Raw genomic sequence first — 576,716 nt, 5'->3', positions numbered from 1 at the left:
TAAAATGATCCATTTTAATGACATGTTACAGTGCAATTATTATTATTTTGTTATTATTATTATTGTATAAGCCTACATTAAACCCTGGGTCTGAACAAACTTCAGATCATTCTATCCCTTCAGTGTTAAATTTTGTTATTTTTTTTTCCCTTACAGTTTTAAATTTCCTATCCTTATTTGCATATTAACACCCAAATATTGTTTTTTTCTTACAATTTTTATAGAACTAGATTATATACAGGATTTAGACAGCCTAGTGTTCCAGATCCTGTGCATTGTACCTTTCTAAGTGATTTACAAAATGATGAGCAGTTCTCATCAAATGTATGTGATATTTTAGAGCTTAATTTTGTGATACAGCTTCAAAAACTTAAGCATGGTAAATGATACCTGATTACCTAGTCTTCATTCTGACAGAAAGCTTAAAAAATAAAAAAAATTTAAAAAAAGTACTAAATCTCTACAGTTTGCTCTTATCATAAAGAATACTATTCAATCTCCTTATTTTGACCATCATAGCAATCAATGAGCACCAGATGAAGCCCTTCTCCAAAAAGACCTAGATCAGAGCAGAATTATGCTAAACACAAGGCGGGGGGAATGACAAGGCTTGGAAAAAACGAGAAGCCAAGAAAGTACAAAAAGGTGTTGAAAACACAGATAACAACCAAATGATAGAGCAGAGCAAAAGGTGGTCATCATTCGTCATTTCTGTTTAAAAAGTGACATTTTAAAAGGTGTTGGCATGTCTAGAACAGAGTTTAGAGAGAGAAGAAGAGACACAGCCTGAAGCAATTTGGTGGGCAAGGCTCACTGGAACAGGGGCACTCTGCAAACAGCAGGATTGCATGTGAGTCTCCCGTGTCTAGGTTAGATTAATTCCCATACTCCATACCCAGCCTTTCTGATTGCAGCTGCAGTGGAAAGGGGACATTTTCAGCAGACTGAAAAGAGAGGGTGGGTGTCTGATTCTAGGTATTCCCACCCCACTGTAGTGGGTAGCCAACTGTAGTTTGTGGTATTTCACAAGCTACATTTATTCATTCTTCCATGGATTTTGTGAAGAAAAAAATGAAAAGTTCTTCACTTCTGGTTTTTTTTTTGTTTCTGTTTTTTCTGTTTTTTCTTCACTTCTGTTTTTCTTCTAAACAAATGATTTTGTTCAACCAGCCTTAATAAATAACACCAACAGGAGCAAAAGGTGTGTTAGAAAGAATGAAGCCTGAAACAGGTGACCATTCAGCACAGTTAACTGTGTATCAATTTTTTAAATCTTTTTCTAAACTTCTCCTGGGTCAGGTGAATTAGCTCTTAACAGGCACCACTAGTTTAATGAGGTAAAGCTTCACTAGCATTGTAAAAATGTGAATAAAATGCAGTTTAAACAATTAATCATTGACAAAGAGAATGAAAGAATGCACCATTTATACAGGGTTCATTCAGTAATTTATCATTAAATATCTAGACTGTCCCCTTCCATTTGAATATACTACCATACTGGCAAAGCAGCAGGCAGGAGTCATTAGATCTTAATGCAGTTTTCTAAAGGGAAGCATTTATTTCACTCAAAGCATTTGTTACTACATTTACCATAAGAGGTTTCTGTCTAGTATGTATTTTGAACTAAGCAGCTTTGCAACATCTTATTAATTCAAGCCACATTTTATCTGAGAACCCACTGCATTAGAGAACATGTTTTTTTAAGCCAGTAGAAGTGAAATAAAGATCCATCCAAGGGACTTTACAGAGATTTAGAATGATTAGAGGGACAACTTAAATTCAAATACATTGGGAAAATAGCTCTGTGGCCTGCAGATTAATCTTAAGGAAGAAGACTCTCTTCATGTTTTACATCATCACAAATGCAGACCCATTGCACTAGAACAAGCTTAAAATCTATACAAAATATGGTGTAGGTCAGTATGCCAAATAAATTTTGCATATAAGGGCAGTTATTTTACTGTTTGCATCCCTCAAGACAAAAACAAACCAAATAATCAACCAATAAACAACAAAAAAAATCAGTTCCTCTGGTTCATAACTTTAGTCATGACCATATGCAGAGCAGTTTAGAAAAAGGATCTAAGGCTCTAGCTCAGAATGATGGGACTTGTGATAATAACAGAAGCTTATTTCAGCCTGTTTTGGGATTTCCCCCTAGTGACACAAAATGCCCCAAGAATAAAGTAAAAAGTATTAGACCTTTATTGCTGTTACATCCACTGTGTTAGAAGGGAGAAATCACCTGAATCTCTCTCATTTCCAGGTTAACAGTATAGGGAAGTTTAAGAAATATTTTAATAGAATTAGATTACTGTGCAATGATGTTTTGATATCTGGGAAAGGTGATGTTTACTAGACTGTCTCAGAGCAGTGTTTTCTGAGGCTGTTAATAACTGTTTTCACAACAGCATGTACTACAGCACATAGATGTTGTCTCCTCCAAATGGCCAATGCTGTACAATAAGTACAAGGCAACAAAGGAAGATCTACAAGCAGAGAAGTAGGAGGCACTGTTCTGCTTGCTAGGTATCACACCAAACACAAGGTTAGAGGATCCCTTCAAGGCAAACAAACTCCATTTAGGTCCCAGGACTCATCCAATACAAATTAAAGACGGTGAAATGGCCTCACATGCTGTCATTGTATCTGACTTATGAATTGCAAAACCTTTTTCTTATCTAACAAACAGAATACTGCTTTTACATGTGATAGAGCTTCAAACATTAATGCACTGCAATCATCAGTCATCACCATCAATCAATATTTAATTGGTAGACAAGAATTGGTTAATACTTTTGTAGTTGAGTGATTTGTTCATTCACAAGTATCCTTGCAATCAAATCTGAGTCATGTTTTGTAATGGCAAGTATGATACTTCTTTTCTGACGGATGTTGGGTATTTTGCATAGAAATAGATTTTATAGTCTGAGAGGGAAGAAAACCCCATCCAACGGTTGCATTGAAAATCACCGATGAAACCACGAATTGGTGCTGTCATACATCCACAAGGTTCAGAGGAACAGCTGGAGTTTTAGAAGAAAGCTAACCTATGTTCATTAAGAAATTCAGTGAGAAGTTAAAGAAAAGTAGATTGAGACTTCTACTCCATCTTTCTTTACTGCTCTGAGTACACTGGTTATTGTATTGCTTTGCTTCTAGTAGTGCAGGGGGTAAGCCATAGATGGCTTGTACACATTGAAAAGTTCTTTTCCTTCTTGGCAGGAGCCAGGACAACAACAAGAGTAGGAGAAAAACAATATTCCTATTTTTTATGTTTTCTACTCTTTACCTGGGGAAAGGCACAACTGCAAGAAAATCTCCATTTGACTCTGCAGTCTTACCTTAAAGGTGTTTGGTATAGAGTTGGGCAACTTTTTTGACAAAGAAAAAACACCCCTGGTGTGTACAGAAACAGAGTTTGTAACAGTCAAACACCAGTATCCCCACAAGAACTAAGAACTAAAAATCGTAAGAGTCTAGCTTACATCAAATTTAGCTGCTGAGGTCTGACGGTCACTGCTTACTTTTCCAGCAAGGAGCATCACAAGATCCTGTCATAGTGGGCCAGCTCCTGCAGATACCAGGTGAAGGTGAGAACTCTAGCTGGAGGCTGGAGTGAAAAAAAGCGCAATAGCAGCTATTATAAATAAAATAGAGAAAGGATTTGGAACTTGCTGACTTTGAGTCTGTCTTCAGGACTGTTATCCTGCATCAAAGATAACAGGATGTGATATTTGCTGCTTTAGGCTGTTGCCAAAGGACAAGAAGTGCTGATTTAGCTCTCTGCATGAGGAATGCAATTTTCAGGCTGGCCCCCAATTGAGACCATAATCTTCGCGACTTTGGCATAGCGACCACTTCCTCAGTCAGTGGGGAGAATGCAGGAGTGAAATGTATGTATAGCAATACCTCCAATCACATTAAATTCTACTTTGCTAGGAAAACTGCTGTCTGTATTTCATGCAACTCTCGCTGTTCCCCAAACGCAGTTAGTGCCAAATTTGTACTAAAGTACTAAAGCTCTTTTTAACCTTGTAAATTTCCTTAGATAAGAAGACGTAAAGATGAAGAAGCAGAATTGACGTTAGAACTTGAAGTCAAATCTGTTTTCTGGGAGAGTGGTTTGGGCCCAGGCTACAGATAGTCTTCTAAGAGAAGCAAAAGGGAAGGATTGCATTAAATAGTTCTTTGTAGGACACCAAGGAGCTGGAGGTTCCCTCCTGCTCCACAGTTGGTAGGAGTTTCTGCAACAGGAGTCTTATCTTGCACCCCATGCAAGCATATCTTAGCTCACCATCTGGGGGTCAAGAAAGGACCAAAAATCTGTCAGCGTTGTGCAGGAAAGGGGTGTGAAAGAGTTTTAGTTTCTGAAAGACATCAACAAGATGTAACTGGAATGCATAAACAGCATATTTATTGAAACCTAAAGATTATGTACAGAATCTATTTTTCTATTCTTATAAGAGTAATATATTCCATATATATCATACATACTAATCCATCTATTTTTCTTCTTAACTATGAGATTAGATGTTTAACTTTATACAACTGTCATAAAATGCTAAGGAATTTATGTCCTGCATTTTGCATTTTCTGGCCAAGTAGAAGAGATATCGGAACAAAAGGTAACTTTTTAATGGTTTTTTTATGTTATCTGTCCATCTATCTGACTGCCTATCTATTACTATTTGTGCAACGATTGTTGAACAATAAGTTTTACCTGCAGCTGTGAATGCATCTTCTCCACATAATTATCTAGAGATTTGGTATAACTTTTGAGAATAACCTAAACTTGCTCATTATTATTTATTACTATTATTTCATACCTTAGTCGTGTTCATCTTCGAAGTTTGCCAAGTTAAAGGGCATCCTCATTTGAGAACAATAACAGAAGATCCTGAATATCAGATAATACAAATTGATTTTTGTTTATCTCTAAAAATGACAATAAAATCTACTATAATAAATGGCATAGGTAGACTTGATATTTTAAACTTCCGGTAGTGAATGATTTTAATCAGCAGCAAGATAACTTCAGACTGCTTCACAGTAATTAAAATGCTGTTATAAGGATAGAGAAGATGAAAACTACTTATTTTCAAAATAATCCTACAGCAACACAAGGAGGAGGTTACAGCAGATTTCTAAAGGAAAGAATTTATGTAAAACTGTAGTTTATAAATGATACTTTCTCAAATAATGGCTGAGTATATACTCAGGATTCTGAGTATATATTAAGGATTCTTCTTTATACCTGGATAAATAAGTTAGGAGAGAGCCAGCAGTTCTAGGAAGAGTGGTGATATGCTTCTTATTACTGGGCTTGCTGCAAGAGGGATTTTGACATGGGCTGGTGTACACAAGCAACTTGTCCATCTGCACTGTCTGGCTCTTATACGGTGTACTGCGTCAAGGAGTGCAGGGCAGGAGCATTGTAGACCCTGAAGGGGAGTTGTCCCAGAAAACGTGCCAGGAAGGATGAAGATCACAATATCCTGGAGAAAAGAAGTCCCCTGTGACCTAAGGGGTGTGTCTGAGTCTCTAGGAAAGTGAGAAGACAGTGAAGAAAGCATGGACCATAACGATGTACTGGTCTTGGCTAGCATTACCTTGCTTTGTCTTGTTACAGGTAACTAATAAAAAATTGCAACAAACCAAATATTTAGACTATATATTACTTATGTGTCTCCCCTGCTCTCCATGAGAAGATTCACTCCTGATTCCATATTAATCTGATGAAAGCATGATATATCACAAAGAACTTGAAAACCTCTCCAGAAATGGTTCATATCCCACTACTCTCAGTATAACAGGAAGTGTTCCTACTTTCTTTGTTTTTTCAGTTTTTCACTAGAGACAAGAAGCAGCCCCCTAACGAGCTGTGGAAGGGAGGAGGAGAGATTTCTGGATCAAAATGCCATCTCGTTACAAGGGCAGGGTTTTAATGTTTGAAGAAAGAAATGATGAGAGCAATGGTGCTCCATTTATGATAAAATTTACTTCACTTTAATTTCATGTGCTGAGATTAAAATGCAAGGTGAGCCAAATACTTAGTGCATTTATTTTCAGTTTGTCAGGCTGAATCCTGTTAGTATGGAGTTATTAAAAGTGACTGAGATGGAAATTCACAACAGAGAATGGGCAGTCCTTCTGAGGAAAGAGAATATGATTTGTCATGAAAGAAGTGCTGAGATCAGTTCACAGCTTTCATAACAAAGTTGTCTCTATGTGAATCGGCAAGAGGCACAGGATCTGCTCAAGGTGGAGTGACTTCTTAGGGCCAAACAGGATATCAACATCTTAGTTCTTTTAACAGTCTGAGGTCTTGAAGAACTAGGATTATGTCATTGTACGGGTTACTCATCTGTCCATCCACTTACCCTCAACAGTTTGAAACTATTAGCTAATTCCATTCAAATTTCATAAAAGTGGAATTATCATAATAAATTATTTCAAGCTTTATAAATACACACTGTACTTACACGAACCAAATTAAACTTTTTTAATACAGAAGGTCTACATCAAAATAAAACAGAAGTGTCAAACTCAGAACTAGCCACTGGAGAATAGACGGTGTTTGAAAGCCCCAGGAATTCAAGCTTCCTCAGTTTTGCCACTCAGACTGCTTGCTTGTCTTTTTCATCTCGGTTACTGTTACAGTTACTGTGCTGAGTGCTAGACTTTTTGTTGTTTTTGTCTCTGACTTAATCATCAGACGCTTATTTTCTGAAATATTTCTCTAGCATGAACACCATTCCTAGTTCCTTGCATCTGTCCTCATATTTCTCATACCTCCATATATAAAATATGCATCCTTTCCCAACATCAAAATTAAAAAATGTATCCCAACTATCAAAGGTCGCCTTTCATACTCACATAAAACAGTTTTCATGGATTCTGCAGCTTGTCATTTACTTCTGATTCCACTTTGTATTTTGACTGAATCAGGTAAAAAGTTTTCAGTGTATAAGTATGTTAAAAGTCAGTATTAAAAAATAAAAAATAAAAAAATAAAAAAAGTTTGAAAAATTATCAGTGGTACTTAGTTAAAAATAAACTAAGAAATATACTATTACTTAAGCTCTCAGTTGGACAAAACATCTGCAATTGTACTTGCTTTAAATCTGACTGTAAATCTTATAAAAGTCCATGGGACATGAACACATGTTCATGTACTTTGATTGCATTTGACTTAAATAAGCACACGCTTGAACTATGAAACACATACCTAGCTATGGTTTTAAGCCAATCATTAGCTATCTGGGGAAACTGGATATTTGTAAGCATCTAAGTTTGTAATAACATCATTCTGAATGTTTACTCAAACTGGCATCAATTTATTTGTGGGCTTTGTATGAGGCAGATAAGCCACTTAGATCCACCAAACTACAGGTGGAGATCTCATCACCAGAGGTCTATTTCATTTCCAGCTAAGTGCTAGACTGTGCTGCCATTCTCATGATTCATAAAACTTTGCTTTTCCTACTTGGGCAGAACAAGCACACACAGAGAATTTTCTGAAAGGAAAATGTAGCTCTTGAAGAGCATATTTTCTGATGTGCTAATATGGTATCCACTGCAACAGGCTAAGGCATGAGTCAGAGCTGTTGTAGCATATTGCACTATACACAGGGCAAATGTTTCCTGCCCTAGAGCACCCACAATCCCAGAAGAAGATCAGGCACTGGCTAATCTTCTTTGTCCCACCAGCAGCATAGAGTATTTTTCATACTGTGAAACAAACTGGAGAGGGAGCTAGGAAAAAAATAAATAAGCCTATCATTCCAGAGCAGGAGGCTCTGGGAAAGTGCACCTCTGTCAGTCCCAGCAAGAGATGTGTATCACCTAGAAGATTAATATTTCCTGCAGCCAATCATATTGTCTGACTGTTATATTTGGACAGCTCAAGAGCCAAATGTTAACCATCTCTGCAATGCAGAATATAAGGGACACTACAGTTGCTGGTTTTGTCCAGAGAGAGGTCCATGTTCTCCAGTATCCTGCATCTAACAATGTCCAAAATGGATGCTTAGGGAGGAATATAAAATGAGACAGACAGATGGTAGTACTTCACAAACATGTTCATCTATTTTCATTGACTTGTGCTTTGGGGATTTCTTGGGTGTCTACACTGTGGGGTAAGATTCACCTCATCTCTCTGAAGATGTACCCACCCAAGGTTTTCTTTGCAGTCTGTAGTTTCCCTGATCTATTTTAGACATGTACTTCAGAATGGATGAACTGAGCCCTAATTGGCCTGTTTCTCTCCATCAATAGTGAAGGGTATGCGGATGATTTACTCAGATGTCATCTAATAACATACCACCATCCATTGTACTTAGTACTTCTATGGGTATAAGGTTATGTCTTTCTCAATACAGACAATACTATGGTTTCCACAACTCTGTGGCAAAGAATTTCACAGTTTAATGAAAGACTATAATAAGTAAATTAATTTATCTTGTTTATCAGTTACCTCAGGCAGAGGAACACAGGAGGAAAATAAGATAATATTAACATGATAATGATTTCAGCATAATAATAATCAGTTCATCAAGGGTTGTAGTCATCCTAGAAAAAAAAAAAAAAAAAAAACATTCTTGAACAAGTCAATACCCATATCAACTGAAGAGCCATAAGAGAGGTGAAACTGAAAGATAAATGTTAAATGGATGTCAATATCAATGCTAATATCACTAATTATATCATATGATTTTTTTTTCATTCCCATCTCAGCAGCAAGATTGCTTCATAAGGTTTGTCCTTAAATAGAAAATAATAATTTAAAAATAATTTTGTTAGTTTCCTTCAATGGCTTTCTTGTTTCTTGTTCCTAGCTATTTGTTTGGGGCACAAAAATAAATATTTTCTAATATCTTTACAGACACATTATACATATATATACACAGTGGACAAACTTTAAAAAAAAAAAAAAAAAAGAGTAGCAGGGAAATAGGAAAAATACTTTCGGTATGCTTCCAGGTCATCTTTATTACTGCGGGTAACCTGGTTGACTGGCTATAAAAGAAGAAAAAGAAATGAGAGGAGTTTAATTATTGTGAATGAGTATGGGCAGCTTGTACTGTGGTGAGGGATTTGTTTAAAAGTTAGCATGTAAGGAGCTGAAATCAAGATTTAGAAGAATTAAAACCTTTGTGATTTTTTTGGGTTTTTGTTGTTGTTGTTGCTGTTGTTGAGGTCTTCCCACCTCTGGTTAGAAAAGGGTACTGTTGTTGTGCTGTTTTATTTATTTTCACATATCCTATTCCATATGATTTATTTAGTTCCAATGTAGTAGTTGTCATATTGACCTCTACCATTTCCCAGTTGATTCAAACATGGCTGCTGTTTTTTGTGTTCATAATGATATAAATTTGGTTGTGACACGGCAATTTGACAAAATAAATAAATAAATAAAATAATTTAGAATTCAACAAAGATTTGTTTTGTTCTATTTTGCACTGAAAACATTAATCAGTTTTCAGTATAGCTACATAGTTTTACCCATTTGGGTCATAATAAACTAATTTTTTTACTAGATAAACAAAATGGTAGAGTGATAATAACACCCTTGCTTTGCAACACACCACCAAACCGGTCATATACGTTAAACACTACTTGCAAAAAGCCTATTTTCCTTGGCTGTCAGAGTAGCTTTCACATCTCTTGTTTTAATGTGTATTTTTAACTAGCTTCCCAGCTTTCTGACATATCACAAGTGTTCACCCACTTCATCATGGCACTTCATCCAGCACTAGACTCAGCAGAGATAAATAACAATTATTTGGGAACAATAGGAATTTTTTGTATGGTTTGTGTATTGGTTTACTCTTTAATGTCTCTGTATCTGATAGTAAGCTCCTGGATCTGTTGCTAGTAAACCTGTAAGGAAATGCCTGCAAGCAAAGCTGTGGTTGGAGGTGGTTGGTGTGACTCTGGATTACTGATTTCTGATTTTCTGTCTTAAATATAGGAAACCTCACCTTAAATCTGACTTTTGTTCCCAACATTTCAATGAGTTTTTTCCAAGCCCTCATTACTCAACAACAACAAAGCTTCTCATTTTCAGACTAAGAAAACAGTTAATTAACACCCTTTTTTATTTTGGCTACATTCTCTGTTACTTTAAGTCTTCATATTTCCTTCTGGGAGAATTCTGATTGTTTTTGCTTTTGTTCTCTTTGCTGTGACATAATGCCTTCTAATCAAGGGAAGACTGTCCTTATAAATACACAGAAAGCATTTCTGTGATCACAAAACATATCTGAAAATCACTGAATATACTGGACAGATGCTCCTGCAGTGGTGATGCACTGATAAACTGTGATGGGTCCCATTACTGACTAAAAGTGCAGACTCAGGTTGCAATTAAGACACAGATTTAACTGTGCATGTCTCGATTCCTTGATTCAGTTGCTGACTAGACATAGATATTTACTGGCATCAGAGATGCCCTAAGGAGATGGGAGGTTGCCATTACAAATCTCTCCAGTGTGACAGCTGATGAAATAGAGGATGGCATCTCACATGGGACCAGGCAGTTCCAAGGTTCTAGTCAGTACAGAGCCTAGAGAGCTATCCATTAGAGCAGATAAAAGCACATATACATATTAGGATGAGCTAATGCTTTCTAAGCTCTACGGTTTGATCCCGATATACAATTTACAGCCAGATGACTAATCTTAAGCTTAGTCCTATTTTCTTAAGAGCTCATCTATGCTTGAATTTCAAAGAATCATAGAATGGTTTGGGTTGGAAGGGATCATCCAGTTCCAACCCCCCTGCCATGGAAGGGACACCTCCCACCAGACCAAAGCCCTATCCAACCTTGCCTTGAACACCTCCAGGGATGGGGCATCCACAGCTTCTCTGGGCAACCTGTGCCAGTGCCTCACCACCCTCACAGGAAAGAATTACCTCCTTATATCTAATCTGACCTTACCCTCTTTTAGTTTAAAGCCATCGCTCTGTTTCCTATCACTACTCTCCCTGACAAAGAGTCCCTCCCCAGCTTTCCTGTAGGCCCCCTTTAGGTACTAGAAGGCCTCCATAAGATCTTCCTGGAGCCTTCTCTTCTCCAGGTTGAACAACCCAACTCCCTCAGCCTGTCTTCATAGGAGAGGTATTGCAGTCCTCTGATCATCCTCGTGGCCCTTCTCTGAGCTCATTCGAGTATGTCCATGTCCTTCTTGTTCTGGGGGCCCCAGAGCCAAATGCAGCACTCCAGGTGGGGTCTCATGAGAGCAGAGCAGAGGGGAGAATCCCCTCCCTCACCCTGCTGGCCATGGTGCTTTTGGTACAGCCCGGGATCCAGCTGGCTATCTGGTCTGCAGTTGCACATTGCCAGCTCGTGTGAGCTTCTCATCCACCAACACCCCCAGGTCCTTCTCCTCAGGGCTGCTCCCAATCCATTCTCTACCCCAGCTTGTATTTGTTCTTGGGATTGTTCCAACCCAGATGCAGCACTTTGCAATTGGCCTTGTTGAACCTCATGAGGTTCACACAGGCCCATCTCTCAAGCCTGCCGAGGTCCCTCTGAATGGCATTCCTCCCCTCCAGATTGTCGACTGTACCACACAGCTTGGTGTCACCAGCAAACTTGCTGAGGGTGCATTTGATGTCACTGTCCATGTCACTGTCAAAGATATTAAACTGTGCTGGTCTCAATACTGACTCCTGAAGAGCACCACTCATTACTGATATCCACCTGGATATTGAGCCATTGAGCGCAACTATTTGAGTGCAACCATCCAGACAGTTCCATACCCACTGATTGGTCCATCCAGTAAATCCATGTCTCTTCAATTTATAGACAAGAATGACACTAATTACGGATCAGTTTTCTGATCATAAGCTTAATTACACTGTCTTTTCAAGAGAGTACTTTCCCTGTTTGCAGGGCTTACCAAGGCAACAGTGGTATAAGTAAGCATCCTAACGGAAGAAAACAAGCCAGGAAGTTTCACCTTTTCTATGGTATATTAACTCCAACCCAAGAATCCACGCACTTGTTTTCCTCTGCAGGTCCCAATTTCTGAACTTCTGGCATAGCATGAAAGGAAATAGATCAAGTGATTCTGGAACCAAATAGGTTTAAATCATGCTTGTTGCCATGTGAGATGCAGAGCAATAGCTGGGCAAGTAGGAGGAATACATCTGGGAAATACAGGGTAGGGGTGGAAAAGGATTCACTAACAAGAGCTGGGGCAAGAAGGGTATCAACATACCATGGATAAATTGGGCATGTCATTTCAAAGATAACACTGTTTCAGCCTTTTTCCTATTCCATTTTCAGTAGCAACTTCAAGTTAAAATTAACCACCATCATCTGAGTTGCATAACTCAAGGTAAAACTCTAGAAAAGAAATAGCACTTTTACGTTTTCACATGGCTTCACTGGCGTGGTTAAGTTTATAAAGGTTTTAGCTAAACAACATTAAGAATATAGATTTATTTTGTTTGTTTCCTTAGTGGTTAAAGACTGAAAACTTCGTGCTTGTCTCCAAGTTATTGTAATGAACCAATATTGCTCCTTTATTTGGGGTACTACTGAGTGCTTCCTCATATTCTGCTACTCCCTCCTGCTCTGTGAAATGTTCTCTAACCAGCAGGAGCATCTCTGTTCACACATGACCTTCCTGAACTGATAAATGTAATATCCAGAACTCATTTAGGTTTTGGTTAGTGCATATAGTCATGTGACTCTGTAATAAACCCCAAGATGCTGCATATTTATTTCTATTTTTCATGGTTTATTATCCTGACATTTCAAATTGCTCTGCTTAAATGTTGATAAGTGTTGTATGATAGAGAAATCAAACTTTTATGCAAGAAATTGTTTCAATTAAATGTCAAAATAGGCATAAAAATAATTTTAAAGCTGTATATGCTTCTTTCTAAATACTCTGTGCAAGGGCTGACTTAAGAAGGAAAACCTTGCTCCGCATTCCCTCTTTATGTTTGAACCTTAGTTTCTAACACTGGTCTTCAATTCAGTTTTAAGCATTTACTGTTTATTGAATGTGATTCCTAACACCCACAAATTATATTACCTCTCTGTCCAGTGTCAAAATCTATTTAAATACATGTTAAAGTGTGTAAAATCAAGTCTTGCAGTGCCATCTGTAAACATACACTCTTTACCTTTTCTTTTTATAACTCCATTCTTTTTCCCTCACATTCACTGAGTTGTGCCTGCATATTAACTGCCTGCCCCCCAGTAGAGCTATCCTGAATACTTATTACCTGTGATCCTTTTCAACTCTGCCTTTGTTTTAAACTGTGTATTTGAACTGTTCATATAATGATTATTGCTATTACTATAAGCCTTCTTTGAACATATTTTTCTTTCCTATCAAGATCCTTTGATCTTCCTTCTTTTTTTACATCTTTTTTTTCCAGAGCTTTCCTCCTTGGGCTAAAGGCATCTTCCCTTACAAGCAGTACTCTTTTGGATGATTTTTCCCCCGCAACTCATTCCTAGGATTTTCCTCCCTTTCAAGCTTCTTTGTTCCTATTCCCCACTAATCCCCTGATCCCCTGCTTGCACTCAACACCACATATTCTTCAGTCCCTCGCTGTTTTACCATATCGCCTTCAGTAGACTGATAATGCAATTTTAAGTGAAACTAAGAGACTTTAATATTGCTCTGATCCTTCTTAGATTTAGGCTTGTGGATAGAGCTAGGAGCAGGATGGGAAGGGGAGGGAAGGGAGGGAACATAAAGGAAAGAAGGATGAGAGGGGGAACAGATGAGAAGAGACAGATATGCCAACTTGATAGCACTTTACAGTCTGTTTATTTCCCAAAGAGTGTTCGCTCAGCTGGGTAGCAGAGCAATGTGAGCCACCAGATGTGCATCTGTAACACTGGTGTCAGCAAGAGCTGCTCATGCAGGTTTTGGCCAGCACACAATGTGGAACGTCATTGCCTTTCTCTGCAGCCAGGATGCACCCCAGCACTTTAACAATGCAAGGACTTGGAAGACAGAGAAGGATAAGTAAAGAAATGGTAGAACTATCTTTTTATGAGGACAAGAGCATTGAGGAAAGCCCCATCAAAGTCCGTGTAAAAGTGACAGAAAGATTGTTGACTAGCTTGTTTAAGGGAAATCATGGATTTATTGATGAGTGAAGACAGGTCCATACCACAAAGAGCCGAGCTCTGCTTTCAGAGAGACCTTAACCAGAAAGCTCAGGTCTGCATGGCCCTAATTCTGCAGTGCCCTTACTGCACTCACAGCACTAAAGAAAAAAAAAATAAAAAGGCCTTTCTAGTCTTGGTTTTATCCTGAATGGAGTATCCCCTTAGGTAACCCTTAGTCATGTTCTAAAACAAGTATCGGAATGATTTGCAGATAGTACTTCTGTGTTTCTAGGTCTATGGGCATGTTCAAAAATCCATAAGATAAAAATTAGGTTTGTTGTTGTATAAAGTGTTATTCTGTACTGGTGGGAAAATCAGTCTTCCTGAAGATAAAATGCCTCATAAGAAAGGAAGGGTATGTCTCTCTTTCATTTATGCTAGTGAGCAACACAGATGAGAATATAGCCCAGAAAGTGGTTTAACCTAGTGCAAGCACTACGAAGATAAGGTATTGCATTTATTTAGCAAAATTCAGACAGGAAAATTATTCACCTGTTATCCTTTTCAAAAATTTGGCCTGCTGTGTTATGTGTGACATAATTAACAAAACATTACAGTGTGTTTCAATGGAGTCAGCTATGTGTGATTTTCTCCAAAGTGTGATTAAAGAAATGATTGGAGGGCAAATGGAACAGCTTTTACTGAGACAGCTAACAATGAGACACATTGGATTCTTATTATCTGCTATTAACTTCGGCTTTCAGGTAGGAGAAAAATACATTTTAGAAATCTTTCATTGTCCTATTTGAATAACTCCCAAAACATGCCAGTTACTGAGAAAGTTGACTATTTGTTTTATTTTACGTAATATTTTCACCAAAAAAAAAAAAAATGGAACTCATGGAAAGCTACTCTAAAATATTTGTTTAAAAGGTCATCTGAGAAGAAACCTATGTGCATTGCATAAAGGAGCAGAGACATTAGCAATCCATGGAGACAGAACTAATGCTCCAAATTAGGACTTGAAACCTGGGTTCTCTTTTTGACTTTAGAGTGGGACATTTGTAAAACTTTTGGTGAGACTCATACAGCTTTCAAAATCACTTACAGGTAAGTAACTGAATACTTAGTAGTTTGGGGCTTTTGTCTCCCTTTTTCCATCTTCCATTTGAATGAAGTGTGAGTATATCACTCTATGCAGACTGCTGGTGCCCCAACTAATATTGCCCAGTGTAGAATAGGTACCCTGGGACAGGGATCCAGCCCAGCCTTCCCTATGGCAGTGTCTGCATTTTATTTTAAGATGACCAGCAAATAATTAGAATTTCTAAGTGGCATGTGAGGTTATCTTTTCTTTCTTGAATAAGAATTTAACCTTGTTAGGATAGCTTGTCAGGAGATGCTGCCTATCAAAGAGGCAATCCCTAACTTCTGCCAAGTTCAGACCTTTGAGGGGGGAACTTCTGTCACCCTGGTCTTTCACAAGGACTTAGAACTGCCAGCTCCCATTTGGTCATCAAATACCAGAGATTTCCTGTTCCTGCTCTAGATACTATCATAACACAAATAACAATAAATGCACCATGCAAACTGTGGTGTGATCCCTCCCTGGAGTGCTAAAAGCTTTTTGCTTCTCTCCATTATACTTGAAGGTGAGGTTGCCCAAAGTACTCTTCTAGACAATTGACTCTCTATTGCACTCTTCTTTTGTGAGGACACTTACTTATTCCTTTCTGCTTTCAAATTTCAGCTTTCTATTTTTCCTTCCATTTACTGTCTGTACAGTACTTTCTGCTTAACTGAAAGCTTTTGTAGCTATCTGAGTAAAATTCTGTATCGATGATACGCCTAGAGGGTTAAGATCATTTTCCTTAGGGAAGAACTGAATATTATTTCCTACCACAAGAGCACTTGAAATTGCCGTAGGGAAATTAAAACAATTTAATATATGGCACTGCAAAATGTGTCATGTGAGGACAGACAAGAGCCACATGAAAGATCCACTTGCCTCTATCTAACATCTCAGCCCTTCTATTGAAAATGGACTTGATTCCCTCATTTTCCTGACCTGTTAAAGAGCCTAGCCTAGTTCAGAACACTATATGCAGGATTAGGCCAAATATTTAGTTTTGGTCTCTGCTTCTGCTGAGCTTCTTCTTAGAAGATTTTCAGCCACTGCTTGGTTTTCCACTATAGATTTAAGTATAATAAATTGTGCAAAGATTCTCCAAAGAAATCAGGAGTATTTTAATAAAGTATTGCTGTGAAAATGAGACGGGTATACGTGTGTTTACTTCTGTAGAGTGGTGTCAGCTTTCATTTGCTGAGTCCAACATCTACTGGTGATCCCTAAGAACTTTCTTAGAAAGAAAGATGTGCAGCAGGTCACGTGCAACCTCTGGGTGATAATAAGGAAGGAAGACTACTGGTGCATGAGTTTATGGGGAAGACAGGTGTTTTGGTTCACAGCAGCTAATTTCACCACTTCTAATTTTGGGCCAAGTTCACACCAATGTGCATCTTAGATTTTAATTTGATTCACATTATCCTCAGTATTTGCCCATAGTTGGAGGTCCCTAAGGAAAAAAGAAGAAAAAAAAAAAGTAGGAAAAATGAAGCTTAAAAAACAACAATAACAACAAAACAATGCCTCCATACAGGTCAAACTCATTACTCAGATCCTGGGTTAGAAATCACATTTTCTGCATAGATGGTTCACTATGACTTATCCTGCCATTTTGAAGCCTACCAAACATTTTTAAAACTGCCTAGTTTTTGTTGAAATAGCCAGCAGTGGTAAAACCACTGGGCTTTGATTCCTTCTTGCAGGGAAGGCTCAGGTCACAGTTGCTACCTTTGATGTTTCCTGTACTACTAATGACTACCATGGAGCTCCTCTCTGTGGGAGCTATGACACAGAGAGCCATTTCACTACTGCTGTGAGACACATTTAGTTGAGTTCCTTGAGTATATATATCACTGAAAGAGTAGGCTCAGCTAAAGCAAGACACGCAATTTTATCCGGATTTCAGAAAACATCTTCTTCTGAACTGCATTAAAAATACATCTGAAAAACAAACAAACAAACAACAACAACAACAAAACAGGTTTAAAGAAGGAAAGCCAGAGGAACCATTAATGTGGCAGCTTGTTACCAAAAGAGCTAGTAAGTGCTGCAGAACTATTCTTAAAGGAATAGTTTAGACTTAAACATAAATTAAAACAAAGGAAGACGTATTTCCACATATTACTGCATCTGATCCAGATTCACTTTCTAAAGAATTTGTTGTCAAAACATTTCTGAAATGTTTCTTTTTTATGTTGGTAATCTCAATAGTTATCAATTTTTTGCAATCTCCCATTGTTGAGAAAAGTTTACAAAAGTACTGTGAAAAACAGCCAGTGACTCCAGGCAACATTTTCTTATGAGTGACACAACCTTCACTATCACTTAAACTCTTTTGCAATATCAAAATGGCACCAGAAGCGCTAAGTAGTCACAAATAAGCAAGAACAAGACATTTTTTCACAATCTCTTGGAACTGGATTTAGGTGCCCAACTGCAGGCACATGTGAAAACTTTGACCACCACTTGTTCACAGCAGTTATTATAGACCTATCATCTCTTTTGGATACTGTAGACCATGTGGTTCTGCTGACACATCTTGAGAATGTTCTTGCAATAGATAGATACACTCTTAAATCATTATTTTCTTTTCATTCCATATGGTCTAGGTGCCCTTGACATAATTTAAAAATACAGTGCAGCAGCACAGTTTAAGATAAACCACTACCAATAAGCCAAGCAATTTAAAATCTCATATCCCCTTCACCTTCGAACAAATCCCCCCAACTTGCAATTCTTGTCAACCTTCCTAGAGGAAAAAAATATATATATGAACTGAGCAATGTATGAACTGAGCAATGTGCCTTAAAAATAATTTGAATTTATACTGCCATTCAATAGCAAAATAGTTGGTTGAGCTATTTGATCTATAACATCACTGTACCATAGAAAACAAGTTGCATTGACCACAATCTTTCAACTGTAAACAATGAATTAAAGATATGATTTTGGATAAATATATGGTGATGCCTGTTGTTGTCTGTTCCATCTGCTTCCTTGTTAGCCCTTTAATATTTTTAATAATTTCTCTGCAGTCAACCTGTATTTAGCACCTCTTATCTCCCAGAATCATCCCAATATGAGCGTCTCCAAAAGACTACCTTTTTTTTTTTTCGTCTACATTAATTGTGTCCTTATCAAAAGTCACTGGAGCAGTTAAAAGTCCGTTTACACATCAGGCTCAAAGCAAGCCCTTCATGGAGAGTTACACTCTGCAGTATCCTTCCAAAAACAGCGTTACATCACTGTTTCAAATGATCCAGCCATAGCAGTCAATGTTTGCACTTTTCACTTAATTCTCCTAGGAATAAACATTGAAGTAGTGGGCTTTCCATCACTTTCAGTTTTTATAAAGTTTCAACAGACTGGGCAACATTTTGCCCCTTGTCTCACCCCTGAAACTACATCCCTGCCACAGGTTCGCAGCAGCCAAACTGAGCACAGCATCTGGCAGAAAGCCCAGACTTTGACCCAGCAGGTTTACGGCGTATGGAGATGATATTAACACACATCATGAGCCAAATCTGCACTCTGTCTGCTTAATAAAAATGCTGCCACCTCCATCGTTACATTTGACCTTTATATTAACAGTAAAACAGGCCAAAACATTCACAAAGAACAATTTAGCCTGCAAAATTTACTATTTATTAGTTACAAATAATTTGCAATTTGTAACCTTTTTTTGACTACCATCTAATATTTGAGTAATTGGAACTGAACAGTAACAGGTGGATGGGCAGCATTTCAGTACATATTTATAGCAGTTTTTAAGTTTACCATGTGCTTTTAGATTTATTTGAAAAAAAAATAATTTGTTCACAGAGTGAAAATTTCATTTTAAATTAATTCAACATATATTAAAGTATAGACATAATAGTAAACAACTGTTTTTCAGTGTCATGACTAGCCCAAATTTTTTCCAGAGAAAATTTTGTGAACTGATCTTTTTTCTTCACTGACAGACTAAAATATAATAAAACAAAATAAAATAAAAATCAACTATGACATTCCATTTAGATTGAAAGAAAACATTTTGCTTGAGACTTCTTAGCTTTTTCTGTCATTAAGTCCAAGCATTTTAATAGCAAATGTCAAGATATTTTGGGATATGGAATGATTTCAGGCAATATGAAAGATGGAAAATATCACTCACTCAATGCATGTGGTCACCATGCAGTGGCAGAATGGTCACAATTCACTTTCTTGTCCGTGTTCAGCTAATTCTAATTACCCAGAAGTAAAATAACATGTTGAACTGAAACAAACAAGTCCAGTACATTGAATTGCTCCCTTGCTTTCAATATATTACCCTCCCAAGCCCCTTACCACTTTTCCTTCAGCCAGGTTATGGTTTTTGCCCAGCAGTTGAACATAACAGCACTAGTACTGGGCTGAATTAACATCAATTAGCATTTAAATTGCATGTTTAAATGAGTGCATTAATAGTTGCATGCAATTTATATCTCTCTCTCCTCCACTTTCAGCTTTATCTAGTGCTAAAGATTTGTCAGACAGACGGTATCAATCTGCCTAATCTCAGACTTAGGATGACTACTCGCCTGCATACATTTAGCTGGCACACACTGATTAAAGGAAAATTTTTATAGGTTGGCTTTAGATTTACAATGCAGTTTGACATACATTTTATCAAGTGCATCTGATTTTACAGCTACCTTTCAAGGGCCAAATATTACCTGATTTACAACCACTTCCTAGTGCCTTCAGACGTGTTGCACTTCACGCTAGGCTGGAGCAAATTTGGCCCCGTGTTTCACTATCTATCTGTATGGACTGCAATAAATTATGGTCTGTGCCATGACATCCTCTGAGGTGAAGCTCTGAATATCAAACCATGGTTCTTGAAGGGTAGTAAGAGTAAAGCAAAAGTGAAAAATGTCTGTCACTAATTGCTGGTGCCGTGACTGAGTTCATTCTAATTCACATCCCAAAATTTTTACTGAGGGAGATTCTGGAGGTTTAACATATGCAGATTTGATATTCCCTGAAATGAATTTGTAATATGACTGTATTATATGAAATAGATAGCCCCATTCATGACATTTATTATTATCATCATCATCGTTGTTGTTGTTGTTGTTATTCACAGAATCACAGAATCATCTAGGTTGGAAGAGACCTCCAAGATCACCGAGTCCAACCTCTGACCTAACACTAACAAGTCCTCCACTAAACCATAGCACTAAGCGCTACATCTAAACGTATTTTAAAGACATCCAGGGATGGTGACTCAACCACCTCCCTGGGCAGCCTATTCCAATGCCTAACAACCCTTTCAGTAAAGAAGTTCTTCCTAATATCCAACCTAAACCTCCCCTGGCATAACTTTAGCCCATTCCCCCTCGTCCTGTCACCAGGCATGTGGGAGAATAGATCAACCCCCACCTCGCTACAGCCTCCTTTAAGGTACCTGTGGAGTGCGATAAGGTCGCCCCGAGCCTTCTCTTTTCCAGGCTGAACAACCCCAGCTCCCTCAGCCGCTCCTCGTAAGACTTGTTCTCCAGACCCCTCATCAGCCTCATTGCCCTTCTCTGGACTCACTGGAGCACCTCGATGTCTTTCTTGTAGCGAGGGGCCCAAAACTGAACACAGTACTCGAGGTGCGGCCTCACCAGGGCCAAGTTATTATTACTATTTATTGTACGGAAACAAGGCAACTGTACAACCTCAGTCTAATGAGGGAAAAAAGGTCCTGAACGTTACATAAAAATTATTTTAATAGCTTTTTCTGTCTGTTTTGCCAGTTCTAGTTTCAAAGAGAGATCAGTCTCACCACAAAGACAGTGTGTTTGGAAGCCCATCTCAAGACCCACCCTCAGTATTCATGTGGCCCATACTCCCATGCATTGCTTAAGTAGCATGCTAAGCCCACTGTCCATGTGTTCAAGATGCCCATGGACAGATGAGAAGGTGTCTGTGGGATTGCTGCAAGGCAGTTTTGGGAACAGAAAGCTACATAGACATAAACAGGGCTACTTCCAAATTATGCCACTAATAGCAGACAGAAGGGTCAATTGCATAGAGACACAGATTCAACTCTGGGCCATGCTGACACTAAAAATGACACCTGTACAAATAACATATGAGAATAAAATTTCAAAAGCAACTTTAAATATCCACATAGAAATATAAAACACCAGAGACAGTAAAAGCCGTTTCAGGCAGCTTTGACAGGAATCATCTAAATTACGATTAGCTGAGAAGCAACACTCATTAAAACAAAATTGCAATAGGCAGAGACTTGTGGTTGAAGTGCAGCTGCAGTTGTAATTTTGTGATAATTTCATTTTATTCTGATATCTGGCCTCAAAGATGTAACGCAATTCTTTATATGTTCCGTGTCCATGCGCTGTCCTGAGATTTATTATTTATACACTAGATGAAAGTTCCTAAGCTTTTTCTTGAACAGCATACTACTATGGCAAACCGACTCATCAAGGTTAACCATTCCTCTTGCCTACTACTTTCAAAAATTACATCCTCAAGAGGAATTGCACAACTAAGTCAGATAGTGTGGGCAAATTTAATTAACTAAATGTCAGAGTCCACAGTTGTTACAGATGACATAACGAGAAAAAGAGATAGGGCATAACCTTGAGGTACTTGTTATTGCTGCCAAATGCTTTAAAGGATTGTTTACATGGATATGAAGCTTTCAGTCTGTAGCACAATTAATATATTTGTGTACCATTACAAGTCCCTCAAAACAGAGTTTTGTTGTGATGTTTCTTATACTCATTGAAGAAAACCTGGTGTGCAAGGAAATAAATATATAGGGTTCTGCCAGCTCAGCTCTGGCATCTGTGTTATCATCCAACAGCAGAGATCTGGACCCAGTGTTGCTCTTTAATTGCAACCACGGCAGGGAAGCCCAAGCTTTGCCCACCTCAGGTTCACAATGGCAAACTGCCAGTGACCTTGGGCAGCTACATGTTTGCATCAAATGGTGAATCTGCAGTTATCTTACTGCCTTACGGTAAGCAAAGCATCTAGGAGCACAGCACTGGGTAACTAGGACCTTCCTGCCACAGCTGAGAGGAGTTGCACAACAGGTCCTGGGTGTTGCCCTTCAGCTCCTATTTTTTCTATCACAGCAATATATTATCTTTCCAAAAAACAACAATGTGCTCTAAATGCTAAACAAGTCTGTCATTTCCTGTATACTATATTTTCCATGTATACTGGTTTTGGGGTAGAGAATACAGGTTTAGTCCAGATTTTTAACATAAATTTACAACAAATATTATAAATAAATATAAAATATAAATTTATATAATTAAATATATATATATTACAATCAGACCCAACAGACTGATTAAAAACGTGCTACCAGCTGAGCTGTAATATCCTACTGATCTTCTGGGCCAATGAAAGCCCAAGGCTTGAACATCAAGGCTGGCCCCTTGGTTTTCATTGTGATTTACTAATCTTAGGCTTTCCTAAATTCAGTGACAGGCGCCCATCCAAGTCCCCCCTGGGAGCCTTTGGTGCCCCTCCACTGCCATTCCACGGAAAGGGATAGCATAAGTCACCCACTTTCCCTCAGCAATGCACACCCAGGGGATGTAAAGCCCACACAGGACCACCCTAGAAAAGAGTAAGGACCTACTGTCCACATGAGACCATAAAATGGTATTTAGTTGGGGGAATAAATAAATAAATAAATTGGCATCATGAAGAGCAGTTTAAAAGAAACATTTATAAATTTCCTAATAAACATGTCACAGAGCACCTATGGTTATTTAAAACTAGCCAGGGAGTGGTAGAAGGAAGTAGCAGTAGGATTAAAGAGTTAATTAAGTTGCAGAAGCAGAATGGGAAATAAATGAGGAGTGATGGAGAGAAATAAACCTTAAGCAGGACTTCTGAAAAGATCTGCGATAAACTAACCTGCTTACCATAAGCCCAAAAATTATATGAAGGGAGGAAGGGTGGAACTGAACATAACAGCTTGTAGAACTAATTCCACCCTGGTAGAATTCTTTTTAATACTTATAAATGACACAAACACATCAATTCTCTAGTTTGAACTATCATAAATAAATAGAAAAACATCCTTCAGACTTAATTTTTCAATCTGCAACATAATTTTTTTAAGGGAATGCTGATAGCAGAAAATAATGATTGGTGGCAACAAGATAAAAATAATGAAGGTTTAGCACACAATACTCTCTATCTGATGTTTCAGTAAGATGCAGTGAGGTGGGTTTTTATTTTTCATAATTTACTAAGAACATAAAGCTGTCTCTAAGGATTTATGGGGTATATAGTTGTTATTCCTAAGCAGAAACAATCTTCAGAATTTTCCAGGAAGCCTCACAATGAGAGAAATTTTCCTATAATGTAAACACTGTTGGGAAATTGCCCTTTCTAGACATCCTTTCTTAGGATCTGGTCTGACAGCATTGAGCTAAAATAAAACCGTAAGAAACAAATATGCACAAAGAGCATTTGCTGTTTGATTCACGTTCCCTACAGAGTATTAATGGCAACACAGATGTGGATATACTGCACATGAACACTATGTAAAAGAAGAGATGAACATTATTACAATTCAGAAATTAGGAAATAACGTTTGACATGCAAGTGACACTGATTTACACCAGCTAAGGGTCTCTCTTTGCTGATGCTTTTGACACATATCTTGAAATACACACCTGTTATGCAATCTTTTATAATGATTGCTATGTACACATAAGGTGCTAAAAGTACTGAGTTTTCATTTTTTGACTCTTGGGTTGTCTGAAAAACTTTTGCTTAAGGGCCATGTGGGCTATATATTAATGAAGGGGAATCAAGGAGAGAGGTTTGCTGCAGAGCTTGCTCTCCACTAATAGGTCCTGCTTCTGCTCCCTCCTCTTCCCAGCAGCCTCAGCTGTTTCCCTGGTCTCTACTATTCCCTTCCCCTCTATTTCCTAAAGCTAGTTACCTGAAAAAAAAAAAAATGATCTATTTATTTTTTGTTCATTTCTGCATCTAGAATTAACCCTTCAGGGAACAAAAAGTCTGATGGAGATTCCTGCATGCACTCCAAATCAATTGTGCCACCTACTCCTTTAGATCAGCTTCAAATCAAATTGCAAGAGGCAAGCAATTGCTCACTCTTAAGTGCTTATGTGGTTCTGTACGTGTTTAGATCTTGTGAGACTGCTAAAGCCGTCACTTCAGGACTGCTCATAAGAGCTATGTCAAATTATTTTGTAACATTTTTATTTCTTGTATATCTATTATTTACCACTTCAGTGATTTAAACACAGCAGAAATTTCGGTGGTTTTGCTGCTGAACTAAGCAAGATTGGCTGGAGAAGGAGGGAGAAGGAACATTGTGAGCAAGCAGTGCCATAATACTAGTTAAATGAGGCTGCTTGGTGTGTGCCATTTCAATTATTTTTTTCCTATTGACCTGTTTTCCATAACTACATTTTTTTTAATTTTTTTTTTTAGTGCTTGCCTGTCCTGTAACGCTTTCCAAGGACAAGTAATGCTTTTACTAGCATGAAAACTTGAGCCATTTTCTGGTTTCCATTTTTTTGAAAGGAAAGATCAAGAGATCTATAGATGTGCAAGTCAGAGATGGAGTTAGACAATGGAGTTGTCTCAGCCCCTGCCCCATATAAGACTAGCCCAGTTCATTTTTAGGAATTTCAAGAGACAGATCTTCCCTGCTTCAATTCCGCTATACTGTTATCCTATGTACGGAACAGATGTTGCCTAGAAAATATGGTCAGACTGTTAACCTTTTATTGAAAATATCCACCTTTCCATTACAACTGTACATAGCTTCAGGGTAGTGTTAGAGCAATCATTGACTATTACACATAGATACTACTTTGTTAGAAGTGGTACATGTGCTGTTAAAGTACATAATTGGTGCCCTGCAATGTCTTTGCCTTGCACAGGGGTATATTCCTGGATATGCTCTAATAAGGCATTTCAGGATGCATTCATGCCATCTAACTTCAGATGGCCTATTCACTGTATGGCAAAAGGTAGGCATATAACTCAGGTTCTTCCGATTGCTCTCTGGAAAAGCCTACTTTGTTTTCATTAACTAGTTAGGGTGTTTAGGGTCCTCAGTTTGGTACTTCAATTAGATGCCTGAAGTTCAAAGATGTGAATACCCTACTTTGTAACTTTACTGTCTTAGATCTCCCCGGGCTGTGCTATCTATCATACTACCTGACAAATTTAGGCTTACAAGATGGTAATTATCAGTCTCTCTTCCTTCCTTTTCAGACTTGCTCACCTAAATTTTACTTTTATAGAGAAGATCTGGTTTATTTCTTGTGAACTGAGCCTATAGTAATTGTTTCTATTTTCACTCAGCCTGATGTTTGTACAATTTTCATAATAACTTTTCTTCATTCCCAACCTGAAACCAACACAGTTATGAACAATGAGATTCAAGAAAAGTCAAAAAGACAAATATTTCTTCACCTGCCAAAATATCATTAGTTTGACTCGGAAAGAATGTTATATATCATAAAATGTTTTTTTTTTCTTGTTTTTTTTTTTTTTTCTCTAGATCATGTAGTTGTCATAAGTAGGCAATATTCTATGCTTAAGTACACTTATCGCCTCTGTTACTTTTCCTTCAGTATTAAATATTTTTATTACATTGGCTAACTAAAAACTTATGATTTGTTACAGATCTTCCAGAGCTGCTGACAGAGCTAATTGCTAAATTGCCACTGATCTGCACTCTGGGTAACTTTATTATCCGTCTTCATGTCACCTCCAATCCTTTTGCACAGAAGCTTTATAAGGCGTTAACATTCATTGAATTTGACCAAACAAATTGACCATCCTGTTACATGTGAGAACAAGATTTAGTAATTTGACTGTCTCTTTTACCTGAGAAATTTCAAGCCAGCACATCAGTTTTCAAAGGTCACTCACTTGCTCTATTTCATTTCACTTTCCTTTCCCCAATCTGTTTGCTTTTCACTAAGTCATTCTTGTTGCTTTTTGGTCCATTCTAGGGTGACAGAGCTCATTACTTCTGCAGGACTCAGGAGAAGAATAAACTGTGCGTGACTGATGTCATGTAGTGAGCCAGAATCACTGATGAAACTTACCTGCATTCGCACGTGGAAAAGGGGATCTGGACAAAACAGTCTGCACAAAACAAAGCTTTCCTGAAGGCTACCTACATTATTTGCTGTTGCAATAACACTTGGGATGCAGACACAGATAGAAACCTGACAGAACAAAAGATGGGGGTCTAAACAACTAACCCAAGCCTCTCTCCATCATATTTGAAAAGTCCTGGCAGTCAGGTGAACTGCCTGGTGACTGGAAAAAGGGAAACAACACTCCCATTTTTAAAAAGGGTAGAAAGGAGGACCCAGGGAACTACAGACTGCTGAGCCTCACCTCTGTGCCTGGAAAATCAAGGAACAAGTCCTCCCGGAAGCAATGTCGAGGCAAATGCAAGACCAGGAGGTGATCCAAGACAGCCAACATGGCTTCACCAAGGGCAAATTGTGCCTGACCAATCTGGTGGCCTTCTATGATGGAGTGGCTGCATCAATTGACAAAGGAAGACCAACCAATGTCATCTACCTGGACTTCTGTAAGGCCTTTGACACGGTCCCACATGACATCATGATATCTAAATTAGAAAGATACAGATTTGAATGGTGGACCATCTGGTGGATAAGGAATTGTCTCAGTGGCTGCGTCCAGAGAGTGGTGGTCAATGGATCTATGTCCAGGTGGAGATCAGTGACAAGTGGTGTCCCTCAGGGGTCTGTCCTGGAACCAGCACTGTTTAATATCTTTATCAATGACAGTCAGCGGGATGAAGTACACCCTCAGCAAGTTTCATATGACACCAAACTGAGTGGTGTGTTTGATACAACAGAAGAAAGGGATGCCATCCAAAGGGGCCTGGACAAGCTTGAGAAGCGGGCTCACATGAACCTAAGGAGGTTCAATAAGTCCAAGTGCAAGTTGCTGCGCCTGGGTCGGGAAAATCCCAGGCATGAGTACAGACTGGGTGAAGAACTCATTGTGAGCAGCTCTGCAGAGAAGGAGTTGGGGGTTCTGGTGGACGAGAGGCTCAACATGAGCCAATAGTGTGTGCTTGCAGCCCAGAAGGCCAACTGCATCCTGGGCTTCATCAAAAGAGGTGTGATCAGCAGGTTTGAGGGAGGTGATTGTCTCCCTCTGCTCTGCCCTCATGAGGCCTCACTTGCAGTCCTGCATCCAGGTTTGGGCCCCCAGCACAAGAAGGATGTGAACCTGTTAGAGCCAGTCCAGAGGAGGGCTACAAAGATGATCAGAGGGCTGGAGCACCTCTCCTATAAAGAAAGGCTGAGAAATCTGATGTTCAGCCTGGAGAAGAGAAGGCTCCAGGGAGACCTCATTTTAGCTTTTCAGTATTTAAAGGGGACTTGTAAAAAAGATGGAGAGTGACTTTTTGCTCTGGCTGATAATGACTGGACAAGGGGGGATGGTTTTATACTAAAAGAGTGTAGATTTAGATTAGATGTTAGGAGGAAATTCTTCACTCAGAGGGAGGTGAGGCACTGGCACAGATTGCCCAGAGAAGCTGTGGATGCCCCATCCTTGGAGGTGTTCAAGGCCATTTGGACAAGTCTCTGGGCAACCTACTCTAGTGGGTGGCATCACTGCCCATGGCAGGGATGTTGGGACTAAATAGTCTTTAATGTCCCTTCCAACACAAGCCATTCTATGATGATTCAATGAATTATCTAGCTCCAGCTGAGAGAATAATATGAGAAATAATAAAGCAGCATATCTTAAAACAGTATATATTTTTTTAAGAGTAAGATACACAGTGGCTTCTCTTTTCAGTAAATTTACATTTGTTTGGCTTCTTCCCCCACCTTCTGTTTGTTTGTTGTTTTTTTTTTTCCTAAGCTCTTCAACTGATATTAAGTTTGTTATGTCAGCATGTTAGTCAATCCTATTGCAGCTTTTATCAAGCTGGCAGACTCTAGCTCTGTGTTTTGTTTGTCTGTTTGTTTGTTTGTTTGTTTTATGACGTGGTTGCTCTGACAGATTGCTCCCACATGACACTGGAAAATACAATGACTCAGAGGAGCAGATGGGAGAATACACTTTCAACCTACTGATTTGATGGATGAAGAAATCTCACAGAAACCTATTGCAGTGAGAGTTATAATGCTGTTTTCTAAACATTGTCTTCCATCACACCTGTACTGAAACACTGTGCAAATTTTTGAAATACTAATTTCAGCATTCCTTTCTCTTTTTCTGTCTCATACATGCACATATAGAAAGCTTCTTGATCAGACCAGTAGTTCTTACAGTCCATTACCCTGTGTTCTTCTGATAGGAGCCACTGTCAGATGTTTCAGAAGACATGCACAAAACAGTCAGAAAATAATGGGTCTTTAAAGCCAACAGAGCAAGTTTATTGCAGACCTCACTGTAAAAAAGTAGGTTTATGTCTTGAAGTATGTGGTATTGCAACTACTTCAAAAGTTTATTTAAGTTTACCATTCTTGTCATTATAGTTCTTGGTCATTAACTTATTAGTAAGTTATTTTTAAGAGTCCTTCTAAAACCTGAAGTGTCAGTAGTAGTGTGTAGAAATTAGATCAATAGACTAATAGCTCCTTCTGTGGGAAAAAAAAAAAAAAAAAAGTTTTCAGGCAACCACTTTGAGTTTGCCAGTTTCTGATATCATTGTTGGCTTTTCTGTCCTTGGATTACTAGCTTGGATGAAAACAAACTCACAGTTTAACTCCTCTAAACTTCTTTTTATCATTATATACTTTTATTATGAAGTTTCTTATTTCCTTACCTCTAAATTAAATGTTCCCATTTTTGTCACTCTGTCTACATTGTTTCTTCTGCCGTTTCAACATTCCTTGCCAAAGATTGTTCAGCCTTTAGCCACAAATCATACTCGTATGCTCTGGTCATGATTATACATATATACATAACATTCATGACATATGTATAGTGTCCATCCTCATATAAGAACTATTTTCATAGATTTTTTTTTAGAAAAGAATGTGGCTGCATATGTAGATACAGATAAGAGACAGGGAATAAAGGCAAGTGAACTTCTGCAGTGATCAGAGAAAAAATGAGAAATAGAGATGTTTTCAGATTTCTTATAGCCTGCAAGAAGCCAAGGTAGCTCTTTACAGGTTACAATTATGTTATTACCTATGCATTATTACCAGTCTCCAAAGACCATAACTGGTTTGCATTTCCTAAGTTCCATATCAATTCAATTTTGATCTTAAATATGAAGGTAATTCTCAAAAATTAAAAGGCCCTACTGGGAATCCTTCATCCAGGTCTGGGGCCCCCAGCACAAGAAGGATGTGGATCAATTAGAGCGGGTCCTGAGGAGGGCCACAAGGATGATCAGAGGGCTGGAGCACCTCTCCTATGAAGAAAGGCTGAGAGAGCTGGGGCTGTTCAGCCTGGAGAAGAGAAGTCTCCAGGGAGACCTCATTGTAGCTTTTCAGTACTTAAAGGGGGCTTATAAAATAGATGGAGAGCGACTCTTTGCTCAACCAGATAATGACTGGACAAGGGGGAATGGTTTTGAACTAAATGAGGAGAGATTTAGATTAGATGTTAGGAGGAAATTCTTTACTCAGAGGGTGGTGAGACACTGGCACAGGTTGCCCAGAGAAGCTATAGATGCCCCATCCCTGGAGATGTTCAAGACCAGGTTAGATGAGGTCCTGGGCAACCTGATCTAGTGGGTGGCATCCCTGTCCATGGCAGGGGCGTTGAAACTAGATGATCTTTGAGGTCTCTTCCAACAAGCTATTCTATGATTCTGTGATTCTATGATTGATTCTATGATTTCCAGACATTTGCACAAAGCACTGCATTGTACCTTCAAAATAGAATGATGGTGACCACTCCAAAACATATAGACTTCTCTAATTTTAACCTGAAAATATGGTTTGGATTTGTTTGTTTGTATTGTTTTGTTTTGTTTTACTTCTCCTCCCCCCGTCTTTAATGTCTATCATGGCAAATGCTAGGGGAAAGAAAAAAAAAAAAAAGAAAAAAAAGAGAGAGAGAGAGAGAAAGAGAGAGATAAAAAGCAGGTTTCCCATTACAGGACTTATGGCTTTGGGACTGCAAGGTGCACCAGGAGATAAGAATTCAGAATTTAAAAAGAGCATGATAAGACTCTCTAAGACCATTTCACTCTCTGAAACTACCTGTTCTAGGAGGCCTTTTCTGGGTCTGTATTTCATTTATCAGAGAGCTGTGGTCAGTGAGACAGCAGCAATTGGCTAGTGCAGCTGGACTGGAACCAGCAAATAATACATCTGTGAAGAACTGGTCACCAGTCAGTCAAACTCTGGTGAAAAAACTGTTATAAGTACTCCTAAAACATGTCAGCTGTGAGAGGAAGGACAGAAACAGAGTTTTTTAAATAGCAATGTTTTTTCAGATTTATAAATATGTTGTGAAAGTTTGTCTGTACACAAAATTACACATATGTTAAGTGCAAAGTAGTGTTACTATGATGTACCATTTTGTAAAATGTTTAAATATGGATCAGAATATGAATGTAAAAACCTTGCACAGTCTAGTCTGTTTCCCACACATATGCCAGAACAAATAATGATGTGATTTGAGAGGCATAATGACAATACCGTGCCTATAACGCATTTGCCCAAAGGTGCATTTGTACATATGTTTTCTGTTCATTTTTGTTCTCTATTGCACATTTCTCTCAACTTAATTATTCCACTGATTGTAATTAAGTTCCCTCTAAGCCTGTGAGTGTGGAGTGCATTTTCAAAATAAAGATGAGCAAGCTGACTTGTTTCTAAAGCTTTCCTAAACTCTCACAGCTCTGTAAAATGCCTAACAGGCACTTTATTAGAGAACATAAATGCACTTTATTTTAGAGACTTTATATGCCTACTCATTTTGAAAAGTGAGTTAAAATCTACTGAATTTCAAACTATGGAAATCAAACCTGTGATATATATATATATTAATCCTTTATCCTTATTATTTGTATTACAATAGCACCTATTATGATGTGGGCAGCCCTACAAAGATGAGTATCACTTTATGGTAGATGCTGAACAAACACACGCTAAAGAACAGGCCCTGACCATAAACAAGGCTTATCCAAGTTCCTTGGATGGGGTAAAGAGAAGATCAGAAAACATGACAGTAACTACATAGTAACAGAACTAAGTGTATAACTACGTATATTTTTTGCATAAAACTGTAGTCTCAGTTTGCCACCTGTCTAACCATCTCAACATTGCAACCTATTTTCATAACTTAAAGAAATTCTTTGGATATTCAAATGCTTATATTATATAGCATTGATCTGCCTCAGCTGCAATGTCGCACCCCAAGGTTGGCTTTTTTTTTTTCCTCTCTCTCTCCCTCTCGCACTTCCCCAAAACCACATGCTGTCCCATAAAAACACATGGTGGTGCAGTAGCTTTGTAATATAAACAATAAGTGGTACTAGAATAAGTCATATGCCTATGCTTCTGAGGCGAAGGTGCTGTGAGAAACTTGCAAGCAGTCTATTTAAATCAGGCTTAATTAAAGACTGATGAGATTGCTTAATACCTCAGCATTACCATGTCTACCAACAGTGCACTAATATTATATGACTGTACTGTGTTTTAAACAGGATAATTTGAAATCTGTAAGTATCTAAAGATTTCTAGTGACTGTCTGATGCCAGATTTGAAAAAAAAACAAGCTGAACAATATTAATTAGGAATAGCTAGCAAAATCTCGCATATACTATAGGGTATAGGTTTATATCCAGGATATTGTCATATTAAACATAGCATACTAAGTATCAGATTGAAAAAAGATGAGCCCACTTCCTTACATTAAGCCCTATTATATCTTCTTAATACACCCAAAATAGAATAGTTACTTTAAAAACATTTTTTCAAATACCTGATATGTGAAAACACTTAACAGATACTCATTGAAACTAGTAAACACATTTTGACAATACAGTGTAGAATATTTTGACTATAACATACCAGATAAGATTGGTATGACTATGTCTGACCTAGTCACTCCAAGCTCCCTATGTAATGGGAAATATAGATTTTTTGATGGAAATGTAGACATCATGGTCACTGAAGTTTGATAACTTCAGTGCTTAATTTCATAAAAACAAATGTCTATAATACATCAGATGAATTGCAGTTTCAGTGCCCATATTTTCCTCTCTTGACTATAAAGGGGGGTAGATCAACTGTAATACCCACAGGGTAGATGCCTAAATTAAGATAGTTCCCATCTTTTATGTCATTTGTCTTGATCTTTCCCGGCCAGTCAAGAAGATTACTATAAAGACTTAACACTGCACTTAGCAGATGGAGTAGTGAATGCTTAAAGAGGGAGTTGAAGTAAAACAGTAAGAAACAGAGACATAATCTTTCGCATTTTACTTATCTGCAGAAGTGTATGGAAGAATCAGAACATGCATTTCTGATATGCCACTGCATATCTCAGGTAAACCACATAAATTATTAGCTGCTTGTGGACCCCTTTATTGCTCTCAACTGTTTCTAGTTTTGTCTTGTCTGAGTGGAGGATGACACAATTCAGTACCACAGTCCCTTTCACTACTTGCCTTACACATTGAAGTTAAAGTTTGCTCCTGAAGTGGTGAAATCTTTGCTGACTCTTGAGCTTTAATATTCCCATAAAAATATTCAACAGTTTCTCTTCCTACCATAACCAGCACGAGTAAAGTTTCACTGTTATCTGAAATGTCACCTTGCACAAGTGGGGCCCTGTAGGAGGAATTCTAAAAGTAGCAGAAGGTACCATGGACCTGTCGTGGGGAAGACATTTTGTCAAGATGGACCAATAACCAAATTGCCAACACTAAATGTTTATTATTTCTGTGGTTGCACAGAGAGTGAAACCAAATTTCTGATTGCTGATTTAGCACAGAAGAATCTCTGTTTTAGTATAAACATATTTAGTATTTTGCAGAACATATAGTAAGTAATGTAACAGCTTATATGAGCTGATATTGATATATTGGGTCCACCATGTCTTACAGGTTTTAGTGCATTGGAAGAACTAGAAGACTTATTCATAACAATTGTATGTCACTGCACTTCAATGAACTAGTGAATAGCTATAGGGAATAAGGTGCTTAAGAGGTGCTTCTCTATACAGTATTGTGTTTTGGATTTGCAGCTGAAGGAGTGTTGATGACACACCAATGTTTGGGCAATTGCTGAGCAGTGCTTTCACAGTGCCAACACTTTTCCCCACTCTACCCCCCAGTGAGGAGGCCAGAAGGGGGAAAGGAGCTGACAGGGGCACAGCTGGGACAGCTGACCAGAACTGGACAGAGGAATGTAATATAATGTCATGCTTAGCAATAAAAAACAAAGTAGAGGAAAAAGAAAGAGGGTACTTTGCCTTCCAAGGTGGCCATTGCTTGGAGATTGGCTGGACATCTATATGCTCGTAGGAGGGGTTGAAGAACTTCCTTTGTGATGCCTGCATTTTTCTTTCCTTCACCTATTGAACTGTCCTTATTTTGACCCATGAGTTTTCTTGCTTTTTTTCTTCCTGTTCTCTCCCACAGCTTCTTGCACTTGCTGTAGCATGTGACCATGTTTTCTAATTTTTATTTTGACAATTACTCCAAGAGTCTGAAGTGTCCCACCTTGGTAACTATCACATGATATCCTGGTAGCCAGGAACAATTAAAATCTGTTTTGGGACATTCACAGAAGTAGGGCTGGATACTGCTCTAAATGGCCTCAGTGGTGAAATTCCCATTTGTTTTAGTTCTCAGTGGGTTTCATTTACAAAATAAAAGAGAATATCATTCTGAACTCTGAGACTGAACAGAACCTGAAGTGAATAACAAAATGGTACGTTAGCAAATCTGTGTATTTATACAAACTCTACTTGCAATCATTTTATAGTTTTACCTAGATAACCAATGAAAATATATAATATGATTCAACTGCAAACAAGATCCCTCCAGGCTTTTTACCAGAAACGATCACCTGACAGTGTTACAGTTACTCTGTCGGATCTATCAGTTTAACAGTTTTTAATCTATTCAGTGTGGGCTACACCGATTTTGTAGAGTACTCATTTTGCCCAATACTAATTTTCATCATGTTTAATTAAATCAAATGCTTTACAACATCATTATTTTTTAATGTTAATACAGCTACTTTCATAAACTGTACATATAATCTCATCAAAAGCAACATCAAATTTACTCAAAAAGACCTAATTTCATTAAAACAAGCTTCCCTAGTGTTAAATATATTAGCCTCCTTCAATTCTTTATTGATCATATCAATAAAAGCTCTTCTATGATTTTTCCAATGATAAATTAATTCTGACCATTTTAACATGTCCCAGGTAATCCCATTTTCTATATTTTTTTAAATTATTGCTGGGTAATTATTTGTGCCCTGGAATATTCTGTCTTCTAATACTTGTCACAAGTCAATGTTAAGACTTAGAACTCCACTGAGTTTTAAAATTAAATTCACATGCAAGTGGTCTGGTCCTGAGAATATAATCTTTAAATATGATAGTTGTGGCTTGATATTATTCTTAGGTATTAGCAGAATTAAAAAATGAAAGATTTCATTACTACCATTTTCAGATATAAACATGAGATAGATATGTCTGTTAAATATAAGACATATACAGACTATCAGAGTATTTCTGAGTTTTTCCAGTAGGTATGACACCCTGCTTCCTCAAAAAAAAAAGACTTTCAGACTTTCTTCTATTGTGACACATAACTTAACACATATTTTATCCATAATTTTAACATCCTGGACAACCATATAAGAGGTTTCATGATGTCCTAATATATTTCAAAATTACTTCTCACTGTATTTGTGAAGAAACCGGCGGGAAGGGTGCAAGGACAGGAAGTCCTCAGATATTTAAATGTGAAGGCCTTGAGGCCAGCTGATGACATCTATTAGTATGAGCCCTGTGCATGCCATTGCCTCAGCTTCTTCATCAGATCAGACCCTTAGCCATTTGAAACATCATAAGGTTTTCATGTTGACCTTTTCTTATTCTCATCCATCTATTCCTACCTACAGATTTATTTCCATTGTCTTCACAGATTCTTGTTTTTAAAAATAATTCAATTATTTCTTTCACCTTTTTTCTTAAGCTTGATTATTTTTAGCCAAAGATAGCAGTTATGATTGCTGAATTGTGTTCTGAGGCAAACATTCATTATCTACTACTTCTGTATGCAATGCTCAGTTAACATTCACAAGTGCTTTTTAATATTTTTTTTTCTTTTCCAATTTTGCTTATTCTTTTCCATTGGTAAAACTTATGATTCTACAGAACAAAATATGGGTACTGCTGGCCAGAACTGATATTCTGTAAAATAGAATAGAATGTTCTATAACATAGAACATATATATATAAGCCAGATCTCCAGATCTTGATTGTTCATATCTACTTCCTTATTTTAGTACAGGATCCTCTTCATAAATCTACTACAGAACTATAAAATTACTCTGAGTTGGTTTCAATATTTTGTGTATCAAAAACTTATTGATTTTATTGCTTAGAAATTCTAATTGCTTTTAACAGCAAAATGAAACCTACAATAAAATTGTTCTGGATCAAATTCTGCTCTGCAATGATCAAGTAGCCTTTTCCTCACAGGTGTGATAGATAAATTATTTAAAATGTGTTTATTAATTATAAATATTAATTTATTCGCTAAAGCTAATTTTAATCAATATGCCCCTCTGTGATTTATCAGTCTGAGCACTACTCCATAAGATTACTGTATCCTGTCCTTTTAAATTTTCAGTAGCTCAGATGTAGATAATATCTTTAATGTAGAGTTCTTCTGCTCACATTATCATTCTTTTCCAAGGTGTCACCAGAAATGCTAACATTCAAGCCATGTGAAACATCCTTCCACATTTCAATAATACACATATGACTGAATATAATTTCATAAATGAGTACTTCTAATTCCTCTTGTTTATTACTAGGGCATCTAACTAGCAGTAGACCACTGAAGAATATCTTCTTTATCCATCTTCAGACACCTAGGTTCTTTCTATCAACTTATTTTATAGACCTACAAGAAGAAATTTGTGTATTATTTCACAGTTCTTTGAATGTCACTGCAAGCTCACTTAAAATTACTTTCTACTTGATAGGAATTGTACTACATTAAATCCTTCAATATTGCCATATATTTAAAAAAAAAAAAAAAAAAAAAAAAAAAAAAAAAGAATTGAAAGCCACCAAATTAACTCATTTAACTCATAACAAAAGATGGTCATAATATTAATAATTTAGAAGTCTATAGCGCATTACAGTTATAGCAATCAAATTGTCAGTCTGAAATAGCTATAACATTATTTTCAACATTCATGAACAATGATGTAGATGTTGGTTCCCTAATTATTAATTCTGAAGAAAGACTAACCCCTCTCGGGAATTTGAGATATTTCTTTCAGCTACAAACCAAGAGAGAAAATTATAGCAACAACAGTTGTTGCAACAACAGTTATTACAATACAGAATTTAAACACTTAAATACTCTAGCAAGAAGTTATCAAATCAAAATTTAAGTGATCACATTACTGTGACAAATCTGCTACATCAGTACACGTATTCCAGTTAATCACTTTTTCATCCTTTTCAACTGCATTGCTACGTTAAAAATAAATAAATAAATAAAATAAATATATAATTAAAAAAAAAAAAAAGGGCTTTGAAGGTTTTCCATGGTAGATCTTCGTATGATTGAAACTCTGAACAGGTCCAAGTACAGTTAATCTGTCTGAACAAAGGTCAATGGATTATTTAAAGTAATAGCTTTGATAGTATGCGTTCAAGTTGTGTACCTCCTCCTGAACTATAGGAATAAATTCTACAGTCTGACAGTGTCTTATTTTTAGAATTATTTTGTTTGTTTCAATCTTGTTACCTGTCAGTTTTCCCTGTTTATGTACTGAGGCACATGGAAAATATTGACCTAAATGCTAAAATATATATATGTGGTGAATATATAGGGTAAGCCTCCCTTCCTTTACTTGAACCCTTGTTGTCTGTTAAATGTCATCATAAAAGGCATCCTAAAGTGTTTGTCAATGATGTATATTTCATAACAAAATAAAATTAAGAAGGAATTTAAAAGAACGTACCCCATCCACCTGTATGATCAAATAAAATAAAAAGGAGATTCACCTGTACAACACTATGATCTGAAAATTAAATTCAAAATATTCAATTTGCTTCAAAAATCAATTATCTCTGACAGTGTCTAGATGATTATTACTAAGTACAGTTTTCTGAAAAGCAGAATGCTATGGCCTGCACTTTGCATCAAATTTCCAGAATATATTTGACTTATACTCACCCAGGTTGCAGCATAGCCAGAGAAGTTCATGTCTGTCTACATCTACTTGCACACACCTTTAGAGATGATAAGACAAATGGAACTCTCAGAGGCTATAAAGACTAAGAAACTGTAAATAGACAACAGCCCTGCTGTGGGAACACAGTCTTTGGCATTTATCCTATATATCATCCTAAATAAACATTTAACTATGTTAACCAGGTATGAATGAACTCCAGTATGTCAAATTCAAAGGCTCTTTACAAAGGGAGCCTTACAAAAGAAGAAGGAAGTTTGAGAGGAGAACCAGAAAAGAAAGAGCAGAGGTTCCTACTCCCTCTCCCTTTTTCCTTTTACTGTTCACTCTTTAGTTCATGTCATTATTAATAATGAAGTTAAAAGCTATCCATGACCATATGCAGACATATTTATTTTCATCCTCCACGATATTAAACCTCCACAAACATTCATATATCCCTGAAGATGGATTTTCCTGTCATACAGATATTTTTATATGTGTGTAACCCAGCCGACTTCAGGGAAGTTATGACACCTTTATATATGTATAAATGAGATATAAATCAGGGCCATATTTTCCTAAAATGATGTGCAATACTCTATGTTTTTGAATGGGAGACTAAAAAAATCAGAGCAAACATTTTTCTTTTTAAAGTAAGCTGAGTCATATGCCTCTTAGATGCTAAAGCATATTTACATGGGTAAATGTACATTCAGGTAACACACTGTACCAGTCAGAGTGTATCTGTAATAAATACAATCTTGTATTGAATTCTTTCTAATATATATGCACAGGTCCTTTTAGTCATACTGGAAGAATTCTTGTTTTCTTTGTTTTTGGTTTTGGGGGTTTTTTTTGTTTGTTTGTTAGTTTATTGCATAACTTTGCAAAAGTAGGGTTATGTTTCTCTTATATCAGATGTGGGTTAAGATGAACATGAAACACACAGTTTTACAGGGAAAAAAAAAACTATCGATATTCAATAGTTATAATTTCAAATTATTGACTCTAATGAGCTGGTTAATATCCAGGTCTGGGAGCAGAGCAGGTTACATAAAAGTTTTCTTTTCTGTGCTTCTTTCTTAAATGCAGATGACAAATAAATAAATAAATAAATAAATAAAATGAAAATAAACTTCAGCTTTCTGGAGAAGTTTTGTGGTTTAACAGATTTGGAGAAAAGAAGTGGGGGCTTCACTGTTAGCACAGCTGCGATCCTCCCCTGTGAAAATGGGCAAGTCAACTGCCTGCATATTTTTCCAACTAAAAACCTTCACTGCCTTATCTGTATAGATTTTAAATTTTACATAGTAGGTCCTGTCCTTTGCTGGCCTGTCACTGACCTCAGCTCAACTGATGTAGTAGCAGTAGTAACTGTAATAGCAACAGCAATCTTGTTACTCAGATATAATTCCCGTGATGCAATCTACTTCAGCGCCGTCAACAAACATCATTTGTCCAAATAAATGAATCTTCAGGTTTGAAGCATTTGTCATTATTCATACACTCTGCCATTATTTTGTTATGCGGGAGATTCAGAATGAGCGAATGAGCCGTGTTGCTGGCTTTTATATGATTGTCTTTTATTACAGCAACAGTGACTGATAGAATTATTCCCTTATCTACAAAAACACAAGCAGACTTATGTAATTTTAATATCTACAGATAAATCCAGGCACATAGTTTAACAGAAGAGTTTGAACTTCTCATGCAGTTCTAGTTAAGCAGAGGTTTGGTACATCTCTTCATTGTCAATAACAACCATAATATTTAAGTACAAGCATTTACAGACAGGAAGCATTTACAGACATAAAGTATTCCATAAGATTTCCTAAGTTTTCTTTTTGATTTCTCATCTTTTCTTTGTTAGTGGTAGGCTAGTCTACAAATACATGTAAGGAAGGTGCAAAGATGACAGAGGCAGGCCAGTTTTTCAGTGGTGCCCAGTGATAGGACAGAGGCAATGGCCACAAACTGGAACACAAAAGGTTGCATCTGAACATCAGAAAACACTTCTTTACTGTGTGGGTGATGGAGTACTGGCACAGGTTGCCCAGAGAGGTTGTGGTTCTCCTTCCTTGGAGATCTTCAAAAGCCACCTGGACATGATTCTGGGAAACCTGCTCTGGGTGGCCCTGCTTGAGCAGTGGATTGGACCAGATGTACCCAGAGGTCCCTTCAAACCTCAGACATTCTGTGACTCTGTAAATTTGTCTTTCTTTGACTCCTTCCTCTTGACATCCCATTACTTCCCATTGTATACAGTTTTCTAGCTGCTTACATCATCTCTGCACTAGCTCCATTTATCCTTACTCACAGCTCCAGATAACACAAAGCACTTAGCAAAATTTATAGAATTGTAGCTTATGTACTAAGGAAACAAATATTAAATGAAGTATGCTTTAAATGATTCTAGGGAAGGTTAATTGGATTAGGAAAAAAAAAAGTCAAAATTCACATTAGAAACTTGGAACACATGGAAAAGAGTATTTTAGTATTAGTAGTAGTAGTTTTGGATGCAATGCTCAAGAATTCTATAAGTCATATAATATAACCTGTTTATCTACATGGCACCCTGGATATTCCCAATGTCCTCAGAGAGTTTTTCCATCTGCAGTCTTCAGACTTTCCCTGTACTTCAGAAAAAATTTTGCAGTATGACATCTAACTATGCACTATTGGACAGAATTTTTAAAAGGGTATTTTATCATATTTTTCCCATTTTTCAAAGCATAACTAAATATTTCTGGTATTATCTTAATAATTCATAACATATACTGTTTTTGTTTTGAACACTGATGTTGTCTTAAGCCTTTGTTGTGTTATCTGTATGCAAATACATACACAGATGTATAGTTAAGTCCACTAAATTTTTTTTTTCCCCTAAGAACCCCATCAACTAAAAGCATTAGTTTCCACTTTGTATACCAAAGGGTGTGAGCTATTTTATCTCATTATAGATATCCACTGGGTAAATATCCAGTAGATAACCAGTAGCTGTCTAGAACAAACCTTGCTGTTTACTTCCCTCTGAAATCAATGGAGAGAGATAGATACATTCACAATATTTAATTTTTTAAGGAATTTGTACCATTATCAGTGCCTATTATCAGTGTGACAGATAACTTTGGTGGAATATGCTCATATATGTCCTACCAACTGAAGTTTTTTCTTCTCCACCCTTTCACAGATGTATAAAGAGCTCTTTTTGTATTAAACTGAGTAATTAATATTTCATAATAAATTAGTATTTTCTTTCAGAGATCACTTCTTGGTGAATCTATACCTCTCCTTTCTTGATTTTTCTAGACAACAAGTCCTTTAATCTAGGTATAGTTGTTAAACATCAGTGCTTTCAATAATTTCACACATTTTGATAACCCACAAAGAATTCCATACATTTTGATAACCAAATATGCTTTCAAGTCTTCTTTATTGCTATAACTCCATATATTCATAAATCATACATAGCTGTATATTAGTCAAAATTCAAATAAATAAATAGATAGATGGATAGATAATTACATTGTCAAATCATAAGTAATATATTTTTCAATTCACTACCTTTCACACAATAGTGATCATTTTACAGAGTTTTATATCTTAAAATCATCTGTTACTTGAAATTGTCCAGAAGAGGGCAACAAAGCTGGTAAAAGGGCTGGAAGGTATGTCCTATGATCAGAGGTTGAGGACACTTGTATTTTCTAGTCTAGAAACAAGAAGGCTAAGAGGTGACCTCATTGCTGTCTACAACTTTCTGAGGAGAGGAAGCAGAGAGATGCCAGTCTCTTCTCCCTGGTAACCAATGATAGGACCTGAGGGAATGGCACAAGGTGCATTAGGAAAATTTTTCTTTACCTCAAGGATGATCAAATGCTGGAACAGGTTTCCTAGCGAGGCGGTTTATGCCCCAAGCCTGTCTGTTTTCAAGAGGCACTTGGATAATGCCTTTCAAAACATGCTTTAACTTTTGGTTATCCCTGAAGTGGTCAGACTATTGGACTGGAATATCTTTGAAGGTCTCTTTCAGCTGAACTATTCTATTCTATAAGATCATTAGCTAGCATATTCTTCAAGTATTCTTTAGCCTTTTCCTCAATGACTTTTATCTAGTCCTTTGCCAAAAAAAAAAAAAAAAAAAAAAAAAAAAAAAAAAAAAAAAAAGAGGCAGGCAGCATTTTTAAAACTAGAGAAAAGGAAAATATTCCTTCAAAGTCATTGTGTCTTACTAGAGATATGTTGCATCATAAAGTAGATCTATGTTCTAAATTAAGGGAAAGTAATTTCTGACATAAAAAGTCACTGTTTAAAGACACATTTTTGTGTGACACAGTAAGTTATTTGAAGTTGAGAGAAATAACTTTCATTAGTCGTAGCAGCTTTAACTATTGTTCAGCGTTGACTTTGTCACTGAAAGATGTTTATTAAAAAAAAAATATAAAATAAAATAAATAAGTGTGAAGAGTACTTTGCATAATAGCTGCACCCACTAATGCAACTTCTGCTGTGACGGAGAGCATCTAGCCACTCTGCGCTCATAGGCTGTCAAAATGCACAGTAATGGCCTAGGTTTTCTCTCTTCATTTAGTAATTGACAACAATTACAATCTGCATTGTTGGGAACTTGAGGTGTTTTATTAAAGCTGAGTAAATCAATGCTCCCATTATCTTGGCATTCAACATCAAGACACTTCTATTTTAAAACAAAAAGTAGAAAAAGATTATACAACATTTTGGAACTAGAAAAAATATAAATTAAACTAAATTAAACTAACTCTCATTCTGTCTGTAGACAAGGAAGGTATCAGAAGGAATCTGAAAAGCAAGGAGAAGTTTAAAAAATACTGAAAGAAAACATGAGATTCAGTGATATTCACACTTGCTCTCACATTTTATTATTTGGTCTTCCTATTATAGTGACACATTGGTAAATTGCACTCTTGGATGTTTCAGAGCATTGTGTCTATCAGCAGATACTGTCTTATGCAGAAAGGACAAAGCAGAGATACTTCTCTGTTGGCCCTGATGCAGATAGGAAAACGTTTTTTTTTTCTTTTTTTCTTTTTTTTTAAAAAAAGGCATGCTAATATCTGATATCATAACAAATATAATCTGCACATCCACTAGCATCTTGTAATATAAATGTTGGCTTCTGTTAGCAAGAAAAAGAAAGTGCTCAAATAAAAGGAAAAGAGTGGGGGACGGGGATCAGTGAAAATCAACTTCTCAGTTTTCTGACTGCTGTCGCTAATATTTATTCTTCTTCTAGGGGTAGAATCTAGGAATGCTAATAAGAATTAGATCCTAATAAGGACAAGTCACTGTCTAAATACTGAAATACAGCCCTGAGGTAAAGTCCTCATGTTATAAGTAGGAGAGAACAAAAAGGAGGGAGTCAGACAAATAACACAAGAAATAATGATATAAAAATGACCCCTGTGATATGCAATGAAGACTTCTTCTAGGTCATAATTGATGGCAATTGTGTTCTTACTGTGATCTAATTAAAGCAAGTGGAATTTTAGTCAGGAATGATTTTATCATCATGATTTATCCCTACATGTCCACTGTCCACTGTACAGTCAGGAAGCATACCTTTGCTATCAAAAGGTTCCTATAATCTAGACCTTACAGACAACCCTCCCCCCTACCGTGGGGAAAAAAAAAAAAAAAAAAAAAAAAAAAAAAAAAGACTCAAACTGCTAATTTTAAAAACAGTCATTCTAAAAACCTTCAAAGAATCTGGAGAAGTTCATAGAAGATAGACCATCTTTCGGGGCTGAAATGACGTAAATATAACTTGTGGGAGGGTTGCTCCAGAAATGCAAAAAAAGCTCTATACATATCCAGTTTTTACATATTCTTTCCTGCACAAAGTCAGTGCTGGTACACACACAGCAAACCACTGCTGGAGAAAGGATACTGACATTCAGTCTGACCTAAACTAGCTGTTCTCATCTTGTCATGTGATGTTCTTTAGTAGAAAATGTGAATTATAATGCCTTCTCCAAAGAGCTCAGTGTTAAGGGACAGATACATTTTCTAAAAGTGTATAAGTACACTTCAGTAGGTTCAAATATAAATGTATAGATCTGTTCACTTCCAGGGTATAATGTGCACAAAAAATGATTCACCAGTATATTAATGGATCTTTCATCTGAATTAATCCTCACAGCTAGCCTGTCTGATTCTTAGATTTTGTGGCTCACATGAAAGCTTGAAACAGAAAATGTCTCATGAAGAGTTCTTGTTCAGAAAACATTTCCACCAAAATAGTTTGAATGTTGTTCTACACAGATTAAGCACAAACAACTGTATTAAACTTATTCAAAATAAACTGTGAATACAAATGGTTTAGTAAGATCCTATATTCCTTATTTTAGTAACAAAATATAAGGGGAAAATTGCAATGAAATTCTGGACCTTGATTATGTGCAGTCAGTAGAAGTCTTAGTTTCACCCTTTGAAGTCATAGGGAATATGACTTTGAAAGAGAATAACCTAAGAAAGCATTCACAGAAATATGACTAAGAAGGATCTTCTCAAACATATTCTGAATGTGTGATGAAAGAGACACAACCGAAAAATGAAGTCACAGAAGACAAAGGAGAACATAATTTTAGACTAAGATCACAGTCAACTTTGTTGAACATAATTGATTTTTAAGGAACATGAGATCGGAATAACAAAACTTTAAAAAGGTCTTCATTGCACAGAATGAAGCAGATCAAAACAGACTAACTCCTGAGAGAAATTCAAGACAGCTAGTTGAACTACTTTCAGTAGTATAAAGTAAAAAGTGTGGATGAGACATCATCAGTTGCAGTGCACTGTATAAACCATATAAACCAGTTCACTAAACTTAGCTATTTCAAAATTAATTACCAAGTCTAAGTTCAGCAGGCCAGTTCCAATGATGCCAAAAGATAAAAACTTTCAATCTTAGTTCAGTTTTATTATGAATTATTTGCCTTTTAGTTATCACCAATCCAATGAGCATTTTAATTATCCATATAGTAAAAAAGTTTGAATCAAATCATTGCTATATATCAGTTCACATAAAAGGCATTTCTTAATATGCACATTTACATCATAAAGTGACAGCACTCCAGCTGCAAGCTTTCATTAGCTCCATGGTGTATTGCAGACATACTGCTTGTCAGGTCAGTATCCAGCTGCTTAGCAGTCACACCTTGAGCAATCCAGCACTCCATACTCCATTCACATACTGGAGGTAAAACAGTTTTCAGGTAAATGCAGTGCTGTTTCAGTAAATACTTAAAGCAAAGACATCAGAATGTATTACAGTATACGGTAAAAGAAAGAAGAAAAAAAAAAAAAAGAAAAAAAAAAGATTTCACTATTCCTTCAGAGAATGGTAAAGATAAAACAATAAATCAAGTCAAAAGAATTCAAAATACAAAATATGAGATTTTGAATCTGTACAGGTCATCACACGACTGTGAAGTCAATACATAGGAAAGGAAACTGTGAAACACAAGTGTCAAAATCACAGAAGGGGTAGACACAAAGAAAAGACTGCTGGAAAATTGGAACCATGACAGAAGGGAAGAGATGGGTCAAAGACAGCATGTACAAATAAAAAGAAAGAAAAAGAAAGAAGATAAAAGACAGTCTGATACAGATTAGGAAGACTTGATCCTGATATTCAATGTCTGTATATGATTGTATGTCTAAAAATTATTTTGAAGACCAATGAAAATACATACTTTTATGTTTGCTTCCAGGGCATTAAATTTAGCAGATAATTTACTAGAGGTTTGGAGAAGGACTATATTTGTTCTTTGATCTTTTTGTCATAACATAAGTATGTTATGTCATAACTATTAATATAGTTTTTCCTTTAAGTGGATCTCATATGGAAGTAATTTTAGTGGTGATACCTGTGCAGTTTGAGTACTTAAGTCAAAATAAATCTTGTTCTAGCAAACAGATGAGTTAATTGTTTTTGCAGTATTGACAACTGACAAGGTCTCTTCTCAAGGATTTTCTTCTCTGAATTACAGAGAATCAATATAGTCTATTGGAAAATTTTCAGTGTAGAAAACAACTTTTCAGCAAAAGCTGAAGGATGGCAGTGGGTCTAACAATGTCAAGCAAAATAAATAAATAAATAAATAAAAATAGAGTGTATCATAAAGCTACCTGCTTTGTTCGTTCTTTGCACACCAAGTTACAACATTTCTAATTTCCAATATTACTAATATAAGAGAAGAACATTCTCTTGAAACACTTTACTACATTTTGATCAGCTCTACTGCAGCTAAAACAGCATTGGTGGGAGCAGCTGTGTCTGTCAAAGCTTATTTTAAACAAGGGACAAAGAAGTAATTGTTTGTTTTGGTCTGCTCACCTGGGTCTTTTGAACTGGAAAAGACTGAGGAAATTTTACAAGAAAGAAAGAAAAACTAGTATGTCTAATGCATGAAAAAAAAAAAAAGAGGAAATTTGTTATTGAGCTGCTAGCCTTTTCTCCTCAATATGGTAGAGAAAAGAGAACTCAGGCTTGTTACGGAAGGGTAGTAAAATGGTAAGATGGAGAAAAAGACTGCCCTTTTATGCAAAAAGATAGTTTTTTCAAATCTTTTGACATCAGAAATAGTTTGCAAATTAGCTGCTCTCATTGTGTGTTTATATCATGATTTATTCTTTCAATGGAGTAGGATAACAGCTTCTACCTGGAAAGAACTAGGCATATTTGCTTCAAAATATTAATGAAGGTGAGTGCTTTTTTTTTCAGAAATTTATGTTTCTATAATCATTTGGCAGGGTCTTAAGATGACTAATTTCTGAAAGTTATCAGAGATAAAAAGTGAAAAAATGCACGTTATTTGAGAATCTAGGCAATAATTTTCTGAAGGGGCAATTTTAAATTATTGGTTTAATGGAACCTAAACAATCCAAAGGAATGCTATTATTCTAGCAAAAAATCACACAGGAAAATGCAAACTATTTAAAATAACTGAGGCTGAATCATTAAATTTGAAGGATTTCATTTAAACCCTTATTTATTTATTTTTTCCTTTCTGTCTTAGAAAAGAACTATAATAAAAGTATAAATCAAACCACTTCTATTTTATTAAAATAATTCTCTTATACTGACCCAGGATGAATTATCAGGTTTGGGTTTTTGTTTGTTTGTTTGTTTGTTTTTTCATGAGAAACTTCAAATATATTTTCTTTCTATAATGTAATGGTAAAAAATATCAAAATGAAGTAGTTAGACATGGGATGCAAGTTCAGTTACAGTTAGTTCTATTGCTTACCTTTTTCTTCTCTACCTAGCCATATCCTTGATTAGCCCCAAATGACAAGTATTTTCTAACTGCACCTTACTAGACTATCCTTATGATATTCCTGCTCTGGATGAAAGAATAATATTTTCTGGAAGCAGGTTATCAAGGTTCTCTTTTACAGTCCATGAACTACAATTTCTTTTTTTCTGCCATGAGAGAGAAATATTTAGAGTTTACTTCACTTCTCTGAGAAAACAGTAACGGCAAGTAGTCCTTTCTGAATAAAATACTGATATCCAGGTGTGATATCCACCATTTGATACTGATATCCACCATTTCCTTTGTGGAAATTTGATTTCAGTCAGGATCCAGCCCCAAAGCACTTCCTGTGAAATGTCTGGTTCCATTAAATGAAATAGGAAATGAGTGATGTTCCCTCATACATTTGAATTGGTGAGTGTCTGCATAAAGACTTAAAAGCAGAAAATAAATTTCTTGTTTTGGTCACCGTTTGTCCCTAAAGGTATTCATGACATGGATGCATCCAAAATTCCTTGAGGCCTAATGGTGGTAGATGGATGAAAGTTCGTGGCAGTTACCCTCTGGCACATTTGCAATGCATCATTGTTTTAGCAAACCTGTGTTGGTTCTATTTCGTAGATAATGTTCTGAATAACCTGGATACCATAGTTGCAGTAAATAATGTAACGTGATGCCCCCATTGTTTTGTATGTGTTGGGTTTGTTTGGGCACATGTTCTTAACTGAACTATTGTGCAGCTATCTGTTGTTTGGTTGATTAACCGTGCTTATTATGCAAATGAGAAGCAAGGTTGAGAGAAGTCTAGAAAAACAGAACACAGCAATATACAAAATACCATTGAAAAAAAAACAACAACAACATAATAGCAAAGTGAGGCTTCAGAATCTGCCAATGTCAAACCAAGAGGCTGATTGTAAATGGGAGCTTAAGTACCAGGACCTGGGGGTCCTGGGAGTCCCAAAGTTGAACATGATCCAGCAACGTGCCCTTGCTGCAAAGAAAGCTAAAGCTATCCTGGGCAGCATCTCCTCCTTTGACCTGAAAATTCCTTCTGCACCAATCATTTCACTTCTGAGCATGTCCTAGCCTGGAGTTCTCACAAAATACAATTATGGGGAGAAGAAGTAGAACATAACTTCTGTATAATTTCCCTTGTGCCTTATGTTACAAGTGAGAAGCTTGGGTTTCCACTCTGTATGCATTTTATGATAAAAACACTTTGGTCAAACTGTAAAAAATGGCATTTAAAGTTCAAACTAGGGTATCCCTAGCCAAGGATGTTGAAATTACATCTCACCCCATTTCTTTAGCCATGTATTCCTTCAACAGAGGGCTGAAGATCAATAATCTAAGTAAATCACTGAACCCAAGTCTCTGTCTTTTAACTAGTCTCTAAGCACTAAACCAATGTACAAACTGTGAGCACTGCCAGCTTTTTTCAAAACTAGTCCCTTGCTCAGTATTTCCTACTGACTCCCTTCTTGGTTGATATATATATCAACAGAAACAAAATATCCATACATATTTCAAAGTGTTCTTTAATAACTTCTAGGAATTTTCATAAGAAGAAGTTATTTAAAAAAATGTTAAAAATACCCCTAACAAAGTTTTTCTGATTCTAATGTTTATTTTAATTATAGGACCTTCCAATCATTTGCAAGTGTAAGTTAATTCTGATGAATATTGTTTTTATTTTAATATAGGTGTATTGCTAAAAAGGGGCATGGAAACATTAGGGTTAATTTCCTAACATTTTGTTTTAAGGTAAATTTTAATATAGTGTCAGCACAACGATTCAACCAGTCATAAATATGAGCAATGCTGAATTTCTACAACCATGAGTCAGCAACTGAGTGGAGGCAGAACTGAGAACTTCTTTGTCCAAGACCCATGCTTTAATCATGGAAGCAGATTCTTTCCAGAATGATCTGAAGAAAGAAAAAAGTCTCAGAAACTACTTGAACAGGACAAAAGTATTTAGGCAGATATTTATATTATAATTTACCATACATTTGATTATAAACACAATTTACTTAGTGATGGAAAATGAATCATTTCAAGGCTGCTGGAGGGAACCTCAAAACTCAAAAATTAGGAAAAGAATCAGTGAGAAGAAAGGCATACCAAAATCTTTCTAGTGAAAAATATAATATTTGATCACAAAGCAGCATTTTGCAAATCACCACAGATTAAAATTGTTTGCCTTCAAAGGAAATGTCAGGAAAAATAGCATTAAAATATCATCTTGTAACTTCAATTTTTATTTTTAAAATCTGAGCATTTTTATTTCATTTTTCATCTTTTAGTCATGGAATATGTAAAATAAATCACTCATCAATTTCCTCCCTATTCTTTTTCTATACTCTCTTCTACAGTAACTTCTCAACATTCTTCTACATTTTCTATAATTTGCCAAAATGAAAGGGGTAAAAATGAGCACAAAAAAAAGCTCTACGCGTAAGAGATTCTATTAGATCTACTGATGACAAGGGGGGGAATAAAAGCACTTTTGAAAGTGATCAAAATTAAGATTTTTATTGAAATCATGAAAATGTATTAGAAAATTATAAAAGAAAAAAAAATTAATCATTTTCAAAAAGAAATACTTTCCTTCCCTGCTTTTTCAGCCAGCTGTTAATTATTCTTTGCAGCCTGGAAGTCACATATTTTTATGTGTTTAAGTGTCAAATGGTACAGATAAATCACTAGGTGCCTCTTTGCATTTCTAATACTATAAATAGCTTTGGAAATCCAGCCATGTGTCTTAAGGACCTTCTCAATTTTGAACATTCAGAACAAATCAGTTTTGACATACGTTTGAAGAATGGGCAAATGTTAGGGCTTGTTCCTATTTCATGAGTTAGTTTGGCCATGATGAGTTGGAAGGAACTCATTCATTCCCATGACAATGCAATGAATTCTGAAAAACTTTGCTTCTGTCATTGCAAATGAAGCAATTTTTTTTTGTGGAATATACCAGTTGAAGGAAAATATCAGGTAACAGACAAACCTAAGGTCCTTGAAGTTAATAATTAATTTCAAGGGGATTTGCAAGTAATTCATAAACTCAAAATAGGTCAATAGAAATTTGAGAGCACTCAAATACAATAAAATGCAGAGGAACTCAAGGTAGGAATTCTTAATGAAATAAGAATTAGAAAAGTTCTCTTTTGGGGCATTCTACTAGGTGTCATAATGGGTACTTAATGCCAGTCTCGAATACCTAGTGAGGAAATACCCAACTTCTCTGCACCTCGTACTGCACAAGGGATGTGAAAATATTCCAGGAAGACTATGCCACTGTCAGTAGGGAGAGGACTGTGCATCCCTTTGGGAGGTGACATGTCTGGATCTGTCAGCAGGGAGCAAGGATCTTCTCAAGGAAAACAGGAATTGGAATTTTGGTAGGAGGGTCAGCCTCCTCTTCTGGCAGCACCAGAGTGCTTCGCTCAGGACTGTATGCCAGGAATAGGAATTAATGCAACACTAATCAAACCCAAAACAAAGCTGTTTTCAGAAGAGCACAGGCCATTCCTTACGCTACTCCTTTTCATTTTAACTAGTTACTATAAACCTTCAAACCATTAGAAAGCTAATGAATCAAGTTCTCTGTTGTGACCTTACTCTTCTCCCACAGAAAGATATATAAATAAAAGAAACAGAAAGAAAGAACAATAAAAAGACATAAATTCTAAATTGTCAATAATTACATGAAACAAATATGTCCAAAACTTAATGTGAAGATTATTAAATCTACTGGTTGTCACTACCATATAAGATATCAATTCACAGGAATAAACTTCATTTCCATGGTATAAATTTGTGGATTTACTAGCATATTTTTTTCTTATTCTAAAAGAAGTAGAAATAATTGTATTAATTATAATAGAAGTCATCAAATATTTTTTCTTCCATTAAGATAACAGCATATTAACAGAAAAGGAAAACATGTAGAATTGTGTTTATATTGGAAATCTTTTGCCTAGCCCAATCATGAAATGAGCTTAATTTATTGTACTGAAAGGGATCTTGAGATGGAAGCCAGCCCATTGCCTGCTTTGGTTGTTCCCTCAGTAAGTGAGTCACTATGGCTTCATCAGTGTCCTAAGAGCTAAACTGTGGTGTAATCAAAACAGTTATCATTTCTCTCCAATCATTTGTTCTATCTGAATACATATATTTCAGTTGCTATTGCTTGATTTCTTTTTACTGCTTCAAGCATATGTGCAGTAATTACATTCAAGTTAGCCTCTCCAAAGTGAGCAGTCTATTTTTTTTTTTGATCTCTTTGTCTTTAATGGTCATGCTTAAAAGAAAACTTCTGCAATTTTCAATCCAAATTCATTGCTTTGAGTTGTCCTGTGAATATCTGGAAACAGCACCATCAAATATAAATTGCAGGTTGCTGTTGCCATTTTTTTGTTGTTCTATTTTGGATCTTAATTGAATCATCCATCTATTTTCAACTGTCATTAGTACTATTTATATGTTTTCTAGTCAGCTCAAGTCAAATAAATTACAATCTGAATAATTCCTGCTATCAAAATCACACTCTGCTTTTAACTTAGTGTTGAAAATGAAGAAAAAGTGGACAAACTTATTGATTTTACTTTGGGGTTTGGGTGTGAGACATAGGTGAGTTCTCTGCTGTTCAAATCAGAAGTGAGATAATCTAGTTGCCCTCTTGTATCTTCTACAGTATACCTTCAACTGTATACCTGTTCATTCACAAAATGCACAGATGTGATTGGGAAAAAATTATCCTTAACCACATGGGTAAGTTCCTTCTCCATCTATATAGCCAGTGGATCAATATGATGGGGAGGCTACTTAATATTAAAATACATTTTCTGTTTAAAATAACACAGGGAAAATCCACTTGCCGGTACTGTCAACTTAACTGTACTGTCATCATAGCCTTGGAGCTCTGCAAGAATATTTTTTTAAACTGTGTAAGGATTTTTTTATTTTATTTTATTTTTTAACATCGTAGGTGGAGATATATATATATTTATATAACAAACAGCTTTGAGGCTGCTGTGACTCAATTTCTAGATAACCATGCTGTCGTGATGGCCTTTCCAGCCCCAGGTCTCTCCTGCTGTCAAAGGTTGCTACACCTTTTGGAAGGCAGACAAAGGATTTTTTTTTTTTCCTGTAGCTCATCTGCCTCAGCTCATTTTCTAGTGTATTAGATTCTACTAGTGAAGAAAATGGATTTGTCCTGCTGCCACAGACTGTGATCTCCAGTCAGTGCAGAGTCACAAATTTTCTTTGCTTCCCCTGTTTTGGGGGGTGTTGCTTTCAGCACAGCAGCAGTCACCTGTGAAACAACAACAGTAGATGCGTTCTCCAAAACTGAGTTCTTTAATTTTTGAACAACTCTAACAAGTAACAGTCCCTTATGCCTGAAGTCTGAGAGTAAAACTGCCTCTGAGGAACCACAGCACAAAACCATAGACAAGCTCCAATTGATGGAAGCTTTGCTTACCAGTGTGTTGAGGTGGCATACCTCTGCAAGTACACTGTGATGCTGAATTGCAGTTTATTTCAATCTCAAATGAAAAGGTTCTAGATGGACCCTAGAAGCCATGGCCAAAAGTAATAACATTCCTTAGCAATGACAGAGGACAATCAAAATTTATTTTCAGTAGGAAACAAGTGGCAATAAATTCTATATATGCTGTGTGTGCAGCATGTTTATTTCTAATTTTTTAAAAAATCTATTTTAACAATGTGTATATCCCACCATAACCCAGAGAAACCAAAAGCACTGGAGATGTTAGGCATGGAGACATGGAGCAAAGGTGTGTAAGACATGCAGGAACTCCAGATTCTATGATTCATCAGAGAGACCCAGAGTCCTTTTATTTTAACTTTTAACCATGACCTCTGACACTGGCATTGACTCCAGAGGTAAAGGATATGAACCACAAAGATTGTATGTAACACTTGCTCAGAAGAAAGGAAAAAGACATGTAAATTAGTGATTTATAAAACTCATATCTTTCTATCAATGGTTCATAGGTATTGCCAGAAACAGCAATTCAGCTAACAGCCACTCAACCAGCAGTTTTTTGGGATCTTTCCCGCGAAATTTAGAAGTGTAACCCCCAAATATATACCCCAAAATGGATTCTCTTGTTTAACTCATTAATGACCACACACATCAGCCTTGTGACGGCTAACACCAGCACTAGAAACAGAGTGCTCAGATACACCATTATCATGAGTCCCCTGCAGCACCTTGTAGTGACACTGCAGCATGGCATTACTATAGGAGAGTGGGGGAACCGAGCTGGAAGGTGGACGAAGTCTTTATAACTGTAGGTAGAACAAGCACCTTTTGTCACACTGTCCCATTTTTATCACTGCTGTTTCGTTGCCTTTAACAACTTTTCCTATAAAGAACATGCATGTACTTATATGCTATGGCAAGTAGAGTAAATCAGCATTGTACCATCCAACTGTTAGGAGCTGGTTTTGTTATAGAAATGAAACAAGTCTTAACAAATAGCAATATCTGTTTGGGAGCAATGATATGGCTAAATACTTGTAAATGTGAGCTTGGAAAGCTTTCTGGAAAAGAATTTTAAACAGTTATGCCAGTATAGCTTCTACCATGAGAAACTGCTTCATGCATTTTTTATATATGGCTCAAATTGTGGACTTTTGACATGATGGTAAGGATTGTAGTATTTCTTTAAGCCATAGGTATGAAGAAAGAGTCAACACATTTCACAATGATTTTGTGAAGTTGATATTTAGTTTTAATTCAATTTGAAGCAAAAAATCTGCCAAAATTTATAATGAAAAAGAAAATCTGGCAGACCACAAATCTTGGCTGTCCCAGACCTTCAGGTTCAGGGAAAGCAACGCTTCTTCTGAACACCAAGCATGGAAATATGGAAGTGACTATGCCCATGATTTCTGACACAACATTGTTGTGGTTTAGCCCGGCTGGCAGCCAAACACCACACAGCCATTCGCTCACCCTCCCCCCTCCCTTTCCGGGATGGGGGAGAGAAACGGGAAAGTGAAGCCTGTGAGTTGAGATAAAGACAGTTTATTAAGACAGGAAAAATAATAATAATAATAATAATAATAATAATAATAATAATAGTATTAATAGTAATAATGTGTACGAAATAAGTGATGCACAATGCAATTGCTCACCACCCGTTGACCAATGCCCAGCCTATCCCCGAGCAGCCGGCCCCCCCTCCACCCCGGCTAGCCACCCCTATATATTGTTCAGCATGACGTCAGATGGTATGGAATACCCCTTTGGCCAGTTTGGGTCAGCTGTCCTGGGTCTGTCCCCTCCCAGCTCCTGCTGCATCCCTAGCCTGCTCGCTAGCAGGACAGAGCGAGAAGCTGAAAAGTCCTTGGCTGGGTGTAAGCACTGCTCTACAACAATTAAAACATCAGCGTGTTATCAGCGCTCTTCTCATCCTAATCCAAAACATAGCACCCTGCCAGCTACTAGGAGGAAAATTAACTCTGTCCTAACTGAAACCAGGACAGATATCCTCCCCTTATTCCATACCATTTATGCCATGCTCAAGTTACACTCTTTCCAATACCTTCTAATTAATCACCATTTTCATCTATGATATATAGCAACCATGGTAGTGATGACATACAGTGTTATATGATAATTAACATACTACAATTCAACTCATGGGCTATTCTCACCCAGTATTAGGTCCCCTTGAGGTACACACCGGACCTCCCCATTCTTTTGCATTATCCACCAAGTGCATCCAGGTCCCTGAGCAAAAGCAATCCCACGAATGGGTTTGCCTTTTCCTGAGGCAGGAGTAGCCCAGACTGTCTTACCCAACATGTTTCTTACGTGCACTACAGGAACTTTATCCCCTTCTACAGTGCGTAACAGGTTTGATTGGGCAGGTCCAGCTCGGTTGGCAGATCCTCTAGTATTGACTAACCAGGTGGCCTTTGCCAAATGTGTATCCCAATTTTTGAATGTCCCAGCACCCATTGCTTTCAGTGTAGTCTTTAACAGTCCATTGTATCGTTCAACTTTCCCGGAGGCTGGTGCACGATAGGGGATGTGATACACCCACTCAATACCATGTTCTTTGGCCCAAGTGTCTATAAGGTTGTTTCGGAAATGAGTCCCATTGTCTGACTCAATTCTTTCTGGGATGCCATGTCGCCATAGGACTTGCTTTTCAAGGCTCAGGATAGTGTTCCAGGTGGTGGTATGGGGCACAGGATATGTTTCCAGCCATCCGGTGGTTGCTTCCACCATTGTGAGTACGTGGCGCTTGCCGTTGCGGGTTTGGGGGAGTGTGATGTAATCAATCTGCCAGGCCTCTCCATATTTGTATTTCAGCCATCGTCCTCCATACCAAAGAGGCTTTGACCGTTTGGCTTGTTTAACTGCAGCACATGTTTCACAATCATGAATAAATAACCTGTGCTATAGTGTCCATGGTCAGGTCCACCCCTCGGTCACGAGCCCATCTGTATGTTGCATCGCTACCTTGATGGCCTGAGGTGTCATGGGCCCATCAGGCTATAAATAATTCACCTTTATGTTGCCAGTCCAGGTCCACCTGAGCCACTTCAATCTTAGCAGCCTGATCCACCTGCTGGTTGTTTTGATGTTCTTCAGTAGCCCGATTCTTGGGCACATGAACATCTACATGGCGTACCTTTACAACCAGGTTCTCTACCTGGGCAGCAATATCTTGCCACAATGCAGCAGCCCAGATGGGTTTGCCCCTGCGTTCCCAGTTGTTCTGCTTCCATTGCTGTAACCACCCCCACAGGGCATTTGGTACCATCCATGAATCAGTATAGAGATAGAGAACTGGCCACTTTTCTCGTTCAGCAATATCTAAGGCCAGCTGAATGGCTTTCACTTCTGCAAACTGACCCGATTCACCTTCTCCCTCAGCAGCTTCTGCAACTCGTCGTGTAGGACTCCATACAGCAGCTTTCCATCTCCGATGCTTTCCCACAATACGACAGGACCCATCAGTGAACAGGGCATATTTCTTCTCATTTTCTGGTAGCTTGTTGTACAGTGGGGCTTCTTCAGCACGGACCACCTCCTCCTCTGATGATATCCCAAAGTACTTGCCTTCTGGCCAGTCCATAATCACTTCCAAGATTCCTGGGCGACTGGGGTTTCCTATTCGAGCCCACTGAGTAATCAGTGCAACCCACTTGCTCCATGTAGCATCAGTTACATGATGTGTAGAGGAGACCCTTCCTTTGAACATCCAACCCAGTACCGGCAGTCGGGGTGCCAGGAGGAGCTGCGCTTCAGTACCAACCACTTCCGAAGCAGATCAAACTCGTTCATATGCTGCCAATATCTCCTTTTCGGTTGGAGTATAGCGGGTCTCAGATCCTCTGTATCCCCGACTCCAAAACCCCAGGGGTCGACCTCGAGTTTCCCCAGGTTCTTTCTGCCAGAGGCTCCAGGTGGGGCCATTCTCCCCGGCTGCGGTGTAGAGCACATTCTTTACATCTGGTCCTGTTCGGACTGGCCCAAGGGCTACTGCATGAACTATTTCCTGCTTAATTTGTTCAAAGGCTTGTCGTTGCTCAGGGCCCCATTCAAAAGCATTCTTCTTACGGGTTACTTGGTAGAGCGGGTTTACAATCAGACTGTAATTTGGAATATGCATTCTCCAAAACCCCACGACACCTAGGAAAGTTTGTGTTTCCTTTTTGCTAGTTGGTGGAGACATAGCTGTTATTTTGTTGATCACATCCATTGGGATTTGACGACGTCCATCTTGCCATTTTATTCCTAAAAACTGGATCTCTCGTGCAGGTCCTTTAACTTTATTTTGTTTTATGGCAAAACCGGCCTTCAGAAGGATTTGGACTATTTTCTTCCCTTTCTCGAAAACTTCCTCTGCAGTGTCACCCCACACAATGATGTCATCGATGTACTGCAGGTGTTCAGGAGCCTCCCCCTGCTCCAGCGCAGACTGGATCAGTCCATGGCAAATGGTAGGGCTATGTTTCCACCCCTGGGGCAGCCAATTCCAAGTATATTGGACTCCCCTCCAAGTGAAAGCAAACTGTGGCCTGCACTCTGCTGCTAGAGGGATAGAGAAAAATGCATTAGCAATATCAATTGTGGCATACCACTTGGCTGCCTTTGATTCCAGTTCATACTGGAGTTCCAGCATGTCTGGCACTGCAGTACTCAGTGGTGGCGTGACTTCGTTCAGGCCACGATAGTCCACTGTTAGTCTCCACTCACCATTAGACTTTCGCACTGGCCATATGGGACCATTAAAAGGTGAATGGGTCTTGCTGATCACTCCTTGGCTCTCCAGTTGACGAATTAGCTTATGGATGGGAATCAGGGAGTCTCGGTTGGTGCGATATTGCCGCCGGTGCACAGTCGTGGTAGCGATTGGCACTTGCTGTTCTTCAACCCTCAGCAACCCCACAACAGAAGGGTCCTCTGAGAGACCGGGCAAGGTAGACAACTGTTTAATGTCCTCTGTCTCTAAGGCAGCTATGCCAAAAGCCCAGCGGAACCCTTTTGGGTCCTTGAAATATCCTCTTCTAAGATAGTCTATGCCAAGGATGCACGGAGCATCCGGGCCAGTCACAATACGGTGCTTTTGCCACTCATTTCCGGTTAGACTCACTTCAGCTTCCAATACAGTTAACTGCTGGGATCCCCCTGTCACGCCATAAATACAGATGGGCTCTGGCCCTTTACAGCTTGATGGCATTAGAGTACATTGTGCACCGGTGTCTACTAAGGCCTTATACTTCTGTGCGTCAGACGTGCCAGGCCATCAAATCCACACAGTCCAATAAACTCAATTGTCCCTTTCCTCCCCCTGGCTGGAGGCAGGGCCCCTCTAGTCCTGGTCAGAATCTTCGTTTCTGTGTTTAAAGGACTGCCTGCTGGAAGTTGGAGCAGCAAACTTTTCAGAGAACCCCTTTCTCCCGATTGTTTTCTTTTGCAATTCACGTACCCGTGCCTCTAGGGTCTCAGTAGATTTTCCATCCCATTTTCTCATGTCCTCTCCATGGTCACGTAGGTAAAACCACAGGGTGGCGCGGGGTGTGTACCCACCATATTGTCTTCTTTGCACGGATGAATGTTTACCCCTAATAGCCGAGACACTGGTTTGTACAGGTGGGGAAGAAAATAAACTCTCTTTAAGTTGGTGGACCTCTTCAAAAAGTTTCTCCAAAGTATTCTCTTTTAGTTGGTGGCCACTGGTTCGTTCAGGTGGGGGGGAAGATAAATTCTCTTTAAGTTGGTGGACCTCTTCAAAAAGTTTCTCCAAAGTATTCTCTTTTAGTTGGTGGCCACTGGTTTGTTCAGGTGGGGGGGAAGATAAATTTTCTTTAAGTTGGTGGAACTCTTCAGAGATTTTCTCCACAGCCGAGACGCAGGCCTGTAGGGAAGAGGAGAGATTTCCTTCGTACTCCCGGAGTTGTTTAGCCATTTCACCCACTGTGGGGTCTTCACCGTCTTTCCAGGTTATTATTGTCAATGAGCTGGCCCATGATGATGGTGCACTCCGTACAAACTTCCGCCACATGGGTCGAGTACACTGGACTTCATCTGGATCTGTGGATATTTGTGCGTTGTCTAGGTCCTTATAAATTACTTCCCGTACGGCTAATTCCCTCAGGTACTGAATTCCCTTCTCCATGGTGGTCCACTTGACTGGTAGACATACAAGTTCTTCCTTGAAGGGATACCTTTCCTTCACAGCTAACAGGAGACGCCTCCAGAGGCTGTGAGATCGTGCTCCATCTCCAATTGCTTTGTCAATGCTTGCATCTCTAGCAAGGGATCCCAACCGCCTGGCTTCCCTGCCCTCTAATTCCACACAATTGGCTCCAGTGTCCCAGCCAGGTGACAAGCTGTTCACCTATACAGCGACCAAAATCTTTTCGCACATCTCGTAGCTCACGCTGGTATAGGGTTCGGGTAGTTACTGTTGATTTTTCGACATCCTCATCCTCATCTTCATCCTCCTGCACATTTGATGGCCCAGTCCCGTCTTCTCCACACCCAGACTTAGCAGAAGACTGTCTGCGTTCTAAACGACCTGAGTTTCTATACCATTTTTTCACCTTTTCTACAGGGGCAACTTGCACTGCTACAGCTCGCTTCTCTGACCCAGCTACAGGGTCTGCCACAGGGGTTGGAATACCCTCTGCAGGGACAACTTGCACTGCTACAGTTCGTTTCTCTGACCCAGCCACAGGAATGGGAGCGGCTGCAGGGGCTGGAGCAGCTGCAGGGGCTGGAACGGCTGCGGGAGCTGGAGCTGGAACAGCTGCGGGAGCTGGAACGGCTGCGGGAGCTGGAACTGGAACGGCTGCGGGAGCTGGAGCTGGAACGGCTGCGGGAGCCTGGACTGGAACGGCCGCAGGGTCTGTCACTAGGTTGATAGTAGCATCAATTGCAGCTCGATAGGCACAAGCCAGACCCCAGCACGCCACAGTGATTTGTGTCACTTTGGAACTTCCAGAGTCATGACACCTTTTTTCAAGCATTCTACCAGTTTTTTAGGATTTTGCAGTTGTTCAGGGGTGAATGTCCAAAACACTGGAGGTGCCCACTGCTCTAGAAACAGAATCACAGAATCGTCTAGGTTGGAAGAGACCTCCAAGATCATCTAGTCCAACCTCTGCCCTAACACTAACAAGTCCTCCACTAAACCATAGCACTAAGGGCTACATCTAAACGTCTTTTAAAGACCTCCAGGGATGGCGACTCAACCACCTCCCTGGGCAGCCCATTCCAATGCCTAACAACCCTTTCAGTAAAGAAGTTCTTCCTAATATCCAACCTAAACCTCCCCTGGCGCAACTTTAGCCCATTCCCCCTCATCCTGTCACCAGGCACATGGGAGAATAGACCAACCCCCACCTCTCTACAGCCTCCTTTAAGGTACCTATAGAGAGCGATGAGGTCTCCCCTGAGCCTCTTCTTCTCCAGGCTGAACAACCCCAGCTCCCTCAGCCGCTCCTTGTAAGACTTGTTCTCCAGACCCCTCACCAGCTTTGTTGCCCTTCTCTGGACTCTCTCGAGCACCTCCATGTCCTTCTTGTAGCGAGGGGCCCAAAACTGAACACAGTACTCGAGGTGCAGCCTCACCAGAGCCGAGTACAGGGGGACAATCACCTCCTTAGACCTGCTGGCCACACTGCTGCTTATGCAAGACAGGATGCTGTTGGCCTTCTTGGCCACCTGAGCACACTGCTGGCTCATATTCAGCCGACTATCAACCAGCACTCCCAGGTCCTTCTCGGCCAGGCAGCTTTCCAGCCACTCATCTCCCAGCCTGTAGCGCTGCTTGGGGTTGTTGCGCCCCAGGTGCAGGACCCGGCACTTGGCCTTGTTGAACTTCATGCAGTTGACCTCAGCCCATCGGTCCAGCCTATCCAGATCTTCCTGCAGAGCCTTCTTTCCCTCGAGCAGATCGACACACGCACCTAACTTGGTGTCATCTGCAAACTTACTGAGGGTGCACTCGATCCCCTCGTCCAGGTCATCGATGAAGATATTAAAGAGGACCGGCCCCAGTACTGAGCCCTGGGGGACTCCACTAGTGACCGGCCTCCAACTGGATTTGGCTCCATTCACCATGACTCTTTGGGCCCGGCCATCCAGCCAGTTTTTAACCCAACAAAGCGTACGCCAGTCCAAGCCAAGAGCAGCCAGTTTCTTGAGGAGAATGTTGTGGGAAACAGTGTCAAAAGCCTTACTGAACAAGGTAGACCACATCCACAGCCTTCCCCTCATCCACCAAGCGCGTCACTTGGTCATAGAAGGAGATCAGGTTCGTCAAGCAGGACCTACCTTTCATAAACCCATGCTGACTGGGCCTGATCGCCTGGTTGCCCTGCAAGTGCCGCGTGATGACACTCAAGATAATCTGCTCCATGAGCTTCCCTGGCACCGAGGTCAAACTAACAGGCCTATAGTTCCCTGGGTCTACCCTCCGGCCCTTCTTGTAGATGGGCGTCACGTTTGCTAGCCGCCAGTCAACTGGAACCTCCCCTGATAGCCAGGACTGCCGATAAATAATGGAAAGCGGCTTGGCCAGCTCCTCCGCCAGTTCGCTCAGTACCCTCGGGTGGATCCCATCCGGCCCCATCGACTTGCGTACATCCAAGTGTCGTAGCAGGTCACCAACCATTTCTTCATGGATAGCGAGGGCCACATCCTGCTCCCCATCCCCTTCCACCAGCTCAGGGTACCAGCTATCCAGAGAACAACCGGTCTTGCCACTAAAGACTGAGGCAAAGAAAGCATTGAGCACCTCAGCCTTTTCCTCATCTTTTGTAACTAAGTTTCCCCCCGCATCCAGTAAAGGATGGAGATTCTCCTTAGTCCTCCTTTTTGTGTTGATGTATTTGTAAAAACGTTTTTTGTTATCTTTAACGGCAGTAGCCAGATTGAGCTCCAGATGAGTTTTGGCCTTTCTAATTTTGTCCCTGCACAGCCTCGCAACATCCTTATAGTCCTCCTGAGTAGCCCGCCCTCTTTTCCAAAGATTATAAACCCTCCTTTTTCTCCTAAGCTCGAGTCACAACTCTCTGCTCAGCCAGGCCGGTCTAGTTCCGCGTCGGCTCGTCTTTGGGCATGTGGGGACAGACCGCTCCTGAGCCGTTAAGATTTCCTTCTTGAGGAGCGCCCAGCCTTCCTGGACTCCTTTGCCCTTCAGAACCTCCTCCCAAGGGACTCTGCCAACCAGTGACCTGAACAGCTTAAAGTCAGCCCTCCGGAAGTCCAAGACAGCGGTTTTACTGGTCCCCTTCCTGACTTCGCCAAGAATAGAGAACTGAACCATTTCATGGTCACTCTGCCCAAGACAGCTCCCAACCACCACATCTCCCACCAGACCGTCACTGTTCGTGAACAGAAGGTCTAGCGGGGCACCTCCCCTGGTAGGCTCTCTAACCAGCTGCATCAGGAAGCTATCTTCCACGCTCTCCAGAAACCTCCTAGACTGCTTTCTCTGGGCTGTGTTGTGCTTCCAGGATATGTCTGGGAAGTTGAAGTCCCCCACAAGAACAAGCGCTGACGATTTCGCGGCTTCTGCCAGCTGCCTGTAGAACTCCTCATCCGTCTCCTCGTCCTGGTTCGGCGGTCTATAACAGACCCCCACCAGGATGCTTGCCTTGTTGGCCTTCCCTCTGATCCTAACGCATAGGGACTCAACCTTATCATTCCCAGCCTCAAGTTCCTCAACATCTAAACACACTCTAATATAGAGAGCCACACCACCACCCCTTCTGTGCTGCCTGTCCCTTCTGAAGAGCCTATAGCCAGACATTGCAGCACTCCAGTCATGAGAGTGGTCCCACCACGTTTCCGTGATGGCAACCAAGTCATAGCCTTCCCGCTGCACGATGGCTTCCAGCTCGTCCTGTTTGTTGCCCATGCTGCGTGCATTAGTGTAGATGCACTTCAGCTGGGCCATTGCCATCTTCCCCGGCTTTGCCATTGTTCCCCCTGGCACAGCTCCAACAGGCCTTCTTTCAGCCCCATCCCCCTTCTTTCCTAGTTTAAAGCCCTCTCAACAAGCCCTGCTAGCTCCTGGGCTAGGATCCGTTTTCCCCTTAGAGATAGGGACCCGTCTGCGGTCACCAGGCCGGGTGCCGAGTAAAGCGCCCCATGGTCAAAAAACCCAAAATTTCTGTGTTGGCACCAGCCTCTGAGCCATGTGTTAATCAGGTGGGCTTTCCGTGTCCTCTCGGTACCCCTCCCTGCTACTGCAGGGATAGATGAAAACACCACCTGTATTCCTGCTCCAGCCACTAACCGTCCCAGTCCCCTAAAGTCCCGTTTGATAGCCTTCAGGCTTCTCTCATCAATATCATCACTGCCAGCCTGGACTATCAAAAGAGGGTAGTAGTCAGAGGGGCGGACCAGGTTGGGAAGCTTCCTGGCAACATCCCTGACCCTGGCCCCAGGGAGGCAGCAGACTTCCCTATGGGTAGGGTCAGGTCGACAAATAGGGCCCTCCGTTCCCCTGAGAAGGGAGTCGCCTACTACGATCACCCTTCTGTCTTTCTTGGTGGAGGCAGTCTTGAGGCGTGGGGTCGGCTTCCTCGCCCTAGGCATCCTCCTGGGTAGACTTTCTACCTCGTCCTCACCCACCGGCCTCTCAAGCTCCAGGGCCTCAAATCTGTTATGTAAGGGGACCTGGGAAGGTGGGGCCAGTAGGGGGGGGCGTTGCCTGAAAGGTCGAGCAGGGACCTGTCTCCATCCCTCCTGAACTTCTAGGTCCCCTCCCTCTGCCCGACAGTGACAGGGCAGGGGGTCCATCCCCATTTGGGGTGTCTCACCCCGGTACCTCTCCTTCAGGCCCTGCAGGGAGTCACTCCACCAGTCTATCTCCCGCTCACACTCCCTAATAGCCCTCAACCTCTCCACCTCCTCTTTGAGTTCTGCCACCAGGCGGACCAGGTCGTCCACATGCTCGCACCTCACGCACACGGCGCCTCTGCCTCCCTCAGATGGCAGCAACAGGCTCAGACACTCCCTGCACCCAGAGACCTGAACTGCCGCATTGTTGAGCAGGCGGTCAGTCTGGGTGGACAGACTTTCTAGAGAGAGTGCTCTGCCTGGTGTAGACCATTGCAGCCTAGTTAGCAGTCGACAGCCATTAAAGGTGTTGTTCTTATGGGCGGGGGGAAACTCTGCCCTCTCCGCCCTTCCTGCCCGCCCTGCCTGCGCGAACTGCCGCACAAACTGCCGCGCCCACCCTTCTGATGCGCCACGCCCTGTTTGCCCGCCCTGGTCGCTCGCGCTCCCTAGGGGCTGCTTTTGAACGGCCGGGGAGGGGGCGCTGCTGGCTCCGCCTACGCCTCATCAGCCTCCCTCGCGGGGGCTGCCGGGTCCTGGCGGCTCCCTCGAGCGGCCTCGATGTCGGCAAAAAAGCCCTGCCTGTCCCGATCCCCCGCTCCGCTGCAGAACGCGTCTGCCCCGGAGCCGATCGCCTCGGCAAGTGGCCCATATCCTCCCAACCTGCCCATATCCTCCCACACTCCCTGCCACTCGCAACTATCCCGCCTCAAGACAGATCTCCAGATGAGATTCCTAAGTAGTTGTTTAACCTTAAACAAAACCTGAAGCACATTCAGGAGACATAACAACAAGAACATGATGGTCTGAGTATCCCAAGGATATTCAACATCTTGGAGAGCTACCGTAACTAGCTCGGGGGATAAGAGGGTGGTGAAGGAGGAAGGGAGAGTGAACAGGTAGGAAAAATATCTTCCCCTGTCTCCTCCACAGATTTACTCCCTGATGAAAAAAGGCAATAGGTGTAATTGCTAATAGTTTCTGAGATAGGGTTTCCAAAGTATAGAGTCGACGACAGTGCTGAGTACAAATACCAGGTTAGAGTCATGACCAGAAATCTCATCATTTCATAAGCCATCGTTATACCACACAGTACCATAACAATCTTAAACCAGGGCCCGGAAAGGATAAACAGCACGACAGGGAGCACATACAGAAAGTAACGTGCTATAAAACTCAATTTGGGAAACAGGCACAGCAGACTTGAGATTAAGGCAATCAACATTGTGACTAGCAACTATTAAGCAGGTCGAATACTTATACCAATTTTAGTTTAACACACTCTGGTCAAATCTATCGATATCTCAACCCTTCAGGCCCCACGTTGGGCGCCAAATGGACTGTTGTGGTTTAGCCCGGCTGGCAGCCAAACACCACACAGCCATTCGCTCACCCTCCCCCCTCCCTTTCCGGGATGGGGGAGAGAAACGGGAAAGTGAAGCCTGTGAGTTGAGATAAAGACAGTTTATTAAGACAGGGAAAATAATAACAATAATAATAATAATAATAATAATAATAATAATAATAATAGTATTAATAGTAATAATGTGTACAAAATAAGTGATGCACAATGCAATTGCTCACCACCCGTTGACCAATGCCCAGCCTATCCCCAAGCAGCCGGCCCCCCCTCCACCCCGGCTAGCCACCCCTATATATTGTTCAGCATGACGTCAGATGGTATGGAATACCCCTTTGGCCAGTTTGGGTCAGCTGTTCTGGGTCTGTCCCCTCCCAGCTCCTGCTGCATCCCTAGCCTGCTCGCTAGCAGGACAGAGCGAGAAGCTGAAAAGTCCTTGGCTGGGTGTAAGCACTGCTCTACAACAATTAAAACATCAGCATGTTATCAGCGCTCTTCTCATCCTAATCCAAAACATAGCACCCTGCCAGCTACTAGGAGGAAAATTAACTCTGTCCTAACTGAAACCAGGACAAACATGCCCTGGCATTTTTTGTCCGGAACTGCAGAGGACATGATCCTGATGACTTGAAAGCCATATCCTTGCTGTCCAACAGGAAGATTGCTAAGAATGAGTTATACGATTTTGCAAAAAAGAAACATTCTAAATGAATATCCATAACAGAAGTAGAGTTCAGCCAGAATGCTGACTATTGATGGGCAGAGCTTCAAATATATCAGAACATTGACATGTAATGTTTCATATGTCATGAATTAACATTCTTCAATGAAGACATTATGTCAGTGAATTCCTCAATTGCTCTATTTCCAAGTCATTGATGGATTTGAAAAAAAAATATATAATAATAAAGGAAAAAAAAAGAAATAAAAAAAAAGAAATAAAGAGAGTTTAGGAGCACTTATTGATTTCAAAGCAGATCTGCAGCAGAAGTAAAAACCTTCCAAAGTCATGTTGCTGGTTGGAAGGTAATGATTCATACTGCTGCTGTTATAGCCACTGAAAAAGGAACCTATCTGGATATGAAACAGAAATAAAACCCATCAAGAGATACAGGCTGTACCAGTGATCTATTCAACTAGACTGAAGTTAAAAAGTTAGCAACATGGGAAATGAAAATCTGAGATTGTTAGATCTGTAGACTGATTTTGAAATCAAAGCATTTTTGGCTTAAAGAAAAAAAAAAGGGGGGGCGGGGGGGGGGGGGAAAGAGTGAGACATTCTAGCTGAACATTCAGATCCATCTGCATTTATCCAGATGGAACCTTAGCACCTTTTGAGGTCCATTAATTGTTACCCTAGCTGCTAAAGTTTCCCTGTGTCATCCAGTAGAGATTTTTAACCTTTAAAAGTATAGGATAATGAGTGCTTATATGACACAAAGGAACTACAGTGCACACAAAAAATAATGATTCTGTCAGTTACAAAAAAGGTATTTAGTACCATAGAGTGATTTTTCCAGTGTTGCAGTCGACTGCCTTCAATGTCTTGTCTCCAAGGCTGAGTGAATCACCTTTTAAATATATATAAAGATCTCCTGTGAAATCACTTTGTCAGTAGCTCAGCTGCACAAGGTAGAGATAATCTACATCAAAAATTCCTGACAGGGACTGTGCTTCCTTAGCAGATCTTTGAAACCTTCCTACTCAGTGACCTCAGGTTTCAATGAGTCACCATAAAAAAAAAAAAAAGTCAAGCTGCTGTATGTAGGTAATGAATGCACAGATTCATAGTGCCACTATTACAGCTATGAAAAAAAAAAAAAATCAACACTTTCTGCAAAGGAAAATCTGTGAAGTTTTTTGGGAAAAAAAAAAAAAAAAGAAAAAAGGTAACAATCTTACTGATTTCATAGTGTACATCTATACTGTCGGAAGGGTTCAGTGCCTCTTTCACTCCATGATACATATCTCCAAGTCATTTGCACTGCATATATGTTGCAAACCAAGTTATATCTTTAGCAAAAAGAGTCAGAATATAGGTTTGCTGAGGAGGTTGCACCATACAAGCAGTATAAATATGGCCAGTCTACTTCATAAAGCTCTAGACTTGAGACTAGAACTTGCTTGTTTGGAGCAACAAAGACATAGCAAATGTATTCATCCCAGAATGCAGTATTAAGGTGATTTTTTTTTCTAAATTCTAATCAATTTTTATGGAACCCTTCTGTCAGGTCATATGTATAATGGCTCCTTCTACCAAGGCCTCTTATGCAGCTTTGCCAAGACATGGGCAACCTGCTCTAGGTGACCTTGCTTGAGCAAGAGGGTTGGACCAGATGACTTCCAGAAGTCAATACTTCTGGGATTCTGTCACACGGTGAGACCTGCTAGAGGAAGGGGGAAAATGAGGTAGACCACTACTGCCTTCCTTTTTTCTTTTTCCAGTACAAAACATGATCAACTTAGACCATATTCTAAGTGTAGTCTTAGGTGCCAAAACACATCTAGCATATAATGCTTATAAGAATATACAAAATCAGCTTGCTATAGCTGTTCTTTGTAAAAATCACCAGAACCAATAGAAAATTATGTTATAAATGAAGTCTTCACTCCATTGTTTTTCATAGGCTTATATAAGGAGAAAAAATGGCAGAAGTATTTCTGAAAATTCACCCAGTGGGCAAATTCGGGACTGAATAAGGAAGATATGGACGAGTTCTCCATTTGACTAAACTCATTTGAGCCCATATTCATCTCACACGATATTATCTATCAAAAGGCTCTAAATCAGGAGCATGGTGTCCCTCCATTTTCTCTGTAGCCAGTTTAGAAAAATTGACAGCTCTAGGGAGTGATTCATCCCCAAAATTGCATTTAACTGACCAGTTCGGGGGACCGGTGTCAGAATTCAGTAGCTGTGTACAAAGGACACGGCCCATGAAGCAGCAACTTGGCAGCCTGAAGGTGGTGTCTCTAACTCACAAGTGTTTTAGTCTGCTTCTTATCCTCAGACCAGGGATGAGGACACACGTCTACATGGCTCCCTCATGCTACTTCTGAGCAGATGCCCTCTTCCAGGCCTAGCTGTGCTGAAAGCCATTGCTGTTCCCCTTGTTTATCAGTGACTCCTGCAAATACACATCTCTCAGTGAGCTGTGCAAATTCACTCCAGAAGCAGGTGAAACAAAGCCAATGTTCCTTGTGTACCACTTGTTTTGTCTAATTAATACTCCACATGGCCTCCCAAGCAGGGAACAAGAATTATATTATGAAAGAGGTGTGGTTTTGTTTGTTTGTTTTTTTGTTTGTTTTAAATGCTTCATGAAACTTTGGAAATTACCCCATCTTTTAATATAAATATATGTATTTTAAAACAGTGTACATTTTAATAGGTACATACACACATATATAAATACATATCAGCAATCACACCTTGAAAATGAATGAATACATAACATTTCCAATTAATTACAGGTCCATCTGGTCTCTGTGGGTTGTTAGCAGGGTAGTTAGTTTTATAGTTGCAAACTCAGGAGCTCAAATTTAAATCCAGCTTGTAATCTGTGAATTGCACTCCAGTCTGCAGTCATTAACTGCTCTCAGCCTGAGGGCCATACTCTACCTCCAGGACTATTTTTGAAGCATAACACTCCAGTCTTGGGGTGCAAAGTTTTTATACATTTTATTTTCTCTGACGTGTGTAGGATTTATTATCTTTTCACATCTGTTTAATAGAAAAACATGTACAACACATGAGGACATAGTTTATGTATTACAATATTTTATGACAGAATTTGTATTCAGTCAGCTGAAGTGAAGGATATGAAGAAGTTTATATTCTAAAGTACTAAATATGTATAGGGCATATATGGCACACATCATTATCAGAAGAACTAGTCAAGTAGGATATAAACTGTTTTTTCCATCTATAATTTTGACAGCCCAGGAATTTTTACTTAAAATGGATACTAACTATATGGATAACTTAAGACTTTTCCTAATAAAATGGACTGTGAATGTTTTGATATATGTTACCTTCTAACATAGTAGGACATGACTTGACAATAGTTGACAATCTTTCTGGTAAAATTCAGCGAAAACTGTTGTATGTTCCATCAGAAGACAAGGAAACTACTTTCTGTTATCTATGCTCCCTTAGCAATTGGTCTTCTGTGCAGTCTGGATGACATGGGCTCTAAAACATGAAAATTGTTTCAGAATAATTTCTAAAAGAGGCTTTACTGCTATTCCAAACATTACAAAACACAAGCATACACAAACAAACTAATCAATTTGCACGAAAGCATTCCTTTAAGATTCACTACTTCCTGGGAGTTTTAGGAGCTGTGAAGATGCTTGAGGGAAGAGGGATCCCTGGGAAGCTCCAGGGCAGGACACCTGGGCTGAAGCAAAAGAAAATACTCATTCTTTCTTTTCATTTATTCAATTTCTGATTTTTGTCCTTCCTCTTATTATGACAAACCCATTTACTCCACTGATTTCTATCATTACTTCTAATACTGTAGGCTTTTGCTGTTTTGCTGATATGCAGAAAACTCAGCAGGGAACAACCCATACTTCCCTCCTGCTGGTTTGTAAATCAACAGATCAGAGTGTGACCTAACTGCCTTTTAACAAAAAGTTGAAGTTATTTCAATGCTGTTCTGTACCATTCTCAAGGGTTCTGGATAGCAAAGACAAACGGTGAACTGTCTAAACCATAATTTCTTTGCTAACTGCATAGACTCATGTTCTTCATCCCCCTGACAGACACCACTATGCCAGATTATCATGTCTGTTGAAGAACATCGATATGCGTGAATATGGCGGCTTAATTTCCAGGAAAACAGTCCTAGGAAAGTGAGAGTAATAGGCTACAGCTTGTTTGTTTGTTTATCTCTTGTGCAATGTAAACAATTCTGCTTGCTTTATTCTAGCCAGATAATTTCTTTCTTTCCTTTTTTTTTTTTTTCTACCACTGTTTTATTGTTTGGTTGTTTGTTTCATTTGACCTATTGGTTGAGCCCTGTGTATTTCTCACCTGCACTGGATTTTCTTTTCCTAGAAGCATTATAAACACATTTTACAGTCTTTTATTTGCATAATTGTTTGGAATTAAATCTATTCCATGTAATTCCACTTCCAAAACTTAAAAGAAAGACTATGTCAAGTGCTCAGTCACCAGAGATTCTCTTCAAAGTCAGAGAGGAGTGAGAAAGACAGACAAAGAAGATCCTCATGGACTGATCTTACATGATTCTCTGCAGGCAATCCTCTTCCTCCACTGACTACAGAGGAAAACCCTTGGCAGAGATAAGGCATGTGGACTCCACATATAGATGCTCTGATTATGTGTCTAAAATTGGATGAAATAACCAAAGTCTGAATCACTACTAAACACTAAACTGCATTCATTTACCTTCATGTGTTCATGATTCCCTTTGGCACTGATTATTACTTTGTTTCCCTCATCACATTGTCTTGTACATCTGTGAATTTAAATATATACATTTTCCATATGATTTCAGATTTGCAGTTCATGTATCTCAATTAGTGGCACAGTTCATTTTTCATAGAAAGAGTTCCTCTGGACTGAAAATGATACCATTATCATCCTTGTCTGAGCCATACTTCCTCAGTTGACATTGCAAACTGGAACATTCTGACATAATTCACCAAAGTATTTTTTGCAGTTTTCCATCTGTGAACCACCATTGTGCTTTTAATTGTGAACTGCTCCACATGTCTTTATGCCTTAGGTATCCATCCTTGCAGCATTTCAGATCTTTCATCAAATCCAACATGTGCAAACACTCACCGGGGCTCAAGGCTTTAGAGGATGATTTTCTTGGACTGAAAAAAAATACTTTGTCACTGGAGAGTTCTAAATTTTTAGTAGTCTTTTTCAGAGTGTTTTACCCTAGATGCTCTCATTTAGCCAGATGTTAAGAACTGACTTAACTCCAGAACTGAAAGATAGATTTGTGCAACTTAAAATTGTACAAATTCCTCCACAAATTCCGGCAAACCTTTGTTCTGAGTCTGTCTAAAAATCTTCCACGTTTCATTTTTATGTGAAGTATGAAGTACTTCTTGAATTTTGTACTGCACTTTCACAGTTAGCCTCCTCTTCTTGAGCTATTGAAAACCATTAAAACATCAAGTAGTTCAAAACCACCTACCGTCAAAAATAAGGCTGCCTTCTGTCTACCCTTTTTCTGGTGCCCATTGATTGTAGTTCCTTTTAAACTTCCTTCAGTTGTCCTCCACATTTCCCAAGGGTTTAACTCTGCTGGGGCCTTGAACTACTCCTTTCTTCTGTGCAGGGTGAAGCTCAGTTGATTTTATTCCTAATCCAGAGTTTCACTCAGCAGCTGCACAAAGAACAGGGAAATGGCAGACATTGGCGGACTTGGTGAAGGCATTCTTGAAGCACAGAAATACTGAAGTCATTCTTCCTTCACAATGTGTCACCTGCTTCCAATTATCCCAGGCAAAACCATCCTGAATGAGGAGTTTCCCATAAAGTGAGTGGTAGCAAGGGAGAAGACATAGAGAAGATGAGATGAGAATGTCCATGGAGAAACCAGAACTGTTTGTGGTCTACCAAGAAGTGTAAGACATTGGCAAGAGAATCAGAAGTAGCAGCTAATGGGCCTCAATAACTAGCACAGTCTATTTCCTTCTTGCAATCTTCCTCTTCATGCCTTCCTGGCTGCCTGTGCAATGAACAGCCATTGTGGCAGAAGAAAACAATTGCATCTCAAGGGAAACAACAATCTGAGCTGAAGCTGTTACTCTATTGAGGTTTGTTTGGCCATCCTATGAGACCAGCAGCAGAAGAAACAGGCGTATCTCAGAAAGAAGAAATTGTAACACTTTTAGCAAAAGCACTCAAAAATCTTTGATGTTTTTCTCAGCTTCACCTATTCAATCTTCTGAGTTTAGAAATGGCTCCATTATTTGTAGAAAAACAATTCCACTCAACTGAAACATTTTCTGTTGTTGACATTTGGTTTTGTAGAATATTGGTGTAGAATCAAAACATTTTGAATTTTTTCGGTGAGAAGAAAAGCAAGTCATAAAGAATTGGAAACACAGTCAATGGTCTAGCTAACTAGGTCACTTAGAATATACATGAACCCTTCTCACAACTGTTTCTGCTTTTATAATCAATTAAAAATTCACTGCATTAGAAAGGTGGAGATGGGCTGTCTATGGGCTGATGATAAAGAGCTTTGCCTAGGCTGCAAGGCATGTATAGTGAAGTCCCTTTCCCTAATTAGTTTAGGCAGAGACTTGACCTGTCCAAAAGGCCCAAGTGAATCTAAGTGAATCATGTAGATACCAGCATATGGTTGTCGTATAATGAAGGTCTTCCTTTTTTGTTTTCCCAAATATCCTTTCCTGATGAAAAAAAAAAAATAAATAAATAAAAAAGGTATGCATCCTAGAAGATGCTACATTTTGAAAACACTTTTTTTTTTTTTTCCCCATAAAGTTTTAATGGCAGAAGTCTTTATTCAAAATTTTCTAAATTGTTATGGAAAAAGCTGGATTCTGTGTAAAGTTAACAGGTGAAAATGGATGTTTCATAAGAGGAAAATGGATATTTCATGAGAGAAACTTTTTTGCAATAAGTTTATTCTCTTCAAATATAAGAAAATTATTTACTTTTAACAACAGTAGCAACAACAGAACAAAGATATTCTAGTAAAATTGATTTCTATTTTTTTTGAATTGAGATTCTTGTCATGAAAAGAATGTTTAATTTTTCTTTCAGAAATATTTTATTTTCTTAATGAGTTTTAAGTCTAATATTTTATTTAGCATGTATCTAGTACAATTCTTCATTCAGGATTAAAAGGTTATTAGTTTTCCTCAGTGACAGGAGCAGTGTTTTTTCACCCCTACATTATCTTAGTTCCGTGCTGTTGTGATAGGATGGAAATAACTCTTTTTATACAATGGTTAAAATGGCGTTACACAGGGGTAATCAACTTTCCGTCTATGTAGAAAACTTGGTTTGCATACAAGACAGTTTTTAAAAGGCCTCACAAAAGAAGGTTAGATTTGCTTGCAAGGAATTCGTACATGAAATCACCACCAAGGATCTAGTGCTCTTTGTTACAACACAGGACTGAGTTCCTATGCAAACAACTGACACTTTGGATTCCAGGATATCAGGATACCCTGCTGTTGTTTTGATGGGAAAGAAGAAGTGATGAAACAAACTGGGCATTTCGGCTCTGCTCTACCTCAACTTAAAACACAGGATGCTGTGAGTGTTGTTCTGTTGTACACTGATCAATGTGATTGTAGCTTTGAAGCTGGCTGTACATCATGCAGCAAAGATATCTTTGATTAATCCCCTCCTGGTTAGTTTAAGTGATAGAAAGCCCCCTGAGGACTCAGGCTTGCTCTCCTTCTTTGCAGAGATCAGAGACAAATAGTTTCTTCCTGTGTTATTCTTGTCTTGTGTAAAGAGGATTTGTACAAGGAAGTCCCTGGTGTAAACAGTATTGAAAAATTGTTCTAAAGGATTAAAGCTTCTCTAATGATCTGACCCAGGGAGTGTGTCTTCTAGCAGCCCACACTGATGTACTGAGGTTTTGGCTTCAAGTAAGGCAATGCACTAGACATAAAATTTTGAAGGGATGTGAAAAACAAAAGCAGAATATATGAGAATATTTATGAGAATAAATATGAGTGACAGTTCTTTCTGCTCAATGGGAGGTAATTTTGCCCAATAAATTATGCACACAAGAACACACTAGTGTAAGATCTACTTTTCCCTTTTTTTTTTTTTTGAGTGAGAGTGAGTGAGAATAAAAGGCAGTACTTGGAAAGCAGAATTAGGATGAAATGTTGGAGCCCCACTGAATTCTCAGACTGTTCCTGTACTGTTCCTTTAAGCCTGAAAGGAACAGGCTTTTTTCCTACATCAGAATGTTGTCCAATGTCACTTCTAATTCAATAAACAGAAATGCTCGTACTACTGTCAAAAAAAAAAATCTCTACAGCTCACTGACCTTTCAACAGCTTTATCCAATATGAATTTGTCTTCTTTTCAGACACTGCCAAAAAGTCTAACTTTTGCACCTTAAGTGAAACTTCAGTGAGGAGTTCATGCTTACAGCATCTTTCAAATTCATTGCCTGTCTCTCACCAAATGTGCATTTATTAGGCTTTCTGTTAGCTGAGAGCCTAAGGAAAAGGTAGAACAATTCCATTTAATGGGCAGGATGTCTGTACTAGAATTCTGCTTATTTATTTTTGGCAATGTAGAAGCCAATGGAGCCATTGAACTCTAAGGTCGCATTTGCTTAGAGCAAAATCTCTGTCAAGATTTCTTTCTGCATATAGTTCTTTTCTTGCAGCAGGAAAACTGCACAGGAAAGAGAGAAGCAGACTGAACACCAAAAGATCACTTGAAAGAATTCTTGTTCTTCCACAGAAGAATTCAGAAAGGAAACATAAAAGCAGAAGTAGAACAGTTGATGCTTTTCTGTATAAATTGTGACTCTGTTTGGAAAAAAATACTTTTTGCATGCATATATACACTGAGAACAAATTAAAATGGCCTGGATGAATTCAATTCTTTTTTTCTTTTTTTCTTTTTCAGAGCTTCCCACATCTTTACTGAGTAATTTGGATGTTATTTATTAGTGCTTATTTGTTGTGTGAATGGGAAGATACTTCTTACTTTCTGTGAAGTGACACAGAAAAAAATCTGTATGTGAAATATTGATAATGATATGGATCAAAAGTGATGTAGTTTTTTTTAATTTACCACCCAACATACGCTATAGAAGTCAGTGGAGGAACAGATAACATCAGTTATCATACTGGACTACCTGTTCGGTTTGGATTAGTCTGAGAGTTACAGCAAGAAATAGAGACTTGGGTACACATCTGCCCCAAATCCTGGGAGCATGGCTGATGGGTCACAGACCACCTGGCATCAGCCCCTTCTCATCTCCACAACACTGGACCTGTGCTACCTGGCCCCCTCCAACTTCCCTCTGCTCTTGCTTTGTTTCATCTCTTTGCTGGCCTCAGCCCAACTTCATTGCTCAGGTCCACCAGCTCTCACCTGGACATCCAACTTGAACCCATGTCTGTAAACTGATGAACTCTTAAAGCTGGCACTGACAGAAGTAATTCCACCTTTCTGCCCAGCCCACTTAGTTTATTCCAGTTTAATCTCTTGTCAGATAGCCTGAATCTGCCACAAAGCAGACTGCCCATGGATCCCTTGAGAGTCTCTAGCACTCTCACTCCTTGCCAGAAGTTGTGTACTGCTGCCTCACCAGTGTCCTTCCCACGGACCATCTGTTATTTCCAGACTCTTTTCCCCACCCATTCCCATCTCCTGTTGCCCCTGCTGACCATGTTGTCTCCATTTGCTTCCTCTGCCCTGCTTTCACTCTTGGCTATGTACAGAAGTAAAGGACTTGCTGCTGGCCTGCAGCTGATGGGATTTCACACCAGTGTCTGCTGGGTTCCCACCCAGACATGAGCAGCAAGGTTAGCTCACCACACTGAATCAGATGTGACTGCAGCAGAGTTACATTATTTTATATTTCCAAACTTCCCATTATTTTACATGAAATAAGAACAATGCCAACACAGTCCCATTTCATCAGGGCACTTAGCATATATTAATCATCTATATTTATTCAGCAAAGTACTCAGCAGATGTTTTACTTTAATTCTCACAGAGCTCAGCATATAAGAGAATACTTAAATGCTTACCATAATAGAATTAGGATGAAGCATCTGGGCCTGAGAAGAAAACCAGTCTCCTGTGCAAAAAGTAAAAGAAATATGAAGGGATAAAAATAACAAATTCATTCTTCTTTTACACAACACCTCGTCACAGCTGAATACCAGAAGAAGAAGAAAAAAAATAATACTTTTGGTGTACTTTTGTAAATTTAGTGCATTCTGTAAATTTGTTTTATTAGATACATTTCTTGGTCAGCTGAAATGGTCCCTATAAAGATTTCAGTTACCTTTCCCCATTTGTGCTTTCCTTTTTTTTTTTTTTTTTCCATATTTAATATATGATCAAGGAAGAAAAAAACAAGAATGCAGAAGCACTCAGGAAAACAATCACAGATTCTCCAGTTACTGCTGAAATAGCTCCCTGAAGATGAGGCATTATGCTTCCTTTCCATTTTTACTTGGCAATCCTCAAAAGCACGTCAGATGTGTGACCTCCCTTGTCCTATCCTTGTCCTCGAACATTAATTAGTTTATGCTTTGTGACTGACTCCTGCTGACTAGTATCTCTGAAGTTAATCATGTCACTTGGGACATATGTATAAGCTTAGGTTCTATGTAATAGCACTAATTATAAAATGAGATGTAAGGTTATTTGGCTACAGAAGTGTATTGGTTCACGAGGGTACAGAAAACTGAGGTAAGTCTTCAGACGTTTCTTGTGAGAAGGAAAAGTATAGTATGAACTGGCCTCGTGCTGCTCACCTGTTCATTAACACCTTCATCTATCTTTCTTCACTCTTCCTTTCCCTCATCTATGGCACTGTCCCATGGCAATGGCATTTTACCATCTCAGTAGGGCAGCGAGGAATAGGGTTTTAGTGTAAACTTCTGCACAAAAACTTAGTGTCAAAAAGAAGGAATGCAGGATGCCCTGTTACTTGAGATTATTTTTACAGGAAGAGAGAATTATATATCCCTTTTCTGCATTTATCTTTTTGTAGTGTTGTTGCCTCTCTGTGGGGGTGCTCTGTATCCTACTCCTCTAAAAAAAAAAAAAAAAAAAAAAAAAAAAAAAAAAAAAGTCATGAAGACAAATATTTGTATTTTTCTGTAGAACAGAAAAACTTGTCATTTAATACATACAAAGTTTCATAGTATCCATTGGTTTCCATTGTTCTGATCCTAAAAGGTAGTGCAAGGTGAACTTTTGGCTAAAAGCTACAGTTTTGGCCAATGAAACCAATGGGAGTTGCACTGATGCAATGCAAGTTAGCACTGATCATTCCAGCAATAAAGCATGCTGTTTGTTCCTGCTATGTGGCTCTGAAGTGATCTTCAGACAGGACAGTGATACAGATACAGGAGAACTAAGAAGCAGTTTGAAAATTTACGTGCAGCACTCATTTCATCCTTCTCATTTTGTATTTATACCAGGAATCTGAGAAACAAGATCACTATAAAGCAGAAGTATTCACCACTAGTTCAAAAAAAAAGAGATGGCAGAAAATTTTACCAAGTGCCTAGTAGATTTTAAATTAGAACACATGATCTTTCTGGTTAAGAAAAGAAGAAGGGCTAACTAATTTAGAAGTTGAAATTATGTCTAAAATTAAACTATGATTATCTTATATTTTGGATTGGATCGGATCGGATCGGATCGGATCGGATAGGATAGGATATCTGTATTTTGTAAGTTGTATGATATGCCACTAGAAGCACAAAAGTGCCAGAAAATATGCTTTGTCCATGAAAATGATTGCCAAGGACGATAAAAGTACATGCTGAAAACAGAATAATCCTGTCTCTCGTAGCACACCTGGTGTGGAACTTGTGGTTAACAGAACAGCTGTTTCAATAGCTAACATTCTCAGCACATGACAGCATAAAGACTGATGCCAATGTCAGTCATTTCTCCTGATGCTAAATCATTTCTCCTGAGGCTAGATCTTAAGCACACAAGTGATAAAACCAAACTGTCTTCATCTGCAAAATGCTGGTGGCTCAATCCAAGCCTGGCAGAGACCTGCTTGCAGTCCTGCAACCAGTGGCAGGCTGCAAGACTGAAATGTTCTCCAAAGTTTCAGTCACCTAAAGGGAGAAATGACAAGATTTCATCAGCATGGTCTCATTTCCCACATTTTAGAGACAGTTAAGCAGTTTAAATCGAGGACAGTACTGATCATGTAATTATACCTAAATATTTTTTCTGAATATATTCAGCGAAGATGTGATTTTAGTCTAGGAGACTGGTTGGCTTAGCACTTCCTCTTGCAAGGCTGTTTGAATTCAGAGCAGACTGAATTTCTTGGAAACTGTTGCGCTTCAATATGCTGTTATTTGTCAAAGTAAAATACGTCATTACAGTGTGGTCTGAAGCTACCGCCATAATCAGTTGTGTATGCACTTTTTGGCAGTGTTACAGAGGAGAGAAACTCTCTCCCATCCCTCCTGTGCTAAAAAGGTCATGCAGACTATGTTCCTCAAGGAAGGGAAGTCCTTTGAGAAACCCATCACTGCCACTATTCTGCCGTATGAATTTGATAGACAGATAGAAGATCCATCATATGACGGGAGCCGATCTGTTAGCTGCCATTAAAGAGATTATTTGGTTTTCTATTTTTAAAGTAACTTCCTTTAAATTAGCAATTTTGTCACTTTCTCTATAGAATCAAGCAAAATGATGATTTTGAGTTAACAGCTGAACTGTTACTATCCGAGGACATTTTTCTTTGAATGATTTAAAAGTATTATATACTCCATTCCAAGACCTAGATAAGTAGATAGCAAAATAAATTGTTCTAGTAGTAGTTGTAATATTTCATGCATCTGTTCCTAAATTTGATTTATAATGTTGTTGTTTTTGTTTGTTTGTTTTAGAAAATTGTTATTTTCTGGATTTGGCTTTCTCATTGCTTTGCTTTGCTTGTTTATTTTTATTTTTATTTCTGTGGTGGTTTTACCCAGCTGGGCAGCTGAACTCCATCACAGCTGCTTTGTCACTCTCTCTCATCAAAGGAAAGGGGGGTGAAAATAAGATGGAAAGGGCTCAAGGGTTGAGATAAGGACAGGGAGAACACCCCCGTTACTGTCACAGGCAAAACAGACTCAGCATAGGGAGATTACAGAAATTTATTACTTGTTACCAACAAGCTAGAGAAGTGGGAAAAAAAAAAAAAAAAAAACACTAAAAACACCTTCCCCCCATCCACCTTCTTCCACCTCCTCGCCCTGAGTGGCACGAGGGAAGAGGGAATGGAGTCTGCCATCAGTCCTTGAGGTTGTGTGTCTGTCGCTCCCTCATGGTCCCTCTCTGCCCCTGCTCCACGTGGGGTCCCTCCCATGGGATGCCATCCTTCCTGAACTGAGCCTGCAGGGGCTGCCCACAGGCAGCAGCTCTTCAAGCACTGCTCCCACAAGGCTCCATACCACGGGGTCCATCCATCCCCCAGGAGCAAACTGCTCCAGCACGGGTCCCCCACGGGCGGCAGCTCCCCCCAGGCCCCCTGCTCCTGCGTGGGCTCCTCTCCACGGGCTGCAGCTCCAGCCCGGGGCTCTCCATGGGCCGCAGCCTCCTCCAGGCCACATCCACCTGCTCCACCGGGGGCTCCTCCACGGGCTGCAGCGTGGAGATCTGCTCCGTGTGGGACCCATGGGCTGCAGGGGGACAGCCTGCTCCACCAGGGGCCTCTCCACAGGCCGCAGGGGAACTTGTGCTGCGTGCCTGGAGCACCTCCTGCCCTCCTGCTGCACTCACCTTGGCGGCTGCAGGGCTGCTTCTCACTCCTCTCTCCCAGCTGCCATTGTGCAGCAGTTTGTCTGTTTGTTTGTTTGTTTTGTTTTCCTTTTTCTTAAATCTGGTCTCCCAGAGGCACAAGCAACACTGCTTATTGGATCGGCTCTGGCCAGCAGCAGGTCCCTTTGGAGCCGTCTGAAACTGGCCCTTATCTAACATGGGGCAGCTGGTGGATTCTTCTCACAGAGGACTCTCCTGCAGCCCTTCACTACCAAAAGCTTGCCACGTAAACCCAATACAATTTTGCTGTCAGTGGTGAAAGCCTATGCCTCCCACTTCTATTCTCTTTAGAGTGTATAATATCTAACATGCAGGCATCTGTAGAAACCATCTGTTTGAAGGGAAATGGATGATGGTCAGAGATGGACAATACACTCCTTACTACAAAGGTATATTTCTTTAACTGCAAAACGCTAGCTCTAAAAAGGTATGGAACAATAAAGGACTGCCTGGAACAATCAAGGATGATCTGGAACAGTAAGTAATGTACTTTAGATTTAAGAAATTAAGCCAATAGAATACCTTGCTGAAATCCTGAAATTTCCTGAGGAAAACAACAAAAAAAATCTGTCTCCTTCCCCCTGCCCTCCACCTTAATCTTAATCATCTGGACAAGTAAACAATGTATCAGAAGAGATCTGTTTCATACAGCCATTTCTACATGAAGTATAATACCATGAGAATTGGTACAATAGTGAGCTCAAAGCTCCATGTAGTCCTTTACACTACATTTAGGGTCTATGTTGTTTCTACCATAAATAGCCAAGAATTCAGTTCCCTGGGTGCTTTTATATAGAAACAGATAGTCCTGGATCTTTCTAAAAGCACCTAAAACTAACTAACTAACTAACTAACTAGCTAAATAAATAAATAAATAAATAAAAAGGTTTAGAAGAAGTATCCTCTGGGTTTGTGGCTCTATGGTGGAATTATTGTTTTGTTGTTTTCCTTGGCTATTTTACATTTTAAAGTCCTATCTAGTAATCCATGCTAACTTCTATATCTTCCTGTTGTGTTATGTAGTCAATAAAACCCATACAAAGGGAATGTGAAGAATAACCTTGAAGTCTTGCATTCCACAGGGAAGGCAGCAAGGAATGAGGCCCAGAGCAATGGCTGTTGTGTTAGTGAGAATAGCCTCATGAAACATAAAAATCAAACCTGTTCATATATCTTGTTTGATTTGGTCTTTGTTAATGCCAGTTGTGTATTCCTGGATATTTAATAATCACTCATTCAATTCAAGAGTGATAGCTGAAATTCTTATCCTAAGACATAGTCCTTGAACTAGATCTGCCAACAACCTTGTTTTTGTTTTTTTTTTCCAGCCCCATGCAACGATGTTTAGTCAGTTAGATCAGGTATACTGGTAATAAGGATACATAAAGTGTTGCACAGGGTTGCAGAGTGCATATATAGATAAACAGGTCAGGTCTGCCTGGGCTTGTTAGACCACCTGCAACAGTGTTAGAGGCTCTACTTGTTCCTCCCCAGGACAGCTGACTCAGGAAAAAAAGTGTAACATGGCTAGCCCTGCCCAAGCATTGGAAGTTGAGGCTTTTAATTCCTACTTTGTCATTCTTCTTCTGTTTTCTATTAAAATGATATTCTGTTAAAAGTGTACAGGGACTGCAAAACAATTGCATTATTCCCACTGTGGGTAATAACATATAGAAATGGTGCAAGGTCAAAACAAACTTTTAGCTAATTTTAAATAATTTTTTTAATGATCATTTGAAACTGAACAGGAACATAAGGTTTATGGTTGTGAACCCACCAACAGTTAAAGGAAATAAACATCAGATAGCTGAAATTATTTGACAAAATAAGTAGGAAACAAGTAGGAAATGCTTGGATTTTTTGTTTGTTCCAGCAGCACTATCCTGACATCATCTTGCTACCTGTATCAAAAGCTGTCACATCCTCACTTGACCTGGCCAAACCCATGTGCATACAACAGAATGAAGATGAGCTGTCGTAAATAACACCATACTTGATTGTCATACTTGATCCTTATGCTTGATTCTCAGAATCAATGTTCATGCTCCCAAGTTATGTCAGCTTCCTTCTATATGACAGAATACATGTTTCTAGTAATCGGTATGGTATTAGAAGGAGCACTGCACTTAAACCTAAGAGCTACACAAACTGCAGGAATATAAAAGACGAGTCATACTGGTGGAGCCTTCATACTGCAGTCCAGACAGGTTTTGCATATAGGTGTAAAATTTCAATGACTGAATCTATGTACATATCTATTAACATCATTGGTATCTATGGTAATATAAAACTTCCTAAGCCTACTCTGATAAAGCTCTCTGAAGGAATGGACTCAATTTTCTTATGAATCCACAAACTTGTTTTTCACATAGTTCGTGGGATGTTGTTACATCCTTCACACAAATACTCTGAGCAGTGTATTTATTTCTACCCCTGCTTTTTTTTCTCTCTTTTCTCCACACTTGATCCTCTAAAACCCAACCTCAGTAACCTTCACCAAAACACGTGTGGGAAGAAAAAGTTAATGGGGGGAGGAAGAGGGGGGGGGTGGTCTGTAATGTCTTGGAAATGGAAGGCAGTCAGTCAAACATAGGGTTTTGATGTGAGATTTATCATATTCATCTTTAGCTCAGTGAAGGCTAAACTTCTCCATTACCTGTGACGAGAATCGGCAATAGAGAACCATCCATAACAAATACCTCTGAAGCTTTCTGCTTCTCTCTATTGGCTATTGAGGAAGCCTGTTGACAGCCTTGGCCCAGGAACCTAACTTTCTGACGTCTAAAGTTTGGAGAAATTAATTCTATCCATGGTCATCATAATAAATATCACAATAATCGTTATTTATTACAATAAGTCCTTCAGCACAGGGAAGCTCATAGTGGATCAGTTTTTCCACATTTGGTTAATAGTTGTTCAGTGTTGTATCTAGACATATCTAAAGCACTAAGTAGTCTCTACAAGCACAAACCAATGTAAAACTATAAATGTATCTCCTTTTTAAAAGAAACTGTAGTATTTCAAATTCCTTATGCTTTACACAAGATAACTTACTCATCCCTTTGAAAATCAAATTGCTTCTGCAAGAGCGTTATACTGATTCTAATAGAAATATGCAAGGAAAATAAAAAATGGCAGTAACTAAAAGGGTTAAAGAGAAAATGAGACTTAAAAAATTCCTAGAGAGGACTAGAAACTAATAACAACTAATAACATGAATTCTCTATTTGCAAGCAAGCCTTACCTACAAACATATTTCATAGAACATTCATAATATTGTGATAGCAAAGTAATTCCCACCTTAACTTGGGAGAGTAATACTCCCTAGGGGCATTAGGGATGTGTTTTCCTGCATGTTTTCTGGGTTCTGATTCTGAATGAAAAATTACATTTATCCTTCCTTTCAGAATAAGGAAGGCAGGAAGAGTTTGACTCTTCTTGGATAAATACTTGCTCTTGATTAAAAATTTTTTTTTTTTTTTTTAAATAAAATGCGTTCTAGGTCAAGAAACTTGAAGAATAACAATGTTGGCTACTCTAAATATTTGTTTTAGACCCATGAAATCCTTTAGAATAATTATTGTATAGAAGCCTATGGATTTGCCATAGAACTGTTTAGTTACCAGCAACAACCTTTTTACAGCTCCCCCTGCATTTATTGCTATGTCAGGAAGGCAGACATCAGGAAAGACAATATGAATTATATTGCTAACAGCCTATTCTCTTAAGAAAACACTGATTCTTTGGAGGCCGTATCTTATTTCCCCCACAAATTGGTCCTGAATCAACAATGTATTTTAGCAAACTCCTAGTTTTAAGCACTGAATACGCCCCAGGATATATGCATCCCCAGACTGAGTCCTGAGATGAATGTCCTGTCATGACTGTATTGATGTACACAGTCTGACTATGTCCTCTAGTTTCCTTAAAAGACAGGGAGCCACAACATACAAACTCTGTAATTTAGATGATCAGAGGACCAGCACAGGGGAACATATTGACCGTACCTGTCACACGAGACACCCCGTTTGGGCTGGAAGGCTACAAATGGCATTGTAGTTAGACATACACTAGAAGAACTTGCAAATTTGTAGCCACTTGATCCTGTCCCCCACAAAAAGCATCAACTTCTGAGGGATTATACTTATGAACAAGCTGATGACACTCATGTTTTTTACATATAATATTGCTTAAACTAAATCAAAGAGATTCTAAAGCATTTATTCTGTTTCCTACTGACTGTAGAATAATCTGTCCATGTGTTATGACAGCACAAAAAATCTTTAAAAAGACAAGCACCTTGAGACAAATGCTGCTACTAAGCCTTCATATCCATTTACATTCTTTTTTTTTTAAATAATGTAACAAGGAAATAATAGGAACCATCATTTTAGCAAGGTGACCTTCAGAAAGGATATTTCAAAAAAGAAACTGCAATTTTTTACACATAACACATAATCTGTACAGACCACAGCTATGTAGCTCTGAACAGACTGCATTTAGTGCTTTTAGAGTGTTGGTGAAAAGAGTGGGTTTGTTAATTGCATAATTGTAGCCTTATATAATGGTATTTGTGATAGGTGAATTTATAATTTACTATTACAGCGCGTTGCAACAAATTACTATCCACTTATCAGTCTATGAACAGCCCTGTATCCATTACACTGAAACTCACTTAAAGGTAGAATAATCACACTAATAGAATAAATCTACTGGTCACAGGGTAGTCCTTCTATTGAAAAGAACATGTGAGGGCTCAGCAAGGACAGAAAGACCTTGAAAGGGGCACCTGCTCAATATTAGGCTACAAGATGAAGGTTCTAGGCTTCTACTGAAAGTCAAATTTAGCATAACCTTCATAAATAAGGGGAAAAACAAACAGACAAACAAACAAAAAATGATAACCTGGGGTTATAACACCCCAGCTTAGTCCTTTGCATTGCTGATCATTGGGGTAACTCCTTGCAGTTTCACCATCCATCTGAATTGTAAATATAGTGAATAGTCAATTGTTGATAAGGATACAGGGCACAATGTCTTTATACCAAGCCAATATATAAACCACTCTCTAGCGAATGCCTGAGAGGAATACACTGAACTTAATTAGCTTTTATATGGCTATGTTCAAAATGGAAGTTTTTAGAACCCTTCATCTAGATTATCTTTATTGGTGGCAAATTGTTATCAACACTTAACTCTCCTTCTAAAAAAGCTCAAAATGCAAACAATGCAGGAAGACTACTTAAGCAGAATACTAGGATGCAGTAGCCAAAATTTATTATCAAAAAGAGTAATAACCAGTATATAGCCATATTGGATTATTAATGGCTGCACCTCAAATTAGATTGCAGCTGTAGTGGAATTTTTCGACCAAAGAACTACTCACCATGTCACCCCAGAAAACATAGTGTCACGCCATAGATTGGGCCACCACTCTGTGCCAGTGGCACAGTGGTATGGGCACACAACCGTGTTGGTATCGTGTAACGGAGGGATATATATACACTTCAAAGATTTTTTGTGGTTAGGTTAGGAGAGACGAGTTCAGTACTTTACCCCAGTTGATAAAGACACAACTTTGCCTCAGTCTGGCCTCTCCTTATAGGCTCACAGCATTATGCAGACACCATGTGGGACTAAAGGTGAAGGTCTGTATCTGAGATAGTTGTCTTTTTCTGACATAGTGAATTGGCAGAAGTAAGTACTGCTAGGGTGCAATTCATCTTATCCAAAAATAAATGTCTAAATTAGGTCACACTTACAACACCCCAAAAGTGCCTATTTATCTTCATTGACAATAAAGACAGCATAAAGTTACATCTAGAATATACATTACAGGCATATTTATTGAAATTAACTGGAACTTCATGGGGAGAAAGATTTCCAAACAGTGCTGGTGTTTCATGTCCTGCTCTCTTGGGCTACATCTGCCTTTTTTTTTTTTTTTTCCAGTCAAGACAGCAAAGAAATAGAACTCCACAGCCCAAGCGCTGTGAAACAGCTCACAGCTGTACTGTTGAAGTTTTAGGGGTCTAAGGAGCACAGATGGATCAGGAAAGCATCAACTTTCTATCTAGGATCTAGCTCTCAGTCCAGCCCAGACTATTCTTTGGTCTGTGTATGGGATTTAATACTGTGATGACTACTTGGTTTGCATCAGAGCAGAGCCCAGATAAGAACAACCATCTATGCAGGGTAGTGTATCTGTCTGTCTGTCTGTCTATCTATCTATCTATATGCATATGTATATTGATTAATATGTGAATTAATTGCACATTGATTCCATTGTATTATATTAATACATACATCATATATATATTAGAAAACAAGGCTTTGATCATACCTCAGTGAATATTAACAGCAAATGTTAAGCAGTCTAAACAATAACACTGACACTATCCAAAGGTGCCCTAAGCAAGATAAGTACTTGTCACTTACCAGTGGTGCTGCCTACTGACGTGACTTTTGCTTGCTGCAAGAGGTAAAATCTTATGTATCTAGCTGTGTAGAGATAGGGGTTTACTGATCGGTACATGTCTTTCTGTTTTATGAACATGTATTGCCCGAGATTGTGTGTGACAATCAGTTTTTCCTTATATATATATATGTGAGACAAGTACCATCTATTGATTTTGATTACACGGGTAGGGTTTTATGAACATCCTTTCTTAGCAACAGCAGTAAGATAGAGACCATATCTCCTATAAATGTGTACACATTAACTGAAACATTTCTTAATTTACTTTAGATTGTACTACTGTTCTAATGTGTATAAGCAGCACCAGATAAATATATCCCTAGTCATATAAAACATCATATTCTGATATCTATAAGATCATGAATTTAAAACATGCCTGTTGTCCTCATGGTGCATCAAAACGTCTTCACAGAACACATAAGTTCTTCAGCATAACTTGAATAGATCAGAAACTACACTTAGTCACACAAAGTTATTTGCACAACTAATTTCTGTTATTATGTAAAATTGCCAAAGCAGTTCAAAGTTCAGGTATATCTAGGTAGGAAAAAAATACTAATGAAAGGCAATACACTTTCAAAGTGCAGAAGACACAAAACATCGATCAAGAAAAGTGTGACTGAATGAGAGTTGTGCTAGCTGAAAGCCCTCTGTCAGAGTGCCTAACAGCAATTCATACAGGCAAATAAAATTCCTGTATATACATGAAAATGTCAAATGCAAATATAAATGTGAAGAAATTATTCAAACAGTGTAATGTGACCACAAGCAAAACAGTTCTGTATTTGGTCACTGTACTTTAAAAGTAAAATAACATAAATGAGGACTGAGAACAAAACAAACAGAACAAACACAGAGAATCAAAAATTCCTTTGACAACTCAAAAAAAGTTAGATAAATTACTAGATAGGCTCTTAAGAGAGGAAAAACTGCACTGACAGTACAGTTAAAAAAAAAATGCCTGCAAGAAATTAGAGTGTCTGCAGTCATGCCACCAAGAAATACAAGATCTACAGAACTAAGCTCTTTCCACAGCTGTCTCTTACTCCAGCTCCCGCACACAGAATTCTTCTTTTTAGCAAAGAAAAATATCCGGAGATTCAAGAAAAAATCAAAGTTTTTGTCCATATTATTTAAAGTTGGGTTCATCTACAGAAGCTAAGCCTTTCCAATTTGCACGACCAGCAGCTCCAAAGAGAACACTAAACAGTATTTGAGTGCCCCAGGGTAGCATGTTCACAGTATGTGTCCATAGCAGATGCGCTAATCATGAGACCTGCACCTTGGGTTGACAACAAAGTACTCTAAATACTCCACCAATATATCCCTAAAGTGGGATATACCTGTACCAAAAGAACAAAGTGCATCTGTGACAGGTAGGCAATGCTTGGATGTGTGTCAAGGTCCCTCAAGAAGCCAAGGCAGGAGTCTAAGTGAAGAGTTTGCTCATGAACTGAGATCAAATGACTTTTTATAGTGGTATTTAATATATATATTGTGTTTGAAAATGAGTTATTTTGTGGTCTTTCTCTCATTTTAGTCCTATGTCAGATGCATTTATTCTTTCTAAACCATCACATATCTGAACTAGGGGATGAGACATTAAATGGTAAGTGCTGCCTGCAAGCTATTACCAAGGAAAGTTAGGATTTACAATGTAGAAGTTACTTCGGTGGTGATGATAGGTTGATAACAGAAGACAATTTCAAGTTTTTTCTTTCAGTTCAAGGACTGAAAGATTAGGTAATTGCCTTTGGATAACTGGTATTTGGATAATTTTGTAATTGCCTTGAAACTATAGAGTTTCTGAAGGCCCAAAGACTAGAAAGAACTAGAAATAAAAATAAAAATAAATAAAATTAAAATTAAAAATAAAAATAAAAAGCTGTATTAAACACTGCTAACAGTTATTTCTTCAGTGTCAAGCATTGCAGTGTTTTCCTACATTAAGAATTGTTTGAAAAAAGTTACGCGCCCATCCCTCATTTAAAGGCAAGTTTCAGAAGCTCATCTCACTGTGACATTATTGTATGGTCAAATGAAATTTTTAAACATTCTCTGGAAAGCATAAATAGCCATTAATGATCAAGTATTCTAGAAAATTCATTCATTCACCTATATCCCAAGTGCATTTCTTTAATAGATGTAAAGAGAAGGCTGCATGCTAGTGTAGACCAGAATGTAGCTTGCCTTTGCTACTACTATGGCTGGCTTGTCTGAATTATTCTAGACAGGCAGATATCTCCAAAAGACTTCAGATAACCCAACTGAAAATAGGAATGTAAGATTTGGGTGCTAAATTACTCTTACGGGCTAACTGGTAAAAACTAAGTAAACACTAAACAGTGTTTGTGAAATAATAAAATGAACATCTGTGCAAGTAGCTTAGAAAAGTGTTTTTGTGCATTCCTTAGACTGCAATCCATACAGACATAACTGAACCAACTTTAGAAGAGCTAATGTGGGACCCAGAGGGATTGTAGAAGAGGCAATATTATACCTAAACCTTCACATCGTACTGAAATCTGTAGTGTGTGCTGACACTCACCTTGCAGATCAGAAATCCAGCCAAATGAAGAGCAACTATTTTAATGTATTCCTTAAACTTGGGGTTATAATGCAAGACCTCCCAGAACAGTTAAACAAATAAACTCAAAAATGAGGACACATTTCCTCTGGGTTTACCCGGCATTTAGTTATGTAGATCAGGAGGAAAAAATATAAGTGGAAGTGATGCAAGGAACATATTGTTTCTTTCAGATAAGAAATGTTTTATGAATTCCTATGAAGTGCAGGGAAATGCGTAATGAAAAATTATGCCATCAATAATGCAAAATGGAAGGGGAGAACTGGAACAAGTTAGGCCTGCAGCATTTTATTTATGTAAAAGAGCTCTTCTATAACCTTGTCCTGATAAACAAGGAAAAAAATGTTTAAAATATTTTTTTTAATAAATCTTCATGGTTTCACTCTACTGGTGAAATAAGATAGCCTGTAATTAGTAAAAGATACTGAGTATACCATTGTGTCTTTAAAAGCAGCATATATGAAAAGTTTACTTTGACAGTGTTTAAATCCAGGATCCAGAAAGGAAAAAAAAAAAAAAAAATATATATATATATAGTTTATTCCATTATAATGTTTTGTATCAGTAAAAACACAGTGGGAGACACCCTTACTTATTTCTGGAAGTAACACTGCACTGGTGACATAATTATTTTTGTGCTTAAAGGCACACTCGTCAGAAGTACAATTGTCTTAATAACATGTATGAACCTGCTTGTAAAAACTGGGCTTGGTAAATGTGCAGGAAAAAAGAAAGGGCTAGAGTAAAAATACTACACAGTCAAATTTTCCAGAAAGAATGTATTCGGTTGTAGTTATTAGGAAATTCACTTGCCCTGACAGTGTATGCCACATTCACCTATCAGACAGAAGGAAGTCCCCGTATGGTAAAGCTTTGTTCCCAGAGTGGGATCAGTTGAAAGGAAGGACATAACCTAATTCAATGTCATCAGCACAAAAAGGATGAGCACAGCTTTGACAGCTTTCATTAGCAGAGGATCAAATTAGAGGGAATCCCAATTATCTGCTGTGGCTCTATTTGTGCAATGGCAAGCTAGAATAAAATTTATACGAAGAAACAGAGGTAGCAGTGTTCAGAGGAGACAAGGGCTTTTACAAGGTAAAAAAAAAAAAAAAAAAAGTGCTGATCTTTACCATTTTTAGGACTCACCAGATTTAAGAAGTCTGTATGCTAAAGGACACAATGGAGTTATTCATAATATAGTAAAATTAATGGTAAGTGTAGGATCTGGCAGCAAAGTCTGGATCTTTCTTGACTTTCCTTGAATTTAAGAGTCAAAAGAATGTCAACACTACAGATCTCTGTAGTTATTTATATATTGCACTTTGAAAGTTACTTTCTGTCAGAAGGAGTAAGGAATGAGGCAGCCTGTGCTCTCGGCAGACCTCCAGAGATCAGTGGAAATGGCTGGAAGCTGTAGAAGTGTGTAAAATGCTTTTTTTTGTGTGTGTGCCTGTTTTTTTGCTTCCTGTATAACATGGGACTGATCTCTGTGTGCTTAGGAAGATGTTTTGTATACTTCAGCATCGCTAGGCAGAGGTCGGGGGCTCTGTCTAACGCTGCTAATGAGCTCTCTGCATTGAAGCCCCTTGTGGGGGATGAAAGCCATTTTTAAGTTCAGTGGAGCACCATTCTCTGAATGTAGACTCTGTAGAAATAAATAGACCAGATTTAAGGTATTGCCTAAAAAAAAAGAGATAGATGAATGGGAAAGTGCCTCTGTATTAACTGAATTGCTATGAGGTTAGATAAAGGAAGAAAACAGTATTGCTTGGAGCTGCTATGGTGTTATTAAAAATGGTCAGTCTGGGTGCAATCTCCAGCTAAGTGCCTGAGGACAAAAAACTGTATCACGGTTCTGATGCTAGTGTTTAATGTGAAATTATATCTTTGCCTGGAAAAGAGCTCTTTGTCTGAGAGCAGGGAGCTTTTGTTTATGATGTTTATTAGGGCTTACCGGGAAAGGTGGCTAATGTAGGGTGATAAGAGCATTACTAATTTTCTTTGACAAATGGCTCTCAGATATTTTCCATTGTGAATTGTACATTAAACTGCAATTTCTTTCATGAATTTCCTTTTCTTACAGCTATGTGATACTGATTCCACACCTGTCATATGGCAATTCTAATGCTTACACACAATGAAGCAGTATAAAGAGTGCTAAGAAAACAAGATTATAATAAATAAACATCAGGCTAAATATTTTTGCAGTCATGCTTCTTCAAACAAGCCATAACAATACGCAGCCCAGAGTAATTCAAAAACACATACCTAATCCAGATACGCTAAAAGAAATTATTGACTTCTACTATAATTTTTGGTTTGCCTTGATTCTAATTTCCATCAGTATTACAGATACTACTTTCAGCTAAGCTCTGAAAAAAAGCTGAAAGATCTGCTTTTTTGCAAAAGAATGAGTTGAGGTCATTATAGTCTTCTGTCCTGTTACTACTGTCAGCAATTTGCTGAGTAGTCTGAAGGAGGGACAAGCAAATATTGAGAGGAGACTTTGGCTGGAGAAATTATTCCCTGTCATTCTCATCAAGAATATCAGAAAGTGTTTAGTTTAAAATAACTATAGTAAAAGAACGATTTCATGAGCACTTTTTGCTGAGATAATTAGTTTAACAGGAAACCTCTAAAACCTGAAAAACCCTCCAGTTCTCAGCAATTAAAATGAAAACATTTCAGCTGAACACTGCTAAATCCTGGAACTCTTATAAACAAATGAGAATGAAAAGCCTTGGGGTAAAAGAGTGACAATTCTTTTCAATTTTCATCAGAAAAAATAAATGTTGAAATCATTTTTTTTTTCCACTGGGATGGATGAAAAGTGTGTGAACTTGGTCTGAGGGATGGGGGAATTTTCACAATGATCCCTTTCATCCAGTCAGCCTCTTGCCAGTTTATACAATCTTGAGATCATATAACCTAATATGAAGTTCAATGTCTTTAGCACATCTTCCTGAAGACCAACAGCTTTCCCAGGAAACTCCCATTTTTTTCTGTTGTTTACATAACCTTGAGCAGGGAGGCCAGGTATAATGCAGTAGCACCATGTACCCTTAAGCACCCAGTCCTTATCACCAGACGATGCTCTCCATGACTAGGTTTTGAGCAATGGTACAAGTTCCTGGAGATAAAGAAAGGTCTTTATCTTCATGTTCAGCGCTGCAGGATATTTTAAGACAAGCAAATCCATTCAGCTCCTTATAAACCTGAATTAGGTAAGTAATGCTTAGTAGTAACCACTGTAACTTTGTCCTATAGCAGGAAGTATATTGTACGACAAAAAAGAGTAGTCATTGAGACAGAAAATGTGCAGTGGACTCTGTATTCATTCCTGACTAAGCATTTGTAATCTCTCACTGTCTGTGAGTCTGCTTTATTTTCCAGTGAACTAAGGCATTTTTGTACAATTTGAGTGGATTTTTCACTTAAGGATTCAGTACCTTTTAGCAATCAATAGAGTTGCCCATATACTCTTGAGTGCTTAATTCCTGCATAGTTTTCATGCTCCCCATAACTTCTTTGATTTTTCAGCACTTCCTTTCAGTATTTTTTTTCATTTCTACTGCAAGAGAGAAGATGATTGTTTGCAGCTGGAACAGAATGTTTCAGTAGATGTCCATTCTGCTTTTCTAATATAAATGTGAAGGTTATCTTCACTCATGACAGCTCATAATATTGCTCTCCTGTTTTTAGTTACCTAAATATGTTAACTGTATTGGGAGTACCAAAATATTGAGTGCAGAACAGCGAAGAATCATCCAATAAACAATTTTTAGGAATTTCCAAAGTTGGAGAGATTTGAATAAGCAGATGGTGGACAGCTCCACACATTATTATAGTCACCCTACCAGTCACTGATCCCACTGTATAAATAATTATAATGTAAAGCTGAAGGAGGGATGAGTGGAAACCAGGTTGCAAAGGAAGAGCCAAAATGCAAAGAAAACAAAATTGGGAACATAAGATGATAAATAGAAAAGGAAGAAAAAAATAATATTTACTGGAAAGGAGTTAAAGGAAGGTCAGATTAACTTGGGGATTTATGAACGCTAATATGAAAGAAGAAAAGATCATACACACATAGAGAAAAAAGAGGGTTATTAAAGTGCTTATGTACAAATGGAAAGAGCTTAGCAGCAAAGATAAGAGACCTGACAGCATACACACATTTGGAACTTGTGGTATTGTGGGAATAGTCCGACTGGGCTAGAAAACAAGAAGAATGAGGAGATTACTGTGAAAGGAGATTTGAGTTTTGAGGAGACAGGGAGGGAGGAAAAGAAAGGGGGATGTATGCAGACTGGTGAAATGGGAGAGTTTAACAGTATTGCAAAGGATATTTCAGGTATGATATAGAGGTGTTCGAAAGAAGACTGTTATTGTGGGCTTTTTTTCCACTATTCCTGAGCTCAGCAGACGAATGAACTTCAAAATCAGTGTGCAAATTGCACACAATCATAGAATCATAGAATGGTTTGGGTTGGAAGGGACCTTAAAGCCCATCCAGTTCCAACCCCCCTGGCAGGGACACCTCCCACCAGACCAGGTTGCTGCAAGCCCCATCCAGCCTGGCCTTGAGCACCTCCAGGGATGGGGCATCCACAGATTCTCTGGGCAACCTCTGCCAGGGCCTCACCACCCTCTGAGTGAAGAATTTCTTCCATATATGTAATCTAAGCCTATTGCCTTTTAGTTTAAAGCTATTACTCCTTGTCCTACCACTATACTCCCTGATAAAGAGTCCCTCCCCAAAAAAGTGAGGTATAAACTTGGAAAGAGTAGTAGATGTACAACTTAACTCTGTACATAAAATAAGGAGATGCCACAAGACAATTTATGCATTTCTACTTGTTCTGAGAAGTATTATATGCAGAGTGATGGGCACAGTCAGATGTACGTCTGCAAGTGTTTTACTCCTTAAGGGTCTGAAATTGACATAATGCCTCAATTGCCATAGACCTCCATAGGAATGGAGGGCACTTAACACTTCAAAGGTCCTTCATTTGAAAATCAGTCAGTCACGTGGAAAAAAAAAAACTTTTATATATATATATATATACAAAAGTGTGCACAGACAGGCAGCACAAGATTCCTTAACTTCAGGGAGAGGAGTCACTGTAAGAAAAGAAAGTTAAACTTCTTTGGAGAGTTTTGAGAGTTATACACGAGGAAAAACAAGGATGTACTACTCAGAAGGAAAAAAATAAGCTTTCTTCAACTTGATTTACTTTATGAAATATGAATACGCATTGCAGACATCTTTTAAAAAGGGCATGATGGAGAAAATGAGGGAGAAGAGCAGGAACAGAATTCAGGTGCTGCTGGCTAATCAAACACAGCACTGTGGGGCTCCTTTGCATGCCACCCTACTCTTTCACATGCAAGAGTCATGCTTTGGAAGGATAATGTCATCTCTTGTCAAGCTTCATGGGGTAAGCAGCACATCACTTGTTCAAGCTCTTAAAATCAAGATTATATTGCTCCGATATGCAGCCTGAAGGAGATAACACTTTTTCACATGGCTATTGCACAGTTGATTTTTTATTTATGAGCTGCTATAGATCTGGGAAGGAGAACCTACAGAAAAGAGACAATGCCCTGACTTTAAATGTAAATATCTGCTGCAAATTAGTTTACAAACTATACTATCTGACTTTAAATGTAAATATCTGCTGCAAATTAGTTTACAAACTATACTATGATGGCTGCTACTATAGAATTTTGACCACAATTGCACCAAAGCCCAGCTAGCCTTGTGTCATGCTTCTGACAGCAGCTTGTTAGGGAAAGCAGAAAGAACTGGCAAGCGTGCAATGGATTTCCTGTAAGAAGACTTCGCAGTTCTAGAAAAGACCAGCTCACAAAGCCTTAATGAAAGCGTTGGATTTTTGTTTAAAGTTTTTTGTTTGTTTGTTTGTTTGTTTTTTCTTTCTTGAATTTGTCTCACTATTTCTTGAATCCAATTTTGCTTTTGGTGTTAAACATGTCCTATGGCAATGATTCCATGGTTTGATTATATGCTGTGAGAAAGTACTTTGTTTGCTTTAAACTTGCCACCTGATCATTTCATTTGGAGGCCCTGTAAATCTTACACTATAAGAAACAATGAATAAATGTTTCCTGTTCACCTACCATATGAATAATTTATGATTTTATAGATCTCTGTCTTAATCATCTTTTTTTTTCTTATAAAAAGAGCTCTAATCTATCAACAGAAGCTATTTCTTAGTTTTGATCTCACTAGTTGTCTTTTTTTTCTACTTTTTATAGTTTCCTACATGTTTTTAGTGATAAGAGACACCAGAACTGTACTCAGATGCTCAAAGAGTGGGCAAACTATTGAGCTGCAGTGTTGCATAACAGTGTTTTCTGCTTCATGTGGTGTTTATTTCTTAACGATTCCTAACATTTCATTTGCTCTTTTGACTGTTGTTTATTTTCATAAAACTGTCAGCTATAACTCTGACATCGTTTTTTTTTCCTGAGTGGCAATCTGTAGTACAGAGACTACTTGTGTTTATTTATGCTCTTTTCTCCCAAATGTACTACTTCGCACTAATGAACACAGAATTTCATCTGCCATTTTGTTACATTTTATGTATTTACTCAGTAACACAAATTCCTTTCAACCAATCTGTTCTCATGAAAACATATTTTGATAACTTAAAAATATATATGTATTATGATTTCTGAATCTGTTTATGCCCTCTATACCTTCTATATGCTGTGAGTGAGATAATGTTTGAGAAGAATGTAGGAAAAAATATTGAGAGAAAAATATATATGCATAGGTTTGTTTCTCTTCATGGAAAATCTTTTTGTACTTTCCAATTTGGTATAAAGATAGTCTGTCAGTCTCCCTAGTGACCATAATGCTAGAACTATTGAAAAGGACAGATTCCTTTAGTGGAATTAGAGTGGTCCTATTAGGACCACTCAATGTGATGTCTAACACATGTTGTTTTTTTTGTTTTGTTTTGTTTTGTTTTTTGGGGGGGGGCGGTGATGGAATTTGATCTATGCTCCAAGTATGAGAGACCATATATATATATGTGTGTGTGTGTGTATATATATATATATATATTCTTAAGATTTTGGATGGCCTAATTTTGCAACAGATGTTATGTCATTAGCTTGAAGTCCTCTGAAACACAGATTTAATAGTCATATCATATATCTGTCACAAAATTACCCTAATGCTTATCAGCATAAGGAAATTCCTAGATAAAATAACATTTTGCATTTTGAGCAAAATTCGTCTTCTATTTTGAAATTTGTAACTCGTGCTAAAAACTACATGATCTGGTTTAAAGCACTGTTGAAATGGATTAACCTAGTCCACCCAAAGGCATTCTCAGAGTGGGCTAAAACTGTAGAATTCCTCTTGCTTATTTTTGGAGATTTGCATTAGAAATTCTTACAAGCATATCACCCTCAAATGCTACAGTCATTAAAGATATACACATCTTTAAGGCGTGAATTATCTGACCCACTTTAGGAAAGAATGAATCTCACTTACCTTCCTTTAACTATATAGACCGGAATTTCAGTGACCATACGGGAATCTGGGGTGACTGGCTCTGCTGGAGCCCATCCCAGATTGAAAAGGAGCTAATACAGCAGCTGTTCTAGTCTGCAAGGCATGCTAAAGTGTATTCAAAAAGATCATGTTTTCGAATCAAATTAAATAAAAGACTGAAGAAAAAAGGTGATCATCACTGATGTAAGAGGTAAAGATGACAAAAAGCACTCTAAGAATAACACTCCTTTCTTTTTGCATATAACACTCCTTTCTTTTTGCATTCAGGCAGAAATCTGAAATACTGGTGATTATGGGCTGTTTCTTAATAGTTTTAATGTGCTTGTCTTCCTGCTCAGCAGGAAACACATTAGTGAAAAAATACCAGACATGGTCTTACTGGAGAATTAGTCAAATTAATTTATACAAAGATCCAGTAATTGCAAAGGAGTAACAGTATCAAAACCACTATTGGAATAAAATTCTCTTTGCTGGGTTAGGTAGATTAAAAGAGTGATCTTTGTTTCTGCTTCATAGATTCTAAATTTGATTTTGCCTTACAATTTTGTGTTTGCTTGGATTATATGTTAGCCTTCAAACTTAAAGAAAAGCTAGGTAGCAAACAGTCTACAAACCTGTTGATATCACTAAAATTTGGCATAATATTTTAGACTCAAGTCTATATTAATAAGAAAATAGTAGCTTTCCTTATTCCTTTCATTGATTTCCACTTTTCCAAAATATATACTCTGCCTTAGTACACAGACTTTAGTAAGTAGTATGGTCGGTTCATCTGAAATAAGATCCGAACAGAATACTCATATCTAACAAAAAATGATCTCTGAAATTAAAACAATTTTTCATAGTTGTACCATGTCAGCTTTCATTCTGTCTGTTTCTACTTGCACTTCCGGTTTGGAAGGAAAATGGAAAGAATTCAGGACGATATGCTTTCCCTTTCTGACATTTTAGTTCCCCCCCCCCCCCCTTTTTTTTTTCACTTCCATTGACTTCCTTCACACCAAACAAAGCTCGTAAGCACGAGGATCCATTTCCATCCTGCCTTTGCAGATCAGAGATATAAGTAAAGATCTCATACAGTTCTAAGAAATATCCAATTGAACTACAATTTTATTACAGAAACAGGTCATTATTCTCTGTCTGCAGAGTGCTTTTGAATGTCAGTGAGTAGTTGTGCACCTGCACTGGAAAAAACTTTTTTAAGTGAAGGAAAAGTCAATAACCTTAGCCAATAATATCTGCCAGAGAGGTCTTCTGGCATCTAGAAATTTTCTATAAAAATGTTCTCTCTGCAGCAATGGAATATCTTAAACTGGTACTTTCTTTAATTTAGAGTTACAGTGACTTTAAAATTTTTTAAATATTTTAAGAATTAATTCAGACATTCATGTTAACACTTTTTAATTTTCATTAAAACAAAGCTTCCACTCTCATTTCTAGATCAAGAAATATATATATATTATTGGAAAGATCTTTTATAAATTTATTTCAAAATTATAAATTTCTTTTAAAACTTCAGGAAGAAGAAGACATCAGTGGATAGCTGAGAAAAAAATAGATATTCAAAACGCTAAAGAGAACAGGCTGTTAAAATTCACATACATTAAACAAACATAACATAGTGAATGAGAACAAATAAATTAAAGCTAAATAATAAGCTTCATGGTTACATATAAAATGAATCACCAGAGTTAGGGGAGCTATTAAATGCTGTTATTGATGGGAGATGATGTAGTAATCTTGAAATGTAGTATGAATTTTTCTTTTTGCTATTTAAGAGAACTTGAAGGAAACCCTCTAGAAAATGAAATCTATTATTCTAGAGAAAATAACATTTTCACTTTCACTAGTGAAAATGGAAAACAGATCATACTTATCCAGGACAACAGCAACTGATAGAAGAATAAATCTCAAATTCTGAACTTCTGACATCTAGAAAGATAACAAGGAAGTGTTTCAATTTTTTTGTTTGCAAATTTAGGGGAAATCAAGAAGCAATAAAAGTTAGAGGTGGCTGGTGGTACTCTTAAAGGTGATGATAGACAGGGAACCAGACACTTGGCTAAAATTTCACAGTGCAAGATACTTTTACAGAGAAAACATTGCTGCCAGTATCTAAATCCTTTTGGAACTATCAAATAATGTGTAAGGTCCAGGCAGCACTTAGAAATGTGAAACTGGGTAATAATTGCCATGAATTCATGGAAAATAGATCACAGACAGCCAAGATTTTCAGATTATTAAGCAGTTTGACCCCTGGAAGGAGTGTTTGAGATATTTTGTCAAAATAAATTTTAAACATCAGAAAATATATCTAGGGAACTGTATCTGTCCTCTTGCTTAGCAGTATAACCCACAAGAAGCATAATCTGGCTGTTCCCTGAGGCCTGTGTCTCTTTTCTCAGCTGATTCTTGGTGCAGAACTTGTTGACTCAAAATGATTGTATGGCATAGAATTGCCTCCTGATTTATTTCTTGGTTATGTGCCACTACTCTGATGGAAGTATTTTTACTGGGAGCCTTTCAGTTTATGCATTTGATAGCTGGAGTAGATATGGAGAATTTTCTGTTTAGGTGGTTTGGGTTTTAGTCTGGTTTCTGGAGGAATCAAAGAGTATATGATTATGCTGACAATTTGTCTGCTCTTTTCTCACATATCTTTAATAAAACAATTATGATTAATTACAACAAAAAACACAGAGCAACTAAGATCTTAAAATCTGCCTGAAGACAAAGGAGAGAAGAAAGAGAGACCTTCAACACTTGAAAGCCTGCAGTGAAAATTTACCTCTTGTTAGATACCAGAGAATGAATGTGAAAAAGCAAGTCAGACAAAGTTTCATAAATCTTTTCATGTAACCACTCATATATACTCCAATTATTTTATTGAGTATATTGACTATATTTTATATTAAAAAATATGAAGTGTATGTGGATCTTTTGTATCAAAAGTAGAAATAAATATATATATATTTATGTATCATGAGTGTTTTTTTATGTTATAACAAAATACCTGGTTTCTGCTTGGAACATTTTAGCAGAAAATAAAGTGATGCAAATCCAGTCACAATGAAGGGAAAATGACACCGTATCTCCCACTTTATTGGGAAATAAATTATGGTCAAATGTGCATACAGCAAACAAACCTTCTGCCCATTCTAAATAGAGCAATACATACAGTATTTTTAATCTCCAAAAGCTGAAAATAATATGCTAGGAAAAAAAAATGAGCAATGAGAATTCCACAAATTCCTCCACAGTAAATTTGCTGGTTGTTTTAATTGTTTTCTTTTGCATATGCTGCTGATTAGTTGCCAAAAAGCAAAGTGACAGATTAAATTTCTCTGGAATTGCAAAAATCTTTTCTAACTCTTTGGATATGCTTCAGAGTCTCTTGTCAGATTAAAAACCTTATGTTCTTAAAGCATGAAAACCATGAAATAAAACTGAGTGATTCTGTCACCCTGAGGACTTACTACAGTCAGTAACAGCAGTCTTGATCTGACAGAAACTCAGACAAGCAAGGCCACTGAAATATTCCCAGATGTTAATTTTTAGTCATTAATAAAAAAAAGGTTTAAATTTTTAATTTTCCTTTTTTAAGTATTACACAGCAAAGCTGATCCAGATATATTAAGTCTGTTGAGTTCTAATATATATTTTGAGCAGTGAGACAGGCTACTCAAACCAGCACAACAAGACTTTCCCATAACAAAGAACATCCAGTCACATCCCCCAGTGCTTTGGGAAACATGCAGGACTAGTACATCAGTGAGTATGGTTATCACTGTGACTCAGAAGATCTGAACCTATTTAACTACAGCACCATCCTCTAAAGAAAAGAGATTTGGGTGGATTAAGATGTGAAAACAGAACTGAACTTTTATGAGAATGACTTCTTAATTGCAATTTTCCACTGCAGGTGTGTTCACAATATACCTGCAGGATTGTGAATCTGGTGGTAAGGGGCATAGAAATTAGAGCGTGACTTACTTACTTCTTTGTTAGTTATTGGAAATGAAAACTGAAGAGTGGTGAACCCTTCAGGTACCATCACATGGTCTCTGTATGATTTTGTTCCACTGAAATCTTCAGTGAAAGAATTTGAAAAATTGAAATGGTTTATGTATTTGTGTTTCTTCTTCTCTGCAGCTGAATATAGCAACGAGAATTATAATCTGCAGTTCAGTAGAGGTCAATGAAGTTGTTCCACTTACTTCATGGGGGATGGAGCACCTTTTACTGAATGAAGATCTAACCTTATGTTTAAACTGAAAAGAAATAGAGAATTCGAAGGCAATTGGGTCTGACACAAGCTCTGCAACTGCAGAGCATCTGTGCATCATGTATGCTTTATTATTCTATGAAGCTGACCCCACCAAGTGCTTCAGCATTAAGCAAGGCTTACATGCTTGCTTAGCTTTAAGCTTGCTTTGCCCTTTAGCGTTTTACAAAATTTGGACCAGTGTCAATCCAAGGATCAATCGCAGGATCGATCCCTTTTTCTATTGAAAATGCAAAATTCATGTTAAGAACAAAATCAAACAGGTCATGGCAGCTGACAGAAAGGCAAAACCACAAGCTGTATAAAAATGACTGGCAGGATATTTCTGATGTTGTCACATCACCAAAAGCCTTATAAAGCTTTCAGGCTTTCACAGTGAGCAGCACCATCTGACGCCAGCTAGATCTCCGGGACTGCTCTTCCCCTTTTTTAGTGTAATTCAGAGGCAAGTTAGGCATTGTTCAAAAGACACCAGTTTGCTCTTTTATTAATTGCCTTTTTCCAGACAACTTCAATTCACAGAAGACAAGGGCCTCTTTCTTAACAATGTTGCATATTTTATCCTCTCAAATTGTTTAGCAAATCCCTTATTCTGTCATAAGTTTTTCATTTCCCCCCTGACATTTCACCCACTATATTATGGGCATCATCTGAGGATTTAAATCCAAAAGCTGTTACTGTGTCTCCAAAGCCTCAAATCAAAATTGAAGGATGTAGTTCAGCTGTTCTTCTATAGATACGCAGCAATTTTAAAGAAATAAGGGTCAAAGCAGAATCCCAAAGAGCATTGCAATAACCTGCACTCACTATATTTAACTAGAAACATGAAAGCTACTTAGTTTCAAGGAAGCATTTAAGTATTACAAATGATGAATTTACAAATTCATGAATTATTGATGAAATAGAAACCTCTCTGGAATTTGAGTAACTTTTATTTGAACATAATTCCCCATATTTGTGTACAGGAATCTTAACAGCGTTTTTCAATTTCAGTTTGGGATTTTGGATACAGCAAGAGTCTCGTTTTGTAAGCGTCTGGTGAATTTGCATTGCAAGTATGTTTGCTCAAGGGGTTGAGAGTTTATTGTCACCACTGTCAAAAATCTTCCAGCTCACAACCACATCCACTTTCCCTCTATTCATCCTGCTCTGCTCAAGGAGGTGGCATTTGGTGTACAGATGTGTCCCAGGGGTGTGTTGGCATGTGGATCAAGCAGGTGGGACAAGCACTATTTGGCAAGAACTATGAGGCTTCCATGAAGCCTAGATTAATACAAAGGACCCACAGGAAGTTTGTAGTTCCCAGAAACTAGTCATGTTCAGGACCAACACCTACTGATTGTGCTGGTCCCCAGTCATCCTTCCTTGCTGGGTATCTGTGAAAGATCTATTTTGGGAAAACATTTGAATCCTTCTCCTAACGGGCAAAGTGACTAGTGAAAGAAAACTTGTACAAGTAACTGTTTGTAAACCCTTGTTTGGACAAAAGAAAATGGAGCCATGATGGGAAAATAATTAATAGTAATCAAACATTATGCAAGCAGGAAAACCTTTCACTTTCTTCACTCATTTGAGAATTGTTTCTGAAAATGACAGACACCTATGACCTACACATTAGCTTCATTACTGTTACTATCAAAAGAAGCCAATCAGGACAACTCACACACAAACACAATATTGAGCCTTGCCTCATCCTCAACATGACAATTACTCTCCCAGTGACCTCAGATTTCATTCTCATAAAATATAATTTGTGGTTAAGTCAAAACTGTCTAGAGAAATCAGAAAAGTTGGAGATTGTTACCCTTATGGTATGTAAAGTAGTCATTGTTGCAACTACTTGAACTCAGAAGAACTACTCCAGTCTGATTTTCTACCCTCCCTCTTCATTCCAGATCATGTAGTAATGCTTGTTTTTCCAAATTTCATTTGGAGCTTTAGCCTTTAAAGTGCAAGTCTTCATTGTCCAGTAACAGTTCATACATCAGATAGATAGACCAGAGCTTCTCGGTTGTACTGTCAGGCCAAAGACAGACTGCTCTGCTAATCAGGAAGAACTTGACTGCCCAAAGTCACAAGGACATCTAAGACTACAGATGAGTTGTGCACACCACAGGATGAAACCATCACATTCCCACTAGCAGAGACATTTTTACAAAAGAGGTACTTTGTTAGGTTGTAAATCCTAACTGTAACATGACTACCCAGCACAAAAATAAGGCTGCTTGCAACCTGCCTGCTCTGCAATCCTTTCCACCCTTCATAACAAAGCTCTCCTGAACTGGCAGCAATGGAGAACATCCTTTGCATCCAGAGAAAATCTGTACGGATACAACCACACTGACTTGTAACATAAAGACAAAAGAGAAGAAGCTGGTTTTTATTTTGTTTTTTTTTTTTTTGTTTATTTGTTTGTTTTGTGGAGGGTTTCACATTATAGTTTTATCTTGAGACTTAGTAGGACTTTCAGTGAATGCTTATTGTAAAATATGAACAACTTCTATATTAAATCTGAAAGAACTCCCTCCCTTGGGTCTTTTCATCCTCACTGGTGAATGGCCTGGTAAAATTTCCCAATTTTTTCTTGCATTACATGTTTCAGCTAGCATGTCATGTATTTCTGTCCCAGTGGGGTAGCCTGGGAATTTGATGGCTTCCTAGGACATGAAGGAAGACCAAAATTTTCACCATTCCTTTTGCAGTCCCTCAGACCACCTTTGCCAGCCACTGAGAGGAAAAATGATACTGTCCTTTGGTGAATGGATAGATAAATAGAGTAATAAGGAATATGAAATAAAGAGAATAATGGGGAAACACCCATCGGAAGTCCTCTCAGAGCGTAACAGCAGAACTAGTTTCCTTCACACAGCAAAATAAAGGAAAAAGGAGATAAGAGAGGAAGTCCTTGTAAGGACAAAAGCAAAACATTAATTTAAAGTCTCGTATCTGTGGTACAAGAACTAGAACAGATGTTTGCCATTTGTATGCCATGGCTACCCAACCATCTACAGACCATGGTGACCTCAAGACTGGCTCAAACCACTTGCAGAACCATGCCAGCCATTCTGTAATGACTGCAAGATGCAGAGCATACATAGGACAGCAGTGGCAGGCACAGTTACCAGCAGAAAACATTGCTTAAAAAACAAATCCCTTCAAATTTTTGGATTTCTTTTTACTGTTTTGAACAGCATAAGAACTAAATCGTAGGGAATAATGACCTATTTTCAAGTAGGTATGAATTAGTGGAGGAAGGAAACAGGTAAAAACTGATTAGGTGAGGGTGTCTTTGGCAGCGTCTGATATAATTAGCAGGTCCAGTATCCTATGAAGCAGTGCAGAGATGCAACTTCCCAGGCCTTCCCTGTCCACAAATGCCAAGTCAGTAACACTGTCAGGGTGGGGGAGTGCAAGTAAGAGGCATGTCATGTCTGAAGGTTTCTCAGAAGAGAATAACGTTTAAAGTCTGAGGTAGATCAGTAAGATAACCTTCAGCAACAGGATTTTTGAAATTTAAGATGTGTATATCACTAGGGGTATACAAGATTTCTGAAAGCAGCATACAGACAAATATAATGCTGTTTTTATAGTCTACATGTTAGACATTTATAGTTTATATACCCACATTTGTGCAAAACTTAGCAAAAATCAAAATCAGATATTGTTATGATTGCTGCCATACAACATGACTCTCTATAGTGTGATGGTCCATGAAAAATCTGTTTGTCATTATTAATCTTGCAGTTTTCATCCTAAAGAAAGAAAGGAAAGCCTAAGAATTTAGCAACAGTCAACAACTCCTCCACTTTTTCTGGGACCTCTCAATTACAAATCAAAAACTCTGAGAAAAAAAAAAAATATATATATATATATTATATATATATATATATACATGATTAGCTACATACTATTTATTTAGAAAGCCTTCTGAACATTCCCACTCTTGAAAGCAAAAGAAAAAAAGTTCTAAGCCATTAACATTATATTCACAGAATTACTATGCATGACTTTTCCAAAGCATTTTCAATAGATATTTTATTTGTAACATTAAAAAAATAAAAAATAAATAAATAGAAAAAGCTCCTCACATAGTAGTATGGCATATCCAAGCCCCTGAATAGATTTATTTGATTTTCTTTGTCTTTTTCAAGGTGGCATAGTGACTTGCTGGTTAAAGGCATTCTGCCATTTTACAGCAAAATAAAACTTAACAGGTCAGCTGTTGTCCAAGGTGGTTTTAGGCAGTAACCTTTTGATTGATATACAAAGAAACAGAATTACCGTAAAAAAATAAAAGTAAAAATGTTGGAGGGAGGAACATATTAACGAGTCAATTACACTGTCGGAGACAAAGATGGAAAAACTGCAAACTGTGGCAATGTATTTTAAGGTTACCTCATCCATGTAAAGGCATTTTATAGAATATAATGTAGATCTTTCTGTAGCTTGAATATTAAATTTGACAGTAGTTTTCCATTAACTGCATATGATTCAATGGAGAAGCATAACTTCTTTGTTTCCATACAGTAGTTTTACAAACTACTAGTTTAAGACCAAGCCAAGCTACAGAGCAGACCATAGGCACACTGGTCCTAGTTTAAGCTCATGACAGCTAACCTTTTTTTCCTTTTTTTTTTTTTTCTTTTCAGATAATGCATAGTTCAGGAATTAGCATGGGTTAGAAACCATTTCCCAGGGGAGTTTAGATGTTGCTACCTTGTTTTGGGGGTAGAGAGGATTTAATCAGTTTAATACAAAGTATACCATGGAGTGAATTGACACTGAGGTCAGAAAATGCAGAAAATATTGTATAATAGAACTACCCATTTGTAAATGTATGTAGATAATCAGAATAACTTTTACAGTGTGTTAGGGGTTAAGTCAGTGTTGTGCATAATAATTTTGCTTGAGATTACTTCCCAAGCATAAATGTTTTGGCTGGTGGCTCCATTCATTCTTTGGTTGAACACTGTATAATTTATCCTTTTGTCCTTCACCTATTTGCAAGATTATTCCCATGCCATGTTTCTAGAGAGAAACAAAATTACACTGCGCCACTCAGTCTAGAATGACAAATTTCCAGGCATTCAACTTTACAACCCTTCTTATTAAATGAAAATTTTTCGCTGAGAAACTACTATTTATTCCATAATGTTTGCTTAATTTCTGTTTTTATCGTATGAAGAGTAATTCTATAGCTCTGTTTATGATATCAAATGCTCTGATTTTTCATAATTAAGAGCTTTGTTTGTCAAATTGTTGATGTTTGCACATCACAGCAATGGAGAGAACAGTGCTGTGTGTATGCATGGAAGACAGAGAACGCAACTGCAGGCTGTTGATGTTTGCACAAGCTGTAGCTCTCACAGCAGAATCTGGGGTTATATACTGGGACATCACTGTATAACTAATACTCATTCCAAACTTTCTTTTCCTCTTGCATTAGGGAAACCTTTCATTTGAATAATGACCTCACAACTATAAATGCATCTCCTGCTTGATTTAACACTATGGTTTTGTTAATCTGGCACCTAGTATTATCCAATTAGCATGTGAAGCAGGAGTATTTTCATTCTGGGACCTGGATGAAAAGTTTGGCCCATTAAGCTAAAATGACCTTTCCACAAAAAGAAACAAATAAGAGAAGAAAATGTTTTCAATGTATTACATGTGTACAATCAGGAGTAGTACCTTCTACAATTCTTAGTTCTTTAAAAAAAAAGTAAAGCATAGCTGGTGCCTTTCTGCTCTCTGCTCTTAGAGGGAGAAGATGATCACACTGAAACTTTTGTTTTTGCTTGTTCAAGCAGCTCCTGAATTAACTTCATTCACCTACTGCCTTCCTACTGCAAATCTCTTGTTTGAACTATAATAAAGCTGTGCACTTTCATTGGGATTTCATAAATTTATGTGTCAGCCAGGGAAACTGATATAGTTTTAATTCCGAACGTTCACACTGATGATGCTGTGATAAGAACCCTGAAGAGGTAATTAATAGCATGATGTGGTTTTATGACTTCTGGTATGCATTTGAATAGGGTGCATTCACAAAACACATTGAAATGTTATTGTTTACAGACACTCTCCTCTCTTGCTACATACAGAAGTCTATATATAAAGATAGGTTGGTTGAAGTCAATGAACAGCACAGGACCTACCTGTCAATTTTCCTGAGATATGGAAAAAGTCTGCCTAAAACTTTGTGTATTTAATTAATGGAAATTAATGTTCCCTCAAGCCCTTTCAGAAGAGACGTGCTGAAAAGTACAGTTGGTGACAGTCTCCCACGCACATGTAGCTGTCTTCAGAACTGTCCATAACAGAATTCTGACTTTTTGTAAAAGTTTCAAAGAATGTCTCAGTTCTAGATTCTGCTCTGGCAACCATCCTTTCACTAAATTAATCAGCTTTGATCACTTCCTTTATTCTCTGACATCTCTTCGTGATTCTTGTCAGTGCTTATTGTGAAGACTGAATTCTGAAATCCAAAGTCAATGCTGAACAATCTCATCTACCCCATATTTTTCAAACTAATATATATATATATATATATATATATATATATAATCCTGCATATTCTTTCATATGGTTTTGAAATGTATTCACACACAGAGCTTTCATTTCTTATAGGAGATACCTCAGTGGTCTAACAGACCTTAGTATTAAGCAATTTCTTAATGGCCAAAAATTTCCTTAATTTCTGTTTTTTGTAGTTAAGACACAGTGAACAAGCATTAAACAATCATTCACTGGAGCATTAGAATTCTGAATATGTGCTTTGTCTGATGACAACTTAACATGGAATAAATTGAATTTGCTCTCATAAAAATAACTATAATAAGAATATAGTAGAATGAGTTAAGCCTATGCTTCCTATGTTTTTTCTAAAGTGGTCATGTGAGTGAAATGTCCTTCTTCTTTTGTGTTGTGTTTAATTTCTTACACTGTAAAATTTACATGTTTCAGAGTACTGATGAATACTGCTATTCAATTTTACACCTGAGGACTGAGAGGTCTGCAGCAGGGAAAGACATTACCTGTCCTTGAGAAGACAGATAAAGAGTTTTTGCTGAAGAGGAAATCAAAACTGTCTTTACAGAATCAAAATTAATATATAAATATAGAAGTATTTCTATTTATAAATTCATTAAATATGATTATGTGAAATCATGGGTAGTACCTTGTTAGTGATTTTCATGGCAATGGTTATCTCTGTCCATATGGTTATACATGGAAAATTGTGGAAGACATTCTGACAGTAGTATCAATTTGAGTAATTGGATGGAATATATGGTGGAAATATTGTCACGGCTGCTCAGGTCCCAGTCTTCAAAGAGAAGCTGGTGTATCCCTGATTGACTATGCCAAATGTTCATCCACATGAGTTCATTTGAGATACAATCATTCTATTCAAGTTTTAACTGATATACTGTAGCATTAAAGTAAATAATTTAATAGCAAAGTTCTAAAGAGAAGGTTGTACGGGAAAATTACAACATAGAGCAAATTATATTTTTTCAAAAATAAATGTCATGTAGTTTTAGATCAGTGTAGGTCTCCAATTTTGAAGTAACAACTAGCATACACAGCATTTTAACTTTTCTTAAAAAACGTGTTTGAAATTCAGTTAACCGGAACTTTATATTTCCAGCATCGACTTTTTAAAAATCATCAATAAATATTAGAGGTTGCTAGACTTTCTGTATAGATTCCTCAGTTTTACAAAATACTGCAAACCTCTTTTTTGAATTGTGTGCAATGTTAAAACCTGTGCACTTGCACTGAGATTTCATATATTTATGTGTCAGCCAGGGTAACTGATATACTTTAAATTCCAAACACTCATGCTAATGATGCTGTGATAGGAACACTGAAGAGTTAATTAATAGCATGTTGTGGTCTTATGAATTCTGATATGCATTTAAATAGACTGAAATGCACTCTTAATGTTACAATAGGGAATTGCATTTTTTTTTACCAATAAGACGTCAACACCAGTAGCCAATCTGTAGATTATGCTGACCTTTGTGGTCAAATTGAGTCAAAGTCACCTGCATTTTCATGATCAATATATGTCCCAATTCATCAAAAAAATTCAATTCCACTTCCTGAAACTTCCTGATATTTCCTGAAAGCATATGTACATTGTCATATTTTTAAATTAAATGTACCTCAGCTAGAGTAAGACCATAGCACTAAAGATGGCAATGGAGATCTGATTCATTCTCATGTTCTTCTATTTTCTCTTTTATTATCAGTATAAGCTTCAATTATTCTTCAATAATTGAAATAATTCAATAATTGAAATTCTAGGTTTGGGTTGTTATCTTGAGCTTTGGAGAGGATGATAGGTAGCCTAATAACTACTTTTTTGGCATTTTGGTGAATGTTTAATATTTCTTAAGATCTTGCAAGCAAAACACTGTAGATACAGTAAATATTTTTTTATTATGCTAAACTACTACAGAAGTTTTATTTCTTGGAGACGTCATTCTGAACTGAAAGTGTGAGTAGGTGGTACAGCAGATATGTTTAATTTGCATTAAAGATTTTCTGGTACAATTATTCTGCTATTGTGTTCATACCGTCATTTTTTGATAAAATACATTTTCATAGATAAATCTCAAAAAGTACCCTTCTTTCATTCCTTTTTCCTCATTTAACATTCTCCATTCTGTGTTAAACCTTGTGAGATAGTAGGATAATTTATATACTATAAATGTGAATCAGTTCTATAATGATAATATTAATATATATTTATTTTGCACAATTTTGCAACTATGTAATACATATTGATGTATTTAAAAAGTAAGTAAAGCAGTCCTGGAAAAGACTTTGACTTTTTCTTCTTCACTGGAGCTTCTATCTCTTTGTCTTCAGTTTCTGTAATCAGCTGTTAGAACAATACTTTAAAGAGCTGTTTTTTATCTTTGATGATCCATAAAGCATCACACTTCAGCAAATTATTGTTTAATAAGCTTGTCACAAGGACCTAAGTGCCAGGAAGTTTCATTAGTCATTATATAACGAATTGATATTCACTGGTGCAGAAATCACAGTTCAAAATTTTACCTTCATATACCAGAATTTAAGGTTGATGGTTTTGAAAAATATGATGCAGTGCTGTTCTGCTTTAAGTAGGAAATTTAATTTTTATATGAAACTTTTCATTAAATTTCTTTTTTGATAAAACAATACTTTACTTCACTCTTTTTTTTTTTTTCATTCTTTGTTACACAATTGAGTACTTGACTGAAACCTGAGTTATCTGAGCTACTTCTGAAGTGGTTGGCACAGTTGTCCTAATTTGTACATCATGAATGATCAGCAACATTAATGGAGACTGGTTTGTTCTGTCTCAGGGGAGGATTTTGCTTAGTAAATGCTGCTCCTCTGGGTGTATTACATGAAAGGCTGGCTTTCACATTCCCATGTAAAGTGAAACCCAATAAATACAGCAATGAAAGACATGCTTCACCTTCTGAAACTAGCTTATTATGAAAAATATAAATAAATATTTGTCCAAGAAATATGTGTGTATGCTACACTGATGGCACTTACTGCCTGATTGAATTGGCTTTATTTTATTTTTTACTATAAATACATAACATTTAATTTTTGTGCCTCTTCATTTTCACCATTCATATTGGTGTTTCATAGAAACCTGCCTTAAAATTAAACCTCAATTTTAGTACTTTTAATCATTTGGCATCTGTGTGGTACTTTCCAAAATAACTTCTTTCCTACTGGCCTGGAGTGGTCCTGCCATGAGCATGCAGCATCAGCATGGTGAGGAGCTGGGAATTCTGAATTGATAGCCTCAGGTTAGACTGAAACCGCAATTTATTCCTTCATTATTATACATAGATTAAGGCAGGTTTCTAACAGAAATCAAGTCTAGGAAGAAACATCAATACAAATCCTAACTTGTCCTTGGTGCCTCCAAACTCCCCGAGGATTTAGAAGTTGTGCCAGAAGGAGATTGTGTGGTGATTTTGTTGTTTGTTTTTGTTGTTGTTGGATTTTTTTGTTTGTTTTTTTCCTGTAAAAGTCTGAGAACACAAGTTATTTATCAGTGCAAGTCAGCGTAAATCGTCCTTTGATCTTGCTGGATCCCCTTCCCACCCTTTGAAAGAAGTCCATCCTATTGAACAGCCATGTGGAAAACAAGTCATTAATGGAAGGCATGGGAACAGGTACATCTCTTCTTAAGAGAAGGGAAAAAGGTGATGGAGAAAAAAAAAATAAATGCAGGTGGGAGAAGGGAAGAGGAAGCACAAGAGAAAGCAGCCCCCAGTTCTATCATGAGCACTCGCCAAGGCTTTCCTCTCAAGCCCAGCCACTTCTCCTTTCCCCCTTCAAGGAGGGGAGCAGCTTTCATCTTTCTTCTTCCTTTTCCACCTGTTGGAGCTTGCTTGTCCCAAGAATATGAAGGAGTTCAATTCAGAGTGTTGCCAGTTAGATGCTGTATTATAGATCACTTTTATCTCCATTTAGCTGTACCTCATTAGAGGAACATGTTTTGTTTAAGTAGAGGTGAGGTTATTCATAAGTAATTCAGTGCCACTGAGAGAAAAATCAATTGTAGGAACATTAAATTTTCATTAAACATGTTAAATGTAACCTGACAGTCAAATGGTCTCCAGTCGTATGGGCTTTACTGCAATATTACTTTAAGTAACAGATGAAAGAAGGGTTAGGTGGTGAAGAATACTTTGCATGGCTTACAGGAAAGGATTAAAGTGGAGTATTTGTCCATTAGCATTCACTCAGCAGGTATCTTCAGTTACTTGTGGGGCCATCTGCACTTCTGTATATACTGTGAGTTCAGAGTGAGTAGTACATGCAAGATGAGAGCAGATTGGAGCTGTCTGGGCTAAGAAAAATCAGACTTTCATGTTTCTGTAGGATATGACACATTTTAAAGCTCCTGTAGGCCTGAGAAAATCATACACCACAACGCCTTGCACTCCATTCTTTCTAACCTGATTTTTCCACCTTTCTTTTAATCATTTTGACATGATTTCCATGTCTTCCTGTCCCATAACATTGCTTCCATCCCACTCAACACAAAAAGTTCTAGATGTTGTCTTCCCCAGCTTTATTCTTATCTTTGCTCACCCAGCCACCTAGTTCATGGTCCATACTGCCTTCACAGCAGTTACGCAGTCCTCAGTCCCCTGAGAGTGCCGACATCATCCCCAATTAGTTGTACCCTGACCCTGCTCCTACAAGTCAGCAGTACCTCAGCTTGCCCACCTCCCAGCTGGTTCCTCCCTCCAATGCAGGTGCCTCTTCCTCCTCCCTCCTGCTGCTGCTCCTGACTCACATTAGTACCCGTGCCTTGGGCGACTGCTCCTCTACTCCAGGAGGAACTGCTCCTGTTCTTTTCTAAGGCTTTTATTTCTCCCACAGAGCAAGCTGCAGGTAATTTCTTTCTGTAGGAAGTTATGCTGCTGCCATGAGCTGTACATCCCTTGGCTGTAGCATGGCGTGGTAGAGCCTCTCCCCAGCCTGTGGCACCGGGTAGTGTGGAAGGCTGTGACTGTCTTCCAAATAGAGCTTTTCCAACAGAGCACCACCATCATTAAGCTTGTACTGACTGTGGTTTATGACATGCCCAGAATCTGCCAGCTGTCCTTCCCAAGTTTATCATGTACCAGTGGCATGGCATTATCCTCTTAATTTGAGTGTTAGGTTTCATTCAGTCAGCTATTGCCTGTGATCTTTCATTTCTATTTATCTATCAGAACTAACTGGCTGCTTTTCAGAATGGGATGTATGTATGTGACACATCTTTCCTCGGTTCTTCTGATAAGTCAGTGTGTAGCAGTCAATCAGGCACAAGTATGAGAAGAATCTGAGCTTTATTTTACAGTTGCTGCCAGTCTCTTTTGTTCTGATACATCTGCTTAAGCATGGAAAATGATGTTGTAGAAGTACAGGAAATCTGATTTGATATATTACTGCTTTTCCTGCCTTCGCAGATAACTGCAGTCATGCAGCTATATCATATGAGAGTAGTGTTATTTACCTGTTCTTGCTTTAGAAAGACATCAGCAACTGCTTTTCAGAACACGTTCATGCTGCAGTTTGCTCTTGAGTTCTGCAGGAGAGAAAAGAAATGCACATGTCCTGTCATTTTTACTCTCTTCTGCCTAGATAGTTTCTGGTAAAAATATTTGATTTTGATCTTGATTCACCAAAATTAAACAGAAAATGCAAGTGTATTACAAAAGACACCCATTGGCTTGTATAGAATGGAGCAGTGGTAAATGCACCTCTTTGCACCAGAAGTCTGTCTTTTTAATGCTACTACTCTCTCTTTAAAATAAAGATAGCAAAACAGGTTAGATTCACATGCAGACTATCTTGAGTGATAACTTGAAAATTTAAAAAGGTTCATTTCAAATACAACAACAGTGTTGTATAAAAGATGCCGGGCAGTTTCTATGTATTATCCAATGTTTCACCTTTAAAAAAGCTGGAAGCAGCTTTAAAAAAAAAAAAAAAAAAAAAATCTCTTCTACTCACAGAAAGCTTTTATGGAACCGAAATCTTTTATTTGCATGTATAAATCAGGCTTTGAGATAAACCGTCAGTTGACATCAAGTCAAGTGGCATAAAGAATTCAAACCAGACTGTTGTCCTTATAACATCATTTACATGTATCTATCCAACTGCTCCTTTTTGAGAAATTCAATGGCAAATGCTGTATATTTTCCCATGTGTTCCTAAGTATCAAGTGTTTCCAGTGAGCAGCAAACCCTTGAGTTTCACAGGATCAGTAAGAGCTAACAGGCAGCTGAACCCCAAGTGTCACATATGGCACTCTTTGCGCCCTGATTGCCTGGTGAAGCAGTCTGAGGAAGACTGACAACTCATATCTTTTGCCCGCTAAACGCTTTCAAATGACCAACTGAATGACACTATTAATACACTGTTCCTACAAATAATTGCTTTTACACACTGAAAATAAGGATGTTATGCATATACTATCTTGAACAGGTTTTTCAATTTAAGAATGTGCTACTTTTGCTCCTTCCAGCCTGTTTTAATGCTGACCTCCCCAGAGAGTTTCTAAATAGTTATATGATTGTCGGTTTGGGAAAGCAGCAGAATTTCTGGCACCCCAGAGGCAATGAAGATGTCACAGCAGGTTCAATCATTACTGCTTCAAAAAATGTTACAAACTTTTGATGGATGACATTTCAGAGACTGAAGTTATGTCACTTACTTAATTTGCTTTTAAGGACAAAAGAAGGTGGGATTGTTTTTTTGTCCTTGTTTATTGTTACTTAACAAATAAGCTTCTTGACACATTCCAGTATATTTATCATTGCATTGTTTAAGTGATGAAGAGGTAAAAGAGAATCCCTTACAGGCTAATAGGAGTTTCTTTCTGTTTTGTATCCAGAAAAATGAATTAGTATATGCAGTCCTCAGCAGAGAAGAGCATCTCACAGGAGAGGAGAGGACTATCCAGCAGTGCTCTTCAGTGGCCTCCAATCAGCAGAGAATTTGTGAGGGGATCACTTTATATGCCACAGTTTAGATTCATAAATTAGTTTTACATAAGCTAAAACTACTTGTTTCTCTGTGAATGGAGGATAAGAACAGAAAGAAAGGTACATTGCATCCATCTTCTATAAGCATCATAGCACTGTTACTAGTCATCTTCCAAATATTTACTTTTTCATTGTGCTTGACAAATTCCTAGGTCACTGATTTTTTCAAAATTCTTATCTGAGAAATTCTTTTTTTTTTTTTTTTTTTTTTTTTTAATTTCTATGGATAGTGAGTGAAAGCTGAATGAAAGTTAACAGGATCTGGTCTACTGTGAACAACTTGCTATTCAACATTCAAAGAAATGTTTAAACTTTGTGTTGGAATGATAGAGGTCATTTTGATAATGAGAATGTTGGTATTTTTATGTTAATCCTGGACAGACACGAAAGTGTTTAAGCAGTTTGCCACATCAGTTGAAATATCTGCATTAGAGTCAAATGAGGTAAACAACAGAACAGCTGAATATAGGACATGACTTCAGAATATACATAATATGTTGGAGTAAATATGTTCTTTGTATGACAGAAAATTAAAAGACAATATGTTACTTTTGGTTTATTTATAAATTGAGTATATCTCAATCTATGAAATCACACATGACCGTACCTAGATCTTTTGAACTAAGGCTGCTGACAATAGCTCTTACTTAATTACAATTGGAATGTGATCTAATTCTTCTTGCTAAATGCTGAACCATTTCAATCGTTAAAGTGAGAAATACTTTCAAAGGAATATCTAGGATATAATCTGTATTATTACCTTAAGTTAGTATTTACTACATAATGCTTATGACACACTCACAAATCCTTGGAAATGCACAGCGATAGGAGCATGAGGTCAATCCTTCATGTTACAGAACGCTCTTATAGCAAGTAAGTTATTACCACCAGCCTCATATTTATACAGTGAAGCTGAGGATGCTCAGCAGCTTGTGAGCTGTGAAGCTGTTTGTAGGATACTGCTCCGAACTTAAACTGTGCAGGCACAATGGAGCCCCATGTGAACATTATCATTGTCAGCTCATGCTAGCAGAGGATTTGGATTTAGTCTATGACTTTGTATTTCCCTTCCTTATGGATTTGTATTGCATTCTTACCATATGTTTCAGCCAAATTCATTGCAAACACTTAGCTTTAATTATTTATACTAAATTGTTATCAATTCCTATGGAAAAAGAATAAACTAATCTTCAGAGAGGTGATTTGTATTTGAATGTTCAAAAGCTCTTACAATAGCCATTTTAAAAAGCTGATATCCAAAGCTAAAAAATTTAATGCAGAGGCTAAAGTTAAGACTTGCTCTAATATGGGAAGTGGTATGCATGCCCTGTCCTGTCCTTATTCTATTCTTATTATTAACTTATTCTATTTAGTTAGGAATAAATTTAGCATTTCAAATCTCACACTAGCACCACTTTGTATTTTGTAATACAGGTTTATAGTATTTTATATATATGATTGCTGTTATTCCAAACAAGGAAGGTGGAGGGCTGGGATCTGGACCCTAAGGGCTTTCTAATCCTTGGCATTCACTGCCCGAGAAACTGCCTTAACCACTTTATCTGATCTGTCCTAATGAAACCATGGTGCTGTGGGAAATTCGGGAAGGGTCCTTAGGATGAAGAGAAATCTGTAACCCAGCAGATCATATAGTGTTGAGGGAGTTCTGAGCTCAATTTTCTGCTTCTGGCACTATTTACATATTTTAAGTTCACACACTTGGTAAAAACCTCAGTGCACGAAGGAGATTGTGTACCTTAGTCTTTGGAGGCCTGCATATCTCCAGTCCTGCAGTGGAGACTATCTAGTAGGTCAATATTTGTGTCTTCTAGCTGTCTTTTCAAGAACAGTTATGAGGAGGTCTGACTTGACTAGTGTGTGCCAGACTGAGCCTGAAAGCATGCAATCCCCTTTACACTTACTTTCTGTGTCCCTTTTAGGGACATTGTTTAGCAGGTAATGTTGGTGGTAGGGGGACGGTTGGACTAGATGATCTTGGAGCTCTTTTCCAACCTTAATGATTCTATGACTCTAATGAAGTATTGAGGTACCCATTGTTTCTTGAGCTAGAATTTGTAGATCCCAAATAAAAGATTCAGGTGTTGAGATCAAGAGGGAAGACACCTACTGAATGCCATCTGATCAGCCTTTTTATGTCACACTGCTCCTGAATCTTTTGGACATTTCAGAGATTAGTGTTTAGTTTTGGTGTTTAGTGACTGGTGTTTAGTTTTTTTCTATGTGTCAGTTCCTGCTTAGTAGCTCAGACCAAAGCCAAAACTGATAATCGAGAAAAGAATATTTCTGAGAACTGAAATATTGTTAAAATAATCTTTTTTAACTCTATTAGAAGATTAAAAAGTTTTTGCTGGCAATTCCTCAGCTCACCTTGGTTCTCCATTCTTTTTCTTTGCCCTGAAGAGAGCACTTGTGTCATTACAGACTGGCTTCAATACACAAAATCTTTCTAATAAATTTCAGTCTTGTTTCAGATATTGCCACTGTGCTGAAACTGCTCTTGTGAGAGTTTGTAATGAGGATCTGTTGCTTCAAGCTAACTGAGAAGTTCCTTCTTTCATTGTCTTGATTTATCAGCAGCCTTTGATACTGTTGACCATGGGGTCCTATTATATTGCCTTCAGCACCTCCTGGGTTTTTCAGGCTCCATGCTGGCCTGTTTCACATCTTATTTAATGGAGCACTGTCTCTACAGTTATATACTACAGTTCTCTCGTCATACTGATGCCTAAAGCTGTATTGTGCAATTGGATTTTGATGGTGCAATTTGCCATGACAACACTGCAGTATAGTAAAATTCTCACTTTTGTTTGTTAATTTTTTATATATAACATACACACCGGGTGTACAGAGGTGATAATCATCTGAGAAATTATGCAGCTGTTTGTTTATGGATCTGTATGATAATGTGGTCTCTAACAATACTTGGCACTTGCACGTAACTGACAGGTTCTAAGACCATATGGTGTTAAATTTGCAGGTTTTGTGTTAAGAAAAAGCTATTTCAGAACAATTGAAAAAGGTGAATTATATCTCTAAATGTATTCTTTCCTTTTCATTAGTATGTGTTAAAAGAAAGATGTTCTTCCTGGTAACAAGCAGTGTCTGTTACAGTGTCTGTTCTGGGCATCAGAAAGGTAAAAATGGAAAAATCCCAGGGTAAAAGACACAGACACAGACACAGACACAGATTTCTAGGTTGGAAGAGACCTCAAGATCATCGAGTCCAACCTCCGACCTAACACTAAGCACTCCACTAAACCATATCGCTAAGCTCTACATCTAAACGTCTTTTAAAGACCTCCAGGGATGGTGACTCCACCACCTCCCTGGGCAGCCCGTTCCAATGCTTAATAACCCTTTCGGTAAAGAAGTACTTCCTAACATCCAACCTAAAACTCCCCTGTCGCAACTTTCGCCCATTCCCCCTCGTCCTGTCACCAGGCACGTGGGAGAACAGACCAATCCCCACCTCACTACAGCCTCCTTTAAGGTAACTGTAGAGAGCGATAAGGTCTCCCCTGAGCCTCCTCTTCTCCAGGCTGAACAAGCCCAGCTCCCTCAGCCGCTCCTCGTAAGACTTGTTCTCCAGACCCCTCACCAGCTTGGTCGCCCTTCTCTGGACTCGCTCGAGCACGTCCATGTCCTTCCTGTAGCGAGGGGCCCAAAACTGAACACAGTACTCGAGGTGCGGCCTCACCAGAGCCGAGTACAGGGGCACAATCACTTCCCTAGACCTGCTGGCCACACTGCTTCTTATACAGGCCAGGATGCTGTTGGCCTTCTTGGCCACCTGAGCACACTGCTGGCTCATATTCAGCCGACTATCAACCAATACTCCTAGGTCCTTCTCGGCCAGGCAGCTTTCCAACCACTCATCTCCCAGCCTGTAACTCTGCTTGGGGTTGTTGCGCCCCAGGTGCAGGACCCGGCACTTGGCCTTGTTGAACTTCATACAGTTGATCTCAGCCCATCGCTCCAGCCTATCCAGATCCTCCTGCAGAGCCTTCCTGCCCTCGAGCAGATCGACACACGCACTTAGCTTGGTGTCATCTGCAAACTTACTGAGGGTGCACTGGACGCCCTCATCCAGATCATCGATAAAGATATTAAAGAGGACCGGCCCCAGTACCGAGCCCTGGGGGACACCACTTGTGACCAGCCTCCAACCAGATTTGACTCCATTCACCACAACTCTCTGGGCCCAGCTATCCAGCCAGTTTCTAACCCAGCGAAGCGTACGCCAGTCCAAGCCCCGCGCAGCCAGTTTCTTGAGGAGAATGTTGTGGGGAACGGTGTCAAAAGCCTTACTGAGGTCAAGGTAAACCACATCCACAGCCCTTCCCTCATCCACCAAGCGCGTCACTTTGTCATAGAAGGAGATCAGGTTCGTCAAGCAGGACCTGCCTTTCGTAAACCCATGCTGACTGGGCCTGATCGCCTGCTTGCCCTGCAAGTGCCGCGTGATGACCCTCAAGATAATCTGCTCCATGAGCTTTCCTGGCACTGAGGTCAAACTGACAGGCCTATAGTTCCCCGGGTCTGCCCTCCGGCCCTTCTTATAGATGGGTGTCACATTGGCTAGCCGCCAGTCAACTGGGACCTCCCCCGATAGCCAGGACTGCCGATAAATGATGGAAAGCGGCTCGGCCAGCTCCTCTGCCAGTTCTTTCAGTACCCTCGGGTGCATCTTATGCATGAGAAAAGGTTGTTCTCCATCTCTGCTTCTTATATCCACAAGTCAGAGACACTTTCTTTTTATTCTGGATGTTCTGCTGTTCATCCATCTCAGGACATCGTGTGCCATACAGATGTGCCTGTCCAGATTTTACAGATGTAGGGTCGGCATCCATCCAAACCTGACTGAAACTGGTCACCTGTATGTGTGTGTGTATGGGACCTCCTTTAAAGTTATGGATCAGGTTTGATGTATTTTGCTGGGAAATTGCCTGAGCATTACTACCAAGAGAGAATTTTGACAGCTTTTATTATTTTACATCTCATAAGTTTCTGACGTATGCATTCCTATCTAGTAATTCTAGAGCTAAATAGAGGTGGGGATGTGAATCTGAGGTTTATATCTACTGATTCAGAATGAAGTTAGTCCTCACCAGCTTAACTAGTACTTAAAGTAGAAATGAAATTTAACAGCTTTGTGTGTTTTTTGTTTTGGTTTGGTTTGGTTTGGTTTTTGATCTGAACAAGGCCAATTAAAGGATTTCTGATGAAAAATCTATGGTCCATTTCTCACTTGCAACTTAAGTCTTTTGATACACAGAATGCTCTGTGGTTGTATTGAATTTACGTGGCAAGGTTTTGGTAGCAGGGGAGCTGCAGGTGCTGCTCTGTGAGCAGAGCCCAGCAGCTGCCCCATGTCAGATCAGAGCCAGCCCCAGCTGGCTCCAAAAGGGACCCTCCGCTGACCAGAGCTGAGCCATGAGCAAGGCTGGTTGGGCCTCTGGGAGAGCAGAGTTAAGAACAGGGGAAAAAAACTGCTGTGCTACAGCAGCTGGGAGAGAGGGGTGAGAATCAACCCTGCAGCCCCCAAGGTCAGTGCAGCAGGAGGGCAGGAGGTGCTCCAGGCACGCAGCACAAGTTCCCCTGCGGCCTGTGGAGAGGCCCCTGGTGGAGCAGGCTGTCCCCCTGCAGCCCATGGGTCCCACATGGAGCAGATCTCCATGCTGCAGCCTGTGGAGGAGCCCCCAGTGGAGCAGGTGGATGTGGCCTGGAGGAGGCTGTGGCCCATGGAGAGCCCTCCGCAGGAGCAGGCCCCGGGGCCGGAGCTGCAGCCCGTGGAGAGGAGCCCATGCAGGAGCAGGGGGTCTGGGGGGAGCTGCCGCCCGTGGGGGACCCGTGCTGGTGCAGTTTGCTCCTGGGGGATGGACCCTGTGGTACGGAGCCTTGTGGGAGCAGTTCTTGAAGGACGGCATCCCGTGGGAGGGACCCCATGTGAAGCAGGGGCAGAGTGACCATGAAGGAGTGACAAGGACAAAGTGTCAGGGATTTACCACAGCCCCCATTCGCTGTTCCCTTGCACTGCTTGGGGGGAGGAGGGAGAAGAGGTTAGATGGGAGAGGAAAGGTATTTTTAGTTTGCTTTTATTTTCTCACTGTTCTAGTCTGTTAGTGACAGGCAATAAATTATATTAATCTTCCTATGCTGAGCCCGTTTTGCCCGTGATGATAATTGTTGAGTGATCTCCCTGTCCTTATCTCAACCCTTGAGCCCTTTCCATCTTATTTTCTCCCCCTTTTCCTTTGATGAGAGTGACAGAGTGGCTGTAATGGAGTTCAGCTGCCCAGATGTGTAAAACACTACACTAGTATAACAGAAGTTAAGAACTAATTATATGACTTCTTGCCTTGATTTTTTTTTCCTTGTTTGCTTGTTTGTTGGTTGATTTGCTGTCTTCATTTTCCTTTTCAGTTTATCATTTCTCTTGACAACCATGAAAATGCAATGATGCAAGTAAGAGAAATGGTGAGGTTGCCAGTCCTCCCTTTTGCAGTCACATCCACAAGACCTCCAGAGTGCTTTGACTCGCTGGCCCACAGTTGTTCTTACAATCAGCATTGTGGTAAGAACTGCAGTGTTGCATCGATTTATGCAATGTCCAGGTTCATGCAGATGATGTCTTGGGACTAAAATGCCACTTCCCTACTTCATGCTGAATATCTGGGATAGTTCTCACTTTGTTCCTCTTTATCTGTGTTCATGACCATGGAATATAAGTGGTATCCTCCCCATGCTTGATATAGAAGTTTCTCCAGCGCGTGAAGATTAGCCTTCATTTATAATGCCAGCTTCAGACCTTCTTTGTACACTCTACCTTCTTTTTTTCATGTAAACTCTGCTCTCTAACCTAATAGGGTATTATGTCCAGTACACAAGGAGTCTGTTTGTAATGGTAAGATAAAATTTTCTCTGGCATTTTTTCTGATGGATTCCTGCAACTTTTCTTTTGTAGTTTAAAACCCAATGTTTGTGATTGTGGATGGCTGCTTTCTAAGTACCAATGACTATGCACTGCTAAATAAAAAGTGTCATGGTATAAGCTTGAGCTCTGGAGCCCAGATCACTTACTGCTTGTGCTGGCACTTCTGAGTCAGAGATTGTTGGCCTTCACCTCTTCTTGGCAGTCAGGAGGATAGCATGCAGACAACACCAAGGGCTAGCCATTGCAGCATGCAGACCCTTCCAGAGAATAGTTATCACTTATGTTCCATTCCTTTTAGACAAAGCTAGTGAATCTGCATCTTACAGGAAGAAAAGCCTGAGACAAGAGCTGGTAGCTATTAACAGAGGAAACCTTAGATAGTTTGGGGTTAAAAATGTGAAATTTGCTGGTACAGAGACATGTATGTCTCTGTATAAATATGTAAATAAATAAATAACAGATTAGAGAGTCATTCACAAAAGTACATCACAGCGTGGAGAAAGGATTGTTGTAGCAATGTATCTCTATAGCAGTGGCCACTTGGTTTGGTTTTCTTTGAGATGACATTAAAAGCAAAAAAGGTGTAGAATAAATGACTTAGCAGCTTTCCCTGTAATGATTCCTGCATTACTGCAGGCAGAGCTTCCACCCCGGAGCAAAGCAAGTGGGGCCTCATCTTCAGCTGGGCTAACAGAGCAACTGCCATGTTAGCTCACTGCAGATTAGATGAGATATCTGATTTTCTAGAATCCTTCTGATTGCAGCCTGACCTTCAGCAAACTAGGACATTATCTGCACATTTTTATTCCATATTAGAGATAGGTTTACAGGATGAAATTCAGTGAGATTTGTTAAGGTATTTAGCTCCAGTGTTTTGGTTCAGCCTCATTTCTGCTGTATTATACTTTGCACTTTCCAGTAGGTGAAGAACAATTTGAAAATGTGGGAAGAAACCCCCTTTTGAAACCATTCGCTATCATCTTTGCATGGCCCTCACTTCCAAATGTAGCAAAGTAAAGCAATGTGGAATCCATTCATTAAATGACACATTAAGCAGCCAGTGCCTTTTTTCTATATTGCCTGCAATAAAATATATTCAAAGCACTTCATATTTCATTAAAATTATCAGTGAAATGATTTTCATCTAATGTTATTTCTGCTTTTAATAAAAAGGCCCTGCAAAATGAATAACTGAACATTTTTCCTTCCTTTCTTTCTTTTTTTACAATTATGATATTGAAAATATCCCACAAGTGAGGGAATGACTCATAAATCGAGTTATGAAGGTCATATTCTATGAAGAGCGGATATTTTCCATATATCTTTAAAGGCTTAATCAGTCCTGCTGGGTATAAGTTATTTTACTTCATGGTGAATTTTAAAACTATGCTCTGAGCTTGATATAAGACTGTTTACAGTAGTCCATATCGACTTCGAATCACGTTTTAAATACCTACATTTATTTGATTGGTGTTCTTTTTGTAGGTACTATGGCCATGTTAAACATGTAATAAAAGGTTTTGCATAAACTGTCAAGTTTAAAGTAGTTTTGACAGCTTTTTTTCAGAAATCAGAGCTGTAACAATTAGATTATTTCACTGTGATGTTGTTCATTGTTTGCTGATTACAGAAAGACTTTGAAACCGGAAAAAAAATTACATTGGAAATGGTCATTTAGAAAAAAAAAAAAAAAAGACATTAATTTTGTTTCTTTTGATCTTAAGCTCATTATAAACCTAGATAAATGTAAGCTTTGCTGCAGGTATCTCAGATAGGTGCCAGATAACCTGGAAAACAGGAAAGCAGGAATGCAGCTCACCCAGAAGTTACAGAGAGTAAATCCATGGGGTATGTGGAAATAATCTGTATTTGTAGAAATAAAGATAATCCATAGAACTGTGTTTAAAATAATTATACATTTATAAAAATAATGGTTTCAATCTGAACAGTTAAAAGATGTTTATAAGGTGACAAAAGTGGTATACTAGAAGTTCTTTAGCTTTGATAAGGTAGTTGGTCAGGATTCACTATTAATTTTGAATGTTAATATAGTAGGAACAAGTCATATCATGGAAAGAAGTTATGAGAAACTGTTTGCCCTGAAGCAGAGCAATGGGGATTAATATAAAGTACGTAGGTTTTATCATATAATAATATGCTATTTTTTAACAGCTTTAATATGAGCTGTAATTATAAGTATCCCATTTGCAGAATTAGGAAAGAATACTGAGATAAAGTGAGAAAAAATATTTAATTTGGGTCAAGAAATTAAAAAAGAAGAAGCAGTGAACAGGCAATTATTTTCTGGCATTATGATTTGGAAAGTCGCATACTCCAATTCAGCATCCTGTGAAGACATAGAGACAACAAAGTAAAAAAAATGAAGTAGCACAGAGCAATTCATGCACTGGAGGAAATCAGATAATCAGATAAATTATTTTGGTGGCTTTTAATGACCAGAAACTAAATGTTATGTCTTGGATGGTCTTTCTGAGCTAAAAGATGATTCTGTCTGTGTTAGGATTTAGAGTAGAACAGCATTTCAGGGACTCTCAGAATGTTGAGCCCTACACTTTAGCTACCTAGTTTGTTCTGTTTGAACGTTGTTTATCAGATTTTTTACAGACCACCTTAATTCCTTTCTCTTAGATCAGCCTGCTTAGCTTCTGCACCTCACATGCTGCAGGTGTCCCCTTAGAGATACCAAGGCTCTGGCCTCATCAGTACCCTGCCGAGACCTTTATCAGTTGCAGACAGAGAGTTTTCTGATTGGATTAAAGATTGATTATACACTAATCACACCATCTAGACAGGCAGACAGGCAGCTTGTGGTCAATGGGATCTTGTAATCAGCACTGGGATAATAAGATGCATGCAGCTGGGATTGTTGAACAGCAGGTTTCGACGCACAACCTCCGTACTCTGAAAAAGACAATTTACATCTTAGACATCTTTGAGAAGAAATGGATAGTCAATTTGCCAGCGGGAACATTAGTTGAAAGTATTTCCCAAAGCATTAAGACTGCTATTCTAATGGTGGTAAGTGCCTTCATTTCCAAACGCTATCTGCAAAGGTCTTTAGAAAAGGTCCACAAAAATAGCCACAGCCTACTGACTGCACATTTGTAAAAGCCTTGGAGATATTCAAAATTTGCCAGTTTCCAACTATATCAGCCTACAACTACAGCAAATTCTTTCTTACCTTGTATCAAATCAATCTTCACTTTTGAAAACAACAAATCACCTTGAGGTGAATTTGTTCCTGAAGTTTCAGCTGGTTGAGGAATGTAGTCTTTATATAAAGTGTACAGGTAAAATAAACAGAACCATACGTTAACAACAATATGTTGTTGAACAATATGTTGTCTCTGCAGTTGATTTAAGTACACTTATGTTCATAGGCCTCCAATCAAGAAATCCACACACACACAAACATACCCAGCCAGAAAATATAGTTCTGTAGCTAAGAAAGTGTGTTAGCAGCTTACTGTTTGTGTATGTTTCTGTGGGGAACAATGATGGATGCGCAGCCTTTAGTTGTTACAACAATAAAATTAGAAATCTAAATGGGCTTTGATGTTACTGATAGCTGCTTTTTACTTTATTCTGTTTTGGAGGATGAAGACTTCCTTACTTTTTGAGAGGCAGGGAAGGAAGGAAACACCTCGTTTTCTCCCTGCTCCTGTCTTGATTTCTCACAGAACAGCTATTCAACACGTGTGAGAATTAGGTGCCACTTTTGGAGAACACTGCTTGGCTCATATATTGTTTTGCAAATACTCTGGTAAAAAATACATAGGGAAAACCTTCTTTTTTCTTAGTTTGCTTTTCAAATGCTAGAAAAAATGTAGCTTCTTGTAGGATTCTGGCATCTCTAATCAATGTATAGTCTCAAGCACATAAGGGTTTTTAAGATTTTCAGTCAAGTAAACAGTTACAGCAGACGTGCAGCTGGATGACATTTCTAGAGATTATTTTTTCTTTCAATTACTGTGTGTTAAACAGATTACATGCTTCAGATTACATATATTTGAAACCACCAACTAGAACTGTTAGGACTTTTCTCTGTTTTAAAGCTAAACACAACAGTGTGTAGAGCAAGCTATAACAATCTCTGGAACATTTTTTGTTATGTCTATGCTCAGAATTATCATCTGATTTTTGAAGAAATTACACAAGAATAATTTTGGATAGGAATCTGTGCACCAACACCAAATAGCACTGCAGTACAGTGGGGTAAGAAATGTGTGAGAACATTCACCCTTTCAGTTTGGAACAATAAAATATATTTCAGCATTGCTTTTAACTTGTAAACATGTGCAGATAATGATTATCTTCTGCTTTCAGTTTGCAAGCTATAATTACAATACCTGCAGAAAGGCAACAGTGAATAGAATCCTAATCACGGAGGGTGGCAGCTACTTAGAAGAAATTTAAGCAATATTTATTTCATTTTTAAAATTGAGATTTTTTTAAAAACTTAAATTAAAGGTAAAATTCAAAGTTAATGTATACTCTATTTTCAGTTTCTTAGTATGGAATAGAAAGCTTTTTTAATTTTGCCATAAAACTTTAACATTTTCAGACAATTTCAAAAATGCATTTAATTTTCTTGATTTTGTTCTTTCTAGCCTGTAAATCATGAAGATTTTACTAAAGTAGAAAAACAAACAAAAAAGAAAAATTGCTGGCTTAGGTAATTCTTCTGAGTAAAACCTGTAGACCTCAGGCTCTGACAACGGGTTTTGTCACAGTCAGGTTTTATTTACCTCAGGAAGATTGTATACAGTTCTACCATAAGTGTTGTTTCATTTAAAGACTCAGAATTGAACATTTTTGAGGTAATAATGGGCTAATTACCCAAGGTTTGGAAATCTTAAAAAAAAAAAAAAAAAAAAAACAGCCTAAACTTTTAATACATATGTGTGAACAGGCTACAAATTTTCCATCTTCTCTACATTTTAAGCATCAATGCAATAGCATGTTTTAAATCACTGGGAGGGAACAATGTCCCTGTGAAACACAGAATTATTTTTGTTCAGCTGCTTGCAAGGAATGGACGAGGGCTCTGTAAGGGACAACCTAACTTCTGTTGGGAGCAAAGACAGAGACACGTGAATGATATCTCCACCTCCCAGATGGTCTCCCATGTATACCTGTGAGGAGCATCCCCTCAACCAAGGCCATGGAGGTAGACAAAAGGAAATAAAATGAGGCAAGACCAGAGTGCCAAGAAATTTCCTGAAGGGTGTAGCAGCAAAAAAAAATGGGAATTCAGCACATGGTCCTCCTTGGAAAATGATGGCATAATGGGAATAATGAGAATTGAGAATTATCAGTGACATTCAATTTGTGCTGAACTACCAGTGACATTAAATCTATGTTGAAGTACCTAATGGTTACACCCAGTTACTACACAGAAGGGAATGCATCTAATAAGGACATCTGGAAAGACAAAAGCCTGTAATTTAATTTATTACTTTTATTTTTGCTTTTGGAAAGAAAGAGTTTCTTGGCAGTGGTTTTGATTCTTGAAGTAATCTCCAAAAAGAAAGGAGGTATGGGTTCTAAAAATGAAATTGTAAGATTTTATTTTTCATTTGGTACCTTGAAAAGTCTGCATAGGTTTTTACATGTTCTGATTACCCTGTTTTACCACCCTCTGTCTGCTTTGAATGATCTTTTCCCTTTTTATATATTTCCAGTCTCTTAAAACCAAAACCCAGTCTTGAAACGAACTCAAAAATACCAATTCTCCCCGTGATTCAAATACCATAAGTATAACTATTACAGAGTTTATTAAATATAAGTGAAAATCAAACATGCTGTCCACCTCAGCTTCTACCTGAAGGCCACAAATACAGATCTCCTTCCAAACTTTTCTAAATGGGGACAGCTTCACTTTAAATTGTAGGGATAATAGGGAAATCAGGCTTGAGTCCTAGAGCCCCACTCTAATTACATACATGCTCTGACACACCAGTCCCAGCAAGTTTCTTATTTCTGTGCTGAGCAGTAGTGTTTGTGATTGGAACACAATTTTCTTTCTTTAAATAGAAAGCATACTTAAATTATGTGTATAACTGAAGAATCTGAAGGTGGAAATGATTCAGTCAGTGCAACAGGTTTAGAAACAACTGAGGCAGAGGAAAAGAAAAAAAAAACACGTTTGGATAGCTGTCATAGGTCAATGTAGTTTTCAGTAAGTCAAACTGAAGAGGGAAAACTGTGAGACTTTCTGTTAAAATACAAGGTGCTTGTGTTTTCTTTTTTTAGCTTCATTTTATTAAAATTTCCATAAGGAAAAGATTCCAGGGATGCAAACATACATGCCCATGTTTGTCCATGTTTGCTCACATTGCACGTACCAATATTAAGTTCTAATACATCCCATTGGGCAATTTCAAAATGTATAATGAAAGTATATATAGAACATTTCCATTAAAATCTCATCTCCTGGAACAGAAAAATCTCTGATGGAAATCTATGAAATTCCTTTGCAGAGGCAAGGTACTGATTTAAAACATGAACTGTCTATTTACCCTCATTTAGTTACAGTGCACCATGAAGTAATTCATATTTAGCACTTTAACTCAAGCTAAGGGGAAAAGGGAAAGTTGAAAGTCAGCATAAGATACGAATATATGTGATAAAATTCTGTAGCAATGATCATTGCCTCCTAATAGAGTAGTTGAAGGTTAAGGTAAAGGTTGTCAAAAAAAGAAAAGTTCCCCATCATTTAATGTTCTGCTGATGAAATGACAAAGTAATAATTTCACTCGGGGTTGTGAAATTGGTACAAAGTTGGAGTATGACATGATATGGAAGAAGTTGTTGAAGAGAATAAAATACCTGAGACTTTTAGCTCAGTGGATGTGGGACTGAAGTAGGCTATAAGCATGAACCCAGCAAGGAATAAAAGATGAAGCTAACAACCCTATATGCCAACAAATACTGAGAAATCATGTGAAATGCTTGAACTGAGCTCAGACAGGACAAGTGAATGAGTTTAACCGAATGTAAGTGTGAGAGGACTGGGTATGGAAAGGCAGTATTTACAAAAGGAAAATATGTAAGTTTCCAGGGTGAAGTAAATTTTGCTTCTACGGTGATAACCTGCAAAGCAAAGTCGTATTATCTGCAGATTTGAATTTGAAGTGGACCAAGTAAATAAAACTGTGAGAGCAATTCTGTTAAAAATGTAGGCTGTACTCTGTGCTTAGGTTAATATCTCTATATAGCAGAGTATGCTTAGTAATATTAAAGCTCCTAAGTAAATACATGGGTAAATAATTTATAGTTCCATTTGCTTCTTTTATATCTTAACACAGTTTCCCTCAGCAATTCATCAATGGACATAGCTTGTTTAATCAAAGAAGCTTGTACATCTTGTGAGGAGTTTATGAACACTTCTGTTCCTCAGGGGAAAAAATGGCAAGTTACTGGGCTGTTGTACATCTTGTTTCAGACAGCAAATGTTGCTTAATTCCTCCCCACAGGCTTTGCACCAGAAGAGAGTTTGCTCTGAGGGAGACTAAGCCCAGCTGGGACAGGTTTCTTCTCTCACGCCCTCACTGCTGGAGAGAACTCTCATTGGAAACATTGCTTGTGGTAGCCAGTATAGAAGACAATTAACAAGATGTTTTTTAAAAAACAAAATCAAAGCATATTCTAAAGCAGAGAAATTGTAATGCCATAGAGATTGTTTGCTTTGTAGAGCTGCTGGGGTTGTTGCAGCCAAGAGGATCTAGGATATGAATTTGATGTTTTTATGGGTTTGGATGTTTGTTTGTTTGTTTTAAGCTGAAAAATCTATTTACATCCCTAAGTCCTCAAAGTAAACCTTTCTTCCTGAATTGTTTTGCAGAACACTAGACATTCGGTGCTATAGCATAGTATGGGGATTACAGAAGTCAAATAAATTTCTTTTCAGTCCCCAAACATAAATTACATTAACTTTCTGTGCATCCATTTTACTCCTCTTTTTTATTAAATATAGTGCTGTGATTCATTTAGCAATCCCAGATGTTGTGTAAGGAAAGCATATGAGGTACTAGCTCTCTAGTGAGGGCGGTCTCAGTGGTGCTGAGCTGCTAGAATATGAAAGATTTTGCTTGGTTACAACACCAGACTGAACAGGTACTTGTTGGATAAAGTCCATTCCAACTCTAGATAAATGATTGTGAGGAAAAGGTAATTTATAGTTTAAAGATAAAAAGGAAACACAAATGCAAACAAGAGACTGTGTTTACTTCAGAAATGTTCAATACTATCACTTCCAATATTGTCATATTGTATCTGGAAATGGGAATAGGAGTTAAGCTAGATAATGAGGTTTTGTTTAAAAAGTGGGGTAGTTTCCTAATGCAGTCTGATGTGATTACAACAGGAGACTCGATAATGGCCACCAATAAAGATGTGGGATGACTAAACGCAAGAGAAAAATTTCATTATAGAGACCCAGAACATGACATATATAGTGCTCGTGCTTATTGGTTTTGGACCATTATGCTCATACAGAAAATACAGCAGAGAAATTAATCTAGGCTTTTCCTTTTTTCTATTCTTTTTCTTTTTTTTTTATTTTTTAAAGCAGTTATGACACTTAATTATGCACTGTTTTCTCTCTTCACCACCGTCATAAACATTGCTACTTGTCCTGCAGGATGACATGGTTGTGCGTTGCTAAGCAATTTCTTGACATTTGTGGAAGGAAGCTAAATAAATATATAGGTTGCATGGAAGAACATGCATATGTAATCATGCAACCAATGACAATCCTTCTTAACAAAAATATCTTGAGACCATTGTTCTACACTTCAGTGCAGCAGTCATCTTCGGCTAATTTGGAGTCCCATTCTCCAGTTACTTATGTTTACTAGTGTGTTTTCGTACATAGGAAGCCCACTGAATTCAGAAAGGTATCTCTGAGTAAATGTTAAAGCACTGGGATCTTGCAGAACTATATCTGCTTCTGTGGAAAATTATACTTCAGTGCATGGAATCTAAAACCAAGACTTTCTGCAGAAGTGTCTGCTTGTGGACAAACGCCGAGGATGCTATTCATGTCTGTTGCTGTCTAACAGCTCAGATGGTGATATTCCTCTGTAATGCACAACAAGTTTTTGCCTGTTCAGTCTGTGTTAAATTAAGGTGAGAGTTCAGTCCTCATCAGTTTCTGATGCACAAATCCTTTCCCTTCATGTGTCTTTTGAGTGCTCAGCAGCTAGGATGAGATGAAAACCTGACTCTTCTTCTGTGCGCAGGGCACATATAGGAGAGCCACAAGGCTCAAAGTAAGTAGCTGTATAAATTCCTGGGTCTCCTACTGGAATTCACCTTTCTGTTTCCATTAAGATATGGGCAACAGCCCAGCAGTAAATACTGCTGCACACATGACCTTAATCTAATCAAATGCTTGGAGAAGTAAGTGGCTTTCTGTGGACTTTGACTCAGGATAGTGCTTTTATTGCATATGAGCCATCCTGGGCTCTGGAACTGGTTTTGCTTTAAAGTCTTAATATAGCCTCTCAGCTAGCTCCTTCATCTCTGAGACAGGTTTGTAATGCTGAGGTATTAACTTGTAGAAAAGATGCAGTGACTGCTCTTCTGTCAGCCTGTTCCTTCAATGAAAGCTTTGCCTGTTGAAATGTAACTGGATATACCATGAGCTCATAAGTTATATCACATCACGGGATCTGGACCTGATGTCAGATGCTTTGTAGTTCCTCCTCTGTATTGAACCACTGCTGATACATTCTTTATATATCAGAAAACATACACTTTTGGAAATCGAAATACCTGACATGATAATCCTCTCTCTAAATAGTGAGATGGCTACAGAATTCTTAAAACCACTCATTAAGAAGTCTTTAGAGTTGTGCAACCTTGAAAAAGACAGAAAACTCATAAGAGGGGAAAAATAACAAAGAAAATTATTCCCTAACTTAAAATATTTTTTGACCCAGTGGTATTCATTCATCCTTTTCAACTGGGTGAATTTCTTATCTAGTGGAAAATTCCATGGCCTGTGGGAACAAGAATGATTTCTACTCAAAATCTGGACATCTGTATGTCAGAACAAACACAAACCAGTCTGTAATCTTGAAGACTGGCAAGGTCAGTTAAATGCATTTAACTTGATTCCAGCTGTCTCAGAGTTTGATGAACTGTCCCCTAATAAGAATGGATTTTGTAAACAACCAAATGCATAGGGTGCATAACATTATCTTGAAAAGCAAGACAATCTGCACCAACTCTGTATTAGACAAACTTTAATGTGTTTCTTTAAAATGAGAATCTGGCCTTTATCTTTCCTGCCATATTTGTCCCTATTTATGGGAGAATGTGTTGGAAAGACACATACATATACAAGTCTGTAAGCAACAGAGAAATTGAATTGGATTGGTTGCATTAACAAAAAATAGTAAAAAAAAAAAAACTGTGCAAAGTTATCATTATCAATTGAATATATGAATAGACATGTAACAAGATAGGGTTTATTAAAGAAAAAAAACAATTTTTGTAATACAGCTATCTAAATTTTGTTTCTGTGTGATGACTAGAAGTGAAGAATATATAATAATCATCAATAAAGATCCAGAAAAGTTGAAATGTAATGGTGGGTTTTCAATGTAGGAGCACACTGTGCGACACCTGTAATCCTTACTGGTTTTGGACCATTGTGCAAACACATCAAACAGTAAAAATTTGATTTCCTATGGATCTGTGACTTATGGTCACAAATATACTGTGCCATGTAATAAAGGGCTCATATTACTGCCTGTCTCTTGTAAGCCCATTAATAAGGTCTTTGATCTGTAGTGGTCACCTTTTTCCATAAAGTATGTACATATACAATATCTTTAAAATTTCTGCCTATTAGCTTTGGCTGAAATTGGCCAAAGAATCCCAGAAGCTGTAAAGGTGACTGTTAGAGGAGTAAATATGTACATAATTCTCAGGAAACTGTATGGAAGAAATAGACTGCCCAAAATAGACTGGGTCATACAAGAATGAGATGAAGCTTGTGCCAGTGTCAATTACTACATAAATTTGCTGATATGATTCACACTGACACATTTTATATTTGTACTGGTGATTTTCACTGACATTTAACTCAAATGTGTAGCTCCGTAGAGGCTTGTGTGTGAAGAATAGCAAAATCCTGATTATTTTTTAAATACTGGGTGATAAGTCTGAACTACTTATTTTACTGTAAAGGATTTGGCATAATCAAATTGTATGTGATAAATCTATCTCCCAGACAAAATCCATCACTGGGCCAAATTCCTCTTTACTTTGAACACATAGTTTTATTTATGACTATAATTTGATCAATGATTTGAATAGGAGGCTTTATACTTCTGTTATGCCAAAAAATAGAACACGATTTTCAGTGTGACGCATGTGAGGAACTAACATCAAATTCTGTCATTTACTACACAAATACAACTCTGCTCACTGAAATGGGTAAGTGTAAATTTAGTGTGCAGTTTCATTTTACATCTGGTGTACTGCTGCCAAAAGGGCTGCTCTACTCTCTGCTAGGCATGCAGTCTTGCTTTGCATTCAGTAATTAGAAGACTGCAGGGTAGGACTGAAACATATTCTAGTTTTTTGGTCATGGATTACTTTGTCACATAAGCCAATCAACCTGTCCTACATAGTACTAAATGTTGCTTTCTGGCTGTCTGTCAATACTCCTTAATACTTAGATGAAAGCAACATGCAATTATCAGACAGAAATTAAGAAGTAATTCTTTCTGCTCCTGTTTTGGAAAGATAAAGAAAAGGGGATGATTGAATAGGACACCCATCTTTTTAAACTGTCCAAACCTAAGAAAATTACCTGCCAGAACTCAAAGGTATTTTCAGCTTGTCCTATCAGACATCTACGTCTTTGTAGAATATATTTTCCTGGTGGGGCTCTGTTGGTCTCTGCATCTGGAGATGTGGCTGGCTCTATATATAAGCAAAATGAGTCTGAGGCTGCAGACTGTTTGGTCAAAATGATAAACTGTAGCTTCAAAGAAGTTTCTAGAGACCTTTTTAATGAATTTTGATCTCCATAAATTTTAATGAGGTCATCAAACATAATCCAGAACAATCACATGTTGTTGAGTTTTAAAGAAATGTACCTGCATGGTGATACCTTGGAGAACATGAAATTCTCTACACAGGCTTGTTAACTCCTGGATTCAAAAGCAGTTTGTAGATTATTCGCCTTTGTAACTGAGATGGAAGTGGAATGATGACATGCAATATTGACTCAGAATCCATCTAAGATTCAGGGTTATAGGAGCAGGGCCAAGAAGGTGCTGCCATGTGTCTGTCCAGTTCTGATATTCTTCTTCTGAGCATCTTTATTGGAGAATATATAGAAAGAGTTGGAGGTAACCTATGCTGAATAACAAAGAGCCCTTGGAAAGGGGCTGGGGCTTGGAACTAAGGGTTGAGATGAATATGCACGCCAACAAATGAAGAAAGAGACAGAAGGGATGTTCAGAGGGAGGAAATAGCTGGGATATTGAGCAGAAAATCTCCGACTAGCACTCCCTGAGAGCATCAGAGGACCTGGGGGGGCACCCAACAGGGCTGTGCATAGATGTGCATAGCTGTTACTAATTAAACTGAAGCTTCTCCTTTAAGTTATAGCTACAGCCAGAAGGAGATAAAGGAGATAATCCCTTCGGTTTTCTGGGGGAGTCTGTAAGCAGAAAGATGCAGGAAGAAGTTCAGCCAGAATATCAGGAGGAAGATCCAGAGGAGCTGCGGGCTGGTGCAGACATTACATAAATAAGAGGATTTTCCTCTTGCTATAATGGATCCAAAAAGTGTAATGAATTTTCACTGCTCCACGGGAAATATTTTCAGTGGAAGAATGTAGAAATGAAGTGGGATAAAGTCTACATAAGGAGGATTTTTTGAGCTTTCTTTGGTGATAAGATACCTTGTTGTTTGGTGTTTAGGTTGTTCACAAAGCTGTGGAAATCAGGAGTGTAGATGATGTATTCAAAATGCAGTCTGGAGGTATCTGGCTGGAAAATGTTTCTCTTTTTCCACTGGTATGCTGATGTGACCTTACAACATCACCTAAGTGAGCTCCATCAGACTAGGAACCAGGAGCAAGTGAGGGCTTGTCTTCCCCAGAAGGGAATCATCTGCCAGTCAGAAACAGGACATGGAAATGCACTTTGCAGGTGACATGCTATGGCAGATCCTCTGTTAAGCAAGAGAAAAACTCAGAGTGTATGACCATTTGCCTGCTGGGCTATTCATATCACAGTACAAATCACGGGAGCATCCAAGAATGCATTACAGCTTTCTAAATACAGGTTAAATAAAACTGTCACAGCGGTGCTACATCTCCTGTTAAAAGCAAGCCTTGGGTTGAAACTTTTGTTCCTGGCAAGTTCTCATTTTCTGACATTTGATAGAAAGTTCAGTATGTGATGATGCTTTTTTTTTTTTTTTTTTTTTTTTTCTTTTTTTAAAACAACTCTCTTACAGAGAGTTGGGTGGTTGAAACTGCAGATCCCTAAGGGAATAAGTCAGGAGAATGTCAAGTCAGCAGAGGCAAAGCCACATTTGAAGGATGCCATAGCTCAGGCTTCACTCACCAGTGAAACTTATCAGAAGTCAAAGTAACCTCTTTACAGTTATGAAGGTGTTTAAGTCTCCCATAAAGCTCACGTACACTAGCTAGTAAAAGCATAGTTTTTCACTCTTTGAGACATTATATGAATGTACTAAATAACATTTTTTTATCTACAAATGAAACTATTTTATTAATAGACTGATGATTAAAAAAAAATAACAACACTCTAATTGCTTTATGGTTATAAAATTCATCATTGGTTTACTTCTTATTAATTTCCATAGATGTTTCTACAAGGGACTTGCTTGTTGAACCCTAGAGTAGATGATCTTGAAGTGCAAACTGTCCATAATGTCTCGTACCACCTTTTCTTTTTGCAATTCCAAACAGGGATCTTAGAATCATAGAGTCATAGAATGGTTTGGGTTGGAAGGGACCTTAAAGCCCATCTAATTCCAACCCCCTGCCATGGGCAGGGAAACTTCCCACCATCCAACCTGGCCTTGAACACTTCCAGGGAATAGGCATCCACAGCTTCTCTGTACAACATATTCCTGTGCCTCATCACCCTTATAGTAAATAATTTCTTCTTTATATCTAATCTCAATCTCCCCTCTTTCAGTTTAAAGCCATTACTCCTTGTCCCATCACTACACTCCCTGACAAAGAGTCCCTCCCCAGCTTTCCTGTAGGTCCCCTTTAGGTACTAGATGGCTGCTATAAGGTCTCCCTTAAGAAGAGCTTTCTCTTCTCCAGGTTGAACATCTCCAGCTCTCTCAGCCTTTTTTCATAGGAGAGGTGCTCCAGCCCTTTTATCATCTCATGGTCTTCATCTGGTCTCGTTCTAATAGGTTATGGTTTGAGAATGAAAACAAACTTATTTGAAATTCACTGATAATGCAACAATGAGGATCTGCATTCTTCATGATGCATGTAAAATGAAAAATGCTATTCAAGTTTTTGACCTCAGTTTAAAAACAACTTTCTGTGCAAAGGTGCTTTCAGCAGCCTTTTTCATTTCTTTTCCTTTCCAAGATTTTACCTGTAATTTATAAAGATGACTTGTAAAATGAATTTCTCTTAAATAAATCAATGCCTTCTGTTTGTGATGCAGTGCATTTAGAGCCTGTGTGCATGCACACTGCTAAGCATGCATTGTGACAAGAGCACTCTGCAGCATACCCATTTCCTAGGTCTTGTGTCAGCTGTGCGATACGCTGTCACACTTTGGGAAAAACAGTTGTATAATTTTGTTCAGAAAAAGTCTTCAGGGATATTTCACATAAAGAGATTGTATTCACTGACTATGATATGAGTCAAAATCTCTTAGACTTGTTACCATAGCTATTCTTGACTGCTACTGCTGATATTTTCTATACATATAAAATGTGCTTTCCTTCAGAATTCAGGGATGAATTCCTGTAAAAAGCTTCAATAAATGATAGAAATACATTTCCTGCCTTTACATATAATTATGTAAAATAAGGATCTTCAATTTTAAACTAATCATGCTCTTCATTCTAGCAGAGAAAATATGCTCTAAGAAAGGGTAGATGATACCATCAGTTGGAGTACTGCTGTATAACTAAGGACAAAAATTGGGGTTTCAGAAGATATCTATCACTTACTGAAAAAGCAGGGATGTACAGAGACTCAGTCTATTAAAAACTTCTGTAGATAGCATTATTCTACACTTGCAGCAAACTCAAGTTTTTGCTGCCACTCCCACATGCACAAACCACAAGCGGGCAGAGATATGGAGGGATTTCACTGATGGGCCGGCAAGAGGAGGAAGCACTGCCCAGAATTTGCAGCTTCCAAAACGGTTTGCACTGGAAGCTGCTCCATAAAGTCTTTGCCTATCAAGAGCTTAAAATGAGTAGATATCAGGATAAAATATCTGCAATACGAAAGATAAAAGTTGAGTATTGAAAAGGGAGCTTGAGTTTAATTTGTGCAAGAGTGAAAGTGGGTTAGAAAAGCATATATGTTAGAGCAAATGCAAAAATCCATTAAGTCAGTTAATATTGTCCCTAAGGTTCCCACTGCAGAGATTCAGTCTGAAAGGTTACTGTTCTTATTGTTCAACAAATCTCTGAACAAGCTTCCCCAGGTACTTAGTATAAGCAAACATTGGTGCAAACGTATGTTTTAGAATGAGTGCTAATGTCTCTCTCCTGATCGCTGCCAATATCTTCACCGAAACGCAAGATGCATCCATTATGTAAACGAGATACCCAAGAGTTACCTAAAGAGTTAGACAAGGAGCTTTGCTTTTCATTGAACATTATAGAAATGCTTCTGGTTGTTTAAATCATAGCAGTTCTCTCTATTTAAATAAAAGTGTGGAGAGAACAAAAGAAAACATCCATGATGGAAAAAGTGCTGAAATGAAAGCAGGGCCAATTGTTTCAGGAAGCTTCAGGAAAAGCTGGTCCTGCAAAAGTAAAGGGGAAATTTTGTCTTTGGTGCAGCTTCTTCTTTTCCTTTTCTGCCCGTTTAACAGAAAACTGTATGTCGTGTGAGCCTCTGGCTGCTGAGACTGTTGTAACTCACCCAGGTATGGCCCTTTCTGCATTGTTTTAAGCACTAAAGGGAGCCCTCCACCACTAAACCCTTTCCTCTGCCCACTTACCTCTGTATTCTGACCCCATCCAATAATTTTTTAGCCCTCTGGCCAATTTTGACCGACTTGGAGATAGAGGTTGGAGAAAATTAAGCTACCGAATGTACTGTGAAAAGCAATGACAATATGAGACTTTTGAAACTGCTGCCACACAGTTCTGAGAATATCCTGCTTTCTAGGAAGCTTTATCTGATTTTTTACTAGACAAAATAAAAATAAAATAAAAATAAAAATAAAAGTTATTTTTTTAAAAAAAAAGCTTGTTTCAGACTCTGATGTGTAATTTGCTGAAGAAGATATCGGTACACATCTCTGTACTGCTCTGCTGTCTGCTCCTCCTCATATTCTCATGTTAGAGATTGTAATCTCCTTGGCGGGAGAATTGCTGTTAACATAAACAGAACCAGGGCCTCAATTTGCTTTAATACAGAATGAAAAACTCCCTTACATGAAGGCAAGAAACAACTCCGAGCAAGCAGCATAGAGACAACGGGTCTCATGCCCAGCTTAAATAGCTCTTTAAAACAAAATATGATGAGCATCCAGCAGTCTGCTTGGTAATGCGACCATTTATTTCCAACTTCATAAAGCAAAAGAAAGGCTGTTAATATCAGCAGCTAATTACAGGGCCTCCTTCTCTCTCCAGGCACATAAAAGAAGCTGTGAAGTGCAGAAGGGAGAGACTGCAGTAGTGGCAGATTGAGGCTCTTCTTGTTAAATTAAATCTGGCTGAAGATTTAATGTGTTAGAGTGGACAGCAGTGATAATGGGTACTGTTTCTTTAGTGTGCCTGTGTATAAATTAACTACCTTTAAGTGCTATTTGGACAATAAAGCTTCAGCAGTTTTGCTTCTAGTTCCACATATGCTGCAGTAATTACAAGCGTAACTTTATTTACTTCTGGCAGTAAAAGTATGAATAAATGATGTCTCATTGCTTTGGTCATGTTCTCTCTTTGGTCTCCTCTCTCATTCTGCTGTATCTTGAGTCATGTCCTTTGCTCTGGTAGTGCTATGAAACACCAAGCTGGCAGATGTCTTGCTGCGTGACATATTTCCCTTTCACTCAGGTCTTTAAACATTCACTCTCCCTGTTTTCTGAAAGAAATGTGAAGATCTGATAGAAAAACAGAATGCCTGTAGGGCTTATGCAATGCAGGGGTGCTGTGTTATGTACTAAGTTATTTCTAGAAAATTTAAAACGTTGATGACTATTACCTCTTTCTTACTTTATCAGGTCCTTTCAAATCACAGTACCTTGCCATCAGTACTGAAACTAATTCAACTGTGGCCCTTAAGCTCAGTGACTACATTGATTTTTCTTTTCCTAATTCTTGTTTTCTCTTCCATTACAAAGTACCACCAGGATTCCCACATGGGTAATGCATCAGATTTTTTAGACAACTGGGTTAAAAAAAAATAATCCTGTATTCTCATGACTTGCAAAAAAAAAAAAAAAAGTCTAAAAATAACAATATCAAACAGAAGAAAAAGTAACCTAGTCATAAAATAAGTATAAACTGTCTTAATTTTGCACAGAAATTTCAGAAAGCTGGTTGAATTTTTGTTTTATTCTTGGAATGCCTGGAATTATGTTTTCAGTTTGCTTGTAAGATTCTCATTTAAAAAGTACATTAGGCCAGTATTTGCAAATAAATGAATTTTGACTTGAATAGACACAATACGAGAAAAAAAAAAGATACTGTAATGCCAGCAAAGTTGTAAAGCCATCTTTATCTGGAATATTCAGGTGATATAAAAATTAGATAAAGTCATTCCAATTACAGGCAGGGCTTGTGTTTATGTGTATGTTGCATTTGCTGCTTTTAATTCAGATTTCCTAAGCTCAGCATTTAAAGATAGACACTGAAATATTTTGGCAGCAGCAAAGGCTTGATTTTCAGACATCCTCCATATTCACAGCTTGCAGTAAATTTATTTTTCTCTAAAATCAAATTAAGGTTCCTAACTACATGGTTTTGCTCCTAATTGTATATGTCGAAGCAGTAGCTGATTGGAGCTTACTGTTGAATTTAAATTAAATTTAACAATATAGACTTGTTTGTGTGTTTTCCCCCTAGTGCACAAATACTCAAAAACTGATGGAAGTTTATGTTAAGATGCAAGAATGCTAGCATTTCAAGGAACAAATTCATGAACAACTCCCCACATCTTGTATTAAAACAATCTTTTGACCCAATGTTACACTTTTATGAAAAGACTGTATTTTATAATGTTTTTCAAACATCTTCAGCTAGAGAAGCATGGCACATGAGCAGTGCTGTGGCCACAGCAGAGAGCTCTGGGAACCACACAGACCGTACAGAGAGGGATGCCACGTGCTTTGCCACGTGTCCTGCTCTCCAGTCAGACATGCCGTGATAGTGTGGCATGTTATGGGTAGACGATGTGCCCATTTCAGACTTAGCCAGTGAAAAATAGGCCTCTAAATGAAGAACTTCATTTTAGGCTGAGAGGCTGGGCTCTTTCCTTAACCCTGTTGCTGACCCATATGATTCTATAGCAGCCATTTCCCGTCTCTGTTGTTGCTTCCCTCCTGCCTTCTCAGCTGCCCTTATTTTGTTTTCTAGTTTGTTTGAATACACAACTACCTTTTTCTCTTTCTACAAAGTACCTCAACCAAACACCTCCCTTTCATTCATCTCTATGCTTCTCCAAAGACAAATAGGCAGTACTTTGTTGGTGTTGGCAGACAGACTTCAAGAGGACTTGACTTTGGCCGGTAGGAGCTATGCAGATGTAGGAAGACGACAGTCCTGCAGTGGGTTTTAGTTTCCAAGATTGAGATTCCCAAGATTTCCGAGATGAGAGAAGTAGAATATGCCAGAGCTTTCATTTGGCACTATTAGTTCACTGCCAACATGAGCTTCAGAGCTCCGACAAGCAACAGTTTAATGGGCACTTATTCTTATGAAGACAGTTTTTGCATTGTGCTACTTGAGAAAGCTGGTGCTTGAAAATAAATTAGTATATGATGTGCTGTATAATTTGCAAAGTGGACTTGCAGTGAATAGAGGCAATTAGCACAAGTACTAATGATCAGTGGACCTGGTAATCTTGCAGCACCCAATGTTAAATTACTTTCTTTTAGCTTGTTCCACCAAATGTTCAAAACTTCATAATTAGAGATGATGACACTGGAATCTGCACACCAAAGGTTGTCCAGGTCCAGGGTTTTGCTCAGATTTGTCAGGACAGAGCTGCCAATTGCAGCCCTCTGCTGTGAGGCCAAACCTGAACCCCACAAGGAAAGAAATTTGATTCATATTTGCTTCAAATTTGTGATATCTAAGATTTCTAATACTTCATGTTTTTTATAGGTAAGTGCATTTGGGAATGTTTCCAAAAGAAAGACAGGTTTGGGATTTGTTCCAGGCAAAGTTTTATCAGAAGAAACCTATTTTTGAAATAAATGCAAAAGTCTTAATTTTTACTCTCCGCTGGACATCTTGGTGGGGGATATGTTTTATCTTGCTTGACAGCAGCTCAGTCCACAAAGCCTCACATGATATCTCACTGCTTCTGATTGCAGGACCTCGTGACAGAAAGTGGCCTTGGATCCCGTCCCGCGCTGCCTCAGCTGTGTAGGAACCGTTTCCCACACAGATGGAGCTCTGCTAAGTGATCAGGAGATGAATGTGAGACTCTTGATTTTTAACTCCCATCTTGAGGTCCCCTCAAGCAGCACTGTGCGTCTCTCATGTGAGCAGCAGAGTGCTTTTGCCTCTTCTTCCCTGGTACGCTGGGGCAGCTAGCTGGCAGGTTCATGACTAATGCTGGGACATAGGTTAGGAGAAAGTAACACTGCTGACCAGAGGCACTTGGACCTGCTGGAGGAATAGGCCAACAGGAGCCACACGAAATGCAGTCCTGCACTGGGGAAGGAGGAGCCCCCTAGCAGTAACACAGGCTGGGGCCAGAGCAGCCCAGGTGCTGGGGACAGCACGTGGACACAAACATCACCTCATGAGCAGATAACTGCCAGTTTTCTACCCAGCACCCACCTGCCTCACCCTCTTTGGTCTATAAACGTTATGTTTCAGGTGCCTACAGACTTGATTCAAGAAAGACTTGCTGTTGTGACTGCAGTCTAGAGACCTTCCTCCTTTCCAGGGAGGCTGAAGAAGCTGCTGAGCAAAGGACTTCATTTTTCCCTTGCCCTCTGTCCAGGAGGGATTATGAGCATAGGTATGGTCAAGCATTTTTATTTCAGTAGGAAGAATAGATTGAAGATACACTGGGACTTTGGGAAATATTTTTTGCTTTGAAAGAGGTGACACTGACCTAAAGGTCATCTAGACCAAGAGGAGAACATCTTGTCAACCAACACAAAGACAGAAAGAAAGGGTAGCCTGTCATTTCTTGAAGGTGTAAAAAGGGTCTTCTTCTTCCATCCTGGCACAGAATAACATCATATCAGTGACAGTGACAGATATTTGGGCCCAAAACCTCTTTGTATCTTAATTTCTTCCTAGTCAAAATAAGTTTGCTGCTGGTTTTATAGCACATTCTGTGGTTCTTTGATGAAAGAGATTTCACTAGTGCAAATTATTATTTTATTACTTTTGGCAGACAGAATGTTTAACAAGTCATTTGAAATGTATGCTTTTTCAAAACCCGCTAACTGTATTGGGAATCTTTACATAGAATCTTAATTTATCCCTTTATACTTCAGTTGTTTTTTGAATTCTTCTTTTGAACCACTGAGCGATTTTCAATCTGAAAAGAGAATCTGAGGAGCAATATGCAATTGTCACACACATCAGGCTCCAAAAAAAATGGTTTTATGCCTTTGATGTAGTCTAGACAAATGAACATATTTCAGAAACATCGCACATCTTAAGCTACTGTCTGACTGATGAAAGTACTGCCTAATTTTTAAATAATTAGCTCTTCTAGTTTTTGAGATATGAGCATCTATCTGCAGGTGAGGACTTTACCCAGCAAGTAAAGTCAGCATCCACGTGCACCTTCAAAGCACACGAGCAGATGTTGCTCACCATCCCCTCCCCGCTCTGCAGTTGGGAACAGCTCAGCTAAGTGCTCAGCTCCTACTCCATTCAATGATACAGGTGGGCAAAACAGGAGGAATGACAGAGTGAAATGAAATTCTGTATGAACAGGGCTCTCCATGCAAAAATCTCTCCTTAACAGCACAAATATACTCATGTGTTTATAATATATATATTTGTATCAGTGCAAGCGCATTTTCTACTGCAATGATCTTTTGGCAGCTAGGGATTACTTTTTATCCTTTTCTGTATCATAAGGCTAATGAAACAGTCAATTAAATTAATCTTCTGCAAATTTAAAGTGGATGAGAAATGAGCACAGCTATAAGCTGTAGAATTCACAGCCAGCAGATATTGACAGGGAAACAGGTTAGTGCAGTCTGATAAAGAATGAGATCTTTAGCCCAAACTGTAGACACTGTGCATGGAGTTCCTCTTGATGCCAATGAGGACAGTAATGCTAATGGTTGCAATTCTTTACAAATCTTAATTTACTTGGCAAAATCTGCTCTTTATCTTTCTATTGATACTTCTTCTGCAGGAATGACTTTTTCCTTAAATCAAAGAAATTTATTTCTAGATTGGAAAAAAATAAAAGTAAGATTGTCCTTTCAATGTGCGCACCTTTATGTTCCCAGCTTTTCTGAGTCTAATGTTATCCTTACCTCTAAGAGGTGTCTCCTTTTGGGAAGAAACCATCGAGCTGGAGCACAAATAAGCATAAGGAATTGCCAAAACAAATCTCATTAATCCTTTAACAGAACAACCTTCATGACTGGATTTTGAAATAGGAAATGCAATGTTGCTTCCGTTATTAATTGGTTGGTGGAATCAATTGACTGCTAACTACTAACTAAATAGCCAATCCTGCAAACCCATAAGCATCTGTGCATCTTTAGACACAAGAGTAATCCTGATTACATTGATGGGAGAACTGTATGATTAAAATTAAAACAGACTGTAAGTGTTAGCAAAACAGAGGTCTTAATTACAATATTTCTCTATAGAAAGCCTGTGTTGCTTTCTAACTTGTAAAGCAGTCGTGTTTGTATTTACATGTAACTGTAGTGACCTGTCTTTAACTGAAGAAAGTCCTATTCAAAATAAGAAAGTACTTGAGTCAAGACTGAAAAGTACAAGCATCTTCTATACTGGGTTTTCTCAGCAATTCAAAAATAATGGCGGGGAGGGGGGGGGGGCGAAGTATATATAGTTTTTTCATATGTTACTGTTCCACTCACGTTTCAAGCTCTTTGCTTTTTCCTAAGCTCTCCCTTCAGTTTCAGTTCTTAAAGCTGTCTATAGATGCAGGTAAGTGTCTACAACGGTCACTGCTCAGCCTCAGGACAGATGAATATCTTTATCATAGTAGATCCAAAAATCTGGGCACTCTGTAGCTTGTTGATGTGCTGACCATTGCCAGCAAGATGGTTAATATCACCTTACTGAGTATATTTACCTTTCAAGTTGTAGAAAGATTCCTGGTGCAGCTCCAGGTATGTCATGGTGAGTATTTGAGGCTTTGTACAACGAATCAACAGCAAACAATGACCCGCACCTACCTTGCTCAGATTATTTTGTGCAAGTGGAGCAAATACAGAAGTGGCAACTGTACTCTGACACCACTCTATGGGAAAGAACTATGAGGATTTAATTCAGAAAAAAAGAAAGTAAATTACAGAAAGCCGCCTTTTTCTTACTGTTGGAATGTATTTGTAAAGGAGTAACCACCATGCTCCAGACTGTGGGGTAAATGGGAGAGATTTAAAGAGCACTTTCTGAGTTACACGTGGATATGAAGAATGGATTGCTGAAGTTTTTCGGTTTTGTGGTGTTTAGTGGGTTTTGCTTCTTTTGTTGTTGTTGTTTTGGTTTGTGTTTTTTGTTTGTTTTGTTTTGTTTTGTTTGATTGATTGATTTCATTGTCTTTTCACATAACTGCCACAAGTTTTTACAAGCTTCTCACAGATTTAAGGTACTTTGATACTTCCACAACTCTTAGAAGGATATTCCTTAGAAGGAACTGCATGAAGCTGCATCAGGGGAGGGTCAGGCTGGTGTTAGGAAAAGGTTCTTCACCGAGAGGGCAGTCAGGCACTGAGACAGGCTTCCCAGGGCAGTCGTCACAGCGCCGAGCCTACATGAGTTCAAGAAGCATTTGGACAACGCTCTCAGACATAGGGGCTGACTTTTGGGTGGTCTTGTGCAGAGCCAGCAGTTGGACTCTATGATACTTGTGGGTCCCTTCCAACTCAGGATATCTGTGACTCTGTGATTCCTCAGCTTACTCTAAACTCTGTATACTTTAAGCCACAAAGCCATGGCTACTGTATGTAATGCATAACATGCCAAGGCTGCTAGATGTTCCTGAGATGGGCTTGATTTTTTTTCATAGTATTCCAAGATTTTCTTTTAAAGAACTTAAAATGTTGCAAGTTTTCTTATTTAATCAACTGAGATGTATCATTTTTCACTAGCACAAAATGTACAAGTCATGTCAATGTAGTAAGTTTGCTCTGTGCTTAATGAGAAGAGATAGTCTTGTGTAAGATGTCAGTTGGATGAAGAACATTTGGCATGAAAAGGCAAATGAGCAGACACTGCCAAAGTATCACTGCTGTGAACCAGTTGTTCAATGTTTGATGACAAACTTACTGAAGACACTTAATGTACATCAGTTTTCTCTGAAAATGTGTCCATGATGCTGTAGAGTCAAAGACAGCAGTTGTGGTGACATAACACATTTCTTATATGCTGTACTAAATTGCAAAAATATTTCATAGCCTAGAAAATTGTGCTTCAACAGTGTCCCCCGGATTTTTTGTGGAAACTATGATTTCCTTGTATAAGTCTGGCTACCCGTGGCCTGTCTTTCTTCATGCTCAGCCTTAACCTTGGAAAAATTTACTCCCTGTAATAGAAGTAGACATGTGGTAGCTTAATGTGAAGAAGAATAAACTGTGCTGTTATTGGGATTTTATTCATTCTTTTTTTCAAATCTATCACAAGGGACTGTAAGCCAAAATATGCAGAACATAATAAACAACACTGAAAGAGGCTACAAACTACATTTTGCAACTTTGAACTTAATATTCTTCTAATGCCCAAACAATGGTACATCTTAGGAACAAGATGAAAGCAGCAAAAGTGTATCAAATTCCTGTGAAATGATTCCCCTACTTTGCATGGTATAACATCACCTATTGAGGAATGCATTTGTTCAAGATGCTTCTACATCTGATTATAAGATTAAATTTAAGAAGATAATATATACTTTACCACTTATTTAGTGCTGAAGTATAATCCTGTTCTATGTAAATGGCTAGAATACAAAATAGAACTGCCTTGACTTAATGAAGGGAACTTTCTCCTTTCAGTTTATATGCTTCTACAGATGTGTGCTTTTTTGAGTTATAAATGCCTCCTTTTAGAGTTCTTCCTCTTTGCACACTGAAGGGGCAAAAAGTAGATAAGGATTTTTGGGTTTTGTTTGTTGTTTGAAAAAAAAAAGTTTTTCATGAATACCAAAGTAAGTACTGTAGCATGAAGAATAACTTAAATGGCTTTGTAGCATTGTACAAACAAACCATGAAAACTTGAGATAAATGAAAAATATTGAACTACGGAATTGAGACTCTGGATGAAATTAGTCACAGTATGAATTTAATATCCAGGACACATCATCTGTGTGGGATTACAAAGGTCACCTATTAAAAAGTCAACATTTACCAATAGTTATATCCTGCTCTGTGTGCACATTTACGTGCATAGTTCACATATTAAGGAATTGTAACTGATAGAGAGATTATTATTTTTTTCTATGGTAAATAATTTGTATTTTGTGTTTTGTTTACAGATTTATAATATCATTGGATTTGGGAGGGAGCTGGCTACCTATTTAAGCACTGAAAACTCAGACTTCAAGGTTTAAAACGTATACTTTAATGAGGGAGCTGCTGGAGTTAGCAGTGTGGGATGGAAATACACATTGTGCTGATTCAGAACTTATTTTTGTTTTGTCTTGTTTTTTATTCTATCCGTATTTGAGTTCACACAGACTGACTCTCCTTCAACCCTAATTTTCTCCTTTTCTTTCAGCTTGTTGTGCCCTCTCAAGGAAATAATATTCTTACAGGTACAGTATCCTAAAGCCATGTAGCTATGCCCTGACAGGCACTTTACTTATGTCAAAAACTACTTACATCTAGAAGGTATAAAATAATAAAGAGTACTTTGTAAAAGATGCTATATATATACACCCTGCTTTGCTCCTCTGGGCCAGCTCCCTCAGCCAAGATTTCCAAAAGCTCTGCTTTCTCCTGGGGAAGATGTCTGCTGGTTGTGGCAAAGCGTCTGACAGCTGGGAAACAGAAGTATTTTTCCAGGCTGAAGCAATGGTAGGACGTTTTCCACCTGGGTCTGAAGGAGCATTATGGATGGATCTGTGTGAGAAATGAGGCAGGCAGATCATATCCTCCTCCTCCTTGGCAAAAGGCTCCTCTGGAAGCTCTGTGCCATACAACAGCTCTGAATCTGCCCGAGCTCTCTGCTGTCACATGTGCAAATTCGGTACTTGAACTACGTTTCTAGGTAGGCTAGGTATGTTCTAAGATGATCTGCAGCAGTCAAATGCTGACTGTGTTGTAATTCCAAGTCCTGTAGCTGTGAACTTCTGTAATATGGCCTCCCTTCCTCTCATTTCCATGTGCTCAACCCGCAATTTGAAATCGTTCTCATAGGCTCACCCAACTTCAAGCAGAGCTAAGTTATGTCTTTCCTTAAGCCTCTTTATTAAAAGCAAGAGCTCCCATTTCTTTTGGTTGGCGTGTTTATGCCTGTTTATGCCTGTCTCAACTACAAAAGGACACTCAGCCCTATTGCTGCCTTCAGCTGGCAGAGGGGAATCAAAGCAGGTGAGGTGATTTACCTGTGCAAGAGGATGCTTGATCCGTCTTTGCCATTTTTCCAGGGGGCTTGCCTTTCCAAGCAAGGTATATTTGACAAGGCCTATTGCAAAGGGAGTACCAGCTGCTAACAGACACAGACCAGTTTACCCTTGTTATGAGATTGCATCCCAGAGTGATGTAATAGGGCCTTGGTTTGCCATTTGTACTGTTCAGGATCAACTGAAGAAACAAGTTTAACTGTGTGGATTGGTTGACTTGTTCGTGCTTCACATTTCGATAAGAAGCAAAGCTTTATGTATCATAATAAAAGTTCTTCATGTGACAGACTTTCTCCAAAATGCTATGCATAGGTAATCCATAATTTATTTTATTTTATTTTATTTTTCCCACAGGATGAGAAAATGCTAGAAACATATACATGGCAAGTACATTTATTGACCTTGCCTCATTTACTGACCTTGCTAGCACTCTGTATCAACCACCTCTTTGAGCACGGCAGTGCTGAGTGGGGCATGTACTCCTGGCAGGAGAGGAAGAAGTTTTTGTTTCTTTAGTGTAAGAATGTCAGCTTTAGTTTGTCCCTGTGTATGATAGTTTTATACTTCTGAGTAGTGAGTGATAATTGTAATACCAAGGAGCTGAACTTGTGCAAATCCTCGTGTTTCTGAAGTTAGGATCTGTGGTGAAATAAGAGTGGGTACAGAACAAGGAGAAAAGCTTGGCTGACTTACTAGTGTTTAGGACTTCTTTTCATAAGACATTGTTAAAGGACTAACAAGTAGCTCTGGTCCTGCTGCTGATGTAACTGTATTCCAAATTAGATTTGTTAATAATTCTATCTTTGTTTTATTACTTCAATTTCTTTTCTGAAGAATGGTGAATTTTTCTCTTCCTGACTTTTCATGATAAGTTTATGTGCTAAAAAATACAATGAGACTATTGGTGCAATTTGCTGAGTAGATAATGTATGACATTGAGGTCAGTCTTTGCAATGAGGAAGGTAACCACCTTCCACATTTAAGCAGAAGATTACTCAAGTATTCTTGGTCAGTCATGAAATATAAAATTATGAATATAATGATAAATCCTATTTCATAATATATTTACTTTGCTGTTAATGAAGTTGCGGAGAAATATAACCAAAAGTAAAGGTGTCTGGCAGATTTAAAATTATTGTTAGATATTTTTTTTCTTATTGATCATATGACCTTGCATGCTGGGGAAAAATATACACAAGATATCCGTTTTTCTTGTTATATGGACACCAAGTAAGTAATATTCCCTTTTCTCCCCAAAGAACTTTGAGAAAAATTTTGGAAGTGCTTTATTTTGAGTGGACAGCAACTGTTTGGACATAGACCGCTTTACCTTTAAACATTTTTTCACTTCTGTTTCCATGTACATACAGCATACAAAAGGATGAAGGTCTTATATCATTTGGCTTTTTCATAACTAGCATGAAAGAAAACTATTTTGTTGAAAGCTTATGTCTAAAATTACCTTAACCTATCTGCAGTGGTTGTACCACTGCTTTAGAGGTTTTAGAAGGCTATTGCAGAAGCATCACTGCTTTCTTCCCCTCCAAGATAGAAAATAGCCACATACAATTGCAATGTGATTTTTCACCAAGATGACAAATTAGACCTGGACAAATCCTGTTTAAATTAAAATATTGGTGTGAATGACACCCACTGTGGTTCAGTGATTTTTTGTGAAATTGAACAGACTAAAATGTTAAATCTGAGGTCCTGTTCCTCTAGAATATGCACCTCTGTCTCACTGGGCCATATTCCTTACAAGAAATTCCCTACAAGTTCATGTGTATGATTTTAGGAAGCTCATTTCCAGGCCTTCAGGTTTCCTATGTATAGATTGAAAAAAGAGTCTGTGTCTGTGAAGTATGTTCTAAAATCTTAACTCTAGAAGTGTTAAGCCTTATTAGAGTATAGAGCTGTTAGTGACAGGGATTGTCCAAAGTTAATGGGTCTTTCTTATAATGACAAATTATAAAGAGGGGCGAGAAATTGATGTAGATTCTCCAAATTTTCAGCTTTTTAAATTATATCAGGGATAAGTAAGACTGAGAGTTAGTAATTTCTTTCCCAATAGCCAACTGTCCTTTCCTGTTCCCCAACTCTGGCCCTAAGGGTTGGTGCAGATTGATTAATGAGCTCTACATTCTCATAGTTGCAGTTTTATTATATTAGTGCTGTAGGGTTTGCGCACACACACCCCACAACAGGAGCATTATATATGACTGGTTATAGATTTTGCAAACAATCTTTTCCTGTTACCAGGGTCCCCTCCATCATTTGTAGATTTCATTTTAACTAATTGTTCTTCACCAAAGTTACATGTAGAAGGAATTAATTTACCCACAGATGCTATTCTATACTGTGCCAATTCTTTCCTTAAAGAGTGAGATCTCAGTGTGTGAGATCTGAACTGTCTGAGTTCTGAAATGATAGCATGATAGCTCTCTCTGTATAAACATGGTATATGAATACATTTCTGAGGGAAAAAAAAAAAAAAAAGGAAAGAGAGAAATATGGGAGAATTAACTAGTTCATTTATCCAAGCTTTGCTTCGTCCTGAAAGTTGCTTTCAGGGATTCTCTTACCAAGGTCATTGATTTTGCAAACCTGGATGCCATTTCTCTATATTTTTAAAGGAACCTATTAAGACTTTCTTGAAAGACAGCATCTTACTTTTATATAATGCATTATTTTTTCATAAATACTATTGACTACTTAGGAAATATAGAGTTCTCTCTGGCCTCAGTTGTCTGCGTTGCAGTTCCATGTTTCAAGTTTTGTCGTGCCACTGAAGCAAGAGGAAAGAAATGAACTCTGCTAACCTATTCTCTTTGCCTGCAAGAATACTAAAACTGAGTTACACAGAATTATGTATTCCTAGCTGGGTTGTAATCACTTGCAGCATATTCTTTATATTTATGGCACACATCTAGGAAAAATAAGTAAAAAGAACACAGAAGCTTTCAGTGGTCTCAGAACAGTTTCCTTCTATTATTACAATAATATGGTAGACGCCTGTTGTTAAATGCTGTACAGATCCAAGGTATTTCTAAATTTAATTAATATTTAAGTTTAGTAATATAATGCACAAAATCACTATTTTTTTTTTACTTTAATGAAGCCTATTTTCTAGCACAATTTGAATAGGCAGCACTAAAATAGCACTAAAATACATTAACATTAGGTCATCTGCTTTGCATTTACAACAATAAGCTCACATTTTCAGAAAGGATAATCTTAAACAACATTTTTGCAGTACTGACTGTATAGTTTTATCTTAAAATTCCAAATGTTTCAACAATAGAAAACGATTAAGAACTAGACAATTATTCTTCATCTCTCAATGATTTATGACACAGAGGGAGACCTTTTCTTGAGAGTTTGAGGTGCTAGGGAGGAGAGTATATTTAAGTTGGCAGCTTCCTGCCCTCTCCCTTGTTTACCAGGCACAGAAATTACTTCGTTGTAGCCACCTTACTAGAAAATGAGGCTATTGACTTGATCACATGTTTGGCCCTAGGTATGGACATGTATAGAGAGATGGGTTCTTCAGTATTTATATAAGCACATGTAGAAAATGAAAATAAAGCACACACATTCCTCGAGCAGGTGAAATAGACAAAAAAAAAAAAAAAAGACTCATCTTCCTAAAATGGTCTTTAGTATTTTTTTGCAATAACCCAATAACCTACACAATGTGTTACATGCTTTCCAGTTACTGAAAGAAGTATTTTGCTCGTTTCAAGGGTTCACTATTTAATCATGGAAAAATAATAGCCAGTATGGAAAAAGAAAAAAAAAAAAAAAAAAAAAGAAAAAAAATTTGAGAATGTTTACAAAAACATCTGCTCTTTTGTATGTGTGCATGTAATTTATAGTTCATTGTTCTTTAAATTTTGAGCATAGTTACAATAATCTGTACAGCCACTGGTTTTAGGGCTTTACTAAATCTGTGATCAGTATTAATAAAATAAGCGGTACATTTGAGTGCTACTGTTCTGTTCCTATTGAAATCTGTGAAAGTTCATCAGTTAAACAAAAAGGGGTAATACTTCACTTCAAAACTGTAATCGGGGAAAAAAAATCAAACAAAAAATTCACAGGAGTAAATAATCAACCCACTCTTAAATGACTACCAGCAAACTGAGAATATTTTAAAAACAGAATTAATATTCTGTGTCTTTCCTCCACCTACTTTGTTTCCTCTTGTTTCTTTTCACATGTCATTACTAACTCAATAATCTCCCACAGTGATTGTCACACTGTGGAAAGTAGTTAACAATGACTGAAATCATGCCTGTAGCTCTTAAGTTACCTGTTAATAAGATGATATATGAGCTGGGTACAATGCATGAGGCCAAAACATAACACCTGCATTGCTTTGAGTGATGCAAGACATCTCCATAGCGCTTGTATGTGTACTGGCTGCTAAACAGTGGCACAGGACTGTTGCATCCAGGTTTATTTCAACTCAGTGCTACATTATCACCTTGTTGTGTTGGAGTAGAACACACGCACACACTGGACTTTAAAATTCTCATTTGTTCAACCCAGATGTTAAGGATAAAACTTAACATATCATTGCTGATTTTGCAGTGGTGAGTGGCAAATTAAAAAGCAGTGAAAGAAATACTGTTGTGTATACTCTGTGGGGTTAGTTAGGAGAGAGTGTTAGAGTAACTCCTCCCATTTTTCCTCTGTTATTTCCATCTGTAAGGAGACTGTGACTCTTTTATACATTTCTGTTAGTTCCTTTGCCTTCTTGCCATGAACACAATGTTTTATTTACACATTCTTTGTTCTCTCTGTTCTGTCCTAAACCCACATCTACCCAGCTCCTAGGACTACATTACTGTAGTGATCAATAAATGATCACTCGTGTTTATACCATGAAGATCCAAGTTATCGTCCTGGCTTGTACACTCAAGCCCTCTATTTTCATCATATATTTTCCTTTTGGGGGCTGCACCTTTGCTACACACTTAGGTAATGTGTCTTTTTTTTCAGGATTTACCTGTATCTTATGATATTGAATACATAAGGACCACCACCTCCCACAAAGCTCCTGTGAATAGTTGTATATGATACTGAAGAAGTAATCTCAGGGTGAAAGGGGCATGATCCATGATCATCAATTTATTGAGAATCTTTCCACTGACTGAGTTAGGTGGAAGAGCTTCGTGGTCCAGATTCTCTTGCTGCTAATATTCTCTGACAGATATAACAAGTATTTCCATGTGTTTCATCTGGCAGTTTTGGTACATTGTTGTTTTTTGGGTGTTTTCTTTTTGGTTGGTTGGTTGGTTGGTTGGATTGGGTTGTGTGGATCGGGTTATGTTTGTTTGTTTGTTTTTGTTTTATTTCTTCACATTTCATAAATGTGACTCACATTTGTGTGTCCAATTCCAGCATCCTGAACAGCTATAATGGTAGTTGATCTTTCTGAGAAAAGCTGTGATAAAAGAGCTGTTATTGCTTTTGTTTGGATTCTAGTTAAGAAAGCTTGAAGTGTACTAGAGGACATTTAGATGTGGTGCTTTTCCTGGCAACTCTGGTGACCTTCACAACTAAACCATCGTGCTGGTAAAGCTGAAACAGAGGCAGAAGCTGGCTGATTTCTGGTTCTCTAGTGTTCCTCTCACAAGAAAAAAAAAATATATATATATGTATATATATATGTGTGTGTATATATTTTATGCTGTTTGGGAATCTGTAGCTTTATAAGATTTTTCACAGAATTTCCCCAGTCTATAGGAAGGTTGTCAGACATACCTCCTTAGTGAGATACTAAAGTGGATTGTTATGGACACGTATTCCTAGGTGATTTGTAATCAGTATGTGTCTTGTATTTATAGCTGGCATCAAGGATAGAAGTACAAAAAGAATATAATTCTTAAATTGTATTAAATGGACTAAGAGTTATCGCTATTATTATTACGAAAAAGATTTTGTACTTCTATTTTTAAACCCTGTGTAATTCTATGATGCTCCTCCATTTAATTAATGTGCCAGTACAATAAAATAACACACAAAATCATTATTTTGTGACATTAATGAAGTCTACTTTTCAAGCACAATTTGAATAGGCAATTGAACAACAGTGCACTAAAACACATTAAAACCAGGTCATCTGCTTTGCATTTCTAACAATAAGCCCACATTTCCATGAAGGGTAATCTTAAACCACATTTTTTTTCAGAGCAGCCAGTACATCTTTATCTTAAAATTCCAAATGTTTCAACAATAGAAGATTGTTAAGAAGTAGACAATTATTTTTCAGCACCCATTGATTAATGACTTAGTCTATGACACACAGAGAAAGTGTAGAACAAAGGAGTGCATTATAATAATGCACAGGCATTAAACCATCTTCATTAATAGGGTCTTTTTGGATTCCGCTTAGCATAAAACAAAATATGCCATAAAGAAAGTGAAGTATTAGCTTTAAATATCTCTTTAAACTCACCTGATAAAAAGAAAGCCTACTTTGTGCCCCTAGTCTTAAAAAATATTTTGTTTTCTGGGATTCACACATTCTCCAAACCAGAAGAAAGCTGCAGGCAGCTTTCTGAGCTATGATTTCAGCTCACATTCTTCATATTTAATTTTTTACATTAGGGCTTTGCATTGAAATGTGACTGTGTCATCCTTATTCCAATTCCCTGCAATAGCAGTGTTTAAGGTATTGCTCAGCACTACTAGCACTATCAAAATCTGAATACTTTAAAGTAGTTAACCTGTTGAGATTTAGTTATGCAAAAATATTAAATGAACTTGAAGAACATAAGAAAGAAGAAAGAACACAGTGAAAGTATGAACAGCTTTAATTATAAAAGATTCAACTGTGTTAACTTTTCAACTGTCACAACCCCACAAGTGCTTTCATGTTCCAATCCTTGAGAGATTTTTGGCTCCTCCTTCTATAAATATATTTTTAATTCTGGCACCATGCCTCTTTCCATTGATCTTACCAGGTTTGCTACTGATTAAGTACATGCCCACGTGTGCAAGACAGGACCTTAGATATGTTGATTGTGTTTTCTACTTCATCACAGATATTTGTACTTTCTTTTTTTATAGCTATTATGTTAAGTTTAGATACAATAATTTATATTTTTTTTGCCCAATGTTGTCATGATTCTTTGCTCCATGTTTTTATTCTGCTTCAAACACACAAGTCAAAGAACTGCAATAAAAAGATTAAGTTCGAAGCTGCAATATGAACTAGGTATAGACTATGTTCATAGCACTTGGGATGGACAGAAGAAGATGGATTATAGAGAGGTTGTTGGAGTTAAGTGAATAATTCACAGTGAATAATTCATTTGACAAACTTAGCCTCTTTGTACGTACAGACCAGATAACAGTCTTCTAGTTCATCCATTATTCAGATTTATTCTGTAAGTATGTCTTGAAGGGGGCACAGCACAGAGTAGCTAAGGCATCTCATCACGGGTCCTAAAGCATGAACTAAAATATCTCCCTGGATTCATATTTCATTTAATTCCTCTGCAAATCGGGATCTCCTCATTTGGGTCAAGGAGACAGAGTCAGAGGTATTGCTGTGGTGTGGGCCAAAAGCCCATCTAGCCCAGTATGACATCTAGAAAGCTACATTTGTCTCCAAGCAGTAGTGGAACAGAGAAGACTTACATTTTCCACTTCTGTGAGAGAATTGTTGTGTAGGATGGGGCCGGCCTCTGTGGAGGATCGCCGTTCCCCCTGTCTGCCTGTTTTAAAGAGTGGCAGGCTGACAGGAGAAGGAAATGGATTGCTTCCAGCACTTCATTGGAGTAAGGTAAAAGTGACATTTTCCTTTTAAATTTGTAATGGATTGACAGGACAGGAGAATGAAGCCCATTCATGTGTGCAGCGTGCACTATCCTGGCTGTATTTTGCTGCACGTTTTCCCCAAACACCTAGAGCATAGTTAATTGGGTTGCTGGTTTACAGGAAAGTCTGATCTTGGCTTGAGACTCCTGACATTTAATGGTAAGCAAAAGATACTAGGAATCACCAGCTGAGGTACCCAAATATTTGGTGGTTGACAATAAACGCCATAATTGTTACTGAATATACGGTTTTCAGTTTCATTCAGGAGCACACAAAAAAGGGTTTCTGCCCCAAAAGTTTATAGACAGACAAGATAAGAGATGTATAGGTAAAAAAAAATGAATGATGTAGCAGAAATTGTGCCAGACAGACTGGCTTTAATTTTATTCACTTGCATAAGAACCCTCCACACAGAATTTTATTGCTGATTTGAATTCCATTTGGTGTAATGTCATATACTGTATGCTATATCTAACAATGGTAATTACTGTTAGTGTTGTTTTCTAGCCAGATGTAACAATGCTTTGATGAACTGTTCTTTACTTTATTGCATTAATTTACATATGTGTATCTGATAATATATTTACTGACAGCTTATCTGGCAAGGACAGCCATGGTTCAATAAACACGAATCACACTGTTGTTTGTACATATTTTATAACATTAATTTGTTGGTCAATGTTTAACAGCTTAATGCTAGAGCCACTTCATCAAGCATTCTATTAGTTTATCAATGAACACTCATGTTATATCTTTTAAATGGTAAGCCATAAAAAGAAAAAAAGAATAATCCTCCCCATCTCTATTAGCATGTGACAGGTAAAGAATAAAATTAATGTTAATTAAAATGTATGATATCACAAAGCAATCACGATTTTCAACTTGTATTTAAAGAAAAAGTATTTATGTAAATAACGTAAAAGCATTTATGGAAAAAAATATGTAGTATTAATTAAATCCATTTAGGGAGAAGTCCATTGTCATGGGTACTGCTTTTTCATCAACTATTTTGATGAAAAAGAAAGCTAGAAGCAATAATTTAGTTTCTTGGACTTCTGGGCTTCACTTTGACTTTTTTATTTTATATTATGTCAATGACAAACTCTTAAGCGCTGCCACAACTTTGCTTTTCTGTGAGTCCCCTTCATGTCCCACATGATGTCTTACAGAAGCAAAATTACTGATAGCCTCTGGTCATCAAGGGCAGAACCTTACTGTGATCAGATAACAGAAGAAAGCTTTGGATATTTCTTTCAGCTCTCAAAACTGCTCAAAGCAAAATGGAGCTGGATGATTTTCAGGATTTTAAGTAGTCACTTTAGGTCATCACTAGAATTAGGGTTTTTCTCATCTGAACACTGTCTTTCAAACCTTGTCTTACCAGGTTCAGTGCATGCTAGAATCACACCCAAACTGGATCTTTAGAATCAAGGATTTGAAGGACATTTAGCTGGATGCTTTGTCAAGGCTGGTGTTTCTGTTTCTCTGCAGGATATCCCGAGTCTCATGGCAAGCAGGAGTTTGCCTGCACTGCAACACAGTGCTGTGACTATTTCAACAACCAGAGAATTATTCAGTGTTACAAACTCCAGGCTCTCAAGTAACTTTGATGCTTAGTTTCTGGCATGCGTATGATTTCCATTGCTCTCACCACACACATTAGTTCTGTTGCTTAAGCTTTTTCTCATATATTTCTTCCTGGATCATCATCTAACTTGTGTTTATTTCTCCAGTGACAGTTGCTGGGAGCTTAGAGAGAATATTTTCCATAAGAGAAGATGGCTTTAGGAGTTGACCAAAGCTATTTAGCTTCCACACCACTAGTGCCATAGTTTGCCCAGAAAGAGACCATTAGCAACCAGCCAAGACATATGAATAGTCATGCCTTATCTAAATGTTCCTCAAGTTAGGCTTATTGTGTTTTTGTTTTTTTTGTTTTTTTTTTTTCTTCAGAAGAAAGTTAAAGCTTTGGTATATCTGATAGACCAGGCTGATGGTTGGACTTGATGATCCTAACTGTCTTTTCCAACCTAAATGGTTCTATGATTTTACAGTTTTTACTGTAGTTGAACTGTTTTGCAGTAATATTTCAATACCGTACGCACATTTCAGTGATCTGTTGGGACAGAAAATAAATGAGTGTGGTTTCTCACATAATCCTTGGGCAGGAGAAGTTTAGGTAGAAATGGCTTTGAAAGTGAGGCCAAAATTCCTGCATCTGTTTAGAGGATATTACCTGCAGCTTGAAATATAGAGCAGACTCTTGCCCATTGGTATCTTGGCTGTCCTACACTTATTTTTTATTTTAAAGGCATTTTTAAAAAGTTTGCATGAGCATAATATCCATGAAAAGTGATTGTGTGGCTGCTTTTAAGACTGAAACCCATTCTCACACTCTCCACAGGTTGAGTGCCTCCTGCACATAAGCAGCAGATGCTTTCAGGCAGCATTTGACTTTAACTTTGGGAGGATAGAGACAATCAGAATGAGGTATAATCAGCATGCTCAACTTTTGCCATGCCTTCTTTCCATACTGTTCCCTGTTGGAGGAAAACAACACCTTTATCCTACACCATAACATTTGGTCGCTCTTTGTAACATTACTGTTTATACAAGATGGGTGATCAAATAATAAGAGATACCAAAACCTCATGCTGCAGTTTTAAGTCCTGGGAATTTCATGAAAAGTCATCCTGTTTTAACGTTGGAGTTTGGGGTATATTTTTTCTTTCATTAAGCTATAAGGGTTGCTTCTCTTTTAAGCATTTGCAATCAAAATTTCTTTTAATTGATATGGCCTGTTCCTGAACAGCCCCTTTCCATCCTTGGTCCATATATTTTCTGAATGTACTGTGCACAAAAACACATATGCTACCTGAGGAATTAACAGTGCTAAGCAGGTCAGAAAGATTGCTGTCTGAGCCCAGTAGATGGTAGTCCTGTTTAGATAGTTCAGTACAATATTTGCTGGTTTTGCAGCAGGGTGATATTGCTAAGAAACACAGGCTGACTGAGGCAAAATACAGGAAATATACCACAGGAAACAATCCTACAGTGGGTGAAAGAGATGACTTAGACAAACTCATTGATATTCTCCATATTTTGCTTCTGTATTATGTATTATTCTATATTCTGTATTGTTTCTAATCCTATTCACACTGAGGTTTTGCAATAAACCCCTATCGACTTTAACATAATGGGAATGGGTTTGTCATGTATAAGCATGTAGTTATACTTTTCTTTTTTATAGTGTATTTGAAATGAACCATAGATGCATCCATATAAGATGATAACAAGGTATCAAACTCGGTACTTCCAATGCCAAAAATGTAAGTTTATGCTCTCTCAACTAAGTAGAATGTTCTTAGTAGAAATTAGCAGTCTAAAGATGGCCATGCACCACAGGAAAGTGCAACCCATGTCTTTGCAGACAGCGTATCTTGGGATACTTATTTTTTTAAACGACCTTAAAAAGTAAGTACAAGAAGTCAGAATGTATTTTATGAATTTGTAAATCTTATTTCACTATTGTATATATGCTCCAATGGAATGAGAAAGGCTTTTGCTTTCTAATTTGACCCTCACCCCACCTTTCCACAAGGCTAGATAAAGCTTCAATGCAATCTGATTCTTTGAGATTAAAAGGCTGATTTATCATCTTCTAACAAGAAGAATCTTGCTGTCATAGGAGGGTAGTGGGCTGATTTGGAATACCTGTCAACCAGAAAGGAAACCCCAGAAAACAAATAAAACAACCAAGAAAACTGCAAGCTTACTTACAAATTCCTTATCATTTTGCCCATATTCTAATGCAGTAAATATTTTTGACCCCAGTAGCTTTAACCAGCACAGGCAAACAAGCTTTGAATTATTGCTCTGCTGCAATGTAACAATTCCATTGCTCTGACCCTTGGTGTCTTGCAAAATACAGTAGAACAATAATTGTCAATCCTTCCTATACAATGTGTTATATTTGACAGAGGTCAGCATTAGCTACAAGACCTTTGGCTGGTGCTCAGAGAGGTAATATCTCTTCTCTAGTTCAGTTGATAAAATGTTAAATACAATCAGTGTTGGCCATGCTTTTGCACAGACAGAGATAAAAACAGTTTTTACACTGTAACGTTATTAATAGACAGAAAATAGATGACAGTATTTCATGAAGTGCTTTGGTAAATGTACTATTTAAATGTCAAAAGTTTTAATTTTTCTGAAGAGAAATGACATGATTCTTCCTTTCAATTTGCAGTATGATTAATTTAACAAGGCTTCACAGTAGGCAGAAAATAGAGGACTTTGTTATGGATCTTACGTGAGTAACGCATGAAGGAAAAAGACTGACTCATAGACATTTTGTGTCAGCGTGTGATTTGTATAAAGCAAGCACGTAATCAGACATGGAAATAAAATGCACAAGCATGGGGAAATGCTCCTCTTTGGCACTCTGCAGGAGCTGGTGGCAAGGTCAGCAGTTGCAGCTTCTGCGTTCCTCGTATGGTAAGCAATTGGTAGTTAACATTTAGCTTCGGTCGTAGAGCACACATCTTCTGTCTGTCATCCCCGAACGTTTTGATTGAAAAAAAAGACAGATATGGCATGAGTCATATCTAAGAAGAAATCAGACTTTTAGACCAGAGTCTTTTTAGACCATATGAGAGGAAAGCATTTATTTTTGTAACTCAGTTTAATAAAATTATTCCTACTGGTATATTTATAGGCTGTGCACATAAAAATGTATAATGTTGAAATTAACATTAACAACAAAAGGCTCCTCACGATTGATTTAAGTGTATTCCCTGGTCTCTATCCATACAAACAAATTACATACCATACAAACCTTTGCTTCCCACCTCTGCTGAATGCTGCTGAATATGCTATTTTGAATATGTTGTCAGCTCAGGTTCCTGAAGACTGGGGTAAAGAGAAGCCATAATGTTGGTCAAGAAGCTGCCTGTAAAAACAGTCATTTCAAAAGACAGTAATTCAGCATTGAGCTCGAGTGTCTGCTGTGATCTTCACGATAGATAAAATCAGGATATGTTTGAATCCCAGAAATCCAAACCTTTGAAAGATTTTCCTGCAGAGCACTTTGGAATTTTCTATATGCTGTGACACTGAAGGTCGCCCGAGCAGTTTGTCATTACACAGAGAAGGCTTGCACTTCTTCAGGGCACTGAGTACAAGAACAAGGGGAACATGGTGGAAAACAATGGTCTTTGATGACCATTTGTGTTATGCTTATACATACAGAAAAAATACCTCAGTTGGCAAGCTGTGCTACTGGTTACATTGGGGATGTTGGTGGAGTAAAGCATTGTTTGTGCTGAGTCCATGTAGCAGGATTTAGGCATCTTTGCTCCTCCCACCTTACCCCATCCCTATCCCTGTCCCTGCTACCTTCATCTTCACTTTCGGTAAATCTGCCAGTGACTGAGGCTCTGTCTCTGCTCATACAAAAGTCTGGTTCTACAGCAAGATAACAAAGGAGATAGTTACCTAAATGCAAAATGTGATGGAGACAAAAGAACCTGGCAGTGTTTACTGGAAAATAATTGTTGGAGTCAGCTGTCTGCATCCTTGACTCCTCCATCTCCTCCCCGTGCCCAAAGGCTGAGTTCACCTGGTTTACCTTGCAGTAAACCCCTAGTGCCTTCAGTATGTTGGTGGTGGTGTTTAACTATTTTTTTAATGTGGGATAACTAAAACACTTTAATTATGAATTTCCCAGAAATTAAATTCTGACCTGTGGCTCATGGGCTGGAAGAGCAGTATTACATTGCCTAGCCTCCATGTCCAAAGGGAAGGATCCGTGTTTCAGAGGTTCATGCTTCAAACAGCAACAATAGGCAGTGAATTTCTCACAAACAAGATGGGGGGCCAACAATGTAGTTGCTCCTCAGAAATTCAATCTCATTTGATAAAGGGGAGGACCAGGAAAGTCTCCTTCAGCAGAGGCACATTATAAGCAGCCAGGAACAGTAAGTATGGGACAAAGCATCCAGAAAGGCAAGCAAAGGGAAAACTGAATGAACATTTTCCATGAAAAAAAAAAAAAAAGAAAGAAAGAAAGAAAGAAAGAAAGAAAGAAAGAAAGAAAGAAAGAAAGAAAGAAACAACAGCAACAAAAAAAAAAGCCAGCCCCATGAATGTTTCTAAATACGTTGTGTGGAAAGAGGTAACTGTAAGCATGAACATTTCTTTTCAGACTGTAGAGGAGAGAGGTTTATGGAGCAGAGAAATCTGTTATGAGTCCTTTTTTTCTCCCTCCTACATTTGAAAAGATCAGCCCAGTGCCAAAACAGCTATCCATCCTCCTCCCTCTCAAACAGGCACCTGGCAATTAGGGCTCTGCAAAGATGCTGCACTCCCTTTGTGGCTATATGAGAAAAAAAAAAAAAAAAAAAGGAAAAAAAAAAGGGAAAAAAACACACAAATACCCATTTTCATCTTTGCATCTAAGTGCATTTATACTACAAGCATACAGGGGATTTTTCTGCAAAGACAAGGAGGCAAGGACTGTTTTTTCATCGTGTGTTTAAAAGTGAATTCTCACAGTGGGCTCAGAGCTTTGTGAGCATGTGAGCAGCTGCACCCCTGCTCTTGACTTCACAGTTTTGTTTCTGAAGAAGCCAAGCGCACTGAGCAAAGATGCACAGTTTCGTACTAAGGCAACCAGAGTGTGTACACTGATAGTTGTATGCATATATTTGTGCATTTACCAACAATGTGGCTGGGAGGGAGGGCAAAGAAACACTGAAGAAAAAAAAAAAAAAAAGTCTATTACCAGGAAGGATAAAAATTTAGTGACACAATTTAGTAAACTGTATGAAGCGTAGCGTTCTGTGCTCAGGAAAACGCCCAGATATTCAGCTTCTTATCTAAAGCATGTCCAAACTATCTGCACTTCTCGAGTCTGCAAAGCTAAACTGGAAATTGGACAAGACAGGCTTTTCTGGTATTGCCTGTTTCTGGCTTAGACAGATAGAGCCTGATACCATCTTTCTTCACACACTTTTGCGGCGCAGTTAGCCGGCCCAGGCCAGCCACAAAGCGCAGTGATGTGCAGGAGTGATAACGAAGCCCAGGATTAATTCCGGCAGGCCTCCATTTTGTTCCCAGTGGAGGTCTGGTCCCATGTGCCCAGGGCAGGATCCTGCCCCTTGCTGTGAGGAGCGCAGCCAGCCCCTGCTCCTGAGATGTCAGTGAGATGCTGGGAGGCTGAAGGCTCCATGGGTGGCTGCATGGTCTTCATCAGTGTCTGCATCTGCAGAAGGTGGACAGCCCACCAAGTTGTTTCCCTGGGGACTTCTACATAAGCAGAACAAAAATAAAAAATAAAAAATAAAAAATAAAAAAAAGGAAAAAATAAAAGCAATGGATTTTACAGATACCAAATGCATCGTCACTTGTCCTCTTGATTCCTGGGGCACCATCTTGTGTCAGCAAGTCTGCCAAACACTGTTTTTGTGGTATACTGGAGGATACAAATCCTGCTGTGGACTCCTTTGAGCCTGGGAATTACATCCACCCTGATTCAGCTGTCCAACCTCAAGAAACCAGAAGAAAAAGAGGGAAGGATTTGCTCACTGTATTGAATAAATAAATAAATAAATAAAACAAAATAGGACAAAACAAAATAAAATAAAGAGCCTGAATTTTTTTGCCTTGAATTCATTTTCATTTGTAGGTAGACACATTTGTAAGAAATTAATTGTTTCTCATAAGAGCAAAAGCAAGCAGCCACATTTAAATGACAGGAAACAAGGTTACAGAATAAATACCAATCTATGTTTACAGTGCATTAGTAAAGAAATAGAACAAGTGTTTTGTTTAACGTAGGTCTTACTTTAACCAGAAGACTGGATATTCTCAGGGCTAAAGTGAAGAAAAACATAAATAAAATTGCCTGGCATTATGAAGAGGAGGAAAGGGATGTACGAAGTGATCATAAATAGCAGAAAGTATTGATCAGTGATGGTGAAATATCAGGGAACTCTGCAGAGCACTTTCAGTTACCTCCTTGTCTTTCATTAGGTTCAAATGTTAAATTTAATCTGTAAACCTTTAAATGGGAATCAGACCAAAGAGTCTGAGTCTTGAAGACCCAAGGTTCCAGAAAACAACCACTACATTTGATCCGAATGTCAGAACAACATTGCAGAGAAGTACTTCATATCGCTGGACTTGGAAATTAAATTAAAAATCAATGAATAGTTTTTATCCATTCTTTCTCTCCTTGAATATTAAAGAGTGGGTAAGAGGCATTGTAGAAGCTGGAGAATTTGCTGTATTTAAACTGTGTGTAGTCAAAAGCTTCTGTTCTGAGTTTAAAACAAAAATATTTTAAACATCATAGATATTTCTTTAAATCTATCAAAAACACGAGTGTTTTTTTGACCTTCTTACGCATGATCCTTTGCTTTCTGTAGGAAAAGCCATGTTTCTTTGTGGGGAAAGCAGTTTTTATTAAAACAAAGCATAGAGGTTTCATCCTGTCCCGTACAGGACCCGCCCCGATGTTAACAGCCCTATTTTAATGACAGCCTTCCTAATTCCTCAGTGAATGGAGTTTTCACCGGTGTCTTGGTCCACTTGGGAGGTGGTCACTGACACTCCGGATCAGCTGCTGGCGGCGAGGGCTGCATTGTAATGCAGAACAAATGAGGGTTGGATACATGCCCTCATCGCATTCAGCCGCCACTGCTGCCACTTACAATTACAAAGGACAAGAGCAGGAGACACTTCAGCAGCGGGGAAGCATGACCTGCGAGCCGCAGCTCATTTTGCACTGCACTTATTCAATACAGCACTGCCCTATAATTTCCTATAGCATTGTTATCTGTTAGCCGTTTACACAGTCACACCTTCATTATGTCCCTGGTTGCCAGCGCTGGCTGCTTGTCACATCTATTGATTGCACTCAAGCTGCAATTTGCATGGATCACTCATGGCAGTCCTCAGACAGGCTGATGTCCCTTACAGGGGCTGAGAGACCTTGTAGGGGCTGATCCCCCTTGCAGGGGCTGATCTCTTTTGCAAGAACTGATACACCTGCTGGGGACTGAAACCCCTTACAGGGACTGATGTGCCTTATAGAGACAGATGCCCCTTCTGGGGACTGAAACCCCTTTTAGGAACTAACACCCCTACCAGGGACCAATATCCCTGCCAGGTACTCACATGTCTTGCAGGGACTGATAGCCCTGCTGTGAACTGATGCTCCTTAGGGGGATTGATACCCTCATAGGGACAGGTACTTCTTGTAGGGTACTTCTTGTAGTCCCCCTTCTGGGGACTGAAACCTCTTCCAGGGAATGATGTCCCTTTGGAGAGTGCAGCAGCCAGCAGAATACAGGCCAGGGAAAATCATGTCCCCAAGCACCCTATCGGCACTGAATGATTGTAGAGGCAAATCCAGTAAAACCTATTGCTCTCCTTCACTAGGTGGAGACTTTAATCACAGAATTAATGAAGGACAGAGCAGGTCACCAGAGCTAGGAGGGTTTTGGGGTTTGTCATCCCCTGTCCTGCTGTAGCACCTGACTGTGATCAGGAAGGGAAGGGGCTGGGGGCTCTGGGCTGCTCCCCTCAACAGCTGGCAGCCTGTGCAAGGATCCCAACAACCCCATCCATGAGGATCACAGATATTGCCCTTGCCCTGCAGCATACACAGTAATGGGTACATGCAAATCACTGTGATAGCTGCTAGGAGCTCAATACTCAAATGCCTCTGTTGGTTATTTGGTATTACCTGCTACAGCTATTGGGTGAGTGTTTTAGTGCTGAGGCTTGAGGAAAGACTGAGACACAGGGAACAGGAAAGGAAAATTGGATGAGACATCTCAGCATTGTCTGTGCTGCAGTAGGCTTTCTCTTTTCCTGCCATAATGAAAGACAAACTAAGTTGGCCTGTGAGCCTGAGAGTGTCTCCCACAAATGCAAGCTGGTATCAGCAAACACCACTGCACATGCCAGGACAAGAATGTCCCACGGCTGAGGTGCAGTACGTCCTGAACCTGGGATACCGTGCTCTGAACATGAGTGTATGTGTGAACCTGGCTCTTGTGGGACTTTTGCTGGATCCAAAGAGATGTGATTCTCAATTCTGCCTGTGCTGAATTCAGTAGTAACCGGTCTGCTGCCTCTGGTTAAAGCAGGACCGGATGTGGTAACAGAAGCAACTCAAGATCTCTGCCCAAAAATTGTTTACGTGGGTACACAGGCAGAGGACAACAAGGTGATCAGGTGGGGCTGAGAGAAGTGTTAATTGCTACGTTCCAGGAGGAATATCAATAGTCTCTTGAAAGGTTTGGTGATTCATTTGCCCTTTCTCTCCTATGCCTTTGTGTTTCAGCAAGAGGTTTTGTGAGATTTTGGCTGCAGAAGGAAAGAATCCAAGCTATCTGGACCAACTATGGTAGCTCGGCTGGATAACAAAACCCTCGCATTACTGCAGAGCAGTCAACTACGTAAACCTTTTCAAATCCTCTCCACAAGTAGAGTGCAGATAAAAGCAGGCAGCAAAATGTTTCTGAAATTATCTGTGATGGAGTAAAATCATGCATCATTTCATGAGGGATGCTGAATCAATGCTTATTACTAACAAGTAAGGTGTTTAAATCTTTCAACGGGTATGGGAAGAATAGAAAGAGAAGGGAGCGACTGAGATGAGCACAGTAAATTGTAACATGAAGTTAAAATAAATCCATCCTAATTATTAGTATTTTAAATTGTAACATATATATTCCTGATCACTCTCTAGCTCTTCCTTTTAGTTTATGACATTGGTTAACTTACTGATCTATTCACTTCATTTGTGTTTTGTCTTCCCCCTTTATCTCGTTGTCATACACAGTGTTTTAAAGAAATGACACTAGTGCATCTGGAAGCCAGAGCTTGTAGAAAAAAAAATAATAAAATCTAATCCTGTTAAAATGGTGGTAATTGAGAATTTTGTCACTGTCCTAAGGGGATGAAAGTCAGATAGTTAAACCTAAAAACAAGAAGTAGCATTTGAAAATTAATTCTGAAAAAAAGCCAAGTATGCCTCAGTTTGGTGTTAATTATTTCATAATTTCAACATTAAATAATATGTAACGATTCTCATTTCAGAAATTTTCAGTATCTGCACTAATTTTCAGTATCTCCACTATTTCAGTATCTGCTCTAATCTGTGTTAGTGTAAAATATTATCATTTTATTTTCTATTGTATCGAAGTAGATGATATTAAACTACTGGCTTCCTACATACAGCTGAGCCTGCAGTTGTTTTGGTTGGTTTTCTTCTGTAAAGCACTACTACACCTCTATTCCCAGCCAGAAGGTCATGAAAGTCATAATAACCCGGCCACTTACCCTTCACTCTTCCTGCAATACAGAGCAACATGGTGTTGCTTTAAAAATTTACACTAAGGTCATGGTCTGGGAACCAAATAAACCCTTGCAAGCAGTGGAGTGCAGGGGTCTGTGGTGACAGGTTATCCATACAGCAGTGGTACTGTGCAGTGCTGCCAATGGAGACAGGGCGGGCCATTTTGAGACCCCACGTAGCTGACGTACCACATGGCTTCTGACCTCGGATAGTCACAGGTAATTAAATTTTTGAAAGGACTTTGAAACTAGCTAACTCAAAAGTAAGACACGATTGACAGGTGTGCTGGACTTGAGGGGAGGGGTGCTTCTCAGGCAAAGCTCATCCTGGTAGAAATCAGGCTGCAACATCGGTCTTTTTGGGTGAGCTGAGGCACCGAGGCAGATGAGGGGATAGAGAGGAAGAATCCTGCTAAAACTTCTTAAAATCCTGACGGGCTCTAGGTCAGGCTATCAGCATGAAACATGTTTTCTATCCACATTGTCCTCTGAGCTCAAGGAAACTATATTCTCAGCCTTCTATCTCAGTATGATTAAGGAGGCATCCTGTACAATAAACGCCGCTCTAAATTATGATTTTTCAATATTTGTAGTTTTACCCAAAAGTTTTTATGTGAGTTGTTTAAATCCAAGAACAATGGTGAAGATAAAAGAGCAAGAAAGCTTTCTTGTGCTATTTCAGTATTTGCTGAAACTAATAATTCAGTGTCGTATGTGATGATGTAGTGAGTCAGCAAACGTGAAATATCTCAAGGGAGCTCTTTGTTCTGCTATTTTTTTTCCAGCCAGTGCTTCTGGTTGTCAACAGAAAAACATAAAATACATTTCCAGATTCTAAATAAAGCATCTTATGTATGATCCTAATACTTCTTGCTGAAAAAGAAAAAAAAAAAAGAAAGAAAATGAAGAAAACTAAGTCAAGCACTGATGTAGAATTTTCTTTAACTGCTTTCCCCTTTGTAAAAGATTTAATAGGAATCTTGAGCATTTGAAAAGAAGGATATTTATGAAACTGATTTTAAAAATGGGGAAAAAAAAAACAACGAAGATAATATTTTATAACCCAGGATACTATTTTCTATTTTACATTGATGTCACTTCAACTTTCCTCTCTTTTCTTTCTCTTTTATTTTCACACTGGATTTAGTTTCTAATAAATTCTAGGGAGAAATGAGCCACAGCCATCCAGTTTTTCCCATTTTTAAGAAAAAGTCTACTATTGCCAATTTTGACTACCTTTAGTGTTAAAAGTAACTCTGTTTATGTTGCCCACAATTCACTCAATATTCAACTAACCTGTGGAAAAAAAAAGAAAGGTATTTCTGAAATGTACTCATTTCTACCATCTGGAGGCCTGTCTTTTTCCAGCATGTGCAAAGAAGCACAGGGTGACAAGATTCTTCACTTAGGTCTCTAAGAGTTCACATCTGCCAATTTTATTCAGCAGCTGCCCAGTAGTAAAGAGAAGTTCATTATTTTAAAATAAATCATGTCAGTTTGGCTAAGCTTTTATTTGATACAGCACTTGTGTTTTAAGGCTTCAGTGGCTGACTGTCATTGTCATCCTGATGTAAAGCTGATCTTTACTGGTATGACACATAGAAAGTAATGCCTGAATGCAGATTCAGTGAGAAAAACTCAGAGAAGGTCTTCAGTGGAGGGCATAGGCAAAAACTTCAGGCTGAAGGACTCCATAGCTACTATTAATTAGCACAGTAATTGGCAGAACCACTGTGTCCCTAGGGAACCATGTACGAAGTACAATGAGTTTACCTACTTCTTATATGAATGAAGGGTTCATCACTGAGATGGACATGTTGTGCTTCAATAGTTTTACCAGGTGTCTTAAAATAACTTCTCACGCCTCCATCTGTTTGTTGAATTTGGACTGAGATTTGGGTCTGCTGAATCATCTAGAGAGATCATGTTGTTTGCTGGGGCTTCTGGAGCAAGGGACACACACAGACTAATTACTGTTATTGCTGCCTCTCTTGATGCCTCTGCTTCTCTTGATGCATATTTTGTATCTGTTGTTCATTTTTGCAACTGCTTGAGTTTCTGTGGCTTGTCTGTGGATCCTGGGTGGGGTAAACATCATTATCCTTCAGTGGTACAGTTTTTGAAAAGGCCTCCTTGCCAGCACTCTTAGGAATCTCTTTTTTTCTTCAGACATGCTTGAGCACCTCTACTTTCCAGGTGCTTACCTGAGATCAGGTTTGGATGAAGGAAAATCAGTTGTAGTGCAGGGAAATTAAGGGGAAGTTGATGTTAGAGGTATAGGATAAACCTGTAACATTACTGACTGCACTGGATTATACCTTCTCCTTACTGAAGATAATACGATGAGTTTATTTTTTGACTCAGAAGCTGCTACTGTTTTCTCAGTGGTGCTGGTGGATATTAGTTTAGGGCTGTGATTACAGTTATATCTCCTTGATATTTCTTTATTCACATTATAATATCATCTAGACATCTCAAGCAAGATTTGGGGTCCATACTTGTACGAACTGCACCTAGCCACAAGCAAAAGACAGCATTTATCTCAATAGTGGATAGACAAACCAACGGAACAAAAATTACAGGGAGCAATGTGGCTCATTGTCATTTTGTAGAGCATAAATGACTTACCTCATCTACAATGACTTCTAGAGCTGAGACCTGACTTCAGACTGGGGATGTTTCGATCTTGCACCAGTTCCACGATGATACTGTAATACAGGATGGATGTCTATGAGAGGAGCCTTCAGCAAAGTGATACCCACCTACATTTAGCAACATGTCATCATTTACAACAGTCATAGTGAAGAAAGGGACCCACAAACTGATGAGGGTGGCAATAAAGAGAAAAATAACCAGAATTTCAAGCTAAATTTAAACTATTCTATCTATCATATTGGAAATAAAATGCACAATATTGTTTGGTAGTACTAGGAAGCCATTATGTTTTTCTTTTTTTTTTCTGTTGGCGTTATGTATCCTCTTCGCTTCTGACTTCTGAATCACCATACTATGCAATACAGACAAGCTTCCCCAGGCAAACCACTGCATCAGAAGGTTTATCAGGCGGATGTGCAGAGACAAAGAATTCTTTGTAAGCTCTTCACTAGAGAGTTTCTAAGCTAGCTCATTCAGAAAAACATAGATTTTTTTTTGCTGAATGGCCTCATTCTGTCTGTCTGCTGTAGGATGCTCAGTATAAGCTGTAGGGCTTTACAAATCTTAGAAAGTTGTGGTTGACTGGTACTGCTGGCCAAGTATTAGAAAGCACGTTTAAATACAGAGGTGCTCTTTTATTTTCATGCATTTTTCTGCATTTACATCCTGAACCATTGCTTTTGGCTGTGCCATGATTATATGTCATCTTAATCAGAATGCCTTTTCAAAAAAATATGTTTAAAAGTAAGGTGACAAAACTGCAGTGAAATACCTTTTGTAAAGCAATAGGATATCACTGAAGCCTGATGAATCTGCTAGGGAATCTAACCAGAGGTTAATGCAATTTACCTGATGAATCTGCTAGGGAATCTAACCAGAGGTTAATGCAATTTACCACACTACTCTTATACTAACTGTTATCGCACCTTAGCTTCAGCCGCTGTCGTTAACAAGGTCAATGACTGGTGCTGGAGGTCTAAAGGAACAGGCTATAAGACTAAACAAATGCATGCCTGCAAATGCAAACTTTAGTCAAATTATACTTCTGTAATAACTTCTTTAAACTCTAGCACATTGAATTACAGAAATAATGCTGTACAATAACTATGCTATAGTATTTTTCAGTACTGCCTTATTTCTCTACAAAGCAGTTACTGCATGATTGCTCTATAAAGCATTTTTAGAGTCCCAGAGAAGTTGGTTATGGTTTCTCATGACATAGGCAAGCAGCATTCATTTTAGAAGATGGTTGAGTCTTTCATCAAAAACTTTGCAAGTCTTTGCAAGCCACCCAGCTGCTAGGAGGAGAATTTATTCATAATGTAATTTCTGCAAGATTTCCAAACTGGAAAGATTAGGGTGAAAAGTATATTGTATGCAAACAGCCCCTGGTCATTTGAGATTTCCTTAATCCCCTGCGGAAAACATTTGCATCCGTACTTAACTGATGAAAAAGCTTCCAGCACAGAGAAATGAAGGTCTTCATTTTTAAGTCTGGCCACTGTTTTAGATGCTTCTTGAGTGCCACATTTCTCAGGCTGAGGCAACTGCACCAGAAGGCCAATGCCACAGTTCGATCCCTCAGGAATTCCTTGCAGCCAGCCACCCACAGAGGAGGTCTGGGGACCCACCAGTGACACTGGCACTGGACCCACTGGTCCTGCTCAAGGCTAATCCCGTGCCCCCCTGCTCTGCCCTCAGCCAGTGGTGGGATACGCACAGGGCAAACAAACAGGGCTGCAGTTCCTTGCTCTGGGCAGGCATGCTGCGGCACAGGGAACATCCCCCCGGCAGATTCTGTGTTTCAGGTGGGTTATTCAAATGATGTAAAGAGACAAAAATGATTTTTTCAGGATTTCGATATCAGAGAACAAATACTGCATAATTAAAATATAATAATGCTTAGCTGATGTAGCATTGATCCATTTTCAAGTGCTTAAAGAAAGAGTGTACCTACTTACCTTTCCGCATATTGGGAAAGTGGCATGGAAAGAAACCCGATCGATGGAGGCTTACAGAAAGTCTGTGACCAAGTTAATGCCACACGAGCAAACCAACAATGATCAGGCTGAGCCAGGACTGTAACACCTGAAGACAAAATAAGGATTCAGACATCCCTGCTTTGGAAACACCTTCATTCCGTGTTTTGGTTTAGTTTATTACAAACACAGAAAACATGATTAAAATCAAAAGCATTTCTGGTGATGAGGTGTATCTCTACTCCCCTCCAGAGTCAGAGCTGCTGAGTTATGTTTTAATATGCCAACACAAACATCTTTCAGAAAGTTTTGTTTCATCTCCAGAGACTGCTGCTGTTTTGCATGGCATATACAGACTTACTAATTACAATGATTTGCAGTCTTTGACATCTAGGTATTTTTCCCATTAAAGAGAGCATTGTCTGAGCAGCTTTGAAATGTTTACCTTATGCTTATCAGGGAGTTTGACACGCCTTGCTGCTGGCATGCTGCACAGCGTGGCGAACCCCTGTCAGGCTGGATGTGGGACCCACCAGAAACAAGGGGAAGAGGGGGACCTTCTCCTGTGGGAGCTGAGTCCCAGCTCCTGTGGCTTTTCCACAGCAGTGCATTGCAACCTGAATGCCTTGGTTCTTCTGCAGTAAAATCCTTTTAGCGTTGTCTTAACCTCCTGATATCCAACACCACAGCATCAGCCAGTGTGGGCTATTTAACATACAGGAAGGTGCAATGCTGGCAGACAGGACCACCCTGCAGTAAGGCTTTTGACTGGTAAACTTGATGCACTGAATATGGATCCATATCCTCATTGCTTCATCACCACCCTGCGATGTTTGGCCCCAAAGCGAAAGTGGCTTTTGCTGCAAATAGCCACTCCTCGTAAGTAGGGCAAGAGTGGATTAGTGCAGGCGTTTTGCGGCAGAAGGCTCTGGAGTCTCACCTGCGCAGCCACACGATTGCGTTCACGTCCTGCTTTAATGCCCTTAAGCATGTTTTATCTTCCAAATTCTAAGGGATCTCACTTTTTTTCTCCACCTACACAGGCAGGAGGGAGCAAAAGCAAGCAGAAATGGGGTGGGGAAGACGGGAGAAAACTGGAGCATTGCTGCCACATCCCCTTCCCCCCCAAGGAGCCTGCAGGGCCTGTGTGCTCACAATCAGCATGTTACAAAGGTCTTCGTGATGGCCTGCTGTGCTCAGTGTCCCCAGCTCCTCATGGAAGGGGTGGTGCAGCTGGAAACTGGGGAATACTGCAGCCAGGAGGCCCCTCCTGCAAGGATTTGTGCACATCCCAGGATGTGAACAGGCTGGAGCTTGCTTCTGCTGCTGGCTGTGCTGCTCTGGAAGGAGCACCCACTGCAAATACCGCAACCCTCCTGTGGAGCATCCCTGATGTGTCTTAGATGAACAACCCCATTTTTAAACATTTTCATTTCATTTTCAAGTTCAGTGCAGCTTTTTTCTTCTTCAAAAAAGTTTGTTTCACACACAATTTTTGTAATATCATGACTTTGAAAATTAAGTTACTCCAAATTTTAGAAAAATAAAAAAACACAGAGGGATAAAGAAATAATGGATTTCATATTTATTTCATCTAAATATTTTTATATAAAAAAGTTCTGGCCACCCATAATACTGATGAATTTAGTATTCAGATTTGGATAACTTTCCCAAAGCTGTGTTCTTGGAGTTGCTTATCTGAGCTGTAAGTTGCTGAAATGGGGATGGGCTGTTTTTTGTCTTCATACATTTTCTTTTTTCTCCATTTCTGTTATTTATTAACTCTACCATGCATTTTTAGGTATGGCAATTTATGTGTCAATGTATAATTAAGGTGCGCATTCTGGCATCTGGTTTCATACTCTCTCCCCAACATATTCTCACAGTCCCAGTCAGTCTTCCAGTTAATAAACTTCTTGGCCCGTCCTTCAGCTCTTGAATTTTGAGAGAACTTGAGTGAAGAAGTGAATTGTCACAAGGCTGGCAAAGCCTGGACTCCTTGCTTGGGTATTTCCAGTGCTGGGAGACCTATGTTACAGAAACAGGAATATTGGTTTTGACATACGGGCTGGGATGGGTTGCGGTGGGTCACAAGAGAAGTCACCACTCCTCAGACCAGACAGAAAACAGTCTTTTACGTCAGAAGTCATGTTGTAAGTCCCCCTACCTCTCTGATTCACCTAAGTCTACGCAGGTGGCTACGCACTAGTGTAGTGTGACTCTGCAGGCTGTAATGCAAGGTCTGTAAAGTTACTACCTTTAGTAGCCTGAAACACTTCAGCTGGAAGGTGATAAACATAACGACCTTCCCAGCCCGAGGAGATGGGTGAAGTTCTGCGCTGCTTTACTCTACAACAAGGAGCGTGTAATACCGCTGATGATCATTACCAGGGCACGCAGGAATAGCCGTAATTTCTGTGGGGCACTGAGGCTATCGAGTGCATTGGCCACTAGTGGGCATGAGCACATAATGGAAAGAGAGGTGGTATTATTTTAGAAGTTATGTTTTTTTCTGACTCACTGATACTGCTTATGTATTTCTTGGATTGGGCTTATGTCACTGCCTTTACCATAGTGCTTGAAATCATATACATGCTTGCCTGGGAGGAGAGACAGACCCAGCTGCACAGGACTGGTAACCTTGCACTGAAGATAAAAAAGGGTGTTGAAACAGGGGGTGTCGCTGGGTGAAGAAGGTGACTCCTTCCACTGTGGAGAACAAGAGGAATAAACAGCACATTTAAGGAATCCTATTGACTTTGTTGTTGGATACTACTGAAAGTGACTGCCTTTCACCTCAGCTCATGTCCGAGGGGAGACCTTCCCCCAGCATGACTTCAGCTGTCTTCATGCCTTCACCAGAGTAGTGCCTAGAACTGAAAGTATTTCATGAAATTGTTAGCGCTGAGGGAGAGCTGCCGAGAATTGGTAAACTGTCACATTTTTCAGGTTGGCTTGGTAGCACGCCTTATCTAGGGACTGGCAACACCACCTAGACAGTCTATCCTCTTACACTTCGGATTTCCTGTTAGAGTCTTTTTAAGAGAATAATTAAATGGTATCAGAAAGAAAATCTTCAGAAACTTTAAAGAATGTGTTGAGCTTGAAGCAAGTCCTAAGAATGGGTAAATGTTCTAGGACGCTCATTTTGTTTCTAACTGGGCCTTGCTTCTCATTTAGATCCCTAATGGATAAAGCACAGATTGGTACTGAAGCACAGAAAGCACTGTTTTCTAAATCCGGCTTCTAAATCGAGTGAGTTAAGTTCCAGACTGGATGCGAGTTTGATATGCAGTTGAATGTGTGGCTGAGTTTTGCAGTAGCATTATTACTGCACATGCAATACAAGTTTTCATTATATTAATAGACGAGTCAGCTGTGGTGAGAACAACAAAAAACAGAAGGAAAAGGGGAGAAAGGCTAAAGGCTGAAGGCTCAAGCAAAAAAAAAAGAAAAAATAGTGATTGTCTCTCTTGCTTCCCACAGACTTTTTTTTGTTTGTTTGTTTGTTTTGTGTTTTTTTTTCCTGAAATAAAGAGAAGCTTTTAAAGAGATGTTTACTTAAGCTGTGGTTCAAAGATTTGACTCTTTTGGGTGATGTGTATGATGTTTTGGGTATGATGTTGCAAAAAAACAGCAGCCATTAACCCGTAAAAGCTGTGCATCTAAAAATCTGCTTCCATACAGGGCATCCCAAATTATATCTGACGCCCAAGCAACGCTGGTCAAAATTCTCAGGCTCTTACCTTAGCTAGTAAGGTACAGGGGCCAGTTCTCTTCTGTGCCTTGTGCTGTGCCGCATAGCTAAAACTGGGGGTACACAGGGCATGCTTGCCACAAGCGGCAACGGTAAACCTGCTCCTCAGAGGATGGGGTCCAAGAGGTGACATCGTCTCGGTTCAAGACTGTCATCCAAATCCTGGCTTAATTGAGCATTTTTTGAGATTTTCATGGAAATGCTGTTAACCTGAAAAACCTGTGTTTCGTGTAGCTCTGCTTAATCCAAAACCGACAGAGGCCTAAAGCAGCCAAACGCAGAGGGTTTCTAATAGCTGGGAGAGTCGCAGTGGAAGTGCTGAGCAGCAGGCGCTGGGTAACCTACATTCCGACAGAGGAAGTTTTAGATTAAAGGAGTTCTGATAAACAGGGTTTTACTGTGCTCCTCCAGCCGACTACAAATAGAGTTGGCACTAATGATGACATTAATTATTTAGCATATTTTTTTCTTGACATTCTTCTGTTTTCCATTCACTGCCTATGATTCCGAATGCATATTTTTAACTTAGATAATAACTAAGGATGGAAGAGTATAGAAGCAGCAAGTCTCTTGTAACTTAAAGCAGTATCTTATCTGTGGCATACGCTGGCTTTTTGTAACGAACGCGTAACGCTCTGTAGTCAAGCTTTTCAGAGGAATGCTGGTGTCATCTTCCTCTCGGTAAAAGCCCCTCTGCTCCCGACACGTTAATTGCACAGTTGCCTAAATGAGGCACTGCAGAGTGTTAATGTATCAGCCTGAGTGACAACACACTCCTCTTTTCACAGGGCTTTTGCCCTTGATCGTGAATTTAGCGAGTACCTTAAAAATAAGCGGAGATTCAAGGGGAATCATTACACTTAGCCTCTTGCGTAAGGCTTGTGGGTACAGGGATCCTTCGACAGTAACTCGTGCTCTTTCCCTGGAAACAATAAGCAATTGGTGAAGTAGTTGGCAAGTGCTGGGTTAGGGAAGGATGCAGCGGCCGTTCGTGTGTGTCTGGAAGCAGAGTATTCAGCATCCACATGGTTTGAAGAGAAAAATAAATAGGAAAAAGAAAAAAATAAATAGGAAAAAAAGGAAAAATAAATAAAAGAAAAAAATAAATAAAAGAAAAAGGGGGAGGAAAGGGGAAAAAAAGGAAAAAAGGAAAAAAAGGAGGAAAAAAGGAAAAAAGAAAAAAAAAGGGGGGGGGGGGGGGGAGAAAAGGGCTCGGGATGCTGCCTGCAGGAGTCCCCTGGCCAGCCGCCCCGGGCAGGGTGCTTCTCCTGGCTTCGGGGCTTGCTCGGGCTCCGGCCCGGGGGGAGCGGGTTTTGGGGCGGCGGGCTGGCGGCGCTGATGTCAGCGCAGGGCGGCGGGAGCGATTGGGCTGCGGGAGACCTTGCAGCAGCAAATCCGCCCCCCTTCCCCCCCCCCCCCCCCCCCCCCCCACGCCTCCCCCAGACTCCTCACCGTCGGTTCCAAAGCTCGGCCGGCTGCGGGCAACTCGTAGAGGTGCCAAAAAAAAAAAAAAAAAAAAAAAAAAGAAGAAAAAAAAAAAAGTGGGCGAGGGGCCGGCCCGGCTGCCCCCCGCCCCCGGGCATCGCCCCGGCCCGTCGGGGCGGAGGAGCGACCCCTCGCCGCCACGCCGGGCAGCGCCGCCCTACACGGCGCCCTATAAAAGCCGCCTCCAGCGAGGGGGGAAGCTCGGCGTGAGGAGAAGGGACAGGAGCGGGGCTGCTCCGGCCGGCTTCGGGCCATGACATCCGTCCTGGGCAGCAGCAGGGCGTCGGGGGGGCCGAGCGGCCAGCTGAAATGCAAGCCCAAGAGGAGGCGGAGGAGGAGATCCAAGAGGAAAGGTAAGGGAGATTTGTGGGTTTTTGCCTTGTTTGTTTGTTTGTTTGGGTGCTTGTTCATGCCGCCCGCTCCGCGGACACGCTGGTCATTGTCTGGGGATGGAGTCCACCGGTCCCGATGGGGCTCTCCCCGGGGGGACTCGGCCAGAGGGGGGTCTCCGCACCCCCCTCGCTCCCCACTCTTTATTTGGGGCCGCGGGGGGCTCCCTCTGGTGCATCAGCCCCGGTGTCCCGCTGTGGAGGGGCAGAAAGCGGCGCCAAGCCCCCCGGCTGCAGGCAGGCGATGAGCCCCACACCGCCCCTTTTTGGCTTTTTCCCACCTTTTTTTATTAAGGTCTGCCAAGTTTTGCTATTCTGGGGGCTGTTCCGCTTCCCCAAGCAAACCTTTGTTAGGAAAGCGCTAATTGTCATGAGCATGAAAAGTAAAGCTACAGGGTGTCACTGCAAACAGGGAATGTACCCTAGATAAAAGCTCTTCTGAAGTCCTGTTTTCTCCTGTAGAGAGGATGACACACTACTGCCTGGTTTCTGATGTTTTTTTGCCTGAAAAAGCCGAAGTTAACAGACTGAGCGCTTTAAAGTGAAACGATAGGGGAAGCGGGTCCGGAGATGGGCAGGTGCAGCGCATCCGCTTGCAGTGATGCCAGCTCCAAGGGTGCCGCTAACCAGAAAATGTCACCCAGCCCATCGCTGTCACCAGTACCTGGGACTAGCACAAGTTCCATCGAGCGGGCACTTGGATACATTAGTTCTGCTGATTTCAGAAGCCCTCCTTTGGAGACATCATTAGCTAGGAGTCTCTTGGTTATTGATTATGTTGAAGCCAATAAGTGTGTTATTGGGGAACTTTTTAGAAGGGTGTCAAAGCAGGTTTTGTGTGAAAATGGGTCAAATGCCGGATGCTGAAGTGTATCATACAGTTGTCACTGTTTCAACTTTCATGCCTGAACTCTCAATATCCATAACTGTAGTAACAAACAGTGACCTGAGCACAAGAGGGAACAGCAGGCATGCAAATGTGCTCGTGCTTCCAGTAGGTGTGTATTCTTGTCTCGCTACTCGGCATCTTTAGCGTGCTGTAACAGCTGGTGATAAAGGCTGTGTTTTACACTATTGCCAAACAAATTTTGAAATATTAAGCGAAGGGAGAGCTGCCATTAAATCTGCTTCTATTTAAGTTGTGCTCTGCAGACGTATGTTGTATTTGGTCAAGCAAAACAACTTTTCCAGAGGTTTGCAAACTTTGCCTAGCCTTAGCTACCCTGTGCTTGGCCAAGAGAAAAGAGTGGTCATTAATCCATGCAGTGGGGAAAAGGTGCTTTGTTATAAAGGTAAACTATATGTGTTGTTTTTCTTTCTAAGAAATAGACAAAAGTGAGGGGCTTTCAGTAAGGCTTTTTTGCTGCTTTCTTTGTTGCCAAATGTTTTGCTGAAATAAGGTGGAAGTTGAATGCTGTAACAAAACACAAAAACTTGCTAAATAATAACTTGGTAAATGCAGTTATTTGCAGAATGCACAGCTGGAGGTTGATGGCATTCGAGAAAGTACTTGTCTGACCAGTATCAATGAGAGTGCATTTGAAGCATTCGTTTTTTATTCCTTCAAACATGCTATCCTAACCACTTTCCAACCAGTTGGTTAGTATACTAATTATAGGGAGCAATGCTTGTGTTTGTATGATTTTTATCTTTTGTATATAACCACCCTATATATTCATTAACAATACACATTCCTGTGAATTTATGTTGGCAAAAATGGCTTTAACTTATGGTAAGCCAAGTATAAAACCTGTTAGATATGACTATTACTATAGTTTATTTATATATATATATATATATATATATATATATATATATAAAATTTGGTGTTAACTAATACAAAGGTGTTGCTTAACAAACTGGCTCTCTTGGAGACTTGTCAAGCCAATGTTTAGTAGGCTCACAAATTACTACATCTTCATGAGAATTAATGTGGGCTCCGCTGTTTTGCAGATTTGATCTATTTAATAGCTTGTGAAAAATCTTTTTATGTAGTTACACCTAAGGCATCTCCTTTAAACAGCTCTCCAGCATGTATTTTGTTATTTATAGTAAAAACACTTTTAGAAGATGCTTTAAAGTATGTAACTATGTCTATATATTTACACATAGACACACAGATACCTATGGACACATGTACACAAAGAAATTCATTGTAGTCTTAAATTTAAATGGAATAGTAATCAGAGTAAGGAAATAATATTGCCTTTCACATCCCCACTGTTCAGGGAGGTGCGCTCAACAGACTTATACGCTAATATATCAGAAGTGTTAAATGTGAACCGTGCTTAAAAACAGTTTGAAACGTTGCCTCATAGCACATCTAGGAATGCATAGCAGTAGAAGCAAATACTATTATCTATTTAATAACATTATTTTTACCTCTTTGGATTTAAACTCTGTGGTTTTAGTCATGTCTTTGTCCTGGGTAGTGTGAATTACAAATTAAGGTATCTGGGTATAGCATTTTGCTCCGTTCCTTCTAAATCAGAGCATCCAGGTATAGGAGTTTTGGGACAGTAAGCAAGTTCAAGCAAGGAGAGCAAATGTTCTTCAAATAACTAAATTTCCATGTGTGTTTATGACAAACAATAAAACCCACGTGCCGTGCTGCAAAAGACAGAATTTCCCTATATGCAAATAGAGCACTGAAGACCTCGAGTGTGATTCCAGTGTGCAAAGACATAGTCCTGTAATTAATTTGTGTGCACCTTATTTTAAGCATATGAAATCCAGAAAACTACTCAGTATAAATATTCTACCTTGATGAGTTAACATTAAATGTCCGTGCACAGAATATCACATTGCAGGTGTGTATTAGCCCAGTGATTTCATTCAGTTTTACACTACTTGCAGAAAGCGTGTTAAAAACTAAATTGGCTGGATATTTATAGCTTTTTGTTAAATTAGTATAGGTAGGAATCTTTTCATTGTCACTTAGAAAATCAGTATGTTAACTCCCAGGGGAGTTAATTTCTTAATTTCTCAGAGACCTAATGCAAAATAAATACAGATGGTTGCTAGAATACCTGAATACTAACTCTGTGTAAAAGCAGAAATAGATATTTCTTTCTATTTATTTTTTGTGGTTATAAAATGACCAGAAGTTAGAAAACTCTGCCTAATGATTTAAAGAAATAATTTCTAAATTTTTAAATCCTTAAAGGAAATTGCTGGATTTGTGGGTTCTTGTTGTGTTTTCCCCAATGCTTTGGAACATGGCAGAGTATTGGCAGAATTGAGCACAGTGGCTTCAGCATGTTTTATACGGACTTGCTAGCCTGCGGTACAGATTTTGGAAAGAAAGCTTGTGTTCTGAGATGAGTGATTAAGAGTAGGCCGAACAAAAGCAGAGTTGCATTTACTGATAATACTAAAAAGGCCACACATCAGCAGCTTCCTGCAACTTCTTAGAAATCATCATAGAGAAACTGAACATGAAATGGGTGATGAGGGGTATGCCACTTAGTTATTTTGCAGTGTAAGACTACAAGCAAGCCACCTTAGTTGCAATGCCTTTTTATAGAGCTGGCAATTAAAGTTAATCGCAGGCAATGGGAGGGAATCAGGTATCCCTGATGTGGTGGAAGGCTATGGCTGGGGTTGCTGCTGATATAATGGGACATGAAATAAAAGTGGACAGAATAAAGTAAATAAGGATGGCGAGAGGCAAAAATGATTGTGAAATGAAATTTCATGAAAAATTAATGAAATAGTGTGCCGAGGACGGAGGGAGGAAACCAGCTTGGTCCTTCATCATCCTGCAATGCCAAAGTAATAAATGAGCGCATTTCATCTTGGTGAGGTTCAGGGACACAACTCCTTCCCCACAACAGCATTGTGCCATGCTTCAAGATGTGTTCCGCTTATCTCATCCCCTGGTAGCTCGAGGGGAAGGGACTGGATTTGGTGATAAAATTAAATTGATTAAACCTTTATCCATCATCTAATTTGGTACCTTTCTTTTTCTTTTATTTTTTACTATTACCTCCAATTTCTAGTGATCCGTGTAATGACAGCAATTTGAGATAGCATCAAGGACATTAGCTACAATGACTGAACTTAAATTTAGAATAAAAATATGGGATTCATGAGTCCATAGCTAAATAGCAGACAATTAGGTTATAGCAGTTGTCTTCCTAGCAACAGCATATAAGTGTGAGAACAATAAAATGGTGCATTTCTCTTTGAGAGAGAATAAAATATTTCAACTTTACCTCAAAGTGTTAATCATGTAAGCAGAAAAAGCAGTAATGTAAATGTTGACCATATCTTAAATGAACAATTACAGATACAGGCTTTTTGAGCACAGATTGTCAGATGTTTTGCTTTCTTCAGTAGTGATGCAAAGGCATTTAAAGGCAGTGGCAAAATATCATAGTGTTGGAAATAGCTTCACACTGCTTAAAATTTTGTGGCTTCTCCTTTGTGATTTGGATAGGAGAAATTCTCCCATAAGGTGATTTGTTACAGCTTTGCTTATAAATTCCAATTTAAGTGATATTAATGGAGTTTTTAAAATACTTAGCAGCAGCCCTTTCTGAAGTGATACCCTACAAATGGAATACCCCGCACTAAAAATTAAAGGTCACATGAAATCGCCTTGTGAAATATCAAAGGTACTAAAGGTCTGTGCAAACGTTTTCTTAGGTTCTTTCAATGCCCTTTAGGTTAGCAAGTTGCATTAAAAGGCGAGAGTTAGAATATCTGTCTGATCTCCATTAATTGTACGACTTCTGAATTACCGCTGTCCAATATTGCCTAGGTTTTGCAAGTAGTAATGAACCTAAATTGATCCCTGTGTTCACGGCTAACTATCTCTACAACCTTTCAGGCAGTTTACCACTCTTTCCCATGTAAACTATTAGTTATCCAGACAAAAAAGCTGATACGCATCAGTAGATAGATCATTCTCGAGGCATCTGTGATGAACTTGACATTTTTTGTGTAAAACAGCTTGGTTTGCCTGCAGATCATGTAAGTTCCAATAGGAAAAAGTGCTTACATTTCTTCTCTAGCTGACCTTTGTTTCCCGTTGTATGAATTTTAAATGAAGCAGCCAACCCAGAGGTGTTTTAACAGGATGTTGTGATATGTAATATATTACAAAGACTACTTTGTTAACTCATGGAAGCAGCTTGTCAGCCCATACTAATAGGCAGCCCTCCCTGAGTCATAAAATAACCGAATTTAATGCTTTAACAGAGAGCATTTAAATGGACGGTGTTATCATCATTGTTCAGTTGGTCTCAAATTTCTTGCTTCTTATGATGGGTTTGAAATATGAAGGCATATTTTTGGGCCCCGAGTTAATAATGTCTGCTCTGGACTAAGGACTGGGCATTGCTGTGGGTGGCTTAATGAAAATCCCTGCTAACCAAAGCGTGATAACAAGGGAAGGAGAGAGCGGGGCAGGGTGCGTAAAGAGCAGGATGCCCAATATTGAAGATATTATGGTATCATTAGTGAACGAAAGGTATATTTTTGCAGAATGCTTTCTACTTCATTTTGGTTGTTCTTGCTCAAAAATGTATACTAGAAATAGTGAGGATTCAGAGACATATGGCAAAGGGATTAGAGATGTGTAAAATTTTAGTGGAAGAAAATTGAGATTCATATTGTTTACTTTGGAGATAAACATAAGAAGGAATAGAGCAAAACCGTATTAATGAAGGAAAGATTACAAAGAAAGTAAACAGGCTACTCTGATTTATTCCTGATTTATTTACTTACAAAGACAGGCCTTTAAGGAAACTGGATTTCTTCATATTTTGAAGGAGTGAGAGGACTTTCTTTAGAGACAGTATGTAGCTGGCCTGTGGGATGCATTGCTTCCAGATATGGAAAATCAAAACTTAGATATGTGTAGGGAGAGGAGGTGCTTCATTAGCTCAGCTGAGACTAAAGCTAAAAAGTTTGCTGCTTGCTTTGTTAGCATGTGTTCGGAAGGATTTTTATTTATTTTTTTTAATGAGATATGAGCCTTCTTTTTCAGGAAAGTGCCTGACTTGGATTTAGAGGAAAGGTGATTTGTAGACACTTTATTTGATCATGGTCACTGAGGCTGGCACTGCTTGGCTGCCCATGTGCCTCCTGAAACTGGGAAGCACAGCTGGAGGAAAGCAGGTGTATTTCCTTGGTTTTCCTGATGACTTTAAGTCCTTATCCTCTCTGTTTCCACTCATCTCCCCATATGTGAAGTCAGGCTGAAATTAAGACTGATTCCCAATCTCCATGATGCTGTGGTGAGTTTAGAAGGATAACAAAAATGTGTTGTCCCCCCACTTTTCTTTTGGCAAAAGGAACAAAGTGGTGGGATATCATGGGGTGAAAATGAGCTGTGTAAACATGATTTCTTAAGCAGAAGAAAGCCAGTTACTGACGTGACTGCTAACGCATACCATGAGATGAATGGTGTGTAGTAGATGACTCCGACAGACCGTGGTCGCCTTGGTGCAGGTGTTGGGAATTGTTGCTAAAGCTGTACCAACCCTTGCACTGATTCTGGAGTCATACCACATGGGAGTGCTGTTTTGAAACCTGTCGTGTGTGGCGATGGTGCTTCATGTGCAGTTCAGGAAGGAGGAGTGAGCGACTGTAGATCTCAGCAAAGTACTTCAGGAGAAAGTTTTTTCTCCATTCTTACATCATCTTTCTACCTTACGAGGTGCTCAAAATTATTAGCAGAGTCACCTCTCTGTCCCTGCTAATGAAACATCACCATGAGAAGTCAAGGCTGCTGGAGTGTGGGAAAGAAAGAAGTAGGTTTTGACAGACGTTTTATCTCCCTCTCCTTAGAAAGATTTATACACAACTAATTTTATGCAATTGCCTGCTTCTTACCAAGTGAAATGGCTACTTATTCCTTAAATAGAGGGGTTTAACAAATGTAAAATGATGGCTATCTAGCCAACTCTAATAACGTGTTACCTTTGTGTGAGACCTTACGCTGCTGCCCTTACTCACACTAAAATTACAACTGAAAATTCTTCTCAGCATGAGTCAGAGTGGCAGAGCTGTGCTGCTATGTACATGTGTATCTGTGCTTAAAGATTTTTGTATGAAATAGGGATGTTTGATTTCTGTCTAGCTGTGTAAAAAAAAGAGTAACTGAATAAACACCAAGTCCTATTAGACAGTAGGTCTTAATTTTTTGAACTCTACAGGCTTTATTTTCATTAGGGATTCATCTTTGTACTAAGTTGAATAATTTCTTTTAGAGGCATAAAGATAAAATACATTTCCAACATGTGTGTGTTTATACATGTGCATGCTGTGTGAATTTGTAACCTAAAATATGTAGGCATATATGTAAACATTTTTATAAGATTTCTGTATTATCTCCCTCTATCTAATAAGGTCTTAGAGACAAACCACAAAGGCATAACTACACAAGAATTGTAAGATTATTATGTTTTAATTGAGAGATAAATTAAGGAAACTTACTATAACCCAGGTTTTGGGTATATTTCTGTTCTAATTTTGTACATATGTTTTCTGAGTAGCTAAGTAATTCAGAATGGCAGAGACAGATGCTCGTGCAGGAGCCTGTAATATTCCTGTCAGGGAATCCCAAACCTTCATCAAAAAGGCAGATTTGGTCTGAAGTTTCTTTGTGTTCTGATCTTTCTCCAGCAGAATCCTATGGAAAAACTGACATAACTGTGAAGAGGAGCAACCCTGAGCTTGTGGTCTGTTTCACATCCATGCCAGCAGACCTGCCAGACAATGCCAGGCAAAAATGTCTATGGATCCTTGAACAATATTTAATGAAAATTAACTTTCATTAGCTGATGTCCAGGTTGTAATTTCACCTCCCTCATCATGAATTGCTATTTGTGTTCGCATGAATGGCAGTTTGGGGAGGCAAGGGGCAAAGCCGCAGTGGTCTGTGTTGGTTCCATTGTTGAGCAGTGCAGACAGTAATTAAATTGGAGCTCAGCTCTTGCTGCTTGTGGATTTAGGAGTTTAAAAGAAGCAGTACAAAAAGACTATTCTCTAATATCACTGACAGCAGGTCTCCTCCAGCTACAACTGCTGCAAAGATTATTGATTGATCCATGTTTACCATTTATGCTAAAGCATCCGATGTGTCTAAAATCTGTTTCTAAAATTGAGACACTTGATTCATTTTCAATTCACATTCATAATGACTTGTTTTTACAGATGTATGACAGAGGCTTGCTTTACCTTATGCTGTGCTCACATGGAGCACTTTTTGTGCTTTCAGCTGAAATTCATGAGCACAAGTCATTTGATTTAAAAAAAAAGTTTCACTGTGCAAATCCTTTAGATTTTATACATGGGCAAGAAAAGGGAATATACAGTATTCAAGCATAAATGTGAAGCATTTCCATTCTGCAGAATAAGTCAAAAGCAAGTCTTTCTAGGTTAACTTTTACTCTGCCAATAATTCTTTCTAAATAAGATGTTAGCTCTGCATTTTTTCTTTATTTTTAAAGAGATGAAGCATTTTGGAGTCTCTGCATGTTACAGCACGAAGTGTAAATTGTAAGGTAAAAAACAGGCAGTGTGGTGCTAACAGTCTCAGTTCCCAGAAGATGCTTATTAGGTGTCAAAAACAAATGGGGGGGATTTTTAAAAATGTACACTGGTTTTGATTGATTAGAAATGAAACAGCCTTTTGCCGTTTAGCAGTGTGGTTTGTAGCACATGCAGTTTAACAGGACACTGCTTTCTAGATTAGTTACCAAGGTGGACTTGTAAGCACTTCAGCATTCTGAAATGGTACCATTGGCAAAGAAGTTCTGGCAGGCTTTCCTGAAGGTTACCAGTGAACCCCTTATTAAATTTACACTTAGGATGCAAGACACATTGGACTGCTTTTTTGTCCTTCCCTTCAGATAATTCAGACTCATCCTAGCTAGCAACGACTCTTGTTGCCCAAAAACATATCAATATAATCATGCTAGGTATGTGCCCAAAGTACTTATGAAAAGTTGCTGTTAAATCTCAGAGAGGCCACATTTCTCCCAGTTTAGAGAGGGAAACTGAGTTGGAGTAAAGTCTGAAGCACTCATTAGATGGATACAGGCATTCAGGAGTCCGCAGGTGTAGTTTCAAGCAGCAGATGAATGCCTGTTTGTAATTCCTACATATTTTTCTTCCGTAGCTGCCTCACACCTGCAGTGGCAGTGCATTGCTTGGCTAGGCCGGAGCGAGACCCTGGTGTGCCATGGCCCAGCACGGCCACAACTCCTGGCCAGGCTGCAGGCCGGAGCTCTGCGCTGGCAGCAGGCCCTGCATGCTTGATTTATTTTTAAACAGATGCATGGGAGTGGATTCTTTGCAAACGTTACTTAAATTTTGTAACTTCTCCAGTAAAAATCTTAGTAGCGGTGCTTACAGTGCTTTGGCCGTAGTTCATTGATTTTGTCTATGTGCATGCTTCTTGGAAGACCGGGAGATTATTTCACTTTAGGTGACACCAGTGTAAATTGATGGTACTCTTTAACCATATGATAATTTTTTGACTAAAATGTGGCAGACAATTCTAAGATGGAAAAAAAAATAAAGATAAAAAGCCCTGGTTTCTGAGTCTGGGAAGGAAATTCCGGAAGTTGAAAACAATTATTAACAAATCTGTTCCCTATATTACTTTAATTTTGCCTCAAAAAACAAACAAAAAACCCTCATCAAGAGTCTCTAAAATGAAATGAAAGCAAGAAGCATTACAAATTATTTTGGGTCTTTTAGAGTGTTTTTTTAAGGGTCTGTGGATTAAACACTGTACAGGCCATGTCAGTCTATTATATTAATGATTAAGATAACTACAAAGGCTGCAAAAAGCCACTCTAAGAGCAAAGCATAGTGTATGTAAACTCAAATCTGTGTTTATCACATATTTGCACTTCTTAAATGTCATTATTTTTTTACCCAAACACCTCTTGTTCTTGTCATTATCTCAGTATCTTTGTGTGTATCCTCCCTAGCTGTTATTTGTACAAATTATAACAGTGAAAGTATGTGAAAGTGGTGACCGGATCAGACTGGTATCTCAAAAGGTCTTCAGGATAGTGTGTGGCCTTGATTCAGCCAACTCACTTCAGTCATTCCACCACTGTTCAGAAAAGCACTAAATGAGTAGCAAGATCTGCATACAGATATGCAGGTGCTTAAATTTTCTGTGTAATCAGGAACTGTATAGGAAGCTATTATTCTTTTACTATTTTTTCTATAGGTAGAGAAATTTCTAATGCAGTTAGGGCTCCAGTCTCATTCTGTTTTACCTAATCTAAACTGATCCTCTTAACGTTTCCTCGTCTGAAGAAATGTTTCTGTGACACTGCTGTGTAAAGTTGTTTTCAATCCTGTTTAGACAGAAATGGGAGATGGCAAAAAAAAATCAAGGTAAGGGGCTAAGATTATCCTTCCAATAGCAATTAGAGCAAAAGCAGTGTGTATTGTATGTAGGCTGTAGGGTGGAAGAAGTACTTTGTTAATCTTGGTTCCAAATCACTTGATTTCTGTTGGTTTGTGCTGTTGTATGTTGTTGCAAACCCTGGCATAGGGCACATACCTGCCTGTGGGTGCAGCCTGCATGGATGTCTCTGCAGCCAGTACATAGCACACTGAATTTCCATCTGTCATTTCCCTGTGCTCCGGCAGGTATCCGTGAGTTTGTGCGTCAGAGAACAGATGAGGATGATTCACTGAAACCTGCATGGCAAAAAGACTTTTCAGTAATCACCATCACAGTCAGGGCATAGACATGACACACAGGCAGCCAGCACAGTGAGATGGGATGCTGTCAGCACATCTGTGACCAAAAGCATGGCATGAGGGTAACAATAATATGGCTACTGATTGAATATAGGAACCTGGTGTCTGTCAGTCCTAACAGACAGCTTGTCTCTGCTGAATGTTGACAACATATTACATAAATTTCCATGCAACAGCTTGTTTCACAAACTTTTCCCAGTAATGTAGATTAAGTCTGAATTTCGTGTTGACTGCTTTCATGCATATTCATTAGATAAAAGCCCAGACAATTACTGTGATAGTTTCACTAGCAGGTGGAGCATGTTTTAGGATTTGATAGGCATGGGATTTGTTGGAATAATCTCAGAGAAATTTGGGGAATTATTTTTATGATGGAGGTTTGTATGGAAAGTGAGAACATAAGCAGATTGAAAGGTGATTTCATTATGTTTTTATGTTAGTTTGCTTTTACCATTTTAAATTTAGAATAAGTTCATACTTTGAACAAATGAATGTCTCTTAGGGCAAGCAGTGAACCACACAAATAAATGCTATCTAAATAATATAGTTTAAAACTGCATGAAGAGTATGCAGCAGTATTACTAAAGGGATATGATTTTATTGTGTTCATTTTCCAAAACAGTGAAAAGATCTAGGAAATGTTTTCTCTCTTCGCTTGTGTAATGATCACTGTCATCCATTATGTACATTAAGGTTATAGCTTAATTTTTGTTGAGTAGGTAATATGCATGCATCAACATTGCTTGTTGTGAATTTGTGAACAAAAGCACTATTTCCTTTTTTGTTTCCACTAGAAAAGAAAGATTGAAAGCAGAGTCAAGATGAAGAGAATAGGAGCCTGATCCTGCACTGTCACGTGGGAATCTCTCTCTTTGAGAAGCACCGGGCACTACCGCTTATGGGGACCTTCATCCCATGGGTCATTCTCCCATGGGTGGTCATGTTGTCTGCTGTGCAGATTGACCTCAGTGGTAATCTTTATGCAGGTTACGGTCATGCTAACTGGCACTGTCAGTAATGCATCACTGCCAAATTAGAATTTCAAAAAGAAAGCAAGGAAGTTAAAACTGCACGCTCAGGAAAGCACTTTATTTCATTCCTACAGTACAGCATCAGAATTTAATGTTATAGGAGGTTTAAAAATACACTTGCATACCACAGAAGATATCAGTCTAGACTCCCCATCTGTTGAATGCCTTGTTAGTAAGTAGCAGTTCAGTATTTGACTTAAACAGAAATCATCATGTAAAAATGCTAATAATTTCTCTACGCTGTTTTGTTACTAATGAAACTTCAAAGCTATGAATGCATATGTTTATATTCAATTTCTATTTATATACTTAAACACAGACACTCTAGTACTATGAATATTAATGTGCCAATACGTGCTTCAGCAACGCGTACATTAACGTACATGCATATTCATATAAAGGGCTGAACTCATGGAAGTTTTGTCCCAGGTTTCATAAAGACTTTGAGTCAAATCCTTATTTTTTTAATAAACATTGGGCCAAATTTCCAGGAATTGGTTTGGTCCATAACGTTGCCTTTTTGTTGTTGTAGTAGTAGTATCTCTTTTGTTCCTAAGTATGTTTTGCGTGTGCTACATCACTTGTACAAGCTTGTGTAGAGGTGACAGTGCTGCTTCCACACTCTTGTCCATCCTTCTTTGTCTCTGTTTTCAGTGTGTTTCGACCACACACTGTAATCCCCTATGCCATTATAATTGATTAATTATCAGCCCCTCAGTTTCAGGTTCTGAATCTTTCTCTTAGGCTCAGACCATTTATAGCCTCAGCTGAAAGGACAGCGTTGAACGTCTGCCTCATAACTCATTTCTTTGCATCTTGTTACTATCATAATTATTGTTTATTCTTTATTATGAGTGGTTCTTTAAGCATGAAATGTTAACTGTGTTATCTGGGCTCTTAGCTGAAAGAAATCCATGCAGGTGGGAAATAATGAGAAGTTAGGAAATCCACCACTCATATGCCTTTGTAGACTGTAGACTTTGGGACCTCAAATATCCTTTTTTTTCCAAAAATCAACTTAAAGAAACTGACTGGGAGTAATGGCAGTATTTACCCTGAGTAATTATCCTGAGACAGTAATGACCCTGAGAGGGTAATGACAAATTGTTTCTTTGCAGAGCTTTCATCAGATTATTTTCAAATTTTCTTCACAAATATGTGGGATAGAAACATTCATATATTTGTATACGCATGAAACGTAAATACATCTAACACTTTCATCCAGCCATCCAACTTCTGAATGCCAAAATCTGTGGTTTTCAGAAAAATCACATGGCAGGGCCTGCAGCTGCACCAGGAATTTTGGCTGTAGCAATTGCAGCCAAAAGCCCAGGTGAGGTGTTCCTGCCCCAGGAGGACAGGCTGGGCAGGGGCTGGTGACCCCTTGATACCCAAGGGGATGCTGGCTCTCAACTTCAAGGGGAGCACAGGCACCCTTTGGCCTCATTTCTGCCACTGTGTCCCGTTGGGTGGTTGGTCCCAGCCTGGGTCAGGACAAATGCTGGATGTAAGTGCACGGCATGGGTTTACCCTGGGCAATCTCAGGTCAGAGGGCAGTGGCAGTGAGACTGAAACTTGGGTCCTGGGTGAAGGGATTGCAGGCTGCAGAACTGCAGGTGGCAGTGAAAGGTTTGTCCCTTGTCAGAAGTTCACATCTAAGCTTCTCTGAACTGCTTGTCCAGATTTCTATGTGAAGACAGTTTGCTCAGAGCTTGCTTGGGGAGCATTTTCTCCATTACACCTGCCGTGCATATTTTTAGAAGCAGTTGGGATCAAGATTTCAAGGGATTGAAAGGGGATCAAGTACCCATTTGCCGTTACCTGTTTCCAGTAGGAAACCATGGGATTCACAGCATGAAGGGATAGTAGAGGACAATTTTTACCAAGACACCATGTTTGTCAGGACAGATAAAATAGTGACAAAATATTTCTTTACTCATCCCACCTACTGTCCTAGTTACCCTCTCAAGCACCAACTAGCAGCACAAAGATTTATTTCTCCAAATGGAACTCACTTATCTCAGAATGTCACACAATTTATACAGTGATTGCTTGTTTAATTTCTACTGCACTTAATGCCCACGTGGGGTTCTTTGTCCAAAGGACTCTGTTCTCTTCAGTCCGAAGTGGGCCAAAGAGGGAATGTTACTGCTTACAGCTGGCTGCTGGGTCCCTGGCAGCTCTGTTACTTGCACAGTCTGGGCCTCCCAGAATCTATTGCAGTGTTCTCCTTAGTGAGAGCTCCAAATGCTTCTCAATAGGGTTACTGCAGGTTTTGGATTAATACTGTAAAATACTATCATTATGGGTATTTTTATTATGTAGATTTAAGAGGAATGAAAAGAGCATCTGATTTTCTAAAATTTATTTTTTCTTTAACAACTCTTATGTGGTTACCCATGAGCTTTTCAGATACTATATTAAAAATTAATTTCAAACATGAATAAGTAATAGCAGGTGCAGAAAGCTTTGTCTCAGAATTGGAAATGTGAGGTGCCTTCCTGGAGCTTTGATTCCAGTTGCTGGCTTCCCAAAGTGCACAGAATAAGTGTGTCTGTGACCAATGGAGCCCATGAAGCATTTTGAAATTGTCTCTAGTGCTCATTTCTTTCTCCAGGAAGAACTAATTTTAAATATTCCAGCAGGCCTTTCCAGAGATACGGTACCTTTTTCCCCTGACTGCATCTTTCTGTTTCTTTTTTAAGAGATCTTGTCTCACAGATGTTTACTTACAGCCTCATATTGCCCAGATGTATCACTCCCTTCTCAGCCTCTCTACTCTGTTGGTTGGTCCCCTCAGCTGCTGTCTTTGGACAACAGTGTTATCAGGAAGGAGCCACTGATTAATGAAGCTTGGTTAGACTAAATTTTGGGGGTAACAAAACATTTCTGTAGAAGACACAGTGTTGGTGGTGCTTGGGAGAATGCAAGACTGCACAAACAAATCTGTACTCCAGAGGGAGAGCTGATGATGAGGCTCACACACGAGACACTCAGCAATCTTGTCTTCTGTACTTGCTTTTTACCATGCATGGCCAGAAAGTTTGTTTTATGAAGAAGTCCACGAACCCTGTTTGTCTATCCAGGTGCAGGTCAATGACTTCAGTTCAGCGTGTGCTGCTGAAATGCTGGGGTGGTCATGAGATGGTTCAAATAGCAGCAGGTCTCCTGGAGGTACTTGCACATGAACTGCTGATGGATGTACTGCTGGGTGGGGAGTCCTGCAGCCACGTTTGCCACATGTTTTTTGGTGATATGATGGGAGCACTGTGTGGGAGCACCGTGGCGTGGTGGTGCTCCTAGCCCCATCAGCAGGGAGGATGTGTCTATTACTTGGTGTTCACGTGGGGCTCGGGGGCAGTTCGCACACTTGCAAAATGGATTTCAAATAAAGCAAGCTCTATTTTAAAATTAGCAATGCTGCAACTTAAAATTATCTCTTCCTTTATTACTAGGACATATTTTTAGGACCTAATTCATGTCTCGTGTGAATGCAGTCCACCCACTGCTACGTTGGGAGTACTGAGCTGGAGTCTGAGGGCTGGGTGTTACATTTTCCAGAAATAGGTGCTACCCAAGAATTTGAATATTTACATTCTGTGCCTTTTAAAAAATGTATCCACTGACTTTAGGCCTGTATATAGTTTAAAAATAGTGAAAAATTAAAGTATGAACTGCTAGCCTTTGTTTTCCTATCACTTGATCCTCATTTTTATTTTGGTTGCTTGAGGGGGATCTTTGCTTAGTTAGTTTGCAACTAGGTGCTGCAAACTGGAAAAAAAAAGTCTCAAACATAGCCACAATTTCTGGAGGGAAAACAAAACAAAAGTATGTTTCCTGTTTTCTGCAGTCTTGTCTTGAGCTGCAGTACCACAGTGGTTGGCACCCATCGGTACCTGATTTATGCCCCACTGTCTTCAGCAGTCAGTGTGAGGCCAAAACTAATGACATACCTACATTACTAGCTTGCTGGAGCACCTGCAGCTGGTGTTCATGGTGGTAAACTCAGCCAAAAATCTCCTTCTGGGAGCCAAGGGCAGTGTCTGGCCTTCGGAGGAGTCTCCAGTACCTGGATCAGTGGCGGTGGCTTTGAAGCATGGAGTTCAGTATGCCTCTACTAATTAAAGAGCCCTGCTGGTGCAACATTTAGCAAGCTATCAAGCTAGATGATGAACTTCAAGACAGGAGTTTACTTACCCCAGAAACAAGCCACCGTTCTCATTAGCGCTGTTGCTGCAGGCAGAAGCAGCCTGTGTATGCGTGCTGGACCTTGCCCTTCCTGACTTCAGCCACACCAGTTGCAACTGTTTTCATCATCCCGTTTCAGATGTCACTGCCCCACACTGAATATTAATGGTGTTAATGATGTTATAAACACAGAGTGTGACCCTGCAGCTCTTATTCCCAGGAGCTGTTCTGACACAGCAAGGTAGGATAACGACACAAGCCAGTGTGGCAGGAGCAGGCCTTTGCCTTCTTGTCAGAGTGGCCAAAATTTCCTCGCGCTCTGCTACTGGACCCCATCTGAGACTATCACAGTCTTACCTGGAAAGACCCGTTCTGAGGAGCAGGGCAACAAGATTTTGGCAACAAGTAGTGCAGCAGGAGGACTGTCTCAGTGCCTCTGTGTTTGAAAGGTAAGCCAGCCCAAGGAGGCTCTCAGTACTGCCACCTCATAAATAAATCAGAAATGTAAAAGATGTAAAATGTGTATGTTTTGCCATAGAACAGGGATGGAATTATATATTAGAAAATAAATAAATAAATAAATAAATAAAAACCACCCACACCTCAAGTTGTTATTTTATTTAAAATAATAATAAAGCCTCTTATTTGGGCACTGTACTCAACAGATTAATGTGATCAACCTAATAAACATGTTCTCGAAAATGTAAAAAAGCCACGTATAGAACTTGGGAAAGCTGTTTCATACCTTTACATAAATAAGGCAAAAATAAATGAGAAATGTAGAAAATGCAAATCATATCTGTTCTCTGGTTTAATCTATCATTATGGGAGCTTGCAATAGGTAGGATTAGAAAATGATTACTGAGAAATATTATCGGTATACAGAACACTTCAAATCACTGAGGACTTTCATTTAAAATAAAACCATCAGCAAAAGGCTGTATCAATACATGAATGGAGAGGAATCAGATATTTCTGCCACTGCAAAAAAATTAATAATGCAAGTCATTAGCATTAGTGCAACTTGCTTCTCTTTCCAATTTACAGCCACGTATCTAGATTAACTGTAAAATATTCCTAGGTTTAGGACACACTGTCCTCCATTGAATGCTTAGCAGGGAAAGGTTATTAACGTTGAATGGGGACTGTTCTCTCAGGAGAGCTGCAGATAAAATGACCAGGGAAAGAAATAGCACAACTTCTCAAATTAGCATAATTAGTAATTATCTCTTAATAGCCCCACTTGGCTTTGGAGACTTGGCACTTGAAATTCCGCTTAAAGTTCAGTGAGGAAAAACAAATTTCACGCTGAAATGTCTCAATAACACAGCTGAGCTGCTGAGGTAATCGTCTGGTTTAGGTAAAGGGAAGGAGAAGAACATATGGATAGCAAAGATCTTTCCTGTAAGCACTGTGTTTGTGTTTGCATATGCAAAGCACACGAGGCTTAATGGTACAATTGCGACTTTCTCTGGGGGTGAGGGGAGGGCAGGAGGATGAGAGAGACCTTTCTCCTTTAATGGAGAGAAATAGATGAAGATAATAAACTAAAACGAGGAAATCCCATCCATTTTGCACTAGAATGGCGTGATTTCTTTTGCAAGTCTAGCTGAAATAAAAACCCCTGAGACAAACAAGCCTCAGGGTGGATAGAAACAGCAGCTTTTGTTGTAGCCAGTGGCAGAACTGAAACCTTTGCCCAAATGGGTACTGTTCTCCAACATTTCACTCAAGGCAAAATCAGATGAATGAGCAAAGCGCCTGGTAACCCTAATTTTTTTTCTTTATGTGGCAAGAAAACAGATGGTTCTCTTTAAATGCTTTTGGCTGGGAAAGAACAAAAGAGGGAGAGATATATTTACATTTTTTACATACCTAAACCACAATTCTCTTTATCCTTAAGCAGAAAGCAATTTTATGAGCCCATCCTGATTGGAACAAGCCTTTTGTTATTGAGAAGGCACTTTTTGATTTACATGGTGCACAGCTGGTTGGAAGCTTTCCACTAGGAAACACATACGCAATTGATAAACCTTCCTGAATTAGTTTGAAACAGCAAAAAAGGTTTTTTCACCCTATCCCCTTTAACAGGCAGGTAATTCATGCTGGGGGGCCAACGCAACCAAAATGGATTTATTGAAGTGACTGTGTAGAGGGCTTTTTGTTGTGGTTGTGGGTGGGTTTTTTTGTTTGTTTGCTTTTTTGTGTGTGTGTGTGTTTTGTTTTGTTTTGATAGGATTGTGGGTTTTCTTTTAATTGCTGAATCTGAAGGTGTAGGGAGTCAGGCATGCAGTGGATGATGCCGCTGATGGCTTCTCTTGGGGTAGGATCAGGTCCCACAGAGAAGAGACACTTTCTGCTCTGCCTGCAGAGCGGAGAGCCCCTTTGCTGCTGGGAAGTAACTCTCCTTTGGTGCCTTGTCAACACACAAAATAGGAAAGATGAAGATAAACTAGTCCAAGGAGGTTGGCAGCTGTTATAAAACTGATAGGCTGACACCCTCATGGCCAGAGGAGCGAAAGGTTTGGCTTAGAAATTCTAATTAAGGCTGGCCAAGGTCCATTAGTTCGTCTTCACGAGTAGCTTTGCAGCCTCACACCCTATGTATCACGCTTATTATACAGGTTCTAGGTGAGAAATGTGATTAAGCAATCTGCTATCCTGTGTTTCCAAGGCCCAGCCTCTGAAAGCATTTCAAATGCCTCTATCAACCAATAAAATCCATTTCAAAATTCAAAAAGAGCATGAAGGCAAAGAGGGAAAAGGGAGAAAAGAAATGGAAGCAGATCAAAAGAGATGAAATGACATTTGAAAAGTATGGAAATGAGGAGAATATTGAGACGGAATTAATTACAAAAAATCCTAAAAGATGAAAAAATCCAGCAGGTCTGATGTAAATATTTGCAAGCTGACAGAAAGCAGGGAGATGGGGTAGTATCACGATGAAATGTGCACGTTTCTCCCTGTTCTCCCCCACTGCCCTACTCCCAAATGAGCACTTGACAAATAAATTAAGCTCAAGCACTAACAGTGAAGAGAACACAGAAAAATACTCTGACGGACACCTGAGATATCTCCCAATAGGCTGTACGTGGGCAGCTGCTGAGAAGAAAATGCTACAAAAGAAAAATGCCCACTCTTTGACAAGCCTCTTTGTTGAGTGATTGATATGTTTCTGCCTTCCTCCTTCCCTATAATATTGGGAATGGGAACTGCTGCTTCAAGGCCAGAACTACTAAAAAATAATAATCTGTGAATACTAGCTTGATTCTTTATTATTTTTTTAGAGCATATAGCTGGAAGTGGTGAGCGTTGATTTTCTTTGGTACCCCAAACTATTTTTTAAGGCAGATTTTTCAGAACAGGTCTTTGTCAATTTGCTGTAAAATTTCATATGGGGAAATATAGGAGTTCCAGTTGAGTAGTTGCATGTTTGTCTTAACTTGCTTGTACAATTCATTAGAAAGATGATCTTGTTAAATTCAAGAACCCTGAGTTTGATTTTTTGGCTCTGCTGCTGTCGTCTTTGCGACTCTGACAATCTGCTTGCCTCCTCTCTGCATGGAGTCCATGGGGACAGAAAGAATACCTTCATCATTACTATTTATAATCTCTGCACGCTGTGAGCCCTTTAGAGACCACTAAATTATGTCTGAAGTGACATGGTCCTGATCTGATTTTGGACCTCCTAGTTACTATTGTAAAAGTAATAGCAACTTTACTAAATGGCATTAAGTTTCATTTCTAGGCATTGAGGGAGCTGAGTATGTAACCTGCAGGTGAACTTTCAAAGGCTACTTCTTTGACATTTGATCTTGTCTGACAGTGACTAATTACTTGACCTAATTCTGCAATGCTTGACAAACCTTAGTGAGGTGTAAAGAGCATTTCTGTTCTGCTAAAACCAATGATAGAGTGCTCAGCAGTTCCATCAGGATTGGACCTTTAAAATTGGACCAAGCAAGGAAGAGGAGAAACATCCAAAATAGCCTGAGCAGAAAAATGCCTGAGGATAATTCTTTCTCTTTAAAAATGCCATTGGGTCATACTGGCTTCATAGGTAGCAGTTAATTGTGTTAAGATGATAATCTGTCACCTTGTTCCATTTTTTCATTCCTTTTTCCAATTTTTGGAACCATCAATTTTAGCTATTCTTGAATTGCTAGTAATTCAGAACAGGGGGTGAATAAGAACATACTGTGTATTACATTTGTGTTGCTTTCAAACAGAGTTAAACATAGCCTGTATATACAGATCATGGTAAGGAAATATCAGTAATTTTAAGTGAAAGAGTAAATTGGTCAACCTAACAGACCAATAAGGCCTGGCCTATTCCTTCATTTAATAAACTATGTCAATATTTTATGCTGTCCACATTAATGTCATTCATTTTAGCTTTACTTCTAAAAGATAATGGCTGGTTAAGCAATAGTGGAACAGGATATCAGGAAAGATATTAGAAAAAGGGAAGTGGGTAAAAAATAAAACTAAGCCCTATGTCACTAGAATGTACCCATAAAATTTGGCAAGTAACATCAACTGACACGATAGTTTTGATTTCTTTTATTCATCAAGACTAAAGTACAAATGAAATGGCACATGAAAAAAAATAATATATATATATAAATATAGTGTACTTCTTTAGCTTCAGATCAACTATTAAACACTCAGGAGGTGCTAATGATGGACTTTATACAATCCTGTCATAATTCCCATTTAACTCTCCCAGTGGTTATTAACTACTAGAGACTACTGGGATTTGGCTCCATCCTGGGTGGTTCTGCTGTAGCTATGAAATACTTGCTTGTTTAGCTCCTTTTTGTTTTACTAGCTAGGTGCTTACCTCAGGGGATGTTTAGAGGCACAAGGGATGCTAGGTGATCATTATAAAATAAAGTTCAGAAGAATGTTAGTCTATGTGGTATTATTAACATGAGGCCATTTATTGACACAAATCAGAGTGTATAAACGTATATACATGAAATCCCATTGGATTTTTTTTTATTTGCATTCTAAGTTTTTTATTCACATTGAAATTACTGTCACAGTTAAGAAACTCTTAGTGTAGTATTTCTCATGCAGAACCTTGGAAAGACATGAATGAGAGAAGAAGGAACTGGGATTCTTTTTGTTTGCTTTTTAGCTTTTGGTTGAGACATAGGCTATGCACTCATACCTTTCCTGAAAGAGTAAAAAGCTTTCAAAAATCTTTGGAAAGAGTGAAAAACTTGTTCAGTTTCACACAAAAAAGTAGACAGATTTCTTTCATATCCTGCACTTTAAACCAAAGTCTTTTTCTCAGGCTCTTCTTAATACATGTAAGAGACCAATTTAACATATGTACCTCAAACCAGTTCATGTTAAAATGCATTTCATGCACTGGATTCATTGCTACAGCATTTTGGAACCATTTGTATTTAGAGTCTTAGACTCTTCCCATGGTCTTGGGTGCAGCCCCCCTGTCACACCACACTCTCTGTACAGGCTGTGCCTTGTCCCGTCTCGTAGCCTGGAATGCCTGTGGAAATGGGAATCCTTTCTGCTCTTGGTGTCTCCTTCATCCCTTTCTTCCCTCCCCTTTCATAAGCCACCCCAACCTCAACAATAATAACAACAACCATGTACATCTGCAGTAATAAAATCCACTAACAGGTAAAGGGCAAGAAGAGCTTTTAGCTGTTTTACATTCTCAACCTCTAAAAACTGTGTCAGGGCATGCCTTAGATTCTGAACCCGTATGAACATGGAATACTTTCAGTACAGCATACCTAAGGCTTTGCTAAATTGTTTCCTAAACCGAGAAAAAATATTCCCATTCTTTTACATTTGCCAAAGTCAAACAAATTCCCCATTGCATGCTGAGCTAAGGATATCTCTTTGTCCCCGAGCAAAATACTGTAGTAGCCACTGGAAGCCTTATAATTAACAGAAACTAGGAGAGATGAGTTATTTCAGTAGGTCATAATTTAATAAGTGGAACATAGCCAAGAACTGTGCCACTGACGAACATTGAAACAATGAGCAGGTAGAACAGGCTGTAAAAATTGAAGTGGCTCTGGTAAACCTGGAGAGAAAATGTAAAGGTGACCTATTTGTAGCGCGTGCACACACATTATTTTCTATTTTGTTTTACTTACTTTCTTCTCAGAAACAGAGAATTCAGTTGAACCCCAGATGCCTTTTCTTAATCTGGTCTCAGCATGGTGAGTAAGCCATTCCCCCCTAGAAAACAAGATATGGATGTCATTTCGTTCCACAGAGGTGCCAGTCAGGGTACAACTTACATCTTCTGGTCTTGGAGGATACACAAAGTTGTATAGTAACATTGCAATTTACTCCAGGAAAGCAGATCACAGATTAATTCCCAGTAGTCTGATGTGCCATGTACAGCTTCATTTTCAGCACCACTCTCTGAACCATCTGTGGCATGTACACGTGCCTTTGCAGCATAAATACTAGGCTGCAAATACCAGAGTTTATCCAAAGCGTGTATCGGTAATGTTGGTAAAGGATCTGTTCATTTACCAGTCAGTCCTTTGCTTCTCCGTTTCCTTCTCCCAGATATCCATGGTTCCACAAAGAATCTGGTGTCATGATAGGGATGAATTGTCATTGCATATTTAATTTTTAAATATAGTGTTTATCTTTACCTCCCAGTGACCCCGGATGGGTTGAAAAGAGACCGTATGCATTCACAGCTTCTAGACTTTCCACCTACTCAGAAGTGGTGAGGCTATACCTGGAATACTCTGTCCGGTTGTGGCTCACCAGTACAAGAGAGACACAGACATACTGGAAAGAGTCCAACAAAGGGCCATCAGGGTGACTGAAGGACTGGAGCACCTCTCCTGCGAGGAGAGGCTGAGAGAGCTGGGACTGTTCAGCCTGGAGAAGAGGATGCTCAGGGGGATCTTATCAATGTCTATAAATACTTGAAGGGAGGGTGCAAAGAGGATGGAGCCAGGCTCTCCTTAGTGGTGCCCAGTGCCAGGACAAGAGGTAATGTGCACAAACTGGACCACAGGAGGTTCCATCCGAGCATCAGGCAGCACTTCTTTACTGTACGGGTGACTGAGCACTGGCACAGGTTGCCCAGAGAGGTGGTGGAGTCTCCTCCTTGGAGATCTTCAAAAGTTGCCTGGACGGGGTCCTGGGCAACCTGCTCTGGTGGCCCTGCATGAGCCGGGGGCTGGACTAGATGACCTCCAGAGGTCCCTTCCAACCTCAGACATTCTGTGATTCTGTATAATTGTATATTCTCCCTTAAAGAGCAGGCAACCATAAAGCCTCTATTTTGGAAATAATAATAAAAAATGGGAGAGAAAATCAAAACCGAAGAGATCTCAGTCCAGATAATTATATTGAGGTTTAATAACCAACAAGTTGCTGCAGCCACAATGAAATGAATCAGAAAAAAACAGTAGTTCAGCTTGCAGTGGCATGAGCTGCCAGTTTTCCGTCTGTCTTCCGATGCAGAAAGAGCTGAGATCTGCTTTAAATTCTGACATCTGGTAAAGCGTAGTGGTGTATTTTTCAGCACACAGGCTAGTACATCGCACAGCAAAGTATGCCATTTATGAGGCTCTCTAAATATAGGAAAGCTGTTTTTTTAAGTAATGCAGTAAATAACAGAGAGGATATTTTAGTTCAAGGGAATGCATCAACCTTGAGGCTGAATTCAAGGAAGAACGTTTTTATGCGGATACAGATCTTGGATTATCAGAACCATATGCCTACCTGTCTCTAGTTTCTGTATTACCCAGTGATCATTACTGCTTGACATCTTGCAATAAATATTCATAATTGACTAGAGGTGGTGATATGAGAAACAAATTGATCTCATAGAACATGGCCAAGAAAATCTGAGCTGTCAATTTCAAAACTTCCTTACATGTAATTATGGGTCTGCATTGTTCAGATTGGCATGGACTGGAAATTAGAAGTCTCAGCATCACCAAATGCCTTTAACTGTGGAATCTCAAAGAAAATGATTTCTTTGCACATTTCTTGGCTGAAAGGAAAATTTTACCATTGATTTCCAGTGGAGCTGGAGTGGAGCTTCAGATCCTGCAGCCTGGAGGACTAGCTCAGAGCTGGCCAGCCTTCTGCCTCTGGCAGTAATCAGCCGCGGATGCTTAGGAAAGGGACTAAGCACAGGACAAGCTACGTAGGAAATCTTCCTATATTTAAGGCAAGGAAGTTGTGGGAGTGCCAGGGCCAGAACTTAAACCTGAACGGGTAATGAAGATGGCTGCCGCTGCCATGTTGTTCTTTGGAGCTATGAAGTTTTAAGTGCGGGACAGATGGGACCACAGAGGAAAGTCAGCGATGTCCTCCTTTGCTGAAACTCCAGTGGAGTCAGTGGATTGCATTGACTTACATCAGTGCTGCACTTATCTGTAATTTTCAAAATGATGCTCTGACTCTCTGACTCTGGTTTTGCTATTAAGAGATTTAAACTTTAAAAAACAAACAAACCTGTGTTATCATGTTTTATGACTAATTACTATTATTTTACCGTGTACTAGGTTTGTGTATACTCACATGTAAAATCCTATTTATTTCCAAATTTCCTGCTCTAATGATTCCTGTTATTTGTTTAGTAGCACAACATAGTGTGAGAAGAAAAATAATACGTGTTTTCCTTCTATATCAACTCCAGAGCTTTACAATCCAGCCAGCCCACAGAAGTCACTTTCCCATGGAGCAAGAGCAGCTCTGAATCCTCAGCTTGCAGTGCCAGGGGACTGGTTCCTTTGTACATGGCCCTGTTATGCTTGCAACCTGGCTGCACTGCCTGTTTCCATTAGCGATTACAGGTCCCCCTTACCTTGACAGTATTTTCAAAAATCTGTTGGACTCAAAAAGCTTAGATCAGGCACAGACAGTTGACTATGAACAACAGATAGCCAGCATACAAGCATAGGTAGGTGTCGTAATATGCTTTATTCTCATCTAACCACATGCATGTCCCATTAAAATAAATGTGGCTTTATTGATTTAAAATATGTACATTTCTAACAAGCTGTGCTGGAGGTTATGGACACAGCAATTTTTCACTCAAGTGCATAGAGCCCATGTGCATCTAATTAAATATTTCCTAAATTTTTCTATTGACTACCATTTTCCATGCTGATCAGTCATAGATAGTGATTATTTTTAGTCCATTTATGGTTTCAAATTTTGGGGGATATGTGTTTTCTTGACAAAGAACACATGACATTTATGTTCAACTGGAGATCCAGAAAAAATGTGTTTCTCAAGAAATAGAAGTATTGTTACTGGCTGAAACAAAGCATGACATGGAGAATAAAATATTTAGTTGCCATTTGTAAGACTGGTGCATAATTTAAAAAGTTTTAAACTGAACACCTACTGATACTGCCATGTTGGTAAAAGGAGTGGCTGTTGTTAAATCTGTATGTTTTCAGCTGAGAAAACATGCTCTTTATTGTACTCCTCCAAGATGAGGTTATGTCTGCCTCTTTGTTTCCCACGGCACCTGCAGCTTATACAGATATATCGAAGAGAAGTTGTTTGGATTTTTTTGAGTATTCCTTGCTCCGTTAATACATTGTTCTGACACAGGTGTGTTGCCAAGGATGGAAAGCGAGTAGGACTGGGCGGGTTTGACATAATGTTGTAGTCCCACCTTCTCTTGCTCTTTTCAAATAAAAAATAGCATTGGAAGCCATAGGAAGGGCACAAGGTTAGGGAAAGAAAATGTGGTTATTGAGTTTTCCATTACTCTGCCGGTGGCTTTTCCTGACCACATACTGATATGCCAAACCCATCACTAATAGCTTTGAGAAATTCCTGCATGTAGTGCTCATGCACACTTCTGTTATAATCCAAACAACATTAAACTTGCTTCCAGTTTCATACAAATTAGCTGCTCATCAACTCTGTTATTACACAAACGCGTAGCAGCTGCACTGCAGAAACTCATTACTGTGAAACTCCTTCAGTTCCAGCTCTCTTATGCAACCTTCCTGTCATTTTACTCAATTGATTAACTCAATCCAATTTTACTATTAATTTAATTTCACTGTTGTCAAAGGCCTCATATAATTTTTCATATGTTTGTATCTTTTGGGCCCATCTGTGTCTAATACACCCTTAAATCAATTATTTAACAAACACTGTTAGGCCTTAATAATTTAAAGTATCATCACCAGGAAACAAGTATCCATTAAAAAGAAATATTTTAATAGGTATATAAACTGCAAAATCTAATGGTGTTGAAACAACATGGGTTATTTCACTGATTCAAAATTATATTGTTTATTGCATCTTGCCATATTCGATAAAAACTTAAGCTAGCTTCTGTGAAAAATTCAGAAAGCAGTTAAAGAAACAAAAAAATAAGGCTTAAAGATCTTAGAGCTGATATCTGTGACTACAAAAATTGTTAATTATTGTCTGGCTTGTGTCTTAGATCTGATGCATTCTGGATGTGTGCACTCAGCTGATGATAAAACTGCTGTAGGTTTCATTTGGAAATGAAATGAAATGTAAGTTCTCTGCACAGTTCACTTTGTATTTTCTCCTGCAAAAAGAAAAAAAAAATAAAACAAAACAAAACCAAGAACACCTTACTGTGAATAATCAACAAGCCTATTTTTGTTCCTTGAGTTTAAAATGATCCTCCTCTCAGCTGTACTGAGCTTACTTCCATTAAGTTTGCATTAGTATGACAGTGTAAAACATCACTGAGTCCAGATATGAACATGAGTGAAATAATGATCTGAACCCAATAGCTTTGCAGGCTTCATGTGGTTGAGATTACTATTTTTAAAATTGCAGTGTACAAAATATATTTTTCTTGTTGCAGATGGCAGTCAGGCTTTTGTATGCCTATTGGTGTTTCTCTGCCAGAGTTTGGATCCCCTGATGATTAAAGTTACCATCACCTCTTCTGAATTTCAGTATTGATCTCTGACATGTGGCTTACAAAGCCCATCTAGGTGGTCAAGACCAACAAGCTTATGACTTTTCTTCTCCTTTCCTGCTTGCTTTTTCTGCTCCTGTAGCCCATCAGCCACCCAACCAGTATTATGTATCACCATGTCATCTGCAACAGGCCTTGGCCAGATTAACCAGGTTGTGTGTTACAGCTCGGTCATCCATGAACCTGCTGGTAGCAGGTTACTGGCTCATGAGCAAATGATTTTTTTTTCTATATATCTAATCCCACCACCAAAAATGGGTCTTGGAGCAAATTTGCCACCAACCATATCTATTACTGTTATTAAGTAGTGATACAGTAAGGGAAGGTCACAGGAGGCCCTTCAAAGCAGTGGAGATGCTGAATGATGGAGGATAAATGTTGGTGGAAAGGGTATGGAAGTAAGGGCAGCAGCTGTACACAGGTGAATGTAGTTGCACTGATTTCTGTGGGTGATTGTTGGGAAAGGAAAGGACAAACAAAGGAAGAGCTGGGCAGATGTGGCTAGTGGGCTTCTATGGGGAGCTGTGGAGAGCATTAAGGTGCTCACGTGAGACACCGAGAAAGAGTCACTGCCAATCGGCAGAGCCCTCTGCACACTGAAGGGGTTGTGTTGCATGTGGTGGACACTGGGAATGGGAGAGATATCAGGGGTGTTGAGCAGTCCGAAACTGATTTGTTCCTAAGTGAGTTAGAGCACCACTTACAGAATTACACAGAGCTCTGTATGCCTAAAGCAAACACTCGGTCTCTTCTCCGAGCCCACTGGAATTCATAACTGGACAGCAGTGGTGTAACAGTCCATGCCGAGTGATTGTGCCAACACCCATTTGATGTCTCCATCTATAATAGTCATATAGTATAGGGCTAATGAAAAGAGCACACAGCTAAATGTTCAGTGTCTTCACCTTTGAAGTCAATGTCTTTGTTTCACCTTTGCCTTTTCTGTTACAGCAGGAGATCTGTACTTGGTTGCAACAGTTCATTACTTTGATCTTATCCCATTAAGTGGCCCGTCATTAAACAATATGAAGAAAGTTTTCCAATAAAATCAATCTCAGCAATGGTGACCAGATAAGTTATAAAGTGGGAGATTTTTCCTGGTCTATTTTTTTCTGGCAGGATATACAGCAAAATTGTCCAGCATTTAAAAATTAAGCTTGTTCCCCTACCCCTCTCCACTTCTGCAGTGAAATGAAAGCTTCTTGAGGTGTGAGTGTCCAGCTTCTCTAACAAATCTGTGAGCACAATAGCCATGGTCTGACTGCACAAGACCTCACAGGCATGGCATGTTTTTCCTCTTGTGTTATTTAATACCTAGCATTACAGGGTTTCTGCATTATGCTGCAATATAAATAATAATAATAATGTAAGAAGATCATTTCCTAAGTAAATCACCAAGCAGTCAGTTCTAATACTGTACTGCTATTTGTTTTACTTGGTCTGTGTAGATAAAACCACAGGTGTTCTTTTTCCATATGAAAGGTGACTTGTCTATAAAGCAAATAAGATGGGCGCCAGCTGCCCAAATTGCTCTGTAATGCTGTTTAAACAGTGTGCTTTGTTATTTCCAGGAGAAAATCTCTTCTTTTTTAAGTCTGTATATGGCAGTGTAAGTTCACTTACACGTACAACAAATGTTCTGCTTAAAAAAATGTCAATGTTCAAGTGACTGAATGGAATAAACCAAATCTTCTTCAGCAAGCACCAGCAACATAGGTGATGCCTGTAGGAAGGTGCTCGTTTGGGGTTTTGTGTCACGAATTTGTAGGTAAAACAGGAGACACCGCAGGAGCCCAAATTGTATTTGAGTATCACTTAAAACATTCTGTATGCGACATAAGCACCTGTTGTCCTCAGTTCTTATTTTGTGGCCAGTATAACAGTTTTGGAAAGCCCTTACCCAATAGCTAACAAAATGTTGAGACCCTTTTTACATATGCAGGGCTATCTTAGTGCGTTAACCCTCAGTCTTTGTATTGTGCTGCTTTAACCTACAGGCTATACAGATAGATAAAAAAAAAAAAAAAAAAGGTTTTAGTTTTCCTACTTCAAAAAAACCCTTCTTTTCCTTTCCAGACTACTGAATCAGGTCCCTGCTTGTTCTTTTTTCCTCTTCCTTGCCCCCTTCCCAAGCCACGCAATAGCAGCAAATGAAATGCTGACAGCATGTCCACTGCTGAGGGCAATTTCCACTGATGGATGACATGTCCATAACAGGTGAATCATCATTCTCATTTCTGTCTTTGAAATACATTAGTAACTATTAGTCGGTGTTATCACTGGACCTGCCTTCGCAGCAGCTGCACTGCTCTGACTGCTCTACTTTGTCACTGTCTGTGCCCCTTTGCTTGCCCAGCATTTGACATTATGGACATTGACCTGCCGTGGCCTCCCTCTTATTGATATAAATTTCACTATTCTAATCCTTTGGCTTGTTTTCTCACTTTTACCACTTTAGTGCTTATTTATTTTAACAGGTCCCTGTTACCCAGGCATAAGTGAGGTCTTACCCTCTTTGGGTAGCCCAAATCCACTATACATGTGTTAGATGCATCCAGGCCTTGGAGGAGTTGTAACCCAAATTCTGAATCTTCTGATGACTATTCAGGAACTTGCTTTGTCTTCTGATGGCTTTGCGTGAGATGCTGAGTATCTCTTTATAGCCCTTGATGTTGTTGTCTGTTTATTCTTAGAAGGACATTCTGTATGAAATCGTAATCAGTAAGGAAGGGAATGAAAGACTTAAACAAAAGTGGCAGTAAAAATGATCACTCAAATAGCTGAAACGAAAACATTCAAAATCATCAGCTTTTTTTTTTTTTAATCAGGGTTTTGATAAAGTGTAAAATGGGAATGACTGGCATCAGGTCTTTAGTAATCCCAGGTTTACTATGTTTTAGTACTTAGAATAAACCTGAAAAGCTTTTTTCCACCTCAGCCAATAAGGAGGATATGATTAGCATACAAAGAAAATTGGAGATAGAATTAAGTCACGTTTCAAACAGACTTGAGGGGTGAAGATTTAAAAAAAAAAATGCCTCTTAGTAGGCTCAGGAAATAAAATACAGGAGGAATCGCGATTTTCTTCTTCACTCCCTGTCCTTGAGGGTTTTGTGTTCCAGGCACCGTGGAATATAAGGTGACAGAAGCCTTACCAAAAGGATGCAACACACTTGAAGCTCTTTCTCTCCCCGATGGGCTCATCTGTCACCTGCATTTCTACGTAAATAGCCAGGTCACAAAGAATTAATCTTGCAGAGGTCAAAAGTGCCATAGCATTTGCCAAGCAACCTTTCAGTTCAGAGCACAGATTAAGCAACCACAATAGAGAGGGAGCCTGATGAATCGATCATTCAGCTTGGGAGAAATCATAATCAGCTTCCCTGTAAAACAATGCCACAGGAACATTGCCTCAGAGGCTCCCCAGGACTGTGGCAGACCCCTGGGTCTGTTACCCCTTTAGGGATTCAGCTCTTGTCTCCTGCGCTGCGTGCATGAGATGTGCAAGTCCTTCTTCTCCCCAGGGTGCTGGCAGGCAGGGTTGGAAGGGTCACGTTCTTCCATAGACACTGCTCAAAGACTTGGTCCAGTTTCCTTCTCCTAGCTCTAACCCAGCATTATGCAAAGAACTAGGCAGGGAAACGGCATGGGAACAAAAGAGGCCCCTTCTAGCACTTTCCCAAATCTTTGTTAGCTGTTCTCCTGCTACATTATTCCTGAGCACGCATTTGTTACTGTACTGGAATACAGCAAGAAAATATATTAGTGTTCAGTGCAATACGTGGCTGGCTCTCAGTCCTGCACCTGCATCAGTTTCTCTCTTCAGCCCTGCTGGAATAAAAATAATTTCTTGCAAAGTCGCTTACACTTGCTTCTAACTTTATTGTAATAGACACTGACCTTTTAAACCACTGAGCCTATAGGGGGCTAAATTATAGAGTTTACCTCCCTAGATGCTCCTTAGCTGTCATAATGAAGGAAGTTTACAGTGGGAAAGTGAATGAAGCAAGCATGTTTTTAACCATATGGTAATTATCTGCTATCTGTGCAAAAGACATAAAGTGTTGTTTACCAGTTGTGAAAAGAGCATCTGAGAAGGGATTCCCTGGAGAGGGAGTAAGGGAGATTTGGCACAGTGGCTGCTTTTCAGATGGCTTGTAATAGACCCTATAAATCTGGAATATGCAGTTGTTAATCAGTGAAGATTGGAGATGGTTGGCACATAATGTTTTAGTTTTAAGGGGCAGGTGATTGTCTTGCCAAGCAGACATATATATATATATATATATATATATATATATATATATTTAAAACTCTAATCGAATTATGCAAATGCATGATTGTTGCTTGAGCTTTAAAAGTAAGAACAAAGAAAAACATGTAAAATGACGTCCTTAACTCTTTGATATCTGATACATTAAATAAGAAGGAAAAGTTAATCAGGTAGTAGAGTTATTTTAAGACAAATAAGCTATTAGCAGTGTTCATACTCTTAAAAAAGTATAATGTAGTTTGAAGTCTCTTTTCTTCCTTTCAGTACTGAAGTAATAAATTCTTTGCTTCTTAAAAAAGGAGGGTGGAGAGAATGAAAGGAGAATGCGTCATAGTTATAATTGTAACCGCGCAAGATTGCAAATCATTTAATTTTCAGTACATTAAATTATTTAGAATAATTACCATGGTTCATTTGCACAAATCTACTTAAACTGCTTTAGCATTTCAATAGCAAGAAAATTAGTTGTGAAAATCCAGCCAAATCATTTGCACTATACTGCCTGAACCTAATGCACACTTATGATCCCTTAAAATTGCTCAGTAATGCATAGACAGATTCAGCCTCAGGCATGCAAAAAACAGTTTGGGGTGAAAACTGATGTGCTAAGTGTCGACTAAAGAGCACTCATTACCTTATTTTATTTTTTTAATTGAGTATTTTCAGCTTTAGTCATAAAAACAGCAGTTTTTCTGTACTGAATGCTGAAAACATTTGCTATCTAGTTAATGCTTATTTTTTACAAAATGCTCTTTGAAGTGGTGGGCATACATGCTCTAGTAAAAACGCTGTATTTTGAAATGAAAATGTGTCTGATCAGTCCCTAAATCAATTTTTCATTTGTGTATTTCTAAAAAAAAAAAAAAAAAACATATTTTCTGAAGAAGGAAAAAGGTACGTTAGTCACTTTTATTTGCACCTTCAGGTGGAGATTTCAGAGAGGTAAAATGAGAAGCTGAGTTGTATAGGTGAAAGGTGCTCATGAATAAGAATATAGGAGATATGAGGAGACAGGCTAAACCGTGACAAGATATAAGGAAAATAGAAACGGGATCCCAAGTCAGAGCGTGATCCTGAAAGGAGACACAAATGAGCCAACTGAAAAGGGTTTAAGAAAGCAAAGTTGTGAAAGCTGTGGGAAGGCAGGATGACTGACATTCAAAGTCAGCAACAAGGAAAAACAGCTAAAAGCCTTAAGACTGGGACAAAAAAGAACCCCTACTACATTCTGTCTCCTCAGCAGCTCCTAAAGTTGTAGGAGCTGAGCCATAAAGTCCTTACTCGTGTGCGCAGTCCTTTGATATCTGCCAGACTTTCAGCCAGGTTACTCACTGGAGTAGATGTTTCAAGAAGTCTGTAGGGTGTAAATTTTCCCTAGCAGGGTTGGACTTGATGATCCTTATGGCTCCCTTCCAACTCAGGATATTCTATGATTCTGTGATTCTATGGTTATTATCTTTCAGACCAGGCTCTAAAGCCCAGTGCACATTTATGGTGCCATTTAAATGAAAAACAATAATATATGATATAGTCTGAATATTATACTTAATGAGCTATATTTTCTTTTAAAATAAGATTACAGTGTATAGCCAGAACATTATGCTGCCATAAATTTCATGAGACTTTTTTCCAAACACCTCAGTCTATAAAAGTCAATGACTCACAAAGTCGACATAATCTACAGGAAACTTTGACCTTTTGTGTAATAACAGCCTTACAGCCTGTCTTGTCAATGCTCTGCTTCTTCTGAGTGTTCTCTGAAGGCCTTAGCAAAGTAACCATTATGACAATTTCCATCTGGAACTTGCATTTTAATAATTCCATAATTATTAATAATTATATTTAAGGAGTCTCCTTTATGCGGTGCCTTTTTTGCATTGTTACTCAATGGCCCACACAATCATTCACTTCTTAAATCAGAGCCATCCTCCTTGTAGGACTCAAGGAAGCAGGCTGCAAGAGGTGTGATGGAGATGTTGTTTCTCAATGACTGTCAGAGCAAGCTGGATGTTTTTACTTAAACATGATAAAATGATATCATGTTTATCATGTTTAAATGTTTATCATGTTTATGTCTATTTCACTCATATATCTGATTGTAGGTTATTTAAGCCTAACAGCATACAAAGCCTTCTGGTTCTCACAGTACATCAACCCTTTTGCTGTCTTACAGAGCTGCCATTCACGGCATTTTCAGTCAGGGGCACAGAGGCTGAGCTCAGATGGCATTTGTTTTTATTGCAGAGGAGAACTGAGATGTGTTTGTGCCTATGAATTATCCCTCCTCACTTTTCTCGTGTCTGAATTTTCCTTGATAGATGCAAGAACATGATACCTATCCTTATTTTCCTTGGCTTGAGTTGCTAATTTTTATTTTCCTATGTTTCCCATACTGTAGAGCTTGTTCTTCTGATCTCAGGTCAAAACAATGTCTGCGGACTTCAGGGCTCCTCAGAAACAGCTGTTGGGTATTTGATTTCTGCAGATATGTTTACGTGTTGGAAACAGCAACCCTTGGTTACACTGGAAGTAACTGCGGCAGAGGATCTGTGGTGAGCCATTGTCATAAGCCATTACTCCCCGATAGGGTATATGCAGTAGACAGATAAAATTGACTTTCATTTACTATAATGACATTCAACAGAAGATGAAAATGAATTTTTCTGATTATTTTTATTGAAGTCCTTGGGTTTCTTGAAAGTGCTTTGTGTGAGACCAGGCTTGAATGGTTTTCTAGAAGGTCAGGCAACCAGCATGCTGCATCCTTCATGTTGGAGAGCATCCTATGCTGGTACACAGTTACCTCATTCTTGTCAGGGATCTGTGAATGCATCTGCTCAAAAAGTAAATAAATAGCTAACTCAGGCACAAATGTGGGTTGAGTCCTCCAAAAGTACTTCCCAATCTATGCTAATTGCATGAGTTAGGGGAAAACAAAAAGTAAAGGAGGAGGTTAGAAGGGGAAATAAAGTAATTTTAAAATAGTTTAATGAAATATTTTGCATTATTGCTCTCCCCGCAAAAATAAATAAATAAATAAATAAATAAATATTTTTCCTTGGCTGTGTTTTCTTGTTTTCATATATAAACTATACTAAACTTTTCTTTCTATACTGGTTTACATATTTTGCTTTATTGATAGTTTATTTTTGTGTCATTTCTTCAGCAAATTTAATAATACCAATAATGTTGTTCTTTGCTGCACAGAAGGGACACACACACATACTCACACACACACATGCACACAAAAAAAAGACATTGTGGTTATTTTTTCTTCTGATTTGTCTTCTAAACCAGCCCTTGAGCAGTTCTGCAAATGAACTTGTGGGCTCCAGTATATCGTCTCCATTGGGGTGGAAGAACACATGAACTAACGAATGGTTCCTGAATGCAGAAAGCTCTATGAGGAAGGAATAAAGATGTCAGGTAGCCTTGTTACCTGTTACATACTCAAATATCTATATTTACTTCACCATAGATAAGCTGAGAACTCCAACAAACAAATATCTGGTAAGCCATATCAGCATTCATGGTCTTGACAGTACTTACAGTGACTTGAGACTGGATCTGTACTGGTGACCAGTGCTTGTTTGAGGTTGATAGACTAAGGTGGACAACCAAGAAAAACATTTATTACCTCTCCTAATTCTAAGAGGTTTAGTCTGAAACACAGGAAGAGCTCTAAGTCAGCTATAGTCTGGAACAGTATGTGATTTTTTAGGCTGTATAAAGTTGATGGTGTGATCTGGAACAGGACATACAGACTGCCCTTCTTTCACGTATCTAAGTAAGAAATGCATCAGCTGTAATTCACTGAAACTTCCTTTATCTGTATTCTGCTTGTTACTTTCTTGGATCTTTTATTCTTGCTTTCTGATGTATTTGATGTTTGATGTTGACTGACCCCCTGCTACTTCACTGGGAGCTTTTTTATTAGTTTGGATCTTGATCTAGTACTTGATTCTTATCCTAAGTCCAAAATTCAAGATAACGTTTGTCCTTGAATCTATAAAATCAAATACAAGTACTTATGTTGGCAATTCCTGTAAGTTCGTTCACTTTAATTTCAATGAAATGCTTAAAGTTATGCATGCACTTGTTTGCAAAAAGAGGAAATTTAGAAGGTGTGACAATGCAGTTAGGTAACAATTACTGTAATGTCTGATCTTTTTATTCATAATCTTCTTCTCATACAAAATACTTTTTTTCTCTTATCGTGTAAGGAACTAATAACAGAATGATTTTGTCTTTTCCCATATGCACCTTATTTTCTGCTTTTCTCAATAATCTTGAACAGTATTTTGACCTCTAAATGCTAATAGACACAGGTTAGTAACATATATCTTGCGAAGCTCTAACCTTCAGGTAGGCCATTGAGGAAGAATGCAAGAATACATGCAAAATATTTAATTCTGCTTTGCAATGCAGAGGATTCAGGAAATTGGCAAAAATAATCGCAGGAGGTTTTATTTTATGCTTCAAGTGAATAAGCCTGACTTTGGGATGTTTGTACTCTTTTTTTCCCTGTAGAAAGACCAAGTGGCTGAGAATACTGGATGGAAATGATGGGATTTAGTTTTGCAGTAGTATGAGTTCGGTGTGTTTTTTGAATGTGAATGTGGTCTCATTGGCAGGGTTTGCAAACAGATGTGTGGCATTAACATAGTGGATAATTGGATACTGCAAATGAATTATCCAAATGTGGTGACTAACAGGATAATGTCCCAAGCTGATGTATTCAACTCTCCTTTAACGTTAAGAAGAGGGAAAAAAAAGAGTTATAAGAATAAATATACCTCTTTACATTTGGATTATTTAAAATCAATAATAGTCTAAGTTATCATTATGCAATTCAGTATATTCATATATGCATATACATTCTTAGACATTGAATGTATCTACACAGTAATATATATATATACATATAAAGAGTTATGCTGATAGTATATATACCATGTTTTAGGAGATACATGATATGCAGTAAAATAACATATTCTACCAGAGGGCCTTGCAACATTAAGAAAAGGTTGGTTTTTCAGCACAATGCCAGAGTAACTCCCATTACATCTGTAACGGTAATGATGATAAAGTTTACATAAGTAAATCAGAAAGACAAAATGGTGGAAAATTGGGAGATCCAGCTATCAGGGACCTTATATGTTATCACATACATTGATCAATAAGGGCAGAGGCACTGATTTTACCAGTCTAAAATCAAAAGGTGATCTTTTTCCTCCACTTCTTTTGTCTTTAATTGCCTTTTGTTGTTCATTCATAGCATGTGGTCGTTTGTCTTGGTCAGTTCTGTCCCTTTTTTCACATAAAACTTTACCATAGGAAGAAACAATTTGAAATTTTCCAATACAATGATGTCATCAACTGCATTTGGTATGGAAATTTTTCTAAGCCTTATTTTCCTTCCAGTTAAAATGAAAAGAAAATATCATGGTGAGTTATACATTCAGGTCCCACTGAACACTGAATTGCCCTCCTGTCTGCATTTTCATTTTCAGAGTATCATGCATTTCTTTTTCTACATTAGCCAAGGTTTCCAAAAATCATCCTTATCATCTGCAGACATGGTTAAAATACAGTTCAGTATCTGGGTTCATATAGTGTGACCAGCATCCTATTTCTTAATTGGTTAATGTGCCTGCAGTGAATATTTTTGGTTATTGTTTTGAGGGATGTAGCAGGGGTCAGACATGCAGCAATTCTAGGATATTTTGCTTTGAATTTTTAACTCAGGAAACTATTTGCAGTTTATCATTATGGGTACAAAAATTGCCTGTTCTGCATTGTCTAAATATAAAGTAACTTTTCATATCACATATCAGTAGAATTAACTTGCTTCCTAAGGTATTTGACTGTCCTGCTGATACTTTAAAATCTGTAGGCAGCCTAGGTAAAATATAAGATATATTCTCTTATAATAATTTTAATAAAAATAGCTACACAACACATTCAGAGATTTCATTTCAGGCATCACAGTTTGGTTTATTTACCCAGAAAACAAATTAGATATTACCTTGGTCTTTATTGATTGCAGCATTTAATCTAATGTTTATTTGGCTATTTAATGTGGAATTTTTGATCAAAACAATGTCATCTGTGATATCAGATTAAATTCTCCTACACTTTAGTAGGGAGTGTTAAAGGATTAAAATATTCTTTTACCAAAAAAAAATCAAGTTTCCTTGCTGGTCTACGTTTCAAAAATAAATTCAGAAAACAGATAAATTGCATTTCTATAATCTAGAAGATTGTATGCAATATTGGGCATAAAGCTCACAACATTGTTAACTATTTGAATTCATAAGATGTACAAGGCAGACTAAATCTATCAAAGGACTTGCTTCTGGCTAACTTATGTACACCAGATGGATGTACATGCTGTTACATTAATTTTAATGTGTTTGCCTTAAAAGGTGTGTACATAGGTGTGCCAAAGACATAGCATTCATGTGCAGTAGGAAAAGCATAATGTTTTATTTCTGGAGTTCAGAGGGGAAGAAGGCAATAGGAATGAAAAGCTATTAGGCACAAGGGCTGTTAAAGGCATGTGGGGCTGTAAAAATTCATGTGTTATTATGAAAACCATATTCTGGAAAAAGCAAAGCCTTCCAAAACAACTTTCCATAGAGACTTGTAAAACTAAGTCAATAATTGTATAATAGCTGGAAACATCCTTATTTTTGGCTTAAGAAAACAGACGCATCTCCGTGTGTTAATAAAGGAAGTTTCTGTGAGTAAATGTACATGGTTTAAAATGGAAATTTAAGACATGACATAAAATAATTACTTTGTTTATTCCAGACTGTATTATTTATTGCTTTGTGTTTTGTTATATCGCTTACAAGCTGTTCAAAATCACTACTGCTGATTCCATAAAGAATCAAATTTTGTAGTTGTCTTCTTCAACGTGAGGAAACTATAACATAAATTACAGATGAAATCTAACCCAAAACCATGGAATGCAGACTGCTACTCTGTCCTTAGTTACAAGTGGTTTACAGATACAGCACACTGAATCTTTAAAGCAATGTCTGGACACCTTTCCCCAGCCTGCCATTCCCTTTTACAAGTTGTGTGTGTGTGCAAGAGCAACAGAAGCAGCAGTTTCTGTGGGCATCCCACTTCTCCTGTACCACCTCTACCCCTCTCCAGCGTAAAGCCCTTGATTTCACGTTTGATTTTGAGCAGGAGTCTCTTTTTGAAAAAAGAACATAGGAAAAGACCGAGTTTTGCCAGAACCATGATAGTCATGAAAATATGCTAAATTTTGAGATGGACAGCATCATCTGATGTTAGAGTTAGGACTTACACTCATTTCTGGCTTGGATGCAGTGTTTGGTTATGAACCTTTTTGTTTCTTTTGCCCCTCTCATCTTGTCTCTGCCCTGATTTCACTGTTACCTGCTGGGGTCAAGCACTAACCTTTTTTTATCTTTCTACTGGTCCTAATACTGTTTGAAACTTTTAAATGAAACCATATCATAGCATAATAAAAGATAGTATAAAACTTCATGGGAAATGAAAATATTTTAATTTTGGGGAGGGGGAAGGGGCAAGAGTTATAGGAATCGAGGACCAAAACACGATCAGAAGGATCTTAAGCCATACTTTACCCTATCATCATGACCAGCAATTTAAAAACAGTCTTAGGTATTAACTTTACTGTGACTTGATAACGTGCTATGAAAGCTTTGCCGTCTCAAAAATGCATGAGATCTATTGATGAATTTTATCATATAATACAGAAGCTGCCTAATCCCTCACAATGTGCTTAAATGTGAAGTAGAAGCAGTGTTGCATGCTGGAAATGTCACAATGAAATGAGAACCATTAACACAGCATCATGAGATGCATCTCAGGGAGAGATGGCAACTGCCACCGCGCTGCCAAGGACATCATTTAACAGGTAACACAGAGTTCAAGAAAGACATGTAGGTTCAAGGCATGTCTATGTCAAAATGAACAGGAAAGAGTTTGATATTGGTTTGTCAAGAGGCATCAATTCATGTTGCTGCCGTCAGGCATTAGGGAACAACACCATCATCCTCAAAAAAAAGATATTTCTTAAACTTTAAAATCTAAGTCCTTTCCTGAGATGTCTGTCTTCCCTGGTTGAGAGAAACTTTATCAGAGAGGAAATGACAACCAGTTACTTAAATACACCCTCTTGCCCCCCGAATGCTAAACTGTTGTTAGCCATTAGAAGCAGTTTGCAGTGCCCTGAAAAAATACAGATCTACCAATAAATATAATCTTTAACCCCATCTGCTTTTGAGGAACTGAGCAGTGATTGTCTAAAACTTTGCAGTTCTCTCAACTGAATGGTGTTGTGGAAGACGGCAGACTGAAAACTCTGCTGCTAGTAATATTCACTGTCCTGTAAGCTACTGAAGATCGTCATCTGTCTGATCAAAGTAAATATTTAAGGAAAAACATACAAAAACAAAGTACTGACTTCAAGCAATATAGCTCTTATTTAAAGCACGAAAGTCTGTACATGAGAATGATTTGACTTGGGCACTTAATTTTTTTTCTAGTTCATAAGTGCATTTAAGTCTGTCTAAAACAGAGGAACTGTAGAAGGATGAGGCAGATTTCTTCTTTATGGCATGAGAAAATCCAGGAAATTTTTTTACAAAAAATATATGCAAAGACTATTCATTTTTATCACCATAAAGAAGGGAGGAGATATTATATATATTTTAACACCGTGCAATCAATTTGTGGTCTGATGTTGGTAGGTAAAGGCAGGATTTTAAGTGTGATTGGCAGAAGAAACCCTAGGGCTAGCCACTAAAGATGGCCATTATCATTTATTAAGCAGGTGTTGAAATGAATTGGTCTTTTATCGTAATGCAGATTTACAGTGCATTAGGCAATCCATTTTTCAATTTAGTGTACTGCCTCTGATAAATTAACAGATGTCGATTGATTTTTTTTTCCTTCGGTCCCCCTGTTTACACCTGACAGCCAGTGCTTTATAGCTGAGCAGTTATTTGAAGTTATAAACATTATAATTAGCAATTTTTTAATTAGGCTGACAATTAACAGGAGATTTGCAAAGCTGCTAATTTGACATGTCATACTCTCCACAGTGTTTATGTTAACCACTACTTGAGTGAATTCAATTGAATTGAACTACGGTGTCTGCAAAATCAATCTCAGAAGAACCCTTCTCCCCACTTGGCTAGCATTATGGCACTTCAGGCAGAGAAGTGGGACTTCAATGAAATTTTACAATATGACAATTCCAACAATTGAAGTTTAAGCAATGTGCCCGTGTTAGCTCAAAGCTGCAATTAAGCATGATGTGCCAAACACAGGCATGTTCTGGGCTTTTTTTGTCATGTTAGGCTTCAATTTTTTTTTTCATTTTTGAGGACTAAGATGAAAACAAACAAAACAACCCCACCAATCTTAGCTCTGAAGATAACCTTGTGTTAAGACAAGGAAAAAGAAAATACATAATCTGGTGTCACTGTGGTCATCGATGAAACCCGTGTGACTTTCCCAGCAGAATTCTGCATATTTTAGTACAAACTGGGATGTTGTGAATAGAAGTGTTACAGCAGCCTTGCTGCAGCAGGTGGGAATTTCCTGGCTCTTTCCATTAATCTGACCTTCCACTCAAGTGATACAAAATGCCCTTCTTTCTGATTGAATTTTCTCTGGGATCATTATCCACTGAATGCTATTGGCAATACTGACATAGAGAAGGCTGGGTGGACACAAGGCAGTAAGGGTGTTAGAGTGCTCAGCAAGAGAGAGGAGCTTGCGTACGGAAAGAGACAACTGATAAAAAGTGGCCTGCTATTATCAGGGTTAAGATAAAGTAGTGGGGCAGCCTGGGAAAACACGTTTCTGGTTGGCTGCAATTGAAAGGGCCAGAAGTAATGTGTTCTTAGGTCATTTCTGCAAATTAAGATACTTAATCACATCCACTTTGTAAGGGAAACAAGGTTATCTTTTAAATGCAAATAGACTTGATTTTGACTAAGAAAGCCCTCTTCCTTGAAGAACATGGGTATTTCCTTCCCCTTTTATAGGCAATTTCTTAACTTTATTTCACTTTTTTTTTTTTTTTCATCAAGTCATGTGCTTTCATCAGGCACCTGTTTCTTTGGTATTCTGTTTCTGAATTGGCTCCTCGCTCTTTCCATTTGATGGCTCATCTTGTGGAAACACCATCAGCCCTCAAACTAGATCATGATAACAGTAAAAAGAAAGAGGAAAAAAAAAAAAAAGAAAAAAAAAAGAAAAAAAAGCAGCCTATTGCACATCTTTTTAAAATCCTACTTCTTTAATCCTCTGCAGCCATCGAAATATGTCTACGCCCCTTCCCATTTTACCCTTTCCTCTCTGAGGTCTTCACTTCTGTTGGAAGTAAGACACATCCCTAACTTGACTTGTGGTGAAGTACCAGGAGGAATCAGGATGTGCAGAAAGTGCCTCTCTCCAAAATACTCCCTATCTGCAGTCTCCCCATCAGAGTTAAAAAGAAAATCTAGACACAGTTATCAAAACCTTTTATTCTACTGATATTACTATCTCCATGTATAAGTGATCTTAGTCACTTTCTGAACTCACCTGCTTCCTTGATGCTGCTTGAGAATGAACAAGATGAGGCATTTGGATTTCATCCCAGTCCAATAGGAAGATGAAGGGCTTGTTTAAAGGGGGAGTTCAATAAGGATCTCAGGAGTAGATTCAAAATGGCAAAATGCTTTCTATGTGTTCCACTTCAAATGCAGGATTTAACAGACAAAAAGTACCCTACTTAAATAAAAATATGGCCCCTGATGGTGATATTGAATTAATTTTGTTTTAATGGAGAAGGTTTTTACTACTTGCAAATCGTACATGAAGTCACTGAGGGACAGATCCTTGGCTGGTACAAATAGTCACAGGATATGCCTCTGAAGTATCCTGTTTTCGAACACGGAGTTAATGATTTAATTGTCTGTTTCTTTTCAGTGAATAAATAGAAACAATTTGGGGTTCATGGCCCAATATGTTTTATAACATATAAAACTAAATGCCAATTTATTTCTGGAGCAGTTAGATAAAGAGCATCTTAAATGGCTCTATCAGAGCAAATGGGGAATCAATATCAAATGAGTTATAATTAAATACGTCGAGCTGTGGTGCCAGCATCTTACTATTTTTGAGCTCAAATGGTTCTAATTAGTTACACAGGTAATACCATGTTTGACATGAGGTATACTGAGGAATCCATCTACTATTTGTTTTATGTAAAATCCTAGTTGCTCATTTCAAACAGTGAGTCAAACACTGCTGCCAAGGAGTGCTATTAATGGGTGAAGTATCCAATTTTTTTCCTGTGGGACCAGCACCCACCCCAGAAGCAGCAATTCTCCTCTGAGAATGAGTCAGAAAAAAGTAATTGATCACGACTAGCATTCACTGCAGAGCTCATCATCCTTACATTGATTGGGCACAAAAGATAGAAAGTTCTGGATTATGAAAACATCCTTGAGAAACTAAGAGCCAAGGGTAACTCAAGAAATGAGTAGGAGGAACCTTTCAGAGGGAAATTTTTGAAAAGGGAAAAGAGACGGGAAGGAGTTGTTTAAGAGCTTGAGTTCAAACTGGATATTCTTTATCAGAAAGCTGAGGCACACAAAAGAAAGACTGTGTTAGATGAACATATTTCAAAATGAGATATGTACAGGTCACAACTGAATTAGGGAGAAAAAGTTCATCTAGGTGAAGAGGGAGGACTAATTGTGGACCATGAGAGTATTTAAGGTGGGAGAAGTTAGTTCTAGAGACTAATTAGAAAAAGAAGGGAGGATCCTTCCTTGCCAGCAGAAGACACGGTATCATGGTTTGAGGAGAGGCAGCATAGACTACAGTGGTGTTACGTGTGGCACTGACAGGCTTCAGCCCATCAGGGTAGCAAACCCCACAGCCAGAACAAAAGTGCACGTCATAAGGGGAAAATCTTTGTTATAAACCCCAAGAAAATGGATATTTCGGGGAGGTGAGGGAGAGAGTTTTGCTCAGCAAAGCAAACTGGTTAATGCTGTTACAGCCTTTTGCAACTCTTGCATAAGGTCAAGAGGGCCCTGTCCCATCAGGGTAAAGGAGACAAAGGAGACACTCTGCTAATAAATATCCCAGAACAGGACGTGAACAACACTCTAATTGAGAAAACTATTTATTTTGAGCTGTTTATTTAAGCACAGGAGGATTCCTAATGGAGCCGTCAGACCTCACTCATTGGCTAATAGTTTAATTAGGCCCATCTGGTGGAGGCTGTGGAGAGAACTGTCCCAGCTCTCATATTGGCAGAGAGGTAATTTGTCATCCTGTGGCCCAGTGACTGGCACGCGAACATCTCTAAAGCCAAACAGAAGCTCAGCAATCTGTCTCACATGAGAATAGCTGAGAGCTATTGGAGGCATTTGCGTGGTTCACCTTGGCACACCGAGGAGAAATGACACTATTCCACACTATCCTTGAGATAACCTCAGCAGAGAAATTCAGGCAGAGTCCCTGAAAGTCAAGTCAATCTTGCCTTTGTCAGCCAAACCAAATACAGGGAAAAGCTTTTTCCTCCCTTTTTCCCAGTGTCCCCTCTTCCATGCTGTCCTGATAAGACAGCATGGTAAAGATGTTTTCTATTAGTTTCTGTTCAGGGGCATCTTTACTTCAGATACCAATTTAATTGCTACAAAATCTTGAAACAAAAGAATTTCCCTTTTGGGTGGAAGAACATGCTCTTTTAAATTAATCCTATTTCTATAAAACTACAGCAAGTGATGCAGATAGAGGACAGCAGTGCAAGACTTCACTCAACTATAACCAGTCTGTAAACTGAGTAAATAGATAAAACTATGGGTTAATTCAACTGAAGAAGGAAAAAAACTTCAAAACTGGAACAGCAGCTGCCTTAAAAGCTGAAATCAATATTTGCTTCACAGTCTGGTGTTACTATCAGTATTGGTGTTAGAAGATGTTAAAACCACTGTGGCCTCTGCAGGGGTAATATTAAGAAGGCATGGGAGACACCAAAGAAAGTTGTATCTCACATTTGTTTACCCCCCTAGTATTGATGTGGCACTTTTTCTCATTATTCATTGTAGTATAACCCTCTGCCTTTTCCAAAACTTCTAAAGCACTTAATATGTGAAATATCAGCTTTTTAATTTTTTTTTCTGTCTTGTAATGTCAGTGCTGACTAAACTAAAAGAAGCAAAAAGCTCATCCAATGCAAACATAGCACTTTCCACTGTAAACGACACTTGGAGAGTCTGAGTAGCCTCAGAGGAGGCATCATAGCTTGAAAAAAACCTGTAGGTCAGTAAATCACTCAGTTTTATAGATCTCAGGTACCTATCTGTACTTTAAGAAACAAAAGATGAAGACAATACAGAGAGTAAAAAAAAAAAAAAAAAATTGATTCTTAAGAGATGAAAGCATCTGAAGCGAATGTTTCAATTAATCTCATGGGCAAACAGTCCATTGTGATCTCTTGACCAAAAAATATTAGGATCCTTAAATTATTTTTCCATGCTTGACAATATTCACCATATTTTTATGGGTATAGGTTAGTACTCTTTTATGACTGTAGGATTTTTTTTTCATGAGCTAGACATTGCAGAACCAAAGTAATGCATTTGAATGCCATAAATTGGATTCTGAATTCAGCTGCTCTTCTTACCTCGCCTGGTTGTGCATGCTGTGGCAGGCACACAGTCATGCACTCATACCTGATAGATGCTAATTTCTGCCTATAGTTTCTACAATGAATAGACACGTGTTTTAGAATTAACACAAGTGAGTTCAGAGAGTTTCAATCTGCAGCTTCAAACCTATGGAAATAACGCAGTTTATCAAAATTTTGCCAGTCTAGTTCCCCATTAATTAATTTTGTTTCATATGCAAGTACAAGCATCATTAGTTTGTATCATTTTTAGCAACATCGTGAAAGAATCAGCAAGTCGTTTTTGTGCTCAGCCTGATAAACTGTCAAGACAATTTTGCCAGCAAAGCTAACTCACGCAGTGCAAATATTTACCAAGAGATTATCTATTCTTAAAACAAAGTCACTAATCCAGGTTGTCTCTTCCAGACATAACTCTAAACATGTATATTGAGCGAGCTAAAAGCATAGCAACAAAAATGTTTTGCAATGTAAGAGCCTCCTGATCATCTGCTGCCTTCAGCCAAATCTGTTTTGAAAGCTCGTTGTTGTGTGTTTTGCTGCGCTTTGAATTCTGGTTACTTACAAGAGTGGAGGAGACAGCTGATAAAGTGGAGACATTTTCTTGTTTATATGTGCACTTGAGTGGTATTAGCTGGTAATTTTGATTCCTACTGATCAGTTTTCTCTCCATTCACCTGTCTCACTTGTCAACACCAGTGGGACAGGCTTCTTCTTGTTCCTTGTTGTCCGACTGGAATCTGGTATGTCTTATGTCTGTAGTGTCTGGTTTTGTTCTTGCCTTGGTACTTCTATGATGCAAATAACTCATAACAAATGAAATGCTACCAAAACTACTAAGCAGTATGCCTACTTAACTGCTGGAAAGGAGCAATAGTGCCTCTTGTGGTTTGCAGAACTTGGAATGGAGTTGATGTGCCATCATCTTTAGGCCAGAAGAGGTGGCTCACGGGAGTGAGGCCCTGGAGATGAGAGCAGCCTGAAGCTACAGTTCAGAGACGTGGACCACAGCAGCCACATCCCTACCAGCTTGGATGGTGCAAGACTGGCTTTCCAAAGAGGCAGTTTCCACTGGAGCTGCATCCCGGAGTCCTGGTGCCTCAAGGAGATGCAAATAGGACAGGTGCCCAAAATTAGGGCATGCTGCAGACACAGGGCTGCCCAGCTGCCCACCTGTGGGAGAACAGAGCTGCAGCCCAGTGCATGCAATTAAGGGTGCAAATAGTACTGGGATAATAGATTACTTTACTGTGACCCAGAGTAAAGTGCTGGATTACTTCAGGGACCTCAGAGAACCCCAAAGTAGATGAAAGGGATATTTTTCCTATGAAGAATGAGGAAAAGAAAAGATATCAAACGTTCGTTCACTCTTACATGTTAGAGAAATGCAATCCAACAGGAAAAGGCTCAAGCTATCAATTTGTCTTTGTGGAAGACTGTATGGTTATTTATCTTTTTTAATTATGCTTCAAGGGGAACATAGTGCTGCAATAAATAACATTAGGCAACAATGAAGGGAACAGCATAGAGAACGGACTGTAACTTGTTCTCCTCACCCTCTTCATTTTAACCTCCATAAAAGTGTGGGGTTTTCCTTGTTGTTTTTTTGTTTGTTTGTTTGTTTGTTTGTTATTTGTTTTTTGAGATATTCAGGACTGGGTTATTTCTGGAAGCAAGTGAAACACAGAAGCTTACTGATTAAGGGGATACAGGAGATGGCAGGATTACATTAGTATGATGCATGTGCTGCTACTCAGGGACCAGCAAGTTCCGAAATTTAGTGCCAGATACACACACATGGTCACACCTGAGCACATCAAAAAATGTGGCACTTCCACCAAAGCCTGAGCAGAGTTTATTATCACGTATGCTAGAGAAAAGACATAAAATTTCCTGACTAGGATTAGGAAGGCAACAATACCTCTTGTAAGAGTTCCTGTAACTTTGAAGGATGTTTTTCACTTCAGCTCCAAAGATGCCAGCTACAAAGGCATCATTTTGCAGAGGGGTTGTGTCTGGCCAGCTCCTCTGCATGGTGTAAGCATTTTCAGAAGTAATTAATTTTGCAGGGCTTCATTTGAGAGGTTTTAGCTCAGGGCACTCATGAAGGGGGTTGATTTCCTGAAGGCTGAGTGAATGGCCTCTCTCTGAAGTTTGCATTTTTCTGAAAGTTTGTCACAGCTTGGCCAGTTAGACTCACTGCTCTTTCTTGGAAATCTTGATACTTAGTATTTGGGAGCAAATTAAGGAGAATTAGTTAAGACTTTTGCTGGTATAACTGTGGCCCTAAAGCTTTTTTATAATCATGCTGGCGGTAATGTAACAATTTATCTTGCAGACAAGTCTAACAACGTCATAATTTCAAAAGCTAAGCAGTCTTTCATATTCCTTTCAGCTGTAGAGAACTGTTGGGATTTTCATGTATGTTTTGCCTTTGTAAAAATATAAGTTGGAGTGTGGAATCATAGATCATCCTTCATACTCATTAGCATTTTAATGGCTTCTCAATTGTTAACAGATTTGATGTAGCTACTGGAAAGATAAGACTGAGTTGTGATTTACATCTACACATTGCAGTCCTGTAGTAGTCAGTCATATTTCGTTTTACCAAGTGTAACGTCAGGTCTCTGAAATAAATTTTCAAACCTATGAAAAAAAAAATACAGACAATGATAAAGGAAAATGCCAGTATGTCCTCTCCAGTTTCTTTCCAAAGTGATAATTCTGATTTGATATTTTTGCAGAGCTCAGAGAACATTCTCCCCATCAGAAAAAATAATCAGATATAACTTGAAAGTTGAATGTATTCTGCACAACTTAACCATATAGTGTAATAACATAAAGCAAAATGAATATTCACAGCAGGATGATTTGCGGAATTTTTAATATAGAGAAGTTATCTGAAGATTCATATTTCACTGTATTTTTAGTATATGACTACATTTTTATTAGGAACAGATTATATGAGTTGTCTTAGTGAATAGCAAACAACTTTCTTAACATGCACAGACCAGCTAGGATGTAAATATTATACTCTGCCTACTTTTACCTTCTCGGAAGCTATCAGCTTCAAAAAGAGATGTCAAAGTCAAAAGCACCATGGCATTGTATTGGAAATATTCATAGTGTCAGGAATGACCAGAACTATTCAAATTAAGCTACCAAGTGCATATCAGCTGGTTAGCTGACTATCATCATTCTAGTGGGGGCTGCTCTAGCCCCATGTGCCATTCATGACACGTGCCTCTTCCTTCCCTCCCTCAAAGACAGGGCTGAACCAAAACCTGAATGTAATACAGGTGTTTTGAATTTAAACACTGACAATACGTATTTGACATGCATCTCTGATTTGACTTCTTTGTAGTCCTGCACTCATTGCCCACGAGTAATTTTACGTCCTGTAGCATCGGAGCAGGCCAGAATCCAGAACACCACCAGGATCACCAGAAGATCCACCAGAAGGTGTTTTGTTGGCAGGAGTGTTGTTACTGACTTAGCTGAAACAGAGTCAGGACTTCTGAATAAGAGAAAGATTCCTCTGTTCAGAGAAATCCTTATGTCACTCTAGTACGGCAAACAACATTTTGTTGCTTTTTGGTTTTGTTTTATTTCGTGTTGTGTTTTTTGTTGTTGTTGTTTGGTTTTGGTTGTTTGTTTTTGTTTTTCAATTCTGATTATTTTTTTTGTCCCCCATCTCCTCCTAGGCCACTGGACACATTGGGGAACCAGACAGCAGTGATGCTTTGTCATAAGGTATTAGGGTACTATCCTAATGCTAGCTGCATTATGGTCTAGAAAGTCTCCAAAAGAAGTTGAACAAAATGCCTACCTTTTATTTATGCCATTTATTTCAGCAGAGGGGCTTTAATATAATATATAGAAAGTTTCAGTATTATTGTCTGTTCTGTACCTACCATATGGAGGCAGAGGATTTGAATTTCCAGCAGTGCTGATTCAATGCTTCCTGATTTTTGGTGGACTTGAGGGAAAGCTGCAAGTTTTGTTTGCTATTCTTTTAGAGAAATAAAATGATCTGAAAAATCCCCTTGCATGGCTTGTCCAATAGGTCAGATTTTTGAATACTTCTAATAGCTCTTTTAGATCTAAAGATCTGATGATCTTTCTCAAACTAAGAGCATGGCTTGAATGCATTGAATTAGATCATAGAATCATAGGATCACATACTGACTGCACCATCTGAGGACAGCCTTTATGTCCTGCTGTGATTAGCCCTTTCTTTTAACTGGAGAATCAAAACCTTCTGGACTTGAAGATCATCTTTGTGTTACTGTATTTCCTGTATTATAGGGGGGAACATGCAATGTGTTGGACAGCTTTTCTCAAGAGAGAGCACAGCTAGAGGTGATATTTGCCCAATGCTGTTAGAAAGTGCCTCGTATGCACTTTTCATCACTTGGCAAATTAGATCTCTTCCTGTCAGAAAGTTAGACTCTAAAAATGTAAAATGCCTGTAGTAGAGATTTCCATCCACCGACAAAAGGCTCACTTTCATCAGGAAAACAATTCAAAATGCTTCTGAGTCATTGTGAAAAATACGGGCCATGACTGTGTCTTCAAAACCCCATTGAGCTGAGGCACCGAAGACAAGAAAAATTGCATTCATACCACTGTGATCATCATCTGTCCACTCAGCGCGGCACTCTCCAGGAAAAGACAAAGCTGGAGTGACAGCTCAAGGAGCAGCCTGCAAATTTCTGTGTCACCGCTCGTGAGAACCTGTGGCACTGTGCAGGAGCAGGTGCATAGGGGGCTGTGAGGAAGCAAACCCTCTGCACAGGCTTCTTTTTCATCCTCTCTTTTCTTCATCCCTGAAGTCTTGATATAAACTTGCTGTGATAGATGCAGGTGGCTAAAAATAGTGTGTTTTGTGTGTACCATACAAGCAAGTGAATAATTTTCTGCTGTAAGCAGGATGCCAAGGGACAGCGAAAACCTGAAGGTAATGGCAGGTAAGGCACAATGATGGAGTGTGGCTTCCAGCCCACTAAATCAGTGGCAGAGCACTTGGCACACTTGCCAATGCTGCTGCAGCCAAAGAAAAGCCCTGGAGAAATGCTCCCTGCATTTAAAAATTATGCTTGAGATATACATGTTCTATGCTGGGAGTTTGATAATTTATCCTCGCAGCGTAGGAACCCTGTAGTAATGAGTGATAGTTCTTGTTATATTACTTGTTGCAGCTTCTGCCTCCTGGATTTTTAGATTCTCTGCTTCTGGCCAAGAGGACACCATATATATTTCCCTACAGTTGTAATTGTCTTAAAACATGAAAGTTGAATAATTACAGTGAGTGCTGGACAGGATCTAGGAAGAATGCATCATGATGAGTTCACATTTTCCTGGTTGTACCTGTCATATCATCAGTACTGCATCTGGAATTTATTTCATATAAATTATAGCAGCTGAAACAGTTTTCAAGTATAGAATTATACTCTGACTTTTGGACAAGTAGGGAATCTGCTATAGAGGCTTCATTTTGACACTTTAGTGAATATAAATTCCATTATTATTTAGTGCCCTGATGCCATGCTGACTGTTGCTAGCAGTGGTTTCCGTCATCTGGAATGAAGTTCTGATCCTTTTGAAGTCAAACAGCAAAATTCCCATTGACTGCAGCAGGACAGATTTAACTCCCAGAATTGCACAAGATCGTAAGTCACCTGCAGGTAGCCAGATCCCTCAGCAATGGATATTTTTATCGAGTCGACCTCGTTTATGGAGTTGCCTCAGAAAGTCTGCTTAGGCTCAGAGAAGATACAACTGGAACAAAAGAGGTGCCTTCCTAGTTGGAAAGTGGGGGAGGCTGAGTTTTACAAGAGGTACTTAGTGCTAAATAAGGAATAGAATAGTTTCCCTGGGGAGCTCGAAATCCTTTTAAAACTTTTATAGCTTCCTGTTTCTTTGCCTGTGGTTCCCACTGCCAGATGGAGGTTTCCATGCCCCAGAAGGATACAATTCTGTATCCTAACCATGCTTGCTGCACAAGGAACGATGGAGGGAAGAGCTGGGAAGTGATCCTGCTATGTGGGGTGCAGTGGCAGGGAACCTGCTTATGGGATGCAAACAGGGTCTCTGCCCTTTCCATGCTCAGTATTAATTGTTTGGTGAAGGATGTCTGAATTCCTGAGCTGAGTGGTGGACTGTGAATTACATCCCCACTGCAGAAGTATAACGTAAGAGGAGTGCATTTTCTACTCAGCATGTTTGTTTCTCCCATTTCAAGAAAACTAAAACTGGGAGGAGGGTTAAGTCCTTTTCTCTAGGTGATGAATGCAGGCTGTAGCCACGCTCTCCTTCGTTATGCAAATAGCTCAAGCATATCTTCCTTCCCACCACGTTCTTATTTAAATGTACTCTAGTGAACAAAAGACCCAGTGCTGTTACAAGGACTAGTATTAGATTGTTCACATCATTAGTTTAAATGAGACTATGATTATACCATCTGCATTCAGTTGTGCTCTATTCAAATCTGGTCATTGCCTTTGCCAAACTTAACATCTTTTGGGGTGTTTCTTTGAACACCATTTGTCAGTGTTTCCAGCCTATTCAAAGACACCTCACTGCCTGCTATAGCTACATTTAAATTTCTTTACTTAAACATTGCTGTTTTGCTGGGTCTTTATGTCAGATTTCCCGTGCCACATTACTAGTGTTGAAACTTGCACCTTTTTGAAATCAGATGCCAAATTAACCTCGCATTGCTCTTTTCCTATGCATTCCTCACTTGCTAGAGTACCCTGGAATTTAGCTCATTTTCTCTCCCGTCTGACATTGGCAGCCAGCTCTGAAAGCCACCTTCCCCAACTGGCAGAGTTCACCATCCAGCTGCTGGCCCTGCTGAGCACACAGAGGTGTCTAAGGTGCTCCTCAGTTCTTAACAGCAAAGTCATAGATCACAGAATCATTTAGGTTGGAAAAGACCTTCAACATCATCAAGTCCAACCATCAGCCTACCTCCTGAGTCCCATCACTAAACCATGTCCCTTAGCGCCACATCCACACATCTCTTAAATACCTCCAGGGATGGGGACTCCACCACTTCCCTGGGCAGCCTGTTCCAGTGCTTTACCACCTTCCCCATGAAGAAATTTTTCCTAATGTCCAGTTTAAGCCCCCTGGCATCAGTTCCCCACTGCCATGTCCCTTCCTTAAATCCCTCCTCAAGGCAGGTGAAGGCTGCCAAGCATCATGCTCCGGCAGCCACTCCTGCTCTGCATCTCGTCTCAGTTCCCACTTCTCTGATGGGGTGGCAGAGAGCTCACGGGTGTTTGTCCTTCAGCTGCCAGAGGTAGCTCTGGTGCCTGGCCATTCCACAGACAGGCTTTTCTCTCACCCCTGCTCTTCTCCCTCTTGTCTCAAATCCTCATGTGGACAAGTATGAGGCTCGAGGTGAGCATGTGGTGCAGCTGTAGGAAAGAAGAGGCACTGACCTAGCCCTTTCCATTCTATTTAAACCAGCTGCAACCCCGTGAGCTATCTGCCGGCTGTCCTTGCATCTTCCAGGACTTCACAGAGCAGCCTATGACATATTCTGCATTATTTCTGTCGCCAGAACTTTGGATCGCAGAAGACTGAATCCAGGATAAGGTTACGGCCATGGCAGATTATTTATAACATGTAATACTGGTCGTTAAATTTGCATAAAATTGCAGAGGGAGGACAGCAGAGTTTGGCTGCTCTGAACAAGATACATTTAGAGAGAACAAAAGTTGTCCCATTTACGTGTGAACACGCAGAGTTATTTCTTTCTCTGCTTTTCCAAGGCTTTCCTTTGTTTCCTTATTAGAAGACTTCCTATTCAGTGTAAGAGCTCAAACTATGTGTATTTTATGGCTCTGTGTTTTGTGGAGGCCTAAGGAATAGCAATATCCATACAACACAAAATTACAACACATCATGTGTACAGTGTGCAGCACAAATATTTTATTAAAGGGATGAAAGATGGCCAGAGTTAAGTTACTGACCTGGGTCTCAGGAGAGCTGAAAAATTCCTGAGGTGTGTGTCATTCCTCCTCGGCATTTTCAGTTTCCCATATATAAAACAAATATTAATTTCTTGCTTAGTACCTTAAATATTTAAACTCTAAGCTTTGCAGGACCTACACTCTCTTATGGCATGTATATGCTCAGTACTTAGTTCATCTGGCTGAAGTCTTTTACAGGGCCCCTAGTTGCTACTAAAGTTTAAACTACGAATCAGCAACTTTGCCATATTTTCTGCCACATTCACTGAAGCTACTGAGGTTTGCGATGGAATGTGTTCATTCAAAAAGATTTTAAATGTTTGCTTAAAGTGTCATAGACAAAACCCACCAACACACAGGGCTTAATAAAATGCGTACCAAATAAAAGGAAAAAAAAATAGTCTGCATCTGCTTCCATTCGGATTTTAAATATAAAGAGCATTTGGAAGATGACTGCAGGAGGCTGAGCTGTAGTTTGTTCCAGCTTTTGTGCAGACAACTATTAAAATTGGATTGTTAATTCAAATATATCTAAACAGTATTTCTGTTTTTAAATAAACATTTTGCCTACTTGCAGACCTAGAAAGTTGCATTATTTTTCAAAATGTTGGACTTTTTGTTATTTTAAGGGTGAAATCTGTATTTTGAGCTGCTTTTCTGTGTTGCAATGTAGTTTCTGCAGCACTCTTGTTTTTATAAATTATTAGAAATCTGTTCATTTCTTAACATAGTCCTTTGAGAACAATAATGACAGCTATTGAGATTTGTGAAGAGTCTTCTGCTGTTTCAAAGTGCCATATAGCGAGGAGTAGAAAGCTCAGATTCCCTTACCCTGGTTATGACCTGACTCCAGATGATGCATACTGCTGGAGAAAAGGTAATTTAATGCCCATTATTATCATACAATCCTGCACCTCCTTTGAAGCTGTCAGCTTCAAAATCAGCTCCAATCGTGTATGTTCATTTGAAACCTTTGCCGAGCTTTTTATCAAAGCATGACACAGAGCTGCTTCCTAAACACCTTCCCTTTCTTGCACACCCAAATTAACCACTTTCCCCTCATTTAACCAAAGGGAGAAGTACTTTGAGGTCCAGGCATGTACAGTAACTGTTGAAACATGGCATAAAAAGAAGGAACATGCTAATTAGATTACTGATGCACTTTAAAAAGATTTGCTTCCCTTGTAGAGTGTGCAACATGGCTGGCATGTTAATTCAGTTGTAAAGTAAATTATTTAAACTAGTAAATCATTAACTTGACATTTTAGCGAAGTATTTCATTAAGCTGCAGAAACATGGAGATGTGATGCATTTATAAAAGTACAAAACAATGCTCATGTTGTTTGTGAGGGGGCAGGTTTGGCTCCTCCTGTGCCTGAAGTCAGAGGAGCAGATTCCCAGGTGTGGGGTCCATGTGATCTACAAGTGTCCTCCAGTCCAGTTCCTTCATCTGCTGACCTTGGTACCTGATATATGGGCACATCACTCAGTGCTTGGCTGCAGAGAGGCTGGAGTACTCGTAAAGGTTTTACAAGCTGTTAGGGAATTTGGTATTGGAAATAATTTCTTTGTGGAAGGACACTGGGGAACATTTTATGACCCTTCACTTTTTTTTTTTTTTTTTTATAAATTGAGCCTTCCCTGCTTCTCAGCTATGATAACACACTGTTAACTCTCTCTGTGTGGTGCTATTTCTGTTGAATATCATTCTCTGCTCTGCAGCAGTCCCTTCTTCTTTGGGCCAGCAATGGTCAAGTACACCTAGAGCATGGTCCTTAATGGCTTGTTATCAGGGAATACAAAGATTTTCCATCAGTAGGTGACAAAAAACTCAGGACAGACAGAATGGTAGGGAAGGGATCCTCACAGGCCACTCCCCTTCTATTAGGGTTTCTCCCCCACCCTAATAAAGGCCCCATATAGAAGCCACCTTCTAGGTAATGCAGTAATATCAGTACATACCTTTGCCTAGTGTCTTGGTGGCTTCAGAGAATAAGTAGTCTCCGGAGGCCAGGGAACTTTCCCATGATAGTGGGAGTCAGAGGAACATGGCATCTCTAAGGACTTGGCCTTCTAATTGCAAATTGACTTGAACATTATCAAAGCTGGGATTCGTGCAGCAATTTTCCATAGTTTGTATACAGGCTGTAGAAATGCTGGCAGCTGAAACAAAAACCAAGAATGTTATCTCTACTGGATGTGTTCTTTGTTTATCAGATCAGTCTACTATTAATTACAGCTGTAGATACACTTCAAGGAAGATTGTCTCTTCATATGAACTACTGAAAGATACTGGGCTGACTTTGCCAAAGAGAAGGAGGAGGTCACCTATTGTTAGTATGTTAATTAGTCCCCAGTACCACCAGCAGCAAAAACTTGTAACTGATGCATAGAAGTGAGGTGAATTCTGGAACCCTCCATAACGAGTTTCAAATACTTGACAGCAGGTTTCTTTAATGCATATATTCCTGCTGTGCAAAAAAATAACGAGACATCACAGGACAGTTACTTTTGTCATGTGCTTGGGGTTGGTGTGCAACTATTGGCAATAAAGTAGTGTTAAAAAACAGTAAGAGATGTGAGATAAACCCAGAATGTATTTAGGATGCTTTGAAAAGCAGCTGTGATATCCAGGAAAAGTGTGTATCCTACTCTGACTATACAGGTCGGCGCAGCACTGCATGCCATAAGTAGATGTTACCTTGAATCCAAGCTTCCAAGACAGCCTTGTGACTTTCTGTTTTAAAAAGTAGGACTTCTTACCTAAGCACTGCATCTTAGTATTCCTGTAGGAGCACAGCATGTATTTTGATCTGTGCCAACCTGTGACTTCCTAGAAACATTGCTCCGTTCCTGACTTGAGTCCTGAATTCTCAAAGTTGCTGTCCTGTTGACACTATAAATCAAGGATTACTGGATGTGTTAAGTAAACTCCATGTTTCTCAAAAGAGTTGCTGCCTACGTCTGGACCATCACTGAGGATCATTTAAGGGAAGCCATAGTGGAAATGCCTAGATCTACAGAGTCCAGTAGTATCACAGAAAAAGAAAGAACCAGCTTTGTGAAAATGTGATGAACTGTGTCTTAACATACGTGAAGGTTTAAGTTAAAATAGAAAATTTAAGCTAATCTGTCATGTTTACAAATTTGATCTGCCTAAATTACTGTGGGGAAGAGGAAAACGAAAATACCATTAAAATAAAATCTGTTAGTATTATCAATAGCAAGACTACTGCATTTCAGAAACATGTTAGTTGCAGTTAATGTGCAGTGGGTGCTAAAGAAATATTTAAACTATCTTTCAAGGATTTAAATGAAAATTGGCTTCTGTAAATACCAATTGGTTTACTTAAATGCATCCAACTGTGACAAAGAAGTGGTAGGAGGAGAAATAAATCAGAAGGAGTTAAAATGCATTTGTTTTGAGAAGTGACTACTGATTTCAGTGAAAGGCTGTACTGGGGTGAATGAAAGTGGTGAATATTTGCTCATTTATTTAAACTGTTTTCTTTCAATATATCAGTATCAGTTCCACTTTTAATGAAATGAATTCAATTAAGTGGGTTCAGAAAAACCATATCAATTAGAAAAATTAAACTGGCAACAGAAGTATCACACCTAAGTCTTTGGTGCAAAAAGAATAATCCCATTGAAAATGATAAAATAAGCACAGAATAAATTCCAGGTACTGGAATGAATATAAATGAATTGAGAAGTTATCCTGGATGTACAGTTTCTGCATTTTTATACTGTATAGTATAAAATTGTGAGCAGTAATTAATCATGGTACTTGAGCATGGCTGTAACAGTTAATATATATGTAGCTGTTCTTTGACAAATCCAGCTGGGAAATGCAGGAGGTTGGGAGGTTCGGTTCCCATGCACTGGAAAAGAAAAGTGGAAAATCAAGGCATTAAGGGAAGGTCAGACTTAATACAGCAAGGCATGTTGACGTAAAGTTTGCCATATTATTATCCTGTTTCTTTTACGTAGTTTTAAATTTGTCCATAGCTTTTAGTGCATTATGCAGTGTGTCTTTGTGTGACTTAACAGAGACATAACTGAAGTATATTAATGAGCTAAAGATTGAATAGAGAAGGGAGCCGATGCTCTCTGTGATCTACCTGCCCTTTGTCTCATCTTCCAGGCTGGAGAAACCACAGCAGTGATTTAGGCAAGGCCACACTGAGGAGTGCTCTGTGCAAGCAGGAACCATCCTGTTACTGCCCAAGCATGATGTGTTCTCATCACGTCTCCTCTGTGCACAGCAAGGAACTCACAGTAAAGTTCAGGGTGCACAGAAGCCTGTGGGAATGGTACTGTCGTATTCAGGAAACCCAAATTCATCCGTACAATGTAGGTAGCCCAAAGAGCTGATGGGGAGTGTGATTAAATAAGTCTCTTCCCATTCTCCAGGCTTAGCTTTGTAGCTCTGGAGGTGCATCCCCTCCCTGTCGGAAGCTTCAGACCCCTGTTCTCACTTCGGTGGGATTGTGGGTGGCAAGGGAAAACAACAAAAATGAAGCATTTTCTCATGCTAGAGAACTCTCCAGTTTTGTTTTGGATTCCATGTGAGGTGCGTAAAGACAGAGCCATAAGAACCCTTTTTTAGGATCAAGGTATGCTGTTTTCAAAGTGAGAGGTCTTTGTCATGTCTCAGCAGAGTTCTAAGGTACAGTTTTTATGTATGAGTCCATTTTTTTCAAAAAAAAAAAAAAAGTTGTTTTTTAACATACTTTCTATGCTGGGGTTTTACCCAGTGAAACCAGTAGATCCTGTCTTCAGCAGATTAATCTGTCAGAGATACAGAGGTATTCATGGGCAATAGTTTCATCTAGTGCACCAGTACGGTACCAGTAAGCCTATAATTTTATCCCAGGCAAGGAGCAGATCACAGAGTTTGTTTTGTAATAAACATTTCCTGCTACCGCATCCCTTCTCCATAGCTCATCATCTCTTTTCTTCCACAGTAATAAAATAGCTGAGCAGCTATTAGTAAAATACAAGAATATATATTAGAACCAGGGTCCCTTCACATACTGAGAAGAGATGTTGATCTGTTCCGTAACATCTTCTTTTCCAGATGGCTACGCAGAATGTGCTGCTGGTTTGGTTTAGTAATGATTTTATAATGTATTTTAATCTGACACCACAATTGCCTAGATCTTTCTTACAGATATATTTCTTAAAGGCCAAATAAATATATTTAGTAGTACCACATCATCTGAATGTAATTGGAGGAAGCCACAGGCTTCCTACCTGCATTAATCAACTGTAGATGAGCTTAATTAATCTCTCAGATGTAAATGGAGGAAGAGAAATGAGAGCTATTTTCTTGAAAGCCAGTATAGCAGGCTTTGAAAACATAAAAGCTGTCCTGTTTACAGGTAGGGCTGTGTAATGGTCGGAGTCTTACTTAAAAACCATTCATCTCTGTGAAGGAAACACGGAGAGACACCTGGGTTTTGGTTTTATTCCAAAACCTAATTTCTCTACCAAGGCAGAACTTGCCTAAAGCTCTGCTGTGTATGTCGTCGATCACAAATGCCTCACAGGACTTAGCTTCTTCACTAACTGTTCATTGCTCATTTCCAAGGTGAATAAAAGTGAATGTGTCATTTTTATCAATATTTTATCATTTTATAGGGGCTAAAAGAAGGATAATAATAACAGGCTACCCACCTACAGTCTCCTTTTAGGTGGCTCCATTTTGTGATAGCCCTATTGCACTTTGAGTGGCTGAGGTGATGCTTAAGCAGAAACATAGCTGAAGTTCAGATGCAAATAGCATAAATCTGTTGGTAACAGGATTTTATGCTTTAAGCATAATATAGCAAGTTCCTCTTCTCATAACATTTTACAATTCTTTCGCGTGCTGTTTGTAACAGTGTTACGCGGGTGGCAATCTCAAATTCAGGAAAGGGACTTTCTGTCTTCATTGCCTTCTTCTCAGCCAAGTTACTAGCTTCCTGATGGTAGCAGATTCATGAAAACTAAATCAGGGGGATCATTACTTTGTCCAGTCTGACCAGTCTATTATGAGTCATTAGATTGCACTGCCTCTGCTGAGGTCTGGCATTTGTGCTTAGCTGAAGCATGCTTTCCAACAAGTCCTCTACTGCCACTTGGAAGAGATAGAAAGACAGAAAACCTACCACTCCCTTTAATATTTTATTCAGTGGTTAGTCACCCTCACTGTTGCAATCTTATGCTTTATTTCTAATTAGAAGTTGTCTGGCATCAATTTCCAGCCATTGGTGTCACAGGGCTCAGAGGTGGATGCCTCCTACATCCTCACTTTTCCTGTGACATAATTGATTTTTCATAAACAGCACAAAGTAAGGCTTAAATTTACCCAGCAAAACAATAGGAGCCATATTGGAAAGCCTTTCTGAAAGATATGAGGGTAATTTTTTATCCTATTTATTCTAATATTTTATTGAGCTTTGCATCAGGTTAGTGGATACTCTTTAACCGTGACTTCCTCTGAGGCAGCACATTGTTGATGCTAATACTGAGAAAATTAATCATTTGGCCTCTGGCACACTCTGCTCTCCTTTTCTCCTTAGCACAGTCTCCCATTTCTCAACAGGATGGTAATCGACATGCAATTTTGCTGTCTCGCCGATGGTTCAGACACATATAATCCAGATCTCTGTTCCACAAATGTGGCCCTGTAGAACTGGTCCCTCTGGATTGCTTTAGGCTCCTCTGCATGTAGGTACACAGCCAGTGTATATGTAATCTCATTGTATAGGCTTAGGGATGCGTATGCAGATGCTCTAAGGCACTACATCTCGTTTAGATAATAGCATTAGCTGATAGCAGAATTGATTTACGGAGCGTCTTGATGTTTTCATTAAATGGATCATTTATGCACTTTATTTCTTATTAAATATTTGCTGTTTTGGTCTAGTTATAGCTCTTCCCATATGGAAGTATAGAGTTTTACAGACCAAAATCCAAGAAATAAAAATGAAATACTTGCAAGTTCCACCAGTTTTGACGTCACTTGGAAAAAGAAGTTCTAGCTCTAATTTGGGAACAGTATCCGGTGCGTTCTCATACACCGAAGAAATCCAAACTGACTGAAAGTCTCTATGCATTTTCCTGGATAGAGGTCATTGGCTCTGTAAACTTGATCGTGACAGATTCTTTGATCCACGGTGAGATTCTTTGATCCAGGGTGAGATTTGTGGTCAGAATGATCTAGTGACAGCATCCCAGAATGGGCAAGTGCCAGTACGTCAGACTTGTACATCCCACATATTCTGCTCTTAGTTCTTCCTGCTTTCCCACACCCAAACTATGTACTTCAGCAAACTAAATGCAGAGTCTATTTTTTCCAGCTACTAGATCAGTTCCACTTAGTATAAATAATGTTCCTAACTCTAGAAATGTTGGCATGTCAAAAACTGGTTTAATTCTGATGAAAATATATTTCAACATTCCTTGCAGATTAGAATGAAAGGAAAATCATGTTTTGCAAAACTTAACATGAAATAAATTTCAAAGGGCTTTTGTGTATTTTTCTCATTTTCAGATTCTTTCCATTATTAGGATCATTACCTAAATTTAATCGTTCTTTTATTACCAGAGGTAATTGCTGTTGCAGATTTAATACAGGGCATAGCAGCCCATTACTAGCATTGCACATTGCACAGGTCTTGCATGACTTTCACATGGCTGCATCATGGATAAAACTTTTAAGGCTGACCATTATAAACAGATGGACATCAGCAGAAAAGAATCAGTTGCATCTATTTTGGTGAAGGTAGTGTTAACTTTCAAATACTGGCACAATATAGAGTGTGTGGCAAGCCTTGTATCAGCAGGCAGCTCCTTGTTTTCTAGTTTGGTAGCAGTATTTTCTGTTCTAGGAAAAGACCATTAGTACCTTGTCCGTCTTTGTAATAATAGTAATAACAAAATTACCGTTTGTTTGTTTGTTTGTTTTTTCCAAGTAATGAGGGATGTGCTTACAAAAATATGATTAAAATATCCGTTCCAAAATACCTTGGAATCTGAACACAACACTTTTAATCTTCCCACTTGCCTTGTGTACCAGAGGGTACTGCTCTATGTGTGGGTGGATGGGAAAAAAAGAGAAAGTTTCAGAGAAGTCTATGTTAAATGTCAGTGCTGTCTTGGAAGCACCTTTATTATCAGTGATAGCTTGTTGGGTCTCAGATAAAGCAAAATTATTCAAAACATCTTAATAAAAGTATCTGTTTGTCTTTCCTCTGCTAAATGGCAGCTTATTGATTTCTTTACTGCACTATTACAGTAGCAGAATTTGAAATGTTTTGAAAACATCCCTTAGAGCCACACAACAATAATTAACAGCATAGCAAGTGCTGAGCAGCGAGTAGCTGATAATGACAGAGTCTAATGTCGACTGAATGCAATTAATCATGGATACTACCCATAGAGCTTACGATTTATACTTGGCTATTATAAAGCACTGATGAGGTCCCCTCTCGATCTTTCACAATGTATGTATTAAGAGTATCTCTTCTGTATAAGCAGAAGAAAGCAGAAGGAATGCTTTGAGACTTGTATTTCTTAATATGTTTACTATCACTCCATTATGCAGTTAGCGGCTGATATTCTCCTAGGAAAGCAGTATCACAGAGAAGCAGCAGCAGTTCATGCCTCTAATCTTTCCAGCAGAAATGACAACAGGCAGTATATATGCACAATCCCAAAGTGGTATATAAGTGCCAGCACTGTGGGATACCTTTATCCTACCTAAAAACAACTTTTCATTGCCCAGCTTTGCTTAGGGTAAGCAACCATGATTAGTGCAGTGTGCCTACTGGCGGCTTCATAATTCATATAAAATGGCATTCATTCTTTTCCTTCTCTGTTGTTCCTGTCATCATGTTCCACTTGATCAATCCACTCTAACAGCTGTTTGGCACTTGACGGGTGACTAGACTCTTAACCCTGAAGTGAGTTCAGAGCACGTAAAAGGGCGCAGGAGTTTGCCATGTTGCAGCACACTTTCAGTCAAACCTGAAGCTCTTTATAGATGAGCGAAGAGGATCTCAACATACAGAATTCTCTTCCTCTAAACTTGAATCAAACACAGCTCTCAGTCTCACCTAATTCCCAAGAAAGAAAACAGCAGGGAACAGTGATTTCTAAATTGTAGGATGTTGCATATACATTCAAGGAGCTCACAGTGGAAGACACCTTTATCTTCTTGGTGTTCAAAAAGAAGAGTGTTTGCCTGTCTGTGTTGTGTTCAACTTAAAAATTGAATGCGAAGGAATATCCACTGGTAGGCAAGTCATCCAGCTGATAAAAGATGTGGTCATTGGCAGGCTGATCAAAAGTTTTGTACACTATAAACTCTTAAACTGAATATGGGAAGTGAAATATACTGTTTGAATCTTAATGCTCCTTGTTGGTCACCAACCAATTCAGGAGTGAATGTCTGCTGATGAAAGCAAGGTGTCTTCAAGGACCTGCAAGAGAAAACAAGACAACAAAAGTCTTTTTAGAAAATACTGGGGCCAAAAGAGTGAGTAACGATTGCTGATATGGGTTGAAGGGCTCTTCGGGACTGACTCATAAGTCAGGCTCTTGAAAATCCATTGATGCCAATGGGCATTCAGCACACAACTACAGAGTCAGAATACCTCTTTCTTGTTGCTGCCATCCACTCCTTTTTATATTTCACAATAAGGCTATGGAGTATATGGACATGAAAAGTTACCTAAGATGAAGGCTTAATTGAATTCCATAACTGAGGAGATACTTTAGCCAGTAAGCAAAAACTCCACTAAAGTGATGTGTTTTTTATTACTTTTGGAAGATATAAAATGAATGGAAGAAGGCTACATTTCTGGGTTTTAGGCAAAAAACAATATTAAATTGAGGGAATGGGAACGAAAATCCCCATGTGTCCAGACTGCTCCATAGCTACGCAGCTGAATTTCCTCAGAACTGGAGCGTACAATATGGATGATTGCTTTCACTAGGATATTATATGATATGTAACTTTTGTCTAACTTTCTGGGGTAACTCCTATGTCCTGAAGGAATTTCATAAGAAAAGTCAAAAAAATAATAAAAAAAAAAGCAAGAAATGCGTTGGACAGTACAGGTTTGTTTTTTTTTTTTCCACTTTTGATCCATTCCACTATAGCACTTTGCAGAATAATAAATGGACATTGCTCTCCTAATACAGTGCTTTAGGTGAAGTGTGATTGCCTTTTGCCTGGTTTCCACAGCTAAACAGAAGAACGCAGCCCACTGGAAATCCAGTTTTCAGACAAGACATAAAACTTAGTATCTTGCGCGTTCATTAAAAACTCTACACAACTTTGCACAGAAGTAGAAGGTAGTTATTCTTATATCTTAATCAGTTTATATGCATGACTTTACAATGCTCCCACAAATTCCAGTGGATTTCTTTTAATAATTTCTTTCTGATTAGAATTCTCTTCTTGAAAACATGAAAAAATGAAACAGCACGTGGGAAAAGTTCCGTATTATAAAGAAAAAAAAAAAAAAAAAAAGCAGTGGGGAAGACTGAAATGATGCTTCCATGGCTGAGTGCCTGGACTTGTCTCCAGAAGTTCATTTTCTGCCTGTAAGTGAAATGGACAGGAGTGTTTTAGTTAGCAAGCTGGGAAACCAAAAACTGCTATTTTGCTTTCCCAGAAAAATTGAAGTTTTGAAAAATCCTTCATGCCCCCTATTTATTATTAATAATAAATATTATTTATTTATAAATAAATAATAAGGAAAAAAAAAGAAACAATAGAAGTGAGCAAAATACTTAATCACTGTGTTTTGAGTAAAGCAAAATTTTTCATTGTGCAGGATTTTATTTTAAATTTTGTCGAGGATCCTATTTGTCATGTGTCATTCAAGGCTAATTAAAGCCAAAGGTAGCTGGAAGATGAAATGATAATTTTCTTTCCTATTACCTACCATTTTCTGTCCTCTTGTGTTGTTTTGTTTTGTTTTGTTTTTTTCCAAACCTAGAAACCAGTGCAATGCTGCTGAAAGCCGGAGAACTATCCAGGCATTTTTCTTTCATGCGTATCCATTTGATTGTACTCCTAAGTGTAACAAGAACTGTTAGTTTTGCCATTGGTATTAATGGAAGCACTAATGAGATTTTTTTAGCAGATCAGATGTCTATCTAACATCAGAGTACTACTCATATTTTTCCCTTGTTTGCATATCAAAAAGTATAAAAAGAAAACTGTTCAAGGCAAGGAGTTAGGAGGTATCAGTGCCATACTGTAGTTATAAAATTTGTTTATTTTCTGCCTTACCACTTGTTATCAGTGCATACTTAGCTTCTCCCCATGACAGAGGAAAGGCCAAGCAAGCACCAGAATTTTTCATTTTCTGCTACACATAGAAACATTGTCCCTTTACTTCTATGGCAGTGGCTGCAGTGAGTCTGAATTAATGACTCTGTATGTGTGTTATGTTCATGATGGACATTAAGTCTTCCAGATACAATTTTCTGTAAAGAAAAGTCATTTTATTTTCAGCTGAATAAGCACTCAATCATATTACCCAAGTCAAACAAAGTTATTATTTGGCTTTTTGCCAAGTTGTACAGTATAGAAAGGTCATATTTTTAATAGCTTTGTACTCCATGGTAATCAAATTTGTAAGCCTGGAGAAATAAACTACTTGACTATATCAGTGTTGTCTGCATGTTTAACCGCTGCTGCTCTATTCATATGGTAGCTGCAACAGCAGAGCAGTCTGGGTATATCTTGGTCATTAGTTTTGTGTTTTAAGGTATAATGTGCTAATCATATAAGATCAGGGCTAGCTAATTTGAGCTATTTACTAAACTCCAGTTTTGGGGAGTAAACCAAAAGACAGTGTTCCTGATCAGACGTCTGCTGGTAAACCAAACAAGGTTACAATATTGTAAACCTGGATACACATAAGTGTTAATAACTTTCCCGAATCGACCATAATTAGAAAGAACACCTGCTTTTTTTAAAAGTCATTTTTCTTCTGGTTGACTGGGCATTGCATTTTGCGGGAAATGGATGCTGATTACATGCAAATGAAATTTCTAAGGTTTTCTTGTGTTTCATTTTATAAAGTAATCATGCCCTGTTGTGCACCAGAAGCAATCCAGCCTGGCTGTTGTTCAACAGCACCCATATGTCAAAAAGGAGCTATGAAACCTTGAGGAGTCTGGAGGAAAGGAGAAAATCTTGCATCATCATTTCAGCTATCTTCTTAAACATTAGATTAACCTGAGGTTTTTGTGATTTTATGGTAGTAGTTGTTATGAATTGGCTTAGAGTCAAGGTACAATCTGACTGGTGAGAGGAGATGAATTATTAAACTGTAACACAACGGCTGGGATTCGGGCCTGCCAGACAGGACGGTTAGTGCGGTGGTTGTCGATGGCTTCTTGATGATGAACTTTTTGTCTGTCTCAGAATAGATGAGGATAGTTGCAATAGCCACGGTGATGTGGTAGTGATGTCCCTCTTGGTCATTAATTTCATTGACCTTTCCTTTTCTTTTTTCCTCAAATTTTACCTTGCCTGCAATTTGGTGGTCAGAGTGTGAAGTTATTGCCTACACTTATGAACCTCTAGAATAAGGAGACACTCAAATCTTAACAATTATTTTAAATAGACTTTCTTACTTTTAATAGCTACCAAATGATAAGTAGTACCATCAGAAAACCTAAGCAATATTGTCATGGAGACAGAAATCTTCCTCACCTGCTAGAGATTTACTTGCTGCTGTGCACTGCTAGAACTGTGCTTTACATTTCTCCTATACAACATATGCTGCAGAATTCGAATCCAAACTACATAAAGATGTTAATTTAAACTGGATTGTTAAATCATATGATGTAAATCCCTTATTCAAAATTAAAGTGGTCTTCATTGGATTTAGCTTAATTCACTTTGGAAGTGTCCATATAGAATTGTAATGCAGTTTAATTAATCAATTTAAAAACCTTATTCAATGTAATTTACTAGAGCATAGCTTGCATAAGAGTACTGTCCTCTGTCTATAGCACATTCTCTGATTAAAAAAAAACATATTGGCAAACTGGTACTTTTCATAAACCTTAAAGGAGAAGCACCATGTTTTAGTTTCGTTGAACACCGCTTGCTTCATGAATGGGTTCCACAGTAAAATACTGACTGTAACACCCAGGAGTCACCTCTGAAAGGCACGCATTGCTGCCTGCTGCAGTGTGTATGATGTGGGTTACTCTCCTGTAGCTGCTGCCACACAGTGGGAAACCCCAACCCAGCAGAGCACTCTGCTCCATCTAAGCACAAACCCATCAGCTCACAAGTGCAAGTGGCTGGGGGTCCTGCTTTGTATTTTAAGTAGGTCACAGAAGCAAGGGCTCATGTGAAGGGAGCCTGAATAACTTAGAAAATTATCATTTCTAGAGAATTAAAGAGATGTTTCCATATGTTTGACGCAGGTTCTTCAGAAGTAGACTCTTTGGGTGTGCACTGAGAAATGAGGAAAATCCACTGTGTTTTGGTTATTATTCATTTTTTTCTTAGATCTCAAGTTTATAACCATCTTTTCTTCCAATCACTTTTTTCTTTTTTTTCTTGCCTACTGAAACTGCTTAAATACTGTCCAAAAAGTAATGCTTTTGGTTGTGAGGCATTTTTTTCCCCTGTCTTTAGAAAGAAGGAACTGGTTCCTGTGCCAACTTGTTCTAAGGTAAGTTTCAGTTTCAGCTAATTATGAACAACTAGCTTGTGTCATCACAGAGAAAATAGGATGTAACTAAACAGAAATATCAAGAGATTCTTTATGTTTGAAATCAGGTATCACAAAATTTTAACACATATGAAATGGAAAGTGTCATGAGCATAATTACATTTGAAGTTCCATGACTTCATGTTTATCATGTTCATAGTAATGTCACCATCATCCTGGTGATGAGCAGGCACAGAAGCATCAAAAACCGTTCTCTTGAGACCCAGTTACAAACATTTGCAAGACAAGAATTTTCTGCTTAAAGATAGATTTTAACTTGCACAGCTTTGCCCCAACAAGAAGTACTTGAGGACTGGACTGAAAGCTTTGAGGTTATAAGAAATTTTTTCATTAAGAAAGGGGGAAGTCACATAGTGCCTTCAACAGAAGGAATTAGATCACTGAGTGAAGATTTGAATTGACAATTCCAGCTCCATGCTGGATGAGGTGACTGATTGCAGTCCACTTGCAGGGGATACTGCGGATGGACTTCATGTGTGGCTGCAGTGAAGCCAAAAAAGAAAAAAAAAAGTAGCTTCAGATTGATTTTTCCTCTTTTATTAAGTATAGACTCTGACTTACTTGCTAGACTCTGACTGTGTGATCAACATTTGAAAATGGGATACACCAATCTTTGGGAGCAAATCTTGTGATGGTTATCTTACATGTTCATACGTTTTGGTGTTTCTCTCCAAAGTTGTCTGAAAATCTGTTCCTTATTGACCCAACATCCACACCCAAAATCTTAAGTGATTTCTTTGCCTTTTTCTCCTTATTTAGTACCTGCTTTTTCTCCTCTTGTTCTGGTACTACAGGACAGGAAAGGCACATAAGCAGCAAGGAGGTGTTTTGCACGCTGGTGGTGTTACAGTCCCAGTACAACCAGGCAAGCAATTGGATGGAATTGGCAATGTCATGATGGACGCAATTCTAGTGCTTCCCAGCAAAGACCTCCAGTGTCTTTTGGATGCGAGTCTCAGAAAAATAGACATTACAAAAATAAAGCAGGAATGAGGACATTCTCTGAAATATTCATCCAGAAAAGTCTCATTAGGAGTAAATAGAGATCTTCACCTGCTTACAAGTACAGAAAACAATGGATTTAATTTATTCTGTGCAGTTGTTGTCCCCGCATGGCAACTGGAACAGTCGGACAACTGCAGGCCGCTCTCCCACCTTGTGGCCTGGGACTCCTTTCTTCCCACCTTGTGGCCTGGGACTCCATGCTTTTGGCCTCTAAGTCACAAAGGCACCATTCCGACATAGTGATGTGAAGATCTGGAAACCAGAGATTTATTTTGGTTGCTAGAAATGTTTTGTTTTTTTTAGTTTAGGAAATGTCAAGCTCAGTCAAGAACAAACTGTAATTTGTAAGCAGTGTGCTGTCTGCACTGTGGTAATGGTAAAAGTGGTCAAAAGATTGTCTGGAAGTCAGGGAGGGAAAGGACAGGAAAAGAAAAGGGACGGTAATGAAGTTAATTCAGTAAAGAATAAAGGAGGGCCACACGAATGTCAAAGTCTATGTGGCAACGTATGCTTTTTTATATTCTCTAAAATTAAGCAAGGGCTGTATCATTGGAAAGGCAGGTTTACTGTGTGTGAAAACATCAGTTAAGCTTGAAAGGAAACCTTCAATGAGCATAAAATTCACAAATGCATAAATCTGTAACTTTCTGTGATATGAAAAGGATTCTAGCATTGTTTTTCTCTGCCTCTTACAAATCCTGTCTCATTAAGAGAAGTTCTCAGGAATGGATTCGGGAGGACTGTGAAACAAGAGGTTTGAGTACAGCAGGAGGTTTGATGTAAGTGCAGGGACAAATAAGCAGGGATACCTGCTGAAAGTCCCAGAAAGAGGGAAGAATTGGTAGAACTGTGTTCATTATGTGATGAGTGTCTGTGGTGTGGGCAGGGACTTGGTGGAAAAAAGGGAAGAAACCTAAAACTTGAGATTTCCAAAGCCACTGGAGGTAATGAACATGTGCTCAAGCCTCTAAAACTGCGGCACAATCTCTGATCTTAACAGCATGACATTTTCTAGTTTAATACCTGTAATACAGTCTGCAGTCACTGTGCCTGAAGCAGCCAGCGGGGGTGTGAAAGGACAGAGCCCAAAGTCAGCCACCCCTCTACCCTTCCTTCTCCTTACCTTTCCCCTGGAGCAGGTGGAAAAGGACAAAGAAACAACCTTCACTCATGCTGAATACCTGGCACAGACGGCTTTCCAATATTTCAGACATATTTCAGGGTTGTTTGCTGTGCCTAGTGCAGAGTGCATCTTCAAGCAGCTTGTGCTGCTGTGCGTGGCTCTCTCCAGGGGTATCTGGCCAAAAGCAATGATGTGTTACAGCAAGGTAGAGGAAAAGCGGTGCAGGATACAGATCTGTGTTGAAAGGCAGGTATGCAGCTTATTTTCCATGGTGCCAAATCCATAGTCCCATGCATATGAAAGGCAGAGGTCAAATCCATTTCTAATGCGTTTTACACAACCACATTAAAAGACTCTGACAACCTCCCTCTGCCTCCCTCAAGCAGTGCGAAGGGCAGCGTTTACACCACTGAGCAGCTATGCAGCTAATTGCTTGCCTGTAAAAGGCTGATAGATTGCATAACAGTGCAAGGGATGTGTATTTAAACCAACAGAGAAATCACCTAGTGATTCCTTTACTACATTCATTTGTACGGCTAAAGAAATAACTTGTTCTCTTAAGATTTCAGGCAGCATTGTGTAACACCAGACATCGCCTGTATGCATTCAATAAGGGCACAGATTTCAGCCCAGCAGATAAAGGAGTCTGAGGTCTGGGTAGGAAATGAGGTACTCTGAAGTAAAACATTTCTGCGAAGGAAGGAAAATAGGAGCCAAACTCAAATGTTGTGAATGTGCTTCTAATTGTTTGGATCACACAGGGTATTACTGATACTAGAGTTATTTGGGGAAGAAGCATTCATGTTTACAAACATCTAAGAAATACACAGTCACAAAATGGGAAGGGTAAAACAAACAAAGGGTTGGGGTGGCAGGGCAAGGTTTCTTGTGCTTGGTTTCTCTTCTTCTACTTAAATATTTGTATTGCAACACTGAGACAGCAAATGGTTAACAGGCAAAGACAAAACCCACTGTGACCGTCAGGTCTCTGTGCAATCATCAGCAGAACTAGCTATTCTAGCCAATTTAATAGCTTGAAAATGAACTCATTAGTGGTCTTTTATCAGTGGAAAAAAGTCTATTAAATCCGGATGTGTGAAGAAGCAGTACGGAGGCTCATTTCCATCCCACTTGTGACCTGAACAAATCAGAGAAATGCTTTTCAAGGAACGGGGTCAGGCTTGACTGCAATAAGATATTTTCTATACACAGCATCCAACTTGTATCTTTCCTTCAAGTTTCTGATGCAGTTAATTTTAATTTACAGTCTATTTGTCACTCCCCACATCTCTCCCTCTAGCCCCCTCCCCAGTACCGCTGTCATCCATAAACATGTGGGCTGTTTATAAAGAGAAAATGTACTACAGTCTGTTGGATTTCTTGATATACCTGCCTAGTGACATCCCTCTGACAGGTCTGGACTCTACTGCTCATGGACCAAGGTGGTAAGAAAAGATTCAGGTCCTCACCTGGAAACTAATGATGCTGATTTATAGCAGCCTGGGATCCAGCCAGAGCTATGGGCAGGGGCAAAACATGCTCCAGCCTTGTGTCTGTCCCTTTGGTGAACATGTGAAATGTTTGAGATGTATATCCCCAGAAGGAGGCAAAAGTATTTTATACATAAGGATATTGGCATTGCTCTGGGATTATGTCTCAAAATTACCTATACGCAGCTGTTTCTATATTTTTTGCTTCTGATGTGACGCACAATGCTGAGTGAGCTAACACACATGAGACTAAAATATGCATTTTCCTCTGAAGGTGGTATGTCCGTGGGATAGTGCCGTCAGACAGCTTTCAGTCTTCCAGCAATAGTCCACGGTGAATTTTAAATCTTTAGCCTCTTGAGGATAAGCACATAAGGACTGTTGTTGACAGAAATATTCAAAAACTGTTTCATGTCTTGGTATGAATGAGTTAAATATCTCTATAGGACTACCTCTAACAACAGCTTCAGGCACTTCTGGAATTTCTATGGCTGATCCTGAGTTCCTGTACAACTGTATGCAGTCACTACATAGCGAAATATCAAATCTTCAGCACTGTAAGGGAAAGACTGTTTCCTTTTTTCCTTGCAACTATTTGGTCAAAAGTTAAACTCGTAATGGAATTAGATTTTTTTTTTTTTTAAATTTAATTCCAGACATTTTATGCACATGTATTTAAACTTACATTACTTAATAATATACTAGGATTACTTAATGGCCTCTCATCCTGCCCTGAAACATAACCCTATTATTCCAGCCTTAGCTCTCTTATGAATTGAAAATCCCAGCTATGGTAAATTCCTTTGAAATGATGCTGAGATTTTACACTGAGTCTGTGGGCTAGTTTGAGACCACCAAACTCATTTACTGTTGTCTGTTAAGCCAGGCATGAATCACAGATCTCTGGGGTGAAAACTCACTTTATTAACCCCCTGGGTCACCCAGCTACCAAGGCAACGGGTTTCTGCAATGAGTAACTCCATAACTAAAGCATCAGCTACACAAAACCCAAATCCCTTGATTAGAAGAGGGGCTGGCAAACCTCAAACCAGGCACATAAATACTTCCCAGAAGTTTGTTTAGCACTTAGCAGAAGCTGTTCTCCTTCACTTGTTTTGAAAGGAGCAAAACTGAAAATTGTTCCCCAGTCCTCCTTGCCAGCCCAGAGCCAGCCTGATAACTTGATTTGTGTGGTCTCAGCCTCGAAGCATGCCACAGCACTTCTCCTGTCATTGCCTTGCATGCTCCTTCTAGCATGTCCGTGTCCTGGGGGACACCCAGAAATCCAGGAGACCTGGTCATGTTATTAGCTTGTCTTATAGAAGCTGCAAGGTTTGCTGCGAGTCTCTCATGTACTGCATTGTGCATCAGAAAAGGAGGCACGGGGGGTGCTTTATCCCATGCAGTCCAAAACTACATAAATTTGGAGTTAAGACTTGGTATTTATTTAATATTTCAAGGTAAACAGAAATCTCATTTACCTAGGAGAAAGGTTCTGCCCTCTTATGTCTTCTGAAGTCTGGTTTAATTTTTGCATCTCTCTCAAAGACATGAAAAAGGCTGCAGAATTATAAGAATGCGGCATGTGAGTGTAACAGGAGAATTTTATTGAACAAATCAAATAAGGGTCTGTCTTATTTAAGGTGTTAAGATTGCCCCGTGCAGCAGTAGACATCCCATAGCACAGCTGGGCTGTTGTGGAGCACTCTCAGGCATGTACCATTATTACAGAGCATCACTCAATCTGCTTTCTTGTTGAAGCTTTTGACACACTGTAAATCTGTTTGTAAAATTCGAACGTGCTTTGCTTAGCATGTCTATAGACCAGCAGATGCATGCATTTGTTGCCGCGAAGTAATTTTATGTTATCTGAAGTCCTATTTTTATGTTTCAAAGTCTTTCTCCACACATCACTGGGAATGTTAAACTCTCACAAAGCAAGGGGAGAGAGCCATTTAAATTACAGGCATACAGATAACATTCTGCCTTTTATTCTTTGTTCTCACAGAGTATGTACTGTACAAGAAAAGAACATGGTCACCTATCCCCTTGCTAGAGAAACTGTCATTCCTAATTCATTTATACAGGGTGCTTAAGATGCCTTAAGCAAACTGAAATAGCTTTAAAGGAAAATTAATCTAGTTTGACTGGAGCAAACTAGTTTTTTTCTAGAAGTGTAACACATTTGTTAAAGAAAGAGGTCACGCTGCTTTTGTAGGGCCATTCACGGGGACTGTTAATAAAATACTCTGCCATGCTTTCACCTCTCCCCGGTGGGAGGATGGCAGCACAGCCAGTCTCCGAGCACCCATCCAAGTCAAAGTGGTGGGGTGGCTGCTCCCCTCATCTCTGCTTTGGACATCTCCTGGTAAAGTGATGGTGAAATGAAGGAGTAAGTCCTCAGGGCCTGCGAGGGAGGACCAGGCTGGTGGTATTATGACTGCTGAGAGGTTGCAGTAGATGTTCCCATACAGGGGGTGATCTGTAGGACCTCTCTAACTAGGAACGTAGATACGATAACTAGATACCTTCAAGGGCAGCGTTCAACCTCTTCTCCACAAAATGTTGTTGAAGTGTGTATTGGCTGAGGACATCTTCTCAGCCATGTCTTCTCATCCATGTCTTCATTTATTCTAATGTCTCAGAGAGCCCTATTCCTGTGGCTTTTGAAGGATTTCTACTTTGTTCTGTTAATAGAGATTGAAGCAGTAATATTGACATGAATTTTCTAGGGACATCAGAAGATAACACAGCTTCTTTGCATTAAATTCATCAGCTTGTTCTTTTTGGGAGAAGGGTGGGAAGGAACATAGCACTGCCATGTGTGATGGTTCTTTGGTTCTTATGATGTATATTGCTCTCTTGTCAGCTTGGTGGCAATGTCAATGCACTATTCCTCAGAATAGCAATCAAGATTAATTAATGGGTAATGTGTCAAAAGAGCAACCCTTCTCTGTGTGACTGGATAACTTCAAGAATACTACAAAAATGTTTCTAATTGTTGTACAGCAGTATTTAACAGTGCTGTTGTATAATATATATAATATATAATAATAATATAACTAAATAAAATATATAATAATATATAATCACTACTGGATTTTGTAGAGTTTATTCCTTCTTCTTTAAAATCACACAGATAACTTCAGGGCTAATTTCTATCATCTGTATTCATGGAAAACATTTGGAATTTTGTCCTGAAAATGTCTTTTAGAAAAATTAAGACCCATAGCCAGTTTTGAAATTGCAAATGTAGGTAAAGAAACAAAATCCCAAGTTAGATGTTTCTGATTGCTTATATTAAAGTTGTATGTGTCTATGAGGGAAGTGTATATATATATATATATATATATATGCACATATCTATAATAAAACAGAATTGCCAGGCCATGTGTTTTTCGTGTGAAAAAAATCCTCTATTTTAGATATGATACTGGTTACAAATAAAGCTGTTTAGAAAGAAGGTGAACAGACTGCAGTGTTTATTTAAGAGTAAAATGATTCCAAAATTATGTCCTCACATCAGTGAAGAAAACTTTTTTTTGAAAAATATTGAGATAAAAGTTCTTTAGAAAAATAAATAGTTGTGTCCAAATACACATTTTAAACAAAATCTAAACTATATACATGTAGCAACTCCTCTTTTTTTTTTACAGATTTATAAGTGGTACTGCCATGGAACATCACATGGATATTTAGAGCTAGATATTGCATCATAGTTAAGATATTTGTTTTGCTAGCTCACCCCAAAACTACATTTAGCATGTCTAACCTGAAGTTCAGTCCAGTACTTATCCCTGTAATGTTTTCTGGTTTGTAGACGTAAGCGTTCTGTATATACCAACATAGCTTCCTGTTACACAGGTCGCACAGGTTGTGCAACACCTGTGGTGCAGGTCAGGTTAATACGTGTTAGGTAGTGTTTGGACTATTTAACATATTTTTTTTAGATAAAAGTCTTTCTGTGTTCTGGTTTGATTCCTCTAAGATAGCCATGATTAAACATCATAGCATTAACAGCATAATGCTCTTAACGAAAACCCATCATACATAGGCTGAAATGGTTATCCACAAGGTCAAATCTTAACACTTAGTAATGATTTATAATGATTTATAATGATTATAAACTGATTTTGGATACAAGCTAGTGTTATTTTAGAGTGGTTATAATTATGGAAGTGTGTTTATAATCTATTGTAGTATTAGAATCTCATTATTATAGTAATGCCAAGTGCATTGGTTTCAAATACATTTTCTCTTTTTCATGTTCTACCAACTGATTGCTCCCTGTGCAGTCCAGGACATGCTTAAGAAAATGTACCTTTTGTTCTGCTTTGATGGAGAGTGAGCACAAAGCATTAGTCTGTCTGATGAAATGGGTTTGAACTGTTGCATAAATCCCCAAACAATGGTAAATTCCACCTCACTGGAAAAATAAATAAATAAAAAAGCATCTCATTAGTTCTCTGCTGTCATTTCCTGCCAGGTTATCAGCTCTAGAGCACTCCTTTGATGTGTCATATAGCTGTTTTTAAAATAGGAAGAAATGATCTTGGAACTTTGAAAGAATGCTGGCATTTTTCCTTTAACAAATTAGAAGCTGAAGGAAGGCATTAGGAAAAAAAGTGTCTCGTCTCGCCTCCCTGCTCCATCAAAACGCTGTCCTTTAGGCAAGATCTTTCAGGGATATACTGTTTCCTGACTGTCATCATTTACGCCATAGAGAAGCAACTATGAAAAGCTGAGACAAATGTTGTTTCACCAGTCTACAGACTACTGTAAGTATTAATATGGTCATGTAAAGATTCTTAAAATATTGCAATAATACTAACAAGATGATAGTAGCATCTGGTAGTGACTTACATCTCTGAACCACCAATGTCAAAATTTTCTTGTTCAGACAGATGGATTTCATGAAACTGTTATAGTCAGACACAGAAAATGTAGTAGCTGCGATTCTTGTGTTGCTCCTGTCTAATAAGTCTGAGCTTTGAAGAAGTCACTGCATGATTATTTTGATTTAAAGGAAAGAGAGGCCATATTTTCCTGTATGGAATTGTGTCTATAGAGGGACATATTATTTAATGCTGGCTGTATTTAGGAGCCAAAACAGTCTTAAGATAGTATTGATTTAATTTGTCGAGTATGGTTTCAGTTGCAGTCCTTTATTAATCAGAGTGGTCACTAGAGCACTGACTGTTCTCATTCCTGAAAACGATTTTGGCATAATTGGTTCACTCTGACTTCAGCCTACCTTTTTATACCCATGTGTGAGTCCTGGGTAATGTAGTCTGAAAGGCAAGATACCCAGCTCACAAGCATTCATTGTTTTACCTAAGGAACGTACAAATCACAAACAGTAAAGCCTGTATGTGTATGGCAGTAAACTACCCAAGTGTCATTCAAGATGTGTCTTTTAGCATCACTGTCAGGCTGGATAAAAAATTAAAAAAAAAAAAAAAAAAAAAAAAGCACATCTGGGAGTACGCATCTCTGAGATGCTGCTGTGGCTGATGGCCACAAATGGGCTGGTGGATGAGGAAGCCAAATGTGCCACAGGCCAGACAGCTGGAGCATGGGGAAGGCTGCAGGGGTGGGGATGCTGGAAAGGACAAATGGACTCGTGGGCATGCTGGGATGGACAAATGAGCAGGGGGAAAGCCCAGTACAGCTCTGAGTGAACTCAGCACCTCCTAAGTAAGCCTCCTGACACAGGTTTAATGGTTGCTTGTTCCAAGATTGTTTTCCCCATAGCGAAGTGAGATAATAAGGAACCAGCTTTCAGCTGACTAAAACCCAGTCAGGTGTCTCTCCTGTTTATTCCCATTGCGCGTTGCATTCCTCTTCTGTATTCCCCAGCAGAAGATGTAAGAGACACTGTGTAGAGGCATAACATACATAACATTGCACCTGTGGTCAGAAGCCCAGCACCGATTTTTAAGACGCATGAACCGCTGTGGTGTGATTCACTTTCTACCAAGCATTTGTTCCATTTATTCTGTTCATTTTGCTGTGCGGTTAACTTTTAATAAGAGTGAACTCTTTTGAACAAACCTCTTGTTCATACATTTTAGTACTTTCATTTATCTCCTCATGCCTGCTGTGAATAGGAAGCCTTAAGATATTTCATTAATGAGCCATGTGAAAATGAACCAAGTGGACAAAGCAAGCTATTAATTGATTTTCATGTTTGTTGGTTATCAGCTGTGTGCAAAATTGCTCAGACAGATTAAGAACACATTGTAACCTTAACCCAAGCTCTAACTGCCTGATACTGGAAGAAAAGGTATTTAGCAGCTTCTGTAGCACGCACTGCTCAGCAGTCGGCTGTGAGTCAAGAACAGTACAAGGATCGAGGGCTTTTGGCTCTCCAAACACAAGCCACTAACGCTCAGCCGAATGGGGAATTCTCACTTGCAAGAGCAGAAGGAGTGTTTGTAATCTCAGGCATGCAACTATCAGTAAGTAGCTTTTCATAGTAACATTTGAACAGACCTTTCAATGTACAGAAGACAGAGGAAAACTACAGCAATACTCCTGTGCGGGTTAAAAGGGGACATACACACATCACTAACATTGGTCTTGTGAATGAAGAGACCCAGAGACTTGTGAATACCAATTTTATGACAAGAACCTAGGAGGGCTGGCAGCAGCGGTACATGGAGCTCAGCCCTGTGTCTGACTGCAGCCCGTGGTGGATATGGGGGCAAAGCAAATGATGCTCATGAGAGCAATTTGCTCATGAGCAAATAGGCTCTCACCCCCCACCGACCAGCAGCTAAAGCACTGCCTGAGCTACACATTGTGTTTTGCACCACTGCAGGCATAACATTAAAAAACTGTGTTGTTTAAATGACCTGAGAAGTGTATATACATTGTCCATCTGAAGACTAATTCGTAAGATTGCATAAAATCACAGAATTCATTCATTTCAGAGCTCTTTTGAATTTCCTGTTTATGAGCTATTCTGTCTGGAGCAGCCTTGGTGCAAGTTGTCCCAAGTTTCACTGATTTATGGGCCTATTCCCGTGACTGCCAAATGCCCTCCACTCCTAGCTAGTTCAATGCAAGTCAAAGTCACAAGCCACCAGCAGAATTCAGCTGCTAATCCCAGTCCCTCTGATCATTTGTTTTCTTATTCACTGTATGATTCACTCCGTTGCCTGGATTTCAGAAAACTGCTTCTGCCGTTCATAGTATTCTGTCTCCTGAATGACAGACACAAAGTGTCTCAGCAGCTCATTTCTCCCCATTGCACACTACTTTTAGAGTACTGATCAGACCTGCAGATCTTTCGCTGCCTAGAAAGCTGTTCCTATTTCAAATCTGTTTGGATACTGTTTTCAACCTCTTGAACATATGTAATATTACATTTTTAGTTGGCATCTGGTAGTGTATTTTATTTGCCTTGAACAAATGCTGCAGTACAGGTCCCTATTCCCCTCTTACTCTAGGTTACAATTTAATGAACTTTAATAAGCTTAGATGCTGAGATAGATAGATAGATTCTGCTTTCTACATTTAATATAATGTGTTGCCATGGAGATAAGTTCTTCTGTATATGACAAGTGACAAAGAAGCCAACGAAGGTATTGCCAAAATAGTTCAAAGATTGGAAATGTGACATTAAAAAATCTTTTTGCCAGTGAACTAAATTATTTATTTTGCTTCTCTTCTTGTTGATGTGTTTTATCTCTTCTTCCCTTTGGGACCATACTCTAACATTTCTAATCCTGCTCACAGGATAGGCAGACATGTCTCTTTGGAGCCCATCCCAGTTCTGCTCTGTGAACTGGATTACGCTACTTAGAGATGTAACTAGCATTTGAGCAGCCCTCATCAGCAAAGTCTGAAAGGCTTTTCTTCATCACAGACCCATCACTTGGGTTTTTCTTGATCCCCCACCCAGAAGTTCACTGTGCAGCACTGCAGGGATTGTACCAGTTGGGATAACTCATGAGCTCATCTCCTTCTGGGGTTTGCAGTTGTTATTTTAGCTTGTCCTTGGTACTTCTCTGAAGCTCTTCACCATTGTGTGAGAAACTTTATTGGACTAGAAATTTGGGGCTTTATTATTGGGGTTTTCTAGTTTAATCAGTTAAATGGATTGAATAATTCATTTAAAATATACACATGTCAAGGCAGGACAAGATGATCAACACTATACATGTGTTCAGACCTACAGCAAAGCACTGGAGTTAGTGTGGTTCTCTCTTGCCTCATTAAAGTACTTGGGAGCACTGCCACTGATTTAACCCCTCACACAGAGTAAGAGCTGTGTGCTCAGAAAGCACAAGATAAGTTAGTATTATCAGAAGTGGAGATGGTATGAAATAGTACGATGTTCCTACAAGGGCTGTGGGTTTTTGCACCAATCATTACCTCGGCTTGCATCTTACATCTTTAGTGCATCCATACCTGCACCATTTATTTGGTTCCACATAAGGATGGAGTGAAATTCATGTCTGTTGCATAAATACCAACATTCTTAAGGAAAGTTCTGGCTGACAGTCAGACAAGTGGTAGAGTTTTAGAGAAAAGGACAATGAACCGTTAGACCAGGAAGCCTAAAATCCCCTCCTGCCCTGGAGGAAAGCTTACTGCTCTCTTTATTGAACATTAATTCACAGAAGATGTTTGATTTTAAGTATCAAAGACAAACATGTTTGGGTTGCAGTGAAGTGCTCCTGTAACTACATAAGACATATTTTTCAAATTTTCAGGATTTTTGTGCTAACAGTGATTCAATTTATAAATAGTTTACAAAGTCTATTTTGGTTTTGTGTTGTTGTTTGTTTTTTTACCTGAATATTGGGTACTTCACATTCAGTATTCTTCTAATCAGCAGAATAATTTGTTACCTACCTCAAGAAATGTTACACTCTTCCCTAGCTTGATGATCTAAGTCATATGGGAAATTCATATCCAACTTAGTTGCTCAATTACTCTGGCCTCCAAAAAGAATTTAATTTGGATAATTAATTTGGCTAATATAAACATATGATTTTATTATTTATTATTTTTATTTATTTCAAAGTCCTGTTTTAAAATTTTTATCAACTTTTTAAATCTAGATGTATCTTAGAAAATCCAAATTCAGAGTAGGGAAAATGAAGCAAAGTAGTCAATGAAGTTCTTAATTTCATGTATCAAGAAAAGCACTACTCTTTGGTGTTTTCCATAAAAAATAAATGAGAGAGATGAGTACTCAGGAGTCAGGAGGCAAGGACAATAGGATGGGGTTGTATCATGTAAGAGGGAAAGCAGAACATTTCTGATCTTTGCATTTAATAGTTCATGAATATTTTTTGCTTAAAATTAATTAGTCCCATGAAAACTTGGTTGTCCCCATTAGCAGCTACTCTGCCTAGCTTTCTTCCAGTTGTATATGTTCACATTTTTGAATTTGTTTTGATTTTTCAAGTTTGAATGTATCAGTTCAAACTACTTAGTTTCACTTGGCTTCACACTAGAGCTATTAAAATTCCTGTCATTATTTCTTTGCTATAAATTGGAAGAGACGTGGAAAATACTCAGTGAAACCGTACTGAACTTTTAAAAAGAATTTGCTTATTTCAGAATTTCTTGTGAACATTTGACATATATATATATTTAAATGGTATAAAAATGTGGAGAAAAATATTCTGAAAACTGCACTGAGCACTGTCGATGTGCCAGAGTAAATCATGTTTGACCATTCCATGATCAACCACCTTAATAATGAAGCTGCATCTGACTATGACAGTGCCATGTATTGAGAGGGTTCTCATTTCAGAGTTCTTTTGTACTCATTTTGGCTTATAAGACAAGGTGTATGTTATAAAACCATCAAAATGCCAAAATGGTGGTTGGAACAAATTTCATGAGGTCTCTAGTCCAATCTTCCAGTTGAAGTGGGCCTGTGGCCAACACTGGATTAGGTCAACAGAGATGACCTACTAGTCAACGATGGAGCCTCCACAACCTTGTTCTGCCACCTTTTCCTACCAGAGAGAATTTCACTCTGTCACCTTTGCAAGTCCCCTTCAGGTAGTCATAGGCTGCTACTAGATTACCCCTTAGCCTTCCCTGCCCCAACCAACAACCCCAGATGGCTAGGATCCTGTGCCCTAGACCCTGGACCATCTGAATAGCCTTGAGCTGAACTCTCTCCCGTTTCTCATAATAATGCTTAAATATAAAATAAAACAATGTTCCATATCTAGATTCACCAGTACCCAGGGTAGTAACTATCCTGACCTGCTAGCTGCATCGGTTTTGGTTTATTTATTTATTTATTTGGTTTATTAGCACACACTGTTGGCTCATGTTCAGCTCAATGTCTATCACTACCCCAGGTCCTGTATAGCAGGGCTGTTGCTCAGCCACTCACTTCCCAGTGGTAGTCCTGCCCAGCACAGAACAGTTCATATCTCATTGAATCCCAAGAGATTCTGCAGGTTTTCCAGCCACTGGTTTCTCCAACCCTTACCTGTTGGAGGATAAGCCACTACCCCTATTTTGGGATCATTTATAAGGATACAGTTGTGTCTCATCATCCTGGTAGAGGAAGATATCAAACAACATAAGCCCTGCAGAAGTCCTTGGGATACTTTCTCCAAAGAACTTAATGTCTTGCAGTCCTCATGATGTAGCACATAGCTTTATTTCACTTTGCAGAAAGAGTATTAAAAAAAAATCATGTAAATGAAAGATTCCTAATACCCTTTTACATTAGGGTAGAATCATTCTTCATATAAATCTTCTGAATTTAGAAATTATTTTTCTCCTTATTTGCATGAGTAGATAATCTGTTCTTTCACAGTTTAACAATAGTAATCAATATTATTAGAAAGGTTTCACTTTCGTATTAAGAAGTCATAACTTTGTGAGAACAGAATTGATTTTTTTAGAACCTTGCTAACTAATAAGCACCATAATTTTCTTGTCACTTAAAGAAACTCCTGTTCTTGCAGATGTCCATCTAGGTACAGAAAAGCTTCTGTGAAATGTTATTAGTGTTTGAGAAGAAGCACTGGGTATTTGTCAAGAGCTTTACTGCTAGCAAACTACAGGTGTTCACTTCAAATCTGGGCACACCAGGTATTTTAGTATTCATCCTGTAATAAGAAAATGAGCTGACAACTAATTATCTGCACAACTTCACAGAAGTGACTTATGCCAACTCCAGATCAACACCATTGAAGTGAATATTCATTATATCTATTCTGGAGTACCATTTTTCAGAAAGAGACACAAAGAGTTCAGACTGGAGCAAATGCAAGTCTGAATGAAGCCAGAAATTGCAGCACACACTTTCCCTTGTGCTTATAGAGTCAGCAGACTTCCTGCATGGCAAGGTTGAAGCTCACATTTTCTTCATTTTTGATAAAGAGAGGACTTAACATAATCAAAGCCTATTGGTAAAAATGTCTCTTTCCACATATCAAAAAATGAGGAAAACTTTTCTTCTCAGAAATGCAGGTGGAGTTCAGCTTCACTTCAGGTCATGGACATGCAGACCCAGACCTACTTCTTAGACAGGAAGTGCCTAGGAAATTTGGCCAAGTCTCCAGCATTACTTGCAGGAGAACTCAGACTTCCTTGCTGCCTCTGTGATTATAATTTTGCCAATAATATCCCTCCTTTGCTCCCAGGGGAGGATGAATCTCCCCCAGTTGAGTACAAACAAAGTTGTCTACTCTTCTTCAGATTTCTCTGTTTCTCACTCTCTCGTCTCTCTATCTCTCACACATCCTCATCAGTTTCTAGGAGCAGGCGTATTCTTGACATTTCACTAGTAGCAAACAGGGCAAGAATCACCTTTGTCTAAAACTGTCTTTTAGATAGGTAACTAATGTGAAGTGTTGACTGCTTATATGTCAGACGAATGTGTTTTCCTAAGGGTCTTGGAGAGAGAGAACACAAACCTGAAGGGCCTGTACAATCCTGTAACATTTTTTCATTTGTTTTTCATTTGTTTCTTACTGTTTGCCCATGACAGCAAAAAGAGACTGACTTGATGCTTTAACCAATACAATAGCCATGAGACAGTTTTACTTCTAGTTTATTAAATCTTCTGGCAGGTTGCATATGTGGAGGGAGTCTCTTGGAGAGTGAGCAGGTGGACTTATCCATCGTTGTTTAGAGTTGGCTCAAGTCCTTTTGCAGGACCATTGCCATGTTGTTATCCTGAGTAAGTTGGTAGCTTGAGGGCTGGACAGTCAATCTATATGATATCTCCCAGGATTCACTTTAAGTCTCTTTGCTGTTTTATATCCACCTGCTTCCTTTTGGAAATGTGGTTAGGCTGTAGGACCAGAGCTGTCACTGTTCTGTCAGTGATAAATAACCAATGTGCTTGTCATTCTCCCCAGTCGTGCCATGAATGCTTCACGTTGCCCTTAGCAGCTGTTCTTTGATAGAAAACTTGCAAACAAACTCGTTAGAATAAAAATCTCATCAGAGGAGGTTTAGTAAGTATCTCCAGTCCCATCCTCAGGATTCAGTCCAAGCACAGATCCGTTGGTTTTAGCAAACACCATGAGAAAGCCTGGAACACTTCCCTTCCACTAAGTCTAAATGTCTTCATTAAATATCAAAATATAAAGAGTGCCAACTTCACCCTAAAGATTAAGTGTGTGTTTGAGGCATCCATCACGTGCAGTCCCATCTCAGTCTGCTGCTCAACCAAACCAGCTGGAGCCAAACGCTGTGGGAGGCCAGCCTGTGGGACTGGGGCTGCAGTCTCCTGGGGAAGGTGGCACACTGTCCTGGGCTGGTAGCCATCAGCAGAAATGCCTGTCCCCAGACTGCCCAGAGCAATGCCGAGCTATCGAGCAAGCTGCCAAAGGCTTTGGGATCATTCCTCAGCTTCATTTCTTGTACACCTGAGTGGCTGGCACTATTTTAGGATTTCAGAAAATTATTATAAAATTTTCCAGTGCCAGAAGTGGAGGTTTTCTTACATTTTCATTTGTTTGTTTGTTTGTTTACCTGTATTCTGATAGTAGTTGTTACTACCAAGAAAAGAGTTTTTAGACAGGAGAGGTGGAAAGAAAAGCTACATTACTGGCAAGACCAAGTAAATCTGGAAGAATACAGCACAATGATTTTGATATACATCCTGCCCCACACATACATGTCTTTCATGCTCTTATAAACTATTTTCTCCAAATACCACATTTGGCCAGTGCCTGCTGGATAAGTAGAATTTTCTGTAGTTTTCCAAACAGCAATAGATTATTACTTATCCTTCACCATATCTTTGAAACAGCTTCCTTCATAAGCATCAAAGCAAACTGTTCATGCATTTGGATCACAACAAAAGACTTATGAGCCATCTTTCCTTCCATTTATGTAGGTTTTACTTTAATATCTAGAGAGTTACCCCTATTTACAGAGTAGTAATCAAAAGGATTAATCTTCTGCCTAATTTTGCTGCTCCTCTTTTACCTGATAATGTTTTCTCATTTCCCTCTGTTTAAAAATAATGGTTCTAAGCCTTTACTACGTGGAGTAGCACCTACAAAAAAGGTATTGCTTAGTTTTTCGTACAGATGTCATCCTCCTGATGAAGTCTGACAAGGCAATTGCAATTACTGGCATAGAAATGTTTCAGGAATTGTATTTGTTTGGCAAACATCTTAAAAGAAATTAGTGAATGTTAGGTCTGATAAAAGGAGCTATGAACAGTACCAGGAAATGAACTCTATTATTTATCTACCAGGCAGCTACAGACTGATACGTCTCCATGCTGACCTGCAGGGATTGCTCCTGTGGGTGATCTCCACAGGCTGTCTCCTCGCCATATTTCTCATGGTTTCTGTAATCCAACCGCCAGCTTATGTTGGTTGTAGCACTACTTCGTTAAGATACACTTTAAAAAGGTGATGAGTTGAGCTGGGAATGGGCTCCTGAACTTTCAGGGGAATTGGATATCCCGAAAGTGTAGCTCTGTTGGAAGCTATCAGGCTTTTCTTGATGTGCATAAGGAGGAAGACGACTGAGATTATTGGTATTCTCCCTGCCATCAGTAACCATCCCTTCTGTGACTTTTAGTTAAATTCTTAGTCACCAGGAGGTAACTAAGTCTGATCTCACTCACAATGCTTTTACATTAATGTAGCTCTGTTGAATTTTCTTTCACATGAGTGTGAGAGAAAAAAAAAAAAAAAAAAAAAAAAAGATGTATCAAGGAAACATTTTACTCTCTCTAATCACAGAAAGGTTAATTTTTTATGTAATAATGACAGGCAAAAACAAGGAGGAGTAGTGTAGCTGAAAGCAAGACTTGAACATTCAGTAGAAAAATGAAGCTTGGGATGCATAAAATTTCTTTTAGGCAAGTTCAGGCTAATTTTATGAACCGTTCACCCAGCTCAACTTTCTTTTTCTGTCTCATTTTCCTTACCAGCTAAAAACAAATATAGCAAACATCAGTAGACCTTGAAAAACATATTAAAAGTGTGAACAAGGTTCCTCCTTTCTTTCAATATATCTCAGCTAAATTGAAACGCCGCTATATTTTTAATATGACAGCTTTCAAGAAAATATGATATCAAGTTTAACTTTAAAAAAAAAAAAGACTATATTTCAGTTCAGTCTAAGAAATATATGCAATGATATACTCCAGAATACATTGTAAAGAACTATTAGAAGACACCTTCGAAAACAAAATACAGTATACTGAGTCATTTCAAGCTCTGCATTTGTGTTTTTGTCTTTACAGGTTGTTAATTAATAAAGCTATAAAACACAAAGAACCTACAGATAAAGGCATTCATAATGGAATGTATACAATTGCATTTGTGTGTACTCATTTCTTTTTTTTATTACCGCTTTCTGGATATGAGCTGGCATTTCCATCCCCAGGAACAGAGTTTCAAAATAATTCCATAGACCACAGCAACAGGCAGGCAACTCCAGTGACTTCTCAGCGCCAGTACCATTAGACATGACATGGGCTTTTGTGTGGGGTGGACCTGAGTTAGAAGAGTAGATGCTATTACTTTTTCCCAAAATTCATCAGTGTGTGCAGCTGGGAGTTTGACTAGGCTTTCTAGCTTTCAAAGGCTCTTCAAAATACACATCTGTGCACTGATCCACTGGATAGTTTTGTTGCTGTACCTTGGTCCCCTCCAAGACCAGGGAAAGAAACTGCCTGTCTTAACCAAGTAAGCAAACAGCATGTCCAACAGAGAGAGCAATGTGCAGGAGCTGTTTGAAGTCATTAGGAACAGTTGGTGGAGCAGGCTCAAAGCAACCCCATTCTGGTGTCATTATCAAGACATGAGGGTTGTTTCCCCAAGACTTGTTGATAGTCTTCAGTGTTGTGAGTCACTGTGTGTTTTGAAAGAGAGGTACAAGGACATAGGAATTTCACAGGTCAATACTCTGCCTTGAAACATGGATTAGTTACAGGAAAAACAGGCCATAAGCACTAGCTCTCACACCTTGAGAAAGGAGGCCTCAGGTGTTTTGTAGAAGGCTGCAAGTTCTGTGTAGGGACTCAGACTCTGCTGGACTTCAAGTGCTTTACTGATGTCCTCTTTAGTATTTCACATTTGGATTCACCTCTCATGGCCAAAAGATCATGAGGGATGTAACAGGAATGAGACACGCACCCACCTGGTGCCACCAACTGGTATAAGTACATGAAAGCTCATAGAAGTGGTTTGATTTACATTGTTTAGAGATTTTGCTCTAAAAACAACAACCTTATTAAAATTAGGACAGATGATACCTGCTGAGCTTCATCACAGCTGTTGTTGTGCTGCTTATATACGAAGACAAACTTCATTTCCTTAAATGAGAAAAATGAACCCTCCCCTGGGGCTACCCAGCTCCTCGGCAGGATCCAAATCTCTGCCTGTCCTGCCTGAAGCTCAAGGCAGCCTGTCTTTATGGACTGTCAGTGCAAAATTGTAATCTTCACGTTTTCTCTGTCCCTGCTTCTCCCATCTGCAGAACATACCAAAAAAAAAAAAAAAAAAAAAAAAAAAAAAAAAAAAAAAAAAAAAAAAAAAAAACGGTTTGCCAAGACTCACCTTGTGCAAAGTTTCCATTTTGTTCTGATTTTGGCATAAAAAAGATCTATTTTTCTAAACTTCTTAAAAATTGAAGACCTGTCCTTCCAAGAAAGGCTGAAATCCAGCCCTTCTGTCTGAATGAAGGTGTAAGCCATTCGCTCTAACTGAAAACTATTCACTAGCTACTGTGTTAACCAGCTAGAAACATAAGTTTGGGGCATTAATTCCTCAGATGGTTGCTAAAAGTTACTTGTATTTGCTCTTCCTAGAGTAATTCAGTGAAAAACGTGACAATATAAGCACTGAGAGGCAGAGATTTGATAATTCAAGATGCAAGGTGTTTCTGCTAAAATTTACTAAAATATGGCTTTGATTGATATCATGACTGAAAACCACTATGACTGATAGCATTTGGATGGTGTCTGTGAAGTGGAAGGACTAAAGCTTCATATCATCCATCATATGGAGATATTTACTTTACTTCAAGGGTTTTCATTCCTATGAAATAGAATCATAGAATCATAGAATATCCCGAGTTGGAAGGGACCCATAAGGATCGAGTCTAACTCCTGGCACCACACAGGTCTACCCAAAATTTTAGACCATGTGACTAAGTGCACAGTCCAATCTCTTCTTAAATTCCAACAGGCTTGGTGCAGTGACTACTTCCCTGGGGAGCCTGTTCCAGTGTGAGACAGCCCTCCCAGTGAAGAACCTCTTCCTGATGTCTAGCCTAAACCTCCCCTGCCTCAGCTTGACACCATTCCGACGAGTCCTATCACTGGTGACTAAAGAGAATAGATCGGTGCCTTCTCCTCCACTCCCCCTCATGAGGAATCTGTAGACCGCAATGAGGTCTCCCCTCAGCCTCCTCTTTTCCAGGCTGAACAGGCCAAGTGACCTCAGCCGCTCCTCATACGTCTTCCGCTCTTGGCCCTTCACCATCTTTGTAGCCCTCTTCTGGACACTCTCCAACAGTTTTACATCCTTTTTGTACTGTGGTGCCCAGAACTGCACACAGTACTCGAGGTGAGGCCGCACCAGCGCAGAGTAGAGTGGGATAATCACTTCCCTCGACCGACTAGCAATGCCGTGCTTGATGCACCCCAGGATATAGTTGGCCATATCCTGGAAATAGTTTGCCTGTTGTGTTTTTTGTTGGTGGTGGTGGTGTTTTGTTTTTTTTTGTTCGTTTTTTTTTTCCAGTATCCTATTTTATAGCCCTTTTTTTTTTTTTCCCAATATCCTATTGGAAATAGTTTGCCTGGGTGGATTTTTGTTGGAGTACCAGCATTCTCCACGTCATCCCAACTTGGAGAAACTCAGCACTGCCGAGGTCTGATCCCTTACACAAGTTCTAAGCTTATTATAGGGCATTTAATGAGAAATAAAAGGCTGATACACAGGTGGTGCAAGCAAATCCCCTCCCTGTCTTCTCAAACATCTGCATGGAAAGAGATGTGGGGAGATCACTTTGGCAGTTATGTTTTTCACTTGGTTTGGGCTTATTGATATTAGTGATGGTTGTGGACTGGAAAAAAGTAAGTTTCTTTTCTGCAGTCAGAGTTCACCTCTAATGAGAGTATTTGGTTACTGAAGAATAAGATGCTGTTAATGAAACCTCACTGATGATCCTCTAAGGACTTTGCCATTCGTGTTGATGTTTATGTAAGGGCTTAGATGACTACACTGATAGGCCCAAGATAAGCAGGAAATGTGAGAGTGCAAAGATAAGATAATACACTTTCCTTGTTCTTCTGCTATACTGTATCTCTAATAAGTTGTGCAGTGCTATTTATTTCATTTGTGCCTATTATACACAAGATTGTGATAGATTACTGATGTCTCTTATAAATAGTACACAGACAGAGCCAGCCTTAGACACAAATGCAAGGAATTATTTGAGACCATGCAGGCCTGTCCAATCCATCCAGGCCAGTTCCCTGACCACCAGATTTTTGCATGGTACCCGACCAAGTACCTGGCTTACCTAGTAATGTCTCTGGGGTTGGTGATGAACTCTCTGCTGGAGATACGAGGGTGCTGCAGAACTGACTGGAATTGTGCTCCTGCATCTCTGTTGCTCTGAGCAGAAACTAAGCCAAGAGCTGTGCTCCTAGTTTGCGAAATGTGTTATCAGCCATGAGAGGCCGCAGCCTGGGGATGGGTGAGATGAGGGTTTGGTGAACCATGGGAGCAGGGGGCAAGTCATGGCTTGAGGACTCAAGGTGCAGTCAAGAACGAAGCAGGTTTGGGTGGAGGAGAGCTCACACTGTGAAAGGGGAAGACAAATTTGCATTTTTAGGACACACCTCGGTCCTAAATTTTGTTGGAATACAACATGTCTAAGGCCTATCCTGAAAGTAATTTTCAAGCATCACTGTGTTTGCTTATTTCAATAAGACTATTGTGTGATACCACAGTTCAGTAATACTAGATATTCAGATGGGGCAAAGTTAATACCAGACGTTGAATTTTCTTGCAAAATGTTATTCAAGATGTTTTTTTTTTACCAACAGCATTTACCAACAGCAACAGGACTCCAGTTGTCCAGTGGCTAAAGGCACGTCAGGTTCATTCTTTCTTCTAACACAGACTAGCCAGTAGTTGCCAGTGCTTGCTCTTTTAAATATGTATGTACTTATGAAAAAAATATTGTGTCTACACATTGTTTAGAAGCTTGTTTTTCCCTAATAGATCATATTATTTTGCATAATTCCAATTCTAATTAAAAATGCAGCGATTTATATATTGGTGCTGTCTGACAGCGCTTCATAACACTTTTATTGCTCATTAAAATGTAAATGGTAGCAATCGAGGAATTGTTCAATTTATATCTTTACTTTACACATGTAACAAAACTGAATAGTGACATGGCATATCTTCTCCTTCTCTGCTATTATTATTTAGGCAGGTTCTTAAATTTAGTTGAATGTTTCGAATGAGAAAAAAAAAATCAACACTTCCTTCTGTCCAAAGGTAGCTCGGTGGTTAATCAGTGCAGCCAACCATAGGAGAGCAGAAGCTTTCCAAACCTAGGAATGAATAGTTTCTTTCTGAATCTCTGAATGCCCAGAATGCTCTCCTTCATACATCCCACTGTTGCTAAAAGACACATGAAGTAAATCAGTGCTGTGTAAGCTCATATAGCACCTGAGCTCACCTGATCAGGACCTGCTTTTGCTGCAAGCCCTCAAAGAGAACACCTTATCAGGGTTCACCTCTCCTATACAAGAGACTGCAACCTAAATAGGATAGTTTCAGGAGCCTAAGACACCTTTAATAAACTATTAAGAGAAAAATGCCTACGCTCCAACTTGGAAATGTAGATGTGCCGAAGGTGTATAGGATCTTATCTATCTCCCCATGGTCCTCCTCCCCCCCCTCAACTCAAGTCACACCTTTGCAATCGTCACACGACATGCTGTCCCTTGCACAGCTCAGTTTCATGCCACTAGACATGTAGGCATATGGCAGGTATTGCCTGTGCTAGCAAGAGGCCATAGGCTCTGTACTGAGTTTGCAAGGCCTCAGGACTGACACTTGCTGGGTTTGCTCTGGCTCCGCTTCTCCTGACCTGCCTGCAGCTTTGTTTTCCCTGGTTTAGCTGTGACAGCAATTTCTGTTACCTACAGCTAAGCTGTTTTACTTCTGTTTATATTTGTGTGGTACAACCATAGCTTTATACAGAAAGCAGGAACAAGAAGTTTTGCTGTGCAGAATAAGACATTCATGGCTCTAACACAGTGATGTCATGCAGAGAAATTCAGGCCTGGTATGATAACAAAGGCCTTGAGAGATGGAAACATGGGATAGGCACAGAAGGGTGCAGGCATGTGGTGATAAAAGGTGGGACAGACTGGCACTGGAGACCCCATCAGCTAAAGAAATGCAGACCTGGAGCTGGGCTAAGATGGTTTTAGGAATAACTCAGAGAACACAGAAATAGTACCTAGCACATGTAAAAGGCACCATGGAATGAAATTTGGATATAACGTGGATATGCAGACCAGGGAAGAAAGAGCAACAGTGTAAATGCTTGTTATCAAACATAGAAAAATGACTCAAGTGGATCCTGGAGTGAAGAATAACCTTATGGACATCGTTCTCCATCTGGTGAAGGTCTCCAGCTGCTGTGACTCACCGTAGCACCCTCCCACCACCACGAGAGCACTCACCTCGGGCACAGAGGAGGCTCTGGGGAACACTGAACATAGCACCAAGACAAGGGGTAGAAACTCAGTGTGTGTATAACATTTTTAACTGCATCTTTTTATTTATTTATTTTATGAATAATTAGATCTGGACTAGTAATGATTATACTCTTAAGATTTCAATTATACTAGCAGTAAACTCTTGGTTTTATATATACATATATATTTCTAATAGGTGTTTTCCCGTGAGTTTGAGCATAACAATTCTTTGGAAAATGAGATTTCAGCATTGCCATCACTGTTTCATTGTGTCCTAAAGTATCTTCATAATCAATAATCCAAATTAATGAGAAATGGTGAGATTTCAGATCATTTCAATGTTGTGCACTGTGTTGCTTCGGTTATAGAGTACAACTGTGTCATTACTGGCAAATTCTGGTCTTAAAGAATATTGTATATTTTCAGTGAAATAGTTGTTCATGAGTTTTTCACGGCTTTGCTATCTAGATCAAGAATTAATAGGTGTTCTCAGAGTATTTCTTGTGAATTCTGGTATTTTAAGAAAATTGAATAAGTATCTGCATACTTTTTTTTGGTATGACTTGACCACTTCTGCATTGAAAATATAATAGGGAGAACAGGTAAGTGGGATTTCCTGCAGAGATGTGATGTGCAGAAGAAAAACAGAAACAAATATATACAGAAAAACTGGGGTATAGGGTTTTTTAAGCAGCTGATTTACAGAGGGTCCTTCTGGAAGATGTATGGAACAGAAGAATAAACATACACAAATACAATGACATAGGATGAAGGAAAAGATTATTTTAAAGTAAATTGTTAAATTAAAGTAGGTTCGCAGTGTTTTCCAAGTTTAGCAGCATTTTAGATGTCCAGTTGTATTGAGAGGGGATGACAGTGTGCAAGGGTATGGTACAGGACGATGAGGAGGTACAAGCTAGATATCAGTGGCAGAAAGATACGGTTGTTTCACAGATAAGTTAAGCTACCAGCTTAGATAAACCGAACTGAAATATTGCTTAAAGATTTTCTCTAAAAAAAAAATTTACATTTGACATTATGGTGAAAATATATTACTTTGTTCTGCTTGTAGTCTTTGTCAGGTGATCCTAGTATATTCTGCCCTTAACATTAAAAACATAAATACTGAGAAGCTGATTGGACTGAAGGTGATCTAGAGCTCTGTTCTGCTTCAGTGTTGCACGAGATGGGAAGAAAGTCAAGTGAAACAAATGTTTGTTTGGTATTAATGAACAATAATATCCCCTATCTTGGCATAAGAGAAATAAAACCTGAATAGAAAATAGTTGCATGTTTTTCTTTCTAGAGTACCATCATGTATGGACCACAGCTTTAAATTCCAGTGTTAGTCTTCATTATGTCTGAAATGGGACAGTTCTGTCGGTATAAATCCCTAAAGGACCATGAATGTGGAATTTGGCTTAATTGAGTTGCTTTAAGTCAGAGCAGTATTTCTAGCATCAAAGTTGAGTTAGTCATTGTATCACAGAGTCTGAAAGAGCAGAAGAGCCTTTTACTTCTTCGGGGTATTAAACTGGTACAGATGTGAGAGACTCCCAGTGTAGTTCAGCGTCTGCTGTGTCTCTGGCATGTCTCTCAAATCCTCCCCACGTGGGGCTGCATACAGCCGGACAGGCAATGTATCTTCAGCTGAACTGTACACAAATCAGGCTTTCAAATGAAGATGGAGCATAATTAACGTCAGTGTAGAACTACCCAGAAGGCACTAACACATTTTAACAGGCTGTATGTAGCTCTTTGACATTTATATCATAAAAAAGTATGTTTTCTCCTTAGGGGTGCAAACCCAGAAGGTGTTTGATCTGACCTAGCTGAGGAGGCTCATGACCTCCAAAAAGATGTGTTATGCCTTGCAGAACTCAGCTATAGGGCATGAAAACATGTTTGTGTTTCTTTCCACTTCTCTGCCACAGACACCAGCCTGGCTTGCAGCCTCGATTTGCGCACAGAGAACAACAGAAAATAATAATTCTGTTCTGCAGAGGCAGCAGTGCGATGATCTTGCTTTGAATGTCACCTCGCATATCAACTACTTTTTTGCCTCTCATGCATGGAAGAACTTACACTCCCCAGAGCAGCAGAAATATTTTTGTCAGCTCTCATGGACTTGTCTGTTTAAGCTGAATGAGCTTTCAGGTGGCAAGAAAGTTTGAATGAAATAACTTTCATTCTAGTTAAGGGCAACCTTCCTTTCCCCTGTGAATGCTTAGCAATGGGATTCCTGCTTTCTCATAGGAAAAAAAAAAAAAAAAAGGCTGGTTTGGGATCAGCAGTAACAGTGGTGTATATGCGACAATGCAGATGTTTCAGAGGGGTACCTCATGTTCTTCTCTCCCACCAGGGCTGTGTGGCCACAGTTACCAAGAAAGCAAAAGAAAAAAAAAAAAAAAAAAAAAAAAAAACAGAAAAAAAAGAGTCCATTTATAATGGCAACTAAAGCAGGAGTTACATTCTGTGTATATAACTTTATTCATGATTACTTCTCCTAAAAGAGACTTTTATGGTGGATCTAGACAATATTTATGGGAAGATAGAAGCAGGGGTCTTGCACTTAAATTTATACCATCAGTCTGTCCAGTTTGGCATGTAGGTGGGACTTCATGAGTAAAGACCCCCAGGAGAGATGCTCATTCGTTCTGCCAAGATCTGTGAACTTTGATGAGGTAGAAACCATGAAGAAGTTGGCAGCGTGCTTTAACGTCTATCCCCTCCACAGACAGCAGAGGCACTGGGGCAGTTCCCTTGTGCCTAAAGGGTTCAGGGTGCAGTGGGGCTCCACCGTTCTCTGTCTGTCCCAAAGTGATCAGCCAGTACATTTTGCCTTATCATCATCATGTAAATGGAAGGCTGCACATTTCTGCAAGAGGTTGTTAGGCTGTAAAGCAAGTATCTTCAACTTGACTAGATTAAGTATGCATACATGGACTTTAGATTCCAAACATTTTATTTACAGCCAATATATACATATGTATATAATAAAATTAAAAAAAAAAAAAAAAAAAAGGACCTTAATCAGCAATAAACAAAAGCCTCTAAGAATATAAAGCAGCATTCTCACTAGGGTTGATATAATAAGGTCAATAACTTTGGAATAATGCTGCTCTGTCGGTATTTCTATATACCTTTCAAGGGCTCATAAACCTCTGATAAAAGAAATAAAAGCCCAGTAGGCAAATTTAATGTAAAATTGGGTAACATTGGTTTTAATTTGAAATATTTTTTGGTGTCTTCCACTGCTGGTTTGCTCATTGTCGACAAAAAATGACAAATAGTTACTTTTATAAAACAATCCTGAGGAGGTAAAAAGCTCTCATTTGAACTCAGCTGTTCACATTTAGACTCCTCTGAGCTGTGCATTTTCCTTCTCACTGTCATGCTGGGAGGCAGCAGGAGAGACAGCTTGGCAGGAAAGATCGTCTTCATTGCCTTGACTGCTTGCCTCCATGCGTGCGGGTCAGGGCCCTTCGTTTGCACCTGACCGCCAAGCGTGTTGTTTCTGCTGAACAAATCTGCCCAAAACATCTGTGCGCCTGCTAATGGGCATATGTAAAACTGGCTGTGTCTGGGTAACAGCATGCTGTTTCAGAGCCAATATGAGCTACGGCCCTCTGGGTGGGCTTTATGCTGCCTGTTTTGCTGGTAGGCCGTGTCTGGGCAAATGTGGCCACCCCTACAAGGCCTCACAGAAGACCGTCATGGGTTGTGTCTACATCTAACAGTTGTGGAAGCAAAGGGAGGGGAAAAAAGGATGGAAATGGTGCATTAGGTATGCCTATTCAAAGCATAATGTTTTTAAAGGTGTATAGGTGCTAAGGATACATATGGCCTACAGGCATTTTCAAGACTGCATGCTTAACATGTCTTGAGCTAAATAGGCATAACTGAAAATGACATAGCTCAATGATCTTTAGACACCAAAAGGTCTTTTAAAATTTGGCTTTAAGAATGTCATCATCTAATTTATAAAACTTAGACACCTCTAAATTTTTAAGGACTACTTGCAAAGCCTTGGTATTCTTTGTCTACTTAACTGTCTCTGGATATTTTATCATTGGTGACATTAAACTACAAGAAATTGGCAGGTAACTCTCTAATTAGAATTTTGCAATTTTATATTTTATAAAATACTTTGTAAGACTTACAAAATTGGTCTGGAATTCATGATCTCTAGTTCATCAAGAGCATTGAAATAACAGGTAATGTTAATTAATTCAATCAAATGCTTATAAGCATGTTTTGCAGGTAGAGTAATTCCAGAGGTTTTGACTTTTCTTTATTAAAATAAAAATGGATGTGTTTTTATTGTGACATGAGAAGTTGCAGTAAATTAATGGTTATGTTTCTCAGCTCATTAAAATGTAGCAGCCTGATATTGCGTTGTTACTGCTGATTATTTCTACAGCGAGAAAATGTATGGCTATTCCTTGCAGGCAACAATGATAGATAATAATTGGTTTTAAGGATGCCACCAGAAAACCATAGCAAATGGAGGAAGTGAAATGGTACCAGCATGCCCAAATGAAATAAAATATACTATGTATTGCTATGTATTATAAAACTACTTCTTGCTCAATACTACAAAAAAAATGCTTATAAAGTTTTTCAGTAGTTAGCCAGAAGTCAGCATATGTTTTCATCTGATGTATAATTACATATGACAGTAATGTACAGAAAAGTGAACCAGTTTCTGGCAGTTCTGTTCAATTGGCACAGATACTATATATGGACACTGTGGAAAAAAATCTATTATTGTCCTAAAAGTATATTTAGAACTCAGCTAAAAACAAGATTCAATGGAACATTTGCAGTATCCCAAAAGAACAGTGAATAATTCTGCAGAAATGAGGAGAAATACCTCCAGAAAGAGAACTGCTTCTTCAGGTCTAGCTATATTTGCTTGCCTTCCCTGTGATCATGTTGAATCTAATATAAGGAAGGTATTATATTTGCTAAGGCGTCTTTGGAAAATTACTATTCTATTTCTTATGGAAAACAAGGTTTGTCTCACAGTGAACTGTACCCGGATATTGCTTTATTAACTGAATTTTACTTTCTGCACTATATTAATTCCATTCATTCATCACTCTTTCTTGCATTTCTGTCGTGCCTCTGGTGTTGCTGTGGGAGCTTCAAGAAAATGCAGTGAGAAGCAGTGTGGCTGGTTGTCATGTGGGGCTATGGTGGAACCAAAGGTGTTTGGCTTTAAAAAGAAAATAATTCCACAAATTCTTGTAGAATAGGTCAGAGTTCATACTTCATAAGCTAAATGAAATAAAAGTAACCAGACAAAGCAATTATATTGTGGAATAAGAGATCCCCAAGGGGTGTTACAGGGGTTTAACTACCATGTCTGTAATTATATCACTAAAATGACCTGCCAGATTAGTCTGAACAACTATTCCAAACCTAAAGACAGTTTGCAAAGGCTATTTCAGGATGCCTAGAGTGTTGCTGTGAAAATGGAAGGATGGAATTTGAAAATTGTAGGCCAGATCCTGTGAGAGAAAAAAGTAGGTTTTTAAAGCTCTGCATAGATATACCCCTTCAGGGTGAGAGAGGAGAATGCATCACTCCCTGACTACTGTGTGAAATGTTTCCTTTGCAAAGCCATACCCTCAGGTAACAGAAAATACTACTGTGTTCTTCTAAGGACTAGCTCTGCATAGTCTTGTTTTCATGGAGGGTCTTACTTTGGGTTTAAAATAAGGGTTTCGGGCCTTTATGGCTTGGTTACGGAGTTGGCCATGTCTGTCCCTTAACCACTGCAGTCATAGGCTGGTCACCCAGCAGAAATCCATTTTTCTTGGCTGAGCTAAAGCACAACCATGTGTTTTGGGATGATGAAGATTCTGGCACCCTCTCTTGCAAAACGATGGAAACCTCCAGTTGAGGTCAGGGCTGAAAAGTGTTCTTAAATTACAGCTAAATCAGCTAAAAATTCACTGACATGCACTGCACATTCACTGACAATTCACTGCACATGACAGTGGCAGTGACTGGATTAAATACCTAAAGGCACCTCCACATGCAGATCCATTTTTGATCTAGCTTTTCTAGATCTTTGCTGTGTCAATTCCCAAACTTGTTTATTATTAAATTCCATATTAACACCAAGATTTTCAAATTATTCTACCATATTTTTTGATCCTCGATTCTGAATTAGGTTTCTAAAGTGAGGGGTTTTAGATGTCTTCTGAATACTACCATTTTTCTCTAAATTAGACAGAGCCTAAGTCACTTATTTTGAAGGCAGAGTTTAAATTTATGTGTCAGGATGTTGTATCTAGAATGTTTTCAAAATAACTTCTGGATAAATCATGTTGGCTTCACCTCCTTTCTGTTTTTCCCCTTCAAGAAAAGTTGATAGGAAATTTAATTTGTCATGATTACAGAAAGTAGAGCAAAATCCTGCGTGCTCTGTCTTGGGAAACCTTGACACTACTAATGATCAAAATGAAGTTGACTGGGAATATAATGGTCATCTAAAAAGCTTGATAACCTAGGAAATGTTAAACAGCTATTCATTTCTTCCTGCTTTTACCACAGATCAACAACGAAATGCTTAACTCCAAATCACTGTCAATTCAGTGTTTATATAGAGCATTGTGTGATGGGTCTTTCACACATAAGTTAGCCAAAAGTATCTTGAGATCTAGGTGCAACAGCTAAAATATCTAACAAACTTTTTTAGAACTAGTGTATAGAAACTCCGTTAAGACCTTCATCCTTCATACATATTTTTTTCTGTGCAGTACATGTTGTCAATATGACTTTTAAAAAGCTTTTGCTTCACAAGGAAGAAAAAAAAAAACTCAAAGCCCACAAAATTTTACTGATACACAACAAATTATCTTTGTTATAGACTAATATAATTACATCTGAAGTGATAACTGTCACTGCTTGCCATTACTTTTCTCAACCATCTTTACCAGTTATAGTACAATAGTGAGCATAATCCCAGCAATTTAAAGCAAGGAGAATTTTTGCTGAAATCGTAGTTTTCACTGCATAATTGCAATCTCTAATTGCATAAATGCAGCCTATTTGTTTGCACTGTTCAGTTAGACAAGTATACAAACTAGGGCATTTGACTCCTAGTCATACAGTAGAAATTTTAATTTTGTAGTGAAGACATTTTTAGTGAAAGTTTCTCTTTCCACTCTAAATGGAAAACAAAATGGTATCTTGATCAAAGTTTGTGTTTCCAGCTACTGTTGTAATGCTGAGAGTAATAATGACTTCACCTGAAACAGGGAACAAATGAAAACTAATCAGGTAAAATAAATTAATGGTGAAGAAGATTGAAGCTAGTTGGAGAGTCATTTTTTTGGAGGGATACTTTTTTCTCTTCTTTCCTCATTGTGAATGTCTCAATTTTGCCTGTACTGTATGTACCATCTCACGTGACTTGGTGCTTTTCCTTTTAAAATCAATAGTCATTCAAATTATGTGGCATTTATCCCTAATCTAATGCATTTTTTTCTGCACAGAACTAATAAATCTTATTCAAAACAAATTCTCCTTTTTCCTCATCATACTTTTTATAGAAAATTATTCATAAATATGCATCTCTGTGCATGAGGAAACAAATATATTTACATGTTCTTGAGCGTTTTTACTGCTTAAGATAGATTGGCATATATACACAAAAGAATGAAAATTAAAGATTAGCTTTGAATTGCGCAAAAGACCAAGCATTCTATAATGACTGCTTGTTGGAAATGGGAGTTGTCAAACTCATTGTCATGATAATTACTCTAATGTTCAGTCTTCTAACTAATGTAAGTTAGAAATCGTGACAGTCAAGAGGATTGCTTATGATGATAAACAAAGTCTGTGTCTAGTGACCAATATTTCCATGCTCCAGCACTTCCAATTTAAGTTCTTCAAATAGAGAAAAAACATAATATTTTTTAAAGGAAAAGAAATAAAAAACCTCAAGTTGTTAACCTGTTCTGTCTGCAGAGGTCTCTTGCTGGGTTCCTGTTTTGAAACATAGCGTATTACAGCACTCAGTCACAGCTTTCAGTTTCTGCAACATCTTCCTTGAGGAGGTTTTAGAGTACTTTGCAAATGTAAGGAAAGCACCCCTTGTTAGCAAAGGCAGACAAGTGTCAAATCTATTGTACTAATTATGAAATCAAAGTTTCATTTATATTTTTAGTCCCTTTAGAAAGCAGAGTTGAAAGACACTTTCAGGCATTACACCTGCCTCTTGGTGACACTGACAAATAGTAATATTTTACAGTTGAATCATAATCTTTAAAAATGTTTTTCCATCTTCATTGTTCCTCAGGGAAGAGCTTACGTGAATAAGAGAAATGCTAATACCAGGAGAGAGCAAGGTAATACTGGCTATACATAAACTGCTGTCTAATGCACCATTAAATAAACTGAAGTTTTAAACTGGAACTATTTTCTCTAAATTCTTTTAGTTACATGGTTTAAGAGATGTTTTAATAGAGACAGATAAATTTCTCATTCAAAGTAAAGTGATGATTTCATTTATTTATTTATTTATTTTTCACTCTGAGCCACATCTTGGGCTGTTTGACAGGTATTTCCATGTGGTCCAGGGCAGTATCCAAACCTGTGGCTGGTCAGAATATGGCCTGAAGCTGTCCTTCCATAGGGCTATGAGCTGTCCTTTCATAGGGCTGGAGCTGTCCTTCATAGTGCTATGAGGAGGTAAAAGAACAGCACTGTAGGATCTCCCTGGAAAACCATGCGTGTCCTTTGGAGCCACGCACTTAGCCTTATTTGAAGCTGGTCTCTCGCAGCTGAAGTGGTGCAGGCACCGCTGCGCGCCAGCACGGTGTCCTTAATGGATGCGCCACAGAAAGAGAGCGACTCCATCAAACCTAAGTACAGCCTTTTAATTCCCTTTGGTCCTGAGCACTCACTTATCACTACCTCACAGCATCCTACATCCAAATCAAACCTGCCAGCTGCTTAGAGCTCTAGTTGTATTTAATCTAGTTAGTTAAAGCAGCACCTCGACTTTTCCCTCCCAGCTGCAGACAGGTTTCTTTCAAGCTATGCTGAGTGGGCGTTTTCTCTCTTGGCATGAAAGGGCAGCCAATTTGTAAGTGGAAAAATTAAATTTAGGACACAGTTCATAGGAGAGGAAGAAAAATAGACTGGGGGATCTGACAGGGGTATAACATTTATAATGTACATTCAACACCCATGCATACACATTAATAGATACCTACTTGCAGAAACAGTAAAGGTATTAAGCCACAAAACACCTAATAATTTTTGAACAATTGGTAATACTGTGAATCTTTCCGCAACAGGAAATTCTGTGTCCATCGCTAAGACTTCATGAGTTTTATCATTTCGTTTTTTTTTTCCCCAGGGAGAAAGAAAAATCAGATTTTCTTCTACCCCTGTAAATCCAGTAATGCCCTAAACCAAAATATTTTACCAAGAACATGAGTGATCTGAATTCAAATTTTTATGTGCTCAAGATTTACTTTATGATTTTGAGCCAGTCACTTAGCAGTTAGCATTTAACTGTGCTCCAGTCCTCCATCTGTGAAACAGGACTAGATCGTAGTTTTTTTAGGTCTCCATTTATTGTAGTTCACTCAGAAACCCTCTGAAGCAAGAACTGGCCATGGATATATGCAGTACCTACCAAAATTAACTCTGAGGTCTGTTTTGCTTTCAGTCTGCTTGCTTGAATCCCCTTAATACCAGTCCCTACAGAGCTGTGACCCTGAGGCAGGGGATTATAAAAGAGGATTTAAATATAGGAAAGAATAAGAGTGGATATGTAAATATTAGAAGATATTGAGTGATTGTTCAGCAGGAGGGCAGGAGTGTGCTGGATGCCTTTTTTTGTAACTTACCAGTTAAGGTCCTATAAAACTTTTGGTTTTCTTGTAGGAAAGACAGCCAAGATTCCCACTGAAGTTTTACCTTCTAGGATCTTTCCTGGAGAATGACATAAATGCAAAGAATAGATGTAGGTAGCTTGTATTTACTCAGTAGGACAAACCCATTTTTGCATACAAACTTTCTGAACAATGGAAAGACCACAGTTGTGGAGGCTTTGTGCTACCAACTCTTCTGGAAGCCCTGAAGTAAAATACAGTAATTCACATTTACACGTATACTCTCTGTATTGGTGTTCCTCACAAATGTGTTTCTTGGCGAATTTAGACTCAGGACTATTTTATCTCAGGACTTTATATCTTTTTGAAGATAACAAGTTTACATATCCTCTCCCCTACCCGTGCCTTCCTGACCTGGAGCAGCAGCTGCCTCCAACAACAAGAAAGCAACAGATTCATTCTGGACAACCAGTCCTTCCCTGTTAGCCAACACTGACAATAAGGAAAAAAAATGTCTTTTCCAAAGAAAAAAACAGACCTTACTGTCTATGCAAACCAAGTGGACTAGGTGGACGGACAGTGAAGCCAGAGAAAGGAATAACATTATCAAGACATAAAAAATCCATGATGGAGTCTAGATCTGAGCCCAAGGTTCTGGTTTCCCAAACCAACAAGCTTCAGGTCCCCACTGTTAGAGGGCAGACAAGCAGATTTTGGAATTTGTCCTAAGTTAGGTCTGTTCTCTCCATTCCTACAACTGTGTCCTGAGTTTAACTGATTGGGTTAGAGGTTCCCCATGAGATTTTGGAATAGACAGCTTTGTGTGACTTAAAGTTCACAGGATTCAATGTGCGGTTTTGATATATGGGGTCAGAAAATATTTAAAATATTATAAACACTAATATAGTGATTGATACAAAGGGTTGTTCCTTTCCCCACAACTGGTTTGTCCTGGTGTCTTGTTATTTATGCATGCAATGGAACTGTGAGGGATGATGTAAATTATATTGTTTTTCCCTTTTGACATAAATAGTAATTGCTGTTATCTTAGTACAGTATGAAAATATGGGGATAAGACTTGGCAAAGTGTTGCAAAGTTTCCTTTTTTTTTTTTTTTCTGTTTAAAGAGGAGAGCAATTATCAACATGAGTTCATTACAAAGAAAGGATGCGTTTCTTAAAGAGAGCGAAAATGTCATGGTTTAAGAACACCACCTGAATGCTGAAAGGCAATGCTGTCAGAGGCACCTCGAAATAAAAGATGATCAAATGGAGATGTCAGGCTTTTTGAGCCAGTGGTCCTTTTACAATTTTTAACTCATTGCAACAGATGCAACATTAATAGGTTCTGAATATGAAAATATAGGTTCTGACATAAAAGTATGCGGTTTGTAAAGCTGCCTCTTATGCATCTCCCTAGGGATGGAAGCTTGGAAATATAAATTGGTACTGAAAAATGGAAAGTAAAGCAGACTGAGACTACTTATCTGGACCTTGTGGTATTGAATCCATCCCCAGTAACAATCACTGTCTTTTTAGTAAACTAACACTTGTCTTCATCATTGTTTTGTTTTTAAAGAATTGCCTTCTGATCTACCAACTGCCCATAAAGTTCACCAGAAATATCTCAGAGTCTACGTTTGGGCAGAAGTGTCTCATCCAGACCTTGCCTTCTATCAGGGATGAGCAGACTTACTGACTCTGTGAGCTGTGTCCATGTAGCGTTTTACTGTTGAGTCTCACTGCTCCTCTACCGACGAGGTGGGCCACTGGAATTCATAGAATCATAGAATCATCAAGGCTGGAAGAGACCTCCAAGATCATCTGGTCCAACCCTCCCCCTACCACCAATGTCGCCCACTAAACCATATCCCTAAGCGCCACATCCAACCTTTCCTTAAACACCCCCAGGGATGTCGTGGCAGAGGCTCCCCAGATGGCTACATACTGGGAAGACATGAGACTGGGTGGGTGTCCATGGGTGTGGAGCAGGCAGTGCGGTCTCAGCAATGCCTGGTTGCCACCAGCAGCTGTGGACTTGGGTCACCCAGCACAGCTCTGCTGCCAGTTGTGTTAGGTGGCCCTGACACATGAGCCTAACGTGTACCATGGATGCACTGATATATCTGGACAGGTTTATTTCTGATCAAAATAAGACTAAAACAAGGAAGCAGAGGGCTCTGAGGTGACTTGTGCCACCACAGTTGTGACTTGCCAGTCTGAACGCTTGCCTCCTGATGCCCAGTGACCCAAGCTGCCTGCAGAAATCACACTGCCAGTTTTCATTCCTTCTTGTAGTGGAGAACTTGAGTCTTCCCAAAGAACCAGCAGAAGGCTGTGAGGGAGCTCATCTTCCTTTCCCTGCTTTAGACCTACCTCATCCACTGGAAAATATCTACTAACAGACTACTCATTTGCTTTCAAGTTTTAATCTACTTGCAGAATCATGCGTCATAAAACATTAGACTAACAAGTTCATGAAATCCTCATCCTTAATGCTCCCTTTTTGAGTTACGTATCATAGAGAGGCGCCTGTGCAGGATGATACAGTGGCTGTGTTCCTGTTCACACAGACTCACAAGACAGGAAAAGGCTCATGGTGATAAGACGTTTTTGGTGAATGTGCCATCCCAGAGCCCATTCCCACATCTTCTCTTTTCTGCTGTGACTGCCAGGTAATACCGGGAGAGGAAGGACCTTTTACTGCCCTGTGACTTTGTTGTTGTGGCCCCTTGATGAAAGGGGCTAGTGCTAGGTCACCGCAAGAAATAAATTTCTCTGTTGGGATATTGTGTTCAGAGTGAGGGCTTGCAAGGATTATAGACTGACCAAGAGTGTGGAATTCAAATAGTCTCTTTTTCCTGGCTGAGGCAATGCTTCAAGTACACAAAAGACAGCCGAGTGTCTATATCAGAAACTGCCAGCAGTACAAAGCGTATTGTTCCTGCTGTTTCCCATGGAACAAAAGCACACATAGAGAAGTCATAGGATGTGATAAAAAAAAAAAAAAAAAGAGAGAGATAGCCAAGAGCTAACGGGAAGTGGCAAAACTGTTCATACACTCTTTCTTCGTGTAATATCTAAACTGATCATTTCAAATACATAACACGCTCTTTTGGCCAAGCAAAGGATCAGATCTGATTCAAGTATGGAAAATAAAAAATCACATTTGATGTCTAGTTCCTCTGTGTCGCAGAAACATGGGACTTTCAAATAGAAATCCACCAGAAATAGGTGAACTAGTATCGCATTAGAAAGTGTGTAACCACAAATTATTCTGGTAAATCTGTTCTTACACTACTTGTGCAGATAAATGTGCTTTTACAGTAATCAGCATATCCCATGGATTTCTGTATTACCTGGAAAGGGCTCGGGCTGATTAGGACGAAGTTTAATTTGGTCCTTAATCAGCTCCAGGCAAGCGGACCGCGAAATTAGCTTGACACATTAATTTTGTGTTTTATAGTAGGTAGCCCTGCCGAATTTGCCCAACTGTGCTAGACTGATTTTAGGAGTATATCTATATATGCATGAAAACATGCATATATATATATATTCCTATTAAATTATATAGAAAGTATTTCAGTTGTCTCAAACACAGGTGCCATGATGTAACATCTTCCACTTTTCCTCTAGACTACAGGCAATCCCTCTTGGGCCTCACATTTAAAGCATCACACTTTCTTTTAGTTCCAGTCTGCTGATGGTGCTAATGTTTAGTGACAGTTACTCAGTACTAATGATCACCTTTGGGGATTTTCGGAGTGCTTGCCTCTTGCTGGTCATTGGTGAAATGTAATCAATAAATCTGCCAGCCAGGCTTTTTCTCTTGCCTTCCTTATTGGAATTAAATGAACATCACAGTAACTGATTTGTTTTGGAGTCCCCTTACCATCCAGGGCTACCCAGCATGTGAATAATGCCTGTTTGAACTGATCTGTGAAGAATACTGTAAAATTGTAAGTAAATGGTAGAAAGCAAAAATACTTACATTAGGATTATTTTTAGGTATAATTCTTGACTGAAAAAAAAAAAAAGAGGAAATATATAAATTGCTTAAAAATATGTTCCATTTGGTTCTCACTTTTTTTCCCAATTATTGCTAATATCAGCTTTTCGCTCTCTAACTCTGGTGTGGATTGGCATGATGGACCATTCCTTATTGTTCCTTTCTGATGAGTTGTTCCAACCATTTTTTTCTTCCCAAATAGAAGTGGAGTGTTACTCACTTTTTATTTATTTTTATTTTATATATTTATTTATTTATTTTTTTCATTCAGCAACTGCCTTTAAATTTGTTTTGTGTTGTTGCTCCTAAACAAAATCTAGTTGTGTTTTCTCTGTAGGGAACAGAAGATGTCATTATGATGTAATTTATCAGTATTATCCACTAAGAGTTAATAATCTGTCAGCTGAAAAACTACATTATTTATTTTTAAACCACTGTCCTTAGTACAGTGACATTATTTTCTATTTATGATTGTAAGAGTAATTCCTTTAGTCTTTCCATCTGTCTGATAGAAAATAACAAGCAATATTCAGATAGATGCTAAATGTTTTCCATGGAGATGAGAAGATTGTGCCTTTGACCAGATGCAGAGCAAGATCATGCAAAGCGCTATGAGAAATTTCCATGGAATATTAATGCTAAACTCAACTGTTCAAGCGAGTTTAAGGAAAGCTACTTCTGGAAGACAGGGGTCTGTCTTCACGTGCGAAGTAGTGCAATTCCAGAGCCTCTTGTGTTTGTATGGCTGAAAATATCTTGTGTGATAGAAAGTGAGATGGTGCCTCTGAATGCTTGTAACATCACTACAGAGTGAAAGCTTCCAGGCCTTTCAAAAACAACACTACCTTTCACGTGGTAATGGAAGAGAAAAGTCAGAATAGCAAAACATTGATTTGTCTGCTTCCTGTTTCTTAACTTCACAGGTGGCAAAGCCCAGAGTTGATGCCCTTCTGTAACTCGGTAAGCTTTTCTGAGGGCTGACAACTTAAATGCTGAATTCTGCGACTAAATTGTTTTAGACCCCACACCTTTTTGAACATGTTATTCATTTATTTCATGCATTTTTCTTAAGCCAAATGTAAGCAAATACCGAACCTGAAAATGACATATGTGTAGTGAAGAATTTCAGAAGCAGAGCTCAGGAATAGGCTATGAACATATGCACATACGAAATGTGCAACACCTACGTTTGTGTTACGCATCATTCCTCATATATGAGTTCTGTCACACATGTGAATAAGTAGCATATGGTCTTCAAAAAATACTCTTGTGGATACTCTTAAAATACATCTTACAAGAAGTGATTCCCTTCTTCTGAGGAAAACTGCGATAGTTTTTCTCCCCGTGTGCACTGACATTTGAATCGTTTTACATCAGCGTGTTGTTGACCAATCTGGCTGCTGTGCAGAGGCTGCTCAGCTCACTACACAGTGTGGAGAAAGGTTCCCCCGATCCCTACTCCAAGTGTTGTCATTGTGGGAAGGAACTGCTGTCACCACCAAGGGCAAAAGGACCCTGGGGGATCTAAGCACCAAGATCAGTGGGGTTACATCTCCTCCTGTGTGGAATGGAAGAATTTTCCTGCTCCACAAGGATGGATGAGCTTATAAAACCCCTATAAGTGAAACATTTCTCAGGTTATTCTTATACCTGTTGCATCCTACTGTGAAGTGAGGTTTTTAAGGAAACCATGATAGTATTACTCTGGGACGCCCATGCACAGCAGTCCTCGCCTGCTCTTTTCTGCTCCCACCTCAGCTTTCACTGCCCACGGGGTTGTGCCAGCCACCTGGCAGAGGGCCTGTCCTGTGAGCTGAATGGTCCAGTACAAAACAGAGCTCTGAGGAAAAGGAGAGAAGTTATATTTGACTTGGCGCTGTGATTAGAGCACAGCCTGCCACGGTGATGACAGTGCAAGGTGGGGAGAATGAGCTGTGCTGCAGGGAGAGGTGAGGATGGGAGAGCATCTGTGGGAAGGGCTTCTGATGGGCTTCTCCCTGGGCCTCTCACCCTCTGAAATGTCAGCAAGAGAAACTGCAGTTTCAACTTTGATACAAAAATGTTTGTTTTTAATGATAATGTTAAACTACTTTTATAATTTGTTATATTATTGTATTATTTTATTATAAGTATATAATGTTATAAAAAGTCGGCATTCCAGACCTAAATCCTGTGAGCAATGCAGCATCAGGGAAGAGCTTTAGGTAGGACAGTGCAGTCCCACTGCCCCATGAGCATCACCATGCATGGCAGGCACACCAACTCAGCAGGAAATATGCCCTGCCTTTCTACCCCTCCAGGTAGACAAGTGCTCATGGTCCTCCTGGCATAGCCATTAGGAAAGCAAGCGCTCATGTCTTGGTATGTTTCTGAGCAATGAGGTATAACTGCATGAGGCCTCAGCTGCAGATGTGTGATAGACAGGTCCATTAGGGCTGCTCTTTTCTGTTTTGTCATATTTTGTTTTCGCTGTGCGCCGAGAGTAGAGTAGTGTTGCCAGCACTTAGAGCATAACGAGACCAAAGTCAGTAAGACTGCTCGCAGAAATAAACGGCATGTCCAATAGAAAATGCTGACGGGATCAGGCTCTGGGACTAAAAAATTCTCATTAAAAGGTTTTCATTTTTTATCACTTCCATTCAGCCCTGTCACCCCTGTTCAATAACTAACACTATTGACTTCAGCTGAGTAAAGATTACATGTGAACGCAATGACTGATGGATTAGGCCATGACTTGTGAGATGTATTTTCTTTTTCCAGAGCACTTTGCTTTGGTCTTTTTACAGATGACAATTATAGCATTTGTGCAGGCTGATAACACTACAGTGCTGCAAATAACAAATTAAATATTTGCTCTGGGTTTTTTTCCCCATTTTCAGAAATTGCATGCATGCCAACATATTTTGAATCCCGTCCAGCTTTTCTGCACCATATAACTTTCAGAAATGTAGCAATTATAAGCCATTAAAATGAACCAATTTATGAAATACAGATGTCAATTTATAGCAAAAATCAGTGCTTGTGTTGTACTGCTGAATTTACATTTATTATGTAATTAATGATTAGAACAGGCATTCCTTCAGGGCACCCGCAGTTACATAGGGCTAAATGATATCTCTAAGGGGTAACCGTAAGTTAATAAACTACATGTTGGGGGAGCCATGGGGAAGTTGGGAATTTCAGATTGGGTTTCCCTTACAGAGATGGCACAGACCTTCTGCAGAAAACGAAGCCTGTCCACTGGTGAAGGAAGGGTGTGAACTGGGCCAGAGCATATTTCTGCACAACCTCAAGTGCACATAGGTGTCAACTTATCCCTGTGGATATTTGTCTAGAGGCAAGATGCCACTTGGACTACATTGTATAAGAAATATGCGGAAGAAAATAATTTGCTGTGGGCTTATTTCTGTTTTAACATGAGTGCTGCATATTTCCATGTTAACATAAGAGGCATTTCCATATGTTCCACAATTTATTCACAGTTAACCCTCCTGAGGCCATCTGCCCTGGTCTTAAAGGAGAAGGAAGCAAAGAAAGATTTGGCCAGTCCTGATGATGTCTCTGTACAGGAGCTCACTTCATATGTACATGCCTCTGCTGATAACAGAAAACAAAAAAGGCAGTTTCCCTGTAATCTGACAGCCACTGAGAGAGAGACCATTATATACTGATCCTGGGAGGGCTGATTCTGCCAATCTTCATGGCATCTAAAAATCTGTACCGAGGGATAAGGAAAGAAATTAGCACACAAAAAAATAATAAAATTGTGAGTTACTAGCATGTAAATCAGCTTTCATAAATATGAACCGCATTCTACTGTGACATAAACCTAGAGCCACCCCATTTTCTTTGTCTGAACAAATCACTTTGGGTTCAATCTGACATGGAAAAGGCAAGATTTCTACATGCAGCTTCCTTTTTTTTCCTTTTTCTGGTTTTATTTTTTGTTATACTTTTTTTTTTTTTCATATACAAACCCACATTGGGTTGGAAATGTAGGCCTGTAACAATTCTGCTGTGAATCAAATGAGCATCTAACTTTTTCCATGCCATAAAATAAACCCAGAAGAAACAAAACAGCAAAAACATGCTGTTAAAGTAACAGTGTTTGAATGAAAGCAAGAAAATTCAGAGTTAAGTGCCTGGTGTCCTTTAACTCAACAGCATTGCGTCTAGAAAGACAGCACTTTGCAGCATTTCACTGTGTGATCATTTCCATTCCTGCAATCCCAAACACAATGGGATGAATTAAGACTGGAGGGGAAACATTAACTCTTTGTTGCTGACAGACAATCTGGAGGTTTGTATAATAATTTGCTGAGAAACAAGATTCAAATTGCCAAGAACAGTCAGGGTTTGGTAGTCCTCTGTCAGTCTGGTACACTGTTTAAGACCAAAAAATTAACAGAAAACACCAACCAAAATACTACAGCATAGCCTTTTTAAATTTTTTTTATTTTTCACTTGAATTGCATCTCTCATATTGCGAGCCTTCAGGCAATAGAATGTGTGAAGTGAATATTTCATACATATCCTTATACACAAAAATTTACATACATAATGCATTATAGATCCTTTTACTTCCATACATAATATCCCACGTGGTGACTTCTTTACCAGAAAAGGATTTGTGAGAAAATGGCAAGTCTATTCTGAGTTGTAATTGTAGGCAAAATGTTACTAAGCCTCTTGCCACCACAAATTGGATATAAAAGAAACTGTGCACCAGTTCAGCATAATAAAATGTGTTGTTGGTTTTGGGGTTTCTAAATAACTCTCGTGTGTAGCATGTTATTTCTGGAGTTGTTGACTGCATTTGCTGCAGCTACAAAGGCCCCACGATCAATTCTGGGCTGCTGACATAAGGAAAACCGTATTTGATGTGGCTCATCAGAGATCCCGGTTGTCTACTGCTCTGTAAACACAGGTATTTCCAGTCGACAATGAGTGAAGAGCATTTTCCTGGTTAGATATTCCTGCAGGCTTCAAATGGGCTGGGAATAGCACTGGGATCTCTGAAGAGCTCAGCCAAGAGCTTCCTCTCCCAAAAGGATGGATATCATCAAACTGGACACAGAGATTTGCAGTGGAGGTGAAAGTGGCAATGTGAACTCTAACAGAGATGTGGTAAGCAAATCACGGCCACATGTAGCCCTCTCTAAACAACTAGTAAAAGACAGACCAAAATGCACCCTGTAGGTTAGTTGTTGGGGCACTCTACTGGAGGTTTAGCACAACGCCTTGATATAGCCATTCCCAAAGTCAGCCTCCTGAATGTTCATGTACAGCCTGAAGTCACGGCCTGATTTTCAGCAATTCCACTCACCTATACCTCTTGCCACAAATGTGAAGTCTCAGAAAATCAAGCTGCAGGTTTGATGCCTGATTTTTTTTTGCATGAGGCATAATTTAACTTGAGTCCCCTCTTTAGCTTTGCGACTTAGTTGTGTGACTTTGAATACTGAGGCATGGGGAGATTAAGTGACTTTGTCAGTGACTTTCATTACTCAGGTAGGTCTTTCATTACTTTCATTACTGTGGTAGGTCTAGGAATTAGACCTTGATGTTGGGCATTCAGAGGACTACTTTCCTTCCCTAATAACTGATTCGTAATACACTGCATTCTTATTTGGAAGATTCACATTTGATTTTCAATTCTTTCATCTCCAGAGAAAGGAGTGCTCTGGAGTCGGAGCACTCTGCCTCTGTGAGTATGCAAGCCAGTATTTCTGTCAATTAATGGACTGCAGAGGAATGGAGAACGTCCACTCTGGCATACTCCTTTAAAGCAAGGGGTGAAATAGTAGGGAATATTGCGAGCTAATTGTTCCCATCTGAACTATTTTTCCCAATGACTTTTCTTGTGCTTCTATTACAGGTTGAATTCAACTACTCTTTAAGCACATGTTCTATATAAAAGGCATAATGACTGAGCTGAGAATAAACATAAAAAATGTGAATAATTTTAAAATAAGCAGCCAGCCATCATTAATTCACTTGGTACTCATTACAGTAATATTAATAATGACTTATGCGTTGGGTATTAATACAGCCTCCCACTGAAAAGCTGGTTTGCTTCTAATTTTATTTCAAGAAAAATAATTGATACTTAAAACTTCACTTATTCTGCCTTGTTCCCAAATATTTTTAAAGTTAAGGTCAGGAAAATAAATAATCTGTAAGGTGACTAGCAGTGAGGTATGGAGCTATATATCCAAATTGGATTGGTGACCTCCCTCCAGTTGCTGCAGAGCAGGTGTCTCCAGTGGTTTCTTCAGGGTGTTTGTTGCAGAAGGGCTGGTGGAACTGGGAGTAGAAGTTGGTGACAGTGAGAAGCAGTCTGCATAGGAGGCAGCCCACATAGCTGCTGCCCAGTGCGTATGTGTTTTAGAACCCATTGTGGGAATAAGAGTTTCATTTCCATGGTTGTCAATCTAGTGCATTTCCTGAGCAATATTGCTTTCTAGATGCAAGGGTCAGTTTTACTAAAATACGTGGTGACACTCGTGTGACAAAATAAAAGCAGAATCCATTGCCTTGGTTTGTTCTGCAGTGTTATTTTTTTGGTGGTGGTGGTGCTTTAGTTGGTTTTGATGTGTTTTTTTGTTGTGGTGATGGGTTTTTTATTGTTGTTGTTGTGGGTTTGTGTTTGTTTGTTTGTTTTTCGGATGCTGCCTTCCATCACAAGAGAAACCAGAAATGTTGACATTGTTTTGCTTTTTGAGTCAATAAGTTGAAATGGCAATCTCTCTCCTAGTGTGCTCACACCAAACTCAAGCTTTCAGTTACTGGAAAAGACATGAAGTTTTTCTTTTCTTGTTTTTGGGTTGAACACCAAACTCTTTTGGATATGGTCCATGTTCCACAAATTGGCCTTCATCTGGTATTTTTGTATGGAAATTTATCTGTCTGCTGGTGCTATAGAAATTGAACTTATTCAGAACACTTTTATTCAATGTGAATTCTTTGGAGAACAAACATGTTTAACAATGGGTACTATCATCTGTAGACTGCTGAAGTTCTTAATTGGCCTCCAATTAAGCCTAAGATTATTGCGGATGCTTTAATTGATCTCGCTTTCAGATGCAATAAGCTATTAAAAACCAAACGCAAAACCAGAATTCTGCTTTTGGACATGATATAAAAACAGTGAAGAATTGTTTGGAAGGGAGGCCTGCTTAGCCCTCACTCTTCATCTAGCCTGACTACCCCTCCAGGAAGTCTCTGTGTTTTTATAGAACTGGTTTATATACTCATTAGTGTTTAATAGTCAATATTTTTCAGTGATGGTTTTATTTTATTGTTAATATCAGTAAGTTGTTAACTCCTTAAAATTGAGCCATGAAGCTGGCACAAGTAAAACCTGCTGTTACAAAAAGGCTTGTTGGACTGAAAGAGCAACTATTCTTTTTGGAAGAGGAGAATATGAAATAATTGGGGTATGGTCCTGCTCCTTTTGACCTGAAAGAAGTATTTTCATTTCTGGCCCAGGAAGATGGAGAAGGCTGTGGTCAGTAACCCCTTCCTTTGACCTAGAAAGATGTGGCTGGGCATGTCTGCCAATTCCCTACTGTAGTTATTTGTTTCCTCATGTTTTCTTACATTTGTTTTCACATGCACATTCTCCTGGCATTGTCCCCTAGTGCATAATCATTCACCAGGTTTGCACTCCAGGGACCCACTGTCAGACATGAGCCAGAAAGAATAAATAACTTTTTTTAAAATTTTTATTGGCAAATGGGGGGGGGGGAGATGAACCTTTATTTTGCCCCTAAACAACAACAAGAAAAAATCAAAAGGAGTATCTGCCACTGCACAGATTAAATCCAAACTGTCTGTTAAACCTCTAATTATCAGCTTGCCTTGTGGGTAAAATGGTACCATTCAATTATTGTTTTTGTTCGCTTGTCAGCTGCAAAAAACATATTATCACTGCTTTTCAAACCAGCAAAAGAGCAGAAATTCTGCAAATTGCTTTCTAAACGTAGTTACTTTAAACGTAATACCTCTCTGCAGCATGTCAGCAATTGTATAATGTGATATTGCATGCAAATTGTATTTAATGTAGGTATACCAATTATTTGTTTACATTATGCAATTTTATTGAAATCATTTTCTTTGTTGCCATGTTACATGTGGTTCGGTTTGACACATCCAACTTAGTATGTTAAAAATAAACACACACACACACACATATATACACTTGCCTGCACACATTTCATCAAGCTACTGTAAATACAAGCAAAAATTGTCAAATGATGGTTAGTTCTCTGCAACCATAGTGAGGGAAGAAATAAAACCATCTTTTCAGGAGTAATTTCAGGACTGATTGTATTTGACAGTCTTCCTATTTATTTATTTACTTACTTACTTAATCTTGGAGGGTACACATGTCTAGTATATCCTTGATCAATTTATTTCCTCTTTGCCTGTGTGTGGCATTGGCAGGAGCTGCCAGTGAGCACTACAGCCCCCACCCTCCAAGCCACTGCAGGTAGCATCACGGCTCTGCTCTACAGCTGGAGGGACTGAAGCTCCACTACTCCCGTGATAAAATACATGACATATTTACATCAGGCCTGGCTGGTGGATTTTGGATGTTACACTTCCTTAGCTTTCCATTTTTCTGTTTGCATCATGTGAAATCTATTTTCAAAGCAGAGGGAGCTCAGCAAAGAGATTTCCTATGGAGACTGTTAAAACCCTTCTTCCCCTCTCTGACTTCTCCCTCTGCACAGCACTGTAAGTGATCTCTGCCATAAGCAGGGATCTGTAACGCCACCACTGGTGGCAAATAAATATACTTTTTGCTGAGCTCCTAATTTGCAAGCAATACATCTTAGCAAGGCAGGCTGAGAGGTGGCTCTGCTTCAGCCTTATTGCATCATATATTGCTTCTGCCACTCTGTAGAACTCTGCAGGGAAGGATTCCTAGGGATTGCTTTCTTTAGCCAAAATGGTGATTTTCAAAATATTGCAGTATTTGTTAAGGCACCAAAAGGTAAGAACCTGCTTTTCATAAGGTTCAGCATCCTCCCACTTCCAGGATTGTGGGGATTTATTTGCAAAAGTAAAGCTACATGTAACGTACACTGTTTGAACCACATCTTACTCCCCTTTCCCAATGTTAGAATAAACAAAACATTTATTTGTTTTGGGATGAAGCCATAATTCTCATGTAATTCTGCTTTAAAAGGCTACCAGGAAAATTTATCAGTTTAGGAATGTTATCTATTATTCATCTTTTGCTTTCTAACACTTTGCTGAGAAAAAGCTCAACGCTTGACTTGCCAATTAGGAAATCTACTTGCTGTAGGCAAGTGGTGAGGATAATATTACAATGATGGTTTAACCCCTGATGTTTTGTTTTGTTGTTGTTTGGTTGTGTTTTTGTTTTTGTGGACAAAGCACAACAAAGCAGAAGTATATGTGGACTGAGTTTCCCCGAAGTTCCCATCTCTGACCATTGCCTGTCCTTACCCAAAGACAAATGATGGTTTGACTTCTATTGACTGAGAAGAGACCACTAGGGGTCACAGGCAAGGAGATTCAGTGAGGCCAGGCAGCCAGGAGGGCCAGGTTACACCTCATTAGTAGGCATGCAGGTAGGAGAGCTTTAGATTCGTTTCAGGCCCCTTACAAAAGTTCCTTGACAGCTTGAGTTATGCTGACAGCCTCCCCTCAAAGGGAAAGAGAGTGTCAGGCAAGAGAGATGAAACATGTTTCACTGTCACCCTCCACACAGCGTAAATGGATGGCCCAGCACCTTGCCATCAGCGACATTCCCATCTGGGGAAAAAATGGAAGAGTTGAGTTTGATGTTATAAATCACCATAATTTGTTACAATTTTCAAAGACAAATATGACAGGGTGGAATTACTTTGCAGTGCTGAGACAGTCATTTGCAGAAGCCATAAAGTGCCAGTATAAATCTAAGGATGAGATATATTTAATCTGAAGAAACAGAGCAGAATATAACCTCGGTATATTGTGTTTACCAAGAACTTAGCTGCAGTGATGCTATGGTATTGCTGGTTGTTCATTTCATTTTACACTTTGAAATCAAACTGACTCTTTTATAAAAAATTCTAATGAGGTAACAAGATTCTTCTGTACATTTTGTATTTCACCACCGAAAGGTGGTTTGAATTGAATATTTATTATTCTCAGTTTTGACAAAAGAAATATTTTGGGGGTTTATATGTGAGATTCCAGGGAGAGCTGGCACACCGTTACACATTCAGGGCTGCCTCTTTACAGCCATTCCCATTTAGCAGCTGTTAAAATAACAAACCCGCTGACATAGTATTCCTTTTGGAATTGTGCAGGTCACGAGCATTACTCCCAAAAGCTGTATCTTGAAACATTTATTTTTCTTTTTTTTCTCTTTCAATGACAATGGCAGAGTCCAAAAAGACATGTTGGAAAAATCAGTAGCGAATTGTAGGTGTTACCCTGTGACATTTCTGTGGTCACGGTATAGATCATCGATTTTGTCTGCTCTATAACAGATGCCATTTGAGGTACCTCTTTCTGGCACACAGAAAGGAGTGTGAGTGTTCAAAGTGTAGCTGAAGCCAAAATTGCTAATCATTGCTTGTGTGCTTGTGGGTAGGCTGCTTAGTGTGTCTGCACCTTCATTTACCCACACATAAAATGAGCACATACTAGCCTTCCTTACTCTTCCTGTGAAACGATTTGAGTGGCCCATAAGTAAAAAGGTTTCCAAAGAAAAGTGCAAAGTCCTTTTTAATAGTTTTCAATTTAATAGCAATCTTTTTATTTCCCAGGTGAAAGAACGATGGCACATTACACACCAGTTTTTTTAAAGGCTAGAAAAATAGAGAAAAAATTCTAGTGCTGATTTGGCACTTAGATAAGCCTTCCTCATGCCCTGGCTTTTTACTTCCATAAATTCCAACGTTGTTATGTCAGTGAGTAGATGATGATATGCTCACCCATTCCACACTTGGGTGTTATCAGGAGAGCGATGAAACACATTTCTGTTTTGCAGTCGCTACTGAATAAATCAAACCCCAGTGATGCAGTGTGATGGTATGAAAATCTTGCAGCCTGCGAAGTCAGTCGCTCATATGTGATGGAACTGGATCACTCTCCTTAAAACACTCTCTTAGCCAGAGCTCTCAGTATGTCAGCTCACTACTCTGGAAGAAACTGGCAGGTGCTTTGAGCTTGTAGAAATGACAGCAACTTCAGCAAATGCTAAGAAAGATTTTGCTGCTGCCTTTCCCTCTTCCTACTGTCCTACAGATGGAGTTCAGCTTGTTTCAGCCCTTCAAGATGCCATTCATGAAGTCTAACAACTGCATGCAGGCAGCCCACAGTAATTGCCTTTACAATTTGTGCCTTTGTTGCTTTCTGATTTCCTGAGCTCTGCACTTGTCAGTGTATCCAATACATAATGATAATAATGAGGCATTTGTTTTCATGCTTGTGTTATCGTTGTGTTTTCATTTTGTTTCTTAAAAGAGGAGCTACTGTGAGTGGCTACTACCCATGAAAAGTGAGGTATGTTTCTAAAAGGCTTGTCTTTCAGGCAAGTGCCAACTGGCACGTCTTTGCCGATGCTAGGGGACCTGCAGTGGTTTTGCAATCCTGCTTTAGATGGAATGAAAATCATGTGAGCAGAGGGGGAGAGTCTCCTTCTTCCTGCTTAAATGATGTAGGAATAGTGTCTGGAAGCTTTTTGGGTCTGACCTTACGGGTGGCTTCTGGCTACTGCAGAGAATGCTCTCGCAGGTTTCCCACACCTCTCCTAAAGATGTGCTGCCTCTGTTTAGAGGGGGGGGTGGAGTGGAATTTAAAAACCACTGCAGAAAAATAAACCAATTTACTGCTTTAAAAGTGTAGCACTGGAAGGAAAGTTAAGGCGGCACTCACACACTTTATACACGGTGTGAGCGTGGAAGCACCTGCTAAACTAACCGCTGGGAGCGGGGTGGGCAGGGTTGCACCTTGCTCCCTGCAGCCCTGCTGGGACTGCCTGAGCATTCGGAGCTGCTCTGCTCTGAGAGCAGCGGGAGTGGGACGGGAGCAGTGAAGGGTCTGCACGTCTACAGAAAAGGTTGGCAGCTCCTGTGCAGCTGGAATTTGCACAGTGGGCATCTCCTTTCAGCTGCAAGCTGGGTCTGAGCAGAGGGGATGGCATGGCTGGAGCCTGACTGGGCCTGGGCCTGTGGAGCCGGAGGGGTGGGACAGACACTTGGCATTCTCCCTGGTGTGACAAAAGAGTGCGAGACACAAAGGCTGAGGGAAAACACGAAGTTTTGTGCCTTTGTGCTTTGAAATGCCTCCAAGCTGACCTTCATGTCATAGGGAAGCACTCTGAGAGCGCGTTTCAATCCATTTTGCTGTGAGTGCTCCCGGGGGGAAGCGGCGGTGGGAGGAGATGTCCTCACCTGGCTGGGCCCCCTGCAGTGCAGCGCGGCCGCTAATGGAAAGCAGTAAGGGCAGCAGGGCCTTTCTCCAGCACAAAACACAGCTTTCCCTAAGTGCCCCCAGCCCGCACACCGCTGTGCCAGCCTCTCCCCCTGCCATTCCCACCTCTCTGCCCCCACGGGGCTCAGCCAACCTCTAAATCCGAGGCCATGCGGGTTTTGTTCCCGCTCCTGACGCCTTCAGCATTTCAGCAGCAGCGACGTCCTCGTGGTGGTATCGCTTCGTGCAGGCTGTTGCCAGACCTCGTAAAGCTGCTGCCAGCATGGGGATGGTTTGCGGGCAATGTCAACAAGAGGAAGAGGGAGCTGTAGGAGAGAGCGGGAGAAGTCTGTGAGATGCTGCAGGCGCTCTCCAGAGCAGACGGAGTGAGAAAGAGTTGTGAAGTGCTGCTGGCTGGTGTCTGATGCTTCACGAGCCTGGGCCCAGCCTGCTGGCAGGGGGATCAAATCAGCTATTCAGCCGCTGCTTAGGAACCTCCTCCACCTTTATATATGCAGCTTTCTTCTCCTGTACTTGTACTTGCCTTAATCATTTCATATTTTACTTCTGTTACCGATTCTCACTGCAGAGAGCTCTAAGATACCCCAGGTTTAGCTAAGCCAAAGGCAGTGCACAATGTTATTTCTTAGACATTATTAATCTTACAACATTTGCTTTAGTTCTGGAATGGACATGATTTCCAACATTAAGCAAAAGCCTAGAAGTGCAGCTGTTGTTTTTTTTTTTTTCTCTTTTTTTGTGACAGTGTATGAACATGGATAAGTGCCTAACCACTCTGTCTGTGTTCAGATCTCCTGTGGTAAGACATTGTCACTATGTCTTCATTGTCATGGTCTGGCAGCTCTCAACAGTAGACAGTCTGAATTATTTTTTCATCCCCTTGACCTTAAAAACAAGAGTAGTCATGATTTCTCAGTTTGGCACACAGCTGACAATGTGAATGTAGCCCAGAGAGGACCTGAAGCTGTTCAAGTTCACAGCGACCTGATACAGACCCACAGTGCCTGGGATCAGAGCAGTAAGAGTTATCCACCACCCCTCGATTTATGCAGAGACTGGTTGAAACGTGTGTCAGCACAATAGAAGACGAGACAATAAGCAACCAGAGGGCACCTGAGAAGCACTGTGTGCACGCAGACTTCTTGTGGGTATCCTACTAGATGCACAAGATACATCCCAGCTGTCTCAGTTCCTGCTCCCTTAGGATAGGCATGCATCATGCCTGTTACAGTGGGCTGGGGGGTGGGAACATTGGTGCGTCTTCTCTACTTAGTGCACTGGGAATCAGATTCACAAAGCAATCAAATGTTTACCCTTTGGGGTAAAGAAGAGAGATTTTAAGGGAATTGATTACAGCCCCTTTACTTAGAACAACTCACCCCAGTGAAAATTAGTGCAAGTGACAGATATGTCAGCAAACACAGATGCAAAAGTTGTCTTGTGCTTATATACTCACTGCACCTCTTCTTTCTCATCACCTGCTCCACAGCTGAGCATTGTCCTCTTTCTCCTTACACCCTTCTGTCAACAGTATTATTGGACAGAAAATGAATTCTCTGTAAGCCAGTTCTGGGCCAATTCTAGCCTTTGTGAAGCATGGTAAATAGAGCAGAGTGGAGATCCCAGCCTTCCAGCTGACTTTTCTTGGTTCAGAGACAGAACTTGGAGAGCCTGTCATCTGGGAGAGCACTCTCATCAGTAGAAAGCCACTGTGCTCCAGGATAGGGACAGCTGCCCGGTCTTCGAAAGGGAGAGGAGGAGGAGAAGCATTATGCCATGGTTCTCAGACCTGGTGGTGGATATCCCATTGCTCTCCTGGGCACACAGATTTCCATCGGTCCCAGCTGGGCAAAAGGCAAAAGGTGAAAGGGTGTACTGCTAAGCTTTCCTATGCTCCAGGGCTAAACTCAATTTCACAGTAATTTAATTTAATGCTAATTCAGTACCTAGCAATTGTACAGCAACTCTGAATGTGCCCTCAAATCAGTCTGATAATAAAGAGCATATACTGCTCTAAAAATTACTGGAAATGTGAACTTCATTAGTGTTCATTTTCTTTGGGGAATCCTCTGTTTCTCTCTGTCCGTAGTCTGGCCACAGGAGTTCTGTAAAAGAACAGTTTATTAGAGCAGAATAACTGTGTCTGAACTACAAGAAGTGTATTTTGAGAGTGAGAAATCTGATTACAGAAACACAGTCATTCAGAATTTCAGAGGACTGTTCTAGTGTACCCTTGTTTTTTCACTTGGTTTTATTGGCACAACATGTATTGTAAAAAATGCATACCATACAAGTGAATAAACTCTTGCAGGTTACTGTATCTGTTTCTCCTCCAATATGTAGGTTTATTGCTTGCTGTTTTGTCTTGTAATTTTAGTGTCACCAAAGGAAGGTCAGACTTCAAACTGTCCCCAGGCAGATCCTCCTGCAATACAGCAGATCTTCCAATTAGCAAAATATTCCGTATACACAGCTAATAAAGTATGGATTTACTCCTTCACTTTCACTGCTACTTCTCTGGATGCTCTGTGTAATAAGATATTGCATCTCAGAATAATTCATAAACTCTTTGCCTGAACACTGGATCTTTCAATAATCAATCTAAATTACAAAATACCTTAAGCAGCAGCATTGTTTGCCTGGCACTATTTAAAAATCATGGAAGCAGAGGTATGAAGGATGAGGGAGTAGATCCATTCTCTACTCAGTATAGTACCATCCTTGAGAAGAGGACATTGCAAAGACATTGATATATAAATGGATGACAAAAAATTGGTCTTTTATATATCTGGAGGTGAGGCTGAGGTATTTATCATGAACAGTGGCACAGCTGTATAACAAAAAAGCAGTATATACTCTAGAGGAACACGTCTGTATTTCTGAAGTTAATTTAGTGTCCTCAAACATGCCAGACTGAATGTAATCTGTGCATCCATAGAACCAGGGTTTGGGCAACTGCCAAGAAAACTACATGTATTGATATGAAGAAATGTTCTGGACAAAATAATAAATGTTACCCTTCTCTAATTTTTCTGTCTTTATTGTGTCTGGAACCTTTCTGGGGCACATGAGTCACTGTAGAAACAGAATAAAAGTAGGGCTTCATTGGAGAGTCAGTCTCAACCCCAGTGAAATGTTTTTTTTTCTCCCCAGCACAGGTGGTGGCAAATGCAAAGAAATGCAGCCTCAGCATGGTGAAGTGTGGTCTCAACACACTGCCGACCGTATTGTTTCTAAGAGGTGTCACAGCAAAGTGGGATCACCAATTTTTCATCCATTTCCTTCTGGTTTCTGTTTTACTGGAAATCTTGTTTGCATTAAGGTGTAAACACACCTTAAATATAAAAACACAAATGTATTGTTACTGTAACTGAGTATTAATAGTCTAACAAAAGAATCACTATTGGTCCAAATCTCATTATTACAGAAAGCAGAAGAATGCATCTCTGGAGAAAAAGTTTCAATAATAATAATGTCAAAATTTTTATACACTCACTTCATCATTTCTACCCCTTTTGCAAGCATTATGCCCTTCCCCAGGTCCTCCAGATCGCTCTGGTGGTAGAGTTGGTGCTACAGCAGATTGTCAGTCAGCATCTGGACTCCATCAATGGAAGGAGTATGATGTTCATGTTGATGGTTTGGTCTTCCTGAATCCAGGATCCAGTCCACGTCATTTTTACACGGTTGATATCATGCCTTTACATCTTACGCTTCCCTCATTTGTCTGCAGCTCCAAATTACATCCAAATTTCTATATATGTTGTCTTTTGCATACATTAGACACAACTTCTTTGTTTTCTTTGCTACTCTTAAAAGCAGCTTTGTTCAGCTCCCAGTTTTAGTGCCCATAGATGAATCATTTGTAGCCTAGGGGTCCCCAGTGTCAGCCCGTGCCCTGTCTCTTATCACCCCATGCCTGCACTCCTACATGCCCTGTTCTGTGTCTCCACCACTGAAGACCTCTGCTTGTACCTTGTACTGAGTCTGTACTTCAGTATAGTACATCATTGTATTACAGTCATAAAAATCCCATTCTATACAGGAAGATTGCTTATTTCTCTTAGCTATGTAGAGCTATTGCTGTACAATGCAAAGATTAAAAAAAAGTCAAACAATTTAGCTATAGACACCTGGTCAATTAGAAAAAAAATTGCTATCACAGTTAAACCAGGGAAAACAAAGCTGCAGTCAGGTCAGGAGAAGTGCAGCCAGAACAAAACCAGCAAGTGTCAGTCCTGAGCCCTTGCAAACTCAGTACAGAGCCTATGGCCTCTTGCTAGTAATAGAAATACCTGTTACAGGGCTTGGAGCAGTGTTATATACATTGGTGGTGATGTTAAGGGGATGTTTGGGGTAGATCAGCCTTTGCATTCCTTCTACAAATGGATGCTTCCAGTCATTGTGGGAAGCATATAAACTCCAAAAACTGTCTTAACCTTTATATTTGAGAGAAAGCACGGTGCATGTGGATTATTCCTGGTGTAGAAGTAGGATCTAGTCTGATCCACCTTGCTACCTACCTTCCTCTCAAAGTAATTATCTTAGTCCTGAGAAACAAGGTGTTCCTAAGAATTTACAAATGGTGGGATTTATTTCATCTAATATTAGAAATATCTGCATCTGCCTTTCAGCTAGTCACTATAGTCTCTCTTTCTAGTCTGCAGGAGAAACACACTTCCTTTGCTGCACATTTGATCTCTAGATTCTTTGGAAATGACAAAAGCAAATAGGAGAACTTCGTTCTCTATACTGCCTACAAGGGAAGGTAACTATCTATCTCAGATGAAGACTGCAGAGGTCTAATTTGGGGTGAGATAAATCATTTGCAAAGTATTCACTTTAAATATATTCCACAATTCCTTGGGATGCTGCTATCAAATGCATGCTTGGGAACTTGACATTATTTTCAGCTTTCTAGTGAGGAATTAAAAAACAAAGATACATCTATGCAATTGGAAGATGGCAAAAGAAAATTTCAGTAGTCACAGGTCTCCATTATTGTCCTGGTAAGTCAAAGAAAACTTATTGTGTATACTTTTGCTTCTTCCTTGTGTCAGAGGCATAGATGTATTACCAATGGTGTGTATGGATTAAAATTACAGTATCAACCTAAGCAAAAAAAAAATGTTTCTCAAATGGAATAATGGAGTAGGATAAATAATTGCACGATATTTCTGAGTTCTGGAGGACTAAGCCTACTCTAGTAAAAGATTTATGGAGACAAAATGATTTAGCCCAGTCATATACAATAAAATCATTTAGCACAGTTATATGCAAAAAGTCAACATCCCAAGAACAATAATCAAAGCAAAGGATAGCTGAAATCTTAGAGGGTTCACAGATGCAACTCAGCAAGCCCAGCAGCTGGCTTAATACAGACGCTGTATATCAGTAAAAGAAGGCCAGTAGGACAATGTGTCCTGGCAGTGACAGCTCTTTGTGAGAAGCTTACAGCAACGTCTCACTTTCCATAGATTTATAAAGCTCAGGCCAGAAAAGATCATCTAGTCTGATATCCTATATATCTCAGGACATTAAATTTCTTCCAGTTAGCTCTGAGTTGAGACCAATAACTTAGGTCAGCCAAATGCATTTAAGTCTTCAGAATGTTAAATGATTGTGTGCCAACAAAAGATATTTGGTAGCTTGCTGATACTTAGTAATATTTAATAATGAATTGTGAATTAACCAGCACTGTAGATGACTGTAACTGCTTTTGCAGATCTATGAGTCTTGCTTTTATGGTCTTGACAGAAGTTTATCTATATAGCTTTATTTCAAGGTTTAAATAGCACAGTTTCACCATACGCAGATACCTATCTCCATCTCAGGCAATGCATCTCCCCAGACTCCATCAAAATCAGAAAGTCTGCGCTGAGATCCTTGGGATAGATTTGCCTGGAATGTCTTATCCTGCACAGAAAACCTGCATAGAACACAGAACTTTCAGGGCAACTTGTTTTCATGCTTCTTTTTCATCTTTGTCTTCTTGTGACAATGGCATTTGTGCCCTTCTGTCCTCCCAAAGCAGGAACAAGAAGCAGGCTATGCTGATTCGTGACTATCTCCCTGTATTCTTGTAGCATTTCACATTTTGATCCAGTCAGGAATGAAATGCTGATTTTTGAGTCATTGCCTTTGAGTAATTTATTCTTCCAGGTAGCCTCAGTCCACAAAAAATTATTGGATTATATCAGATTAGTCAAATTTTTATCCAAACTCCAGCTATTAACAAGGGTATCAGGAATCTCCTACAATCTTCTTTAGATGAAAAAGGCATGGCACAACGTTTTTGGTGTGTGCGTAACAATATAAACTCCTTACCACGTCATAGTGATCTTTAACGATTGTATGCAAGTATAGGATTAGGTGGTGCAAGAACTGATTTTAGTGGGGTGCTGAATGCAGGAGCTATTTGCAAGGAAGAAAGCAGTGCAGTGTGGTTTTCAATAATGTAGAGGAAAGGTAGTGGAAGGAAAACTTCTGTCCTTACATTCAGTGCCCATGCAGTTGGAACAGCACGCAAGGACTGCATGCACCAGAGCTGGCTGGAAGAATAAGTATCATTTACCTAGGCTCATCAACACAACTTTTACTTTTCTGGATGATGATGACAATGATAATGATTAGGTGGTTGCTATCCACCTCATTTGTAGATCTGACTTATGCCCAACTTTCACTAGTTTGATGAAACAGCTAAATAAGTGCCCATATTCCCTATATATGCCATACAGATAATGAAATGCCTCTGGAGGCCTCCAGAAGATCCTGCCTGCCTAATTGAAGTACCTAAACACAGACAGACAGTCTGTACTTAGATCCCTTAGATCCTGCAGAAGGTGATCACAATAATCTGACTCTCTTCATTGATTATATTACGAACTCACCTTATGTAGGCCGTTTCATTAAGTGCTAAATGTAATGAAGCCTGGATGTTTAAGTTAGGTGGATAGGCTCCTATAATCAGTACCTTCTTACCTTACGCTAATTACCTCGTATCATCTAATTGCTGATAAGAGCGTACTTATAATGAGCCAGCACCATGTCCACTGGTGCTTGGAAGGCAACTGTGAGGAATGTTTGTTTTGTTGCTGTTGTTTGTTTGTTTGTTTCTGTTGTGTGTATTTTTTTTCCCCATGAAAATGGACCCATTACAGCAGAGAGCTGCTGGGCTTCATAGCTTCATATCTTTCTATTCTGAAGCACGTAGTTATCTTGAGAGTGTAGCGCTTCTCTGAAATAAAAGGGAGCAATGACTCCTTTTAAATTTGACTCAGTAGTGTTCACATAACCCAGTAGAGAAATGCTAATTAGTAGGTAAATTAGAAGCCTCTATCTGCATTTGTCCTTGGAGAGATGGTAGATATAATTTTATAGCAATGTTGTTAGCCTCTTCTCATTCAGTGGGCTGGATTAAAAATCAGTGCGAATAACCCAATGGGTGTATCATATAACACAATATCTGTTATGAGTAAAACTCTGCTTAACAGCCAACCAGTGCAGACAATGATGCTTTACCCTCTTTAATATAACCACTTAGCTACCTTGTGCTGCAGAGTAACAGAGGATGAGTAGACACTGGAGACCATTCAGTAGTTTCTCATTTCCTCACAGCCTCCTGACAGCTAAACAATATAATCTACTTTGCCGTATATTGCCATAGTGTGAGAAACATATCTCAGTGCATTGCAATAAAAAAAAAATAAAACTGTATGTTCTACATCTCCATTGCACATACCTGTCAAGTTTCAGATGGCCATTTAGATGATGCTATTGCAGTGGAAGCGTTAATAGAAGCCACTTACACCTTTGTTTTTCAATCCAGCACTGCAGCTCAGAGCATTCGGAGGCTGGAGATAGTATCTTTGGACTTTGTATGCAGACTTTCTACTATAATATCATGAGGGTGGTTTAGGCTGGCATGTTTTCCTTCACACTTGGAGTTGTCTTGGTGCCTACCCCAGTCAGTCACGACAGCTTAGTTTATTCACAACTTTGAACAGTGTTTACTTGATCATATGCAAGCAGCTGGGCATAACTACAATAATAACTATCTTCTAAAAGGTGACCTAGTTTTAGGGAACGCAAATAAGAAAAGTACTTCCAAGCCACATCACTGTGACAGCTTTATGGCATGCTCTGCCTTGTCACTGTGCTAAAGAGGCTTCTCCGTTTCTGGCAAATGAGAAACTGTTCTGGGAATCTCTATCCCATTGATCTGGTGACAAAGCAATGATTTTTAGGTCCACTAAGTAAGCTGCAGAAAGTTTAACAGGATTTGGAGAGGACCGTAAAAGTAAAGGAAAAGCAAGTGATTGCAATGGCAGGCTGAGTTGGAGATGATGGCAGGAAAGGGATAGGCAGAACATCAAAAAATGATTTTGTTTTGAAATGCAGAGGTGGTCTGACTAAAGCACAGGGAAAAGGTTCACTTAAAGGGAAGTTACAGTCCTGATGAGGATGCGGATGTTCATCAAGGACCTTCTAAGTGCCCTTAGGCAAACCAGTGTCTCTCAGTTCCTCATTTGACAAATGGGTATGATAATATTTCTCTGCAGTACAGGAGAGTTTGTGAGGAAGATATGTTAAACATACAAGGGGCTTGGTGCTTTACTATATAAGTACCTAAGATACAGTGAAGAAATCTCCCAGAAGGCATTGATCCCACTGTTTTTTAAGGTCAAAATCTCTTAAGAATTAATAATCTAATATTATGTTCACTGTTGTAGATGGCGTGACATTGCAAGATGCTAATGCAATATCAAGCCTAAACCTCCAGCGCTTGATAACTAAATGCTTGCCTGAAGCAAGATCAGTTGGAAACGAATTGTTTCTATACATTTTATAATGTTTGTAAGTGAGTTTTTAGTAAGGAATAGGGCTTCCTCTGTGGAAGAAATTAGAAGTATGTTGGGGTTTGTTTTGTTTTTGTCTATCCATGTTAATTCCTTATAACTGGTTAGAAGAGGTAGTTTAAAACGTTGTGTTTTTTTGTTTGTTTGGTTGGTTTTGTTTTTGTTTTTTGTTTTAAATAAAGTTTTAGAATTACATTTGCAAAGCATCCAACTCATCTGCCAAATGTCTTGCACTCCTGAGTCACTTAGGCACTCATAACAATGCAATTCTTTGGCTACTTTTCATTTTAATTCTAGTCCACCCAATCTCATAATACAAAAACAAGGTATGTTTCATGAGACAAAAGCTGTTAAAAATATAAGTGCTTCCTTTTAGCTGGGACAGTTTGGTCTGTAAGGCTCATTGTCATGGTATCTTGAGGCCAAGAACATACCAGGATTTTAAAAGCATTTGCTATTAATACACACAAAATAAATATTTGGCAATATTAGGATTTAAAAAGATTTTAGAAGTAATACAAATCTCCATGCTTCAAGGCATAAGACAATCTCTAATTAATCAAGGTTAGAAGGAAATCTTTTGGAAAAACTGCTCTATTGTAGGATTTCTACAGCTTGTTTTTAGCTTGTTACTCTCAAGTACTCAATGTTGAAACATGTGCAGACTAGAAAGATGAGTGATCAGATTCCATGTGGGATTTGCTGTTTCTTTTCCTCATTATGCATTTATCACACAGACATTTATAAGTCCCTCACACAGTACCTCTGTGCTGTTGCACTTTTGCTGGTGTCACGGTCCATTCAAACTCTGATCGACCAGGATATTCTCTGCTCTCTCAGGAACACAGCAGTATTCCTTCTTAACTACACGACCCAGCTGTCTTCATTACATGTCTGATCAAAAAATATCAAAAAAAATAAAGTAGACAAATGAAAAGCACTCACTAAACAAGGCTTTTTTTTTTTTTCCCCAAGAAAGCCTTGATTTCAAATATTAATAAATATTTATATTGAATTCATTATTTCCATTGACTTCGGAAGAAAGGAGAATTTGCAATTACTGTGCACTGTGCTTCCAGCAACCCATGCAAATGACTTCCTTGTTTCTAAAATCCTACAGTTAAGTTACCCTGCACAAGAAATAATGTCCCACCCACTGATATGTGTAATGAGAGCCCTCCGTGCTGCCAGCTGAGCTGGTTGAAAGGACTGTCCTGTCACTCCCAGGTCCCAAATCACAGGTCAAGAACAGACAACCATATGCATTTCAAAACAGCCCCTTCTTGTCTCCTTGCACTGCTGTTGCACACCACAGTCTAGCAGCCAGCACTCCAAGTATTTTAACTAAATGATTTCCCATTTAGTACCTTCTCAATTCCAGAGAATACTTTTTCAGGAAAAAGAAGTTATACAACATTAATCTGATGATGAGAGCTTCAACCAGAGTACTGGAGATGTGTATTTAGCTGCTTGCTTTGCCTGATTTAGATCAGGGACATGACCCTGGTTCCCCCACATTTTAGATGAGTGACCAAATCACTGAGCTATCAAGACAATCACTTTTGCTCTCTGTCCCTATTAATATCTCATTAGTGAATCAAACTGAGCAGCTGAACCAGGGTCTCCCACTCCCCTGCGTGTGCCAGGCTGCCTGATACTCGCAGCAGGGATTTCTGGCTTCTGTGAAACACCTCCAGGGGATCTTGGCTTCATCCCACTGGCAAAGAGTAGGATTTCTGAAATCTCAGGGAGTATGATGGGTTTAAGGAAACTCCTTCTCACTCAGATTCAACCTCAAGTATTTCATAGGCTTGCATTCATGTAACAAGGTCTGTGGAAACCTATATTTCTGTCATTTTGTAAGCCATTTTTTTTGCAGATTTGGAACAAATGCTACCTCGTCGATTTAAACTAATGGATGGGGATGCAAAGAGATGGGAGCTATAGGGTCTGTAACCACTACTGAGTCAAACCAGTAGCATGCCAGTCCAATATGAGAATGGTCACCTAAGCTCACACAGCCACAGAGAATATTTGCAAATTCGAATTCACAAATTTGACTGCACACGTAAAAGACTTAACATCCACCAAAACTGCAGCCTACTTTGGCCTCCCATTTGGGGCCAGAAAAGAATGGCATGAGGTGAATGTCAAGGATGCAGTCAGAAATGTGCCAAGTTACAGGGTTTCAGGGAAGTATGCATGCGTGTGTGTTGAGATGTCCTCTCTTCATAGAGAGAAGAGGATGAAGGAATAGGGAAGCATTTTTTTAACCCCTCTCTGCATTAAGGATACATATTAACTTTGTGGAATTGCTGAAGCAAGTTGCAAATGATGTATGAAATGGAAAATCCTTGCCCACTGCACAAAGTATATGACAGCACTGTGCATTCACCACTATAGTGTGCTATTTGCTGTGCTAATCAATTCAGACAGAGCTACAAAACCCCACCAAGCTCAGAAGTTTTGGATAAAAGAAACTAAAAAGGCAGAACACAAGTATTCTATTTTGTGGGATGATTTAGTGGTTTAAGCATCTAATCTGAAACACCTAGGCTCCATGAAACTACAGGTTTAAATCCCAGCTGGGTTCATTTCATCCTTTTATCTCTCAGAACGAGATAAATTGAGTACTCTGCAGTTTTACTCTGAAGGGTTCCCACAGATGAAATCCTTACAAAAAAAAAAAAAAAAAAGGCAAATTCAAATTCTTAATATTTTGGAAATTTTGGATTCCCTAATTTAAAAACAACAATAACAACAACAAAAACACTGTTCCTCTTGATGGCAAAAAGTACATTTTTTTAATCTACAGAATTCAATATAATATCAGGGGATTTTTTACCCATACTGATTGTGGCATGTACCTCTGGCAATTAACATGGTAAAGACACCCCAGGTGGCATATCACTGTATTTCTTGAGCCCTCAGTGGGGATCAAAGACTGACAATGAATTCCACAGCACTGAACAGCCTGGGTATTTCCACTGAACCCAGCTGGTCTCTTCAAGAAATCAGGAGCACTACTGAGTGAGTATGTGCACCAGAACCTGGTACTAAAATACTGAGAAAATTATCCCACCAAAGGTGAAAAAATAAAGAAGTTTACATAAAAACATTTGCCACAACTTTTTAAGTTTGATAAAAATGATTTTATCAAACACTGACATTCTGGAAGATCAACCAGCCATCTCCAAGCACACCATCCCAGGAAAACTAAGACACAGTAAGATTCAACACTGGAGAAAACCAAGTAACTCAGTGCCCTCCTCGGTTAAGTGTCAGTCAGATGAGTCAGTCAATGACATTTTACATTTAAGTTGTCATAACCACATCCTGTACCTGCTCCCTTCCTTCGCTCTCACCTTGCCTTCCCCTCCACACTTCCTTCTTGTTAAAAATCCTTTCTTTTCATGGCAGCCTCATGGTCGTGTTTCATGCTGATTTCATGGGCAGAGATTGTACTGGAGAGGTAAACGTGCACTTGTAAGTTCCTATCTCCCTTTGGAATCACAAAGAGATGCAGGCTGGAAGGGACCTCCAGAGCCCAGCCCCAGCTGGAAGCAGGGCTGCCTTCACAGGGGGACCTGGCTGCTCAGGGACACATCCTGACGAGGACAAAAACCTCTGAGGATGGAGATCCACAAGCTGTCAGCAAGCTGAGGCTGTTGTGCTTTGTCATTCTCACTACAAGCATTTTCTCCTTACAGCTTGCCTGAATTTCCCCTGATACATTTTTTGTTCCCATTATATTTCCTATTACAATTTACCCTATTGACAGAATAGAAAATGTGTCTGCTTTTATGAACTTGTTCACCTGGCAGTTTTTCCCTCTGATAAGAGAGGTGACTTTTAGAGTTGTCGCCCATCTCTGCAGCGAGGGAACTCTCCTGAACAAGGTATGTGTATACCAGGGTTCAATCTGGCAGTACTGTGTTCCCCAGGATGCAAGGAAAGCATGTCAGTGCAGTGCAAGTCAAATGCAGAGCACAGTTACTCTTGGTTCTATGTTTATTACATAGATATTTCCCTTTCCCTCATTTTCCACCCAACACAAGCAACTGGGTTTTGTTTGTGTGTATTAAACAAAATGTCATTCCCTAACTGAAAACAATTTCATCCTCTATTCGAGCTGACAGCAATTCTTTGAAAATGGCAATAGTCACTCTGTCATTTCATGTTAAGCCTAGGTCAGAGCCAAGTGTGAAATCTTAGCTCATTTCCCACTCAAATTACTACTCACTCACCAAATGACTCAGTGCTCCATTGCAGGGCTCTGCAAAAGGGGGCTGGGCACCCCCAGGTGGGAGGAAGCCATACCACCCCATTTTCTTAGCACTGCTTGAAGCCCAGGTGAGTTACTGCTAGCTTCCCAGAAGCAGGTCAAGAAGAAAGCACAGCAGACCCCAAGAGAGCTCTTAACTTCTTGGTTTTACTCCAGCCAGGGTTGACGTTGCTGTTAGCTGGGACCAGATCCTGCCATCAGGGCTCAGGGCACAAACTCAGTGAGGCCACCATGTCATTAGCTACCTCCAGGCCCAGCCCCACATCTGACCAGCTCTGGGCCTGACCCACCTTAAAGGTCTCTGCACTGTTTCACCATTTTTGCTGTTACAGCTTGACTCCTTTTCTAAATGACTACCAAGGCAGAGTGCCAAGGATGCTAATAGCAAATGAAGCTGGACATGACCCAGTGTCGCAGCAGCTGAGGCCTTCATGCAGAAGAGAAAAGCTACCTGCACCAAGGATGAAATGAAAAGTACATCCTTGTGTTTAGCACTTCAGAAGATTTCTTTGGGTGGAACAGCCTTTGTCTCAGGCAGCAGCAGTGTCATCCCCTAGGAAACAGTCATCCTCTTAGAAATAAAGACATTTAGATTACAGAAGCTCCCAATAAAAAAAGAAAAAAAAAAAATCACAATACAAAGCATTAAGGTTAAAATGTGATGTCTGCTTTGAAAAAAAAAAAAAAAAAAAAAAAAAGATCAAATACTTGCCAGGGCTAAGAGTGTTCTGTCTGAAAGAAATGTCTTTATGAAAGATATAAAAGTAATAAAGATAGCCAGTACTCACAAGAAACAGTAAAAAATTAGTCTCTTTCTTGGAGAAGATCTACCTGTACATTACATTAAAAGAAAATAGAGCAATCAAAGAGGATTTTTCCATCTAGTGTGTATTTTCTTAGCAGTTGTGCTCACTTGTGGATAGTGTTAAAGCACTTTAGTTTTCATTGTAGAAAACAGAGTCAGAGAAAGCAGAAGTGGAAGGGACCTCAAAGGTTGACTAGTCCATCTTGATGCCCGAAGGCACAGTCAGCTATGCCAACACCGTCTGGACAGATGCTTTGCTTCTTAAACAGGCATTTCATGCATCCATAAGGACTGGTTCAAAATTAAACCACATAAACCATGTTAGAGATAATATATAGCTACACTGTCCTAGAAGCACCTGAGAGAAAGTAGGTTCAGATTTCAGTTTCTTCTCTAATTTGCTGCTTTGCTTTCTGTAAACAGATGCTAATTCGTTGTTAGCAGCAGGAGAGACAGTGGCAGGGATGAGGGGAGCATCACTGTTCACCCTAGCAGCAAAGTTAGGTAGAGCAACCAAGGGGTCTCCATTGGGACAGCCTCCACTGTCTGCAATGACAGCATGTTGATGGCCATGCATCAACAGTTCCAAAATTTAGCATCATGAACCCAAGTCATGAAGCCACAAGGAATTCAGTTTGAGAACAGGAGGTGACCACTAAACCACTAGACATCGTAAGGCCAGAAGTGAAACAGAAATGAAGCTGCTGGCACGTCTGGGAATGAGAATTTCAAGTGGTACTGAGAGTAAACAGAAAGCTAAGCAAATGCACTGTAGTGTTATTGAATCTGGGATAGTTACAATTTATTCAAATAACGTTTTTTGCTGACTTTAATTGAATTTTGCACCTTATTCAAATATGTACCTTATTTGTCCTTTAAATATTACACTTTCTGTTCCTCTTCACCTGGTTTGTGGAATAATTTGCTGAAATCAGATGCAAGCATAGATGTTTTGTAAAAAAGAAAACAATTAGATATGCAAGTGCCAGAAAAGTGTTGCAATCATTCTTTTCATCCAGGTCCGTTTTCATAAGTGAAGTTATTTAATTTTGGTAACAAATCTGCTTTCTACTTTTAAAGTTATCCTGCTGCTTATTGCATTTACTTGTTCAGGCCTAAGCTGTGAGTGAGAGGGCCTCGCATGCACTCTTTGCAGTTGATTCAAACTTTAAGTCCGAAGTTTACATTTTGTTCTTGATTTAAAAAAATAAAATTTTGAATTTAAACTTTGAAGACAGAAAATCTTGCTTGATTGCTTATTTTACAAACATTTTAAGTGAGTACTGACTGTCTAAAACCTTAGAAGATGTTTAGATGGACACCTAAAGATGTATCTTATAGCAGATTCTTGAAATAGGATATTTAAGTTCAACAGAATCAGATGTGAATGTATAACGGCAGCTCATGTCATGGACATATGAGGTGTCAGGCAGTTACATGTAGTTCTACATGCATGGCTGACAGACGAGTAGGGCTGTGGAAAAGTGTAATTCATTGCAGTATTATGGAGTATGGTCTTCCTGTTTCAGGAGATGATTTCCAAATAAATTCATGCATTTGTCACTTGAAGATCAAGCCCCCTTAAAGCGTTTTGCCTTGACTGTGAACAACATAAATTACACAAGTATCAAGCAAATATATAATGGCAGTTTTCAGCTGGTCACAAGTCAGTCAGCCATGCACTGGTGTTCACCAAATTTCCATTTCTTCACTGAGGACATTTTTTCCAGACCAAATATCCACCCTCGGGTATTTTCTCTATACACATTGCAACTTTCTATAATAAAGGAAATATTTTTACCTTGTGTTTGGGCATGTCACAGCCACAGTAGATAAAACTTATTGCACTGCTATCAGCCTAAGATTTAATTCAGACCTCCTTTCAGCTCCAATTTGTACATCTGTCTCTTAAAGTCTGCTCTGATGAGAATGGGGCCCTTAGGATGGTGTTTCCCATCTGTAGCAAAGATAAAACTCTATCTCTGAGACACATTTGTTGCTGCTATTGTTTTTTGCTAGGACATAACTTGAGTCCTTTAAAGTCATTGTGAAGATTTCAGTTCCTCCCTGGAGATCAAGATCCACCCTGAAGAAAATGCCTTAGGTTAATTTTATTGTATTTCATTTTGATGAGACTCATCCTTTCTAGAGTTATCATCATTCGGAGAATCTCCACACATTTTCCTCCTTTACTTTCAAGACCTTTATACTGTGTGAATCATGATCTTTCTAATATTTCCTTTCAGTAAAAAAGCCCATTCTCAATATGCTTCTATGCCAACATCAGCTTTTCAAGGGCAGTTTTGAATATTTATGTGCACCGCTAGAGTATTATGGTGCTTTTTGTGGCACCACAGTACTTCGAGTAACAAAACCTGTGCTTAGGAAAGAAAGTATCAGAAGAGAGGGTTTCCAGTGCGTACTCCAGAGGTGGGAAGTTTGGTGTTCTCTCAAGAGATTGTCAGTCTACATTACCGCTGTCAATAGGAGCTAACTGAAGCATGATGTATATGAAAATGACTTTTTCTGGTACTAGATATAGGGAAAAATAGACTAAGTGACAAACCATCAGTGAAAGCATTATTGCACTGCTCTTTAGGTTCTACATAAAGACTAGAGTAGATTGAAAATCGGGTGGTGATATGCAGATCATAGCTCTCAGAGTTGCCCAGATTCAATAAGTTACTTAACCCACTGTACTGAGGTTACAGTTTTGTCATTACTGGGTATTAATGAATGATTTCAACATGTAGTCCCAGGACTTTTCTAGTAACTTGCACATTTTCTGGTGAGAGGAGAATCCCTAAAGATTAACAGACTCATCTCTTTCACTCAAAAGCTTATCAGTGCCTTTTGTATCTGCTGAGCTGCTCAGAAAAAGCACTTCAAGACAATTTCTAAAGTACAATTTCTGATTGAGTTAGAAAAGCTAACAGACTGGCATTTGTTATAGTATTTATCTGTTTTTTGTGTACTTCCTTCCAGGTCATCTGGATTCAGGAAATACAATCCTAACCAAACCCAGCCTAAAAACTTTTTGACCAGACTGAATTTTGTGCACGTTTCTGTGTTACATGTTTCAGCTCATCCCCCTCCATGTGTGCATGACAGAAACTTCAAATCCTGCACACGTTACTGAAACTGCATTTGTAAGTGCAATGTAATCTCATGGTCCTCAGAAGGTCTATAAGCCACTTGCATCCTATATTAGCTTCCTGTTTCACAGCAGTGATTTTGAGTGTACTCTATAGTCTTTAAACCTGGAAGGATTTATGAACGTGAACTATGAATAGGCCTATAAAAAGTAGGACTGTCCACAATGCATGAAATTAAACATCTCGTAGGATCAAGGCCCAAGATCTCTCCAAGCATCAATTTTCAGGCTTTTTTTTTTTAAAAAAAAAAAAAAGATAAATATTAATCCCTCTGTCACTGCAGCACAGTGCTACTTAATTGACTTTGATCTTCCCTTCTTCCCTCAGGCAACTAGACATCTCTGTTGTAAGGGAATTTTCCAGGACCAAGGTGAAGGATCCTGGAGAGAGGGAGGAAGATGAGGATCAAAGCTGGGGAGAGCCACACTGGGAGCCAAAGCAGTGGGGACATCAGATCTGAGCCCAAGCAAACAGAGGAGGGAGAAAGAGGAGAAGAGACCATAAATATTCAGTCCAAGACTCCCCAGAGGGGCCATGGAGTCTACTGGCAAGTGTTTTAATGACTGATTGGAGAACTGTCTGTGATTTATGAGGTGGTTCTACCAGCTAACACCAAACCATACAGCCCATAAACTGTATTTACAGGACAGCCCTGTCTTCTTGGGTTGAATGGGAATAGAATCACAGACATATTTTTATTTCCTTATAGAATATTTAACTTTACAGAAGTTTTCATTAAACAGTACTTCAAGAAAGAAACTGTTTTTTGGCTTTTCTTTTTCTTGCTGAGGTTTTAGAACTGATTTGAATCTCAGATGATCATGTTTTCTACTGCTGCAAACAGAGGTCCATTATACCTAAACAGATTTATGACAGCTGAGAATCTGTCCATAAAGCCAAATCAACCTTTAAATTAGGCTCAAAAGAAATACTACCAATTAAATTTACTCTGTGACCTCTAACATAGGTTTAACAAGCTCAACACATTACAGATTTCAGTAGGGGAAAAAATCAATTAAACTTTAAAAAAAAATCAAATCCCCAAAGTATAAACCTTGACAAAAGTAGTTCACAAATCCTGTAGCATCCAGCTGTTTCCATGGTATCACATCCTGTGTGCCAGTTTTAGGGTGCTATATGGGATGTAAAAGCAGCCTAAGGAAAAAAAAAAAAGAAAAAAAAAAAACCACTCCACCAGAAGAACCTTTATTTCTGTTCCCTTTTGCTTTTTTACCAACTGCTATCATTGTGTTTTTTGTTTTGTTTTGTTCTGTTTTTTGTTCTGGTTCCTGTTCTTTTCATTTTTTCTGTTCTTTTTTTTTTTTTTCCTGAAAAAGCCTTGTATTTTAATTTGGATTTGAACATTTCAAAGTCTTCAGAGATCGTGGGACTATTCCCACTGTGGGCAATAGCAAACTCCTTGCCCTCAGTGGGAGCTGGATTGGGCCCCAAGAAAAAAACGAGGGAAAAGAAGCATCATCTTTTCCCAAATTCCCTTTCCCCCAGAAATAAGCTAACATAACCACCCTGATGCAACAAATTTATTAAAAGCAAATAGTCATCTTGTGCTACAAATCCTTCGGAATACAATGTTTTGACTAAATGACATTTAGCAGTGTTGTAGCTTTAATGGTAAAGAAAACACTAGCAGCTCAGTACTTAAACCTCTGTCCCACAGTGAATATCATTTTCAATATCCTGTAAAAATTCTTTGAAGTGTTTGTATCCAGGCTGCCCCAACGGATTTACTCAGAATTAGTTAATAGTGAGAAAGCATTGAACTAAATTTATCGGTTACGGTCTCTCATGATCACATAAAAAATAAAATTAAAAGGAACCCTCTATAGAATACTCTATCAGGCTTGGTAATGGCATCATCTCTGACAGTGAGGCAATAAAAGCATATTAGTGACCCCCTGATGAAACATGTTTACAGGCAAAGTCAAAGAGATTGATCATTCTATCTGGAAAGTGGCATTTTCCTTCTATGCACTGTTACTGTTAGTCACAGAAGCATACTGATCGGCTAATGCATGGCAAGAAGCAAATGTGTGAAATGGGATGTAATTATCAAGACTTGCTCAGCTTTTCAAGGAAACTTGAGAATGTTTTCTGCTCCCAGCCTGAACTCCCTCATTGTGCCAGCAATGTCACTAGTGTTGGGAAAGAGAGCCAAAAGGTGATAGCCAAGACTATAGGAGTTATTGTGCTGGGCTTCATACAGGTATCATTTCCCCTGAAGTGTTTGCAGTATAAATAGGTGAGACAGAGAAGAAGAATGAGAAAAAAAAATAATAATAAAAGAAAAACAGTTAAGGAAAATATCGTAACAAAGCCTGGAAAGAACTCCCTTCTACTGCCCTGAGAAAATGGTGGCCAACGATTCCTTAGCAGTTACTGTTGGGATTTTCAAATGTGGTCTTTGGGATATTTTCTACATCTTCATACTCTCATGCAGTTTATTACATATCCAAAATCCTAAGCCCCAGTGACATACCAATTGTTTCCTGCAGTTACATTAGCTTATAGACTCTTTCTGTCACAGTTTTTCCCATTTCAAATCTTCTTTAGTCTGTCACTCCTTGTCTTGTATTTCTTCTTCCTTCTCCAGTTGCCTCATTTATTGTTTGGGAAAAAAAGATGGCTATTTTTGTATTGCATACATGATAGTGAAAATTGCATTCTTTCTATTTTAACTGCTCACTTCTCTCAAAAGATGGGCCAGTGCCGTATTAGGGATGGATTGGTGTTGTTCAAAAACCACCCTGCTTTCATCCACTCACATTTGTATTTTCTGTAAAATGGACCAAAAGAAAATCTATGCATTTCTGAACCATTGTTATCTCTTAGCTCACCTCCCATCCAAAAGTATCAATCAGATATCACCTGGCATTTTACAGAGCCCCTGTGTGCAAACCAGAACCTCATGTTTTCCCACCCCATTTCTCACCTTCTCTATTGTTACACAGTCAACGTGTCAGGCATGGCCGCAAGGGAGGATTCTAAATGTAAAACTATTTTTCTGCTGTAGTTTTCAAATATAATAATTGGTTAATGATTAGCCAGGTCAATTGGAACCTAATACTGTAAAGCTGTAATGCTCTGTTCCTCGACTACCTTGAGTCCTCCTCTCTCTTCATGGAGACACCTTCAGCATCCACATGGACGTGTGCTGCAGGGCAGCCCAGGCTGTGTGTAGGACAAGGGGAAAGGATGGGCTCCGGGGGGCTGTTTTTGGAGCAGGACGGTATGTGGCTCAGCAGTGGGAACAAGACATGTCTGGCAGAGCTTGGCAGGACAGGACAGGGGTCAGGAGCCAAGGACAGTAGCTTTGGGAAGCGGTGTGCATTGAGGAAAAGCTTCAAAACGTTGAACATTTTTAAAATCTTCTCTTTCTGTCAGCTTACTGATTTTGTTAAAAGTTAAAATGATCAGAATTCTTAGCCAGTCACTCACTTCTATCATCATCCCTATTTCTGTGTTACGGTCCAGATGCACCATTGCCTGACTGAAACAAATAAGACATTAAACGTAAACCACGTGGGTGAAGGTGGGAGGAAGAATAAAACTTTAGAACTGATTAAGACAAAAGTTTTCCTTGGTGGGGGGGAATCCATTAAGGTTTTGAAGTCTCCGATGGGTTCCATATTATTTGATGTTCCTGACTGCACAAGAGGTGTCTGTGTTAGAATTGTCTTGCTCTAGCTAATCAAGAGGCTGCATCTCTTTCTGCCATGTGATAAAAAGATCAACCAGCCTTGTGTTTGTCACCTTTGTATTAAATTCTGAGCATTACTGTATGAGGGTTTGATGGAGAATATGATGAAGAGGATCCAGATGGTTCAACACATGGTGACTTGTCACATGAGCAACACAGATTGATAAGAGTTGATCAGTTCAGTTCCATACACACCACCCTTGGCTCCTTGTTCAGTACAGACTTTTATTTTTAAGTCCTTTATTTTCACATCTTTCAGCTGTCTAGATCTTGATTCTTTCCTTGACCCCATTTCTCGCTGTGCTCATCACCTATAGCAATAATCACCTATGGCAATAATCACCTATGGCAAGAAGTTCTCTGGAACAAGAGCTGACACATAACAGAACAACACTTCAACAAAGATGGCAGGACCTTTTAAACAGACCTTGAAACAGAGTCAAGGCTAAGCATCAAATCAGCCATGCTCTGGCAACATCCAGAATGAGGTATAGAACCATGTAAAATGCTCATCCCGTGATGTGATTTCCAAGAGTGACAATCTGCAGGCAAATGAAAGAAGAATATTAGTAAGAAAAGCAAGTACAGGGAAAGAAAAAAAAATCAAGTTCTGCCTGAAAAAAAAAATGTTTAGAGTGACATAGGAGAATCTGCTACATTCTAATATTTGCAGGCTTGAAGTTCAAGAGATGAAACAGTCACCCTTTGTATCGGTGTCTGGATAGGGGACAATATACGTCTTAATAAAGAGGATTGGGAAATAAAGAAAACAACACTTAAAAGCATTTTTAAATAGAAGTTTCCCAAAGACTGTCATGAGGCTTTTGCTTTAACACTCTTTTACTGCAGGATAGTATTGTACTGTGAAAAGCATTTCATCATCTGCAAGGAAAGAGGTTGTTGGCTCAGACAAGTGTCATTATCAAAGACAATTTTCACAATGCATTCAAAAGCTTCATTAAGTGCCTGCCTGACAATAACATTGGCCCTGCTATGTTCAGGCACTGGAATGCAGGTCCATAGCTGACTACTGTTTCAGGCTTATGAGGTGAATATCCATCTTTAACCTGCATATTTATCTGAACCTAATCATGTTGCCTAAAAGACAGGTCAATGTGAGTAGGTCTAAGTGGCAAGAAGCTTCTTGTAGTGAATGGGTTTCAGTTTTTTTTTTTAAAAAAAAAAAAGATATCAAAACTGGAAAGTAAATTAATCATTTTGTTAGCACTTCAATCAGAAGAGAGCAACAGGAGACAGATAAGGGCAAAACTGTTGAAGGTCTAAGGTAACTCAATAAATCAGATCTTAAATCCCTTCCTCACCCTAGGCCTCAGCAAAAAAAGATTACCAGAAATCACAGAAAGAGATTTCCTCTGTTTAACTGAAAGTGGGTAGTGCTTTCTCACACATTTGAAATCCATTTTTCCCCATCATTACAGGTTTCTAACTGGATTATCAATATCGATGTTTGTTTTAATGGACTGGGAGCAAAAAACCCTTTCTATCCTTGTCTCAAGTCTGGGATGCCAGAATCTATCCCTTTATTTCCATTTGTTCTTATATTGGCTGTGAAACAAGGTGAGGGAAGTTACTGAGAGAGATAAGTTGTATCTATATGAAGTTATGAAGTCTTCATCAAAATATGCAGAAGTGTTCCAGCCTAGCTTCTATGTCCATATCACAAATGTCTACTAGAAGAATAGTGATGTTGGAAGAGCTGTCCTTTCAACAAGTTCTGAAGTTCTACACAAAATGAGATATTCTCACCCATGTTCAGCAGATAAATCCACGTTCTGATAACAGGCTGCTTTATTACAGCTCATCTCATAGTGTAAAGGTCTGGATTCAGTCTTCAAGAGGCTTTCTTCTTCCAGCCCGAAGACCATTTAGGTTGTGGATTACGTATTTTGCTGAAAAGCAAACTCCAACTATTTTTGATTTATTATAACACAACAAAAATACGCGTAGGGACCATATCCCCTTCTTATATGTAATTCCTCTGCATTGTGTCAGGTTATAGAAATAACAGTTTCTAGTCAGTCCTCGTATGCCAGGGTACTAAAAGATAGATAAGAATGACTTTTTTTTCTGGTACTAGAAGATTCAAATTACATTGGGAATTTCAGTCAGATTTTTAGTGCTTCTGAGCACCTGAATCTCCTATGCAAGTCATTCACATCTTTTGGCAATTGATGCATAAGTCCCATGCCCAGGGTAGCACAATGAATCTCCAGAAGGAGACAGGGCCAAGCCTAGAAAATACTGGTCATATGTGCTATAGCAATTGGTTCATATTCTCCTACCTAGAAAGTATCAAGCAGGTCATCATCAGTCCGCCTTCTAGAGGTTTCAGGAAAGATAAATTACTCTAATCTTGTATTTAAATATCAACATATACAGATTCCACTTGGTCTTGATGCAAATAAATATATTTAAGAAAAAATGTTCAAATGACTAACAGCATAGATATCACAAAAAAAAAAAAAAAAAAAAAAAAGCATTATCTGCTGAATTTACCAAAAGATTGCCCCTTCTTTATTATTTTAATACCAGCATTTTCCCCCTTTATTTTCCAGATCCACTCTGACTGAACATGTCTTGGCTTGACTACACCTTTAAATGTAATGTCTGCAACTTTTGCAATGTAATGGGGATGGAGAATGGCAGTTGCAAAGCTGATGACACAGGCGGAAAGCTGTGGCAGGTGATGTGACAGTACTAATCCACTAAAATGACACCAATTTATTGCCCTGTTTTTCACAGAGTATTACCAGAATAGCTTTGCTACTGTTTGTGAGTAAAAAAAAGCCCTGCTCAAAAAATCTACAGAAACAGTATGTTCATGGCCTTTGCAAATCTTTATAAGCCTGGCTTTGTTTTCGTGGGCTCAGGGAGTAAACCTACCAGAGCTTTAGTCAGCTAAAGGTCATCTGTCAGCTAAAGGTGCTGGACCTTAACTTTGCTGTCACATTGTCAGAAGTTAGCATTGGGGAGAGTTGTGGTTGCACCGAAGTACAGTATTTCAGCATTTTATCTCTTAGTCTGGTTGAGATGCTGTTATATTTCTTCCCAGCTTAGACTTTTTCATGGGATGCTTGAACAAGTGTCACCTGTACTAAACCCAGTGCTGGAAGCCCTCGGGGACAGGCTTCAGAGATGCTTGTTCTGGTCCCAGTTAATGAAGGTAGGTCCCAGTAGTCACTCCCAGATGCTTCAAGCTAAAATTGGGTCAAAATCATTTGGGCACCCACAAGAAAACTGAGTTGGTATCCACGTGTTGTTGCACAGCATGAAACCTCAGTGTTTTAAACATCCACAGAGGGAATGTCCAGGCCCAAGCTAGTCATAATCAGTTCCCTCTGTGGCCAATGAAGAGCAATAGGCACTTTTTATGTGGGATTTGTCTTACCTATTTTAGTTGTCTTCTTTTCATAGAATCATAGAACAGCTTGAGTTGGAAGGGACTTTAAAGATCACTTAGTCCCAACCCCGCTGACACGGGCAGGGATGCCACCCATGAGATCAGGTTGCCCAAGGCCTCGTCCAACCTTGCCTTGAACAATTCCAAGGATGGGGCATCCACAGCTTCTCTGGGCAACCTGTTCCAGTGCCTCACCACCCTCTGAGTGAGCACACAAATCATTCCCAACTCTTTTGAGTATATTAACTCTTTGGTGAGTTGAGCCAATTGAACCTCCATCTGTATGGGACTAAGCTGGAGATGAGACCAGAAGCACTTGCAGGGCCCACAACAACACTGGACACCTAAATCTAGGACAATACATCCCACCCAGTCTCACCTCTGCTGTTTGCTGACTGCGTGATAGCATCACTCTTTATCGGGATTTACTACATGAAAACACCATCACAGGCATTTTGTGTCAGCCTCCTACGAGCAGCCAAGTAGCAGCCACACTGGGTCAAATCAACCATTCTTCAGTAAATCATCTCTAGTGATAGCCCCATTGGATGTCTAGGAAAGAGTGTAAGAATAGGAAGTGTATATAGCAGTACTTTACTGTTGTAGTCTCAGTGTCCTGTGATCTGCAGGATCATGATTATCTGTGTGACCTTGGTAGCTCTTGTTAGAGTTTTCTTCCAGAAATTCATTTAATTGTTTTTGGAAACCATTTACTGCTCACAGCATCCTATAGCAAGAATTCCCAAAGCTTAACTATACATGTGGCAAAAAGCATCACCTTGCCTTGTATAGTGGCTGTCCTTTGACAAACAGCTTTAAGTAGCTAATTTTTTTTTCCCAGTGACTGAGTACTGGATCCTAAGGGACTGCACCTACCTCTAGGAACAAGAACTGTTCTCCTGGTTGTGCAGCTAAGCAGAGATCTGCTCTGCTCATACAGTAATGAGCAGGAGAGTGTGGGTGCTCTCTGGTGTCGTAGTGATGACTCTGATGTCCTTGAAGATCATAGATTCCCAACAAATAACTTTTTGTAGCTTCTCTAGGATAATACTGCTATCAGAACCTAGTAACTATACCTCCATTTGTTTAAGAGGGGACTTGGAATCACCCATTCAACTACACATATACAGAATATATAAGGAATACAAAAATACCTAGCTATACACACAAATTTGTGCCTGTAGTTTTCTATCTCTGGTAAGTAAATGTTCACTTTAAAAAAAAATAAAAAAAAGAAGAGCGTTGGAAGGCAAACAATGAATCGTGGATGCGAGGGAGCCCAGCATGCAGAGGCAGTGCTAGATTCAGGGTAACCAGCTTGCATCCCTCAAGCATATGCTGCTGTAACAATGGCTATAGTACAGAAAGTTTGCTCAGAGGCACTGTGGAGTGGCAACCTGTGGGGCTGCCATCTGTCCTATCTCAAGAAAGGAAAGCTTGTCCTTTCACAGGAATGGAAGCTGCAAACTGATCACAGTCATGTGGGGTTGGGATTTCCTATGTTTTTAAGAATGTCTGGCTAAAAAACTGACTGTTTAGGATCAAATTATAAATGTTCACAGTTTGACTACAGTATTCACATATCAGCATCACACAGGTACCAAAGTCCTGGTAGTTTGCTTAAAAAAGATAGAGTCTATGACAGTAGGAGAAAATTCTACACTGCTGAACTGCACTGGCTTTTTGGATCAGTCTTTTAAAAATAATTTAAGAAAAAATAATTTCTTCTTCTGGGATAGTAAATGGCAGAGAAATGCACTAGGTGACCTCCCGAGGTCCATCTCTCCAGCTCTGTGGTTGTACAATAGCTAGAGTTCAAGCTTAGGGCTCCTTCAGCTTTCCTCAGCAAATCTTCCTGAGGCTCTGAATAAAAAATGATGGTGAATCAGAAAAGAAAAAATAACTTTCAGAATACAGCTGATACGTCTTATGTTCCTGTACCGGTACCCAGGTCACTGCTTACGATGAACCTTTGCATGTTTATCCTGCCTTCCTTGCAGGAATCGTGGCGTGTTCAGCAATCATCAGTAGCTTCCCAGCACCCTTGTGGTTATAAACCCAGGATGCTGGTATCACAAAGTACAAAAGAACCAGAGGAAGATTAAATACTATATCTTCAATTTACTCCCGAAGTAACAGGAACATACTTAGAATAGGATTCATTTTCAGAGTTGTGATATTATTACTTTAACTGCAAACGCTGTCTCCCTAACCAGGTCATCTGAGTACACAGAAACATGCTCTCTGCCTTATGGGATACAAGCAAATGGGTGAAATTAAGGCACAAAGATAACAGTGCACATCAGGGGAAGAGAACTAAGCTTTTGCTTCAAAAACATTCTTCACAGAAGGATCTAGTGGGATTTGAAGTTTTCTTCTGAAAGTAGGTAAAAGTTAGAGCTTTCATTTGAGTTTCACTTTATGTTTCATGCTCATTTCAACACACAGCTCAAAGTGAAACTCTGGGATTTGGAAAAATGAACAAAAAGCTGGAAATGCGCGTTAAAATGTCATGTGCAGAAATATTTCAATTGGGCAGTTAAGGCACCATCTATTTTAAAACTGCACTGGAGTTTCTGTATTTGACCTGAAAAGACTCCTTTGAAATTCCAGCTTTAAGCATCCTGTCCAGCATAGGGCAGCTGCTGAGGGTGCAGGACTGTCTCCTCCCTCTTCTTCCACAAACAAATCTCAAGCATATTGGTGTTGGAGCAGAAAGTGCAATAAATGCTAAAACACCTGTCATCTCCTCAAAACTGGTTTTCAGTAGCCATACATATGATATACAGACAAGAAGGCTTTTTGATTTTTTTCTTTAGTGTATCGTGATGTATAGGTTATAGTAGAAACATATTTGAGAGTGACATCCAACTACATGGTAAAAATCATATTGCATTGGATAAGGATGAGGAGATAAAGGGAAGGGAGAACAAAGTCTGTGGGGGAGTATCACAGCTCAGCAGCAAGCACGGAAAAATGCAGAGACTTGGAGAATATATGTTTTAGCTGTATTTTGTTAAGAAACGTAATGACCTTGTTCTAAAACCAAAAAATCCTTTTCCAGCTCTGGAGCTGGATACATCTCTGGCCATCCAGGAACCACTTGGGATGGAGGAACTATGGGTTGGGTTGTTGCTGAGGGAGACAGAGTGGTTTAGAGGCTCTTAGAGGCTGGTCTTCCTCCCATGTCTCAATCTTTTCAATGCAGCAGACTTGCCTGGATAAACAGGAGTTTCTTAGTCTTGGGCAAATTCCTGTCTTTTGAAACACGCAGGTGTGTGGGAGGCTTCTGTGCTTTTAGCGAGCTGCAGTTCAAGTAGAGAAGTGCTACTTATTACAGCATAACATTTCATGAGCCCTTATCGTCCCTCCAGTGAGAGGATGATTGGGTTTTGTATTTGAAAAGGTTGAAAGTCAGATGATAATTTCCAATTTAAAATTTTAAAGAAATGCCCATAAAGAAATGTCCATAAACACACAGATAACCAGACAATTCAGAAGGTGGTAAGAGCTGGGATAATTTTTATTTATGTTCACTCCCACTAGCTTAATTCAGATATGGTTAGGATTTGCTCCACAGACTTATTTTCATTCAAAAAGGCTGAATGGGAGTTCAAGGTTGCAGTTTCAACCAAGCTTTCTTCAGGAAGAGTTTCGGAGCTCAGAGGGACCCAGTTCCTGTTGTGCTATTGTTGAAAAATATCTATTTTGTTGCATGTCTGAATAGAAGTAATCTATCCTGAGAAAGCAAATGTTTCCAGCAGGGCAGTATCTGTCCACCTGTGCCTTTGCCCTTCTTCCTCCACTTTAGTACTCTACTGGTACTAAAGCTTTTCCCGTTTTTCCCTTAGACTTATTTTTCCCTCTCTTCCCCATCTGTTTCTTTCTACAAAGCCCTCCCACAGTATTAGAAACTTGGTGCAGTTTACCGGTTCCCCTAGTCCTTCTTTTTCTTTTTTACCTCCGTTCTCCTGTTCAGATGGATAAAGCAATCCTGTGTCAGCAGAGGTTCAGAAAAGCAGACTGGCACACCAAGGATGGCCTCAGGCTGTTATTCCCTCTGATGATCCCTTCAGCAGTTATCCCACTGGAAACTTTCATCAGAATTATTCAATGAATAAATATGAATTGTTTCCTTGCTAATCTGAATATAGCATTATAAAAAGGGGGTGGAGTCAAAAGAGGAGGTTCAACACTGCCAGACAGAAAGAGAATATCAACAGGGTTGGTGCACAAGAGGGAAAATCTGCAAATTAGACCATTAGACCATTACGACCTCTTCCAGAAGCCTCGGTGCCTTTGGTGGAGCACAGTCCTTTTCACCTGTGAGAACAGTACTGCTCAGTTTATAAACTGAAAGCCTCTTGATTGTACAGTTACTTAATCACTGTAAAACTGCACATTACTGTTGTCACATGGCTATAGTAAAAGGAATATTTAAAAGGAAACAGAGCTTAAGGGTAAGCTAGGGTTTGGTGATCTGCCAAGCTGAAAATAGCATTTAACAGGCTTTTAATCTATTTCATAGGTTATTGTCCCCATGAGTGCTGTTATAGTCTACAGATAAGAAAAATGAGAACAAAGGGTTATTTTCACTTACAATTCAGCAGCTGCTGGTATTATTACTGTGTCATTGGTAATCAAACAGAGGTACACTAATAACTGTATCCTTTAAAATGCAGTGTGCAGTAAATATTTGTTGATTTAAAAATAAGTAGGCTGTAGAAATTAGACAGCTCTTTCTGTCAAAGTTAGCAGATTAAATGCTCACAGAGCCAAGCACCATCAAAAGAGAAATGCCTGGCATTTGTGGAAGATTTTGTTGATCTCTGCAAGATTGCTCAGGTCTGTTTGCACAGGGAGAAAAATAGACATTTGAAGTAAAAATGCAATTAAAATCAAAATTAAACACATGTTTTTCCTTTGATCCTAATTTGTAGGTAGTATGTGATACAGTGTTTTATACCTTAGAGATAGGCAATTACCAAAATAACCGACTACTTGCATCCATTTGACTCACTCTAATTACCAGAATACACAAGGCACAAGAAGAGAAACTTTTACATCTTCCTGCTCATCAGCTCTGCTCAGGGGATGGAGAGTGAGGCTTTCCTTGTGCTCAGCGGAGGACAGGCAGGTGTTTTCTCTGCACGTAACATGGGGGAAAACCTGGAGGTTTCATTTTGCCTTGTAAAGGCAAGAGAATGGAAAAAAGAGTTCCTAGAGCTTGGCAAGTTCCTTTGCTTGCAATTTTGCATGTTCTGTTGAAAAATGATAGGGTGCAGGCTGGGGTGGTAAAACCTCTTGTCCTCCTCTGTGTCTGAGCATTGTCTTACTCACGCTGCTTTTGAGTGTTGCATCCTGGAAAACCCAGAGCAAGACTGTGCTCATGGCACAAACTTATATGGCTGGACAGGCAGAGAAGTGATGCTGAGGTGGGATGTGCTGCTATCGTCATTGCACAGCAGAACTCCAGGTGCATGAATGCATTTCACCTACTGTTGGGAACTTCTAGTGCAACTTCCCTGCTAGAGCTGGATGCAAAGAAGGATCTTAAGGAAGACAGATCAGTTGTGTTATACCCATGCCCTGTTTTGAGTCCCATAACTGTAAAGGAAATACAGGGTAACTAGCTGTCCTGGTTTCAGGTAGGACAGAGTTAATTTTCCTCCTAGTAGCTGACAGGGTGCTATGTTTTGGATTAGAATGAGAAGAGCGCTGATAACATGCTGATTTTTTAATTGTTGTAGAGCAGTGCTTACACCAAGCCAAGGACTTTTCAGCTTCTCGCTCTGTCCTGCTAGCGAGCAGGCTAGGGATGCAGCAGGAGCTGGGAGGGGACAGAGCCAGGACAGCTGACCTAAACTGGCCAAAGGGGTATTCCATACCATCTGACGTCATGCTGAACAATATATAGGGGTGGCTAGCCAGGGTGGAGGGGGGGGGCCAGCTGCTCGGGGATAGGCTGGGCATCGGTCAATGGGTGGTGAGCAATTGCATTGTGCATCACTTATTTCGTACACATTATTACTATTAATACTATTATTGTTGTTATTATTATTATTATTATTATTGTTATTATTATTGTTGTTGTTATTCTTTTCCCTGTCTTAATAAACTGTCTTTATCTCAACTCACAGACTTCACTTTCCCGTTTCTCTCCCCCATCCCGGAGAGGGAGGGGGGAGGGTGAGCGAACGGCTGTGTGGTGTTTGGCTGCCAGCCGGGCTAAACCACAACACTAGCTCAGATGTGTTAATTCATTCTGGAAGTGCAAAAATGATGTAGGAAACTTCTCATTTTCAGAAATGACTTAAGCACACCTAAGCCTATATGTCATTAGCAGCTAGTAAGACTTAGGCTTTGAAAATATCATTTTGAGATTTGAAAGTGCTGTATGCTTATGAAAATGTTACCTATGGTGACTTACCAGGTCACACATAAAAACAGGCATAGCTCTGAGCCACAACACCCACTTTAACAGCCAGCCTGGCTCTGCACTCCATGGGGTACCAAACTGCCCATTGCTTTAATAGCAAAAAGCCTGTGATGTGGTTTCCTTTCAACAACTTGAAGTATTTTTGAGTCTTTGAGATTTTATCTGATAGATGGCTCTAAATATTAATAATAATAATAAAACAGCAGCAGGCTCCACACAGTGCTCCTGCTGTGCTCCAAGCAACATGTGAGAGCTACTGCAGCTTTCAGGATCCAGGGATTTCCTTCCTTATTCACTCTTTGGTTTTGTAAGTGAGGAAGGCTCAGACAGTAATAAACTGAATCTGAGCTACACATCTGCTTTTTCAAGTACTGTTTGGTGCAGGGGCAACACTGACAGATTTCATTACAGCAGCCTTTGCAGGCGTTGATGTATTAACACTGTCATCTCGCATGCAGTTTGGATGAGAGAGCCCCTGAATGAAGCTGAGAGCTTCTGATACCAATGTGGCAAATGATTCAGCACAGATCATTATACGCATTGGCCTGTTATCTCCTCCACGACGTGTGAGGCTGAGAGCGAGCTGTCTCTTTGGTTCATTATTTATTTTTCCTTCACTCAGGGTTCTGCCAGCCAAGCAGCCTGGAACAGAGACGGAGAAGTAGTTTGGGATCCGGCACAGCATGCTGAGGAGGTGACATGAGATCACGGCCCTCACAGCACCCCACCAGGGCTGGAGGGCTGACCCTGCACCTCAGCAGCAGCAGGAGGGCAGGGACCTCGCAGGAGGTTTTCTGATGAGGTTTTCAGTCAGGTTTTGTGGGACAGTGCTTCAGAGCAAAAGTCTGCTGCTGTCAGACTTTGTATCCACATCATCTTTCATCTGAGCACCTTTAAGCTCTTTGGGAAGCATTAGGCCTTCCCCTGCCCCACTCAGATAAGCAAAATTAGATACATTTTGTAGGTTGGGAACACGTAACAGTGAGATGAGGTCATTCTCTTCAGGTCATGTTAGAAGTAAAACTGTGAATAAAACGAGAAACTCTCCCAGCTGGCACAGTGTCCCAGCCCTCACAGGAATGAACCTACCATGCTGCAGACTCTGTGACAAGCAGGTGAATTTATTTACACAAAAGTGTGGTGATGAGGTCTAGCAGCATGGGGCATTTCTTGCAGGCATTGAGGCCCACCATCATTGTTCACATGTTAATGGACACCTGGAGGCTGGTCTGATGGTGCCCAGAGTGGCTCGAGGGGGCTCAACTTCCTCCATGGGCAGGGCCCTCATCTCCTGGGCCCTGGCCCACCTGAGAGAGATCAGGGTGTCCTCTGTGGTACAGCCGGTCCCTCGGCACATGTACACTGATAGCGCAGTCATATCTCAGTGGAAATAGGCCGGGTGAGTCTAACTCAGAGCCTGGTTTGTGCCTCTCACAATAGGCTTTAGCTTGAAAAAGCTGGGGGTTTTCTGCTTGTCAAAAAAGCAGACAAAAGCTCTGTCTCTGACAAGAGCTCTCTATAAGCTCCAGCAGCTATTTCATTTCATCTTTGCCCGTGAAGAAAGCTGTATTATAGAGCAAGGTGGGGAGAACTCGTGTCAAAAGCTTTTTTAAAGTTACTTTGAAAGTATATTTCGTCTTCAAAATTTAAGTGGCTTATCCAACCTGTGGCAACTGAAATCGGCTTTCCTTATCTCAGTGTATGGTGTCCCTCAGCCAGTTGCCAAAATCTCTTCAGCTGAGGCAGCAGTTTGGGGGACATCAGAAAAGCCAGTCTTGTGCCACCGCGGCTGAGAACGTGAGTGTTGTGACATGCCGCAGCCCCGTGGAGGGTGCCAGGGTGCAGGCACTGCGTGTTCTCTCCTGTCATCCCTGGACATCAAACCTCACTTGGGATCTGCGGTGGGAAGCGAAGCTGGTGGCCTTATCTCAGCCCCTGTGTGACCCCAGCACAAAGCTGCCAGTTTCTTCAGGTGGAAGAAACACTAAAAGTGTGCATCACGAGGATGCTTCAGCTCAGGATTCATAGCAAAACAGCCTGGAGATACTTGTACACATCCCGCCAGCACCCTGCATGGCTGTAGCTGCTGTTACGAATTCTTTATTGTGAATAGGTTTAATTTGCTTCCAAGCACTGTCTACAATCCCCTTCTTGCTCAGCCAAACCCACCCAGGTGCTACTGTGTGCTGGGTACTGGGGATACTGATGAAAGCTGAGCAAGACACCACATGTGGCGAGCTAATTAGAGGCATCCCAAAACAATGAATATCCATGAGCATGGTAAAATATGAATGAATAGAGCACAGGGGAGTATATTCTCAAGTTAAATGTGCAACTTACGTAGGAAGTGGAGAAGCTATGTAACTGAGCTGCACATTGGGTTGAAATCTTTCTGCATGCATTAAAGCTGATTGTTTGCTGAAAGCATCTCACAACTCATTCAATAAGAGCAGCAAATAATTGTTTGTGTAGAGGGGAAGCAGAAATGTACATTTAACAGTCTCCCACAACTCCCTAATGCTGTTAGGGCATTTGTCTATCTTTACACCAATTCAAAAATGCAGTCCCTGAAGGTCACTCTTTAGGAAAGGCCTTAATTAAGATTTCTGCCTGCAGCAAATCTTATGAAGTATAATACATCACGCTGTAGCAAGCCAGATACAGATCATTGGCTACCTTGATCCAGTCATGTGGTATGAGCAAATATTACCATTTTCTTATCGCCAAGGATCATTTTACAATGTGAATAAAAAAAATAGCAGCATCTAGATTTTCTTAAAATGTTCATGAAAAGACAGAAAAATGTCTGCCATTCAGGCTAAATAAAGCGTTGACTTAGGGAGTGAAGGTCAAATGGAGATATATACTTTACTGACAGAAAAATGCAAATCTTCTTTGCATCATAAATATTAAAAACAATACAGTTTAAAAGGTCTAATTTATTTTTATTGAATTAATTTCCTTCCATCTGTTTTTCTGCTCTTTCCCTCTGGAGCTCCAAGGGCTAGTCTTCCCAAACCAAGGACAAATCCTCTCTGCCTGCCAAGCCTGAAAGTTCAGTTTAACGTATCCAGAACTTTTAAGCCCTTTTTTTTCAAAGCACCCAAAGCTCCAGCTATGCACAAAGGCAAAAGAACCTATGCAGTACTGCACTGCTTCGTCCATCTCTTTAACCCCTTCCACTCTTACCTCCAAACCTTCCCCTGCGTGTCTTTACGGGAGAGCCCTTGTGCATTTGTGAGGTTGCACATATGCACAAAATCCACTCCTTCAGAGGCAGTTACAAGGTCAGTGCCAGAATAAGTGACCCCTTTCAGGTTTTCTGATTTACTTTTCTTTAGTCAACAGCAAATCTATTTTTGCTTGGGATATTTCAGCCCACACACCACCAGCAAAATATATATTTTAGTTCATATTCTAATGAAATTATTCCCATCATGAAAAGGAGCTTATTTTGGGTGGGTGTTACTCACCAAGACTAAAATGTTTTCTTATCAGACATACTCAGGAATACTAGTCGTTAGGAAACAAAAGCATTCACCTGTTGGTGGTGGTGCCTGTGAAATTGCAGTCATATTGCAAAGACCAGGGAAGACAAGGGTGCTTATTAGTAGGATGAATGAGTGGCTGAATTAAATGTGAACTAAATCTAGCCATAACACTGAAGTGTGAATGGGTTAACTTATGGGCTGACCTTGAACCATGGGCAGGGGATTAGAAAAATTGCCACAACTACTGATCCTCTTTCCCCCCAACAAATGACAAGGTACATTCAAGCCAAGCCCCTGTAGCAGGCTGATTGTGGAATTTGTTTTCAGCTGGAACTAGCTATTGGCAAGACAGGAGGATCTCAGTCTCCTCACTTCGAAACCAGACAGCTTGCTATTCAGAAGGAGGAGTGAAATCCAAGCCTCCTGTAATCTGTTCCCCTCCTCATGTCAGTCAGCACTGCTGATGTTCAGGTCCACCCCTTCCAAAGCAGGAAGGACTAAGAACTAAACAGGAAAACTTTTCTTTCAGATTTTCATTCCTATCCAGAAATTTCCCTGAAGAATCTTTTTTCTTTGAGAAGTTCCAATCAAGTATTCCCTTGTTACCCCAGTAAAACTTTCACCCAAACATTAGTATTTACCAACTATCTGTTCTTCCTTTTTCTTCTGCTACATGGCTACGTGTTTCTCTCTGTGTTTCCACTATAGCAAATGCAATTAAAGGGAAATGCAGCTTGCAAGAAGATTCATGTGGCACTTCTTCAGACTGCCATTAGAAAACACATTGGCAGATATCTGCTAGATGCAGGGATATGCAGACATCCCTCACAGCTCCCACCTTTCCCTAGGAAGATTAGTGATCTGACCTGCTCGATTTCACCTGGTATAGATCAGAAAAACATTGTTCTGGAAGATCAGCAAAATCTGAATTAGTTGGTAGCTCACCAGCAGGTCTTCTAAAATATCTTGTTGAAATGCCTGGGAAAGGCAAGGAGGAACGTGCTTAACTTCGACTCAGAATGACATCTATATGGGCCTCTATCCCAAGTCCAAGCTCTGTCCTTTCTCTGAGCTGCAGAGACATTACTACTTGCTCTGCATAATGTGAGCACTTTGCAAGAGAAGAGAAGAGAAGAGGAAGAGAAAGAAAAAAGAAAAGAAAAGAAAAAAGAAAAGAAAAGAGAAAAGAAGAATCTTCTTCGTCTTTAAAGCTAGAACTTACTCTAAGATAGTTTTCCTTTTTATTTATTTTGGAGAAAAGCATTTATCATCACCAGCTGACAAGACAGTGAAGAACAAGTTAGTGTTTTAGCCTTGGGGGTCATAAGAGGCCAGTAATCAACCACCCTTCGAGTCCTGGTAACATTTAATATCGCATCTTTATAAGGCATGGCTGCATATACAGCCTTGAAAATCTGAGGGGGAATAACAGCAGTGGGTATTTAAAAGACACCTGTCTTTAAGCACAGAGCAGACAGTATTTTTTCTTTCCTGATATGCAAAATGCTCTTGTGGTACAAAGCAGTTAGAAACAGATGACAGTAACATTTCAAAGCAATCAGCAGTGCAGAAGCCTAACTACCTTTCTGCTTTTCTTTCATTATTTAACTTCAGTGTCATGTTCAGGGAGGAGTTTAGTATAATGGTGTGCTGTGAGACAGATGGATGATATATAGATGGATAGATAGATAAATAGATAGGAAAGTCTTCACATGAGTGAGAGGCAGTTTGCCTATGACTTTCTTGCGTGTCACTTTTCAAACAGATTTTCAAGGATTTTTTCTCCCCTTTGCAGCCGAATGAGAGAAATATAGCCTGCACATGAGAGATAATATTGTCCTGGGAAATATCCAGTGGATTAATGTATTTCTACTGAAGCTAGCAGGAAATTGTGTTTCAGTTTGTGCTTATGGGCTTATTGTGAATACGTCATATTGAGAACAATTTGTTAAACAAGAAACATAGGGTGTTAAAAAAATCAAAAGGGAAAATAAACCAGGAATGTCAGGCTCTATAATAGGCTTGATGTGTATCTGTATTGTCAACAACCCAGATGCCAAGATGCCCAGATGCTTTGTTTCATAATGAAACAAAGAAGGCTGTGGCTTTATGAGTTTTTATGGTCTGTGCCTAAGCTTCTCTCTGTAAATCATTCCACTGATGGACTCTAGCAAACAACCTTTTGATGACATCATTACAGACAATTAGTTCTATACCTTAATTAAGAAAGCTTTATCTGTAATGCAGTTATTCTTGGGCAAAATTTGCCTTTAGGATGGGAAACCTCTGACCATGAATGGGAGCCGTGAGAGTCAGGTCTGAGGCAGGGACGTACGGCACAGCAGATGGATGGCCCAAGTGAGTGAGAACCCAGGGATCAATAAGGAGCTGAAGTAAATGATGTGGCCAGGGTCAGCTACTTGTATGTGGCCAGGGTTTAATGGAAAATGGTGCCTTTTGCTTTTTCTTTTTGGTTTTCAATGAAGCCATGTCAGCATTCATTTCCTGCTTGCAGGATGTACTATAAATGGGACCCCGGACTTAGTCATAGTGGCAGCTGGGTGCGATGTTTCCATAGACACCTCCAGCCTCATATGTTCTCCGTGCAGGAGCCTTCTTAGGATTTTGTCAGCTTGTCCAACAGGAAAAGGGCTTTGCAGCAGACGTTTAAAGCCCCTCCTATTTACAAAAACAGACTTTGCCCTTTCAGTGTACATTTCTTACATACTTCTGATGTAAAGAAGCCAGAGCAACCCAAAGTAACTAATGATGCTGGGCACATCCCTTTTTGCCTGCCTAGCAGGAATTATGTCTAAGAGGCTTAATTTACAGAGGGCAGAGGGTCTGGTCCTCCTGTTCTGCCTTTGAAAGCTTCATATTTTGCTTCAAACCACTGCGTTTGTGCTTCGTGCTCTCTGAGTGTTTGTGCTGGGGTGTGTGTCTGTGCCGGGTACCAGTTCCTCTCTGTGGGTGACACCTTTAAGCGAGAGTTCTTCCTGCTACTGACGTTTCTGATCCTGTTTCCATGGAAACCAAGGTCAGACAACAAAAGAAAAGGTTAGGGGATATTTTTCTCTTAATTATTATAAAATCTTTATCTTATTTTCCCTTTTCTGCAGTCCGTTTTCATAGAAGGGCAAGCAAATACATCCTATTTCTATGTATTATTTATGTAGCGCCCTGTATATGTGGATGTACACACATAGACACCCATAGACACCCATACACGTGCACACAATGCAATATAATGAGGCACATGTATTTGTATATAATGAGAGATCTCTCCTAACTTTACGTGGCATTTAACAGAAAGAACCTTAACTCAACTTCTGATGTGTTTTTTTTTTCTAGTTTGCACATCTCTCTTCAGCTTCAGAAGCACGACGAGAAATAAAGTACGATTCAATATGAGTAACACCAGCCTCTCCAAGTTCTAATAGTGGTTGTGTAGTTTTGACTGATCAGCAGTTGAAACAAATGATTTTGATGTTGGAAGTAAACTGATGACTGCAGGCCAGGGTGGTTGTGCCATGTAGGGCTATTATAGGGACCGCTTCCTGGCCTCGTCAGGTTCAATCTGGGGTCTTTCTTCCCTTCCAGGGAAAATGACATATTTCTAAGGGGTCCAAGATGTGACTAAGAAAAACAAATACTATCTGCTACTCAGCAATTTGAGGATACGGCATTGAAAAAGCAGCCCATGTCGCTGCTGAAAATTCTGCATGGGAACACAAATTGAAACAGGCTGAAAACTGCTGAGTGATTTAAAGTTAAGCAGAGGCCTCCAATCTCCAGGCTTGTGAAAACCTGGCAACTGTTTTTGCAGTTAAAAGAAATAGTTAATGTAGATGACACAGAATGGGTAACTGTGCACTGACCTGGCAACAAACTCTTCCTATTTCTTTGTTTGGTGCACCTTATATTTCCCCCATACTGTTAGTCCCGGCTCTCTTTTTTTGTGTGTCAGGACCAGAGAGAACTAGTGTTTGTGCTTTCTGAAGAAGAGGTAGGAGTACAGCACGAGGAAGAGATCTGTCTCTATAGCCAGTAGTGCATGATATTTGAGGTGTTTGTGATGGACTTTGTCTCAGCTAACTTAAGGTGTGGGGTCCCAAATAACTTCTTTCTGCAGTAAAATGATGGGAGACAGAAACTTCCAGAGGGAGTCTTACCTGTCCTAAGCCAGAGGTATTCATGGCAATTAGCTCAGGCATCGACCTGTCAGAGTGGGTAAGGACAGAGAAAATAGTAGCATAGGGTTTCAGATATGGATACTGAATGGTACATAAAAGAAACAGATAGGGATGGCACATACATTGGAATTTCCTCCTTACAAATATCTCTGAATTGGGCCCAGTGTTAAATACCAGAGATTAGCTTCACAAATGTAATGTCTCACATTAGCTGCATTTACTGTTCTCATATCCTTTTGTAGCAAAAAATATTTTTCTGTATCAGTCCATACAGAATATTTCCCTTTTCTAAATAACATAGTGAAATGTTTTTTGACAAAAATCAGGAAAGGAAAGGAAAGGAAAGGAAAGGAAAGGAAAGGAAAGGAAAGGAAAGGAAAGGAAAGGAAAGGAAAGGAAAGGAAAGGAAAGGAAAGGAAAGGAAAGGAAAGGAAAAGGAAAGGAAAGGAAAGGAAAGGAAAGGAAAGGAAAGGAAATATTAGGTTTTGTCTCTGCTTTCATGCTTGCTGGCAAGAATTTTTATACATTGCCTTTTTATTTTATCCTGGAGCTCATATTGCTATCAAGGGCACACTCTACACTGCAATCAATGCATATATATATATGCATATATATATATATATATATATATATATATATATATACACATATATATACATATATATATACATAAAAACCAATTAAATTCCTCCAGGGTGTCAAAAGTAACCTGTCTGTCAGCACTGGATGTGCAGACAATCTCTGTCAGTCAGTAATACCAGAGATCTGACCAAGTGAACAGGGTAATAGCAATGAATATAAGAGGCTGCTGCTTAACTCCTGCATGTTCCTTAAGTCTGCAACCAGCCAAGAAGATGGACTTTTTGCACATAAGGTTTGAGTGATAGCAACTGTGGATATTCTCATGTGCCAGGGATCTAGGTGGTGCCAAGGGAGAAAAGAAGTCCCTGGCCCACTTCTTGTGCCAGGTAAATGGTTCACTTCCATGGGGCAGCGTGGCAGGAGGCTTCCCTATGCCTTATCTGGGTTCAGTCCTTTGCAGGTCTAGGAATAAACGGAGACAGCCACAGAAAACAGGGTCAGAGCCTATAAGTGCCTGTTAGCTGAGTGCAGACAAGAATAAACCACTCTCGGCATTTCTGGGTGAGCATGATGGACTGTAGGGACGCGTTGTCAGTCAGCCCCAGAGAACCTTCTCCATGTTGCAGCTTTCTGCCTGAAAATGCTCAGCTGAGTCAATCTCTGATACAAGGAAACTAGTTAAGAGGAGTGTCGTCAGATCGCTGAACTGGAACGGAGCAGAAAACCCCATTGCCTGCTGAATGAGCGTTAGGCTCAGCCAGAGCCAGAGCAAGGGAGCGGTGCAGAGAGCTTCTGATGAAAACTGCATCGCTCAAAGTTTGATCTCGTGCATTAATTAATTGGCTGTGCGAGTCAGTATTTTCCAGACACTAAATCAACTTCATAACAGGTTATTCATGAATAATTCCAACCTGTTTTTTCCATTATTAATAATTATTTGTACAACAATATGACATCAAAAGCCCTAATAAATGCAAGGCTTCATTGTCCTGGACACTCTAGAAACAACATCTGAAGGGGCAACCTGATAAGTCTTATTAGCAGGCTGAAAGAATTGATCAGCATTATCTGGAAAGACTCCTCTACCATAAAAAGACTTAATTGTGAAAAAATGTTTCTTGTTTCTCACAGAATTGTCTGACAGTGCAGAAGTGCCTTGGCCCAACTTCCTGAGGAACCACAGGGCTCTTCAACTGCACAGAAATACCAAAAAATGACTAGGCTAGCATCTCACCTGGGATGTGAGCTATTCATGTACCCCCAGTGCCTGAAAATCCTGTTTTGCTCTGAGCACATCTTTCTGTCTGAATACTTTCTGGTGGGACTTCTCCACTTTGTCTAAAACAACATTTAGCCAAACAGAGGCAAAGAAACTGGATACTTAGAGTGAATTCACGGGGATGATGATGAGAGAGCCACAGGGGGAAGAACCGCCAGTTTGGATGTGTTCCCTCTAAGCCTGCTGGAGAACTGCCCTGTGCAGATATTACCACAGCAGAAACTGATACACCCTGAACTCGCAGGGCTGAGCCCACACCGATCAGCTGCACAGCACGCAAACAGTAGCTCCTGTTCATCCCAAATGCATCGCGCCTTGGATGGTGAAAGTGCAGGGGGCATTTTTCCTGAATACAAGGAGTACAGTGAGGAAAAAAGGCAGTTTTTGGTAAATCTGGAAATATGGGACCCCTAAGCACTCAGGCATGGCTTCAGGCCTCAATGCAAATCAGGAAGGTCGAAGACTAAAACAAAAAGGGGTTCTTTTGTTTCTTTTGTAATAAGGACATTACCATAACTAGTGGTACCTTGCTTTTCTTCCATAGGAATTTTTTTCTCTTTGGCCATAAATTCTGCACTGGAATTCAAGAAAACTTTCCTGGTGGTAGTATTTTCTAAACCCTTATATTGCCACTAAAAAACCTTTGGGTTTATGCAGTTGATGTTTTCAAACTTTAAAAACTAATATACATGACTTTTTCTGGAGCTAACTGCATAACAAATGTCATTTGTAACAAATATTTCAGCTGCTGATAGGGAAGACTGGGTAGCTCACAGGCGATCAGATCAGAAAAAGTAACAAACTCATCCTGAGGTTCATTATTAGACAATTACTGTACAACTGTAGCAAAAATATTTTGTTTGAAGAAGTGAGTTCAAACAGCAGTTTTAATGAGGTGAGAAGACTCTTTGAGTGGTCTGAAGTGCTTTAGCTTAGTAGCCTGATCTTGGACTCAAACCTACCGCCTTAACCCTGTCACACGTCATGGTGGCTTGTTTGCTTGTTTTTAAGATGCATATGTCTTATTCTGATGTTCCTTGTACCCTATTACAAAGGAAGGACCAAAACTAATCCTTTCTAATCCCAATAAATTTCATAAGATCTTTTCTTTCTTTTAAAAATACTATAATACTGTAAGCTTAAAAATTCATTTGCATTTTTCAGCCATGAAACATTTAAGGATCCTAAAAAAAAATTAAATTAAATTAAATTAAATTAAAACAAAACAAAACAAAACAAAACAAAACAAAATAAAATAAAATAAAATAAAATGATTGTTTCTGACAACCATACCATACTAACATATTAAAAACATATTGCCTGAAAAGTAATGATTATAAATAGCTGGCATTGTAGCTCAATACATTAGTGTGCTGGTCTTTGATTCCTCTATAATTATAGAATGAAAGCTTCAATCCCTGCATTGGGTGAGCACTTAAAATTACAGCTGAGGTAGTAAATTACTGGTCCTCAGTGTCCTAGTCAGACAGATTGCTTTCAGTTCATAAAGAGAAATTCAGTGTTGTGTCAGAGGCAGATTCCCCAGTGAGCTTAATGTCTTCTATTTAAAAGTAGCAGGTGAACTAAAGGAAATACTAGAATATTTTACAATATACCGACATAAACAACAATTCTTGCTTTCAAAAACAAGTAGCACCAGTGTTGCCTCAAAATGTTCACATTGTTCATATTGATTTTCGTTTTACACATCCCCAGGAACAAAATGTACCAGCTAATAGCTTGTTTTTATTAGTTGCACTGGATGCTGTATCAATAATGGGTTTAACTCTTGCATGAAGGAACATTCTGGGCTTTTTGAACCTGTTGATGGACATTTGATTCAAAGTGTCATTCTGTCAGTAGAAATCCTAATAAGCACATACACACCAAAAAAATATACAGGAAACACTGCAGTGCATTCTAACAGGTTTAGTTTTCTGACACATGATTATCTTCTAAGTATTGTTTCTGAAATATAGAACAAAAATAAGTATCAGTTCTAGAGGTTAATTTCACCTTTTTAAAGCACTGCAAAATACTCTGAATGAAATCCTTTTGTTGTAGTCTAGGGCAAAGTCTGAAAATCATGTAAGTAACTACAGATTGAGAAATGTCATATGCACTCTGCCTGCTTATGCAAAACAGACTTGTGTGTTGAGCAGAAAGTGCATTCTCTTAAACCCATATTTAGGTGTATAAGTAGCTACCTAAAACAAAACTGAGTACATTCAATGGGCAACTTCCCACTGAACATCCTGGTTGACAGTATAAAGTGATTCTGATTTTTCACATCAGCGTAAGCTTGAGATCAGCATCACTTCAAAAACCAGAGGATGTGGGTAACGTGAGCCTGACTTCCATCATCAAGGCTGGACGCTCACAGCTGGAGCTCTTGGACTGGTGATCGCTGCATGGCCAGCACAAGTCTCTGCTCCTTTGCCTTGAGGGCACACAGGCTTGGAATGACCATGGTGCTCTGGATATGTTTGCTGAAAAAAATTATTTCCACCTTGATCATGATTCAGGCTCAGCAGAAAGGTCAAGAATTAAATGGGCAATGAGATGAAATTACTTTCAGAAACAACTACGTTGTTGCTGAAACATATTTGTGCAGTGCTATGAGGTAACATTCAAAATTCTTAAGGGAAATGGGAAAACCCTAGGTGCTAATGAAGTGTGCTTATGAAAGTTACAAGTTGCTTGAAATTTTTTTGGAAAATATACCAGTACTGTAGTAGTCAGACCTCTACCTTCTGAAAAAATCTATCAGATTAGGTTAAATGGAAGCTCAACTAAGGACACATACTTGTCAGAACGTCCAATATTTTTTCAATGCCTTTTTACCAGGAACGAGAAAGAAACTTTTTCAAACAGAAAAATCTGAAGATCAAAATCGCCTAACAGTCATAAGATTTCAGCCGTAAATAAGCTAGGCATAAATTCAAATACTATGAAGAATAACATTGCAATGTATGCCTGTGCATTCTTCACTGGTAGCCTCCTCCCCAGAAGAGAGCAGACATGCAGCTGTGTCAAAAATATCCATGTAAAGGTACACAGAAACCTGCCTCTTTCACCTTCATGTTCAGATGCCTTCATGTTCAAATGCCACACCGAGACAATGATCAGCATATCTGTGACCAAGGTGTGAGTTTGCACAGTCATAGTTGGTGAAAGCAGGGCTTGGTGAGTTATTTCTTCATGAATTGAGAAGAGAGAAGGTTGCATGTTTTGCAAAAAGAAAGTACAGTAACAGTACTAGCTGAAGGACTAATTCAAGGTTTATTTTGCTCTTGGTTCTCTTTATAAAAGCTTTGGTATATATAAATGAAAAAAATATTGCTTGTCTGGACGATCTTCTTTCACATGAAAGGTCTCTGGATAGTTACCTGTTAAAGTTAAAGGACTGGAGCATAATTCTAGATGAAAGCGACTACTTACAGTTTGAAACACCTTTGTTTAACTACACAAAACTAAATGTAAAATAGGACTGGAAAAAAATAGTCCTTTTAAAATGCATGTCCATTGCTTCTCAATGCATTAAAATAGACTTTGGAGGTAACCTCTTTTACTATTAGATTGACTCTTTTTGGCAGCGTGCTCCTAACCTCCTTCTTTGCTAAGCAGCCTTCTCGGAAGCCTACACTTAACAGCAACAGAGAGAAAGCAGTTGCCCTCTTACAGAGCAAAACTGAATTTGCAGTTAGAAGACATTGCTTCCTTTCTTAGGTCAGCAGGATGCATGTAAATGTGCTAAAGGAAGACACAGGAAACCTATAATGTTTTCATAACATTTGGAAACCATAAACAGATATCTGATGAAATTCCAGGCTGTTGGGATTTCTTTACACAAACATTCTCAAGTCAGAGGAAAATTCTTACTGCGCAGATAAATGGAGTAATCATGCTTCTGAAGTTGCTGTTTTGGGGGTTGTTTTGGATTTGTAAGCAAGAGCTTTTTAGAGAAAAAAGGGAAGCAGATGAGTATTCTATTTTATTATTATTACAGGCAGAAAAAAACACTTTACTGCAACATGCTTTATGAAGTAAGTGAGTGAAATGAAAAGGATGACATCTGCCCATGAGATGAATGATTTCCTGAATGAAAATACATACTTTTGATGATAAAAAGCATAAGTTAATCATTTCTTATAGCTAAGCTCAAGTTTCTATTTACAACACATTCCCAAAATTAATCGTCTCAGCACAAAATAACTTAGGTTGGAACGGACTTCTGGAGGTCATCTGGTCCAATGCCTTTGCTTGCCAAAGTTAGATCGTGTTGCTCAGGACACTGTCCTGACAGGTTTTGAAAATCTACAAAGACAGCATTTCCACAACAACCCTGGGCTACCCAATCCAAAAGTTTCCACCCTGGTTTTGATTTTTTTCTTCTTTGTATGCAGTCAGAATCTCTCTTGTAATCTTCAGTCTTTGCTGTGCATGCGTCCACTGCACACCCAGCATTCCTTAAATAATCCATAATATATCACTATTTCTAGGCTCAGAATATTCTTCATAATTCTCTGAACCTTGCTTAAGTTATCAGCTCTGTAGACAGAAGAACTGTCAAACTCATCAGCTCAAACTGATGGCTTACTCCAAATGTTTTTTGTGGGTCTGCATTTCTTGGGTTACAATCCCCCATATCTTTTTAGCAGAGCACGCCTTTCTTGTTTCTCTACGTTGCATTTGAACAGCTTCATCGGAACACATGTAGATATCTACAAATGGCCTAAACTTCATTGCTGGAGAGAAACTGGTAATTTTGGGGTGTTGTTCATCTTTTTCTAAAGTAGACATCTTAACTGGCTGATTGAATCACATACTAATACTTCCTATGTCTCCCCATTGTGTCTTCAGACTGTTAATGCACTCCTATCCCTGAGGAGAACAGGAACCTGTTCCATCTGTAGAATTTTTATGTCCTTTAAATATAAATATTTGTGTGTTTGTGTGCAGGTAGATAGGTGCACACCTTTGCATGCCTGTACAGGCAGCTTTCCAAGCATGTATGGGACTGAAAAGTGTTGTTACGTCATATTCCTGAATGTAAAGACAAAGAGTTGTTGTGCTGGAGACCTTCTGTACAGCCTCCCTGCATGCACCAGCAGTATGAATCAGATGAGAGAGATAGTTGAGAGAGAGTTATCAGTCTCGTACCAACACTTATTGTCTTGTGAGCAGCTTTGGCTGATAAATCTATATGCTGAGACAAGTGATCCAAAAATATACCATAACGTTTCTCTACTCTCGCTCTTTTTTTTTTTTTTTTTTTTTTTATAACCATTAGATAACCAGGTAGGTTAGGTATTTCGTACATTTTTCAACTTTAAGTAAAAAAAAAAAAAAAAAAAAGGCAGAAAAGTAACATGACTTTTCATTCAGCTTTTCAAGCTTTGGATAAATGTAGTTAATCTTTTATTAGCATTCTTCAGATCTTCACTTCTTTTCCAGCTTACTTAATTAGATCTCTCTGTAATTAAGCATCATATACAATGAGCATCTGAGTATTCGAATGAACATATAGAAGGAAAATGCCTTTTCCTGGTTTAATTTTTTCAGAAGCCAACAAAGTTTCTCTTGTACTTTTTTGGTTCCAGGTATTTAAAAGGAATACCTTCTTAATACCTTCTTGTAATTAATGCACAGTATAGCCAACCTCATTTATTATTCCTTATGAAGACTAATCCTGCTTTTCCTGTAGATTTGTTCTTACTAGTGATTTTAGTGGTATCAGAGTATACCCCCGTAAATATAAAGAAGCTATGATTATACAGGATGCTTTAATAAACATATATATGAGAAAAAATATATATAAAAATAAAAATAAATGCATCTATATGATTAGACTTTAAGAAGACAATGCTATTTTTTCATTCCTTAACCATATAGTTTTTACCAATCTGAAATATACTGGTGCAGCTTACAGAAAATACCTGAACACAGGGAAAAAAAAAAATGAAAAAAAAAAAAAGCCCTACTATCTCTCTTGAAAAAGTAGGAAATTAAAGAAAAGGAGACAGATGAAACTATGTGAAGCAATCTACTCCAGTGGAATTTTTCACTTACATCCTTAACATTTTATTGCTGCTGGAAGGTTTGTGTCTAGCGGGGGGTTAGTACAAAGTGCTTGCTTTGCACATGGGATTTATTTGCAGGAAATCTTGAGTGTAAGGTGCACTCTGCTCTTGTGAAGAATTGAGAAAAGCCATAGATATCTATTAAGGACATAACAGGGAATCTCAAAAGGCAGTGATATGTTACTTTGTCTTTCATCCTAAGACCAGCTGAGGTATTTTGTAATGGTAGCATATGGACAAAAGAAAACTGAACTTAAAAAAACCAACGTCATTAAGCTGTGCATGTTCCTGGCTGCCACATTAGAAATGTTCTGGGTTCAGCCTTGCCTTCACAAGCATTTATGTCAGCAGTTTCCCAAATGTGCTGCCTCACAGACCACAGTTGCAAGCGAAGGTAGCCATCCAGCAGCATGAGACTTTGTGCTTCCCTTTAACCTCAGGTTTGAACCCTTATTGTCTTCTGCCAACAATCAGCCTTGTATGGGCTCAGAGACAGCAGCATCCTGGATGAGAGCTGGGAATCACTGACAGGCTGGAGAGGACCCAAGGCTTCGCAGCTCCTCTCCTCTGCCCCTGTTGGCATTGGCCAGCCTCCATACAGCCATGGAGTGCACAGTCACGTCCTCCTCTTTGGACTGAGCCTACACCTGTGGCCTTTCTGGGTTTTACAGCCTCAGCTTCCCTCAAGCAAAATACCTGAACTTTGTTAGACACCTTAGCCTGACTTCTGCTGATGTAAGATTTTTTTATTTTTTATTTTTTAATATATCAGGACTATAGCAAATTTGAAAGGAAAATTCCAGTGGGTGAGACATGATTTCCAGTGAAAGATCGTGTCTGGAAATCTAACAGACACCTGCCTTTTACTGTGTCCCATGCTCCTGAAACCTGCAAGAGGTGGTGCCTTATCCTCTTTGTGATGGAACTGTGAAGATCCCATTTTCCTTTGCATCAAGGAAGATTTACCAGGGAAAGACTTAGTGTTTCTAGAAAACCTCAGGCAGACCTTTCCTTTTCACTTTCAAGTTTTTTTCCCCTGACTTTACACTGTATCCAGGTGCCTGCTTGCTTTGCCATGATGCCAGGGCACTTCCAAAGCCACATCTCTCAGACTTAAAGGAGGTGTTGCTTCACCTCCAGGGGTTAGATTAAAGAGGAAAGAGAGGGGACCTTTGTATCTAAAACTTCTCAGGCTGAGGCCCTGGAGCTACACTGCTACCGTAAAGAAGTGATAACAGAAAGTCTGCTCCTGCAGAGCACATATGACATGGTTAGAAAATAAATGGACATGAAAGTATCTGTGGAGTATCAATTATACAAAGAGAAGGTCAAAAACAAAGACGACTTCCTCTTCTTTTGTAATGAACTTTCATTTCGTAAAATACTAAGTCAATAAATTAGATTGAAACTCTTTGCTCTTCTTGTAATTATATATTACAGATTTTCCCATCTATTAATTATCCAAGAAAAGATCCAGTAATATAATAACCAGAACTGAGTTATGCTCTTTGGGAGCTGAATCCCTGCCTTATAAATGAACTCTCTTCCTGGAAATTCTAGTTTTTCACTTTGGATGATATATGGATTCAGATCAGTCCTCTGCAGTCCTGTGGGAGAGACAATCATTATATTTTTAAGATGCAATGGAAAAGAAAACTTACACAATTAATAATGTTCATTTATTCCAATTATAATACCTTTATTTAAAAAAATCAAACAAAAGACCTGTGTTTAGTACTTCATTGGGCTTTTTTAAATGTACACATTGTATTTCATTTAAACAGAAATTTTCTATTTTGGATAATTCTCTATGATTGGGCTTTATAACTTGGATGAAATTTACTTATGCCTAGAGATTTGCAAATTCACTCATACAATACCTCCTTCTTTAGTTATAATAAACTGAGGAAAGGACAAGTAGCCTCATTAAACATACAACCTCAGGAAGGTAAAATGAAGGCATTGTGAACAATTCCCTTGCAAGATCTTCAAATTGTCACATTATGGTGAGGTAAAACGTTAATACAAAGAATGCAGGCGCTTTCTCCAGCTATTAACAGGAGCTTAACTTCCCATCAAGAGCCTAAGTTCAGCTGAATCTCCATGACCTAGAATCTACTATTTATTTTATTTACTAATAAATACAGGAAGGGATTGTTGTTATTTTATAGCTTCAGAATGACAATGGCTGTTTCATTTGCAAACCCAAAATAAAAGTAATCAAATATTATAGCCAGTAGCAAAACCAGTCACAGCAAATTAGCATTGTATTTCCTCATCAATTACCTACTCCTTCAAACATTCCAAATTAACATTTTAAATTCATCACATTGCTGTTTTTTAAAGTAATATCTAATGAATAAATTCCTGCCAGGTGGTGTCTGATATGCAGCTGGCAAAAAAAATATTGAGGCAGCTGCACTTTAACAAGTAGCCGTCTTTTCACCTGCTAACAAGCATCTGTCAGCTGGCTGTATGGATAAGCAGGACGTGGATTTTGCTTGTAAATAAATTGTACCTGTGAAAATCATGTGGTGCAGCTCTCCCCTCTACAGAGTACGAAAGGGAGGGGGAGGACTCTTTCAGGAGACTTTCAGGCAGTGTTTTAACCTTGGTGTAAGCTAAAGTCCTGCTAACCCAGATCTTCTGCAGCCCCTCTAATAAATGGATGCCTTTTATGTCAAAACCTTTAAAGGACAGAGGGCATTGGAGAACTTTGAAAAGGGGAAAAGAGGGAAAACAAAGATATCTCAGGGTGTTTTTGAGGGGAGGTAAGGCAAAAGGTGCAGATGGGGAACGGGAAATGCTTCATTGCAAAAGGAAAGACCTTGTGTAGAAGAAAATGGCTTTGAACCTTCGTGGCAACCATCTCAAAGCTTATTCCAGCCAACACATTTTAAGATCCGTTTGCTGGCTTTCAAATGAAATCAAAGTTTTCCAGAAATGATTAACAGGCTCCATGTTTAAACACTAGGTCCTGTCAGAGGGTCACTGTAGCCCAAATGAAGATCATCTACAGCTGGTGCCACTAAAGTCTCCCAGCTTCTCCTCTCTGTGCATTGGCAGCTCCCAATAAGATGCAGCCTGCAGTGCTCTTTGCCTTCTGAAATTGCTACTAGATTAGTAGCAAAATAACAAACACTTCACAGAGCAGGCCTTGCTGTGGCTGCAGAGTACCCAGGTCATATTCAACTGGTGCTCCAGGGACAAATGTCATATTTTTTCAGAGATGCCCGCAGTCTAAGGGCTGTCACAACTCTCTCAGTATGCTCTTGAGCAGAGGACATAGGACAAAGCTGTTCAACTAGCAAAACCTATGCCATGGAGAAGCAAATCTTCAAATAACCCAGTTTGAACAGGCATAAAACAACAGTAAAATAGAAGACAAAAGGCAACTGGACCACAGAGTAGATTCCCAAGTAATTTTCAAGTATGATAAAGAAGGTCAGGAAAAATTTGGCTGAGCTCACCATACTGCTAGTGTCTCTGCTCAGCACCCTCATCCTCCACCTCCTTCACCCATTACCACTGAGCTCATTGCATTTTCGTGCTTTCACTCCATACACCCCCCCAAAAAATCATACTTAAAAAACAGGAGAAAATGTTACCAGCGCCCGGTGATGCTCCAGTGGGAAGCTTTCTGCATAAGCATAGGGCACTTCCATTGGTACTTAGGTAAATATGAACCCATCATCACTACCATAGCAATCCCTGTGGGCCACTGCTGCATGGTATCATCGCTAATTGCAAAGATCATTGCAACAGCTCATAGCTGGCTGAGGGAAAGACAGTCACACTCAGTTGTTTTATTTAAGGAGCTTTTCTTTTGGCAGATAGTGTTCAGCTTAACGAAGATAAAATGCTGTCAGTGTTATTGACAAAAGACAGATTTGAGGTCAGAAATCCAGTGTAAGCTTTCTTGTCTTTTTGCATAATAAAATACCCTGTGTGCTTCTTCCTTCATGGCAAACTGCTAGTCAACAAAGCAGACAATAATAAAAATGTTTACACTAATAAATAGGAAAAAAACAGCTAAATGTCCCTGTATTCTCTTGCAACTTTCTTTCCCATGATAAATTATATTCAAGCAAAAGTAAATATCAGGTCTTGAAGGTTACTCTAAATAAATAGGTAATTTAAATGCAATGGTAACTTCTTCATTGTTTGGTGTTTATTTTTAAAAAGACCGCTTATCAGAAGTATGAACTCTCCTCTGTCAGAGCATCTGGAGGCACATATCAAGGTCACTAACTTTTAACCATGTAATTTGAAGTCTCTCCATCTTTTTTAAAATCAAATCAAAGATTTCCTAAAAATTTTTTGTTTGCTTGAAATTTGGAGAGAAAATTAGTTGAGTTTGAGAAGCTGGAAAGTGTAGATTTTTGTTTGCAGGATATAAACTTTTCTAGCCTGCATCCACGAATGACAGGATGAATATCCAACTACATGTAAAGAATGAGGGAAAATTAAGGTTTTGATAGTGTGATGACCCTTGCTCAGGCTCCATCAACCTGAAAAATATAATTTCTCAAGTTCAATCTCTTTTCTGCCAAAAGTGGGATGGGCAACCTTCAACAAGCTATCTAATTTCTTTTGGGCTTACTTGGACTATAAATAGTATGGGTTTAATCCTATTTATTTGCCCAGGACATGACACTTACATTCAAAAATATTATAAATGAATCATAGAATAAATACAGATATAGATTGATAAATAAATACACACAGCACGGTGTATATAACTCCACAGAAGTCCAGGCAGTTTTGCCATGGGCTCAGTAGCGTGAGGTTTTCACTCATCATGTTTTGAAATCCCTCATTGGAACTGTTGTGAAAATGAAGTAGTAAAAGTATTTGTAGATGTGGGCGTTGCTGCCATGTGGGTTTGGTCTAAGTCTGAGCTCCCCAGCCAGGAGAAACCTGTCTGTCTTACCCAAGCCCTCTTTCAGCTTTGTTTTTCATTAACAACAGACCTGTGTTTAGTGGTACAATATAGTTTCTATTAAGATTTTAATCCATAACTACTTCTCACTTCAGTACACTCAACTACAGGCACAGTTTACCTGAAGCTTATTAGTGAACTATAAGTGCAGTGCTGATGCCCAGATAAGGCCTCCATAGGACTTTTAAGCTCTCCGAGGAGTGCTTGTCTCAGAGTATCCAAGTCATCAGCCACGTACAAGGAGGGAGGGGTAGGAGATCCTTCCTCAGCTTGGAAAATATTGTCACTTGCTTTGGAGGTTTGCACTGTCCCCTGGGACAGGTGGAAATGTCAGTTCAAAGTCGCATGAGTTAAGGGTGGCATTCCCAGCCTCGGTGTTGCACCACCATGGTTTTCCCACCACTATTTTCATGTTAGGGAACAAGCCAGGTGATGGATCACCCTTCCAGGTGGCGGAAGCCCTCAGAGACCAGCTGGTATTTGCAGCACATATTCTTTTGACCCAGCAACATCAGCTTACAGGAGAACATCAGGTCATGCCTGGCCTTTTCTTGTGTTTAGCGCTTCAGAAGTACCATTAAATTTTTATCAAACCACTCTGCGGAGGTGCCATTTGTACCTTAGCTAGTATGAATTAACATATCCATAGCAGGTTAGAGTTTTGGGGGTCAAATGCAAAGGGGAATGGTAATGTCTGTCCATTTTATTCTGCATCTTGTTTGCAATTACTAGTGCGCTTTGCTTTCTGTTTTACCAAATATTCCAGGATTTAGAGGCTTCCCTAGGCTGATTTGTTTAGAGATGGTATTATTGATGGCTCATGGCTTGCACCACTTGCCTGTTTACTTTCATTTCAGTCGTCGGAGACTACCATTCCCCAAAGAGCTGATAACAGCAGCTTTATCTGAGGCTGTGCCCTCTCCACTTTGTCCTTCCTCTTTTTAAGCTCTTGTTCAGTAAAAGCTGAGTTTAAACTCTACAGTTTAAACATTACTTTTGTTGCCAACAGAGATTTCATTATTATTTATGAACTTATAGCTGTACAACTTCACCTCAGATAATAATTCAACATCTTAGGTTTTCTAATGCTGTTTTTGTATAATTTATTGCAGTCTTGATATTATTTTACCATTAAAATATAATATTACTCCCTACTTTGATTATAATGATTTATATTTCTGTTTTTAAAGCTGCCTGCCTGGGCAAGACTTCAAAAGACACGAGCACAGGAACAAAATGTTTTATAACTTCTTATGATTATCAGGAGTTTATCCCTTGGAAATTCAGTAGTCCTTAAAGGAAATTGTCCTGTTTATGATTTACAGGACTGCTGTTGATGTAGTCAATATTTATTCCCCCAATGTTCAAGAAGATGACACAGGAATCAGTACGTGTCATTTTAGCTCTTCCAGAGGAATTCATTACCCCTTCAAGCTCTCAGATGCTACAGATTACTTGTTTGCCCATTTGGGAGATTACCAGCTGCCCAGCTTCATGCCATGACAGTTTTATTGCTGCAGGTAGCATATGTAGCTGCTATTGCCCTCCATCCCCAGGCTGGCTCTGGATTTGGGCAAGGCTGGTGAGGATGTGTCCTGCGTACTCCACTGGTCCCACTGCGGCCTGGGCAGGGAGCACTGCTTTAGCTAAAGTCCTCTGAGCATTTTCATTATAAAACCTACTCAGAGGTTAATGAGCTTGTGGTATCTGTGTTTTGCAGCATCATGGATGTCAATAGCTAAGCGGGGTCGGTCCATCTCTGGGCAGTTGTTTTGCCCAATCTTTTAGTATGAGTCTTTAGACTCCTACCAAACCCCATCTGTGCCTTATGTAGTTGTATTTAGTATTAGGTTCTTCCCTCTGTCTGCATTTAAGGTTTTACAGCAGCTGCTGGAAAGCTAGTGTTTCATCACCAGCATTTTTTTACAACCTGTACAGCAGTGCATCTCCAGTCTGTCAGGAAATGTGCATTTATGGTCAGAAAAGTGCAACCACCGTTCCTAGCTCTTTACAATGTGTGTAGTCATGCTAGGAGGACTTCAGGAGGATCCTCTCATCTACTGGGTCAGTTGAGCTGCTTCACTTTCTGTTGAGGTTCTAGTGATTATGCAGTAAATATCAAGGCCCAGGCAGGACAGAAAGCTGTGGATGGAAGAGACCTATAAAATCACCAGGACCATCACTTCATCTGAGCACAGCTTGTGTCGGTGCTGTGTCCAAAGGAGTTGCTGTTGCACATCGGGAGAATATGATCCAGTATTTCTTCTGGAAGCAAAGCAGAGAGAATGATGCCCTGCACAAAAAGAACTATTCTACTATTAAGTCAGGCCACTGAGCAATTTCAGTATTTTTTGTGTCTTTAAAGTATGGAAGGAAATGGCCACAGAAAACAAGTGAAACAGAAGGAAGTCGCAGGATGTAGTGAGCAGGGCTCTGAGGGGCTTCTGTCAGTGCTCTGTGTGATAAGGCCATGTAAGATAAGGTTAGAGGTAAATATTCAGCTAATTAATAACCTGACCAGCTTCTTAATCAAACAAAAGTATTTCAGAAAGAAGTTATTCCTGCTGCATGTGGAAGGCAAATTAAATTTTCACCATCTGCCTCTCTGTGGTCCAGATCCTCCACAGTATGTAATGCATGTTTGTTTTCGGAATTTTATAGTGTTTCTAAAAACAAGCCCAATCACTGTGTGCAATCTGGAGCACCTGGAAGTCTTCCTGTTGGTGTTTCTGCTCCAGGTTTTCCCAGAGTGCATCAAAATGTCCTGAAGGTGACCCAGCTAACTTCTGACCTGTAACACGATGAATGCCTCCTGCTGCTCGGCCTGCTTGGCGATGGGAAGGGTGGCGAGGCACTTTCCTCAGCCACGACAAAATTACATTGAGCAGACAAGAGGACAAGAGGTGTAACACAGAGGTCTGGCACAGACACTCCTCATCATTTCTACTGCTGTTGAGATTAAGATGCTTCTTCAAATCCAGAGCCAGAAGATATGAATGCAAATGAGGATTTACTATCTGAGATGTCTTCTAAAAATAAGATTTGTACAATAACAATAAATTACAAGCAGCAGCCTCTTCTAAAATTACCCATCTTGTTTTACAAAAGCGCCAACTTGCTTTGCATGGGCCCTTTTAACTAAGAAAAATACCACCCATTAAACTAGTTTATTGTAAGGGAAATAATAGGATCCATACTATGAGAAGCAAATAACATAAACCGGATACAAAAGGAGAGGAGTGTGATTCTACATTCTTCTGAAATTCCAAAAATGCAGGGATTCCCTCCACTACCCATTTGGAAAAAAGTGGTGTACGGGATTGATATTATTAACTAGTCTATAACAAATGAAACCAGGTAACAACTATACAGTTTTGCACTTGTCGGCTAGACTTGACAGTTCGTACTTAGCAGTGATTCAGCTGACACTACCAAGTGAGCTTAAAAACCAGGCTGTCACGCCATGTGGGGAAAAGTTTTAATCATTAAAGATCTGTATAGAAGGAGCATTTGTAACCAGTCTGCCCTATTCAACATGTTTGACTGGCAGCATTTGGCTTGTTTCACAGCAATAAAAAACCTTTTTATTTCAGTGCATCATGTTTTATTGACTCTCTATATAAAATATTTCCAGTGTTTACCCTAAAATACTACGATTCAACATACACAGTGCTGGAATACATTTTATTGCAGAAATATTATATTGTAGACATGTTTTGTTTGGAATCTATCTCATTTATCTTCTGTAAATTATGTTTTTTTCTTTTCTTTTTTTTTTTTTTTCATCACTGGGGCAATAAGAGTAGGAGAAAATTGCATCTTAAATATACTGATATAACAATCCTTCATCTTAGAATTGGCCTGGCCATATTCCTATGACACACTTTCACAGGGAGATTTTATGATTTTAAATTCAGGTCTCCAGGTGAAAGTAGTGAAAAAACCGACTGATTAATTTAGTGAGATAGTTAATTTCAAATGGCTGCTTAATATGTCGTTTGAAGAGCAGGTAGGAATTTAGAGTGTGTTTAAGTTTTGTTTCTTTCCCATAATTCTGCTGCTTCTAGGCCATTTTTTTATATGTTGCTGTGAACAGGGAATATTATGAATGCACTTTGTGGATATTGATCCCACAATAACAATTAGTAAATCCCAGACCATCACATTATGTAGACATATGCAAAACCTGACTAAGGCGTAGCACCTATAAAGCACTGAAAAAGTATTGCTATTTATTTAAAGTAAGATTTTTCCCTGAGGTCACTGTTGGAAGCGGACTGTGCAGTGGTAAGGATGGCTCCCTGCTTTTGCTAGTCTGATAATATTATTGATGGCCCCTTTCACCTTTTCATATTAGATATGAGTATGAGCTTCATGATTTTCAGATTTCCATGTTGGAGACAGACACCAGGTCATCTGTTTAACTGCATGAAATCTCCTCCCAGGGGACGATGGGATCCAGCAATAAATTGCATGCACACCCAGTGTGAGAAATTGCTTGCTGACTGCCATTCATCAGCCATCCCACCCCATTCCTTACATCAGTGGAAGTGTTTGCATCAAAACCATAGACAAGGAAAGAAGTTCCATCCAAGAAGGGCGAGTGAATTTTCCTTCTAACTAGATCTCCTTTTCCTGCTTCTCACCAGTACTGAGTCACAAGGGTGGCCTCCTTCACAGAGCAGCAATCAGATGGTTAGTACACCAGCCTATACCTTGATCTTGGGTAGTGCAGTCTGTTGAAGAAACATTATTAGTCATTAGGGCTATTAACATTGTAAAGTTTCAGGTATTTGTTTAGATGCCTATTGCTCTCAACAACACAACTCTAACTCACCCTCGAAACCCTCCGAGGGTTCATGGTCCTTCCCAAACCATGTAGAAGTTTATGAGTCTGTGCAACCTTTGCTTCAGCATAGATGGATTTTTTGGGCAGAATAAACTTATGATTTAAAATCAAAAAGCATCAGCTTCGTTTCCATCATTAGCAACATTGAATGGGGGATTATGTGGTCTTAGAAAACTTCCTACATCTCACTTCTTTTCAGAGAGACATACTCCATTGCCATCCATCCATTTCCAATTTATTATTAAAGTTCAGTTCAGTAAGACTTCGACTGCCCATTAGTAACACCGGAACTGGTAGGACAGACGCTTCCTAACAATTAATGTGAGCTACAGCTATGGCACTTACACTTGTTCCAGTACAAAGGTAGGTCTTCCCAGGTGTGCAAGCACTTGTTGGAATTTACAATGTGCAGTTTATGCATGATCTGAACCTGTGTTCAAGTTCATGTAAAGCTATGCTAACCAGCCGCAGGAGAGTTAATCTAATTTTACTGCATAATAATCCTTTTTAAGTCATGTTCATACAAAGGTATATAACATTACAGCTTTCATTTTTAAGTTAAAAGAAGTTTAAAGTTTAAGAAAAACTGCAACTGGAAGGGTTTGAGGTTTTTTTTTTCATCTTTTGAAAAGAAAATGTAAAAAGCTACATCTTAAGCCCAGTTTTACTGTCAGTAAGAAACAACTTCAGAAAAGTCAAAGTGGAAACCTGAAAATCTTTTCACTTCTGAATTTATGAGGAAAAGATGCTTTTGAGATAGATAACTTTTCTAAGCATCTCTAAGAGCTGACAGCAGAGTAGTTTATTCATGTGAACATAAAGCATTAAATCCTGCAAATGTATTTATCCAAATATGTAATTACCTGATTTTCCATTTCTTCCTCCCAAATTTCATGGATACAGATATGGTGAGATTAATATAAAGTGCTATGTAGCAAGAAATATGGAGCTGGGTGTAGAATGTCTTCTTAAGGAATCTTCTCCTTGAACGAGTATATAGTCAGTAATAAATCAACATGCTGCAGGGTTACTTGAAGCAGCTGCATTTCCATCCTAGAAAACAGAACCTTTTTATTTAAATGAAATAGCTGATTTAAAGGAAGGATGTAAAACTTGAAATGACAGTTAAGTCATCCCATCCCCAGGGGAAATTTAGATGTACCTGGATACATTAAGAGTTTCAGCACTGATTTTTCCCCCCTCAAAGCCATTGCAATTTAAGATACTCTTGGAGACCTAAATGAAGTGTTACTTCCCACCAGCGTATTTGTCTTGAGAAGTGGTGAAAGCCTGTCCTTGCTGATGTCAATAACAAATTTTCTGTCAGCTTCAGTATGGCCAAGGTTCCACTGTGGCTGCTCACCTAAGAACCTTAAGACTTAACAATTTAACCATTTCCATAAAGATTCTAGCAAAATTGTAGGGACAGGGATGTGGCAGTCCTGAAGATGTACATGAAAGTCACAGGAACAGAGGAAGTTTAAGAAGTGCCTGTATATTACATTCCACATAAGGACTTCACAAAATCAGTCCTCAGTATTAAAGTTGCCACTCAGGAAGTGCAATATCACTAAGTACCTTCTGAAGACTGGCCTCTGTGTAAGACTGATTAATTTTAGCAGCCCAGTATCACTTGCTGTTGCTTATTCTTCTGTCTTTACCAAACAACGAATGGCATTTCACATACCAGCCCTACATAGCTTTTAGGTGATCACCAGAGCAGGAATAAAAACTTTAAACTACAGAAAGGTGTAAAGCATCTTCCAAAATAGGTCTTGTGCTAGTCTCAAAAATAGTGATCACTGCTGCAAAAACTGCTAGTGGCTTATTGTTGTGTCCTGGTGCTGAAAACCTTCAGGAAATTTATGGACAGTTCATAAATGTAAGTGACTACAGAAGAACAGCTCATACTTGCATAAAAGTATTCATTCTGTTCATAAAAGATGCTGAGAGTTTTTTAAAAATTTATATCTACCGTAAACTGACATTACATTAAAAGAGATTCTGATTGGTGCGGTGAACCTAAAATACCTTCTTGCCTTTCCATGGTTAATAAATAATTTCAGCCAATTCAGCTGACGTTTACTTGGCTAATAGGGTACATGCACCCAAACAAGAAAGGAGACTCAGCAGCAGAGGGAAAACATGTTAACCACCATCGAGCCTTTCTGGATGGCCTCACCAGTACAGTCAGCAGAGCCAACCTCTTTGTCCCTCCTTGTTGATAGCAAGGGATACCTCTTGCAATGTGTGATCAAATGCCACTTTGGGGTACAGCTGGGAGTGAACATTGGGGATATAATCCCTTCATAGGTCAGACTCAAGAGTTACAGAATGATTCTTTTTATGTGTCACTCTCCATTCATCTCCCAGGTCTCTCCTCTTTTTTGCTTGGCCTGAAAGAATAACGGTGACAGAGAAGCAGGAAACTGTAGAAATTATTTTTTTATCTTTTTTTTTTTTAAAGAGAAAAAATTCCTACCATGAGTTCTCCCATGATGCACCAGTTTCAACCTATGGTACTTTTGTCTCTCTGTATTCACTGAAAACTGACAGCAAGTACAGAAGCAAACAGCATGATCATTTCCATAGGTGCTATAGTCCTTTTTCACAGCCAACAGAGATTATAAAAAATCTTAACACAGAGAGTCCCAGCAGAAGTAATCCCTGCAGGAAGAAAAGGTTTTCAGAAATCTCTGTCACATCAATTTTGCACTAAGGCAAACACAAGCAGACAAGTAAGGAATTTTTAAATAAAGTTTTATTTGTTTGACCCTGATGGAATCAGTGTACAACACTGGGAAAAAAAATGTGCCCAGACTTGCAACGTCCTATGAAGTTTAAATCAAATCATGCTAAAATTGGGTTGCTTCTCAGGTCCCTGGCTTGTGCCATTTAGCTTTGAGTTTGATTGTAAGCAATATCAATCAAATTCTCTCTAAATTGAATCTGATTTTCTTTTTCCACTGAATGCAAAATATACAGGAAGTCTCATGGTAAAAGCCCTACTCATCAGATTTCCTCCAACACTTTGTAGTCCTACAAGGAATGGGATATATAATAAAAAGACCTACATGATAAGGGGAGAGGAAGGAAAGTGAAGTCTCTGAGCTGCTGGAGTCCCACCTCCTCTACTGATTTTCTCTGACAATATAAGGATATTACTAGTGTATGTGTATCTGCCTGCTGAAAACCTGGGAAAAGATTATCTTATTATGTGAAGATTTATTTTAAGCTAGTGGATAGAAATAGGAGAACCAAGGCAAAGCACTTTGGCACACACTTCCAACATTAGATGCCTTTTTACACCTCTGCCTCGATCTTTTTCCTGGGCACTCTCAACAGCCACTGCTTGAACCAGCTCTAGCTGTGGAGTCTCCATCCATGGTGTGGTGGTTTTACCCTGCTGGGCAGCCAAGCTTCACCACAACTGTTCTCTCACTCCACCCCCACACCGCACCCCCAAAGAAATAGGGGACTAAATGTGATGTAAAGGGCTTGAGGGTTGAGATAAGGGGCGGCATCTCTGGCCCCCCGGGGCCTGCTCCTGCGGGGGCTCTCCATGGGCTGCAGCATCCTCCAGGCCACATCCACCTGCTCCACCGGGGGCTCCTCCACGGGCTGCAGCGTGGAGATCTGCTCCATGTGGGACCCATGGGCTGCAGGGGACAGCCTGCTCCACCAGGGGCCTCTCCACAGGCTGCAGGGGAACTTGTGCTGCGTGCCTGGAGCACCTCCTGCCCTCCTGCTGCACTCACCTCAGGGGCTGCAGGGCTGCTTCTCACCCCTCTCTCCCAGCCACTGTTGTGCAGCAGGTTTTACAGTCATACTGCTGCTCTGCACAACAGCTACCTGCTCATTGCAATTGTTTTAGAACATAGTATCTCTTAGCATATATTACACCTCTGTGTTTAGCGGCCGTCTGGAAAGCCTAAATTGTGTGAGAACAGTTCATTATCAAATTAGACTTTCTGTGAAACTAGCTACATTATGGGCTGTTTAATCCTCAAATTATTCAGCTCAAAGTCTGCTTTGCAGCCATGGAAGGCTGTCTTAATTTTTAAGGATTCCCTCTGCATCTCCATTCCTGGTTTACTAGGCTGCTTGATTTATTTTTCTTTCCAAAGCAAACTGAAAGCCTGTCATACACAACTTTAGCAAGGTTTACCCCACTGAAGACATAAAATGGATTTAAGAGAACAAGACACACTGGCAGCACTCATACACTGTAATTTAGGTATTGGCAGAAATGAGAAACGTTCTTCCATCACATCCAATTGCCAGTTCTGGGCCTCATTCTGCAGTGTTCATTCACAGGGAAAGCCCTTCCTGCAATAATCCTGGTCAGGATCATGCTGCATCTTGGGTCCTGTTGGCTGTCACTCAATACCCTCATGCGACATCTGTCTGAGGGTGAATCTGACACTGAGCCAATTTCAGTTTTGCTTTTTCTTCTCAGGCTTACTAGTATTGCAGTAGTTAATCTGAGCTGAATTTTGCTTTCAATAAAATTAGTTGCTAATTTATCTTACCTCTGTAAATTACATATTCACAAACCAGAGACAACCTACAAATTCCAGTCTTAAATAACCACTGCTCCAAGTGTTTTAAATTGGTGCTGCTTAGAGAGTGTGTTTGTATAAGAGGAGCATTTTCATCTACTGGTAAGGGGACAACTCATGTGAGACAAGCGAACCTAAGGAAGCCAGTTGTTTGTATGATGCTAACTGGCATATGTTGGCTCAGGCCATCTGAAAAATGTGGCCCAAAATGGCAGTAAACTTCACGGATTCACAAACAATAAGATCTGCTCGCATTTTGGTCAGAGCCCTAGACAATTCAATAGCTGCATATATCATAGAGCAAGACAACTACTTGACAGTGTTCAAATTGCTATGTTGGTTTTGTTTTCAATCTTTTATATACAATTATTAGTAGAAAGGAAGTATGAGCACCTTTCTTTCTCTTCACACTTATGGAGTGTTTTGGACAGGTTTTTTTAACCTACTGTTAATTTTAGGCAGAACTCATATGGAACTCACATTCAAAGCTTAGGAGCACAACCCAGACATTTGGAATAATCTTGTGAAAAAAATGGTAAACATTTACTACATTGCTATTGCTCCAGTACAGATAAGGTACTGGTTCTTCCTACATTAATGCTAGAAAAACAAGGTATCATCTGTTACTCCTATCAGTAGTTTCAAAGGATCATATGCTATTAAGTATAAAAGCCTTTTCTTTGTTTTTAAATGCCTGGCATTAAGTTCAAGTTATGCTGGTGTATTGCTGATCATTCAGATTAATTATAAAAATATATGAGTATATAATTAACCATTAACAGTTCAAAACAGTATTTTTGGAAGTTATGTGCCATTTAAACATGGATGCCTCTACTGTGTTTCACAGATTTTCTCACATTTCTGAAAGCTATTTATGTATATATTGCCCAGACATTAATAGAACCTGAAATTCACACCTTCAGTCAGACCTGCGTACTCACGCCAGAATAGCTCTTGACTGAAGAGAAATGACTTAAATTAGTCACACAATCAGAATTAAAAACAGTAAAGCATTTGTAATAAGAAAATAAAATAAGATAAAAAAATCAGACTGGAAGAGAAATGACATCAAACACTTTGATTCATTGGTAAGGAGATTAGTTAAAATAAACAGAACAAATCATAACTCACAGAGCTGTCTTTCAGGAAGATGATCAGCATGAAGAGTTATGGGAGAAAACATTCTCAAGCCTATATTGATCAACCCATATAAACACTGAGGTCTTTTAGGATCTTTACTCCTCCTTGACAAACCAATCTATTAATGGCCAGGTTCGTGGTGTAAAAGACCTAGCGTACAAAGGCGAGAATTAAGATCACCACACGCACATCAACAAGTGCATTTTCTGCCCCCATATCACTCGTGTGCAGTCAAAGAATACTCACCTGGTTGTAGAAACAGAGGGAAATGTGCACACAGACAGCAAGAACAAACAGACTGTCTCTTACTCAAGTGATTTGGTTTCTTCTTTCAAATACAAAATGCCCGAGAAGAGATTACACTGAAATTCCCATTTATAGAAAATACAAAAAGAAACAAATCCGCCACTGATGATACTTGGAACAGCTGGTGGTTTCTACCAGCTAGTCCCAAGTGGCCAGCAGTCACAATTTGTGACTAGTCTTGTCTTCAGACATCTCAGGGCAACCAAAATACGACAGGATGACAGATAGTCCTTTCAATAGATACTGACAAACAAATTAGTGCAAAGATGCTTTTCATAGCATACCAGATGTGTTGAGTTCTATCATATGGAACAAGGAATGAAAAACTGTCTACGTCCCATCTGTGCTTTTTCAGTAATCACTGATGCACTAGTTGTGGAGTATAAGGTGCAGTAAACATTTGGACTGGGTTTTACATGTGAAATAAATGGAAAACCCCAGGTATTGGCCTCATCATCGGTGTCTAAAGCTTTTATATTAACAAGAATACCTTAAATACCTGGGAGAGAGATGTTCAGGAGTTTGTGCATTGTCCTGGTGATTAATTGAAAAATTATGCAAATGCCAAAGAAAGGTTTATGCAAATTAGAATAGACTGCGAAAATGCACTTTGTTTCCGATTGCATGCAGGGCTTCAAGCCTGTCATAGAAAAGCACTAAGTTAAAGAATTGCTATTTGGATTTACATCATTTCCTCTCTTGGGGCTTATCTGTCCTCAGACTGTTAACCCAGATTTAATTCAAAGAGGCTACAACTGCAGCTGCAAGAACAGCACTGAAATGGAAACAATGAGCAGCGAGTGCTCTCAGCAGGTGATTGAAAGGCCCAGGGCACTGCAGCACATGCATTTCTAGCCCACTGTAAATGAAACCAGTGTCTCCCAGGAAAAGACCCTTTGTGAGGGTTGTCCTTCCATTCGGAACAGAAGGCTGCTGGGCTGTAGAGGGAGCGGGGTGGGGTTAGAGGTAAAATAGCGTATGACAAATAAGAGGGACGTAGCATGTGGAAGACCTGGTCCAGACCCTCCATAAAGGGGTGAGCTTTGGCTGCTTTTAACGGTTTTAACTTAGGCTGATATGTTGCATGTTGTCCCTACTGCTTCTAAGAAAATTGTTTGCTAACATCTTGCTACTAGGAGACCCCCTTTTACATTCATACATTGCATAGCCCCTCCAGCCTGTGTCCCATCCCCGCTGAGCCCTGGCTGCAGGATCTGCTCTCAGCACGGGGGGCTGCATTGCAGCATCCTCTTCTCTTGCCCCTCCTCTGTGTGCCCAGGGCACCCCAGGAGGCAGCTGTGCCAAGGAGATGTGCAACCACGTCTGGTGCCTCATTGGCATCTTTGTGGTGAGTCCAGGACACCAAAGGACCTTTTTTCTCCCTGGGCACATTTGCCCATGGCTGCTGATAGCTGCTTACCCTTTTTTCTGCAGCCTCTTGGAGCCCCACAGCCTCCCAAGCTCTTGCCTCTCTCCCACCATCAGACTTGGTCTCCTTTTATTCTTACTGTCCCTTTCCTCTCTCCTCTGCTCTCTTGCACAAACCCCCTATTATTGCATGGGAAGTAATCTGTTTCTTTGAAAAGATCCATTTTGCTTTCTCTTTCCCTTTTGGTTGGTTAGACAATTATTAATTCACCGCCTCTTCATAAAATAGCCACAGTCATAATAATAAAGTCAAAATATGATTTCCCCCATAATATGGCATAATCTCTCCCTTTTCTTTATTCCCTGCAGATGGTACACCTCTTAGCATAAACAGCATGTTAGTGTACTGATTCCAGATGCATAAAATGTGTACAAATCTTCACATTTTCTCTCTCTCTCTCCCTGAACGAGTGTGTGTGTGTGTATATTATCCTTGCCATTTAATTTTCCCTGCTTTTCATTTTGATTTCTCTTTTAGGACGACATGGACTTGTCATAATCCATCTGGGATTTTATTCTTCATCATATAAAAATGGCTTGAAGGCCAGTTTTTACTTGGCATTAAGAGACTGAAGATCAGCCTAAATCAGAGTTTTATAAACCTCTTATAACAAAATCCCTTCAGTTGTGAATGTGTTGTCTCAATAATTAGATAAATACACCAGACCACTTGTTACCAGACTAGCACAGGAACTAATTGCATTATTTCCTGTGGTTGCATGCGATGCACCAGTTCACTGTCAAATAACAGGCTTCAGTATCTGCCTGTCTTCTTCTGACATTGTTGTAAATAGCTGTGGCTCTAAAAAGGGGTTATAGCAAAAGCTCTATTAGAAGAGAAAGGCATTTAAACAAAGAAATGTAGGAAGATGCTGTGTGGACTAAAGGATAAACTGAATGTATTTTACATTGGTAGGTAAGGGGGTTTAAAATTCTCGTTTGATCATTTACAAAAAGCTTCTGACTTGATTGTGAAATGTTTTCTCTTGTGCTTAAATTTCATGCCACAGATTATTAAAAATTGACTTTGCAGTATTTATTTTACTTATCTACCACAGCCAGGCTGTGCTTAACCATAGATTTTGTGAATTATTAAATTTTAAAAGCAATTTGTGTTGGATTTTATACTCCAGTTCTGTCTGTAGGGATGTGCACCTCCAGTCCTATCCCTGAAGCTGGAGTGCTTTGATTCATCTTTAATCTGAACAGTTTTAAAAGTGCATGTTCCAGAATGTAAGACATGACGGTAGTCTCCGGTGTAACGCTTAACTAACTCCTTGTTAGTTTTAACATTTAGCATATGATGAAAAATAACTAGTTTCAATAGGTTATCTGAGCCATAACAATGCTCAACATAATTCATTCAGTCAGATAACAAGAACTACTTTCGAACATAATGAGAAGCTAATAAAGGTCACTGTGCCTACAAACACATATACATCACTATTAATTTAACAGTACCAATTCCAAACGCATGCATTTCAAGTACAAATCTCTTTAACTGAAACCTCTCGATGTTAGATGAATGAAGGCAAGTGAATAAATCTTCTGTATTTAAATTAAAGCTAGGCCCAACTTAACAAAACAAATCTAAATCAGGAATGAGACTAGTACACATTTTGAGTAAGAAGCCTGAATTACCTAAGTAAGTTTAAGGGCTAAATATTAAAATAAAAGCTGCGTTTCCCTAAGGATTGAAGATAAGATCCATCTTCTCTGTTAAAATTAAGGACAAAACTGAGGTTTTTACGTGTGACTTTCAGTGCCTCCTTTTTGGCTTACGCAAATTGAGTTCCAGAAAATTACCAACAATTATTTAGGGTGTTCTTAAACTTCTTATTTAAACTGAACCCCTCTGTGAAGGTGGGAAATCCAAAATGCTAATGTTGAAAATTGAGAACTCTTTATAAACTGTTGGCCTATTGCTATGCAGAGAACAGCAGCAGCAGATCTCTTGAACGCTGTATACACTGATGTGGGATTTACTTGGGTTTTGCCTGCATGTTGGTGTCCATGACTTTGTGAAGAATTTTGCTGCCCAGTGAGATGCATCGTGGCATTTCCCAGTCATACAGGTGTAGCAAGAGCAAGAAGCGACATCTAACATGCGGCAAATAGACTGTAAAAAAGAATGCCAAATAGATCAAAAATAAAAAGAAAGCAACAGAAAATTATGTACAAACCTCTGTTCTAACTATGTCCATAAACACAAACTGAAATGCTAAGGCTTGGAGTTGCTCCATATTATAATTAATGCTGGATCCCAAGGTGAAATTGTTTTAATTATACACAGCATTGGCAAGATTACTGCAGTGGGTGTTGACCTCGTTTTGTTGTTTGTTTGTTTGTTTCTGGTTGATTGCAAAATTGATGCAATCATTTATGTGAGGACTTTTTATTTTAATGCCTTTTTTGTGCCGTGGAACAAGTAGTAAATCCCTGTCATCCTGCTGAACAGCCTGTCATGACTGGGCAGCATGTAAGAAAGAGGAAAGAATGGAGGGAAACCTTCCTTTTTGTGGTTCTAAAATGTTTTGGAGAAGCTACTTTTTGTGTGTGTGTGTTTTCAATAATACTTTAGAGCCTAATTTCAAATAGAAAATTATCATTTGGGGCCAGGAAATCTTATTCTTCTTATGGGCTTGTAAGCAAAATCAAGGATCAAATCAAAATGGGATGTCTTTCTAAATATGTATTCTGTGCTGTTCCTTATAATGCCGCCATTCATATAGAACTGCCTCTGTTCAGATCTCTGTATGTTTCCTCTTCTACAAGCATGTTCATATTGGCTTTAGAAACCGCGTGTGCTGAGGCTTACTCTTTGGAGCAAACATGAAGGTTTTCTCTTGGACATGGGGAACCCCATTTCAAACGTGAGTACCTGAGATGGATGCCAAAAACTCTGAGGTGTAGGTGGCCCCTGTACGTGTTTGGCTGTTTTGAAGCCATAACGTACAAACAAGAATCCTGTATTTAGAAAATCACAAGGGTTCCTGTAAGTACGTATGTGTACGCATGTGAAGGTGATGTGCACGTACACTCTCATGGCCATCATCCTTAAGAGAGCTCAAAAGCTGTCCACAAGAGTTGACAGATAATCATTGTGGCCATATGATCAAATCCCTTTCTATGACCTTGGCTCTTGTCTGCAGACTGGAGGCAATTTATGGAAGAGATTTTTCAAACTGTTGCGGATTGCATGCATATAAGACCCCTTAAAACTGAAGATAAGCAGCGTGGCTTTGAAAATCTCAGAGCAGCCTTTTGCCAACTTTCCCTGAGTCACACCTTGAAACCAGCTTACAGTATCTTTTCATTGACAACAGTGCACATTGAAAGGACAAATCTGCACAAAGGGCTATAGATAGTAGCATTGAAATTAGAATGTTACAGAAAAGCCTCTGTCAGCAGAGTCCTCAAAATAACAGTGCTGAATGACCTTCCTCTGTGCTTAAAAATACTTGCTGCCTATTTTAGGTCAGATATCTTTATTTTCTTCTAATTATGTCACATGTAATGATGTTGATGAGTTTTTCAACAAGAAGTCATAACAAGGTATTTGGGGTTATGCACACTGTGTCAGGGGTTGTCATTTACAAGAGCCTGGAAGTTTCTAGGTGCGATCTCAGTCGAGACACTAAAAAAATGAAAAATATTTGATACATAGCATATGTTTCTAACAAGGTTGTCAGAAATAAACATGGCCCCAAGAGGTGCCTGGGACTTCACTGAGATAACACATTGAGCTATGGCGAATGACGCACATTCGGGAGCTGTGTTCTCTTGCACTCTGAACGCTGTTGCACCTTTGCCCGCAGATTTGTCATTAGCAGTCACATTTCTTCTACAAACTCATTCCTAAAAGCCTAACTAACCATAAAAACAGCATCTGGGTTCCATGGGGGACTCTGCAGATGAATGCAGTGTTCCTTCTGTACTAATCCACTGGTCTTCTTTGAACAACCTGGCACTGGAAGTCGTTACAAGTCAGGTCAGTCAGGGCAAGGTTTATCTCACCTAGCCTCAGCCTTTGCTGTGCTAAGCATCAATCTGGCCAGAAGAAAGACTCTGGGGCAGTCAAAAGATTTGTTACAATTTGGTCTTTAGAGGCCATCTGTTTTTATTCACTAAGAAAGGAGGTCCAATGTCATTCAACAGGAGCAGAAATCTCATCTCTTTTTCCATGGTAAAAAACATAGGGTACTGACATAAGTACCTATGTACTTATGAATCCATTACTATGGATAATTCATCCATTATCCTTACTGAATCCCTTACCAATGGATTCGAACTGGGGATGTAGTTGTGTGGTCCAGGCCTCCAGACCTCTTCATCAGCAGCCTGATTAGAGATAGGTGATGCCAAGCAAAGATAGTTAAAAATAATGCATTTGTATTAGAAAAGAAGCTTTACTGTACTTATTTTCTACAAAGAATTCTGCAAGCTAGTATTTGTATTTTTATTAGATTTTACAGAGATTTTTGGAAATGAGTTTTACATTTTAAATGTTTGGATTAAAAAGAATCATGAAAATATTCCTTTTACAACTTATTTTGTGCATGTGCAAATGCACTCCATTGTTATTTTTCATTTCTGTCAAGACACTAAGCATATCTGTTAGAGTCAACAGATAGTGACCCCTGTTATGTGACTGAGAAATAGCTTTTGGTAACTTTATTGGGTGACTGGAGACAGATTACAGTGGAGATTTGCAAAACAGTTCAAGGGACTTCAGGGATCAGTCATCTGCGAAAGCACTGGAAAGCTGCAGTTTGCCTTAGGTGGCTGGTTACACAGCATGAGTAGTGAACAGTCAAAACAAATAGTTTGCATAGGCTGAAATATGTTTACAAAGTGCATTTGAACAAATGCTACAGACAAATATATCTGGAAATATCAAAGTCTGATGCAAACAGGAAAAAAGCTTAAAACCACTGAGCAAATTACTATGTACAAATCACTCTCTCAGCAGTAGACATGAGCTAGACAGATCTCAAGCTCTACACGTATCAATGGCACTGACTTCAGTCTACAACCTGAATCACCTTACAGTGTCAGGGCCACATGGAGCATGACTTTATGTTCTTGTCCCTTTGGGGGGAAGACATAGCTTTGTTGTTCTCTATTTCCTTTTGAATTGAACAAGTTCATTTTTTGTTAGCAAGTCATTTGTGGAAGTGACAGAGGTCACATTACGGCTCAAAAATTTTGTCACTCAGAGCTGAGGAAATGAATAATGGAATTGTTTGCATATAAATCATCAGCATTAGACAATTGCATTTATCGTGAAAACCATCTATAAAGTCTGGAAGCAGAATAGCTGAAAACAGCTTGATGGACTTTCTTTCCTAAAACTCTGTTCACTGGAGATTTACTGTGTGGCTACTTCTGGAGACAAATTGCTACCTTCTCCTTCTCCCTCTCCCTCTCATTCTCTCTTTTGTTAACAAATATGAAGCAAATCCATCCCCTGAAGCTCAGCCAAGGCCAAGGTGTTTCAATTTTCTTAGCACAAATGATCCTGGATGCTATGAATTGTCCTGGGCAATCAAATGGCTTGGAAAAGTTAATAAATATAGTTCCAATGTCTTGGTCTTTAGCCATGGCACTAGAGATGTGACCCTCATAACTCCAAATACATTGCCATGACCAGCATTCAAGGTATGATCAAGAATACTTCAAAACTGAACAAATCAGTGCATAGCCTGATTCTTGCAGTGAAGAACTGAGGGTTTAAAAAATTATTTTGCTGTATTACCTAGCATTCGGTGGCATGACAAAGAAGCCACCTGCACACAGCAAAGTGACCAGCAGGGACTATTTCAGAGACTCTTGGTGCAGGATGTCAGGCTGCAGGATACCGTTGTCATCCATCAGCAGTGGGGCTGTGCTTGACGCTGATGAGGGGTACACACACTCTGGTGCAAGGAGGAGGAAACTCAGCATGGGAAAAGTCACACGATGATGGTTCACAGTGTCTTTGCTGTGTGTAAGAACCTGGTGTATTTTAATCAACACGCCTGGAAACCAAGCAAGGCTACGGCAAGCATGGTCATTAAGCATATGATTACCACAAGGACTGGTATTTTAGATGGATTAGTGCCTGCCATAATTGGCAGCATGGAAGAGCAGGATTACTCTTTGTTAAGTGTTCATTATTATTTTACCTGCATTGAAAACTCACTGGTCTAATTTAAAGGTTAAAATATAGAGAGAGGGGCATTAAATTATACACAGAAGAGTAGATGTCTGTGCAGGCAGACAGACTGTGTTAAAAGTCTGCTGATTGTCAGGACTGAGGGCACCGAGGGGCCTCCCTGGCCCTGCCCAGCCGCTATTTCAGCCCCCTCCAGGCAGGCAGGCCCTGCCCTAGAAGTGCTGGTCTCCAGCACCACCACAGCCCTGCCCTCGTTAAATGCAGTAACCCCGTCACACTGGTAAAAGTCTCTCCCTTTGTTTTCATCCCTCAAGTACCCCATCTTTTAACAGGCATGATCCCTGCTCCTGTTTTCTCCTGTTTTGAAAGACAGGGCCTGGACATCAGCCCCCAGGAGGAAATCCCAAACAGAAGAGCTCCCTCCTAGTAACTCTAAGTGAACTCCACAAGCCCCAAAGAGGGAAAGGATTTAGGTCATGCTCTAATCTTCAGTGTTCATTACTGTTTACTTTGATCAAATCCTTGTTAAGAAGTCCATCTCCTGTGTGTCCCTTTCTGAGGTGTTTGATGCTCTCAAAGCTAAGTGTGTCTCCTAGGCTCTGATGCAGGGTCACACGTTCCACTTTGGAAGCCAGAACCTCGTGCCTAGATTTCCTACACTGTCTGTTTACAGGTATAAACCTCGGTTATCTTTTGACACCATGCTGTACCTATACTATAGTGCTAGTACTCTTCCTTCCTCTGTCACATTGTGCCTGAGTTTCCACAGGACTAGAAGACCTAGATGTAGGCCAAGGAGGACTTTTCATGGAAGTAAGTGTGAAGAGATCTGCAGATGAGCAAGCACATAGAGTTGGTTTTATCTGACTAAATGTATACCTCTGTATCTGAGCCAGTCACACAAGTTTCCCTTTGTTATCAATGAAGTTTAAAGCATGATACGTCTTATCATAAAATTCATGTCATGGTTATTAAAGTTTGCCACCAGTGGCAGAGAAAAAATGTACAGGACCAAAAGAGTAAGGTGCTGCTGACTGTGAGTATACCCACTTCTGTGGCAGATTAATTTCTGTAGAGGTAGCTTTTATTTTCTGGTGGTTTAGGAGAGGGCTGTAGCCATCATGTTCCCCTATCCCTAGTTTGTAAGGAGCTCGTTAGCTACGTCAGGTACTCTGGTCTTTTGAATCACTTCAGTTCAAAAAACTCCTGCTTTGCCAGAAAAGAGGATTTTCTTTGTTGTTATGGAAAGAGGGAAGATGGCTTGTAAGAGGGAAAAAAGGATACTGAATTCACATGACTAATGGAGTTAGATACATTTGAAGAGTGTGAGCTATACATTTTCTAGCAAAGGGGCCCTCTCCTCACCAGGATTTCCTGTGCCAGAGGGAAGAAGGTTTCAGATTGCTTTTGCATTTTAAAATGAAAGAACAGAGCATGGGAGCTGTTTTATAATCTCTTGCTGAGATCAAAGGAGAAGGGGAGGTAAATGTGTCTGTACTTCGTTCTCTCTGGTGCTGCACTAGCTATTTAGTAGAACTAATGGAGGCTCCAGTGTAGAAGAGTCAGGGATTAGCCTCTTCATCTCTGTTGACTGTAAAGAGTCCAAAAGGATTAATATTATTAAGAGGGAATTTCAGCTAAAAGTAGGAAGGAAATTCTCTCTCCCCTCTTCATCTTTGTTTCTAGAAATAACTCTGAACCATGGTTTTCAGCCTCCCACCCACTCCTATTTTTTCTTCTTATTTCTCAGCAAAGACAGACTTGGAAATATCAAAAACCCCTGAGAAGCTTTGACATCATGGCATTTTTTGATCAGGTTGCATCAGATTTGTGAAGAATTATCAAGACTGAATTGTCCTGATAAATTTATGGGATTGGATCCTTAACTGATTTGAGTCAGTGGTATTCTACTTACCTCAGCTGATATGGCTCCATGTATGCTTGTGGACTTCAATAAAGCCACACAGATTCACTCCAGCTGAGGATCTGACCCGTGAAATTATGGAGTCTTATCCAAAGCAAACTGAACTTCTGTCATGAATTGGTCTTCAAGGGAAAATAATTGCTAATTCAATGACTCCCACTGTTTTTACTAGAGCTGCTAGTCATTCTGTGCAGCAGAAAATCTTTACTTTTAACTGGTGAATCAAGAGCTTCCCCAGCAGCTTCAATACACAGAAGATCAGAGGTGCAGAAGTGTATACATAGGCCTCCAAATGTTGTGTATTAAAAGGCAAGCCTTAGGGTCAGTCCACCAAGCAAAAGTGACATACTCAGGAGAAATCTTCCCAGCTAGACATTATGCCTCAGTGTCCTATTAGCTTTCCAAGTAAATGGTGGAAAAAAAGAAACCTAAAATCCTGGTTTAGACAAGACTTTTTTGTCACATACAGGGTTGTCATAGTCAGGGTTAATTTTGTGTTGAAACAGCCCGAAAGAGCTCACTGGGACCCGTTTTCAGCTTATCAAAGCAGTAACCCTGGCATATTGTATTGATGCTGCAGCGCTATCCAGACAAATTTGTCCTCAGAACTGCAGAATTTGGAGCTGAAGAAAGTAAGCAACCTGATCAGGAGGTTACAGCTCTGCTGTTCCTCTTGGCAGTCACTGAAGGGAGATGAGCAGAGGAGAAACGCGATAAAAAGTAAATGGCACTTTCCTGCTAAGCTAATCAGTTCTGTTTGAGAATGAAGGGCCGTGCCAACTGCAAATCAATGCACTAAATCACTTTCGTTCGTGTGCAAGTCCTGCCACCATGGCAGCTGCTAACAAGGGAATAAAGAAAACTATTATTGGATATTCAGTAGACTTTCTAAGTGCTTGTGTAAAATAACATATTTAACTTAATGCAAAGTTATAAATGTAATTGGAGTTTATGGACATTACAGCAGGGAAGAGAAGAATAAGCTGCTTCTTCTTGCTGCACAAAGAGCTGTTTTATGCTCCCAGACCATCCTTATGAAACTCTGTCTGCACTGTTAAAGAGCAGTTTTCTTATGGGGTTTTACCACTTCATAAGTTTATTAAGGAGTAAATGTTGGGATAATCATAAGTCTAATATTTCACATGGTTTTTGACATGTTCAAGTCACAGAACATATTTTAGGATGAAATTAATGTACTTTAATGTCATAGGCTATATTAGCTAAGTCTTCATTGACTATAAATAAAGCCTACTGCTCCAGATGTTGATATATACAAATGTATGAGGAGATTTAATTGGATAATCCCACTAAAGACAACAAGAACTCAACACAATGCAACTAATAGATTTATTCAATGATGTAATATTGTATACTGTTTTTTCCCTTTTCCTTTCCAAGTAATTCCCAAATAACAATCTTTCTTGTCCCTAGCTGTGACTGGGATTAGTCCCTTTCTATGACTAGATTCTGGGACATTTTCAGTGACGATATTAAATTGCTTATGAGAAGGCTGCAGTTTTCCTAGAAAGCTCCTTTTCTGCAGCATTCTCAGAATTCTCTTAGTTTAAGACACAAGCCTCTCACATCCCTGAACTCCTGGCTCAAATCGCTGTTGTACATACAGAGCCGTCCAACTTTGTCATCATTTAAATCATCAATCGTAGCTGTGCAGTGAAACGCTTGATATAAAACACCCACAGGCAAACAGTAGACTGCCTTCTCTTTAATTACATCAATCCTCAACCACCCCAAAGCAATGCCATCCTTGGAAGTACTAACTCTGACAGGTAGTACTTCTGGGAATGCCATAAAAATGCCAACAAAGCAGCAATGGCAGAGAAAATAAGCTGCCTCATCTTTGGAGAATTATTGGACTGTACTAACATTCAAGGGTACAATGTCAGCACAATGCAGAAAGAGTTAGATGCATAGCCCCCATTATTATTGTTGATGGGAGTCAGGTGTCAAGTTTCCTTTGCATCAGGCTGAGAACTTAGCCTTCTTTGTAAAGCTTTAGCCAACTTTTCCTTTGTTGCTGCTTTTAAATGAAGGGCAGATTTGAAGCCACTCGAGCTGTGATTGAATAAACACTAAAAACAGTAAAAAGAAAATACTAACCAAGTAGCAATGATGAACCTGAAACTTTCAGACTCTGTGCAAGCTGTGATGGAAAGTTTAATGAATATTAAAGGCTCATGCCTTAAAAGGTGAAAATGGAGCAGCTGTGTTGTAGCAAATGGCACTGTAATACCAGCAACACCAGGGACAGCCCCAGGGCAGCCCCTAACTCTTTCTAGCTGTCTCAGCTCCCACAGAATCAAATGTGAATTTAAGTGCCTAAATGCTTAAATAACTGACTCAATTAGCAGACATGACTTCTGTCCGTAATATCTTGTCTGAGGAAACTCTTTAAAGCTCAGCCCTCTTGTAGCACCTGGAGTGAATTGTTTGCTCTCAATATGTGCATATTTCTCAGTAAATGCATTCCTAAATTATAACAGTAGTACCTTTAACATTCTGCCCACCAACAGAATGATTAGCAGAGGACTGCTTCATGTTAGGATAAATCAGGGCAGGATTCAGGTTAAATATGTGTTATTACAGATGTACAAGAGACAAAGGCTGCAGCTGGCTGTCTTACAATAGATGAAGAGAGCAGGTTAAACAAAGTCTTTAATCACTAATTGCTGAGTGGAACTTTCTGATGCTGGTCATTCATTTCCTGATGTTTAAGCAGGTATTGAGCTCAGAAGGAGTGTGGTACAGCTTGAGGAGGAGTGCTGACAGCCTCACTGGCAGTGTCCACACTTGGCTGGGGCCATGGCCAGTTTGTCCCTTCGTGGGTTATGGAGGGGAGACAAACAGCTATATCTAGCTGTATGTGCATTTGTAGGCATCACTACGCACTGCAGATTAATAGTTTAAAGGAACTGGTAGAGCAGTTTTTGTTGAGGTAAGGCACATCACGATGCCAAGGTTGGGCGATCCACACACAACACAGTGAAACAATCATCCTGTAAAGGGTAAAAGAAATACTTGGCTGTTCATCTACACTGCACCTATATAAACATTTTCTTATTGTTTGATTTGGTCTGATTTTTGGGTGGTGCTGTGTGGAGTCAGGAGTTGGACTCGATGATCCTTGTGTGTCCCTTTCAACTCAGGAGATTCTGTGATTCTGTGATTTTTATCCCATGTAAGATAACTCCTAACATTTGTCATTCTTTGAGTGCCCTCAGCATGAGCCCTGTGAGCATAAAGGACTATTGATCCTTCATTCAGTAACATGTGACCCAAGTTGGTTGCCCAAACCAATGTGAAGATCAAGGAAAAAGTATCAAGAAAACTTGCCAGCAACACAACCTTCTTGCTGGGGCTGAGCTGCTGGGGGAACTGGGACATCTCCCTCTGCACCTTGTGGTGCAGATACAGGCCGTGATAACACCCACCACAAGATAGATCAAGAGTTCCTGGCAAGGTAGATGACCAAGGAAGGGTAGAAATCATCTCTCCTAATTTTGGACATCTACAAGTTAGTCTTTTATTCAAAATCCAGTTTCCTAGTAAAATCAATACACACATTCTGAGAGGGTTTTATTGTACCTATCTCAGCAGGCATTTATGCATACAAGTTAATGCTGATGTCTCCTCTCAGAAGGTGAACTGAGGTCACTTCTTCCTACAGTTTTAAGCCATCCTTACAGGAGGTGATGGCTGAACCTGGAGACTTAGAGTTTGGAGAACTGAAGTTTGGCTTTAACAGCTCAACTCCACCTAAGACTTTGGGCATCCAAATGAACTGCTGGGTTCAGAAGATGGCAAAACCTTTCAAAATCAGGTAGTGCAGCTCTGCACTTTGCACCCCCATGCTGTTCTGCAGGCACAGTCCCAAGGCACGCTCTGGAGTGATGCCTTCATGGGCAAATGCTTCGCCTCCCCACATCACAGCCCCACCAAACACACCCACATACAGAGCAGCATCACTTTCACCCACGGCTTCCCAGTGTCTTTTTAAACACCTCTGCTAACTTTGGTGCTCTTGCTTTGGCATAGACATCCCTGTTTCACATGGTCATAATTCAGTTAATATATAAATTAATGGTGGGTAACTGAGCTTCATACAGTTTTCTGTCCAAGTATAGCTCAGGATCCTTAGGTAATGCAAACTTGTATGTAGACACAGGCTAATGAGAAATTAGCACATTCACCTTAATTCTAGCCAAACTAGTTTCCCACATGACTGAGGAAGCCCTTCAGTTTGCTTCAAATGTGTAGACAGATGCCCTTTGATAATATTGTTTGATATGCAGTTGGCATGCAATCCGATAGTCGTGGGTAGTGTCAATTATGCAGATTTATGAGATGCCTGATAAATCCACCAGTCATTTTTATGCTCTCCATTGCAAGGCTTCAGCAGAGAGCTGAGCACTAGTAACTTTACACAATCATCCTCTCTTGTACTTCTGTTTTCTAAAGTGATGACATCCAAAAAAAAAGAGAGATTTGGTTTATAGAATACAAAATAAAAATATTTCCAAAATGAATGTTCAAATAGTATAAGAAGCTTGTGAAGATGTGACTTTTAAACTGCTATTTCCAAGCCAGAGCCAGATCACTTAGAAAATACATAATATAGTACACTCCACAAGCAGATGGAGATGCACATAAACTGATAATAACTCAAGAGTTTTTATTTCTGTATATCCTCAAGCAAAGCATCAGGAGAGAAAAACACTCTTGAAACAAAATTAAACAGTTTTAGATCTAATTTTACTAGGCTGAACTAGATTTCAGATTGATTTCTGTGGAATCTAATAGAGAACAACACACATATGTATTGCCTTTCTTATATAAAATCCATCAACCACCTTGTGTTTTTACTTACTATGCTCTTTACTGGAAGTAATAAGAAACTAATATTTCACAGCATAACGTGCTTCATTCTGTAAATGGTCTTCCATTGCAAAGGAGCTGGGAGGAGGCTGTTACGGAGCTCTAAAGTACAGCCAGAGATTTGTCTACTCAAATGCCTATTTACATTCATATGGTGAAATTGAGCTAAAGCCTACCACCTTCATCCCGGGAAAGCAGGAGAGGAGAGCCACAGGGCAGCCTACTGTGCAAAGAAATAATGCCCTAAATGCTGCAAGTATTGGCTAAGGTCCATGATGTGATCAATTAAATACATCCCAGAGCATATGTCCTCTACCTCAAGCTGTGTAATTTTGTACAACTCACATGCATGGCTTTGTGGATGGTTCTTTCTGCTTCCTAAGTGATAAACTGGAAGTTATTTTGTCCGTAGAGGAAATGAGCATGGGCATGTGTGGAGGCATATTAGTCCTGTTACCAGCCCCTCTGAGCTCACTGGTGCTTCACACTCAATGGTCTCTGCAGTATCACAATGCCATAAACTGATCCTGTTATTTAATATATTGGCATTTCAGAGCTCTTGTCTTGGACGAGGACCCCATTTTGAGCAGTGACAGAGCAGCGACATATTCCCTGCCCAAAGAACCAGATAAATAAATGATAAAGGGAGCAAGTAGATCCATTTAGAGCAGGCTCCTTCTCTTGGTGGGGTCTTCCAGGTGAGGCAGGTGTTTTTCTGTGTGGTTCCTGCATTATGCTGGACAGCTTGTTGCCCTGTTTCAGAGGAAGCGTCCCTCTCTCTGGGTTTGTACCTCCGGCTTCTGACTCAAACCTCAGCCTGCCTCATGCAGCCAAATGCTTTCCACTGAAGCACTGACTATCCCAGTGTTCCCTGGTTTTCCCTTCCCCTTGGCCTTAGAAAAAAAACGTGTTCTGATGTTTCACATCTTCATTTCAGGTCCCTGCTGAAGCAGATAACAAAACGTAATGCTGAATACTTTTTTTTTTTATTTTATTTTATTTCTTTTAAAAACCTAGATTCCATAATCTGAATATTCCCTTGTCTCCCTGCTTTCAAGAAAAATGTTCCAGGCAAAAATCTTATTCAACCAGAAGATTTTTCTCTCAACATATTCCTCTGCTACCTCCAAGAAAAGCTTTCCTTACTATTCCCATGTGGGCCAGTGTGGGATATCATCAAAAATGCCTTGGATTGAAAACCAATTATAGAAAGCAGATCGTTAGTAACTGTCCACCTCAGAGGCTACACTCGCAGGGATGTCAAGCACCATTTCTGCAGATGGGAACAGTCCCACACTGTTTAACCCTTTTCTATCCTCCAGAACATAGGGTGGGTTTTTTTTGTTCGTTTGGTTTGTTTTTTTAACCCTTGGGCTGCTCAGTTGGATGTGCTGCTCCAACTGCATTAACTGATGGCTCTCAAGGGCACAAGATGCCAGACAGGCGTCACCTTCAGACCTCCCTGTGTAGGACAGAGAGAACAGAAATCAAACCAAAGAGGAGTTGTCATGTGTTACTAGCCCCTTGCAAATATATGCAGGCTTGAATTCTTCCAATGTAAGGTACTAAACTGGAACTCCTGCACCAGGAATGCAGCCATGCCAGTGTTGACACAGACAGGCCAAGGTTGCTGCCATGGCTATACAGAAACATGAACCAAAGTGTTCAGAGCATCCACACTTAAAACTTCACCACTTCAGCTAGAGGGGATGGACTGAGATGATCTTCCCAGCCACACTGGCATCACTGTCGTCATTCACATCACACAGAGGCTTCCCACTTGTTTGCGCAGCCAAAAGCACTTGGGCAATGCTGCTACAGCTCTGTACACTCAGGAACTCATGACTCAATGCCTGTTACTCAAATTCAGCTGTACACACTGATTCTAAACCAAGCAAGTAAATCCCTATCTGGAAACTGGCTGCTTAAACTAAATGATGCAGCATAGTGGCTGTGCAGGCCATCGTTTAGGAGGCTGTGAGCCTCTCTCAGGAAGTGCTGTGGTTTAAAGACATTGCTATTTTCCCTGTAAATTTGCCTAATTTTTCTTTTGTGTAAGGAATCCCCTTTTCCTGTCAATCACTGTCAGCCCAAGCCTGAACTGACTAGGATATCAGAAGGAAGGTAGAAAATCATCTCCTGATGTGCAAGCTCTCTTCCCTCCCCATGTCCCTCCCTTTCAAAATAAAGCCAGGCTAATGTGGCTTTAAAAATGCAACTATTTGAACAGCTGCAAATACTGTTTCAGAGAAATCAAATTAGTTTTTTTCAATAGGTTTTGTATTATTGCATCAGAGCTGACCTCTCCTGAGCAATTTCACACTCCATGCAAACCAAGTGAATTATTTAAGACTGGTTCATAATATCTGCATTTTGTTTTTAAAATAATTCTGTTAAAGAAACCTCTGACAAGTAAAGTAGCTTATGGTAATCAATTAAAATATAAGAATGAAACTAATTTAGTAAAACATTGCTAACGCTGATCTGGCAAACCACTGGTAGCCATCTGTCTAATCCTTCTTGTGTTCAGAAGTTGCATTTAAAAAAAAAACAGTTATTAATAGTGCTCATCAGCTGCCAAGCAAAAGAGCATGCCACACGCTTCTGCTCAGAGATTAGCTAATATTAACAAATACTACTCACTTTTCCAAGTTTGGGCTAAAACTTGCTGTGTGATATCAAAGCCAGGACAAATCTTTCGACTGGGGACTAGAGGGATAGGAAGGACTTTAACGATTACAGCCAAAGAAAGGTAAAACACCCAGTAGATGCCAACCGTCTTCCTACAACCCTTCTGCAACAACAGCTCCTCAGCCTCCCCACTAGACTATCTATTCCAGTGCTGCACTATCCTTAGTGTTAGGAAGGTTTTTTTTTAATGTTTAAAGTGAATTTTCCATGGTGCAATTTAAGTCCATTACTTCTAGTTGTGTTAATGCACATGGAATACTGTTTGCTCCTTTCTTCTGTACAGCAGCTTTTTATGTCTTGGAAGACTGTTGTTATGACCCCACTCAGTCTGCTCTTCTTAAAGCTAAACAAGTTGTCCAACAGGTATAAGGACTGATTTTTAAAAGTGTTGAACTCCTGCCATTCCCATTGCTTTTATTCAGGTGATTGACAGTGAAAGAACCTCAGTTCGTGTGATGATCAAGCTGTATTGTCTGATGCCCTTTAAATACTGATAGGCATGAAGGCCACAAAAGCTATTTATAGCTGTATATGTGTATTCTTGTCTCCACAATAAAAGTGTATTTACAAGACCTGTGACCTGCCTGCATCCACGGAGCAAGAGCAACTTTACAAAAAGAGTAGATTTTAGGGGAAACTTGGCTGCTTGATATGCTAAGCTTTGCTGAAATATTTGGACTAAATTATTTTCTGTTTTTCATACACAAAAATATCTTGGCCAATGTCTTTTTTTTTAATTTGTTTACATGATTTATATGGCTACTGTCAACACAATGCTCACGGTTATTTTTAACTATTTGCTGTTGTTGGAAAATATATACTTAAGAAGCTTGAATTCAAATATTTTTCTGTCCCAAAATAGAGAAGAGCAGTGTTTCTTCCTATAATGTTTTTCTCATGTGTAGAAGTGGTGATTTTTGTGTTTAAGGTACTGGAGTAGAGTTTCAGGTGTCATCACTTGGAAGGATGTTTTTATAGTGAATATGCTACAAAATATGATGTTATCCTCCTGTGTTAGCATTCCACTGTAACTAGAAATAAATCCCACTACCACCTGCTCTTTGTCTCTCAATTTCCATTGTAAATACAACTTCCTTTGTGCCCATGTAGGCCTTCATGAAATAGCTCCTTCTTGTTATTGGAGGCTTTTGGTACAACTGTAATAGAAGCAATAATATCTCCTCATATAGGTTCTCATAAATGTGGGGTTATATATTCTGCCTTTCTGGAGAAAAGAGTTTTTGAAATGTCTTGTTTTCTTCTCCTAGACCCTCTCTCCTAGCCTTGAAAAACAACTTACTTAGACAAATACAGAGAACATTTACAATTGTAAAGAAAAAACAGCAGCTCTAATTTGGGGCCTCCTGTTGTTGCTTCTTTTTGGGAAAAAAAAAAATGGGAAGGGAAGAGAGTAAGAAAAAGAAGAAAAAAAAAAAAGAAAAGGAGACTTTAAAAGTATTTCTCTGAGAAATTGTGTGGCTTCTTCATATCCAGACACATCCCTTATTTTCATTCATAAGATTTCATCAAACTGGCAGAGACAAGACTAATTGTGCAAAATATACAGGGACTGTAAAGGGTGAATGCAGAATTTACCTAATCATATTCCAAAACGGTAAACAAAAATAACACTGAATTTCACCATTGACAATAAAGCTGAAGTAGTGTCCTATGGTGCCTATATGCTAATAGGCAATAACGTGCAAGAGGTGGAAGTGCACAGTCATAGCTGAAGATATATATCCAGCCAGATTACTTCACTGTAAACACCTATATTTAATTATCCTGCCATCTATCTTCCCCTCCTCCATAGGCTCCATAATTCACCTCTGCTACATGCATACTGCAGTTCTTCTTTTCTTGCATCACACACTCAAAAAAATGTCCTTCTCCTCCTTCTAGACATACACTAAATCTTCCGTTGTTCCACCAGTGAACTGAAATATTAAATTCTGATTTTTATTGTCTGTATTGATTGCAGGATATCCTGTTGTTAGGGCCTGTGTGAGCTGTGACATGAACGCGTCCATTGCTGCTCTAAGAGTGCAGTAAATTTTACAGGCCATTGTGGCTCTCTGCCACACAAAGTGAAAGCACAAGCAAGGTGTTCGGGTTCAGGTGGGAAACAATAACAACAAAAGCTTAAGGTGGCTAAAGGGTCACCCAAGGCAAAAGGGAAAATAATTTGATAAGGTTCAAAATCATATTGTAAATCCGGGCTATTGCATGCACAGAATGTGTTGGGGTGAAAGACAACTCATAGAATATTCCTCTATCCAGTAATAATATGGAATAAAACTATACAGTTTTGGTTTTCAGATGGTGACTGGGGTAGGTATTAGCAACCTCAAAGCACCATTGCTGGTGCTGAAGACAAGGACTGCTCTGGTCCTAAGTCTATCTGAAGCATTCCCTTTACCCAATGTAGCCTTTGGATTAGGTCCCAAAAGTCTCTGTTCTTCTCACTTTCATGAAAGAAACTAGCTGAGAAAGTCTGGAGAAAATAATAGCCTTTATCCTGATCACAGCCCAACAGTCTCCCATACACTGAGACAGCATCTCACGGAGATGCTGCATTTCTCAGGGAGCTATGCCTTAGCAAGAAGTGTCAAAGTATTCACTTAAGAAGATCTTTTAGCTAAAGCATTCATAAATAGCTTCATTCTTTTGGTTTGTGACATCACTACAATCCCTTAATGAAACTCCAATTCAAGGAGGCTAATTTGTGCTCTAATTATATATTAGTCTGGGCTGAAAGGTTTCTGGACAGAAAAAGGTTTTCTTCAGGCACTCTTTTATTCTTCTTATTGTATTTACTTAACAAAGAACAGTCAGCTTTTACTGTGCTTCTTCGTAATAGAGTTGAGCTGTAATGTTACCTAGCTAAAGGCAAACATCTGCAGTCATTTTTTGATGGATTCTGATAACAGTCTTTAACAAGAGCAAGGATTAATTGCAAATGTAGGAATAACCAAGCTGAAAAGCTAACAGATGTGCTGCTGAAATAGAAAAAGATTAAGAGCTCTTCAGACAGAATGCCTTCCAGACCAGTGGCTACCTGAGAAAAGTACATTTATTAGCCAGGTAATTCAAGGAAATTCAGAGAAGTACTTTCTCACCAATAAAGAGAGTCCCCGCACAAATCATTTGTCCTGTGCTACCTGAAAGAAGACATGCTTAGATGGTTTTTTATGTTTTTACCACAAGATGAAAGCCCAGCACTGTTCACAATGTGCATGATTCAGAGCCATTCCACCTCACTGAGGCTTTCTAAGCAGATAGGTATTTTAGGAAAGCAAATAAGTCCTTCAGATCTATGACTCACCTTTATAAAGTGTGTTTCTCTTGCCTCTGCTCCCTAAAGTAGCCACTATGTTCATGTAGGTCCCCAGCAAAGCACCTGTAGCTTTCCAGAAGGAATTCAGACTCAACAAACTAAACAACAAACTAAACCAACTAGCTAACAAACTAAATAAAATATGTATCTTCAATATTTCTGTTTCTAGTGTTTGTGCTAACAGCAACTTTTCCTTATATATATATATATATAAAAAAAAAAAAAAAAAAAAAAAAAAAAAAAGCTAAATTTTGAGCTAGTATCAATCAGTATCATTTCTCATTTGGCCTTCACAGCAGGTCCAGGCTGGAGGAGGGCAGTGCTTGGGCACCATCTCTGTGATATACAGCCAGAAGCACTGCTTAGACACAGAAATCAGTAGGGACATGCATTTGGGATTTGCACGTGCCAGCTGTAACAAACGCGTTTCAATTCTGTGGATTTTGGTGGAGATGCGGAGCTGGGAAAAACAAAAAGGAAAAGGATTTGCCAAGATGTTTTCACCTGAGAAGAAGTGTAGAGTAGATCTGTATTTTGTCAGGGTGCATTGACAAAATACTGATTTTATATGTGTCTTTTATTCTGTTTTCTTCTAGAAAAAGTAAGCATACTGTCAACCTTTATAGCACCCTTCAAGTATCTGAGTCCTGGCGCAAGCACCATGGAGGATGAAGACAATTTAAGTAAGCAGTCTCTTTTCTTTACAAACAGATGAATATCAAAGTTCAAAAATACAAGCTCTGTAGTGTAGGGGCAATTGTGAAAAGGAGGTGGGCTTGCAAACACTGGCAGGCCCCAGGCCCAGTCCTCATGCAGAATGCAAAGTTCCCAGACGCTAAGTTTAAACATATTCTCTGATATCCAGGAAAGGAGGGGTTAACCTCAGCTCACCTTCCCACTTTTCCCTGTGGAGGCCTGGAAAATGGCGTTTATAAGCATTGTGTCACAAATACAAAGGGAAAAATTATTACAGAAGGAAATGTTTCTGTTCCGGGTCACAGGACTGTGAAGCTCCTTTTCCTTTCCTGCTTGTTGCCTTATTTTGTTTGCTTGCTTTTCTCACAGTCTCTAAGAGTCAGAACTGTTTTGGTACTGTGTCTTCCCCCCAGTTTATACCTCCTTAATTACAAAGTACTTTTGCAAAATTAAAGACTGCAGAATTTGCAAGATTGTTTTCTCCATCAGTTTGGTGATATGACCTGGGGAACAAAAAGAAAAAAAAAAAAAAAAAAAAGAAAAAAAATCAGTTGAGAAGGTGAGAAGAGATTTAACCAGGCTTAAACAAACTAGATGTAACCCCAAAATTAGCACAGGATTCTCTCGGGCACTTGCACTACAAGAAAGGCACTGATACCCCTGGTGCTGTGGCTGTGGAGCTGGATGGGAGCGCTGCTTGGTTGGAAGGAGATGTGAAGTCTTCGAAACAACCACCAGCCTAGGAGTGTGCCCCTAGGATTGAATAGCCCTCAGCAAGCCCTCCCATTTATCACCCAGAAGCAACTGGTATGTGTTACCCAGCCCTGCTTACCGTAACATATCTTGAATCATTAAAAAAAAAAAAAAAAAAAGTGGGAAGTTTTCTGAACCAAATGAACAACTCTTTGAGTTTTAGTATCACCTACCAGATGGGCTTCTTTCCCAGCCAGACACACACTGATATGTTGCCCTATTAGAGGCAGTGGGTGGGAGGAATGTTTTTTCCCCCGTTGTTGCTCATCTGCTGTGGTTTGATCATGATGCAGCACAAGGGTAATAGCTTTTGAGCACAGCCCTCTACTTTCTGCTGCTGAGGATCAAATGGACACCACACTGTACTGCTGCAGGGGGACTGGCAGGTTTTTACATACCTCAGCAAAGGTGAAAAAATCCTGAAAATCCTTCAGATTGGTCCCTGGGAGGCTACATTTTCAGGAAGAGATACGAGGAGTACACACAGGAAACATATTATGCACATGATGAGCTTGTGCAGGCACCTCCTGCGTAATGCTTCCCAAAAGTGCCACTTAGTTATTTTTAGGTAATGTAGGAAGTTTGTACAAGCCAAACACTGTAACACCATTTTCTTATTGCTGCTGTAAAGCTAAGCCTGTGCTGGCTTTAAAATAGCTCACATGGACGGGGTAAGCTACATTTTCTGAAAAAAAAAATAGCAAATTTCACTGTTTTCAGGAACACTGTGCCTAATCCTCTCTTGGGTCAAACACTCACTCCAGTGATAACGACAACAGCTTCTTTCTTTGCGTATACAACACATTTTAAGTGTTACTATTAGGAATCTTAAAAAAAAAAAAAAAAGACAAAGATGAACTACTTTACATTCATCCATACTTCACTGTTCACTTCTAGTATAATGGTATAATGGCACAGATCCCACTAATTTCTATAGCACACAGGTACCTGTGTACTAATTAGGCATTGTAAAGAGCTTCAGTGATTTGCTCTGAATAGGCAGAACCTTCTATTGTGTTAACAATTTAACAGACACCTAGGAGAATGCTAGGAAGGTAGAGCAGTGGTTGGGTTATCCCTGCTAACTGAGCATCCTCTGAGAGCACCCTGCCCAGACTGTCCTGTATTAGTAGGCAGAGTCCCACCAGCTGAAATTGATTCAAATCCTCTTTCACATTCCTTTAGGTTTTCTTTAGCCATGGCAGGTTAACTGCAAGTGCATTTTAAACTGGTGGTTATTAACATATAGACAGTACTAATGTGGTTTATGATCCATAAACTAATGCTGAAAAAATGTACTGAAGGCCCTAGGTACCTTTGGAATGGCATTTTGGGTAGGCTAATTGTCACTCTACAGTGAAGACTTTACCCTGACCATGAGAGAAGAGGATCACCCTATTCATTCCCAGAGGTCAGATGTACCTAAAAGTGTAAGAACTGTCATATGGGATTAGAAATAGGATGTTTAGCGCTGTATGCTGTCTTCAACATTTGCTGTTAGTGATGCACTGAGAAAAAGGACATTTAAAGGGTGATCCTTCCTTCAGTATATCTTTCTAGCACCCAGCAAGGAATTTACTCAGCTGGAGTTTGCACCTGACTCATCATATTTCTTATACGCCAACAGACCTGTCTAGTCCTCTCCAGAGCCCACTGATGCTTTTGATCTCAACAACAGTAAGGAGCAGGAGTTCAGCGATTTTGTGTGTTGTCAAGAAGTTCACCCTTTTGTTGTTTCAAGTCTGCTGTCTCTAGGGCTTGGATTGTACAAAACAGTGAATAATCATTCCCCGTTCACTGCCTCCTTGCCTTTCATGATGCTACGGACCTCTGCCTGTCCCTGATCTTTAATCATTCCATCCACACTATGCTACAACATCAAGGCAGACCATCACTAGACACAAATACTCATAAATCTGGGGTCTACAGGAGCATATGATTCCTGTGACTGTCATTGTGCAATGGTGCCAAATGCATAGACGTGGTGCAGCTCCCTTCTGGTGCATATAACCCTTCTCAGTGCCAGCAGGGAGATCTGATGGTGATGGTTCCCAACGTAAGGATCTCAGACACAGCAAAAGTCATGTGGGATGAGTCCCAGCCCACGATTCAGTGTTTAGAAGCATGTTCGGTTATGAGCCTTTTGGTCAAATCCCTTCTCAGATTGCACAGTTGAGATATAGCAAGGATCATGCTTCCCAGAACGCAGGGAACACCCTCCTCCAGCAAGAAAAGCCCCAGGCCGTCTCACACCAGCAGACAAAGGAGAACCAACGCCCTGGTTTTGTTCTGAAAACTGTATCCATTGCCCTCTTTCAGATCTCTCCCGTGCTTAAAGCTAAGCTCCAGTCTGGTCCAGATTCATGCGTGTACTTAAATCCATTTCTGCTCGGGGCTGCCCATGTTTGTTGCTGTACATGCTCATTTGCTAACTTGGACATAGGGCATCAGAGTGTGAGCATCATCAAAGTCAGGTCATTTGAATAATTTCCCTAATTGGTGAGAGTTGTACCAGAGATGCATGGATTTCACAGTTATTTCAGACAGTAACATGAGAAAAGTAGAGTATCTTCATTTTATTTATTCAAAAATGACCTCTCCCTCTTCCCTTCATGCTCCCCTTATCTTACATATTACCAGTAGCATGGACGGTGTGGAAAATAGGATATATATCCCAGCTTTGAGATGGCATGTAAATCAGAGGCCAAGGATGGGCATTGTTTCTAAATGCTGGCATCTAGACAAACTTAGTTGTCCGTGCGCCCTCGGTAGCTCATCTTCAGTATCTGACTGTGGTGGACAAACTGCCAACTTGTGGTTGGAACAGCCACAGGCAATGGCAAACACCTTTCAAAAATGTTCAGTCTCCAGTTCAACTCAGCAAAATCCCGTACTTTTTGTGCATAGGCAATGTTTTCCTCAGAGTGGTGTTACACACCAGTAAATCCTAGCAATATCATTTTAAGCAGCCTGAGCCCTGTGAGCTGGTGAGGAGGGCTACAGCTGCAACAGAGAGATCAGAGCTGGTTTCCCTTAAGTAGACTTACCATAATGATTTCTTTCATGAAGATTTTAAAATAGATGTCTGTGTGCTTGCATCTAAGAGAGGAAGGAGTGATTTCTGTTGTTATCTACAAGTTTATTATTCTAAAGTCAATAGTATAAACCTAGAAATCCCCAGCAGAAGAGTTCCCAAACCTCTGTCATGGATTCAATATGTGTATGAAAATGTCATCTCGCCTGCAAGAGGAAAACTGCCCTACATCACTTTTGATGTAGTAGCTGACCTTGGACAAAGGTATCGTGGCTCTGTCTCCCAGGTTCATACCTACTGCTTCTGATTTAAAATTTTTCACTTTCAAGTATGCCAGGAATTATGGAGGTCAGTTCTTTTAACCTCTGCAGTTAATGTAATGTAGATGAACAGCAAAAGCATACTCTAGGTAAGCAGGTCAAACAGGGGCTAGACATTAAAATACAGAACACAGGAAAACAAAAATTAAGTCCTACCTGTATTGTGGAACATGCATTGGTGGCAATCTTGTGTTTGCTAAACATTTCTAACAGCAGTAACTTCCTGTTTCAGACAAATCGGTTGAATCAGAATTTTGCTATGCTACAGAGACTGCAATTTTTTTCTTTCAATACCAGAGCCTATCAATAATGTACTGCCCCCTGTGATTCAGTATTAAAGATGCCAGCCAGAGTGAAGATGCCACCTACTACCTCTGCTTTCCCGTCCGCCCTGGAAGTTGGCTTGGCAGCAGAATAACCTTCAACAGGAACAATATTATCTCTTCAAATGTAGCGTGGAGTATCGGATGGCTAGTTCTGCAGAGCCCTTATGACCCAGAGACATAGGCAGTGTCATTATTAGTGATGCATTATAGTTCTGAAAAGCTCTTGATGATGCAGACTCTCTAGGTTAACTCTACTGTGCATAATGACCAAAAGGAGAAAAACATGAAAGAGCAGACAGAAGATTGAGGAATAGTGCATAAATAAATACATTTCACTAACTGCTTTCTTCTCTCCTATTCAATTACTGAAGCAAATACAAGACTGCAATGTCTCCTCTTGCTTATAAAACTGCAAAAATCAATGAATAAACTTATCTGAGGACATATTACAGTGCAGAATTATTTTTTGAGATCTTACACAATAGGCTAGAATCTATTGCCAAAAAAAAACGTAATATTTTTCTTTCTCCTTTTTTTTTAACTCTGTCCCCTTACAATTTTATTATTCTCCAACCTTTCATCATTGGAGAACCGTATTTTATTATAATTACTTTCAAATGTGTAGAGAATGTGTTTGGGGAACTCAAGAGCAAAGACATTACAAGAGATAACAGGGCTGAAAATGATCCACAGTTTTGCATTTTCCCTGTGTGTATCCTTCGACTTACCCCTTTCCTTTTAGTGCTCTTCATTTCTAAAATTGCTTGTGATTGTTCTATTACAGCTGCTTACTGTATTTATCTTATGTAGTTTGGTGTCATTTGCCTGCTTTGTCTGATTTTCACAATAGAAGTACATGTGCCACCATTAGAGAGGTAATCTCATGTCTGCTATACAGAGGTCTCATAAAAGGCACATTTCAAAGACCTCCTATTTCAAAGATACCTGAAAGTATAAAGTAATTTCACGTTGTCCGGCTGCTGCCAGATATCACACTAGTCCATCAGGCTTGCAGGCTTTCTGAGGCACTCACAGAGTTTCGGTTGCTTCTGTTTTACATGATGCGATGACTTTTGGCCTGTTGCAGCTCCCACTGAGGTCTATGAAGAACTGAGCTGCGTCCTGGTGTTTCAGGATGAGGTCCTTCAGAAATCTGGTTGTCTGTAGGGACACTTGCATGGATTTCCTTCACTGTGATTAGGCCAAGACACACCAGGCATCACCTTCACACACGCCTAGCCCTGTCCACTTATCTGCTGTGCCTAATCTCTAGAAGTTTTGTGTTTACATCACTGCATTTTTTCACTGCTTCAGTGCAAACACTCTGTTGGCCAAAAGCTGGGCTAAAGAATTTCACAAACTGAGTTTAAGACAAACAAGTAATGTTTACTTTATGTTGCCATATTTTTGTGATTAAGGTATGATGCTAAGGTCACACATTCTTGTTCACAAATTTATGGTGCTCTGACTATGAAAGAAGAAAAAAAAAAAAACATCTGGAAAAAATACAGTAAGAATTACAAACACAAATAACCCCTGACTTTTCTTATTCAGTGGTGCGTAATCAATACAAATTCTTTTCAATCCCGAATACAGTGTGAAGCACAAGCTATCTTTCTTGTCATGCTTCCTGACTACAATATCATTATGTACCATAACTGGGTCTGCAAAAACCTGCTAGGTAAGAGGACAGAGGAGTTGTGAAACATTGAATAAAACTCACTTCCTTCAGAAAAGTGTCTGCTTGAAATATTTCACCTTATTTTTTTTCTTAAAAAAAAGCAAGCAAGCAAAGAGGTGTATTTAGTATGGGTGGAAACATGAGAAACAGTCAGAGTGGAAAATAAATGGCTGGCCGAAGTCACTGCCAAGGTAAATAGAGCAAAGTTAAAGCTGGCGTCTCCTTCCCCCTCAGATCAGAACTTCCATAAATAGTGTTGTGACCTCAACGAGAAAAGACCACATTATCCTTGTGTCTTACTTAACCTGACCTTTTAAATGTCTTATTTCCAGTTAGGCTGGTTTAAAGATGTCACATTTTATACAGCTGAATGCCAAGTGATGAAACTTTTCTTTTTCTATTATGTATTTCTTTTTCTTTCCTTCCTCACCTGTCTTCATTCTCTCCCCTTAGCTTTAGAAAATAAAAATTAACTAGTCACTAAGACCTTAATTTTTCAGTCCGTGTTCTGCCTTAGCAAGGCACTTCAGCACACATATGGAGCTCAGCAAGTAACGTTGGTGAGACACAAACACAGGCTGGAAGTTCAGTGAGCACCCAAGGGTGTTCAGGAAAGAGAGCCGAAAGCCTCAGCCCTGCAAATGGGCTCTCACACATGCAGTCACGCCAGGATTTTTATTCAGGTCCAAGCAGTGAGCTGCTCGCTGTGGAACAATTTGCATGAGTGCAGCCTTATCACTCTGATGAGAAAAAGTCTTTTGATAAAAGTGCAACTCATCAGGACACAAAGGAGGTTTTTAATTATGATGGTTGGTTCCACATAATTCTCTGCAGGCCCCTGTGCATCTGTCAGCACAGCCTAAGACTGGGCTGCAGCAAAGACACGCTGCTCCAGCAGAAGCTCCTTGAGGCGTAGACGGCTGTTCACCTCTTGTATCCTTGCAGCCAGCTTGTACATCAGGGTAGAGAGGAAGCCGAACATGGCCGTGGCCTTGCAGAAACGGGAAAAGGTCCTTGCAGAAAGGTCCTCTATGGACCTCCCCCGTGCTTGGGACTCATGCATCCTGCACAGGTGGCATGCTCGTGTCTGACAACAAAACATGGAAAAAGCTCTGCGAGCAATGTTGCTTGGAATGCAGCAGGCAGCCAGGCAGTGCTCTGAAAGGGATCAGGTGCATCGCTCCAGGGATGGGTTGCTTCACAGGTTGATTAAATTCATGTTTACTTCCCCAACTTGGTCTCTGCCCCAAGCAAGGCACAGGAGGGCTGGGGGATGCATCTGAGATGCAATACGTTTAAACAAAATCATCAGAAATGACAGAAATGTTCTATGACGCTTATTTAGATATAAGCACATTTTCTGTCTCATTCAGGACATCAGTGAGATGAATCTCCATTCTCAGTCATACATCTGCTGTAGCAAAGAGCAACACAAGCACTGCAAATGAGTAGTTTAGAGCAGTGTGATTCATTGGCACAACAGCAGCAGAGTGCTCCCCCCACAGCTCCCCATTGTCATTTCATCCCCTTCCCCCATCACCGTAGTGCTTCCTAGCAGTCACTCTCTCCCATTGCTTTCTTTGACATAGATCATCCTTTACAACAGTAATCACTCCCGTCATGATGCTCTGGCTTCTCCTTCTCTGATTCAGATTTACCTAGAATTTTTGCAATATTATTTGTTGCTGATGCAGGAGCTAAGAGTATCTGCAACTGAACTTGACAGAAAGACTCTCATTTATTAAACTGGAATCTGAGGCCAGACCAAATTATTGTTTCAAATGCTAGGAATGTCTTTCTGATCATTTTTTAAGCTGGATTTGTGATGTTAGCAACAAAAGAACCTATGGTGTGAGTAGAACTGGTCAATGTATTCATAGCATTTGCCCATTTTTCTATTTGTGATTCATTTGTGAATCATTTCTGATTTCTAATAATGTGTTCATAAGTATTCGCACACATGGATTATAGAAAAAAAAAAAAAAAGCCTTAGGGAGCTTTGCAAACTATTCACTTTTCACTATAATTATCCAGTGTGAATAGAGCATTTTATTTAAATCACATGGCATCAGTTATACCTTATCTTTGAGTGATGTAATCTTTTTTAAAACAGGAGGCGATTGACTAACAGAAGTAGGACCTTAGGAACAAATAATCATTCAGGACATGCAGAGAATCTGTGCTATGACAAGGAAACCAGCCAAAAAGAGGACAAGCAAGGATATCTATCATTAACTTCCTTTTTCTTTTTTGGCTATTTTTCCAGCCCCAGGCATGATGTCAGCTGCTCTGATGACAACTGTAATGTGAGGTTTTTTCTTTCTTTACTGACAGGTACCAGCAGTGCAGAAGTAAAGGAAAATCGAAACATTGGCAACCTGGAGGATCATCCAATACCCTCTAATGAGAGGGCAAGAGGGGGAACACCTAGCAGTAAGAGAAAAAGACCCTTAGAGGATGGCAATAATGGCCATTTCTGCAAACTCCAACTCATCTGGAAGAAAGTCTCATGGTCAGTGACACCAAAGAATGCTCTGGTCCAGCTACATGAACTTAAACCAGGTTTACAATACAAAATGGTTTCCCAGACAGGTCCAGTACACGCTCCAGTCTTTGCTGTTGCTGTGGAAGTAAATGGACTTACGTTTGAAGGCACAGGGCCCACGAAAAAGAAAGCCAAAATGCGTGCTGCGGAGCTAGCTCTGAAGTCATTTGTCCAGTTCCCCAATGCCTGCCAAGCTCACTTTGCCATGGGGAACTGCATCAACCCATCCACGGACTTTACTTCTGACCAGGCAGACTTCCCAGATACTCTGTTCAAGGAGTTCGAACCATCCACACACAGCGAGGACTTTTCAGTCTATAACCCAGTTAATAACGAATTGCTTTCCACCGCTTATCGCCACGGGCGCTTACTCTGCCATACGTTGGACCTAATGGGCCATGGTAAGCAAAACAGGCACAAGATGGCCTCCAAAGCGGAGAGCGAGAAGAACCCGGTGGTGCTGCTAAATGAGCTGCGGTCAGGCCTGCGGTACGTCTGCCTGTCAGAGACCGTGGAGAAGCAGCACATCAAGAGCTTTGTGATGGCGGTGCGAGTGGACGGGAGAACATTTGAAGGCTCAGGACGTAGCAAGAAGCTGGCCAAGGGCCAAGCAGCACAGGCCGCGCTGCAGGCCCTCTTTAACATTCGGCTGCCCAGCCACATTCCCAGCAGAAGTAAATGTCACCATTTGCCACAGGTGAGAGCTCCTGGGTAGCCACCACCACGTTGGAGGAACTCTTTCAAGTAGTGCAATCGGTGTTGCTGTTACTGCTGTTGTGCTATCAGATGGTTCCTCTGATATTATAGCAAGAGCCGTGCCACAAAATAGCTCCCTTTTCATAGAAAAAAGCATGTATCACAGGCAAAAGCTTAAAAATCATATCCAAAATCTTTGGGCATAATTTGCCGTCCCTTTCCATATGAGGCATAGATGAGGGGGCAGAAGGTAGGGCAAAATGTCAACGTTTCAATTTGGTAGAGAGAATGATAACATTGACACATGCAGAAAAAGCAGGTCATTTTGTAATGCTGCCTCTTTCTTGCTGTGGGTCCATAAACAAAAGGGATGTCCCATATTCTCCTTTTAGAGTTATTTTTTGCTGAGGACAGCACCATCCAGAGGAGATAGCAATGACATGGAATGTGCCTTTGTAAGAGCAAACTCTCCTGACGATTCTGTCACTAAAAAAGATAAGAATTTTTGGTTTTTATAGTCTTACATTTTTTGTTTTGCCTCCTTTTTTTTTTTTTTTTTTTTTTCCCAAATATGCCTCTAACAGGGAATGGTGAAAGCTCTGAAATTTTCCTGGAATAAATGTAGATATTACTGCTGTATTCATACAGAAAATACAGATCTGAGGTACACGCTTAGGACATCAAAATTTCATAGTTGGTTATATGCCAAAGGCTATCTTAGCATTACTCAGACTTGTGTCAATTTTCTAGGTTCAAAGGAAGCCAGGATTTGCAGACACTGAGAAGCATTACATTGGCTCAAGTGATTTCTTGGTTTGTTTCCACTGTCATAAAAGGTTTGATCCACCAGCACCAGGAGGTGATCTACCACCACAAAGCTCCCTTTCTGAAGGGAGTTGTTAATGTCCAGGATTTATTGCAAAGCACTGGGAGCTCTAAGAATTATTCTGCTGCTGGCTTGCTGTGAGACCCTAGGCAAGTCATTTAAATCCAATATTCCTGTAATAAAAAATGGGCATATTATATGAAAGAACACTTTAAGATCCTTAAGTAGTGTGTAAATGCAAATTGTTAGTAGCAATTTCCATTAACGTTAGTAAAGATGTTCATTAGCAAGACCGAGTTTGATAGGAGATGAATTCTTCATGTGACATGATTGCCTACAGAACCCAGGAATTTTATCTAGTGACCTGTGTTTCCAAAAAGGAAACATGAGAAATGTGAGAAATTCTAAAATACATCATAATCCTCCACCTCCTTCCCTTTAATTCTGGTTTATAAACTTCTTGTACAAGTGGGATACTAACATAATTTAAGAACAGAAGTGATCTTCACAGACTGCTTTGCAGGCATTTTGGAGGCTTTGGCCAACCTGGCAGTTCTATCCTCTCAGTACTCCTCTGAAGTATGGATGAGATTTAATTGAGAACTCCATGCTGTCTCCTGTCTTAATTAGTTCTGGTTTAAAAAAAAAATAGTTTGTTTTGAGGAACATGCCTGTCCTTCCCCATGGAAACCCAGCAATTGGATATAAAGAGGAATCTCTATTCATGTACTACTGGCTGCTTTACTGCCCTCAGTGAACTTCACTGGGTGGATCAGCAGGTAAATACCATGCATTCATCAACAGATAACTTGTTATCTCATATTCTGAAACTGCAGGACAAGTACCACTGCTTTGATTCCTGATCTCTCAAATATTTCCTGGTTACTTGGGTTCTTGATATCTTCCATCCAAATATCGCATCTTACCTGGATCCCAGATTGTTCACTGTACAACACATTCTTCATCGTATATTTTCTCTCTCTCTCATCTTTTTCTGACCTCCTTACCTTCGTTTTCTCACCGTTCTGGAAGTATAAACGTCAGTGAAAAGGAGTCATCAAACTTTCTCTGTCAGTATATTTAAATGGTTATGTTTTGTCCAACTAAATGATTAGTCAGGCACTTTTAATGCCAGCACTCAGCACATTAATTGAGAGAGAAGCCTTAACATTGATTTCTTCTGACTTCCTTACTAACTTTTTTCATCAAGCGACCATGACACAAAACCTGAGTTTGTGATAGTCGGTTATGTTGTAAGCCAACTTCCACTGACACCAGCAAATGTATTTCCACCGACTTCCTTGGGCACTAAATACAGAAGCATCTCTACTTGTTCCGGCTGCGTTATGCAGCATCTCATCAAGTGGCTCTTTGCTCACTGCTTCAGTCAGTCCATCTGGCTGTTTTGTCAGTCAAAGTAGTGGTAACTGTACTGGAAAGAGTGTTGTTCTCATTGAGCTGTGGTCAGAACCAGCTGCCTTGAAAGTTGTTTCAGCTCCTTCCTATCTCTCTGATCTTCTGTGAAACATATTTTCAAGGACACATTTCAAGCCACATTTTCAAAGCTATGCCTACTTTTCATTTAGTAAGTTCAGCTTGTTTTGTGTCCAAATCTATTTAAAAGCATGAAAGCACTCTGAAACTCAAACAGCTTAGGGACAGAATTTGAAATATTAGGGGTTTTTAATTTCTTCACAGAACAAGGAGTAACTGTTCTCCTATGCGGCCACCACTCTTTTTTTGGGGGGGGGGGCGTGCGTGTGTGTGTGTGTGCTCCATCTTATTTATTATGATATCAGATAACTAACTCATGGATAGTAAGGACAGGAAAACTAGATCAGTTTCACCCATATTTTGAATATTTTGTAGAATACAGGCGTATGTTTATCTCTGTGGTTGTCCTTCCCAAAGAATATTATGCCTTTGTGTGTCTCTGCTCCTGTTCCTATTGCTGTTATCAGTGGCTATATATAGGAGGCCAGAATTTGGCCTTTCGTGATCACAGCCTGACTGGAAACAGGAAAAGCCAAAAACCTCGTAACACTGGTAGCCCAGCTGTGCTGAACTTATGGATTTGACTTTGTCCAAGGAAGTGTCAAAAATTTTACATGTTCTTATCAGCTGGAACTCCAACCATCGACATTTGTGCCTGGCTCATCAAGGCTCTCAGGGGACTTGGTGTTCCTCAGCCTGGCCCTCGGGCATGCTTTCAGCCTGACAGCCACTTTCCCTGCTGACCAAGGGAGATTCAAGGTAAAATGTCAAAAAAGGCCCTGTTTTCTCCAGTCTGTCCTAATAGGTGCTGCCTACACAGGAGGCTTCTGGAACCACCAGGAAATGTAGAGCATAGATGTAAAGTCCTGCCATATTGATCTCTTCTGATTCAGGCAAAACAAAGAAATGCAAGAACAGCAAAGCCAGAAATAGATGAATTCCCTGGGGCAACTGAGTCAAACTTGGTTCTTCAGCTGTCTCCCCTGCCCCCTCTCCTGCCAATGCTGAAAACCCACCATGAAATTTCGAGCGCTTTAAATTGCCAGTGTTTTTGTAAAAGAATATCACTCTGCCTCTGATTTTCTTCTCTGTGATTGTTCCACTATGTGTTTGGCATGACTGCAAAATTATACCCCAAAATAAGCAATACCTCACGCTTTGCACCAGGAAAAAAAATATATATTAACTCAAATTTTAAAGATAATATAATCCAAATTGTGGCTTCTCTGCGGTCCTCAACAGTGTTTTGATCCACTTCTGTGATTCACGTACATGTACAACGATGGCTGGGGTTCCGAGCTCCTGAACGTGTATAAGGTGAATAGGAGGTAGCTGAGATTATCAAAGGACCATCTGAAATGATCACAAGATTTGCCCATCAATCTGCCAGCAACTGTTCTTCCTCAAACCAGATGTCTTATCTGTGCTAGGCCACCAAAGCATGAGATAAATACTATTGATGGTCTGGGACTGGGCATACCATGTTGATCAGAGTAGCCAAGGAGGAGCCTGGAGAGCTGCTAAACTAATGAAGAACAGCAGAGAGAAAGTGAGTCATGAGAATGGAAAGTACAGTGCACCACTGTGTGCCTTTTCTAAGTCACTAAATAATTGCTCCTTGTTTCCTAGCATACTTGGTCTGAACTCAAACTGTCTATCAAATGGTATGTACTTTCTTCAATTATCAGCTTTTATGGAAGTCTGACAATTATTTCGCCCCACATTGTTAGATAATATTCTTGTAATCCAGAATGGGAGATGGCACCGAGGAGAGCTGACCCAGCCAGCCCTAATGAGTCTGCACTGTAGATATCTGCGCTCACACTCCCAGACTTTCTGAGTGCCATGCACTCATTTCAGGAGATCAAGGTGACCCCCAGCTGCCTCTGACCAGTTTACAGATTGTTTTTCTAATCTTACAGTCCGTCTAATCTATCTCACTCAGTCTAAACAGCATTCTTACTGCTGTAGAGCAAAACCATTAATTAATAATAGAGGGGTGCTTGGATTTCAAATGGACCTAAATTAAAAACGAATAGGTGTGAAAATCACATTCACTCTGCTTTGAAATTGCTTAACACTGCTGTTGCTGGTTCACATCCAGAGCCTGCAGAGCAGTCCTTGCAAATTTATTTATTTAAATGAAGCCTCGTCGTGACTTGCATTTGTGTCATCAGAAAGATGCAAAGTTTTTTCTCCTTCTGCAAGTAAGGTTAACCATTTAAATCCAGTTAAATCCATTTTTCACAAGTGCCATTTGCAGACCAGAGCAATCTAGTATTCACATTGCACTGATTCTTTACCCTGTGCAGATTGAAGCCTCCTGCCAGCTAACCACAGTATCACCTCCGTGAACAATGTCATGGAAAGAGCGAACACCACTTCAAGGAAAGCCTTGTACCCCATGCCTCTTATCTGCTTCCCTCCAAAAGCTTGTTTCTCTGGCTTGTAAAACACCTCATTTCCATCCAGTATCAATTGTTCCTGCCTCCTTCACTTTATTTCTCTAACTATCCTAATTTGCCAACTTCCTTGCTACCATGCCCTCTCACCTGTGTTGCAATTAAGCCAGTGCTGAGGATGGCAGTGATAGATTTGACTCTGGTGTGAAGAGGGACAGCACAGAACTAACAGTGACTTTTGATAAGCTGTTCCAGTGTGTTTATGTGCAGAGCTTTGTCTCGTCGAGTGACCAAGTACATTTTTTATAGCTGTTTCTGTCTCCTACCATGCAAAGAGAAGCAGCTGATAGGTATGTGTGTAGCTCCTGACAGTGAGATGCGAGAAAGGGAAATGGTGGGGACCAAAGAAATGCCTCTGCAATACAAATATTGTTTGATTTTCAACCATCTGTTTCTGACTCTGCAGGTGGGGGAAGCTGTTTTTTATAATCAGAGCAACAGGCAGTCAAGACACTTATAGGATTACTGTTTCTTAAGGAAAACAAGAGCAAATATATATATATATATATATATATATTTACAGGCACAGCGTTAGTGCACTGGATACTGTTATTATTCTCCTGGCTGCTAATAAGATTGCAGTCACTTCTAGGCTCACAGTTGAGGAACTAGGACCACCTCCACACCCCTCATATAAGTCTAACATAAAAGATGATGATTGCCCCATAGACATTACAGTGAGAGTCTCAAATGAAGAAATTACCAAGTTTTAATGTATATTAAAAAGATCAAAGATCACAGGGAGATGCTGAAGGGCCACCTACACAGAATCAGAAGAAACAAATTAATAGGGTAGCAAGGGCTTCAATCTCTTGCTCTTACAGAAGCAACACGTAAGTGCAACCACTTTAAGGGGTCTGCACATGAGGTACAGTCATCACTGCAAAATAGCACATTACTTTGCATCAACAATTGTCTGGCTAGGTGCTGCAGGAACAAGCACCGGAGACAGCATATACATCTCCACCCAAACACCACCAAGAGAAGCAGGAGCCCGTCTGTGCCACGGGATGCATTTTGGGAGGCTTCCCATCTACACCTCTCTCTTTTGCTCCTCAGTGGCAGTACCCTGTAACCCTGCTCCCTCCTGCCCATAGATAATTCCAGCATCACCCCAAAAGGACTCCTCTGCACTCATCTTTAAGTTCTATGTGGCGCAGAGCGTGCTCGGGGCTTTCAGAGTACCTGAGTTCTGCTAAGCTTCTGACAGAGAGGTGAAAGTATACTGCTTACCTAACTAATAATAGTTAGAGCCATAATAATGCTGATAATTAGTTAATGAATGGCTGATTCTCCATTTACAGAAGTGAAAAACTAATTTTTATATCTTCAGGAAAAAAATCTTCAAGGCATAAAAGACATTTTGCTCAAGTGTATATTTATATAAATTTAAGTTTATAAACAACCTAAATCCTTTCTTCCTCTGAAAAAGGGAAAAAATAAAAACATCCAATTTTCCTTTACAAGGAATCTGAAGAGTCCACTGTGATTAAAATGCATTTAGAGTAGGGTGAATCTGATTTAGCCATCTGACTTGGCTGCTGACCGCTCTTTTATTGTAACTGCAAATACTTCGTGCCATCGATACTGCCACAGAACCAGTGTTTCGTTTCTTCCCTTCACAGCCTAGATTCCTTATTAAATATGGCTAGTGATAGGCAGAAAGGACCCTGCTGGCTTCTGCTATTTACCACAATGAATCAGCCTTGTCTATCCTGGGAGCCGATGGCATGGATCTGATTTGTGAAGAATTATTATTTGTGCGACATGTTATGGGGAGAGAGTTTATGCAGGGCTCCAGCAATGAGCAGAGCTAGTTAGTACATGAAAGCTGAATCCCAGCGTGGTGTCATCCGCACATAAAACTTCCTCCTAAACCAGATACTCTCACAGCTGGCAGAGTCGCCTTTGTTGCTTTCTGGCTTTGTAACTGAACTAGAGACACTTCAAAAAGCTCCCGGCAAGCTGGACCTCATTAAAGCTCCTGCTTCGTCCTGGACTCGCATCCTGACATTGTTTATGATGCTTCATTATTATCTACTTAATACGAGCCATGGTTGTTCTGCTCCGCTAAATGGAGCTGTAATACAAGTGCCCGGAGTGAATTTTTCTTTGGTCGAGTTCCATGCAAAGCCTTCTCTGCCCGAGCTGGAGCATTACGCTCATGCCAAAATCGCATTGTTTCTCTATTTTTATCTGTAGTCACATCTAGGAAGCCTTAATTATTCAAACAGGTTTCTCGCTCCATGCGCAGAGGATCAGAAGCCAGCCACTGCCATCCGTTTTACGATGACTACCTCCCTCTTGTGGTGCCAGCTGTGTGGCAGGCAGCGCTGCCAGGTGCCAGGAGAAGGCCAAGGCAGTGGGGTGCCTGGGCACCTGTGGAGAGCCTGTGGTCCCTGGTGATGCTGCTGGGAAGCAAAAAAGAAGCTCAAAGAAAATGGGGAGAAAATACGATAGAAAGGGCTCAACGGTTGAGATAAGGACAGGGAGATCACTCAACAATTATTGTCACAGGGAAAACAGACCCAACATAGGGAGATTAATATCATGTATTGCCTATCGCTAACAGACTAGAACAGTGAGAATAAAAGCAAACCAGAAACACCTTCCCCACTATCAACTTTCTTCTCCCTCCTTCCCCTGAGCAGTGCAGGGGAACGGGGGCTGTGGTCAGTCCATGACACTTTGTCCCTGCTGCTCCTTCTCGGTCCCTCTCTGCCCCTGCTCCACGCGGGGTCCCCCCCACGGGATGCCGTCCTTCCCGAACTGAGCCTGCGGGGGCTGCCCACAGGCAGCAGCTCTTCAAGACCTGCTCCCACACGGCTCCGTCTCACGGGGTCCATCCCCCAGGAGCAAACTGCTCCAGCACGGGTCCCCCACGGGCGGCAGCTCCCCCCAGCCTCCCTGCTCCTGTGTGGGCTCCTCTCCACGGGCTGCAGCTCCGGCCCGGGGCCTGCTCCTGCGGGGGCTCTCCATGGGCCGCAGCCTCCTCCAGGCCACATCCACCTGCTCCACCGGGGGCTCCTCCACGGGCTGCAGCGTGGAGATCTGCTCCATGTGGGACCCATGGGCTGCAGGGGGACAGCCTGCTCCACCAGGGGCCTCTCCACAGGCCACAGGGGAACTTGTGCTGCGTGCCTGGAGCACCTCCTGCCCTCACCTCTCTCCCAGCTGCTGTAGCACAGCAGGTTTTTTTCCCCCTTTCTTAACTCTGCTCTCTCAGAGGCCCAACCAGCAACGGTCATGGCCCAGCTCTGGCCAGCGGTGGGTCCCTTTTGGAGCCGGCTGGAGCAGGCTCTGATCTGACATGGGGCAGCTGCTGAGCTCTGCTCACAGAGGCCACCCCTGCAGCCCCCCTGCTACCAAAACCTTGCCATGTAAATGCAGTACAACGTTGCATTTGTATAGTAGTTTTGGAGAAAAACAACATTTCTCTTGCCATTTATCTCAGCTAAACTTTTCATGCAGAGTGCTATTGCACACATGCAAACATACCAAATAATAGGCATACCATAAAACTCAATATGGAATATAATTAGAACTTAATTTTGGGATTGGTGAGAACAGACACAACAGACTTCAGACTTGTTATAATGGATACAAAATTATATGTGCTTTATATGTTCAGCCATTTATATAACCAAACAAAGCTAGAGAATTGGCTGAAGCTCTTCTAGAAAGTAATACCATTTGATGTTCATTTAGTGCTTTCTTTATATGAACTCCTCACAAGTGTTTGCTGCTCAGATGGGAGCAAAATTTATGAGAGCGAGGTGTTTGTTTTTTTCTTTTTTTTTTTTTAACATGCAGCATACATGATGTGAACTTTTGTTAAGATAAAATATTTTTATGAACTCCTGAGAAATAGAAATGAGAGTAGTAGGTAAATTCTCAGCCTCCTTTTATCATAAAGTTTTATTCAATGAAAACCATCAATATTCTCTATATCTCATGATACCCATCAGCTTCTTAGGCTGAATTCTAAGAAACATAAAATAAAGTGTCTGTGAACCTTTCCTCCTCCACCTTAAATATGTCAATATTGCCTTTAGACAAATCATGTTGCTTTTTCATCCTTTCTGGTTTTCTAATTGATAAATCAGTGTTTACTTTCAAGCAAGCTAAGCATTGTTTCCTATTCACCTTCTGAGCTGGAGAAGACATTTGATATGAAATCACCTACCCATGATTGCTCTTAACCTACTTGTCATCACATCTACTGCAGGCACGAGTCACGTAATCAGACCTGAATTCAGACAATGGTACCTTAAAATCAGTTCCATGCTGAGATGTCACCCAAATGAACCTATGCTACTGAAGCCACACTGATTTGCTGTATAAATTCCTTGTGTGCTGTTTTTATCCTTCTTCACCTCTAAAAACTAAAGGTCGAAGGAGAGTATTCCTTTAAACAAACAAACTCAAATGAACAAAATGAATGTGTTTCAGTTTCTTCAGAGAAGTAGCCTAGAAGTCCCATGGTTTCTAGGTTTTTCCGTTCGTGTCATTTCATTGCTGAGTTCCTATTTTTAGACCATCTTCTCTGAACTGGACATTACTACTCACAGAAATAATTACAATCCACTCCCTTCCCTCCTATGTGGGTCATTGCTTTATTAGGTTAAACACAATGAATAATGTGACTCTCCAGGGTCTTGCAGGGAGGGTGAAGTCAGAAGCATTGGCTTCATTTCTTGTTTCATAATTAGTTTTTATCCAAACCAACTCTGCCCTATACTTTTAAGGAACAATCCTCTCAGGGATATCAGAGAATAAACTCATTACTCCTGAATCAGCCCCCTCCTTTCTTCCAGTCTCCTTGATACACACAGACAAGTCATTCCAACCCTCTGTGCCTAATGACCCATGTACACTCATAATATGGAACAATAGTTCATAATAGTACCACGATTAAACTGTTAGGGCTTGGTTGTCCTGGTCATTGCAGAGAAACAATGTCCAAGAGAGATGCAGGAATTGAATGTTCATGTTTAAACCTGATCAAGCTACCCAGAAACCCTCTACAAACCAAGTCAGTGAGTCAGTGGCCATCAACATGCAGCAGCCAAAAAAAAAAAAAAAAAAAAACCAACAAGCTAGAAAATAAAAGGGAGCAGTGGCTGACAACACAGCAGGCATAAAGTCAAGTTCCTTGCAGCCTCATAGTCATGGCAGCAATAAGGGGGCAGATGAGCTGACTGATACACCCCAGAAGACACAAATCAGAGCCACACTGAAGCTTGTGTGCCTGTGTATGGACAATCCATATTAAAATGGAAATGGCTGTCCTGTGAGCCAACAGTTAGCTGCTGTACCACTTGGAATAGCAGCATGATTCACCGAAGATATTTTCCTATTATAATGCTAATAGTGGCTCATAACATGATAACGTGAAGAGAAGAGGAATGTCTCATAAGCGTCACAATTCTGGAAAACACTTTCACAGATGCTAAAGACAGTTATCAGCTCCCACCCAAAAAAAGAAAAAAGAAAAAAAAAAAAGCCCTGGCATGCACATACCTATGGATCATATGGATCATTGAGCTTGCAGCTCAGCCCGAGTTTTGCTATTCCCAGCCAGGACTGGCAAAACATTACAACACTGTCAAATTTTGCTGCGTTTTGGATGGATGTTTTCCCTCAGCATAGGGCAACTCAGCATCTTTTCCTTAAATCCACAGAGGGAGCTAACATTGTATTAGTGTAGCCTGATTGTCATGACTTTCCAATATCGACTTCTGGTAATAGCCCTGCTCTCCTGGAGTCCATCTTTAGTGTTGGATTACTTGGGGGTTCGCTGGAAGGTTCATTTTAGCATATCGTAATACATCTATATCGTAATATGGAGTTACGTGGACATTAGCAGAATAGCAGACATGAGTTCTTAACACAGAGATATCTTTGTCCATTTTGTGCTCATCTTAAAAAATACACCTTCTTCAATACCACAGCACATTTCCTCTGACTATAATTCATGCACATTTTTCTGAGTTGCTATATGGTCTTAACCAGCAATCTTTATTCTGGCAAGTATCTCGGCATGGCTAGAGAAATCTGTGGATTCTATTTGTCCTTTCTTTAGGCTCTGGCTCCTAAGCAGAGAAGACAGCAAGACCTCTTAAAAAATTCTTTATTTCTAAAATAAGCCAATTATCTTACCCATAAATTCACAAAAAAAAAAAAAAAAGTTTTGAAAGACATTTCACATTGCTATACAAAGCCTCAAGTAGAAAGAAATTTCTTTTGTGTGTGTGTGTGTGTATGTGTGTGTAATATTTTTGGTCACAATCATAATAACAGGTGATGCCCTTTGCTTTCCCAGGGCAAGAACCTTCAGTTGTGTGTTTTACAGTTTGCCTTTGAGGGTAATTAAAATAAAAGAGGGATGAGGCTGCTGCTGTCACCAAGTTCTGGAGAACACTGGCAGGAGTAAACGAACAGAACAGCATTCCCCAAAACACTGGCAAGCTACAGTGCATAAATTTTCCTTTTAAATCCTGTATTCATCAAAAAGAAAATAATCTGCCTTTCAGATTTGCTGGTCTTTGATATTTTGAAACCTTGGTCTCTATGAATAGGCAGGAACCTAAAATGAGTTTAGTTTTTCCAAAACTTACATCTTTGCCTGCAGCTTCTCGGACATTTGTGAACTTGGAGAGATCTTCAGCTCTCCCTCAAAAGAGAGAGAGAGAGAGAGAGAGAGACAGAGGGAGAAGGAAAAACATAAAAGAAGTTCATTGTCCTTTATGTATCAAAAATCAAGCCAACAAGCCAAACTACAAAGCAAGAGTCCTTGCAGGCAGAGTAGCAGCCTTGTCATATAAATGAGCTGAAATCAAGCAGATATCTGAGCAAAGCTTCCCTGTGGCAGAACAGGAGGACTTGTGCAAATCAGAGGGATCTGTTGGGGAGCCCTCGATATCCACAGGTCACCAGCTGAACGCCAGTGAGGCTGAACTGATCAGCAGCAGAGAAAGAAACATTGCAAAGACAAGCAGGTAATAAAAAAAAAAATAAAAAAGGAAAAAAAAAAAAAAAAAGGCTTCCAGGCTGCCTTTGACAGAAATTGATCCAAGCAAATTAAACACTCATACTGGTGAGGTTAGCAGCCTTTTTTTTTTTCCAGCCTTTCAAAATGTAAGCTGTCAGCGGGGAGATGAGAGCAGCTGTTTTGCCTGTTCCCAGCTTCAGACGCGAGGGGAACTCGGTGGGGTCAGGAATAAAGGTTCAAAACGTAGAAATGGCTTCGTCAAGGACTTGGGAGCTGGGTTTGGGGGTGAGGGGCAAAACTTTCACCTTTGGTGGAAAATCAGGAAGAAAAAGAAAAAAAAAAGTCTGGGAGGGAAACTTCATGTTATTGCACAGCCCTGAAGTGAAATCCTACTGACGGGCTGCGGGGTACATACAGGGACATGTTTGCTGGTAGTTGGGAGCTGTGTTTTGCTGCCCATGCTACATTTTTTATTCTGGGAGCTTATTTCTTTGCATCTACACTTGCTAACGTTAGAAATATTAAAAGTCCTTTATGTGGTTGTGAAATTAATTTGATTAACTGAGCCAACATAAACTAAATTTGCTCTGATATATATGGGCACAGGACCACAAAGCAACGTGGGAAGCTAGTGCTGTTATACCATATTTCCACAGGCGTAAACCAGAGCAGAATATGAACCTGTGGATTTGTAGTGAATAAAATATCAAACTTACCCCAAAATATGTTGCAGCTGTTTCTCATTCCACCATGCAGCTGATAAATGGCTAATCTCCAGCTCAGGCCTCTCTATTTAAATAGGCACAGTAAAAAGTTTAGCTATCTCTGACTGAACTACTTCAGCTGAATGTTCTTAGCTCACTGTTTCTGGCCCCTATTAAATGCAATTCAGATAAAGTCTGTTTTCTGCTACTGTTTGTTTTTCCCATGACCCTGTTGGTATCTACTGAAAAATATATTATTTAGCCAGCATAACTAAGCATTGCTAATCCTAGGAGGACAGAGAACTTGCTCTTTGTTAGCCGTTGACAAATACATTGTTCTCTACAGGCAGTGCTAGAATTCATCATTTTGCAAAGCTAGGACACACAAAAAAGGGGACTACTACATCTTTACCTGTAACATAGCAGACAAGCAAGAACAGTCAGACACCCTCTTGTTGTCAGTCTGTAACCACTCAGTTTGCTGCATTTTCTGCTTACTTCACTCATCTGCTTCACAAGCTGCCCTGACAGTGTCACACGCAGCTTTCCAAAATCCCCAGCCTTAATTCCCTGGTGCTGATTTCCAGTCTCCTTTCTCACACTCCCATTACAGGGAATGGTCTCCTCATCCAGGCTGGGGCTGGAAATAAGAAAGCAGCTGTGAGAACAATTCCGTAACATTTGAGGTCAGATGTTAGGTGCCCTGTCCTTGTGATAATTGTTTGCATTAGAGCACATTAACACAACTGCACGTGCAGTAAATTAGCAATGATCTGTGCTGAGGCACAAAATCAAGTGCAATAATACTTCAACTGCGTATGAAAAACAGCCGTGATCACTATCTAATTAATTAATAACTAGTTACTGATTAAGAGGGGAACATCTGAAGCTAAATGCGTCCTTGACAACACCAACAGGATTGTTTAAGCACCGATCGCATTTTACCGTAAGATATATAAGTACAAATAATTGCTTCCACTACATCATGGCATTAGTTCCATGACAGTTCAGCTGATTACTTCAAGGTTTTATCTGTGCTTTGTAGCTGCTGGAGCCGTTACCGTTTTGCACCTTGCTAGCCAGGAGTGAAACACTACTGTCTGTTTACATGTATTGCATGTAATGTAGCAGGAGAAACAGAATCGATACCGTAGATATATACAGTACCTGCATCACAAAGGTTACTGCGCTCAGAAAATAGCTGATGAAGACTTGAGGTAATGAGCTGAAACATCCTGAAAGTAATTCCTAGCAGCACTAAAGACAATAATATAGCTTCCCGTGACATGGGTAATCCTCCGCAGACTGAGGGAAGAGTAATATTATTTTTTTTCTGGAAGGGGGTTTTGTGGTCAGCTGAGAGTTTGAGTGAGATATGGGCTATACCTTAGGAGTGAAGAGTGGCTCATAACTCAGGAGAGGTGGAAACTAAATGAAGTCCCAGAGGTCATTCTCATTTTATCACCGGGGGAGGTAAGCCCTGTGTATCATTCAGCCTTTTTGTACATTTAGTTACAGGGATAATTCTGGGTTTAAATAATTGTTCATGGGTTTTGTTGTTGTTGTTTTTCACTGTGGGTTTCATGGCAAAGAAAAGCCTTTAAAACAATTAAAACAGTTTACAAGAGACTATTTGCCTTGCGAGTCCAAAGCTAGTCTCATTACAGATATGTTTAATGACATATATAGTAACAGACATTTTTCGCTGCTGCAGTGCAGGGGCTAGGAGGGCCAGTGAAGCAGTCAAAGAGGTTTGCCATCTTTTTATCTCCCTTCATGGTAGCAGCTATTTGTGTGATGTGAATATTTCTGCAGAAGAGATTTCCGTGCATGTTTTCAGACTGCTTTCCTAGCAAAATTAGCTTTCTGTGATCATGCTTTCTGCTGCTCCTCATAACCTTTGAGACTGTTCAACTACAAGTGATAGCAGCAGATATCTTGAGACACTCAGTCTCTATTTATACAATATGAAAATGAAGGCTTTGTAGAAGTGAGTGAAACCCAAGCTAGTGCAGGACAGGGGATAAGGCAGCTATCCCCAAGGGAGCAACCAGAAGCAAAGTAGAATGGCAGTGCAGTTAGGCTTTGGGACACAGCCCTCCTGAACCAGGGAAAGTGCACTCTAATGTGTTCCCTACAAATGGAGAGGCCGAACCCACATCTCGGGCTGGGACGAGACCAGAAAGTGAAAATATGAGTTCAGCTATCTCAGTGCTTGAATGGTGGGGCCAGGGGACCAGGTGCATTTTACATCCACCTATGGTGGTAACCCCAAAATTGATTATCTGAGTTTAAGTGCATTCCTGTAACAGCTGTGAACAATGTCACTGTTTTCCAATGTAGTGTGGTGCCAGTTTAAGGGACTATTAGCAATCGTTAACAAAACTATTCCTCCTTCTCTCAATTAGCAGGATAAATTCAGACATGGAATTACTAAAGTCTCCCTTTTTTCTAATGCATCTGGTCCTAATTTCTGGGGGTGTTAACTGGCAAAAAGCAAGAGGTTGAGAAATTGTTGATTACAGTTTCAGCTGGAAATGTCTGTTCATGAGTCCAGTTTGGTACATTTGTTATGGAAGAGGTGTGGCAGGTGCTAAAACCCTTCCTTTAGCAAAACTGAAGAAAACTGATGTTGACACTGGATTAAACAGGGACTTTTGTTTTTCTAGGGGGGTGAGGTGTGTTAGAGGATGGGGATAGCCTGCAATGCATCTGAGAGCTTTGTGGGTGATATTCCAGGAGATGACTCTGAGCCAGTATTGGGTGGAAACTGAGCGGATAACATGGGAACAAGCCTGTGGGAAACATAAAATCACCATTTGTGAATCTACATTGACATATTGGTTTCCACTGAAGCCAGTGGCAAAATTTTGTTGGCTCCAGGTTTCCATTTTAGAGGACCACATTTAGGGATTATTTGGAAAGGAAAAGACTGAGATACTGCAATTTAAAAACCACATTGATGGCTGTTCTCAAATAGCTGCCTGGTTTCCATTCATACCCTGAGGGTCTAATCAATAAAGCATAATTATCTCCTCTGTTTATAGGGTGATGCTTGTTCGAAGTTTGAATCGAGAACTATTGAAAGGCCATATGAGGAGGACCTGAACATATGCAGGATCAATTCAGAGTTTAAATTGCTTATAATGGCTTTTTAATGCCAATGCAGATATCTGAGTGGCCTAAAGAGAAGGTGACAAAAAAAAAAAAAAAAAAATGGAACTGGTTGTGTCACCAGCTAGTTTTGCTTTTGTAGTTTAAGGGGATATTGTCAACTTGAAACTTTTGCAAGAAACCAAAAGTAGTGCTAAATGCAGCACTTTGCATCTTGTTGCCACAGCTTGTGATTACTTTATTTGTTTTAGCTTTCTTTTCTCCTTGACTTCTGTTGAAAGATCTAAATCTCCCTCTTGCACTGGGGAGAACAGCACAGGACCCAGCACTCCAGGTGTGGCCCCAGTGGTGCTGAGCAGAGGGGAAGGATCACCTCCTTCAACCTGTTGCCAACTGTTCCTAATGCAGCCAAGAAAGCTCTTGGCCTTTTTTGCCATGAGGTCACACTGCTGGCTCACGGTCAGCAGTGAGATTTCTAAATATATTTTTTGATTTCTAAACTTGAACCTGAACCTAGGGACGGCTGAATCCACCGTGGCTGAATTATATCCTTTATGCTACTTAGCTAAATTTATAAAGCGTGATCACAAAGCACCACTACAGCACATTACCATGCTTACCAACTATCAGTAGCGATAAGGGTCCTCCCAATCTGCATAAGTAACCTCACGAAGCATCGCTGCCCAAGAGTGAGTCCTGGTATGAAGCCCACTGTTGTGTCAGGAGAGCTCAAAGGTCTCTAGGGCTGCTCACTGTTTATGGGGTAAGATGATGGATTTATGGTCATACTTGCATACTGATGTTAGCTTCTTCCAAATTTGCCTTTAGTTGGACTTTCTTTTAAATTTGGCTCAAAATTGCTCAAATTAGCCCTGGGTTGTCTTCAGTCTCCCCTGAATCCCAGACACAGCCATCACAGCAGGACACATCCATCACAGCTGCCACTGACGGCTCTCTGCTCGGACCAGGTGCTGTGGTGGAAGTGGGGGCACACCGTCACAACCGCTCACCACCCTCCAGGCTGGGTTGGTCAGTCAGTTTTCGATCCACCTCACTGCCACTTATCTAACCCATACACTGTCAGCTTGTCTATGGTAACGTTATGGGAGACTGTGCCAAAGGGTTTATTAAAGTCGAGGCAAAAAACATTCACTTCTCTCTCATCCACCCAGTCACCTCATTGTAGATGTTCATCACATTGGTCAAACATGATTTCCCCTTCATAAATCAGGGTGGACTGCTGTTAATCGCCTGCTTGTACCTCCTGTACTTGGAAATGCTTTCCAGGAGGATTTAGTCGGTCACCTTTTGGGTACAGAGGTGAGGCTGACAGGCCTTAAGTTCCCGAGATCTTCCTGCATGCCTTTCTTGAAGGTAGGATTGATATTTGTTCTCTTCCAGTCTTCAGCAACCTCTGCCAGTCACCACGAGCAGGAACAGGATACAGAATAATATTCTCCATCCAGTTTTACTACGAGCTGCAAGTTAACTGAGCTAATTTCAGGAAAACCTATTGCAACACTTCATGGTCAGCTGGATTATGGACAAAAATAATAATAATAATAAAAAAAAGATCAAAATGTCCCCTTCTGGCTTTAAAGTCTTTTAAATTATTTATAATTCTGTCAGGTCAGATGCAACCAATACAAATGCAACATCTTTTTAAGTTGATCGTGTCCCTTTGTCAGGATTACTTAATAGTCCTAAACACTCTTGTTAATAACGTGTGACAGGCAAGTGTGGTGGGAATGCTCCGTGATTGCTCCTTATGCAATATCATGCTGGGATTGCAGACCTATGCTCCACTGTTTATGTTATCTCTACTTCACTTCAGACATGTTTTATTATGGTACTTTAAAAAGGAGAATGGAACATTTTATCATATTTTCCTGCCAACCCCCTTGTGTCTATTTTTTTCCTTAAAGAAATTTTTTTATCATCTATCTTTTACTGTGTATCACAGCATTATCTCCACCTGTTAGGGGAAAAAATGAATGGACTTACAGTGTACAACAGACTGACAGCAAATCATAGCATGGATGTTCCCTTCAGAATGACAGTTATACCCTAGACAGCATAGTGACTAAATAACTCATTGTGAGAAACTCCTTTTCACAGGCAGTTGTTAAATTGAAGGTATTACCAAAACAGAACCTAAGAATTATTGCTTGCTCCATGGTCATTTTTCTCTGGGTAAGGATATCCGCCTCTTTTTTTGCCTTCTGGAAGGACCAAACTGAAAGAAACAGTCCAGTCCTCAGCAGCACTACAGCACCATTATGGTTTATGCTGACTTAGTATTTTCATTGTAAACCCCATTTTGCACATGAGGCTTGAGACCAGGGTTCTTTTGCAGTCCAGGCTTGTTTGGGGAAAAATGTTTTTTAAAGAACTTTGAGGACTGAGCCCAGCCCTTTTAAAATTTGCAGTAGAGTGACATAAAAATAAAAATTAATGATTTCAGATGCTTTCTAATATTGCTCTTTCATTTTTTTGTAGTAAAGAAGCTAGACCTCAGTTGGAAGCTGAGGTTTTACTGGCGTTTAATGGTAAATTACTACAACTCAACTCAGATTAGAATCAACACGTTTAGGTAAATGGCTTTTTTTATTTTAAAAAGTGCCTACATTTTCAAGTGCCTACATTTTCATTCTAGAAACTTTACTGTACAAATTCAATACAGGAACTGAGACATCTCCTGTAATCTGAAGACTGCAAGGTGTTTTGTTTTATTAGAAGGTCATCAGCAGATCAGTAGATCTACCTGTTCTGAGTACTGATGTAATAATAGATCAACACAACTGTACCCATTCAGAAAAAAAAAAAAAAAGAGAAAAAGGAGGGAGGGAAGGAAGGAAGGAAGGAAGACAGCATTCACAGGTGTGATACCCTTTGATACTACTTTGTATCAGCTAAGACTGTGTTTATTCAGTGCATCCATGGCCTGTGCAATGCCCATATTTTTGCTATAGCTTTTTTACCTTCTCAACAACCATGTCCTCCTGCAGCCTTTCCTTTCAGAAAATTTTCAGTGCTCCCTGAACTCTCCAAGGCACTTAACTCTGTCCCAGCAATCTCAGGTGTCCACCCAGTGAATATCTTACTGTGACATCCGGAAACAGCCTCAGGATCTGTGATCTTATATTCCACCACTCTTCAGCATTTCAGGCAAAGAAAGAGGCAGCAGGTCTTCAAGGGGCTGGAGGACAGGGTCTGTAGCAGCTCTGCCTCTGCTGAAGGCACTCAAGCCCTCCCAGGTGTTTGCAGTGGCTCCTGCACTGAAGCTGCTTGCTCCATTGCCTGGCTGCTGAAACATATGACACAAATGTGCTGCAGTCCACTGGAGATGGAGGCGGTTAGATTACTCAACACCCACAGCAAAGACTGCTTGAAGCCTTTGCTTTGGAGCAGGGACTGGATCCCTGCTGCCAGCAGAGCTGGGATGTGCTGAGGGACTGCTGGGGATGGCAGTGTCTCCAGCCAGCATCACTGGGTTGGGAGGACAAGGCCTGACTGCAGCTCCAGCTCCCATTAAGGCCCACACAGTGTGACTCAAAACAGGAAAAATGCTCTTTCAAGCATATCCCCAACGCAGAGTCCACCACGTGCTCGGGCAGTTGGTTGGCATCACGCACAGCTGACTGGGGGCACTCGGTTCAGAGTTTCCCCATGCCCAGGAGGTGCTCGCTGTGTGCCACCCCAGTGGGCTGCACGTAGAGGCCCTGGCTGCATCCTTTTCTCCTGGCTCAGTCACAGCAGCTGTCAGCTCTGCAGCAGAAAAGGGCTCCTACCTACAGCATCCACCAACACCAGATAAATTAGGCTCCAGCTCAGTCCTCTACCTGCCAGGACAGTGCTACATATTGAACAGGGTCTGCCAGGTCCCTCATTGACACCTGGTTTTTACTGAATGGAAGACCCTAGCTAAGCCACCCAGATTTAGTTTGGGTCCATTCCTACCACCTATAATGTATTGGTTTAGCAAGGTCAGTACGCAGGGACAGTTTGCCAGTATCTGGGCTCTTGAGCTTGGAGAACATCCACTCCCTGAGCTAGGATAGCTCACGCTGAGCAAAAGACTTTGCCTCAGCAATCGAATTAGTGCTCAAACACACAGAAAGCTGTCCAGCAGGATAATTGGGGTGGTCCTCTGGGATAACCAAGCCTTGTCAGCCCAATTCCTGCTTTCCAGAGCCTGGAGGTGAAATTAAGATTGACTTTTGCTTAAAAATGAAACAAGGAAGGAAGGGAAAATCTTTGATTCCTGTCTCCCTGCCATCTTCTACATACATGAAAATAACACAGCCACACATGGGTTCATACTGGTTTAGCTTCGCCCAGAGTTTAAAAGCTGATTTAAATTCAGCAAGTGTAAGTTTTCTGTATGGACAAGACTCAAGACTATTGGAAATCAATGGGCTTAGCCATTTCTGAAATTTTCCCCTGTGCAAGGCAGTATGAAATCCTGTAACACTGGGGTAAGTGACTACACAAGGTGCAGGTCAATGCCGAGTCAGGCCAGTGGACTGGTTTCGGATAAAATCTGTTTTCTGCCTCCCTCTTAACATCCCCCCTCATTTATTTTTTCAGATAGCAGTGTTAAAATGACATCAGGATCCTAGTTTCATCTGGCAAAGATTAGGAGAAGAGAGAGATTGGGAGGGTTGTTTGCAAAATTGTCAAGAACATGGAGCAGTCCAAGTGTAAAATCTATTCACCTTTACTTTTTGCTGCTGATCGGTATAATAAGAAAATATTTTTCATTCATCCATCAAAAAAGTTAGAGCTATTTACACATACATATGCAGAATGCATGATGTGATTTGGCATAAATGCTTTAATAGCGTGCATTTCAGATGTAACCTGCTTGTAGCTCCACAACTGGGAATGTCAGACATCTATCTCAAGTGCAGGCTGATAATAAGCATCATGAATCTTCCCTCTCTATCCTGCAGCACTTCCCAGCTGAGGGGCTTGCTTGTGCCTGGGCTTTCATGCAAGGCTTTCACTGAAGGCAAAAGCAATTCCTTGTGCAAAGGAGCCACTGCACCACACAAAGACAACCAGCCACTTCTGGGGGATGAAGCACTGTCCCTGGAGCCACCACCTTGTCATCAAGACAATTTTCTTCCCACCCCCCCACCCCCACCCCCCAAAAAAAATAAAAATACTTGAGCCAGGAGAACTAAAACACACGCAGAAAATGTCACAATATCATTTCTGTCCAAGCAATGAGAGGGGACATGTTCTGTGAGACTCCTTGTAAAACTGGTGTGCCTTTACAGTGCTTTTAAAGGGAAGAAAAGGAAAAAAAAAAAAAAAAAAAAGCGCATGGAGAGTAATAGAAATGCATGGGATAGTCTTTTGTGATGTGGGGACAAGGCAAAAAGTCAATAAAATAAGAAGCAGTGCCCAGCTGTATATGGGAGATCATTTTATTTCCTTATAATTATACTTATAAAAATAGTTTCTTTCCTGTCTCAACACTGACAGCACAGGGAGAAATAGCTTCAGTCTTATATTGTAGTGTTAGCTAGAAGAAATACAGCTTTGGTGTAATTAATTTTACTAATTTTCATTTGTACACACACACATAATTGCAGAGGAATATAATGGGCAATTCTGCAAGGTCATTTGGACCAGCTCACTTGCTAAAGTAAATTGTTAACAACAGCATTTTTCATAAAATCTCAGATAGGAAAAACATTTTGTAAAGGTATCTAGAAATTAAATTTTGAATCTTAAATACTTTCCAGATATTTGCAAAATTATCAGAAATTCTCCATAAGTCTGATCAGAAACTAATTAGTGGGATTTTTTTTTATTACCACCACTGGAATTTGGTCTGGCCAAGTTTACACAGATAGATCATATCTGAAGAGGAAAATACTTTTTTTTTTTTTTAATTGTCCTAGCTTTACAGACATTTATGGAGATGGATTTTTTGCTTAAAAATTGTAAACATAAAATTCAGTGTATTTATATTTTTTGAATGAAGCCTCGTTGAATTAAATGTAAAGTTCATATACAGTGAAAACCTTTAGCATTAATTACTCCTGAATGTTTGTGAGTACCCAAAATCCTGATATAAAAGCTGTAATTTCTATGCAAAGCAGATAGGATGATTGAGTTATAATTAAAATGGTAATTATACCCTTAATGCTCTGTATTTGACTTTTCAAAAAATGTTATGCTCCAAGAAAAGCTATTTAAAGATCAGAGAAAAATGTTTGAAAAATGAATGTATTCAAGACATTCTAGATCTTTTAAAATCCCGTTATTGATTTTTACATGCTTTCATGTGTAGTCTGAAACATTTTCTTCATTTATTTCGGTCGATGGAAATAATAAAAAATCATTGGAACGTGAAAAGCTTAAACGAAGGCAATATTCTCCCAGTTGATATTTAACACGATAAATATTTGAGGTGTCGGAGGGGAGGCGGCAGCGTTCGCTTGCTGGCTGCAAGCCTGGCCTTCCTCCTCCTAACCAGGTAGGGCCAGCGGGACCGAGCACCCCACGGTCCCCCCCTCGCCACCTTGGCATTTCCTCCGATCCTTCACTGGCTCCTCCAAATTAAACAGAGAGCACCTAGAGCTATACATCAAATGTCAGGCGTGGCAGCCTGCTGGAGCCATGTCAATGTTTGATGATGTATGGCTTGCTGCGGGAAACGCCGGCCGTGGCGGCGGTGACGCCCGGTGTGCTTTGCGCTCGCTCAACTGTGCTGCGTGCCCGGAGCTGCTGCGGGGCACGGGTGGGAGAAGCGAGGCATGCATGCAGGCATGCATGCATCACCCCTTCCCAAACCTCTGCCACGCTTGTTTTATCCGGGCCTTGTGCACCCCTGTGCAATAGTGAAACCAAAATGGGATTAGGAGTGCCTTTATTCGCCCTGGTATGGGAACCCCCTCTGCTGCTCATTTCATCTGAGGAAAGCAAAAGGAGAGCTCTCGTTAGCTAAAAGTAAAATCAGTACAATTCTGCAGTCGTAAATTTCATTTATTTATTTATTTATGTATTGCTTACAATGAAATCCATATCTTCCATCCATCTATTCATCTTGTGTATCCATCACTCACCCCTGACTTCATAACTTTTCACTCTAGTTAATCTTCGCTAAAATTGGAACTTTTTTCCTTATGTGACTTGACTTGGAGCTTTTAGATCAGAATGCTGAAATTGTGTGGTTTCTGTAAAATACACAGCAGTGATTTCCTGGTTTCTAGCTAGCTTTCCTAGCATGAAAAGGGAAAAGAGCCAGGGACTTCACTCTTTCTGGTCTATTTTCTGCTCCCTTTTTCCACCCATGGGTGGTGGTAAGAACCTCTTGGCAGGTTCTAAAAAGAGGGTAAAGCTAAGCCATCACTGCAAGACATGAGCTATATTTTTGTTACAAGCAGCCCTTCCTCTTCCAGTACCTGATCCAAAGCCAGGGCACGCATTCGTCTCACTAGCAGTTCTGCTAACTCCTGATACTCATCCATTTCCATAAGGTCTTCTGGTTGATGGTAGGGGTGATCACACCTTCCAGAGCAGGCACCGAATGGCATCCTTGGCTTGCTGTGTGGCAGGTCGTGTCTCTGCCCTCCGCTAAGTACCAGCTGAGCCCATCATGACGTATCTTTCCTTCTCGTGCCCTTATGCCTTGTGCAGGTAATGCTGAGGATACCCTCTTCTCCAAGGGGACTAGAAATGGCAGCAGGGGAAAAATAAACATCTAAAAAGTGGAGGTTCAGAAGAAACAGTGAAAAGCCAAAGGGTGAAAAAATTTGAAAGAAGACAGTAGTACAAGAGAAAGAGTAGAGAAATCTGGAAGGAAAAGGACAAGGACTATTGCCTGTTGTCTTCTCTTGCTTTTTTTTTGCAAGAAACATCTGTGAACTTTTTTTCCAGTTTAGATCAGAGGCTATTTCAATATCCCATCCCTTGTTTCACGCGGTGGTTTGTGGTCTGTCTGCCTTCCATAATTGAGAGCTGCTATTTGCAAACCCCTGCAGTAAGTTCTGAGCGACTGATTTTTAGTCATTGAGATCTTTTGAAACAGTACTAGTTAGCAAAAGACATGCTAGGGGTGTATATCAGTGCCAGTTGGCCCAACAAAATGGGTTGTTAGGCATCACTGATAGCCATTAGCTATTCCAAATTTCTACAGATGTAGTCTGAAATTAAATGCACAAGCAAATTTTTTTAAAAGCTTTGCATAAAAAGCTGAACTTACAGAATAGCAAATATCTTCCACTTTTAAAGACACAGGCAGTCCAAAACAAAGCCTGCTTCAGTAACAGTAAATGTTTCTATGGATTTCTCCAAGGTTTGGCTCAGGTTCTAAATTTCTTCCATATGCCACATAACTATAGTCTGGCAGGGAGGTTTTGTGTGGGAAAAAAAAAAAAAAGCAAGAGCAAAAGCATTTTAAAATGTGGTGGATTTGGAAATTGTTTTTGAAGTGTTTTAACATTAAAAAGAAAGCATGTTGGACAGCCAAGTCCAGTTGGTCTTGCCACATTGAAATGGATGTAGTTCACCCTGTTCTTACCAACGGAGGGTCTCAGCAGCTGTGGTTCCTTTACCAAAGCTGGAGTGGAAATTTGCCAGTCATTCACAATTATTTCTTTCCTCTTCTTTGTTTTGTGCTAGTGCATGTCTTTTGGGCTGAGTTTTACATTTGGGGCTTTCTAATCTAAAATTCTCAAAGTAGGTTGCTTTGTGCTCCCTTTAAGGGACTTTGCTAATCTCTTTAGGGATGCGTAGAGATATTTGTGGTATGAACGCTCCTGGGTCTTCAGCCTTCCTGGGGAAGAATAACAGCACCAGCAAGGGGGGCCTCCCTCTCCCCTAGCCTGCATTTTGTAGTATAGTTATACCTGTAAAACTGGTGCAAGCTACCAAAGCATTTCACTGCTGACAAGTACTGAACCAGAAACAGAACCAGCCCGTGGTCTCCCATAGCCCACATAAGCCATTTTCTCCTTAAAACAAGCAGTCCCTAACAGCACTGGCATTGCTGGCTGTGATGGAGGCTTGTTCCCAGACACCATTTCCCAGGGGCAGCCTCCCTTGGTGATGTCCAAATCGATACCTGCTGTATCTTTCTGGACGGACAGCTGTGTTCCTCCCAGCTGTTGATTTGCTACCAGTCCACATGCAAAGAAAAGAGCTGCTGATAGATCCCTGCGGGAGAAGGTGGCTCTCCAACCTCCTACAATGTGTGGCAGCCCACGCACCGCACCACCATCACGGCAAGGCAATCGAGGAGGCAAAGGCAACACACAGACCCATTTAACTTAAATACAGAGGCACACGGATGGAAGGATGGTTATGGGGTGCCACCTCCCATTGGGGTTGAATGGCTGGTGACAAAACCAAGTGTTACTAAGAGCTGCATTTCACCCATGAGGGAAATAAGCATTCATTTTGTGTCTTTGATGTGGACCGCAATGTGCTACCCCATGCTGCTGATGTGATGACATCGTGGCAGCAGTGTTTTGCTTTTCCGTAGGGATTTCTGTACTGAGGCCATTTGCAAACAAGGACCAACATCCTTGACATCACATAACTTTAAAGGATAAATGTACAACTAGTTTCAGTATGCAATGAGGCTGAGCTCTTCAAAGACCCCCAACGATCCAGCTATGCAAGTTTAGTGCTTACATACCTCAGGGGAGCTCACTTTTTATCCTTCCTGTGCTACTACAATGCATTTTGCAATGTCAGTAAGCTCCCTGAAGAGTCTCCCAGTTTTGTACCCTGAGAGATTTCCCATCATCTTTACCTTGAAAGACATCTTTATATCTTTTCTGGTGAGAGTTTGTTCTGTGGTGGGCTTTTTTTAGTTTAATTAGACAAAAATATTAAGGACAAAATAAAAGGAGTAAAGCCTGTCATATTAAAGCTTGGATAGACAAAAATGGGATGACACTACCGCATCACTGCTAGAAGCAGATGAGTGTTAATCTTTCAACAGTTAAAACCTCTATGTGCTGAAGAAACCATCAAATATGTGATACATGACATAAATTTTAGCAAAACAGTTTTTGAGATGTGTTGGAAATGTCAGCTAAAAAAAGTCTACTTAACCACCTTAATGTATAAAAAAATGGCAATCTACAACTTGGCATGACATATGCATATATATATATACCAAGTACGTGACAAAATGCAGCTGAACCACATCATTTTAGCCTGCAAGGGTAAGACTTTCTTATTCTGTTTGTTTCCCAAGTCTCAGGGTCTGTGATAATTTCATTAGTTACTGAAACATATTGTTACTGCATTCCAAGGACAACGTTAAGTGCATAGTGCTCCTGTTACTGGCAGTGAAAATTAATATCTAGGACATTTCAATAGGATCTGAATATTTCACTACAAAAGCATGGCAATATAATGAATGTAGAGCTAAATGGGATTTAGGAGAGGGGATTTTATTTATTCCATTTTCTGGTGTAAGGAAATCACTTTATTCTGATCACTTACTACTGGTACCTATTCATTACTACAGCATTGAAACTGAAGAGAGAGATAAATGATTTTAATCTGCTCTTGAAAGTGAGTAGGTCTGGGCTCCCCACTTGGTCGGGGGAGAGAAACAGTCCCTAATGGGAAGAGGTGGCCAGGATATGGCCATCACTTGGGTATTGGCTTGGCGCACAGGCTCCCCATTGGAAATGAGGATAACTGCTGAAATGCTCACCTAGAAATAACAAGCCAAAACACTCAAGAAAATGTGGAGGGTGCTCAGTTCCCTAAATCCACCTCCCTAACTCAGCCTCTCCTGGCACAGCTGACTGCGTAGGGACCATTGCACTGCTTTCCATCAAGGCATCCCGCCCCAGGATCCAAAGCTCGTTATTCTCCACAGGGACAGGTTACAGCTCAAAGTACCTTTTAGCATTATTATTCAAGGAGACGAAAATATGTCATAACATGCATCCTTTCACAGCACAGTCTAAAATGAGCCATCGCTTGATGTCCCATGGAAACAGAGGGATGGGGTCTCCTGGGACACATAATACAGACTAATACGCAGACTGGGTTTTAAAAACAGACTGGGTTGTAAGAAGAAGGAAAGAAGAAGAAATATAAGGGAGAAGCAATAAAGAAAACCTCATAGTAGTGTTGGCTGTCAAGAGCAGAGACCCCGAGGTAAAACCGTGTTGTCCAGCCATGTATTACCCAGCCATTCAGTGAGGTAGATATCTCTGGGCACCGGAGGGAAGTGGCAAGAAACCATCAGTCAGAAGAAAGTGACTCCATGAAGCTCAGGGGCAGCTCAAAGGTGTACAGTTTCAGTGAAAGGGTATTTTGGCACTCTGACACGAGAACCATAGAGTCGTGTTTCCCAGCTCTGTGACCTCGCAGAGTGCTGTCTATGCTGTGAAATAGAAAATGTGCTCATTTCAGCTGTCACTGCTGTATGGGCAGAATATTATTATTATTATTGCTGCATTATTTCATGGCTAACCAAATGTTAAAATGCAGTACATCACCCACCACTTCCACGCCAGGGGATATGATGGCTTTTCTTTCTTTCTCTCTCCCTTTCTCTCTCTCTTTTTTTTTTCTTTTTTTTTTTTCTCTTTTTAATCAATTTCATTTTTAAATAGATGCAGAAGTCGTTGTGGTAGTCAGACTAGCAGTGCTCAACCTTGGCAAGTGAACTCAGTGGTTTTAAATGTTTTGTCAGTTGCAATCAATGAGAGCAGGTCTGATGCTTTTCAGCTCCTAACAGAGGTTTCCTTCCATTCACCCTCCAAAGAGCAGCATCTGTTGGCAGGGTGTAATGGCCACTACAGTTCTTCTGTGACGAGGAAAGGACAAATGGGCAACCAGGCTGGAAACGCATTGTGCACACACGTTCACACGCAGAAATGCTTTCATACACTCTTTACCCATGCTGCTCTGAAGAGAAACAGAAAAACCCACAAAACACTGCTAGAGGAGACTTTGCCAACCTGCTACTCACCTGTGAAAATGAACTACCTAGATTAATTACCTGACAAAGGCTGGACCACAGCTGTCAGCTCAAAACGAAAGAGTAGCATGTCAACAGAAACAAAGCAGGAGACATGCTGGAAGGGATTTTCTCTGGGGCCTCGAGTGCACAAGGCTTTTCTCTTTTTCTCTTTTTTTCTATTTTTTTCTCTTTTTTTCTCTTTTTTTCTCTTTTTTTCTCTTTTTTTCTTTTTTCTTTTTTTTTCTTTTCTCTCTTCTCTTCTCTTCTCTTCTCTTCTCTTCTCTTCTCTTCTCTTCTTCCCTTTTCTCTTCTCTCGCCTTTCTCTTCTTCTCTTCTCTTCTCTTCTCTTCTTCCCTTTTCTCTTCTCTTCTCTTCTCTTCTCTTCTCTTCTCTTCCCTTCCCTTCCCTTCCCTTCCCTTCCCTTCCCTTCCCTTCCCTTCCCTTCCCTCTTCCCTTCCCTTCCCTTCCCTTCCCTTCTCTTCTCTTCTCTTCCCCTCTCTTCCCCTCTCTTCTCTTCTCCTTTCCTTTCCTTTCCTTTCCTTTCCTTTCCTTTCCTTTCCTTTCCTTTTTCCTTTCCTTTCCTTCCTGTTCCTTTCCTTTCCGCTCCTTTCCGCTCCTTTCCTTTCCTTTCCGCTCCTTTCCTTTCCTTTCCTTTCCTTTCCTTTCCTTTCCTTTCCTTTCCTTTCCTTTCCTTTCCTTCCTTTCCTTTCCTTTCCTTCTTCACCAGAAATGCTCTCATTTTATGAACTGGAAACTGAGGTGCAGGGTGAGAGCAGGCTTGGCGTTGGTATGAGAGCACAGGGGCAGAAACTCAGCTCATATCCCTGAGGCTCAGCCCACCGCTGTCTGCCTGCCCATCAGACATTTAAAGACATGCAAGTCTTTTTGGGCTGGTTTGATCATACCACAGATAATACTGGAAGTTGCTGTAGCTCGAAGCTTACATACAGACTTGGGAGTGGTCCCGATCCTACAGATGAAATATTTGCAATGCAGGCAAGGGTGACCCGGAGTCAGCAGCGACTGCGTAAATCACTGCTCGCCCCGCGGCTGCCTGAGCCCCCACCCCAGCCATCACACCTCCAGCTGTTTGCAAAGCCTTTCTCCACCCAGGGGGAATTTTCAGTCTGATGCACATAGAAATACTCAGATTAATTTGATTTTTGGGGGGTGAGGCAAGGAGATTTAAGTGAGGTTTTGGGTTGTGTTTTTTTTTGTTTGTTTGTGTTTATTTCTCCCCTCCAAGCTGCCTTTCATTGCGCATTTACTAGTTCTGGAAGACAACACCCTGCTGACACTTAGAGAAGCATCAGTGAATAAAGTCTGTTGTACAGGCTGCAAAGCCATCTGGACTTTCTACTGAAAAGGTTGGACATGGTTTTAGGCAAGATTTTATCACATCTGAAAAAAAACTTCTTCTCACAGTACCTCTTCCAAGGTTGATGTCGGATTCTTTTTTCTTTTGTAGGTTGCAAAACAAAAAATTGACAAACAGTTGGAAGGCAGTAAGGATGGAGATATAAATCTCTAGAGGAAGCTTTGTCAAAGGTAGCAGAGTATAAACAAAAAATAAATTAGTTTTGGTGTTATCAAAAACTAGACAGACTTCGATTTGTATAATAGTTTGTCTGGGTTTCCAGACCACCTAGGCAATGCCTCTGTGAGGCTAAGCACAGATTCACTCAGCAAAAGAGTGGATTTTTTTTCCCTCTCAAAAAGAGAAAAATAGTTAAACATATAATCATAGGGGCAGAAGGGATGAAGAAAGACAAGAAGACAAAGGTGCAATGGCAGACAGCCCTAAATTCTCTGTCTTTTTACCTTAATTATTTCCAGGGGCTCTGAGCAGAATACTTTTGATTTGCTTTCCATATTAGCTCTTGAGCCCAAGAAGCTACAGCCTTTGTGCTACAGTCCCCCCAGGACAGTTTTGTGGACCAGAGAGGGCAGAACAAGGCTGTGCATCAGCTCTTGTTGAGGAGCCCTGTGAGCAGTGCAGGAGAGAGCAACTGGCTGGATGTCACTTATTAGGGTGCCCTTTAGGGTACGTGCATCCTAGTAAGTGAGCCAACATCCAGCAATTACCTTAATACACACACCGGTGACACAATTTTATAGATAATGAGAGCTGGGTGTGAAGGTGGGAAACTGTGGTTTGTTCCACATTTCTCTCTGGAGTTGTTTGAATTTTGGGACATTCTTGTGTTATCCCATGGCTGTACACGGGAGCCCAGACATGTATCCTCTGACACCTCAGAGACCCGTAGAGGTATCCTTCCAGAGGAGTGGTGTGCTGATAGAAGAAATTTATTCTTATTCATATATACATATATTCTTATTCGTTATACATTTTTTTTCTTTTTTCTTTTTCTCTTTTTTTCTTTTTTTTTTTTTAAAGGAAGAATTGCATATTCTATTTTTTGTCTTTGACACTGACTTACCTGAGCACAATATTAAAGCTGGTTACCTCTCAATTTAATCATCAGTTATATAGGAGTAAATATACTTACCTATCTGACAAATCTTACAGCGTTTGGACAATTTGTAGGTAAACTGCTCTGAGATTTTTTTTCTAAGCAGTTCAATAAATATAAATTATTTCTTTTGAATTTAATTACTAGGTTTATCCAAGTATTCTTTGTTTTGTTTTTCCCAGGAAGCTCTTCTTTTGTTGGCCACAGTGAACAACTCACTTTCTTATGATGAGGAAATTTTCTTAAAGATTGGATTTGCAGTAAGAAATCTGAGCTGTAATTGAAAACTGTAGCACTTCATCCATCTGGGGGCAGATCATCATGGGCTAAAACTAATGCTGAATTTTTAGCTTCCAGTGCAGGTTCTCAGCCAACATGCAACAGTAAAATCCTTGTAAAATGACATTTCAGCAATGTCATGTTAATGACCTGTGTTTGTCCAGTGAAGAGTAAGTGAGGAAGGGACTGGTTTTAGCTCTGGCGCCACACACACCCCAACCACAACAGATGAGGAAAATTATCCTTGCTAATTACACGTTTGAGGAGAAGCCCAGAGAAGTGTGAGGTAACATAAAATGTAGTTTGTCTTAATACCCCTCCCAGCCAAGGGAAAGGTGGCTAGCAAGGTTACAGCTGGATTTCGAGAATCATTACAGCAAACGACAGCAAGATCTTTAACAAGAAAGGAAAAATTCCAATGTCTGTATCGTAATTGCCAAGTAGTGTATTATACACCTCTGCAGTGATTCAGAAAGTTGAATTGTGCAGTGCCTTGCTGGGATCAGCAGTTCAGAATAGATTCAATTTGTTTTGGACACTGCCTGCACCCCACTTTATCTAACAAAGCATATGTGTAATGGGGAAGGCTCTTAATGGTGCAGCTCCTTAATGAGAACCATAAACACACAGGCGTAGATTTTCCAAGTGGTGCTCAAGGGATTTGAGCAAGCACGGCTCTCTCCCTGCTTTCAGTATGTGCCCAAGAGCTGCTGACTGGTTAGGCTGTAGGAAGAGAGTGGACCTCAAACAGCCAAGAGTATTGTATGTGATGAGGGGTTTGCTCCTGTTAGTTTCCAAAGGATATACATTTTAATGCACCTAAGATAAAGCAAGGAAACAGAAAACTGAAAGGACATTTCTCAGATAAAGCATTGATTTTATTAAAGAGATACGACTCATAATATGAATCTAAAATCTAGTTTTTTATAGGGAACATAAAAGCCTTTTTACAGAGTTAGCCATTCCCAGGCACTGGTGGCTTTATAGAGCTTTTATCTAGTTAAAGAAAACCCATTCGTGCTAATTTAATATCTGTGGTGTACAACAGCTTGACACCTGAGGCTTGTCCTAAAGCAGGCACAAGGCTGCAAAGTGAACACTACTTCATTGTTTTGAATTATTCAGCACTCGCAGCCAACCTTATGCGTGTTTCTGTAGGAAGAAGGCTTTTGGGTTAAGGATCAGTAAAAGAAAAAAAAAAAAAAAGCAAACAAACTACCCCTCCTTTCCGGCATTTGTTAGCAGGTGCGGTATTGACTTCAAGAATGATTCTGCAAAATTGGTGTGGACATCCTTCATTACCAGAGCGATAAATGCAGGGCTGTACTCAGAAGCAGCAGAAGCTGGAAGCTGAGTATGGCTTCCTTTAGGGAACAACTGTTCGTGTCGGTGGAAAAGCTTGTTTCCTCTAAATTCATTGAAATGGTACTTGTTGGTAGCATCTTTTTAGAGCAAGATGAATGCAGACAGTAATGAATCAACCTCAAATAGAGGGGCTCATCTGTTAGCATCCTAACATTAACACACTAATGTGAATTTAAAGATTCTAATTAAACCTACATACAAAATGTTTTGCTACTAAATAGAAAACCGTACATTTTGGAGGAGCTGGGGCATTTGGATTTTACATTACTTCCTTTTTCTATAGTATGCTTATTTTATGTATTCTATTTTCTTACAGCCACTCCAGGGGGTTCTGAAACAAATAAAAAGATACATTATATTAAGTTTGATTGATATCCTGTAGTCGAGGGATATATTGAGAAAACAGACCAATTTTTTCACTGAGCTCTTAGAATAAATTCCTGTTTGATCTTCATTGCTCCCCACCATGGCTACAAATTTCTCTTTAGATATTTAGCACTGATTAATCTCATTTACAAGATCACATAGTTGTACTTATGGACAAATTTAGGAGTTGATTCAATATAGCAGAACTCACATCATAGCTATCTCTTTCCAAATTTGTCCATCCGTCTCCAAATGTCCCAATGAAAGTTTCTTTTTTCCCCATTTCAGACTTGGTATTTGTGAAAATAAATAAATAAAAAAATAAACATTAAAAAAAAGAAAGTGACATTTGTTCAGTACCCCTTTGCCATTCATAAGAAGGACTTAAAAGAAGGACTTAAAGAAGGACTTTAACTAACCCTCCCATTCATCCTTTGTCCCATCTTAATTTCTCTGTGCATGCTATATCCTCCCAACTCTAGTCAGGGAAGTGCCTATCATTTTCATAAAGCCTCTGGGTTACTGATAAACCCAAAAATCTTTGGGTGGAGAAAAGACTTTTCTATCCCAGCTCCCATTCCAGGGTCTTTCGATGCATTTCTGTCACTCTTTCATCTGCTGCACAGTGCCTGTCTTTAAACTCTGCTTCATACAGCAGCCAGCACAGCGTTGAAATTTAGTAAATGATCACTAATGATATAAATAATGGTGTGGAGGCAAATATGTTCTGTGGGGCCTGGAAAATTAGCAGAGCAATCAGCCTCCAGCCGGGGTGAGAGGAGGAGAGGCAAGCAGCCAGCAAATGATGGCTCTGAGCCCACGAGCCCCTTGCACAGTCCAGACAAGATGTCCAAGTCAGCCGAGGTCGGCCGAGCCTTTACAAATGCAGAGCAAATTCAGAGCATTTGGTGATTGCAGAAATGAGGAATTTATTAGGGTAACACAGCATCACATGTAGCTAAAACTTTTGTAATAGGACCATGAACAGTTGAGGGGGTTGGTGAAAGTGATTCTTTTGACTGAATCGATAGGAGCAGTTGATCTTCCCCATCAATCTTGATAAGAAAACCATGAGGATATTCAGTGTCAGAAATGTGTTATTGTTATTGGAGTTTTCATTAGAAGCTCGGTGTGGGAACGCGTACCCAGCTGCTGCCTGTGCAGCACGAGCATGGTCCCCTCTGAGGAGCGCGAATGAGGAGACCTCTCTGAGTCAGGATGTACACAGGATATATGAGCACGTCCAGCTGAAATGAAAACATACAGCCAGACAAAATAAAAGCACGTCCGTCTAAGATAAAACAAAGCCCATATATGCTGGCCCTGAGGGATAAGCCAGAACCAGACATAATGATCAATACTGTAGGAGTTAAGATCGGAGAGAAATAATTACTACACATCTCAAGGAAAGGACCACAATGAATTCCTTGGCAATGCCTTGTTCTTTGAGTAATACTCCGTAAATGCCTGTGCATGCTGAAGGACGGCTGAGTTATGAGGGTTGTGAGTGCCTGCAGCCTCCAGAAGTACCTGCATGACCCTGCTAGAAGGTTCTCGCTGCTGTTAATGCCATTTGCCTCCTTTGTGAGGAGGGTAAAAATCACCCCCTTTTACCTCTAGAGAAGCGGTATTCGTGGTAAAGCAAGGAGTTTGCACTGAGGCTGCGGGAAGGAGTGAACCCAGCCTCCGACCTGCCGCCCTCCCTCCTTCCATGGGCCACCCCTGCCTGCTCCTTCCTCTTGGTCCTGGTTCAGCCCTTCCCAATGGACGGGGGAGCTCCTGGCTACACGAAATTGATGCCAGCAGACAAATGGGGGAGGGCAGCCCACGACCCTCTGCCATTTCTCTTCTCAAGGCTGCGTCTTGAAGATGATGTAGTGCCTGGGAAGAGCCTGACTAATTCATTGGCTCTAGGGTGCAATCTCTTAGTGATGAATCTCCAACTGGCTACAGCAAACTTATTTACAAGCCTGGGAAAAAGTGTGTTGTGTAGCAGCAATTTGCTGCGCACCCTGACCAGGACCAGCACTCCAGGACTGATATTCGCTGTGCTGTTTTCCTCCCTTCCCATTTAGGCAGCGAGAGTACTCCACAGGAAAAAAATACAAACTCCCACTGTCAAAGAGCACCTGTTTCCCCCTTGGCCAGTAAATAGAAGTAGGCGTGCATCTCCTTTTATCAGTGAAGGAAGTTGTGAACTTAATTCAACCCGATCCCCATTCATCGTGTTCAACATTTACCCCCAAATGTCAGTAATTTTCTGGAAAATAAAGTACTTGGGAGACAGGAGAAACAGAGCCCTTGGTGATATCTGTATAGTAGAGTATTTCTTTCCATCCATATGCAAATCTAACCTTTTTGATATTTCAACCCCGTAAACCCTAAGACAGGATTTCAATAGAAAATGTTTACTAAAGGCTTTCTCCTTTATAATCTATTGATTTTAATATCCTTACTACTCCTGTTGAATGTCAGTTTTACCCTGAAGACTGCCATTGCAAACTTGAACACATTTAATTATTTATGCCATTTGAAATATTAGTGCTAAGAAATGACTAAAAGTTTTTGATTCTGTAATGGTATGATCTAAAGTTTAATTTTCCTGCGTGAATAACACTGGTAATTTGATATGGTAATCAAGGACAGATGAATTCCTCAGACAACACAGTGCAGTTTTAGTAGTAATGACGTCTATTTTTCATTTTTCCAGCCTACTTTTATGTGATAAAATATAGCTCATTAGGTATTGTGGTGTCTCACAGTGTTTTCTCACATCAGAAATTTTAGTATTGTCTGTTTTCTTTCTTCTGCAAGGCACCTGAACAGGTACCTGTTGATTCCACCACTGACAGTGGGCGTTTAGGCAACGTTCATGACCTAAGTGCAAGTAAAAGCAGGTTTGGGCTTCAGTGTGGGTCAAGCAGCCTTCTTTGCCTTGCTGCTATCACCTACTCTATTAGTAAGAATGAGCAAAGTTTTGATCTCAAAGACATTGCCTCTGAGACAAATATTGTTTGTACAGAAACATATAAGTAAGGGCCTATAAAAGCCAAGATTTTGAATGCAGACAAACCAAAGCAAGCCATCTGAAAGAAACACATCAGCTGGAAGGTCAGTCCTTCTGGACAGACCTGGTTTTCCTCCTGACATGCTGGGTGCCCATGCACAGCGCCAAAAGTTGGCGTGGCCAAGCTTGCCCTGCCTGGCCACTTGAATTCCCTTCCTTGCAGGCTGAGCCTCATCTGGAGCATCTCTGAGTCAGGCACACTTCCACTGGCTTCAGTGGAGTTTTGGATCAGACCCCGGTTTTCCAAGGAGAAACACTTAAAATTTTCCACAGGGCCAAGCATTCGGGTGGTGTTCGAGCATCGGGATGAATTTGCAGAGTTCTGACTGTCCACATTTCTTTTGTTTTCTTCTCCCCTGCCCCCAGCTACTATTTCTCTGCTATTACATGTTTCTTTTTCCTAAGGAATGTTTCTAGTCTTTTCTTTCTTTTTTTTTTCCATCTTCTAAAATCTTCCCTTTTTCTGCTACCAACCTGATAGCTGTTCAGAAGCTGCCAAGATGTATTTGGCTCTTGTATTTACTCCAGATGGAGACTCTTATTCTCACTCATATCTGGCAGTAAGAACTGTGGTATCACCAGATGCAACTTTTCTACGAGATTAATTTTTTTTTTTTTGAAGAGTAACAAAAGACTGGTTTCTTTTGTGCATGGTTTGTAAGTTATTCCTTATGGCAGATAATGTAGGCTAACCTGTATACCAAAGTTCAACCAGGCTCACAATGGTCATCAATAGTGGGATTTTTCTGGTTTATATCCCACCAAGAATGATCACTTGGATATGTATCATGCAGTAATCTAGGATTATTGATCAACAGTAAAGCAAGAAAATCTCTAAAATGAAATCTCAGGTTATAAACTGAACAGGGGTAAATGTAAGAACACTTACCCACCATATCTGTCCTGTATGCATTCGATAGATTTGTAACTATTTTTGTTTCTGTACAAACACTGAAGGCCAGTTTAAAGGCTCTAAATAGGCAGAAATGCTTCTGCTGATTTCTGCAGGTGTGACTGGCTTAAGACAAATAGCTTCTCTGGTGTGTGTTAGAGGGGAAGGCAGCACGCTACACATCTTGCAACTTACGGGCATCAGGAGACCAAACCTACACCCAGCCCTGCCACAGGGCCAGCTTTCGGGGCTGCATTATTCAAGACCCTGTGATTACACTGCACTACACACGCCTAAATCCTCAGGGTATCAAACCCCTCACAGGGCTGTCTTGACTTCTTATTTTTCTCCACCTAGAAGAACAGACTGCTCCTTTTCCTCTCCTCTGTACTCTGCAATACCCAAAGTTAGGGCTGTATGATTGCCCTTAAGTGACCTCTTGGATTAGACATTATGGTTCTGGTTGGTTTTCCTGCATCCTCCATTTATTCATGTATTCCATTGCTCCTACTGATTTCACTGGCATCCTTTTAGGCAATGAATTCAAGACAAAAAATGTTCGCCTGACTTATTCTAGCTAAGAGGCTTCACATCTAATGGATTTGCTATTCTTTAATGTCCCAGGTCACTCCTTGAGATCAGTGAATGCTGAATTTCTTATCGTCCCTAAATGTTATCTGAAGTCATGTCGTTATTTTGCCTTTAGTGAGTCTCTTTGCATTCTGGCTTTGGAACCTACTGCCAAATGAAGTAAGGAAAGCTCTGACTGTAGGGATTTCTAAATCCAAAGTTAAAAGTTATTTGTTCTATTTAGCATTTTTAAAATGATTCTTTTAGGAATTGTATGTGCCTCTAAGCTAATTAACTCTTAATGAGTGCAAAATGCCCTGGGATGCAGATTTGGAGGGTACTCTAGAAGTGCAGGCATGGATTGAACTGTAATACTGCAGGAGATGAAATGTATGATTTGATTCTTTTTTTTTTTAAATGATGTGCAGATAGTTTTATTGATATACTCTTTATTTTTTCCCCTTTTTTTCAAGTCTAAATAAAGCTGATCAGATTTCAGACCACCACATGGGACCCAGTTACATCAGTCCTGCAAACATAGTTTAGTTTTCTGCTATGGATGAAGTCACCCTCCAGTAGGGAAAACAAGTTTGGAAACAAACTTTCGTGTTATGAAAGACAGGCAGAGTTCCAGCGCTGAGCACATAGCCAGAACATCAGGAAATCAGAACACCTGGCTCTGCCCGGCTCTGTGCTATTCCCTTGGACCAGTCCCTCACCCTTTTAGTGCCTGCATTCATTCATCTGTAAAACAGCTATAATTGCATTTATATCACAGGGGTGCCTCGATGCTTGACAAATGAGAATTGACCCAAAATTCATCCTTCAGAAGCACTGTATTAGCAATACCTTGCTCACATGGTGGTTGTGGACAATTAGATTAGAAGAGGTATAAATGCAGTCAAAGTGAAATTCCATTTAGGAACTGTCAAACTGTTCTTGATAATTTTTCTTAGTTTTCATCTAATTCTTTTGTAGAATTTTGTGAGCATCTCACAGATGAGTTTAAATGCCTCTTTCCTTTATTTGCACCAAGCCAGAGCATTTTGTTCCATGTTATATTAAACTGCCTTCCTTATTATGGGCAAATGGTTGGTTCCCAGAGCAACACCTTGGAAAAATGCACTTAGCAAAACAACGAAAAATTATCATGTTGAAGAAATCCTATTCTTTATGAGCAAATCGAGATCACTTGCAAGGACCATCTGTTGAAAAAATATTCAAGGTTTTACGAAAAGAGGGTTGCCTAATTGTTTTTATATTTTATTTAATTAGATATTATACATATATTTTCTATAATAATGTTTAAAAATTAAGCTGATTTTCAGCAACAAACTGTAGAAACATATGGCATACAGCCTGCAGAGGTGCTCAGTGGCAGTAGTATTACTGATAATATTTGTGAATTAGAATCTGCTTTTCTCTGAAAAATAGCTGTGCGTTCTCCCAGTTTAAGATACCGTGTTTTTGCCAACATGTTTTTATAGCCATTGAGAGTTTAGGGAGGAAAAAAAATAAAATAAAAACATATGATCTTCCTAAAGAGATTTTCTTACTTCTGCATGACCATAGACCTCTCAGGGTGAGGGAGGGAGAATGTCAGCCTCAGCCTCTCAACCAGGGGTGCTCAAGAGGTCCTGTTATACCATGTGAGTTTAGTCCAACACCAGAAGAACAGGAACTGTTGCTTGGCCGAGCCACTAAAAAAGACACAGTCACTTGGGAGTAGCTAGATTACAGAAGGTCTCAAACCAGCACCCCAGAGTAAGCTCTGGCCTCCAGGAGTGGCTCCCAGAAGGATTTGTAGGCACAGCTTGGTTTCACATGAGAAATCAGAGGGCTCAAATAAGAAAAAAAAAAATCCTTTGGATCTTTCTTTTTATGCTCAGACTTGCAAAGCATTTGAAGAACAACTCATGCTCACAAACAGCATTCCTCTGACTTATCTCTAACGTATGCTTGAAAGGCTCTGTGCCAACCAAAGTGCTGAGATTAAGTAAATTAAAAGATACTAACTGTTGTAATAGGGAAACAGTCCAACCAGAGGTGTTCTCAGGAGCCTCACAGATGTTTTAGGTTCACACTCATCCACACACAGTCTTCAGAATTCACTTTTTAGACTTTTTGCCCTGCTTGGCTTCAATACCCACTTTCCCGAAGGTGTCCCAGCAGACTGAACTCACTCACACCTAAGGGTTCAGAGCACACAGCCTGCAGAGCCCAGTCCACAGCAAAATCTGACCTTTCAACAGGGGGGCCGTGCTGACCCCGCTTGGTAAGAAGTGCAAGCGGAGGTTCCCCTCCCCTTCTTCCTGATGGCAGTCAAGGCAGAAACAAGACAGACCATGGTGCTCCTCTGTCAGCATTAAACACAGATCGTTTTACTCCAGTAGCAGTGCATCATTAAAAACTCACCTTGACTGCAGAAATAAGTCACCTTAACTATAAGTCACCTTAAGTGTAAGTCACCTTAAGTATAACCCAGGCCTCACCTCAGCTTTTAGGCTTCAGTGAGGTAATGGAAATTTTCCTTCCTTAGCATTCCTTAACAACAAAAATCCTGAAAATTACTAAACCTTGATGTTGGAGGTACCTAATCCACATCTAAGTGGTTTTATGGGACACATGTTCATCTCTTCAGCTCACTACAACAAAATTATTGAAGGTCGAACATAACTTCTGTGAACTGATCCTGCAGCAATGACTAGGAGGCTAAAGAAAAGTCAATCTTGAAATCTTTTCCCTTTACCACTAATCCCAGTCAATACAGGCCTTCGCTTTAATTCAGTTAATTTGGATTTAGAACCTAACACCAGCCATTTCTGAGGGGGGTGAGGGTAGTCGACAGAGATGCTCCTTTCATCTCTGCTCAGGTAGGTGGCACCTAATTCTAAAAGGGACTGCTCAGCAGTTGACAGCAGGTGATTAATCTGCAGAAACGCCCAGGTGCTTCAATCAAAGAAAGTGAAAGAATTCTTTCTGACTGTGTCTTTCAGGACTTTGCAGACTCCGTGTACCAAATGGTTACACAGAAGTTCCAGGAGCTGACAGACAATTTCACTTCCATGCATGCACGCCACAAAACTCTTGCAGGAATTGTGATGACCAAAGGTAAGATATCCTCTCGTTTATTTTCCTCTGGAATTTTTCATGACTAAGTAATACATTATTTACCTAGTCCGCAGTATTGAAGGATGCCTTTGCTCCCACACAGAAAAAATAAATAGTAATGCAGAGAAAAGACACATTAAATATTTACACCTCAAGTAAGTCCACACAAAAAATATTGGCAACATAGGTAAAGATTTATTCATAAATATGTCCCTACATTGCTGTGTTTAGAGGACAAAATGCAGACCTGTCTTATTTTGCATTTCCTAGTAGATGTTTTTTGTGGTTTGTTTGTGGTGTGTTTTTATTTTCTTTTTAGTTATCAATAAAAAGCCGTATTATTTGTTAATTGATTTTTTTAGATCTGGAAATACTGAGTTCTGTTTGTACAAGACCACTATAAACCTTATTTTGGACCAACAGTAAAAGCAAATCTCAACCCATTTCCTTCCCAAAGAAAGGAAACCCAGAGCATGCGTAGCTTTAATTCTGCTCTGCTCTAACCATGGAAAGTACTTACCAACAGGGCCACCATTTGACATTCACTCCAATTAAGATTTACCCGAAGGGCACATACCATACAGAAGTCTTTATCCGTTTAGTGAAACTGTTGCATAAATGGACTTTCCTTCCTTGTGAGCACACCTCAGTTCAGGCACCTCCGTATTTATGAAGATGTCAGCAGTGGAGATGCTGCCATAAAATCCCTTCTCACTCAGGTGTGTGGAGCAGTGGATTGAGTTTAGAAATGAGAAGATAAGTTCACGGGAGAAGGGTATGTATAATTCATCCAGGCTTGTCTTACCGGTTCCTTTCAACAATTAGCTGAATTCAGTAGGAACAATTGTGAATATTGTGAGGCAACAGGATGGAGACAGGATTATCTGCTGTATCTTTTCCAACCACAGAGCCCAGGTACTGTTCTGTGCAGAATAAATTCTTCTCTCTGATATGGAAAGAGTGAGCAGTCAGATCCAAAAGTCAGAAGTAGAAAAGCTGACCTAAAAATATTTTCCACCTCTGGTTGAAAATGAACTGTTCTCAGGATAAATATTATGTCATTACAGATCATCCGTTTCCATTGATTGTTTTATGCATTACTTCAGGACTTGCAATAATGGAGGAGACTTCCATTTCTGATGTATTGTAAAAAGAACATAGTTCAATTTTTAGGTACTCCTTTGTGGAGCCACGAGTTGGTGTCAATGATCCTTGTGATTCCCTTCCAGCTCCAGAAATTCTGTGATTCTATAATTCTATGTTTGTGCAAACACACAACATGGTCTATGAGCCCTAAGGGCCACAGGAGACATATTTAGTACCAAGAAAGAAAAGGGAAAGTCCCACTGACTGTGGGATGTGAAAGATGTACACTAGGCTCAGCCTACTAGCTACCTTGTCACAGCCAGATTTCTTGACCATGGCACTCATCAGATCTAAACAGTGTTGTAATTTATTTAGAGAAGCTCTTTTCAAGCAGGAGGACCACAACAACAAAAAAAAAGAAGTGTAAGCATGTCTTTTAGAAGAGGCTAAGTTACAAGACGCAAGAACTGTTGCTTTAACCAGTTTCTGAGGGGGGTCCTCAGCATCCCTGTTCATGTTTTTTACACTCAGCATGTATTTGTAAGAATTTCACCTCATTCCAAAGTTGCCAAGGTACTGCACCAGCATCCTTTAGACCCAGGTGTAAAAACAAACTTGATTGAGCCAATGCGGTCTCACTTCTCTCTCACTGAAGAAGCAGACATAGGAAGGACAGTGTAAAACCCCACATCCTAGGGAAAGAGGAGTCATCCAAAGGGGTCATAACTTTAAAAACTGCAGCTGTTGAGAGGATGCAGTGCTAGGGGGAGGAAGGAGTATATCCAGACCCCTGCCAGTCCTTCTGGCCAGCTGGGGATATCTGTGCCTTGTCTTTGGGGAAAAACTGAGAGAGTCCTCCCACTGTTTTTTTTAATGAGCCACATGCCTTTAGTGGGATTTTGCACATTTTTATTTCATATTTATTCTTAGTCAGCATTAAAGCAAAGCATAATTGTTCTTACGTTCATAACCCATTTTCCTCAAGGCTTTTGTTTTAACTCTGAATTCCCTTTTATGAATTTCCCCAATCTGTCAGCCATCCAATTTGTCAATATCTTCCTGGTCTTGTGGAGCCTAAAAAAGAAACTCACAGTTATAATGTGATTCATAGAAGATGCAAAGCTAGAAACAGCCTTTTCTTCGTACATTTTCCAGGAAGATTTGAGTTCCTTCCAGCGTGAGAACGTCTGCCAGCCATGGCAAGATGAATCATTTGCCATTTGTGTCATTTTCTGTACTAAAGTTGTAGCAGTGTGGTCTGTTCCCCACCGTCATCCCCAGAGGGAGCAAGGATCTTGACGTGCTCTGTTCAAAGATGGCACAGACAGGTTTTCCACATCAAGCACTCAAATAAGTACAGATTTCCCGTGTTTCTAACATAGAACTTGGCAGAAAACTCTTAGATCTCTGCAAACAATATACTAATGACATCAACAAAAACAAATCTGGTAATGTCTTGTTGTGTTTGGTATCATGCACAGCTATTACAGTAAAAAAAATGATTTGTTTTTGCCTTCATTTCAATTTAATGTCATCGTGACTAGAAACAGACTTATCTGTGCTTGTAGAGTTTTCAGACAAAGCTGGTAAAAAGCACATTGTGATTCTGTGATAACTGCTGTTGAGATAATACAGAAATCTCTACAGAGAAAACAGAAGTGTGCTAGATTGGTTTTCTTTTCCTGAACTCTGACATTTTTTCTGCCATTTCAGTTTCCCAGGGAAACCAAAGAGAGCTACATTTGGGCACTGTAATTGACTTATGCTGTAGCACCCAGGGCATATTCCAAAGCAGGAAAAAGAAAAAAACCTTAGAAAATCATGTTATTGACTGACTGTGAAAGTTCTCGAGTAATAAATTGCCAGTCAGAAAAGCATGGCAGTTCAATGTATTTACATATGCTTTGCTCTGAATTTTTATGAAATTTTAAATCTCAATACATTTTTGTGAAAGTAAGTTTTCAAAACATTTGGTTAGTAGATATCAAGATAATCTTTGAAAACCTCTGCCTAGAATTAATGCCTAAGAGCAAATTATCACATTGGATACTATTTGATGCAATGTTATCTGATGTAATATACCAACTGAAACATAATAATAAATCAACAACAAACAGATCTGAACTAAATGTTTCAAAACAAAAAGATAGAAAGTTTTAAGTAAATTATTTAACAGTACTCCGATTGTAATATATTTAGTACCTGCCAGCCCTCTAACAGATTCTTCTATCAAAAAATATTTGATTTACTCTAGGAAAAAAATGTTTTAAAAGTAAGACACTGCATTCAAATCTTCCCTGTATAGCAAGCCATATTCCCACATATCCAAGCAGAATAATATCTTGGAATAAGTGGAATATCTCCAAGTAGAACAATAAGTCTTCTTGCTGTTGTAACATAATATTAATACAAGAACCTACATTTTATTGTGTACGGACTATCCACAGTAGTTCTGACTTCTCTGAAGATATAATGGGTTTACATCTGGTAAACTATGGTCATTGGTTCACCTGTGGGAAAGACAGTCCAGACCACATCTCAACAGCCACAAACCATCAGCTCAGAGCACGCATATCCATGCATCTGTACTTGTTGCAGTCAAAAGGGACTTAAATGTATCTCCCATTTATTTGTCCCCTACGTTCACTAGAAACTCTTTCAAGACAGGAAGAAGCAGATTTCATTCCATCAAAGGGTTAAATTCTGGATTCCAAAACTGGAGCCACAGCTTTGAAACAAAATCTTAAGATAAGACAATGTAGACATATATATACCTTGTTTGTGATGTTAGCGAGGTTTTCTCTGAAATTTCAGCTGTGAGAGTCAAACGTAACTGAGAAAAATATTGTGCATGAGACTAGATCCTCAGACTTTGGCTTTCTGTTTCATATTCAGATTTTCTTGTTGCTGCTAAGCAGGCATATCTTTAAAAAAAAAAAAAAATCTCAAAAATTCCCTAATTCTTCTACTTTTTATATGTCTTGTTTATAGCCTAAGGACCATAGGATCATAGGGTCCTTCAGCTCAGATGGGACCTGATGCTCTCAGGACAGTATCTGTGATCCAAGTGTTTATACCAGCCTTTTTCCAGTACGCCCAGGGACTGTGTTTTATATTTTGAAGCTGGCAATCCTACAGGACAGAAAGACAAAGACAGTAGGCACAGTAGTGGGAGGAAAGGGCATTGGGAAATGCTGATGACAGGCCACCGAGGGGGACATATTTCATTTCAGAGTGTGTAGCAATAACAGCTGGACATAGCATTTCTTGCTGTCACAGATTAAGGTAACCTACCAGTTCCCTCTTCTCCTATGTGACTCTGCCTCTCAGGCACAAGTTAGACATCTTATTTTGATCCATAGGCCTGCTTTACCATTTTCCTAGTGAAGTTTGCAGGGAGAAATAAATTTATTATTATTATTATTAGGACAGTTATAACAGTTGGAAAAAATAGAGGGCAAACAAGCTAATATTTTCTAACACAGGCCAGCAAATGTACCACAGCGCTCTCATGTACCATCATCCCCAATGCATGAAGTCAGGTTATCAGGTGACAGGAGGACAAGGAGCTGCTGGCCAGAAGCAGCTCTTCCAGGGCTCAGTGAAGTGCATGGCCCCACCATGGGTCTGTCTCAGCCAGGTTAGAAGGATTTACCAGCACACGGGTAAGTCCTCGAGGAGAGAGGGCGGACAGTGCTGCCCATCGGAGCTGGGAGGTTGGAAGCCCCAGTCCAGGGCAGCACGGGGTGGGAGTTAGAAGTGGAGCTGCACACAAAGTGTTGTGATTTAAAGGCTGGTGACATTCACAGTGTTTATTTATACCCTAACAGAGTTTGTCTTTGCCAGTTCTGAACAGATACGGGCACACATTTGTGCTCTACATGAAATCACCGGACATGGTGAAGAAAAACTGCCACTCGTTGCAAGGATGATGATTGCTGAGGTTCTTTTTGCTCAAAAACCCTCCCATAATCAGTGTGGACAAAATGAGGCTGCTATTTAAACACTATTTTCCCATTTGTATTTGACAAATCTTAGCAGTTTAAATACTGATAGGAACTTTCTGTCATGCTTTCTGTTAAAAATGAAGCATTAAGAAAGTTCATTCCTTTTCACAGGAGCATGGCATTCATAGAAAAAGGTTATAAGTTGATTTTTCACTTCAATTTTCTCTTTTCTATCCTTTTTTTTTTTCAGGCTGACAATCATTTTGATATTAAAAGCAAACTAGGAGGTCTTTTCAGTTATCTTGTATGAAATAAAGATGAACTGGACAAAAGAGCCCTAAATAGCGATTTCACGCTGTGATAAAAGATGGCAAATTATCATCTATACCTCATGGAACAGATCTTCATAATTGCTAAGTGGAATAACAGAAAAAAGTAAAGTTGACAATATGTCTCCATGGATCTTTACAGTCATATTAAGATTCATAAAGCCTGACACCTAAGTACAATCAAGAATATTGATGGGCAATTGATTTCTGCTCCTTAGCTTAAATAGGAAGTTGGAAACTGGTAAAATACAGGAGAAAATTCAGGCCCTATGTAGAGTATCAATCTGCTCCATCCCCAGTTGAATTCAAGTAGCCAAAAAACATTTAGAGCAACTGTGATTAAGTATCAGATTAGAAGGGCAGGTGCCTTCAAGAAGAGAGTCACGGGAAGAACTTAGGGTCTCCAGTCCCATTTGCACAGTTAGATGGATGCTAGGAGCCCGTGTCCCACTGAGACTCGGGGTTTCAGTAAGATTTAGATTCCTGACATGGAAAACGGGTGCCCAAACTGCTGACTTGCTTTTAAAATTCTCGTGAGGTCCCTTCAGTTTCTGTTGTCTGATGTTCTTAAGGAGGTGGCTCAAACTCATTTGACATTCTTGGGAACATTACCTGCTGCGTACAAGTGCCCAAGTGACACATCACTACCAGTTTTCTTGAACCATTTTAAAATAAGTAAATACGTGTCTAGTTAGAAACCACGTTATGTCGTTCTGTTTCTCTGAAATCGTTTTTTTCTCTGGTTAGAAGCCTTAAGCCAATAATCTTCTGATTCTCCGTAAGTAACTTTGAACTCCATAAGAGCATCCTTGCTCCACAGTTGCAACTCTATTCCTAAATTGTGGGATGTGGACCCACAATGGGTAGACTGGGATCTCTGTGGCCCAATGGATTTGGGTTTCCAAATTCCAGCAGGTCCAAAGAACAGTCTGAGGCTTTGCAGTTAAAACTGCAGCTCCAGCAGTTTCACCACTTCTTTCAAAATGTGGGTTGTTTTGAAAAGGAAAACACTGAAAACACTGCAGTCACTCCCCTCACAAGAGTGACGTTGGGTGTCTCTCCTTCTTGTCTGTTAAATCGGTGCTAAGGAGCAGAAAATAGCTCAAGACATACTGACTTAGAGACAGAAAATATAAGATGGGTCATAGATGCGTAGCCTGCTGTACTTCCCCAAAGTAGGAAAAAATGGGTGGAAGGTCATCTCAGATATATAATCAGGCCTGATTATATATTTTACATTAAACAGAAATTAGAAATATATATGCACCAGCTGGAAGTACAGAACCAGGGCTTCCCTTTTCAAGGTGAGCACCCCGACCAGTACATCGCCCAGCCCCTCCTCGCTGCTGTTCCCTAACCTGCCTCTGTCCTCTTATCCGTTTGGTAGCAAAGATCCAACAAGAACAGGAGAAAATGCCCACAGCTTTGAGAAGGGAATCGAACCCCCACTGTCCACCTGCTGCACAGGCTGTGGGTGTCTTCAGCTCTTCCTTCTGGGCAGCTCCAGTGGCAAACATCTTCCTCTGCACCGTGCCCACTGGTTGTTCTGGTTTCCATTGCAGAGCAGCTAGTTCTTTGCAGACCCTCAGCCTTTTATCCCAAATCATTAGCAGTCTCTGGACCTTTAGGTTCTTGTTGCTTAAGGGATTTTTCTGACTGAAGTACTAATGATACCTCTCAATGCCTGGAGGCAGGCGAGGCCCTGGTTGTGTGTCACACATTGTTGCATCAGCCTCTAGGTGATAATATTTAATATAAAACATGGAAAAGAGAAATAGACACTTCTGGTCCATTCCTGCATGTGTGAGGCAAGGAGTTGGAATGTGCAGATTTTTATGCTGCTCTATGAAAAGCCAAACTGGAAACTGTCCCAGTCCCATTACAAACGGTGCATCTGATCCCAAAACCAGGGAGGTTTCTCAGCTGAATAAAGGCTTAGTGACATCAGCCATTGCTTTTACTTTGTGACCCAGCAAAACAGGTAGGAAGACTGAAATGCAGGTATACTTAATAAAAAAAAAAAGATTTGAGAATAAGTTCCTCCTGTACAAAATCCACATTCAGAATTTCATCATTTCTCATTCTAATTAAGGATCTCACTAGCACATAAGACTGTCAATTTACTTAATGCTTAAATATTAGTGGCTCAGAATTTATTAGAGAAATACAGATATCAGTCAGCACTGAGGACTTAGCAAGGAAAGCGCAATTCAGTCCTGTTTTAAAATTAGGAATTATCTGTAAGCATCTACATAGCTCTGTTCCTGAGCAGAAAACTGGAGCTCATACTCACATGAAAGGATTGCCAGATATCATTGATTCTGCTGCGATTAATTTAAGTTAGAGAAAAATCTTGTGGACTTGATATGGGGATGAAGCATGCAGAGGCTTGGGCTGTCTGACCCTCCTCTCCCTCCATATTTCCAAACCCCAAAGGGGAAGGGAAGGGAAGGCAAGGCAAGGCAAGGCAAGGCAAGGCAAGGGACTCGCAAGCACAGCAGTGTCTCCTTCCAGGTTCCTCAGAAGCAAAGCTGATGGGGTTTATCCTTTCTGTCTGCTAAGGGGAGGAGAGAAATGGACCATGGAAATGAGAACTGGAAGAGACCACTAAGTCATCCAGTCCATTTCCCTGCAAGTACAAGATGGCTCCCCGTGGTGCATTCCTGAGTGCATTTTCTGGTCTAGGTTTAAATGAATCAATTAGCAATGGAGATTTCAACACTACCTTGGGAAACCATTCTAGTCTAATAGATCTCATTGTTAATCATTCTCACCAGTTATTCAGGCTGTCTTTTATTTTCTGCAGTTTCGTCCCAGGTCTTCAGTCTTACTGCCCTAAATTGTCCATTTGGTACCCACCTCTCTTTGATACCCACCTCTTAGCACCCTTTAGATACATGCAGACACTGATACTACTTTCACAGGCATCACTTAGCAAAGGCTTACACATTTAATTTTTGCACTCTTTCCAGCTGGGTCACTCTCTTCAGCAGTTTTGCCCCTGTTTTCTGATTCATCTCCACTTGGGCAACCTCCTCCCCATCCTTTTCTGGGCTGGGAAATCGTCTCTGTGAAAGAGACTTACTGTAAAGACCTGCATAGGCGTGTCTTGCAAAATGGATTAAGTCCTTTTTCAGGCACCTGAAGATCTGATGGAGCAGTTCAAAACTGTCTTGTGTCAGAAAGGAATTTTACATTTACTTTTACATATCCCGAAGTATTGATGACAGGAAAAGAAATCCCTGCACAACTCCAGCATTTCAAAATCTATATACCATTTACACCCCTAAATATCTTTTATCTTTTAGCTAGCACGTGCTGTACTGCTAATATTAGCTAGCTGCGTAATTGTCTTTGTTCAGACTTCGACTGTTGCGGTCTTTGTGGCTGACAGATAAATGCATACTGCCAACAGCTAAATGCATGTTGTTTATCGTGCCTGCCCCTGCAGGGCTCATGGACCTGCCTTGGGGTGGTCATGCACCCATGGCACATCCCCAGGGGCAGCTTTTCCAGCGCCACTGCACTTTCATAGTCTTGACTATCTCCTATTACAAAGTTAAAGCCATTCAAAGGATGTAGTGGAGCTGCCAGGGAAGGAGATAACAGAAAATAATACGGGACTTGTCAGTGCTATGTAGCATCAAAAAATTTTCCTTCCCTAAACAAACCTGAAATGGAAACCTGAACTTATTCAGCTACGAGTAGAGAGTATTAAAAAAAAAAAAAAAAAAAACTCCACTGTGATCAGAGCTCTATTAAGCTGCCTCAAACATTATTCCAAATACACTTTTTTTGCAGATAACAATAGACAATCCTTTTGACTGATTTGTTAAAAAAGGTAAAGATAGAACATGAAATTATTGCTTATCAAAGAGAGAAGCAGCACCATTTAAAATAACATGAAATTGTACCCCATGAATTATTCACAAGGGCTGATGTTACACTATCATTATTTCTGGATTTCCTTTTCACTGCACAGTATTTCGTGTCAGTTGTTTCCAACCCAATAAAAGAGGTGGAGTTTTCTTAATTAATCACACCTGATTTTTCTGATTATTTTTCCTAATTTAAAATGAATATATTCCAAGCAGCAAGTTGTCTTCACGGTGTCAAGTTGAAAAGAAGATAGATTTCATTATCCCTAACAGGGTCTAAAACATGCAGCGAAGTAGATACATGCACGGTGACTGGTGTTTCTCTCCATGTTGTGCCAGCTGCTGAGAAATCAAAGTGTGATCCCAGTCGTACGCTGGCATTAGCAGTTGCAAGCTTCATCCTGTTCAATGTGAATTAAGCCCACTGAGCTCCACAGAAGTTCTCCAACATACAGCAGGTGTGATTCAGATTTCATACCACTGAATACCGTCTTCTGATTGCACGTAACAGTCAACACCTCTTGCAATTACCCGGTGATTTTGATTTTCCTTTTCCAACACATAACTATGCAGGGCTACAACTTCTTTTTTATGGAAGACCTTAATGATTGTAGCGCGCTAGAAGTGAGAGTAACTCTATTAAAGTCAGCTGAAATGCCAATTAGGCCAGCCAAAACTCTGCCTCTCTGATTTTATTGGTAGAGCTGTGTCACAAAACAGATGGGTGTAGACAGTTTGTATTTATGGCCACGGCTGAGCTCATCACTGTAGTCCAGAAGATGTTAGCCAGTTCTCCATATCCAACTTATTTGCTGAGCAAACCTACATTATTATTTTTTTTGTTGTTTACTGTCTCTTCTGTCAGCATCTTTCTGAACCATTTACGTTGCAAGCTCTGTGGCTGCAAGACTGATGTTATGGGAGATCATGTAGGGAAGACAGCATTATTTGCTTTATTTTCATAGTAGTCCAACTCAGACAATACGACAATCTATGAATATATTAACATTAACAGAAAAAAATTATCCTTAACTATTAAGGGGGGGGAAAAAATAAAAAACTGCCTCAGAAAGTTCAAACATCAGAAAACAAAATCTTAAAAGGCACCGGATTTGTTTTGCTTGCCCTCTCATGATTTGGGAAGTCTTGATTCATGCATGAATGCATGTAATAAGAGAAATCTTACCGCAAGCAGCTGTCTGCTGTACAGAAAACTACACTGCTGCTGGCTGTCTACAGGTCTTCAGAGCTCATGATGAGAAAGTGTCAGTACTGAGGTGTAATTCAGACTATCCAAATGCAAATATCTAAAATAGGCCAGATGAATCACCTCCCAGGAAAGTTTCTCTCCATTGACTGTAAAGAGAGTCTGCAGCAATTAGCCCAGCCACAGACATCTAAACTCTCGTTATCTGGAATAGATGAAATTAATCCCACCGCTGGTGTCAGCAAACTGAAAATGATCTGTAATGAAACCAATTTGTTTTTTAACTGCTCAGCTATGATCTGAAAGTCTGGAGTGTCAATGACACCAAAAAATTTAGTATTAGCATGGTCGAGGTCGCCCCCAACCATGAGAGGGGACCCAGCCTTCCTGGCTTTCACGGGGCTCGAGGGGGGCTCAGGCCTCCAGCAGAGCACCAGAAGGACTCGTTACCTCCCCACACCATGAGACTGGACCTGTCAGCCGAGTGGGTGAGGCATTTATGACTGTATTTTTGTTCTATAATGCAACTAATTAATTGTCATCGTTTGGGGGAATAAAAGGGGGAATAAAAATTCCTTTCCTGCTCTCCCAGCTGTCCCTGTGAACACAGCGTTAGCTGGTCCCCAGCCTGCACACTGACACAGCTCCCCAGTTCCCTTCCTCTGCTCCATTTCCTTTTCAAATTGAAAACTATTAGGAGGCTTTAGGCAAATAATAGAAACCTAATGCAGGTGCCTGTTATAAATCGTTCACTAGTTACTTTTAACCTAATGTCTTCTCAAACATTACTTCTCGCAAGGCAGCGAGGGAAAGAAATGCTTCAAGAACTCTGACAATCAATGGGTCAGGAGTTAAGGTCACAATAATGTAGCCCATTTCTTCTTGTTTGTCAAATGACTTGAACACAGTGAGAACCCTGGGTCTTTAATCTGAGGTTGGCTTCCCTCAGTAAGAATGTGGATCTTGGCAAGAATAATCCTCCTCTAGGATCATATCCTGATGCACTCCCTGAAGCAGGGATTGTAGCACAGGGCTGATGGTGACAGGATTAGGTGACAGTGCTAGGATTTTGCCACACCCAACGCTTTCTTAGGCATAAGTTGAAGATGTGCTCTGTCTAGGTCTGCCACGTGTTAGAGGTTAAATTAATCAGTGTTTAGGAGGCAGCTTGACTCTCGTAAACAGAAATCCCCTAAGAAATCTGAAGTATTCTGAAAGCAAAATAAAATAGGAAGTAAATATTAACAACAAGTTAGTAATGACATTTTTATGTAACATAGAGAAATGTACAGAAATGCCTATTAATTCTGAATCACTGCAGAAAGTATGTAGGCTCAAGAGTTGGAAATGATGCCTACAATGCCAATGTGTTCAGTTTGTGTTAAAAACTTGGCTGCATCAACTGGGCATCATGTACCTTATTCTCACAGACAAATTCCCCCTATGCTCATTGGAAGTAATATCAAGCATTTGACAGGGGATAAACCTCCAACTCTATGTACACACTTGAGATAAGGCATGCAAGAGGACAATCTGTTAGCATATATGCCCACGAACACGTCAGACTGTTGGACATATTTCTCGTCATGCGGGGTACCCTCACATGCAGTGTTGAATGGTGGTATATTGGTCACAGATCACTTTCCCCATTTGGCTCCCCAGTGAGGTGTAAATACTTCAGAGCTAGTGCATAAGTCATTTACCCCTGTGTTTTGGAGTGCCTTAGTAGTGAGATGTAACTCTTGGGTATTTCCGAGCACGGAGGAACACAGATGATATTCTCTGTCATTGTAAATGGAAAATACATGGAGACTTTTAGTGTTTAATGCTCAGACCAGTTCTGCAAATTCTTGGAAACTGCTGCCTACAGCCCCAGGCACCATCAAAGTGATGCTGAGCAAACGTGCACCTTGCCAGGACTGGCTGACACCCCAGGCTGTGCCCACACACAGCTACCTGCTGGGCCCTGTGTCACTGAAAGCCAACATATGGAGCTAATGTCACCCTAAAACAAACATCCCAAGCAAACTTTGCTATCACAGTGTGTGTGGACATTGTAATAGCAAACAACATCAGAGGCATTCGTACCACAGCTGCATCAACAAGTGCTGGGTGACTCCGTAAGACTGTTTCATTTGTGAACAAATCTAAACCTCGCAGAAAACACCAAGCACGCTAATCACCTTGCACTCATGCTAGAAGAGATAATTTATGGAAAAACAAATGTTTGAAATAATGAAAGTCATCCCACAGAGCCCTGGACTGATGGGGGAGGGGGGGGGTAGGTGAGTAAAGTACCCCCCCAGATGGTGCAGAGCCCGGTGCATTGACTGCGAGGTGAAGGGGGAGAAGGGGAGGCACGTTAGGGGCATACTTCAGAAGGTGAAAGAAGCAGAAAGTCAGAATAAAAGTAGAAAGAAGCAGCTGGTGTCAGTGCCCTGAGGAGTATTGATTTGGTCTCCTCAGGTGCGGGATGGCAGAGGGAGGGCTCATGGGTTTCTGAATCAGGGAACTGCCTCTTGCTGGTTTACTTCTACTGTATGGGGGAAAATAAGATTCTGTGGACATTTCTGAGTAAATAAAATAGCACCAAAAAATAGCTGAGTCTTGTCACGAACCCTCCAACCAAGGAAACCACTATGTACTGTTCAGGAAAGTATAAGCCAGTCTTTGAGATGCAGAGCGGGACTCAGACACCTTTGTTGCAGGCAGTGCCTCATGAAATGCTTGGTATTAACCCATGCAAAGGACACAGCTAACTAGACTGACATCAATCTGATCTAAACCCATTATTTTTCTTGTGAAGGCAGTGCCCCTAAAGCACCAAAGCAATTCTTATATACGAGAGTATAAATACCTTTCTTTGTATGGACAGAGCCATTTGTCCACCTCACCTTTTTATCAAGTAATAAAAGCAGGATTCTCTGGGTTTTCTAGACTGTGAGCTCTTCTAATAACGAGAGATGAAACTACAGACACAGGTATACCATGACGTGCACTTTGTCACTAAGACCTAAAACAACTTCTGTCTGAGACTGCCATGATCAAGGCATCAGGTGTGATTAACTGAACTTTTTCACACCACTTACACCTCACCCACAAATGTCACAATGCTGCCATGCCATGATACTACTGAACCTTTTGGACTACAATGTAGCTCTCATATTGGTATAGGCATGAGATAATTTTGGAGTCATCTCCTATTATATACATTAAGCATGGTAACCACTAGTACCAGTGCTGTGTTGAGATTGAGATATATCATTAGTTCTATTTACAAACTGGGACGTTATCAGCAACACCAGGCCTTTAAGTTTAAAATACTCATTTCTTCTCTGTTCTGCTGTTTTCTCAGATCAAACCTATGGGTCTTATGAGAGAACATGGCCCCAAGCATGGTGCTTCCTATGCAGAAAAGTCTCTGCTTTTTTTTTTCTGCCACTCAATAGACTTCATCATTAGAAAAATAAAGATTGCTGACTCTATAAAATTATTCCTAAAGCTTTTTTACAGCTAAAATAAGATCACAGAAATAAGAACAAAGCAAGAGCTTATATGGATTCAGTATTCATTCTTCAGTAAAATGTGTTGAAGTCAGAAGCATTTAGCCCGTGGTGAGATTTTTTTTACTCACTCTATGGTGAAAACTTTGAGGGCTTCATTTGTTTGCCTAAAGGCAGGCATCTGTTTCCACTGAGTCACCTCATGGATTTCCATGTGAGACAACTGGGGAGGGCGCAAAACCGCCTGGACGCCCCCTCCTCCCTGGAGCAGCAGCCAAAGGTTAAGCAGGACACCAAGGGCATCTCAAGCAACTCTACATGGGCGCACCCAACCTCCAGCAGCCTGGTTTGCTCTTCTGTAAATGTGTTTGCCTACTCACAGTACTTATGTACAGTTGTCAAACACAGTCCGATGCTCTTAGACTCCTTTGTCGTGCCTAGAGGAAGCACCCATCTGCCAGAAAAATCCTTTTTTTTTTTTTTTTTCCCAAGAGCTGCTCCTCTGTTCTTTCTTTTTCAGAGAGATGCATTCTGAAATGTGCTGTTCAGTAGGTAATTTCAGTTTGGGCTCAGTTCATTCTTAGCTATTCTTTCAAATTGTCTGCAGGGCTGAATGAGCTACGTTTCCAGTGAAACCCAGGTCCTGTTGAAGTCTGTGAGCACTTTGCCACTGACTCCAGAGAAATGAGGACTTAATCCTAGAGAGTGTCTATCTGAACCAAGAAAGGCATGTTTTTCAATTGCTATCACTGTTATCTGGAAAGCCAGTGGACAAATAAAGCTGGTCTCAGAGAGGAATGCTCCACGCCTGGGGCCACAGTATAAGAGGCACTGAGGTAACTGCTCTTGGAGAAACAAAAAGGAGACTCTACTGAAAATCATATCTGTTTATTCTCTGACATTTTAAAGAGCAGCTCCAGAAGTGTTACTTGCATTTTATTTAGCACTTCTAGTGCAACAGCAATGAAAACTAACATTACAGGGAGTGTGTGTTCCCACCAGAAAATGTCTTCAACAGCTCATAAAAACCTGGCCATTTATCAGCACTGCAGGAGATATTTATTACCTCTCTACAGCATATTCACTGCTATGATGTAGTTATTGATTTAACAAGTAAACATTGTGGCACGGTTTTATTTTGGAATTAGCAGCAAGACTGAAATAGAGCCCTTATTATTCTAATAACACTGAGATGTGAGATTCCTGCATATTCCAAAGGCCATATCAGTACCTCTACAAGCATCCTGTTAGGGCCATCTCAGCTGCCACATCAAAGTGTGGGCTTTGCGAACTTTAAAAATTATGATATCATACTCACCCCCAGGCAGTTTCACAACACTTGTTTTTCTTTCTGCAGGTTTGGACATCAGGCAAGCTCAGGTTATTGTGCTGTCATCGGGTACCAAATGTATAAATGGGGAATACATTAATGACAAAGGGCTTGCGGTCAACGACTGCCATGCAGAAATTGTTGCAAGAAGGGCATTTATTCACTTCCTTTACTCACAGCTGGAGCTACACTTAAGGTAAATGAATTTTGTTGATGCTTAGTGAATGTTATATGGCCTTCAGTGGAACAGATCCATCCTCCAGACATTGGAACTATTTGTTTCTTGATGGTGTTGTTTCTGAGTCTTTGGCTGATGAAGGACCAATATACTGTACAGTACAAAATGAGTGTTAGGTAGTCTGGAGTGTTGGGTCATGAGCTCCTTTACTTCAGCTGATTTTCTTTCAGTAGCTATTAGACATGATTCATAAAGTTTGGTTTTATGAAGCCTGATGATTTTGTACAAATCTTTACGTGCAGGCTTATTAACATCATTCACTAACCATAGACTGGAAGGGGGTCATTCTGCTCTCTGCAGACATTTTTCTGTCTTCCTTGCTGCTGCTGAAATACCTCAAGGAAGTGATTTACTGATCATTAATGCCTTCATTGACTCACTAGAGAACCAGTGAGTGTTAACAGTACAGTAAACTTGGTGCCAAAGTGCAAGATGCTATCACTCATTCCTTCTTTACGATGTTCTAAAATGTTATAGCATGTAGAGTTACTATGGAGGAATTATTGTTCCTGTCTTCAGTCAAACCCACCTTGTTACCATTTAAACGATTAATGGGTCATATACTGCCTGGACGCTGGTAACCAGCAGGATACCACCAGGGTCTGTCCTGGTACCTTGCTAATCATTTCCATCAGCAATCTGGAAAAGGCTATGGAGTGCTTGCTCATAAGCTTTGCAAATGACACCAGACTGTGGGGAGACCAGTTGACAAACTTGAGGGGCTGGTCTGCCATTCAGACAGGCTCGGGGAATGGGCCAGCAGGAACTTCAACATGAAATTCAATAAAGATAAACAAGAAGTTCTGGACTGAGAAGGAAAGAATGACCTGCAACAGCACAGTTTGGGGCAACTCTGCTGAACAGAGACGAGGGGCTGGCAGCAACCTGCACGTGAGCCAGCAGCATGCCAGGCAGCAAAGAGAGTCAACAGCATGACAGGCTGTATGAAAGCTGAGGGATGTGATTACCCCTCTCTACTCAGCACTCATTAGACCACATCTACAGCCAAGTTCAGTTTGGGGTCCCCCAGTACAGGAAAGGCATCGACCATCTGAAACAGGTTCAGCAGAGGCCACCTGCTGAAGGACAGGAGCACTTGGCCTGTGTGGAGAGGCTGAGGGAACTGGGCCTGGTCAATGTGGAAACAAGATGGCTGACCCAGCAGAACCTATGGGAGGTCAGCAAAAAGGGGGAAATGAGGTCTTGACTGTGGTGAAGATGACAACAGGCATGCACTGGAACAAGAGAAGCTCAGGCTGGATATATAAGGACAAACTGTCCACATGGGAATAGGCACACAGTAGAACAGGGCACCCAGCAGGGTTGTGCAGTCCCATCTTGGAGGTTTTCAGGACGCAACTGGATAAAGCCTTGTGCTACCTAGCTAGAGAGCTGAGACCCCTTTCAGTCTGAATCCTATAAATCCTATGATCCTATGAAATCCAAGCAGAAGTGAAGCTGAGGTGGCATTTATTTTTATGGAAGGAACCAAGGAAGGAAGGAAGGAAAGAAATCAAAAGCCCTTAGCTACAGACCATTCTTCTGCCTTCCATTCTTCTTGGCATTTTCATGAAATTTTATCTGAATTTTATCATTAACCGTGGTGAAAAAATTCCCTTTGTCTTCAGAAGGTTTTGCATCAGGTCACAGACACAAAGACTGTGTTCTTGTGAGCACCTATGATATTTTTGGCTCCAAAGCAATGCTAATAGAAATAGTGGTTATTTTCACTTCAGGCTGGGGTTGAAGACAAGAGAGTATATTGAGTAGATGAGCTTGGCTGACAAAGGAGGACAAGAGCCTTGAAGGGTTTAATAAAAAACAATATTCTCTCTATTTCAATCTGAATTGCTTTCAAGTTTACATTAAATTATTATGTTTTCAGCAGTGTAGCAACCCTAGTACTTGCTTTGTGCTACAGTCTCTTGGGAAACAAGTGTTACCACTGTATCTTAAACTATTGTATTGATTCACTTCCCTAACATGTTCAGTCATATTATTATTTTATTTGGATCAATGTTAACAGTCTTTTGTTAAGAGCATCCTCAGCGCAGCACAAGCTTTGTTCACAATAACTTCAAATCACTCCCTGTTCAGCCAAGAGCAGACACCACTGCTTCCCTGACCAGCACATATAATAAAAATCTCAACCAAAAATTGTCAAGTCTAAGCACCTTTGAAAGACAGGGCTGAAGATACTGTCAAATCAGGTTTTGCTTTCTTAAAATCCATGTGGAAGCAAAACTGCGTGCTGTAACATATTTTCCAATTACATTACAGTATCTATTGCTGCATTCAGTTTTAGGCCATCGTCAGGAGCTTTGTCATGAAAGAGAATGGGGGTGTTTAAAATTAAACGAAAAATGCATTTACTGAATATTAAAGTCGCATTTCCCCTTTTTTCTCTATAAAAGGAGAGAACTCCCACTTGCAGAGAAGCCACGTTGTGCTACTGCATAGCTAAAGATGAGTTTTTCAGGACATAGAAAGACAGCTTTTTTAGGACAGATATGTTAACTCAGCTCCACTGGGACTCCCTGTATACTAGCTCCTCAGGCTTGGGGGAAACACAGACAGGATTTCTGTGTTGTTTCTGTGTTGTTATTAACCTAACCCAAATTCAAGTCCTCTCCTGGAATCCATTGTACAAAGTGGTATACAAACTGAGACCAAAAAGACAGTTCCCTAACCAAAACCATAATGAAAGCAAAGTACATGTCTCAGCTTAGATTTTCCATCCCTCCCTATGGAACAGAAAAGGAGGCTCTGTGGGACATAGTAAATAGCATTCCCTATTTTGTAATACGTCTTCCCACTGAGCCTACGTGCTCGAATTGATCTCCACAGCTGGATTTAAAACTTCAGGAATTTCCAGTAAAAGACTTATTTTTCAAAGTGATGTTCTCCTTGTAAAGGAACCACTTCTCCAGCATTTACAAATAGTGCCACTAACTTCAGAGAAAACAAAACTTCTGCTTCTCTGAATATAGCCTGGAAGCTTCAAAGAGCAGGGACAAGGAGGCTAGAGAGAGAGAGGGCCAGGATAGAGAATGAATGTCCAGGAGAGATGGATTCACTGAGCTGATTTTAGTTCTTGACACCTTGCTTGAGATGTCTACAAGTTAGTCAACTGTGAACTAGATACCCCAAGGCTCCTCTTATCATCAGTGAAGAGAGATGGGCCTCTCTGGAGTGTGATTCAGCAGACCTATTTAAAGTAGCTATTGTAGGCGAGGTGAATTGCCATGTACTGGGGTAATTTTTTTCCACTGCTGTAAGGATAGTACAGGGTGACTGCTTCAGATATTTAAAATGTAGAATAGTCCCATCCACAAGACAAAGTTGCAGCAATATGTAAATTACATTTTCTTCCTTCTCTTCATATTGCTAAGTGTTAAAGGTGCAGCTTTCCTGAATTTTCTTGTGGAAGATAGCTCCAGAAGGGGAACTTCTCTAAGAAGCCTCTAAGAGGCCTCTCTAAGAAGCAAGAGTGACAAATACTTCAAAGGGAAACTTTCTTTCAACAATTTGTTGTCAAGAGCTTGAGTTAAATAAAAGCTAAAAGCACAACTAAAACCTGACAGTTTCTAACCAGTCTGATTAAAAACCCTGCCCCTCCCAGATTTCATTTTTATGACAACCATAATCCTCAAGTTCTCAAGACTTTCATAAAAAAGATGAAAAGTAAGACACAAGTTTTCTGATGTACAAAAGAAGGATGAGAAAGACCTTTTGAGAAGCTTTTTCTAAAATTCACCATCAAAAAGTACACAAATATCTTAGTCTGATTATCTTGCAATGATGGCAGTAAAATTCACGTTGACTTCAGTGGGATTATTTACATCAACAGGTGAATAGGGAAGAAAAAATAAATCCAAGTCTTCTTTATTAAAGAAAACTAAAACTAATGGGCTATTCTTCAAATAAATCAGCACTGTAACAGTCTTACCACTGTAGTAGCCCTACTGGTACCAGAGGGTTGATTTTACCAGTAGTTCTTCAAGAGGTTTATATGAAAACCAATCTTGATTTTATACGTAAAAAGTAAGGAACACTCTTCATCCAGTACAGTCATTTTTTTTTCCAGGAAATGCCAGCTATTTGTTGTACATCTACTATTTCTTATTTTTGTCCTACTAGCCTCTCAATGGACACAGCCTTTTTAAGCCTGCTCTTAATTTCTCTAGGATGCTGTGCTCTATGCCAAGCAATGCACGTAGCACTAGAAACTCCCCATACCTACATTTAAGTGCTAAAAATAGCTCCTCTGCTACTCTTTTAGAGAGTAAGGCTTTGCTTCAGCAAAACACTTCACATATATTAAACCATTAGTACATGCTGAAATCTTCTTGAAGTCAGCTCAAAACATAGGCATGAATATTAAATAACGAACTTAAGCGCAAGATTAAAATTAGCACTTTCTTAAGCATTTCTCTTGAATGAGCCTCAAATTCTGACTCTGCTGCAGTAATTCACAACAGGCAAAGATTTAGGGACAAATTCTGCTCTTTTAGCCACTGCCAGCATGTGGAAGTGACACACTAATGCCACTCACTGAATGAATGACATTGTGGGCTCACTACGGGCTTATGTCTTCATTGCTTCATGCAGGTGTGCATGGCTGTACAGTGTGGCTTGGCAAGGTCCTGCCACCTCAGACTCATTTCCCCCCTCACGAGGGTGAGAAGTGACATTGCAGAAGTGCCTCTTGTGCTCCACACAGCCCACTTTTACCAGGTCCCCACATCCCCTGGGGTCTGAAGCCTTGTGGAGTCCCCAAGCCTCCCACAGACAAGACTCCCTGCAAAGCCACTGTAGTTATTACATGCAAAATTCATTTATAACAATATCCTCAGAGTTTTGTTACTAAACCCATTCAGCCACTGGGCAGGGATGAATCTCTCCTTTCAGTTCAACCGTTCAACCCCCAGAAAACCACCCCAGCAGCAGGTCAAGAGCGTATGTGGTACGGAGGAGCTCATTCCCCCTGGAGGAAGAGCCAAGCTGCCTTGCCCTCCAGCTGCCTGTGTTTAGAGCAGCTGTCCGTCGCCCAACCCATCAACCACACTGGCCACAGACCCTTCGAGGTATGAGGGAGAGAGCAAGGTTAATCAGTGAAAAACAGCCACAGGATGGGTGCTGATTGCTGTGAACTCCTGTAACCCAGCCCAAAACATGACTGCTCCAACCCTACATAGCAACTGTTTCCAAGTCGTACAAGCTGCCCCCCACACTAATAGTTTAACATACTAATAGCAGGCGCCAGGACTGCACAGCTTTGTATTCTCCCATCTGATTTTGCAGTGAATTATTTAAAACCAGCTGCACTCGCTCTGAAGTCCAAGCAGCAGGACTTACGGGTATTTTATTATTTCAGAGGCTTGCATCAGGGCGATAGTATAATTAGCGTGGTTGGGAAATTCCACCGCAGCCTGCAGAAGAAGGAAGGAGCCGGCACGGCTCCGTGCCCCTGGCAGGCAAGGTAATGTGCCTGTAAATTCCTCCTGACAGCAAACGCATCCCGGCATCAAAAAATGACAAAACACCCAAAGCACGGAAGAGTGACAGCCAAACAGCTTCAATAGCACAGAGGCTGCTCTGGGAGAAAACAGGCAGAGGCAGCTTGGATGAAATCCAAGGACTTGCTCTGAGGCTGGGTAAAAAGCACCCCTGTTTGCTCTAACGGGAGGCAGAGAGACCAGCAGAAATTGCATCAGTTAATGGTCTGTCCTAGGGTGAATTAAATGGGTAGGACTCTGGCTTTATTCGAAGCCTCTTAGGGAAACCATCACCTGCAAACGCAGTTCTGCTCAGAGACATTCCTACAAAAAGACCCTCGAGTTTTTGAGGGAAGGACCAGGGCATCTGAGGGAAAGAAGTCTTTCATTAGAATTTCACTGATCACATTTTCACCTTCAAAGTGATAATCGTTGCCCAAATGTACATATCAGAGGCAGCTGTCTGTCAGAGAAATCACCCATGTCTTCACAAATGTAAATCATCTGAGAAACCGCACCACAGCATAGCCCTAATGTGAGCTATTGCTGCAAACTGCAGGACAGGGAGGGTTTGGCCTCCCGGGCAGCTGTTGCTAATGGAATATGAGCTCTGTGTCCCCATCTAGCTGCTGAACCACTTCGCAGATAAAAGCTTCATCTTAATAAGTATCTTTTTCATCTCAGCTGAGAAAAGCCTGCAGAAGTCCTGTCTGCACTTTTCAGGACAGCTTCCGATTTCCAGAAACACCAAGAGACCATGGAGATGCTACTAGCTTAGATGGGGTGCTTATGGGTGGCTCTGGTTGAAAGGGGCGGAAAAGCAGTGCCCAGGGATTGGGAGGGTTGGCAGGGGTCAGAAACTCTGGGTGCTTCGTTAGAGACCTTTTCCAGTGGAGCATAGAAACACACATCTCAGTTATGGTCATGTTAAAGGGATTTAAACACATGGCTATGCACACTGATAAGCAGATCAGATTTGCCTACGAAAACTTTACCTTTCTTTATGTGCCAGAACCTCTTTAAAGTCAATGTGTTTATGTATCCGTGCTTGTGAGGAAGAGAGCTACCCTTCAAAAATCCACATGCTTTGTCATTAGAATATATTCCAGGTAAGCAAGCCAAAAGCATGTTGACAGTTTTGACCCCCTTCAAACATTTCTTCACTTGGAGAAGCTTATTGCTTTTCTCTTCTTGTCACCAGGCAAAATATATGATGCCAGGTGCTAATAAAAACAAACAAACAGAGGGAGAAAAGCACAGAGAGAGAGCAGAAATGTTTCTGATTTGGCGTGTAACAAATGACCTGGAACCTCTTTTGTGATCATAGCAAACGGCGAGAAGACTGGGAGCGATCAATCTTTGTGCGATTAAAAGAGGGAGGCTACAGGCTGCAGGAGAACATCCTGTTCCATCTGTACGTGAGCACTTCGCCCTGCGGGGACGCACGCCTCAACTCCCCCTATGAAATCACAACCGACTGTAAGAAAAAAATTCTCTCTCATTTTTCCCCTTTGTGTGTTTTTTTGTTTGTTTGTTTGTTTGTTTGAAGACCAAACGTTTCTTTGTTCGTTTGCTTGCAGAAAATGTGTTTTGGTCGACAGCAGGGCTGTGTGGCATGTGTGTGGCTGTGGGACTGGTGCTCCATCCTGCATGTTGGGAGGGAAGGTGTAGGGGGAAAATCAGAGCTGGGCAGAACTGGAACTGCTCTGCCTACCTGAGGCTCCATGGCTCTGCTGAGCCTGCACTTCATGCTGGGAAATGCAACCCCAGTGTTAAAAAATGCCTTGGGAAGGGTCCTCACGATCAAACAGATTCTTGGCTGGACTAGAGGATCGGGTATCCAGCTGGGGCTGCATGCACTTTTATCAAGGCTTAGGCAGTGTGGATGGGTTGAGGGGCTGTGTTTATGCCAGACCTGAGCTGTCCAAGCTGCAGTGGCTGGAGTGTGAGGTAGATCAATTATATGAGATAAGGCACCTGTAGTGCTGGTCGAAGGTCAGGTTCATTCCAAACACCACCTGCTCTTGCAGCAAACACTGTCAAGACCCTTCTGGGAAGAATCCTCCACAGACCATCCTACCTGGGTCAGACCAGCTACGTAGTCATTGCGTGGCAGAGGAACTAGATAGAGACCAGCAGGCCAGCCTTGGAGACCCTGGGCCCATATCTATGATATTTAAACAGGGACATGACATTACAAGGAGTTGTCCTCTAGAGGTGATCCCGCAACTCTGGTAAACAAATCAGACCTTGAGATAGTGTGGATGCCACCAAGAGACCTGCAGAGCTTGTTGGCCGTGAAGGGACAACCAATCTTCTCCACACATCCCAGTGATCTCATGATGTCAGCCCCCCACAGACGTGCACATCGCTGTCATTGCCCCACCAGCGAGGAGGCATGTCCCTGCTGCAAACCCACAGCACCACCTTTACCTCTGCCTGGCCTCAGGGCCTGGTCCCACCAAGCGACAGTAGACTCATGAGATCTGTGTCTTGTTATCACAGGTCTCTGTCACTCCATGATCTAGTGCATGCTGCACGAGGTGCACACTTATTGCTGTCCCTAGGCACTGTTTCCAATACTTTTGTTTTACAGCAGCATAATGCTCATAGTCCTCATTGCTAAATGTACATATAATGAGAAACAGTCCTTGCCCTGACTATCTTGAATGTGAAGCAGGCAAGACAGAAGAACGGATGGAGGGGAAAGCGTAGGCACAGGAATGTAAAATTAATCATCCAAGGTCACACAATGACCTAACTTCCTCACAGGCAAATTCATCAGATGGTGGTTTCATTCCCGGTTCTTATTTGTATGAGTTATTTATTAACGATTAAGTATTATTCTCCTCAGACTGGAATCTTTTTGTCATGTGTGAAACGGCAGCTTGCTGGGGCGAGAAAAGAGAATGCACCTATTCAGAAAGAAAATACTCTTCCTTTCCAGACATGATTTCTACATTCTATCAGCAGGGCATATAAAATAAAGAAAAGCAAGGAAATTTTTAAAAGGCAAGCAGCAAATAGACAAACTCATGGTGAGGTAGCAAAATGAGGATACACAGGCACCACCTTATAAATAAAACTAAAAACAAAAACAAGTACCTATGAATATCAAAAATGAGAGGCGATTTTGGCCTCACACTTTTTGTGCATATTAAAAGATATCAGAAAAGATTTATTTGTGGTTAAATGCCCTCATGTTTTCCAGAAGGTAGGCTTCCTGGGGCTCTCCATTCTCAGCACCAGAACTGGAAGCAACGGAATTAGTTATTATTTTTAAAATGTGGTCCATTCTCGAGAACGGTCGCAGACTATCTGGGACTGGATGCAGCTCTCGCATGCACGAGGAAGCGGGCGCTTCAGGCCCCGTTTGGCTCATGGACTGCTTCAACAAACATATAAATCTGCCAGCTAATGAGGGAATGCTTCTTTAGATAACAGCGTGCAGGAAGCTGCATTAGAGATATATTTTCATGCAACACCTGGCATACACAGGGTGAGCTTGTAGGGGCCACAAAAATACTTTTCATGACAGTTATTATACCAATTGTTGCTCTGATGCAGAAGCTGAGGCACAAAGGGCTGTGTGGCTTACCAAAGGTTACAGAGTGATTCAGTAACAGGACTTGAAGGGGCACCACATCTGGTTTGTATTTCACTGCTATAAGCAGCTCCCTCTACCTTTGTCCCATGCTCTTAAGAGAATTTAGCTCTGTATAAAAAGCAATGTTGCCAAAAGCTGTCCTTCAGTGAGATAAGCATTTCCTTTTAGCTCACATTATCCCAGAGACATCTGGAAAGATAAGTATTTTATAATGTTTATCATTCAGATCTCTCTCTCTCCGTCTCTCCCTCTCTTTTTTAACTACAGAAATAACCTTTCTTTCATCCAGTAATGACAAGGAACTCCAGATGAATGCTGTTTCATTTCTTAAACAACAAAGAGGCTTCTCCTAGAGCTAGCACAAGCCATCAAACGTTACTGATTATTCTCTAAAGATGCATTAACATTTAAAAACAGTGTCTCGCCATGTGGTTTCTGTTTTTGCAAAGGAGTATGATAAGCCTTTATCAATATAGGGAGTGAGTAAAATCCACTTCTCAAATCTCCTTCCAAAAATTTCCTATTATCCACCGTGTCTTCCCAGCACCCTCAGGGAGGCCTCACATTTTCTTCTTATGAGCTTTGTTCTGGTAAGGGAGGAGATAAGCTAACATGCACTTGAAACCCAGTTTATTTCTTGCTGGATAGTGCTGGGTAACAAGTCAGTGGCATGTGTAAAAATCTGACCTTACCATGGTTCCTGGTATGGCTGGGAATGGCTGCAATGCAGAGCAGGAGAGGTCAGAGAGTCCACACCCATGCTAGCTTCACTCAGAAAAATAAGAGATTAGGGCCAAAGAGAGCAAATCGTGCATTGATTTGCAATGATGCCTTTCATGGGTCTGAGGGGAGCCGACTTGTTCGTTGATGTATCCCAAGCCAGCTCTAACAAAGAGGCAAAATCCAGCTGGTACAGGGCTGCAGTGAGCATGGAGTGAAGTTTTCTAACTCTTTTTGCTGTCTGTAGGTCATGCAGCTGGAAGAGCTTCTGAGGGGATTCAAGGAAATTTGAAGCTTTGGAAGATGCTGGTACAACCCAAGAGAGCAGGGGAGGAGGCTCAAAGGAGAGGTGCAGGGGTGGGAGAGGGCAGTAGGAGAGACCAGCCAGGTTCGATGGTATCGCAGGAATAGAGAGGCTGGGAAATACCAGAGGGGTTTCAGGCTGTTGTGAGAGTTTGTATGGATTTATCCTGGCTCCTTCTCCTTAGCCAGTCTCCATCCCAAGAGTCTCTTCCCTTCCTCATTTTCCAACCACAAGGCTGTAGCCCAGCTATATCATGAAGCAGCAAGTTCTCAGTGCCCTCACCACTCTCTAATTACTCCTTCACACACATTTGCCCTGCTTCAGTTCGGTGCTATAGGTCAGCTCATCTCCTTCTCCAGTACTTTTTTCTTTTGTGTACATCTGAGCAAGGTATGCCTGTATTTCTGCCTTCTGCCAGCAGTACCGCAGCACAAAGTTAACATTGATTTCCTGGAGGTTTCAAGGTGGCTGGTATTTCCCATTACATCACACACACTCCATCTCCTGAGCTGGAGCTGAAGCCATGGGGACAGCTAGCCCTACAGTAACCGTTGCATATTTTACACCTTTTCCTGAATCTAGGGCAAACCATAGAACAATCAAGCCCTTGATTTGCTGAAGTACCTTTCCAGCTAATTTAGGGCTTCTTGACTCGCTGGCTTCTTTTTTTTTTATTATTTAAGAACCTCTTGAAAAGCAAAATGAATTGCTTAAAAATTGAGCTAATAAATCCACCACTTCCCCACTACTCCTTCCCTGGCAGGATTTTACCTCTTTGTCCATCTTTCTCCTAGAGATGCACTCTCTTTTTTTTTTCACTACATGGACTGCGAAAGAGACGAACAGAATCTGCCCCAGGGCTTGTCTCCATTCTTGTCCCCTGGGCTGCTTTTCTATCTCTTGCTGACATGCTGTATTGCCTTGTACCATTGACTCCTTGATAGCCCAGCTCCCGCTTTATCCCACGCTCCCTTTAGGTCTGAAACACACCATTGCATCTGCTCCACATGGGGTCTTCCTCCTGCTTGTCTATTAACCTACAGCTGTGCTGAAGCTCTCATGCACACACATTCAGCAGCGCTATCATCTAAACAGGATCCACTTGCGACCACGTGAGCTGGATCATTGCCTTAGTAGGTGATGTGGTGGGGAGATGTGCACTGGAGTTTTTCCAGAAGCTGGGGAGCTGAGGAGTACCCTGAAAGACAAGTTTGCCCTCTCTAATTCAAGCATGCTTTCCCTGTACAAACCTGTGCTTTCCGTGCTTGTGGCTCTGGCTTCTGGATTTTCCATCCCATGCTCAGACGAGATGGTCTCTGTTAACCCCTAGAGATAGGGTTGCCTTGAAGGGTTGCTCTGCTCACACCAGAGAATCAGCCCTGTGTTCAGATGGGGCTGACCCAGACTGCAGCAGCATAAGATACCCAAACCAGATTATCTGAAATCCTGGGCAAAGTGGCTGAAGAGGGCCAGATTCAAATAGAAGCTAAGGAACCTGTCCATCTGCAAGAGAGGGACATAAATGATCTGCAGCTGTCAGGAGACTCTCAGCCCCATAGCTCTGCATTCAGGGTCCTGCAGGCAGGTAGCAGGGTGCAAATACAGTGAAGATGCTTATGACAGACATCTCCTGGGCTAGAATCACACCCAACAGCATTGGTTTGGGGGAATGTTACTGAAAGTGCAAGGGGAGAAATCTCCGCCTTCCTTCTGCCAGTCCCACATTTTGTTTAAATGGAAAAAAATCTCTTCGTGTGAGTAGATAATGAGGAGGAAAAGGCATTTCAAGAACTAAATAATAAATATAAAATATATATAAATATAAATCTAAATAACTCAGTGACCTGAACAGAAATCAAGTATCTGTAGCTATCACAGGTTCTAATAGATTGATATACACCCCTGTTAGGAAAATCAGGAGTAGTTATCTGTCATCACTGGGGCCTGGACACTATTTATTTCCATTGTACAAGTTCTCCCAGGTATCATTTTGTTCCATTGTGACTGCTGGCCTGCTGCAGCTTGGGAATCCACTGTGGAAATTCGTAGTTATTCAGTGCGTGAAGCAGCTTCCTCCTAGGTTGTAAAGTTGATTTTACACTGATGAATGACCTGTCTATGGAACTGGGATGAAGGTGCATTATTTTCCTATTTTTCATATGACTGAGCAGAATGATACCTTGGGGGACCTCAGGAAAAAAAAAAATTATCATAGAGAACCATGCCCAGAAGTAACATGAATGAAAAAAAAAATTGCACACAGCACTGTAGGCTGTAACACTGAACACTGCCTCAAGAGAAATAATCCCAGCACTGGATGAATTTTTGTAGTCAGCCCAGATTGCTTTGTCATTTACAGGATACTGCAGAAATGGCAGACACAGCATGAGGCTGTTGAATTGTTTCAGTGGCTCGGGAACTGGTTAGTAAAGAAGTTGAGGTGAAATTTTCCTTTCGCTTCATTAGGGCTAGATTGGGATGGTCCAAACAGTTTGGGTTTGGGGTCTGAGCACAGCACCATTTGTCAGCCACCTATGAGATCAAGTCCTATTGAAGCAATGACCCCTTTCTGCACACCACCAGCACAGCCTCAATTTGCCAAAATAAGTACAGAGGAAATGCAAAGACTTTCTATAGGTAGCTAGAAGCTGGCCTGCCAAGGAACTTATGTCCCTGCTCAGGTCTGGGAGCAACTCATCAGCTTTAAATGCAATTGCCCTTTTCTCTAACTCAGTTCTCCCACACTGTTGAAATGCTGTTTCAGAGTGTGGCTGTTTTCATTCAAGTTAACTACATATGGAGAGCATAGACTCAGCGCACTCACCTCTAGCTAGTGCTCTCCAGCACGTGCACGTCACTCATGGTGTGGAGGTGGTGCTGCTTGGAGCCAGCTCAAGGATTTCTCCCCAACATCCAGCATAAGTTTGTTCTGGGACCATGGGGAAAACTTATGGAAAAGGTGGGCGAAGGGATTTGAGGAGAAGGCAGTGTGGTGGCGAGGGAGCAGTGGGACCCTGGACAGGAGGGCCATGGTGAGGATGGGAAGCCTGAGGGGGTTGGTAATGGCCAGCTTTGCTGGCTGGTGGGTGACAGACAGCAACATCAGGCCTGCGAGGAGTGGGGAGGGCTCTACAGAGCTTTGGGATGAGCAGAGCTCCTCTTCCTCTTCCAACACACACCGTCCACCCCACACAAGGCCTGTGGGCAGTGCTGTGACTCACCTCCAGTGCTGCAAGAAGCTCTTCCTCCCCCACCATCTGACTGCTGAAAATCCCGTCGGTTTTGGTAATCCGAAGGATATGTCTGTTGTCCTAAACAGCTTGCCATACTGGTTGTTTTGCCAGTGCCTAAATTCATCTCTAATCCCTGAACCGAGCAGGGAACAAGTGATCCCCTGGCTTAGAAAGGCTGAGGACAGAGTGAGGTGAGGCTGTGAAAGCACAGGTGGGTTTGGTGTTGGTGTTACCATGCCCAGAATGGGCCTTTGGAGGAGGTTTTGCTACACTGGAAAAAGATTTTGGTACCAGTTAATCATCTTTTCAAAGTTTGCTGTTGCTTCGTATTTTATTATTAATCTCTGTCAGGCCAGGTATTTAGGCATTTTAGTGATGTTTTGCTAAAGCTGACAGAAGAATAACAACTATGTGGACAACTTTCAGGTCTCAAAGTACTGACCGGCTGGAGACGAATCAAAACCTTCTGGGCAAATTTTTTGAAGTAAAGTAGCTGTGTGAAAATGGGATCTCATCGCTTATTTTTCATGTCCCCTGGTTATCAGCAGACTAGCCAGAGGTAGGAAAAAAAAAAAAAAAACCACACTTCCTTCCATGCCTAGTTCAGGGTGGGTTTTTCATTCAAGAGCACTTAGGCTCAAAGAGAAACTTGAAGCTGTATCTCCCAAGTCCTAGATCAGGGCTCCAGTAAAATGACACTCAGCTGAGCTAGCAGGTCTCCTCTTTTCAGTTTCTGTTATAAAACTTTGTCAAAACCGATACATTATGAGAAAACTCTTTGGCTTTGACAATGCATTGAAAATATCCCAATTTACTCTCCTTGTGATATTCTTGGCTGCTTTGGCTTATTTGGGTTCTGTTGTTTCAGGGGGAGTTTTCAAGTAGAAAAAAGGATTTTGTAGAAGTATATGTCTGTGTAGTGTGTGTCTATCTTGGAAAAGAGAAAGAGGTTGGAAACTATGGAGAGCTCAAAGACAGCATTGGGCACAGCATTGAAAAGCTTTCATGTAAAGCAAAATGTGTTTGTTAGGATTCAGGAAAACAGGTTTCCACAGCTATAATCAGATACTAATTTTAACAGAATGTTTGAATCACCAAAGAGAATTGCACTGTATTTATTGATTTTTCTTTGTTGTTGGGTTTTGCTGCTGTGTAAAACATTGCATTCGGACACAATGTTCAGATGTCATAAAAAGGCTACGTTACTCAGCAAAAGGTCATGGCTGAGAGGCTTTCAGAATAACAGTAGAAATTTTCACCCAGACAAGCTGCTTATCCCAGAATTTGTCTATGATTTCCAAGGTTCTCTGAGATCTTCTGCAGAATGGCCCAAAAGACCACATGTTCCAGGACCCTGCTGCTCCAGTTCCACCCCCAACATCCAACAGCCCACTGGAGTTTGGAGACTGAGATACACATCTAACCGTGGCATGTATTTTGGGTAGAAAAGATCAAACTATAACTGGAAAAAATTCCTGTGGTAAAAAGTGCACCCACTCAGATCTGATTCGGTCCAATTTACTCTTCCACTGAGAAGGAGCCATAGGTAAAGCTCATGAGCTGAGTTTTATAAAGCTTGTCAGGCACCTCTAGGTCCAGCTGAGATCTGTAGGGCTTTTCAAAGTCCTTAGACTCCTGGGGAGTTTCTTGGAGTCTTCTGAAGAGAGAAATCTGGAGACAGCTATGTAAGAGTGACAAACACAATTAAATCTTAACTATGACACTGCTGCTACTACTCCAGCTAGCCTTGAACTCACTTTACTCTGGCTATTTCTATTTCCATACACGTAAAATGGCAATAAAAGGTATCCAGCTGTCTCAACTTTGAGGAAGTGTAATTAATGCATAGATTAGGTATTAAAGTGGAAAGCACTATATATTTTAAAGACTATTATATTCAGAATATTCATTATTCAGGATAATTTAGCAATTGCAATTCATAGATTTTTAAGACCATCGGGGACCATCTTCTGATGATCTAGCCTGAATTTGTCCACCCAGAGACCATAGGACTTTACTCAGTAATTGTAATCTGCAGCTCCAGAAGCTGAAGCTGAGCTGAGTGTGTCCAGTGATGCAGCAGGAACCACAGCCTCTCTAGGCTCATACCAATCTCAGAGGGGCTGACGCTGATCTTAACGCAGAAATATTATTGACAGATTTCTGTTGTTTCTGTCTCCTGGGCTTCATTTTCTATTTTCATATTTTGCTGGCTTCTTTCATAACATTTTTTTTTCCAAATCACTCTTGAAGATTCCAATTTCCAAACAACAACAAAAACCCCAAACTCACATGAATAACAGCATGTTTCTTTGATAAAGAAAAGAGGGTTATGATGAGTAGTACATTGCCTCTGTTTGTGTAAACTTTTTGATTAAAACATGGCAGGGGGAAAATTGTCACCAAATGGGCAATTCCAGGAATGTTGACAATTTTTCACAGAAAGCACATTTAAAAGATAAAGCTCAGCTTTAAGAGAAAACCTTTTTCCATTTTCTTTGAAAATGGGCAGAAGATATGATGATGCATAGCTGATGACATAGGTGACCCATTGGTCCCTGCTGGTCTCCAGCTGATGGCACACCACCAAGTCTCTTGCTGTCCCCATGCATCTCCCACTGCTGCCCTGGCTTTGCTCAGCTGCTAACCTATGCACCAGCAGTCCATACTACCAAAGATCAGCTGATCATTGCTGGAGTCCAGCTAATTTGCCTCTGTGGCTGGAGATGAGGCTAATGACGGCTTCAGAGGCAGAAGTTTTCTCCATCATGGAGTTTCACAAAGCCAACACAGCCTTTTGCCAGGTCTCCAAACTTTTCTCTTCAGGGGCCTCTGTACTTGCAAAGCAACGACACTGCACATCTAATTTTAGATGAGAGGAGCAATTAGTAATTAAAAATAATAATCCTGAAGTGTTTGAGTTGTACTTTCCTTGATTGCCACATGCACAGAATCTTAATTCCACTTACAGATCCTGTGCTTTTGTCTTTAACATACTAATGCATTTCTCCTCCAGAGCAGGCTGGAGTCTCCAGCCTGGATTTGTGTGTGGTGTGAAGGATCTCCCTGACCCAGGACTGCTCATTCCTCCTTGCCTGTAAAAGTTATTTATAGCTTTCAGAGAAAACTGGGCATGATTTTGTTGTCAACAAATTGTTTTAAAGAGAATTTTAATTAGTTACTCATATTGTGATCCCAGGGGTTCCTCAAAGACATAATGGAGAACTTGTTTGCAAGGTACATACTTTGATGTATTTCTGTGGTTCGTTGGTTTGTTAGGTTTTTTTGTCCCAAGGGGTTAAAGCTTGATGAGGGACGAGGGCTCACTTAGAAGTTAGTCCAACATCAAAACGGGTTTCTTGTGTTAGAGTGCTGTTTCCCGTGCTAGCAGTTAGTTTCATAAAGGTAGCCAACACCTCCCCCTAGGATGAGCATGCAATGCATTTCATATTGTTCTACAAAAATAATAAAAAGTCTTTATAAAAGTTCTATGTCACCTGAAAAGGTGAAATTTTACCCTTCATTGATCATATATGGAGGCGTTTTGGTGGTCTAAAATGAAGAATTTTCATTAAAACACAGCAGTGAGCTTTGCTATGATGGGGTAGCATTCTTACACCCTTCCTTCATTTACCAACTCTAACACCACTGCTTAAACCTAAAATACTAATTTAATTGACATGTACTTAAACCAGAAAAGGACAAATAATGCAGTCATTTCCTTTCTGTTCAACTGATGGGAAAAACTTCACATTTTTTTCATCATCAGTGAGATGGATTAAATGCCACATATTGATGCATTATGAATGGGCAGATTCCCTTCGCTTTCTTATCTGTACATTATCTGTACGTCACTTGAAACTATTGACAGATGAGAAATTATGGAAGAAGTAGAAATATTCATGAATGTTATCTGAGGATTAATGATGAGGAGAAAGAATAACATCCTAAAGGCAGCACCTTTCATCAGGCCATGGGCTACCTGACTGCTTTTCAAAGCCAGGACTTCAGCAAGAAAAGACACACAGAGGAGGGAAAGGGTAAAGAAGTTCAATTTCAACTTTTAATTTCAGTTCCACAGATCACAGGTGTTCTTGAATAAAGTATGTGTTCAGTACTTACACTTGCATATCTGGCTTAACGACACGGTCCAAAACCAAGATGTGAACTGAGCTCTGGCACATGGTAGGTGCTGCATGGCTCTGGCAGTGGGCAGAAGAGCTCCCTGGAGATGTAAGAGGCCTCCTGGCCTGCATTTAAAAAGCATGTCTGGACTTTAAGGGATTCACCTCCATGTACATTTGACTGGTGTAAGCCAGGTGCATGTTCCCAGGTGGAAGGATGCATCACTGCACTTGCCACGGAGGGAACTCTGCAGACCCTCAGACGAGACCTTTGCCTTTACCTGCCTGGCTCTGGGTGGCTACCGTCAGTAGCCACAATTCAACTTAGCCCTTTGTGAGGGGCCCTGTTCTTTTTTCCTAAACTCAGTCTCCTTTCAGAATATCCCTAAAGTTTCTTGCTTCCAAAAGCTGGGCCATCTCACCTTAGCCTTGCTCTCTGCCGGTTGCTAAAGAACAACGCGGCAGAGATTTATCTGGGCAGCCGCCTACCAGCAAAGCAGACATGTCCAAGGCTCTCAGAATGCTGCGATGCTCACTGCAACACTTCCAGAGACTGCAATGGTGTTCATTTATCCAGCATCTGCTTGAGGAATGGGCATCTCTAATAACCATCAAAGTACAAAGGCAGTCAGATGTTAACACCTCTCTTTCCACCCCTTTGTTTCAAACCACTTTAAGGAAGCTTTATAAACTATGCTGATGAATGGAAGGTCCAGCACTGAGGGAAAAAAAATGTAAGATATGCTGCTTTATTTCTTCCTTCATGAGGAGAGAACAGCCTCCACTGAAGCAGGGAAATAGAAAATGAACCTCGGAGGCAGTCAAGCAAAATTTCAGACAGAGCCTTACTCATGTGATTCTGTTTAATCACCGTCCATTCCCTCTTCACTCTTCAACTAAATAATAAATATGGAGTGGCTTTTTTCATTACCATTTAAGCCAGAACTGGTCCTGGAGAAAATGTGAAAATAAGGGTCGAGCCTTGAAATCAGTGGATTTCAAGATGCTATTTTGAATACAAGCCACCTGTGTAAATTTATAATCCAATAATTAATAATCCAGCACCTTTTTATCTTAGAAACTCTCAGGAGTAATTTCCACATCTGAGCACAGCACACATCATAAATCCACTCCAAATGATTTTTAAATTTGTCCTTTCCAATTCTGGTTTGAATTGACATTTTGTTCTGGTTGAAGTGGCATCCTCAGACGCCTTCTCCCCTGCAATTAGCTGAGATTAAGCAGTTGGAGGAGCAGCACAGCAAAGATCAGAAATGCTCGTAGTCACTGACGCTTTGATCATGCTGAACAGCAGAACAGCAGTAGGCTGTAGTTTGTGACTTTGTTACATAAATAAATATATTTCTGAGGCTGCTTTAAAATGATCCGTAGCAGACTGTGCCAGCAAGCAGACTGCATTTCTTACTGCCAGCAAGCAGCTCGTGTGCTGGAGTCTGTCTGCAGCTCCAGTGCAAAACACGAGACATCTTGTTCTTTCTTCAATATTTGTATCTTCCTGCACTATTTGATGACATTAAAAAGGAACTAGGTGTGTTGCAAATGCAGATCTGGATTTATTTAATCATTGCCAATCTGAAAGTACTCAGAGGTCTGGGTTATTAGTATTTTCTGTACATACTACGGCTCTTTTTGGAGCATGGGTGCCAGCTATCCCAGTAATGTGAGCAGCCTGAGACAGGCAGCACAGCAGAGGGTTTTAGTCACACCCTATTCATTGAATTTAATAGCAGTTGAGCAGCTAAAACCCCTTATCGGTGCTGTGGAAGTGCATCCCAGGGTGAGCGTACGCTGGCCTCAGCAGCCTGAATCCTATCAGCTAACGCTGCCTGCTTGGCTGCACCCTGGGCAGGGCACACAGTGCGGGAAGCAAAGTTTGATACATGGGCTGAGTTAATGTCAGCATTTGGAAAGTGAGATGATCTGTGTAGTCACACACACTTCTTAATGCTTTAAAAAAACTTTATTTTCAGTTCCCGGTACTTGCAGGCCGGGTCTGAGATGCTACAGGAGCAACCAGACCTGGAGTACTTTGGCCTTTGTACATCCAGACAAACAAAAATTAGACAAGTATCCCCCTCAAAACTCACAGAAATGTTTAAGATGTTCTGCATTCAACTTGTTGGCCTATGCTTTAGATTCCTCAAATGCTCAACAGGTGTTTGCAGGGCTGCTGATATTTTTATACCTGAACTGGCTCTCTCCCTATCTCTGTCAGCACACTGGGGGATGCTTTGCCACACCCTAGATAATATTGTACATATATATATATATAGTGAAATCAAAGTCACATACATAATGGGCTGCTCATCTTGTCATGTGGTCAATAAAATTCCCTAGCAGTTGCATGGCCCCTTGCACATATGCAAAGCATATGGGGAACCAGTTGAAATAGAGAGTGGTCAAGGAGACCAGTGCTTGTACAGGAGAGGTTCAGAGCAGGAGCTGAAAAAGTGAGGGGAATGTAGAGAGATGTCAGAAATGGGGAGAGAGACCCAGCTAGAGAAAATATTCTTTAAAAAAAAAAAAAAAAGATGGGGAAAGAAATACTAACAAATCATTTTGTCCTAGGGGATTTCCTGCAGGTGGACTCCTGTGGTAGATCTTTACTGAAAGAATAACATCTGGCTTTCATAAATAGCTTTTGAGCAGTACCTTTAAATGAATTTGCAGAACAAGGAAGCATCATTATCTTCATTTTACCTGCGGGAAAGCTTAGGAAAAGAGAACCAATTTACTTAAAGTAAAACTTTCTTCCAGCCGAAACAGCAATAGCCTCTTGAGTCACTCTTCACTGCTCCCTTGGCAGAGGTCTGGCTCTGCCATACCTCCAGATCTCAGTGTGATGAGACTGAGGCATAGTGGCTTTGCTGTACATTTCCTCTGTTGCACAGCTAGACACATTTGTTAGGCAGAAGTGATCACTTTCTTCTTTTGTTGTCCAAATTTCATGCTTCCTTCCCCATCCCTCTGTTGTTTAATAATAAAACATGCTGCTCATCACTGCTCAGAAGCATTTAAAAAAGTTTCCTGCAGAGACGCCAGAAGACTATGGACCGGTTCCCAGACAGCTAATCCCATACACAGAGCATCCTCTGAACAACGCTGCAGGAGGGACCCCAGGCAGGAGAGATGTACCTATGGGCAGTGCACACAGCCATGGGGATGGTTTCCCTACAGAGCTGGCACAACCCAACTCGAGGGCAGAGGGATCTGAGATGTCTCCGAGAGGCTGAGATTTTTCTTTTTTTTCTTTTTTTTGACCAAAGTTTGACAGTATCCACCATGTCTCCCACCAGGGACACAGCAATTAGTGGGGATGGCAGTGCAATAACCACTCTCCCCAAAATCAATTCCCGAAGCAGCAGTTTGCAGCATTTACAAACTTTTCAGGTATGATGGAGCCTGGTTTTGGGTGGGAATCAGTTTTGGCTGTGGCCACTCAATCCAGTCAATACCTGGTCCAGCCAGCTGCCCACACGCACATCCCCACATTGAATTTTTAAAAAGCAGGAAGGGATCCAAGAGGAAATGATCTGTGGGTGCTCAGCCACCACGTCGGCTGGCAGGTCACAGCTGACTCTGCTGTTCTACATGTGTTTGCTGCTTCCACTAATCCCAGAGGGCTGAAGTGATTTATTTTCCCATTCTCTTTTTGTAAGCCATCCATTGGCAGCAGCCAAAGTCAATCAATTGCTTCAACCAGAGCTCGCAGTGCAGGCAGCAGTCCTACAAGGCAAAGATGAGAAGTGGCAGGAGGGAGAGAGCGGGTGGCTGGGGAGCATCCACGGACGCAACCGCTCATGGCCAGAGGTTTGAGCAGTCAACCTGTGACACCCCAGTGTTACTCAATGTGAAGAATGAAGCCAGACAACCCCATAGCACACTAAGGGCTGAGGAGCATCACTTTCACCAGCAGAAACCTCCTGGTTCAGCTAAGGAGCTGGCCATGGAAAAATACACAGGAGATTTGCAAATATGGTCAAAATCCTCATGTCTGTAGAAGCAGTACTTCTTTCCTGGAAAGCGAAGGCCACCTTGTACCATCTCTCCTTTTCCTTTGGGCTAAAATGTAAAAGGTCTGTTGCATGGAGAAGGTATTCTTCAGGTGTCCTCCAGCAAAACCCTCTGAGGTAAGACAGTGAGCAGATCCAGAGGATTTCCTTGCTCCTACATTGCTATTCTTTTACAACCAAAATACTCAGGAACAAAGAAGCATGATAAGACACTAAGAGTAATTTCGGTAATAACCTTTTATAAAAAGTAAAAAATTATGGCAAAGTACTTCAGAAATGTCACTATATTTTGCACTCACTGTATATCTGCGAGACAAGCTCACCACGGCACAGGACACATGTATTAGCTGCTTGCCCTTCACCACCCCAACAGCAGTCACCTTGTCCTCAAATATGTGATATCGCTGAAGTGACGGATGGCAAAGGCAGAGACCGGTATGGCACAAGGCAGTAGTGTAACTCCCTTTAGGGGAAAAAATCCCTACAGAGGGAATTTAAGCAAACAGTAGTTACTGAGTTCTAATTTTCTTTAGGTCCAGAAGTTAAAACTTCAACTTTTGAGAATTTTCAGTGAAATTTCTTGGTAACAAACCATACCTCAGTTCTGAAATCATTTAGAAAACACCACTGAATGTCACAGCAAGCTATTGGACTGGCCTGGATCAGACATCTGAGCCTCTGGTCACCAAACCAAGACCCTCCAGCCATTGGGAATTCCAAACATTTCCAAACAGCTCAATCCTATAAGATTGAAAGAAAAAGAAAAGAGAAAATAGTAAAAAAAAAAGAATCGTGTTGTTTCTTTAAAAAGAAAATCATCTCTGTTCTTTTCAAATATGAAAGAGAACATCAGTGTGACCTCAATTTGTGTAATGTCAATATATATGAGGGGGCTGGAACACAAGTCATATGAGGAGCGGCTGAGGGACCTGGTGGTAGGGTGATGGTTGGACCAGATGATCTTGGAGGTCTTTTCCAACCTTACTGATTCTATGATTCTACAATATAAAACTTTTTATTTATGTGAAAAGCAAATAATGCTTTTCTCCATTGTACCCCTTTCTTGAGCTATACTTTCACCTAATTTTGCACCCAACTTCAAGGCACTCCACAGGCGGTTGCAAATGCAAGCCATGGCATCACCACAGCCTCTGGGTTTCTTTCAAAAGGCATCCAAAAGCATCTAATTATTGCCACTCTTGCCTTTATTTTGTGCAGTGAACAGCAGCAAGCACATAGTGAGAAAATACCGAGGGCACCTCCGAACAAAGATCGAGTCTGGAGAAGGAACCATACCCGTCCGGTGCCACAACGCGGCACAGACGTGGGACGGCGTACTGCTGGGAGAGCAGCTCATCACCATGTCCTGCACAGACAAAATCGCCAGGTACCGTACCACCAGATGTGCGTGCATCACAAAGCTGTTTGCATGTGGAAATGAAGTTTGATGCCACAAAAAAAAACGATGGCTACTGATGGGGGAATAACTCACAGGTGCTGACAAAGCCTGCAGAAACAAAGACTGCCTTTGTATGCAAAGATAGACCCTATAAATAGGATGGAATGTAAATAGGACGTTTTCCCAAATTCTCCATGGGTCGTTAGTTGCTCTTTACAGTGTGACAAAAATATAAACCCTCTTTTCAGCGTTTTCTGCCAGTAGAATTTCAGTGTGCAAATAAAATACATCTTATTGCTCTTACTGGATCATTTACTGCAAAACTTGCAATCCAACCATCATGCAGATAAGCTTACCTCATCTGTACCAATAAAGTGCCCTAAATACTGTTAAGAATATTGCTAATATTTTGAATGTCATTGCAGAGCTCTCTTGTCACAGCCACCTCTGTGGCTTTCCACTCTGTCTTGTAAATATGACATATCTTTATGTAGAATAATTGCCATTTACAAATATTTCATAATTACTCCATGGTGGCACATAAAATGTCATCATACTTGCCTTTCTCTATTTAGAGCATTAACTGATAACAAATGATGGTTATCACAAACTGAAAACAAAGCGTGTGCAGTTGGATGCATACTTATACAATCGGTATATACCTCTACATGCGTGTATACTTATGCTCATAATTATATATATAATGTGTATAGATGCAGCTCTCCATGTAAAATACACTACATTATAGCTATAAAAATGTAAATGTTATGATCAAATTCTCTGCTGGAATATCATTCCTAAGAACTCAGCTAAATTACAGCAGTTGAGAATTTGGCCCAATTATTAAAAGCCAATATAAGCAAAATCTTTTTAAAAAGTGTAAAGCTTTTGTTTAATGTAAATGTATAAATTATTAACTTAGCTTTAACCAGATGACCTGCTAAAGTTCAATTGGTCTCTAGGCTTAGCAAAGCCTCGCATTTTGGCAGAAAAATGTACAACTGAACCAGCAAATGTAAATACTAACAGGCTCAAAAGACAGAACACAAAATCCACACTCTGCTAAGTGTAATCGTCACAAATGCTGTGCTTGCATGACAGATGAAGAGCATCTTCTGCTATAATATTTTCATTTATTCATAAAGAGATAACAGAAAACCCAAACTGTTTTCAGTGGATCTCCAGCACTGTTCTTAGATGCAGCTGGGTTTTCCAAATTCAGACTCAAAAAAAAAAAAAAAAAAAAAAAGTTTGAGAATTGTGAGGATTGAAATATTGCACTCTCTGTGGTTTTGAATGCCATTAGCCAGTGAATTAAATATCAGCTTTGCAAACAGTATTACATTTGCTGTTGATGTGGGTGCTGACTGTAATACACACTCGCAGAAGCTAGTTTTTTTCCAAGCACATCTGCTAAGCACGTTCAGTGAATCCTTTCCTTGTTGCCATATGTCTAAACAGCATTAATGTCTGTGAAGAAAAAAAGAATCTACCACAATGTTTTTCCAGGATAAAAAAAAATCTTGCAGGTCTCATCTTTGATATTATTATTCCAATATTGTATGAATTATTGCAGTGTTTATTTTGCACTGTAATTCAACTATGCATGGGATTTTCCTAGACAAAAGAAAAAAAATTAGCAATTGTTAATCCCTGTTATGAACAGCAAATATTTACTCTCACCAGGGACAGTTAAAAGCTGTGAGAAAGGAGAGGGAAAAGTAACGTTTGTAGGAATGGTGGTAGTGTTGTGGTGCTACCAGTGCTTCAGAAGTTCTTTTCATGTTGCACTGTGCAAGGAGCTCCAAGAACTAGAAATGGTGGAAACCTGGGAAGAGGGGCCCAAAGGAGGATTCTGAGGAGAAAAATTCAGTTAATACAGTAGAAAGCATGGAGATGACTGAAAAAAAAAAAAAAAAAAAAAAAAAAAAACTTTCTGAAAGCTTCTTGAGCAAATGCCCAAGGCTTTCTAGAGATGTTCCCAACCCCAGCTACACTTGCAGTTCACAGTTTTCTTTCCTTTTTCCTCTTCTGGTCACATCGTGAGACTTGGTTCTGCGATTTTATTTCCACCAGCCTCCAAACTTCATATCTTTGTATCATAACTTCAGCTGGGTTCACAAGTTCTAGTTTGGGAATCACTGTGGTAGTGAAAGCAAAGCACCAATACAGGAAATGTTCACAAAAACATGTCTAGCATGGTAGAAAATAAGCAGTCCCTGCAGGGCAAGCTGCTGGTGAGCATGTTGCCAGTGATTTTTGGCTGCTAGAAATTTTATGTAGGGCTTAGGAAAACAAAGACCGGTGAGAAAAGGTTTGGATATGACATATTCAATAAACTTGATCCCAAATTTCAGTTTACCATATTAAATACGATCTATGATCGATCTTTGTCCTTCTTATCCTCCTCACCCATACAGGGAAGAAGTCAAAGGTTTCACCTCACCTTTGTGTCACCACATATAGAGTATTTTTTTGCCTTCATCTCTGGACATAGAAAGTACAGACGGGAGTGGAGTTTGGTGAACAATGATATTGCTGTGCAAGGGCCCTTTCCTCCCTTCTCTGCCCCAGTGGAGAAATCAGAAGGTGGTTTCCATGCCATTCTTCAGATTCCAAATATTTGCTCTAACACAATGACAGTTGACTCTTCAAATGCCTGCAGGATGCAGGAATCTAGTTTCACATCATCTGGACTTGTCTAGCAATGAGAAAAAAAATCTCCAGAGCTGAAATTCATGTTTGTATAACCAAGATTTGACAAAAATCTGACTTGTATACTTTGGATTTTATTGCTTGTAAAAGCCCCTCAGGAGCACTGGGCTATTAGAGAATGTTTCCTCTTGAGAACCTAACCAGCTGCTAAAATATACATCATTTTGCATTATTTGCAAAGGACATTGCTATCAGAATATCAAAGATCCAAGAATAGAGAGAGTTACCCGGAAAAGTGAATAATATTCTATAAATCTTGTATCTAACAATTTATGTTCTTTCCTGCTCAGAGGATAGCCACAAGCAGAGAGTGATTTAATCAGATTTATTTGTTATTCAAAGGCATTTAGCAATTTTTATTACTATCACCACAAATTTGAGAGAGTTTGATGCTTGGTATGCATTATTTGGGTACTGTGGCTGTGTTGAGATTGCAGGATAAACAGCCTGGTATTATACCTATTCCCTTACTGAATTAAAGCACAGACACTTCTAGCATGAACACTCATGTTATTTGGCTCAGGCAGAGAATTACGAGGTGAAATTCTGCAACTGCATTATAGAGGAGGTCAGACTAGATCTTGGTGGTTCCTTCTGGCTTTAAAATCCTATGCATTTATATGTGCAAATTTAAAGTTTGGGCTCCGTGAATCTGCAGATAACCCACCCTGAGCAAGTGTTAGCTTTTACACTCAGAACTTTTGTGAGTCTCACAATGCAGCTAAAGTCAGTTCAGCCTTTTTGTGCCACAGATTTTAGGATTAAACCATGTTCTTTAGACCCGAAATTCATTAGTTACACTAACACCTAGGATTTTGACTTTCTTTTCTCTCTAATGTAATGTACACTGTGAAAAAGAGCAGTATCATGAGCTAAATAATTCTGAAAAAGATCAACTGTTTGGGGGAAAATGTGAGTAATTTAACATTTTCTTGATGGTAATCAGAAGTTATATTATGGATTTTATATCAACAAAGACATCCTAAGTCAACATCACAGCCCTAAAAAAGCTTAGTTTTTCTTTTTTCATGGAACCAAACCATTCATACAATGGACTAGACTAAAATTCTGTTCCTCTTGCTTTCTCACACCAAGGCTGGACATGGAATCAGCTCATTTTAGAAGGTCAGTGCAAAGTTAATGTTTCTGCTGGTGGAAGTCTCTACATTTGCTGTCCAGGAACAGACAGATGTTTGATGGAAAACTTACAAGCACACACACTAAAGCACACGCAGTTAGATAAAGGATGTGTCTAGAGTTCCGCTCCTCTTCAAAGATTCAGGTGTAGTGATCAATCTTTAGGAAAGCCCAGCACTAAATTCTCACCTTGAACCCTCGTAAATGTCCAGAACAGCAAGGTCTGAAAGGCACTCAGGCTCCTACTGGCCACAGGGGTGAGCTTTGCAGCATTCCCTTGGTGCCCTGGGGCTTGGGGACGAAGGCTGTCTGTGTCCCTTTCGGTGACACAGTCCCCAGCTGCACAAAGACAGCCCAGAGCCTCCACTCTCCCCTGCACAGCTCTGCTGGCTTCCCACAACACACCAAGCATATACACGCACTCCAGATTTGCAGGTGATAATTTGCACAAGCAAATACATACATATATAAAATAAGAAGTTCCAAATGTCTCTACTTCTTTTTCTTAAAGTAGAAGAAATATACTGAAAAAAAATATTAAAAAATGGTATATTTCTTTTACTGAAGTCCATCATCCTTTGGTTAGATTTATAGAGGAAAGACAGTCTGCCACAGAGTCCAGAAACTTCCTTCCTTTCCATGAGCTTTGTCTTCTGACTCATGGAAACTCTGTCTGAGCTTCAGGCCAAGCTCCTTCCACCATGACTCAAGCCCTAGTCCCACCATGCCCCTGGTTTGCCAACACATACTGTCTGTCCTTCCTCCTGTATGGTTTCTTGCTCTGCACTCTGAGCTCATCAGACTTACACATCTCATCACTAGCACCTGGCTCCCTTCATCTTCCATGCAGATAAGGTGAAGAAATTATTTCTCCCATCATCAGCCAACCCATAATAGCAGGGCATTCCCCCCTGAATAGCTGCGCAGAAAGGTTTAATGATGACCATTGCCCGTGGTTTGGTAGAGTAGTACAATAGTGCTGGGAGTGCAAGGAGGAGACCACCATGACACAGCAGCCTCATAGCATAAACCAGTGTTCCCAGGTCATTTATCATTACCATACAAATGTGTGCAAATTTGAGGATCTAAATCCAAGTGTTCAGTGCTAAGGTTAACTTAAAAAATTGGTTCTTGTCTGGGTGTCCCTTTGGAGGCTGAGTTGTGCAGTGCACTGCTCTTCCCCAAGAACCTCTTCCTTGATACACCTCAGCAACTGGACTGGAGATCTTAAGCTGACCTAGGTGATGTATTTACTCTGGAGAGGTGCCAGCTTTCCGTGCATCCAACTTGCATCTAATAGTGTATGAACGTACCAGTAAATGCATGAGACGAGGCGCTTGTCCTCTTCCAGAACTTGGCCTCTGCCAACTGCCAATCCGCAGCTGCCCTTGAAGGGTGCAGGCCTGAAGAACGTGTTTACACAGGATTTGAGGGAAACAGTCCTCACAAACATTGTCTTTATACAGCAAATAAAAGCCAGAATTCAGCATGTATCTTGTAAGCTCTGGCCTTAAAATTGTTTTCTTACTACAGCTTCTTAAAAGGTCACCCTTAAAAGACTGTGTATTTTCTTGCTACCAGGTTAATGGTCATCAACTTCCTTGTACTTCACAGAAACGGTGGCATTAAGCCTGGAGGTTAAATAAGACCTAGAACATCTAAATTATACCTCCACTATGAAATGTCACAAACAGTAACAAAGGACCTCCAAACTTGGCATTACAGCCCTGACAGTCTATTCCTGTCCCATGGATAAGGTTTGTAGTTTACGTTGTAAGCTAGAGGAATCTTTTTTGAGAATATTGTCGGAGTATTGCAAGGTAATCTGGTCTTAAAGCACTGTTTCAGGATTTAGCAGTGGGAATCTGAAGAGCACGTTACAAGATGATTTGGGCACATTAAACTATATTTAAATGTAGCGTATAAAAATGCAAGACTAAAAGTCAGTGTTAGAAACTGGCATTCTTAGATCTATTTTAGCGTTAGCCCATCGACCAGAGCCATTGTTAACAGAAGGCTGAGCCTGACAAGGTAACTGTTAAGAAAAGCTACTTCAAAGGCTGCATATTAATGTAAATGAAAATCAATTAGCACAGCGAGATCTTCAATTAGAGATGATTTGTGCACATGATTTGTAATTCTCCCTCTTAACCCCTTTCTGTGTGACTGAGATTTCAATTTCAATCTTTCACCACGAGGTATATTCCAGAAAACATATATAAACCACCCACTGTTAAAATACAGATCAAAAACTAATGCACTAGTTCCAGTTTCCAAACCAATAATAGCTAAATGGTCATATAAATAGGAACACCACAGGTGTTCTGCTGAGCACAGGCCACCGTGAATAACAATTTATATTGTGTGAAGCATAGCTGGAAATATCGGTAATAGAAACTGTGGTACAGGAGGTTAACAACACGCCAAGTGGGTAAGACTTAAAGCTCTTAATAACGACACAAATAGTGTGTCTTTTATTAAAAGCCTTAACAAAATAAGCTTTGAAATTCATCAGCAGTGCGTTTTAACAGACGAGGTTTCCAAAGGTCCCGAGGAGACACTTCAGCCTCAGCTTCAATGGCAGGTGGACACTGCTCCCCAAAACATTGTGAAGCATCAATGCCAATTTCTCCACATCTTAGTTTTGAAGTGATTTGAGGGCAGGCAGGCACCAAAGTTTCTCTTTGAATGATGCCACGTGCAAACCAAGGCTGAAAATAACTTGGGGGGGTGGCTTGGGGATGTATTTCCCCGAACGCCTTGCCGGTGGTGTTGGTTGGCGAGGAGCGCAGGAGCCGGCTGGGGCTTGGTGGGGCCGGGAGAGCACGGGGTCTCATTAAAGAAAGGCCGCCTTGGTCTGGGATGCCTCCCAGCTCGCCGCTGGCATTTCCATGATTGACAAACAGGCAAAAATATATTGATTTAAGGATTATCTATATTGAAAACCAGACTCTGGATTTTGTCTTTGTAAACAGTGCAGTAATATCTGCTGTTTGAACAAAAGGAAGGGTATTCTTTCCTTCCATTTAAGCACCGAAAGCTCTCATATTTAGGTGAAAAGGGGAGACATTTGTTTTTGTTGATCCTGCTTGCTGAAGATTTTGTTGTTCTTTTCTTTTTTTTTTTTTTTAATGATCTGTGACTAAGGGAGCAGCGGGTTGATTTTCTCTTTAGTGTAAGGGTTATTAAGGAGCACACAGCATATAAGTTATTAGAGAGATGCCTGGCCTTGAAAACAGCCCTTAAAATCTTGCTCAATTAGGAAAATTCAGAATGATACAGCATATTTCTTCATAGTGAGAAAAGTCACTTTGATATATTGAGGACCCAAAATGTAACACTGCATTGCTCTGAATAATAATTTTATTTTGAAAAGCTGCATTTGAAGTGAGCACTTTGTTACAGATGGGAACACAGCTACTTTCATGCACCTAAATTAGGCTATAGAGAAATTGCTCCTTCAGAAATGAACACCCGTATTGATAGCTTCACTGTTGCTCAGAGAACTTTCCTTGTCATCCACCTTAAAAAAAAAAAATGTTAGGTGCTCAGTTATCAAAGGACCAAGTTTTGTTGCTACAATTCAGTGCAGTATTCATGTTTGTTGGTCAAGGGATGAACACCACACAGAACAAGAGACCTTCCCCCCAATATTTGTCAGTTAAGTCTATTCCTATTGCAAAATGCTGAACTGGCAGCCCGTTAAGGTAGGTCTGTTTATCCACAGACCAGAAACGGAATGAGTAAGTGAACATTTCCCCCATCACTAACATGCTTGTCCTGTGCTCTGAAGGGCAGGAGCGGCAGTGCAAGGGTCTCGTTTTGCTTGGTCAGCTCAGCGCAGGGCACCTCTTTTCCTAGGGCTTGTGCTGGCATGGTGGGACTCGTGCACATGCTCAGGGCTGCTTTCCAGAATGAAACAACCAGCCGAACACTGAACCTGGGCCAGAGTTGCAAGCAAAGCTCCTTCTTTTTTTTTTTATTTTTTTTTTCTCCCTCTTCCCTGCATGGTTGCAGCCAAACTAAGGCCATGCCGAACCAGAAAGCCACCAGCAGCACATCACTTGCCGGTGCCACCCTCATCCTGTTTCCCCCCTGCCATGAAAGTGGACACCAGCCTTGGTGTTGCTCAAGGAAATCCATCAAGACATCCAAGCTGCTTTCCCCTCTGAATCTTGTCTTGTCGATGTTGGCACCTTTTCTGCTTTTTTTTCCCTTTCTACCACAGGATGGTATCTGTTTCTAGGACAGCATGGTTTTTACACCACCTTCTCCCCACCAGGCACGACTTGCTCTCGTGCCGTGTATGTCCCCTGTTTTATTCAGTCTCACCCCTCCACCCAATCTGTCTTATAGCCACTTTTACCTACCACTGCTGATATAGGAGTTTTGTGCCCCCACCCACCCCACCAAACCTTTCTGGGTCTTCTTTTGGGATGGGAATAATGCCACAGACTTCAGCAAATCGTGCTGCCTTTCCGTCTTGATTTCCCAGTGTGTATAAAAACGGGGTTTTACCTCCCTTAAGCATTGTGAGAATTAATTAATGTTTATGAAATGCTTTTGACACATAGGGGCTGACCTGATCGTGCTTATACTATGATTTACAATAATGTAATTCCATTGACATCCCAATCCCTTTATATGCTAGGGTGAACATGTTCAGAATTAGGCAGAGAACTATCTCTAAAGAAAAGGCAGGTTCCATGCAAAGAATTTAAATGAAATAATCACTATTACTTTGTAATTTATGATCTGAACACTATTTCCTATTTTGGTAAATAAAGCTCAGATGATTTCTTGTGATGTGCATATCATTAAAATTCCAATATTGTTGAACATATGTTGTTTTTCTGTTTAGCTGTTTTTATTCTCTCCTTCAATCATACTTTTTTTTTTTTTTTAAGGAAATGTCAAATATTAAAAACAACACCAAAATCTCACAAGCTTCCAACTGGACAGAGATATCACTGTCTAATTTTTTTACTGTCCTCAGAAGCTCATTTGAGGCATAGTGCTGTTATCTGAACTCAACTCAATTTCTTAAGCTTGCATTATTAATTTTGCATCATGGTAAGATATTTATTCAAAGAGGCAGCTAGTGCTTTCCTTTAAAAGTGATGTTATTTGCAGGAATGACCACGCTTTTTTTTTCCGAAATGAAGTTATGCAAATCTGATCAACTAAAGTAAATGTTTCATAAAATCAATGACTGTTTAAATTGTGGGACTAAATTGTTTGTATATAAATATTACCTTTTATATTCCATTTGAGTTTTATGTAGATGAACACATTACTTTAATGACCTGCATTTACAGAGGGAGACAGGGAGAGTCTGACTCTGAAATCCTCGGCAGCCAGATGGCTGCCTTTTCTTGCATGAGATTAAAAGATGTTTCTCATTCACAGCCCTGCTTCGGAGGCAAATTAATATAGCCAGCTAAATTGCTTGTGTTTTTGGAATAAAATTTAAAGAGAACTTTTTAAAGCAATTGGTGTCACAGGTTCCTAGAGCAGATTGCTCTCCAGGTACAGCATGCTGGTTTTAAACATTCAGTAATTAATGGAAAGTATTCCGTGTTAATTGACTGCTTCAGGAAAGGGAAATATAATGACTTCTTATTAATCATGAAAAGAGACATACAGCACTGAGGCACTGCAATAATTGCACTAACGGTTGAGAAATGTTAATTAATGAAAAGAACAATGATGTAAGAAATTAGCTACATAATGCTTGCTGCTGATGGAGATGGTGCTTTAAACACATTATTTAGCATGGCAGTCACTGGTTGTTGCCTTAAATAGCAGGCACCTCTTACCCTCTACTTCAGTCAGCCACAGAGTTCCAAATGTTGCCGGTGTTTTGGTTTTTAATGAGCCAAAATACACTCTGCAAAACTACATTTTCCGAGGAGTTTTCAGTTTGAACTCCTGAACTCAAAACTATTCAAACAGACTGACAGCATTCAGCTTTCATAAAAATATTGTCCAAGGGTAAGAGAGCACGTTAGTGTTTCTGTGGTGGGGAACAACTCCTTTTTAGATGGGCTGAGCTGAGCAGGTTTACTACAAAAGATAACTGCATCACACAACATCTCGTCCTCTTTTTTTTTTTTTTTTTTCCAATTTTTAGCCAGTCACCTGTCCCCTGAAGAACTCAGAACCCATTCATATATGTGCCTAGCATGATGCAAAAATGTGTAGGAAATTAAAATAAATGACGGTTCTGGCAACTAATCCACCAGTAAGGAACTCAGTCATAAACAGACTGAAGGCCCCAAGGTTTTCACCATCATTTTGTTGCACCTTTGAGACATCAGCAAGGTGAGACAGGTTCATCTCTGGGAACACTTTAGAACGAGTCAAACTATTGGTTACAAATAAATTGCCTATCAGGAACAGGATTTGTTTCATATAGATGTCTTCATATCTGCATGTCCATTTGTGCAAGGAAATGTCAGCCTATGAGGTTCTCAAAAATCATTCACAAGACCTTTGTGATAATTTTGGCAGCCTAAGTCACATGGCATCTTGCCTGTATGAATAGGGATGGTAGTAATGTAGGACAAAGGGTAGGTAAAGGTAGAATAACAGAAGCACTCATTATAGCTCTACCCTTGCAATTGAAAAAGGATATGTGCAGAAAATAAATAAATAGATAGATAGATAAATGGATTCTGCTAAAGACATGCTAAATTAACTTTAATCAAACCAAAATGCTTGTATAAAGAATAGTTCTTAACAGGAAGCCTCTGCAATAACAGAAGACAGAAATATGTCCCTTGAGTCAGTGGCATCACAGTAATCTAAAAACATTGTGTGGGGAGAATCAGTCCTACAGGAGTATAATAAACCATCAGTGCAGTGCTTCATGCATGATAGGACAAGGACAGGAATGGTTTCACCCTTCATCCCTCCAACCCATGTGTTGGTCTTTGCTGATTTTCCCAGGGCTGCTCTCTTGTGGCCATTCCTCCACCCGTGTGTTTTCTCTCTCCCGAATTTCTTTTCCAGATGGAACATCCTTGGGCTCCAAGGTGCGCTCCTCAGCTCCTTCATCGAACCCATGTACTTGCACAGCATCATTGTGGGAAGCCTCTGTCACACTGGTCACCTTTCCCGGGTAATGAGCCATAGAATAGAAGACATTGGTCAGCTGCCAGCTTCGTACCGGCGCAATCAGCTGCTTCTCAGTGGTAAGCGAACACCTGCCTGGGAGACAAACGAGCCCCTCTCCCACTGCTAATTGCGCAGGTCACTGACAGGAAAGTTTACATGTTTGTGAGTAAACGATTAGCCCGTGCCTTCTTTTTTCCTGCTGAGTATGATTTTGTAGAATGAAGAAACATGCTTTTAAATTCAGTGACCATGAAAAAGATCAGTAGTGGATATAAGCTGACTAGGAAACCCGTCAATATACTGTGGGAAAAAGGTATTCATAATAAAAAATAAATAAAAAATAATAGAAAAGAGGGAGTGTTCAGTACTTTTTAGTTTAAATCTTTCATCCTGCTCTCCCTCACCCAAAGAGGGTACAAAGGTGCAGAGCCAAGAGAAGCTGTCCTCACATCTCTGGACCCATGCATGCAACCCCCCACCAGTGCCCCTTAGTTGGAGCCCTGCTCCTTCACCAGTCGTACTCAGGGCAAACGGCCATCAGATGGCTGGGGGTTCATGCAGGAGGCCCTGCCTGCTCAGGACACCTCCTGGAGGCATTGCTGCTCCCTGCTGAGCCAGCTGCCAGTTTTGTGAGCAGCTTGGTGGTTCCCGGCTATTTTTTGGGCTTCTTCCATTGCCACCACTTCTTTCCAGCCCTTCTCCCTACCCCAGGTCTCTGGTCCTTTCTTCTTCATCTCTCCCCATCTCCACCCCAGCTTCCTTAACCCCCAGCCAGGCAGCAGCTGCCCAGCCTCATCCCAGCAAAATCCCACAGTCTTGAATGCCTTTCAGATCCCCATGAGGCATGTGAGTGTAAGGACACCAGCTCTGCACAGAATCAGACCCTTATTTTGCTCTTAGACACTGATAACTGTTTTCCAGGAGGATTCACTGAGACACCAGTACGATGTCAGGAGTACAGAAATGGGAGGCTGGGATGCTTTAGTAGGGTGTAACATTGCCTTTCATAGCCCTCTAGGTCCCTAAGTCAGGCAAGTGTTGTTTTATCCTTTATCTATTTCTTGTTTTTTCTTTTTTTTTCTTTTTATGTATCCTTGTGACAGAATTAGTTTAGCTGAGGCAGAAGTGATAGTTTAGCCACTGGGGAAATTCTCAGGTTCTGTGTGGTTTAGTACATCTGGTAAGTGTAATATGCATGTACGTGTTATAAGGTGAATAGGTCAAAAGGCTTATCTTGTTTGAACAGCTTATCTCAATTTTTAACTCTTCAGTGCAGCTAGCCAAAGCCTGTGTAATGCAAGTATGCAGGAAACTGTGCTCCACACTCCTCGTCCTCCTCCGTGTCCCTCCTGCCCTGGTCCAGGCTGGGCACCACTCAGCCCCCTCTTCCTTCCCACACCACACCATGGGAGGGAGGAAAGAAAAACCTCCCCACTTCCCAAACCTGGTTGTTATTTTGCTAACATACCCCTGCTTGCAGGAGGCATCTGCATCTCCCACCGGGGAAGCTGTTCGCATCCCGTGCCTCTTCTGCCAGCCCTAGGTCATTGCAAGCCCACCCATACATTAAGATCAAAATCACACCCAGCCTGACCCGCTGGAGGACTGAAAATGCAACAAGGGATTTAACCACAGAATAGCCATTGTTTGGCTGGGTTGGACTTGCAGAGAAGACGTAATGGCTCAAGTGTGTGTTTATATCCATAAGTAATTGCCAGAGATTTCAGGGCAGTTAGAAGTGCATCAAAGGGGCACTGGTGGCAATCTAAGCAGCTGCATGCTTCGTGGCTGGCTTCCTCCTTCCCTGAGACTTCTGTTTGAAAAAGCTTTTGCTTTGCTTTCAGAAGTGTTTGTGGGTTTTCTTCAGCCTAGGAGAAGCAGTGGGAGGAGTCTGTCTCTCTCTGTCTACATTGTTTTTGTCTCTAAAGCCATTATTTGTAATCTTCCTTCCCCCACAAGTCCTAGGGAGCCCACACTGCAGCCCTGCTTAAAACTTACATCGCTGAGGCTTATGCTGCATTTCTCTTAGCTGGAAAACTGTGCCGACAACATATTCAGTGACTGTGGGAATGACCACCTACCAAAAGCTGTACCGAATTCATTAAAGACCAAACCACAGCGACCTCGACCAGGCCATTCCACCTCCCACTCCCCTCGCAGGGATCAGACCAGCTTGGGATTTTAAATTGCAGGAGACCTCCAATTATAAGGAGACTGATTATTTTGGCACTTCGTCATAATGCTACAAGCATTTCAGTGGAGAGAAGAGTCATACTGTGTGATGAGATATCGTGAAATATCTCCTTGGCCCCACAGATAAATAATCAGTGAGCTTTTCTACTCATAGTAGTCCCGGCCAGATGGAAATCCTTTCATTCACTGGAATTACTGTTGGGTGTGTGTTTTAAAAGAAAGAAAAACACTGTTTAATTTTTATTTCTCTTTCTCTTAAGACTGAGGCCATTCTAAAGGGTATAGTGAAGAGGCAAGAGGCTTTGCTAGGAGGGAGAGGAGAATGAGAACAGATTTCATTTCATATCCCACAATGCTCAAGTTCATATTGTTTGCACAAAGCCTTTTCTTTTCCTTCAAGTTCCTACAGTCTCCTATTGTACTCTTTGTTGTGTTGGTTTTAAGGAGAATGTTTTACATAAAGGAGAGAAAATGATCTAGATTATTTGGGAGTTACCTTTCAAACAAAGTCAGAACAATTACTTGTCAAAAGGAAAACTTGAAGAAAAATGTTACAAAAAGGATCAAAAACAACAATCATAGAATATATCCAGGTCTGCCATCCCATTTGCGCGTGGCATGAGTCTCATGGTGTTTGCTTTGAAGCCTCTTCTCTTGCATTCAGACAACGATGTGAAAATATCTTCCACTTACCTAAATATGCATACTGACATATGATAGCTGGGAAGAAAAAGTGTGAAAGCAGAACTGGCACAGAGCATTTTCCAGGCATAGTGCAAGCCCCCTGCTCTCAAAGACACCCACCAAGAGCAGAGGGAGGTCTGGGGCTGGGCATGGGACGGGGTGTACAGCCCACACCTCCCCACTGATGGGCACCCACAGCCTGCTCTGGCCCCAGTGCAGCCTTTCTGTTTCTTCTGCGCAGTGTTTTCACGGCCTTCTTACTGATTTTGTGATCCATGGCAGCTTCTCACGGGAGGGTGTTTGCTATCGCATTTTTTGGCACTCATTCTTTTTGGGTGCTATCTTGACAGAGCCGATGTGTAGTGTCAAACAGTAGATTTTGATCTGTTTGCATCTTGTTCTGTACAGAGGCGTTTCAATAGCTCCAGGAGCTATCTGATTTTCAGGCTTTCAGTTTATAGTCTGTTGCCTAGGTGAACTGGAATCTTAGATGCAGACTGATCTGCTATATCAGGTGAAAAAAAAAATGAACGAGGTATTAATACGCCATGAATGTGTTTACAAATCCTGGGTGAAGTTATGATTTAGCTGTAATTCTCTTCTACACGGTAGTGAGTTTGGTCCCAGTGACTGAGCTGATTTCTGCAGTTCCAGCTTTGCCACCAGTACAAAGTGGATGTGCCATATATTCTTTTCCCTTCAGTGGCCACACTTCTCTCACTGTGTGTGCTCAGTCCTGCCAGGCTCTTGCAGCTCCCTCCCAGGGCAGAAGGGACCATGCTGGAAGGCGCAGAAGGGAAGCATGTCCCTCGCTGACATTGCTGAGGGGCCGCAGGCAGGAGCTGCCATGAAGGCAGCATCCCCACCACCACCAGCCCTGCACAGCCCTCCTCCTCCATCACAGTCCCTCTCAGGGGCTTATCCAGCTCGCCATGTTTAAAGGTAGTGGCAGATGCCTCATTTCTACCAGTTCCCATCTCCTCCCACATCATCCAGTGCCCACGTTGTCCAACATACTTGGACTGCTTCAGATTGCTCTGTCTTTTCCAGCTTGGGAAGCTCCAGATGTTAGCTGTCTGCTCCCAGAAGCACTAATGAGCAGGGCGAAGCAGAGCTCACTCCCGTACTGGAAAATGAAATACGCACTTTATTCCTCTTATCTCCTCACAAAGACTAATCTTTTCCTGGTTTCAGGAACAAGAAGAGGGAAAGAGGTAGACATCATGAAAAGGACAATGTTCAGTAAATGATTAAGAAGGGTCAGGAATACACCTGATTAGCGATAACTCTGGCACACAGACATCCACAGCTGACCTCGTAGCCTACCCTCCGTTAGAGCCAAGGGAGATCTCACCCACGTAGCCTCCATAGTGGACTGCAGATTGTTATTCAGATGTCCAAAACTGGCCATGTGAATGACACAGAGGTCATTCAGTCACCACAGGCAACTGAAAACATCACTGCTGTAACTGTATAAAAGTAAAGATGTATCACACTTAAGCATGTCTGAAATACTGCCATGGTGAATTTAACTAGATCTTGAAGAGAGTGTCACTTCCATAGAGGGTAGGCATCTTGTGGGCAGATGCAATGAGAGGAGTGATTTTATGTGTTGGTCTGTGGTGTCTACAGGATCTTCATTAACTTGGATATAATAATCTCTCTGTGGTGCTCGAATGCATCTTTCATATTTTCTTATCCCATGTTTATATCACCTATGATCAAGAGTATCCATCATAGAGAAGGTCCCCACAACTGATAGCAGATAAATACACCAGACCAGGAAAAGCTCACTTGAAGGAACTCATGGCAAAAGCAATTTGTTTAGTTCCTTTAAAAACTGGTCATTCCATTAAAGCCTTTCTGGAAGATTTCATTCAACAACCATGACACTGCTGTCAACACCATACATTACAAACTGAGAGAGTGAGAGTTGGGGTTGTTCAGCCTGGAGAAGAGAAGGCTCTGGGGAGACCTTACAGCGGCCTGCCAGTGCCTAAAGGGGGCTGCAGGAGAGCTGGGGAGGGACTCCCCAGGGAGGGACTGTCAGGGGTGTAGTGATAGGACAGGGGGGAATGGCTTTAAACTGAAACAGGCTAGATTTAGGTTAGATAAAAGGAAGAAATTATTTACTATGAGGGTGGTGAGGCACTGGAACAGGCTGCCCAGAGGAACTGTGACTGCCCCATCCCTGGCAGTGCCCAAGGCCAGGCTGGATGGGGCTGGGGGCAGCCTGGGCTGGTGGGAGGGGTCCCTGCCCATGGCAGGTGGGTAGGGACTGGATGGTCCTTAAAGGCCTTTCTAACCCAAATCATTCTATGATGCTATGATTCAACCTCAGGCATTCCTCAGGCTAACAAAAGGTTTGCCTGCCAGGTAGAAAAAGCTCTATAGGAATTGCACATTATCTCTCTAAGGTGCTCAGACCAGTCACATTTAACCAGCAGTGACAGGAGCGAAAGCATGTGCAGTGCATTCACCCAGGGACATTGCATGTGCTGCAATGAACGACCACATGTTCTCAGCCTCTGAAGGTTTGGTGCTCTCGGTGTTACTGGTGTCCTTCTCTCCTGCCAGGGGTTAGTCATGCTGATGCTCGTCAGTCTGGAAAATCTCCTGGCTTCAGCGTGAACTGGATTGTGGGGAACGCCGACCTGGAGGTTATCAATGCCACAACGGGGAAGAGGAACTGCGGGAGCCCCTCACGGCTCTGCAAGCACATGTTCTTCGCTCGATGGGCAAAGCTTCATGGCAAGGTAAACCTGACACAGTGACGGAACATTGCTGCCTGCCCATGGTGGTCTAGTCCTTACCCAGGAATCAACCCTGTCTGGCAATCTCATGGTAAGAGACCCTGTGGGGTCAGGTGCAGTAGCTGAGAGCACAGAGAAAGCCAGCAGCAGAAACCCAGGCAGGTTTGGAGGGGAGATGGGTGTTCTGGCTCTCCATGGCACTGGAGCCAAGCTCAAACGAGCAGTGAAAAGCCAAGACAGTGCTGAGTGTCCACACAAGCAGAACTGGGGAATTTTTCACGTCTGACCCCAAGTATCTCTTTGTCTCCAAGGGGAGTGTTCAACTCACCAAGTCTCAGAGGCCTGAGGGATGTATTTGTCATTGCCCTGGAGGCATCTACATCACTTCGTTGCCTACACAGGGGTTTAGACTCCCAACTTAAACTGCTCCCAGTCTCACCCAAGTTAACTGACAGAAGGAGGTGCTATGGATTGCCCATTCCCCTCTTCTTCCCCACTCCCCCAGATGAGTTATTTATTACTGACAAATCTATACAATGACAAAGCTGTTTGTCACAAGGTGAGTGACCAGGTGCTGAAGGCTCTCTGATTTCATTACACTCAGCAGCAGTACAATCTCATGGCATTAAAACTACAGGCTGTATTAGTTAAAATAGCCACCAGTCCTCAACAGCCCCACTTTCTCTAGGAAAGATGGCCATGAACTCCCCTTATTTGAAATGGTACCGTGGTCAGCCTGCCTTCACGCTTCACTTTACTTCCCACAGACAGGAGACAGTGGCAGGTCAGATGGATGGTTGAAAACTAGAAGGTGGAGCTTAGGGATGTAGGAAATGTAGGAAGAAGCTTGATGTGGAATAAAGAAATTAAAGCAAAAAGGGTTCAGGCAAGAAAGGAGAGCGAGAGGGAGTGGGGAGCAGGGAGCAACCACCCCCTGCCAGGGCCAGGTGAGTGCCTCAGCACCTTCCTCTTGCTGACAGGTGGGAAACATGAAGCTGAGGAGATCTGGTTACGAGCTTTTTGAAACAGAAATGGGCCTAACAAAATGAGAACATTTTCTGCATTCAGGCTCCAAACCAACCCGGGGAGAAGGGGTGATTTTTAAAGTAATTTCAAGCCAATGTTGTTGCTTTACATGAATAGGATTTGGCAATTTATCAGGGAGCACATTGTCTCCTGAACGCTTGTATGAGGTGTTTTTCTGTCATTATTTCTGGTTCTGAAGTCACTGTTTCTCCTCTTGCCTGACATTTCAAGGAGGTGCTGGTGGAGGCAGGGACCAAGGCAGCAAACCTGACCCTGCCACCTCCAGGAGGAGCAGCAGGGAAAAAGTAGTGCGTCTCCAGCCCTCCTCCTTTCACTGCTGTAATGTTATTTTGCTGTAATGAGGCTTATCCAGAATCATCCTGTAGTCCATGTAGGGTGAGAAAAAATGAGGACAAGACAAAAATGATTTTATTAAGTGCCCAATCCTTTTTCCTATGGGGAAATGAATGGGAAAGAACAAGGCAGAATGACGGCAGGGAAGTCTGCAGCTGCTTCCACTGCCAAGGTCATCCAGGAAGGCATAAGGACAGGCATGGTGGGGAGGTGTGAGGATGAGCTCAAAGGGCTTGTTCTGCTCTGCAGGACACCCCAGGAAAGGCGTCTGATGGGACTCATCCATACCAAGCAGTAGCAGGGACCTGGAGGCTGGGGACAGCAGAAGGGACCAGCCTGGGCTTCGTGCCCTGTGCTCTGTCACAGTGTGGTGACACAGGTCCCGACCTGCCATGGGACGGGAGGTGAAGAACACTCCTGCTGCTACCCAAAATGGAGGGATCCTCACAGGAGCAAATCACGGGACAAGCCAATGGCAGGGCTGTAGGTGGTTTGCGGCCCATGTACACCCAGCTGGAGCATCGCTCTCCCTCGCTGGCTGGGCCTACATACCCCGGGGCCGAGCAGGCCCGTGCTGTGTGCCCAGATGGCACCAAGCGAAGCAGAGCAGCTCATTTCAGGCTGCGTGTTCCTGTGGACTTTTCCTGCAGTCCCTCTTTCACCATTTCTGCTTTTAACAGAGAAGGAAAGCAGCGCTGATCGCTCGCCAAGGCTGTGCTTTGACAGTGTTTTTTCCTACAGGGTGCTATTTCCCTGGCTTGTAAGCGCTGGACTTTCACCTGCCTGCTTGCTTTAAGGCATTTTCCAGATTTCAGTTTCTTTCGTATAATGTCAAAAACTCACCACTGCTTTGGCGCTGTTAAGGCTTTGGCAGGTCAGGGAAAGTTGTCTGCTTGGTCCTTGTGAAAACAGAGGGTGCGTACTGCTGTGTGCGCGCTCGGGGCCATGAGGGCTGCAGGCGGCTGTCTGTCTGTCTGGCAGCACGGTGCTTGCTCCGCTTTCCTGCACCGGCCTCCTTCCCTCCAGCACCGGTACAAATCCTGACACTGAATTCTGCCCTGTCCTGGGCAGGTTTCACAGCATTTCTGACAATAACAGATTAAAGAAGTGAAAGGGAGGGTGCGGCAGGAGACTTTCCTCCTGCAGCCTCCTAGTGTTGCTTTGAAGCCCTGAGCTACTCAGCTAACCTGTGTACATTCTTTAAAGATTCCAAGACAAGACTTTTCCCTTTCTTTTCTAAAAATCATTTTAACCAAGAGGCAGATGTTTGCCATTGCAAAGCACACTAAGATTTGCTGCTGATGATGCCCACTCCAAGGCAAAGCTGTTTACCTCATTCCTCTTTGCAATGGTTCAAAACAGTGTCTTGGGCATTCATTGCTTTCCTGTTGTTTGTTTTTTTTTTTTTTTTTTGCTGTTGTTGTTGTTAAACCAAAAGCAAACACACGAAGCACAGTGATAGTTTGTTTGTTGCTTATGAAATGTAGACAGGAAGATTATACGGCTACTGAAGCCTCCTGTTTCTTTTGGCTCATGGGTTGATTTTTTTATTATTATTTCATTTTTCCTCTTCTCCGACTCTTGTTTTGCAGCTGAGCACACGAACACCAAACCATGGAGACATGCCATCAGTGTACAGCGAGGCGAAGCTGGTGGCTCAGACGTACCAGTCTGTCAAGCAGCAGCTGTTTAAAGCGTTTCAGAAAGCCGGTCTGGGCACCTGGGTGAAGAAACCCCCAGAGCAAGATCAGTTCCTACTAACTGTGTAAATCACTCGAGACCTTTGCTATGTAACCAGATCAAATCAGCTGGAGAGGAGGCTAGGCAGGATGCGTGAGCCGAGGGAATTGAAACAGTTTGGCATTTAATAGCAAACTCCATGGGAATATTTTCTTTTGATTCTGTTTTGGAAATACGTAAATATAAATGTGTCTGATGCACTGAAGTCGACTTTAGAAAACCGCTTTTTAATGACCCCTTCCCAAGAATGTACCTGCCCAAATAATAATGCCAATCCCACAAAGATTCTGCTTTTCATAATTTATCGCTGTTGGTATTAACAATTTGAGGCATTAGCAGGCCACCTGACTGATCCCAAATAGAGTTTGTTTTCCCTCACACAATCAGTGCAAGAGTTGTCACCAAATAACAGAAAATAGTACGCAGAGATGGAAGTACCCCAGGCACACAGCAGGTCTCTGACCATCCATAATCATCCACAAAAAAAAAAAAAAAAAAAGGTATCTAACCTCTATGCAAAAATCATCCAGCTCGCTGCCTAAATCTGTGAGAAAGAATTTGGGCCTTGAAGATATGCAGCATTTTTAAACTGATTCCCACTGCTGTCTCTGAGCACAAAGCCGGGCACCGGCTTTCCCTTGGTGTTTACACTTATTCCCTCTGGCGCCGTGGCCAAACTACTTCCCACCAAATTTTCAATTCTGGCCATGAGTTTTGCACACTGCAAATTTTGATTATCTGAGCCCAGTTCATCCCACATGACCTGTAGGCATCGACAGGAAGCAGGGCCACCTGGGTGTCCCTCAGCCTGTGCTGCAGGGGCAGATGCTCTCCTCTGTCCACCTCTACACTGCCCTGCCAGGGCTGGGGGTGAGGACCACTCTGCTCCAAATCAATCAGGCTGGAGCCTCAGACCACAAAGATCCCAAGGGTCCACCGCTCTAAATTGAGTCAGCGTGAGCTCAGGATGCTCCCTACAGCTGAAAAATCACTGGGTTGGGTAGCCACAACTGAGACATCCCAAACTAGACAGCACGTTTGATACTTGTCTCTTTCCTGCCTCAGTTTCTCCATCTGTTAAATGGGGATAATAATACTTACCTGCTTCATGTCTGAAGAACTTGGCAGGAGCAAAGTTCTCTGGTCAGACACCACAACAGTGTAAGGTGCAGTCACTCTTACTGTGAGTTCCACATCGGCACATAGTCCAGTTGATATAAGTGCAGTAGATACAACTACGAGCTTGGGTAAGATCTTACTCCATGTAAGTTTCCAGATTCTAGCTCTGTATAAATGGCAAGTATTATTATTATTCATATTCATCTGCAGTCTGAAAATCAGGTGGTTTTTTTCAGTTAGGAGATGAGTAACACCTAACAACTAAACATCTCCTTCATAACTGTGGCTGGGTTTAATATTATCTCAGCTTCAAACCATCCCAAACTTAATCAGAAGGCAGAAGATACTGTCATGGGAGAACTGAGCTTTGATAGTCCCACTGCAGAACCAACCTTCAAATGCCCTGTATATTTCTTTAAATGTTTTTGTTTTGTTTTGTTTTCTTTTCTTTTTAAATGACAGAATTTGCGGGTATATAACTACTTTTTTTCTTTTTATTCCTGTGATTCTCTTTAAATCTGTATGTAACATGCTGCTACTGATTTGTGATAATTGTCTTGGTATTTTCTCAGAACTGTCAAGCTGAGTTACTTTTCAAACAACATAAGGCTCATATTTTTCCATGTAATTTCCTTTACACGGGAAACTGTTCCTATCAATAAAGATAGATGCTCTTTGTATAGGGTTTATCATGTTTGGAGAGCCATATACAGTAAATACATTGTTTATTGATGCCCACAATAGAATAGCTACAGTATTTTGATGAGATTTTATTTTTAGATTATAAACTACAAGATGTATCTATAGTGTCTTGTATAAAAACAATTGTGATAAACTAGAATTTTTAAATTAGATAAAAGAAAGCTGTCCCCTCCCAGAAACCTTTTCAACAAAATAATACATTCCATATTAACTACCAAAAATATATTAAAAAAAAAAAAAAAAACTTAGAGTAGAAATAGTTAAGAAAAAAAAAAGAAAAAAAAAAAGAGAGAGAGAGACATGTCAGTAATGGAAGCATTTTGTAGTAACCACTTTGTCAATGCTTTGACCACTTTGTCAGGAATTCTGATTAGAACTCAGAATATTTCTAACATCTCCTGAAGCTTCCCGCTACCTTCACGTGGTCCTTTCCTCCAACACAGCCATCACTGCTGCAACTGCCCTGCAAATCCTGGGCAGCAAAGGCACCTGGGGGCGGCGGGAGGGCTTGTGGTCAGTCCCAGGACTGGTGGGGCAGGAGATGCTGCTCGTGGTGCCAGCAGTGGTGGTCCCAGGGGCTTCAGCTGCTCCCACCAAGGAGAGGAGCCACCAGGCAACCACAGAGGAGGACCAGGGCTCTAGCAGAGACCCGTAGGACATGGGGAAGCATGTCTTCTACTTTTCCTCTTCAAGTTAGTCTTTACCTAGCACACAAGAGACCTCAAAGGCTCCTCCTTACACCTTCCTGCCCTCATCCGCCCTCCTCCAGCCCTGGCACGAAATCAGCTCGCTAAGGTGACAACAAAATGCCACGCCTGGTTATTCTTAAGGACAAAAGGAGAAGTGCAGTCAGATTGAATTATCCTTTGTTGCAAGAAATACCTAAACCTAATCTTGGCTTCAGCTGCCAGAACAAATCTAGGGGTGGGGATCTAACTGAGCCCCTGCTGCAGGCAAGCACCAGCCGATCCCTTTGAAGACAGTGGAGTTGCACCTGCTTGCACTAGGGTTGAATGTGACCTTAGATGTCTACTTCTTCTCGTTATGTGCAGCGACAGAGTGTGGTGGGACCACCTCCCAGAAGCACGCATGACCTACAATGCAGCATTTCCTGAAGCAAAGGAAAACTCACTCAGTAGTAACTCTTTAGCGAAGATTTCTGTACATAACACGCATGAGTGAATGGCAATACTGTACTAATGGCTGTACATTTGTAATATTTGTAAAAAAGAAGAAGAAACGAAAAAGACAACAAGGGAAAATAAATCTGAATTTACATATGTGAATTTGCTGCTAAGTTCTGTAAATGCACTTCAGTGATACCTGATAAGTGAATGTTTCTGTTAAGTGAATAAAATGCCAAGTAAAATTGTTCTTTCGCTGTTCGTTGACCATTTTTCACAGTGGCTTAGACATCAGTTTGCGCTTGCTCCAAGATGCACAAACCGATTTTTATCCATAGGTGCCACGGATCTGCAGACAGTATGTTCTCATTCAGATTTAACTGAGCTGGGTCCACCTCTAACATCATCTTTTTGGGTTACTCTCACACCCCTTTCTTGGGTCACGAGTAGCATTGGCTTCCACCACAGAGGGGCTTCAGAGGGGACGTGCTCCAGCTTCAGCCCTGCTCCAGATGTGGGGGCTGAGCACAGCATGGGCCAGGAAAGGCAAAAGGGGGCATGGAGGTGGCAGCCCCGCACGTGCCCCTCATCCCCATCACCTGGAGGTCCCTGCCAGGGCTTCCCGGCGAGCTGGGAGCCCCCAGCCCACACCTGGGCACTTTGGCCGTGGCTGAGTTCACTGCAGGTGGCTCTCAGCCTGTTTTCTCCTCCAAAAGTAGCTGCTAGTGCCCGACCATGGCAGACACTCTAACGCGATTTGGCTGACGAAAACAACTACAAAGCAGTCATTAGGGTAAATTATATGGATGGATTCTGTGTTTAATCTCATTAAGTTTAAAGGCTAAATACCAGAACTGCATTTAAAACTTTACAGGCATACATCCCGGCCTCGTCAGGCACAGTTATTTCTTTTCCAACTGTATATTGGAAAAACAACAACATAAAACATGAACAAGCTGATATATCGACTAATAGAGGGCTTCGGAGAAGTGCCTGTTTCTCAAATAAAATAAATAAGTCCTTCTGCTGCAGTTAAACCTTGATAGCCATGCTTGTGTGTTGAAGAATGAAATAGCAATTTAAGAGCTTTTTAAGCCTTTTGATTCATTACTGTTGTGCCTACTTTCTAGCCTTTAGACCTGATTACTTTGGTTAGTTTCAGCTTGATCATGTGGATACACCAGTTTAGCTGGAAATCTGTGTGAAGTCACAGAAAATCTGAGACTTTTTAAAGCGTAGTGACAGTCTGGATGCAAAGACACACACACACACACAAAAGACATGCGAGCACATCCACACACACAGGCACGTGTTAATTCTTAGCAGTCTGAGGCCTCCTGAATAAATAATTTGGGCTTGGAGAAAGGGGATTAATAATCGTTGCCTCTTCAGCGATGAAATAGTTCTGCTCAAATGCTTCATTCAGTCTGGCTTTTCTGGTAATTAAATCCTCCATTAGAGAAGTTTATGTTCTATTTTATCAACTTCCTTTGCGATACAGAATTACTTCCACTAGACTATTAACGCCTTGTTCTGCCCAGGAGAGGAATAGGTCCTATTCATTCTCCTTTGGCCCTGAACAGATGCCTTCACAGCAGCGATCACTGAGGAGCCACGGAAAGGAAGAGGCAGCTCCTTCCTTTACACCCAACAGGACCAAAACAACCTCCTCTAAAGGCAAATAAAGATATGAAGAGTGGTATTAGTTGTTGGGTCTGACCAGTCCCTCTGATAGAGCACTTGGTGCCCACCTCTCCTTCTCTGGGGTGCTAAAAGTTGCGCTCAGGCACAGGCTGCACTTCACATACCCACCAAGGACAGTGTTTACCTCTGGTGCCCTTCCCCATCAGCACCACCAGCCTAAATACACCCACCCCTGCCTTCCACAGCATATCCTTTGCCACAGATTGCTTTTGTTTCACTTGATTTTAACAAGCTCTTTAAGTTGTTTGCTCACTAATCTAGTGTTTAACTCCAATATAGAATAAGATAGATTTTTACTGTGTATTCTGAAGTAAACAGTTTTTTCTAAGTCAGGCTTGTTCGCATCCTGGTCTCAGTGGTGAAATGAAGCATTTTTAGAAGTAACAACCTGATTTACATACCAGCATATCCTTGACACCACAGGCTCCTAAAATCGTGACCATTACCCAGAATAGTGAGACTTGGGCTCCTCCATCTCAGATTTCAGTGGGAGACACGGTAACATCCAGAAGGGTCTTGTTACTCTGCCTCTCATTGTCAACACCTAAATCCCACATTGTTGGGTACCACCCCCCGGCTCAGCCTCTGGCATTAAATATCCTCTGTATGCCTTCTGGACAAGCCTTGTCTTTGCTGCCTGCTGTGGGCCCGGTGCTGATCCCCACCATGCTTGGACCTGTCCGGATTCATGAAACACACCTACACTTCCTAGCTGTGGTCCTCTCAAAGCTTTTACAGGATCATGCCCAAGAGAAAAAGGACGGCCCCTCATCATTAAGCAGCCAAACTGGTAAATGATTGATGCTGCTGTCTAAAGGGACAAGGAAGCATTGTAGTCACCAGAAAGGCAGGCACTCTGAAAGAAAGGTATTGAAAGGATGTGCCTCACAGTTATATTGTTTTATGCTACATGGAAAAAGTTAAATTACTTGTTATTATAATTTAATAACATTTTGGCATGAGAGAAAAAAAATATATGATAAGATCGGTGGTTTTAGGATACTTACCTGGGAAAGGGGCAGCCTTGAGTTCTTGTCCATGGTCTGTCTCTTGAGTGAAGCAGAAGCAAGTAAGCAAAGACCTGAGACCCAAACTGAGCTCAGGGTAGGGGAGCTCCTGCCCTTCAAGCAACTAGTTCGTAACACATGGAAGAACGGTCTCAGAACAAAATGGCAAGGCTCATCATCCCCTAAACCACTTTATCCACCCAAGGCTAGGTGTCTGGTTCGAACCCATTTTCCAAGCTTCATGGATAGGGAAAAGTGGCTCCATAAGGCAGTTACCCGACTCAACACAGTGTCTCAGAGACATGGAGAACTTGTCCTCTCAAGGGTCCGGCCTCTCCCGGCTGACAGGAGAGGGTACCTGGCCTCCTGGTCTCGCAGGAGGACACGTGGGCAGGTGACTCCCAGCCAGGGAGGCTGCACACCACAGGGCCTCCTGTACCTCCGTTTTAAAAAGCAGTGACTCCTCTTGTCACAGTGAGCTCTCTTCTGAGTATTAATTAATGCTACGAGGCTGTAATCAAAGACTATTAAAGAGGTTTTTTAATTTTCTTGTGTATACTATACGTGAGGTAGATTGGTCTGCTTTTAAAGTGTGGCCTTCTTCATGGAAGAAGGCATTCCAACTCTAAGTTTCAATTGCTGACTAAATTTACATAGCTGTACATATTTAGAGGTTTAGTAAGGGAGTTTATTCTTACATGACTTTGCTGCCATTGAAATCATGGAAAGGGTCCCTGCTGGCAGCAAGTAGTAGTAGGACTGGGCTGACACTAAATGCATGTTTCAGCTTCAGAGCTAAGAGAACTGCTTCCTATTATTTTTGTGCCAAAACTTGGTTCCTAGCCCTGATGCACCTGTACTCGCTGGAAAACGAAAACCATCCATCACTGCCATCCGAGCCTTTGTGTTAGAATTTCCTTGTGGTGGCTCAGCGTTTCCCAGCTCTATTTTTTCATATCTGACCCAGTAACTCTTTGACCCTCAGACAGGTGGGAATACATTTGAAGAATCTTACTCGTTATTTGAAACATTCGTTGTACAAGTTTAGCTCTGTTTTCTGTGTGCGTGGTTGTCCTAAAATATCCTTTTACCTTTTGGGGAGATTTCTCAAGTAGTGATGCAGCGATGAGAAGTAACTAAACTGTTCGTCTATTTGTCTCATTGCTGACCTGTTTCTCTTGAAGCATTGTGGCAAAAGCAAAGACTGACTAATTTTGGGAAAAAAAGACCCTTATTCACTCAAGAGGTGATGCAGAGATCGCTCTATCCCAGGACAGTTGGTGAGCTGTACAAAAATAATAATTTTGGCCCACAGTGCTATGGGATTGTCCAACTAAGGTAAAACTCTGTTGCTTTAATGCAACCCCATTGACTTCAGAGGACTCAGACTACTGTAACTGAGCAGAATTCACTTTATGAAGGGGGTCAGGGGGTCAAGGTCACATAAAAAAAAGGTAGGTGAAAGCACTTAATCATTCCCTCTCCTTGTATTTTCCCTGTGCAACTCAATGATTTGCACCACTGAGCACCGAAGCAGCCTGCTAGTGTCTCTGGACAAGGCTGGCTAAGGATTACCCTGTGAAATGACATTAAACTGGTGAAGCATTTTAGTGCTTATAGGTTTGGCCAAGGAGTGCCATACTTTACTCCTGCTTCTAATTTCTCACTTCTTTTGTTGTCTTTCCTCCAGTTTTCATGGGGAAAAAGCACTATGCAGCCGTTGCAGGGAAGATTAGACCTTCATGAGAAGGTGGGAGGGAGAGTTTAGTGTGATCCCACACGTCACAGCAGTTGAGCACCTCTGTCCTGGCAGCAGGTCCATAACATTATTTTCAGTTGTTGCTGTTTTTTTGGCTTTTGTTTTGTTTTGTTTTTTAATAAATGTGCTCTGTTTCTGCTGCTGCTTCTTTCTCCTTGTTGTCTCTTGCTCCAGATATCCCTGACAGAAGGATCCCTGATCATGCCCCAAGCCAACTGGTTTTGTTGTCCTACTCACGTGGAGGTCAGGTGTTTTTGGGGTCCCCTGCTAGCTAACAGAGATAAATGTAAAACAACTCATGAAAAAAGCAACAAAACAAGCTAAAAATACATCCTAACTGAAGCAGCTCTCCATCTTTTACAGGGAGGTTTACAATAGCTTCTGACATCATTGTTACTGTCATCACTGGTCAACCAGTTTGATAGCCCTCCATCCTCCAAGGTATCTTTTTTGCCACTAGAGGAGTCCTAAGCCACGTGGGGATGAGCCAACGCGGAGATGCTGGGTGGTAAAATTACTTGGGGTCCCCCATGCTGGTAGATCTGTGCCTGCAGCAGCTGGAGAGTGTGCGGTCCTTTGCCTTTACCCAGCCCTTCGTGCCTGTTCCCCACCTGTAGCAGGGCTGTAGGAACCACCATCAGAGCTGATTAATGTCTTCTTGCCACCAGCGATAAGATAGAGCACGCTCATGAGTCATACTGGCCTTTAATACCTGCAAGCCAGAGAAAAGAACACTGCATTAATTTATACTCATTAAAATAAATTAACTAACTGGAGCCCTTCAGTCCTTCGCATCCCTCTCCCTGAGCACTGGCAGCAGCAGCCGGTGCCAGAGAAAAGGCAGGGGCTGCCCAGAAAAAGCCAGCAAACGAACCAGGTGCCTCCAGCTCCTCTTTCAAATGGAAAAACCCTCAGTGTGTCCACGGGGCTGCTGTAGTTCACAAGCTGGTAGCTTTGGTATGTGTATATCTCTCTGGGAGTGTGTGTGTATATATACACCTATATTTTATCCGTTAAAGGGCCCCTTCCCGCATGCTGTGTCAGGACACTGGTACTTAATGGCCCGTCAGCTGGTCGGTGCCTCCACTGCCAGAAAACCAGGGGTAAGGTGCTCCATGTCCTGCTGTTTAAGAAGTAGTTTTGCTTGCATTTAAGCCAGGACAGCCTCTGAAAACAGCATTACTCCCTGCGCCATCCCTTTCATTTCCTTATTCCTGCACTACACTGGCACTGGAGCCCAAGTGATGCAGAGCAGGAAACCTGATACAGCCGAAAACCTTTTATTCTTCTTTTTTTTTTGGCCTGTTATATTATTTCAGAGAAGGCCCAAGCGCTTGGCCTGGTTCACTGCAGCAGCAAACATGTGGTCTTCACATGTGAGGTCGCTATGTCTTAGAGCTCCCCACTGGAGAAACTGCTGCTTTCTTTGCATTGCCATTTCCCGTCTTTAGAAATAAATAAATAAATAAAACTAAATAAATCTCTGTATATGTCTAAATACTTTGTGCAGTCAGAGCATCGTTTGCAGAATAAGAGATGCTAATGTATAGGCAGAAGCTGGAAATCTGCACATCACAGCCCTTCAGCAGCCTGTAAAGGTTTCAGCGCAGGAGCTTGTCTTGTTCATGTTGGTAGGTAAATGGAGGTTTCTTTCTGCCTACTCTCACCAGCACATAATGGAGCGGTTCCTCCGATAGTCACCGTGATATAAGCACCTGCACTTAATACTTAATTCTGTCAGTTGTAGAATTGCATTTATTCATGGACGTTTCCACTTGGTGTGTTTCGGTTCTTTTTGGTATTTCCCACCTTGCAGCACCGCTCGCTGCCTGCCCCCCCTCCTGCTGCCTTCCACAAGGCTGGAGCAGGCGCGTGCTGCCGGGTTGGGCAGGGAGCTATAACTGAGCACAAGGCAGCACGAGAGGCAGGGGCTGTCCCCACGTGCTTCTTTCCGAGCTTCAGCAAAGTCACTTGAACCACTCTTTTCCTCCCCAGGGACCACAGGCACACTCCAGTTGTTGAAGTCTCTTTACAAATGCACTGTAAGGGGACAGATAACTTTGTGTTATTCCACACTGAAGCATCAGCACAACGGGGAAATCTCTGCGAGATTTCCTGCCACCATGGCATGGAGCTGGGGGAAAGGACTCAGTGAGACAGGGATGGTGTGTAATGCTGTGGCTGAGGATTCAGCTGGGCAGTGGGGTGTCTTCCAGACATCGGTTAATATATCGATCGAGCAGCCCTGAATGTTTGGGACTGCGTAATTGAGCAGCTGGCGTCCTGTGAACAATCGAAGCTTTTGAACTGGTACCCTAAGCCCCTTGAGCTAAAGCACCAGAATATTTCCTTTACGCATAAATCCATCTGTTAAATAAATAAAATAAAATAAAATAAAATAAAATAAAATAAAATAAAATAAAAATAAAATAAAACAGCAAGCCAGCCAGAAACAGTTTTAAATAAATCTCATTAAAATGTGTAATGGAATTTTAAAATGTACAATCTGTTATTGTGTCCCGTCGTGTTATTGTGTGCAATCGCATGTTAGTAACATGTATGTTAGCAATATGTATACACACACATATTTTAAAATATGCACAAATACAATATGATGCTTTACTTGATGTAACCTATATTCTTGTCACATTAAAAACTAGCACTAAAACCTCTAAAATTAAATTCCCCTGAGCACCACACCAGTATATGCATTTTTTTTTTATTCTTCACCCAGGGAAGCACCCAAGACTTGGCTCTCGGGGTTGCCTCAACCCTGCTGTGCTCCAGGCTGACCTGCAATGAAGCAGCCAGGTGAGTGCCTCTCCCTGCCTGCCAACAACAATCCGAAATCTCCTGTATTTCTCTGCTGGAGTATTTAGTTGCAACATGCATTTTTTCAGATCCTCCTATCCATCACCTGCAATGTATAGCGGAAGTGTTTGGCTCCAGTACATTTACGTGGCCATCAAATCATTAGCCTGGGGGAGGCATAACACATTAACGACTTCAGAAATGTTGGTTAAACTCCAGCCCTGATCAGAGACCAAAATTTATTGTCATTCCTCTAATAGCCATGTGGTAACCAAAATGAAATCAATTTGATGAAGATAATTAGCTTCCCATCTCCATCACCACACGCTTAGAACAATTAGGTGGAATGAGCTTCCCCTGCTAGCAGTATGATACTGTTAGCGCAGACTAAAATACTTCAATAGCAGCAGCCAGGAAACATTTACTGAGACAACTGTTTCTTAAATTAGAAATTGCTGATTCACCAGAATCTGGACACTCCCAGGAGTTTTGGTACCACACGCACGGGGCCTGGGCAGACACGAGCAGAGTGGCATCATCCCAGGACCTTGACTGCTGGATATGCATGGTCAGGTCTTGGATCTTGGATCTCCCTCTTCCCATTCCCGAGGGGCGGTGGGGATGGTGCCCACCCCTGGAGCCATATCCCTCCATGCTGAGCCACGGCCATCCCATCGATCAGGGTCGGTGGCTTTTTGGTGAACCTGTTCACGGTGTCCAAGCCAGGTGTGGGAGGATGTCGAGGTGATGCTCAACAAGGTGGCTGGGGAGCCAGAGGTTCTCCAGCCTCTCCCACCAGCTGGGACACCTTCAGGCTCTGCACCCGCCTCTCCCATCTGCCAAGACCCCAGCACAATTATCTTTCTCACGGAGAAGCCTTTGTATCAGCTTGCAGCTGAGCAGGAAAAGCAAATTAAATCTTCGCAGAATAAGGAAACCTTCTTCCATCTCTGAACTCACTGGAGCCAGAATTTCTCCTTGCCTTAGCTTCATAGGTAGAATATATTAGTGCCCACGCTAATCAAATAATGGGAAACCTGATTTGTTCGTATACTCATTAACAAGCAGTCAAACTGCTTTTCCAGTTTTCTAAAAAATAAAATATTCCATTTGTGAACATTCAGCTGATACTCATTTAATTTATTCTGAATGTTTGAAAACTTCTATAATTGCATAGATTTTAGCAAAAATGACCCATATCTTTTCAACACAGACTTTCAGCTTCACAATAACTGTTGCCAGCAATTTGAAACAGAGGTAAAAAATAAGTAACTTAGGAATGCAAGACTGATTTTTGGTCAAAGCTTTTGAGAAATGCCCCCAAGTTTTCATTCTCCACCTTTTAAAAATAAGATATTTTGTCCCTGAGATTATCCCACCACTTGGGAATGAAAGTATTTGTATTTCCTCAGGTTTTAAAATCTTACACAGTGCCCATACCTTAAAAGCCGACTTTCCAACAGAAAATGATTTATTATGTCATTTCTATGCAATTTCTCTCTTCGCATTTTTTAAAAGTCCCGTTACAGTGTCTTTGTGTTGTGTGGTGTCGCACACAAATCGGTATGACATTTGAGGCAGGTTTTTCAACAACACCCCCAGATATCATAGTGAGAAGGGTTTTATAGATGCAGGAGACAGAGGCCTAGAGAAGCTATGTGCCAGAATTAAAGCTATTTTTTGCCCTTTCATCTTCCAGGTGCGTCCCCCTTTGCTGCCCTCAGAGTCCTCCCTAGGCACATTTTGGACAAGTGCAACCTATGAATCCATGTCTGACATGCCCAACAGAGCATGCCTGGCTTCTGCAGAGAGATTTTGGAGATGACTCAAAGGAAACTGGCAGAAGAAGAAGAAGACTGTAGGGTTGGTAGGCAGAAGATCATATTGCTCTTTGGCGAACTGGACTTCCTAGGTCCCTCTCTTGTCCTGGCAAAGGGCTATGGACTACGCCTCTCATGATACGTATAATGAACAAATTTGTATAACAGAAATCTGTCTAAAGCTATGAAATATGAAGATATCATAACTGACTCAGGAAGATCCTGCTCCTGAAGGCTGGGACAGTATTCCTGAGAAATATCACGGCCTGCTTGTCCTCTTCTTATGCTTTTCTCTAAGGGCATCAGTTATCTGTCGTTGAAATCAAATAGCGGGGTGGGTAATTAGAGGTTTGCTTGGCCCAATAAAGCCATTCTGTAATGTTTCTACTTAATAATGTTTTTTAATTAATAACTGGATCAAGACCAAAGCAGGTATCCTCTTGGGCTTATTATGTCTTGTCTTAGGGTCTTTATAATATTTCATTAGACCTTGCTTGACCTTGAGGCTGTTGCTTTAATTATTTTATTTTTTTCAGTTGGATCCACTAGTCTGTGGCAGAAGAAGACAATAACCTCAACCAGAAGCTGAAAAGCACAGTTTATGTACAAGGCACTGTGCATATTTGTCATAAGTACATCAGGAATGAAGGCTGTAAAATAATTAGACCCCCCCCCACAAAAAAAAAAAAAAAAAGGTGATAGAAACCTCAATGAAGAAACTACATGAATTATTCCTGTGCTTAATCACAGTCTCTGGTATTCTCGGTGGAAACACTATGATGAATAAGCAGATCAAATGATCAAAATTCATGTGTAATGAGCCCTACGTTAATTGCCCCACTGTCCATTGAAATACAAACGATACTAATGAAGCACACAATCTCATCATCTTCAGACTGACTTTCGTTAGGCCTCTGCTGTAAGTTATGCAACCAAAAGAAACCGTGGAATATGGTGAATTCAGTACAGGGCCTCAACTTCTATCTGGGGGCGAAACATCCTTCAGTGAGACTCTCAATGGCAGAAATACGAAATAATTCCTAATTATTTCCCACATTACAAGGCAACACGTAGTGACCCCAGTCCCTACCCAGCCATCAGCCCCTTACCACGTTGTACATCGCAGACATTCAAGCCTTTACAGCAGCGGGACAGATAAAGGTTGCCTTTTTTCTCTGTTTCAGTGGGACACATTGCTGTCACTGGAGTTCTGGAAAAGTTTTTGCTGGCTGTCGGACTGTGGGATTTAGGAAATGATACCCATCCTACTGAGAAAATGAGCTGTGAGCTGTACTTCAGACACCCCACGCACACACACGAAGCTCACCAGAGTTGCCACAGCCAAAAAGCAAGATGGGCAAGGAACACATTCAGAGCAGAGGCTGGGAAACAGAGTGTTTTGGGCATTGATGAGTGTTTTTTTTATGTATTTACCATGCAGGGAGGGGAAGGAGAGCATCTGGATTTCCTCTGGACCTACATGAAGGTTACTTTGATCATGTGAATTCAAGCTTACTCTGAGATTTCCTTAATAAACAAGTTGTTATTTCATACATCACCTCTGGCTCTCCAGCCAAATGCCCTGAAACGCCAACAAAACCTTTGTCCTTTTCCCACACTGCAGGTTCAAGCAGTGAGAGCTCCGCTGGGGAGGTGCGTGTGGCAGGGAGATGTGAGATGTGGCCATCCTGTGCAACCCATACTCCAGGTCATGGGGAGATGTAGCAGACTGGTCCCCTCCACCCACACAGCACTGGGATTGGATTTAAAGCTGTCTGGAAAGGCTTGGCCACCTGCTGTTAGTTGGCAACAGGCGATAGCAACAGTTTTCCTTCCCCCTTCCTCCAAAACACTTTGAGATCCCTAGATGAAAAGATAGTTCAAGTGCAAAGTATTTTTGCTTATAAAGTATTTAAGGAACATCAGTCTGACTCACAGAACTCATTTCAGACAAATGAACAACCTTTGAAAACATTTTATGGACATTATTTCCTCTCCAGCTGAACTTCATCTCTTGAATTTAGTCTTGTGTTATGGTCTGATTATTCTCAGAAAGAATTAAATTGGAGCAGGGAAGAAATGAAGGTATTCCCTGGAAATCCTTTCATTTTATTAAAGTCTCTGTTATTGCTTGTGTTGTGTTTGTCCAAACCACTTGTCAAGATTTCATTACCCCAATTTAAAACAGCAGCACTATGTCTAAATGTGGTTATGACTGAAAATGAAGGTACTCTGCAATATTCCCAGGGAGAGCAGAGAATGCTGCTTTCCTGGGCTGAGCTTAGAGAAAATAGGCTACAGATAATGTACACATTCATCCATCAAATATCACGCTATGAAGCAACGCTAATGTGCTAAAAGAGAATTTACAGCCCCAAAACATTAGTGAGTCAGACAAGTTACCCTTCTTAAGACAGGAATGACCAACACTAATCACTTCAGAAGTGATCAAATGTTATTGCTCATTAAGTGCCATGGGTGAGCCTAGCCCTCTGCAAGATTAATTAGCAGCAGCAGCTTCCCCAAAAGAGCTTGTAGAGAGACTCAGTAAGAAATCAACCCCAAAATTCTCTGAAAGGAGAAGTCCCAGTACCTGCCTGTTGACATTTGTGGGCACAGACCGGTCAGGAAAATGAGGCTTGGGCTTCAAGGGCTTGAGAAAGAAGGGTACAGCCCAGTGTACTGCAGGGCAGGAGCGGAGCATGCACTGAAAATGAAACATCTCAGGATAGAGAAAAAGGTGTCTGCACGAAGATGGCTTTCAGGAGCAGTGGTCTACCCCTTTGCCCTGTGTGAAAATGTGCTTGAGAGCTGTAACAGTGAGGCTCGAGCGAAGCCTGACATCTTGGGGTGATGGTCAGTCATCAGCCTTAGGAGAAGGCAAGCCATGCTCTGGGTTTTGTTGGCTGTATCAGCAGAGCTCCGAGGGAAAACACAGTGTGAAGTATTTCAGAAGTGTTTGCAAACAACCACCCCAGGGCTCCCTGCTCCCTGCCGCAGCTGCCAGCAGCCAAAGCTGGCTGCCATAGCTAGGCTGTGGATGGTGTCACCTAGAGCTTCTTGCTTGGCTTTGGTGCCCTCTTGGTCTGCACCTGTTACTGACACCAGTCTTTTAGGAATTATGCAATTCCTGTACCATGCCAACTTCACAGATTTTGAAATATGCTAGAGAAAAAACCTGTGGGCAAATCACATGGAAATGCTACAGTATGAACTTTGTCATGGTCCAGCTCCGTGCTCTTAAGAAGGCTCTAAATGTCATCAATGTTTTAATTGTATGAGATGCTGCACGAGAAGTTATGGTAAATGAAAATTGAACAGAACGTTTCAAAGAAATGTTTTGAAAAGCCCCGTTAATTTACCTACGGCTGGTGTCCAGTCTGAAATAAAAATATTGCTGCACATTTTTCAAAATGTGCTAGATATTCACATTTGCTCTTTGTAGCCGAAGGTTTGTATTTCTGTAATAATCATGCGCTTCAAAACAAACATTTAACTGAGACTTGACACACATGTACACAGAGTTAAACTGCTGCTTGGGATGATGTATTTTTCAGTGTTATTATTCATCTCTAACAGCTGTGTGTTCTTGGTATCAATCAAAAGAAAAATTCATGACTGCAATTCTACTGTGCCCAGGAAGTTAGTCAGGTTTAATTCCCTTTCCCCATAATTACCAAACTTGCTATCATTCTTTCTCTGTAGGAACATATAATTTGTATTAACCCCTTACTAAAAGTGTATATATAATTTTTCCTGTTGTTTGAAAATGTGTGCCAGCACAAAGGTAATTTCTCTGAAATTCTGAACAATAGATGATATCTGTAGCAGAGTCAGGTGTTTTATTCCCACCTAGTGACTTATATATGTATAATTCTGACTTTTTTACATAGTTTTTATTGAAATTAGCTGGACTCTGGTGTTGATTTCAATAGGAAATGTTCAAATCCCAAATCGTCTTAACTTGGCACTGTTGTCCTACAAAGGTGGTTTTGGCCTCAAATCAGAAAGCCAACCGTGCTCAATATGCAGCTAAATTCATGCTTGAATGCTGGTCAATGAAAACAAAAATTTTGTGGATCCCCAAAAAAAAGGACTGAGCAGCTCCCATGATGGCACCAAGGACAGCAATTGCTGGGCAAGTCTGTGGGGACGAGTCCATGGTCAAATCAGGAGGACAAGTCATGGATTGCTCACACCTGTCTCCTTTCTGGTCCAGGGCAAGATCTTCTCTGAAACAAAGCCCTGATTTGCCCCATTCACTGCTGTCCCCTTCAGTGACACAGGGAACCGCGGCGGCCGTTGGTGTCCACACATGGGAGACACTCAGGTGTCTGACCGGGAGCACACACCCACCACACAGCCACCGGACTGGGCTCAGATCTGCTGTGGCTGCGCCTCTGCCTGTGAACACAGCTGAGGTAGGAAGAGCTACACCCAGTCCTTTGTTTTGTTCACACCCTCGGTGCAAGGTGTTACCCTTCCTCTTTTCTCCACCTGCAATGACGTGGTCCTGCCAAGCATTTCTAGCACAGACCAGCTGTTCCCATCTACACCTCATCCACTCGATGTCCAGCACAGGCAGGGGTGGGAGCTCCAGTCTGGGAGGGGAAGGACGTTCACAGATCCCCTCTTGGATCCAGCCACAGCCCCATCTATTAGGCTATAAAAGCCTAACTTTGTAAGGGCTGGAAAGCTGTTTACAAGAAATGACTGCTTATGATCTATTAGCTTACATTTTTCTCTTTCTAGGAGGCTTGCATGATTTGCCAGTTAGAGGAGCACAAAATCAGCCTAATGACTACATTCCAAGTTTTCTAAGGCATTTCTAAGGCCTGTAATCTATAAAGAATATATGATAGCTTAGGTTAATAACGTAGAGTGGCTGCCACTTATCCTGGCACTAAGTTGTGATAAACACAGACCCAGTGCACAGAGAAGAAAATAAATATATGAGGGGTGGAAAAAAGGAGATAATTATAGGCAGATATTTTACTTTTTTTAACTGCTTCTCTATGCTAGGAAAACCATGATAGCTTCCTGTACTTCAGAACTGCCATTTTACTGAATATATATTTTGCCATGATGGAAACAGATGTAAAAATACAAGCGGCTTGGATTTAAATTTGTGGTTTTGTAGATGTTTCATAAAGACCTCCCAGTTACTCCTCACTTATTGGGAATAACGTGGCTACTTAAAACTTTGTATACAACCCCACAGAGTGCATATGGGAGTGTATCTCCTATGACATTTGCCGTTCACAAGCCACACACTTAGTGTAAGCTGGGCGTGCAGGGGCTTCTATCGATGCTGGGGAGGCACTTCCCAGAGGAGGATTATCCCACCTGCCTTGGGGAGCTATTTCAGGAAGGAAAATTCACCCTCTGGAGATACCTGTCCTTGCCTTGACGACACCAGGAGCACAGATGTCTGTCAGCACCACGATGCTCCATTTTGGAGGGGGCTGTAGGGAGGTGAGATGACCTCCGGCTGCTAACACATCACCAGCACGCGCTGCCAGCCTGGCTGAGGTCCCCAGTCCCTAGAGCCAAACCAGGGGTGTCCCGATGCTAGGGACGGTCTGGGGCACGCAGCAAACAGCAGCAGAGAGGCAGGCTGTTTCCCGGGCTGCTCCATTGATTATAATGATTGTTTAAGGCAGGGATGGAAGTGAGCTCCAGGCACGGCGTGAGCACGGCGGTGGGACTGCTGGTTACGCTCAGCTGCTGCTCCTCTGGCTGCCGGCTGAATGTTTAGGAGCTTATCCTGTTTGGGGAATTACCGAGCAAGAGCTTGGCAGAGCAGACAGCATGAGACGAAATTGGTCCATAAGTTTACAGGGCAAGGTTTAATGAACTCTTAGAGTCCACGGAGGGTACCAGTGCCTTAGGTGTTAAACATGTTTGTTTATTGCTCCACCAGTTCTCTGTTAGTTAGAGTTTATACATCTTTTGGCCAAGCAAAACAAGTTTGGGGGGGATTTTTCGTTGTTCTGATTCAGGAGAAGATATTTTATTGGGAAATTGATTGTGTACCAAAGGCAGTATTGGAAATATTCCTGTATCTGTATAAAAGAAATCTTCTCATAAAGTGTGTGATGTTTTCCACCTACACATTGCTTTTACAAGTGTAGTTGGGACCACCTGAATATATCTAAGTGTTGGGTTATTTCCTTTCTGAAGGGAAAAATAACAGATTTTCTGTTGGATTGAGAAAGATGTTTCAGTTGATTGCAAACTCCTAATTTAATTTGGGGATCGTTTTACTGCTTAGCTAAAAGAAACAAATACTGCTTAGTTACTTTGAAAAATACATTCCTTCAAAGCAACACTAATATTCAGGGGTAGGAATAGTTGGTGTGTTTGAAAACCTTGTTGGTCAACCACAAACTATTGTGGCAAACTAAAGAAATATTACTTTAAAAGACAGCAAGGAGAAAGATTTTGTGCTATCCTTGAAATAAATACTAAATGAGTAAAAAGGAAGGAAGGAAGGAAGGAAGGAAGGAAGGAAGGAAGGAAGGAAGGAAGGAAGGACGGAAGGAAGGAAGGAAGGAAGGAAGGAAGGAAGGAATCTAAGCAGTCACAGGGAGAGCCACTGGAGGTGCTGGGGTTACCGCCTCCTGTGGGGCTGTCCCCAGGTGTCCCCAGGTGTCCATCTGAGTGCACAGGACTTTCCTTGCTGAGGGATCTTATCTCACCCCCCTAAAAACTTGTGCAGAAAACATTCCTTTAAATGACACTCCTCCCATGTAAACCAGGAGGGGTTTGGCCAGCTGTTTTTTGCCCCGATCCCAAAAGGCAGAGGTACACGGGGGCGGGAGAGCCACCAGGGCTGTGACCCCACACCGGTGAGCAGCAGCTGAGCCGGGGGCTCCGGGTCTGCCCCTACCCACAGGCGTGCAGCGTGACCCTGAGCACGGCGCTGCCAGCCCCAGAGCAATGTTAGCTCTGTGCAAGGAATGGCCGAGGCCCCCATACCCACCTGCCAAAAGAAAATCTCATTTTAGTGAGTCTGCGGTGAGAACTGTGTTTCTGATCTATGAGAAACTAAACAGCACAGGAGAGTTTGATTAAGCACTTTGCCTGATTAGCTAAAACACTTTTCCTGTCTTTAAACACTTAGAAATCAAGCTGCGATTTTTCTTTTTTTTTTTTTTTTTTTTTTTTTTTTTTTTTTTTTTTTTAAGTGGTGCAGGTTTTCCACTCCTGCAGCGAGCATCAGCCCCCATGCACCTGGGTTGGCCTGGGCCACAGGGTCACCTTAGCACCTGGTCCCTTCAGCCGCTGGTCCCACCACCAATTTGTTCCACCAGCCCCTTGCACCACCACAACGTGGTCCCATCAGACCCTCAGCCCACCAGCAGCAGCGGAGGCACAGGACAAGGCGAGCACCAGCCTGGAGCCCCTGCCCCATGGACACGGAGGACAGGGGACACCCTGGGCTTGATGGTTCTGCATGGGGGGTCCTCTGGGCAGATCCATTCATTCAATGATTGATAATAACAGCCAGTGAATCACTGAATGTCCTTAATATCTCTGGTAGGAAGCAGTTGTGTATTGGCACTAGCTGGCTGCTGGCATCTCCTGCCAGCGGGATGGCCGGTGGAGGTTTTATTCCCCTTAAAGATTCACAGAATCACAGAATCACAGAATCGTCTAGGTTGGAAGAGACCTCCAAGATCACCCAGTCCAACCTCTGACCTAACACTAACAAGTCCTCCACTAAACCATATCACTAAGGACTACATCTAAATGTCTCTTAAAGACCTCCAGGGATGGTGACTCAACCACTTCCCTGGGCAGCCTATTCCAATGCCTAACAACCCTTTCAGTAAAGAAGTTCTTCCTAATATCCAACCTAAACCTCCCCTGGCGCAACTTGAGCCCATTCCCCCTCGTCCTGTCACCAGGCACATGGGAGAATAGACCAACCCCCACCTCTCTACAGCCTCCTTTAAGGTAACTGTGGAGTGCGATAAGGTCACCCCGAGCCTTCTCTTCTCCAGGCTGAACAACCCCAGCTCCCTCAGCCGCTCCTCGTAAGACTTGTTCTCCAGACCCCTCACCAGCCTCGTTGCCCTTCTCTGGACTCTCTCGAGCACCTCCATGTCCTTCCTGTAGCGAGGGGCCCAAAACTGAACACAGTACTCGAGGTGCGGCCTCACCAGAGCCGAGTACAGGGGCACAATCACTTCCCTAGACCTGCTGGCCACACTGCTTCTTATACAAGCCAGGATGCTGTTGGCCTTCTTGGCCACCTGAGCACACTGCTGGCTCATATTCAGCTGCCTATCAACCAGTACTCCCAGGTCCTTCTCTGCCAGGCAGCTTTCCAAACACTCATCTCCCAGCCTGTAGCGCTGCTTGGGGTTGTTGTGCCCCAGGTGCAGGACCCGGCACTTGGCCTTGTTGAACCTCATACAGTTGGCCTCAGCCCATCGGTCCAGCCTATCCAGATCCTCCTGCAGAGCCTTCCTACCCTCGAGCAGATCGACACACGCACCTAACTTGGTGTCGTCTGCAAACTTACTGAGGGTTTCAAAATTCACACAAATTCACATTTGTGTGGTCGATCAGTAGGATGTTCAATCCAACCTAGACCAGCACACTGCATTGGAAAACACCTAACGCCACAAACCTACATACTGTAAATTTAGCCCTGAAGAGCAACAGAATTGACACGGTATAAAAAATAGAGATGCAATTATTAAAACAAAAACAAAAAGCTTCTGTGCTTTTACAAGAGCAAATGTCGGCTTTCAGTTCTGCCTTTTACCAATTATTGTGAAGGAAAAGCTAATGGGAAAAGACCAGGTAAGTCAGGGGAGGGAGGGAGGCACTTTTCATCAGCACATCTAAAATGCTGCTTCTGTGGTTGTTTTAAGATATTTTGTTGATAGCATTTTTCAAAGCAAAATACCACCACTTCCCTGACAGACCAATTATATTCCCTTACAATGTCCTACAGGCACATGAATTATGAACCAACAGAGTTTCGCCTAACTCCTCAGACAAACTGCACATACGTAATTTCGTTTCTTTTGCCATCCGCGGATCTCGGCGTGCCCTCTGGTGGCACATCGCTGCCTGCTCAAAGCCCCCTTGCTAGGAACACCCGGGGCCAGCAGCTCTGCTCGGTGTTGTTGGTAAATGCACGTAATGAGAAACTTCTGGAAATAGGAGAAAATTAAGGCAAGTGCATCCTTCGTCGCCTTAGTGGCAAGAGAGGCACCCAGCAGACACCAACAGACGCTGTCTTCTGGCAGGGACCACGCACGCAGCCGCTGTCCTGCCACAGCCAGAGCGTTTCTTTCCTTCTTCCCTAAAGAATGTAGCTTGGTGCTGACTTACCCCTGGAAAACCAGCTCACTTGGAAAAATGGAAACATAAATCCCCAAAAAGAAGAATTCAACCCCGCGTATTCTTGATCAGATTATGCTACTCTGGGGGCAGTCTGAGAGATTTCCTCGTTTAATGCCTTTTAAGTGTCTATATATTCCTGAAGGGTTGTTTGTTTTTAAAACAATCAGAACTTTCTGTCAAAAAGGACCAGGGAGCATATGGGCAGGAAACTGCAGTCGTCTCCCTGCAGAGCCTTTCCTAATGATGAAGAAAAGACTTGTTTTCTTCCCAAATAAAAAAAGGATCTGGCTCTGCTCTCAGATATCCCATGGAAAGACGATGTTGCTAATGGAGCTGCACCGGTATAAAATCAACATCATGGAGAAGTGATGGGTTCTCTTATGGGGAAAAATAATGCAGCCCTAAGGCAGTGCTTTTAGCAGACCCACGGTGAGGAGCTTCCTTCCACAGCACTCGGATGTTAAAAACAGAAGAAAAAAATATATATGTTCTCACCCATTTTCTAACTGCCCCCCCCCAGGTCCTCAGAGGAGGATCCCAGCCTTGTCTTCATGCCCCATCACCACCGGTCCCAGCTCCCCAAACCAGGGCTGTCCCACATTTCCACCCCCTGCTGAAGATGACCCCAGGACTGCCCCTTCCCTTCGCTGTGCCATGGGAAATGGCAGACACCAGAGTCCTCCTCCCCCCAGAGACGTAGGATCCATGTGCGGAGGCTCCAGCTCACCAGTCACTAATTAAACATGCAGTAAGGGGTTGTCCCTGCCCACGAGCTTACAGTATTAAAAAAAAGGGAAAAGTAAAGATATGAGGGAATAGAGGCAGGAGGCAACCACAGTCAGCAGGAGCATCTTTGCTACCTTCGGGGCTGAGCTCTAAACAATGCTGGGGGAACAACCTTCACACTGTACTTGCAGAGACACCCTTTCATGACACTCAGCAAATATTTTGCATAAATCACCCAGTTTATGGGCAGCTTCCCCCAGTCAAAGACTTCACATTTGGTGCATCTGCAGCCCTGGGCTCCAGGACTGAAAACTTCTGCCTTAACAGGGCTCCACAGTACCCAGCTGGACCCATACAATGGTTTGACTTGTGGGATTGGGGCCAGTGTTTGTGTTTTGACATTGTTTGTTTCCAGCAGGAGCTCTGGAACTTGTTGGCAAGACCGACTGTGTTTAGAGGTCATTCCTTCCGTTGCATCTGGAGAAGAGGAGATAACTTTAAATACTTGTAATCGGCTTATTAACAAAGTGGATCAGAAGCTAGATACCATTTCTCCTATGATTTTATACTTGTAAACTTCAAGAAAACAGGTCAGAGGAAAAATCAAAAGGATATTTAATAAGAATCAAGATCAAATTAAGCAGGATTAAAACAGCTCTACATGTTATTTAGCACAACACAAGGCTTTGTTGCAAGGTGGAGTGGACGTCCAGATAAATTAATCTTTGGCCTTCAGTACGGGAAAATAAATATGAAGGAGGCTGTTTACAGAGCAGATTGGTTGCAGCCAAAAGGAAGTCTGATACGGACTTGTTCTAGCGCTTGCTTTTACCTTTCTCTCCCCTCTCAAGTCACTTTGAGGCAGGAAGACACCAAAGGGGGAAAAATCACTTTTTCGGTGGAGGAGAGGAGACTGGAAGGGGGCATCTCAGTAGTTGTGGCTTTCAAGTGAGAGAGCAGAAATATGTTATATCTCAGAGACACTCCTATGTGGTTCAAAGTGAGAACTCAAGTGAGCAGCTGAGACTCTTGCAAACACTCAGTTGCCGAAGGCCTGTTGAGGCCAACAGCACTGCGTGGAGGCACAGGGTTTGGAAGAGGTGAAGCACATCTGGATAGTTAAGACCCCCCCCAGAATAGTGTACTTGTATCTATGTAACATTAAACAGCATTCCTAGAGCACTCGGGGCGATGCACAGCAGCAGTACAAACACAAGTAATATCTTGTTGGGTCAGGACCCTACCCTCAAGGAGATTACTAGAACAGATGCTCATCCTTTAGGCAAGGATTCTTACAATCAATAACAGAAAGTGCTGTCTCTTTGCTAAGGAGAATATTATTCCAATCTTTCTTAAATTTCAGTTATAAAGACAGCATTCTAGGAGAAGGGGGGGAGGGCTTTTTCTTTGCTTGTTTTCATTTTTAAAGGCTCAAATTAGCCTGATTTCTCAGTCTGTGAAGACACCAGTCAGGATCTACCTGACCTGAGACTTGTGCCTCAGTGGGTTCCTCCTGAAATGCTTCTGCATCCCACGCCCCTCTGGGTATCACTGCACTGAGTCACTCCAGCTTCCTTCAACAGAAAACTGGCAACAACGCGACGTCACCTTCCCTGTCCCACAGCCTGCTCCTCCTCCTCTTTCACAGATGCCGACTTTTTTTTTTTCGTCTTCTAACTCCTTCACTTGCCTTAGTGACTCAAGCCCATCGCCTTAACACCCACACACACTTTCATCCTCTTCTGAGCTTTTTGTGTCCTTTATTTTTCTTCTTTCTTTCTTTTTAATTTTATTTTTCTGCTGACATCGAAGTTTTCGTTGGTCTTATATCCTGAACAATCCAGCCCCACAGGCTCTGCCCTGGCCTTCCTCCTCCCTCACCTTCCTCGCTGAGCCCCTGGCTGCAGGCCCCATTACCCCCTTGCACCCTCTGCCACCACCTCTAATGCTGTCCCTCATTAAGTCCCCAAGGCAGCGAGCCATCTGCCTCCTGTCACACCTCGCAGCCCAAGCTGAAGTGCCCTTTGCCAGGTCATCATCCTGTGGGGCCAGCCAATGCCACCAGTCCTAACCCTGCTGCTCCTGCAGAGCTCCTGGCCGACATCAGACTCTGTCCCTGTGGCACCACAGGGCCCTGTTGCTGGTTTCCTTCTGGGCAACCTTGTTTTCCCCATGAAGCCCACTAAAATCCACTCAATGTTTCCTCATGCTCCCTGGCTGTACCTGTGTCCCCCTGGTCCCAATGTGTCCCCAGTGAGGAACCGCACAGGGCCGATGGGTGGCTGTGCCCAGCATGGCAGTATCCCAAGGCCAGAGTCGTGCTCCCTTACTGGCTGCACCCATGGTTAAGTCTTCTATAGGTTATGGTAACAATGATATTGGGCTAAATAACACTAATTTTCTGCACATTGTTCCCCAGAAGTACGTCAACCTACTTGTGTCTGTTCCCAGCAGAGGACAACTCAAGGATTTTGGGTCATCTTCTCTTGTGATATTCATACTTTTCTCATGAGCGCTTGACTTACGTGGGCCACAGCTAATATCTGCAGGGATGTGGCTCTATCTAGCGTTTGCTCTTAAACTTTTCTTCAACGCACTGTTGATCTGTTTATAGCTGCCTCTTTTAAGAACTTGCCAATGCTTTTTTTTCAAAAGACAATACTAGTCTGACAAAAATCGATTTACTGAAAATACTATCACAAGCACATACTTGCGTGAACGTGAGAGAGACACGCTGCAGCCCAGCAGGTAAAGGACGAGAAAAGTGCAGTGTTAAAAGGCAGCTGCTGAGGCCCCTTGCAGCCTGGTTATTCTCTCACCACAACACCAGACTTTGCTGCAAGCGCTGCAGAGAAGCGCTAAGCACACAGCAGCAAGGTCAGAATGTGGACAAACTAACGGCCGAGTACCAAATGGGAAAGAGGCTGTGTGAAGCCGTGAATGCCTTCTTAAAAATGCCTCTCTCCAGCTGCGGGGCCCTCGGCCCACAGGAGGCCTGGGGAGAGATGGCAGGCCCTCAGCGCTGCAGGCGGCCTCCTCGTAATTCAGGCTCTTTCTTCCTGGCTAGGCCAGAGCTGCTGCTGGGGGCAAAGCCCCTGACAGTCCCCCACCTTGCTCCATCTCTCACTGGCACAAAAGTTAAGACCAAGTTTCATTTTATGCCATTTCAAATACAGTAATTGACATTCATCGCCAAGACCCTTTGCCTGCACCAATGCAAATAAACGCTGCTCACTTGCTCACTTCAAGGAGGTGTTGTTTTCTGGTGAAATAAGCATTTGGACACACCTCCTCTCCCTCACTGCCTGTTTTTACCTCAGTACTTTGACACAGAAAGTGCCCCTCAGTAGCTCGCCTGCTGACGGACATCCAGCGCTGCCCTCAAGGTAGGCATGGAAGAGACCAAACTGCAACCCAAGGTATTGCACAGGCAGTTTCTCAGAAATAAGGCACCAGTTTGAAAGGTCAGGTCCCCATAAATATATGCATTTGGATTTGATTTCCTCCATTTTGTACATAATGGAAGAATGATGGAGGATTTTATATTTTTTATATACATGTATATATATATATGGATGTGTACAACTTCAGTCACCCAACTCAGGTAACAGACTTGCTGAGGCTCTGTAACAAAGCAGCACACATAGCCACCAATGTAATATTTACAGTGTTCAACTTAAATGTGTCTGTAGCTAAACCTTTGGTTTCCTTCACTGTGGAAAACATATGCTAAGACTTCCAAGCCGGGGAGAAGATTTTTATTTGAAAGAGGAGCAATGAGTTTCCCAAAGAAGGTATTTATTCCCTGGTCAGTGAATAGTTGTATCTGGAGCTGACACAATGTCGCTTCAGTTTTTCAACAGCAAACTCCAAGAAGCCTTATATAACTTCAAAGGGAAAATAATCTCTCTACTTTTCTTACATTTCATTGAACTATGCGTTTGTGTCCAAGAACTTTTCAAGTACATTAATTCAGCAACAACATAAAACATATACAAAATTAGGGTATGGTTTTCAAAAGCAGGAACCTAAAATGAAGTTTCTAATTCCACATTTAGGCACATGAATCTGATTTTCCAAACTACTAACCACCCACCAGCCTGCACAGAAGGCTGACGGGAGCTTGTCATTTCTGGAAGTTGCATCACTGAACTGCAGCATCTGACTTTTTGACAGCCTTCTGGCGAGCAGTTTGCACAAGCCTCATAAAACATCAAAGGCCAAAACAACATGTCCTGCAATTACCCACCAAAAAACAATCTTAATTAATAACGATATCATCACTACTCCCTCTACCCTTTAATTGCTGCTGAAAAGTTTTGTTTTTCCTTCATGTGTCCCTGCTCCTTAATGCTTTAATCCTGCCCTTCAAGTTTTTATCATACTATCAACCTGATTTTGGTGCTGTTTATTGCTCACTGTGTCAGATTTTTCTCTCTTATTTTTTCGATTAGTCTGCTTGCTATATACTCAGCAACTACAGCCTCAGAGGACATGCATTACTCCATCAAAATACTCTAAGTTCAGTTTTACATGTGTACGAGGCTGATCTTAGTGACATCATAAAAATTTAGATAAGGTGGAAAAAACTAACAGGAAAATAAGAATTCGGATTTCTGGCTTTATCCACGTTAAGCACTTGGGAAAAAATAGTAATTAAAAATATTAAGTACTGAAAGCACATAAGTTTAGAACATTAACCTCATGGAGTTGACCAGTTATTTGTTCTCCTTTCCATCAGCTAACGGTTTTGATGTAGCCACAGAATGTCACGTTTGCATAAGACTGATAGTGTCTGTATCCTTAGGTGTGTATTTTGACCAAAAGTCATTGAGGTAAACTGGAATCAGAATTTTGACCACTGAAGCCAAGAGTAATATTTTTACTCACTTGGGTTTGTGATGGAGAACGTCAAATTTTGTCATCTCAAAGTGAAAATTGGAAGGAAGGGCTGGTTTTGTCTTTCCCAGGACTAAGAATTATTGGAAGTACAGCCATATCTCCCCGATGCAATCTGTACATTCAAATGCCTCTATTTTGGCTTGGCTGGGAAGCATCCCCAGTCAATTCAAATTAAATTGAAATAAACAGAATTAAGGCAAGTATTTAGAGCATTTGGGCCTGAAGTCATGCTGAAATTTAAAATGCTGAAACTTTCTTTGTAAACTAGCCACACGTACCCAAAGGGACCTTGTAAAACATCATGACCTTCTTGCAAATCAATTGTTTATTCAAAAAAGGAAGAGACATCCAGTCTAAGAGTGACTCCTAATAAGCCACATGTCATGCTGTCATACCTTGAGTTTGTAGGATGGAGCTTGTTTGGCTGTACCGTTTGTAATCCTCTACTGGAACAGCCCCATCCCAGGAGTGCTTCCATCAACTACTCCAGTAATCACAGCACCATTGCAACAATTGAAGTAGAAAATTGAACATATATCATTAAAATTGTGTTTATATAACTGAGGTTTTCCCCAGACCAAGGATATTGAAAACAACTACCTATTCTTATTAAAAATGCAAAGATCTTTAATGTCCAGCAGTTTCCACACCGGGCTCTGAGTACCAGAACGTCCCGATGTCCACATTTCCCAGCAGCTCAGGAACTGCTGCTTCTCCCTGCCCTGTTCCCATCTGTTCTTCCTCTTCTCCTCATCTAGTCAGGGGCACACACTAGGCTCTGCTCTCCCAGCACCGTTTGTCTCCAGTTGACCACCAGGAGGGTCACAGTTTCACCTTTTGGGCACACACACACACCTCCTCCTCATCGCTTTGTTCTCTCATTGTACCTGTCTTCCTAAGCTGGTTTTATTTCAGCTTTGCATTTCCCTTCATTTTCCGTGTTCCTCAACTGCAGTCCAAACACTTTCATCGCAAATTTGCCCCTCTAAGTTCTCATACAATCTTGCTTCTTTCTCAAATCAGCTCTCAAATGCTGGGTCAACATCCCTGCCTACATCACAGACTCTTCATGCTCAGTTTGGGCCCTTTCTCCTCGCCACTGGAAGCAGGTGGGACCGTGTGGTTAGCAGCAGCTGGAAATGGAGCCTCAAAGTGAACCACCCTTCCGAAACCTCCAAAAGTTTTATGAAGACCCTAAGGTGATAATTCAGGCACTTGGGTGAGATCCTGCTAACACTCACCAGCCTCAGCTCTTCACTGCTGAGAAATGCCGTGTCCTGGTAGGAAGAAATATTCTCTGTAGGACACTGATGAGCTGCATCCATGACACGCTTGCACAAATGCCCTTCTCCAGCATGGTGCCTCTCCCAGTCACTGGTACCTTCTGACCAGGATTTACAGTCAGAATTAAATGGGATTTTCTGTGTAAGCTCCTGCAAATTACTTATGTTCTGGAAATTATGAGCTGTGGGAATTAGAAAAGGTAACAACACTACTTAAAAATAAAATATCACAAGGCTGAGTAATTTTTCAGTGAAATACTTTAGCCTCAATGGAGCATTAAATAAAAATTCCGTGCCAGTCAAAGAAGCACAGTGTGACGCACGAGAGCGGTTCTCCTGCAGCTCTTCAAGTTAGAGCACAGACATCCTACTGAAACCGCTTGTTTGTGCATGCGATTTACTCACAGGTTTAAAAAAAGGCATCAGAATACTCATCCTCAACCCCCCCTTGACCCAAAGTATGAGCAGGAATAGCCTTTGTAAACGTATATAACTTAGGAGATTTAAGGTTGTAAGTATTGCAAGTTTAAAATCAGTTGCAGTAAGTCCTGATCTAAATTCCTCAACTGAGATTGACTAAACATATAAATAAATAAACCAAAGAGTTGCATTCTATCCCAAACCAGCCCCCAGGTCTGTTGTGTCATCCTGTAACTTTGGTCTTTTATTTCTGATCCATATCACCAGTGACATGAATAGCAATTTTCCAGAGCACTAGACTTTGAGGATTTGAAGTAGCAATACAGGATCCCGAAGAACACTGAAGGGAACTGCAGTATCCTACAGCTGTGTTCTGCTCTCAGGTGCTGGCTGACACTCTGCTAAGGCACCTGAAACCAGATGGCATGGCGTGCTCTGACACGAAGCTTCTTAGGATTGATTTCAACACTGCAAAGCTCTGTTTCAAATGATATGGGTGCAACGAGCAAACCATCATTAACCTAAAGCAATAATGATGGCAGGTTTTAGACTGCATTAAAAATATCAAACTATAGAGCACTGTGAAAAATCACATGGAGACTTCTGTTTAATCTGCATAACAAAATGTAATTACAAAATGTCTCATACAAAACTGAAGACGAGAGCACAAATGCCAAGTCTGAGCACCTTTCAGCCCATATACTTACCTGCCAGCACGACCAAATGCACTCCCGAAGTCCTACCTCAGGGGCAGACTTGGCCTTCTTCCTGAAGAACTGTGCCCATCATTGCACTGAAAGTGAACTTTTTGAGTGGAAGAGGGGAAAATGGATAGGAAGATCATCGGACTATTAACAAGATGAAATGTTAATAGCAATTTTAATGCAAAACAGAAGAACAACAGGTTGCAAAAAAAAGTTGAATGTTTTAATGCATTTTGAATCATAATGAAGAATAACATATTACATCTAAAAACAAATTAGCAGAATAATAAAAAGTGGTTCCACATAACTTATAAATTCTTTTTTTCCAAAAAGATGGTTTTCACAGATTTAGGCAACAAATAAGATGTTTCACTCCAGATCTGATTGCAAAGTATACACACAACTTGTGAAAACTGATGTGCATTGCTTAAAAGACATAAAAGCTTGATTTTGCCCAGTGATCAATTTCCTGTGAAATTCTGCACAATACTGAAACTGCAACTTTCCTCCATTTTATGAAATGTTGGACATTGTTTAACGCTGAAAAACTCTCTCTGGAACATTCAAAACCATGAAATGTTTTCCACGTGTTTAGTCAAGGCAGTAGCATTCGCTGCTACTGCTCAGGGGTGATTTGCTTCAAGGGGAACAGCAGCCTGGAGTTAATCTTCAGTACAGTATATAAAATTAAGCTAAGGGATAGTTCAGTATTTAGCTGATTGAGTATTAGCCTGCTCATAAGAACGTGGCTCTAGCACCTTGTCTGGTTGATTTTTTTTTCCAAAAGTAAAAGTGTGTAATCATCCCGTTCCTGGTGCCAGAGGTGTGTCCCTCTGGTGATATAAAAAGCTTGCAGCAATGATTAAACTGCATAGAATCAGTGGTCCTGTGTTACATATGTATATTAGAGAAGCTTAAGCTGTCAATTTAGTTTAGCAGGACCAAAACAGTGACCTTCTCCCCCACCTCACGTAATTAAAGGTTAGTCATTGCTCAAGATGCTACACAGGCCACGCTGGAGAAACCGCTTCTACTGGCTGGAAAAAAGTTTCTCTCTTTGTTAAGCAGCATCAACCTGCCTAAAGCTCTCTCCATTACCAACTGAAAGAAAAAGTGAGCCTTTTTTCTTGAAGAATAAAACCTGCAATCCAATATCAGATGGCCTTACCCAAGAGTTAAAAACCCAGAAAAAAAAAGTGAAAACAAACTTTGACACCATCCTTTAACCCTTGTTATCAGAAGGCTTAAAACTCTGCAGCTGCTTTCCTCAACCTCACTAGTTTTGGTGCTTTAAGATTGCTTCAGTACAATTCTGCATGTATCTTGTACCTCAGAAAAAAAAAAGCTACGACGACCCATACTATAAAGATACTAGACTACTCCATTAAATACCTTGAGCTTCCCCAATGTTATGCACTCAAAAACCATTTCTAGGACCCCAGCTTCCCTGTAACTACTCAATGATGCATTCACCATCCCCTTCCATTGCACTCTAATGCCCTTATGTGTTAGTTAACAGGCAAACCAGCAAACACATCAGCCTTAATGTCATTACGAACAGTGCTGTACAGGACACGAGCACAGCTACAGCTTCATGTAATCCTAAGAACGTGATAAAAAGTTTTGACTACTTTACTTACGGCAACCCAATATACTCTCTGATTCCCACTGTAAGAGTGCTTTCCCTCACCCTTCATCTTACAGTGTGATATGTCAGACAGATAGGGGCAGTATCTCGCTCCAGCTAAGAAGTGTCTGTCTGAAGCAGCCTTCCTGTTCTTTTGCAGATGTCAGCTGCCACTTGCATTTACTTGCATAATCAGCAGCTGTGGTGTAACACCACATTGCCAGTGCAAAAGAGGCTGAGCACAGCGAGGAGCAAAACCAGAGTAAGATCATTTGGGAGAAAGAAGGGAGACCTGTGTTAATTATCCCCCTTGGAACACGATAGGGACTGCAGCAGCCCTTGTCACAGCTGAGAACACAAAGGTGACAGATGATGTTTACTTACCATATTGCTCCATCAGCCTTAAGTGTTAATTATCTTAAGGATCACATTTAGTATGATTGTCTTTCCTCTCATGTCAGAGAGAGTTCTTCAGCCAGAGACCAAAAGTGCTTTTTTCTAGGCTACAGAGAGATTCAATGCATCTTGACCAACATTCACTTTTGAGGTAGTACTAATTTATTTTGTATTGCTGGCTCAAAAAAAAAAAAAATACGGGCAGTGAGCACATTTAAAGCATGCTCACTGTAGGTATAAGAGAAAAAAAAAGAAAAAGAAAAAACCTATTTCCTTTCTGGGCAGATCACCAAAAAGAAGCAATCCTTCTTACAAAGGTCAGCTCACATTCACTGGTAAAGTCAAACTTTCATACATGGTTTATAACAATAGCTATAAACTAAAGTGCTTCAAAATTTGCTTGACTAGATTTCAGTGATTAGAATCATAATATTCTGGATTTTTGCTAGTGTGAAATGCCATGAGTTTTTTAGAATCACTTTATATAAGAAGGGCAGAATGAACGTTTTTCTTTTTCAAAAGAAAAAGTACAAAAAGCATTCAGAATAAACCTTGCAGCCTATACTCACTACAAGTAGTTTATATTTTCCTTCTCAAATCTACTATTTCTCCAGTAACTGGACTAAAAATGGAGTTGAAGTTGCACTATTATACTGCAGCACTAAAAAACTATTCCGATCAGATGCAAACAGGAAAACGTTTACAATCATATACCTAGTGAAATTCACACTTCATTTCAAACTTTTAGCCCTGCAGATTCTTTTTAACACAAGGCAGATATGTAGAGTCATGGAAAAACGTAACAGACTGCTATGCATTCTCTACACTTACTACATAAATTTCACATTTATGTCACAAATGTAATGCCCTACTGTTTATCTATCAAACGCTAAATAACTTATGAACATTTATGTGCTCTATGCAACAGTGAACATATTGACCAGTGGATGCCAAAATATAAAAGTTCATACACGAGACGAACTAATTTTAAAAAAATCACATTTTCTGTACAATTCATGCAAACTGTGCACAACGTGGTAACAAGAACAACATTTGCTGAAGTCTCCATTTAAGGAAGAGCTTTTGGAGCAATAGCAGACCGATATCCGGAGAAGTCTGCGGGAGTGTAGAAGTCCACGGCAACATAAAATGCAAAAATTCTTCCAGCATTTCATTTTTCTTGTAACAAAGCGGGGATGTTGATGTTCCAGCCAATAGCCTGACGATCAAATCCACATGTGAAGAGGTTACAGATTGGGTGGTCCTCACTCCACGCTGAGCAGCACACCATTCTTCTGTGGCCCTACAACAGTTCGAGACACATCAAGTACTGCTTACAACAATTTTGAAAGCTTCTGTGTCAACAACTTAAAGTCAAAATAGAAACTTGTTCATGCTCTCACTACTTTTTTTTGTATTTGAGATTCCTAAAGATTACAGTCACTTTCATCTGCAAGGTAAAATCTTTATGACATTGAGACTGCTTAATACCAGCACTGGGTCCATAAAGACAGAAGCATACAAACAGGTGAATCAAAACTTTTGAGGTTTTCACAGTATGCTATCTAATTGCCACTTTATTTACAAAAGCAAACTGAATTTTGATTTTAAAACTTTTACTTATAAAAGCAATCTTAAAATAAGGAACTGCTTGCTGGCAACTGCTTTCTTATGAACCTGCAAGGTTTGCTGTTGATTTTTTTTTTGTCTGTCATGTTTATAATTCAGAAAGGATAACAGTACAGCAGGAGGAACTGAGGAACTGTCATACTGAGGAAAAGCAATGCCTTATCTATTGTTCAAGTCCAATAGTAAGAAAAATACCTCACGGAGGATTCTGACAAACATTCAAGTAAAAAAAATCTCCATGATTTCTGTAGTGTTGACCTGAATGTAAATATTAATGAAAAATAAAGAAAAGAAGAAAATTCACAATATCAAGACTTAAAAATAGGTAAGCACTAAACAGCTCTTAAAACCCTTTCCCAAATTCTGTCAACAGCTGCTGCATCCACATACGTGCTTGGTTTCCACAAAGCTGTGAGTGATGATACAGGACAGTCAGAAACCCTGCCTTTCAGATGGTTAAACATACTACTGCTTATAAAATATTTGAAATGTGCTGGAAAACTGATGTCTTCAAAAAAGTATTGTAAAAGGTCCCTTTGAGTGACATAATCCAACTAATTTCACTTAGTCTAACTTGCTACATTAGCAGTGCCATGCCAAATAGCACCACAAATGAACAAACTTGGTGGCTACAGAAAGGATGGTTGAGTAGTTGGTATCAAATATCAAGAATTTATTTGTATAAGCATGGGAGAAAAAAAGATTATCATCAAATCATACAAAGTGAGCTTCTCAAACTGCGTCCCATTTTTTCCTTTTATGTTTCTTTACAAAACAAATTCACCACACGGTAATTGAAAAAAGTCTGAAACCTCAAAATGAGTCACTTTTCTGACAAGATTCACGTCAAGATGTTTAAACACATTTAAAATTCCCTTAAACATTTTTACCCATTTCATAGAGAAGGCAGACATTAGGATCTCTTTCACAAGAAGAAAAACTATGATGAAATCCGGTTGAAACATTTCCAATTCCAAAATATGATTTTACTTATTTGTACATTGGTCATTTCCAACAACAGTGTATTTGTATAGACAAGTGTCTTTCAGCATTTCTTCAGCTTTTACACTACAGATATCAAACCCTATTTTTAACCTTGTATGAAAGAGAAGAACAGACATACTTTAAGGCTATAAAAAATATTCAGTTACCTGTCTATTACTGCGAGGGAGGCGTGCTAATCGCACTCCTGACATGTCAAATAACCTAACCTGTCGGTTGTCATGTGGAAGCGCGATGATTCTTTGGCCAACACACACGTTAATCCTGCACGTAAGAGACAAAAGTAGGTTATGCACAAAACAGTCAGCCTGGCAGACAAAACTTGATGATATAAATTTAAGCTCACAAGAAGTGACATAGCTGAATTTTTCCTGGTTAGTATTCAAAAGTGGAAAAAAGAAAGTATTAAATCATTAAGATGACTTTCATTGCACCAGATGCTCTAACAGGTTTAACTTCTGCATCCCATATAAAAATCTCAGAAAATCAATACAATATATTTATTGAAAATGAATGTTGACTAAATCTGTATTTTGGAAAAACACTTTCAAAAACTCATAAATCTCTCTGCACAACTTTAATTATAGTGACTAAAACTAAATTTCTGTTCAGTGAATTAAGAAAATAGTAACTTGAATATCTGCTTACCTATTGACTGCTGAATCTGTACGGATGGTTGCAATAGGAGACCTCATGTTTTTCAAATCCCAAACTTTTACAGTACGGTCATCACTGCCAGAAACAACATTGTCTCCCACGGTGAAAACTGCAGATGTCACAGTGCTGAACAAACAGGAGTAAAAATGAAAAAAGGCCAAGCTCTGAAGTTTGTATTTAAACTAGCTGCTGATTTAGAGTTCTACTTCCTGTTCCTATGTTTCCGTTAGGATATATAGCTTGCCTTTCCCCCAGCTTGATGTGGGTATCTTAGAATAAAGTAATCTTATGAGAGGTTGTTTCACTTAAGGTCTAAACGGCTTGACTGGCCAACATGCTAAGAAGAGAAGCCCAACAGTGCCGAGTCCATTTGGAGGCACCTCTCACATTCCATTTATCCTAATAGGACTGGGCACATTTACCTCATGAAGCCTTAATTCACTTTGCAGTTTCTATGTCAACGTTCACTATGCTATCAGACACCCAAAACTGAATCAGTAGTATACAATCAAATTCTTCCTCTCAAGTGTCTTGAGACCACTAAATCAAGTTATTTTATTTTCCATTCAAAAATTTCTGTAGAACTACCACAGGCATTTGTTATTGACACTGCAGACACAGAAGAGATCCACAATACCTGACCTGAGATGTAACCAATAATACTTTGTACATACACCTAAACACGTTACACAAAGAGCTTCCAGAACAACTCTACTAGCAGCAACTACATCAATCTAACAATTTCCAATTCTGATTTCAATTCCTATTCAACAATAGCTGAAGTCTAACAGTCAGGTAAGAAAAATGGCAAGTAGTAATATCAAGAAGCATGACCAGCCAATTCTTCAAATTTGACCTATTATGGCTTCAAATGCACAAGTTCAACCAGAGAATGACTCTCAAGAATATTTATACCAACTGGAAGCATAAAATATTACTTTCAGAAAATGTTTTTATTTTATATTATTTAGGTATATATTAAATATATATTTATATTATTAAATATTAGTCACATAAACAATTTTATTTTAGAATTTTCTCTTATTTACATCTTTTACCTGTTATTTCATATTGTACTGTACCAGTAGTACTCAGTATTTAAACAAAAATAGTAGTACAACGTCAATTCTCAACTCAAAAATAGTTATTTTTAGCTCACAGAGTGTACTAAGAAAGCATATAATCTCTCCCTAAAATCATTAGGAAAGGCTTCTCAACTCTGCTTCTGCAGATTTGATTTAATGACCTATCTTGTAACTTGGGTCATGCACATCAATTTCTTAGAATTTAGTAATTTTAATTTAAGTTGTCAGTTGTTACTGTCACTTTGGTTGTTCTGCAGAAATTTGAATTCATGTCCTACCCAAGCTGCTGATTGAGATTAGCACTTGCCAGGTCACAATGGACCAGTTTATGCAAGCCTCTTAATTTAAATTGACACCAAATTAAGTGTTAATTAGGATGAAGGTCCACTTTATTCATGACACCAAGTTTCCTAATGCATTATTAGAGTGCAGCTAAGCTATCATGGAGATGATTATAATAACAGGCCTTTGCCTCATCTTCAGGACTCATGAACCAAAAGTCAAGAAGTTAAAAGATACATGAAGGCCACAACCGAGGAGTGTTTCGATAAGCACCTTCGCATTTGGGAAGAAAATTCATCCGCACAATCAAGTTACTGCAGACTGGAGTTGGTACGTTCTTGGCACAGAACCTGCCTTCCACCTGCCTGACCTCCCCACGACTTAGTAATTTCTGCATTTCCTTCCCCAAGTTCTTGAACACAAGCTGCAAAATACCTCACAGGAAAACGTTTCAGACTTCCACTGAACTCCATATCAGTGTAACATTTGAAATAATGTTTAGCAGTTTAAAATTGACTATTAAATCTGTACACTTTGCACACATTGCGAGACCACCTTGTACATGACAGCATGAGGAATTCAAGTCGTAGAAAGACTCCAGGTGAGTGAAAAGGCAGCATTTTAGTATTCTGCTACAACACACAGACATGATCTGTTTTCCCATCATACATTTTGTTCCAATTATCGTCGTAATATGTTCCCAAACTGTCTTTAAATAACCCTCCAATTTTGGATGCTTTTTTCACAACTATAAACAGTTTTCCAGCTTCTTTGATCTCGTTTTGGTTCTCCTTTATCACTTATCACTGTCAAACACAGTTAAGTACAGTTAAGTCTTTTTGACCACATAAAGTCTCTCTTTCTTAGATTTATCATCTTTCAAATGAAAACATTCAAAGCCTTTGCCATGAAAACAGAACGCCAGCTCTAGGTTTGCTCTGCTCTTTCTGCTCCTCTCAAAAGGAAAAGATTTCCAAAATAAATCAAAATCCTTTTCTTTACTACTTTCAGTTTAACTACACATTCAGATATTACTGGGCACATCAGGAAGAAGTTTGTAAAACAGAAGTGCAGTGGAGTTCTCCTGTAGCTCTCTGTGATGACTGGGAAAAGGGTAGAAAGGCAAAAGGAAAGCTGCCATGCTGTTTTCCATGATGTCCTTAAAGGCATTTAGTAGTATTCATCCTCTGGCTCCCATCCCAAAACTTCACTGGAAGGCACTGCAGACTGAGATATGCACTATTTACAAGCACACGTGACTACAATAGCCTTTTTCATAAGGAGCTCTGAATTCAAAGGCTAGATACAAAAGCACTTTTTATTGCAAAAAGGCAACATTGAGAAAACCCACTTCCTGAGAAGCAAGCAAAGCAAAGTCTGTGTGGGAAGAAAGAAGTTGGCAGAGCAGCCAACATCACAATAACCTTTCAAAAGTATTGCCTCCCTAATCCCACCCACATCGCAAAATTAAAAGGCTGCTTTCTGCATTTTCACGGGGCTGCTTTTACTTTCCATCGATACTAGTCTTCAATTTGTTCTAACCCAATTTAAATTGTGGTTAACGTCCCCTTGGCAAAATTAATAAAAAGTGTCAACAAAAGATCATCAAACCCCCGTGTTAATGGAATGCTAGAAGACATTAGGTTTTTAATAACTCAAAAAGATGACAGGTATTATAGGACGTTAAAAAAAAAACTGGCAAAGCAGCAGCAGTCTTATGACACTTCAAACCATGGGTCCCGCAGGGAGTTTGGTGTGCTACGACCATTCTCCAGAAAAGCATCAGCCTCCGCCAAACCCCAGCAAAACTCATTTATCTTGTCGTAGGGAGCAGCCGAGCGTGTACTTCCAGCTGACAGCGTGGCACTTCCTCACCACACACCGCTGCCTGGCCTCGAACATTCTGCTCCCTCCGTGGGTCTCAATCAACAGAAATACTGTAGTGCTAGCACTCCTCATTAGGCCGAACAGCTGTCTCCCCAGTCACACTGAGACACGGAACTGTTTTGCATAACAATCTGCTGAAATTTCACACACAGGGAAAAAAAAATGATGTGGAAAATGTTGGACCATGAAATGCTGATGCAGAACACTTACTGGCAACGCACCAAAAAAGAAAGTTAACACTGCTGTTTCCATTTTGATTTCCAACCTATGCTGGGATTTGCTGCTGAATACTTGGAGAGGACGTGTTTTCCTGGCAGTGGGAAGGCAGCTACTAAAAAGCACTAACCCGCATGCGGGCCGAGGTTCTGGAGAAAATGAACCAAAAGAGAGTTTTCGGATAAACACACTCGATGTACACCAAATCATAGTTAAGCAACAAAATCGGAGTGTTCCAACTCGTGTTTCATATTCCAAGCGGTAAAATTTAGGAATGAAACCTAAAGAAAGAGGTATTTGGGGCAGCCTTTCCTGTACACAGGAGTTTACCTTCTGTTAGGGGAACTAAGCATATCCTCACACAGAGCACCCCACAGTCTGTGGGGAAGCCTGGACCTGGATTTAAAGCCTCCAGATAAGGACAACAGACTGCCCTGGCCACAGGAGTACCACGTAAGGAGCACACCAATACCTCCACATCTGATCGTGCACTCAGGTTTTAGAAGTGCTAAGGAACTTAATTCCAAGAGCAGCTACACACACAACTCCCAAAGTCTGTTTCTGCGTTTATCTCCAAATATCAGCAGAGCTTCTTCCTCCCACTTGAGAAGCACTAAAAACAAACCACAAAAGAATTAACACAAAAACGGTGGGAATTCAGAGACAGCTTCACACTGAAAAGTCATCTCTAGCTTTTAAATCAACAATGCCTATTTCAAAGATATGCATGTCATGACATTCAGAGAAAACAACCCGTGTCTCTTTTTCTCTGTCTTAAAAAAACGATACAGGATTGAAAACCAATTGCTAGCTTTTATGAGAATTACTCAATGGCAAGTTAGCAAATTAGTTAAGGTGCAGATGTCTTTAAAATCAATTCCATTCCTTTATGATGGGATAAAAAAGGTTCATTTATCCCTGCAGTCTTGCTGCATGTGTTAGGTAAGCTTTAAAACAACAAAACACTATGAAGTGTTTTCCATTGAATAGGATATAAAGAAAAGGCCTTTGGCTACGCTTTTTTGTGGGTCATTTGAAAAAAAATCATAGTACTTTTAGAGCATGCATTCACAAATGGAATTAAGATTCTCTCCATCTACTGTAGGAAAGCGTAAAGCATTCACAAACAGCTAAATAGATTTATTGCCCACATCTCTTTTTTGAAGTGACTGACAAAAACTCCAATGGCTAACATCGAGTACAGTCAAACTCTGTGTTATATACCCCATTCCCCCAAATAAACGCATGGTGGATCTTATTGTTATTACTTAAAAAATTACTAGCTACAGGGGGTTTTAATTGTAAACAGTTATTCTTCCAGATTAAATAGATGTTCATTTTTTTATATTTATTAAGTAAACGCAATTTTCTCTACAAGAAAATTAGTTAATGACAAATTAAAAAGCAAAAAGAATATAAAATTATCAAAGAATATTATCTTTTAAACAGCTTTTTCACCAATTCAGCAACTCCATGACGGTGCAGTAACTCTCTTTATTTGTCAAAATATTCAAATACTGACATACCTATAACTAGCATTTATGGAATGACTCATTTTCCAGAATTTCAAAAGTGATTGCAGTACATCTCTTTATTTCTGAGTGCATACTACTGGTTATATAGCAGAGAACTTGCTAAGATGTCAGTCACTTGGAACTGTAAGTAGTATACCCTACAGCAAGTTTCCTTGCTGTACAACCCTACAGGAGGTTTCCTTTCAACTAATTTTCTCTACAATGCTACGTACATTCCTTTTATAGGAAGAAAGGATTAAACTTCATCAAGTTTTGATTATTCTCTCAAAATAAAGACGGCAAAAATATTTCAAAAACAGAGTCTAATTGTCATTTAAAAATATTTAGAATCTCTCTAATATCAATATTCCATAGCATCACATTTTAATGCCTTCCCTCTTGTCTGATGATATAATGTTTACAAGAAAAAAAGCTACGTTGAATACTACTGATTATTGGGGCTTACAAACCCAGTTATGTTACCATTTTACACGCATGGTACTGACACCCTAACACAACTCCTAACTTTGTGGAGGAGACGGAACAAGATAGATACAGTATGAGAAGAATCATCGAGTTAATCAATAAGGCTTGGGCAGAAAAACAACAGATTTCACAGACAAATTTTGCACTTCCTACAGAAGCTGAGCTGAGAGACCCACACACGGGGAATGCCAAAGGCATTCCTTGATTAGGAACAGTAGAAAAATAGTAGACACAGTAAAGCATCGCAGATGGCATTAATAGCTAAGGAAAGACCAGGAATATCTCAAGAAGACCCAGTGCTTGAAACTGGTTGAATTTCACTGACAGCATCCAACAAGGTATTCCCCCTTCACCCACATCACCTTGGCTTTCAAAGGCGAGCAAGACACACAGCAGGGTAAGAGAATTAAACCTTGCAGAATAAAGGATCCGGGAAAGCCTGCTGACCTTGGCAAACTTGAGTGTCCATGAAACTAAAACAATTATTAGTCTCTTAATACAGGATGCCATTTTGACATTAATTCCACACTCATTAAATGTCAGAATTCAACCCAGCATCCTAATCAGCCACTAATCAAGTATTTTTACATTTTTTAATTCAGATTTTACAGCAGAAATAGGAGTTAGAAGATGAGAAGTTGAAGAAGTGAGACATTATTTGCACTTCCCTCGTTTCACAGTTCTCACAACAAAGCACAACTCACCATCAGCCATATATTCAGAGATATATGGCTAGCAGAGGTACTGGAGCCTTCCACACATCTCCTGTAGCCACACATTTGGAATGAAAGTCGAAGGCATATGCAGTAGTCTGGAAATGCTACAAGCCACCCCATTCTGCTCTTCATCAGCAGTAACACGAGATCCACTTTGAGCAATTTTTCTCTGAGTTTGCCCACAAAGACATAAGATCCAACAACTAACACATTCATCTTGATGCACTGGCTCAAACTAGCAACAAAGATTTGAGTCTGAGAACTCAGATTATGCATTTTTTTCAGCCTAGGTCAAAAGCACCTGCTCAGATGATGTTTCTGAAGCCAGAAACATGCTTATTGCCATGACAAGTTGGTGCCTAACGAGGCACTGAACAATCAAGAAGCATTAACAAAGGGCATTCAACTAAGAGCTACCCAAAGCTGCTTTTGAAGACAGTATTTTACACCTTGAAGGTGTAAATCTAGAAAGATCTCAGCACATGTAGAACACCTGAAAAGACAGAAGAGCACTGACATTCTCTAGCTCTTTCAGATTATTGCATATTCCTTCTCCTTTCACTGTGTGGCTGCAGATGACAGCAGTGGAAAGCTCCAGTTCACCTGCTGTACGCAGCCTCTGAACCTCACAGGCTGAACCTCTGCTGCTGATGGGAAGTAGTCAATGAATTCCTTGCTTTGCTTTGCTTGTGGGTGCAGCTTTTGCTTTACCTGTTAAGCTGTCCGTATCTCAACCCAGCAGTTTTCTGACTTCTACCCTTCCTGTTCTCTCCCCTATCCCAGTGCAGGGGAGTGGGCAAGGAGCTCTGTGGTGCTCAGCTGCCTGCTGGGGCTCAACCACTTGAGTGCCAAACATTGAGCTGATTTCCTGAGTTAAAGCCTCTATTAACTTGCAACAGGTCAATGTCTGGATGATACTGCATTCTTTTCCAAGGGCTCTATTAAACGTCTCATGGAAGAATGTGATTGGAAATTAACAGTACTAGGAATATAAATTCCTTGTGGTGCACACAGAAAAATCAGAAAGGGAATAGTAGTAAGTGATACAAACTGGAGGTATACCAGGTATAATAAAGAGGCAAGATAAAAATCCTGTTGCCAGAAATTAAAGCTAGGCAAACTCACACGACAAAGGCACAAAAAGTTTAACAAGGAGGTTAAATGCTGGAACAAGCAACTTACAGGATGTACCAAGGGCTAAGTTAAAACCTTTATTACTGAAGAACCTAACATAAAATTGGACAATTCTTCTAAAATTACCTCTTAATTAAAAATAGGCATCAATGTAAGAAGCCCAAGACAGATGCGATGATCACAACGGGTTCCTTCTGGCCTTACTGGACAATGTTTTATTTTCTTGGACTATAGCAGAACCATGACAGGAGTAAACTACAAGAAATACCCCACTTCTAATAAAGCAAACAGTTATATGCTCAGGACACCATAATAAGGGGTGATTCCTTAGTCCATTTACTTAAAATACAAATAGACTCTCATCTCTGATATACATACACCTGTTTTGAAAGAGTATCACTTGATCACACACGGCAACGCACAGTAATTGCTTTTTGTTTTTGGAAGTCAACTTATAAAATCATTCTCTGTATGTAACAGTCTCAGTCTGTTACATTGCAGTTTATTTCTAAAAGATAAAGTGCCATTTTGTCTTAAATCATTACAGCTAATAAAAAAGGAATTTGAAATTACACTATCCACCTACGTCTTTAGTAGGCAAACAGACACAAAGCATAATATGGCACTGAACAGAAAATGTAGTTTCTGAGCAGGTTTAAAGTTCTGACTTTCTCCCTCACATTCCCGAAACTAAGAATTGCTTTTGGAACCAGGAATCACATGTCTGATGGCAAAGTTTTAAGAGGCAGAAGTGGTATGCCACCCTCTGAGTTCAGAGTCTGGCACCTAAGAGCCTCTTTTACGTGTGAGTTTTTTTCTTTGACAGCTCTGAGCTGGGGCTGCAGGCACCCAGGCTGGCGGCCACCAGCAGAGCTGTGGTGCCATCTGCTGGGCGCTCTGGTGCCTGTGCTCCTGGCTCTGCCACCCCAAGGCTGTGCCACCAAGCAGCGAACCGTTTAGGAAAAACTGCTCTTACCCTCCCACCACAAGTTTTACTGCTTTCAAGAGAGAAGCAAGTGCTACGAAGTATCAAATATGGCAGAAAGGAACCAAACTTCAGTTCTGAACCATACATTACTAGGGTTCGATGATGGTTTGGATCTCAGATGAGAATAAAAAGGCAGTAACAATACTGACTGTAGGTGAAAATAAAAACAATTTTCACAGAAACTCTTACCTGTTCTCCTTCAAAGTCACACAGTAGTACTCAGTTTCCAAAACAACAGCCAGAGCTCATGATATATTAAACGTATACGGTAAAACTAAGTAAAACTTACAATTAAAGGTGATTTTAAGTATGAAAATTGATTTTTCACAGACCAGATAACCTCCAGAGGTCCCTTCTAACCTTAACTATTCTGTAATTTGGTGATTTATTTCACACTGAGTATCACGACAAGCAGAGATGACCTGTTTGATCAACTGCAGCAATACCCCTAAACTACACTGTAACTGATGCAAAAAAAAAAAAAAAAAGTAGTCTTATAAAACAGGGAAATTAACTTAGTACCTCAAAGAGCACATGAACGTCTTTGCTTGGATAAGCAACTGAGGACATTCATACTTTTAGAACTTGTAATTTTTTTTTTTTATTATTATTAATTGTGAATTAAATGTCACTTACTCTGTGTGGCCCTGAAAGACATTCACAGAATGGATAGAAGGATCTCTGAAATCCCACAGACGGAAAGTTGTATCGCGGGATGATGTCACCACAAGACGCTGGGTGGGATGCGTACAACAGTGCGTTAGCTCTTGGTCGTGCCCTACAAGCACAGATGAGAACACGTAAGGTAATGAAAATAAGACTTTTCATTTCCACATATGCTTGGAATGAAATGCTAGTGATTTATTTATTTTTTTTTAACTAACAGTAAACCAACAATAAGCATCATTCCAAACTTTCATTTTACTATTGCTGTAAAAGTTTAGAACTGTATTTAGAAGCAAAAAAAAAAAACACGAAAAATTACCACTCCTTTCACATGATTATTAAGTAGCCATAGATTATTGCTATTTAATATGCCATGAAGACAACAAAAACATTTTGCAAGAACTGAAATTTGGCTACAATCACTTTACAAACAACTGCTTCATAGGCCATGTATCACATGCTTGAAACAACACAAATTCATGCTCACAGGATTTGCCAGGTGGGAATTTTAGAAGCCACTGCAGCACTGAGCAGCAGCCTAAGTCCTGCACACGCTCACACCACACTCCAGCAAAACAACTTAACTTTCCCAATGTTTCTATATCCAAAAGTAATCCCACGTATAACACTAAACCACCAATTTTATCTTTATGTGAGTGAAGAAATACCTGTAAGAGAATGGACTAGTTCAGAAGTCTCTACATCATACAGATTTGCTGTCCTATCCCACGAAGCTGTCACAGCTTGCTTTCCCCCCACAAGCCAGTCGGCTGCTATGACCACTCCTTGATGGCTTTTGAGCGAAGTTAACGGGGCTCTGACAGTGGGACAGTCACTAGAACCATCTCCATCTCCATCAGGTTCATCCTTATCTGAGAACTCAAATTCATCTTCTCCGGACACTTGCTATAAGATGCAATAGGAAAAAGAATAAAAATAAATGGGAAGGAATGTCTCAAAGTTACATTTTACAGTGTAAACACAACCAAACCTCTTTAATGTTAACGTGGGTAGCTTAATTCTCTATAACCTAGCCTACTCAGGTATATACTATGAAAATCTTAATTGAAGGGGTAAGACAGGTGAGTTAAATGCATTTTTAATAGCTTCTTCATTTTCAAATCTCTCCTGAACTGTTTAGCTCTGAATATCTGTCCACCTTACTGTCTGGCAAATCTTTTCCGTAAATCCTCTCGCTGTATTACCCTGAGTTTCATTCCCATGCATGTATCACGGGACTTTCTTACCTTTAGTTTTATTTAAAAATCAGAAGCATCTAGCAGGACGCTATTTTTTAATCTTTGGGATGAGAATCATTTACAGTAATATTTTTATCCATTAGAATTAAAATCCTGACATCAGGATTTATCTGTTGGTCTTTACATCAGAACTGCATGCTGACAGAAACCAGATACAAAATAAACTCTTATGCTAAGGTAAAATCATCCATCTCTGAATCCTACCAAAATACACCCCTCCTTCATCATATTCAGATGTGAGAAAGTAACATTTGTACTGCTCTTTCAAAATAGAAATTCCAAATCAACTCAATTGAATCAAACATTTGCCATTTAGAAATCTACCTACATCTCTCTTATTATACAGCCATCCCCTGCCCCTACGCAGCTTACTGAGAAGCTCTCACTATGAGCTACATTTGTCTTCACAATTTAGTAAGGGTGACTTGAAGTCAAATACAGCACTTGACAGTCTACAGTAAATGTTGTTCCCAGGCTTTTATTCAGTCAGCAAATGTCAGTTAGTATGACGAATACTGGCAAGGGTCAAACAGAAATCAGATTTAGAGATACAATTAAATAAATGCCAAAAATATGAACCTTTACCATCAGGTCTCATCACAGCAACTACAGCTAATACAGGTACCTCGGTAAGGTAAGGTACAAGAACTTAACTAGTTTAACTTAACTTCATTATTATTTATGATTGTACTAGTTACAAAAAACATACGTGCCACCTCATTTACTTATATGCTTATCACCTTCAGAAAAAAGTCAAAGTACTTGCAGTTTCATAGTCTATTCTGCACTTCTATTCTGATCTTCAAAAACATGAATCTTTTTTTTTTTTTTGGAAGATGCTGAAATATACCCGTTCAACTAAAACCTTAAACCCCACCTTTTCCAATCCTGAAATCATGCAATTTTTTAATTACATATAAATTTAATGTTCAGTATTATAACAACACCCGTATCTGATGAAATTGCTGTGCAATTAGCTGAGTTGCAGTAAGTTGATTGCTTACACTGCAGTCTGCAGTTGGCTGAGGTGTAGGCAACTGTACTATGTATCTCCAGATATGAGCTGTCTGGTCTCCAGATGCTGCAGAGGGAAAAAGAAAGCACAAAGAAATGGAGGGGGAGGCAGAGAGGGAGAGACTAACTAAATAAGAGCATTTCCATGAGAAATAAAAACAAGCTTTAATGTTACATATTTGGCAATAACGTCTGTGTGGCATCTAACAGACACCAGTGTTACTTTTTTGGCAAGCAAGTTTCAATGAAATGGCCCCTGGCTTCAATACAGATCAGAACATAATTCATTCTGCAAAAGGTAAGCATCTACCAAATTAAGCCTTCTTACAGTGAAAATATCTACTTAAATACTACAAATCAAAACTCTACTATCACTGCTGTTCTAGTATGGAACATTTGAAGAAAGTATTTAATGCATCAGCAAGAGCCATCTTTCATTTGCTATTTCCCAAAATGCTAGGGTTCTTCTTCATTCAATGATTTCTTCTGTTACATGTTTCTAGCACATTTTTAATGAGAAAACCAAAACAGCAAGAGTGAAGCTATTCTGCCTCCGCCTTAAGCAACTCAGCTTAACTAGCACCAGTTCACAGCTCAGCAGGTACCATTTGATTTTAGACTTGACCCATTTTTCAAAGAAACTTACCCATTACTAAACAAGATTCTCTTTGTTATGGACAAAACAAACATGCTCCTAATACTTAGGGGGTACAGTGTTGAGACTGCTACATTGAGAAGAAAAACAGTCTGCTATGTGTGTGCACAGACTTGGGAAGTAAAATGTATGTGAAAACGTTTGGAGAAATGTCTTTTTAATAGAACAAGTAAGACAGGTAAAAGGAAGTTCATCAGCCTTATATGCTTTTGGGTGTCAGTATTCTGGATCAGGGAAGGAGGTGTTTTACTCGCTTGTAGCCCCTCCCCCCCTTTTTTTTCATTTAAAGTAGTCATGTCAATCAAGTGACACATTGTCAATGGAAATATTTTGCAGAAACGCTTCTCAGAAAACCAGAAGTCTCACTATGGCTAGTTTTTTGCTTTGTTTTTCGTTTTTGGTTTATTTGTTTTTGTAAGTCAGTTTACATAACAATATTATTTACGGTACTGCAACGCTAACTGCAGTTAGCGTATGAAAATAGGAAAATCCAAATAGCCGAACTTAAATCACCATTAGCCTAGCTAGCCTTCTTTTAAGGTAGCCACTGCTGAAGCAGAAAGCAGCAGCATTTTAATTTCTAACCTCAAGAGCAATTATCTTCATTTTACAGTGAGTTACCCAAAAGCCACAAATTGAATCCAGATCTCTTTAATGCCGAGGGCAGTACCCTAATTGCTGGACCATACAAAACACAGCACTAACCACATTAGACAGTTCTCAAACCCAAAGCTTAATGACAATATTCTCAGTCCTGAAAACATCGTTACACCACTATCCATATTTTCTTTCCTTTTTCTTTTCCTGCACATTCAATATCAACCTTTTCATTCACTTCTGGAAATATAATTTAATCCAAAAGGGCTAAGATGTATGATTCCAAAGGTCTGTTTTGGAGCAGGCAAGCACAAGTGACAATATGATATGATAAACTGATGGAAAGATCTAGCTCTGATTTCTTACACATTCAAATATTAAGATCATTGTATCAGCAATGATACTGACAAAGTGGTGAGAGGGGAGACAGTAGCAAAGGATGCACTTATTTTTCCAACACGATTAAAATACTCAGCAGATGAAAACAATGTACGTACCTGTAAGAGCCACTTGCTCAGTTGGATGAAACTTTATGGAATTTACTGTGTAAAACAAAGTAAAGCTTTAAGCTAGCATACTAAAAGAATTATTTCACAATGCTTTATCATAAAAAGTATTGAGACATCAATAAGTCTTCAGTTGTAAATAACTTCTTGTCAGATAGCAATCTCTTAGGTGAGAGAAACCACAATGATATTTGAGTACATAAACCTATGCAGTATCAAAGAAAGCAGTCACTGTCAATCACAGATACCACAGTACACATTTTCTAGCAAGTTATTTCCTAAACCTAGTGCAAGTGTTTCGTGTTAAAAAGGACAAACAAACTATACTCATGTAATCATGTGCAAGATGGCTGGAGATAAATTCACTTTGGGGAAATTTAGAGCAGTAAGTAATCATAATTATTTATAACATAGTGAAAACTTCCTATATAGGACCATCAACTTCCTGATTAATGCTGCAGATTACAGGAACAAATGCCTAAAGATCCAATGGAAAGAACATAAATCAGACTTCAGTCCTGCAAAACTACATGTAATTGAAGCATGATTGTTTTAAAATACAGTTCTGCAAGAATTCTATCAGCCTACAAAGCTGTTCTTAGTTCAATGTATACGATTCAATTGCTTACATTACTAAGCACTTTCATTTTCAAAATCCATAAGCTTCTCTTCAATAGTTCTTCAGGAAAGAACTTAAAAATCATTACTATCATACAAGTAAAAGAGATGTCCATGATCTCAAGAGAGTGCTAAAATTTAGTAGCAAGTTGGAAAAGTTACTCACTATTCATGCTGAACTACCTCAAGTCTACTAACTGCTGCCATCCAACATCCCTGCTCTATTTCCAATCAACTATCAAACATAAGTAAACAAAGTTTAACTAAATACAAGCTATATGAACTGAAATTTAACTGTAATTATTTTCTTTTAAAACTTAGTTTACAAACTGTTTAAATATAGTTTGAAGTCTTTTATTATTTTCATGATTACCCAAAAAGCAATTTAAAAACAAACTAACAAACAAAAAAATCTTCACCTCAACACAGGAGCTGGGTACACGCTAGCTAAGTTTGTGGTTGATGCTAAATTAGGGGAAAACGCTGATTCCCTTGAGGGTAGAGAGGCCTTACAAGGCTATCTTGATAGATGCAAGTGCTGGTCAATCACCAATCGTATGAAATTTAACAAGAACAAATGCCAGGTTCTGCATCTGGGACAGCATAATCCTGGATGTACATGCAGGCTGGGGGACAAGAGGCTGGCATGCAACCCTGCAGGGAGGAATCTGGAGGGTTTTGGTTGATGGTAAGATCAGTATGAGCCAAAGACATGTCCTGGTGGCCAAAAGGGCACCATTCGTACCCTCACCACACTGCAAGCAACCTGAGAGACCTGTATGAGTTAAGTGTTACCTGTTGTCTGTATGCATCTATCTATTGGGTGTTAGAATCCTTATGCTACAGGAGCTAGAAGTCGTAGCAGCAAACAAAAAAAAAAAGTAGAACTCCTGGCTGAAAGCAGCTGACCTTGCTGCACAGAACTTAATCCTATTCGTGTCCTTGCCACAAAGGTCACGCGATGTGCCAGCTGCATTACCTAACCAAACATACCAGGTTAACAATGGTGTTCCTTATCTTTTGGCTGCATGACTCGATGCTCCATACGAGATATGAGAGCTCAACTCTCATCAGCAAGTTAAAGCTATGGAAAACATCACCACCTTTGGTCTATAAAACCCAATATTCTTACCCATTACGAGGTAGAAGGGAGCTAAACAGGTGCTTGTTGTCAAACTGGACACCAAAAATGAAGATCAACATCAAAACACTTACTGCACTGCATCTTTCCACCCAAAGAGCAGTACAAAAACACTAAGGTCACATTTCTGAAACGTTCATACTGGTATACAGGAAGACAAATAAGGAATTAACTGTCTTCAAAATAAGACTTTAATACCATGCAGTAAATTATATATCGAATCACACATTGAACAAGAAGTGAAGATTGATGGTCACCCAGCACCTGTATCTTGTATCCCAAATAAAACACAGCCTCTACCAAATAACCAATTTCTGATTATGTAAGCTTCTCTTTGTTCTGCATACGCATGAAGGCCTTAATGAATTCTGACATTTAACTTCTAAGTGTTGTAACCGTGTCTGTTAAATTTCTTTATATGGAGTTGTTTATTCGTTCAGCATTTGCAGAACTGTCGTAATATTCCTCTCTAAAAAAGAATCACATTAGAAAACATTCACTGTATGAAGACTCATGGAAATTTACAGTTAACTTGCTAATGGTGTTGGCAAACCTGACAGTAAAACCACAATAAACATTCTTGCAGTTGTCCAAAACACACTTCCCCCTCCCAAACGCATTCTGCTTCCAGTTTACACAACACGCCCTTATCTTACCTGATCCAACGTGCCCTGCATACTTGACAAGGGACTTCCCTGTTTCTATGCTCCAGAGCAAAGCAGTGTGATCTACAAGATTAAAAAACAGCTGTAAATATTGTTACAAGTGTATACTTTTAACTCTGATTCAACAAGCTAGTTATCTTGGGCTGTACAGCACACCACACGAAATGGACTTCAAATCCAGGTAATGCCAACTCCTCTTGACCATTAGCTTACACATAAAATAGAAAAGCTTCCAATCATTACAACTTAACGCAACTCTTAAAACAAGTAAAAGGAATTACCCCAATCAGATTAATCTGCAGGAGGTATCAAATGGCTAATTCTACTTGTGGCATTTTTCCTAACTTGAAAACTTGATTTTTGGATCACTACAGGTACCTCGAATAAGTCAGTGACCCACAGGGAAGTTAACTGACACACACTTCAGGAAGATCACCAAGGATGCCTGAATTTTCTGAAGGCTAAATGCATTTCAAGGAAAATCCAACTTAAGGATTTTTGAGGTACTGAATTTCTTTATATCGACTTTTTCAGAGCTGTGCTCACTGGTGGAGTGAAGTATTCAGGAATGCTTTTGATCTACATTTGCTATTGTTTAGAGACTACACCACAATTTTCAGAAGATTCAAGCAACACAAAACGTTACCAGCAGATGCAGTTCCCAAAACCACGGGCTGAGTTTTCGCGACACTGACATCCCAAATACCGTCCCTGTGGCCAACATATTCCTTTACCAGTTGACAGATTGCCCTTGATGTTGTAGTCTTAAAACTGGAGACAATCTGAAATAGCAGAAAGATCAAAATCTTTTTTTCCACACTAACACAAGATTAAGTAATTATTTCACAAATACAAATAGATAGCAATTTTTTCATACCAATTCTTTAGTTTTCAACAGTTCACTGTTGTCAAGAATTTGACACTTGATAGCAGGAAAGTGAGTTTGGATGCAAACATACCACATGGTTTCTTATAATATGTCCCTTTTTACAAAAGGCTAAACAACTTTGTACTACAGTAATACAACCTCTTTGAAGTAAAATACTGTATAAATGCAGTGCACGCTTCCCATCAGTGTGGGTAAAAGATTGCCAACAACAACAACACACCTTCCTATTCCCTAACGATTCTAATTCCTTAACAATTCCAATTGTCTATTCCCAAACAATTATAACTGACAACTTAAAGACAATGTAATCTTAGAGAAAAATCTATTAAATAATTCTAATAAAAAACAGAAACATTTTTTCACCTTTTTAAGTTGCAAAAAGCTAATCAAATCAAGCTTTAATCTGAGAGCATCTGACAGTTTATTTGCACAATAACACATTTTTCAAGATATGTCAAACTCATCTAAGCATCTGATAAATACATTCCCTCAATGTTGTTAAGGGAAAACAGAGAAGACTCAGTAAACCCAAATTAGTATGTGCATAAATAATAAATCAAAGGAAGAGAAAATCTAGCAAAAATGTGAAAACTACAAGACATTATAGTACAAGAAAATAAAAGCCTCCCAGTATCTATAGAAAAGTAATCCACTTGCAGAAGTTTTGTATTTTCAGATGACAGGGGACTGTAATACTTTTAAAGAAAAAAAAGTTTGTCTCCCTGTAACACTTCCAGAGACAACTGAAAACAAGACTGGTGAAAGATTACTTCAGTGAGAGCAAAGTCTCATTTAAAATTACCCTCTTATTATCCCACAAATCTCTTCTCCTGCATGCAATTAGGGGAAAGTATCTGTCCAGCTGATTCAAAACCTTTAAATGCTTCAACACAAATCACATTAAGACATCTACAATGTAGCAGAAGTTAGAAAATTAAGCCTACATTTCAGATACAGTAAACTAAGGTTAAAATCTCATTAGTTTGTGGCATCAAAAAAGAAGGTCCAAAGCACATCATTAAAGCAAATTATTTTTAAGAAATGTTCTTAAAGGGCATCTTCCAGACTTAAAACTAGGGTACATTCCAAATCCTGAGCACGTCAGCTTTCCAGTGGCAAAATGATAATGCCCTACACGAATTCCAAATTAACCGTTAATATGCATTTCTGTTTCATGGCAGCAGAAGCAATGATTATTAAGGCTGCATTGAAAAGAGAATGGGTTAATGGTAAAGTTATTAGTTCAGCCATACTACAGAGTTTTATAGGTGATGAATACAATCTTGTGGGTGCAGCCTTAACACTGAATGTTGTCCTTGAACTAAACAGAATCTATCTATGAGAAACAGAACAGCAGAATTCAGTAAGGAACTAAGTAACAGTTACTGAATAATACAGCACTCAGCTCAAATTCCAAACTTGAAGTTTTTCAACTCTCAGACCCACGCTCAAACTACTTTTACACTCTGTTTTTCTAATTTTGAGTCGAATCCTCATGCAAAAGTTGTATGGGAAACCTAACTCCTATTCATCAACAAGCACTGATGTTTCCAAAACTACTGGGCAGTACTTTCACTAATTCTTTAATAGAAAGGCCATAATACTCCTCCTGGAGTATCAGCAGTTTTGAATGAACATGAGGGATAAAAGCTCAAGAATATTACATGTTTATAGATAGATATAGATATTTATTTATTGACTCTTTCTCTACACACAAAATCTTTTACAATATGTATATATATGCACACACACACACACATGTATACACTCCTCTTTTGCTGTCTCTCAGTTCACATCCCAGTAATTGGATTAACTGGATCTTCCCTGGGTTACATTCTGGCTCCTTACACATTCACAAACATTTTTTCCAGGAAAGGAAAGGAAGTATTTCAATACCATGCAACTTGCTAGATGGCTCTGCACTGCAGAAAGTTTTTAAATTACTTGAGCAGACCTCCGATTATCATATGCAAGTGCAAATAACTGAGCAATATCTTGACAGTGTTCCAGTTTGTCCTATTTGTTAAATCAATACAGTTTCCTGTACTTCCTTCTGTACAGAGATTTGCTAGTGAGAAAGCAATTGTTTGCACGTAGTGTCAAAACACTGTTTAAAGATGTCTCTGAAATGGACAGGATACATTAGAAGTAAGAATGAAAACTTGGCCAAGTCAGGATCAGCAACACTGCACTGTGACTGACTAATGGAATTTACGGTCGAACAACATTAAAGCACTGAGGTTAAACACTACCTCTACCAAAAAGTTTTATTCCTTTCAACTGCTCAATGGACAGGTGAAGAAATACCTTCCTTTAAGAGTCCTTTTCCTGGTCCAAAAGAATCAGAGATCCTGGAAGATAGTTCATGACGAAGCAAGTTATGCAATTTCAGTTTATTTTAGGATTCTGCATAAACTGTTAACGTGCTCCTGACATCTTATAAACTGTTACAGCTGGGGGTTGTTAACATCAGCAATAAAGTTGCCATCAATGCATGAATTTCATGGAGTAATTCTTGCATTTGCAGAACATTTAATTTAACGTTAAATAACAGCATCTTGTCCATTAACATACACAAAAATGACTTTTAGAGTATCAAGCACTAGATCTACTCTCTCCCCAGGATTTGAGCACCAGTGGGTTACCCCAGGTGCCAAAAGAATCCTTATTCTCTGATAAGAGTTTTGCCAACTTGAACATTCTCACCGCTCCTCTTTACATCCCAGTAAAATCTGATTTAAAGTTGCAGAAAGAAATACGCCACCACATTCAACCATGTTAGTTATCAACTGATATAATCAATATGATGCTTATTGTAAATTAAATTCTTGTTTCACTACTCAGGACTACTTCGATGTGCATGCATATCAGAACACCAGGAAGCAAAGCAGGTACTCAGGATTCTCCCAGTTTCCCATGCTGAAGTTATGAGGTTCACCTGTCTTGCCCAGGAAAGAATGAGCACTACATTGCTGGCAAGTAAAAGAAGGCAAGCATTTAACAGCAGCCTTAAAAAAAAGATAAAAAAAATAAAGCAGAAAGTATTAATTGATAACTCCATAGTATTGTACTATTAATACTATGTTGTCGCTACGTAAGTGGCCTCATTAAAGGATTTATGAGTCATTAGCTATTTAAAAAAAAAAAACACAACAAAGTATTATCTCTGGTCACCAGCTTGGCGAGAATAAAAAAGAAAGTTTGAGAAACAACAGGAAAAAAAGGGAGACCAAATAAAACATGAACTCAGATGTATTTCACCACACTATTCTTATTCTCTCACTTTCAAACTACTTAATAGATTGTACTTCCAAGACACCTGCAGTCATTCTATTGCCTGCAACAATAGTCTCCACAGCGTTTCTCATAATTAGGTTCACAACCAGATCTCACTGTTTTTTCCTCTGAGACATCACTTTTTATTTACTCTTAACGTATCACAAAATTACCCTGAGACAGGGCAGAAAGAGCAGCAGCTAAAACTTAAAAATGTGAAAACCAGAAGTACTGAACAGACGTCGCTGTACAAAAAGACAACCATCAGAAAGGGTAATTGTGCTAAGAGACCCGACAAAAAGATAGCTAGCTACTAATTTGCAAGGCTTGTGACAAAGAAAATGAACTCATAGTTAAAAAAATAAACCTACACTACAATGCCTATTCATATCTGAGGTTCCAATTTCAACTGCAATATCCAAATCTATATTCAAAAAAAAGTCATCTAATTTCTGTTTCCTTCATCAAAAGGTTAGCTATCTCTACAGAAGAGCAATCTCACACAGACATACACACACATGCACGTGCTCTCCCCTCCAACATTCGCTCTTTAAAAATGTGAACAGTTACTGTAAAAAGGTGGTGGTAGCGTGGCTGAAGCAACGAGTAATAGATGAATCCAAGATAAAGATACTGTTCCTCATTAGGCGGGTTCACATAAAGCACAGCACTACTCAGCTTAAAGAAACCATAATTTACAACTTCAGGACAGCCATGTTAGTCTCATGAGTACACAGTGATGAGTAGAGGTTTAATTGGTCTCATACCTTGCTAGTAGATGCCTTGTAAGTTGTCTTTAATTTCTGAGAAAGCTGACTGGTACTATGACTGGCTGTTGAGACAAATAAATTTAAAGGAAGATATTTCAAATACAGCATTAGCTTATTTGTGATAGGTAACTGGCATCAATTCCCTTTAATAAATTCTAAGTTTAGGCCAGCCAAGTACAAAAAAAAGTACATTCAGAAAGAGTATATAGAATTATCTGTGGTTCTCTTACCTTTTGTTTTCAGTTGTCCTTTGCTCAGTTCAGCTCCATCAATTGTCTGTCCTTCAGCTGCTAAACGCTCATTAAGCGTATCAATCTCTCTACGTACTGATGAGAGCAAAAATTCACATTAACACAAAAAAACTAAGTATCATTAACAACGTCATTAACATACTATTTAAGAATTGTTATGTAACGTCTGCACATAATGTATTTTGCACTAAGGACAGGAAAACAGATAACTGTGATTTTATAGAAGCAGTTCTCACCAAGCCATAAACCAAGGCTCATGCTGAATGTTCCAGAGATCAACCTTGACCCAGATTCCAAGGAAAGCATTACTGGCTTCTAATTACTGTTGCTTTTACTATTAAACGTGACTAAAGATTAACGAAGCAACTTCTGTGAAATAAGTGACCCACCTTTACTGACTGAAATCCAAGAGAAGGCAGAAAACTTACATCATCAGAAATATTTTAGCCACAAAATTAATATGTCATTTCTTGGCAAAGATTTTACTCATCATGAAATAGTATTTTCCCCCGAATGCTTGTCTACTGCTAGTTTCAGAAAAAAAAAAAAAAAAAGGAAAACAAACATGCATTTTACACTCTGAAATACAGTAAAAGTGCTGAAGAATTACATTTACATTTGCATTTAAGTGTTTTAGAAACATCAACTACAATCAAAATGTTTTTGCATGTTACACAGAGCATGTATTTGCAAGAAGAATCTGCTTTTCTGTCAGTTATTGATGACTCTTGCTAATGCCATTTGAACACCAGAGTGATGGCATAGCTAAAACAGATCAGGTACTTGGAAGTGATTTCCAGTTGCTGGGCTGGTTTAAAGTGCCCCAGCTTCATTTTATAAAGATGAAGATGGCTTAGAGTTTTTCCTCAAAATCTGTGCTGATATTCTTCAAGCATCTTCCTTGGGTGAAACATGATTGAGAGGCTTTAGCTAAGCAGTTTTTAACTGTTCTTAAGTCTAGGTCTGTCTTTTCCACAAATTCCTAGGACTACTATTTTAAAAATAAATAAATAAATAAATAATCACTCATTCCCAGACTTTGGAATAAAGCTTTCAGATCCGGGAGAACATAATCCATCAGGAGAGTGGTTTTTGACATTTCTGAGAAATTCACAGAAGTCTCAGTCATAAGCACTAGAAGGCAGTTCGCGACTGTGTATCAAATCCAAGTGCCTGCAATGAGCAAAGCAAGGTTCTCTTTCCTGTGTTCCAGGTCACATGCACCTAAACTCATTAAACACAGAGTGAAAGAGAAGTAAACAAAGAGACAAGCTTGTAGTAACAGATGACTGAAACAGACAAACCTGGCAGACTACAAGAAATGGCTGAAAAAATTAAAAAAAAAAATCAAGACTGCAGCCTGGAAGGAATCAGAAAAGGAAGAAACTAGAAATTAGCTGCAATAAGTGGATATATGAACAGCCAGGAAAGAAAAACTGAGGTTCTCCACATAAAATAACTAGGAATTAGACCATAACTCCACATAAAATAACTAGGAATTAGACCATGAGCCACAATAACAGACTCAGCATCAAAAGAGAAAAATTTGGAAGTTGTCAGGGAGGCAGAAAGAGATCACAAATGCCAGAAGCAAAATATAACTACCAGGTGAAGAAGAAGGATGCAGAAGCAACAGAAATGGGACGGAAGGAAAATAACCATGCTCTGGAGGATAAATTCACCCTTTGTTTTCTGACAAACATTTGTGAATTTCTGTAAAATCTGGGGGGAGAAGGGGACACACAATACTTTTCTTACTTCCAGCCAACTTCACAGCAGGAGGCTGAAAACTGAGGTGTGCAAATTGTCACTACTGCAAGAAGTGTGTAGTGTCGCTGACGGCCTTTAACCACCACTACCTCCGGTTTTTAAAATAAGAAAAAGGCAGCACATTTTCCAAAAGCATGCAAGAATGTTTTTGTAACATGAGTGTTTGCTTTAACTGTGATAACAGATTAGGTTTGGAAAAAAGTTTGACTGGGAGCCAAGACAGACAGACTCCACAATTCAGAAGCCAAGCCATGCAACACAGCTTCCAGAACCCAACAAGGAAAATTTAGCAGGGGCTTCACAACATGGTTGCTTGTTACTTACTTTGGATCCTCTTACACCACTTTAGATGATTTATATTACAATACAGTCATTACACATAGAACACTTTTTCCAGGTAACACCTGGGATTTTTAACCAAGTGCTCAACTTCAAAGTTCATGAGCAGCTGCAGGTGCTGGTTATGCAATGCATGAAGCAGTATGATCCAGAAACACTACATTTTATACTGTTGTGATGTGGGTTTTTTTTGTTTTAAGACAATTTCTGACTAAAATTACATCATTAAAATGGAGCCTGTAAATATATATTGCAGACAGTCTCAAATGTCAACGGCTGCACAGAGTTACTGCCAGATTAAAATGGTATAAAACCAAACGTACAGCGACAAGGAGACAGCCACTTCCCTTTTTTTTGCCAAGAGCCAAGGAGGGTATCACACATCAGTTCTCGCTACTTGCGTCAAAGAGCTAAGAAAGTTATTTTTCTGAAAAGGGACAAACGCTGTCTTTCACTACAAGTTCAAAACAATTCTTGAATTCCTCACAAAAAATAAATTAATTAAATTACAGTATCCAGTGTAAGCTCTTTCAACTAGAGCTCCTATATCCTAAGTCCAAACAGTTCGTAAGTTGCTGAAAGAAAGATATACTCACATTCCAAATTTTCAATATACAGGTTTTCAAACTCCCGCTCTATTTGTCCAAAAAGTTCAAGGAGTGTGTTCCGAACAGAAGATGGTAGCTTAGAATCCTAGGAGGCAAAACACCAGGTTTTATATTTTTATTTAGATATTATCTATGTATGCATATATATATATATATATATATATATATATATATATAATTTTACTCTGAGCTGCAGTTACCTTTCAATCTTATGCCATTTTTTAAAGTTTTCTACCTCCTGGCAAAGAGGGAAATTAAAGCTTCTTCTAGCACAGAACACAAAACAAAAAGCTTTGGGGACATTTCTGTCCAAATAATTCATTTTACATACGCTTTCTCTTTCAAGGGACAGAATTCAAGTGACCAATTTTTTCTGTTGTTTTTACTAGAGAACAATTATAAAAATGTAACACAATAAAGGCAAAAAAAAGGTGAAAAAAATGTATTGTAACGTCAAGATGCTTCTAGTTCAAGAAGGAAAATACCTCTGGTTGACAAAGCAATTTACAAGTTGACTATGCACTACTTAAGAAACTGCTTTGTGATGATACCTCGCTATCAAACCTTAAGACAATCTAAGCTTTTAAACGGTCACCTATTTTTGTCACTAGCCATAACTAAGTGTGAAAGAAACAGCAATGTCTAATCCTTCCCTCCCCCATATTATTCAAGAATCTCCTCCGCGCAGAAAATATTTTGAGATAAGTTTACAGAGAAGGGCTGAATTTTTCTTCAGCATAATCAGCATCGCAGTTCTGAGGCATAAAAACAAGTACAAGATAAAACCACTAACACAGGATTTAAAGGGCCCAACTTCAATATGCAGCTCAACCACAAGTTTCTGAAGGCAAACTACTTAAATTTTATTCATCTGCCTCTGAAATACCACATTGGCTCTAAAGAAACACATACCAACATACTGAGTACTGATTTCTGTTGGGATGCAAGGTGCCCACTCTATCAGTTACTGAAGACCTTTGAGAAGACAGCAAGTACAGAAAAAGGCAAATGACTGCAGCACGCTGATAAATTTGCGACCCAGTACTAACAAATATGTTATAAAACTTAAAGCACAGTATGCTACTAAAAAGTGGTACATTAGAAAGGAAAAAATGCCGTCAGAAGGATGATAACTAGAGTAAATTAATCCACTAGCTGGCCTAATCTACAATGACGAGCTGTCCTTGTACACCATGCAAATAAATTATACTAAAACTGTTCTTTTCTTCTGCTGGTGATAGACCACAATATGTAGTTGGCTTACTGCAGTTATCATTTACCTACTTAGCCAGTTGTTTTAAGAAGAGTTTCCACTTAGTGAGCCCTACCCTAACACTGAAAAAGCTCAACTATTCCTTTGTAGTATATCTAACCTGTCATCTTGGAATTCATCTAGCAAAAATACAGGGAATGTGCCAATTAGCAACTTTTTTAAAAAAAGTAAAAGTATATACCTTAAAGTCTTGAAACCATAAGCTCTGAACAAAAAAAGAAATTGAGTCAGCTCCTGCCACAGCACAAACCACCACTATTTCAGGTCTTGGAAGTACAGGAAAACCATTACTGAGCGGAATATTAATACAGAAAACCACCCAAATTAGAGTGAACGTCATTATTTCAATGCAAGTTTAAGAATGATTATGGCTTGTTTTGTTCTTACGTGTTCCAGCAAACCCAAACCAAAATAAATCGGTTCCATTCCTATAAACTGACTGAAATATGAAGCATGTGCACACTAGCCATTAGAGGGCAGCATGCATCTTTGATCAAGTCAGCATATAAGGGACCAGAATTTAGCCTAACATTCTGGTTCGTATATTCAGGATGACTGAGTTAAAAAAAAAAGAAAAGCCTACCATAATCCTCACTCTGTATTAGCTAACAGGTTGTCTCTGGACATCAAGCTTAAAAAGAGGAGCAAGAGCAACCAACAGCCACAACGCAGAGCACGCCCGCTTTGTGCACAGCTCTGTCTTGCACCTGTTTCACGGCTACTTTCAACATGGAGAAGCAGGCACAGTGCTGAAAGAAGCGGCCCTACACTCCTCATGTCTCCCCCGTTACTCTGTTCTCCATCGTCATCTGCCTCCCCCCGGAGAGGGTACTTTTGTTCATGCATTCAGAGAACCAGAATATCAAACAGATCCAGATTAAAACCAGCCTGGGATAAAATTGATTAAACAAGAACACTACACAAATTAAACGCTACCAAAAGAAATACTGAAATCCGAAGAATTATTTCTGATTCAACTACCAACTAATTCCATACAGCAAGGTTATAAAAGACACTAAGCTAGCTTACTAAAACTCCAGAAACAGGGAAGGAGAAGCAGGAAAAAGCTTTTAATTTACTTCTCGGAGCCTGATAGTGTTAGAAAATCTAAACCTGTCCTAAAATAACCAACACGGTAAAACACACACAGAAGCAACAGCACGACCTCTCAGCTGCCCTTCCCTCCTGAAGTAAGGCTGTAGCAGCCCAAACACGAGCAGTTTTCTGTCCGAGGAAGTATTTCCATCCAACTTCCAGATGACGAACAGCAACACCTTAGGCTCTGTCAGTTCTCAGAAAACTAACAGTGTAATTAAGTAAATAATAGATTCAGCACAAAAGCCTGTCACACCAGAGAAAACACAAGCTGTTCACTTCAGAGTATCTGCAGACCAGAAGAGAAAGTGAGGTTTCTCATAGCTAAACGCCGTTACTATTTCAAGCCAACTCTCTGATAAACATCAAGTTTTGCATCATCTTTGCCAGGCCCACACTAATATTGCACGTTCAACTCGAAAGCAGATAGCTTTCAAACTGCTACTTGCTTATCTTTGCTAGTACTGCTATAAGCACCTCCTACAGGGGTCTTACCTACAGTTAATTTCAATATTTAAGGTGAAGCATTCCAAGTGGCTCCAAACTGCACCCACTATAGAAACTGACACGATTTAAAAAGTTACAGAAGTTTGTGGCTGTTGTTCTTTCCCTTAAATTAACTGCACAGAAAATCCCACCTGTATCTGAGCCAAGTTCAAAAAAAAAAACACACCACAAACAAAAATCTAAGTTAGCTCAAGCCTGTCAAGTGGGCAATATTTATTTACTTTATGGAAAGGAACCTAGAAGAGTGTTCTCGCTAACGCCTTCCCTATCAGAGTTGTAATAAACACGTATTTCAGTTTATCGTACTCCTAAGTTACTTCTGTTCCAATTTCAAACTTATGAAATCAAGAACCAGTCTTCACCTTAAAGGTATGGGGAGATGGCAGGGGGACATGCAGCAATCTGAACAGGCTGTTTCTTTGGATTTGTTAATGGTTTCACCATTCATGTAAGAATATCTAAAAGCTAATAAAAAGCTTCCCAAGTCTGAAAACAACCTGAAACACTCAACACCTGCGTCAATGGTCTTCAAAGACAGTCACCACTTGAAAGCAAACATGTCTGCAGTTTCTCCAACTTCACTGGATGTATTTCATCACTTACGTTTACTTAGCTTCTTCACGTAGGAAACACTCTTCATTAAGAACAAAAAACAAAAGCTAAGGAAGTTACCCACGCAGTAGCGTACTACCTTACCTGCCCTTCCAGCATGTCTCTCTGCAGCGCGGCCCGTTCTTGCTCGGAACTGTTGGTTCTTCGGATGGAAAGGCTGTGCGATTTACGTTTCTGCTTTGCTTGGCGAGCAGATGCACAACTTCCACTTTCTATTGGCATTACTTCAAAAAAACAGCTTCACAGAGGCTCCTATGATAAACTAAGGACAAGCATTAAATGTCACAATTTGCTTTCCCAAACGAGTTGGAGGTTTTTGGTTTTTTCCTCAAAATAAAATTCTACTCAATTTTGGAGTTCTTTGGGGTGTCATTAAAATAGAGAGATCCTATTACTCATAAGTTCAAAATCATATGTATAAATGCAAATAAAGAATGGAATCACTTCCGCATTACCGTTTCATTAGCTTACAAACCTCTGCAAAAGGAAAACAAATTCCACTACCTTGCCCATTTTGGTGAATACCAGCAGCAATAGCCCCAAAATGCTTCCAGGAAACAATTATTATGCGTACTATAGTTCACTGAAATGCATGCAAAAATTAAAACCCAGCTGGAAAATGAAAGCAAACAGACATGATAATTTAAGGACACTGTCAGGTTCAAATTGTATACGGCAACTTTAAGCACTAGCATAGGAATTTCAGTACACATGCTTGTTTGCATATAGCAGATTTTAGTTTTAATGACATTCTGAAAACTACTTTTCAACATTTTTGACAGCTCATGGTTTCACTTTCTTGGATAGTAAAAGTGCACTTGCCTTAACGTGACCACTGAAAGCGAGCCTGACTTACCAAGTTGTTGCTGTTAATTTTCAAACTTTGTCAACCTTTTAAAGGCAATTATGCGTTCTGACATCCTTAAAAAACCTGACAGTATCACCAAATAGCATTACCATGCATGATCTACTGCTTTCCCCTGTGTAAGAAAAATCAAATCATATTTGATTTCTTGCATAAATACATGGAGAATATGTTCTTTACCATCAATTTTTTATTATTTTTAAACAAACATTTAATTTCTGGATTTATTTTTTTTTTATTATTACACCTGATATTCAACACCAATTATTTTAGCTTCATGGGGTACCAGCTGTTAAACATTTTGAATGTTTCAGGATTTGTTATTCAAAATTTTTTGATCGTGAACATTGAGAACAAAATAAAAATTCATTCTCCAGCATAAAAGATTTCTGAAACAACAATTACAACTTAAAATAGCTGCAACAGTCTGCAGAGAAATAGGAGAGCAGAGTTGGCAAAGCTAACAAGGCAACTGAGCTTCCTTTCAGACAAGATGATCAAAGAAAAATTTAAAGCAAACCCAGGGCCACTTCCAATTTAAGATCCGCCAACACACTAGATCTCAAGCTAGGAATGAGCACCATAGCTACGAACAAGATTAGGCATTAACCACTTCGGTGTTTTGGACATGGTTTTTCCAACTTTTTAACATATCATAAAGCCAAGGAAAAGCAGAGCTTACTAAAAACACAGTATACCATGAATAAAAACAGCTTCAAATTTGCCTTGTTTTTTATACATCTTTTTATATCTTCATTTTGTTGTATAAATGAGCCTAGATTTAATTAAGGTTTTGCTGCCCATAATCCTCAAACCTTCTAAAAAATATAATTGGTATTTCAATTAGTTGCTGGAACACCTGAGCTCCAGTAACCTGACACCAACCCCCAAGTGGATCTAAAATAAAATTCAGGTTGCACCACCAGTAGCTTGTCCTTCACTGAAATGATTTCATTCATTTCCACCGGCCCCTGCACAGCCCTCCCCTGCACCTAATCCCACTGGAGCTCTTCGTGTGTGATTAAGCAGTAGTAACTAATTACCTAAATTCACAAACCAAAGGAGAAAGAAGAGAAAGAACTATCATTTAGTAGTTTCTTATTTCACTAGGTTTCTTTCTTCCCCTGTGGCTGGATCCCTCTATCACAGAAAGACAGGGCTGAAATTACAAAAAAGCCAACCCCATAATCGAGTTATTGCCAATTTTCTGGGCTTCGCTGAGTATTTTCCTGTTCTTGAACATGTGGTCAACAATTAGGAACAGGCTTTCAGCACTCCTCACATTTGTGTTTCTTTCTAAAGGCATCAAGCACTGTTGGAGATTCTCCTCTTTCTTATCTCACCTGGAAACCCCTCTTTTGGTGGTTTTCAGTTTACCAGTTTCTGTGGTGTTCGCGATTAATTTTTGAGGCCCATTGCAACAAACTGTGCACACGTGCATAGATGTGTTGAACAGTTTTATACCTACACATACACACAGTTGCATATAATCATATAAATCAGTTTATACCATTTCACTTCAACTCTGTGAAGAGAAATCTGACTTCTAATTCCTGCCAGACACCAGCTGCTAAGCTGTAGGTACCGACAGAGATGTTAACAGCATTTATATTTACTCCTTACCAGGCATTGTTTTAACTGTGTTAACTCCGCCTGCCCTCCGCTGCCAAGCTCCTTCATTTTAGAGGACGTCACCAAGCTACACTCTTTTCTGGACTGCTCCAGGACGTACAGATTCGGCAGCTCTACATCAGTACGTTCCACCACGCAGAATTTAAAGGGACACGGTCAGACAAGATTGTACTTTTACATAGTGAAATGCTCCCATTAACTGCACGAGAGTTTCTATTTTCAACGCCGCTAAGCAAACAGAAAAGGTAAGAGACACTTCCATATTGTATGCACTTCACCTGCAGCCAGTGTCACTGCCAGGAGCCGCGCTCTCCTCATGCACCAGCAGGACCACGTCGCTCATGCACTGCTCTGGAGACAGCAAAGCATGCACGCTCCTCCCCAGGCCCGGCACCAGGGCACAGCCAGAGCAAAGCTGCAGCCAGAGAGGCAACAAGCAGGCACGTGTATACAGAGGACAGGAAGGAGACAGGGGACTAGCCCAACTCTCTGGAATATTAGTCATAATTCCACCCAACGGCCTCGAACTTTCAGGAAGGGAGCAGTAATTCAGAGCTTATAAAAGCAAGGCGTAAATTCGGGTGGAAAAAGGAATGACAGCGTCCCTTTAAATATTGACTTCTTGACAATTTCAGAAGTGTTTGGAGGCCACAGGGAGAAGCTAGGGATTTTCCAAGAGCAGATTTCACAGAACAAATCCTTGGCAACACGATACTAAAATTTAAATAAATAAGGTGCTCATTTCTAGCAGTTACCTGATTCCCCTCATTACGTAAGGTTTTCAAGCAGTGAAAATTACCTGTCCAGAATATCAGTGTCATGTTACATATCCTATGAAAACCATATTAAATATTGATTAGTGAGACAGTCAGCAGAATGCAAACCAAAGTTTTTCACATTTCTGAAACGTTTGTAGTTAGAACACAGAAGACTACGGGAAAGGGGGGAAGGGAATGTATCAATACAAGTTAGGGCTAAGCACCAAATCTGAGTCAAACAAAGTAAGAAAAAAGGCATCAAAATGACCCATTATATACTGTTAGTCAGACGTAGTTAATCAGAGCTTTGGAATGCTATAAACGGGTTCTGAGAAGACACATTCATTTCCCTTTGCTTAGCAATACTACCAGGAGGAACAAAAAGTCACCAAGAAGCATGGGACTAGTTTCCTGAACCAAATGAGGCTGAGTTCACAACAGCTAAAAATTAGCATGGAGTAAATAAAGCTGAACAAAAGTACTTCCCAAGAAAAAAAAAACAACAGAAAAGGCGGAAGGCTGTTGTATTACTAAACTACACTCAATAAAGGCACACCAGTAAACCAGCGCTGTACTGTTACAAAGTGAGCTTGTACGACACACCGAGCATTCCTGCACGATTGTTTGGGAAAAGGCTGTTTGCGTAGGGTTCTTCACACAATGATCTGTCAGAGCCTCAGGACTGCTACCAAATGAATGTCCAACAAAGTCAGCCAGCAGAAGTAGGGGAAAAAAATGTGTCCTAGAAAACAGTCTAGACCATAGGTGGTTACCGCTTTCTGAACGCAAAGCTACTCTGGCATTTCAATTATGCTGTTTAATTAAACTCCTATCATATTTTATAGCACGTTAAATTAAAGCTCTGCCACCTACCTTTCTGTAACAGATGTTACCATGTATTCAGTCACAGGAAATATTTCATCGGAGTTAACAGCAAACCAGTTACTGTTCTATTCAGCTACAATAAAGAAAGGGCACTGAACAGACGTGCACACACAGGTCTTACTAGACTTAAAAATTAATTCACTGCAGCCATCAACTGATTCTCTTTGCACGCTTCTGCTCTCGAGCGTGGAACAAGAGCAGCAGACTGCTGAAAGGAAAGAATTCCTGGGGTATGCATACTGCTGAAGCCAAGGAGAAAATCTGTTTTAAGAAGTGTCAGAGCGCAGACAGAACGGCTACAGTACTGCATTTCCTTTTTTGTTCATTCAAGACAACACACAAGGCTGGAAAGGGAAAGCATCAGGAAATTTCAGCAACATCTCTTACCCAAGATCTCCCTGCTCCATTTTGTTTAAAGTTTAGCAATGCTAACACTTACTATTTAAAGGATCGTCAGAAACAAAACAAAACAATTTGACTGGGTTTGTGTGCGCTCTTAAATCTCTTGAACAGTTTCAGGTCTCTCTGTTTCAAATATGTTTTAGAACAAAATTTCAGCATATACTATATAAGAAATGAAGGCTTATTGCAACAGCAATTATTGTCCTGCGCAACAATAAGACCTTAAGATACAAAGATGCAAATTAACGTGTCTTTTCATAAAATTGGGAAGGAAAGGGGAAAGAGGAGAACGACTGCAGTTATGAGGTTCTCAATTACACCTAACTGAGTTTGACAGCATTACTCAGGAGTTAAGGGAATTTAAAAATCAACTTACACCACTACAACCTTTATTAATATGCAAAGGAATCAAATTTAGAAGAGTTTTGAGGTTTTCACCTAACAATTAGTTTCGAGGATGCTATACGTTCAAGTGCAGTTAATTCAATGCAAACGCCAAGAACACAGCACACCTGAGAAGGATCAGGCTAAGCAGACTTCTTTGCAAGGCTCAATGTTTTTCTAAAGATAAATATTTAGGAAACAAAACCATTCCGGATCATCCTAGATGATGCTAGAACCACTGATAAGTGTGCTCAAACCTAACAAAATCCACTCGAGCGTTACAACACGATTTTTCTTTCCCCTAAATTTAGAACAGCACGCTCTCAAACAAAACTGGATGTTACCTGAAACGTAAGAGGGGAGAGCAGCCCCCAGTGAAAAGGTGACAACCTCCCTTTGGCAGCAAGCATGGTAAAGGAACCGCACCGATGAATTTTAAGTACGTTATACAGCTGGGAAGCGATGATAAAAACTTCAATGGATTAGCAGGAACCTACCCCGAGCAAGCTTCTAACACCAACATTGAAGAGTAAAGCAGGGCAGTTTTGCTGCTAGCAAGCTTTGATCTTGCTGATTCAACTCTGTCAGCAAATGTTGCGATCGAAATGCAACACAGACCTAGCCTGCCGACTGTTAGTCTACTAAAGCAAAAAATTATACCCCTAGCCATACATACTTGCTTTAGCTGATATTAAACAATAATTATTAAAAGTAGATGACTTTTTATTTAGAATATGGAAGAAACCTGCCCGAGTCTACTAATAATCACCAGACCAAGACCTCTGAAGTGAAATTGCTGATGTCGTGAAGGTGCACGACGTTCCTGTGAGAGCTCTGCTACCTACACTCACGAAATGGGCTCACTGTTTCTGCTAATTTAAACAGCACAGTGTACAATGTAAGCTTACGTTTAACACTAGTTACTTACCTCTGCAGTATATACTGCGCTCTAGTTTATTAACAAGTATTGATTAGCTGACTTTTCTTGAAGAGCTCAATAAACAGCATCAAGTCCTGCTAAACTACTTTCTGCTGGTTAAATCCCAAAGAGCAGCTTTCAAACATACTTTATTTCCTTAGCTGTTTCACAGAGCCTTTAGCTCTCGCTCCTGTATCAGCAAATCCCTAATAGCTTGGAAGTAGTCTAGATGCTTGCACAGGTATGCAAATACAAGACCCGAGGGCGAGGAATCCCAAGGAAGCTCAAGCACAAAGGTGGTTTAGCCAGGTATTTGTTTAAGGAAGCCCTGCATCTAATTAAGAGGTCAGATTCTTGCTCTGCTGTTCTCCAAACAATACATAGGTGCTTATTACCAATGTACTAGATAAATTGCCATCACATGTGTACGCAAGCAAAGTGACCTCAGGTATCACTGCCTTTCACTTGGGAATATATCAGTTGCTAATAAATTATTTTACTGCTGAGACATCAGCAGAAGCAAGCAACTTGGATGCTAACTGTAACACACCTAGCAAGCCTTTCTGAAGCACCAAGAAGCAACCCTTAGACAGCACACCCCTGAAGCATTTCCTCCTGTGGCCGAGCAGGAAGAGCTACCAAATCTTCCGACAGCACACATAGCAGCCCTGCGAGTACCCAGTCCCACCATTTTGAAACACCAGGTCTCAAAATAGTCGGCAGGGGTTATTCATTGAGGAGAAAACAAGAAACCCCTCTGGCTTAGGAGACTGTCCTGGTCCCTCACTGCTCACATGCAGAGCACTAGCAAACTTATCCCACAGAGGTTTGAAGTGGTGGCATCTGGAACAAGCCCCACACCCAGGCCTACACCTCACAGGCTACAAGCCTTAGTTAGCTCCTAGACTGAAAAATTGCACAGCGTAACCCCTACCTCATCTCAAACATACAAAATACAACGCAGCTTCCCTTCTTGCTGTGACACGCAGTAATTCTGGTTTGCAATTTCTGGATCGTGTAACAGCAAGCTACTCTTTTAACACACGTTCACCCCACTCACGAGACTTCTCCCCTGACTATACCAACGCTCCCAAGCACTTCAGTCCGTACCTGTGGCTCTGCATCCACTGAACAAGTCCTAAATTTAAAAGAAACATGACGTTATGAGCATGTCCACATTAGAGAGAGACGGTCTCATCTCAGAGTTACCTTTAAATTCAACATACTAAACTGAGTTTAGGGACAAGTGTACACATAAACAAGCAGCATTAAAAAAATTTACACTGGCCTTTGCCTTAAATTCTAACACTTTGTGCATGCTCTTCTTAAAAAACCTGCCCAAGTACACAACACATACAGCTACATTTAAAGTTACTACAGAAAGACAGGGTAGGGCTGACGCATGCACAGATCTTATCTAATATAAACTACCCATAAGAAAATGTACCACAGGATTCTTGAGGTTGCCAGATCTCTTTTAAAAATCTGATGTTAGAAAAAATGACAACAGCAGGCTTGCTTGGAAAACAGCCTCAGAACTTTGTTTAGGCAGAAGGATATTGCTCTGATGTTTCAAACCCAGCGCCTGAACAATAGAGATTTGTATAATTTCAAGGTGTACTCAATGACATTGAATCACCTCAAAGAAGCTGTTCCACCAGTTCTTTAGGTAAATCCTCCATGAATTACTGTTACAGACAGCGTGCTTGAAAGTGCTGTAACAAAACAAACTTCCACAAGCTGGAAGGGACAACGAGTAATAAAAACACACGTCGAAGTTTCCCTTTTCTCACAAGACAGCCTTGAGCAACATCTCAGGGCTTAGCTTGAAAAAGTTTCCCTCATCTCCACATACACACCATCTTTTTCATTTCCTACAACTGGAAACAAACCTACTCAACCTTTCAACATGTGAAGCATATTAATTCCTCCCTGAAATTTGTTTCCACGGTTTTTAGCTCAGGGAAGGATAAAGACAAACTGCAAGTGAACCTTTACAGGCCTGAATTCCATGCATTTTGGCCAGTTCTGAGACACCCTCCCACTGCCGGAGGCCAGGTCTACCCGATGCCTCCCCAGCCAGCGTTCCCCGTGCTTGCCCAGCCCTGCCCCGCTGCAGGGGATGTAAAATGGGCCTTTTGGGGTTTTAACCCCATTTCTACGTGATGAGAGGGTCTGAACCGAGCCGTGAGCCGCGGCGCTTGGCTTGTCCTCTGGATACACAGCAGGAGGCAAACAAAGTTCGCCAGCAGCCTCCTGAGGAAGCGCTCCCATTCCCACCGCCTGCAGGACTGGACCATCCCTACGCCCTCCGGCTCGATTAAAGAATAAAACTAAATATATATATATATATAATAGCTGGCATAGGAGAGCGGGCAGGCTCGCTCTGGGCGATTTTCGTTTTTAGGGAGGGATGCGCCAGGCGCTGCCGGCGGGAGCTCCGCTTCCCTCAGCGGGCCCCGAGGCGCAGGGAGCCCACAGCCCGGGTCCCCCCGGTCCCCACAGGTCCCCTCCCGGTCCCCCCCGGGTCCCCCCGGTCCCGTCCCCTCGGGGCAGCCGCTGCCGGCGGCGGGCGGGAAGATGGCGGAGGCGCGCTGAGGGGAGCGGGCGCGGCGGCCCCGCACTCACCTGTCAGCACCGGGCGGGCGGCGGGGGGGCAGCGGCGGCAGCAGCAGGAGGAGGAGGAGGAGGAGGAGGAGGAGGAAGAGGAGGAGGAAGGCGGGCGGGGCAGCGAGCAGCCCGGCAGCGACCCGTCGCGGTGCTGAGCAGCCCCGGCGGCGACATCCGGCTGCGGGCGGAAGCGCAGCGCGGCCCCCGCTCCGCCGCCATGGAGACGGGGCCGGGACGGGACCGGGCGGGAGCGCGGCTCTGTGGGGTCCCGCCCGCTGAGGGGCCCCTCTGTAGTGGGCTGCCCTCACCGCACCCCGTCCTGCCCCAAACCCCAGCCGTGGGCGTGTGGTGTGGGGCGAAACCCGCCGCGGAGTTACAGCGGGTTTGGGGGGGCTTGGGGAGTCCCCAGCAGGGAGGCACCTGTGTGGGGAGCAAGGCAGCGAGGCACCCCAAGTGTCCCCCTAAGCATTCTCCTCAGCATCCCGCAAAGTGTCCCCTTAAGTGTCCTCCTCAGCATCCCCCTCAGCTTCCTCCCAAGTGTCCCCTTAGGGGTCCTCCTCAGCATCCCCCTGAGTGTCCCCCTAAGCATCCCCCTGTGTCCCCCTCAGCGTCACAACTGTCCCCCAAGTGTCTCCCCAAGTGTCCCCCTAAATGTCACTCTCAGCATCCTGAGTGTCCCCCCAAGTGTCCCCCTTCAGCATTCCCCTGAGTATCCCCCTAAGTGTCCCCCTAAATGTCCACCTCAGTGTCCCCCTCAGCATTCCCCCAAGTGTCTCCCCAAGTGTCCCCCCAAGGATCCCCCCCACCGTCCCCCTCAGCCTTCACTTAATGCTGACATTTAAAAAATCCGGCCTGCTTTTCCTTACTGCACCCTCACCCCTGGCTGAGGAGGGAGATGAAACTTCACTAAATCACAGACAGAATTCCCTGGTTTTTGATACAGAAAGGCAGAGAAACGCCGAGTCTCGGTGCTCTGCCAAGCGGGACCGCCGACACCGTGACAGAAACCGAGAATCAAAGGTAGCCGCTGCGGTCTGCTAGCAGGCTGTTCGCTTTGAGGCTTACAACGCGTAATTGAAATGGGATTAATTCCTGTGCTGATTAACGCTTAGAAGAAGCCCCGATGTAAAATTCATTGTGGCAGATTATGAAAGTCAGAAGAGGCCTTTGCCTAATTATTTGCTCTCTTTCTTCAGATTATCTAGCGGCCTCTGAAGAGGTCTGTAAAAAGGCCAGAAGAATATGGGCCTCGTTGTGAGGGCTAAAAATGTTATCACATTTTCTTTTCATGTGCTTCCCAGCTACAACTATGCCTTCCGATCTCTTTTGTCTTTTATTCCTTTCTACCTCCTTTTGTGCAGTCATGTCTTAATTGCAACTGTACTAACAGGAAAAAAAAAAAAAAAAAAAGTGTTTTTTTTTATTTACTAGAGTCTTTTTCTTCATTGGAGGTTATTCCAGAAGATAACCAGCCTAATTAGTTGAGAGCTTCCCGTAGCTTTCACCTATTCCCTTTTTCAACGCCCCCAAAAGGGGAAAGGAAGGGAGCAAAAAGAGTAGCTAAGTGGCTTTAAGGAGAGGAAAAGGGGGAGAGAGCACAGGCAAAGGAAGATGGACAAGGAGTAGAATAGAGTCGCCTAGGAGGAAGCTTGAGCACAACCTGACCAAATGGCACCGTTTGATGCTTAAAATTGTCCTTATAGTTACCGCAGGTGCATACCTCAGCCGTGTTATCTAAGGCACCGCTGGAGCCACCACTATTCAGTTCCTAAGTAAAAAGTTGTTTAAGCCTCATTATTCCTACCGAAATTACTTCATCCTAATGTAATTGTTAATGTAATGTAATGGAAAAAATGTCCAGAAAGCACACAAGAATCCACATTTGAGATTTCCCTGAAAAAAAAAAAATGCTTGGCAACTGTGTTCTCTGGAACAGCTCACTCTCTAACAGCAGGGGGCAATAAAGATAACACCATTTCTTACGCTGTAGAAGCAATGCAAAATACTGCAATAGAGAAAGACGGGTTTAAACAACTTCTTCCTTGACACGGGGTGACTAACCGGAAAATCAACAGGGCTTGTATGGATGCAGTTGCCTTTTCACGAGAAATGCGTGACAAGCAGCACTGTTGTCACCCTAGCCCTGGAACTGGTTTTGTTTTGCTGTTGCATTACAAGGGTAGCAAGGCACCGTTTAACAAACAGTAATGCATACAGAACAAACTGCTTTTCACAAACTGCTTGTTTTAAAAAAGACACTTGCACAGGTACCGGTACAGGAGCCTAGGGAAACATGGGGCAGGATTAGTTAGCATGAGTCTTACCAACTGCTAGGTGTTTTTTGTTTGGTTTTTGTTTGTTTGTTTGTTTTTTAAGTGCTACAGTAAATGTAGTGGCAAACATTGGGTTGTCCTTGACACCACCTTCCAGACCATCTGCAGCTGTACTTCTGCACCCATGGCTGGACTTGAGAAAACAAGATACAAGGCTTGGGAAACCAGCAATAGAACAGAATAATAATTGAATCCTCTACATAAAAATTTTCCAAGCCTGCAAATGTAGCAGGAAAAGGCAGAACTTCCTGCCCAGTGCTCAAACCAAAAGAAAGAAAATAAATAAATAAATAAATAAAAGAAAACCAGATCTAGGGGATAAAAGCACTCCAGGGTTATTTTTTCCTTCTTATAGGAAACCTCTTAATAATTCCTGGCTAAAAGAGCTGTTTCCTATATTATTCATCGTCACCTTATGCTGTACATGCAACTTTCCATCATAAGTCTTTCCATCACACTCGAGATAGCAAACTGCAAATACAACATCCTACTTATATATTTAGCATACATGTATTACATTTTTACTACAAAGCCATCTGTCTTCTCCGAAGCAGGCTGAAACCAACCCACTTTCCTGCAGTTGGTCTTTTAAGAAAGCAAACAGCAGAGTATTTAGGACAGGGAGTTATTACCTGCCAATACAGATAAATTCCAGGCTGGCGTTAGCTCTGCACGTAAGTGTAGCCTTCAGACGGGTATTTTCTGAAGAGCTATGACTCAGGGCAAAAGCTGACTTCTGGCAAGGATGCTGCAGGGAGATCAGCAGCTAGGTCTACAGCTGAGAAGTCTGAACTGGAAGTCTTAAGCTTTAAAACAACTGAATGGGAAGCTTAAAAAAAGGCAGATTGGATGTGAAGGGTGGAGAAAAATGAAAACTTGTTTTCTTTGGCAAGTTGAGAACTGAGGAGAGGCTTATTCCTCAAGTCTGTGTGTTCTGAGGTCAAATCCCATGGAATTCTGCATTTATTTATCCTGCAGTTTACTGCCTTCTAGTTTAACTTCCTGGATAATTATGATGTTTTGCTCCAGTTTGGTGTATTTGCATTTCCTTTCAACTCAGTAGACAGCAAAATTCTGTCAGTAATTTGCAGCTGGGTGGATTTTCAGGTGAAATGAGAGACTTCCCAGTGGTGACAAGTGTTCTCCTTGTTGGCAGAGTATCGGAAAACAGTCAGCAGACTTCAAGAGATGAATAAATTAAATCAAGTCTTAAAGCTATATATATGTCACTTCATGCACGCTTCTTTTCAAGCAGGGCAGAGCAAAACTTCTGAGGTTTCAGTGTAATGCATACCGTTACCAAAACTAGAATCTTTTATTTTCAACACAAATAGTTTGTTAGCAGGTATAAGGCAAAGCAGGAGGGGTGTGAGTGAGATGAAAGATGATACAAATGATATAAAGCACTTGGTCCTGAAAGAATCCTTAGCGAAATGCTTGGGACATCTCTCACTTGTCTGTTTTGTGATAAGATTTACTGTCGTTCTCACAACATTTTTTGGCTCTCATCAGCCACTGGGACTTGTTGCTCACAAACACCACTCCAAGTGAAATACTTCGCTTCTCTGCCTAGGACAGAAACTGTAGTTGTTTTCTGACAGTCAGGTTCTAAAATACCTCCATAGAAGTTCTCAACAGCTATTACTGGGAATAAGATCTTTCTTTTCCTCATAACCTACACGGACACTTAGTATGTCTCCATCGTGCAGCCTGCACATCGCCGTGCACGCCCGCTGGTTGTTTCTCCTGCATGCCAAACGTCAGCTTGGTCCCGCTTACAGACAGCAGCTCTGGGTTTAGGGCGGAAGCTTCTACACCAACAGAGCTTCCCTCTTGGAAGGCCAATTGTTAACTGCGTTGTCTCCACGCGTGGTGCTGGTTGGTGTGTCCATCTCCGTAGTTAGAGTGGTTTTGGTAGAACTGCATAGCTTATATTTGGTCACGTTAGGATAATGAAAGAAAAGTTACTATTTTATTTTATTTTATTTTAACTTTTTTTTTTTTTTCACAGGGATCAATGAACCTAGCGAGTGTTTGATCTGGCAAAGGACATCAGGCATCACCACAAGGCCCAACGTCCAGTTGCTCGGGTCAAAACGCTTCAGTGAGTGTGGACGATACAAAACCTTTCGGTGACTGGGCAGGCTGTGGGTGCTTGAGCCCTCTGTGAGGGCACCTGTGGGTGTTTCTCCTTCTGCGTTTTCTATAGCTAAGGGGCTGTGCAGCAGATGGTGTTTTTACATATATATATATATTTATTATTATTATTTCTTGTGGTGCTGCCTGTTTTCGCGTTGCCCCCCCGCAACTGCTGCCCCTGTGGGGGGCTCTGCCCCCGTGAGGCCCCCTGCCAGTCACCGACGTCGCCCGCCTCAAGCGGGTCCCGCCCTTCCCACCCTGATTGGCTAACTCGCCATTCCCCCCTCTCCTCACTGGCCCGTGCCACCACCCCGCCGTGCGCCGATTGGCTGCGCTTCACGCCCGTCCCCCCGCTCCCTCCCCCCTCCCTCCATCCCGTCACGGCAGGCCCCGCCTCCCGGGCCGCCCGCGCCGCTGTGGGGCGATCGGACGATGCGCTGACGTCGGCGTGCCACCGCCCGCCCATTGGTGGCGGCGGGCTGACGGGCGATGTGGCGCGTGCTGCGCGCCCTGGGCCGCCGCGGGGCCGCCGCGGGGCATCAGGGGCGTCGCTGCACGCGTTGCTGCTGCTCCCGCTCCCGCTGCAGCTGCTGCCGCCGCCGCGAGCCGCCGCCGCCGCGCGCCGCTGCTGCCTTGCGCGGGAACTGGGCCCGGGCCCTCAGGTGAGGGCGGAGGGGCTGCGGGGAGGGGGGCGCGGCGACGTCGGCGCCTCAACGGCCACTAACGGTCCCTTAACGGTCCCCAACCGGCCCCAACGGTCCCCAGCCGACCCCAGCGGGTCCCCAGCGGCCATCAGCAGGATTCCTGAGGGAGAGGGCGGTGGGTGCGGGTAGTGGTTCGGGGAGCGCCCCCTCAGGGCAGCCGGTCCCTCAGGAGCAGCCCGGCCGAGGGGCTGTGAGGGGCCGAGGGGCTGTGGGGGGCCCCGGCCGTGTGACCGCCCGTCCCGTCCCGTCCCGTCCCGCCCCGTTGTCCCGCAGCACGGTCACCGCCATGCCCGAGGTGAGCACGGACAGCCTGGACGAGCAGCAGGTGCGGCTGCTGGCCGAGATGTGCATCCTCATCGACGAGAACGACAAGAGGGTGGGAGCGGACACCAAGAAGAACTGTCACCTGAACGAAAACATCGATAAAGGTACGGCAAAGCAGAGAAATGTGTGATCATGGACATAAGCACTATGCTGTGATAAATATTTCTGAATTGCATTGTGTTGGTAAAATGGTATTATTTTCCTGTTATAGATACTTGATTTTATGTAGTTATTTCTAAGCAGTGCCACTTGCTTCTTTGCCGGGTTGTCCTCATGTAGAGGAGGCTTTGATGTCCATCTTTAACTAGCTAACATGGAGTTCTGCTTCAGCTGATTCTAGCGGGATAGGGTTTTTGGTTGTCATTTTAATTGGTGATGGGCTTTATTTTAGGCTAGTCACGTTTGTGAATCTCTTAGCAGTTTGTGACTTTTCTTTTTTCTAGTTATGGGAAGCATTTTCCTGAAGAGTGAGGAATAATAAGCTCGGAATTGTTTAAAAAAAAAGCAATTATGCTGTGCTTGAGAGAGTTCATTTTCTGTTGTAATTTTTGCATCGTTGTTCATAGCACTTTGTTAATTTCATAATGTTTAGCGCATATTGACACAAAAACCTAAACAATAACTCTTTTTTGTCAAATCCTTGATTTTTAACACTTGAAAAATTTTGAGTTTATCAACAAATGAGGCCGTTCTAAGCCCTGAAATTTTGTCTTCATGTGATTCTTCTCCTTTGTAAAATAACTTTGTGTTTTTGTTTTTAGGGTTATTGCACCGAGCATTCAGTGTTTTCTTATTTAATACAGAAAATAAGCTGTTACTGCAGCAGAGATCAAATGCTAAAATTACATTTCCAGGTTAGTTCTGAAACACACTGCACATAAATGTTACATTTAAATCTATATTTAAAAATATTTCAGTCTGATTTTGCAGAGTAACTCCTTCTGAGGCTTTAGAATTTACTTTCTTTGGAGGGGAGATCCTTTTAAACACTTCTGAGTTGCACTTCTCTTGTGGATGAAGCAACATAATGGGAACGTGAATTTATTGGTATGCATGTTCTTGGGAAATGATTGCTCCCTGACTTGTTTGATCCTGTTTATGGCAGAGTATATGTTGTTTACCTTATCTGTTGCAAGACATATTGTATGGCACTGGAGAAATTGCTCTGGCAGCTGTGGAGAATGCTTTAATTCCTCTGGGAAGGACATGCATTTGATTTATCATGGAACTGTTTCTAACTTGAGAAAGGAAGACCTTTCCTTCCTTCCAAGCAAATTTTTATTCTACAGATTGATTTTTTTTTTTCCTTGACTGTTAATTAATCAAAATGCCCAAATATAGCTTGTAAGTAATCAGATTCCATTTTAGATGCTTTTTGAGCTAGACTGTTAAAGGTGAAAGGTTGGCTGATCGGTTGCTCTACGTTACTGATAAATAATTTTTAATATACTTGGAGTATGGAGGGTACGTTCTTACAACTTTTTACAAGGATAAATTGCCTGTTTACTTACTGTCAGCTGGTCTTGCAAGCGCTGGAGGTATTGTCAATATTCTTTTGCATATCAACTCTCAAAAGTCGCTTTAGTCAGCATCTGCAAGGTCTCTTCAAATTGGGTTTTGAAGTAGATGCTGTGCAGTCAGAGAACGCGTGTGTTCGTATTTATCAGACACTAACCTGCAAAGCAGCACATGACAGGCAAATCCAGGTACATAAATGGAAAGAAAAATAAGGGGATGGAAAACTTCCTTCCTCTCTGAACCTTTTCTCCAAATGAGAACAAAAATGTAGTATGGTGATTAGCTAGTCTATGTCTCAGGCTTTGTTTTTTGTGTTTTCTTTTAATGATTTATACATGTTAAAAGTGTGCTAACTGAAACTTCTTGCAGATTGTTTTACCAACACTTGCTGCAGCCACCCACTGAGCCACCCACTGGAGCTGGAAGAAAATGATGCCATTGGTGTGCGAAGAGCGGCACAAAGACGAATGAAAGCAGAGTTAGGAATCCCCATGGAGCAGGTAAAGGAGAGAGGGCAGTTCTTAACAGCGTGTGCTGACTCACAGACTAACTGCAGCTAGCAGATGGGGGCAGCGTGAAATCTGAAAATGAATTTAATTTTGGAGATGCAGAGGACTTAATGAATTTGAGGCCTCAGCAGTAAGGAAGGAGTGTATTGCTTCAGCTCTAACTATGGGTGCCTACATTTTCTCCTGAGCAGGCTATCCTGCTTGCCCAAGAGAACTCGCACCATCTGTGTACGAGTCCCTTTGTGATTCCAGGTTTCCTGTGGGAAAAAGGGTGCCCTGGGCACCTGGTTTTCCTTCCAAAACAACTGCACTCCCTGCTTCTGGCTGCCTTCTGGTACGGTGGCAATTTGGGAGTGCACAGAGAGCAGGGTAAAGCTGGCTGGATTATGCTGGTGATCAAAATCTCCTTCCACGCTTTGCAGCTAGGTACATTTGTGTCGTGGGACACAGAAGCTGTGGGCTATTGGGGAACACGATGGTTTGTGATCCCCTGGACTAATTCCCTGCTCTGCTGTTTGCACGGATCCCTGTTGGGTCAGCGTTACGCGTGGTCTGTCAGCAAGCGCTTCTGGCCTTGGTGTCAAAGAGTTGTTGGGCCCTTGGGTTGAGAGAGAAGGGGCAGGTACAAGTGGCTGTCCGTCAGTGCTTCCAGAAGCGTGCTGTAGGCTCTGGGAAATGTTATTTGAAACTGAAGTGTACAGAAGAAATCCTGTCAAAATATTATCGGGTGAGTGTGCCTAGAGAGATGCTGTGCAATTTGTCTGATCAAAGTGCAACAAAAATTATTTTTTCCTAGTAATTATTTATGAAGAAGTGCAGTGCAGCTGTATACTCGAGGGGAGAAATAATTTATGTGGCAGGATGGTAATAGCTGGTAACTCTCTGTAACGCCCAGCAGTTGAATTATGCTGCCTTGCTCCTGGTTCTGACGTGTGTTTTGGTTGTAGGTAACTCCAGAGGAAATCCTCTATCTGACCCGAATTCACTACAAGGCCAAGTCCGATGGGATCTGGGGTGAACACGAAATAGACTATATCCTGTTCGTGCAGAAGGATGTAACGCTGGACCCCGATCCGAACGAGATCCAGAGCTACCGTTACGTGACGCAGAAAGAACTGAAACAGCTCTTGGACAAAGCCTCCAGGAACGAAGTCAAGATTACTCCGTGGTTTAAACTGATTGCAGAGACCTTTCTTTTTAAGTGGTGGGATAACTTATCTAACTTGGGCAAATTCGTTGATCATGAAAAAATACACAGAATGTGAATAGCTGCAGTGAAAGATGCTGAAGGCTAGTAATGATGCGCTAAGCGTGGGAACTCACGACTCTAGTGCAGAAAAGTGCCCCACGTGGAGCACGTTTAACGAATAATGTTATGCAGAGCTGTTTAGAGCCTTATTTTTCCTGCTTCTTCACCCCTTCTTCCAGCCCCATTTCCCGTGAGTGAATTAAGCTTGATGTCATTTAAAATGAGCAACGGTCATACAAGAATCCCCCTTGGGTTCGTCTTTCTCCATTGCCTCGGGTGATATTAAAGAATCCCCAGCCTGCATGTGCCCGGCTGGCCCTTCCTTGCAGAACTGCGTGTCCTGGGGAGGGAGCTGGGGTGCCTGCTGCCCGGCTCGTCCCCTAGAGGTGACTACATCTTCTGAAATAGCGATTACAAAGGAATTTGGGTTCTGCGTTGATGTTGGGAAAAGTAATCACCAAAGGAGAAGCGATTAGTTCAAAGTGGTTAGGGTGATTTTAATTGCAGAGCGCGTCTCTTCAACTGCTGTACTGTATAATTAACCAAGCACATAAAGGTTAAGTAATTGGATTGTGTGGACTGCGTTTCCACACAGACTGCAAGTGCTACGTGGTGTGCTTTAGATCAAAACACTGATTTCTCCCTGTCCCCCACCTGTTTAGCTGACAACCGAATACTGGACATTGCTAATTGGTATAATTAACCATTAATTTTTAGGTATAGATGATAGGTACCTAACATAGGTAGTAGCCTGTCCTTGCAGGAGGGATATGCATTAGGTAGCTCTTCCTCATCTTCCAGAAAACAAAGGCCTCCTGCTGCAAGTTCTTTTTTTGTGCAACATCTGCTGTGATAATCTTCCCAAGGTCCTGGAGAATGCAAACTCCTCAATACCGAAATTCAGGATTGAGAATTTGGGGGTTTATACCATGTCTTAACTTCAGTTAATCAGAAGTTCCAACAGAGTGTAAGAGCCAATCCATTGTGATCTCGCCTTTTCTTCCCAGCCCCAAAAAACTTAAATTGATTTCTTCTCTTAGTAGACCACTCAATCCAGGTACCTTCAGGTCATTTCTTGGTGAAATAGGGTATTGTTCCTACTGGCTCTCCGTGTCCGTGAGCTGTGGTTATAACTAGTCTGTGCCTGGTGTCGAGGTAAAACCCAGTTTTTCAAATGCTTTGTGTTTTTCTCATCCCACTTGTGCCAGCAGCTCTACGCTTAAGGTTTTAGGGGCGAGCTGTTGTATGTTGACCTGAGCGGATTTATTGTCATGAAGCAAATAACGGGGGGTGGGGGGGATAGTAATGCAGTGTAACAGCTCTCGAATTGAGTTCAATCAGCCACGTTACCCAAGTAATGTCTTTATAGTCCTTTTGAAATACCTGGAATACTTTTTAAAGATTGTCTTAAATATAAGATTAATTAAATTAAAACTCCTGACCTAAAAACGTGGACTGTGCTTTTCTTTGCAGACTTAATTGCCCCATGAACAGGCTGCCCATTAGGCATCACTGAAGCGATATGACTGGGAGTAACGGGGCACACGCTTGTTCTGACAAAGGTCTCCTCTATTTCAAATAGCCACCTGGGGCATGAGCTGACAAAGCGGATCCTGAATAATGGACACGAAAGCTGAAACCAAAGTTTTGCTAAACAGGCCTTTAAAGTTCTCTAAATGTTTTGATATTAAAGGTTTTCTTGACATTGAACTTATTTGCAGCATTAAAGATAATTTTAATGCTGAATTTATTGCATGAAGGAGACGAGGGAAGGAATACGAGTGTAAATCCACAAATACAACTCCAGTATGTAAAAATGACACCTGAGCGCTCCCGTTCCCCCTCGCGGTGGGCCTGGTTGGGGAAGTTTTCTTCACAGTTGCTCCCAGGGTGCTGTGTTTTGGATCCGTGATGGAAAACCCAGCGTGGCTCACACAGTGAGGGTTACGCGCTGCTGAAGGGCGCTTACAGAGTCGAGGCCCTGTGTTGCTCAGGCTGCCCTGCCAGCGAGCAGGCTGCAGGTGCACCAGGAGCCGGGGGGCACAGCCAGGATGACACGGGGATGTTGCCTACCGTGGGGCTTTGGGTCAGCAATAAAAGCTGGGGGCAAAGAAGGGGGGGGAGACGTGGGAGTTACAGCACTTGTCTTTTGTTAAGCGTGATGGCTCCTTCTTCGCTAAACGTCTGCCTGATGGTGGGAAACGGTGACTGAATTCTTTATTTTGCTTTGCTTGTCTTATCTCAATCGTCTCAGTCTCAACACAGGAGTTTCTCGCTCTTGCCCTTCTGCTTCCTTCCCCCATCTCCCTGGGGAAAGTGAGCGAGCAGCTGTGCGCTGTGTAGCTGCCTGCTGGGGTTTAGCCACAACACCCTCTGCTATTGAAAAATGGTTCAAAGTAAAAACAAGATCAAGGATTCGCCTCCTTACCTCTTTATCTTTTTTTACGTGTCTTACTGGGCTCCAGTATAAACTTTTAAAACTGTGCTTCGTGTTTTGTTCATGCAACACATTTATAACGCACACTTTTACGAACTTACAGATATTTTCTACCTTGTTTTTGACCAACTAGGGACAAAAAGGGGATATTTAAAGTTTGACAATGCATTTTGCCTTGAATGTATACGTTTTTTGTTTTCAGCTTCTGAAGAGAAAAAGTCTTGACGTGAACTCAAAACATTTTAGTCTGATCCTTATTTTTAAATACTAATTAATATTAATCTGAAATGAGTAATCTAGGTTGTAATCTTCCCTGCCCATGCTTTTACAGATGGTTAGGCTGCAGGGCAGCACTAAAACTGCGACTATTGCTCCAGCTGCAGTCACCACTCAGCTTAGTTGACTGGCAAGTGTTTCATTCCCTCTTTCAGTGCCCAACCCCTAACTGGATGCGGTGCCTGCCAGTCTCCCGGCCCTTCCCACCAGTTCCAGCCTTACCGGCAACATGAACCCATCACCTACATCTGGGAATTAACAGGCACGCAGAAAACCAAGCCTCATTGATTCAGCTCCTCATGAAGCTGCGTGTTTTTAATTCTGATGGCAGCTTTATTAACAAATACTTTTTTTGGTATATTTTAACCTCATTTTAAACCTAGCTTTACATAAAATAGGAAATGCTTTATTGCTCCAGGAAAGCCAGCGGTGTCATTTTTCATGGCTATTTAGACATGGCTCCTGCCGCTGGTACTAACAAATTTCTCATGCTATTACTACCCCACTTAGAGTTGCAACATCAATGTATCAGAACTTTTGGAGCTTCAAATGCTTTACCCCTAAGTCAAGCATGTGCTTTTTTTTCCTATTCTCTATTACAAAAAAGTCAAACAGGACCAAAAGTGAGTTTTAATAAAATTATGTTTTAATTCAGAAGACTGCTCATCTTCTCTGTGTTTTACCCGATTTTCTCTTTCCGGCCAGCAGATGTTTTGGCTTGGTGTCAAATATGTGTCTGTCCGCCTCTCCTTTCCTGCCCATGCGATTCATTTTCGTCTGAGCTTTCTTTGCCATAGTCTTGACCTTCTTCACCATCTATTTAAAAACAAGCATACAAACGTGCTGAGTGACTTCCTCGGCAACTCAGGTAACTAGCTTTACCTTTAAAAAACCACAAAGCTAGAGGATTTTAACGGGGACACTAAATACTGCCCAACACAAACCACCATCTGCTACTCTAGCATATTGTAAGTTTAAGTAACACTAAACTTCCTTACAAAAAACACTTTTTTTCTCCCCAACACACTAAAAATATGATCATGATACCCCTAGAACTCACTAAAGGTGGAACTCCACTATTAGATTATAGAGTATATACGGATTTTAGAACTCTTCTGGAATAACTGCATTTCAAAAAAAAAAAAAAGTACTTTCTTAGTCTGTATTATTACATCTTATTTCTAAGAATGAACTAGGAGTTTTTATAGTATAGAGAGTTCAAACAGATGATGAAACTGCAAAGAGAAGAGAGAGGAACTCTCAACGAGCACAACCAACCAGTATTGCAAGTTTCCCAGAAGCTGGTTTAAGTACAGCGGTGCTGTTCCACCTGCTGTAAAGGGCAGGCGACTTTAACAAACCTTTTCATCACGGAGCCCGGAGACATCCCGTGGCGGGCGAGAGGAGCTGCGACTGCGTGCCACAGACGTAGGGGTTTCGGACTCGTCACGTTTACGTTTCCTTGTGACACTGCGGGACCTTCTGGCGTAATGTGCCTGAAATTCAAAGCAGCACTTTGGTTATTGAAAACAGAAACAAGCAGCTCGGACAGATGCCCCATTTCTAATTAGACTAACATGAAAAAACAGGAGGTAAACTGCTCTGATTCACTGTCATAATGCAAACAGCTACTTTGGATACCAAAAGACAAAATGATACCTGAGCCATTTTGGTTACTCCACAATAACAAAAGACCTTGTCAGCTGGTGGTCATTGTCTTTCTGTCCCAGAGTAATATTCAAATTTCAGTGAATATTAGCATATTCTTTTCAAAATTATGAATTCCATTTTTATAATTTTTTTTTTCACTAAGTTCATAAGTAATGGATAAAAAGACACAGACAAACTAAGGGATAGCAATGCTGAAGCTAATTTGCAACAGCAAAAGAGCAGTGCAGCAATCTCCCCTGATTAGCGCCTGCTTACAGGACAAAGCCCTAGGGAACCATCATCCCACAGCCTGAGTATGAAACTCCTCCTCGCTGAGATAGCTCTTAAGTCAACATGGCATATCAGCCCTGAGAACCGTGAATGCTTCCTTCAGATGGGCACTGTTGACGCTCCTTGTTTCCTAACTCCTTGTTCAGTTAAAGAATTCAAGGTCTCAAGATCTACATATCCATAATACTGCTGGATTTGCTGTACAAAAATATTTTTTTTTTAACTTAAAACAAAAGAAAATGGCTCCCTAAGGCAAATCTAGGTTTGAAGTACTTTGACTTACATCTAAAAATGCCAGTCACAGTATCAAAAATTCAAGTACAAATCACAGCATTAATGAACTGTAAAAAGATGAGCCTGATCCAATATCACTTTCTGAAATATCACTACTTCTGACATAGTTGTGTCTCATCCAACAAAGCAGTCCTGAAAATTAAACCCAGTTCTTGAATCCTCTACAATTCCAGAAGACTTCTAATAGAAAGCACTGCATATATACATGTGTGATTCTACAGCAATATACATTAGTACATGTTTTCAGCCAGCCCAACAGGTTATTCTCACATCACTCAAAAATTCCAGCATCAACTGCCTCATTTAGGTTTCCTGTTTCCTCCTTAACAGATTCCACCTCTTTCTTCTGTCAACTGTGACACGCAATTCACATGTGCACAAAGAAATTTAGCATATAACGGAATTGATCTCTCTTAGATGAGCACAGTGTTAAATTAGCAGAAACTTACATCATCTTTGTTAGTCATGTCAAGTCCAAGATCACTCATTTCTTTCTCTAGCACCTTCCGCTGGACCTGTAACAAGACAGTTAGGAAATCATGTTTCTTTTAAAAAATTGTATTTATATCTTAATTTTGTTTTAATACGTGAAAAAAAGAAAGATGCAGCAACCCAACTAAACAAGCTGAATTATATTCTTAGAAACTTTTCCTACAATATGTATGGAATCCTATAAAAGACTCACTTGTGTTACAGAAAAAGAAAAAAAAGAAAGGTTTGGCCTCCATAACTAAGTAGTTTTCAGAACTCCTAGGAGCACAGAAGGAAGCAAGCAGCAAGGGAGAGGGTCAAACGTGAGAAAAAGCGATCAGTGCCCACAATTATTACACGGTTTTATAAGTTATTATACATCAACAAAGTCTTACTACATGATGTGTCCTATACTTGCCTTCTTAGCCGTTCGAGGCATCCTCGGCCCTCGAGTATCTTTTTCCTTTGACTGCAGGATTTTCAGTTTCTTTTTTTCTCGGATCTGTTTTGCCAGCTGTCGGATTTCCATCATTTCTTCATCTTCGCTTTCTGGTTCACTGTCATATTCTCCAGCAGCTTCTCTCAGCTCTTCTTCTTTCTCTAATTCTTCCAGTTTCTTAAAAGAGATTAAATGAAAATCAAGATGCTCATCAAATCCTTGACTTACAATCCTCAACATCACATTCTTGTATGGCGCAGGGCCTTTTCAAGACAGCATGCAGACACTTCAAAGATGGAACTGTGTTATTTTAGGGCCCCTCCAGCCATGCTTAGTGCAGTTAGTGATACAGATTACTGAGCAAGAATCCAAGGGGATTCAAGTCCCATGAAGACCTACTTGATCACAACACATCACATCGTCGTTTGGCTGTATTTGTACGGCTGCCCTGAAGTTGCCCACTGTGTGAGTTCGGATGTACGGTACTGTGACCTGTACTAGCTGTGCTCTTTCTGGTAACACGCTCTCAAAAACCCTCCTATTTCTAATTTACCATGATTCTGGAGCACCAGCAATTCAGATGAACCCAACTGCACAACCAGCAGGCTCCGCCGTCTGCACTCAGAACTTCTTAAGAACCACCAGGAAATAAGGATGGTTTTTGTTATTAAATAAAAATGCTATAAATTGAGAATTCAGTCTATTTTGTTTGATAACTACATTCCTTCTGGCTACAGTCACAGAGTAAGGAAATACAACTTCCCCTGCAACACTCATATTTTAAGATTCAAAAGATAAGATCACCATTAGGTCTGAAAGGGTGAAGTAATTTTCCATTCTTCTGAAACTGTGTCCTTGATCGTTAAGAAAACAGTATCTTTTCCCATGGCAAGCGCAGACAGTGTAGAAGCATTTGTTTTCGTAGCATACTGTTTTTATCCAGGAATACAGCAATCTACGCTAAATGAATAAAGGGATGAAGAGGCAAGAATGTGTAAAAAGTACAAAGGAAAACTCACTTTCATTATATCTGGATCAATGTAGTCGAGGATATTGTGACCTTGCCATATCTCTGGTATCTTGTCATACTTTTCAGATGCATTCATTAAGTCCCAGTATTCTTAAATAAAAGCAAGCACACAAAATCAGACGTTAATAAAAAGACAAAAACAATTTCAAAGAACGTGCAATGACAGAAAACAAGGCTCATCGCAATAAAAAAAATAAAGTCAGCTCCCTCTGTGGCAAAAATATGACGGCATCTCTGACGTATTCATAAATACCTCTGATCCCCTGCCTACTGCCAAATATTGTTCAGTAATGACAAGTCCACTGCAAGCTATAATAAGCAACGGATAGCCAGTTCTCATATTGATGCTTTCTTAACAAAGTCAGCATCAACAATTAATGAGACACCACAATATAAAGTGAAAGGGAATCACAAGACCAGTCACTCTGTCCGCAACTCTAAAATGGGAAACCACTAAGAGACATTACAAACCAAGGAAGAATCAATGAAGATCACCAGTTTTGGAACAAGAGAAAAGGATTGTAAGAAATAAAAAGGTGGCACTGTTACTCAGTTGAAAGGAGTCCAGGTTAAGCGTTCTCCAATAAGACTGAAATAGTTAAACTTTATTGATCAGTAATAATACTGAGACATATTATACTTACTCTGAAGATCCAAAACATAATCATCTCCCATTTCAAGTTCAAGATCTCTCTCCTGCAAAGACATACGCAGCTTTATATATCTCATAACTGTAAATCTATGTGCTATTATTAAGCATTTAAAAACCATCCGCTGATTTCCTAATTAAGAGATGCCACTTACTGTTTTCCTCCTGGGTGTGTCTACTTCCATGCGCTTCTTCCGTGCTATTGCTCCCTCGGGTATAAAAGGCAGCCGCTCCTGAAATTAATGCAACAATTCATCCCGATAAAAAAATAGGAAGAAGTAGTCTTGAAGTCTTGAATCCATTTTTTTATAAAGCTATAAATCACCGTTTTAAAATAACGGATTTTGAAAGAAAGCAAAGGCCCAGGCTGACTCACCCACCAGCAACGGCAGTTATAGGTTAAAAAAAATAAGCAAATCTCATCATACACACTGTTCACGTGTTAAGCAAAGAGAGAATTCTTTTCCTTCTTAAAGAGTACTGGAAAATATACTAAAAAGTGTAAATATGTAACATACCTTGTCATCTCTTTTGGCTGGCATGGCCAAGTGTAATCTATTCAACACTTCATTCACTTTATTTCCTTTCATTTTAGTATCAACACGATGGGCTAACAGTCTGTCACAGGCCTGAAAGTGCACGTGGCAACAGAAGGTAAGGGATGAAGTCATCCTGACCCAACAAATGACACAGTAAGCTTTCAATCCCAAATATCTAGCTTTGTATTTTATCTTCTGTCTTACCTCTCTAGCTCTCAAGAGAGTATCAAAGTATTTTATACAAAAAAGGAGCATGGGAAGATGCATATGATACTGTTCTGTTGGTATAACCCATCTTTTATAATGAGCTGACTATAAGAAAAAGCAACAAGACCCTGACAAAATATCACCATAATTTTTGAACGGTATTAGATATAAGTTTCCATTTGCCCCCAAGTCCACAGAGGCTCAAAAGGACATTAAGGATAGCATGCTTAAAGCTTGTCACTATAACGCACAGTTTAACTGAGATTAAATTCATTCAAATGAGGCAAAAACATCAGCTGTTCCTTTTGAATGAGATTGAGAGAAAAGAGACGTACCTCTGTTTTAACTTGGATTACACCTTCTTCTGTTAGAGTACTGGTCTCTATGACAGAAAATCCTTCTGCTTCAAAAGTTTCAAATATTTTCTGAAATAGAAACATTATGCCAAATAATTACATTCTGCCCATTTCTTAATATATCATTACATTAAGAACTGAAATTTTTATCTAACATCAATATATGGAACTCATTACTGAGTATTTCATTAAAATGTGTTTCTAAAAACGAGAGGAATTTAAAACTACAGTTCTATCTTTTTTTTTTCTTTCTTTTTTTTTTAAGTAAATAGCCACTTTCTATATGGTAACTGTTAATGACACATGCATTAAAAAAAAAAAAAAGAGAAAGAAACACTAATTCTATGTGTCCTTGAAGTCACAGATAGAAAAGAACTAGCCCTGCATATACGCAAACTGCTGCCCAACGGGAGCTCCTGCTGCAACTGGCAGCAACTATCAGTTCAGCCCGAACTCTTAGTGAAATGGCATTTTTGATCAAGGCCATTCAGTCTTCCAACTACTGTAGTAATTAACAGTAGCTCTCACAGCGTGTCCAAGATTTCTGAAACCACTAGGGAGTTGCTTTCTGTTTGGCATTTACAATAGGCAGGCAAGTACATACATTAGACAATACAAGTACATACATTAGACATATGGATCAAGACCCGGAAAACTACTTTCCGTTACACTATTAGACAATGAAATTTAGAAATGATCATGTAAAATTTTTTGCCCAATATAAATTATGCAAACCCACAAGTCTTGCATAGTATTTCTGTAAATTTCAGAAGAAAAAGAGAGGTGGGAGTAGTCGTCTCACCTGACTCTCTTCAGGAAGTTCCGCAATTCTCTTCACATCACATTTGTTTGCAACAATTATAAGTGGCTAATAAAAAGAAAAAAAAAAAAAGAATCATAATCCAAGCTATTGCATTACAAAAAAAAAAAAAAAAAAAGGATTTTATTAATAATGTAAAGCAAACCTACCTTGTTGGCAAATAATGGCTTAATGTTTCTGAAGAGTTCTACTTGTTCCTCCAGGCTATGCCCACACTGTTCAGAGACATCCATCACATAGAGCACAGCAGCACGAAGATGTGCGAGTGCAGTTATAGCCTGCATCTCAATGGTGTTCCTGTCCTCCAAAGGATGATCCAAAATACCAGGAGTATCTACTACCTAAAACGAACAGAATTAGCTCAGGCCCCATTACAAGGTAATTGATACGCTGTAACATGTATGCAATTTCTGGTCGATATTATCCTTTTTAGACAGCAGTATTCCTTCCTTTCATTCATAAATAAGACTGTAAACATGGCCAAGCTGAGAATGGGAAAATGGAACAGGAGAAGAATGAGGTTTCAGAATAACCAATACTCCAAGTAGTGAGCAAGTACGGAAAGCCCTGCCCCAACCTGGCCCAGGATTTGGTGGTGGTTAAGAAATGAACCATCCTTAGTCAGACGTTCCAGTTCCAATTCTTCCCTCCAACTAAAAGCACATACATACATACACGTTTTTGAAATAGATTTGGACTGCTGCCTTCATTTGGCACACTGTATTAGAAGATGTTGCACAGAAGCTCTCAGACAGTGTTTCTTATCAAGACACAAAAACGCAACTCACACTCCAAAATGGCAAATCAGATTATAACCAGTTAACTCCTGTAAGAAAATGCAGAATAGTGACGGTTCTTACCTGCCAACGCAGATACTTGTAATCCATATGTCCCACGAAGAGAGATTTGGTGGTAAAGGCGTAAGGCTGCACTTCTACATCTGCTCTTGTAACCTTAAAACAAGTTATTCACACACATTTATTGATCATTTCCTAAACTTGCAAGGAAGACATCCTAATTGTAACACACTTCCTTTGCTACAGGAAAGCTAAAAACTAGTTATTCTGACTGTTTCTCTGCAAGACTTAATCTATTCGAAAATATGTTAATCATATACATGCTATTTTGGAAAAGATAATGATTTTATGAGCGCAATCTGTTGCAAGCTTCCATATAACCCTCCAGAAATTTCACTCAGTCTCTATCCACACATTTAAGTTTCCCATCCTTCATATCAGACAGTGCTATAATGAAATCAAATTGCTTAAATGTTACTTCATCTTAATTAAATGGTATCTCAGTATAATTAAAACAAAACAAAACAAACAAACAAAAGCATTCACACACCTTATTTATAAAGCTAGATTTTCCAACATTTGGATAGCCACACAACAGAAGAGTTCTTGTATTGGGATCGATGGTTGGCAAACGAGACAAATGCTGTCGCACTGAAATGTTGAAAAAAAAATCTTAAGTATTTGGGATAATTTCAGTTTGGATGGGAGAAAAATTCATATTATGAAGCATTTACTCATGACTTAATAATATTTTTGGACATCATAAATTTATTGAGTGATTATTTATGAAAATATATAATTGCTTGTTAACTGCAGAAGTATCTACACACAACAACAACAAAAAAAGAAATTTATCAAGTATTTGAAAAATAAAGACCACTGTCTCTTAGCTAGAATGAGCCAATCAACACAGCCTGAAGGAATAATGAGCCTGAAGTAAGAAGTAATGTTTGGAAAACGTTTAGTACTAATCTTTCAAAATATTTAAATGAAATGATAAATAAAAGCATGGCTGTGATCTTTAAGCGAGGAAAAACATTTTATAACCATTAGTAACAAAATAAAGTTTTAAATTTAAAACGAGAGAACCACTCAGTTGAAAAATAAGTTCTATGTATTTGGGGGTTTTGGAACTATTTCTAAGTTCCCATTATCTCCATTCCATATTAAACACATTTTTCTCTTTTTAACTGTTATTCTTTGTACAAACAAATTTTATATTCTCTTTATGCTCCTTTGTTTTAGCCTATTTATTACACAGACCTTGCTCCAAGTATTCCAAGCTTTGTTTCTGTCTTTTGATAATCGTGCACATTCGTCCCAGAGCAGCACGTTTCAGTTGCTTGCAGCGGTACAGAGAATCGCCGTATTTCATCAGGCGCACGTAGTCTTTAGCAACACTGCAGAGACAATGAAATAAGAAGTTAGCTAGCAACCTACCACACAGGTAGAAAATCAAAGAAATGCATGTTCCTTACTTGTCAATCAGATTCTTGGCAATATTAATCTGCCCCAAAGCCAGCTTGTAGTGATCTTTGTCATAGAGAACGTTCATCAAATCTGCATAAAAAGGATGGATGTCCTAAAAAAAAAGCATAAAGTAAAATTAAGGTTCATATTTTCTTAAAGATGACTATGTCTTGGCAACTATGTAAGTTCATCTTTTTCTCTAATATACCAACACAAGTGACAATACAACCTAGACTGTTTTCATTATCATCTTACCTAAGGAAAACAATATCCTTGGTCATTACATGCATAATTCCTAACACGTCAAATTTCTTCTGCAAGCATATCCTGGACGCATTCATATAGTCTCCATTTCTTCTTTTGCACTATAAAATACTTTCCAATTTCATCTTAGAAGGATATTTTAGTTACTTATGTATTTATTTGCAGAAACTTCACCAAGAGATTATAAAATGCAGAAGACATTTGTGGAAATCCTTCAGTAATGATCACTGGATACAAAAACAGCAGGAAGATATAGGGCTGCATTAGGTACAGCTGTCCATAAGGAAGTCCCACTGGACACCTGGATGCAGCTGTAGCTGTTGGGAAGTTAAGACTACATGTGTCTTGTCGAAGTGCATTTCCAACAACATCCTTTGTGTGACCAAAAATAAGGTTTTTGTTGTCAAATTAACACTTCTGAAGAAGTGAAGACAGGAGGCAATGTGACATGCTTGGTTATTGCTAACTTCCAGTAGGTGTTTTGTAGGAAAGACTGACCATAGGAACATAATGACTTACATGTACATACATTAAGAAGAAATACACAAACACAACATACTTAAGGAAAAGAAACTTTCCTTCTCATCATTTAACAGCAGTTTCTGGCCAACACTAGCTCATCAGCTAAGACCTTGAAAATGCATCCTTTGGCAATCACAGGGGCACAATTCAGGCTTTTCTTAGTAAGAATGAAGTATTTTTGTAGAACAAGTTTGCCTAAATTTACTCCCAAAAAATCTGCTGAGAGTTATTCTAAATCTTCCATGCAGGGAATCAGCAGTGGGCTGCTCAGACCAAAATAAACTCTAATAAAACCACTGTTGCAGAATAATTTCTGATTCATGAAGTTCCTTTATGATCAAATGAACAAATACTTACATCTAATTTGGGGAAGTCTGTTAAGATCTGAGTGAGTCTATCATGGTAATTCTGTTGAGTATATTTGACTTTTCGCATGTAAAACTGTCGAATCCGATGGATTTGGTAATGTTTATGAATGACGGTTGGAGTCTTTCGCTGAGTCTTTGACAATGTCAAATCTATGAAGTCCTGCAATCAAAGAAGTGTTATTAATGACACAAGTTGTCAAGTTTTAATAAAGTGATAAAGCAGTAATTGTATTTTGGTGGAGGAGCAGGCAGAGCAGTTAGGCCCATTAAGTGGTGCGGCCCACAGCACTGCTCTGCAATGGATGAATTGAGCATGTTTTAGGATAAAACACCCGAACCACAGACTTTTATCTCCAAGCAATAACAGAAAGTTTGTGCATTCTGAGTGGGGTTTTCCTGCCAATTATTTGAGGGCTGGCCTCCTTTCCCCAGCAGAGCTCGGTAAGTGGCCCCACTAATGCCCAGGCTCGGCTGTCACCACCACGGACCCAGCATGGCTAACACCCCACTGCTACGGAACAAAACTCCTTCGTTAAACCAGGAAATAACTTTATTTTCGATAAATGCATGGTGCGGAGCGGGGGGGGAGGGGGGACGGACGGAACAGACGGGATTCCTGTCAGGGCCAGCCCCACCAGGGCAGCAGAGCCGCAGGACCCCACCTCAGGCGGCACCCCCGCGCCCTGCATGGTACAGCCCGCCGGGCCGCCCCGCACTGCCCTAGGGCGAGCCCATAAGCCCGAGGGGGGGGGAGGCGAAGGCCGAGGCCACGCCGGGCAGCGCGGGCGGCGCTCCCCTGAGGCGCGGCGGGAGCAGGGGCTGCCCGCGCTGAGGGACGGGGACGGCGGGGGGGACAGGGGAGGGCACCGTACCTTGGCGGACGGCACCACCGTGATCTTCTTGAAGTTGTAGAGCGCCATGCCGGCCGGCTGCCCGAGCCCCACGCTGCCGGAAAGGGGAAAGAGAGGCCGTGCCTCTCGCGAGAGCCCTGAGCTTCCGTGCCGGGGAGGCGGGGAGAGAGGGAGGGACGGGGGCCGGCCATTACGTGAGAGGTTTGTGGGGTCTCCTGAGGGAAGACCCGAGCGTGAACAGCCGCTCAGGCTTGCTGGGGTGCTTTACAGCAGGCCTGTGCTGCGCCTTGTTGCACCGTGACAACGACACGTACCCTCATGTGTTCGCCCCGGGCTCGCTGCCTGCAGGCGTGAGGGGCTCCTGGGGCACGGGGAGGAGTCGTGGAATATCCCAGCTGGAAGGGATCCCAGAGTGTCTTGGGATCGTATGGGGCTTATGGGGTGTTTAGGGAAAGGATCAAAGCAAAGATAAAGGAGGAAGCAAGGTTCCACGTGTTGGGGCGGAACAGGTGTTAGAAAATAGAAAGGGGGATAAAAGAAGCCAGTAACACGTCAGCAGGCTGGTCAGTGTGGTCATCCGACTGTGGGCTTTGTGCCAGTCACCACAGTCTGTCCTTCTGTCTTATTAAACTCAATTTCTAACTGTTCACCTTGTTGAGAGACTTTTTCATTCCACGTGTGTGTGTGTGTACAGATCCAAGTACCAGGGAAAGGG

The 576,716-nt window shown here is 40.2% G+C and overlaps 4 protein-coding genes across 11 annotated transcripts; 2 read left to right on the top strand and 2 right to left on the bottom strand.

Annotated features, from left to right (window-relative positions):
• The first annotated feature begins 175,949 nt into the window (after positions 1 to 175,949).
• ADARB2 (adenosine deaminase RNA specific B2 (inactive)) lies at positions 175,950 to 486,516 on the top strand. 2 transcript variants are annotated; one of them, XM_040548592.1, is made up of 10 exons: positions 175,950 to 176,212; positions 376,176 to 376,262; positions 384,724 to 385,631; positions 425,190 to 425,304; positions 440,612 to 440,780; positions 447,648 to 447,799; positions 463,561 to 463,729; positions 474,608 to 474,789; positions 480,167 to 480,345; positions 483,315 to 486,516. In XM_040548592.1, exons 1-10 carry the CDS (start codon positions 176,113 to 176,115, stop codon positions 483,489 to 483,491), a joined length of 2,238 nt encoding a protein of 745 aa, XP_040404526.1. In that variant the 5' UTR covers positions 175,950 to 176,112; the 3' UTR covers positions 483,492 to 486,516. The 2 variants fall into 2 exon arrangements, with proteins under 2 accessions (XP_040404526.1, XP_040404527.1); XM_040548593.1 differs by lacking the exon at positions 376,176 to 376,262.
• A 26,594-nt stretch (positions 486,517 to 513,110) lies between these two features.
• WDR37 (WD repeat domain 37) lies at positions 513,111 to 556,561 on the bottom strand. 5 transcript variants are annotated; one of them, XM_040547915.1, is made up of 15 exons: positions 553,513 to 553,671; positions 548,336 to 548,367; positions 545,124 to 545,301; positions 541,541 to 541,637; positions 538,815 to 538,910; positions 538,582 to 538,646; positions 534,296 to 534,431; positions 533,641 to 533,712; positions 531,217 to 531,261; positions 529,458 to 529,534; positions 527,863 to 528,100; positions 527,165 to 527,306; positions 518,212 to 518,346; positions 517,713 to 517,827; positions 513,111 to 516,235 (listed from the first exon to the last, which is right to left on the bottom strand). In XM_040547915.1, exons 3-15 carry the CDS (start codon positions 545,259 to 545,261, stop codon positions 516,104 to 516,106), a joined length of 1,488 nt encoding a protein of 495 aa, XP_040403849.1. In that variant the 5' UTR covers positions 545,262 to 545,301; positions 548,336 to 548,367; positions 553,513 to 553,671; the 3' UTR covers positions 513,111 to 516,103. The 5 variants fall into 5 exon arrangements, with proteins under 5 accessions (XP_040403849.1, XP_040403853.1, XP_040403848.1 ...); XM_040547919.1 differs by lacking the exons at positions 548,336 to 548,367; positions 553,513 to 553,671 and adding an exon at positions 556,460 to 556,561; XM_040547914.1 differs by lacking the exon at positions 548,336 to 548,367 and having other exon boundaries at positions 553,513 to 553,675.
• A 1,854-nt stretch (positions 556,562 to 558,415) lies between these two features.
• LOC121065319 (isopentenyl-diphosphate Delta-isomerase 1-like) lies at positions 558,416 to 563,719 on the top strand. 3 transcript variants are annotated; one of them, XM_040548077.1, is made up of 6 exons: positions 558,416 to 558,558; positions 558,591 to 558,628; positions 558,944 to 559,098; positions 559,756 to 559,848; positions 560,882 to 561,012; positions 561,969 to 563,719. In XM_040548077.1, the coding sequence occupies exons 3-6, from the start codon at positions 558,957 to 558,959 to the stop codon at positions 562,284 to 562,286; spliced, it is 684 nt and encodes a 227-aa protein (XP_040404011.1). In that variant the 5' UTR covers positions 558,416 to 558,558; positions 558,591 to 558,628; positions 558,944 to 558,956; the 3' UTR covers positions 562,287 to 563,719. The 3 variants fall into 3 exon arrangements, with proteins under 3 accessions (XP_040404011.1, XP_040404012.1, XP_040404008.1); XM_040548078.1 differs by having other exon boundaries at positions 558,419 to 558,549; positions 558,588 to 558,628; XM_040548074.1 differs by having other exon boundaries at positions 558,419 to 558,628.
• A 1,891-nt stretch (positions 563,720 to 565,610) lies between these two features.
• Positions 565,611 to 576,181, bottom strand: GTPBP4 (GTP binding protein 4). Its single transcript, XM_040548073.1, has 17 exons — positions 576,023 to 576,181; positions 575,140 to 575,310; positions 574,005 to 574,108; positions 573,790 to 573,926; positions 573,077 to 573,177; positions 572,590 to 572,682; positions 571,879 to 572,070; positions 571,712 to 571,777; positions 570,889 to 570,978; positions 570,326 to 570,436; positions 569,963 to 570,040; positions 569,803 to 569,854; positions 569,148 to 569,248; positions 568,108 to 568,305; positions 567,668 to 567,733; positions 566,345 to 566,479; positions 565,611 to 565,799 (listed from the first exon to the last, which is right to left on the bottom strand). Exons 1-17 carry the CDS (start codon positions 576,068 to 576,070, stop codon positions 565,647 to 565,649), a joined length of 1,896 nt encoding a protein of 631 aa, XP_040404007.1. The 5' UTR covers positions 576,071 to 576,181; the 3' UTR covers positions 565,611 to 565,646.
• Positions 576,182 to 576,716: the final 535 nt, after the last annotated feature.

Source organism: Cygnus olor, chromosome 2 (assembly GCF_009769625.2).
Source record: "Cygnus olor isolate bCygOlo1 chromosome 2, bCygOlo1.pri.v2, whole genome shotgun sequence".
NCBI classification, from domain to species: domain Eukaryota; kingdom Metazoa; phylum Chordata; class Aves; order Anseriformes; family Anatidae; genus Cygnus; species Cygnus olor.
This window is presented reverse-complemented; position numbering and strand designations above follow the sequence as displayed.

Excerpts from the sequence above, each read along its gene's own strand:
- ADARB2 (XM_040548592.1), top strand. The coding sequence starts at position 176,113 with ATGACATCCGTCCTGGGCAGCAGCAGGGCGTCGGGGGGGCCGAGCGGC. Across the intron at positions 440,781-447,647 it reads CAGCTGGAGCTACACTTAAG|CAAACGGCGAGAAGACTGGG; the intron begins GTAAATGAATTT and ends TTGTGATCATAG. Across the intron at positions 447,800-463,560 it reads CTATGAAATCACAACCGACT|TGAACAGCAGCAAGCACATA; the intron begins GTAAGAAAAAAA and ends TATTTTGTGCAG.
- WDR37 (XM_040547919.1), bottom strand. The coding sequence starts at position 545,261 with ATGCCAATAGAAAGTGGAAGTTGTGCATCTGCTCGCCAAGCAAAGCAG. Across the intron at positions 541,638-545,123 it reads GAGACATGCTGGAAGGGCAG|GATTCTAAGCTACCATCTTC; the intron begins GTAAGGTAGTAC and ends TTTGCCTCCTAG. Across the intron at positions 517,828-518,211 it reads ACAGATTCAGCAGTCAATAG|GATTAACGTGTGTGTTGGCC; the intron begins GTAAGCAGATAT and ends TCTTACGTGCAG.
- LOC121065319 (XM_040548074.1), top strand. The coding sequence starts at position 558,456 with ATGTGGCGCGTGCTGCGCGCCCTGGGCCGCCGCGGGGCCGCCGCGGGG. Across the intron at positions 559,099-559,755 it reads GAACGAAAACATCGATAAAG|GGTTATTGCACCGAGCATTC; the intron begins GTACGGCAAAGC and ends TTTTGTTTTTAG. Across the intron at positions 559,849-560,881 it reads TGCTAAAATTACATTTCCAG|ATTGTTTTACCAACACTTGC; the intron begins GTTAGTTCTGAA and ends AACTTCTTGCAG.
- GTPBP4 (XM_040548073.1), bottom strand. The coding sequence starts at position 576,070 with ATGGCGCTCTACAACTTCAAGAAGATCACGGTGGTGCCGTCCGCCAAG. Across the intron at positions 575,311-576,022 it reads CGGTGGTGCCGTCCGCCAAG|GACTTCATAGATTTGACATT; the intron begins GTACGGTGCCCT and ends CTTTGATTGCAG. Across the intron at positions 569,855-569,962 it reads ACACACCCAGGAGGAAAACA|GAGAGAGATCTTGAACTTGA; the intron begins GTAAGTGGCATC and ends ATGTCTTTGCAG.